Source organism: Pseudophryne corroboree, chromosome 5 (genome assembly GCF_028390025.1).
Source record: "Pseudophryne corroboree isolate aPseCor3 chromosome 5, aPseCor3.hap2, whole genome shotgun sequence".
Taxonomy (NCBI): domain Eukaryota; kingdom Metazoa; phylum Chordata; class Amphibia; order Anura; family Myobatrachidae; genus Pseudophryne; species Pseudophryne corroboree.
Window position 1 is genome coordinate 98,907,728 of NC_086448.1, and position 565,018 is coordinate 99,472,745.

General features: G+C 47.1%; 1 protein-coding gene, 1 long non-coding RNA gene and 3 pseudogenes across 4 annotated transcripts; 3 read left to right on the forward strand and 2 right to left on the reverse strand.

Moving 5' to 3' along the window:
• Nucleotides 1-25,293: 25,293 nt before the first annotated feature.
• Nucleotides 25,294-439,512, reverse strand: PTER (phosphotriesterase related). 3 transcript variants are annotated; one of them, XM_063921498.1, is made up of 7 exons: nt 439,398-439,512; nt 438,959-439,060; nt 208,363-208,558; nt 112,735-113,186; nt 76,725-76,990; nt 73,948-74,088; nt 25,294-27,573 (listed from the first exon to the last, which is right to left on the reverse strand). In XM_063921498.1, exons 4-7 carry the CDS (start codon nt 113,164-113,166, stop codon nt 27,363-27,365), a joined length of 1,050 nt encoding a protein of 349 aa, XP_063777568.1. In that variant the 5' UTR covers nt 113,167-113,186; nt 208,363-208,558; nt 438,959-439,060; nt 439,398-439,512; the 3' UTR covers nt 25,294-27,362. The 3 variants fall into 3 exon arrangements, with proteins under 3 accessions (XP_063777568.1, XP_063777569.1, XP_063777570.1); XM_063921499.1 differs by having other exon boundaries at nt 438,959-439,087; XM_063921500.1 differs by lacking the exons at nt 208,363-208,558; nt 438,959-439,060; nt 439,398-439,512 and adding an exon at nt 136,921-136,998.
• Nucleotides 161,037-161,155, reverse strand: LOC134930114 (5S ribosomal RNA; annotated as a pseudogene).
• LOC134928811 (uncharacterized) lies at nt 287,925-291,559 on the forward strand. The gene is made up of 2 exons (XR_010178027.1): nt 287,925-288,109; nt 290,873-291,559. It is a non-coding gene; the product is annotated as an uncharacterized LOC134928811 (long non-coding RNA).
• LOC134930183 (5S ribosomal RNA) lies at nt 318,008-318,127 on the forward strand (annotated as a pseudogene).
• On the forward strand, nt 318,416-318,535 carry LOC134930046 (5S ribosomal RNA; annotated as a pseudogene).
• Nucleotides 439,513-565,018: the final 125,506 nt, after the last annotated feature.

The following is a 565,018-nucleotide window of genomic DNA, read 5'->3' on the forward strand; positions in this document are numbered from 1 at the left end:
ATTAAGCGGAAAATCGCTGCGATGCGAAGATTTTTACCGAGCGAACAACTCGGAATGACCTCCAGAGAGTATTGTTGCAAATACCACATTAATTACAAACACAAATTGAATTCTATTGAATATCAAATTGGAGTCTTCTTTCCTGCCTCAGTCCTAATGGTAATGGAAATGGAAATGAAGCAATGTGAATAAGGCGCCACACTAATGGCTGAAGTGCCAGCAGCTGGAGGGGTCACTGCAGAATTGGCAAATCTGAAAATAGATAGTGCAGCGAATGGTCTTATTCATCATCATTATCATCTTGTTTGGCTGCACCAGCCCGATGCACCCATAAGAGACCACGGAGGCACAAAGAAGGTTGGGGGTAATTCAGACTAGATCGTTGCGGGGGAAGGTGGGGCCTGACATGCGGGGCGGACTAGCCCTGTGCTGGGCGTCCCCCCGCATGTCAGAGTAAAGGATCGTAGATGTGCTAAATTTAGCACATCTACGATCAACTCTGAATTACCCTCATGTACGTTGATGTAGTTAGTTATGTATTTTGTAACCAATTTAACATATTAAGGGGCAGATATACTAAGCATTGGAGAGTGATAACAAGGAGAGAGATAAAGTACCAACCAATCAGTCCCTAACTGCCATGTCACAGGCTGTGTTTGTTACATAAGAGATTTGGAGCTGGTTGGTTGGTACTTTATCTCTCAGCACTTTTGAGATGCTCACCAGCAACTTTGCAGATCCAAGCAACTGCGTGCAAACACTCAGCAGTGGTCACAGATACTAGGATATTTGTTCATCTGCGTAACACTATGGTCGCACAGAATGGTCGCAGGAACTGCAATGCTGGTGCCTTGTTTACTGGATATGCGATAGCCTACAACTGCGGATACATGCCCTGCAACGGTGACACTTTTGCCGCCACTCCCTGTTACCTCCCATACAAGGCTCCTGACTGTCAATCACATTGTGGATAGATCCTCAATGCAAGGGCATTGCTGAGGTACCTTGGTGCATGTTCAGTGCGATCGTGACGCTTGTGCAGGCGATAATTGCTCAAATCCATAAGTATCCATTGTGTACATCTCTAAATCAGGCCATAGGATTGGACTTACAACATGCATTCGATATCTTCTGATGGGATCCAGTCTTTAGGTCTACAGCACTTAGATCAAAACTCATTAGGTCGACCACTATTGGTCGACATGGTCACTAAGTCGACATGGCAAAAGTTTACACATAAAAAAGTCAACATGAGTTTTTCTTTTTTCTTTCTTTTTTTTAAAAGTTTTTCATACTTTATGATCCACGTGGACTATGATTGGGAATAGTAACCTTGCCCGAAGTTTGCTCGCCATGCAAGGGGATACGGTGCACTTATTGGGGTTCCCAGTCACTTTATGAAGAAAACGACATTTAAAAAAAAAAACACACGTCGACCCTTTTCAACGTCGACCTATTCCACGTCAATCTAATGACGGTGTCGACCTATTGCAGGTGTTGACCTAGTCACTGTTGACAATAGTGGTCGACCTAATGACCGCCGACCCTATGATCCTCCCTTCCTTATTAACAGTCTATTATTTATGTCCATGACCTCATGCAGCTGCCTTTAGGTGCCCCTGGTTACTAAGAGCGACTACATACTAAGAGGCTAGATAGTATGGACTATATACAGTATTAAACTCTGAATAAACTGGAAGGTTTCCCAAACTTTTTCACGTCACTTTCACTCTGTTATTCCCCCCCCCCCCCCCCCCCCAGCAAATTAATAGTAATTGCGGATTACCATGCACAGAGATGTTATGTTTCAGTTTGTACCCTGCAGAGGTTGTGTTATCTTTTCACTAAAACGTGCAATGTGACCAGGTGTATAGATTTTATATACTGTACAGCACTGGAATAGACAAATTACTATCTGACAATTTCTACAAAAGGTAGACAACAATTAATCTGCAGAGCATGCTAATTATGCAAAAATTCAAATTAAAAAGCAAAGAGTTCCAAAATTATTAAGAAATAAACAATATAGTGTATAATGAAAATGCATGGAAGCTCTCTCTATCTCTCCATAATATAACTATAAATGAATTTCCAGTCTGGGTTCTTAACGTTCATCTGCCAGGCTCTGTATATACTGTAGTAGTGTAGTATGTGATAATGAAATGGATGTCTTATTCTACAATCTCTTTTGTGGGACTGTCATAAAGGAGTTCTGGTTGGAGATATTCAAAGTTGTACTAATCTGCCTTCCAGTGTTACCCTGATCCAGAAGGTACCCTTAAAGGTTCCATCATAATGCACTGAATGCACTATCCTACTGCCATTGATTCAAAGACACTGTTACCCCAATTAATGGTGGTTCCCTGGGCGAGGGCAGCAACAATATCAGTATGTGTTTGCAAAAAGTCCCACCTTAGCAAGAGATCAGACTTGAACATGACCGAAGGTTCACAGCAACCCTGCAACAAAGTCAAATATAAGTCAACTTAAAAGTAAAGGGTGAGCATTGAGTGCCATTATTCCTCCAAGACCAATTGTAAAGCATAAACCATTATAAATTGTGAAAGAGAAATATTAGAGGTAGTTTCTTTCTGTTGCCCTTTGATATGACACATCTGAACCCCGCTACCTGCAATGGCTGCATCTCTATTCGCAGAGTTCTGTGTTGTATCCAGTGGAAATAAAGCTCTGCCTAAGTCATATAAAAACATTAATTTTAAAAGTAAGGAGGACATATGCAAACCAATGACTTGAAAAAAATAAACTTTGTAAGAACACAGGGATGCAATGTAAAATTTAGCACCTGTTTCTTTGATCCGCCGAGCCCCCAATTCTTCAAACAGCCTGAACAGAACATTTGCGCTGCTGCTTGGATGGATTTTGTTTGGGGTATCAAAGCGCTATTCTTTGATAACCCATAACAATGCCAGCTAGAGCAGGATCTACAGGATGCAATTAAGTAAACACAAGGTACACATGTAAATATAATGGAAGATTTTATTTTAAACACACTGTGGAGTTAGCATTTAACTTTGGCACAAACTTTCTACTGCAATATACATAAACGGTGTAGCAATAGAGTCCCTACTTACGATGTCTTGTACTGTACTATGGCATAGCATCTTGTTGGTTGTTGCTGTACTGAATTGAGTTTTTTTTTCAGTTAGAGGAAAACTAAAGTATCGCTAGATTACAATACAAGCAGGAGACTGAATTACTTCAAAAAAATGTCCATCTTTGGTGAGGCCAGTGTATGGAAAGCCTCAGACAACTGTAAGGACATGACTGGCTTTTGCATCCATAGACTGTAACTAAGATAAACCTAATAATGAAGACACAATTGGACACAACATAGAGTTACAGACAGTTACAGTACTGCCACATAGATATAACAGGTGTGGGATCCGTTCTCCAGAAGCTTTGGACTTGGGGTTTTCTATGTAAGGTTTTTCCTTGTAATTCTGAAGAACATGCTTAAATTCCTGATAAAAACCCATACACTTGTAATTGCAAACATTGGGGGGGGGTACTATGGTTAGGCACTAGATGAGGGGTTAGCTGTAGCCCCCCCCCCCCTCCGATTCGTAGCCCTACCCGCTACTCCCTGTGTCTTAGTCCTAGCCTCCACCACAGGCAGGTTAGGGGAGGGGACAGGGGAGGGGTAAAATAATTACACCAGTGTCGTTCATGTGACCGCCGGCATCCCAACCGCTGTTAACCTGTATCACACCCGTGGTGGTGGTGGTAACTATAATTATTGTATCATTGCATATCACAGCGATACATAATGAATTATCACCATCATTTACCAGTGAGGAGTTTTTGCCTTTCACTGGCATCCTAATCCTGCTGACGAGAGAGGTATGCACTGCTAAAGCTGGCACATGCGCATACAAGGTCATACGTGTGTGCCCCAGTAGGTCACCCGGGCACACACGTCTGTCTCTGCAGTGCAGGTAATAGAAGCACATTAAGAACTATAGAATTCTAGACCAGTTTTGGCTACTGAAAAATCAATATTACACTTAAATCTTTACATGTTGTGGCTGCCCGGACCCCTGGCATTTATCCAGAATATATTCCAAAAATACATTTTATATGTACCCATGAATATATAGTATAGTATAATTATATCTATAACCTTATGTAACAAGTGTATAGAAACCGTATATATGTACTACTTACCTGTCCTTCAACATTATACAACTTGCTATTTACGACACATAAGTGGGAAGACTTAGGGGCCCATTTATTAACATTATTCTTAATAACAAAATGTGAAAAATCCACATCGCATTAACCCCCCCCTTCCCCCCCCCCCCCCCCCCCCCCCCCAAAAGAAGAGAAAAAAAAAATCACAGTGAGCCCTGTGACAATCTCAGGCTGGCAAAATCACAGGGTAGCACTGCGATATGCAGCCTTTTGCACAGCTTTCTCTATCCCCTGCCAGAGAAAGCTGTGCAGGGACCCAGCAGTGTCTGATGGACACACAGGCTGATCACTGGCTGATCACAGACTGATCACTGGTAAAAACAAAACAAAAAAGTAACCCCCCTCCCACCCCAAAAACATACTTACCCATCCAAGAGCCAGTGATCAGTGTTCCCGTGCGGGCTGCCGGGCGCCGGTTCATCTATGTGGTGCGCTGTGACCCCCCAGTGCAGTAAAATGATGCTGCAAAAAAACGGCAGCTCACTTTACAGCACTAGGAGGCACAGCAGCGCACAGGATCCGGCGCCTTGCAGCCCGATGGCCGGTTTCCTGGACTGGTAAGTATATTTACCATGCGGTGGTCCGTGACGCGCGGGGGGGGGGGGGGGGAGGGGTAGTCGCGACGGAGGGGGGGGGGTCACGACTACCCCCCCCCCCCCCCAGCAGGACATCAGGGTATTTTTAACGAAAATTACCCTGATGAATCTGCGGACAGGCATGTCCCTGCGTGCAATAAGTGATACATCCGTGCAATGTAATCAATTATCACAGTACGGATGGTGATAAATAGGCCCCTTAATATTTAATTAAGCTAAATGCTGAATCAGCACTTTAGATGCTGAATTTCGAGTTCTCAGAGAGATTTCAGTCACTTTCCTCAGTGATGATGTGACCCATGACATTTCACAGGGGTTTAGCCACAATGAAACAAATTGTGTTGTTGTCACCTCCTCTTTTCACGTCCAAAAAGTAGGCTAGCATGACCACACGCATATACTGTACTACTAATATCATTTTTTAACCTCATGCTATGTAAAAGCTAGCTATAAAAGCAATTATATTTTAACCTATGTCTGAAAAAATAAATTATCACAATTTTTTTTAATGCCTCCTGTTATATTTACAAGCCATTGTCCATACATAATCATTTTTTTTTATATTACATGTTATACAAAAAATGATGACTTTATATGTATCAACTAAAACAGCAGCGTTTGCTTAGCTACCTTAATCACTGTAGAAGAGATTAAAAAGTACGGTTTACAGTGTGTACGCCACTGGCTGCAAGGGCAGACACAGGATATCTGGAGGGGGGTTTCAGAAGGACTGTTGCCAGCCCATGAAGGCTGTATAATTAGCATGTAACAAGCTATGGGGGTAATTCCAAGTTGATCGCAGCAGGATTTTTGTCAGCAATTGGGCAAAACCATGTGCACTGCAGGGGAGGCAGATATAACATGTGCAGAGAGAGTTAGATTTGGGTGGGGTGTGTTCAATCTGCAATCTAATTTGCAGTGTAAAAATAAAGCAGCCAGTATTTACCCTGCACAGAAATAAAATAACCCACCCAAATCTAACTCTTTCTGCACATGTTATATCTGCCTCCCCTGCAGTGCACATGGTTTTGCCCAATTGCTATCAAATATCCTGCTGCGATCAACTTGGAATTACCCCCTATAGTCTGCCATAAACAAAGTGCAGTGTATGTAATACAGTATGTCAGACCTATGCAGGCCTAATGATCACTGTAAGCCACTTACCAGATTCTCTCTCTGGTGCGATGATTGAGCACTCACATCCACAAACACACACAGCAGACTTGGTAGAAAAATCTGCTGCCACTGGGCATGTGCAGCAGCTCCATTCCAGGCAACTAAACCCCCCCCTCCTCCTTCATTTGCCTATGGATTGTACACACATTAGACAGCTGACCTGTAGGTGAAGTCTATTGAGTCGTTAGAGACACCAACAAGATCACTGGGACTCAAGTGTCTACATCTACTGTATATATATTGGATTTATATATGTATATTGGATGGGTGTGGTATTGAAGGTCGACCACACTTAGGTCAGCAGTGTCTAAGTCGATCACTATTGGTCAACAGTAACTTGGTCGACAGGGATTCTAGGTCGACGGGTCAAAAGGTTGACATTAGTTTTTTTTAAATCTTTTTTGGTGTAGTTTTCACCATACAGTAACCAGGAACCCCAATTAGTGCACCGTGTCCCCTCGCTTTGGGCAAGGTGCCTTGCTCTGCTACGGCTGTGCTCGGCACAGGTTACCGTTCCCAATTGTAGTCCACGTGGATCATAAAGTATGAAAAAGTTCAAAAAAATGTTGTTTTTTTTAAAACTCTTGTCGACCTTTTGTCCTGTCAACCTAAAACATGTTGACCTAGAGACCCTGTCGCCCTAGTTACTGTCGACCAATAGTGGTCGACCTAGACACTGTCGACGTAAATCTTGTCGACCTAGAGACCGGATACCATATTGGATATACTGGATATTTTTCTGTATATACTGTATATGTATATGTGTGTACGTATGTATGTATGTATGTATATATATGTATATATATATATATATATATATATATATAGCCACTCCTATATAAATATTTATATTATATAACATGTTATATAGTCTTTTCTAGCAACAATTTAAAGGTAGTGTCCAAACTTTTCTTTGGCAGAAAGTAATTTAAGTGGCTGTGTTCCAGTTCAAGCATTAATTAAAGAACAGCAGGATAATTACAAGCATCATCAATATTACAAGGAGCATCAAATTGTTCCAGAGGGGAGTCATTTAATTGGAACCACTTTACTTTTCTACAAGTTGTGCATTATTATTATTACTTGCTTCAGAGTACACTTGATTATCACTGCCTGTAGGAATTCAATTAATAATTTTTAAAGACAATTGTATAAGTGTTTATTTCTGTAAGTGGGAAAAACATCTCCACAATGCAGCAACTCTAAATGACAGTCAAAACGAAAACAGGGAGCGTTACGTCTTGGAGTGTCGGGGTTATCGCTTTTTTGAACTCCCTTCATTCTCTAGTTTGAAATATTACAGGCAAATTCATGAGAACACTTTAGGAGGAGTTATCCCATCCTCACCTATATTCTACATGGGGACCACAGATTATATATATTGTAGACAGACACCCTTCTCATTGCATAGCAGAACAGCGAGGACCCCACCTCTTAAATCTCACCTTTCTTCAACACTCTAAGGCTGAAAATAAATTAAAAACCCTCCATTAGGATTGGCTGGTTTAAACTATTGTTTAAACAATGGTTTAAACCAAATAGTTAAAAAACAAAACAAAAAATAAATAAATAGGATTTTAATTACCTACCGGTAAATCTATTTCTTCTAGTCCGTAGGGGATACTGGGGAAGGTACTTCAGTACGGTGGAGTATTGATGGGGTCCAAATGAGCCTGGGCACTTTAAATAAAACTTAGTGTGTGCTGGCTCCTCCCCTCTGTGCCCCCTCCCACAGCCAGTTCAGAAAACTGTGCCCGAAGGAGACAGAACATACTTTGAGCGGAGGAAAAGTAGATCGAACCAAACAGGTAACAGAGAAGATCCAACGTCAGAATGACTAAACTGGAATGAGCAACATAACCAGCACACCAAACATACAGAACAGTTACAACTGAACATAAGTATGAAGATAGCAAAGCCGACTAGACCAGTTTCAAACAGAAACCAAACACGTTATGCAGAAAAACGGTACAAAGCACAGAGGAGGGCGCCCAGTATCCCCTACGGACTAGGAGAAAAGGATTAACCGGTAGGTAATTAAAATCCTATTTTCTCATACGTCCTAGTGGATACTGGGGAAGGTACTTCAGTATGGTGTGGACGCCCCAAAGCTCCCAGAAAGGGTGGGATTGTGCTGAGACGTCTGCAGGACCGAACGTCCATACTGAGTATCCTCCGAAGCCAGGGTATCAAACCTATAGAATTTCACAAAAGTGTTCGTACCCGACCAGGTAGCAGCCCGACATAACTGCAATGCCGAAACACCCCAGGCAGCCACCCACGAGGAGCCTACAGACCTAGTCGAATGGGCAGTAACCCGAAGGAGGCCTAGGCGACTGAGCCAAGGCATAAGTCTGCTGGATAGTGAGTTTGATCTAGCGAACGATGGTCTGCTTGTAAGCAGGACCGCCAATCCTGTGAGCATCATAGAGGACAAAGTGGGAATCCGATTTACGGAACCGACCAGTCCTTTTGACATAGATCTTCAACGCCCGGACCACATCCAAGGACTCTGAAGTAGGGGATTCTTTAGTCAGGACATGGACCACGATTGGTTCATTTATGTGAAAAGCAGACACAACTTTAGCAGGAACCTCGGAAGGGTTCTCAACTCTGCTCTTTCCTTATGAAAGACCAGATAAGGACTCTTGTATGACAAGGCCCCCAACTCCGACACTCTTCTAGCCGACGCCAAAGCCAATAGCGTCACAGTCTTCCAAGTAAGGAACTTCACTTCCACCTTCTGCAAAGGCTCAAACCAATAGGACTGCAGACAATCCAACACCATGGACAGATCCCAAGGAGCCGTAGGTGGCACAAGTGGTGGCTGAGATTAAGCACACCCTTCAGTAAGGTTTGAACCACCAGAAGGACAGCAAGTTGCTTCTGAAAAAAGACCGACAAAGCTGAAATCTGAGCCTTCAGAGAGCCTAAATGTAAGCCCAACTCCACTCTAGCCTGCAGGAAATGTAAGAAGCATCCCAGCTTAAAAACAAGAGGCGAAAATTTTCGTCCCTCACACCACGAAACATACCTTTTCCAAATAAAATGGTAATGTCAGGAGGTGACCTCCTTTCTGGCCTGGATCATAGTAGGAATGGCACTAGCAGGAATGCTCTTCCTGGCTAAAATCTCCCTTTCAACTTCCAGGCCGTGAAACGCAGTCACCGTAAGTCTGGATAGATGAACGGTCCTTGCTGAAGAAGGTCTTCTCGAAGTGGTAGAGGCCAAGGCTCTTCCATCAACAGGGAGACTAGATCCGCATATCAGGTTCTGCGAGGCCAGTTTGGGGCAATGAAAATTGCATGAACTCACTCTTTTTTCACTCACCGCAATACCCTGGATATCAGCGTAAACGGAGGGAAAAGATATACCAGCTAGTAATCCCAGTCCGTTGTCAGAGCATCCACCACTATTGCCTATGGATCCCAAGTCCTGGAGCAATAACAATGCAGCTTCTTGTTGGTCCTTGACGCCATGAGGTCTATCTGAGGACATCCCCACTGACGTATTATCTGCTGGAAAACCTGCAGATGAAGAACCCACTCTCCCGTATGGAGGTCATGTCTGCTTAGGAAATCTGCTTCCCAATTGTCCACTCATGGAAGGAAGATGACAGATGGCTTTTGCATACTCGTCCGACCAGAGTAGAATCCGGGAAACCACTCTCATGGCTGCCCTGCTTTTAGTTCCACCCTGGCAGTTTATGTACACAACGGGTGTTGCGTTGTCTGACTGATCCTGAACCGTCTTGTTCCTGAGTAGATGGGAACCCTGAAGCAGAGCACTGTAAATAGCCATGAGTTCCAATATGTTTATTGGAAGGCATGACTCCTGTCTGGACCATCGTGCCTGAAACTGAACTCCCTGAGTCACCGACCCCAGCCCCTGAGGCTTGCGTCCGTCGTCAGGAGTAACCAGTGATAACTCCCAAAGGCTCGACCCTCCACCAAGTGAGATGTCTGCAACCACCACAGAAGAGACACCCTCATCTGAGGTGGTAGTCTCGCAAGCTGGTGCATCTGTAAATGTGACCCCGACCATTTGCTGAGGAGATCCAACTGGAAGGGTCTCGCATGAAACCTGCTGTACTGAATCACCTCGTAAGAGGCCACCATCTTCCCAAGCAAGCGGATACAGAGATGCATGGAGACCTGGTTTGGTTTCAGTACTGACCGTACCAGCGTCTGGATAGCCTTCGCCTTGTCCAGTGGAAGGAACACCTTCTGTGCCACCATATCCAGAATCATTCCCAGAAACTGTAGTTGCTCAGTGGGTTCCAAGTGCGATTTCTGTAAATTCAGAATCCACCCATGACGAGTCAGCAGAGATTTTGTCAGGCTGATACTCAGCAGCAACTGTTCCCTGGACTCGCCTTTATCAGCAGTTCATCCAGATACGGGACTATGTTTACACCCTGTAACCAAAGTTGGAGCATCATTTCCACCATCACCTTTGTGAACACTCTCGGCGCTGTCGAGAGACCGAAAGGCAAAGCCTGGAACTGGTAGTGAATGTCCTGCAGGGCAAATCTCAGGTAAGCCTGATGAGGCAGCCATATCGGGATGTGAAGATAAGCATCCCTTATGTCCAAAGAAACAAGAAATTGACCCTCCTTCAGTCCTGAGACAACTGCTTTCAAGGATTCCATCTGGAATTTGAACACCTGTAAATACGGGTTCAATGACTTGAGATTTAAAACAGGTCTGACCGAACCGTCCGGTTTCGATACCACAAAGATGTTTGAATAAAAACCCCTTGCTCTCTGGTGAGCAGGAACTGGGACAATGACCTGAGTTCAGATCAGTTTCTCTATTGCCCCCTGCAAAGTTTCTTGCATATCCACCGAAACTGATAAGTTGGACTTGAAGAATCTGTGAGGAGGAGGAAATTCGAACTCCAGTCTATATCCTAGGGAAATCAGAGATTTGACCCAGGCATCCTGGCAGGAACTGTCCCAAACATGGCTGAAATGTTTGAGACGAACCCCAACCTGGAGATCTCCCATCTCTGGGGATCTGGCATCATGCAGATGGCTTAGGAGGAAGCTGAGCTGGCACTCTGCTTCTGGGGTCCTGTGGTAGCTGGTTTATGATCCCTACCTATAGTGCCTCGTGCTGCATTTGAGGCACCCCTAGCTCTGCCACGAAACCTGGCCGTACGAAAGGACTGGGGGGATGGGCCTGGATATGCTCGTCTAGCAGGCGGAGCCTGCCACAGCAAGTAAGTAAGGTTGTAGCCTGAGTAATCCATTTATTCAATTCCTCTCCAAATAAGCTTTCTTGGATTCAGCGTCCGCTGACCACTGACGCAGCCACAAAGCCCTGCATGCCGCAACAGACATCACAGTCATGCGAGCATTTAGAAGACCAATTTCCTTAAGTGCTTCACACAAAAAGGATGCAGACGCCTCAATGTGTAGTGTCAATTGCAAAAGATCAGACTGATCTCTGCTGTCGCTGATACCAGAAGCGAGGCCACTAGCCCACTTTTCTATTGCTTTTGTGATCAAGGAACCCCCAATCACCGGTCGCTGTGAAACACCTGCCGCCATGTATATGAATTTCAAAATATTCTCAATTTTGCGGTCAGCCGCTGCCTTTAAAGGAAGTCGTACCTGGCACTGGTAGCACCGTCTTTTTTGACAGATGTGACACCGAAGCATCCACTGAAGGTGGAGTCTCCCAAATTTTCCTGTTGTCCACAGGGAAGGTAAATGAGGCCATAAAACGTTTTGGCACCTGAAACCTCTTATCAGGGTGTACCCAAACCTCTTTAAACATAACTTCTAACTCTGAGGACACCGGGAAAGTCACATTTGACTTTTTTGGCTTTGTAAAAAACACAGTGGCCTCTTGATCCAACTCAGTGTCTTGGATCTGCAGTACATCTCTTATCGCATAGATAAGTGATTCCACTCTCTGATTTGGGGTAGCTTCCTCCCAATCATCACTTAATACAAGCTCCCCTTCTTCAACCTCAGCAATATCCTCCTCAGAGTCCGACTGAAGGACCGGAGGCAGCATACGTTTCTAAAGCACAATTCTTGGGGGTTGGGCAGACGGAATCTGGCCTGACATTAGATCATTCATGGATTTTTGTAAAACCCTCCGCTCCTTCTTGGCTGTGGCCAATTCAGTGGAGATGTCCACCATTACACCTTTTAAAGCAAAAAGCCAGGTTGGAGGCAAATCTTGTAATTTGCTGCCACTCTGAGAGGAGTCACTGCAACTACACAAATTCTGGAATCCTCAGATTCCGGCATAAATGACTGGAAGCAAGAAGCACATGCAACAGCTTTCCGTGCCATACTGACACAAAAATCTTACACACAAGATATACACACAGAGGAAGAAATAAACAGCACAGGTGTCTTCTTTGCCCAACTACAGGATAGGAACACAGAAAAGAGGAACCAGCACACTTCTTGCCCCTTTACACTGAAGTGAAACACTGACGCTGGGCAGTGATAACAGGACCCTATATAAATTGTCCGGATTTAGACTAGAGCGCTCCCACTGATATATATATATATATATATATATATATATATATGTATACTAGGTGCTTCATCGCGCCCTATGGGCGCTCTTCACACCGTCGCAAGGGGCTACGCCCCGTTAACCCCTGCATGCCTTTCTGGGGTTCAATATTTGTATTATATGGAGTATTACCTGCATTCCTTTGTTAGTGGGTAAATATTGCACAATGAAAGGGCATGCGATGGTGAAGGAGGCGCAGCCCCTTGCGACGGCATGAACATCACCTGCAGTGCACGATGTACAGAATGTAGTGGGTGCGGGGGGGGACTGCGGATGGGGGAGGGTGTCTGTAGATGCTGCGGGTGGAGGGGGGGCAGAAGCGGGGGGAGAGGCCGGATGGGGAAGGGTCGGGAGGTGCTGAGGGTGGGGGAGGGGCAGAGGAGTGGGGGCTGCGGATGGGGGAGGGGTACGGAGGCACTGCAGGTGGGGGAGGGCAGGGGTGCCATGGGTGGGGGAGGGGCAGGTGCAGGATGTTGCGGATGGGTGAAGGGTTCCGGATGGTTCCGGATGGTGCTTTGGGATGGGAAGGGGCGGGGGGTGCCGGGGGTGGGGTAGGGGGTCCGGAGGCGCCGTGGGTGGGGGAGGGGAAGGTGCAGGTGGTGTGGCGGATGGGGAAAGGGGTCCGGAGGCGCTGCAGGTGGTGGAGGGGCAGGTGCAGGGGTGCCATGGGTGGGGGAGGGGGTGGGACCACGGATGGAGGAGGGTGTCTGCGGGTGGAGGGGGGGCAGGTGTGGGGGGAGACATATATGGGGGTGGATGGTGGAGGGGGTCTGGAGGTGCTGTGGGTGGTGGAGGGGTGGCGGAGTGGGAGCCGCCGGTGGTGTAGGGGTCTGGAGACACAGCGTGTGGGGGAGGGGTGGAGTGCCGCATGTGGTGGTGGGGAAGGTGCGGAGGTGTGGTGCATTGGGGAGGGGTCTGGAGGTGCTGCGGGTACTATACCTAACAAAAAGGTAGATGGAGGGTATGCAGTAACAGGGCCAGGACGAGGGTGACGTGGCCAGGACCGGGGTGACGTGGCCAGTACCGGGGTGACGGGGTCAGAACAGGGGTGACGGGGCCAGGACAGGGGCGACGGGGCCAGGACAGAAATGACAGGGACAGGATAGGGGTGACAGGGCTAGGGTAGGGGCGGCAGGACTAGAACAGGGGTGACAGGGCCAGGATAAGGGTGACAGGGCCAGGATAAGGGTGAAAGTACCAAGATAAGGGTGACAGGGCAAGGCCAGGGGTGACAGGGCAAGGCCAGGGGTGACAGGGACATGACAGAACACAGGGCACGGGAGAGATTGGTATTAGGGACAAAACAGTGGTGACAGACAGATGTGTCTTACCGGAGTCACTGCTGCTGGCTGCTGCTGTTCCACTCCAACCTGTTGGGATCTGCTGCTGGTGGAGACTTGGCATGGCTGACTCTCTCAGGCTGGAGTCCTGCTTCCTCTGCCCGTCCGCATCCCTCCCCCCTCCTCAGTCACACACCGCGGACCTTTCGCGGCTGCCGGGCACTGTGGTAAGGGGAGACTGGGAGTGACTGGTTAGCCCCCAGGAGACGCTGCGGCTGGAGGGAGGAGGGGGTCATAGCATGCACGCGGCGCGTACCTCGCAGCTGCCGGGCACTGTGGTAAGGGGAGACTGGGAGTGACTGGTTAGCCCCCAGGAGACGCTGCGGCTGGTGGGAGGAGGGGGTCATAGCATGCACGCGGCGCAGACCTCGCGGCTGCCGGGCACTGTGGTAAGGGGAGACTGGGAGTGACTGGTTAGCCCCCAGGAGACGCTGTAAAGGGAGGAGGGGGTCGGAGCCTGCAAGCAGCGTGGACTTCTGCAGCGCTGCCCGCCGGCTAAATTGTGAGGAGCTGGGTGCACCTCACTGCAGGTAGCGGTGGGGTTGCTGGGGCTGGAGATAACAGAGGCGATACGGAACCTGCACAGTGGCAGGTGCCCCACAAAACTGCAGCTAAGAAGCGTGGAGTATGCCAGAAAGTGACGCTCCTCTGCGCCAGAGAGACCCTGCTGAGTATGCTGATGTGGGGGTTCAAGCACACAGTGAGCCGGTGCCCGTCTGTCTGTATGGCATACCCCCTCACACACACACCCCCTTTCCTCCCAACTGTCCCGATTTTCGCGGGACAGTCCAATTTTTTGGGGTCTGTCCCGCTGTCCCACCCGCAGGCCACAGTGTCCCACGTGGGGGTGGGGGGCAGTTGGGAAGCTCCTGTACTCGCAGTTCTGCTAGTACAGCGAGTATAGGAGTCTATTTAGTGGAGACAGAGGGAGAGGGGGCATCAGGGGGTACAGATTAAGAGGGGGTTCCGGCAGCAGAGCCGTATTAAAGGGGGGGGGGGGCCCAGGGGGCCCCACAGTTTTAGGGGGCCCCCGGCTGGAGTAGCTCTGACCCAGCTCTGAAGCTCCCTCGACCTGCCAGTAACAGCAGCAGCATTGTCCTACAGTCAGCACACGCTGCTGCGTGTTGGCAAGTCTGTGGTGTTGCAGGGAGGCAGAAGCCTCCCTGCTTTCTTCTGCCTGTGCGGGGGTGTGTGTGTGTGTGGGGGGGGGGGGGGTCTGGATTTACCCCTAGCTGAGGGGCCAAAATCCCTTAATAAAAAAATAAAAAAAACCCCGAAATTTGCATAAGGGGGCGTGGCCATGCGGGTGGCGATTAGGCCACGCCCCAACCCCACAGTAGGCACAGCAATGAGATGACTCAAGTGCCCTGGGCCCCCCAGACTCATAATCCGTCCCTGGGGGCATGCCAGCAGCTCACAGAGCGCTGGGCATGCCCCCTCACTGATGAAAATGGGGGCGTGGCTAGCGATCGCGGGTCCTCCCTCGAAGCCACACCCCCGTTCGTTGACCACGCCCCTTTTCACCATGCGTGTGTCCCTCATTCTACCTAAAGAAAGCTGGGAGGTATGCACCCCTGTCTGCCTGAAGAAAGCTGGGAGGTATGCACCCCTGCCTATGCCATGCCCATACCATCTGCTTCTGCTCCTAGTCTCCTATAGATTTGCCCAGATCTGTGACTCATTTGACTAACTCCGCCCAGTGTTGTGACTCCGCCCAGCGTTAGCAAATGAAGCACAAAGTCACAGATCTGGGCTATTATATAGGAGATAATATATATATGGGAGGGACAGAATGCTCTGCTCCTGGACTTCCCTCTTAATTTATGATTGCCATCACCTGTTTGGAAATGGGTAATGGATAAGAAAGATGTTTCAGCACAGGTGATGGCAATCATAAATTTAGAGGGAAGTCCTGGAGCAGAGCATTCTGTCCCTCCTGGAGAGGGTCATGTTGGTATCTCCTATATAATAGCCCAGATCTGTGACTTTGTGCTTCATTTGCTAACGCTGGGCACACCCTGCAACACCACAGACCTGCCAACACGCAGCAGCGTGTGCTGACTGTAGGACAATGCTGCTGCTGTACTGGCAGGACGGGGGAGCTTCAGAGCTGGGTCAGAGCTACTCCAGCCGGGGGCCCCCTAAAACTGTGGGGCCCGCGGTACGTACCCCCTGGGCCCCCCCCCCTTAATACGGCTCTGCTGCCGGAACCCCCTCTTAATCTGTACCCCCTGATGCCCCCTCTCCCTCTGTCTCCACTAAATAGACTCCTGTACTCGCTGTACTAGCAGAACAGCGAGTACAGGAGCTTCCTAACTGCCCCCACCCCCACGTGGGACACTGCGGCCCGCGGGTGGGACAGCGGGACAGACCCCAAAAAATTGGACTGTCCCGCGAAAATCGGGACAGTTGGGAGGTAAGGGGGTGTGTGTGTGAGGGGGTATGCCATACAGACAGACGGGCACCGGCTCACTGTGTGCTTGAACCCCCACATCAGCATACTCAGCAAGGGCTATCTGGCGCAGAGGAGCGTCACTTTCTGGCACACTCCACGCTTCTTAGCTGCAGTTTTGTGGGGCACCTGCCACTGTGCAGGTTCCGTATCGCCTCCGTTATCTCCAGCCCCAGCAACCCCACCGCTACCTGCAGTGAGGTGCACCCAGCTCCTCACACTTTAGCCGGCGGGCAGCGCTGCAGCAGTCCACGCTGCTTGCAGGCTCCGACCCCCTCCTCCCTCCAGCCGCAGCGTCTCCTGGGGGCTAACCAGTCACTCCCAGTCTCCCCTTACCACAGTGCCCGGCAGCCGCGAGGTCTGCACCGCGTGCATGCTATGACCCCCTCCTCCCTCCAGCCGCAGCGTAACCTGGGGGCTAACCAGTCACTCCCAGTCTCCCCTTACCACAGTTCCCGGCAGCTGCGAGATACGCGCAGCGTGCATGCTATGACCCCCTCCTCCCTCCAGCCGCAGCGTCTCCTGGGGGCTAACCAGTCACTCCCAGTCTCCCCTTACCACAGTGCCCAGCAGCCGCGCGAGGTCCACGGTGTGTGACTGAGGAGGGGGGAGGGATGCGGACGGGCAGAGGAAGCAGGACTCCAGCCTGAGAGAGTCAGCCATGCCAAGTCTCCACCAGCAGCAGATCCCAACAGGTTGGAGTGGAACAGCAGCAGCCAGCAGCAGTGACTCCGGTAAGACACATCTGTCTGTCACCACTGTTTTGTCCCTAATACCAATCTCTCCCGTGCCCTGTGTTCTGTCATGTCCCTGTCACCCCTGGCCTTGCCCTGTCACCCTTATCTTGGTCCTTTCACCCTTATCCTGGCCCTGTCACCCCTGTCCTGGTCCAGCCGCCCCTACCCTAGCCCTGTCACCCCTATCCTGTCCCTGTCATTTCTGTCCTGGCCCCGTCGCCCCTGTCCTGGCCCCGTCACCCCTGTTCTGACCCCGTCACCCCGGTCCTGGCCCCGTCACCCCGGTCCTGGCCCTGTTACTGCATACCCTCCAGCTACCTTTTTGCCAGGTATAGTACCCGCAGCGCCTCCAGACCCCTCCCCAATGCACCACACCTCCGCACCTTCCCCACCACCACATGCGGCACTCCACCCCTCCCCCACACGCTGTGTCTCCAGACCCCCTACACCACCGGCGGCTCCCACTCCGCCGCCCCTCCACCACCCACAGCACCTCCAGACCCCCTCCACCATCCACCCCCATATATGTCTCCCCCCACACCTGCCCCCCCTCCACCCGCAGACACCCTCCTCCATCCGCGCTCCCCCCCTCCCCCACCCATGGCACCCCTGCACCTGCCCCTCCACCACCTGCAGCGCCTCCGGACCCCTTTCCCCATCCGCCACACCACCTGCACCTTCCCCTCCCCCACCCCCGGCACCCCCGCCCCTTCCAATCCCACAGCACCATCCGGAACCCTTCACCCATCCGCAACATCCTGCACCTGCCCCTCCCCCACCCATGGCACCCCTGCCCCTCCCCCACCTGCAGTGTCTCCGGACCCCTCCCCCATCTGCAGCCCCCACTCCTCTGCCCTTCCCCCACCACCTCCCGACCCTTCCCCATCCGGCCTCCCCCCCCCCCCGCTTCCGCCCCCCCCCTCCACCCGCAGCATCTACAGACACCCTCCCCCATCCGCAGTCCCCCCCGCACCCACTACATTCTGTACATCATGCCCTGCAGGTGCTGTTCACGCCGTCGCAAGGGGCTGCGCCTCCTTCACCATCGCACGCCCTTTCATTGTGCAATATTTACCCACTAACAAAGGAATGCAGGTAATACTCCATATAATACAAATACTGAACCCCAGAAAGGCATGCAGGGGTTAACGGGGCGTAGCCCCTTGCGACGGTGTGAAGAGCTCCCGTAGGGCGCGATGAAGCACCTAGTGTATATATATATATATATATATATAAATATAACCCCACTGTACCACACCGCAGTCTGAGGGGACCCCAGAGGCTCTGGTACTGTTGTCAGCACAGTACACACGCTGAGGAGGTGGAGAACGGCGCCTTTCCACTGCTGGTCCCACTCTGTGTGTAGCACCGCCCCCAACACGTAACGGGTGCTCCACCTGCACAAACTGACTAGTGTGTGTGTATGGTGCCAGCCAGCCCTGAATGTAGCCCCTGGCAGCTTATCGCCAGTTTGTATGTCTTCTCCCAGCGCCAGCAACCCTAGCACTGAGGCAGGTGTGCCGGGAGATCAGACACCGCCTTGTCAGGGTGCCGACGTCAACTCACCAATCTTCACAATTTCAGCTGCCTAGGGCGGCAGTAGTGGCTGCAGGACCGAGCGCCAGTGATCGGAGCGACTGCTGCACGAGAGCCCTCAGGATTATGTCCTGTAGCCGAGGACGTGGACCATTAACCCTTAGAAGAGGTTGGTCTCGCTCCCCCACTAAGCTTCCCTCGGTGCAGACAGACAGGAGCCAACCTGTCAGTCCAAATTAACAAAGGGGTCAATTCAATTCAGCAACTTATGAATAGCGCCGGGAATTAGCTCCCGACGCTATTCAATTCAGCTGCTAGTTACCCGCAATTGTCGGGAATTCTTCTCTCATCCCCGGGGGATGAGAGAAGAAACCCGACAAAAGTGCTGCCTCGCGGCCGGCGCGAGGCTGATTCTGTCGGGAATCAGCCTCGCGTCGGGGAGTTAAGTCGGAGAATGCCCGTTCTCCCGACAATTCAACCTGTTTAGTCGGCGAGAACGGGACATCGCCGACTTAACTGGAGCTGAATTGAATAGCGTCGGGAGCTAATTCCCGGCGCTATTCATAAGTTGCCGAATTGAATTGACCCCAAAAAGTCATAAATAAAACTGAAGAAAACAGTGGAGCCTCTCCAGGCAGTGGCTGGCACTGAGGGCACATTTTTCTAAACTGGCTGTGGGAGGAGCCAGCACACACTAAGTTTTATTTAAAGTGCCGAGGCTCCTTTGGATTCCATCTATACCCCACCGTACTGAAGCACCTTCCCCAGTATCCCCTAGGACGAATGAGAAAAAAAACGTTTTTCCTTTTTTCTTATTATGCTGTATCTACAGGCATGGTGCCATGACTTCTTAAAAAAAGCCTATTATAAGGGAATCCCCCTGGTATTATTCCACATTCTTGTTGCCTGTCGTCTTAATTTTTCGTGAGCTGAACCAATTCAGTAAATTCACACACACAACTGAGATATAGGGAGGGTAAGCCAGATCAGAGAGGTAATAAATCTGCCTGGAATCAGCACAAACTCCTCCCCTAACAATCCTATAGGTCAGTAGAAACCCACAACTATCATTCTCAATCTTAAAGGGTAAACAACTCAAACACATTAAAGAGGCAATACACTGAGAAACACCTCATGGTTTTATCTCCTTCATGTTTCAGTCCTACTGAGATGACTCTGAGTGTACATTGTATGTTTTAAGATGTTTAGTCTATCTACATATACACACACATGTAATAGGAATAATAAGCAGTAAAAAAATTGGTTTTATTGAAAGATGTAAAATTAATCATATCAAAGCCTAGAACTGGATTGTTAATGTTAGAAAGCAATAAAATGATTGAGCAAAGTTTCTAATACATAGCAATGTTTCACAGTATGAATTTAACAATCAGGATTAATTTTTTGCCCCCATTAAAACATAAAAAAAAAAAGTTTTACACCAAAAAATACAGTTGTTTCTTTTTTTTTTTAATGATTTTTTTTCCAATCCAGCACTCTGTGTCATGAAACATGGAGATATTTCAAGCCAGTGAAGAGCTACCAGCTAGACAAAGGACTTTAATCCATTTTATTTGTATATTTTTAACCCAGTCATAATTTAATATAATAGGTTTCGTCATTTTGAAACTCAGTTCTATCAAATGTTGATTTTGTTAATTTCAAACTTTCCCAAAACAAATTTTTAATTCATCCCACAGATCTGCAATCTATTGAAAAAAGGTATTTATTATCAATTCTGATGACGATGGCTTAGTAAAATCAATGTTTTCCCATTTATTTGAAAGGGCAATTCATTTCAATGTGAGCAGGAAGCCCATTTAAATGTTTTGCCAATAAACGATTACAGTTTGCAAGTCCCAGCACTGACAATGTAGTCCCACAAGGCTCAACAAGTCATAGCAGCATATAAAGGGCATATATTAAAGGAAGGAAAATGAATGAGAAAGGAAGGGCCATAGAGAAAATAGGATTTTAATTACCTACCGGTAAATCCTTTTCTCGTTGTCCATAGAGGATAATGGGGTTTCATTTAGTACCATGGAGCCACGGGCACTAGGAGCAACGGGCACTTTAAGAATTTGATAGTGTGGGCTAGCTCATCCCACTATGCCCCTCCCACTAGACTCAGTCTAGGAAACTGAGCTCAAGGAGACGGACATACTTTGAGAGAAAGATAGATAAAGATAGTGGTGAGATTCCGAACCAGCACACTCAAAACAGAGGAAAGATATGCTAACCCAACCTTAAACAGGAACAGCAACAGCTGAACCAACAATACTTAACTAAGTAACAGTGCAGGAAGAAAGAAGCACCAGGCGGGCGCCCAATATCCTCTATGGACTACGAGAAAAGGATTTACCGGTAGGTATTTAAAATCCTATTTTCTGTTACGTCCTAGAGAGGATACTGGGGTTCCATTTAGTACCATGGGGATGTACCAAAGTTCCCAAGCCGGGTGGGAGAGTGCTGAAGTTCCTGCAGAACTGATTGACCAAACTGAAGGTCCTCAGAGGCCAAAGTATCGAACTTGTAGAACTTAGCAAACGTGTTCAAACCAGACCAAGTAGCCGCTCGGCAGAGCTGTAAAGCCGATATACCCCGGGCAGCCGCCCAGGAAGAACCCACCGACCTAGTAGAGTGGGCCTGTACAGATTTTGGAACCGGCAAACCTGCTGTGGAATAAGCATGATGGATAGTGAGCCTGATCCAGCGTGCACTTGTCTGCTATGAAGCAGGACACCCAATTTTATTGGGATCATATAGAATGAACAGCGAGTCGGATTTCTGTGACGAGCTGTCCTCTTTACGTATACCTTCAAAGCCCTCACAACATCCAAAGACTTTGAAGTAGCGGAAGTGTCGGTGATAAACGGAACCACAATAGATTGGTTGATGCGAAACGCAGACACCACTTTCGGAAGAAATTGCTGATGAGCTCTGAGTTCAGCTTTGTCTTTATGGAAAATTAAATAGGGGCTCTTGTGAGACAAAGCTCCCAGCTCCGAGACACGTCTTGCTGAAGCCAAGGCCAACAGTGTGACGGTCTTCCACGTAAGATATTTTATGTCCACCTCCTGTAATGGTTCAAACCAGTCCAATTGGAGGAACTGAAGCACCAAATTGAGATCCCAAGGTGCCGTGGGAGGCACAAAGGGAGGTTGGATGCGCAGAACACCTTTCAAAAGCATCTGGACCTCAGGGAGAGAAGACAATTGTTTTTGAAAGAAAATGGACAAAGCCAAAATCTGGACTTTTATGGAGCCCAAACGTAGGCCCACATCCACACCTGCCTGCAGAAAAAGCAGGAAACGTCCCAGGTGAAATTCCGCAGCAGAATAAGTTCTGCTCTCACACGAAGAGACACATTTCTTCCAAATACGGTGGTAATGTTACGTTACCCCCTTCCTGGCTTGGATCATAGTCAGGATAACTTTGTTAGGGATCCCTCTTCTGGCTAGAAAAAGCCGTTCAACTTCCATGCCGTCAAACGTAGCTGCGGTAAGTCCTGATAGACGAATGGGCCCTGTTGCAGAAGATCCTCACGAAGAGGTAGAGGCCATGGATCTTCGAGGAGCATCTCCAGAAGGTCCGCGTACCAGTCCCTTCTTGGCCAGTCTGGAGCAATGAGTATTGCTTGAACCTTTTCCCTTTTTATTCTTTTTAGAATTCTTGGGATCAGAGCAAGTGGAGGAAACACATACACTATCTGATAGACCCATGGAGTCATCAGAGTGTCTACCGCCACTGCCTGTGGGTCTCTCGACCTGAAACAATACCGCTTGAGCTTCTTGTTGAGACGAGAGGCCATCATGTAGATTTGTGGATATGCCCACCGACGTGTCAAGCACCTGAATGCTTCCGGGTGAAGACCCCACTCCGCCGGGTGCAGGTCGTGTCTGCTGAGGAAGTCTGATTCCCAGTTGTCTAATCCCGGAGTGAAGACCGATGACAACGCCACAGCGTTTTTTTCTGCCCAGAGGAGAATTCTTGACACCTCTGACATTGCTGCTCTGCTTTTAGTTCCGCCCGGTCGGTTTATGTACGTCACTGCCATCACATTGTCCGACTGGACCTGAATGGCCCGATCATGAAGAAGCTAAGAGGCCTGCAGAAGGGCGCTGTATATGACCCTGAGTTCCAGAATGTTGATTGGAAGGATGACTTCCTGACTTGACCATCTTCCTTGAAACTGCACCCCCTGGGTGACTGCTCCCCAACCTCGGAGGCTTGCGTCCGTGGTTATCTGGATCCAGTCCTGAATTCCGAACCTCCGATCCTTGACGAGGTGAGAAATCTGTAGCCACCACAGAAGGGAGATCCTGGTTTTGGTGACAGACCGATCCTCTGGTGCATGTCAAGATGCGATCCAGACCATTTGTCCAACGGATCGAGCTGGAAGGGTCTTGCGTGAAACCTCCCGTATTGAAGCGCCTCATAAGAGGCCACCATTTTCCCCAGAAGGTGAATGCATAAATGCACAGATATCCAGGTTGGCTTCAGGACATCCCGAACCAGCGACTGGATTACCAATGCCTTTTCCAACGGAAGGAACACTTTCTGCGACTCCATGTCCAGTACCATTACCAGGAATGGGAGCCTCCGTGCTGGTTCTAGGTGGGATTTCGGAAGGTTCAGAATCCACCCGTGATCCTGGAGAAGTTTGGTTGAGAGACCAATGCTGTCCAGCAACCTCTCCCTGGACGGTGCCTTTATCAGAAGATCGTCCAGATATGGTATTATGTTCACTCCCTGCTTGCGGAGTATAAACATCATCTCTGCTATCACTTTGGTGAACACCTTTGGTGCCGTGGAGAGACCAAATGGCAGGGCCTGGAACTGGTAGTGACAGTCCTGCAGTGCAAACCATAGATAAGCCTGATGAGGCGGCCAGATCAGAATGTGAAGGTACGCATCCTTGATCTCCAGAGACACTAGGAATTCCCCTTACTCCAGACATGAGATCACCGCTCTCAGAGACTCCATCTTGAACTTGAACACTCTTAAGAACGGGTTCAAGGACTTGAGGTTCAAAATTGGTCGAACCGAACCATCCGGTTTCGGTACTACAAACAAGTTGGAATAGTACCCCTTGTTGTGCAGAGGAGGTGGAACTGGAACAATGACTTGAGTCTGTATCAGTTTTTGGATGGCCTGCTGTAAAGTTGTACTTGCCTCTTGTGAAGCTGGTAAGCCTGATTTGAAAAATCTGTGAGGTGGGAGCTCTTGGAACTCCAGTCTGTAGCCCTGGGAAATAAGATCTACGACCCAGGGATCCCGGCATGATCTTGACCAGATGTGACTGAACAATTTTAGTCGGGCTCCCACCTGATAGTCCTCCAGGCATCGCGGTCCACCGTCATGCTGAAGGCTTTGAGGAAGCAGAGCCTGAGCTCTGTTCCTGAGCACCTGCAGTTGCTAGTTTGTATGGTTTACCTCTTGCGCCTCTGGAGGCTGTAGAGGCACTTCTGGATTTTTCCCTTAAACTTGGCTGTCCGAAAGGAATGTAAATTTGAAGCTGAATAAGCTTTCCTGGCTGTGAGTGCTTTGGAAGGAAGATGCGTAGACTTACCCGCAGTAGCTTTGGAGATCCATTTGTCTAGTTCGTCTCCAAACATGGCCTCTCCTGTGAATGGTAGGCCTTCCACGCCTTTCCTGGAGTCCGCATCAGCAGTCCACTGGCGTAGCCACAAGCCTCTGCGTGCTGACACTGCCATAGTGGTGGTGATGCATTAAGCAAACCTATCTCTTTTATGGCTTCCGCCATAAAGTTTGCAGAGTCCTGTATATGCTGCAGGAGTAAAACAACATCCCCCCTAGACAAGGAATCTAACCCCTCAGTTAGGTTACCTGACCATCTAGCAATGGCTTTTGTGATCCATGCACATGCAACAGTGGGTCTCTGGGCCACCCCAGCAGCTGTGTACAATAATTTGAGTGTAGTCTCAATTTTACGACCAGCCGTATCTTTTATGGAAGCTGCACCAGGGACAGGCAATACAATTTTTTGTGACAGCCTAGAGAATGATGCGTCCACTATCTGTAGATTTTCCCATTTTTTCCTATCCTCCAGAGGAAAAGGAAAAGATGAGAGCAACCTTTTAGGGATTTGAAATTTCTTATCAGGATTAACCCACGGTTCTTCAAACAGGGTATTCAATTCCTTTGACGCAGGAAAAGTGACTGGGGACTTCTTTTTTACATTAGAATAAGATTCCTCACATTCCTCTGACACCTTATCAGGAATTTGCAGAACATCTCTGATAGCCTCTATAAGAGCCTCTATTCCCTGTGACAGAGTAGCATCCCCCCTCCAAATCCACCTCACCCTCCTCCATGTCTGACCCGTCAGCATCAGAGTCAGACTGCAGGATATGGAACAGAGATCGTTTTTGCGGACAAATGGGAGGGGATTGAGACGCTGGTTTGGGGACTGAGGGGGTAATTCTGAGTTGATCGCAGCAGGAACTTTGTTAGAAGTTGGGCAAAACCATGTGCACTGCAGGGGAGGCAGATATAACATGTGCAGAGAGAGTTAGATTTGGGTGGGTTATTTTTTTTCTGTGCAGGGTAAATACTGGCTGCTTTATCTTTACACTGCAATTTAGACTGCAGATTGAACACACCACACCCAAATCTAACTCTCTCTGCACATGTTATGTCTGCCTCCCCTGCAGTGGATATGGTTTTGCCCAACTGCTAACAAAGTTCCTGCTGCGATCAACTCAGAATTACCCCCTGAGTCTCTATTCATAAACTCATCCACAGTCTGTCTTAAGTATTGCGTCTCTTTCTCATTTTGGAATAGTTTTGCAGAAATATTTGAGATCATTCCCTTAATGGAATTAACCCACTTCGGTTCAGCCACGCTATTCTCGAAAGGTACACTGCCCTGAGTACCCAGTAGTGAGCCCCCTGGGGAGGAGAAACACTCCGCTGTACAAGAAACACACTCTTTGCCTGACATAATGTAAATGTGACAGCACACACACACACAGGAAAAGGTTAAGCACAATTAACCCACAAAGAGCCCTTCAGGGAGACACAGAGTTATTTGGAGCCAGCCCCCACCACGCCCTTATCGCTAATGCCAATCTTAGCCGGGTTGCAGACTAAGTACCCTGATAGGGGACTTAGTACACTAATAATCACTTCCCACCTGCTATGACCCCCTGGTACCGCTGAGGTAATCTGGAGTCTCTCCGGAGGAGCTGCTCGTCCCGGTAAGTCAGCATTTGTGTCCACCACAGAGGAAAAATGCCGCTGGTGAGCTGCTGGATCCACTCATAGTGAAGGCCCAGCCCCTTCAATGGCGCGCGGTCTTCCTGCTTTTTTTATACTGGCTGAGGTAATCTGGTGCTTAAAATGGAGAGAAAACCGTTTTAAGGCTTCTTTTGCCAGTGTGGGTACTGTGTACAGTATACTGAGACGCAGCCGTGTACTGTGTCTGGAGACGCATTCCACCCCGGTTAGAAGCTGTGCGTCTCCGTACCCTCATGCCACCATAATGGCCGGCGACCCGCTGGCCGGCACGCCGGCTTAGTACTCACCACTCTTCATTCTTGCTCTGTTAGGGATGGCAGCGTGCTGCGGGAATGTACGCTCGCCGTGGTGGGGCTTGCGAATAGTTCCCTCAGGAGCTAGTGTCCTGTCAGCAGAGAATGGGACCATTAACCCTTCAAGTGGTTGGGCCGTTCCTCCCCACCCTAAGTCCCACGAAGCAGGAGGGCTAGTGCCAACCAGCTTTGCCTGAAAATAACACATATAAAATAAGTGCAGAAAACTCTTCAGGAGCTTCCATAAGCATGACTGGCTCCTCCGGGCACATTTTCTAAACTGAGTCTGGTAGGAGGGGCATAGAGGGAGGAGCCAGCCCACACTATAAAATTATTAAAGTGCCCATGGCTCCTAGTGGACACGTCTATATCCCATGGTACTAAATGGAACCCCAGTATCCTCTAGGACGTAGGAGAAAATAGTGGTAGAATATCAGCTTTGTCTATCTTGAAAGGGATACAGTGAATATGCTGGTTATTGGGTCCCGGCAGCCGAAATACAGATGCCGGAATACTGATACCCGTTGGAATCCCGACATCGGAACTCTGAAAGGGGCAGGAGACCGAAGCCAGAATTCCGAAGCTGTCATCCCGACCATTACACCAGCCAGCGGGTTAGGTTTAGGGGCAGAAGGGTGGATTAGGTTTAGGTGCCACCTGGGGGGGATAGAGAGGGTGTGTGTGTGTGTGTGTGTGTGTGTGTGTGTGGGGGGTATTGGAGGTTAGGGATAGGATGCGGGGAGGGAGGGTTAGATTTAGGCTCCCCTAGGGGAGGTTAGGGTCAGGTTGCAGGGTAGGGAGGGTTGGGTTTAGGCAGTGGGGATAGGAAGTTAGGTTTAGGAACCTTCTGGGGGGTGGTTAGGTGGGGGAGGTTAGGTCAGGCTACGGGACCAAAGGGTTACGGGTAGGTGTGAGGGCGAAATACCCTCTACTCACACCAGTCCGGATTTTGAACATCAGGATCCCGGCGTCGGTATTATGAATGCCAGTGATCCCGGACAATGGTCATCCATACTGATTCCTCTAAAAATATGCTAATATAATTTATGCCTAGGAATACAGGTCTGCAAATGATTAAAGAAAATCGTCATATGAAAAAGGTGGCACAATTAACTTTCCTTTTAGTTTATGAACAATATCACCTGTGTTATTGACCCCACATAAGTCTTATTAACACCATGGTCATTGTTCTTTGAAATATGAACCTCTGCTACATTACTTAAAGGTCAGCCACCTTTTGGGATTCTCCAACAAGATTTTATGGATATTCTCTTGGGATATACCTCTCAGCAGCATTTTGGGAACAATATTGTTGAGGATATGCGAGTAGCCGTGACCGCCATATTTTACCAGCCTGTTCTTTGTATGTATGTCATGAGAAATTACAATTCTGTCTTCATAGTCATTATTGATCAAAGTCCGCAGCCTGAAAAACAAAGTTGCCATAATTAAGTCTGCAGTTGTGACGTTAGCTTCTAATGGCTGGAAAATACTTTCTACAAACTTTTTTTGCAAATTTACGTAGCAACTAAAACTTTTTGCCAAAACATGTATTACATTTGCTCAGAACTCAAGTTGGAGCTTTTTCTACTATGGAAAGTGGCCCAGGGTTGTAGATTAGGGGTTTACAGTCCGACACAACCTTAAAAATAAGAATTTACTTACCGATAATTCTATTTCTCATAGTCCGTAGTGGATGCTGGGACTCCGTAAGGACCATGGGGAATAGCGGCTCCGCAGGAGACTGGGCACAAAAGTAAAAGCTTGAACTAGCTGGTGTGCACTGGCTCCTCCCCCTATGACCCTCCTCCAAGCCTCAGTTAGGATACTGTGCCCGGACGAGCGTACATAATAAGGAAGGATATTGAATCCCGGGTAAGACTCATACCAGCCACACCAATCACACCGTACAACCTGTGATCTGAACCCAGTTAACAGTATGATAAACGAAGGAGCCTCTGAAAAGATGGCTCACAACAATAATAACCCGAATTTTGTAACAATAACTATATACAAGTATTGCAGACAATCCGCACTTGGGATGGGCGCCCAGCATCCACTACGGACTATGAGAAATAGAATTATCGGTAAGTAAATTCTTATTTTCTCTAACGTCCTAAGTGGATGCTGGGACTCCGTAAGGACCATGGGGATTATACCAAAGCTCCCAAACGGGCGGGAGAGTGCGGATGACTCTGCAGCACCGAATGAGAGAACTCCAGGTCCTCCTCAGCCAGGGTATCAAATTTGTAGAATTTAGCAAACGTGTTTGCCCCTGACCAAGTAGCTGCTCGGCAAAGTTGTAAAGCCGAGACCCCTCGGGCAGCCGCCCAAGATGAGCCCACCTTCCTTGTGGAATGGGCTTTTACAGATTTTGGCTGTGGCAGGCCTGCCACAGAATGTGCAAGCTGAATTGTACTACAAATCCAACGAGCAATCGTCTGCTTAGAAGCAGGAGCACCCAGCTTGTTGGGTGCATACAGGATAAACAGCGAGTCAGATTTCCTGACTCCAGCCGTCCTGGAAATATATATTTTCAGGGCCCTGACTACGTCCAGTAACTTGGAGTCCTCCAAGTCCCTAGTAGCCGCAGGCACCACAATAGGCTGGTTCACGTGAAACGCTGAAACCACCTTTGGGAGAAATTGAGGACGAGTCCTCAATTCTGCCCTATCCGTGTGAAAAATCAGGTAAGGGCTTTTATAAGATAAAGCCGCCAATTCTGAGACACGCCTGGCTGAAACCAGGGCTAACAGCATTACCACCTTCCATGTGAGATATTTTAATTCCACAGTGGTGAGTGGTTCAAACCAATGTGATTTTAGGAACCCCAAAACCACATTGAGATCCCAAGGTGCCACCGGGGGCACAAAAGGAGGCTGTATATGCAGTACCCCTTTGACAAACGTCTGGACTTCAGGCACTGAAGCCAGTTCTTTTTGGAAGAAAATCGACAGGGCCGAAATTTGAACCTTAATGGACCCTAATTTTAGGCCCATAGACAGTCCTGTTTGCAGGAAATGTAGGAAGCGACCCAGTTGAAATTCCTCTGTAGGGGCCTCTTTGGCCTCACACCACGCAACATATTTTCGCCAAATGCGGTGATAATGTTTCGCGGTTACATCCTTCCTGGCCTTTATCAGGGTAGGGATGACTTCTTCTGGAATGCCTTTTTCCTTCAGGATCCGGCGTTCAACCGCCATGCCGTCAAACGCAGCTGCGGTAAGTCTTGGAACAGACAAGGTCCCTGCTGGAGCAGGTCCTTTCTTAGAGGTAGAGGCCACGGGTCCTCCGTGAGCATCTCTTGAAGTTCCGGGTACCAAGTCCTTCTTGGCCAATCCGGAACCACGAGTATAGTTCTTACTCCTCTCCTTTTTATGATTCTCAGTACTTTTGGTATGAGAGGCAGAGGAGGGAACACATACACTGACTGGTACACCCATGGTGTTACCAGAGCGTCCACCGCTATTGCCTGAGGGTCCCTTGACCTGGCGCAATATCGGTCTAGTTTTTTGTTGAGACGGGACGCCATCATGTCCACCTTTGGTTTTTCCCAACGGTTTACCATCTCTTGGAAGACTTCTGGATGAAGTCCCCACTCCCCCGGGTGAAGGTCGTGTCTGCTGAGGAAGTCCGCTTCCCAGTTGTCCACTCCCGGAATGAACACTGCTGACAGTGCTATCACATGATTCTCCGCCCAGCGAAGAATCCTTGCAGCTTCTGCCATCGCCCTCCTGCTTCTCGTGCCGCCCTGTCTGTTTACGTGGGCGACTGACGTGATGTTGTCCGATTGGATCAATACCGCCTGACCCTGAAGCAGGGGTTTTGCTTGACTTAGGGCATTGTAAATGGCCCTTAGTTCCAGAATGTTTATATGAAGAGATGTTTCCATGCTTGACCACAAGCCCTGGAAATTTTGTCCCTGTGTGACTGCTCCCCAGCCTCTCAGGCTGGCATCTGTGGTCACCAGGATCCAATCCTGAATGCCGAATCTGCGGCCCTCTAGTAGATGAGCACTCTGCAGCCACCACAGAAGAGACACCCTTGTCCTTGGCGACAGGGTTATCCGCTGATGCATCTGAAGATGCGATCCGGACCATTTGTCCAGAAGATCCCACTGAAACGTTCTTGCATGGAATCTTCCGAATGGAATCGCTTCGTAAGAAGCCACCATTTTTCCCAGGACCCTCGTGCACTGATGCACTGACACCTGGCCTGGTTTTAGGAGATTCCTGACTAGCTCGGATAACTCCCTGGCCTTCTCCTCTGGGAGAAACACCTTTTTCTGGACTGTGTCCAGAATCATTCCTAGGAACAGGAGACGTGTCGTTGGAATCAGCTGCGATTTTGGAATATTTAGAATCCACCCGTGCTGACGTAACACTAACTGAGATAGTGCTACTCCGACTTCTAACTGTTCCCTGGACCTTGCCCTTATCAGGAGATCGTCCAAGTAAGGGATAATTAAAACGCCTTTTCTTCGAAGAAGAATCATCATTTCGGCCATTACCTTGGTAAAGACCCGAGGTGCCGTGGACAATCCAAACGGCAGCGTCTGAAACTGATAATGACAGTTTTGTACTACAAACCTGAGGTACCCTTGGTGAGAAGGGTAGATTGGGACGTGGAGATAAGCATCTTTGATGTCCAGAGACACCATATAGTCCCCTTCTTCCAGGTTTGCTATCACTGCTCTGAGTGACTCCATCTTGAATTTGAACCTCTTTATGTAAGTGTTCAAGGATTTTAGATTTAAAATTGGTCTCACCGAGCCGTCCGGCTTCGGTACCACAAACAGCGTGGAATAATACCCCTTTCCCTGTTGTAGGAGAGGTACCTTGATTATCACCTGCTGGGAATACAGCTTGTGAATGGCTTCCAAAACTGCCTCCCTGTCGGAGGGAGACTTTGGTAGAGCAGACTTCAGGAACCGGCGAGGGGAAGACGTCTCGAATTCCAGTTTGTACCCCTGTACTACCCCTGTACTACCTGCAGAATCCAGGGGTCCACTTGCGAGTGAGCCCACTGCGCGTTGAAATTTTTGAAACGGGCCCCCACCGTGTCCGCTTGTAAAGCCCCAGCGTCATGCTGAAGACTTGGCAGAAGCAGAGGAGGGCTTCTGCTCCTGGGAAGAGGCTGCCTGGTGCAGTCTTTTTCCTCTTCCTCTGCCCCGGGGCAGAAATGAGTGGCCTTTTGCCCGCCTGTACTTATGGGAACGAAAGGACTGAGTTTGAAAAGACGGTGTCTTTTTCTGCTGAGAGGTGACCTGGGGTAAAAAGGTGGACTTTCCGGCCGTTGCCGTGGCCACCAGGTCCGATAGACCGGCCCCAAATAACTCCTCCCCTTTAAACGGCAATACTTCCATATGTCGTTTGGAATCCGCATCCCCTGACCACTGTCGCGTCCATAACGCTCTTCTGGCAGAAATGGACATAGCACTCACTCTTGATGCCAGGGTGCAAATATCCCTCTGTGCATCACGCATATATAGTAATGCATCCTTCAAATGCTCTATAGTTAGTAATATACTGTCCCTATCCAGGGTATCAATATTTTCAGTCAGGGAATCCGACCACGCCACTCCAGCACTGCACATCCAGGCTGATGCGATTGCTGGTCGCAGTATAACACCAGTATGTGTGTATATACCCTTCAGGATATTTTCCAGCCTTCTATCCGCTGGTTCTTTGATGGCGGCCGTATCAGGAGACGGTAACGCTACTTGTTTAGATAAACGTGTGAGCGCTTTATCTACTCTAGGGGGTGTTTCCCAACGCGCCCTAACCTCTGGCGGGAAAGGGTATAGTGCCAATAATTTATTAGAAATTAGCACTTTTTTATCGGGGGAAACCCACGCTTTATCACACACCTCATTTAATTCATCTGACTCAGGAAAAGCTACTGGTAGTTTTTTCACTCCCCACATAATACCCTTCTTTGTGGTACTTGTAGTGTCAGAAATGTTCAATGCCTCCTTCATTGCCGTGATCATGTAACGTGTGGCCCTACTGGACATTACGTTTGTCTCCTCACCGTCGACACTGGACTCAGTATCCGTGTCTGGGTCTGTGTCGACCCACTGAGGTAACGGGCGTTTTATCGCCCCTGACGGTGTCTGAGACGCCTGGACAGGCACTAATTGATTTGTCGGCTGTCTCATGTCGTCAACAGTTTTTTTTGTAAAGTGCTGACATTGTCACGTAGTTCTTTAAATACAACCATCCAGTCAGGTGTCGACTCCCTAGGGGGTGACATCACTAATACAGGCAATTGCTCTGCTTCCACATCATTTTCCTCCTCATACATGTCGACACAATCGTACCGACACCCAGCACACACACAGGGAATGCTCTGATAGAGGACAGGACCCCACTAGCCCTTTGGGGAGACAGAGGGAGAGTTTGCCAGCACACACCAGAGCGCTATATATATATATAGGGATAACCTTATATAAGTGTTACTCCCTTTTTTAGCTGCTGTTTATAATTTAGCTGCCAATAGTGCCCCCCCTCTCTCGTTTTTACCCTGATTCTGTAGGGACTGCAGGGGAGAGTCAGGGAGCCGTCCTTCCAGCGGAACTGTGAGGGAAAATGGCGCTTGTGTGCTGAGGAGATAGGCTCCGCCCCTTCACGACAGCCTTATCTCCCGCTTTTTTCTGGAAAACTGGCAGGGGTTAAATACATCCATATAGCCCAGGAGCTATATGTGATGTATTTCTTTTGCCATCCTAAGGTATTTCTGTTTTTATTGCGTCTCAGGGCGCTCCCCCCCAGCGCCCTGCACCCTCAGTGACCGGAGTGTGAAGTGTGCTGAGAGCAATGGCGCACAGCTGCAGTGCTGTGCGCTACCTTAGTTGAAGACAGGAACGTCTTCTGCCGCCGATTTCACCGGACCTCTTCGTTCTTCTGGCTCTGTAAGGGGGCCGGCGGCGCGGCTCCGGGACCCATCCAGGCTGAACCTGTGATCGTCCCTCTGGAGCTAATGTCCAGTAGCCTAAGAAACCCAATCCACTCTGCACGCAGGTGAGTTCGCTTCTTCTCCCCTTAGTCCCACGATGCAGTGAGCCTGTTGCCAGCAGGACTCACTGAAAATAAAAAACCTAAAGTAAAAACTTTTACTCTAAGCAGCTCAGGAGAGCCACCTAGCATGCACCCTTCTCGTTCGGGCACAAAAATCTAACTGAGGCTTGGAGGAGGGTCATAGGGGGAGGAGCCAGTGCACACCAGCTAGTTCAAGCTTTTACTTTTGTGCCCAGTCTCCTGCGGAGCCGCTATTCCCCATGGTCCTTACGGAGTCCCAGCATCCACTTAGGACGTTAGAGAAAGTTTTTTAGTGACACTTCAAACCTGACTATGCAAACCACATTGTCATAGAACCGTCTTGCGCTGTGCAATGTTGTCATTTGCAGCATTAGGTAATGAGGGCTGGGGCTGGGCCATGAACCTATCACCAAACCCCAAAAAGCTTCTCTGACTGAGAAAGTGGGCACAATCAGGGAGTCGAGAGAACTCCACGACATGCCGCAGTCTTCTAGACATTCCAGGAGAGTAAGCATATACAGTTTCATGGTAGCAAGCACATCAGTACCTGTCTTATTTGGCCCAGTGGAATTTTTTAGGTTTGTTTTCCAATGTAGTTAACTAGTAAACTACATTGGGGAGAAATCCAGAGCTGATCACAATTCAAAAGGTAATTCTGTTAACTACTGCAGGGACTGTGTAGCAAATTCAGCATGGGGGTTGTGTGTGTGTGTGTGTGTGTGTGTGTGGGGGGGGGGGTGCAGGAGAAGATAAGAGAAGCAATTACTCGCTATGAATTATTAAAAAATGGCTGGATGCAATCATCAGTATCTGTTCCTGTTTTGTGAGCTGTGCAAGATCTTGCAGTTTCCATAGTTAAACTAGGAGACTGAGGGGGCAAGTAATAACCTGCACCATGCAGGCAGCGCAGTTCCCAGATAGTATGATTGATGTTTTATAGGGGCAATTAATAAACCAGGATGGTTTGCCATCGATGATTGTTTAGTCGATGACAAACATTTCAGTGTCCTCTGCCACTGATGGTAGAGAGCAGAGCTGTGACTTTGTAGCCAGCATACAGGGAACAGAGCTTTGCCCTGCTCATCCAACCTGCTGCTAAGACCCACTCTGCTCCCTGAGTGGCCAGTCGTCTGCTTTATACTCTAGCTCAAGCAGAGATGTCCATCTTGGGTGAAACCATCAATGGTTTCACTTCACTGGTTTCATGCCATCAATTCTAAGCACAGATGGCACCATCGTTGGTTAACCCTCCAATAGCCATCCCTAACAGTGCCCAAGCAGAGTGTGATCCATGTCAAATAGAGGAGACTGCAGCCTGTTAAGCTGCTGCGACATCCTTGGCAGTGTACTGTATTTATGTTTGAACCCACCAACCCACACAGTACATTTCTACACTGTTGGTTGGCAAAGCATTCACTCACACTCTGCTGGCTATACCCGAGCCTTGTCCATTGTTACGGTTTATGGGGCATTTTCAATATTTAGCGGGGTCTCAACTGATATACAGTAGCTGGGATCTTTGTCAGTCATCTTCAGTGCTGCTTAACTCTGCCTAGCAGGATCCTTTAATGGTAACTAGTTCTAGTCCTTGCCACTTAGTACAAAAATATGACATTTATACCCAGTGATCAGTGTTGGGAATATGGGAGATGATTCAGAAGGGTACGCACTGGCGATGTTAGCCGTAGTGGTGCTACTGCACATGTGCCTCGGTTGTGTCCGTACAGGGTCACAGTTGCGATTTCAGATGCACGCAAGGAGAAGTGAAAATGTGGTGGTATTCCTGGGTGGTGACATGTTATGGGCTAGTAATGGGTGACATGTTATGGGCGTGTAATGGGAGTGTCGCGGGCATGTTGGTGAAAGTGGTTGTGTACGCAGACGCTCAACCGGTCACCTAGAAGTCTACAGACTGACGGAGAAGCTGCACCTGATATCGGGCTGGTGCATGTTTCATTGGTGCGACCCATGGTTGTATTTAAGGATGCACCAAGAGGTATTACCGTATGTGCAGACACTGCTAGTGAGCGTCTCAGTCCTTACACATGCAGACGCGTGGATATACACCGGGGAAGGACCACCAGTATGTGCAGCTGCTTCTACGTTCACCTCTCAATTAGCCCCTAGTGCAGTGGGGCTCAAACTGTGTGCCGTGGCACCCTGGGGTGCTGCGAGACACTTGCTGGGGTGCCTCGGGTTGGTGGTTGAGGACCAATTCATATTATTTATGGTCAATGTAATAGGCAAAACCAGTGCTAGAGGCTGTCAATCATAAAATATGTGGACAAACAGAAGCCAATCTTGTCCCTCACCACACAGTTGACCCCAAGGATGACATATAAACACAATTTACTTCTCAATAAGAAACTTTTGGCCTAGGGGTGCCATGAAAAAGATAAATTCTGATAATCTAGGGCACCGTGATTCAAAAAAGTTTGAGAACCACTGCCCTAGTGCAATATGATGGTCCAGCAAACAGTAAGTACACCAGTCCTAGACATGTATAACAGTGTATATATAGTGGCAGATGCTCAATTAGCTTAGTGATATCATTCAGGTGCTTGAAAGGGAGGGGTATTTCTAAGCAGGAAAAAAAAAAATTTGTTTATCCCAGCCCTCTGAATAATAGCAGTAACCAGATTTAAATCCCACACAATATCTTAGAATTCAGAGATCTTGGTTACATATATCTGCGCAAATGTATGTATAAGCCCCCAAGCCGCGTCAAGGCCGCTCTGTATATATTGGGGGTCCCTAGCGCTATATCTAGGTGCAGAGCGTGGCACCCCAAAATTCAGCATAAGCAAAAATTAGATGTAATTAAAATAAGAAATAGTGTTAAAGAAATTAGTATGTGATAAGTGTTAATAAAGTGCAAGGTTATGCCACACTAAAGCCATCCAGCTCAGCCAATCCAGGGCCACCACATCCCACACCTCCACAACCCCCAGAGCAGGCCCTAGGCATAGGCAAACTAGGCAAATGCCTAGTGCATTTGGAATGCCATGGGGCACAAGCAAATTCTGCTGATTAAAATTATATGCGGCATGCCTATATTCTGTGTGTGACTGTAGCTGTATCTGTATTTGAATTGCTACATTACAGTGTATTCCTGGAAATCACTGTAACGTAGCATTTCGTATGCAGATACAGCCACATTGGCACACAGAATATAGGCATGCTACATATCATTTTAGGGGAAAGGGGTGCAGGGTCAGAGACGGAACAAGCAGCGGTACCCATAGCCCAACCTGGATGTCTGACACCAGTGAATAGTGTGGGTTTGGATATTTTATTAGGGGGCTTTGAGGTTAGCGGTTAGTTACTCTCCGTGACAATGTGGGCTTTGCTGCAGCTGCCTAACACAGTTATGTGCTCTGGTGACTGGCAAGAGGGGGAAGGAAGCGGCAGTTCTACACCTCTCTATTATTACCCTGCTTCACCACACTTTCCTATAATAAATGAGATACACTAGATGCCCTAGTGTACCCTAACGTTGCTGGAAGCTTGGACTGCTCACATGTATCACAGATTAGCCAGAGAGATACAGAATACCCTTCCTACTCCCCACACAGGTCACCTAGACAGTGCCAGTGTCTATACTTTATACTTCCTGAAGTGTAATCTGGTGACTGGTGTTCCGTGTCTCTGAACTATTATACAGCAATGTCTATGGGAATTATGCTCACTGCTGTGGATGATTCCTGCTGCTGTGTCTGTGTGCGGCTACAGTGCATGAGTGTTTCCAGACCTCAGCAATCCTCCACCAATAATCTGCCTAGTGCTCCTTGTGCACTCCCCCGACTCAGTGTGGGTGTGGTCAGTGCTGTGTAGGTGTGGTCAGTGTTGTGTGGGTGTGGTCAGTGCTGGGTTGGTGTGGTCAGTGCTATGTGGGTGTGGTCAGTGCTGTGTGGGTGTGTACACCCCTACTCTATAAGACGCACTGTCTCACAAAATACATAAAAAAAGGAAAATTGGAGAATTTTGTGAGAAAACTAGAAATACAAATGTAAGACTTATGATTTATGGCCGACCGTGTGGACAGCGAGGTGGCTTGTTTTCATCATGCTGTCATGATGATGGGCCTAATTTTGTGTGGAGGCCTGGAGCTGGAGCTCCATTCCCCCACTGTTTATCTGGCCCTGGGCACTGTCCTGGCTTTTGGTGGCTATTAGGGCTCTTGCTTCAAACATCAGCAGATATGGTGTCCAGTCTGATGATTGGCAGCTGATGGTGATTGACAGCTGGCTGGGAAGAGGCCCGTTCTGTCTGCAGGTGCTGGTGGAGAGGGGTACAGTAAGCAGGGTGGACAGCTACAGTGAGTGACATCTGGCTGTGTAGAGGGCCCGGACTGTGGGGGAGATGTACTAAGCCTTGGAGAGGGATAAAGTGGAGAGAGATAAAGTTCCAGCCAATCAGCTTTTAACTGACATGTTACCGGCTGTGTTGGAAAAATGACAGTTAGGAGCTGACTGGTTGGTAGTTTCTCTCCACCTTATCACTATGCAAGGCTTAGTACATCTGTCCCTTTCCGCGGTAACCAGCGGCGGGTGTGAGTTGCGGGGGTGTGTCAGTTTGGGTTGGCAGGCAATATGGGCTGTCCGTTAGGCGAGCAGGGGGCAGAGCTCAGGTATCAGCGGCTGTCACTGCTGCTCCGCTCTCTGGGTAACCAGAGATCCTGCGCTCACAGACACAGCTTCTTTTTCCCCCAGATACTCAGATTCTCCCGACCAATGTACCCAGTTCTCAGCACCACTCTCTGGAAACCTCAACGCCTGTCACCAAGAAACTTCAAGACTTGTGCACGTCACCCTTGCCATCCGCCCTGCATGCATTAACAAGGCACCAGCATAAGCACGAGGGCCACAGGAAAGTTCTCCATCCCCCAATGGTCAGGTGACCATAAGTGTCCACTCAATATTTCCCAGTGAGTGCTTTAGTCCATAGTCACTTTTCCCTACTATAAAAATACTTTAAATTAAACTATTATTACATTAATTACTAAATTGTAATGATTAATAATAAATTCATATTTTATTTTTTCAAATCTATATAATCCTAAACAATTTATTACAAAACAGCAAAAATATTTTGATATGAAACATAAAAGGGTCACAGTTATAACAGACTCTCCTGCCCTGGTGGTGCTGCTGCACAGTGCCTAGAAGCATGATGTCATAATAACTAAGCTTCATGGGTCCTAGAACTACTGGCAGGCACCGTGGCGCAGTGTCTGCACCAGTGTCACCCGGGAGTGTGATAAGACCTGGCACGCCTACCCGGGAGTGTGGTAAGCATTAGCATACCTCAGATCGGGAAGAGTGGTAAGTCCTAGCACACCTCTGACAGGGTGGCCCCCAAGTTGAGTCGCAGGGCGTGGATCTCAAACCTGGTTCCCAGATACATTTTTTTTCCTGACAAAAAAACCCTGGACCTTGGAGGGCAGAGCTTATACAAAAGGGGCATCGGTTGGATCTTGACAAAATATTAAAACATGAAATGCTAATAACTAAAAATATTTTTATTGCCCGTGCTCAAGTTATGACCCTTTGTGAATTCGCACACTCACCTATCTGCACTAATTAGGAGTATTGCTCTTTTCCAGGTTATAGAAATTGTTTGTCATGGACTTCTGTTTGTTAAGTTAATGTTAAATTAGTCCACTTGATAGTCAATTGACTGTAAGACCATTCGGGTATAGGGGGTAATTCTGAGTTGATTGCAGCAGGAATTTTGTTAGCAATTGGGCAAAACCATGTGCACTGCAGGGGAGGCAGATATAACATGTGCAGAGAGAGTTAGATTTGGGTGGGTTATTTTGTTTCTGTGCAGGGTAAATACTGGCTGCTTTATTTTTACACTGCAATTTAGATTGCAGATTGAACACAACCCACACAAATATAACTCTCTCTGCGCATGTTATATCTGCCCCCCATGCAGTGCACATGGTTTTGCCCAACTGCTAACAAAATTCCTGCTGCGATCAACTTGGAATTACCCCCATAAAGCAATAAAAATATTAATTTAAATAAATATGAGAAAAGGAAAATTAAATTTTAAAACCCTAGTAGGGTTCGAACCTGTGACCAAAGGTGAAGTATTACAGTGCATTAACCCACATAACATTTAGCAGCGCCCCATTACATTATGGGGTACCTCTAAAATCTGGAGATCACTTTTCGACTGCTAAAAGGGAAGCAGCTGGCATACTGATTTATACATGGGCTCTGCCAGAGCCGGCCCTAGGCATAAGCAAATTAGGCAAATGCCTTGGGCATTTGGAATGCCATGGGGCGCAAGCAGATTCTGCTGTATAAAATGATATGCGGCATGCCTATAGTCTGTGTGTGACTGTGGCTGTATCTGCATATGAAATGCTACATTACAGTCGGTTCGAGACTCCCCAGTGATCGACTTCCGGGATATGCAACTGCAGGTCTTCCAGGATCTAGCCCCGTCTACCATTCAGAAACGACGAGATCTTCAGCCCGTTACTAGGATACTACGGCAGCATCAAATACGGTACAGATGGGGATTCCCTTTTATGCTACAGATTACAGTGAACAATTCCACCCACTCCGTTAAAACTTTAGCTCAGGGTCAGGATTTGTTGGCTAAGCTAGATCTCCTCCCTGTACCATCACCTGATAGCGAGACTGCCTCTTCCTCCGGTCCACGGCACCCTCGGATCCCACTGCCTGAATGGACAAGGGTGACCCGTCAACGCAATGGCACTACTGACCCTACCTGATCTTAGTGGACACTCTTGATTACAATAAGATAGTTCTCACTATTCTAGAGATATGTCTCCTCCTCAAATGTTCTTTGTTGGCAGGTGGGGGCCACGGCCCCCGTCTTACTTCTTTCACTCAACTGTTATAGGTTTTGATACGGCTCACCGGGCTTTGATATTTGTTATATGTTAAGCCTAGCTCTATGTTATTGTGCTGGGCTGGCTTTGCTTACCCCGATTTTCCCTTGTCTCCTTTTCTTTCCCCTATTTCAAACCCCCCCCCCCCCCCCCTTGCCCTTGTTCCCCTCCCTCTTTTCCCTTATTCCCCCCCCCCCCCCCTTTTTTTCTTCTTTTTTTCTTTCCTTACGACACAGTACGTTTTTCTTTCTTTTGTGTGTGTTCCGGGTTATATAGCTGAATTTTCGGCTGTTGCCGACTTAAATGTTGCGATCCAGAGGGACCTAGTTTTCTGCTCCCACTACCCCCGTGCTCCCTTTATCTGTGATTAAGTATATAATGTCTATTATTTGTGTAGCGGTCCTTGACTGGGACCCTATGTTTCAGGGTTTTTTCCCGTATGGGTTTTCTATCACTCGCTCTTTCTCTAAATCTCTGCTCCTTGTTTCTTGCTGTCCCTTTTCTTCCTCTTTTTCTCTTCCTCCCCGGGATGGGTCTCCGTTGATTCTTTTCCATTCTGTGGTATCACATGGCTCTTAAGTTGTTCTCTGTAAATGTTAACGGGCTTAATTCTCCCAAGAAACGTACAGTGATGTTGTCCGCCTGTAGGAGGGAAAAAGCTGACATGGTCTTCCTTCAGGAGACCCACTTCACTGGTACACACTCTCGACTTCAAGGTAAGCAGTTTGCACAAACCTTTTTTGCTTCTGCTGATTGTAAGAAAAGGGGGGTGGCTATACTGATTCATCGTAGTATCCCATTTGTACATACCGCAACAATTGCTGACCCCGCAGGCAGGTACATTGTGGTAATTGGTACACTTCGTACAGAAACCCTAACACTTGTGTCTGTGTATGCCCCGAATCAAGACCAATCACGTTTTTTCCGCACACTCTTTCAGCGTCTTAACAGAGTAGCGCAGGGCCACATCATTTTAGGTGGGGATTTTAATACTGTGATCGATCCCCTCTTAGATACATCTAACCCTCCTAAAAATAAGAAGGAAGCATCCCCGACTGAGGCCTCTCTCACGTTAATTTCCTCCCTCGCACAGCTTAATCTGAGAGATACCTGGCGTCTTAAACACTTCACTGCTAGGGATTATACCCACTTCTCTGCACCTCACCAACATTATTCTCGGATCGATATGATCCAAGTGTCTCAATCACTCACGACACTAATTTCTGATGCAGGTATCACTCCTTGCTCATGGACAGACCATGCGGGGGTCTATATCCTCCTAGAAATCTATAGAACCCCTAATAAAACACGTAAATGGCGTCTAGATGACACCCTTCTTTCACATCCCTCCACTCTTTTAGACACCAAATCAACTTTGGAATTTTTTTTCAAGGAAAATGCCTCCCCAGAAGTCTCTCCTAGTCTTGTTTGGGAAGCGCACAAAGCCACTATCCGTGGTCACTTCATGTCCAAGGCTTCCGCTATATGTAAGAAAGCAGCACAGGAAATTTCCTCATTAGAATCAAAAATATCTGCGCTCTTAGCCCAACATAAAAATGCCCCGAGCGACTCCCTATGCTCCCAGATTGATAACCTCAGAGGTCAGTTAAATGCACTTTTATCGCGACGCGCAGCTGCTATACTACAGAAGCTCCGTCAGAAATTCTATGATAAAGCGGATAAAATTGATAGTCTCTTAGCCAACAAATTGAGAAGCAAACGTGCTACGGGAATGATAGAAAAACTTCACTCCAATACATTGAATATGCCTACTTATGACCCAAAACAGATGGTAGAGGAATTTCGGGAGTTTTATAGCTCCTTATATAATCTTTCTGCCCCTCCTCTCTCCTCTGATGGTCCAGAGGGTATATACTCGTACCTATTAGACACCCCCCTGCCATGTCTGACAGAGCGACAGATCTCTCTTCTTAATGAGTCTATCTCGTTGGAAGAGACGGTTGCCGCTATCAAATCTATGCGATCATCAGCCGCACCTGGCCCAGATGGCTTCACCGCCCAATATTACAAAACTTTCCACGCAGAATTAGCCCCTTATCTTACCTCGCTCTTTAATAAAGTTTTACAGGGGGCATCGTTTGCGCCGGCAACTGTGCACGCTGACATTATTGTGATCCCGAAACCAGAGAGAGACCCCACACAATGTTCCAATTATCGCCCGATCTCATTACTAAATGTTGATCTTAAGATTTACGCAAAAATTTTGGCCAACCGACTAGCTCCCCTGCTTACGCAATTGATACACCCAGACCAAGTGGGCTTTATTTCTGGCCGTCAAGCCTCCGATAATACCAGGAGAGCTATAGATCTGATATGTTCTATTCATAAACAAAAACTACCCTCATTGTTACTAGCACTGGATGCCGAGAAGGCTTTTGACAGGATATCTTGGTCCTTCACCTTTTCGGTACTCCGAAAGATGGGCTTCTCTGGCAAATTTCTGGATGGTGTCTCGGTGCTTTATAGATCCCCTACTGCCACGGTTTCTGTCAATCGCCTCACCTCCACCGTTTTCGGAATCACTAATGGCACCAGACAGGGATGTCCGCTCTCCCCCCTACTATTTGCCCTGGTTATGGAACCACTGGCAGCAAGGATCCGAGCTAATACAGATATAGCTGGAGTGCGGGTAGGCCCTTCTGAGCATAAAATTGCATTGTGCGCAGACGACGTCCTCTTGTCCCTTGGATCCCCGACTCAGTCGTTGCAGCCGCTCCTCTCTGAAATTGACCTCTACTCTAAGCACTCAGGTTATAAATTCAACGCGAGTAAAACCTAAGTATTGAATTTTTACATTCCTGGCCCGGTTAAGCTCTCTTTAGAAAAATCCTTCCCATTTCAGTGGCACAAACAAAAGATTAAATATTTAGGCATTTTCCTAACACATAGCCACCACCAACTATACCAGGCTAATTTCCCTAGACTTTTAGACCGCATTAAATCGGATTTGTCTTCTTGGTCCAGCCTTTTTATCTCTTGGATAGGTAGAGTGAATTCAGTGAAAATGAACGTGCTCCCTCGGATACTATACCTATTCCAAACTCTCCCGATATTTATCCCTCCATCTGCCTTTAAATTCTTACAGTTTCACACATCACAATTTATATGGGCAAATAAGCGTCCCCGAGTCAGACTGAAACTATTACAGCGCCCCTCATGTAGTGGCGGTCTGGGCATCCCAGATTTTAGAAGATATTATTTAGCCGCTCAGCTTTCACACTGTGTGCAATGGTGTAATCCAGAGTCTCAGAGAGTCTGGGTAACTATAGAAGTTGCTGAATTAGGTCTTTCTACTCTCTCTTCTCTTCTTTGGCTCCCGAAGTCCTGCCGCCCTAGAAATGTGGCCTCTCACCCCCTGGTGTCCCGCTCACTGACGGTTTGGGATTTTGCCAATAAGAAATACAGCTTGGCCCCGGCCCCCTCCCCCATCATCCCTATATTACACAACCCAGCATTTTCCCCTGGTACACACAAATCACTATTTGCCCCCTGGCAGGATAGAGGTATCTTATATCTGAATGATATCACCAAAGACACAAGTTTTCCTCAGTTTTCCCAGATTCAGGAAGGTATTGACATCCCGTCCAAATATTTTTATCAATATTTACAACTTAGGCACTTTCATTCCGCAATGAGCCACGTCCTCTCTAGCAGACCCCTGACTACGTTCGAGGCAGTGTGTTTCAGAAGTCATTCAACCAAAGGTTTAATTTCCCTCTTATATGCCGCTCTCGATGGAGAACCACCCTCTCAACGTGATCCTCACGAGAGGGCATGGGAACTGGATCTGGGCTCGGCCTTAGATGATGAGGAATGGTCTGAGGCCTGGGGTAACGCTGCATCTAGCTCCATCTGCATTAGAATCAAAGAGAACGTCTACAAATTATTATATAGATGGTATTATGTACCATCTCGCTTAAGCAGAATGTACCCGGATACATCGGATAGATGTTGGAGAGGATGTGGCGCAGAGGGCTCCTTCCTGCATATATGGTGGTCGTGCCCTAAAATTGTAAATGTTTGGAGAGATGTGATTAATCTTATTACTAATTTGCTACAGATTCCCATTCCTTATGATCCTAAATACATTCTTCTCCCCGTAAACCTGCCAACGCTGACAAACCATAAAAATAAACTACTATGTCATATACCGTATTTTTCGGACCATAAGACGCACTTTTTCTCCCCAAAATTGTGGGGGAAAAAGTATGTGCGTCTTATGGAGCGAATAAGACGTTTGCGGGTAGCGGGTAGTGGCGGTGGCCGGCGGGTAGCGGAGGCTGGCGGGTAGCGGCGGGTCCTGGATGCTACTGCTGCGCCGTCATCAGCAGAGCGGCCACAACTCAGCAGAAGAGCCGGCGTCCTGTAACTCCCCTGCTCCACCATACCTCCTCCCTCCTCAGGAGAGCAGGGAACCACTGGTACTGTCGGGTAGCGGCGGCCGGCGGGTAGCGGCGGGTCCTGGATGCTGCTGCTGCTGCTGTGCCGTCATCATCAGAGCGCAGAGCGGCCACATCTCAGCAGCAGAGCCGGCGTCATGCGACTCCCCCGCTCCCCCCCACCTCCTCCCTTCTCAGGAGACGCAGGGAACCACTGGTACTGTCAGTGTGTGTGTGTGTGTGTGTGTATGCTCGCTCTGATGTGTGTGTGTGTGTCTGTGTATGCTGGCTCTGACAGAAGGCTGCACTGTATATCTCTTAGAGGTCAGAATAATTTTTTCCCAGTTATCCTACTCTAAAAACTAGGTGTGTCTTATGGTCAGGTGCGTCTTATGGTCCGAAAAATACGTTTCGGCAATGACATGTCAATTGGCCTCGGACTGGAAAAACCCCATTCCACCTTCCATGCAGTCTATTATCGCCCGCATATGGTACGTTTACCGTATGGACTATATGACTAGTATCATTAATTGCTCCTCCAAGTCATTTGATAAAATATGGGGTCCTTGGCTGACTACACAACATGCCCCTTCACCTTTCAACTAATAATGCCCTGTGCCATGTCTGATGGAACCCTCCCGGGGATTCTAACCTACCATATTCTATCCTTCTGTATCTTCCTTTTTCTCTTCCCCTTCTCTCTCCCTTTTCATATCCTATCCTATACTATTTCTCAATATTAGTCGGTTAGACTTTCGGCCGACTGCTATTCTCTCTGTCTTATTATACCCGCTCTCTGGGTCAAAAATTGATCATTTTCTCTTGATTTCCTATATACGTACCAACTGTTAGGTTGTATTTGTACTGTATTATACTATAATTGCCATATGTTGGTTTCTGTTTGCTGTCTGTGATCCCATGAATAAAAATTATGTTTAAAAAAAAGAAATGCTACATTACAGTGTATTCCTGGAAATCACTATAACGTAGCATTTCGTATGCAGATACAGCCACAGTGGCACACAGAATATAGGCATGCTACATATCATTTTAATCAGTAGAAGCTGCTTGTACATTCTAGTCACATGGCAATGAAAATTAGATGCATTTTCTGCAAAAAAAGGCACCAAACGTTAGCAGAGCTGGACGGGAGCTGCATGGCATATTGAGGAAAGATGTATGAGGACACATCTGTATCCAAGCAGAGGAAGAGGTCACAGTGTTAGCGGCCATGTGAGTGCTGTGTGTGGGTAGGTTCGTTGTGCAGTAGTGTTCGGCATATGTGTAAGAGACATTATGTGTGTCATGTGTATAAATGCATTCATAATGTGCGACATGTGTAAGAGGCATTACGTGTCTCATTATGTGTATAAGGACATTAAAAAAGGTTGGCATAATGTGTAAGGCGTTTTATGTTTATATGGACATTAATAATGTGTGTCATGTGTAAGGGGCATTACTAATGTGTGGCATTATGTGTATAAGGTGCTCTACTGTGTGGCGTAATGTATAGAAAAGGCACTACTGTGTGGTCTAATGTGAATAAAGAGCAATATGGTGTGGTGCAATTTGAATTGGGTGCACTATTGTGTGGCCACACCCCTTCCCAAAAGAACACGCCTCTTTTTGGGCTGCGCGCTGAATATGCGCACTGTTCCTATTTAAAATACAGGGGGTAGGAGCACCACAATGAGGACTGCTATGACTGAGGGGTGATGGGAAAGGGGTGCAGGGTCAGGGACGGAACTAGCAGCGGTGCTAGGGGGCACCAGCCAAAATCTTGCCTAGGGCATCATATTGATTAGGGCTGGTTCTGACAACCCGCAATCTGGGTCTATGATTAACCAGCAAGGGGCCACATGATAATGGCTCCCTGCTACAATGTATAACAGTGTGTGTGTGTGTGTGTGTGTGTGTGTGTGTGTGGTAACAGCACACAATTGTAAAGAAGTATACATCTGCAAATACAAAAGGAATAAGTATATATAGGTTACTCAGCAGAAAAGATAGCACCAACATGCTGAAGAACAGAGTATCAATGTAAGCCATTAATCAAGTTCATTAGCAGAATAAATACTGGTATTGACTGCCATGGTATGTGCAATTGGTCAACGTCGCTGAAACCTTCAATTAACGGAAGAGGTCAATACAGGTAATCTGTGGGCAATCCTGTTGTGTTACTAAAGGTTTCCAGAGACATTTATTTACGTTAGACCAGCAACTAGCCGATGATTCCAGCTTTCTTATTAATTCTTTAGTTTGTTTAAGAATTAATTATTTTGCCAGGAAAGAAAAAACTCTTCTGTGATGCAGTGAGAAGAAGAAAGATCGCGAGAAAGAAAATAGAGAAAGGGCGTGAGAGAAAATAACAAGATGAAAAATTATTTATGAATTAATTTTTATGTCAAGTCCCCGGCATACAAACATACTGTATGGCCATCACTCCAATTCCGAGACCAGGACTGCTATCAGTGGGGTACTCATGTACCAGTACTAGGGTCTCAGGGGGCCATACAATTCACAGATGATGCCGCCTGCAAACTGCTTCTTATCACAGGAAGATGTTTCCATGGAAGAAAGAAGCATCAGCACGCCGCGGGCCCCACTATTTGAAACAGTGACCAGTGGCAGCTGCAAAACTGATTTAGATTTGGGCATATGAGTTGCATGTCCTGGGCCCCCTTATCATTCCTACTCATTTGTGCCTCTGACACTCTCCTTTTCCCAGGATGCCTCTAACCCCCTTTCTTCCTAGAGTGCCTCTGGCCCCCTCCCTCCCTAAGGATGACTCTGACCCCCTCACTCCCGAAGGGTGTCTATGACCCCCTTACTCTCCAAGAGTGCCTCTTACCCCCTCCTTCCCCAACAGTGTTTCTGACCCCCTCACTCCCCAAGGGTGCCTTTGACCCCCTCCCTTCCCAAGTGTACCTCTGACCCACTCCTTCCCCAAGGGTACCTCTGACCCACTCCTTCCCCAAGGGTACCTCTGACCCACTCCTTCCCCAAGGGTACCTTTGACCCCCTCACTCCCCAAGAGTGCCTATAACCCACTTAGTCCACAAGGGTGCTTCTGACCCCCTCAATCCACAAGGGTGCCTTTGTCTCCATCCCACCCAAGGGTGCCTCGGACCCCATCCCCTCAAAGGTGACTGACTCTCCCTTCCCTGATGGCAGCCCTGTTCTGAACCTCTGAGAAGTAAATAGAACAAGAGGTCCCAGCCTCAGATTAGGACCCTGGGCACCTTGCAAACGTCACTGCTGCACAAAGTAGATAGTGAATGGTGATGTCAAACACACAGATGTCATAAAATCATGTCTCCTTTTGTTCATGGTAATTAGTAGGGGAATTGTCTCCTCTCCTAGTCCCTTAGAGAGACCCCGATTCTGGGCGGGAAGTATCATACATCGCATTTTGGAAGCCAAACATCCCACCACTTACCGCATGCATAACAACTTTAATAACACAGGTATCTTTGTAGAAATGCAATTACATTCACAATGAGCAGCTCTTCCGAAAAGAGTTGTCCTTTGTAATTAGAAGACTTCTGGGTTTATGGCTCGTGAGTCCATCTGTCATAGGCACACGCAGGGGGGGGTTTCTGGTTGCTCAGAAACCCCCCTCCCCTTGGCAAGTGGCAAACTATGACAACAATAGCAATGGTATAGAATATGATTACTAGAGCTGCCGCTGCATCATGCAGAGCTGCTGCACATACCCAGTAGCAGCTTTTTCTACAAAGTTTGCTGTGTGTGTGGTTCTGAGCCCTCATTCAGTGCACTGGAACAAAGAGTAGCTACCAGAAAGAAGAGACAGGAGCCTTACCATGAGGTGGGAGAATGTGTGCTTAGAAAGTGAGATAATAGTTCCATAATGTTTGTGCCTTTATTATAGTATGTTTAACCTTTTGCAGACCACTTATATTATTTATATAATTTAAATATGTTTCTTACAGCCTATACTATAGATCAGTGGTTCTCAACCTCGGTCCTCGAGTACCCCCAACAGTTCATGTTTTCCAGGTCACCTAGCAGTTGAACAGGTGTATTTATTACTCACTGACACATTTTAAAAGACCCACAGGTGGAGTTAATTATTTCACTTGCAGTCCTGTGAGGAGACCTGGAAAACATGAACTGTAGGGGGTACTTGAGGACCGAGGTTGAGAACCACTGCTATAGAGCATCTATAATGATCCGCAGAGTAGAATATATGGAGATTGCATTTGGAAACCCCCCTCTAGAAATCCTGCGTTTGCCACTGTCTGTACATACGCGAGTCACATAGACTTTGGAAGGGATCCTATTGGACCAACCAGCTCATAACTGCCATGTTACAGGCTGTGGAAGCGATCCTATTGGACCAACCAGCTCCTAACTGCCATGTTACAGGCTGTGGAAGGGATCCTATTGGACCAACCAGCTCCTAACTGCCATGTTACAGGCTGTGTTTGACAGATAGAAGCTGATTGGTTGGCACTTTAGTACCGTGCAATTTATCACTCTCCAAGGCTTGATAAACCTGGCCCTTTGTATATACCCTGTACAGCCCTGCAGAAACTTTGTGGTGAATTAAAAATAAAGAATAATAAGAATAAGAATTCTTTACACAGTCCAGTATCCATTTTTCCGTGTTCTAGTTTGTAATCAGGAGGTAACAAGCCCACCAGAGACATTAGCAGCGAGTGGTTCCACTAACTGCTTTTCATATTTTTCAGTGTATTTTATTGCTCCAGGAACCATGTGCCAAACATTCCAAACACAGAAATCGGACACACCAGGAAAAATAGGATTTTAATACCTACCGGTAATTCCTTTTCTCGTAGTCCGTAGTGGATACTGGGAAATAATATATTACCATGGGGTATAGATCGGGTCCACTGGAGCCTGGCACTTTAAGAAATTAATTGTGTGTGCTGGCTCCTCCCCTCTATGCCCCTCAGTCTAGGAAACTGTGCCCAAGGAGACGGACATACTTTGAGAGAAGGCTATAACACACAAAGCGGTGAGGTAACGAACCAACACACAAACAATAAGGTAGTTCAGCTAACCAGAACAGAGGAAAGAAATGCTAACAGTATAAGGATAGCAACGCTAACCAAACATGGAACAGGGAAGCAACAGCAACCACATACAATAACACTTACAACCAGGTAAGCAGGAAACGAAGCACGGAGGCGGGCGCCCAGTATCCACTACGGACTACGAGAAAAGGAATTACAGCTAGGTATTAAATTCCTATTTTCTCTAACGTCCTAGTGGATACTGGGGAATAGTATATTACCATGGGGACATCCCAAAGCTCCCAGAACGGGTGGGAGAGTGCTGAGACCCCTGCAAAACCGCCTAACCAAACTGAAGATCATCCTTTCCCAAGGTGTCGAACCTGTAGAACTTAACAAACGTGTTCATACCAGACTAAGTTGCTGCACGGCACAACTGTAAGGCCGAGACACCCCGGGCAGCCACCCAGGAAGAACCGACCGACCTTGTGGAGTAGGCCTGAACCAAACGCGGCAGAGCAGCCAAAGTATAGGCTTGTTGGATAATTTATTTGAGCCAACGAGCAATGGACTGCTTGGAGGCAGGATGACCAATTTTTTACTTCCTGTGACGAGCCATCCTTTTGATGTAAATCCTCAAAGCCCTCACAACATCCAGGGACTTTAGAGCAACTTAAGTGGCTGATAAGACTGGAACCACAACTGGTTGGTTTATATGAAAGGCGGACACTACTTTCGGTAAAAACTGTGGGCGCGTTCTGAGGTCCACCCTGTCCTCATGAAATACCAAGTATGGGCTCTTGCAAGACAAGGCCCCCAATTCTGACACTCGCCTAGCCGAAGACAAGGCCTGTAACATGACATTCTTCCACGTTAAGTATCTGAAGTCCACCTTAAGCAAGGGTTCGAACCAATCCGACTGGAGAAAGCTCAACACCACATTGTGGTCCCACGGAGCAGTGGGAGGAACAAAGGGTGGCTGAATGTGCAACACCCCCTTAAGAAAGGTCTGTACTTCAGGAAGTGCTGCCAGTTGTTTCTGGAAGAAGATAGAGAGAAACGAAATCTGAACCTTGATGGAGCCTAAACACAGGCCCTTATCCACTCCTGCTTGCAGGAACAGTAGAAACCAGGCCAGACAAAATTCCACAGGAGAACATTTTCGACCCTCACACCAAGAAACATATTTCTTCCAAATACGGTGGTAATGTTTGGAGGTAACCACGTTACGGGCCTGAACCATCGTGGAAACCACCTTGGAGGGAAGACCCTTCCTGGTTAAAATTTCCCTCTCAACCTCCAGGCCGTCAAACGTAGCCGCTGTAAGTCTGGATATACGAATGGTCCTTGTTGAAGACGGTCCTTGAGAAGCGGCAGAGGCCAGGGTTCCTACGACAGGGTCAGAAGGTCTGCATACCAGGCCAGACGAGGCCAATCCGGGGCAATGAGAACTGCCTGAACCCTTTCCTTTTTGAATCTTTTGAGAACTCTTGGAATTAGCGGGATTGGAGGAAACAGGTAAACAAACTGGTAAGGCAATGGCGTTGTCAGAGTGTTTACCACAACCGCTTGCGGGTCCCTCGTTCTGGAGCAGTAACGACGGAGCTTCTATTGAGACAAGAAGCCATCAGGTCTATCTGTGGACAACCCACCGGTGAACAAGTTGTTGAAACACCTGAGAGTGGAGGCCCCATTCTCCCGCGGGGAGGTCGTGCCTGCTGAGGAAGTCCGCTTTCCAGTTGTCCATTCCTGGAATGTGAATGACTGAGATGGCCCTTGCGTTGGCTTCCGCCCAGAGGAGTATTCTAGACACCTCACGCATTGCGTCCCTGCTTCTTGTTCCGCCCTGCCGGTTGATGTACGCCACTGCCGTCGCATTGACTGACTGCACCTGGATGGCCTGATTCCAAGTAGGGATGACGCCTGTATTAGAGCATTATAAATTGCCCTGAGTTCCAGGATGTTGATTGGAAGAACAGATTCCTGAAAAGACCACGTCCCCTGGAACTGTGCTCCTTGAGTCACAGCCCCCCAACTCCGGAGGCTGGCATCTGTTGTCAACAGCGTCCATGACTGGGTGTTGAAACTCCGACCCTCCACAAGATGGGGGACTTGTAGCCACAATAGCAGGGATATCTGTGCTTTCGTTGACAGGGTTATATGCTGATGCATATGCAGGTGAGGTCCCGACCATTTGTCCAACAAATCCAGTTGAAATGGTCGCGCATGAAACCTGCCGTACTGTATCGCCTCGTAGGAGGCCAACATCTTGCCCAGTAGGCGGATGCACAGATGATTCGAGACCACGCAAGGTTTCAGCATCAACCGGACCATAGACTGAATAGTCAAGGCCTTGTCCATAGGAAGGTAGACCTTCTGAGACACCGAATCCAGGATCATCCCCAAGAACTGAATTCGCTGAGACGGTTCCAAGTGAGATTTCTGAAAATTTAGTATCCAACCGTGATCCGTAAGCAAACGAGTAGTCAAGTCGACACTGTGCAGTAGCTGTTCCCTGGACACCGCCTTTATCAAAAGATCGCCCAGGTACGAAATTATTTGGACACCCCTCATGCGCAGTTGTAGCATCATTTCCACCATGACCTTCATGAATACCCTTGGGGCTGTTGAGAAGCCGAAGGATAAGGCCTGAAACTGGAAATGTTGGTCCAGAATCGCGAACCTGAGGAACGCTTGGTGAGGGGGCCAAATCGGGATATGTAGGTATGCGTCCTTTATATGCAGGGACACCAGAAACTCCCCCTCCTCCAGATTCGCTATCACTGCTCTTAGAGATTCCATCTTGAATTTGAACACCTGAAGATACGGGTTAGGGATTTGAGGTTCAAGATCGGTCGTACAGAGCTGTCCGGCTTCGGAACCACAAAGAGACTTGAGTAAAACCGCTTTGTGTGCAGATGAGGAGGCACTGGAACAGCAACTCCTGTAGAAAGCAGCTTTTGCACTGCCTGCTGTAAGCAAACTTTTGCTTCCTGTGAAGCTGGTAAGCCTGACCTGAAGAATCTGAGAAGAGGGAGCTTCCGGAATTCCAGCCAGTATCCTTAGGATATGAGGTCCCTCACCCAAAGATCCCGGCAGGACTCTGCCCATATGTGGGCGAAGTGTTGAAGGCAAGCACCTACCTGAAAGTCGCCTTGCTGCTGGGGCCAGCTGTCACTTGGAGGGCTTTGTGGAAGAGGATCCTGAGGCCTGGTCCGCAGGTCCAGCAGCTGCTGGTTTACAGGACATACCGCGAGATCCTCTAGCAACATTGGAGGCACCTCTGGCCTTGCCTCTGAATCTGCCCACTCGAAAGGACTGCAGGGAGGGTCCAGGATAGGGACGCCTAGCAGGTGGCGGGGCAGATGGCAGATATGTAGATTTACCTGTAGTTGCCTGAGATATCCACTTGTTCAGTTCTCCAAACAAGGCATCACCTATAAAAGGAAGGTTTTCAACCTCTATTTTAGAATCATCATCTGCTGACCAGTGACCATTGACGTAGCCACAGGGCTCTACGAGCCGATAATGCCATAGCAGTGGTACGGCCGTTAATGATATTAAGTTCCTTAAACAGGCTCACTCATAAAATTCGCAGCATCTTGGATGTGTTGTAGTAACGTAAGTATCTCATCTGGAGGGGTGGTCTTCAGTATGCCGGCTGTCGGGATCCCGGCGCACAGTATACCGGCGCCGGAATCCCGACAGCCGGCATACCGACACTTATTCTCCCTCGTGGGGGTCCACGATCCCCCTGGAGGGAGAATAAAATAGCGTGGTGCGCATAGCGCGCCACTGTGCCCGCAGCGCGGCGAGCGCAGCGTGGCAAGCGCAGTGAGCCCGCAAGGGGCTCATTGCACTCGCCACACTGTCGGTAAGCCGGCGGTCGGGCTCCCGGCACCGGTATGCTGGTCGCCGGGAGCGCGACCGCCGGCCTACCATACTACACCCCATCTGGAGGTAGTGTAAGTAACCCTTTCAGAAGATCATCAGACCATTTCACCATGGCTCTAGAAATCCAGCTGCATACTATGGTAGGGCGTTGGGCTACACCTGCTACACTATAAATTGATTTAAGAGTGGTTTAAATTTTGCGATCAGCTGGGTCTTTAAGGGAAACAGCCCCAGGTACAGGTAAAACGATCTTACGTGACAGTCTGGACACAGAGGTATCCACTGTTGGCGGGGTTTTCCAGACTTTCCTATCCTCTGTAGGGAAAGGGAATGAATTTAACACCCATTTAGGGGTAATACATTTCTTGTCAGGATTTACCCATGCTGCCCTAGCCAGGGAATCTAATTCTTTAGAAACCAGGAAGGTTGCAAAGGACTTTGGTTTCACATTAAAATACAATTCCTCTGCCTGTTCTTCCTCCTTATTAGAGATATTGGCCCTCATTCCGAGTTGTTCGCTCGCATAGCTGCTTTTAGCAGCATTGCACACGCTAGGCCGCCGCCCTCTGGGAGTGTATCTTAGCTTAGCAGAATAGCGAACGAAAGATTAGCAGAACTGCTACTAAATAATTTGCTGCAGTTTCTGAGTAGCTCCAGACCTACTCCTAGACTGCGATCACCTCAGTCCGTTTAGTTCCTGGTTTGACGTTACAAACACGCCCTGCGTTCGGCCAGCCACTCCCCCGTTTCTCCAGCCACTCCTGCGTTTTTACCTGGCACGCCTGCGTTTTTTAGCACACTCCCTGAAAACGGCCAGTTTCCGCCCAGAAACACCCACTTCCTGTTAATCACACTACGATCACTCGAGCGATGAAAAAACGTCGCTCGAGCTTGAGTAAATCTCCAAAGTTTTGTGTTAAATTACTGAATGCATGTACCATGCGCATTTCCACCTAATCGCTCCGTTGCGAAAAACGGCAACGAGCGAACAACTCGGAATGACCACCATTGAGCACCTCTCTAATGGCATAAATGAGGGCTTCAACACTCATCCTCGTCCACCTCAGCCTCACATTCATCAAGCTCTGGTAGTTCAGAATCAGAGTCAGATTGTAATAATTGAGGGAGAGTGCATTTGTGAGAGACCAACAGGGGGGGCTGAAGAGCCTGTCTGTGGTCGGCAGCAGTTACCATAAACGTGTCCATAGTTTGCTTTAGGGTTTGCCTTTCCTGCTTAGCCATAGCTAACTCTGAGTTAATATTGGAAATTATTCCGACCTGATCACACACTAGCTATTTTTTGCAGTGCCGCGATTAGGTCAAAACTCGTCAAAACTGGGCATGCGTATGCACCGCAATGCACAGGCGCATCGTACGGGTACAAAGCGGATCGGTGCTGGGTGATTGATTTAACAAAGAATCCATTCGCACAGCCGATCGCAAGAAGATTGACAGGAAGAAGGCGTTTATGGGTGTCAACTGACCGTTTTCATGGAGTGGTTGGAAAAACGCAGGCATGTTCAAGCGTTTGCAGGGCGGGTGTATGACGTCAGTTTCGGGACCGGACAGGCTGAAGTGATCGCAGCGGCTGAGTAAGTTCAGACCTACTCAGAAACTGCACAAACTGTTTTTGTACTGCTCGGCTGCACAAGCGTTTGCACACTTGCAAAGCGAAAATAACCTCCCCATAGGTGGCGACTGTCTGATCGCAGCGGTGTAAAAAATTGCTAGCGAGCGATCAATTCGGAATGACCCCCCCCCTAGTTTTAAATGATTCCATCCACTACCTTGTGAAGGAATTGAGCATTGGGTACACATAAGGGACCCCTGTGAGGAAGGTATAAACCTAGCCTTGCATAAAGTACACACAGACTTATTTGCAGACATGCTAGAGTAGAAACACACAGATTAGTATGAAAACACAGACCAGTGTTAGTGAGATATGCACACTAACCCAGACTACCCTGAAGGGAGTGACACAGAGAGAACTTGGAACCAGCACACTACACCACAGACTGAGCAGCGCCCCGCTGGGTGTACTTTGAGTGTAATTTTCCACACAGCGGTAGAACCGCTGATTATGAGCTCCCCCTTCACTATAACCCACTGGTACCAGTTACAATGATGATTCAGTGGGTCCTGGAGGAGCAGTCTCCGCGTGCAGCCTGTGCATCATCAGCAGCAGGAAATGGCGCCGTTTGGCTTCTGGTCCCGATCTCCGGGAAGCCCCGCCCCCATAATGGCGCGCGGTCCCGGCATTAATTTTACACTGGCTTTCTCCATAAAAAGTGTGAAAACAAGTGTACATAGCCCCCATTCACCTTGTTGCCAGTCTGGATAGTCAGTAGGCACCGCGGCCCGGAGCCGGGTGAACACTGTCCCGTCAAGCCGCCAATATGCACCGGGGACCCGATAACCGGGACCCCGGTGTAATACTCACTGCACCGCGTCAACTTCGGCATCTGTTAAGGGATGGGGCAACATGCTGTCGGCGCGGGCTCACAACCTGGGGATGTGAGAAACAGCACCTCAGGAGCTCAGTGTCCTGTCAGCTGGGATTACGAACCATTAACTTTAGGAAGTTGGTTCGGTCCCCCCCTTAAGTCCCACGACGCAGGTAGACTGGTTGCCAACAAGTGTGCCTCAAAATAATAAACTAAAAGAAATTTCTGAAGAAAACTCTCAACAGAATGCACCCAGCTCCTTGGGAACATTTTCTAAACTGAGTCTGCAAGGAGGGGCATACATAGAGGGGAGGAACCAGCACACACTATTAATTTCTTAAAGTGCCAGGCTCCAGTGGACCCGTTCTATACCCCATGGTAATATACTATTCCCCAGTATCCACTAGGACTTTAGAGAAAGTATAGATAAACGGATGGTGTAAATTAGTGGGTTGAGCTGTAACTGGAAAGGTCATGTGCTTAGATGTACCTGTAATCAAACAGATCAATCCCAATTACTTAGTACGGGTGTAGTATGGTATGCCGGCGGCCGGGCTCCCGGCGACCAGCATACCGGCGCCGGCATACCGACAGCGCAGCGAGTGCAAATGAGCCCCTTGCGGGCTCGCTGCGGGCACAGTGGCGCACTACGCGCGCTACGCTATTTATTCTTCCTCCAGGAGGGTCATGGACCCCCAAGAGGGAGAAAAAGTGTCGGTATGCCGGCTGTCGGGATTCCGGCGCCGGTATACTGTGCGCCAGGATCACGACAGCCGGCAAACTGAAGACTATTGTGCGAAGAAATTGATGCTGAATTCAGCTTCAGAAAATACATAAATGAATGAAAAATGCCAATTCAATAGTAGAAATAGTTTTCCTGATTTATATTACCATGGAGATGTAGGCTCCATTCTGAACTAAAATGAAACATGGACTATATCACTAATGAGTTTTATTATAAATAAAGGCTAAGAATGAGCATTGTATAATAACGTAAAAGTATAACTCCAGTGTGTACCTGCAGGGGCTGATTAGCAATAAACGTTATCCAGTGTCATGGAGCCGCCAGGAGAATCCTATGTCTTTGTTATGTAACATGTACAGTGTCTTGCTAAAGTATTCACCCCCCTTTGCATTTTTCATATTATGTTGCCTCACAACCTGGAATTAAAATGGATTGTTTGAAGGTTTGCATCATTTCATTCACAGAACATGCCTACAACTTTGAAGATGTTTTTTTTTTTTTTTTTAATTGTGAAGGAAACAACAAATAGGACAAAATTACAGAAAACTTCAGCGTGCATAACTATTCATACCCCTAAAGTCAGTACTTTGTAGAGCCACCTTTTGCTGCAATTACAGCTGCAAGTCGCTTTGGATAAGTCTCTATGAGCTTGCCACATCTTGCCACTGGGATTTTTGCCCATTCCTCAAGGCAAAACTGCTCCAGCTCCTTCATGTTGGATGGTTTCCGCTTGTGAACAGCAATCTTCAAGTCTGACCACAGATTCTCAATTGGATTGAGATCTGGGCTTTGACTAGGCCATTCCAACACATTTAAATGTTTCCCCTTAAAACACTCGAGTGTTGATTTAGCAGTATGCTTCAGGTCATTGTCCTGCTGGAAGGTGAATCTCTGTCCCAGTCTCAAATCACAGACAAACAGGTTTTGCTCAAGAATATTCCTGTATTTAGCACCATCCATCTTTCCCTCGACTCGAAACAGTTTCCCAGTCCCTGCTGCTGAAAAACATCCCTACAGCATGATGCTGCCACCACCATGTTTCACTGTGGGGATGGTGTTCTTGGGGTGATGGGCTGTGTTGTGTTTGCGCCAGACAAAGCGTTTTCCTTGGTGGCCGAAAAGTTCAATTTTAATCTCATCTGACCAGAGCATTTTCCCCCATACATTTGGGGAGTTGTCCACATGCCTTTTGGCAAACTCAAATCGTGCCTTCTTATTTTCAACACGAAGTAATGGCTCCTTTCTGTCCGCTCTTCCATAAAACCCGGCTCTATGGAGTGTACGGCTTATTGTGGTCACATGCGCAGATACACCAGTCTCTGCTGTGGAACTCTGCAGCTCCTTCAGGGTTACCTTTGGTAACTGTGCTGCCTCTCTGATTATTGCCCTCCTTGCCCGGTCTGTGAGTTTTGGTGGCCGGCCCTCTCTTGGCAGGTTTGTTGTGGTACCATGTTCTTTCCCTTTGAAGATGATGGATTTGATGGTGTTCTGAGGGATCATCAAAGATTTGGATATTTATTTTTTTATAACCCAACTCTGACTTGTACTTCTCAACAACTTTGTCCCTGACTTGTTTGGAGAGCTCCTTGGTCTTCATGGTGTGATGCCTCTTTCTTAGTGGTGTTGCAGCCTCTTGGACCTTTCAAGTGACACTTAGATTGCACACAGGTGGACTTAATTTCACTAATCATGTGACTTCTGAAGGTAATTGGTTGCACCAGAACTTTTGAGGGGCTTCATAGCAAAGGCGGTAAATACATATGTACATGCCAATTTTAAAATTTTTATTTATAAAAAAATCTTTTTTTATATAAATTTTTCTCATTTCACTTCACCAACTTAGACTATTTTGTGCATATCCATCATATAAAATTCAGATAAAAAAAAATTAATTAAATTACAGGTTGTAATGTAACAAAAATAGGTAAAAAACCAAGGGGGGTGAATACTTTAGCAAGGCACTGTGGGGTACATTTACTAAGCAGTTATAAGAGCGGAGAAGTGAGCCAGTGGAGAAGTGCCCATGGCAACCAATCAGCACTGAAGTAACATCTACCATTTGCATACTATAAAATGATACAGAGCTGCTGATTGGTTGATGGGGAAATTTCTCCACTGGCTCACTTTTCCGTTCTTATCACTGCTTAGTAAATGTACCCCTGTATCTCTTCTGTGTGTAATACAAAGGTAGGTGCCATCCAGCATATTGTAGCCCCTTATCTCCTCTCTGGCAACCCCTTCCTATCACAAGCTGCAGCACGACTTCCCCTCTTGATGCCTATTGCCATAGAGAGTCAGCATGCGGCCATATAGGTTACTCTGGGGGAGTATCCCCTTGAGGTGCACATTTGCGGCCACCACCCTTAGAGACCTCATGCTGCAAGTCTAGTCCACCGATAGGTGGGCTCTTCCTGCTGGCCTGCCCGCCATCTTTGACCTTTTCCTCTCCAGTCTAACACCTCCTTCCTTCCCGCTCCGCCATGTTTGTCTGTCTCACACACTGTGTGGCTGTGTTTCTGTGCCCCAAGTTTGTCTATCACTAACACTTCCCTTCATCTCTGATTCCCATTTTCTATGTGCATCTCTTTCCCTCTGTTTCTGTCTCCCCATATGTGCTCCTCACTTAATTTTGCATCTGTCTCATCTTTGTGTTTGCTTTTTGTATTACAATTTTGTATATGTACCACTTCTCTACCGCCACCAACCATCTTTCCCCCGGTGCTCTCCCCACCCTATAATTCTCCCATCTTCATCCATTTTTTTCTTCCTTATCATCTACTGATGTTTAGGATATATTTATGATATGGAAGCCAGAACCCCTTATGGTGGCGTCCAATCAGAAGTTACTTGATGAACTAAGGTGCAACACTGTCCAACACCACATAATGGACTTTAGAATGGCAAAATAGCAGATCTGCCAATCCTTGTGTCCCACTTAGAATAGTATGCCTTGTTGGGTTACCACAGTGGTTTCCAAACTTTTTTGAATCACGGCGCCCTAGAGTATCAGAATTTTTTTCACGGCACCCCCTAGGCCAAACATTTTGTCAAAGTCAGAAAAATATCTCTATGCACACTACCATATTTGCACCTCACACTGGTCCGCGCTGCGCATGCGTGCGCTCTCCCGTGAAGGCGCATACCCGCTGTTGCGTGCACCCGCTGGTGCACGGTATGCGTATTTACGGTAAAGTTTGTGTAGTCGTAGCGTGCGACTCAATCGTTACATATTTTCACTAATAATGTATTTTGTAGATCATGGTCCCTTTGATAGATTCTGAAAGTTTGGTTAATATAGAATGTTTATGAACAGAGGAATCCCTCTTTGTTTGATACGAAGGGTCAGACAGGAGTAATACAGTGGTGTTTAGTATCCATCGGAAGAATATTTAATTAGAAATATTCCGGTGTTGGTTTGAAACAGATCAATCGCTCGTGCGAATAGTTATGGACATAAGAAGTTTATGAACATTTACTTTATTTGCACTTTATTACCCATGCGGCGGGAAACCCAGTTTCCCTCCCACCTGAGCAGTTGGAAATAGTCACAGCCCACCTGTATGAATCAACCTATGACCTTTTGTTATAATGCAGAGCCGAATTCCTGTGTCCAATGAACAATGAGATTGTAGGGACCATTGAATTGTATTGTGTGTGGGGCATAAATAGCGGGCCGACCATATCCAACTTCACTCTCTTCAACGGTTCTCATTGCGGATAATCGGGAGCTGGATATCGAGGCGCATGCGATCGTTCCCCTTGTGCGTAAGTTTTCTCCGTAATCATATTGTCTTACTGTGAGCCATTTCTCTCTCTCCCTCTCTTCTCTTTCTCTCGTATTTTCCCTTGATTAGACTTAATTGTATTGTATTGTATTTCCTGTATAGTTATCTGGTTAGTTGGTTTATGTTATATTGTAGTGTATGCTTTGTACTGTGATTCTTTTTGCAAGTATAATAGTCATAATACATATAATAGGTTTCGGACCCTAAGCCCAGGTATCTGTGTATTCTTTTTAGTGTTAAGTATTCCCTGAGCGTCGGTGACGCTCAAGCTGCTTTGTAGTTAATCAGGTTACACAAGGTTGCACTTACACTTTGTCTCTACACTTAGGTTTGCTGTGTATTTCATTGCCAAAGGTATAGATATAAAGGTTTAACGTTGTGAGCGTCTGCATCGCTGGTGATCTCCTCGTGGTCCCGAGCGCCGCTACGCTATAGCGAATCATTACGATAGTCAACAGCCAATAGCGTGCCTGCCTGTGATCACTTGGCCGTGAGTGAACGTGACGCCTGAGCGTCTCGATCACGGCTAAGCGATCGATACGCAACTTGCGTACCCCTATGGTACTTCTTACGTAGATAGCGTACAGTGTTCTAAGACCTCATATTGGGTTATATATACGATAAATATTCAGCTTTATCAATTGGCGGCTCGTCCTGTCCTTCACATATCTGCACTAGGTAGATCAGCAGACATTATCCCTCAGCAAAGGGCGGGAGGTTGTCTCGTAGTGCTGACGGGATAAGCGTCTGCTTCGCTTAGATAAAAGAGTGCTGAAGGAATCCGGGAACCGGAGGTAAGAACAAAACGCTAGTGTCTTTTAAAACTGTATTTTTCTGTCTTGCGTACACACGCACGCACACATATATATCTGCATTTCCTTTTCATTTTCGTATATCACTCTCCTGTCTGCCAGTTTTTTTTTTTTTTTTTTATTTGATAAAAGTGCTAAAAGAGATTTGCTGTTATTTCATAGTTTAAGAATAGAGGTAACATAGTTAAAGTGTAGACAAACACACAGTTTTGCCTAGGAGATAAGGCGAAGTCAGTGTGGTGTGTGGTAGATGACCAGGGATCATCTACATTGATAAAAATATAAATTGTGTTACGGTGGATCTTTGCTTTGCGTACACGTGTCCCTAACAAAAGACTTGTGTACGCAATCCAAAGGCAGACGCACGCAGCGTACATTACGCAACGGAGCGTCCGGTTACGCCCACGTAGCTCAAGTCACGATAAGTTGATTTTTAACGCAACGCGATAAGTAACGCAAAGCGGTAAATAGCGCCACAGGCGATAAATAACGCAAGTCTATTTTTGGAAATCCGAAATTTAAATTAACAGATCCTGCTTCTAATTGGTAACACAGCTGGGCTAAAGAAAAATTTCTGCGCAGAAATAGAAATAGAAGCAAAAGTGTACATGTGATGAGTGAGTGTTTTTGTATTACATAAGTTTATATAACTTAGAGGTTGAACCAAAAAGAAAAGTCGAGTACTCGTGAGGGACATACGTGTAAGTGACGTGCACGGTGGCTAGGGAGGCATCCTTGGTTAAACATAATATTTGAGCATTAGAGTATAGCGGACCAGTATAGAACAAGACCAGGAGGTCAGACCAGGAGGTCGTACAGAACAAGACCAGGAGGTCATAGTAGGCCAGCAGGTCCAGGTACAGTAAACAGGGAAGTCCGCTATACAGTTCAGAGGCACAACACCAAAAGAAGGGTTGGTGCAAGACCCATATAGGCCGTACAAGCTCTGGCTGAAGGAATTCGCAGTCGTAAGTTTCGATTCCATTGGTCTTTCCGTACATAAGCTTAGTTGTTTGTGTACTGAACGACTGGACCGCACGAAATTGTGTACAGTAGTTAGTAATCTGACCTAGTACCATTAGAGTAAAGGGGTCACAAACGCTATTTGTACATTCTGACGTGATTTGTGTAATTTTTTATTTTTTCAAGAAGGGAAGTTCGCTGGTCACTCAGGAACTATCTGACAACCTCACCTTTACTGGAAAGAGTAAGTGTTCTGCGGATAACCCTCGCATGTTCCAGTAAACAAAGGTTTTTATAGGTGCCCTGGGTCGAGTGCGCCAGCACCATATCGGTGTGATCAGGTCGCATTGGTCGGCGTGGGCGAGTGAGTGGGGTACTCGGTAAACCGCCACCGTCAGCCTATTGTGAACAATCTGGTTTTCTGTAAGGGTTCGCTGAAGACCTTGATATAGAGATCAGAGGTAGAGCAAGCAACGCCTGCAGAGTTATGGGGGCCAGTTGTTCAGGTAGGGGGCGATCAACCTCGGTTCGGGTTGATCCTGTAAACCGTCCAGTAGGATCGGCCAGGTACGTAATGTGTGAGAAATATGGAAGTCACACAGAGGTTTTATGTGATGAATGGGAGAGAATGACGGTACAAGACCGGGAGAAATTCCCAAGAATAGGTAGCTTCAGCCCAGAGGTGTTACAAAATTTAAGGAGGAGGATATGTCTCATAAAATCAACAAAGAGACGAATCCAGCATTATGATTATTTACAGTTGTGGCAACATGAAGGTGAGATACAGAGAGGTTTGGCTCAGGCGGCGGGATCTGGCTCTAACAGAAAACTGATTGCCACGGCCCCGCCGCCACCATATATAGCAGGAGAGAAGTTGATTACGGAGAAAGACGCACTAAGGTGTAACACAAAATCACTTAGTAACTGTGTAAATGTTAATGATAATGTTAACCCATTAACCCATGCAAGTATTAACCCGTGCAAGTTGTACCCTGTTTTGAACTTTCCTCAGGAGTGTGATCAAGAGGACGAATCGGCAACGATTTCAGCGCTCTCTCTAGCAGCCCCCATAGCAGAGACCACAGTAGGCACAGCTCTACCCACGAGATTAGTAAAGGCCCCTAGCGGAGGGATAGGTGAGGTCGTATCGACTGGTAAGTACGGCACCATGCATTATACTGAAACAATTTCACCACAAGCTGTAGAATCTACACAGAATGAGGTTGTTAGAATCACACCTGTTAGAGTAATAGCAGTGCCAAATGGGAAAACAGATGTATCAGGAGCCACTCCCATAAGGAACATTGCCATGTACAGCCCATTTTCCCGAATGGAATTAAGGACCATAGTGTCTGAATTCCCTGACCCTAGAAAAGATTTAGTTGCCAGCCAAAAATACATCACAGACTTAGGAAACACTTTAGAGCCCAATAATAAAGATTGGCAGATATTGCTAAGAGCTTGTTTACCCTCCAATGTCGACTCAGCTCAATTTTTAGCTGATTGTGGACTAGATCTGGATGTACCTCTTACAGATGTGTACAACAAAGATAACGTAAAAAGGATAAACTTACAGTTAAAGGAGCTTTTCCCAGCAGTTGTTAAATGGAACAAAATATTTTCCATTAAACAAAAAGAGTCAGAAACAGCTGCAGAATATTTTCACCGGGCACTATTAGAAATGGCAAAGTACACTGGTATAGAGGACATTAGGACAAATCCAAACCATCAAGAAGTAGCGGTATCTGTACTAATGGATGGTTTGAAGGAAACATTAAAGGCAAGGGTACAGACCACGCAACCATGTTGGCGAGGTCTGTCAGTGTCCACTTTGAGAGAGGCTGCTATTGATCACGACCGAAACATCACCAGACACAGGGAGTCGCAGAGTGATAAGCTAATGTCGGTAAGTATACAGGCCCTGACCACAAAGCAGCCTGCGTACGTACCACCAAACCCTGTGGGTAAGTCAACTATGGTAACATGTTATTCTTGTCAAAGACAGGGACACTATGCACGAGATTGTAGAGTAAAGAATCCACGAAACTCATACCAAACCCCTAGACAACGACACGACACACGACATTGGGAGCAAGGTCCGCAGAAACGGAGTTATGAGCCACATACAGGGGAAACAAAAAGATATCCCCCAAACAGAGACTGGCATGCCTCTGGTAGTTCCCAACTATCTCCCTCACAAGTAGTTGCTGCCAGCGGGATTCAGGGAGGTCACCATACCCAATAGGGGTGTGGCCATACCTGTAATCTGCAGCCAGTAAAATTAATTGCCAATCTTGGAAGTGAACCCGAGATCGCAATTAATGTAGCTGGTAAAACTTTAAACTTTCTTGTAGACACAGGGGCGGCCAAGTCAGTGATAAATTCGACAGTGGGCATGAGAACCACTGGTAGGACAATTCCAGCCATGGGAGTAACAGGAGTAGTCCAGCACTACCCTGTTAGCAAACCAGCCGAGATTACAATAGGGCCTTTGCATACCAAGCTTTCCTTTTTGCTGGCTGCATCGGCACCAACCAATCTCCTGGGAAGAGACTTACTGTGTAAAATGGGGTGCGTCATTTATTGTACTCCTGAAGGTGTATTCTTGGACATACCTGAGAATCACGCTCAGGAAGTGCGAGACATGTTAGACTCCCCATCAAAATTAATGTCACATACCATTATGACAAATAGGAATCCATCCCAAGTAGAAGAGATGACATCTCAGATACCAGAGTCACTTTGGACAAAAGACGGACAGGACACTGGATTAATGGCAAACGTAGCTCCAGTAGTTGTACAAGTAAAAGACGGTAGGATAGCTCCAAAAATCCCACAGTATCCTCTGAAGCCAGAGGTGGAGTTAGGAGTTTACCCAGTAATAGAGCGCTTGCTACAACAGGGCATTCTGGTAAGAACGTCCAGCACTGCCAATAGTCCCATCTTCCCTGTTAAAAAGAGTGGGGGGAGGGGTTACAGGCTAGTGCAGGATCTAAGGGGGATTAACAAAATAGTTGAGAGTCAGTTCCCCGTAGTGCCAAATCCAGCTGTCATCCTAATGCAAATCCCTCCCACTGCCAAAATTTTCACTGTTATTGACCTCTGCTCCGCTTTCTTTTCGGTACCTCTGCACCCTGACAGCCAATATTTGTTTGCATTCACATACAGAGGAGTCCAATACACGTGGACTCGATTACCCCAAGGTTTCATAGATAGTCCAAGTATATTTTCCCAGGCTTTGCATGATTGTTTACAGTCTTTCCAACCAGACAGTGGATCAGTATTGATACAGTATGTGGACGATTTATTACTGTGTTCAGATTCATTGGAAGCATCTCTGAAGGATACGAAACAGCTCCTGTTTCATCTTTCAGACACAGGACACAAGGTTTCCAAAGACAAGTTACAATTATGCCAAACTAAGGTAAAATATTTGGGACACTGTCTAACACAAGGACTGAGACACCTGACCGCTGATAGAATCCAAGCAATTAGAGACATGACTCTGCCACAAACCCAGCAACAGATCAGAACGTTTTTAGGAATGTGTGGGTATTGCCGTAATTGGATCCCAGGGTTTTCCATTTTAGCGTTACCTTTGCAGGAAATGGTCTCCTCAAACAAACCTGATAGGATTTCGCATACAGACGAGTCCGAAACAGCATTTGAGAGACTCAAACAGTGCCTAACGCAGGCACCAGCACTAGGTATGCCAGACTATGGGAAACCCTTTGAACTATACGGAACAGAAAATGCTGGTTGCGCGGCAGGAGTACTAACCCAAAAAACACGGTGATGCCAGCAGGCCAGTTGCATACTACAGCGCTCAGCTAGATACGGTAGCGCGATCCCTCCCCACATGCTTGCGAAGCGTTGCTGCAATAGCATTGCTAGTGACAAAAAGCGAAGATGTCGTGCTAGGCCACAACCTCACAATCCATACACCACATGCAGTGTCAGCCTTATTGAATTCTGCCCAAACCAGACACGTCTCATCAGCGAGATTTACAAGATGGGAATTGGCACTAATGGCCCCCGTAAACATCACCATAAGGAGATGCAGTGCATTAAATCCTGCAACATATCTCCCAGGTGTGCCTGGTCAGGCACAAAGGGTGGAAGGTGAGAGTGATGGGGAAGGAGGATTTAATACAAAGGAAGATACACATGATTGTATGGAATATTTGACCCAAAATTTTACCGCAAGGCCTGACATCAGTGACAACCCACTGGAAGATGCAGAACTCACGTTCTACACGGACGGTAGTTGTCATAGACAGTCAGACTCGGGAGACTTGTGTACTGGATACGCAGTCGTAGATGACCAAGACACCATAGAAGCGGAACCGCTAGGCCCACCTCACTCAGCCCAGGTTGCTGAACTGGTCGCCCTAACCAGAGCATGTGAATTGGCTAAGGGTAAGTCAGCCAATATCTACACCGATTCTAGATACGCATTCGGGGTAGACCATGATTTCGGAGCCCTATGGCGCCTCAGAAATTTCATGACGGCAGCTGGTACACCGGTAGCGCATGCAGCTCACATAAAAAGGCTTCTAACAGCGATACAGGAACCCGACAGAGTGGCTGTTATCAAATGTAAAGCACATACATATAGCCAAGACCCGGTATCACTTGGTAACAGCCGAGCAGACGAAGCTGCTAAGTTAGCAGCTGCTACCCCCATACAGACAGACACCACACAACTGATGGTATTCAATACCATCAATACACAGAAGTTGTGTAAAATGCAAAATTTGTGTTCCACACAGGAAAGAGCGGTCTGGAAGGCAAAGGGATATGGCCAGGAGTCCTCAGGGCTCTGGACGGATGGACATGGTAAACCAGTGGCCCCCAGAGCATATCTTCCATGTCTGGCTGAAGCAGCTCACGGGCTGACTCATCTAGGCAAGGAGGGAATGTGCAAATTGGTAAGAGCCTATTGGTGCGCCCCAGGATTCTCCTCTCATGCGAGTAAAAGAGCAATGTCATGCGCCTTACCTGTTTGAGAAAGAATATTGGAAAGGCAATACCTACAGAACCATCCCATATCCCACCTGCCGGCGGCCCTTTCCAGGTAATACAAATTGACTTCATTCAATTACCCCCTTGTCGGAATTTGAAATATGTACTTGTTTGTATAGATGTTTTCTCGAATTGGGTCGAAGCATTTCCTGCAGCTACAAATACCGCTATGTTTACAGCTAAGAAAATTGTGCAGGAATTTGTATGTAGATATGGTATCCCTAGAATAATCGAAAGTGATAGGGGTACCCATTTTACAGGTGATGTCTTTCAAGGAATGTGTAAGTTGATGGGAATTGATAGCAAGCTGCACACTCCGTACCATCCACAGGCGAGTGCGAAGGTCGAAAGAGTGAACAGCACTATTAAAAATAAATTGAGTAAAGTGATGGCAGAGACAGGATTGACATGGCCAGAAGCTTTACCCATTGTATTGTACAGTATCAGAACCACTCCCAGGTCCCCTCTTAATCTGTCTCCCTTTGAAATCTTGTTTGGTCGACAACCGCATGTCATGATTAACCCTCAGGATGATTTGAAATGTAACAATGAAGTAACTGTAAAGTACTTGATTAACATGAGTAAACAGTTAAGGAATCAAAATGATAATCTAAAGTTAGTGATTCCTGATCAACCTGATAGTAATTGTCATGACATTGAACCTGGGGATTATGTAATGATACGAAATTTTCTACGCTCAGGTTGCCTTATTGACAGATGGGAAGGACCATACCAGGTCTTATTGACTAGCACTACAGCATTGAAAGTTGCTGAGAGAGAGACGTGGGTCCATTCATCCCACTGCAAGAAGGTTGCTGATCCAGAGAAGTCCCGTGATAAGGAACAGACGGTAGAGGTTGTATCACTGGAGTATCTGTTCCAGGAGGACTGAGGCGGCACCTGAGCCTTGAAGACCGAGAGCTGTTGTCAACTCCCCACTCCCTTTTATTGTTTTCTCCACTTCCCATCCCCTCTCCCTCAAATTTATTTTTCCTCCCTCTCATTCTTCTCCGTTTCCTCCTATAAGATGGACTTGCCCCAAGAGACTGTGATCCGGATTTTCCTGTTGACCATGATGTTGACCAGAGCAGTCTGTTCCGGCGAGAGTACCATGGAGGTCGAGAGAGGTTCTGGAATGGGTTCTGATGATAAAGATGGAGGCGTAGTTTTCCAAGATCAACCTAACCAACAAGCAAAGGCGAGTATCAGAAAACGATCCGATAGCATTGACCATAGAAGAAATTGTGACGGATTGTTAGCTGAGGAAAACTGTATCTGTAGGCTCTGTAACAATGTCATTGAAGATGGGTGCATTAAGAAATGCCAATCCAGTTTTAATATCCATGTGGACCGGCATCCATTGAGTGACTATCACTCCTTAGTGGGTAATGTATTAAACAAAACAGATTGTTGGGTATGCTCTCAAGTACCTCAGGGTCATAGCAAATCAGGACTAGTACCATTTCCTTTAACGATAGGGGAGGTACTTGAGTTAAATGGTGGGAGACCGGTGGACCGGAGGTTTAATATCTCCAGCCCTCCTAGTTTGAAGCTCCACCAATACCACGTGGATAGGTCCCTATTATGTTTTAACATCTCCAATCCCAGAAAGCCGGGAAATTGGGAAGTATCATGGAGTAACCACACCATGACCTTTTCACATAGAGCAGATAGAATGCCTACAGATACAGAGCTTGTACGCCACATAGCCAGTAGAGGAAAATCTTTCCGGTATAGATACACCTTAGGAAATAGGATTACTAGAGTTGGAGAAGTATCACCAGGATACTGTGCACATATCGTACAACCTGATACGTGCATTAAGCAGATGGAAGAATTAGGGTTAGGAGATTTCACCTGGAAGGTGTGTAATATGGTAATGTCTTTCTCCGTCCCATATGTTCTCCCCGATGATGCATATTTCATATGCGGGAGAAAGGCGTACAAGTGGCTTGCCCCAAACTCGGAAGGATTGTGTTATATTGGAAAAGTATTGCCTGAAGTAATGACTGTAACACATGATAAAATGAAAGACATACATCGTGGTGCCCAAGCTCCTTATACTCACACCCATTACGAGCACGTTGTTAAAAGGCACCTGATAGAGAAGACAGAGCATCCGGCCTCTGATCTGATAAGTGAATCCACCGGGATTCAATTCTTAATCGCGTTAGATTTCACCCGCACCGCTAGAGGAGTGCTAAATTATAAATACATATCGGCACTCGCAAATTTGTTAGATAATATCACTGAAATGTATGATGACACGTTTAGATATACTGGAAGGGAACTTCAAGCTTATAAAACAGAACTGGTACAGCATAGAATGGTTCTTAATTACCTCACAGCAGTGACAGGCGGATATTGTGTTACATTGGCAACACAGTACGGCGTGAAGTGTTGCACGTATATCACAAATAGCACAGAGGATCCGGTCGAGGTCATAGACTAAAAGATGGACGATATTCTCCAATTGAAGTGGGAATTTCGCCGAAAACACAATCTCACTCTTGCTGCTGTAGGTAATGAGCTGACTGGTTGGGTGTCATGGTTGAACCCGCGAAATTGGTTCTCCGGTTTGGGAGACTGGGCTCAAGGAGTCATAATGGATGTTGGGAAGTTTCTACTATGTATCTTAGGTGTCGTTATATCGATTGGATTGATATTTAGATGCGGGCAGGCTTTAATGAGGTGCAAACAAAGTACCAGAGTGATGAGTTTGAGGAGTGAGGAAACTGTAATTAACCTGGATTTGCTTTACGACCCAACGATAGAAACAATGATGTGATGAAAATGCGATTTCTACGGTCCGTTTCTTTCACCTGTTTTTCTGGTTTTTCTCCAAGATAAAAAGACCCACTTGGACGAGGAAGTTGACGAGACGCTATACAGACAACGGATAGACCAAAGAAGAAGTTTTGACCACTTGAGATATGGACATTTGATGAACTTTGCCATGGATCCCCAGTTTCCCTAGAATTCTTAAACTTACGCTAGCCCAACATTTTTTGTAAATCTAATGGCATTGACAAAGCTTATTGCTCACGCCTAATGAGCAAAACAGCGCAAAGAAGACGACTTTCAACTGATACCGAACAAAACTTCAACCGACAGATGTACATTAACCTGACATAGAATACCACCGCATTTACCGTAATTATGTCTTTTCTTCATTTCTACAACCCTCAGGTAATGACACACATAGTATAGGGAATACAGGCACAGATATCAGCAATCACATATTCCCCTATTCATGTATCATCAACTAAAATGTGCTCCCCATTTTGTTCAAAATCCGAAAAGAGCTCGGTAAAGTTTGACAGCCCATCCACAGACCCGTACCACGGGATAAGAAGGAATTCAAATGTATACTTCGCAATACCTCGAAGCTTGATTTACAACACGTACGGCACGATGATACATGACCCCCCAAACACGGATTCATACACACATGCTTCTGCTATCTCACTAGGTCATACCCTCTTCACACCTACTCCTCTCTCCTCCCTTACCCAACCATGGAAATGAATTAACCCCTAACATATATTTTTCTCCTTTTGAAATGTTTTCAGGAAGTGGCAGTTATTATTGACTGCCAAAGGGTGGACTGTCAAAGTCAGAAAAATATCTCTATGCACCCTACCATATTTGCACCTCACACTGGTCCGCGCTGCGCATGCGTGCGCTCTCCCGTGAAGGCGCATACCCGCTGTTGCGTGCACCCGCTGGTGCACGGTATGCGTATTTACGGTAAAGTTTGTGTAGTCGTAGCGTGCGACTCAATCGTTACATATTTTCACTAATAATGTATTTTGTAGATCATGGTCCCTTTGATAGATTCTGAAAGTTTGGTTAATATAGAATGTTTATGAACAGAGGAATCCCTCTTTGTTTGATACGAAGGGTCAGACAGGAGTAATACAGTGGTGTTTAGTATCCATCGGAAGAATATTTAATTAGAAATATTCCGGTGTTGGTTTGAAACAGATCAATCGCTCGTGCGAATAGTTATGGACATAAGAAGTTTATGAACATTTACTTTATTTGCACTTTATTACCCATGCGGCGGGAAACCCAGTTTCCCTCCCACCTGAGCAGTTGGAAATAGTCACAGCCCACCTGTATGAATCAACCTATGACCTTTTGTTATAATGCAGAGCCGAATTCCTGTGTCCAATGAACAATGAGATTGTAGGGACCATTGAATTGTATTGTGTGTGGGGCATAAATAGCGGGCCGACCATATCCAACTTCACTCTCTTCAACGGTTCTCATTGCTGATAATCGGGAGCTGGATATCGAGGCGCATGCGATCGTTCCCCTTGTGCGTAAGTTTTCTCCGTAATCATATTGTCTTACTGTGAGCCATTTCTCTCTCTCCCTCTCTTCTCTTTCTCTCGTATTTTCCCTTGATTAGACTTAATTGTATTGTATTGTATTTCCTGTATAGTTATCTGGTTAGTTGGTTTATGTTATATTGTAGTGTATGCTTTGTACTGTGATTCTTTTTGCAAGTATAATAGTCATAATACATATAATAGGTTTCGGACCCTAAGCCCAGGTATCTGTGTATTCTTTTTAGTGTTAAGTATTCCCTGAGCGTCGGTGACGCTCAAGCTGCTTTGTAGTTAATCAGGTTACACAAGGTTGCACTTACACTTTGTCTCTACACTTAGGTTTGCTGTGTATTTCATTGCCAAAGGTATAGATATAAAGGTTTAACGTTGTGAGCGTCTGCATCGCTGGTGATCTCCTCGTGGTCCCGAGCGCCGCTACGCTATAGCGAATCATTACGATAGTCAACAGCCAATAGCGTGCCTGCCTGTGATCACTTGGCCGTGAGTGAACGTGACGCCTGAGCGTCTCGATCACGGCTAAGCGATCGATACGCAACTTGCGTACCCCTACGGTACTTCTTACGTAGATAGCGTACAGTGTTCTAAGACCTCATATTGGGTTATATATACGATAAATATTCAGCTTTATCAATTTCTTATTGAGAAATTTAGAAAGAAGTATTAAATTAAGTAGATTGTGTTTATATGTCATCCTTAAGCTCAAATGTGTGGTGAGGGACAAGATTTGCTTCTGTTTGTCCTCATATTTTATGACTGACAGCTACTAACACTAGTTTTGCCTATTATATTGACCATAAATAATTTTAATTGGTCCTGGACCACCAACCCAGGGCACCCCTGCAAGTGTCCCGCGGCACCCCAGGAAGCCACGGTACACAGTTTGGGAAACACTGGGTTACCATATTATTCCTACTTATTTTATGCATTTAATTCAAACTTGTAAAAGACAAACAAAACACAACATGAATTTAACTTTTTGCCATTTCAAAAGGTGGATTAATAATGAAGCAAAGCCACAAAGTATTTTGTGGCGGGTGTTAGAAAACAAAAAGCACCTTTTTGACCATTTTGGGTAGATTGTCTATGCGTGTAGGGAGAAATAATCAAACTAATCCTATTTTCTAGAAATTAAGTCTTCTGAAAAACAAAAAAGTTATAAATAATTACAGATACCAATGTAGGAATGTGACCTGACCAAAAAGTGGGGGTCTTTTCGACCCGTTCGCACGCTGCAATTTTTCGCAGCCATGCGAACGGGTCAGAACTGCGCATGCACACGGGTGACAATGCACAGGCTAGTTGCTGCCCGGCGACAGCCGTCGCTGTGCAGCGGCGAAATGGATGAAGAAAGCATTCGCAAAGGCGAACGCTAGAAGATTGACAAGAAGAGGCCGGCCGGGTGTGTCTACTCACCGTTTTGAAGGCGTGTCCGGGTGAACGCAGGCGTGTCCAGACGTCTCCAGGGAGGGATCCTGACGTCAGCTCCGGACAAGATCATCGCAGCGGGTGAGTAAGTCCTGAGCTGTGCAGAAACTGCACAAACTTTTGTTTGTGCAGCTCTCTGCACAGCGGTTCGCAGCCCTGCACAGCGAATCCCCCCTCCCCTGTAGGCGGTGACTTCCTGATCGCAGAAGCGCTAAAAGTAGCCTGCTAGGGTTCAGGTCGGAATCACCCCCAGTGTCACGACTGGCTCAGGAGTGACGGGGTTTATAGCTCTCTCAAAGGAACCAACCAGACTTGGAAAATGTTGGTGGATAGTTAAGCAGCCATAACAACTTTCACATGGGTGGCTCAACACACATATACAGTATCATGGGAAGAAAAGCCAGTTTTCACTGGAGATATGACTTCTCCCTGTCTCTGAAAGCTTCAAAGAAGACTATCCATTGTTCATCGCGAGTCTCCCATAACTTTCGGCTGGGTAGGCAAATATGGAATCATCTCCACGGATAAACCACAGAGAAGGAAGAAATAGCTCCCGATTCATAAGTAAAACACTTGACTTGTTCCTGCTGGAACGGTTAAATATAAAGGAGGAAGGTTGTGCTTCCGCCATTCAGCCTATTAATAATACAATTTTTGTTATATGATGTTGTTTTATGACTCAAAAAAAAAAAGCAGTACAAAATACATCACAATTACAATGATGTGAAACTTCCATATTGATATAAAATTCTGAAAAGTGACCCCCTTCAATTGCTCCATTCATTTATTTCCTGTTAAAATTCTGTATTTATTTTATGCTGGAAATAATGGCACTTAGAGAATTAGCTCTGCAATATGTTAATTAGAGCCTGGTAAAAACTTTACCTAGTGAGATCAATGGTAAAAATCTAAACAGATTATTCACATCTTCACAAATATGAAAACAACATTAAATCAATAAAATGAAAATGGTCTTTATCTGGCACTAGACAAATCCTTTCCCTTGAAATTCTGCATGATCTAAGTGCCCATACTTACATCTTGATCCTGTCGTTATCGCTGGGCATGTCCACGGATGTGTTAAACTGGTAATTCAGCATTTCCGTTCCAAATAAATCATATTCCAGGTACGACCCCAGTTCGGCAAACTCCAGCAGTTTTTCCTCATCAAATATAGTCCTAGTGTAAAGAGAGGCAATCATTTTATTGCAGACATGTTGACATTAGGTCATTTCCATTAAGAAGGATTAAGGCCTGTTATGTAAAATGTAGGATAGAGACCACATAAAGTCGTGGATTTTACACAGTTTTTAAGCAGCAGATTAATTACAAACAGGTCTTTAAATCGAGGGATGAGGACGATGCTAGGTGCTTTCCATAGTACAATTTGTATTGCATTCTAGAAGGTTCTCATTTTCCCAGTCAAAAACAGAGTTGCCAATTGTCAGGAAATGTAGGAACAAGACAAAAAGAAATGGAATCTCCGTTCAAGTTTGACACAGTCCTCATTTAAAATTAGGAGTAACTCCTGTTAGAGAGAGCAATATTAAACCTTGGCACTCTGTGTTATGCCGCGGGGTAAGGATGGTGGGTGGTAAATGTAAAATGTGGGCATTTTAAAGTTAGGAGCGGGAGCCATACTGGCTCAACTCTAAATCACAGTGTAAAGCTGGCCAGTATTTGTATGTGACATTCAAAAGCAGCCAATATTGCTCCTGTACGCAAAAGACAAAGAGCATTTGGACTCCGGACATCACAACCTGGTTTTAATAAAGCCAACAGTTAGGGGGGAATTCAATTGTTTGAAAAGTCGTTTGGGTGTCTGTTTTTTCCTGTCTAATAGATAGGAAAAAAACAGACACCCAACTGACTTTTCAAATAATTGAATACCCCCCTTAGTGTCTCAAACGTATGATCATTTTGTTCTAGGTGCTGTTATTATTTGAGAAAGTGGTGTTATGACAATGCGTCAGCAAGATGCTGTCCGTCACAAATGTATTAAGCTTTAAAAAGTGATAAAGTAGAAACTGATAAAGTGATAAAGTACCAGCCAATCAGCTTCCTGTCATGTTACAGGATGTGCTTGAAAAATGACAGTTGGGAGCTGATTGACTGGTATTTTCTCTTTCTTTATCAGTCTCCACCTTATCACTTTTTAAGGATTAATACATATGGGCCTAAGGGTGGGATGTACTAAACTCCAATATCTGGTTAAACCTCTAAAAATTGCCATTTTTGCACATTTGCCGCAAACCCCATATGTATTAAAGTGGTCTGCAGTGGCCAACAGACATATCTAAGGTGGACCATCGGCACTACCTAGAATTGTAGGGGGCTGTGATGTACCCGTATGTACCAAACTCCAAAAACTTAACTTTCCAGAGCTTGTGCCCGATAGGTAGATTATAAAAATGTATGGGCTTCTTTCGCAGAAATACCCAGAGAAGGACCTATTTGTCTCCGGCAGCTTGCTCATGCAAGACTGAAACACCTACTTACACTGAAGCACCTACTTACTTGCATATATATATATATATATATATATATATATATATATATATATATAAACAGCACACTGTTCCAGCAATTACAGTACTTAGTCATAGAATGCAATCTTCCCTTTATGCCTACTTACAGCTTAAGAACCCTATTCAGGCAGGATCGCAAAATTTAAGAATCACAGTCTGGCCGATTATGAAATGACTATGCATGCGCAGCGTTCGTATTGCATGTGCGCTCCCGCGATTAGCGATTATTTCTGCGAACACATTGTGCTTCAACGCAATCACATTTTGATTGAGGGGAAGCCAGCGTTTAGGGGAGGAAACAGGGCGTTTTGTGGTTGTGTTTGTAAAAACACACCCATGGCAAGCCGTTTTTTGGGTGGGTCTCCGGCGATGACCACTTCCAGCCTCTTGCGTATGCCGAATTGTGGATGACCTTGCCTGGCGCAGATTAAAAAACTCTTTGATGTTCCGGTATTTGCGTATGGTTATGCCATCACATCGCGTATTGTGATGCGTTCGCACTTTCTGCAATGGGCATTTTTTGCTCTATTTCTGGGTGGTAACTATTTGATTGCAGCAACTAGTTTTTAGCAGAAAACGCTGAATAGGGTCCTAAGCTATTTACTGAAAAGTGCAAGGGCTTTGGGGGTAAATCAGACCTGACCGCTGCTGTGCGTTTTCGCACAGTGGGCGATCAGGTCTAAACTGCGCATGCATATGCACCGCAACACGCAGACACGTCGCATGGGTACAAACGTATCGCCGCTTAGCGATGGGTTTGTGCGAAGAATCCGTTCGCACGGGCGTTCGCAAGGAGATTGACAGGAAGAGAGCGTTTGTGGGTGGCAACTGCCCGTTTTCAGGGAGTGGTTGGAAAAACGCAGGCGTGTCCAGGCGTTTACAGGGAGGGTTCCTGACGTTAATTACGGTCCCGGACAGGGTGATGTGATTGCAGCGGCTGAGTAAGTCCTGGGCTGCGCAGAGACTGCACAAAATCAGTTTGCGCAGTTCTGCTACAAATGCGATCGCACACTTGCACAGCTAAAATACACTCCACCCGTAGGCGATGACAATCCAATCGCAGGGCTGCAAAAATCGCTGGCCAGCGATCAGGTCTGAATTACCCCCTTTGTACATTATGTACTTTCTTATAGTTGGAATAAATGAAAATTAATACATGTACAATTCCACGAGGCAGTCAGCAAACCCTGGAAAGATATACTCAATCGCTGCATATACAAACACACATTTTAAGGACAGAGCCCAGAAACCTCAAGATCACAAGCCTGCGCTCACTGCTTACACTACCTATCAAGATGAGACATCACAGTTTTGGAGATGTCAGCCCCTGCCTCCTGCAGGATGTGAGCAATCTGGAAGGGAGCCTGGCTGTTTCTGCCAGGATGAATATTCACAGGACATCCAAGCTGTGTCTGGGCTTCAGCAGTTGCCTGAAGAATTTTTGTTTCACTGTCAGTTAGTGGCCACGAGCAGCCAATCTCTCCGATTATCCCACATTTTATATCTGTCCCATCTGCTCCCTGGAGAACTTCATTAACTAGAACTTCGGTCAGCTAAGAAGACGACATAAATGTAAAGATACAGGTATCACAGTTAGTACACTAAACATAGCCACAATCGGGGCACAGATAGAGGGCTACACACAGTATACTCACATTGTAAATTATCTTTTTTAGTGCAAAATATGTTTATTGAAAAAATTTGTAGCAATAACAATCGGTTAACATACACACAGTCGCAATAACAAATAGTGTCGTAAAACAACTGCAAGCCTGTCTAGCTCCCGTGGTCAATAACAAGAGAGCATATACTCAATGTTTCATAACAGCTCGACCACAGAGAACGGTATAATTTAATAGTCAAACATATCTTGTTAACCTTATTAAACCAAAGCAAGAACAAGATAAAGAAGAAAATAAGATTTTACTCACCGGTAAATCTATTTCTCGTAGTCCGTAGTGGATGCTGGGACTCCGTAAGGACCATGGGGAATAGCGGCTCCGCAGGAGACTGGGCACAACTAAAGAAAGCTTTAGGACTACCTGGTGTGCACTGTTTCCTCCCTCTATGACCCTCCTCCAGACCTCAGTTAGGATACTGTGCCCGGAAGAGCTGACACAATAAGGAAGGATTTTGAATCCCGGGTAAGACTCATACCAGCCACACCAATCACTCCGTATAACTCGTGATACTATACCCAGTTAACAGTATGAAATATAACTGAGCCTCTCAACAGATGGCTCAACAATAACCCTTTAGTTAAACAATAACTATATACAAGTATTGCAGACAATCCGCACTTGGGATGGGCGCCCAGCATCCACTACGGACTACGAGAAATAGATTTACCGGTGAGTAAAATCTTATTTTCTCTGACGTCCTAAGTGGATGCTGGGACTCCGTAAGGACCATGGGGATTATACCAAAGCTCCCAAACGGGCAGGAGAGTGCGGATGACTCTGCAGCACCGAATGAGCAAACTCTAGGTCCTCCTCAGCCAGGGTATCAAACTTGTAGACTCTTGCAAAAGTGTTTGAACCCGACCAAGTAACAGCTCGGCAAAGTTGTAAAGCCGAGACCCCTCGGGCAGCCGCCCAAGAAGAGCCCACTTTCCTCGTGGAATGGGCTTTTACAGATTTAGGGTGCGGCAGTCCAGCCGCAGAATGTGCAAGTTGAATCGTGCTACAGATCCAGCGAGCAATAGTCTGCTTAGAAGCAGGAGCACCCAGCTTGTTGGGTGCATACAGGATAAATAGCGAGTCAGTTTTCCTGACTCCAGCCGTCCTGGAAACATATTTTCAGGGCCCTGACTACGTCCAGTAACTTGGAGTCCTCCAAGTCCCAAGTAGCCGCAGGCACCACAATAGGTTGGTTCACATGAAAAGCTGATACCACCTTAGGAAGGAATTGGGAACGAGTCCTCAATTCCGCCCTATCCATATAAAAAAATCAGATAAGGGCTTTTGCATGACAAAGCCGCCAATTCTGATACACGCCTGGCCGACACCAAGGCCAACAGCATGACCACTTTCCACGTGAGGTATTTTAGCTCCACGGATTTAAGTGGCTCAACCCAATGCGACTTCAGGAAATCCAACACCACGTTGAGATCCCACGGTGCCACTGGAGGCACAAACGGGGGCTGAATATGCAGCACTCCCTTAACAAAAGTCTGAACTTCAGGCAGTGAAGCCAGTTCTTTTTTGGAAGAAAATGTACAGAGCCGAAATCTGGACCTTAATGGAACCCAATTTTAGGCCCATAGTCACTCCTGACTGTAGGAAGTGCAGAAATCGACCCAGTTGAAATTCCTCTGTTGGGGCCTTCCTGGCCTCACACCAAGCAACATATTTTCGCCATATGCGGTGATAATGTTTTGCGATCACATCTTTCCTAGCCTTAATCAGCGTAGGAATGACTTCCTCCGGAATGCCTTTTTCCTTTAGGATCCGGTGTTCAACCGCCATGCCGTCAAACGCAGCCGCGGTACGTCTTGGAACAGACAAGGCCCCTGCTGCAGCAGGTCCTGTCTGAGCGGCAGAGGCCATGGGTCCTCTGAGATCATTTCTTGAAGTTCTGGGTACCAAGCTCTTCTTGGCCAATCCGGAACCACGAGTATAGTTCGTACTCCTCTCCTTCTTATTATTCTCAGTACCTTGGGTATGAGAGGCAGAGGAGGGAACATATACACCGACTGGTACACCCACGGTGTTACCAGAGCGTCCACAGCTATCGCCTGAGGGTCCCTTGACCTGGCGCAATATATTTTTAGCTTTTTGTTGAGGAGGGACGCCGACATGTCCACCTGTGGCCTTTCCCAATGGGGTACAATCATTTGGAAGACTTCTGGATGAAGTCCCCACTCTCCCGGGTGGAGGTCGTGCCTGCTGAGAAAGTCTGTTTCCCAGTTGTCCACTCCGGGAATGAACACTGCTGACAGTGCTAACACATGATTTTCCGCCCATCGGAAAATCCTTGTGGCTTCTGCCATCGCCATCCTGCTTCTTGTGCCGCCCTGTTGGTTTACATGGGCGACCGCCGTGATGTTGTCTGACTGGATCAGCACCGGCTGGTGTTGAAGCAGGGGTCTAGCCTGACTTAGGGCATTGTAAATGGCCCTTAGTTCCCGAATATTTATGTGTAGGGAAGTCTCCTGACTCGACCATATTCCTTGGAAGTTTCTTCCCTGTGTGACTGCCCCCCAGCCTCGAAGGCTGGCATCCGTGGTCACCAGGACCCAGTCCTGTATGCCGAATCTGCGGCCCTCTAGAAGATGAGCACTCTGCAGCCACCACAACAGCGACACCCTGGCCCTTGGAGACAGGGTTATCAGCCGATGCATCTGAAGATGCGACCCGGACCACTTGTCCAACAGATCCCACTGGAAGATCCTTGCATGGAACCTGCCGAATGGATTTTCTTCGTAAGAAGCTACCATCTTTCCCAGGACTCGCGTGCATTGATGCACCGACACCTGTATTTGTTTTAGGAGGTCTCTGACTAGAGATGACAACTCCTTGGCCTTCTCCTCCGGGAGAAACACTTTTTCCTGTTCTGTGTCCAGAACCATACCCAGGAACAGTAGATGCGTCGTAGGAACCAGCTGCGACTTTGGAATATTCAGAATCCAGCCGTGCTGTCGTAGCACTTCCCGAGATAGTGCTACTCCGACCAACAACTGCTCCCTGGACCTCGCCTTTATAAGGAGATCGTCCAAGTACGGGATAATTCTAGCTCCCTTTTTTCGAAGGAGTATCATCATTTCGGCCATTACCTTGGTAAATACCCTCGGTGCCGGGGACAGACCAACGGCAACGTCTGGAATTGGTAATGACAGTCCTGTACTACAATTTTGAGGTACTCCTGGTGAGGAGGGTAAATGGGGACATGCAGGTAAGCATCCTTGATGTCCAGTGATACCATGTAATCCCCTTCGTCCAGGCTTGCAATAACCGCCCTGAGCGATTCCATTTTGAACTTGAACCTTCGTATTATAAGTGTTCAAAGATTTCAATTTTAGAATGGGTCTCACTGAACCGTCTGGTTTCGGTACCACAAACATTGTGGAATAGTAACCCCGGCCTTGTTGAAGGAGGGGTACCTTGTTTATCACCTGCTGGAAGTACAGCTTGTGAATTGCCGCCAGTACTACCTCCCCTTTCTCCGAGGGCAGCAGGCAAGGCTGATTTGAGGTAACGGCGAGGGGGAGTCGCCTCAAACTCCAGCTTGTATCCCTGTGATACTACTTGCAGATCCCAGGGATCCACCTGTGAGCGAGCCCACTGGTCGCTGAAGTTCCCGAGACGCGCCCCCACCGCACCTGGCTCCACCTGTGGAGCCCCAGCGTCATGCGGTGGACTCAGATGAAGCGGGGGAAGATTTTTGATCCTGGGAACTGGCTGTCTGGTGCAGCTTTTTCCCTCTTCCCTTGTCTCTGTGCAGAAAGGAAATGCCTTTGACCCGCTCGCTTTTCTGAAGCCGAAAGGACTGTACCTGATAATACGGTGCTTTCTTAGGCTGTGAGGAAACCTGAGGTAAAACATTTTCTTCCCAGCTGTTGCTGTGGATACGAGGTCCCAGAGACCATCCCCAAACAATTCCTCACCCTCATAAGGCAGAATCTCCATGTGCCTTTTAAAGTCAGCATCACCTGTCCACTGCCGGGTCCCTAATACCCTCCTGGCAGAATGGACATTGCATTAATTTTGGATGCCAGCCGGCAAATATCCCTCTGTGCATCCCTCATATATAAGACGACGTCTTTAATATGCTCTATGGTTAGCAAAATAGTATCCCTGTCTAGGGTATCAATATTATCTGACAGGGTATCAGACCACGCTGCAGCAGCACTATCAATGCTGAGGCAATTGCAGGTCTCAGTATAGTACCTGAGTGTGTATATACAGACTTCAGGATAGCCTCCTGCTTTTTATCAGCAGGCTCCTTCAAGGTGGCCGTATCCAAAGACGGCAGAGCCACCTTTTTTGACAAACGTGTGAGCGCCTTATCCACCCTAGGGGATATCTCCCAACGTGACCTATCCTCTGGCGGGAAAGGGTACGCCATCAGTAACTTTTTAGAAATTACCAGTTTCTTATCGGGGGAACCCACGCTTCATTCACTCATCTGATGGGGGAACAAAACACTGGCTGCTTTTTCTCTCCAAACATAAAACCCCTTTTTTGTGGTACTTGGGTTAATGTCAGAAATGTGTAACACATTTTTCATTGCCGAGATCATGCAACGGATGTTCCTAGTGGATTGTGTATATGTCTCAACCTCGTCGACACTGGAGTCAGACTCCGTGTCCACATCTGTATCTGCCATCTGAGGCAGCGGGCGTTTTTGAGCCCCTGATGGCCTTTGAGACGCCTGGGCAGGCGCGGGCTGAGAAGCCGGCTGTCCCATAGCTGTTACGTCATCCAGCCTTTTACATAAGGAGTTGACACTGTCGGTTAATACCTTCCACTTATCCATCCACTCTGGTGTCGGCCCCACAGGGGGCGACATCACATTTATCGGCATCTGCTCCGCCTCCACGTAACCTTCCTCCTCAAACATGACGACACAGCCGTACCGACACACCGCACACACACAGGGAATGCTCTGACTGAGGACAGGACCCCACAAAGTCCTTTGGGGAGACAGAGAGAGAGTATGCCAGCACACACCAGAGCGCTATATAATGCAGGGATTAACACTATAACTGAGTGATTTTTCCCAATAGCTGCTTGTATACACAACATTGCGCCTAAATTTAGTGCCCCCCTTTCTTTTTAATCCTTTGAGCCTGAAAACTACAGGGGAGAGCCTGGGGAGCTGTCTTCCAGCTGCACTGTGAAGAAAAAATGGCGCCAGTGTGCTGAGGGAGATAGCCCCGCCCCTTTTTCTGTGTACTTCTCCCGCTTTTTTATGGATCTCTGGCAGGGGTATTTTACACATATATAGCCTATATGACTATATATTGTGTAGATTTGCCAGCCAAGGTGTTTAATATTGCTGCTCAGGGCGCCCCCCCCAGCGCCCTGCACCCATCAGTGACCGGAGTGTGAGGTGTGCATGAGGAGCAATGGCGCACAGCTGCAGTGCTGTGCGCTACCTTGGTGAAGACTGAAGTCTTCTGCCGCCGATTTCCAGGACCGTCTTCTTGCTTCTGGCTCTGTAAGGGGGACGGCGGCGCGGCTCCGGGACCGGACGATCGAGGTCGGGCCCTGTGTTCGATCCCTCTGGAGCTAATGGTGTCCAGTAGCCTAAGAAGCCCAAGCTAGCTGCAAGCAGGTAGGTTCGCTTCTTCTCCCCTTAGTCCCTCGTAGCAGTGAGTCTGTTGCCAGCAGATCTCACTGAAAATAAAAAACCTAAAATATACTTTCTTTTCTAGGAGCTCAGGAGAGCCCCTAGTGTGCATCCAGCTCAGCCGGGCACAAGATTCTAACTGAGGTCTGGAGGAGGGTCATAGTGGGAGGAGCCAGTGCACACCAGTAGTCTAAAGCTTTCTTTTAGTTGTGCCCAGTCTCCTGCGGAGCCGCTATTCCCCATAGTCCTTACGGAGTCCCAGCATCCACTTAGGACGTCAGAGAAAAGGAAAGAAAAGACATGGAAAGAGGTAGAGGAGAAAAAGAAGGGGGAAAGGACAAGAACCAGAATCAGAATCACCCGGTCCACAGCGCGAGTCTCTTGCTTATCACATAACAAAAAGCGGAACATTGAGGTGAGGAGATATCTAAGAGGACGTGGAGGAACTGGAGGTGAGGATGGACCTAAAGGTTGGGGAGTCTTTAAAAAAGTAACCATCGAGCCCACTTATCTCTGAAGGATGAATAGGCCCCATCAACAGATGCCATTATATCATCCAAATCCATATAAAGATCTACTCTATTCAACCAATCTCTAACAGTTGGAGGGGAGGAGGATCGCCAGCGGACAGGAATCACCGCCTTGGCGGCATTGTTGAGATGGCACAATAAGGAGTGTTTATAGCTCGAGATGGGTTTGGACGAGTAGTGAAACAGCCAAAACAGGGGATCCGTTGGTACCTCATCACCCATAATTTCAGCAGAAAGTGAAAGTATCTCCTTCCAGTAGGGTTGGAGCAAGGGGCATGACCACCATATATGGAGCGGGTTCCCGGGGCCAGAAGAGCAGCGCCAACAGGTATTGGGGAGACTAAGACCCATCTTAGAAAGAATATCAGGGCATCCATACCACCGAGAGATCAATTTGTACTGGGTCTCTACTACCAGTGTACTAGGGGAGCAAGCATGAGCCAGTTTGAATATTTTCTCCCAAACGTCCTCGCCAAGCTCCCTGCCGAGATGTCTATCCCACGCCTCAGTAAAGGGAGGAAGAGTTGGGCTGGAGTCTGTCAATAGAAGGTTGTATATCAGGGAGATAAGAGTGGGGCGGGGGCGACGGGCTATCGCAGAGGCGTTCAAACGGCGTGAGGGCCGGGGGCCTCCCTCCAGGATAACCCAGAGACACCAGAAAGTGGCGAACTTGCAGATAACGCCAAAAGTCTCTGGGCGGCAAATGCCATTTCTCTTGTAGATTCGAAAAGGAGACAACCCCACCCCCATCCATCAGTTGTCCGACCCTCCAGAGTCCCAAGTCATACCAAGACTAGAAGGCCCGCTTGGCCATACCAGGGGGAAACCGTTCATTAAATAAAAAGGACATGTAAGCAGAAGTCGGCGAGGAAACAGAGGGGGATTTTCTAATCGCTTTCCAATACGTCAAAGTGGGGCCTATAGTGGGATGGGAAATGGCAGGGAGGGTATGCAGCCACGGAGCGACAGCAATTGGTGACGGGAGTACCTGACTCTCTATCTGCACCCAATGTTTAGATGGGGAAGTTCTAGACCACCAAAGGATCCTTTGGAGATGGCAGGCTCGATAGTAGCCGTGTATATCTGGCAGGCGGAGGCCGCCCTTGTCTCTCTGCCTAACCATTCTGGAAAATTTCAAGCGCGGCCTCTTGCCTCCCCAGATAAATTCTCTAAATAGCAGTTGGACCTCCCGGAACCATGTTGAAGGAATTTTGATCGGTAGGGTCTGCAATAGGTACAAGATTTTAGGGAGGGAATTCATCTTGAGAATACCCAGTCTGCCCAGCCAGGAGAAAGACTTGGAAGTCCAAGACTGAAGGTCTGCACGAAGTTTAGTTAGGAGGGGGATAAAGTTAGAATCAAAAAGACGTGAAAGATCCCTGGTAATGGTAGTCCCCAAGTATTTCAAGTGAGAGGTGTGCCAGGTGAAAGGGAGAGCAGCTTTAAGTCCAGATACCATGGCAGACGGGGCATTAAGATTCAGGGCCACCGATTTTGAATAATTTATTTTAAAATTAGAGAGCTCTCCAAAGAGCTTAAACTCATCCATTAAATTAGGCAAGGAGACTGTGGGGTTTGTGAGTGTAGCCAGTAAATCATCGGCGAAGAGGGCAAGTTTATATTCTACATCCTGGAGCCTGATCCCAGAAATATTTGGATTAAGCCTAATCGCCCTAGCTAAGGCCTCCATGCAGAGAATAAAAATCATGGGGGATAGGGGGCAGCCCTGCCTAGTCCCATTATTAATATCGAACGATCCGGACAAGGAACCGTTAATCACAATTCTGGCCGAAGGGGAGGCGTAAAGGGCTAGAATGCGATGCAAGCAAGTTGGACCCAGTCCCATGTGTCTCGACACCCCGGCCATAAACCCCCAGTCAATTCTATCGAACGCCTTTTCATCGTCAGTAGATAGTAGGATCGTCGGGGAGTCCTTTGAGGAAACATAGTGTATAAGAGCTATGATCTTAGACGTATTGTCCTTCGCCTCTCGACCAGGGACAAACCCCACTTGGTCATTGTGTATAAGGGAGGGTAAGAGGGATCTGAGCCTATTAGCAAGGAGCTTGGCGAAGAGCTTGACGTCAACATTGAGAAGGGATATAGGCCGGTAGCTGGGACACAGGGAGGGGTCCTTACCTTCGTTAGGGATGATCGTGATGTGGGCCTCAAGGGGTTGCCTAGAGAAAGGGTTAGTATCGGAGACTGTGTTGCATGCATCTAAGAGGAGAGGGGACAATTTATCCCGAAAGGCTTTATAATAATTGATGGTAAAACCGTCAGGGCCAGGACTCTTTCCAGAAGGAGTGGATTTAATGGCATCATCGAGTTCTTGGGAAGTAAAGGGCTTTTCCAACTCCTCCCCGGCATCTTCCGAGAGTTTAGGGAAGCCAATCTTTGTAAGGTAAGCATCCACGTCGCGCGACCGATCGCTAGCTGAATCAGGGGAGGGGAGATTGTAAAGGGAGGTGTAGTACGAACAGAATGTCTCCGCAATTTTGTCCGTGTTGTGGAACAGACGGCCCTGTGCGTCCTTTATGGAGGGAATAAATGAGAGCGCCCTCTGGGAACATAAAGCCCTGGCAAGCATTTTGCCCGGCTTGTTGCCCCAGCGGTAATACCGACTGCGACACTTCCGAAAAGAGAATTTCACTTTATCTAATAGCAATTTATTCAAGGACGAACGGGCCGCGACCAGATCTACATAGGTGTCAGGGGAGAGGGAGGCCTTATGGGCGGTTTCTAGGGATTCAATTTGCTGCAGAAGTCCCTCAATTTGGCCCAAACGTTGTTTCTTTAAATAGGAGCCCAATTGAATGTACTTTCCCCGGAATACACATTTATGAGCCTCCCAAATTGTCAAATCAGAGACATCAATGGCATCCTCCAGTTGGGCTCTACAGTACAGGTCGTACAATAGAGACTCATTAAATCGCCACGAGCGTCGCTGAGCCGGAGGGGGACCGATGGAAATGTCCAGTCTAACCGGAGTGTGATCGGACCATGTCATCTGGCCGATGGAAGCATCGCAAGCCAGGGACAGGTGTCTGTGGTCAAGTAGAATATAGTCTAGCCTAGAGTATGAACAATGAGGGACCGAATAATATGTATAATCCCGGTCCGATGGGTGAAATATGCGCCAGACGTCGGACAGCTGATGGACGTGAAGGAGGCGCCGCACCTTCCTGGACAAGCGGTGACGCACCAACGGGGACTCGGAGGAGGTGTCTAGGGTGTAGTCAAGGGCCCACTTGAAATCACCCCCCACAATCAGGATCCCCTGTTTCAGCGCATCAACCCTGTCCATAATAGCCTCGAGGAAGGCAGGTTGACCCTGATTGGGAGTATATATATTAACAATTGTAAAGGTCGTGTTAAAATAGAGCATACAAGTACGAGGCATCTCCCCTCCTCCAACCTGTGGGCCACCACATTGGTAACAGGTACATGTTTAGCAAAAAGGATGGCCACACCTTCAGATTTAGATTGGGAATAATTGCAGTAATACGAACTGGGAAAGAACCTATTCCTAAGGTGGGGTGCAGAGGGGAAATGTCGGAAATGGGTCTCCTGCACAAGGACAATATCAGCCCTCTCCGCGTGAAACGAACGGAGAGCACCGGCCCTCTTCTCAGGGACGTTTAAACCCCTGGCATTTATGGAGATGATCCTAAGTGTAGAAGCCATATGTCGGGGTATTGTAGGACCTCAAAGATCGTACACTGTGGACCAGGTGACAAGAGGAAAAAAAGGAAAAGTGGGGTTAGGAAGAAAAGAGAAAATAGAAGAGAATCCATGAACAAGAAAGAGAGAAAGCGACATACCTGAGTAGGTCGAACAGTAAGACACCGCAACCGGACGGGAAAACCGTAGCGGTAGGGGGCAAATTAGGGGGCCGCAGCCCCACCATCCTAGAATAATTTATTTCAAATGGAGCGTAAGCAACAAAAATAACCGGTGTTGGTTGTGCAATCCAAGAACATTAACATAAATAACAACAAGAATAGCAATACTGATAACAATAATGGGAAAGGTCCTTTCAGGGCAAAAAAAAAAAAAGGGGGGGGGGGAGAGGGTCCAAGCGGCACCAATAGGGGGCAAAATTGTGTCAAGTAAATGCGTAGAAGTAAGGGCCTAGGTCTAAAAACAAGTCAGTAATTGACAGCTATGACAAGATACATTGATGAAATACAGGATACCAATATTGTCGAGCACCTAGGGGGACTGAGGGGAGAAGGAGGGAGGAGGGGAGAGGGAGAAAAAATAAATAAAAAAATTCTGAAGTCATGCAACAGAAACAACAGAGAGACGGAGCAAATAAATCTCACAGGGGAGTCCATCTACAAACTCGACACGGGAGCCAGTAGAATCAGAACTGGAGAAAGGACTAGCAAAGTCTTTCAGCCGTACTCCCATCAAGTGGCATCTACCAAGCGAAGAGAGTCTTCGCCTTTGGATTTCCGTTTTGGATTCTGGACCCTGTGCCACCTCTCTCTTCTGGTCGGATTGGTGGAGGCCAGGGTGGGGAGAGTAAAAGCTCGCCAATCAGGGAGGGAAATATCTTCTAGTCCCAAAGCAGAGCAAAATCCAGGCAAATCCACTGGGGATTGGAGAGAGAGGACCCTACCAGCATGGGATACTTGCAAGGAAAACGGGAAACCCCATCTGTACTTCAGGTCACGTTTGCGCAGCGTTTCCGTCAGAGGCTTCAGCAGTCTCCGCTGTTGGAGCGTGCGCCAGGAGAGGTCTTGGAAAATTTGGATCCGAGTACCATTAAAATCAACTCCTTCCAAGTCCTGTCCCTTGCGAAGAATCTCCTCTTTCTGTGAGAAGTAATGGAGTCTGCAAATGACGTCCCTCGGGTGTTCGGAAGCTGGCCCTTTAGGTCTGAGGGCTCTGTGAGCCGGGTCAAATTCAATCGAGTTAAAGAAGTCCAGGCCCAGGATTTCGCCGAATATTTTGGTTAGAGCGTCAACAAGGCCGGATGTAGGAACCTCTTCAGGGAGGCCCTGAACTCTAATATTATTCCAACGACCCCTGTTGTCCAAATCGTCTAATTTATTCTGCATCAGTTCCATGTCCGACCCCTGTTGGGCGACCGTGTCGCGAAGCTGGAGTAATTGGTCCTCCACCATGTCCCTTTCCTCCTCTATGGAAACAATTCTGGATCCCAAATGTTTAATGTCAGATTGTACCGACGAGATCTGGGTTTGAATAGAGTCCTGAAGCCGGCATTCCAGAGCTTGCATGTCTTGTTTAGAAGGAAGGGAGCGGACATGGGTCAGGATTTCCCCAATTTCACCCTGCAATTGGGACATTTGAGCCCGTAGATCTCTAGTCGGGGGAGAGGAAGCCATCGTGGGTGGGGCAATACCTGTATCAGGCGTAGTAGGAGGGGGGGTCAACAACAGTCGCTATGGACAGGTAGGATCGGAGATTCGATTGAGATGAAGTGCTACGTGTAGACCGGGTGGATTTTCCCTGTTGGTTTTTCTTGCCTCTGACCATCAGAGAAGGGTAAATGAAAGGACCATTTCAAAAGGACAACACCATAGTCTTAGAAGGATGACGGGGGATACATTCCCCAACTAGTTAGACAGCATAGCCGGTGGAGAGCAGCCGCGCTCACATCCCGTCAGCGAGCCCGGAGTGGACGTCCGGAAGTATGTAAATGAGGAGGAGTCCAGCAATATGGTGCACCGCTGTCGGGGAGGGTCAGAGTAGCGCAGAAGGCACTGCGTAAATTCTCGTGAAAGTTCCCAGGTACTGAGGGGCACGTGTAGCGGAGCAGTGCGGAGCCTGCAGCTCAGGAATACAAGGCAACAGCAGCTATCACAAAGCGGGGAGAGGCACTCACAGCACAGGCACAGAGCACAGGGAGCCCCTACAGTGGTAGCAGGGTAGGGACACTGACCCCCACCTAATCGCCAGGGATGGGAGCCTGGCGCAGAGAGGCAAGCAACCACGCAGCAGGGGTGGAAATAGTGCTCATGGTGGGGAGCCGTCCCTGAGGGCACCAGGACCCACTGATCCAGCAAGAGGACTGACGGGGGGGGGGGGGGATACTGCAGGGCAGGGTGGGTGGCAGAGAAGAGGTTCCAGCTGGCTGAGGCAGCTCTGGCCACTATTAAACTTCCAGTCCCCGGATGCACACAGACGGACACTGATAATTAAATGAGACCTCAGTTCAGCCCCACTAATGCGCGTCTGCACCCCCAGGACCAGCGCCTGCACTCCAGGGGATCTCCTGTGCAACCGCAGCCCCCGTCCACGGAGCTCCGGCGCACACGGCTGGGGGAAAACAGGATGTAAGCGGGCGCCTGCGGGGAGGCTCACGGGGTCCGGGCAGCTTACCGCTCAGCGTTGCGGGCCTCCGGCTGCAGGGGAGTGGAAGGAGAGACGTCAGCGAGGGCACGGTTGGCGGCTCAGCGGCTCCAGGCGGCGGTAGGCAAGATGGCCGCCGCTCGAACTCCAGTCCCCGAGTTACCTCCTCCTCACGACCAGCCCCAGCACCCAGCCTCCAGACGAGGGTGCGGGGGGCTTGAACGGGGTAACGGAAGGCTGGTGGTGTCTGGGGGAAGCAGACGGTGGCGAGATCCCGCCTCCGGACGCCCGTCCCGTCCCCAAACTCGAGGTCCCGGCTTCACGCTGGGGGAAGGCCGCAATCCGCATCGATTAAAAGCACTTCCCGACTCCGCGGGTCCCCCACAGCGGCAACAGCTACTCAGGAGGGGTCACTGATGAGAATCTGGAACATCCAGGTACAAGGCAGGAGGGGAAAAGGGCTTTTGTAAGGACTGTGCCTGCAGGAGCTGGGGAGAACACGTCCACTCTCCAGAACGGCCAGGCCTCGCCGTAAATTATCTTTTTTAATAAGATTTGCAGGCGTTGGTGCAGGAACTAGGGGGCACATACTATTGTTTTAAAAGTAAATTGATTATTTCATTTCTCCCCACTGGAAGTCTCACACCTGGCAATGATCACACTACTAGAGTGACTATTGCTCTAGTGTTCCTAGTCTGATCAGTTGGGCACCTTAGGCTACTCTGAATTTCCTTAATAAACCCTTTGCCAGGCCTTTGTTTAGGGGGATATGTACTAAGGGGTATCCGGCCTCTAGGTTGACCACACTTAGGTCGACATGCATTAGGTCAACCACTATTGGTCGACATGCATTAGGCACACTTGCCGACTTTATGGCTGCTCTCTCCGGGAGAGAGCAGCCAGGTCGGCTCAACAGGGGGGCGGGCAGTGACGTGACGTGCAGAGGGGGCGGGCCAGAGGCAGAACGGGGGCGTGGTGGAGGCGGAACGGGGGCGTGGCTGCAGATCGCGTCATGTAAGACACGACCTCCGCTGTGTAATGCTGCTATTACCAGCATTATACAGCAGGGGGCGTGGCTATGATGACACGATTCAACAAGAATCGCGTAATCGCCTGCCTGGACCGCCCACTTTACTCGCTAAGTGGGCGGCCGGGCGGGGGGGGGGGGGGAACCCCTGAAATTGGGAGACTTGCCTGCCCTTCTGGGGGGCCGGGAGGGTCACACGATTTTCGGGAGCCTCCTGGCCATTCCGGGAGAGTAGGCAAGTATGGCATTAGGTCGACATGGTTTCTAGGTCGACATGACAAAAGGTCGACATGAGTTTTTTACAATTTTTTTTAACTTTTTCATACTTTACGATCCATGTAAACTACAGTTGGGAACAGTACCCTTGCCCGAAGTGAGGGGACACGGTGCACTAATTGGGGTTCCCGGTCACTCTATGAAGAAAATGACACGAGATAAAGTCAAAATACTCATGTCGACCTTGCTCACGTCGACCTAATGTCGACCTATGTTGACCTATTAATGTTATGTTAATTAATTATTAATATAATGTTGACCTATTTCAGATGTCGACTTAGTTACTGTCGACCAATAGTGGTCGACCCTATGAACCACACCCGTACTAAGGCTAAGCAGTGAAAAGACTGAAGAAGTGAGCCAGTGGAGAAGTTGGCCATAGCAACCAATCAGCTTTTCTGTATAATTTTATAGTATGCAAATTATAAATGTAACTTCAATGCTGATTGGTTGCCATGGGCAACTTCTCCACTCTTTTCACTGCTTAGTACATTTCCCCCTAAAATCACTAAATCGAAAGAATTACCAAAAAACAAGATTATTTGGATCTACTTGTCTGGTGGTGGACACACATTATTATGACAACTAAAATAACTGAAAATATATAAATTGGATATATGGGGGTAAATTTACTAAAGCTTCTAAAACAGAGAATTGGTGATGTTGCCCATAGCAACCAATCTGATGCCGTCTATCATTTCTCTATTGCCTTTTAGAAAATGATAGACAGCATCTGATCTGGGTTTTAGAAGATTTGGTAAATTTACTAGATAGATTAGATAGATAGATTATGCGCCCTACACACTGGGCGATCACGCTGCAAGATATGAACGATCTCGTTCATTAATGAACGAGATAACGTTCATATCTGTCAGTGTGGAGGCACCAGCGATGAACAATGCGCGGCCCCGCGCTCCTTCATCGCTGATGCCCCCTCGGCTGTGCATGCAGGCCAATATGGACGAGATCGTCCATATTTGCCTGCACGTCTACGGAGCCGGGTGACGGGGGGAGTGAAGAAACTTCACTCCCCCCGTCACTGCCCCCCGCCGCCGGGTCGCCCGTCTGCTCGGCGGCACATCGCCGAGTCTGTAGGGCCCATTAGACAGACAGACAGATTAGACAGGTAGATTAGATAGATAGATAGATAGATAGATAGACTAACTCCATGAAAAACTAAAGAAAAATAAGATTTTACTTACCGATAAATCTATTTCTCGTAGTCCGTAGTGGATGCTGGGACTCCGTCAGGACCATGGGGAATAGCGGCTCCGCAGGAGACAGGGCACAAAATTTAAAAGTTTGACCACTAGATGGTGTGTACTGGCTCCTCCCCCTATGACCCTCCTCCAAGCCTCAGTTAGGATACTGTGCCCGGACGAGCGTACACAATAAGGAAGGATTTTGAATCCCGGGTAAGACTCATACCAGCCACACCAATCACACCGTACAACCTGTGATCTGAACCCAGTTAACAGTATGATAACAGCGGAGCCTCTGAAAAGATGGCTCACAACAATAACAACCCGATTTTTTTGTAACAATAACTATGTACAAGTATTGCAGACAATCCGCACTTGGGATGGGCGCCCAGCATCCACTACGGACTACGAGAAATAGATTTATCGGTAAGTAAAATCTTATTTTCTCTGACGTCCTAGTGGATGCTGGGACTCCGTCAGGACCATGGGGATTATACCAAAGCTCCCAAACGGGCGGGAGAGTGCGGATGACTCTGCAGCACCGAATGAGAGAACTCCAGGTCCTCCTTAGCCAGGGTATCAAATTTGTAGAATTTTACAAACGTGTTCTCCCCTGACCACGTAGCTGCTCGGCAGAGTTGTAATGCCGAGACCCCTCGGGCAGCCGCCCAAGATGAGCCCACCTTCCTTGTGGAATGGGCCTTGACAGATTTAGGCTGTGGCAGGCCTGCCACAGAATGTGCAAGTTGAATTGTGCTACAAATCCAACGAGCAATCGTCTGCTTAGAAGCAGGAGCACCCAGCTTGTTGGGTGCATACAGTATAAACAGCGAGTCAGATTTTCTGACTCCAGCCGTCCTTGAAATATATATTTTCAATGCTCTGACAACGTCCAGCAACTTGGAATCCTCCAAATCGCTAGTAGCCGCAGGCACCACAATAGGCTGGTTCAGGTGAAACGCTGAAACCACCTTAGGCAGAAAGTGAGGACGCGTCCGCAGTTCTGCCCTGTCCGAATGGAAAATCAGATATGGGCTTTTATACGATAAAGCCGCCAATTCTGACACTCTCCTGGCTGAAGCCAGGGCCAGTAGCATGGTTACTTTCCATGTAAGATATTTCAAATCCACCGATTTGAGTGGCTCAAACCAATGGGATTTGAGAAAATCCAAAACTACATTAAGATCCCACGGTGCCACTGGGGGCACAACCGGGGGCTGTATATGTAGTACTCCTTTTACAAAAGTCTGGACTTCAGGAACTGAAGCCAATTCTTTCTGGAAGAAAATCGACAGGGCCGAAATTTGAACCTTAATGGACCCTAATTTGAGGCCCATAGACAATCCTGTTTGCAGGAAATGTAGGAATCGACCCAGTTGAAATTCCTCCGTCGGGGCCTTCCTGGCCTCACACCACGCAACATATTTTCTCCAAATGCGGTGATAATGTTGTGCAGTCACCTCCTTCCTGGCTTTTACCAGGGTAGGGATGACCTCTTCCGGAATGCCTTTTTCCCTTAGGATTCGGCGTTCAACCGCCATGCCGTCAAACGCAGCCGCGGTAAGTCTTGGAATAGACACGGTCCCTGCTGAAGCAGGTCCCGTCTTAGAGGTAGAGGCCACGGATCTTCCGTGAGCATCTCCTGAAGTTCCGGGTGCCAAGTTCTTCTTGGCCAATCCGGAGCCACGAGTATCGTTCTTACTCCCCTTTGCCGTATAATTCTCAGTACTTTTGGTATGAGAGGCAGAGGAGGAAACACATACACTGACTGGTACACCCATGGTGTTACCAGAGCGTCTACAGCTATTGCCTGAGGGTCTCTTGACCTGGCGCAATACCTGTCCAGTTTTTTGTTGAGGCGGGACGCCATCATGTCCACCATTGGTCTTTCCCAATGGACCACAATCATGTGGAAGACTTCTGGATGAAGTCCCCACTCTCCCGGGTGCAGATCGTGTCTGCTGAGGAAGTCTGCTTCCCAGTTGTCCACTCCCGGGATGAACACAGCTGACAGTGCTAACACATGATTTTCTGCCCAGCGGAGAATCCTTGCAGCTTCTGCCATTGCCCTCCTGCTTCTTGTGCCGCCCTGTCTGTTTACGTGGGCGACTGCCGTGATGTTGTCCGACTGAATCAACACCGGCTGACCCTGAAGCAGAGGTTTTGCCAGGCTTAGAGCATTGTAGATTGCTCTTAGCTCCAGTATATTTATGTGAAGAGACGTCTCCAGGCTTGACCACACGCCCTGGAAGTTTCTTCCCTGTGTGACCGCTCCCCAGCCTCTCAGGCTGGCATCCGTGGTCACTAGGACCCAGTTCTGTATGCCGAATCTGCGGCCCTCTAACAGATGAGCACTCTGCAACCACCATAGCAGAGACACTCTTGTCCTTGTGGACAATTTTATCCGCTGATGCATCTGCAGATGCGATCCGGACCATTTGTCCAGCAGATCCCACTGAAAAGTTCGTGCATGGAATCTGCCGAATGGAATCGCTTCGTAAGAAGCTACCATTTTTTCCAGGACTCTTGTGCATTGATGCACAGATACTTTTCCTGGTTTTAGGAGGTTCCTGACTAGATCGGATAACTCCCTGGCTTTCTCCTCCGGAAGAAATACCTTTTTCTGAACAGTGTCCAGAATCATCCCTAGGAACAACAGACGTGTCGTCGGGATCAGTTGGGATTTTGGAAAATTCAGAATCCACCCGTGTTGTTGGAGCACTACTTGGGTTAGTGCTACTCCGACCTCCAGCTGTTCTCTGGATCTTGCCCTTATCAGGAGATCGTCCAAGTAAGGGATAATTAAGACGCCTTCTCTTCGAAGAAGGATCATCATTTCGGCCATTACCTTGGTAAAGACCCGGGGTGCCGTGGACAATCCAAACGGCAGCGTCTGAAACTGATAATGACAGTTTTGGACCACGAACCTGAGGTACCCTTGGTGTGAAGGACAAATTGGAACATGAAGGTAAGCATCCTTGATGTCCAAGGACACCATAAAATCCCCTTCTTCCAGATTCGCTATCACTGCTCTGAGTGACTCCATCTTGAACTTGAATTTTTGTATGTACAGGTTCAGAGATTTTAGATTTAGAATCGGTCTTACCGAGACGTCCGGCTTCGGTACCACAAATAGCGTGGAGTAATACCCCTGTCCCTGTTGTAGGAGGGGTACCTTGACTATCACCTGCTGAGAATACAGCTTGTGAATGGCCTCCAATACCGTCGCCCTGTCGGAGGGAGACGTTGGCAAAGCAGACTTTAGGAAACGGCGAGGAGGGGACTTCTCGAATTCCAACCTGTAACCCTGAGATACTACCTGCAGGATCCAGGGGTCCACCTGCGAGTGAGCCCACTGTGCGCTGAAATGTTTGAGGCGACCCCCCACCGCCCCTGAGTTTGCTTGTAAGGTCCCAGCGTCATCTTCTGGCAGATATGGACATCGCACTTACTCTTGATGTCAGAGTGCAAATATCTCTCTGTGCATCTCGCATATAAAGAAATGCATCCTTTAACTGCTCTATAGTCAGTAAAATACTGTCCCTATCCAGGGTATCAATATTTTCAGACAGTGACTCCGACCAAGCCACGCCAGCACTGCACATCCAGGCTGAGGCGATTGCTGGTCTCAGTATAACACCCGTATGTGTGTATATACTTTTTAATGTATTCTCCAGCCTCCTATCAGCTGGATCCTTGAGGGCGGCCGTATCAGGAGACGGTAACGCCACTTGCTTTGATAAGCGTGTGAGCGCCTTATCCACCCTAGGAGGTGTTTCCCAGCGCGCCCTAACCTCTGGCGGGAAAGGGTATAATGCCAATAACTTCTTTGAAATTAGCAGTTTTCTATCTGGGGTAACCCACGCTTCATCACACACTTCATTCAGTTCCTCTGATTCAGGAAAAACTATCGGTAGTTTTTTCACACCCCACATAATACCCCTTTTTGTGGTACTTGCAGTATCAGAGATATGCAAAGCCTCCTTCATTGCCGTGATCATATAACGTGTGGCCCTACTGGAAAATACGTTTGTTTCTTCACCGTCGACACTGGATTCAGTGTCAGTGTCTGGGTCTGTGTCGACCGACTGAGGTAAAGGGCGTTTTACAGCCCCTGACGGTGTCTGAGACGCCTGGACAGGTACTAACTGGTTTGCCGGCTGTCTCATGTCGTCAACCGACTTTTGTAGCGTGCTGACACTATCTCGTAATTCCATAAACAAAGCCATCCATTCTGGTGTCGACTCCCTAGGGGGTGACATCACCATTACAGGCAATTGCTCCGCCTCCACGCCAACATCGTCCTCATACATGTCGACACACACGTACCGACACACAGCAGACACACAGGGAATGCTCTGATAGAAGACAGGACCCCACTAGCCCTTTGGGGAGTGACAATGCTGAATTCCTTTGTCGTATAACAACCCTTTATGAAGCTAAGAACACTGTACGCTGTTTACTTAAGAAGTACCGTAATGGTACGCTAGTTGCGTAACGATCGCTCAGCCGTAGGCGAGACGCTCAAGCGTCACGTCCGTTCACGGCCCAGGGATCACAGGACACGTTATTGGCTATGACTAGAGTAATGATTCGCTATGGCGTAGCTTACGCTCGAGACCACGAGGAGGTCACCAGCGATGCAGACGCTCACAACACTATACCTTTATGATAAAACCTTATACCAATGAAATACACTGAATACCTTAATGTGAGTACAGGGTGTAAGTGCAACCTTGTAACCTGACTATCTACAAAGCTGCTTGAGCGTCACCGACGCTCAAGTGAACACTTAACACTATAGGAAATACACAGATGCTGGTTTAGGTTCCAAAGCCTATTAACTGTATTATATCTAATATACTTGTAAAAGGGGATAACAGTACATATGATACACTACAATATAACAGAGACTTCCTAACCACAGAACTAAACAATAATTACAAAAAGACAATACTACACTGACCTAAATGCAATACAATACAATACTAACTAATACAATACAATACTAGCCTAGTCTAGGGGAGATATGAGAGAACAGAACAGAGAGAGAGAGAGAGATGAGATGAGAGAAATTGGCTCACAGAAAGACAATGATTACGGAGAGAAACTTACGCACAAAGGGTATGATCGCCTGCGCCTCGATATCCAGCTCCCGGCTATCAGCAGATAACCGTTGATGAGAGAGTGAGAGCTGGATGTGGTCGGCCTGCCTATTTATGCCCCACACACAATGCAATCTCCTGGTCCTACAATCCCATTGTCCATTGGCCGAAGGAATTCGGCCCTGCATCATAACAAAAGGTCATAGGGTGATTCATACAGGTGGGCTGTGACGATTTCCAACAGCTCAGGTGGGTGGGAAACTGGGTTTCCCGCCGCATACCTGAGTATGTGTAATTAATAGAAATGGACATAAACTTCTTATGTCCATAACTATTCGCACGAGCGATTAATACGCTCCAAACCAACACCGGAATATTGCTAATTAAATACTCTTCCGATGGGTACCAAACACTGCTGTATGATTCCTGTTAGACCCTTTGTACGATATAAAGAGGGATTCCTCAGCTCTGGGATATTGTATTTTAACCAAACTTTCAGAATCTATCAAAGGGACCATGATCTATAAACTACATTAATTGTGAACATTTGTAACGAATGAGTCGCACGCTACGACTACATAAACTCTACCGTAAATACGCATACCGCGCCTGCGAGTGCACGTTATTGCGGGTATGCGAATCCACGGGAGAGCGCATGCACGCGCAGCGCGGACCAGTGTGCGGTGCAAATATGGCAACGTGCATTGAGACATTTTTCTGACTTTGACAGTCCACCCTTTGGCAGTCAATAATAACTGCCACAAAACATTTAAGGAGAAAAATGTAAGTCAGGGGTTAATTGATTTCCATGGTTGGGTAGGGGAGGAGAGAGGAGAAGGTGTGAAGAGGGTATGACCTAGTGAGATAGCAGAAGCATGTGTGTATGAATCCATGTTTGGGGGGTCATGTATCATCGTGCCGTACGTGTTGTAAATCAAGCTTCGAGGTATTGCGAAGTATACATTTGAATTCCTTCTTATCCTGTGGTACAGGTCTGTGGATGGGCTGTCAAACTCTACCGAGCTCATTTCGGCTGTGGTTGTAACAAAATGGGGATGCACATTTTAGTTGATGATACATGAATGGGGGAGGTATGTGGTTGCTGATATCTGTGCCTGTATTCCCTATCGTCTATGTGTGTCGTTACCTGAGGGTTGTAGAGATGAAGATAAAGAACACTTACGAAAAATGCAATGATATTCTATGTCAGGGAAATGTACATCTGTCGTCGAAGTTGTGTTCGGTATCTGTTGAGAGTCGTCTTCTTTGCGCTGTTTTGCTCCTTAGGCATGAGCAACAAGCTTTGTCAGTGCCATCAGATTTACAAAAATGTTGGGCTAGCGTGAGTTTAAAGATACTAGGGAAACTGGGGATCCATGGCAAAGTTCATCAAGTGTCCATATTTAAAGTTGTCAAATCTTCTTCTTTGGTGCTTGTCTGTTGTCTGTATACATCTCGTCTCGTCAGCTTCCTCGTCCAAGGGGGTCTTTGTATCTTGGAGAAAAGCAGAAAAACAGGTGAAAGAAACGGACCGTATAATCGCATTTTCATCACATTCTGGTTTCTATCATTGGGTCATAAATCAAATCCAGGTTAATTACGGTTTCCTCATTCCTCAAGCTCATCACTTTTGTACTTTGTTTGCACCTCATTAAAGCCTGCCCGCATCTAAATATCAATCCAATCGATATAACGACACCCAAGATACATAGTAGAAACTTTCCAACATCCATTATGACTCCTTGAGCCCAGTCCCCCAAACCGGAGAACCAATTTCGCGGGTTCAACCATGACACCCAACTAGTCAGCTCATTACCTACAGCAGCAAGGGTGAGATTGTGTTTTCGACGAAATTCCCACTTCAATTGGAGAATATCGTCCATCTTTTGGTCTATGACCTCTACCGGATCCTCGGTGCTATTTGTGATATACGTGCAACACTTTATGCCGTACTGTGTTGCCAATGTAACACAATATCCGCCTGTTACTGCTGTAAGATAATTAAGAACCATCCTATGCTGAACTAGTTCTGTTTTGTAAGCTTGAAGTTCTCTTCCAGTGTATCTAAACGTGTCATCATACATTTCAGTGATATTATCTAACAAATTGGCGAGTGCGGAAATGTATCTATAATTCATCACTCCCCGAGCGGTACGAGTGAAATCTAACGCTACCAGAACCTGAATCCCGGTGGATTCATGGATAAGATCAGAGGCCGGATGCTCTAACCTTTCTGACAGTTGTCTTTTAACCCGGTGCTCGTAGTGAGTGTGAGTATAAGGAGCTTGGGCACCACGGTGTATGTCCTTTATTTTGTCATGTGTAACAGTCATCACTTCAGGCAATACTTTTCCAATATAACACAATCCTTCAGAGTTTGGGGCAAGCCATTTGTACGCCTTTCTCCCGCATATGAAATATGCATCATCGGGGAGAACATAAGGGACGGAGAAGGACATGACCATGTTACAAACCTTCCAGGTGAAATCTCCTGACCCTAATTCTTCCATCTGCTTAATGCACGTATCGGTTTGTACGATATGTGCACAGTATCCTGGTGATACCTCTCCAACTCTAGTAATCCTATTTCCTAAGGTATATCGATACCGGAAAGATTTTCCTCTACTGGCTATGTGGCGTACGAGCTCTGTATCTGTAGGCATTCTATCTGCTCTGTGTGAAAAGGTCATGGTGTGGTTACTCCATGACACTTCCCAATTTCCCGGTTTTCTGGGATTGGAGATGTTAAAACATATGAGGGACCTATCCACATGGTATTGGTGGAGCTTCAAACTAGGAGGGCTGGAGATGTTAAACCTCCGGTCCACCGGTCTCCCACCACTTAGCTCAAGTACCTCCCCTAACGTTAAAGGAAATGGTACTAGCCCTGATTTGCTGTGACCCTGAGGTACTTGAGAGCATACCCAACAATCTGTTTGGTTTAACACGTTACCCACTAAGGAGTGATAGTCACTCAATGGATGCCGGTCTATATGGATATTAAAACTAGATTGGCATTTCTTTATGCATCCATCTTCAACCAGATTATCACAGAGCCTACAGATACAATTTTCTTCAGCTAACAATCCATCACAATTTCTTCTATCGGATCGTTTTCTGATACTCGCCTTTGCTTGTTGGTTTGGTTGATCTTGGAAAACTACGCCTCCATCATCATAATCGGAACCCATTCCAGAACCTCTTTCGACCTCTATGGTACTCTCGCCGGAACAGACTGATCTGGTCAACATCATGGTTAACATCAAAATCCGGATCACAGTCTCTTGGGGCAAGTCCATCTTTGAGGAGGAAATAGAGAAGAATGAGGAGGGGGAAAAAAGAAATTTTAAGGGAGAGGGGCTGGGAAGTGGAGAAAAACAATAAAAGGGAGAAGGGAGTCGACAACTGCTTTCGGTCTTCAAGGCTCAGGTGCCGCCTCAGTCCTCCTGGAACAGACACTCCAGTGATACAACCTCTACCGTCTGTTCCTTATCACGGGACTTCTCTGGATCAGCAACCTTTTTGCAGTGGGATGAATGGACCCAAGTCTCTCTCTCAGCAACCTTCAATGCTGTGGTGCTAGTCAATAAGACCTGGTATGGTCCTTCCCATCTATCAATAAGACAACCTGAGCGTAGAAAATTTCGTATCATTACATGATCCCCAGGTTCAATGTCATGACAATTACTATCTGGTAAATCAGGAATCACCAACTTCAGATTATCATTTTGATTCCTCAACTGTTTACTCATGTTAATCAAGTACTTTACAGTTACTTCATTGTTACATTTCAAATCATCCTGAGGGTTAATCATGACATGCGGTTGTCGACCAAACAGAATTTCAAAAGGAGACAGATTAAGAGGGGACCTGGGAGTGGTTCTGATGCTATACAAAACAATGGGTAAAGCTTCTGGCCACGTTAATCCTGTCTCTGCCATTACTTTACTCAATTTATTTTTAATAGTGCTGTTCACTCTTTCGACCTTCGCACTCGCCTGTGGACGGTACGGAGTGTGCAGCTTGCTATCAATACCCATCAATTTACACATTCCTTGAAAGACATCACCTGTAAAATGGGTACCCCTATCACTTTCAATGATTCTAGGGATACCATATCTACATACAAATTCCTGCACAATTTTCTTAGCTGTAAACATAGCGGTATTTGTAGCTGCTGGAAAAGCCTCGACCCAATTCGAGAAAACATCTATACAGACAAGTACATATTTCAAATTTCGACATGGGGGTAATTGAATGAAGTCAATTTGTATTACCTGGAAAGGGCCGCCGGCAGGTGGGATATGGGATGGTTCTGTAGGTATTGCTTTTCCAATATTCTTTCTCAGACAGGTAAGGCATGACATTGCTCTTTTACTCGCATGAGAGGAGAATCCTGGGGCGCACCAGTATGCTCTTACCAATTTGCACATCCCCTCCTTGCCTAGATGAGTCAGCCCGTGAGCTGCTTCAGCCAGACATGGAAGGTATGCCCTGGGGGCCACTGGTTTACCATGTCCATCCGTCCAGAGCCCTGAGGACTCCTGGCCATATCCCTTTGCCTTCCAGACTGCTCTTTCCTGTGTGGAACACAGATTCTGCATCTCACACAACTTCTGTGTGTTGATGGTATTAAATACCATCAACTGTGTGGTGTCTGTCCGTGTGGGGGTAGCAGCTGCAAGCTTTGCGGCTTCGTCTGCTCGGCTGTTACCAAGGGATACTGGGTCTTGGCTATATGTATGTGCTTTACATTTGATAACAGCCACTCTGTCGGGTTCCTGTATCGCTGTTAGAAGCCTTTTTATGTGAGCTGCATGCGCTATCGGTGTACCAGCTGCCGTCATGAAATTTCTGAGCCGCCATAGGGCTCCGAAATCATGGACTACCCCGAACGCGTATCTGGAATCGGTGTAGATATTGGCTGACTTACCCTTAGCCAATTCACATGCTCTGGTTAGGGCGACCAGTTCAGCAACCTGGGCTGAGTGAGGTGGGCCTAGCGGTTCCGCTTCTATGGTGTCTTGGTCATCTACGACTGCGTATCCAGTACACAAGTCTCCCGAGTCTGACTGTCTGTGACAACTACCGTCCGTGTAGAACGTGAGTTCTGCATCTTTCAGTGGATTGTCACTGATGTCAGGCCTTGCGGTAAAATTTTGGGTCAAATATTCCATACAATCATGTGTATCTTCCTTTGCATTAAATCCTCCTTCCCCATCACTCTCACCTTCCACCCTTTGTGTCTGACCAGGCACACCTGGGAGAAATGTTGCAGGATTTAATGCGCTGCATCTCCTTATGGTGATGTTTACGGGGGCCATTAATGCCAATTCCCATCTTGTAAACCTTGCTGATGAGACGTGTCTGGTTTGGGCAGAATTCAATAAGGCAGATACCGCATGCGGTGTATGGATTGTGAGGTTGTGGCCTAGCACGACATCTTCGCTTTTCGTTACTAGCAATGCTATTGCCGCAACGCTACGCAAGCATGTGGGGAGGGATCGCGCTACCGTATCTAGCTGGGCGCTGTAGTATGCAATTGGCCTGCTGGCATCACCGTGTTTTTGTGTTAGTACACCTGCTGCGCACCCAGCACTTTCTGTTCCGTATAGTTCAAAGGGTTTCCCATAGTCTGGCATACCTAGTGCTGGTGCCTGCGTTAGGCACTGTTTGAGTCTCTCAAATGCTGTTTCAGATTCGTCTGTATGCGAAATCCGATCAGGTTTGTTTGAAGAGACCATTTCCTGCAAAGGTAGCGCCAATATGGAAAACCCTGGGATCCAATTACGGCAATACCCACACATTCCTAAAAACGTCCTGATCTGTTGCTGGGTTTGTGGCAGTGTCATGTCTCTAATGGCTTGGATTCTATCAGCGGTCAGGTGTCTCAGTCCTTGTGTTAGACAGTGTCCCAAATATTTTACCTTAGCTTGGCATAATTGCAACTTGTCTTTGGAAACCTTGTGACCTGTGTCTGAAAGATGAAACAGGAGCTGTTTCGTATCCTTCAGAGATGCTTCCAGTGAATCTGAACACAGTAATAAATCGTCCACATACTGTATCAATACTGATCCACTGTCTGGTTGGAAAGACTGTAAACAATCATGCAAAGCCTGAGAAAATATACTTGGACTATCTATGAAACCTTGGGGTAACCGAGTCCACGTGTATTGGACTCCTCTGTATGTAAATGCAAACAAATATTGGCTGTCAGGGTGCAGAGGTACCGAAAAGAAAGCGGAGCAGAGGTCAATAACAGTGAAAAATTTGGCAGTGGGAGGAATTTGCATTAGGATGACAGCTGGATTAGGCACTACGGGGAACTGACTCTCAACTATTTTGTTAATCCCCCTTAGATCCTGCACTAGCCTGTAACCCCTCCCCCCACTCTTTTTAACAGGGAAGATGGGACTATTTGCGGTGCTGGACGTTCTTACTAGAATGCCCTGTTGTAGCAAGCGCTCTATTACGGGAAAAACTCCTAACTCCACCTCTGGCTTCAGAGGATACTGTGGGATTTTTGGAGCTATCCTACCATCTTTTACTTGTACAACTACTGGAGCTACGTTTGCCATTAATCCAGTGTCCTGTCCATCTTTTGTCCAAAGTGACTCTGGTATCTGAGATATCATCTCTTCTACTTGGGATGGATTCCTATTTGTCATAATGGAATGTGACATTAATTTTGATGGGGAGTCTAACATGTCTCGTACTTCCTGAGCGTGATTCTCAGGAATGTCCAAGAATACACCTTCAGGGGTACAATAAATGACGCAACCCATTTTACATAGTAAGTCTCTTCCCAGGAGATTAGTTGGTGCAGATGCAGCCAGCAAAAAGGAATGCTTGGTATGCAAAGGCCCTATTGTAATCTCGGCTGGTTTGCTAACAGGGTAGTGCTGGACTACTCCTGTTACTCCCATGGCTGGAATTGTCCTACCAGTGGTTCTCATGCCCACTGTCGAATTTATCACTGACTTGGCCGCCCCTGTGTCTACAAGAAAGTTTAAAGTTTTACCAGCTACATTGATTGCAATTTCTGGTTCGCTTCCAAGACTGGCAATCAACTTAACTGGGTGCAGATTACAGGTATGGCCACACCCCTATTGGGTATGCTGACCTCCCTGAATCCCGCTGGCAGCAACTACTTGTGAGGGAGTTAGCTGGGAACTACCAGAGGCATGCCAGTCTCTGTTTGGGGGATATCTTTTTGTTTCCCCTGTATGTGGCTCAAAACTCCGCCTCTGTGGACCCTGCTCCCAATGTCGTGTGTTGTGTTGTTGTCTAGGGGGTTGAAAAGATCTTTGTACATTCTTTGTTCTACATTCTCGTGCAAAGTGTCCCGGTCTGTTACAAGAAAAACATGTTATTACACTTGCCTTACCCGCAGGATTCGGTGGTACATACGCAGGCTGCCTTGTGGTCAGCGCCTGTATACTTACGGACATCAACTTATCACTTTGCGATTCCCTGTGCCTAGTGATGTTTCTGTCGTGATCAATAGCAGCCTCTCTCAAGCCGGACACTGACAGACCTCGCCAGCATGGTTGCGTGGTCTGAACCCTAGTCTTTAATGTTTCCTTTAAACCATCCATCAGTACAGATACTGCTACTTCTCGATGGTTTGGGTTGGTCTTAATGTCTTCTATACCAGTGTACTTTGCCATTTCTAATAGTGCCCGGTGAAAATATTCTGTTGCCGTTTCGGACTCCTTTTGCTTAATGGAAAATATTTTATTCCATTTAACAACGGCTGGGAAATACTCTTTTAGCTGTAAATTTATCCTTTTTACATTATCCTTGTTGTACACGTCTGTAAGCGGTACATCTTTATCCAATGCACAATCAGCTAAAAACTGAGTTGCATCAACATTGGAAGGTAAACAAGCTCTTAGCAGTATCTGCCAATCCTTGTTGTTGGGTTCTACAGTGTTACCTAGATCCCTGATGTATTTTTGGCTAGCAACTAAATCCTTCCTGGGGTCAGGAAATTCGGACACTATTGTTCTTAATTCCATTCTGGAAAATGGAGTGTACATGGCAATGTTCCTTATGGGAGTGGCTCCAGACACATCTGTTTTTCCATTGGGAACTGCTATTACCCTTACAGGAGCAATTCTAACAGCCTCTTCCTGTGTAGATTCTACAGCTTGTTGTGGTACAATTGTTTCAGTGTAGTGCATGGTGCCGTACTTACCCGTTGACACGACCTCACCTATCCCTCCGCTAGGGGCTTTCACTAATCTCGTGGGTGTCGCTGTGCCTACTGTGGTCTCTGCTATGGTGGCTGCAAGAGAGAGAGCTGAAATTGTTGCTGAATCGTCTTCTTGATCACACTCCTGAGGAAGGTTCAAAACAGGGTACATCTTGCACGGGTTAATACTTGCATGAGTTATTTGGTTAACATCATTAACATTTACAGGGTTACTAAGAGTTTGTGTTTTACAACCCAGTGCGTTTCTCTCCGCAATCAACTTCTCTCCTGCAATGTATGGTGGAGGAGGAGCTGTGGCAATCAACTTCCTGACTGCCCCAGATCCTGCCGCCAGAGCCAAACCTCTCTGTATCTCACCTTCCTGGTGCCATAACTGTAAATAATCATGATGCTGAATTCGTCTCTTTGCTGATTTTACGAGACATATCCTCCTCCTTAAATTTTGTAACACTTCTGGACTAAAGCTACCTATTCTTGGGAATTTGTCCCTGTCTTGTACAGTCATTCTCTCCCATTCATCACATAAAGATTCGGTGTGAATTCCATATTTTTCACACATTACATATCGTGCCGACCCAACTGGTCGGTTCACAGAATCAACCTGAACCAGGGTTGATCGCCCCCTACCTGAACAAATGGCCCCCATAATCTGCAGGCGTTGCTTATTCCTCCTTGAATATCAAGGCTTTCAGCGAACCCTTACAAACAAACCAAGATGTCCTTGGGCAGGCCGGCGGTGGTGGTTTATCAAGTACCCCACTTACTTCTCGCCCACGTTGGCCTGTGCTGCAATCACTGTAGCCAGAGCTGCTGTACCCAACCTAGGGCCCCTGTGAACCTTTAGTTTACTGGAACATATGAGGGTTACCCGCAGGACACTTACTCTTTCCAGTAAAGTTGGGGTTGTTAGATAGTTCCTGAGTGACCAGCGAACTTCCCTTCCAAAAATAAAAAATTACACAAATCACGTCAGAATGTACAGATAGCGTTTGTGACCACTTTACTCTAATGGTATTAGGTCAGATTACTAACTACTGCACACAATAACGTGCGGTCCAATCGTTCAGTATACGAGCACTACTTGTCATGTACTGAAAGATCAATGGAATCTATGTTTCCGGCTGCGATTCCTTCAGCCAGAGCTTGTATGGCCTATATGGGTTCTGCACCAACACCCCAGGCGTTGTGCCACTGGACTTTTATAGCGGACCTTTTACCTTACGACCTCCTGGTCTTGTTACCTTATGACCTCCTGGTCTTGTTACCTTATGACCTCCTGGTCTTGTTACCTTATGGTCCGCTATACTCTAATGCTCAAATATTATTTAACCAGAGATGCCTCCCTAGCCACCGTATATGTCACTTACACGTATGTCCCTTGACGAGTACCCGGCTTTCCTTTTGGTTCCACCTTAAAGTTATATAAACTTTTGTATACAAAACACACTCACTCAACACATGTACACTTTTGTTTCTATATCTATTTCTGCGCAGAAATTGTCTTTAGGCCAAAAGTGTTACCAATTAGGAGCAGGATCTGTTAAACTAAATTTCAGATTTTCCAAAAATAGATTTGTGTTATTTACCGCTTCGCGTTATCTACCGCTGTGCGTTAATTATCGCCTTTGCGTTACTTCACTTTATCACAACTTGAGCTACGTGGGCGTAACCGGACGCTACGTTGCGTAATGAACGCTGCGTGCGTCTGCCTTTTGGATTGCGTACGCTAGTCTTTGTTAGCGACACGTGTACGCAATGCAAAGGATCCACCGTAACACAATATATTTTTATCAATGTAAATGATCCCTGATCATCTACCGCAATCCACACTGACTGCCTTGTATCTCAGACAAACCGTGTGTTTGTTCTATACTTTAACTATCACCTCTACTATTAAATAACAGCAAATCTCTTTTTAGCACTTTCTATCAACTATAAAATTGGCAAACAGGAATAGTGATATACGAAAAATGAAACAGAAATGCAGATATATGTATGCGTGCGTGTATACGCAAGACAGAAGAGAAATAAAAGTTTTAAAAGACACAAGCGTTTTGTTCTTACTTCCGGTTCCCGGATTCCTTCAGCACTCTTTATCTAAGCGAAGCAGACGCTTATCCCGTCAGCACTGTGAGACAACCTCCCACCCTTTGCTGGAGGGATAATGTCTGCTGATCTACCTAGTGCAGATATGAGAAGGATAGGACGAGCCCGCAATTGACAATGCTGAATTCCTTTGTCGTATAACAACCCTTTATGAAGCTAAGAACACTGTACGCTGTTTACTTAAGAAGTACCGTAATGGTACGCTAGTTGCGTAACGATCGCTCAGCCGTAGGCGAGACGCTCAAGCGTCACGTTCGTTCACGGCCCAGGGATCACAGGACACGTTATTGGCTATGACTAGAGTAATGATTCGCTATGGCGTAGCTTACGCTCGAGACCACGAGGAGGTCACCAGCGATGCAGACGCTCACAACACTATACCTTTATGATAAAACCTTATACCAATGAAATACACTGAATACCTTAATGTGAGTACAGGGTGTAAGTGCAACCTTGTAACCTGACTATCTACAAAGCTGCTTGAGCGTCACCGACGCTCAAGTGAACACTTAACACTATAGGAAATACACAGATGCTGGTTTAGGTTCCAAAGCCTATTAACTGTATTATATCTAATATACTTGTAAAAGGGGATAACAGTACATATGATACACTACAATATAACAGAGACTTCCTAACCACAGAACTAAACAATAATTACAAAAAGACAATACTACACTGACCTAAATGCAATACAATACAATACTAACTAATACAATACAATACTAGCCTAGTCTAGGGGAGATATGAGAGAACAGAGAGAGAGAGAGAGAGAGAGAGAGAGAGAGATGAGATGAGAGAAATTGGCTCACAGAAAGACAATGATTACGGAGAGAAACTTACGCACAAAGGGTATGATCGCCTGCGCCTCGATATCCAGCTCCCGGCTATCAGCAGATAACCGTTGATGAGAGAGTGAGAGCTGGATGTGGTCGGCCTGCCTATTTATGCCCCACACACAATGCAATCTCCTGGTCCTACAATCCCATTGTCCATTGGCCGAAGGAATTCGGCCCTGCATCATAACAAAAGGTCATAGGGTGATTCATACAGGTGGGCTGTGACGATTTCCAACAGCTCAGGTGGGTGGGAAACTGGGTTTCCCGCCGCATACCTGAGTATGTGTAATTAATAGAAATGGACATAAACTTCTTATGTCCATAACTATTCGCACGAGCGATTAATACGCTCCAAACCAACACCGGAATATTGCTAATTAAATACTCTTCCGATGGGTACCAAACACTGCTGTATGATTCCTGTTAGACCCTTTGTACGATATAAAGAGGGATTCCTCAGCTCTGGGATATTGTATTTTAACCAAACTTTCAGAATCTATCAAAGGGACCATGATCTATAAACTACATTAATTGTGAACATTTGTAACGAATGAGTCGCACGCTACGACTACATAAACTCTACCGTAAATACGCATACCGCGCCTGCGAGTGCACGTTATTGCGGGTATGCGAATCCACGGGAGAGCGCATGCACGCGCAGCGCGGACCAGTGTGCGGTGCAAATATGGCAACGTGCATTGAGACATTTTTCTGACTTTGACAGGAGACAGAGGGAGAGTTTGCCAGCACACACCCAAGCGCTATAAATATATATAGGGACAACCTTAATAAGTGTGTTCCCTTTATAGCAGCTCAAATATTATAAATATCGCCAATAAGTGCCCCCCCTCTCTGTTTTTACCCTGTTTCTGTAGTGCAGTGCAGGGGAGAGTCCTGGGAGCCTTCCTCGCAGCGGAGCTGGGCAGGAAAATGGCGCTGTGTACTGAGGAGAATAGGCCCCGCCCCCTTTTCGGCGGGCTTCTTCTCCCGGTTTTTTTTGGAACCTGGCAGGGGTTAAATACATCCATATAGCCCCAGGGGCTATATGTGATATATTATAGCCAGAATAGGTATATTACATTGCTGCCCAGGGCGCCCCCCCCAGCGCCCTGCACCCTCAGTGACCGCTGGTGTGAAGTGTGCGGAGAGCAATGGCGCACAGCTGCAGTGCTGTGCGCTACCTCATGAAGACTGAGACGTCTTCTGCCGCCGGTTTCTGGACCTCTTCTCTATTCGGCATCTGCAAGGGGGTCGGCGGCGCGGCTCCGGTGACCCATCCAGGCTGTACCTGTGATCGTCCCTCTGGAGCTAGTGTCCAGTAGCCTAAGAAGCAAATCCATCCTGCACGCAGGTGAGTTCACTTCTTCTCCCCTAAGTCCCTCGTTGCAGTGAGCCTGTTGCCAGCAGGACTCACTGAAAATAAAAAACCTAACAAACTTTTTCTAAGCAGCTCTTTAGGAGAGCCACCTAGATTGCACCCTGCTCGGACGGGCACAAAAACCTAACTGAGGCTTGGAGGAGGGTCATAGGGGGAGGAGCCAGTACACACCACCTAGTGGTCAAACTTTTAAATTTTGTGCCCTGTCTCCTGCGGAGCCGCTATTCCCCATGGTCCTGACGGAGTCCCAGCATCCACTAGGACGTCAGAGAAATACAATTACAAAGAACATGTGGTTTTAGAAGGAGTTACATGAACTGGAATAAAGGCCCACATTTATCAAGCCTTGGAGAGTGAAAAAATAGCACGGTGATAAAGTACCAACCAATCAGCTCCTAACTGTCATTTTTCAAACACAGCCTGTAACATGGCAGTTAGGAGCAGATTGACTGGTACTTTATCACTGTGCATTCTCCAAGGCTTGATAAATGGGGGGCTAAATACGTTTTACTTACCAACACACAGGGGGAGATACAAATGTTTGAAAAAAGTCGGTTGGGTGTCTGTTTTTTCCCTGTCTATTAAGGCCCGTACACACTGGTCGATGTATCGGCCGTTCTCTTGAACGGCCGATACATCGCGGGACCGTCGGCCAGTGTGTACAGGCGATACGTCTGTGAACTCCGTCGTTCATAGACGTATCGCGTCGGCCGCGCAGCACAGCCGACAGCCAATATATCTAACGATATATTGGCGCGTCGCTGTGTGTGTACGGGGCGGTCGTCCGACCGCCCGTACACATGCTGCGGCGGCCGGCGGTTCATGACGTCAGTCCCCCGACGGATCGGGCTGTGTGTATGCACAGCACACTGCCCGATCCGTACATAGATATATCTGCAGATCAATTGATCTGCAGATATATCTAATAGTGTGTACCCACCTTTAGATAGGAAAAACATACTCCCAACTGAGTTTTCAAACATTTGAATCTCCCCCATAATGTATGTGATACATTGGGTGAGATTCAAATGACATATCACGCCCAATTTCCTTCTACAATGATCTCCCTTATTGCGCATATTGCGCCCATAGTGATCAGGTTTAGCTGTGTAAAGGGTTGGGTGCCTCGCTACTCCGGAGGTAACTAGCTGAAATAATGTTACCCCGCCCCTGAGGGCAGAAACAGAATGGGTGTGAAAAGGGGTGAAAAGAGTTGAATCTCCCCCATAGTGTCTCTGCCGATGCATGTTTGCCAAAGTCCCTATCCTGTGAGTTTCCCTTTCATGTGGAACAGACCTCCACAGGTAGAGACTTTGAGAACCCTGAACAGGGCTTGCCGGAACTGTAGCGAGGATCTATACTGCTGCTCACACAGTAGGACGCATCAGATGGGACTCTCCACATACACTGAGCAGCAGGGAGTATAACTTCAGGAAAATGTAATCATCATTCTACATAGGAAGCAATTGTTCTGTACAAGGGCCAAGGGGGGTAATTCAGAGTTAATCGCAGCAGCAAATTTGTTACATACTTGTCTACCTGACCCTCTCCATGAGGGAGAAAATGCTCTGTTCCTGGACTTTCCTGGTAATGTATGATTGCCATCACCTGTGGTGAGCTAGTTAATTGATAAGAAAGGTGTTTCACCACAGGTGATGGCAATCATAGAATAAGGAGTAAAGTGATCCCTTATAGCACAAAAGTTCTAGTTAACGTCATTGGATCATGAAAATGATCTAACAGGATATTCCATGAGTCTAAATGAGTCATGTTTTCTCAATTCTTAAATACCATGTGCTAAAGATTGTTATTGTTGAATAGCCGTATTTCCTGACTGTAATGCTAGTTTTACAATAAGAATGCATTGCTAAGATTAATAGAATCAGATAAGTTACCAGAATACATAACAGGACTATGTTACAGTATGTGCACACAATAAGGGCATGCCATTTAATGCCAAAGCGATGAGGCGAGGTGCAAGCTCATATATATTGTGTGACACAAGATTTCTCACTAATAGGGGAACCATTGTATTACAGACTAAACTGACGAGAAGAACAAGGAACATCCTGACAACCTAAATGAGTTGGTGAAGCTGAAAGAACATGTCCTGCAAAACGATATTTAAACCTGCCAAATATACAGGACCCATAGAATTTTTAATGAGTGTGCCCAAGACTTAGAATTCTAAAATGCTATTACCAATTTAAAAACTCACGTAGAAAATGTATTAAATAAGGTAAAAGCACTATTCATATTTCATCAGTCTATGGCCAAAGCAGTTGCTATGGGTTACAGCATGTCCCAGTTTCATCTTGTTATTGAAGAAGTCTTTTTTAGTGTTTTTAAAAGATGAAGTACTGCGCACCCGTTATTTCCTCGCCAGGGGGGTAACCAGAGGGGAATACTTCACATTTTTTTCTTCTTATTGTGCCACTTGTTGGCTCGGTTCTTAATTTAATTTGTCTACTAAATATTGTTGGTTGGTGACCAGTAAGTGTTTTGGTCCCATCTGAGACTCGGAAACTGTGGGCCTGGTATAGGTGTCCCTTTGAAACTCCCCATCGCCGGACCTGACACCTCCTATCATGACAGAGGAGTATAAGAGAGCAAGATGGTCATATTTAGTGAAATATAAAACATTCCAGAGTTATTATTATATATGATTCAGCTGATATCCCAGTTGTCGGGATGCCGGTGGTCACATGACCGACACCAGCATCGCAACCTTTATGATCCTGAAGTCGTAGGGGGTAAGTATTTCCCTTCCCGCCTTCCTACCCTAAACCTCCAAGGGTGGTGGCTAGGGCTAACAACCCCCCCCCCCCCCCCCACAGTGACGGCTACGGCTAAGTTACTCCGATATTTTCCTGATACTTTGAGTAGTGTAGGGATTTCAGCCTTGGTCACATGGTCACCGGAATACCAACAGCCGGGAAGCTAAATGCATTTGGAGTAGCACATAGCCTAGGAGCAGTTGTCAATACTTTATCATTTACCTGCTCAACAGTCTTTGAACGAGTCTCGGGGCTGTGAGTTGCATCCACGTAAAACCCAGCACCTGAGATGATGTGGACTCCAGTTTCCTCTGCGAGTCTCTTAAGAGTCTTTACATCTCTGTCAATTCCAGTAGTGGTATTCTCCACAATGCAGCCACCGCCCGCTGCCTTAAAGGAAATCAATTCTTCTTTCACAGCTTTTACCTCCTGGTTCAGGAGAAGGTTCTCCTTCTTACTGTAAGGATTTTGTTTCAGCCAGAACAAGTTCTTCATGACTATGGGTCCATCGGACAAGGCCGCTTGGTGAGCAGGTGGTGGACAGTAGCAGCAGTTGAAAGTCATTGTTAGGTGCTCATGTGTCATGGTGTAGCCAAGCTGGTCTGGTTGGACGAGTCCCAACACAGTCTGTACACGGCCACTCAGAGATGACATGTTCTATCCCAGAACTATTACTAGGAGGAAAAAAATTAAAATCAATAAATAAATAATTGAAAAGAAATAAGGCCAATTTCTGGAAGTATTAAACACAATTCATTCCAAAGAATTTTACAAGAGTAAAGCGACACCAAAAAATATGTCGGTGACCAAATACTAATTTTAAAAAAAAGTTACATTTTGTATTTTCATTTAAAAGAGGATCCAGAGACTAATATAAAAAGACTTTCATCTGGACTTGAGGTCTGTGCACAGAGGTTTATGCATACATCTGCCACTTGTGTGCCGTTCACATGTTCCATAGGACAATTTGTTATCCAGAGTGTTTCATCCTTTGCGTCCATTACGGACACTCATTTTGGGGGGGATTTTGTCCCAGGCAATATCCACAAAGTGCAGTCGGGACGGTCGGAACACTGGCATCCTATGGCCATCAACATTGTCAATTTTCCATCGGACCCCATAGATGTGCAAGGGAATATTAGCAATGTTGGGCTACTGTGACTCTCAGGAAAGTGCACAGCACTTGGCGGCACACAACATCGTTGCGGCACATTGAAAGAACTTAATTTTTTAACCATTTTGTCATGTTAACTTTATCTTTCTGAATACCAGAGCATGGACCAGAGAAAGAAGGGCACTTGTGATCCTGTGGGCTGCTGGGAGGTTGGATGACGCGTTTTGCATTGAACCTTGTCATCCAAGAACTGTCCCTGCTGTAAAATGCTGCACATTGCGGCTTTAATCTGAGGGGGCAGGGCCATGGAAACCAGAATGTAGCACCAGGTCCCCGGCCAAGTATGCAAAAAATAGATTGCTTAGCTATCATAACAGTACATAGCAATACATTCATTTTTCAAGTATTGATGGATTGTAATAAAACAAAGATTGATGATCATTGTAATGAAACATATCTTGTGTTACAGCAGTGCATAATTTGCATGCAATTAAAATGGACATATGTGTATGTATCTGTAATACGAGGTGTGGCTATTAAATAAAAATATTGATGCTATAATTTACGTTTAATTAAGTTAAGTGCATTTTAACTCCATTCCCCTTCTATGTACTTCCCTTCTGCTTCTATACACTATCAGCTGTTTCAACAGCTCCGTAGTTTTCTTCTTTACCTCAGTAACTGATGCAAAACAAGTGCACTTGAGTACAGATTTGATTTTAGGGAAAATAAATAAGTCAATGGTGCTAGGTCTGGCAAGGATAGAGGCTGTGCTAGCACTGCAATCTGATTCTCGGCCAAAAACTGCTTCACAAAAACTGATTCTTTCCCGCAAAGTTGCTAGAACATTTTTGCAGTAATGTTGATTCATACCCCTTTCAGACCGCCTGAGGCGGGTCGCACCCTGGAGTCTGACATGGGAGCTCCCAGGGTGCGACCCACCTTAGGTGCCCTGCCGCCACTGTCTGCAACCCGGCATAGCGCTGGATGGGTGATATTAGTGGTGACATGGCAGGGGCGGTGCTTAGAGATCACATGATCTCCAAGCGCCGCCCGTTTACACACTGTGAAGGGGACCAGGTCGCATCGACCCGGCTCCCGTTCACACCGCACAGTGAGCCGGGTTAAACACGAGTTAAACCCTGCTCACTACCAGGGTTGAAATACTGAGTCGCTCGACCCGGTATGTTTCCAGACACCTTTCAAACCACACAGGAACCCTGGTTATGCACGCTCATGTGCCAATAACCCATGTTCAAAGCTGGCAATCTGAACGGGGTATCACTGATGCACCTTCTGGTACCCAGTCTGCCAAAATAACACCCTTAATATCAAAGAAAACAATTAAGGGCAGGTTTCAATTGAAGTCGGAAGTTCCGAAAGCCGACACTTTCCGCCGATGATCGGAACTTTCCGACACTTCAATACTGAATTGAATTGCGGTTTTCCGCCCAGTTGGAAATTCAGACTAGTCGAAAAACACATGGATGAGCGGAATCTCTTCTCATCCATGTGTTTTCCGACAGCGGTGCTGTCGAAAATGGGACTTTTTGACCATCCATTTTCGCCCATAAAAGAGGGCGGAAATGAATTGTCGACAGGGAGGGTGAAATGGGCGGAAACAGCCCGCTTGTGAATAGCCTGCAGTCAGATCCTCTACGTCGGAGAGGATCCGACTGCAATTGAATACAGTATAGCCCTAAGAAGACTTTGAATTTGGATTTGATTTGACGTGCATTTTTCATTGTTGGTGATGATGGTGTTTTTCAGTGCATGAACTGGTGTTTTGTCTCAGGATCATACTGGAAGATCTATTTTTCATCATAAGTAATCACTTCAACTAAAAAATGCGAATCCACTTGAATTTTGTTACAAATTTGCTTACAATTTTCTTTCAGCTTGGCAGTGAGAAGCCTCGGGACCATCTTAGCTTTTGTCATGTTTAGGTCTTGATGCAAAACTTGCCTAACAGTTTCTTTGTCGATGTTTACCCTTTCTGCTATTATTTGATTTCCAGTTTGAACAGTTTTCTACATTTTTTCCACATTTTTGTTTATTTTTGATGTGCACGGCCTTTCCGGGACGTTCATCATCTTCTAAATCTTTTGTGCCACTCAAGTACACGTGCAAGTGACATACAATCTGCCCCATAAGCCTCGGGTAGCATACAGAAAGATTTGGTGGGCGTTTTGTTCAGTTAACTAAACATGTTAAGTGAACACATTGCTCTACTGTTAAGCATTTTTATGATGCACAGGAAAAGCACAATTGATCTGAACGCTGCAAACTATCTGTGTGAGAGGGGTGAAACTTGCAAAACTGTTTTGGGATAGTCCAAGGTCAATGTACTTCCTTTTAACGGAAGCAGGATGGCTTATTTTTTTTCCAAGTAGTCTTGTTATTTAATTGTCACACCTTGTATGTATGTAACATTATTAAGAGATTAGTTTTGTCTTGATAGGTAATGTGTTATCAGTAATAGCCAGGAGCTCTGAATACTGCAAGCTGGAAATATTTTTTTTACAAAAGGCCCCAAAAATGTTTCGCTTTGGGCAAAAACTGACTCTTTAGAGGGGAAGGAAAGATACAGGTATTAGATTCTTCCTTGGGGATACAGCAATGGCAGATTATGATGAGGACAGATCGCCGATAAGTTCTGCATAGTGGCTGTGTCTACCAATAGCTTCTTGTTGGTCTGACCTGGAAGCAGCAGCCCTGATGATAAGTACATGAAGAATGTGTCCTGTGGATGGGCTTGTGTTGTTTTAAGGATTCCCTTTTTTGTTAATGCCTGGAAAGCAAAGATCCATATCCACCTCTCTTCAATTGGCATGTTGCCTTAATTACATAGAGAGGGATGTGTTTAACCCGCCTCTACACACTTGGCAATAAGTATAAAATAAGGCACGACCAGGCAGGGGAATAGCCAGAACTTAGTGGGCCCTATAACAGCAATTTGAAGGGGCCCCATCTCAATGCTTCTAGAGACACCTCTCTGCAGCAGTTGATAATTTTATGTCCCATAATAGTGCCCTAGTTAATATTCTGAACCATAGTAGTGCCCTAGTTTATTTTATGAACTGAAGTAGTGCCCCAGTTCACATTATGTCACATTTTAGGGCACAGTACCCCTAAGTGACTTTATGACATTCAGGGGCAGATGTATTAAGCCTGGATAAGTGATAAAGCAGTGATAAGTGAAAGGTGATAACGATCAGCTCCTAACTGTTCATTTACATATTGGAGCTGATTGGCTGGTGTTGTATCACCTTGCATTTATCACTGCTTTATCACTTCTCCAGGCTTAATACATCTGCCCCCCGATGTCCCCAATTAACATTTTTTCACATTACAGTGCCCCCAGTCAGGGTCGGACTGACAGGGGTACAGGGGAAACCACCGGAGGGCCCCACTGCCTGAGGGCCCACTCCTTCCTCTAGGGATCAGGTTCCAGACTGTGCACTTGTATTATACAGATGGGTCCACATTTATCTTGACCTTTAATAGGATTAACTGAGACTGTCCAGTCGGACTTAATCCCCTGCTGTATTGTTCTCTGTATTGTATTGCAACTGAGAACGACAGATGAAGGGTTTATGCTAATAAGTCATGTTGTGCCTAGGCGCAGAAAATTAGTCAAGATAACCGTGGACCCATCTGTACATGGTAGATATGTTGCATTACACTGTACAAGACTATTGTGCAATTCAAGCCTCTGTGGAGGCTGGCCGCACCCCCTTTGTAGGCTGGCCACTCCCCTATATATGGGCCCCTATCACGGCATTCCCCCGGTGGGCCCTTCATACCCCAGTCCGACACTGCCCCCAGTTCATATTATGCCATACTATGGTGCCTCCCCTTCATATTGTGCTACATTACAGTTTACAGTTTATATTACAGTATGAACATTATAATGCCCTTCAGTTCATTTTATACCAAATTACAATGAGCAGGCCCAAGGGCATTACTAGATATATTGTAGGCTCCATGGACAAAGTTTGTAAAGGACCCTATGTACCACCTAGTGGTGAAAAATGTATATAACGTGTAACTGTGACAGGGAAGATGGCCCCTCTCAGCTCTAGGCCCCATAGCAGCTGCACTCCCTGCACCTATGGTAGCTACGCCCTTGCATCCAAGCATCAACTACAGTATGTGGTCCCTAACTTTTTAGAATAAATTCCCTCTGTGTCAATGGGTGCTTCACTTTCCCACTGTAGATCCATGTTAAGGCAAGCGAGTTCCCCAATTCTCCTGAGAATTTCCTAAATTTTACCCAATATTGTCCACCTCATTCTACTGACAGTTCTTGACTCCACTCCCTACAAAAAAAAAAAAGAAAAGATATGCTTTGGCAATTGAGGTTTAATACAAAATGTATAGTGAAACAAGAGACGCACTTTACAATCCCCTATTAATCCAAATGCATTATTATAGAGATCTCAGATAAAACACCGGACGCTACCAACAAGCAGCTCTTAGGATACTGATGCTCAGTAGTGACAAATAATTTAGAGGAAGTATTAAATATACGGTGTCCTTGGTAAGATCTATGCAACTGAACGTACAATATTTATAAATATACGGAATTCTGCAATCTGCGACTGTCAGACAAAAACTGAGAACTAGGATATGATATTTTTCATGGAGAGTATTTCACTACTCATTCATGCCATCAATGTTTATGATTCAGAATAGGCTTTTATAACGGAGCCAGAGGACTTCATTTCATGAGCTGAACATTTTACAACCCGAGATGAATTTGTTTATAACCGGTCCTCTTGATGGTTAGATGGAATCTCTCTACGACTCTCTGCAAGCCAGAAAACCAACTTCTTTTTTCTAGAAGTTTTGATATTGGCAACTTCAAAGTGTCTGTACCAATATAAGGGCCAGGGCCAGTGCTAGGGTGTTCGGCGCCCCCTTGCAAACTATAAATTTGTGCCCCTTCCATACTTTACAAAGGGACAGCAAACAATGCTTTTACACATATTGCTCCCTGTAGTAGTGGCACTTACACACGTAACGCCCCCTGCAGTTGTGATGCTTACCCACATAACGCCCCCTGTACCAGTGACGCTTACACACGTAACTAGTGATGCTTACACCCGTAACGACCCCTGCAACAGTGACGCTTACACACGTAACGCACCCTGCAGCAGTGATGCTTACACACGGAACACCCCCTGTACCAGTGACGCTTACAGATGCAACGCCCCCCGTACCAGTGACACTTACACATGCAACGCCCCCCGTACCAGTGACACTTACACATACAACGCCCCCCATACCAGTGACGCTTACACTTGCAACACCTCCTGTACTAGTGACGCTTACACACGTAACGCCCCCTGTAGCAGTGATGCTTATACAAGACGCAACGCCCCTGTAGCAGTGACGCTTACACACATTATGCTGCACAGTCACACATACACATACTGTACATACATTACACACAAAGTACAATCACACACACACACATATACTGTATACAGTACATATACACACACACACACACACTGTATATTACATATACACTCACACACACTTTCACTCACTCTTTCCAGCCACTTACATAAAGAAGTCTGGCAAATCGTCTTTCTGTGTTGTCGGCAGCAGCCTGGCCCCGTGTAGCTCCGCCCCTTATTCCAGTGTAGCTCTGCCCCCTTTTAGATCCGCCCAGCACACTGCACTGTGAGGTGAGTCTGTGACAGGGAAGGGGGAGAGGAGACTTCATGATGCCGGCACCGCTGCCTGTCATAGAGTGTGACGGAACAACATAACAGCAATGTCAGCGCCTGTGGATGTGCGGACCCTAATGGAGCAACACTTGAATTGCTCTGTCGGCCGCCATCTAGTGGTCACTGACATGCACAAACTTCCCTCCATAGAGGTGAGGAGCAGCATTAGCCTTTTATTATATAGGATGGGAGTTATAGCCAAACCTGGAATTTGTGGTGCCACACACTGTAAGGTTTCATTACCCATAAATATGCATAATACATACATAGGGGTCAATCCAATTAGGTACGAGTTGCGAGTTTGTTTAATGAAACTCGCAGACTTTGCATGAATGTGTGCATCCGAGGATTCTCCAATTCAATTAAAAATGCCTATTTGATGTACTCGCAGCAGGGAGTTGTGAATTGTCAGCCAAATGCAAAATGAGATACAGTAAGTGCATAAAAAAGTGGGATGACCTTCCTGGACCCTATGAAAGGGACAATTTCGTTTGTAGAGTCATGCAGAAGACTGTTTGTGGGCATCAGGAAAAGCACTGGAGGTTTTAAAATGGTGTTAAATATCTGATTTGTGCATTTAAAAAAAGTAAAACATGATAAAAAGCAATCTTTTTTTGTTTACTTTCATGTGAAAAAAGATGCAAAGAAGTAGGAAAAAAGATGCTTTTGGGATTCTTTGAGGTGACTGAATTTAAAAAAAAATATATATATTTTTCAAAAAAAGAAATACTCTAATTAAATTTGGGGTTTATAAAGCAACAAAAAAGTTGATTTTGGAGTAATCTGGAGCCATTTTGTAAAAAAACAATGACATGTAACTATTGGACTAATTAAGCTAACTGGAAACTGTAATTAGTCAATGGGGTGGGGAGGGGGAGGGGGTCCCAACATTTTAACTGAAAAATAAGGATTTTCCCTAGCATCTCTCACCCTCTCAGTGAGGTGTAAAAATACGAGTTTACACTGACTTGTTCGATTCAAGTTTCTATTTGTATTGCAAAAGTAATTTGTATTGCTAATTTGTTGAGAAAACAGCAACTCGCATTCTGCAACTTGCACCTACGGTAATTGAACTGACCTCATAGTTACTTACCCACATTTAGTCAACTCGGTCTTATATATGTAATGTATAGTGGTTTTGGTTCTAATTCCCTGTTCGTGTTTTGGTTTTGGCTTGGTTTTGCCAAAACCACTCTTTCGTGTTTTGGTTTTGGATCTGGATGATTTTTGAAAAAAATCAAAGTGGTGCAATGAGGTAGCTGTATGGCTAAGCTAAGCGACACAAACAATTGGCCCATCTAGGAGTGGCATTGCAGTGTCAGACAGGAGAATTATATGCATTTATATGGAATTATACGGCAGGATCACTGGACTTATACGCCAGTACCACTGTAATTATACGGCAGAATCAATGGACTTACATGGCAGTACCACTGGAATTATACGGCAGGATCGCTGGAATTATACAGCAGGATCGCTGGATTTATACGGCAGTACCGCTGGACATATATGGCAGGATCAATGGACATACAGTATACGGTAGGATCAATGGACATATACGGCAGGATCACTGGACATATATACGGCAGGATCACTGGACATATATACGGCAGGATCACTGGACATATATACGGCAGGATCAATGGACATATACGGCAGGATCAATGGACATATACGGCAGGATCACTGGACATATACGGCAGGATCACTGGACATATACGGCAGGATCACTGGACATATACGGCAGGATCACTGGACATATACGGCAGGATCACTGGACTTATACGGCAGTACCACTGGAATTATACGGCAGTACAACTGGAATTATACGGCAGGATCACTGGATTTATACGGAAGTACCGCTGGACATATCCGGCAGTACCATTGGACATATACGGCAGCACAGGGACACCACCACTGGACTGATGCAGGACAACACAGCACCACTGCAATGGACTGGACTTATACAGCAGCCAGCGCCGCAACTACGTGTGTGCCAGGTGTGCCTGGCACACAGCGCAATCACCCAGCGGGCGCAACGGCCAGCGGCTTGTAGTGAATCAAATTGACTCATTACAAGCCGCCTCTGCTGTGCTGGTTGCAACGCGCTGGAGAAGCCGGAGGCAGTGGAGGAGAGCAGCAGCACCAGAGGCAGGGGAGGAGAAGGAGGGAGGGGGACTGGAGCCGCAGCAGCGCTATGTTATTGGTAGTGGCGCAGCTGCAACAGTCCCTCTCCTTCCGCATTAGCTGCCCAGAGCTGCTGTGAATGCTGGGATGCGCTTCGCACATCCCAGTATTCACAGCGGCAGCGGGCAGCCAATGCGGAAGCAGAGGGACAGCTGCACTACCAATTACACTACGCTGCTGCGGCTCCAGTCCCCCTTCCTCCTCCTCCTTTCCCCCTGCCAAGGATCTGCCAGCACCGAGGAGCCTGACTGCCAGCGGGGAGAGATGGTAAGTATCTATCTATCTGTCTGTCTATCTCGCTCTCTCTAACTATTCTGTCTGCTGCAATGTGTAAAAAGGTGACGCTGTCTGCCATAATGTGTAAAAAGGGGACGCTGTCTGCCGTAATGTGTAAAAAGGGGGACGCTGTCTGCCGTAATGTGTAAAAAGGGGGACGCTGTCTGCCGTAATGTGTAAAAAGCGGGGCGCTGTCTGCCGTAATGTGTAAAAAGGGGATGCTGTCTGCAGCAATGTGTAAAAAGGAGGACGCTGCCTGCCGTAATGTGTAAAAGGGGCTCTACTTGGTGTAGTGGCGCTACTGTGCAGCGTAATTTGAATAATGGAGACTACTGTGCACCGTAGTATGAATTGGTATTATTTTGTGGCCACACCCCTTCCCCATGAAGCCACGCCCCTATTGTTTTTTGCGCACTGCCCCTATCTTGCATGGGGGGAGGGTGGGGGGCGCCAATGCTGTTTCTTGCACACAGCGCTAAAATGCCTAGTTACAGCACTGACAGCAGCACTGGACATATGGCAGCAGAGGACACCACTGTGACTGGTCACTGGACTGACTGTTGCACAGGATACTACCACAGGTCTGATGCAGGACAACACAGCAACACTGTAAGGGACTTGTTATTATTCAGCAGCACTATATATATGGCAGCAGAGGGCCCCACTGTGACTGGTCACTGGACTGACTGATGCACAGGACACTACCACTGGTCTGATGCAGGACAACACAGCAACTCTGTAAGGGACTTGTTATACAGCAACATTGGACATATGGCAGCAGAGGACACCACTGTGACTGGTCACTGGACTGACTGATGCACAGGACACTACCACAGGTCTGATGCAGGACAACACAGCAACACTGTAAGGGCATACTTGCCTACCTGACCCTCTCCATGAGGGAGAAAATGCTCTGTTCCTGGACTTTCCTGGTAATGTATGATTGCCATCACCTGTGGTGAAACACCTTTCTTATCAATTAACTAGCTCACCACAGGTGATGGCAATCGTACATTACCAGGAAAGTCCAGGAACAGAGCATTTTCTCCCTCATGGAGAGGGTCAGGTAATCAAGTATGTGTAAGGGACTTGTTATTATTCAGCAGCACTGGATATATGGCAGCAGAGGGCCCCACTGTGACTGGTCACTGGACTGACTGATGCCCAGGACACTACCACTGGTCTGATGCAGGACAACACAGCAACACTGTAAGGGACTTGTTATTATTATGCATAGGCGTGCGCAGCTAATTTTATTAGGGGGTGCACCGCGGGAGGGTTGTGTCTAGCACCACATTTTGGGCGTGTATAGCACTATTTTACATATTCTCAGTAAAATCACAAGGCTTAATGTCATTTCTCCCTTGTTCCTAATAATAAAGTAGAGATAATACACCGCCGAGAAATAAGATGAAACATAATGCTGCGGCCACCGGTCGGTACAGTCTGCTATGGCATAACCATGAGTCCTAGCTGCCGCTGCATCCTATTGCTGCTTACACTTCCCCAACCTATCCCTGACCCAGTGGCGGAACTAGAGAGTCTCCTAGGTGCATATGCATCCCCCCCACCACCTCCCACCTCAACCAACACATCCCACCCTTTCACTCCCCAGCATCTACACCTGGATTTTGAGTGGGCCACTCTGAAAAGTACTGGAGAGTTAGGGGGCCGAACATTTGAGTTTTAATATAACACAAGTTTATAATTTACACATGTGCCATCAGAGACACATTTACCTCTTTCTATGCAATCAGATCCCTCCTACACAGGACACCAGCATTTTTTACACATGTCCCTATGCTCACCAGCTACTGACAGTAGTGCCTCTTTCTTCACATAACCCCACACAGTACGAGCTGAAATTCACATTACCCCACACAGTACGAGCCGAAATTCACATTACGCCACACAGTACGAGCTGAAATTCACATTACCCCACACGGTCTGAGCCAAAATTCACATTACCCCACACAGTATGAGCCGAAATTCACATTACGCCACACAGTATGAGCCGAAATTCACATTAACCCACCCACTATGAGCCAAAATTCACATTACGCTATATGGTATGAGCCAAATTCACAATACGAAACATGGTATGAGCCAAATTCACAATATAACACATAGTATGTCCCCAGTAGTGTCAGATACATATAATAGCCCCACTCAGAAAACTACTGAATGCTTGGCTCAGTTAATATATTTATATATCCCTTCTTTTCTCTTTCTGAGTGCAACTGCAGATTTTTTTTTTTTATAACTTCATGTTTATATACTATACATGAAGACAGTATACAGTATTTCCCCTGGCCGTCCCCCGTTTCCCCTGCAGGAGCAGGCTCAGCCCTAATGGGGGGGGGTTTGTTGAGGGGGCGGAGTCTGTTGAGCGGGGCAAGATGCCTCCTTACAGGGCCTGATTTTGAGTTGGAGGCAGTTGGGGCCTTTCTTGTGTCTTTTGCTGCAGTTGTGTCTGTGACTTTATGAAAATGCAACTACATAGCCCTTCCCTGGTATAATTCTGTGCTTCTCATACCCCTTTTCCACTAGCTCTTAGAAACACGGGTAAATGTGCAGGGGCGCGCATTTACCCATGTTTTTCCCTAGTGGAAAAGGGTCCCCCGGCAAATTCCTGGATCAATCCTACCCGGGTAGCTAGCCGGGTTGAACATGTGTTCAACCCGGCTAGCTGTCTAGTGTGAACGGGAGCCGCGTCGAGGTGACACGGTCCCCGTTCACAGTATATAGGGAGGGCGGCGCTGGGAGATCATGCGACCCGTGCTAAGTGGAAAAGGGGTATAAATGTGCAAAGACTGAGAAACCCACAGTCAGTGTCTACAGATGCTGCAATCATGCATTGTGCGTCATTAGACGCCACCATTGGTCGCACCAGTGACACTTGCAGCAGCCCTATGCTAGGTGCAGATCATTCGAGTATAGTGCATACACACGGTGCGATATGCACTTAACTTTCCTTACGATAGCCTCCAGTGTGAGCAATTCAGTGTCTCTATACACAAACACTTTCATCAACATTCCCATGTCACTTCAATAATATGCTACATCTGCATCTGATAAGTAAGCCCCCTGTAACCATCAAACTATGTACTGTACACAGTATAATAATGGACATGTATACACACATTACACAAGATATATAGCAGAATGCAGAACACACACACACATATATATATATATATATATATATATACACACACACATACATTAAGCAGGGTATAAAGGGCAGATATACATATATATATATATATATATATATATATATACACAGACACACACACCATGCAGGGTATATAGGACATACATATACACATTATACATGGTACGTATGGAGTATATATACATTATACAGGGTATATATTGCATATATTTTTATTTATACATATATTTATACATGCGCAGAAGCTCTGATTGCTACACCTGCAAGTTAAATTAATCGGCTCGGCGAGGAGGCGTGGTCACCAAGAGGAACACCGACTGGTCACCGATTGCCGTCCCAATCCACCCCTGAAAATATCTGTACTGTACTCAATGCCACACTAGTCATGTAACAGGGCTGCATGCATGTCATAGTTACCAGTGTCCTGGGATAGTCCAAAAAATGTTTCTGTAGTCTTTGTCCTGACTAGGAAGCAGTTTGCTAGAGATGCATATCTGGATGGGTAGTAGGAGGCCTCCCCATTATATCTTATTTAATCCAGGATTATTAGGGACCCATCAGCCAGCCAGGTCACTTAGCGTAAGGCGGTCATGTGACGGGGTTGGCTATAGAATCCTGGTGGTCAGAATACCGATGCCGGGATCCCGGATGCCAGCAGCAGGGCGAGCACTAGAAAACCCCTTGCGGGCTCGCTGCGTTCGTTCGCCACAGGTTATATTCCCACTCTATGGGTGTCGTGGAAACCCACAAGTGGGAATAGCCCTGATGCAGCTGTTGGCATTCTTGGCGGTCGGGATTCCAGCATCGGTATTCTGACCGCCGAGACCCCGACCTGCCGGGATAGTAACTACATCCCATGTGACGTGTTGGTCACTGTAGCCCTGCATAGGCATTTAAACTCCAACTCCCAGAGGCCTATTCATCAATACATAATTATCATTAGTGATAATTATACTTTCAACTTGCTGCAAGTTCAAAGATCCCTGTTTAGAGGCATTATCATGCCTCATTAACAATAGTATCACTTCTGAAAAGCTTTTGTGGGGCCAGCTTTTTTCGGAATTGTGATACTTTTCCTCATGGGTGCTAAGAAGAAGGAGGGATGGAATAGTAACTGGAGGTAGTGGGGACAGGCAGAGGATACTGTGGAGTGGAATTCCACCCGACTTCCCCACCCCCTGTATATCTGTAAGGAGATGCTGCAGTCGCGGGTCCCCCAGCACCAACACCACCTCCTGCCAGTGACCCCCGAAGCCATAACCTAGTGAGATGCTGCAGTCGCGTGATCCCTGCACTTAACACACCACCCCCTGCCGTGTCTGGCAGGTTTGTAAGGCTACCAGGGAGATCAGGGAGATGCTGCAGCTGTGGGACCTCCGCACAACCCCCCCCCCCCCCCCCCCTGCTCGGGGTCCCGTTCAGCTGCACTGTCCCTGCAGCCCCATCTCCCATCCCTCTGTGCAGACCCCCCTCTCAGTATTCATCGCAGCCCGTACTCATCGGCAGCGCTGCTTCTGCAGCCTCCTCCTCTCTCTGCAGACATGCTGCTCAGTGTCCCCCACAACGTCATCACCGCAGGGGGGGGTGCCTGTTGGCCGCACGGCTACCGAGGGAAGCATGGGGCCCAGCCGACCAGGGACTGCCCCGGGGTCCCGGCTACCCAGACAAGTAGAGAGCGCGGGCAGGCTTCACATCATGAGGCGGAGTACAGGAATCAGCAGCAGGCTCGGTGTCCCAGAGAGCGTGGGCGGGAGGAGGGAGAGGGTACAGGCGAGCGGCCGCGCATCACATCGGACTCGGAGCCGGAAGGAGGCTCCTAGTTCAGTGTGGCCACCAGTTATCACTGCTGCTGGCGTGGCGTGTGGGGGGTGCCGAACATTAGGGGGTGCCTGTGCGCACCAGGCACCCCCCGTGCGCACGCCTATGTTATTATGCAGCACTGGATATATGGCAGCAGAGGGCCCCACTGTGACTGGTCACTGGACTGACTGATGCACAGGACACTACCACAGGTCTGATGCAGGACAACACAGCAACACTGTAAGGGCATACTTGCCTACCTGACCCTCTCCATGAGGGAGAAAATGCTCTGTTCCTGGACTTTCCTGGTAATGTATGATTGCCATCACCTGTGGTGAAACACCTTTCTTATCAATTAACTAGCTCACCACAGGTGATGGCAATCATACATTACCAGGAAAGTACAGGAACAGAGCATTTTCTCCCTCATGGAGAGGGTCAGGTAGGGAAGTATGTGTAAGGGACTTGTTATTATTCAGCAGCACTGGATATATGGCAGCAGAGGGCCCCGCTGTGACTGGTCACTGGACTGACTGATGCACAGGACACTACCACTGGTCTGATGCAGGACAACACAGCAGCACTGTAAGGGACTTGTTATTATTATGCAGCACTGGATATATGGCAGCAGAGGGCCCCACTGTGACTGGTCACTGGACTGACTGATGCACAGGACACCACCACTGTGACTGGTCACTGGACTGACTGATGTACAGGACACCACCACTGGTCTGATGCAGGACAACACAGCAGCACTGGGGTGTGGTTCGTTTTATCGACAGTATCTAGGTCGACCACTATAGGTCAACAGTCACTAGGTCGACATGGATGGAAGGTCAACAGGGTTTCTAGGTCGACATGTGCTAGGTCGACAGGTCTAAAGGTCGACATGAGGAATTTTTTTTTTTTTTTTGGTGTCGTTTTCTTCGTAGAGTGACCGGGATCCCAAATTAGGGCACCGCTTCGCTCGCCATGCTTCGGGCATGGTGCCTTCGCTCCGCTACCGCTTCGCTCGGCACACTTTACCGTTCCAATCGTAGTCCACGTGGATCGTTAAGTATGAAAAAAAAAAAAATTGTGAAAAACTCATGTCGACCTTTAGACCTGTCGACCTAGCACATGTCGACCTAGAAACCCTGTCAACCTTCCATCCATGTCGACCTAGTGACTGTCGACCTATAGTGGTCGACCTAAACATTGTCGACCTAGACACTGTCGATCTTCAGACCGGATCCCGCAGCACTGTAAGGGACTTGTTATTATACAGCAGCACTGGACATATGGCAGCAGAGGGCCCCACTGTGACTGGTCACTGGACTGACTGATGCACAGGACACTACCACTGGTCTGATGCAGGACAACACAGCAACTCTGTAAGGGACTTGTATACAGCAGCACTGGACATATGGCAGCAGAGGGCCCCACTGTGACTGGTCACTGGACTGACTGATGCACAGGACACTACCACTGGTCTGATGCAGGACAACACAGCAACACTGTAAGGGACTTATTATACAGCAGCACTGGACATATGGCAGCAGAGGACACCACCACTGTGACTGGACTGATGCAGCACAATACACCATCACTGAACTAATGCAGCACAACACAGCACCCTATAGAGCAGCACTGGACATATGGCAGCAGAGGACACAACCACTGTGACTGGGCAGATACAGCACAAGACACGGACACTGAAGACACTGAGAGAACGGACACACGTCCTCTCTCTACACTCTCCAATGCCGGAGTGAAAATGGTGGCAACGCGCGGCTCCTTATATGGAATCCAAACCCCGCGAGAATCCGACAGCGGGATGATGACGTTTTGCCTCGTTCTGGTTTCCGAGTCAGACGGGAAAACCTGAGCCTGACTCGGATCCGGGCCCGGAGCGTGAAGTCCGGTAGTGTTCGGTTCTCTGAGAACTGAACCCGCTCATCTCTAATGTGATGAGAGGACAACTTTTGATGCCCGCATCACTATTGTATGTTTAAATGTTTTTATTACATTGGAAGAAAAGATCTTGAAAATGCAGTATCCATAATGAAGTGGTGCCCAAAGAGAGTATAGGCCAAGGGCCAATCTCTGTCATCTCTTAACACTCTGGTATGCTTCTTCAACATGCTATATATTATTCCACAGTGCTCTGTGACTACAGTGACAACCACAGTCACATACTTGGGTGCCAAGAGGGGTGGGGCGGGTACTGATTATTATTATTATTACTGGGCCTGGGCTTGTTGGAGGGGCCCAGGTGAGCTGCTTAGGGGAACAAATATCCCCATTTGCAGTGCTGCTGAGGACATATGTCCCCATGTGCAGGGGTGCACCATAACATTCATTGCCATGATGTCAGGAGGAGCAACATTGCGGATGTTCTTGTGAGACTACTGGTGGCCATTTTTCCATGTCTTCTGCTGCCGGTAATGAGATCTGGGCTGAGTCTGCATACCATAACCCCTGTCTGATCCCACATCCCATCCACCACTTGCACAGATACAGTCACCCTGTACCCATAGAGTGTGTGTGACCTAAGCCCGGGTCTCTCACAGGTAGTAGCCACTGCGGGAGTATTTTTCTGCTGATGGGGACAAAGGTTCCCATTTCCAACGCACAGTGCTGCTTAATTTTCTATCTACACATTAGGTTCTGGTTCCACTTTGGCATTAACTAAGATCAATCAGCTGGAAACATATTAGAAATCTTACCTGCTAGGCAACCCTCCCAACTGTAGAGGTCAGTACCGGAAGGACATCTGCCCTCTACTAAGATTGCTAACACACATTCACCTGTAATCTGCTGCTTGCGGTACCATCTAGTTTCCCTTCGTGGAGAGGACCTTTCCCATAAGCCCCTGGGTGCATGTCACAAACTATTTGGAATAGTAACCTGTGGCGAGCGAAGCGAGACACCGAGCCTGAAGTGTGGCGAGTTTAATAGTGTGGGCTGGCTCCTCCCTCTATGCCCCTACCAGTCTAGAAACTGTGCCCGAGGAGACGGACATACTTCGAGAAAAGGAAATACACAGATAGTGGTGAGATTCACACAAGCTCACACATAACAGCAAACCAAGCTAACCTGCTTGAAACAATTCAGCAACAGCTGAACAACAGTACTTAACCAAGTAACAATGCAGTACTTAACCAAGTAACAAGGCAGTACTGAACCAAGTAACAACTGCAGGAAAGCGAAGCGCTGGGCGGGCGTCCAGCATCCTCTACGGACTACGAGAAAAGGATTTACCGGTAGGTAATTAAAATCCTATTTTCTCTTACGTCCTAGAGGATGCTGGGGTCCACATTAGTACCATGGGGATGTACCAAAGCTCCCAGTACGGGAGGGAGAGCGCCGAGGCTCCTGCAGAACCGATTGACCAAACTTTAGGTCCTCAGGGGCCAAGGTATCGAACTTGTAGAACTTAGCAAACGTGTTCGACCCTGACCAAGTTGCTGCTCTGCAAAGTTGTAAAGGCGAGACACCCTGGGTAGCCACCCAGGAAGAACCCACCTTACGAGTAGAGTGAGCCTTAACAGATTTTGGACACGGCAAGCCTGCCGTAGAATAAGCATGTTGGATAGTAAACCTGATCCAGCGAGAAATCATCTGGGTAGAAGCAGGACACCCAATATTGTTGGGGTCATAAAGGACAAACAGAGAGTCCGACTTTCTGTGAAGCAAAGTTCTCTTCACAGAAATCTTCAAAGCCCTCACAACATCCAAGGACTTTGAGGTAATTGAGGAGTCAGTAACCACTGGCACCACAATAGGTTGGTTGATATGAAAAGCCGACACAACCTTCGGAAGAAATTGCTGACGCGTCCTGAGCTCAGCTCTATTTTCATGGAAAATTAAGTAGGGGCTTTTGCAGGACAAAGCCCCCAATTCAGACACATGCCTAGCAGAAGCTAATGCCAACAGTGTGACCGCCTTCCAAGTGAGAAACTTGACATCAACCTCCTGTAAAGGCTCGAACCAATCTGATTGCAGGAACTACAACACCACATTAGGATCCCAAGGTGCCGTAGGAGGCACAAAGGGAGGCTGGATGTGCAGCACCCCTTTCAAGAAAGTCTGAACCTCAGGGAGGGAAGCCAACTGTTTCTGGAAGAAAATGGACAAGGCCGAAATCTGGACTTTGATGGAGCCCAAACGTAGGCCCACATCCACACTTGCTTGCAGGAAGAGGGGAGACCGCCCAAGTTGAAACTCCACCGTAGGAAACTTCTTGGATTCACACCAAGACACATACTTTTTCCAAATGCGATGGTAATGTTTAGACGTTACTCCTTTCCTAGCCTGGATCAGGGTAGGAATAACCTTTTGTGGAATGCCTTTCCGAGCTAAGATCTGGCGTTCAATCACCATGCCGTCAAACATAGCCGTGGTAAGTCTTGATAAGCGAACGGCCCCTGTTGCAGAAGGTCCTCCCGAAGAGGCCTCGGATCTTCCAGCAGTAACTCCAGAAGATCCGCGTACCAAGCCCTTCTTGGCCAGTCCGAAGCAATGAGGATAGCCTGAAATCTTGTTCTTTTTATAAGTTTTAGAATCCTTGGGATGAGTGAGAGTGGAGGGAACACATACACAGACTGGAAGATCCTTGGAGCCACCAGGGTGTCCACCGCCACTGCCTGTGGGTCTCTCGACCTGGAACAGTACCTGCAAAGCTTCTTGTTGAGGCAGGAGGCCATCATGTCTATGTGAGGTACGCCCCAAAGACTTGTCACCTCTGCGAACACCTCTGGGTGGAGTCCCCACTCTCCTGGAAGGAGATAGTGTCTGCTGAGGAAGTCCGCTTTCCAATTGTCCACTCCTGGAATGAAGATTGCTGACAGCGCCATCTCGTGTTTTTCTGCCCAGAGGAGGATCTTTGTTACCTCTGTCATCGCAGCTCTGCTCTTCGTTCCACCTTGTCGGTTGACGTAGGCCACCGTCATTACATTGTCCGACTGCACCTGGATGGCCTGACCTTGCAGAAGATGTGCTGCTTGTAGAGGACCATTGAATACGGCTTTCAGTTCCAGAATGTTTATTGGAAGGATGGATTCCAGACTTGACCACCTTCCTTGGAAGTTTTTCCCTTGGGTTACCGCGCCCCAACCTCTGAGACTTGCATCCGTGGTTAGAAGGATCCAGTTCTGAATCCCGAACCTGCGGCCCTCGAGAAGGTGAGGTATTTGCAGCCACCAAAGGAGTGAAATCCTGGCTTTCAGCGACAGACGTATCCTCTGGTGCATGTGTAGGTGGGATCCCGACCACTTGTCCAGAAGATCCAGTTGGTAGGACCGTACATGAAATCTCCGGTACTGTAGAGTCTCGTAGGAGGCAACCATCTTCCCCAGAAGACGAATGTAGGCTTCAAGACATTCCGGACCATTGTTTGTATCAACAACACTTTCTCCAGTGGTAGAAATACCCTCTGTACTTCCGTGTCGAGGATCATCCCTAGGAAAGACAATCTCCTTGTCGGCTCCAAATGTGACTTTGGAAGATTCAGGATCCAACCATGATCCCGGAGCAGTCGAGTTGTGAGAACAATAGACTGCAACAACTTTTCCCTGGATGATGCTTTTATCAGCAGATCGTCCAGATATGGAATTATGTTCACTCCCTGCTTGCGGAGTAGAAGCATCATCTCTGCCATTACTTTGGTGAACACCCTCGGTGCCGTGGATAGGCCAAATGGCAGCGCCTGGAACTGATAGTGACAGTCCAACAGCGCAAACCTGAGATAAGCCTGGTGTAGCGGCCAAATAGGAATGTGAAGGTATGCATCCTTGATATCTAATGATACCAGGAATTCCCCCTCCTCCAGACATGAGATCACCGCTCTCAGAGATTCCATAACGAATTGAGGTTCAATATTGGTCTGACCGAACCGTCCGGCTTCGGTACCACAAAAGGTTTGAGTAGTAACCCTTGTTTTCCAGATGAGGTGGAACTGAAACAATGACATTTGCCCTTTCCAATTTTTTAATGGCTTCCTGTAAGATAGCCCTTTCTGTCAGCAAAGCTGGTAAGCCTGATTTGAAAAATCTGTGAGGTGGGAGCTCTTGAAACTCCAGTCTGTACCCCTGAGATACAATATCTTGTACCCAGGGGTCCAGGCCTGAGGACGCCCAGACCTGACTGAAATTTCTTAGAAGTGCTCCCACCTGCCTGACCTCCAGGCTGGGAGGTCCACCGTCATGCTGAGGATTTTGAGGAAACAGAACCCGGCTTCTGTTCCTGGGAACCTGCCGGTGCAGGTTTTCTGAATTTTCCGCGACCATCTCTGAAGAAGGTGGAAGGGGACTTGGACTTCTTAACCTTTGCGGTCCAAAAGGACTGCATTGTAGACGCAGAGAAGGATTTTTTCGGCGTCGGAGTGGCTGAGGGAAGAAAGGTTGACTTACCCGTGGTTGCCGTAGAGATCCACACATCCAAAGCTTCCCCAAATAGAGCCTGACCTGTGAAGGGTAGGTTCTCCACACTCATCTTGGATTCCGCATCCGCAGATCATTGGCGCAGCCAGAGTCCCCTGCGTGCCGAGACAGCCATGGAAGACGTCCGTGCATTTAGATTTCCAAGGTACTTCATGGCCTCCACCATGAAACCCGCAGAATCCTGTATGTGACGTAAAAACATTTCAATGTCACTTCTATCCACAGTATCTAAATCCACTAGTAACGTGCCTGACCACTATACTATGGTTTTAGAAATCCATGCACAAGCAATAGTGGGCCTAAGTGCCACGCCTGAAGCAGTGTATATGGATTTGAGCGTAGTCTCATTCTTGCGGTCTGCCGGTTCTTTCAAAGCGGTAGACCCAGGGGGATCTGGTCTGAAGATAGGCACTGTCTAAGTCGACAATGTTTAGTTCGACCACTATAGGTCGACAGTCATTAGGTCGACAGGGTTGGAAGGTCGGCAGGGTTTCTAGGTCGACATGTGCTAGGTCGACAGGTCAAAAGGTCGACATGAGTTTTTCACATATTTTTTCTTTTTTTAATCTTTTTCATACTTAACAATCCACATGGACTACAATTGGAACAGTAATCCTTGCCCGAAGCATGGCGAGCGAAGCGAGCCATGCGAGGGGACACGGTGCACTAATTGGGGTTCCCGGTCACTCTACGAAGAAAACGACATGTCGACCTAGAAAACCCTGTCGACCTAGTGACTCTCGACCTATAGTGGTCGACATAAACATTGTTGACCTAGACACTGTCGATTTAATGATCCACACCAGACCCAGGGACAGGTAAAACCACATTTTTAGACAATCTAAAAACACAAGCAACTACTACAGAAGGGTTTTCCCACTTTTTCCTATCCTCTTCAGGGAAAGGAAAAGCAACCAGAATTCTCTTTGGGATCTGGATTTTTTTCTCTGGGTTTTCCCAGGATTTTTCAAATAATGCGTTTAATTCCCTAGACGCAGGGAAGGTAAGGGAGACTTTCCTGTTGTCTGTAAAGTAAGCCTCCTTGACCAGTTCAGGTACCTTGTCAGTCAGGGATGATGTGTAAAACATCCCGAATGGCCTCAATCATTAGCTGCACCCCTTTAGCAAGGGATGCCTCCCCCCGCAGTATATCCCCATCACCGTCACCCATATCAGAGTCGGTATCCGTGTTGACTTGCATTATTTGGGCAAGAGCACGCTTTTGGGGGCATATGCCAGGGGATTTAGATGAGGTAAAGGGAGTTGAATACAACAAAACCTCTACAGATTTTTTAAAAACCTGTGTTTCAGTCTCATAATGAGCTATCCTAGATGAAATCTGGGATATCATACCCTTAATAGAAGCCCCCACTGGGGTTCGGATTCAGACGGCTGAGACAGTATACTGCATTCCTGAGTATATGGAATAGACTCTTCTGGAGAAGATACACACTCTGCAGCACAAGATACAGAGTCCCTAGACATGGTAATGTGAGATATATAGCGTACACACACACACACACACACACACACAGGAAAATGTCAGACAGTTTCCCCGAAGTACCTTCAGAGAGACACAGAGGTAGGGAGCCAGCACACACAGCGCCCCAGTAGACAGTTATAATAATAAATGCCTGGCGCTGAGTGAGTAACCTAAACAGACTACACAGTAATGTGAATAAACACTCTCCCCCCCTTCTATAACCCCATGGTACCGCACAGGATAGCTGGAGTTATGTGGAGGGTCAGCGCTCCCTGTCAGCGTCTCTGTAGTGTGATCTGCAGGGAGAAAATGGCGATGGTGAGTGCTGGATCCGCTCTGAGAATCTCCACCCCCTAAAATGGTGGGTCTTCCCGCATTTATACAGATTATACTGGCCTGAGGTAATGGCGCTAGCAGTAGTACATATGTCCCTGATAGCAATAGTGACCAGTGTAAGGGTGTTTGCGCTGGCCCAGGGCGCACCTCACAGCGCCGCACACTGTACCTCTGAGCCCTCCCACCCTGATTCCATTTCCACCGGCTCCCCACTTGTCGGGGTGCCGGCATCCTACTCACCACCAACGTCTTCTGGCTCTGTTAGGGGGTGGCGGCAGTGCTGCGGGAGCGTGCGGTCGCCTCAGGGGCTTGCGATCGACACCCTCAGGAGCTAAGTGTCCTGTCAGCGGAGATAGGGGCCATTAACCTCAGAGGGTTGGATCCTACTCCCCCCCCTTAGTCCCACAAAGCAGGGAGGCTGTTGCCAGCAGCCTCCCTGTACCTAACTCTTTAAAAAAACTAAAAAAAACTAAAAGAATTCCTAGGAGCTCCCCTAGCTGTGACCTGCTCCACCGGGCACACTTTCTAAACTGAGTCTGGTAGGAGGGGCATAGAGGGAGGAGCCAGCCCACACTATTAAACTCTTAAAGTGCCCATGGCTCCTAGTCCCGTCAATACCCCATGATACTAATGTGGACCCCAGCATCCTCTAGGACATAAGAGAAAAAAAATTAACCTCAAACGAATGGAGAAAACATTTACGTGCTGTAAGGGCGGAAGTTCTCTCTTGCCCTCTCATTATGTCACTTCCAGGTCCTGGTCACGAAGGTAACATATACACAACCTTACAACTTCTGTTCCATGGTTGCATGATATACAATGTCCTCAGCCACTAGATTATCTTGCTACCTGCTTTGACTATTTGTACATTTATTGACTGTAACTACAGATATCTTTTGGACATCTGGACCACCAGAAACCCAGGACCACTCACCGTCCAACACACCCACTCATTCTGATGGTGGTACATATCCATAGGTGGCAAAATGTGGGGAAGGGGGGGCAAGGAAAAATCAACGAGCGAGGCCACAAGTCAGGTTAGCCGCATGGAAGGGGGGGGCGGTTAGGTTTAGGCTGCGGGGGAGGGTTAGGATTAGACTGCATCCCGGGGCGAGTTAGGGTTAGGCTAAGGGGAGGGGGGGTTAGGCTAAGGGGAGGGGGGGTTAGGGTTGGGCACCCACCTCGGAGGGATGGGGGTTAGGCTGCGGGGGGGGAGGGGGGGGTTAGGTTTAGGCAGCAGGGATGGAGGGTTAGGTTTAGGCACCTTCGGGGGGTGAAGGGGGTCGGGTAGGGTTAGGCACCAAGGGGGAAGATTAGGGTTAGGCTGCAGGGAGGGAGGGTTAGGGTTAGGGGGTTGGGGAGAGGGGGTAACACCCCTTACTCACCCCTGTCGGCTTATTAACAATCGGGATCCCAGTGTTGGTATTACGAGCACCGGGATCCCAAGCGCCGGCAAATCATACTGCTTCCGTATAAAGATCACTGAAAATGCTAGAAACAAAAAGCATTAAGATTTATTTGTTCTACTTCGAAAGAAAAAGAATGTAAAACTGAAGACATACTGTACCCAGTCCCGGTCACAGAACTAAACTTATGTACACTCCCACAGATATAATAGTATAGAACTGCAGTTGCAAGCATTGCTTAACCAATAGTATGCCAAGAAGCATCTATTGTTTTATTAAGATTTACTTATATAGCACCTGTGTAATTTTCCCGATGATTTCTAACAGTCCGGTATGTAGCCTATATGAGTGGAGTGTGGGCCCTCCAGGGGCTCATGAGAAAATGCTATAATGCAGCAGCTACTAGAAGAGAAAATACAATCCTTTAAGAACCACAAACTAACAAACTGCAAGTGCGAGACCTACCTAACTACAGCCCCCTGCTCCTTGTAAGAACACACAGATCTGCTGCAATCTCTACACACAGTCACAGCCTGGCATGCATTAGAGGAATAACTGTCCTAATGCAAACCACAAAAGGATTGGCTGATACAAACTAGGCAATGATTGGTCAGATTGGTCACATTAGCAGTACTGTGTGATACTTTGTTCTACAATAATCCACATACTAGCACTGTGTAGCAGCAGCAATGACCGACCGGGTGTAAACTGATTACCCAGCAGCTGATAAACGACTCAGGTTTCCTGTCACAGTTATCTGATATACCATACTGTGACAGAGAATTACTTCACCGCTTTACTGTGCAGCAGGGCTTAAAGTGGTCCAGGAGAGGTGGGGGAACTCATCTCCCCCACGACCCCTCCCCCTTTGCGCACGCCGCAAAAAAGGGTGTGGTCTCATAAGAAATGGGCGTGGCCACACAAAAGCACCCCAAATTCAAAATAATGCCTCACTGTAGCACAATCTTATTCACATTGCCCGCCCCACATACTTACAGAATGCCCCCAATAGTGCTCACCATTAAATAATAAGTAAACAAACACATATATATATATATATATATATATATATAAAACATGTTTCTCCAGCAGCACTCAATAAGGACAAGAGTCGGCTTTAGTGACTAAAGCCGACTCTTGTCCTAAATGTGTGCCGCTGGAGAAACATGTATGCCTAAATAATGATCATATTGATTTTATGAGGAGTGCTGTCTTGGGGAACACACACTGGAAGGCCTCCTCTCTTTCCCCTGCAGAGACTGACCTCAACTGTAGGCCTGCGGTACGGGAGGCTGTAGCATTGGCATGGCATGGCGCATGTCGGCACACGAGGAGAGAGTGCAGACAGGTGGAGAGGGAGGGCATGCGGTGTGACGTCATCATGTAACATCATGGGACGAGTCCAGGAGGGTGATTCAAGTGCGTGGCCGCCGACGAGGAAAGAAAGCACACTCACTCGCATGACCTGACAGCGAGAGCAGCAGGAGAGGGGCACAGGAATGTGCAGCAATCAATGTAGGGCACGCGTGGGGGGTGCCTGTGCGCACCAGTCACCCCCCGTGCGCACACCTATGATCCTATGCATGTGTGCTGGGGGACAGTGGAATCACGGGCTCCGGCGGTCCCATTGCGCTGTGCTGCGGGGAAACAGACTCGCTGGTCCCAGTATCTGTATAGGGGAAGAAGGGGCTGCTCTTTTGAATCTAGCGCCGATTGCGCACCAATCACGTATCGCAGACTGTTAGCCAATGAGTAGCTGCCACTAGGCAGCTTCTCATTGTCTGGCGGTTCACGAGCCGTGATTGGCTCACGCCAGCTTTTGAAATAGCTGCCCCTTCTTTTTATTGGTTCTGCAGCCGGTCCGCGAGCCAGGATTGGCTGGCGGACGCTGCAAACTTTACAATGCAGCCGGGACCTGATGCTGTGGCCGGACGGAGGTGGAACTGGTTCCGCCTGCAATTAGAGGTGACGGAACGCAGCCCACTTTAACCACTGACTACTACCTATAGTGGGCTGTGCAGTATTGATCCCACAGGAAGATGACACGGTATGCACCCGGCGGGATGTGGAGGGACCTGCTGCTTTCCTATTGCACTGCCCACCAGCTTAATTCCTAATCGTGTATGCTGTAATCCAGCAAAAATTCTGCATACTATTATCACTCAAACACATGGGGGAACATAGGGTGTATATCTATCCCAGCCAGCAGTGGCTATGAGGTAAGGCCAGTGTATATACTATATGTGGTAGTAGTGACAGAGGTGGGGTGTCTGCAATTTTGAGCATTGTAATGACTACATGTGTCCCTTGCAGCATGCTGGCGTCTGTGCAGCGCAGTTCCCATGTGGCAGGAGGTATGCGCCCGTAGGTCAGGCGGCTTGGCTGCGCTGCTGGAATGGTGGCACTGGTCCAGAGGGCCAAAGAGAGTGGAGAGCGCCGGCCGCGTGTACTCCCAGTTCTGGGAAAGCCGCGGAGAAGCTGCAGCTACAGTACCTCTGCCCCCTCCTTAGTACAAGATACGGGGCATCAGACGTCACCGGGCGCGGGTGGCAGCTGCGGTCAGGCGAGTCAGGGGAACGGAGAGCCAGCTTTTCCCTGGCTGCGCATAGGCTGTTACATGGATCCCGACACCTGCTGCATCCAAGACCGGAGGTGCGACCTCTAGTGATCAGTGTAGAGATGTAGTGGGCGGGCGGAGGCGGGGCAGCCATTGACAAGCCTGAAAGGCTTGCTATGATCCTCTTATGATCGTCCTTAAGTGCTGCTGTGGCCGGGTAAGGTGGGCGGGAGGAGGCGGAACTAGTTCCGCCTTCAGTTTTAAGTGACGGAACGCAGTTCCGCCCCGTTCCGGCCCACTTTAACCCCTGCTGTGCAGGGCACATATAGCATCTACCATTGCAGGGCTGCTGTGCCCAGTTCCTGCCACATCAGCTCTTCCTTATACTGTTACTGCAGTTTTACTTTTCTCTAGAAGTTTTTTTTTTATTTCGGGCCTATACTAGGGCCTAATCCATGTTGTACACAATGGGGATGATTTTTCAAGGGAGCGATTATCAGCAGCGATCGCACTGCGCACGCGCCAAGGTACATTTGCAATCACGCTCACAGTGACATTTTATGGCGCCAGCGTTGCTACTGCCGTGGCCAGTCTGCATAGCCATAGGTCAACCCTAGGAGTCGATGTTCCTTATTATTGCATTGGTGCTGCATATGAGTGCGCAATTGCTCCTATGGACTTCTTCCTTCTTGGGCGGGATGATTAGCAGTTCCATGGGTGTGGATCACAGGGTTGAGAGTAACTAGGTCGACAGTTCGACATTAGATCGACATGGACAAGGTCGGCATGGAAAAAGGTTGACATGAGTTTCACTTTTTTTTTTTGCTGTCCTTTTTCTCGTAAAGTGACCGGGAACCCCAATTAGTGCACCGTGTCCCCTCGCATGGTTAGCTTCGCTCACCATGCTTCGGACAAGGGCCCTCATTCCGTGTTGATCGCACGGGCTGCGAAAAGCAACAATACTCCGCCTATGGGGGTGGGTTTTTCCCCATAGCAAGGCTGCGTTCGCCTTTTGCAGCCCTGCTATGGGGAATAAATTTGTGCAGTTTGTAAGTAGGTCTAGACTTACCACCTGCAACGTTTTCAGCCTGTTCGGTCCTGGCTCTGACGTCAAATACCCGTCATGGACACGCCTGCGTTTCTTCAAACGCACATATATCTATAAAAACACCTTAATGGTCTCTATAACGAGGTCTTGCTTTTCAATATTTAAGAACAGTCTTTGAAAAAGATACCTTTGATAAAGTCACGTGGAGCGTGACGAAACGCGTTAGTATTACACCTCTAATACACCTGCTGAGGTCTCTCTCTGAATCCACAAGCACTGATCCATCTGATCTCCTCCTGACAGGTTTCTTTCCATCGACTGCGGTAGTGCCTTACCCCGCTCCCGGCCAGATAGCAACATTGGCGGCTTGATTCTCTTTTTTTCCTCCCGCTGCTGAGCGCCCGTGGGCATTGCAGGACTTGGACCGAGGACGCTCGGTTCAAACACCAGCCCACACAGAGAGGTAATAACAAGCATCTATGACTGAACCCGGTGAGACTGATTAATTGAAAACTTAGGGGCGGTTATAATCACATACCAACCACTACCCCCACCACAAGCATTCAGTGACTGTGGATCTTTTTCAAAGACTGTTCTTAAATATTGAAAAGCAAGACCTCGTTATAGAGACCATTAAGGTGTTTTTATAGATATATGTATGTTTGTTCATAATCAGTTGTCTTTTAACCTTCTTCATGGTTAATAAATTAGTTTGTTTATAACGGCTCTCATCTTTTTATTTTTCTCCTGAGACACAGTGCAGCCGTTTGTTAGCCCTTTATTCCTATTATCACGTTCACAAATTGTGCACGGCAGCGCAGTCTCTCAAGAGCTTCTTTTACTTCATTTATAGTCATTTATTCTCTGTAGGCGCTGACAGCAGTATTTTAGTTTTTCTTTGTTTCTTCAAACACGCCTGCGTTTTTCTTACCACTCCCTGAAAACGGCTCCAGACGCTGTGTTGCCGCCCAGGAGCGCCCACTGCCAGTCAATATTCAAGCGATCGCTTTCTTCTTTCCCTTCATTGTTACCCGGCAATGCGCGTGCGCATTACGGCCCCCGCACCTGTGCAGTAGTGACCCGGTCGCAGCTGTGCGAACGAAAGCACGCTGCGATCGGGTCGGAATGACCCCCAAGGTGCCTCACTGTGCTCGACACAGGTTACCATTCCCAATTGTAGTCCACGTGGATCATAAAGTATAAAAAAGTTATAAAATTAATTTTTTTTTAGAAAAACTCACGTCGAAATTTTTACATGCCGGCCATGACCATGTCGACCTAATGTATGTCAAACAATAGTGGTCGACCTAAGTGTTGTCGACCTAAAGACCGGTTACCCAGTTCCATAACCAAGAAAAATGCAGCTGTGTAGGTATTTGTATGCAAACATACACTAGTCCCTAACAATAATAATCTGCAGATTTGTGTATGTAGCAAGTAAAATACAGGGGGACCAAGTAAAAAAATTGGTCTCCGATGACATGGGCGCAAGCTTACAGTCCATCCGGAAAGTATTCACAGCGCTTAATTTTTTTCCATATTTTGTTATGTTGCAGCCTTATTCCAAAATAGAATTAATTTCTTCCCTCAAAATTCTACACACAATACCCCATAATGACGTGATTTTTTTTTTAGATTTTTGCTAATTTATTAAAAATAAAAAAACTGAGAAATCACATGTACATAAGTATTCACAGCCTTTGCTCAATACTTTGTTGATGCACCTTTGGCAGCAATTACAGCCTCAAGTCTTTTTGAATATGATACCACAAGCTTGGCACACCTATCTTTTGGCACTTTCGCCCATTCCTTTTTGCAGCACTTCTCAAGCTCTATCAGGTTGGATGGGAAGCGTTGGTGCACAGCCATTTTCAGATCTCTCCAGAGATGTTCAATTGGATTCAAGTCTGGGCTCTGGCTGGGCCACTCAAGGACATTCACAGAGTTGTCCTGAAGGCACTCCTTTGATATCTTGGCTGTGTGCTTAAGGTCGTTGTCCTGCTGAAAGATGAACCGTTGCCCCAGTGTGAGGTCAAGAGCGCTCTGGAATAGACTTTCATCCAGGATGTCTCTGTACATTGCTGCATTCATCTTTCCAACTATCCTGACTAGTCTCCCAGTTCATGCAGCTGAAAAACATCCCCACAGCATGATGCTGCCACCACCATGCTTCACTGTAGGGATGATATTGGTTACCTGTATTCTACCGCATTCAATATAAAATACTTTTACTCACACACAAGGCCATTAACCAAACTACACCAACATACATCACTTCGCTTATCTCAAAATATCTCCCAACCCGACCTCTTCGCTCTTCACAAGACCTGCGTCTCTCATCCACACTCATTACTCGCTCCCACTCACGATTGCAGGACTTTCATCGGGCTGCACCCACTCTGTGGAATGCCCTACCGGCTACCACGCACAATAAGACTCTCCTCTGGTCTCCAAACCTTCAAGCATTCCCTGAAAACTCACCTCTTTAGGCAAGCGTATCAAATTCCAGAACCGCCCACATAACTTTCATAAACCTTCCTATCAAATTGCATCCACTCTGCACAGTCTACACATATCCTCACATGTCTTCTCATTCTTCACTTTCCCTTCCTCTCGAAACCGGTTCACCATTGCTGTATGACCATATCATACAGCCCACCAAGAACCTTTGCAATCTGGCGGACAACTATGCAATAGATAGCACCTTTCCTTGTGTATCCGTGCCTATTTCCCTATAGATTGTAAGCTTGCGAGCAGGGCCTTCCTACCTCTATGACTGTTTGTTATCACCCAGTTTGTTATATCATTGTTATTTCCAATTGTAAAGCGCAACGGAATTTGCTGCGCTATATAAGAAACTGTTAATAAATTAATAATAAAATAAATATTAGCCTGGTGATGAGCGGTGCCTGGTTTCCTCCAAACATGACGCCTGGCATTCACGCCAGAGTTCAATCTTTGTCTCATCAGACCAGAGAATTTTTTTTCTCATGGTCTGAGAGTCCTTTAGTTTTCGTTAAAGCTGCCCGTACAGCGAAACGTGCACGTCGGCATTTCAGGGGCACACCACACTCCATATATAATAATGCAATGTTGTATAATGTGTTAACACACCAATGTTTATTTAATGTGCATTGATACTGCTACTACTAGAATTAGTCAAACCAGCAGTCTGTTTACAAGAGTCACAGAATCTAGTGTGGATCACTATAAGGGGAATTACCTAGGTTGAAACCCACATAGGAAGTAATCACTTTACTGATATTAATCCGCTGCTGACTCAATGTGGTGTGGTATGCTGTGCAAACATACCTATATTTTGCTATTCAGCATTTGTATTGCTACCATTAGAGCCACGACAGTCAGAAACAGCAGACTACCTATAAGATTTGCATAACCCAGTAAAGGGTATCATAGCCTATTGCAAGGGGTACATCTAGGTTTTAAACCCATACTAGAAAATATAACAGTGACCATATTTACCCGTAGCTGATCAAGATAATTTCCCATCATAAGTATAGGAGTATGATATGTTAAGGTCCACTCTCCTACTACTTTTCCACACAGTCTGGTGTTATTAATAACCAGAGACTCCTGCATGAGTTATACTTCAACTGATACACTGTAGACCTGGCAGTCTTCTTTAGGAGTTGCCATTGCAACAATTGTTACCTTTTTTCTATTAAAAGCACAAGGTCAAAGTGAAACATTCTCTTGGTATAAGTTAACAGATAGTGCAGATTGTAGCATCGATCTGAACATCATTCGATACCAATAATATATTAAGTATAGCTTTATTTTATTTATTACGGAATAAATACAAGAGTGACACGTAATACCAACATATATATGAATTAATTCCTGCATCTTCCTGGATTATTTTAATTCAGAGTGAACATTGTTTGTGGTATCTATATAAGCATTAACACCCCTAAAGTGATCTATCTCTTTGTCAATTAACTGCCATAAAGATATCCATCTGACTGACTCAGACACAGCATAGGAATAACAAGTGCCATTATGAAGCACATGAATTAATCTTGGTACCCTCTTGACTCATTAATTTCCAAGAAAGTGTAGATAATAATACCAATACAACTGTAGCACACTCATACATTTTTCCAATTTTTTGTGTGGAATTAGATTCAATTGAAGTTATTATTTGGACCAAAAATGCCTATTCCAATTAGTGTGTAGCATGACAATTGCTGAACACGATTGACGCACAGATACTCACACCTCTATGAGGATTAAGATACAGTAGAGGTATATTCAGGCATGAATTAAGAACAACTTTTTAGGAATTATCCAGCACAAATGGTACACAATTAAAATACACAACTGCAGGAGTTATTGTGGTGTTGCCCCTTTTTAAGAATCTCTTTCACACATTTATTTCATTCTTTATCACCTATTTGTTTGTATGTGTCATATTTTAACCGCTATATTTTGCTGTATGTGTCCTATTTAAAGGGACCTTCTCTATATTAAAGTAAGCAATAAAAGCTACGTTTTATTACATTAAGTAACTCATCAAATTTATTTTGTGCACCCAACTTAACAACCGTCTTCTAGTCCTTTTTTTGTGCTGTTCTATAGTTTGGTTACATTAGGGTCGCACCCCCAGAGAGGAAAAAGGTCTACTCTAGACACACGAATATTGGGGATGTTCTAGGTTTTCCTATATATAAGAATTTGTCATATCCTTGATTCCTTACAAGTGTGCAGATGTACTTCTCCCAATTTGTTTGACTAGCACTCTACCATACAGGCCTGATTGGTGGATTGCTACAGAGATGGTTGTCCTTCTGGAAGGTTCTCCTCTCTCCACAGAGATATGCTGTAGCTCTGACAGAGAGACCATCAGGTTCTTGGTCACTTCCCTGCCTAGGGCCCTTCTCCCCCAATTGCTCGGTTTAGACGGCCAGCTAGTTCTAGGAAGAGTCCTGGTGGTTCCAAACTTCTTCCATTTATGGATGACGGAGGCCACTGTGCTCATTGATACCTTCAAAGCAGCATATATTTTTCTGTACCCTTCCCCAGATTTGTGCCTCGAAACAATCCTGTCTCAGAGGTCTATAGACAATTCCTTTGACTTCATGCTTGGTTTGTGCTCAGATATGCACTGTCAAGTGTGGGACCTTATATAAACAGGTGTGTGCCTTTCCAAATCATGTCCAATCAACTGAATTTACCACAGGTGGACTCCAATTAAGCTGTAGGACAACTTATAGGACAGGCACTTGATTTTAGTCTGTTGCATAGTTCAATGTTCAGCCCACTGGAAAACCCTTAAAACTTAAGGGGTCCTGCACCAATGTCACAACTTTCAATAATACTGCTGCTCCCCTTTCGAGTTAATCCTGGAATCCCACAGGACTTGTAGAATCTGCTAACAATAGAAAGATTTTAGTGCATAAAAGTATTTATTTTTAGGACAAGCAATAACAAACACTGGTTTAAAAATGGATAGCCTCGTACCCTGTAGGTTTGCTCTGTGGGCTGGCTACCACTTGGTTTGGTTTTTAATATCCCTGGCAACCTCCTCACTCGCCTCCGTTACCTCTGGGTACACATCCCGCACTGCAAGCCGCCATCAGGTACCACTCTCCAGAGCTGCTGTCGGAAGCCGCAGCATGCCGGGACCATGCTGGATGAACCGGGGAGCTGCAGGAAGAAGCCGGAACCTCACTCAAATCACGTCTGGCCTCGCCGAAACCGGATGGTGGCGGGAGAACCAAACTTGGACCCATTTAAGGCAGGGTAAGTACACCACAAGGTCATGTTGGTATATCTTTTTTTCACAGCACTGCACCTTGATAAAAATGTCCATAGGACGTTGAAACGTCGGTGATACTGGATATGCTGTTCTTTTTGTAACTACAGATCTTAATACATTTGATGATTTGAAAAAGTCTGGTGAGTGCCGCCTGGTTCTTGAATTGCTATGGGGGACATGCATGCAAAGTATTCCCCAGAGAACCCAGCTAAGTGTACATGATTGAAGGAGGGCACACTGTTGCTTGTCTATTGACAGAGAGTGCCATTAAGAAAAGTATTGGAGTGTATATATATATATATATATATATATACACACACTGCTCAAAAAAATAAAGGGAACACTTAAACAACACAATGTAACTCCAAGTCAATCACACTTCTGTGAAATCAAACTGTCCACTTAGGAAGCAACACTGATTGACAATCAATTTCACATGCTGTTGTGAAAATGGAATAGACAACAGGTGGAAATTATAGGCAATTAGCAAGACACCCCCAATAAAGTAGTTGTTCTGCAGGTGGTGACCACAGATCACTTCTCAGCTCCCATGCTTTCTGGCTGATGTTTTGGTCACTTTTGAAAGCTGGCGGTGCTTTCACTCTAGTGGTAGCATGAGACGGAGTCTACAACCTACACAAGTGGCTCAGGTAGTGCAGCTCATCCAGGATGGCACATCAATGCGAGCTGTGGCAAGAAGGTTTGCTGTGTCTGTCAGCGTAGTGTCCAGAGCATGGAGGCGCTACCAGGAGACAGGCCAGTACATCAGGAGACGTGGAGGAGGCCGTAGGAGGGCAACAACCCAACAGCAGGACTGCTACCTCCGCCTTTGTGCAAGGAGGAACAGGAGGAGCACTGCCAGAGCCCTGCAAAATGACCTCCAGCAAGCCACAAATGTGCATGTGTTTACTCAAACGATCAGAAACAGACTCCATGATGGTGGTATGAGGGCCCGACGTCCACAGGTGGGGGTTGTGCTTACAGCCGAACACTGTGCAGGACGTTTGGCATTTGCCAGAGAACACCAAGATTGGCAAATTCGCCACTGGCGCCCTTTGCTCTTCACAGATGAAAGCAGGTTCTCACTGAGCACATGTGACAGACGTAACAGAGTCTGGAGACGCCAAGGAGAACATTCTGCTGCCTGCAACATCCTCCAGCATGACTGGTTTGGCAGTGGGTCAGTAATGGTGTGAGGTGGCATTTCTTTGGGGGGCCGCACAGCCCTACATGTGCTCGCCAGAGGTAGCCTGACTGCCATTAGGTACTGAGATGAGATCCTCAGACCCCTTGTGAGACCATATGCTGGTGCGGTTGGCCCTGGGTTCCTCCTAATGCAACACAATGCTAGACATCATGTGGCTGGAGTGTGTCAGCAGTTCCTGCAAGACGAAGGCATTGATGCTATGGACTGGCCCGCCTGTTCCCCAGACCTGAATCCAATTGAGCACATCTGGGACATCATGTCTCGTTCCATCCACCAACGCCACGTTGCACCACAGACTGTCCAGGAGTTGGCGGATGCTTTAGTCCAGGTCTGGGAGGAGATCCCTCAGGAGACCATCCGCCACCTCATCAGGAGCATGCCCAGGCATTGTAGGGAGGTCATACAGGCACGTGGAGGCCACACACACTACTGAGCCTCATTTTGACTTGTTTTAAGGACATTACATCAAAGTTGGATCAGCCTGTAGTGTGTTTTTCCACTTTAATTTTGAGTGTGACTCCAAATCCAGACCTCCATAAATTTGAAAAAGTGCATAATGAGCAGGAGACCAATTGATGACACCAAGCATAGAAGGCATAATGGTATGTAAATACTCGTCCATGTAGTCAGAACATGGGAGACAAGTTGGTCATCCTGCAGGTGCATCCGGTTCAACAGCCGTTTCGGTGTTCTCCTGACACCTTAATCATGATTGCACCTTATGAAAATGACTGTTCCTGACTTCTCCAGTGGCACCCCTGCTCCGTGCCTGAATTGCATCACCATAAATCCGTGGAGTTCAGATTCGCCATCTCAGGATGCCACAGCCTGAACTGCGGTGCAGTAACTGCAGGGAAGCTCAGTGCTTCCCTGCTATCTGCCCGGCACATGGCGCTAGCTCTGCCCCGTGAACTCCCAGCAGCCCCTGCAGCCTCCCATGACCCATACCTCCCAACTTTTGGCTGCCATGAAGAGGAACATCTGCGCGCGCAGCGCTCGCCCCGAAAATGGGGCGTGGTCTATCGAAAAGGGGGCATGCTTTTCGTCACTGAGGGAGCATTCCCAACGCTCCGTGAGCTGCTGGCATGCCCCTTCTCCTCCTGTCTCCACTGAATAGACGCTGTGCGCATGCGCACAGCGTCTATTCACCGTTGCTCTGCTAAGCAGAGCAGCGAGTGCAGGAGCTTCCCAACTGCCCCCCACACCGCGGGACACTGTGGCCTGCGGTGTGGGACAGCGGGACAGTCCCAAAACAACGGGACTGTCCGCGAAAATCGGGACAGTTGGGAAGTATGCATGACCTCAGACGGCGGTGCATGCGCAGAAAGGACCCGCTGGCCGACTCCAATCACTGCAGAGGGTACCGCCGGAGAATACCTCACCTCTGGAGCCCAGGATACAGGATTGCATCGTTGAAGAGGTGAGTATACGTGAGTTGCTATCTACCAAAGCTATATATTGCATCAAACTGATACGTGATAGTGGTAAGTAACAATTCATGTTTCGTTTTGTACATGAATAGACCCCAAAGTACCAACTAACTAGCTTCTGTCATTTTTCGAACACAGCCTGTAACTTGGCACTTTAGAGCTGATTGGCTGGTACTGTATCTCTTTCTACTTTATCTCTCTCCAAGCTTTGATAAATCCCCCCCAAGTTTCTACAGTACTTTATGTTACTTTTCTTAATGACCTGGCTCGATCACTTCTGTAACATTACTCTGAAATTGTACTGTACGTTTAAGGGAAGATATATAACTCCTCCATCCCGCAGTTTGCAACCACAGTGATAAAGAATTCTATGTGGATAGATTAGGTAACAATAAATCAGAAACAGCATGAAGTCACATTAAGGAAATGTAACAGCTGAAAGAACTACATAGCGATGTCTGGAAGAGTCTCGCCAGTGCTAATCTCGCGCTTTAAGATATCATGGCTATAAATGAATACTCATAAAAAAAAATGCACTACAGTTATACATCAACGTTTGAAAGAAACGCTGCCCAACTTTCATTGTTGGTGGCATCACACATGTGCAGCTAGTGCTTTTCTAGCTTCCAAAGCGCTGATGCCCAATTTTTGTAGTGATTTTATTGCTTTACAGTCATAGCTGGTAATGCTTGTCTGAAAGGTCCTACCAGGGCCAAAGGTAATATTTCAATTTGAAGGCAGTAAATGTGATTTTAAAAGTTCAAGTTTTGTTTAAAAAAAAAAAAAAGAAAAGGAAAAAAAAAAGGATATAAATATCTTTTCTCCAGTGGCAGTTGTAGCACTGTTCCAGACTCACTGGCAGTTGGTGTGGCTCCCCTGTTTGAATCTTGGACTGCGCTGCAACTGCAAAAGAGATATTTATCACTTTTATTTTTTTGAATAACACAAAATGTTTTATATAAGAACTGACCCTGAAAATAAGGGACAGTTGGAAATTATGACATCCCCCTTTTACAGAGACAATAGGATTTTGGTACTTACCAGATAAATCCTTTTCTTTGAATCCATAGGGGGCACTGGAGTACTCTTGGGATATGGACGGTTCCACTGGAACTAGGCACTGAACAGTTAAACTTTGACTATACCTCCCCTCCATATCCCAGAGTACCTCAGTGTCTTTTACTGAGCCTAACTTGAGCTATAGAGGTTGACAATGGGGAAATACATATAACAAAACTGGACAACAATAAAGTTGACACCAACAAAAAAAAATGACAACTAACAGTTGACACCAACCCGACAGAATTTCTAATTTGAAACAATCGGTAAGAGTGTGTTACCATAATATTCCCTGCACTTACCACAACCAGGTAATAACTGCTCTGGGTGGGCGTCCAGTGCCCCCTATGGATTCAAAGAAAAGGATTTATCTGGTAAGTGCCAAAATCCTATTTTCTTTTTCATCCACTAGGGGTCACTGGAGTACTCTTGGGACGTACCAAAGTTTCCCCCGTGGGCGGGAGAGCTATTTGGCACTTGTAACACTAAACGACCAAAGCTAGATGCTGATGCCGCAAAAGTATCAAACTTATAAAAGCGCACAAACGTGTGCACTGATGACCATGTAGCCACCCGGCAAAGCTGTGTCGTAGAGGCTCCACGACCAGCTGCCCATGAAGTTCCAACAGAACGTGTGGAATGAGCTGTTACCGATGTAGGCGGCTGTAATCTAGCCTGAAGATAAGCCTGACGTATGGTCAGTTTTATCCATCTGGATAGGGTCTGCTTAGAGGCTGGCCAACCCATCTTGGCAGCATCATAGAGAACAAACAACGTATCCGTCTTATGAAGTGTAGACGTTCGAGACACATAAACGCGTAAAGCGCGTACCACATCCAGAGTTTCAGAATGTCCTAATAACACAGGAACTACTATTGGTTGGTTGATGTGAAAAGATGACACTACTTTTGGTAAGAAAGCGGGATTCGTCCGAAGTTCCGCTCTGTCATCATGAAACACCAAATATGGTGGCTTGCATGACAAGGCACCCAAATCTGAAACTCGCCTTGCCGAAGCCAAGGCTAGAAGAAAAATTGTTTTCCAAGTGAGAAATTTAAATCGTCTTTGAAAGTAAATTGACAAAGCAGATATCTGCACTTTTAGTGTGGATAAACGTAGACCTCCATCTAATCCCATCTGTAGAAATAACAAAAGACGGGATAACTTGAAAGATGAAGTTGGAAACTTCCTAGCTTCACACCAACCTATATAGGCACACCAAATTCTATAACAATGAGCTGCCGTAACCGGCTTCCTAGCTCGTAACATGGTTGGAATGACTGATTCTGGAATGCCCTCTTTTCTTAAGAGGGCTGTCTCAACAGCCACCCCGTCAAACGCAGCCGCGCTAAATCGGGGTAAAGAAACGGACCCTGTTGTAACAGGTCCGGACGTAGTGGGAGCGGCCAAGGATCATCTGCGAGTAATCCGCGAAGATCCGAAAACCAAGCTCTCCGTGGCCAATGAGGCGCCACTAGTATGACTGTGACGAACTCTCTTTTGATCCGTTTTAGCAATAGAGGGAGCAGCGGAAACGGTGGAAACAGATATACTAGACTGTATGGCCACCTGACTGTGAGAGCATCCACCGCCACTGCCTCTGGATCTCTCATTCTGGATACATACTGGGGCGTTTGATGATTGTGGCGAGATGCCATCAAGTCCACCTGCGGGTAACCCCACCTCTGGACCAGCATGAGAAATACGTCTGGATTTAATGCCCATTCTCCTGGATGGAAATCCCGACGACTGAGATAATCCGCCTCCCAGTTGTCCACTCCCGGAATGAATACTGCCGACAATATCACTTGGTGATACTCGGCCCAATTGAGGATTCGAGTTACTTCCCGCATTGCCATGCGGCTTCTCGTTCCGCCTTGTTTGTTGATGTATGCGACCGCCGTCGCATTGTCTGATTGCACCTGGACTGCCTGAGCCTGCAGCATGTGCACTGCCTGTCGTAACGCATTGTAAATTGCCCGGAGTTCCAGGACATTTATAGACAGCAATCTTTCGTGATCCGCCCAGAGACCCTGGAGCTGAAGATTCTGAACTACAGCTCCCCAACCTCTGAGACTTGCGTCTGCCATGAGAATTATCCAATTCCAGGTGCTGCACTGTTTTCCTGCGGTTAGATTCTGTACCCTGAGCCACCAGAGTAGAGACACTCTGGTCCTTGGAGACAACCTTACCCTGTGGTGAATCTGTAAGTGCGAGCCCGACCACTGTGCGAGAACATCTAGTTGAAAAGGACGTGAGTGAAACCTTCTGAACTGAAGTGCTTCGAAAGCCGCCACCATTGTGCCTAAGAGGCGAATGCACAAATGAACCGAGACTGTGCATGGCTTGAGCACTAATTGTACCAGATGACGAATGACCTGTACTTTCTGTTCGGGTAGGTAGATCCTTTGGTCTACCGTATCGAGAATCATACCTAGGAATTGAAGTCGTTGGGACGGAACTAGATGTGATTTCTTGAAGTTGACAATCCAACCGTGGTGAACCAGTACATTGTATGTCAGCAATGCCTGTTGAAGGAGGATTTGTTGAGACGGAGCTTTGATGAGTAGATCGTCCAAGTATGGAACTATTATCATTCCTAGAGATCTGAGATGAGCTATCATCACAGACATCACCTTGGTGAATACCCGAGGCGCTGACGAGAGGCCAAACGGTAGAGCCTGAAACTGGTAATGGTTCTGTCGTATTGCAAACCGCAAAAACCTTTGATGAGGAGGCCAAATCGGAATGTGTAAGTACGCATCCTTGAGATCCAGCGCAATCATAAACTCCTGTGGCTCTAGACCTGCAATTACTGATCGTAGAGATTCCATTTTGAATCTGTAGTAAGTGATGTACTGGTTGAGGCCCTTTAAGTTCAATATTGGCCTGACCGAGCCATCCGGCTTCGGTACCACAAACAGACTGGAATAATAACCCTGACCCTGTTGGTGCACAGGGACCGGAACCAAAACTGCTGCGTCCAGCAGAGACTGAATGGCAGTCTGCAGAATCGCCCTCTTGTCGTCAGACAGAGGCAGTCCTGTCCCGAAAAACCGCATTGGCGGGAGACAGTCGAACTCTATTTTGTAACCTGTTAAAACTAGATTGCGGATCCACCCATCTGTGGACGTCTGAAGCCACGCCAACTGGAATGACTGAAGACGTGCTCCTACAATAGGAGAACCGAGATGGGCTGGGAGCCCGTCATGCCACTGGCTTACCGGTGACTTTAGTGTCCTGACGAGTGGTATTGGCTCGTTGGAAACTACGTCCCCGACCTCGTCTACCTGGTGTGGCCGTTCCCCTGCCACGCCCGCGAAAGGACTGAGGTGTAAAAGATTTGAACGCCGGTCCAGAATATCTTTTTCTAGGCACTGTTGGAGGAAATGGTAAGAAAACCGACTTCCCTCCCGTGGCCTCAGAAATCCATTTGTCCAATTCAGGACCGAATAACTTCTCGCCCTCATAAGGTATTGCTTCTATTCCTTTTTTGACCTCTGTCTCCGCTCGCCAAGAACGTAGCCAGAGCGCACGTCGTGCTGTGACTAGTGATGATGAAAGGCGAGAAGTGAGCTGACAGACGTCAGTAGAAGCTGTACATAAATAGTCAGCCGCTTCCCAGATTTGATCAGCGAGAAGTATAAGATGATCATCAGTTAAGGCAGATCTGAGTTCTGTTATCCATACCATTAGAGCTTTAGTTACCCAAATGCCACTCAACCCAGGTCTAAGCAGCACTCCTGCCGCTGTATACATGGACTTCAGCATAACCTTTATTTTACGGTCCGAAGGGTCCTTGAGTGTAGTTGCAGCTGGTACTGGTATGGTTAATTTCTTTGTAAGTTTAGACACAGATGAATCCACCAACGGCGGATTCTCCCATGTAGCTGTCATAGAATCTGGAAACGGATAGCTAGACCTAAATCTGTGAGGTACAGAAAACCGTTTATCCGGATTCTTCCTTGTTTCTAGTAACATTTTATTAAGAGATTCTGACACAGGAAAACAAATTGGAATTCTCTGTCGTTTAGTAAAAACGACCTCATCATTTGTCAGAGGCTCCTCAGTTTCTGTAAAATTCAGAGACTGACGCACTGCTCTGATGAGATTATCAATACCCGGCCTGTCAAAATCGTCACCATCTGACTGCTGGACTACTTCGCCCTCCTCACCCACATCTTGTACAGTGAGGTCTGGTGAAGAATCATCAGACAGTAACATAGCAGAAACCGGTAGTTTATAAGAAAAATGAAACTTATCCCCTTTAGTCAAAGAGGATCTCCTTTGGTAAGGCTGAGACCCCTCAGGAAGTTCTAGCGGTCTCACCCTAGATTCAGATCTTGCCGCCTCTCGCTCCTGCCGAGAGGCGGCCAACTCTGATTGCAAACCAGCTAAAACATCTGCTAATATAGCCCATGGCGGGTCCGGGGTAGAAACTGGATTTGGAACCGGAGCAGGAGTTGTATTTGTTTCGGAATTTACCACACATACTTTACATGTGGTAAATCCGTCAGGTAATACACCCTTACAGACATTGCAGAAAAACTGCTTCTTAGACTTTGCTGGTGTCTTACTCATTATGTAAATAATAATAAAAGAAAAACAAAGACAAGAGAGAGAAAACCTGTGCGACTCAGTAAATAGTACTAAGGTGTCTCTATATATCTGGCCAAGTGTGCCAGTAATATGCCTGATCCCAAAATCCCCCTAATACCCCTGCGCCTTCAATGGTGGAGAGATGTATTACAGGAAAATCTGGAGAGAAACAGGGACCGGAACCAAAACTGCTGCGTCCAGCAGAGACTGAATGGCAGTCTGCAGAATCGCCCTCTTGTCGTCAGACAGAGGCAGTCCTGTCCCGAAAAACCGCATTGGCGGGAGACAGTCGAACTCTATTTTGTAACCTGTTAAAACTAGATTGCGGATCCACCCATCTGTGGACGTCTGAAGCCACGCCAACTGGAATGACTGAAGACGTGCTCCTACAATAGGAGAACCGAGATGGGCTGGGAGCCCGTCATGCCACTGGCTTACCGGTGACTTTAGTATCCTGACGAGTGGTATTGGCTCGTTGGAAACTACGTCCCCGACCTCGTCTACCTGGTGTGGCCGTTCCCCTGCCACGCCCGCGAAAGGACTGAGGTGTAAAAGATTTGAACGCCGGTCCAGAATATCTTTTTCTAGGCACTGTTGGAGGAAATGGTAAGAAAACCGACTTCCCTCCCGTGGCCTCAGAAATCCATTTGTCCAATTCAGGACCGAATAACTTCTCGCCCTCATAAGGTATTGCTTCTATTCCTTTTTTGACCTCTGTCTCCGCTCGCCAAGAACGTAGCCAGAGCGCACGTCGTGCTGTGACTAGTGATGATGAAAGGCGAGAAGTGAGCTGACAGACGTCAGTAGAAGCTGTACATAAATAGTCAGCCGCTTCCCAGATTTGATCAGCGAGAAGTATAAGATGATCATCAGTTAAGGCAGATCTGAGTTCTGTTATCCATACCATTAGAGCTTTAGTTACCCAAATGCCACTCAACCCAGGTCTAAGCAGCACTCCTGCCGCTGTATACATGGACTTCAGCATAACCTTTATTTTACGGTCCGAAGGGTCCTTGAGTGTAGTTGCAGCTGGTACTGGTATGGTTAATTTCTTTGTAAGTTTAGACACAGATGAATCCACCAACGGCGGATTCTCCCATGTAGCTGTCATAGAATCTGGAAACGGATAGCTAGACCTAAATCTGTGAGGTACAGAAAACCGTTTATCCGGATTCTTCCTTGTTTCTAGTAACATTTTATTAAGAGATTCTGACACAGGAAAACAAATTGGAATTCTCTGTCGTTTAGTAAAAACGACCTCATCATTTGTCAGAGGCTCCTCAGTTTCTGTAAAATTCAGAGACTGACGCACTGCTCTGATGAGATTATCAATACCCGGCCTGTCAAAATCGTCACCATCTGACTGCTGGACTACTTCGCCCTCCTCACCCACATCTTGTACAGTGAGGTCTGGTGAAGAATCATCAGACAGTAACATAGCAGAAACCGGTAGTTTATAAGAAAAATGAAACTTATCCCCTTTAGTCAAAGAGGATCTCCTTTGGTAAGGCTGAGACCCCTCAGGAAGTTCTAGCGGTCTCACCCTAGATTCAGATCTTGCCGCCTCTCGCTCCTGCCGAGAGGCGGCCAACTCTGATTGCAAACCAGCTAAAACATCTGCTAATATAGCCCATGGCGGGTCCGGGGTAGAAACTGGATTTGGAACCGGAGCAGGAGTTGTATTTGTTTCGGAATTTACCACACATACTTTACATGTGGTAAATCCGTCAGGTAATACACCCTTACAGACATTGCAGAAAAACTGCTTCTTAGACTTTGCTGGTGTCTTACTCATTATGTAAATAATAATAAAAGAAAAACAAAGACAAGAGAGAGAAAACCTGTGCGACTCAGTAAATAGTACTAAGGTGTCTCTATATATCTGGCCAAGTGTGCCAGTAATATGCCTGATCCCAAAATCCCCCTAATACCCCTGCGCCTTCAATGGTGGAGAGATGTATTACAGGAAAATCTGGAGAGAAACAGGAAAAACATGAAGCATGGTTTAATATGTCCCCATGCTCACAGAATATCACAAAGTGCAAACATTTAACTTATGCAGCAGATTATACTTAAATGTATATATGCCATCCTGTTACTTATCTATACAGCGCTGCTGGCTCTGTGTTAGACCATACACCCTGGATAAAGAAGTGTGTGCCTCCCTCTCTCCCCCGTGCTCCGTGTACCGCTACTCTGTATCCGGAGACCGCTGCTATGACTCCGGAAGTGCCATACAATATGCCGCATGGAGCCGTGGAGCGGCTATGCACCAGCGTGGCTGAGCATGGCGGGAGAGGTGTTCACAGCGGCGCTGAAAGCGGCGGCTGGCGGCTGCGGGCAGCGCACGGCATAATATACAGAAACAATAATCCCACACAGCGGGGCGGCAGCATGAGCTGACCGCCCCAAACACATACCTGGACCCTGTGGTGAGGGCAATGACGGGGCTTCTCTGCAAGCACTGTCAGCCTTTTACTGCAGGTGTCCTGCACGTGGAAATGAGGGAGCTCTTCTAGAGAGGTCCGACACCCACAGCTGCATGAGCAGCTTTCACTATCCCAAACCCTCGCCTTCTTGGAAGGGGGAAAGTGATGTTTTCAAAAATAATCAAAGAGAAAAATCAATAATTGTGGATCCACTTCCACAAGCCTAGTTGCTCTGTGAGCACCGAAAAAACACTGAGGTACTCTGGGATATGGAGGGGAGGTATAGTCAAAGTTTAACTGTTCAGTGCCTAGTTCCAGTGGAACCGTCCATATCCCAAGAGTACTCCAGTGACCCCTAGTGGATGAAAAAGAAATACTGTAGTTCCTAGTACATGTGTAAATACTATTTTAGCTCATGAAGAAATATACAGGTATCTGCAGGGACTCCAGTACTAACGGTGCACACACACTTGATGAGAAAATGAGCGACGTCGCTCATTTTCACCCTTCCAGAGCGACTTCGCTCACTTTCTCGGCAAGTGTGTATGCCGCCGCTGGCCAGAGATGCGCGGCTCCGCGGGTCATTAAAGACCCTCGCTATCGGCTGTGCAAGCAGCTCAATTTGGACTGTCGTCCAAGTGTAGCCTGCAAGGCTCGGCCGCTGCGTGATGTCACTGAGTGATATGAACGTCATATCGCTTAGTGTGTGTGCTCTGCCGCCAAACGCACCCGCCAGGGAGGGGAAACACTTGTCGACATTGCTCATAGAGCATGTCGCCTTTAGAAGTGAGGAAAAAAACCATAATGGGTGAAAGTTTCCCTATATCAGGGTTTTTCTGTACATGACATAATCAGGCTTTTTGGCTACCGGTTAGGTTGCACAGTAAGCATAGTGGTTAGTACTATCGTGTGTGTAATGATGACAATATAGAAAATACTGTTCACAAACAGGCAATGCATTGTGGGAATACTGTGGTTTTAGCACACCTACTGGCTTATTACAGTCAATGGCCCTCATTCCGAGTCGTTCGCTCGGTAATTTTCATCGCATCGCAGTGAAATTCCGCTTAGTACGCATGCGCAATATTCGCACTGCGACTGCGCCAAGTAATTTAACAATGAAGATAGTATTTTTACTCATGGCTTTTTCTTCGCTCCGGCGATCGTAGTGTGATTGACAGGAAATGGGTGTTACTGGGCGGAAACACGGCGTTTTATGGGCGTGTGGATAAAAACGCTACCGTTTCCGGAAAAAACGCAGGAGTGGCCGGAGAAACGGGGGAGTGTCTGGGCGAACGCTGGGTGTGTTTGTGACGTCAAACCAGGAACGACAAGCACTGAACTGATCGCAGATGCCGAGTAAGTCTGAAGCTACTCAGAAACTGCTACGAGGTGTGTAATCGCAATATTGCGATTACTTCGTTCGCAATTTTAAGAAGCTAAGATTCACTCCCAGTAGGCGGCGGCTTAGCGTGTGTAACTCTGCTAAAATCGCCTTGCGAGCGATCAACTCGGAATGAGGGCCAATGTTTGCTTAATTGCTCCGAAATTCCCTATCATGTTGAATTATTCCCCAGCTCTCTCACCAGGCACTATTAATTGCACTAATAAGACCTATTCTTTCTAGTTGAATCAAGATGAACCACAACATTTTAGAGGTCATTTGTTAACAAATTTTTCACTTAAACAATGTTTTTTTTTTAAATTGTTCAGGTTTTGGAAATAATGGTTTTAACTGTGTATATCAATATAAATGAGATATCCCACATCGCAAAGAACAGACAAAGTAACACTGCAAAAAGCCTACAAAAATAGATTCTTGTACAATGCATTGTAAATCTTAATAAAATAATCTATGTTGTTTTGTACGCGTGTTCTTTACATAGAAACATAAAAACATAGAATTTGACGGCAGATAAGAACCACTTGGCCCATCTAGTCTGCCCTTTTTTTAACCATATTTTTATCTCAAAACTTATTTGATCCTTATTTCTTTGTAAATATATCCTTATGTCTATCCCATGCATGTTTAAATTGCTCTACTGTCTTAGCCTCTACCACCTCTGATGGGAGGCTATTCCACTTGTCCACTACCCTTTCTGTGAAGTAATTTTTCCTCAGATTTCCCCTGAACCTCCCCCCTCCAGTCTCAGTGCATGTCCTTGTGTCCTATTTCTTCTCTTCATTTGGAGAATGTTTCCCTCCTGGACTTTGTTAAAACCCTTGATATATTTGAAAGTTTCTATTATGTCCCCCCTTTCCCTTCTCTGCTCCAAACTATACATATTGAGATTTAAGCATACATCCCAACTGTCCCGATTTTCGCGGGACAGTCCCATTTTTTTGGTACTGTCCCACCCACGGGCCGCAGTGTCCCGCAGTGAGGGGGGGCAGTTGGAAGGCTCCGCACAGTGTCATTCACTGGAGTCAGAGGAAGAGGGAGCATGCCAGCAGCTCACAGAGCGTTGGGCATGCCCCCTTCAGTGATGAAAACGGGGCATGGCTCATGATCGCGGGCCCTCCCACAAAGCCACACCCCCATTTCCATAGCCCCCCCGCGCGCAGATGTCCCTCCTTACCCAGACATAACATTGGGAGGTATGCCTTAAGCAAAATGTTTAAAGAGAAGTTTATGTCACACATTGTTACAAAATCAAATCACAAAGGGGCAGGTTTATCACCATCCGTATCGGGCCAACAACAAAAAAAAAATTATTTTGGTGCCTGGAATGTTAGTATTGATTTTGGTTATATTGGGCATGCTAATTCCAAATACGAAAACAGTTTTTCTCTATCAGCTATACTTTTTGCACATGCCCAGGACGCAGCATATCACCATCTGGGCGACCTTCAGTCTGAGTAGGACATCATTCATCTTGGTTGTCAGAAACTTTCTGGGTAATCACAAAGCTCAAAACTATGCTGAGCTAGCAAACAACATGCTCATTAATTTCAGAGACCTTGCAGGTAATATGAGCATAAAAGTTCATTACTTACAAAGCCACTTGGACCATTTCTCAGAAAATTTGTGTGACATGAGCGAAGAGCAAGGTGAAAGATTTCACCAGAACATTAAAACAATGGAAGATCGCTACCAGGGAATATGAGATATACATATGATGGAAGATTACAGATGGAATTTACAAAGAGACTGTCCAAACAAGGGGCCTAATTCAGATCTGATTGCTGCTGTGTGTTTTCGCACAGTGGCCCTCATTCCGAGTTGTTCGCTCGCTAGCCGCTTTTCGCAGCAGTACACACGCTAAGCCGCCGCCCTCTGGGAGTGTATCTTAGCTTAGCAGAATTGCGAATGAAGTATTCGCAATATTGCGAAAAGATTTTTCTGTGCAGTTTCTGAGTAGCTCGAGACTTACTCTGCCAGTGCGATCAGTTCAGTGCTTGTCGTTCCTGGTTTGACGTCACAAACACACCCAGCGTTCACCCAGACACTCCTCCGTTTCTCCAGCCACTCCCGCGTTTTTCCCAGAAACGGTAGCGTTTTTTCACACACTCCCATAAAACGTCCAGTTTCCGCCCAGAAACACCCACTTCCTGTCAATCACACTCCGATCACCAGAACGAAGAAAAAACCTCATAATGCCGTGAGTAAAATACCAAACTTCTTAGCAAATTTACTTGGCGCAGTCGCAGTGCGAACATTGCGCATGCGCAATTAGCGGAAAATCGCTGCGATGCGAAGAAAATTACCGAGCGAACAACTCGGAATGAGGGCCAGTGGCCGATCAGATCCGAACTACATATGCACCACAATGCGCAGGCACATCGGACGGCAACAACACGCATCGGTGGTCAGCGACAGGATGGTGCGAATGATCCATTCGCACGGCCGTTTGCAAGGTGATTGACAGGAAGAGGCCATTTGTGGGTGGCAACTGACCATTTTCAGGGAGTCAAAGAAAGGAGAAAAAGAAGGCTCTTGTGTGGGTGCACTCTTAATTAAATGAAATAAATTTCAATAATTTTTAAATGATCATAAACAATACTGGTAAAACATAACTTTATTTAAATGTTAATTAAAAACGATATGATTGCCCATTACAGAATGTATGATCCAAAATAAACATGTTAAGGATAAGGTATACATTTAAAAAAATTAAAAAAATGTTCTGGTCCTGTCTCACGGAATGTGATACGAAAGGCTGTAGACACTTCAAAGTCTTACAGCCATTTCAGCCCGACCAGTACAGACAATCTGTATTAATGAGACCACCATGTGGTCAGTTAGGTATTAGGTCTGTATTAAGAGGGTCAGAGTAATTTATGAGACAGAACAAAGTTCATACCAGTCACTAGAAAATTGCACAAGTGTGTTAGGGTTATGAAAAATTAATGCTCGTCTAGAAGATAGATTGATTGTTATATGCAGTACCAAGGAAAGGTTGGTGAAAAATAAGGACAAGTGGTGATACTGCTGTTGGTGTCACATAACACACATCATATGAAATGATTCATACTCTACAACACTGGGTATTCCCTGTGAGTCTCCTCCTCAGGTACTAACCCAGCCCAACACTGTTTGGCTTCCAAGATCGGACGAGATCGGGCACTGGCAGTGTAGTTTGATAGTAGAGAAAATGGGTGGGTCGGACACCAATGAGAGTGCACCTAAAAATAGTGTGACAGTTTAGTCACATAGGTAAAGATGTGGATCTGCTTTCTACGTTAGGCTGGATACATCAAATCCCACATCCGTGGTATTGTGCACCCTGGATCGTAGATGAGAGTCCACGGAAATAAAGAGATGAAAACAGAGATCACCAAAATTATATACAATGTATGTTGGAATAGTCGTAGAAAAAGAAGGTTACTGCAATAAAAAATTTATGCAAATCATGTTAATTATACACACTTGTAGCACATGATTAATTCTTACACAAACAGGATACAAACTGTGCACTGGTATGGAGTCCCTATATCGGTTGACTGAAGTATCTCAGAATAACTCAATAATAGAAGTTCCTGTTGTTGGCACCGTGTGCCTGTGTATACAGGAAAGGCTGGTATTAGCCTAGGAAATCAGCCAGAGTAACAACCTGTGCAGTGTATTCATATAAACAGTGTGGATGACCAAGAAAAAGAGGGAACGCACATAAATTGGCTTTGAATGAGCCTAAGAAAAGGAGGGGACACAACTATATTGGTTTTGAATAGGCTTGTTAAAGTCCAGTATGATTAGACACTATTGTCAATAAATACGAGAGTAGGTTAATAAATGTAGGTCACCCCTAAAGTGACACTGAATAAAGAATAACAAGATATTGTTGCAAGCACAGTTAGTGTGCATGACCTGCGTGTGTCCAGCGATGAAGGTGTAATTCCATGTGCTGGAGCTAGTACCGGTAGACCCGCTATGTCAGGAAAATGCGTTTCACCACGCAGGGCTTGTTCACTTCCTGGGTATGACAGCGAGTAAACAGGGAGTATAAAAGTGCCTCACATGGAGGCATAAGCCAATCAATGCCGGACATCCTCCATACGGGAGGAGCATCATAAAATAAGATTTTAAACCTACCGGTAAATCTTTTTCTCTTAGTCCGTAGAGGATGCTGGGGACTCCGTAAGAACCATGGGGATAGACGGGCTCCGCAGGAGACATGGGCACTTTAAGAAAGACTTTAGGTATGGGTTTGCACTGGCTCCTCCCTCTATGCCCCTCCTCCAGACCTCAGTTAGAGAAACTGTGCCCAGAGGAGACGGACAGTACGAGGAAAGGATTTTTGTTAATCCAAGGGCAAGATTCATACCAGCCACACCAATCACACCGTATAACTTGTGATATACTAACCAGTTAACAGTATGAAAACAACATAGCATCAGTCCAAGACCGATGAAACTATAACATAACCCTTATGTAAGCAAAACTATACACAAGTCTTGCAGAAGTAGTCCGCACTTGGGACGGGCACCCAGCATCCTCTACGGACTACGAGTAGGTAGGTTTAAAATCTTATTTTCTCTTATGTCCTAGAGGATGCTGGGGACTCCGTAAGGACCATGGGGATTATACCAAAGCTCCCAAATGGGCGGGAGAGTGCGGATGACTCTGCAGCACAGATTGAGCAAACAGGAGGTCCTCCTCAGCCAGGGTATCAAACTTATAGAACTTTGCAAAGGTGTTTGAACCCGACCAAGTAGAAGCTCGGCATAGTTGTAGTGCCGAGACCCCTCGGGCAGCCGCCCAAGACGAGCCCACCTTCCTAGTGGATTGGGCCTTAACCGATTTTGGTAACGGCAATCCAGCCGTAGAATGCGCCTGCTGAATCGTGTTACAGATCCAGCGAGCAATAGTCTGCTTTGAAGCAGGGGCGCCAACCTTGCTTCTGTTTTTCTGACTCTAGCCATTCTGGCCATGTAAATTTTCAAAGCCCTGACTACATCAAGGGACTCGGAATCCTCCAAGTCTCGCGTAGCTACAGGCACCACAATAGGTTGGTTCATATGAAAAGATGACACCACCTTAGGCAAGAATTGAGGACGGGTCCGCAATTCCGCTCTATCCATATGGAAAACCAGATAGGGGCTTTTATGAGACAAAGCCGCCAATTCCGACACTCGCCTAGTCGAAGCCAAGGCTAATAACATGACCACCTTCCAAGTGAGATATTTTAACTCTACCGTTTTAAGTGGTTCAAACCAGTGCGACTTAAGGAAACTCAACACCACGTTAAGGTCCCAAGGCGCCACCGGAGGTATAAAAGGAGGCTGAATATGCAGCACTCCCTTCACAAAAGTCTATATTTCTGGGAGAGAAGCCAATTCTTTTTGAAAGAAAATGGATAAGGCCGAAATCTGAACCTTAATGGAGCCTCATTTTAGACCCAAATTCACTCCAGTCTGTAGGTAGTAAAGGAAACGGCCCAGATGGAATTCTTCCGTAGGAGCATTCCTGGCCTTACACCAAGAAACATATTTTCGCCATATACGGTGATAATGTTTAGCTGTCACGTCCTTCCTAGCCTTTATCAGCGTAGGAATGACCTCATCCGGAATGCCTTTTTCCGCTAGGATCCTGCGTTCAACCGCCATGCCGTCAAACGCAGCCGCGGTAAGTCTTGGAACAGACAAGGCCCCTGTTGCAACAGGTCCTGTCGTAGAGGAAGAGGCCATGGATCTTCTGTGAGCATTTCCAGCAGATCCGGATACCAGGTCCTTCGTGGCCAATCTGGAACAATGAGAATTGTTCTCACTCCTCTTTTTCTTATTATTCTCAACACCTTGGGTATGAGAGGAAGAGGAGGAAACACATAGACCGACTGGAACACCCACAGTGTCACTAGGGCGTCTACAGCTACCGCCTGAGGGTCTTTTGATCTGGCGCAATACCTCTGTAGCTTTTTGTTGAGGCGGGACGCCATCATGTCTATCTGGGGCAGTCCCCACTGACTTGCAATCTGTGCGAAGACTTCCCGATGAAGTCCCCACTCTCCTGGATGCAGGTCGTGTCTGCTGAGGAAGTCTGCTTCCCAGTTGTCCACTCCCGGAATGAACACTGCTGTCAGTGCGCTTACATGATTTTCCGCCCAGCAAAGAATCCTGGCGGCTTCCGCCATTGCCACTCTGCTCCTTGTGCCGCCTTGGCGGTTTACATGAGCCACTGCGGTGATGTTATCTGATTGGATCAGAACTGGTTGGTCGCGAAGTAAGGTCTCCGCTTAACGTAGGGCGTTGTATATGGCCCTCAGTTCCAGGATGTTGATGTGAAGACAAGTCTCTTGAGTTGACCAAAGACCTTGGAAGTTTCTTCCCTGTGTGACTGCTCCCCAACCTCGGAGGCTCGCAACCGTGGTCACCAGGATCCAATCCTGAATGCCGAACCCGCGGCCTTCTAGAAAGTGAGCACTCTGCAGCCACCACAGGAGAGATACCCTGGCTCTGGGGGACAGGGTGATCAACTGATGAATTTGTAGATGTGACCCGGACCACTTGTCCAGTAGGTCCCATTGGAAAGTCCTCGCATGGAACCTGCCGAAGGGAATGGCTTCGTATGATGCCACCATCTTTCCCAGGACTCGAGTGCAGTGATGCACTGACACCTGTTTTGGCTTCAATAGGTTCCTGACCAGAGTCATGAGTTCCTGAGCTTTTTCTATCGGAAGATAAACCCTTTTCTGGTCTGTATCCAGAATTATGCCCAAGAAGGTCAGACGAGTCGTAGGAACCAACTGCGACTTCGGGATATTGAGAATCCAGCCGTGTTGCTGTAACACCTTCAGTGAAAGTGAGACGCTGTTCAACAACTGCTCTCTTGATCTCGCTTTTATGAGGAGATCGTCCAAGTATGGGATAATTGTGACACCCTGCTAGCGCAGGAGCACCATCATTTCCGCCATTACCTTGGTGAAAATTCTCGGGGCCGTGGAAAGCCCAAACGGCAACGTCTGAAATTGGTAATGACAATCCTGTACCGCAAATCTCAGGTACGCCTGATGAGGTGGATACATGGGAACATGAAGGTACGCATCCTTTATGTCCAGAGATACCATAAAATCCCCCCCCTTCCGGGCTGGCGATGACCGCCCTGAGCGATTCCATCTTGAACTTGAACCTTTTCAAGTATAGGTTCAGGGATTTTAAATTTAAAATGGTTCTGACCGAACCGTCCGGTTTCGGGACTACAAACAGGGTTGAGTTATATCCCCTCCCTTGTTGAAGTAGGGGAACCTTGACCACCACCTGTTGAAGATACAATTTGTGAATTGCATTTACCATTATCTCCCTTTCTGGGGAAGAAGTCAGCAGGGCCGATTTGAAAAACCGGCGAGGAGGCACCTCTTCAAATTTCAGCTTTTAACCCTGAGAACAATTTCTATTGCCCAGAGATCCACCTGTGAATGAACCCAGATGTGGCTGAAAATTCGAAGACGTGCCCCCACTGGGGTGGACTCCCTTAGCGGTGGATTTTGTAGAGGCCGGGGAGGACTTCTGTTCCTGGGAACCAGCTGTGTTGTGCAGCTTCTTTCCTCTGCCCTTACCTCTGGCAAGAAAGGACGCACCTCGTACTTTCTTGTTTCTCTGTGACCGAAAGGACTGCATCTAATAATGTGGTGCTTTCTTAGGCTGTGAGGGAATATAAGGCAAAAATTTTGATTTACCAGCTGTAGCTGTGGAGACCAGGTCCGAGAGACCTTCCCCAAACTATTCCTCACCCTTGTAAGGTAAAACCTCCATATGCCTCTTTGAGTCGGCATCACATGTCCATTGCCGGGTCCATAGGACTCGTCTAGCAGAAATCGACATAGCGTTGATTCTAGAACCCAGTAGGCCAATGTCTCTTTGAGCATCTCTCATATATAAGACAGCATCGTTAATATGACCCCGGGTCAATAAAATGGTACCCTTATCCCGGGTATCAATTTCCGTCGAGAAGGTACCTATCCACGCTGCTACAGCGCTACAAACTCCAGTCGACACTATTGCCGGTCTGAGTAAGGTACTAGAATGTGTGTAAATGGACTTTAAGGGAGCCTGCTGTTTGCGATCAGCAGGATCCCTGAGGGTAGCCATATCTTGGGATGGCAGATTTACTCTTTTGGATAAGCGTGTCCACGCTTTTTTCCCCCCTTGGGGAAGATTCTCACCGTATCCTGTCCTTAGTCGGGAAAGGATACACCCTAAGAATCCTTTTGGGAATCTGCAGTTTCTTGTCTGGAGATTCCCAAGCCTTTTCAATAACTCGTTCATGAGATGGGGGAAAGGTTACCTCAGGTTTCTTTACCCTATACATGTGTACCCTCGTGTCAGGGACAGGGGGTTTCTCTGTGATATGCAAAACTTCTTTTATTACAATAATCATATATTGAATACTATTTGCCAATTCTGGCTGTAATTTTGCATCATCGTAGTCGACACTGGAGTCAGAATCCGTGTCGGCGTCAGTGTCTACTATTCTTGATAGTGGGCGCTTTTGAGACCCCGGAGGTCCCTGTGACATAGGGGAAAGGCAGGGTTTGACGCCTGTACATTCCCTAGACTCAGTGCAATAAATTCACATTAGCACTAAAACATTCCACATATCCAACCAGTCAGGTGTCGGTGTTGCAGACGGAGACACCACAGTCATTAACTCCACCTCCTCCCTATGAGAGCCTTTCACCTCAGACATGCCGATACACGCGTACCGACACACCACACACTCAGGGAATCCTCTTATCTGAAGACAGTTCCCCCACAAGGCCCTTTGGAGAGACAGAGAGAGAGTATGCCAGCACACACCCAGCGCTATATGACCCAGGAAAATAAACACACAATATGTTTACCCAGATAGCGCTGTAATCTTTATTTTTGCGCCAAATTATGTGCCCCCCCCCCCTTCTTTAAAACCCTCTTTCACTGTGGATAAGCAGGGGAGAGTCCGGGGAGCTTCCTCACAGCGCTGTGCTGTGGAGAAAATGGCGCTGGTGAGTGCTGAGGAAGAAGCCCCGCCCCCTCAGCGGCGGGCTTCTGTCCCGCTGAAATATATAAAAAACTGGCGGGGGCTCTTTATATATACAGTGCCAAGCTGTATATAACTTCTTTTGCCAGAAATTGAGGTTATATTGCTGCCCAGGGCGCCCCCCCTGCGCCTGCACCCTTACAGTAACTGCCGTTTGTGTGTGCTGTGTGGGAGCAATGGCGCACAGCTTAACTGCTGTGCGTTACCTCAGTGAAGATCTGAAGTCTTCTGCCGCCTCTGAAGTCTTCTTTCTTCTCATACTCACCCGGCTTCTATCTTCCGGCTCTGTGAGGAGGACGGCGGCGTGGCTCCGGGACGAAGGACGAACTCCAGGGTGAGACCTGTGTATTCCGATTCCCTCTGGAGCTAATGGTGTCCAGTAGCCTAAGAAGCAGAGCCTTGAAACTCACAGAAGTAGGTCTGCTTCTCTCTCCTCAGTCCCACGATGCAGGGAGTCTGTTGCCAGCAGGCTCCCTGAAAATAAAAAACCTAACAAAATACTTTCTTTCAGGAAACTCAGGAGAGCTCCCTGTAATGCACCCAGTCTCCTCTGGGCACAGTAGTAAACTGAGGTCTGGAGGAGGGGCATAGAGGGAGGAGCCAGTGCACACCCATACCTAAAGTCTTTCTTAAAGTGCCCATGTCTCCTGCGGAGCCCGTCTATCCCCATGGTCCTTACGGAGTCCCCAGCATCCTCTAGGAAGTAAGAGAAATGATGTTAGTTTCCCATAGGTCCGCGCCACTGACGTCAGTGGCTGTGGCCGGATAGGAATAACCGCGTCACCTGACGGACGCTGACGGGGCCTAGTTAAAAGAGGGCAGATTGTGCCCATATTGGAACGGGAAAGGGGAGTTTAATTGCATGAAACGGGAATATAGCTATGCGGATTGCAAGTCACATATAAGTATAATTAAAGGGTTTTCAATGAAAATTGGAAATAACGCTTGCCTCAAAGAGAAATTGTTACTTTTAATATTAAACTGGCATCTACTATAATGCTGACAGTCATAGCAGCTGTTAATTCATGTGACCGGCCATTCTGATATTGGACAAATAGTCATCACTGGGGCATTGGCATATTTCCCATAGATCTGTGCCGCTGACGTCAGCGGCTAATGCTGGATGGGAGCAAGAAAGCCAGTGATGTGTTAAAAGGTCACATGCAGCACATGGCGGATGCTGGCGGGGCCATCATGAAAGAGGGCAGATTGTGCCCATATCAGATCAAGGACAGAGAATTGAATTACACAAGACGGAGATGAAATTAAGTTAATTATAAGTAGCATGTAGATATACAAGAAGGGTTTAATGGGAATTAAAAATGAAGAATGCCTCAGGGGAAAATATTTTATTAAACTGGCATCCACTATCTTGTTATCAGTCATATCAACTGTTAGTTGATGTCACTTCGCATCCCTATATCAGACAAAAAGTCACATGATAAATGTGCGTGGGGCCATATTGAAGGTGGGCAAGTCATGCCCTAAAATCAAAGGGGAGGGAAATGGGAGAAGAAAAGGTGAAACGGGAATATGAAATGAGAAATAGAATAGTTGTTGGATTAACCTGAGTGATGAAATTTAAAATTAGTGAGAGTATTAATATAAGAAAATTAATGTAAATAATAGTGATAAAACTAATTCTAAAAAGAATAGATGTGAATATAAATATAAAAGTGAAGGATAATGCTGTGGTGTATGCAGGTGTATAAGTGTTAGTGAAGTTGTGAGGGAGGGATATGCCACCAATTGTGGATTAATGGAGTGACATAATTGGTGAAGGTGGACTGCTGGGTGTAAAAATGAGGGTTGACTAGGATGTGGTAAAGTGAAAGTGAGTGAGAGTCTGGCATAATTACAAGTTGGGAAGGGAAATATTGATGATTTAATGCAAAATTGTCCAAATTTTTGGTTCCACCATTTAAGATTCTGACTTCTTTGTCTGGCGGGCTCAAGCGTTTTCAGGGAGGGTGTCTGACGTCAGCTCCGGCCCCGATCATCAAGATTCAATCGCTCTGGAAGAGTAAGTCCTGGGCTGCGCAGAGACTGCACAAAATCACTTTGTGCAGCTCTGCTACACATAGGAACGCACACTTGCGCAGCAATTTTACAGTCCTCCTGTAGGCTGCAACTATCTGATCGCAGGACAGCAAAAAACGCAGCCAGCGATCAGATCTGAATTAGGCCCTAAGGGGGTCATTCAGATCTGATCGCTGCTGTGCGTTTTCACACAGCGGGTGATCACATCTGAACTGCGCATACGTATGCACTGCAATGCGCATGCACATCGGACGGGTACAACGGGCTTCGCCAGTCAGCGACGGCATTGTGTGAAGGAACCATTCGCACGGGCGTTTGCAAGGAGATTGACAGGAAGAGGCTATTTGTGGGTGGCAACTGATCGTTTTCAGTGAGTGTCCAGAAAAACGCAGGTGGGCTCAGACGTTTTTAAGGGAGCGTGTCTGACGTCGGCTCTGGCCCCTGATCAGCAGGGTTCAATCACACTGGAAGCGTAAGTCCTGGGCTGTGTAAAGACGGTACTAAATCAGTTTGTGCAGCTCTGCTACACATGCGATCGTACACTTGCACAGCTAAAATACACTCCCCCTGTAGACTATCTGATCGCAGGGCAGCAAAAAACGCAGCCCAGCGATCAGATCTGTATTAAGCCCCAAGTCCATCCAAGAATGTTCTAGAAAAGAAGCTTCCTCAACTAATTTTCTTTTAATTTATGGTTTCATTTTATTATTTTGAAGAAAAAGTGTTATTTGAGTCACAATAGTGTTACTGTAATGTTAGTAAGCTTGGTCTATCAGTACTGGGGCACCCCAGGGCTGTGTCCTCTCATCCCTTCTCCCTGTACACTAATGACTGTTCCTCTGAGTCCCAGTCAGTTAAAATCATTAAATTTGCAGACAACACCACCGTCATCGGCCTCATAAAAGAAAGGGACGAATCGGACTACAGACGGTAAGTGGATCGGTTGGCCCGGTGGTGCAGCTGTAACAACCTGGAGCTCAACCCGCTTAAAACCGTTGAGATGGTAGTAGACTTTAGGAAGAAACCAGCTGAAACACCTCCACTTATCATAGCTGACAGTGCGGTGCCGCTAGTGGACTCCTTCAAGTTCCTGCAGTGGCGTAAGTTTGACCCAGTTGCCCGGAGGCAAGATAAATATTGGTACCGCCCTATTTCCTATATCAAGATAAATGTGTGTGTGTGTGTGTGTGTGTGTGTGTGTGTGTGTGTGTGTGTGTATGGAGTGTTCTGAAAAAAATGTATATACTGTATTTATACATTTAGTTGTCTTTTATTTTAAATCACACATTTCTTAGCAGTCATAACCAGGATTAGAACCCATGACCTGTTACACTGACAGCAGACATTTTACTGATGGAGTTATTTGCTCTTGTAGAGGAAGCATGAGAATTCTAATTATATGAAGTTACGTGTAATTGTCAGAGAAGTATCTTCATATAGTTAGAATTCTGATATTTCCTATACAGGAGCAAATAGCTTCATCAGTAAGGTGTCTGCTTCCAGTATAATAGGTTGTGGGTTCTAATCCTCGGTGTGACATTTGTAAAATGTGTATAATAAAGAGGGTGTGATTTGTAAGGTTCAGGGACCAGTGAGGAAGTCAGCCACTGAAAAGACAGCGGCAGCTATCAATTAACTTAATTCAATGGTGTCACAGAATGGGAGTAGAGGTGCCCCCTCAGAGCTGGAGCCCGGCGGCAGATGACTCCGTTGCCTCCCAGAGTTCTGCCTATGAGTTCCTGAGGACTACAATCTCTAGAGACCTCAAGTGGGGACCAAATGCAAATGCCACCATCGGAAAGGCGCAGCAGAGGCTGTTCTTCCTAAGGCAACTTAAGAAGTTTAACATCCTACAGAATCTTCGACTCCTCTTCTACTCCGCAATTGTAGAATCTGTCCTGTGTTCCTCGATTATCGTCTGGTATAGCTCCGCCAGCGAGAGAGACAAACGCAGACTCCAAAGAGTGGTAAGGTCTGCTGAGAAGATCATCGGAGTTGACCTTCCGCCTGTCCATGACCTGTACCTGTCCAGAGCCAAAACACGGGTGACTAGGTTAGTCCGCCTCACCCGGGCCATGGCGAGCTCAATCTGCTGCCATCCGGGAAAAGATACAGGGCCATTCCCACCAGAACCAATAGAAGCTTCAAAAGCTTCTTTCCTCAAGCAGTCCACCTGCTGAACTCCCGACAAATCGCTGGGTTGACTGACTGTCCTATCGCTCTACTCCGATCTTCTGATTGGAACAATCACCGTGTACTTTTACTTAAACTGAATACTGCATATATCCCCCCCCCCCGTCTTGTCTACGTGTGCAGCCCTGGCTGCTGCATTGTAAACCGAAAACAAATTCCTAGTACACGCAAGTGTACCTGACCAATAAAGTTATTTCTGATTCTGATGGTACTAAAATATTCTAGAAAATATTTTTAGACTATGTTTTTTTAACATTGTGTTTTATTATGTGAATCGTAGGTCTAATATGAAATAGGGTAACACAAATCAGACAATGTTTATATTTAAAAAATTAGAGCACACCGAATATACATAAAATCAGCTCAAAAATCCTCTGCACCAAAACACATAGACACATGCAGGGAAAAATCTTACGAGTAAGCTCTGTTCCTGCGATGCCACCCCGCGGCCTTATTGGGGCATTTTACATAGAGATGAGCGCCTGAAATTTTTCGGGTTTTGTGTTTTGGTTTTGGGTTCGGTTCCGCGGCCGTGTTTTGGGTTCGAACGCGTTTTGGCAAAACCTCACCAAATTTTTTTTGTCGGATTCGGGTGTGTTTTGGATTCGGGTGTTTTTTTCAAAAAACACTAAAAAACAGCTTAAATCATAGAATTTGGGGGTCATTTTGATCCCAAAGTATTATTAACCTCAAAAACCATAATTTACACTCATTTTCAGTCTATTCTGAATACCTCACACCTCACAATATTATTTTTAGTCCTAAAATTTGCACCGAGGTCGCTGTGTGAGTAAGATAAGCGACCCTAGTGGCCGACACAAACACCGGGCCCATCTAGGAGTGGCACTGCAGTGTCACGCAGGATGTCCCTTCCAAAAAACCCTCCCCAAACAGCACATGACGCAAAGAAAAAAAGAGGCGCAATGAGGTAGCTGTGTGAGTAAGATTAGCGACCCTAGTGGCCGACACAAACACCGGGCCCATCTAGGAGTGGCACTGCAGTGTCACGCAGGATGGCCCTTCCAAAAAACCCTCCCCAAACAGCACATGACGCAAAGAAAAAAAGAGGCGCAATGAGGTAGCTGTGTGAGTAAGATTAGCGACCCTAGTGGCCGACACAAACACCGGGCCCATCTAGGAGTGGCACTGCAGTGTCACGCAGGATGTCCCTTCCAAAAAACCCTCCCCAAACAGCACATGACGCAAAGAAAAAAAGAGGCGCAATGAGGTAGCTGTGTGAGTAAGATTAGCGACCCTAGTGGCCGACACAAACACCGGGCCCATCTAGGAGTGGCACTGCAGTGTCACGCAGGATGTCCCTTCCAAAAAACCCTCCCCAATCAGCACATGATGCAAAGAAAAAGAAAAGAAAAAAGAGGTGCAAGATGGAATTGTCCTTGGGCCCTCCCACCCACCCTTATGTTGTATAAACAAAACAGGACATGCACACTTTAACCAACCCATCATTTCAGTGACAGGGTCTGCCACACGACTGTGACTGATATGACGGGTTGGTTTGGACCCCCCCCAAAAAAGAAGCAATTAATCTCTCCTTGCACAAACTGGCTCTACAGAGGCAAGATGTCCACCTCATCTTCACCCTCCGATATATCACCGTGTACATCCCCCTCCTCACAGATTATCAATTCGTCCCCACTGGAATCCACCATCTCAGCTCCCTGTGTACTTTGTGGAGGCAATTGCTGCTGGTCAATGTCTCCGCGGAGGAATTGATTATAATTCATTTTAATGAACATCATCTTCTCCACATTTTCTGGATGTAACCTCGTACGCCGATTGCTGACAAGGTGAGCGGCGGCACTAAACACTCTTTCGGAGTACACACTTGTGGGAGGGCAACTTAGGTAGAATAAAGCCAGTTTGTGCAAGGGCCTCCAAATTGCCTCTTTTTCCTGCCAGTATAAGTACGGACTGTGTGACGTGCCTACTTGGATGCGGTCACTCATATAATCCTCCACCATTCTATCAATGTTGAGAGAATCATATGCAGTGACAGTAGACGACATGTCCGTAATCGTTGTCAGGTCCTTCAGTCCGGACCAGATGTCAGCATCAGCAGTCGCTCCAGACTGCCCTGCATCACCGCCAGCGGGTGGGCTCGGAATTCTGAGCCTTTTCCTCGCACCCCCAGTTGCGGGAGAATGTGAAGGAGGAGATGTTGACAGGTCGCGTTCCGCTTGACTTGACAATTTTGTCACCAGCAGGTCTTTCAACCCCAGCAGACCTGTGTCTGCCGGAAAGAGAGATCCAAGGTAGGCTTTAAATCTAGGATCGAGCACGGTGGCCAAAATGTAGTGCTCTGATTTCAACAGATTGACCACCCGTGAATCCTTGTTAAGCGAATTAAGGGCTGCATCCACAAGTCCCACATGCCTAGCGGAATCGCTCCCTTTTAGCTCCTTCTTCAATGCCTCCAGCTTCTTCTGCAAAAGCCTGATGAGGGGAATGACCTGACTCAGGCTGGCAGTGTCTGAACTGACTTCACGTGTGGCAAGTTCAAAGGGCATCAGAACCTTGCACAACGTTGAAATCATTCTCCACTGCACTTGAGACAGGTGCATTCCACCTCCTATATCGTGCTCAATTGTATAGGCTTGAATGGCCTTTTGCTGCTCCTCCAACCTCTGAAGCATATAGAGGGTTGAATTCCACCTCGTTACCACTTCTTGCTTCAGATGATGGCAGGGCAGGTTCAGTAGTTTTTGGTGGTGCTCCAGTCTTCTGTACGTGGTGCCTGTACGCCGAAAGTGTCCCGCAATTTTTCTGGCCACCGACAGCATCTCTTGCACGCCCCTGTCGTTTTTTAAAAAATTCTGCACCACCAAATTCAAGGTATGTGCAAAACATGGGACATGCTGGAATTTGCCCATATTTAATGCACACACAATATTGCTGGCGTTGTCCGATGCCACAAATCCACAGGAGAGTCCAATTGGGGTAAGCCATTCCGCGATGATCTTCCTCAGTTGCCGTAAGAGGTTTTCAGCTGTGTGCGTATTCTGGAAAGCGGTGATACAAAGCGTAGCCTGCCTAGGAAAGAGTTGGCGTTTGCGAGATGCTGCTACTGGTGCCGCCGCTGCTGTTCTTGCGGCGGGAGTCCATACATCTACCCAGTGGGCTGTCACAGTCATATAGTCCTGACCCTGCCCTGCTCCACTTGTCCACATGTCCGTGGTTAAGTGGACATTGGGTACAACTGCATTTTTTAGGACACTGGTGAGTCTTTTTCTGACGTCCGTGTACATTCTCGGTATCGCCTGCCTAGAGAAGTGGAACCTAGATGGTATTTGGTAACGGGGGCACACTGCCTCAATAAATTGTCTAGTTCCCTGTGAACTAACGGCGGATACCGGACGCACGTCTAACACCAACATAGTTGTCAAGGACTCAGTTATCCGCTTTGCAGTAGGATGACTGCTGTGATATTTCATCTTCCTCGCAAAGGACTGTTGAACAGTCAATTGCTTACTGGAAGTAGTACAAGTGGGCTTACGACTTCCCCTCTGGGATGACCATCGACTCCCAGCGGCAACAACAGCAGCGCCAGCAGCAGTAGGCGTTACACGCAAGGATGCATCGGAGGAATCCCAGGCAGGAGAGGACTCGTCAGAATTGCCAGTGACATGGCCTGCAGGACTATTGGCATTCCTGGGGAAGGAGGAAATTGACACTGAGGGAGTTGGTGGGGTGGTTTGCGTGAGCTTGGTTACAAGAGGAAGGGATTTACTGGTCAGTGGACTGCTTCCGCTGTCACCCAAAGTTTTTGAACTTGTCACTGACTTATTATGAATGCGCTGCAGGTGACGTATAAGGGAGGATGTTCCGAGGTGGTTAACGTCCTTACCCCTACTTATTACAGCTTGACAAAGGGAACACACGGCTTGACACCTGTTGTCCGCATTTCTGGTGAAATACCTCCACACCGAAGAGCTGATTTTTTTGGTATTTTCACCTGGCATGTCAACGGCCATATTCCTCCCACGGACAACAGGTGTCTCCCCGGGTGCCTGACTTAAACAAACCACCTCACCATCAGAATCCTCCTGGTCAATTTCCTCCCCAGCGCCAGCAACACCCATATCCTCCTCATCCTGGTGTACTTCAACACTGACATCTTCAATCTGACTATCAGGAACTGGACTGCGGGTGCTCCTTCCAGCACTTGCAGGGGGCGTGCAAATGGTGGAAGGCGCATGCTCTTCACGTCCAGTGTTGGGAAGGTCAGGCATCGCAACCGACACAATTGGACTCTCCTTGTGGATTTGGGATTTCGAAGAATGCACAGTTCTTTGCTGTGCTGCTTTTGCCAGCTTGAGTCTTTTCATTTTTCTAGCGAGAGGCTGAGTGCTTCCATCCTCATGTGAAGCTGAACCACTAGCCATGAACATAGGCCAGGGCCTCAGCCGTTCCTTGCCACTCCGTGTGGTAAATGGCATATTGGCAAGTTTACGCTTCTCCTCCGACAATTTTATTTTAGGTTTTGGAGTCCTTTTTTTACTGATATTTGGTGTTTTGGATTTGACATGCTCTGTACTATGACATTGGGCATCGGCCTTGGCAGACGACGTTGCTGGCATTTCATCGTCTCGGCCATGACTAGTGGCAGCAGCTTCAGCACGAGGTGGAAGTGGATCTTGATCTTTCCCTAATTTTGGAACCTCAACATTTTTGTTCTCCATATTTTAATAGGCACAACTAAAAGGCACCTCAGGTAAACAATGGAGATGGATGGATTGGATACTAGTATACAATTATGGACGGGCTGCCGAGTGCCGACACAGAGGTAGCCACAGCCGTGAACTACCGCACTGTACTGTGTCTGCTGCTAATATATAGACTGGTTGATAAAGAGATAGTATACTCGTAACTAGTATGTATGTATAAAGAAAAAAAAAAAAACCACGGTTAGGTGGTATATACAATTATGGACGGGCTGCCGAGTGCCGACACAGAGGTAGCCACAGCCGTGAACTACCGCACTGTACTGTGTCTGCTGCTAATATATAGACTGGTTGATAAAGAGATAGTATACTTGTAACTAGTATGTATGTATAAAGAAAGAAAAAAAAACCACGGTTAGGTGGTATATACAATTATGGACGGGCTGCCGAGTGCCGACACAGAGGTAGCCACAGCCGTGAACTACCGCACTGTACTGTGTCTGCTGCTAATATATAGACTGGTTGATAAAGAGATAGTATACTCGTAACTAGTATGTATGTATAAAGAAAGAAAAAAAAACCACGGTTAGGTGGTATATACAATTATGGACGGGCTGCCGAGTGCCGACACAGAGGTAGCCACAGCCGTGAACTACCGCACTGTACTGTGTCTGCTGCTAATATATAGACTGGTTGATAAAGAGATAGTATACTCGTAACTAGTATGTATGTATAAAGAAAGAAAAAAAAACCACGGTTAGGTGGTATATACAATTATGGACGGGCTGCCGAGTGCCGACACAGAGGTAGCCACAGCCGTGAACTACCGCACTGTACTGTGTCTGCTGCTAATATAGACTGGTTGATAAAGAGATAGTATACTCGTAACTAGTATGTATGTATAAAGAAAGAAAAAAAAACCACGGTTAGGTGGTATATACAATTATGGACGGGCTGCCGAGTGCCGACACAGAGGTAGCCACAGCCGTGAACTACCGCACTGTACTGTGTCTGCTGCTAATATATAGACTGGTTGATAAAGAGATAGTATACTCGTAACTAGTATGTATGTATAAAGAAAGAAAAAAAAACCACGGTTAGGTGGTATATACAATTATGGACGGGCTGCCGAGTGCCGACACAGAGGTAGCCACAGCCGTGAACTACCGCACTGTACTGTGTCTGCTGCTAATATAGACTGGTTGATAAAGAGATAGTATACTCGTAACTAGTATGTATGTATAAAGAAAGAAAAAAAAAACACGGTTAGGTGGTATATACAATTATGGACGGGCTGCCGAGTGCCGACACAGAGGTAGCCACAGCCGTGAACTACCGCACTGTACTGTGTCTGCTGCTAATATATAGACTGGTTGATAAAGAGATAGTATACTCGTAACTAGTATGTATGTATAAAGAAAGAAAAAAAAACCACGGTTAGGTGGTATATACAATTATGGACGGGCTGCCGAGTGCCGACACAGAGGTAGCCACAGCCGTGAACTACCGCACTGTACTGTGTCTGCTGCTAATATAGACTGGTTGATAAAGAGATAGTATACTCGTAACTAGTATGTATGTATAAAGAAAGAAAAAAAAACCACGGTTAGGTGGTATATACAATTATGGACGGGCTGCCGAGTGCCGACACAGAGGTAGCCACAGCCGTGAACTACAGCACTGTACTGTGTCTGCTGCTAATATAGACTGGTTGATAAAGAGATAGTATACTACTAATATTATATGTACTGGTGGTCAGGTCACTGGTCACTAGTCACACTGGCAGTGGCACTCCTGCAGCAAAAGTGTGCACTGTTTAATTTTAATATAATATTATGTACTCCTGGCTCCTGCTATAACCTATAACTGGCACTGCAGTAGTGCTCCCCAGTCTCCCCCACAATTATAAGCTGTGTGAGCTGAGCAGTCAGACAGATATATAATATATATAGATGATGCAGCACACTGGCCTGAGCCTGAGCAGTGCACACAGATATGGTATGTGACTGACTGAGTCACTGTGTGTATCGCTTTTTTCAGGCAGAGAACGGATATATTAAATAAACTGCACTGTGTGTCTGGTGGTCACTCACTATATAATATATTATGTACTCCTGGCTCCTGCTATAACCTATAACTGGCACTGCAGTAGTGCTCCCCAGTCTCCCCCACAATTATAAGCTGTGTGAGCTGAGCAGTCAGACAGATATATATAATATTATATATAGATATTATGATAATAGATGATGCAGCACACTGGCCTGAGCCTGAGCAGTGATGAGCGGGTTCGGTTTCTCTGAATCCGAACCCGCCAGAACTTCATGGTTTTTTTCACGGGTCCGAGCGACTCGGATCTTCCCGCCTTGCTCGGTTAACCCGAGCGCGCCCGAACGTCATCATGACGCTGTCGGATTCTCGCGTTGCTCGGATTCTATCGCGAGACTCGGATTCTATATAAGGAGCCGCGCGTCGCCGCCATTTTCACACGTGCATTGAGATTGATAGGGAGAGGACGTGGCTGGCGTCCTCTCCGTTTAGAATTAGAATAGATTAGAGAGACACTTGATTTACTAATTTTGGGGAGCATTAGGAGTACTCAGTAGTGTACAGTGCAGAGTTTTGCTGATAGTGACCAGTGACCACCACTTTTATTTATAATCCGTTCTCTGCCTGAAAAAAGCGATACACAGCACACAGTGACTCAGTCACATACCATATCTGTGTGCACTGCTCAGGCTCAGGCCAGTGTGCTGCATCATCTATTATCTATATATAATATTATATATATCTGTCTGACTGCTCAGCTCACACAGCTTATAATTGTGGGGGAGACTGGGGAGCACTACTGCAGTGCCAGTTATAGGTTATAGCAGGAGCCAGGAGTACATAATATATTATATAGTGAGTGACCACCAGACACACAGTGCAGTTTATTTAATATATCCGTTCTCTGCCTGAAAAAAGCGATACACACAGTGACTCAGTCAGTCACATACCATATCTGTGTGCACTGCTCAGGCTCAGGCCAGTGTGCTGCATCATCTATATATATATTATATATCTGTCTGACTGCTCAGCTCACACAGCTTATAATTGTGGGGGAGACTGGGGAGCACTACTGCAGTGCCAGTTATAGGTTATAGCAGGAGCCAGGAGTACATAATATTATATTAAAATTAAACAGTGCACACTTTTGCTGCAGGAGTGCCACTGCCAGTGTGACTAGTGACCAGTGACCTGACCACCAGTATATAATATTAGTAGTATACTATCTCTTTATCAACCAGTCTATATTAGCAGCAGACACAGTACAGTGCGGTAGTTCACGGCTGTGGCTACCTCTGTGTCGGCACTCGGCAGCCCGTCCATAATTGTATATACCACCTAACCGTGGTTTTTTTTTCTTTCTTTATACATACATACTAGTTACGAGTATACTATCTCTTTATCAACCAGTCTATATATTAGCAGCAGACACAGTACAGTGCGGTAGTTCACGGCTGTGGCTACCTCTGTGTCGGCACTCGGCAGCCCGTCCATAATTGTATATACCACCTAACCGTGGTTTTTTTTTCTTTCTTTATACATACATACTAGTTACGAGTATACTATCTCTTTATCAACCAGTCTATATATTAGCAGCAGACACAGTACAGTGCGGTAGTTCACGGCTGTGGCTACCTCTGTGTCGGCACTCGGCAGCCCGTCCATAATTGTATATACCACCTAACCGTGGTTTTTTTTTCTTTCTTTATACATACATACTAGTTACGAGTATACTATCTCTTTATCAACCAGTCTATATATTAGCAGCAGACACAGTACAGTGCGGTAGTTCACGGCTGTGGCTACCTCTGTGTCGGCACTCGGCAGCCCGTCCATAATTGTATACTAGTATCCAATCCATCCATCTCCATTGTTTACCTGAGGTGCCTTTTAGTTGTGCCTATTAAAATATGGAGAACAAAAATGTTGAGGTTCCAAAATTAGGGAAAGATCAAGATCCACTTCCACCTCGTGCTGAAGCTGCTGCCACTAGTCATGGCCGAGACGATGAAATGCCAGCAACGTCGTCTGCCAAGGCCGATGCCCAATGGCATAGTACAGAGCATGTCAAAACCAAAACACCAAATATCAGTAAAAAAAGGACTCCAAAACCTAAAATAAAATTGTCGGAGGAGAAGCGTAAACTTGCCAATATGCCATTTACCACACGGAGTGGCAAGGAACGGCTGAGGCCCTGGCCTATGTTCATGGCTAGTGGTTCAGCTTCACATGAGGATGGAAGCACTCAGCCTCTCGCTAGAAAACTGAAAAGACTCAAGCTGGCAAAAGCACCGCAAAGAACTGTGCGTTCTTTGAAATCCCAAATCCACAAGGAGAGTCCAATTGTGTCGGTTGCGATGCCTGACCTTCCCAACACTGGACGTGAAGAGCATGCGCCTTCCACCATTTGCACGCCCCCTGCAAGTGCTGGAAGGAGCACCCGCAGTCCAGTTCCTGATAGTCAGATTGAAGATGTCAGTGTTGAAGTACACCAGGATGAGGAGGATATGGGTGTTGCTGGCGCTGGGGAGGAAATTGACCAGGAGGATTCTGATGGTGAGGTGGTTTGTTTAAGTCAGGCACCCGGGGAGACACCTGTTGTCCGTGGGAGGAATATGGCCGTTGACATGCCAGGTGAAAATACCAAAAAAATCAGCTCTTCGGTGTGGAGGTATTTCACCAGAAATGCGGACAACAGGTGTCAAGCCGTGTGTTCCCTTTGTCAAGCTGTAATAAGTAGGGGTAAGGACGTTAACCACCTCGGAACATCCTCCCTTATACGTCACCTGCAGCGCATTCATAATAAGTCAGTGACAAGTTCAAAAACTTTGGGTGACAGCGGAAGCAGTCCACTGACCAGTAAATCCCTTCCTCTTGTAACCAAGCTCACGCAAACCACCCCACCAACTCCCTCAGTGTCAATTTCCTCCTTCCCCAGGAATGCCAATAGTCCTGCAGGCCATGTCACTGGCAATTCTGACGAGTCCTCTCCTGCCTGGGATTCCTCCGATGCATCCTTGCGTGTAACGCCTACTGCTGCTGGCGCTGCTGTTGTTGCCGCTGGGAGTCGATGGTCATCCCAGAGGGGAAGTCGTAAGCCCACTTGTACTACTTCCAGTAAGCAATTGACTGTTCAACAGTCCTTTGCGAGGAAGATGAAATATCACAGCAGTCATCCTACTGCAAAGCGGATAACTGAGTCCTTGACAACTATGTTGGTGTTAGACGTGCGTCCGGTATCCGCCGTTAGTTCACAGGGAACTAGACAATTTATTGAGGCAGTGTGCCCCCGTTACCAAATACCATCTAGGTTCCACTTCTCTAGGCAGGCGATACCGAGAATGTACACGGACGTCAGAAAAAGACTCACCAGTGTCCTAAAAAATGCAGTTGTACCCAATGTCCACTTAACCACGGACATGTGGACAAGTGGAGCAGGGCAGGGTCAGGACTATATGACTGTGACAGCCCACTGGGTAGATGTATGGACTCCCGCCGCAAGAACAGCAGCGGCGGCACCAGTAGCAGCATCTCGCAAACGCCAACTCTTTCCTAGGCAGGCTACGCTTTGTATCACCGCTTTCCAGAATACGCACACAGCTGAAAACCTCTTACGGCAACTGAGGAAGATCATCGCGGAATGGCTTACCCCAATTGGACTCTCCTGTGGATTTGTGGCATCGGACAACGCCAGCAATATTGTGTGTGCATTAAATATGGGCAAATTCCAGCACGTCCCATGTTTTGCACATACCTTGAATTTGGTGGTGCAGAATTTTTTAAAAAACGACAGGGGCGTGCAAGAGATGCTGTCGGTGGCCAGAAAAATTGCGGGACACTTTCGGCGTACAGGCACCACGTACAGAAGACTGGAGCACCACCAAAAACTACTGAACCTGCCCTGCCATCATCTGAAGCAAGAAGTGGTAACGAGGTGGAATTCAACCCTCTATATGCTTCAGAGGTTGGAGGAGCAGCAAAAGGCCATTCAAGCCTATACAATTGAGCACGATATAGGAGATGGAATGCACCTGTCTCAAGTGCAGTGGAGAATGATTTCAACGTTGTGCAAGGTTCTGATGCCCTTTGAACTTGCCACACGTGAAGTCAGTTCAGACACTGCCAGCCTGAGTCAGGTCATTCCCCTCATCAGGCTTTTGCAGAAGAAGCTGGAGGCATTGAAGAAGGAGCTAAAAGGGAGCGATTCCGCTAGGCATGTGGGACTTGTGGATGCAGCCCTTAATTCGCTTAACAAGGATTCACGGGTGGTCAATCAACCGTGTTGAAATCAGAGCACTACATTTTGGCCACCGTGCTCGATCCTAGATTTAAAGCCTACCTTGGATCTCTCTTTCCGGCAGACACAGGTCTGCTGGGGTTGAAAGACCTGCTGGTGACAAAATTGTCAAGTCAAGCGGAACGCGACCTGTCAACATCTCCTCCTTCACATTCTCCCGCAACTGGGGGTGCGAGGAAAAGGCTCAGAATTCCGAGCCCACCCGCTGGCGGTGATGCAGGGCAGTCTGGAGCGACTGCTGATGCTGACATCTGGTCCGGACTGAAGGACCTGACAACGATTACGGACATGTCGTCTACTGTCACTGCATATGATTCTCTCAACATTGATAGAATGGTGGAGGATTATATGAGTGACCGCATCCAAGTAGGCACGTCACACAGTCCGTACTTATACTGGCAGGAAAAAGAGGCAATTTGGAGGCCCTTGCACAAACTGGCTTTATTCTACCTAAGTTGCCCTCCCACAAGTGTGTACTCCGAAAGAGTGTTTAGTGCCGCCGCTCACCTTGTCAGCAATCGGCGTACGAGGTTACATCCAGAAAATGTGGAGAAGATGATGTTCATTAAAATGAATTATAATCAATTCCTCCGCGGAGACATTGACCAGCAGCAATTGCCTCCACAAAGTACACAGGGAGCTGAGATGGTGGATTCCAGTGGGGACGAATTGATAATCTGTGAGGAGGGGGATGTACACGGTGATATATCGGAGGGTGAAGATGAGGTGGACATCTTGCCTCTGTAGAGCCAGTTTGTGCAAGGAGAGATTAATTGCTTCTTTTTTGGGGGGGGGTCCAAACCAACCCGTCATATCAGTCACAGTCGTGTGGCAGACCCTGTCACTGAAATGATGGGTTGGTTAAAGTGTGCATGTCCTGTTTTGTTTATACAACATAAGGGTGGGTGGGAGGGCCCAAGGACAATTCCATCTTGCACCTCTTTTTTCTTTTCTTTTTCTTTGCATCATGTGCTGATTGGGGAGGGTTTTTTGGAAGGGACATCCTGCGTGACACTGCAGTGCCACTCCTAGATGGGCCCGGTGTTTGTGTCGGCCACTAGGGTCGCTAATCTTACTCACACAGTCAGCTACCTCATTGCGCCTCTTTTTTTCTTTGCGTCATGTGCTGTTTGGGGAGGGTTTTTTGGAAGGGACATCCTGCGTGACACTGCAGTGCCACTCCTAGATGGGCCCGGTGTTTGTGTCGGCCACTATGGTCGCTAATCTTACTCACACAGCTACCTCATTGCGCCTCTTTTTTTCTTTGCGTCATGTGCTGTTTGGGGAGGGTTTTTTGGAAGGGACATCCTGCGTGACACTGCAGTGCCACTCCTAGATGGGCCCGGTGTTTGTGTCGGCCACTAGGGTCGCTAATCTTACTCACACAGCTACCTCATTGCGCCTCTTTTTTTCTTTGCGTCATGTGCTGTTTGGGGAGGGTTTTTTGGAAGGGCCATCCTGCGTGACACTGCAGTGCCACTCCTAGATGGGCCCGGTGTTTGTGTCGGCCACTAGGGTCGCTAATCTTACTCACACAGCTACCTCATTGCGCCTCTTTTTTTCTTTGCGTCATGTGCTGTTTGGGGAGGGTTTTTTGGAAGGGCCATCCTGCGTGACACTGCAGTGCCACTCCTAGATGGGCCCGGTGTTTGTGTCGGCCACTAGGGTCGCTAATCTTACTCACACAGCTACCTCATTGCGCCTCTTTTTTTCTTTGCGTCATGTGCTGTTTGGGGAGGGTTTTTTGGAAGGGCCATCCTGCGTGACACTGCAGTGCCACTCCTAGATGGGCCCGGTGTTTGTGTCGGCCACTAGGGTCGCTAATCTTACTCACACAGCTACCTCATTGCGCCTCTTTTTTTCTTTGCGTCATGTGCTGTTTGGGGAGGGTTTTTTGGAAGGGACATCCTGCGTGACACTGCAGTGCCACTCCTAGATGGGCCCGGTGTTTGTGTCGGCCACTAGGGTCGCTTATCTTACTCACACAGCGACCTCGGTGCAAATTTTAGGACTAAAAATAATATTGTGAGGTGTGAGGTATTCAGAATAGACTGAAAATGAGTGTAAATTATGGTTTTTGAGGTTAATAATACTTTGGGATCAAAATGACCCCCAAATTCTATGATTTAAGCTGTTTTTTAGTGTTTTTTGAAAAAAACACCCGAATCCAAAACACACCCGAATCCGACAAAAAAAATTCGGTGAGGTTTTGCCAAAACGCGGTCGAACCCAAAACACGGCCGCGGAACCGAACCCAAAACCAAAACACAAAACCCGAAAAATTTCAGGCGCTCATCTCTACACAGATATGGTATGTGACTGAGTCACTGTGTGCTGTGTATCGCTTTTTTCAGGCAGAGAACGGATTATAAATAAAACTGGTGGTCACTATCAGCAAAACTCTGCACTGTACTGAGTACTCCTAATGCTCCCCAAAATTAGTAAATCAAGTGTCTCTCTAATCTATTCTAAACGGAGAGGACGCCAGCCACGTCCTCTCCCTATCAATCTCAATGCACGTGTGAAAATGGCGGCGACGCGCGGCTCCTTATATAGAATCCGAGTCTCGCGATAGAATCCGAGCCTCGCGAGAATCCGACAGCGTCATGATGACGTTCGGGCGCGCTCGGGTTAACCGAGCAAGGCGGGAAGATCCGAGTCGCTCGGACCCGTGAAAAAAAACATGAAGTTCTGGCGGGTTCGGATTCAGAGAAACCGAACCCGCTCATCTCTAATTTTACATAATAAATACCCTGAGTAATGGCTGCGTATGCACCGCCGTCACTGCTGCTACCGCTGCTGGGCACCCACCCCTGTCGCAACCAGCCCCGCACCGCTATTTCCCTTTCCCAGCATACTTACCAGGTCATCAGTGCCCTGGTGCTCTCCTCCGGCTGTGGTCGTGTGATTGCTGGCTCCCTGCAATGTGACTCGGTCATATGATGCCGTCAACTGCTGTAAATGCCGTTTTACAGCATATGACCGGGGACACAGTGATCAGCTTGTGTGTCCATCAGACATACATAGCTGATCACACTCCCGGGTCCCCGTCAGTTGCAGAGAAAGCTGTGCAGGAGGCAGCATAGCCCTCTGATAATGCTGTTTCTGGATAGCATTATTATCACAGGGTTCACTGCTGTATTTTATTTATTTATTATTTTTTATTAAATTTGGTCAGATTGCCTTTCCCATTATAAGTATGTAAAATTAGAGATGTGCGGAGGCACTTTTCGTGTTTTGTGTTTTGGTTTTGGTTCTGGTTCCATGCTCGTGTTGTGGATCTGGATTGGTTTTGCCAAAACCACCCTTTCGTGTTTTGGTTTTGGATCTGGATGTTTTTTTGAAAAAAACATTAAAACAGCTGAAATCACAGAATTTGGGGGTAATTTTGATCCTCCGGTATTATTAACCTCAATAACATTCATTTCCAGTCTATTCTGAACACCTCACAATATTGTTTTTAGGCCAAAAAGTTCTGTATGACTAAGCTAAGCGACACAAGTGTGCGGCACAAACACCTGGCGCATCTAGGAGCGGCACTGCAGTGTCAGACAGGATGGCAGATTTAAAAAATAGGCCCCAAACAGCACATGATGCAAAGAAGAAAAAGAGCTGCAATGAGGTAGCTGTATGACTAAGGTAAGCGACACAAGTGTGCGGCACAAACACATGGCCCATCTAGAAGTGGCACTGCAGTGGCAGACAAGATGGCACTTAAAAAAAACTAGGCCCCAAACAGCACATCATACAAAGAAGTAAAAGAGGTGCAATGAGGTAGCTATACGACTAAGCAAAGCAACACAAGTGTGCGGCACAAACACCTGGCCCATCTAGGAGTGGCACTGCAGTGTCAGACAGGATGGCAGATTTAAAAAATAGGCCCCAAACAGCACATCATACAAAGAAGAAAAAGAGGTGCAATGAGGTAGTTGTATGACTAAGCTAAGTGACACAAGTGTGCGGCACAAACACCTGGCCCATCTAGGAGTGGCACTGCAGTGGCAGACTAGATGGCACTTAAAAAAACTAGACCCGAAACAGCACATCATGCAAAGAAGTAAAAGAGGTGCAATGAGGTAGCTGTATGACTAAGCTAAGTGACACAAGTGTGCGGCACAAACACCTGGTCCATCTAGGATTGGCACTGCAGTCCCACTGATCTAATGGCGGAAACCGGACGCACGTCTAACACCAACATAGCTGTCAATAACTCAGTTATCCACTTTGCAACAGGATAACTGCTGTCATATTTCATCTTCCTCGCAAAGGACTGTTGGACAGTCATTTGCTTAGTTGAAGTAGTACAAGTGGTCTTCCGACTTCCCCTCTGAGATGACAATCGACTCCCAGCAGCAACAACAGCAGCGGCAGCAGCAGCAGTAGGAGGAAGTGGTTCTTGATCTTTCCCTATTTTTTCCTCCAAATTTTTGTTCTCCATTATTTTTCTGGAGTTATATAACAAAATGCAGCAAAGGAGAGCGTACCTCTAAACCACACAGGGCAAACCCTGTAAAGATTATTTGGATTAAATATTATTAACCCCTTTATTTGGAGTAAATAATTTACAGCACAGGACAGCACCACTGAACTTATATGGCAGCACCCCTGGACTGGACTTATACGGCAGTACCACTGGACTGGATTTATACGCCAGTACCACTAGATTTATACGGCAGTACCACTGGACTGGATTTATACGGCAGTACCACTGGACATACACGGCAGTACCAATGGACATATACCGCAGTATCACTGGATTTATATGGCAGTACCACTGGACATATACGGTAGTATCGCTGGATTTATACGGCAGTATCACTGGACTGGATTTATACACCAGTACCACTGGATTTATAAGGCAGTACCACTGGACATATACGGCAGTATCACTGGAACTATATGGCAGTACCACTGGACGTATACGGCAGTATCACTGGACTGGATTCATATGTCAGTACCACTGGATTTATACGGCAGTACCACTGGACATATATGGCAGTATCACTGGACATATACGGCACCACCACTGGACTGGATTTATACGGCAGTATCACTGGACTTATACGGCAGCACCACTGGACTTATACGGCAGCACAGGGACACCACCACTCGACTGATGCAGCACCACACAGCACCACTGGACTGGACTTACACAGCAGCACTGGACATATGGCAGCAGAGGACACCCCCTGTCAGGAATCGGCGCTCTGCTACGTCTCACTTACCAGCGCGCTGGTGTGCGGGCCTCCGGAGGTCTTGTCCCCAGTTGCGGCTGCATGGGTGTAGTAACTGCGAGCGTTCTATTTCACATTGCTGAGTACTCCTGAGTCTGGTCCTGTCTGGGTTTTGCGGCGTGCCGATGTCCAGCCTGTGTGGACGTTACCATGACACCGGCACGCAGCTGATTCTGAAGTTCAATCCAGCTTGTATCTCCGCCTGCAGTTTCTGTCCAATCACTGCTGGGCAGGAGGTATAACTTCCAGCTTGTGGCTCTCTCACATTGCCTCGGACAACAAGTCACACACCGTGTGCCTTAGTTCTTCTGGTTCCTGTTTCCAGCGATCCCCGTGGTTACTTCCATTTGTTCCAGTCTTCATTCTCACAGCTCTCCTGTTAACTCCGGACTCCAATTCCATCCAGCCACAATCACCAGCAGCAGAGACTCTCCTCAGGTGTTCGTATTACCATCTCACTTGTACACTGGCTATCTGTATTCTATCTGTGCATTTCAGCAGTATTACTATTGATGCCATAGAGACTGTTTCCTGCTTGAGCCTAGTAAAGCTATCTGGACTTGTGTGCTTTATAGAGACTGAGTGTTTCTTATACATACCGGAGTTCTGCCTTTCAAGTTACTTTATCTTACGTTATACCGAGACTGTGTGCTATTAAGTACTATTGGACTTTACTTATATCATCTGCCTTCAGTTTTGTTGTTTCACATTTCATTTGCAAGAGACTTCCGCTATTTAAATTCAGTTATCAACCATTGTCATTCCATTACCGGTTTTCTGTTTATACTGTGTTATCCGATCTGCTCAGTAACAATAAAACATCAGCGCCTATGCGCAGGACTATTATATTGCCTCCACGTTTTATCCATCAGACCAACACTGACCCACTAGCGCCCCCGCCGGGGACAGACAAACCTAGAGACCTGACAGTTTGTCCGAGGCCCATGGACCCGGACGGTGGTCAGAGTGCGGGGTCAGGGACACTCCAAGACCTAGTGTCACGACTGGATGGTCAAGAGGCTGCGCAGCAGCAGGTTATGCAATTCCTGCAAGGAATGTCTTTACGATTAGATACTTTGCAACAATCACTTCCAATTCCAGTTTCCCCAGTGTCCTCTTCAGTTACAGTTCCTGCTCCAGGTTCCTCAGTTTCCAGCTCTCCAGTTGCTCCTGTTCCAATGTCTCGCATCCATCTTCCTACTCCGAGTAAATTTGATGGTAATTCTAAGATGTGTCGTGGGTTTCTAAATCAATACGAAGTTCAATTTGAATTGCAGCCACAGAACTTTCCAACACCTAGAACAAAGGTGGCTTATATTGTTTCTCTTCTAGCTGGCTCTGCTTTGAACTGGGTCTCTCTGCTGTGGGAGCGAGCAGATGCAATATTGAACAACTATACTGAATTTGTTGCCGCATTCCGACGCATCTTTGACGAACCTGGGCGTACGATCTCTGCTTCTTCTGACCTCCTTCAGATCCGCCAGGGAACACGTACTGTGGGTCAGTACGTTATCCAGTTCCAGACATTGGCATCGGAGGTGAAGTGGAACAACCAGGCATTGGTTGCTGCCTTCTGGCATGGTCTGTCTGACCGCATCAAGGATGAACTGACTACTCGAGATTTATCAGAGCAACTGGAAGCTCTAATTTCCCTATGTGTCAAATTGGATCCCTATGTGTCTAATTTCCCTATGTGTCAAATTGGATCTACGCGAGCGGACCTGTGAACGCTCTCGAGGTGACCTTCGCAAGCACCGAGCTATGCCTCCTGTACAGTCTCTACCTATTATTACTGATGAACCCATGCAGGTAAACAAATCTCGTTTAACACCTGAGGAGCGGTCCAGAAGATTAAAGGAAAGACTGTGTCTCTATTGTGCTACTGCTGGTCATCTGATTGGTTCCTGCCCTGCTCGGCCGGGAAACGGCAGGTCCTAACTTGTAGAGGAGGAGTCAAGTTAGGGCTTTTGAATAAAGCTCCTTCATCTCAGGATCTTATATTACCTGTCACCTTGGAAAGGTCTGAGGGACTCCAATCTTTGTCTGCCTTAGTGGATTGTGGTGCTGCTGGGAATTTTATCACGCAAGCTGCAGTGGATAGACTTAATATCCCAGTGACTAAGCTGTGTCGTCCAGTTTATCTCACGGCCGTGGACGGAAGCCGTATTTCTGAAGGTTCCATCTTTCAGCAAACCAAGCCGGTAGTTCTAGGAGTAGGCTTCCTGCATTCTGAACTCATTGAGTTCCTGGTTATACCCAAAGCGGGCTATGAGATAGTACTGGGTATGCCTTGGCTCCAACTGTACAATCCGCAATTTGACTGGTCCACATTGCAGTTAACATCATAGAGTTCCTCCTGTCGTCAGTCTTGTCTGGCTCAAGTGTTTCCAATAAAGTCTCCTGGTGTAAAGTCTCAGTCTGGCCTCCCGGAGGCCTATCAGGAAATCACTGACGTCTTCAGTGAGAAAGCAGCGGATGTCTTGCCTCCCCATCGATAGTGGGATTGTCCCATAGATCTGGTTCCAGGGAGCAAGCCGCCTAGAGGGCGTACATACCCTCTTTCAGTCCCAGAAACTCAAGCCATGAGTGAATACATAAAGGAAAATTTACAGAAAGGTTTCATCTGTCCATCCACTTCCCCAGCTGGTGCTGGATTCTTCTTCGTCAAGAAGAAAGATGGAGGACTTCGCCCCTGTATCGATTATCGGGGTTTAAATGACAGCACGATTAAAAATAGCTACCCATTACCTCTTATCACAGAGCTGTTTGACAGAGTTAGATGAGGCTTCCATCTTCACGAAACTGCATCTTCGCGGGGCTTACAACCTTATCAGGATTCGAAGTGGTGATGAGTGGAAAACCGCCTTTAATACTCGTGACGCCCACTATGAATATCTAGTGATGCCCTTCGGTTTAAGTAATGCCCCTGCTGTGTTTCAAAACTTTGTCAACGAAGTGTTTAGAGATCTCCTGTATAAATGTGTGGTGGTTTACCTCGATGACATCTTGATATTCTCCCGTGATTTAGTCTCTCATCGCCAACAGGTGAAGGAGGTCCTGCAACTTCTTCGACGGAATCATCTGTATGGCAAGTTGTCCAAATGCACATTTGAAGCTCCTTCAATATCTTTCTTAGGATACATCATTTCCGGAACAGATCTTCAAATGGATCCAGCTAAACTGGAAGCTATAGAAAACTGGTCTCTTCCAACAACTCTCAAGTCAGTTCAACGCTTCATTGGCTTCGCCAATTACTACAGAAAGTTTATTAAAGGCTTTTCCACGCTAATAGCTCCAATTACCTGCCTTACCCGGAAAGGGGGAAATCCATCCCAATGGTCTGACGACGCACTGTCCACTTTTCACAAAATAAAACAAGCTTTTATTTCGGCTCCTGTGTTACAGCAGCCGGATGTCAGTAAAGCCTTCATCTTGGAAGTGGACGCTTCAACGGTTGGCGTGGGCGCAGTCCTGTCCCAGGTTGGCAGTGATGGTAAGACTCACCCCTGTGGGTTTTTTTCTCGTAGGTTCTCGTCTGCAGAAATGAACTATACCATCGGCGACCAGGAGTTGTTAGCAATCAAATTGGCCCTTGAAGAATGGAGGTATCTGCTGAAGGGTACGAGATTTCCCATTACCATCTACACGGATCACAAGAACCTTCTCTACTTGAAAGCCGCGCAGTGTCTGAATCCTCGGTAAGCAAGGTGGACTCTATTCTTTTCTCGCTTTGATTTTAAGATGATGTTTAGACCGGGCTCACAAAATGTCAAAGCAGATGCTTTGTCTCGCTCCATGAGCTCAAACGAGGAATCTGCAGAACAGGCTGCTCGACCAGTATTAAATCCAGTGGTTTTCGCAGCTACAGGGATGTCGCAAGTCCCGCCTCCAGGCAAGATGTTTGTCTCTCCGGAGCTTCGTCCAAACCTTCTGTCTTGGGCTCATACGTCCAAGTTTACTGGTCACCCTGGGGTTCTAAAGACTTTTAAGTTTCTGTCTCAAACGAATTGGTGGCCTCGTATGAAGGTAGATATTCAAGAGTTCATAGCTTCATGTCCCAAATGTGCTCAGCATAAAAATTCTCGTCAGGCTCCCGCAGGCCAATTGGTTCCCAATTCCATTCCTAAGCGTCCCTGGTCTCATGTGTCGATGGACTTTATTTCTGATCTCCCTCCATCCAAAGGGTATGACACCATCTGGGTAGTAGTCGATAGGTTTTCAAAAATGGCACACTTCATTCCACTCATGGAATTACCCTCTGCTCTAAAGTTGGCTCAGTTGCTTCTTCGTGAAATATTCAGGTTACATGGACTTCCAACAGAAATCATATCTGACCGAGGAGTACAATTTGTGGCCAAGTTTTGGAGGGCTCTGTGTTCAGCGCTACAGGTAAAACTGAAGTTCTCTACAGCCTATCATCCTCAAACAAATGGGCAGACAGAGAGGGTAAATCAAGAACTTGAGACCTATTTGAGACTGTATATATCTTCTTCACAGGATGACTGGGTAGAATTGTTGCCATGGGCGGAGTTTGCTCATAATTTCCATTATCATACTTCAACTGATACAACTCCTTTTTTCGCAGTTTATGGTCAGCATCCTAGAGTACCGGATTTCCAAGAATTACCTGCCATAGATGTGCCTGCGGCTGTTTCTGCTCTCCAGCGGTTCGCTCAGATTTGGAAAGAGATCCATTCATCTCTTAAAAAAGTTTCTCAACGGTACAAAATGTTCGCTGATCGGAAGAGGCGAGCAGTTCCTAGTTTGAAACCGGGCGATAAGGTCTGGTTATCTACCCGTAATCTCCGGCTCAGAGTCTCCTCAATGAAGTTTGCTCCACGGTTTATTGGACCTTTTCCAGTAGAAAGTGTTATTAATCCGGTGGCTTATAAATTGAAACTGCCTGCTTTTTTGAAAATACCCAACTCATTCCATATTTCTCTCCTCAGACCACTAATTCTCAATCGTTTCCAGAGAACGCTTCCAGCAGCTCCAAAGGTACGAACTCATCGGGGCGTGGAATACGAGGTGGAAAAGATATTAGACTCTCGACATCGTTATGGTCATCTGCAATATCTCATTGACTGGTCTGGATATGGCCCTGAAGAGAGGAGTTGGGTCGACGCCACGGATGTACATGCTCCACGTCTGATTCAAGCCTTCCACAGACTCTTCCCTGCCAAGCCTCGTGGGTATTCGGTGCCCACCCATAAAGGAGGGGGTACTGTCAGGAATCAGCGCTCTGCTACGTCTCACTTACCAGCGCGCTGGTGTGCGGGCCTCCGGAGGTCTTGTCCCCAGTTGCGGCTGCATGGGTGTAGTAACCGCGAGCGTTCTATTTCACATTGCTGAGTACTCCTGAGTCTGGTCCTGTCTGGGTTTTGCGGCGTACCGATGTCCAGCCTGTGTGGACGTTACCATGACACCGGCACGCAGCTGATTCTGATGTTCAATCTGGCTTGTATCTCCGCCTACAGTTTGTGTCCAATCACTGCTGGGCAGGAGGTATAACTTCCAGCTTGTGGCTCTCTCACATTGCCTCGGACAACAAGTCACACACCGTGTGCCTTAGTTCTTCTGGTTCCTGTTTCCAGCGATCCCCGTGGTTACTTCCATTTGTTCCAGTCTTCATTCTCACAGCTCTCCTGTTAACTCCGGACTCCAATTCCATCCAGCCACAATCACCAGCAGCAGAGACTCTCCTCAGGTGTTCGTATTACCATCTCACTTGTACACTGGCTATCTGTATTCCATCTGTGCATTTCAGCAGTATTACTATTGATGCCATAGAGACTGTTTCCTGCTTGAGCCTAGTAAAGCTATCTGGACTTGTGTGCTTTATAGAGACTGAGTGTTTCTTATACATACCGGAGTTCTGCCTTTCAAGTTACTTTATCTTACGTTATACCGAGACTGTGTGCTATCAAGTACTATTGGACTTTAGTTATATCATCTGCCTTCAGTTTTGTTGTTTCACATTTCATTTGCAAGAGACTTCCGCTATTTAAATTCAGTTATCAACCATTGTCATTCCATTACCGGTTTTCTGTTTATACTGTGTTATCCGATCTGCTCAGCAACAATAAAACATCAGCGCCTATGCGCAGGACTATTATATTGCCTCCACGTTTTATCCATCAGCCCAACACTGACCCACTAGCGCCCCCGCCGGGGACAGACAAACCTAGAGACCTGACACCCCCACTGTGACTGGACTGATGCAGCATAAGACACTACACTGTACGGAGCAGCACAAGAGAGCACTGGAATCGCCACCCCACTTTCCCTCCCACACAGACACTGAGGACGGAGAGACGTCCTTTCGCTACACTCTCCAATTCCAGAGTGAAAATGCCTGCGACACGCGGCTCCTTATCTGGAATCCAAAACCCGTGAGAATCCGACAGCGGAATGATGACGTTTTGCCTCGTTCTGGTTTCCGAGTCAGACGGGAAACCCCGATCCAGGCTCGGATCTGGGCTCGGGTAGTGTAGTCCGGTAGGGTTCAGTTCTCAGTAGAGATGAGCGCCTGAAATTTTTCGGGTTTTGTGTTTTGGTTTTGGGTTCGGTTCCGCGGCCGTGTTTTGGGTTCGAACGCGTTTTGGCAAAACCTCACCGAATTATTTTTGTCGGATTCGGGTGTGTTTTGGATTCGGGTGTTTTTTTCCAAAAACACTAAAAAACAGCTTAAATCATAGAATTTGGGGGTCATTTTGATCCCAAAGTATTATTAACCTCAAAAACCATAATTTACACTCATTTTCAGTCTATTCTGAATACCTCACACCTCACAATATTATTTTTAGTCCTAAAATTTGCACCGAGGTCGCTGTGTGAGTAAGATAAGCGACCCTAGTGGCCGACACAAACACCGGGCCCATCTAGGAGTGGCACTGCAGTGTCACGCAGGATGTCCCTTCCAAAAAACCCTCCCCAAACAGCACATGACGCAAAGAAAAAAAGAGGCGCAATGAGGTAGCTGTGTGAGTAAGATTAGCGACCCTAGTGGCCGACACAAACACCGGGCCCATCTAGGAGTGGCACTGCAGTGTCACGCAGGATGGCCCTTCCAAAAAACCCTCCCCAAACAGCACATGACGCAAAGAAAAAAAGAGGCGCAATGAGGTAGCTGACTGTGTGAGTAAGATTAGCGACCCTAGTGGCCGACACAAACACCGGGCCCATCTAGGAGTGGCACTGCAGTGTCACGCAGGATGGCCCTTCCAAAAAACCCTCCCCAAACAGCACATGACGCAAAGAAAAAAAGAGGCGCAATGAGGTAGCTGACTGTGTGAGTAAGATTAGCGACCCTAGTGGCCGACACAAACACCGGGCCCATCTAGGAGTGGCACTGCAGTGTCACGCAGGATGTCCCTTCCAAAAAACCCTCCCCAAACAGCACATGACGCAAAGAAAAAAAGAGGCGCAATGAGGTAGCTGTGTGAGTAAGATTAGCGACCCTAGTGGCCGACACAAACACCGGGCCCATCTAGGAGTGGCACTGCAGTGTCACGCAGGATGTCCCTTCCAAAAAACCCTCCCCAAACAGCACATGACGCAAAGAAAAAAAGAGGCGCAATGAGGTAGCTGTGTGAGTAAGATTAGCGACCCTAGTGGCCGACACAAACACCGGGCCCATTTAGGAGTGGCACTGCAGTGTCACGCAGGATGTCCCTTCCAAAAAACCCTCCCCAATCAGCACATGATGCAAAGAAAAAGAAAAGAAAAAAGAGGTGCAAGATGGAATTATCCTTGGGCCCTCCCACCCACCCTTATGTTGTATAAACAAAACAGGACATGCACACTTTAACCAACCCATCATTTCAGTGACAGGGTCTGCCACACGACTGTGACTGATATGACGGGTTGGTTTGGACCCCCCCCAAAAAAGAAGCAATTAATCTCTCCTTGCACAAACTGGCTCTACAGAGGCAAGATGTCCACCTCATCTTCACCCTCCGATATATCACCGTGTACATCCCCCTCCTCACAGATTATCAATTCGTCCCCACTGGAATCCACCATCTCAGCTCCCTGTGTACTTTGTGGAGGCAATTGCTGCTGGTCAATGTCTCCGCGGAGGAATTGATTATAATTAATTTTAATGAACATCATCTTCTCCACATTTTCTGGATGTAACCTCGTACGCCGATTGCTGACAAGGTGAGCGGCGGCACTAAACACTCTTTCGGAGTACACACTTGTGGGAGGGCAACTTAGGTAGAATAAAGCCAGTTTGTGCAAGGGCCTCCAAATTGCCTCTTTTCCCTGCCAGTATAAGTACGGACTGTGTGACGTGCCTACTTGGATGCGGTCACTCATATAATCCTCCACCATTCTATCAATGTTGAGAGAATCATATGCAGTGACAGTAGACGACATGTCCGTAATCGTTGTCAGGTCCTTCAGTCCGGACCAGATGTCAGCATCAGCAGTCGCTCCAGACTGCCCTGCATCACCGCCAGCGGGTGGGCTCGGAATTCTGAGCCTTTTCCTCGCACCCCCAGTTGCGGGAGAATGTGAAGGAGGAGATGTTGACAGGTCGCGTTCCGCTTGACTTGACAATTTTGTCACCAGCAGGTCTTTCAACCCCAGCAGACCTGTGTCTGCCGGAAAGAGAGATCCAAGGTAGGCTTTAAATCTAGGATCGAGCACGGTGGCCAAAATGTAGTGCTCTGATTTCAACAGATTGACCACCCGTGAATCCTTGTTAAGCGAATTAAGGGCTGCATCCACAAGTCCCACATGCCTAGCAGAATCGCTCCCTTTTAGCTCCTTCTTCAATGCCTCCAGCTTCTTCTGCAAAAGCCTGATGAGGGGAATGACCTGACTCAGGCTGGCAGTGTCTGAACTGACTTCACGTGTGGCAAGTTCAAAGGGCATCAGAACCTTGCACAACGTTGAAATCATTCTCCACTGCACTTGAGACAGGTGCATTCCATCTCCTATATCGTGCTCAATTGTATAGGCTTGAATGGCCTTTTGCTGCTCCTCCAACCTCTGAAGCATATAGAGGGTTGAATTCCACCTCGTTACCACTTCTTGCTTCAGATGATGGCAGGGCAGGTTCAGTAGTTTTTGGTGGTGCTCCAGTCTTCTGTACGTGGTGCCTGTACGCCGAAAGTGTCCCGCAATTTTTCTGGCCACCGACAGCATCTCTTGCACGCCCCTGTCGTTTTTTAAAAAATTCTGCACCACCAAATTCAAGGTATGTGCAAAACATGGGACGTGCTGGAATTTGCCCATATTTAATGCACACACAATATTGCTGGCGTTGTCCGATGCCACAAATCCACAGGAGAGTCCAATTGGGGTAAGCCATTCCGCGATGATCTTCCTCAGTTGCCGTAAGAGGTTTTCAGCTGTGTGCGTATTCTGGAAAGCGGTGATACAAAGCGTAGCCTGCCTAGGAAAGAGTTGGCGTTTGCGAGATGCTGCTACTGGTGCCGCCGCTGCTGTTCTTGCGGCGGGAGTCCATACATCTACCCAGTGGGCTGTCACAGTCATATAGTCCTGACCCTGCCCTGCTCCACTTGTCCACATGTCCGTGGTTAAGTGGACATTGGGTACAACTGCATTTTTTAGGAGACTGGTGAGTCTTTTTCTGACGTCCGTGTACATTCTCGGTATCGCCTGCCTAGAGAAGTGGAACCTAGATGGTATTTGGTAACGGGGGCACACTGCCTCAATAAATTGTCTAGTTCCCTGTGAACTAACGGCGGATACCGGACGCACGTCTAACACCAACATAGTTGTCAAGGACTCAGTTATCCGCTTTGCAGTAGGATGACTGCTGTGATATTTCATCTTCCTCGCAAAGGACTGTTGAACAGTCAATTGCTTACTGGAAGTAGTACAAGTGGGCTTACGACTTCCCCTCTGGGATGACCATCGACTCCCAGCGGCAACAACAGCAGCGCCAGCAGCAGTAGGCGTTACACGCAAGGATGCATCGGAGGAATCCCAGGCAGGAGAGGACTCGTCAGACTTGCCAGTGACATGGCCTGCAGGACTATTGGCATTCCTGGGGAAGGAGGAAATTGACACTGAGGGAGTTGGTGGGGTGGTTTGCGTGAGCTTGGTTACAAGAGGAAGGGATTTACTGGTCAGTGGACTGCTTCCGCTGTCACCCAAAGTTTTTGAACTTGTCACTGACTTATTATGAATGCGCTGCAGGTGACGTATAAGGGAGGATGTTCCGAGGTGGTTAACGTCCTTACCCCTACTTATTACAGCTTGACAAAGGGAACACACGGCTTGACACCTGTTGTCCGCATTTCTGGTGAAATACCTCCACACCGAAGAGCTGATTTTTTTGGTATTTTCACCTGGCATGTCAACGGCCATATTCCTCCCACGGACAACAGGTGTCTCCCCGGGTGCCTGACTTAAACAAACCACCTCACCATCAGAATCCTCCTGGTCAATTTCCTCCCCAGCGCCAGCAACACCCATATCCTCCTCATCCTGGTGTACTTCAACACTGACATCTTCAATCTGACTATCAGGAACTGGACTGCTCCTTCCAGCACTTGCAGGGGGCGTGCAAATGGTGGAAGGCGCATGCTCTTCACGTCCAGTGTTGGGAAGGTCAGGCATCGCAACCGACACAATTGGACTCTCCTTGTGGATTTGGGATTTCAAAGAACGCACAGTTCTTTGCGGTGCTTTTGCCAGCTTGAGTCTTTTCAGTTTTCTAGCGAGAGGCTGAGTGCTTCCATCCTCATGTGAAGCTGAACCACTAGCCATGAACATAGGCCAGGGCCTCAGCCGTTCCTTGCCACTCCGTGTGGTAAATGGCATATTGGCAAGTTTACGCTTCTCCTCCGACAATTTTATTTTAGGTTTTGGAGTCCTTTTTTTACTGATATTTGGTGTTTTGGTTTTGACATGCTCTGTACTATGCCATTGGGCATCGGCCTTGGCAGACGACGTTGCTGGCATTTCATCGTCTCGGCCATGACTAGTGGCAGCAGCTTCAGCACGAGGTGGAAGTGGATCTTGATCTTTCCCTAATTTTGGAACCTCAACATTTTTGTTCTCCATATTTTAATAGGCACAACTAAAAGGCACCTCAGGTAAACAATGCAGATGGATGGATTGGATACTAGTATACAATTATGGACGGGCTGCCGAGTGCCGACACAGAGGTAGCCACAGCCGTGAACTACCGCACTGTACTGTGTCTGCTGCTAATATATAGACTGGTTGATAAAGAGATAGTATACTCGTAACTAGTATGTATGTATAAAGAAAGAAAAAAAAACCACGGTTAGGTCACTGGTATATACAATTATGGACGGGCTGCCGAGTGCCGACACAGAGGTAGCCACAGCCGTGAACTACCGCACTGTACTGTGTCTGCTGCTAATATATAGACTGGTTGATAAAGAGATAGTATACTCGTAACTAGTATGTATGTATAAAGAAAGAAAAAAAAACCACGGTTAGGTCACTGGTATATACAATTATGGACGGGCTGCCGAGTGCCGACACAGAGGTAGCCACAGCCGTGAACTACCGCACTGTACTGTGTCTGCTGCTAATATATAGACTGGTTGATAAAGAGATAGTATACTCGTAACTAGTATGTATGTATAAAGAAAGAAAAAAAAACCACGGTTAGGTCACTGGTATATACAATTATGGACGGGCTGCGGAGTGCCGACACAGAGGTAGCCACAGCCGTGAACTACCGCACTGTACTGTGTCTGCTGCTAATATATAGACTGGTTGATAAAGAGATAGTATACTCGTAACTAGTATGTATGTATAAAGAAAGAAAAAAAAACCACGGTTAGGTGGTATATACAATTATGGACGGGCTGCCGAGTGCCGACACAGAGGTAGCCACAGCCGTGAACTACCGCACTGTACTGTGTCTGCTGCTAATATATAGACTGGTTGATAAAGAGATAGTATACTCGTAACTAGTATGTATGTATAAAGAAAGAAAAAAAAACCACGGTTAGGTCACTGGTATATACAATTATGGACGGGCTGCCGAGTGCCGACACAGAGGTAGCCACAGCCGTGAACTACCGCACTGTACACTGGTTGATAAAGAGATAGTAGTATACTCGTAACAACTAGTATGACGACGGTATAAAGAATGAAAAAAAAACCACGGTTAGGTGGTATATAATACAATTATGGTTGGACGGACTGCCTGCCGAGTGCCGACACAGAGGTAGCCACAGCCGTGAACTACCGCACTGTACACTGGTTGATAAAGAGATAGTAGTATACTCGTAACAACTAGTATGACGACGGTATAAAGAATGAAAAAAAAACCACGGTTAGGTGGTATATAATACAATTATGGTTGGACGGACTGCCTGCCGAGTGCCGACACAGAGGTAGCCACAGCCGTGAACTACCGCACTGTACACTGGTTGATAAAGAGATAGTAGTATACTCGTAACAACTAGTATGACGACGGTATAAAGAACGAAAAAAAAACCACGGTTAGGTGGTATATATTATAATACAATTATGGATGGACGGACTGCCTGCCGAGTTCCGACACAGAGGTAGCCACAGCCGTGAACTACCGCACTGTACACTGGTTGATAAAGAGATAGTAGTATACTCGTAACAACTAGTATGACGACGGTATAAAGAACGAAAAAAAAACCACGGTTAGGTGGTATATATTATAATACAATTATGGATGGACGGACTGCCTGCCGAGTTCCGACACAGAGGTAGCCACAGCCGTGAACTACCGCACTGTACACTGGTTGATAAAGAGATAGTAGTATACTCGTAACAACTAGTATGACTATGACGACGGTATAAAGAAAGAAAAAAAAAACCACGGTTAGGTGGTATATAATACAATTATGGATGGACGGACTGCCTGCCGAGTGCCGACACAGAGGTAGCCACAGCCGTGAACTACCGCACTGTACTGTGTCTGCTGCTAATATAGACTGGTTGATAAAGAGATAGTATACAATACTACTAATATACTGGTGGTCAGGCACTGGTCACCACTAGTCACACTGGCAGTGGCACTCCTGCAGCAAAAGTGTGCACTGTTTAATTTTAATATAATATTATTTATCATGTACTCCTGGCTCCTGCTATAACAACCTGCAGTGCTCCCCAGTCTCCCCCACAATTATAAGCTTTATATACAATACATTGATGTGCAGCACACTGGGCTGAGCAGTGCACACAGACTGAGTCACTGTGTGACTGAGTATCGTTTTTTTCAGGCAGAGAACGGATATATTAAATAAAACAAACAACTGCACTGTCTCTGGTGGTCACTGGTCACTGTGGTCGTCAGTCACTAAACTCTGTCTGCACTCTGCACTCTCTTCTAATCTACAGTATCACAGCAATCTCTCTCTCTCTCTTCTAAATCTAATCTAAATGGAGAGGACGCCAGCCACGTCCTCTCCCTATCAATCTCAATGCACGTGTGAAAATGGCGGCGACGCGCGGCTCCTTATATAGAATCCGAGTCTCGCGAGAATCCGACAGCGTCATGATGACGTTCGGGCGCGCTCGGGTTAACCGAGCAAGGCGGGAAGATCCGAGTCGCTCGGACCCGTGAAAAAAAAAGTGAAGTTCGTGCGGGTTCGGATTCAAAGAAACCGAACCCGCTCATCTCTAGTTCTCAGGGAACCAAACCCGCTCATCTCTATGTAAAATGTGATCTTGTTACTAAAAAAAAGTGAAAACTGCTCCAAAAGCCCTTTAATATATTCAGGTGATACTAAAGTAATGTGAAAAGTGTGTGGAAACACCCTTTATTCACATTATGTTAGTAGAACTAATGTTAATAAGTCGGCTCCTAAGTGTTAATATAGTATATGGCTGAAACTTAACTTTTAGGGCAATGTCTGCAGGGATTACATACAGCTGTCAATAACCTGACAGCAGCATCCCACCTTCCGGAATGCCAGTTCGCTGCGCTCGCCACGCTGCAGGCTCGGTGGTTCACTGTGCTTGCCACAGGATCTATTCCCACTGTATGGGTGTCGTTAACACCCACGAGTGGGAATTGTCCTGGTACGTCAGGATTCCTGCTGACTGCATTGTCGGCTGTCAGGATTTCGGCGTCGCCGTCGGTATCCTGAACGCCGGAATCCCGTCAGCCGGCATTTTAACTGCAACCCGCATGCAATTGAAGTAGTGTATTTTGCTTGTACACATTACACCCAGGGAGTGCCAAAAGGAGAAATGGATGGGTACAATTTTCTCTGACCCCTTTAGGGGAGGACTAACCTTGGCCACTTGATGTTGTGGCACGTAACCAGGCTCGGCGCTACCCGCTCAGTAAAGGGATACAGTGCAGGTAGGCGCCGGGCAGGAGAGGCACCTTCACTGCTCTGCATCCCTGCTGAAGCGCCGTCCTGTCCCCCCCGCTGCTGGCTGCTGCGCCTGCCCTGTCACACTGACAGGCAGCCGCAGCAGCATGACTCCTTCTCCTCTCTCCCCTGTGACAGTGAGAGGAGTGTCAGTTTGCATTCTGATGAAAGGGGACGGAGCTACACTGACCAAGGGGGCGGAGCTACATGGACCAGGCTAGCAGACTGGAAGATCTGGCAAGCAAGATTGTGGTAAGGGGATGCAAAAAGAGTGTGAGAGAGAAAGTGAGTGTGTGTGTGTGTGTGTGTGTGTGTGTGTGTGTGTGTGTGTGTGTGTATGTATGTGTGTGTTTGTTTGTATTTAAAAAGTGGACTGTCTGCCGTAATGTGTAAAAAGGGGGACGCTGGCTGTCGTAATGTGTAAAAAGGGGCCGCTGGCCGCCATAATGTGTAAAAAGGGGGACGCTGGCTGCCGTAATGTGTAAAAAGGGGACGCTGTCCACCGTAATGTGTAAAAAGGGCACGCTGGCTGTCGTAATGTGTAAAAAGGGGACTCTGTCCGCCGTAATGTGTAAAAAGGGGCCGCTGGCCGCCGTAATGTGTAAAAGGGGGGACGCTGTCTGCCGTAATGTGTAAAAAGGGGACGCTGTCTGCCGTAATGTGTAAAAAGGGGACGCTGTCTGCCGTAATGTGTAAAAAGGGGACGCTGTCTGCCGTAATGTGTAAAAAGGGGACGCTGTCTGCCGTAATGTGTAAAAAGGGGGACGCTGTCTGCCGTAATGTGTAAAAAGGGGGACGCTGTCTACCGTAATGTGTAAAAAGGGGGATGCTGTCTGCCGTAATGTGTAAAAAGGGGAATCTGTCGGCCACAATGTGTAAAAGGATCTCTACCTGGTGTAGTGGCGCTACTGTGCGGTGTACTTTGAATAATGGAGACTACTATAATATGTAATATGAATTGGTATTATTTTGTGGCCACACCCCTTCCCCAGGAAGCCACGCCCCTATTTTACATAGGGGGGCGATGCCCTCTCTTGCACACAGTGGTAAAATGTCTAGATACAGCACTGTCTGTGTGCAGAGCCGTAACTAGCGCTGCACAGAGTGTGTGTGGGCAGAGAGTTCACATCCATAGGCTTGCACGAGGCCATGGTAACCCCCCGGCCCTACATGTAAAGTATGGGAGCGGCGCAAATTTATATTTTGCAGGAGGTCGCCGAATACCCTAGCACCGGCCCTGCACGTAACTTACATATATGCACAAGGGTGCCCAGTGTGCTACACCCCGCCAGTACCCGCTCCCCCCAAAGTTTCAGTGGCCCTTATTAAGCCCAAAGTACATTTTCTGACTATTTTTAATTACACAAGAACATCTCAGAAGCAGCATACTTTATCAATATATTAATTATTTGGGCACATCTCCACCTCAGGAACAACACACCGTTTGAAATCTCCCACCACCTAGCTCATGCACAGGTACTAATTACCTAAGCCCAGGTTTGTTGGAGGGGACCATGCCCTTGTCAGCAGCTATGGAAGAAAAATGTCCCCCGGACCAGACGCCGGCATCCCCAGGTTCTTCATTGTGCCAATGTATGCAAAAAAATTAAAAACCAGATTTGCCCACATACCCCAGTACATAAGCCCATGGCCACTCTTGTCAGACATGTAAATAAACATGTCAGCCAGGTAGTAGGAGATTTGAAAAACGCTGCTTCGCCAGCTGTTTTCAAAGGTAAAATTTAGCCGATCTGTCGAGAAATATCCTCTACCCTGACTTACCACATCACAGCTTTCCACAATCATCTCGCTGACACATTTCCCTCCTTGGCTTTTGCAGCACTGTTCTATCTTGGGTCCCAGTCTACTTTTCTAAGTGCTCCTTAATAACCGCCAACTCTCTCCTCTACTCCTTTTATCTCCTGGGGTTCCTCAAGGCTCTATTCTTGGCCCTCTGCTTTTCCTTCTTTATACATCTTCTCTCTGTGACCATATACACTCCTTTGGCCTCCACTTCCACCTTCCCAGACCTCTGTGCTTAACTATTATTCCATGTGTCCCCATTGCTGTCATCTCTACTGGATACTACCTTAAGCCCAATATGCCCAATACAGAGCTCATCATCTTTTGCTTTCCTAATGTCTCCAACCATTGTACAGTCTTGCTAAACAGTTGACAAAGTCACACTCTCTCCTGCAGCCCAAACCCACTGCCTTGGTGTTATCCTGACTCTACCCTCAGCTTCACTTCACAAATGAAGTCCTTGTATTGCCTTCTCCTTTGAATCATTGCCGAATATGCCCTTTTCTCACTCACGGGGAGATATCTCAAACCATCTAAAGAGAAAAAAGTGGAGAAGTCGACCACAGCAACAATCAGGGGGGGTCATTCCGAGTTGTTCGCTCGCAAGCTGCTTTTAGCAGCTTTACACACGCTAAGCCGCCGCCTACTGGGAGTGAATCTTAGCTTCTTAAAATTGCGAACGAAAGATTCGCAATATTGCGATAAGACATCTCTGTGCAGTTTCTGAGTAACTCGAGACTTACTCGGCATCTGCGATCAGTTCAGTGCTTGTCGTTCCTGGTTTGACGTCACAAACACACCCAGCGTTCGCCCAGACACTCCTCCATTTCTCCAGCCATTCCCGCGTTTTTCCCAGAAACGGTAGCGTTTTTTCACACACTTCCATAAAACGGCCAGTTTCCGCCCAGAAACACCCACTTCCTGTCAATCACATTACGATCACCAGAACGAAGAAAAAACCGTGAGTAAAATTCCTAACTGCATAGCAAATTTACTTGGCGCAGTCGCAATGCGGACATTGCGCATGCGCACTAAGCGGAAAATCGCTGCGATGCGAAGAAATTTACAGAGCGAACAACTCGGAATGACCCCCTCGTTCAACTTGACATGTTATAGAAGACACTGGCGTATTTATAATGGATGCAGTGTGTGCGGCGCACACGGGCCCCCGGGGGTCCTTGGGGGCCCACACCGCACACCCTGCACCCATTAATTTAAATACTTACCCTCCGGAGACCCGCAGCAGCACAGAAATCACTGGGACAATGGCTGCCGCCACAAATGTCGCGGTACCATTTTCCCGGTGATTCACGCATGCGCTGTAGGAAAATCACTGGGACAATGGCTGCCGCACCATTTTCCTGGTGTTTTACACATACGATAAAAAGGATAGACCTACAAGAGAGTAGGGCAGGAAAAGACTAAACAGCCTGACCCGGGGCACGCTTTTATTCTTTATTATTTTAAAATTTAACTTTTATTATCACTAATTATCTCATTTTAGTCAAACCAGATATCAATAATATCATATATATAGTTATACACCATATCATAGATGCAGGTAAATGGGAATGATATGGTGTATATATATGAACTGTATATGGAAGTGTTTGGAGTTTTGGACATCTGATGGTTAGAAGTCGCACCCAGGGAAGCCCACTCTCCTTTCTATTATGGAAATGGGTTATATACCATGGGGGAGTTTACAAATCGACTGTGGTACTCGATAAGTGCATGCGGTAAACCAGCCTACTTGTATATGATATTATTGATATCTGGTTTGACTAAAATGAGAAATGTATATATTTTTTCCGCATGACTATTTAGAGTACTATCACTGAAAAATATTTTCGCTCATGGCAGATAAAGGTCTGCCCTACTAAAATGTATTTATCTTGGATTATACTCTTATGAATGGTCGCATGACCTTATCTTGAATATTGGTCAGCTGACCTTATATTTTTGCATATATTAAATTGGTCCCATGACCTTACCCGAATAAAGGTCTGCTGACCTTATACTTTTTTTCATGTACTAAATTGTCTACTTCACCTAGTATTTGTTGTGTAATACACAGTTTTAATTAGTGATAATAAAAGTTAAATTTTAAAATAATAAAGAATAAAAGCGTGCCCCGGGTCAGGCTGTTTAGTCTTTTCCTGCCCTACTCTCTTGTAGGTCTATCCTTTTTATAGTTTATTGAACTAATTTCCAGGAGCACCACCAACCCAGTGCCATAGGTATTTTACCCAGAGCCTTTATGTTGGTTCAGACATCATAATACAACTCCTAGTGAGTTAAAATTGTCTGTGGTCACTTTCCACAGGTCTAGTGCGGTTTCACACTTTCTTTGTTTTACACATACGCCCTAGGCTCTGGGACAGCGCTAGGGTCCCTTAGGGATCCTAGTGCCCGGAGCCGTACAGCGCTGCCGAGTAGAGAGGAGGGGGCCCTAACGGAGCCTCCTCCTCTCTAGAAATGCCCCTGATAGAAGGTGCTAGATAAATGATAGCTAGAAGCTGCAAAGGGGAGATTTGTGCATTTCCCCCTCCCACGTAACACTTCTCACCTGTTCACTGCTACTGTGCATAGCTCTGACCCCCCAGCCCTCGTGAAGCCCCACCCCTGGTCTATGATTGGTCCTTGGGTCATACACAGAAATAACAGGGATGGCCATTGATGAGGGAAACCATCGATGGTCTCCCATAGCATAGTTAGTGACCATCGATGGTGAACACGCCGATGGCCATCCCTACCACATCTCGGCTGCAGTGGGCGGCCGGGAAGTTGGAGGATACAATCTGCATTGAATCATCCTAGCCCTGCCCCCTACTGTTAAATGCTGTGAATAGCAGCTTTTAAAAGCAGGGGTGGGGCTATGGTGAAGTGTAGCCTGTCGCTTGCTAGATAATGCAGAGAATTGATGCTTTTTAATGGCGAGAATGTGGCACTCCCAGAAGGGGTAATAGACAGTGGGCAAGTATGTTCTATTTGCTATTATCTAATGCTCTTCAGCAAATAAAACCAAACATCTATTTGGACACTGTATTAATGTATTACGTACAATAGCATATCAAAAAAATGGCAGCAATTTAATATTCAAAGTTTTGTTCAATGGGCCTAATTCCAAGTTGATCGCAGCAGGAATTTTGTTAGCAGTTGGTCAAAACCAAGGCCCTCATTCCGAGTTGTTCGCACGCTAGCTGCTTTTAGCAGCATTGCACAAGCTAAGCCGCCGCCCACTGGGAGTGTATCTTAGCTTAGCAGAATTGCGAACGAAAGATTAGCAGAATTGCGAATAGAAATTTCTTAGCAGTTTCTGAGTAGCTCCAGACTTACTCAGCCATTGCGACCAGCTCAGTCCTTTTCGTTCCTGGTTTGACGTCACAAACACACCCAGCGTTTGCAAAACCACTCCCCCGTTTCTCCAGCCAATCCTGCGTATTGCAACTCGAACGCCTGCGTTTTTCCTCACACTCCCATAAAACGGCCAGTTTCCGCCCAGAAACACCCACTTCCTGTCAATCACACTACGACCATGTGTACACACCCCTACAGTATATGGAACCTCTTGTAGAATACAGTACATAAACAAATTCTGCAAAATATCAGTGTATTTTCTTCAACACATAGATCTTACTAACTTTGGGGCTAATTTACATTTGGATGTAAGTAATTTTGCTTACACGCTTCTCAGATGTAGCAGTACACGTCCGCACTTATAGGTGTTACTTTCACAATCTCCCTGAAATGCTTTTTCAAAAGTAGGCAAATATGTTTTTATGTCTTAAGGCCCGTACACATCAGGAGATGTGTGTTAAGCGATCTAGCACAGACTGCTCAGCACACATCTCTCCCCCCCACTCAGCACACATCTCTCCCCCCACTCAGCACACATCTCTCCCCCCACTCAGCACACATCTCCTCCCCCACCCCACCCTGCTCAGCACACAGTCAGATTGCTTAGAAATTAGGCAGTGATCTCTCCGTGTGTACCCCTCTTTAGAATAACCTCACCAGTCCTTTAGCATTGAAAATCTGTTAACAAATGTATACGGTGACAGTACAGCCAAACAGTCACATTTAGATTAGTCAGTCCAGCAGATAATATTACTTTTCTCATGTTAGTTCACAGAACCTACGTAGTGCACAGGGTAAACAAGCAGACACCTGTACCTGGGATCCGGTCTGAAGATCGACAGTGTCTAGGTCGACAATGTTTAGGTCGACCACTATAGGTCGACATGGATGGAAGGTCGACAGGGTTTCTAGGTCGACATGTGCTAGGTCGACAGGTCTAAAGGTCGACATGAGTTTTTCACATTTTTTTTATTTTTTTCATACTTAACGATCCACGTGGACTACGATTGGAATGGTAAAGTGTGCCGAGCGAAGCGAAGGCACCATGCGAGGGGACGCGGTGCACTAATTTGGGATCCCGGTCACTCTACGAAGAAAACGACACACAAAAAAAATTCCTCATGTCGACCTTTAGACCTGTCGACCTAGCACATATCGACCTAGAAACCCTGTCGACCTTCCATCCATGTCGACCTAGTGACTGTCGACCTATAGTGGTCGACCTAAACATTGTCGACCTAGACACTGTCGATTTGATGAACCACACGCCCTGTAACTATCTTTTACCAGTAAGCTGATGCCTAGCTAACAATACATTATAATCTTGTGCAATCTTATAAACATGTAAAACAGGAAAAGTCTTTTACCTTGTCCGTTGCTCTTGTTTTCAAGCTCCTTACTGAAAGCCTTCCTTCTGCCTCTATGTACAGGAGCACTTCCAAAGAAGAGGTTTAAAGCTGGCTAGGTAACCAGAGGCCAATGTATTACAGATTAACAATTAACATGCTGGGAAGAGAGTTTCAGTGTTCTGCTAACACAGAGGGACTGATTCCAAGTCAGGAGCTAAGAAAAAGCAAAAAGAGAAGGAAACATTTTTGTCATTTTACACCTTGGTAAAACCATGTTGCTCTGCGGGGTGGATGTAAAATGTGCTGAGACATTTAGATGTGAGAGGGGCGTGTTAAAACTTAAATCTAAATAGCAATGGAAAAATAGCGCTGGGCTACATGCAAAAGCAGTCAGTATTTACCCTGCATGCAGGAGAAATGTATTTGCACACCTTGCATTGCAACATGATTTTGCCCAGGTGCAAGATGTAAGGTGATCTGTGTGCATATCCCCACAGGATTCTGAAGACATGTAAAAGTGTGTCTTATTTAGCTGCAGTCCTCCTGAACAATGGCTATAGAGGCACTTCCTGTATAGCAAACACTTCCTGTACAATAGCATACCTCCCAACTGTCCCGATTTTTGCAGGGCAGTCCCCTTTTTTTGTTAAGACAGTTGTGGGGCCATAAGTTGGTCCCTATATTGGACAGTAGGTCCTAAAATCTTTGTCAATGATACCAAAAGAATGAAGAAAAAATACATAAACAATTTTCAAATGAATTTATAACTGACTCATCAAACCCACATTCGCTAATTTGTGGATCATTCATTGTCCGAATGGGGGGGAAAAATATTTTAAACATTCCCAGAAGGAAATAACCCAAACGATACTAAAGTCAACAGATGCAAAATTATGGATCGCTATATACAGTAAAGGCAGCCAATCACATGCAGCTACGGTTAGAAAGCTCTTGTGATTGGCTTGTAGTGAGGGCTTTCATAATTTAACCTCTTCTGTTTGTAGTGTGTCCACCTTTAGTTACTACTAGTACTGATTTATTTTGGAATGATCTGAATATTTTCTGTCTCTCTGTCAGTACAGTCAATAGATAGAACATAACTTCCCTCAGACACAGTTCATGTCACATGTTTTTATCCTGGGTATGGTTAATATTGAACATATTACCGCTGAAATCATGCAAGGTGTTAGATAAGTTACAGATGGGTTTATTAGTGATATATTCACTGAAGGAGTTAACAGTGCTGCAGTTCGGGCAGGTAGTGTTCCTGCTCTAATGATTATATTGAATCGTTCAGCTGTTTATTTAGTTAATATGTTTTACCAGACAGTAGAGCAATGGGGAATTCTGAGGAATGTACTGAAAAATAGACAATCACCAGGATTCATCAAGCAGTGATCCTCTGCATTGCATTGGGACCAAACAATGCAAACTGTATTCCAGATATATGATTCTAGACAAAGAGATTAACCCTCAATGGTGAGAAACACAATTCATCTAAAATAAATGTATTTATCTAATTTGGTTCAAATTGAATCACCCCTCCAATGGGTGAACAGACAGGCTGATAGAGCAGATGTATATAATAGATGAGTTTGCAGACCCGTACAAGCTCATGAATGTGTGGTTTTCCTATAGTGTAGTGCAGCTCTCCTCTGTGTATTGTCTAGGTTTACAAAGAATCTGTTATACAGTATACTGTGTGCTTGCCAAACCTGCCGCCTTCACCCCTGTGGTCTCATAGTGTACATTATACAACACAGGTGGGATAGGATAAGAGTACCAGAGCCTACTGACTTCTGAGCTGTAAGTATCAGCACTGCAGCAATTCTCAGGCTGACTGACTCAAACGTTGCTGGGATAAGCATGGATAGTCTCTGGGATGACCACCAAAATTCTATTTTGCTAGTGATATAAAAGACTCCTATACTGCAAGCTAATAACCTTGTAAGTTGTTGCAAATCATGGAGATTTTCCATTGTAATAACCAGCAATTTAAAGGCTTACGGGTGTATTCAATGCATGTCGGATCCTCTCCGACGGAGAGGTTCCAACAGTGCAGTATTTAATTAGCGGGCAATCCGACAGGTTTTGCCCATTTCCGACAATACTGATCCGACTTTATTTTAAAGTCGGATCAGCATTGTTGTAAACGGGCCAAAATCCTTTCAGAATTGGCCGCTAATTCAGCAAAACACGTGGATCTGTGGCTAATCCGCCGATCCACGTGTTTTCGACAAGTCGGAATTGCTGACAAGGCGGAAAAAAGGCAGCTCCATTGAATAGGTCGAATCGTGATTTGACCAAAAAAAGTCGGACACTGCCGTCTTTCCGACTTGACGGCAGTTCAGACTTCAATTGAATACACCCGTTAGAAGCCAAGTGTGATGTGCATCAGGTTTAAAACCCACACGTTGCTGGCGGTTTGGCCTATGAGTAGCCGTGATGGCAATGTCAATCGTCTATGTTTACAAATACTGTACAATGGCTTGTCTCTGATTGGTTGCCTGGATTCTCTTAGGAAATACCGCCCTTTGCCTATGGGCATTGGTCTTGGTTTCCCCGCTGTAGTGCTATGTGCCCTTGCTGGCAAAGCCTGGTAGTAGCAATTGTGTGCCTGATTTGGAGATGTGTGTAAACCCAATGGTTTACGGTATGTTCATATTTGATGTAAAAGTCAAACATATGCCTTGAAGAAATTGGGACGTTGATTTGCGGTGACACATTGTAAGGTTCTGCAAATTTTCATATTCTGGAGCTTGGTAAATCTCATGATTAGCAGTCTTCATGGAAACCCATGGTGGATGCTATTGCAATTGAAAATATGGCATCTCAGCAAATATCACAGATATCTGCTGCAGTCCCTCCCTATATATTGTACAATCAGGCGATACTTTAAATCTGTGGATATCGACTGAAAATGGGTGTTTTGGGGGGATTTCCCACAAATTTCCCTTGATAAATAGGTCCCTTACCCAATTATCAGAATTGAGACGTAACACATCTCTGATTTCAGGGGTTACAACTACAGCAATACTCAACAAGATAGATCAACCAATCCAAACAGCAGACACTCAGGCCTACTTCTGCTACTACAGACGGGTGTGGAATGATATGTCGATATTTAGAATGTTGATAGAGTGTCAACACTAGAATGTCATCATGTTCTGAATGTAGACAGTCAAAATGGAATTATGTCGACATGTAACATGTTGACATACAGATATGCCGACATAGCTATAATGTCTACATGTCCATTATGTTGGTATTGCGCAAGTCGACAGTCAGAATAACGACATCGCATTTTTTCAATATTTTAGCTTAACCCTAAACCTAACTCTGGGGTAAATGTATGAGCAGTGATAAGAGTGGAGAAGTGAGCCAGTGGAGAAGTTGCCCATGGCAACCAATCAGCTGCTCTGTATAATCTTATTGTATGCAAATTATAAATGCTATGTCAATGCTGATTGGTTGCCATGGCCAACTTCTCCAATGGCTCACTTCTCCACTCTTATCACTGCTTCATACATTTACCCCTCTATCCCTAAACCTCAACTAATAGGGATACTTGCAGGCCTTGTTCCCGGGGATATCTCCAGTGCGCATGTAAAATTCACTTGGAAATGGCCGCAGCGGCCATTTTCCAAGTGATTTGTGTCCACAGTGCAGGGCCGCAGCTCAGTTTAACTTTTTTAACTTTATCTGAGGCAAAGGGCATCATCGCTTGGAGAATGATAAAATAGAGAAAGAAAAAGAGCCAGCCAATCAGCTCCTAACTGCCATGTCACAGGCTGTGTTTGAAAAATGACAGTATGGAGCTGATTGGCTGGTACCTTTTCACTCTCCATTTTATCACTTTCCAAGCGATGATGCATCTGGCCCATAAATTGTCTCTGATTATGTCCTCCCAATCCATATTCTCCACCGCTTTGTGCTAAACTGAAAGTCTGGCAAATTGCTGATTTTCACCTTTTAACAAAATCTAGTAAGCAAGTGTTTTCCACCAAATTGTGTCTGTATCGTCATTTTTAATAGGTTTTAAGCGACTTTAGAAAACCATTGTAAAAAAACAGCTTTAACTCCACACTTTAATTTCTAAAACTAATTTTCCATCTATAGAACACCCGATATACATGTCCCATATAATTACACCAATTTTTGAGTTTATTACAGAAAATCATCTGAAAAATTACTTGCCTCTGTTGGCCAAATTATGCTAATTAAATGCTTCCAGGAGTCTGACATTTTTAACTTAAAAAACTATTAGGGTCTGCAAACTAAAATCTGTGGAAACTCGCATGGAAACCCAAATTAACTTAACATGGATTCTCTAATTGAGTAGCAAAAATTTACATTTTTAGATGCGATTTTTGTCCACTTGCATCTACTGTAATTGAGTGGGCCCCATAAATGTGAGTGCCAAACTGGAATGGAAGTTTGAAGCAAATGACTGGGGGCATGCAGGCCGCCTAGGCCCCCAGAAGATTTAGTGACTTTGATATTGTGAGATAAATTTTAGATGCTTTATTTGACACTCCTGCCATAGCTGAGACTGAAACATTCACATCGTATGACACCACTATGCATGCTGCTAATTCATGTTATGGGCCTGAGTCCCAAGAAATCTGCATACTTTGCCGATGTCCATGTAGTTCAGCAATTATTTGCAACTGTGCAAGTGCAAACAAATCTGAAAACACCCATATGGTGCAGAGCCGGCCTTAGCTATAGGCAGGCTAGGCATTTGCCTAGGGCATCCAAGCATGTCTAGGGGCATCCAAGCATGTCCCTGCAGTATCTCATGCTGGGAGGGACAGTCTGCAAACTGTTACTTTCCAACTGTATTCAATCAGTACTTGTATACACTGCTGTTTACATTTGTCAAATAAAATGCACACTGTCTCTTAAACTCCCACCGATATGCTTGAAAACCCCTGACTTGTGAGACCTCAGACAGCAGAAGCCCAGTAACTGCAATTCCTGGACCTGTGACATTTTCACTGACTATATAAGGTTATTACTGGATGGCTCCTTATGATACCACATGTGTATTTTGGAAGACTGGCTCACATAAATCTGACATCACCTATACTGCTTGTGCACATGGGGAAGGGGGACCCTGCTATCCTGTATCCATTATTCCTGTGCAAAAAACCCAGGTGCCTGCAGGGACATATCATGGGTAGTGTTCTCCCCACACTTTATTTCCTAGTCAGTCGATGCCGTAAAATTCCCCTGCCATCCAGCACTGTAACGTGGTCAGTAAGTTGCGTTGCGCTATTTCTATATGAAACATCAGTACAGCGTGACTTTCAGACACATCAGACTGGAGGGCAGAGCATGTCGCTTCCACAGTATAAAATAAAGGGCATGCAGTTGCCGGGAGTAACAGACACCAGCAAACACACTGAATAGTGAAGAGAATGCTAAATGTTTAGATACTGGTCTTTTTGTATAACCAGCAAGGGAGGCAGTATCTGGATATTGCTGCTATCTGTTTCCAATGAGCAAGCGAAAAGAAAGGGTGAGGCTTGCAAAGGACGGCATACCCTGTGAGGTCACATCCCTTGTACGGGTGCCACTTTAACGGGTGTGAGCAAAAACACACACCCATACTGCCACCCCCATCTCACAAAACGCAGTCACGGATCCAGGGAGCTGCATGGGCGTACACACTGACTGCAAGCACACCAGCAAGCAAAAGAAAGTTTTATAAAAAAAAGCTAATAGCATTACTAATGTGGGGCATATGTGTAAGGTGCATTACTATGTGGAATTATTTGTATTATGGGCATTATTAATAATGTGGGGCATATGTGTAAGGTGCATTACTGTGTGGAATTATTTGTATTATGGGCATTATTAATAATGTGGGGCATATGTGTAAGGTGCATTACTGTGTGGAATTATGTGTATTATGGGCATTATTAATAATGTGGGGCATATGTGTAAGGTGCATTACTGTGTGGAATTATGTGTATTATGGGCATTGCTGTGTGCCATTATGCAGGGTTGAACTGGCCCACAGGGTAACCCCCCAGTGGGCCCCACTGCCTGAGAGTTGCTGGGTCAGATGCAGAACTAGCGGCCTAGGGCATCAAATTGGCTAGGGCCGGCTCTGATATAGTGCATGCGCTCAGTGTCAGACTTGACACTTGCCCACCGGGGGAATTCAGTGAGGGAGGCCTATACTTAGGGGTGTGGCCATCCTCCAAAGGGGGTGTGGACAGCATCAACAGAGACTTGGGTAAAGAGTGCATGGTCTGGCTCTCTTTCCCAATAATGAGAGAGAGAGAGAGATTAAACACTGCTAGTGCATGCATGATAATGCACCAGATTAATAACAGCGACGCACTTTAGAAAATACACCATAGTCCTGTACAGTATAATGTAACCTATATACAGTATAATTCCAGTGCACACTCTGAGACTTTATCGTTAGAGAAGGGAGTGAGCCAACCCTGCATGCGCTACACAGAGTGTAGGCACAAAGGTGTGTTGTGTTTCAGTCAGACGGTATCAGAAATCTGTCAGAAAAGTGATGGGGATCCTGGGCAGTGACTGGGAGGTGGCCAATAGAAATGCAAAAATTGTCCCTTGAGCAGAGGTGTAATGGGAGTGTTGTATATGGGTCGATGATAATGGCTGTGTTCATAGATGCACTGCCGCAGGCATAGGAGGCAATACTCAGATGGAGAAACTGTACCTGCCAAAAGTTTGGTGCAAGTTTTGATGGTGGAACCATAGGCGGTTCTATAATGGGTGCAGAGTTTGCAGTGCACGCGGGCCCACACCGCACACACTGCTCTCATATTGTATACTTACCCCTCCGGAGTACAGCATCGTTGTCTCTGCAGTGCGGGCACAAATCACTTGGAAAATGGCCACCGCAGCGATTTCCGAGTGATTTGCGCATGCACACTGGAGGTGTCCCGGGACCTAGGCGTGGGCGCCTTGTTCCCAGAGACCTGCATATGCGCAGTAGACTCTGGATTTATGACAGAGTCCACAAATTGCCGGAGAGGAGTTGGCCCGCAACGGAGGCTGTATGCGGGTAGCCTCCTCTCTTGAAACGCCCCTGGGTGGAACTGATGTAGGTGTATCAGAATGCACCAATCAGGTATTACAGATTTAATATGATAATTAGTGATGTGCACCTGAAATTTATCGGGTCTTGGTTTTGTGTTCGGTTCCGTGGCCGTGTTTTGGGTTCGGACGCGTTTTGGCCAAACCTCACCGAATTTTTTTTGTCGGATTCGGGTGTGTTTTGGATTCGGGTGTTTTTTTCAAAAAACCCTAAAAAACAGCTTAAATCATAGAATTTGGGGGTCATTTTGATCCCATAGTATTATTAACCTCAATAACCATAATTTCCACTCATTTTCAGTCTATTCTGAACACCTCACACCTCACAATATTATTTTTAGTCCTAAAATTTGCACCGAGGTCACTGGATGGCTAAGCTAAGCGACCCTAGTGGCCGACACAAACACCTGGCCCATCTAGGAGTGGCACTGCAGTGTCACGCAGGATGGCCCTTCAAAAAAATACTCCCCAGACAGCACATGACGCAAAGAAAAAAGAGGCGCAATGAGGTAGCTGTGTGACTAAGCAAAGCGACCCTAGTGGCCAAAACAAACACCTGGCCCATCTAGGAGTGGCACTGCAGTGTCACGCAGGATGGCCCTTCAAAAAAATACTCCCCAAACAGCACATGACGCAAAGAAAAAAAGAGGCGCAATGAGGTAGCTGTGTGACTAAGCTAAGCGACCCTAGTGGCCGACACAAACACCTGGCCCATCTAGGAGTGGCACTGCAGTGTCACGCAGGATGGCCCTTCAAAAAAATACTCCCCAAACAGCACATGACGCAAAGAAAAAAAGAGGCACAATGAGGTAGCTGTGTGACTAAGCTAAGCGACCCTAGTGGCCGACACAAACACCTGGCCCATCTAGGAGTGGCACTGCAGTGTCACGCAGGATGGCCCTTCAAAAAAATACTCCCCAAACAGCACATGACGCAAAGAAAAAAAGAGGCGCAATGAGGTAGCTGTGTGACTAAGCTAAGCGACCCTAGTGGCCGACACAAACACCTGGCCCATCTAGGAGTGGCACTGCAGTGTCACGCAGGATGGCCCTTCAAAAAAATACTCCCCAAACAGCACATGACGCAAAGAAATAAAGAGGCGCAATGAGGTAGTTGTGTGACTAAGCTAAGCGACCCTAGTGGCCGACAAAAACACCTGGCCCATCTAGGAGTGGCACTGCAGTGTCACGCAGGATGGCCCTTCAAAAAAATACTCCCCAAACAGCACATGACGCAAAGAAAAAAAGAGGCGCAATGAGGTAGCTGTGTGACTAAGCTAAGCGACCTTAGTGGCCGACACAAACACCTGGCCCATCTAGGAGTGGCACTGCAGTGTCACGCAGGATGGCCCTTCAAAAAAATACTCCCCAAACAGCACATGACGCAAAGAAAAATGAAAGAAAAAAGAGGTGCAAGATGGAATTGTCCTTGGGCCCTCCCACCCACCCTTATGTTGTAAAAACAGGACATGCACACTTTAACGAACCCATCATTTCAGCGACAGGGTCTGCCACACGACTGTGACTGAAATGACTGGTTGGTTTGGGCCCCCACCAAAAAAGAAGCAATCAATCTCTCCTTGCACAAACTGGCTCTACGGAGGCAAGATGTCCACCTCATCATCATCGTCCGATTCATCACCCCTTTCACTGTGTACATCCCCCTCCTCACAGATTATTAATTCGTCCCCACTGGAATCCACCATCTCAGGTCCCCGTGTACTTTCTGGAGGCAATTGCTGCTGGTGAATGTCTCCATGAAGGAATTGATTATAATTCATTTTAATGAACATCATCTTCTCCACATTTTCTGGAAGTAACCTCGTACGCCGATTGCTGACAAGGTGAGCGGCGGCACTAAACACTCTTTCGGAGTACACACTGGAGGGAGGGCAACTTAGGTAGAATAAAGCCAGTTTGTGCAAGGGCCTCCAAATTGCCTCTTTTTCCTGCCAGTATACGTACGGACTGTCTGACGTGCCTACTTGGATGCGGTCACTCATATAATCCTCCACCATTCTTTCAATGGTGAGAGAATCATATGCAGTGACAGTAGACGACATGTCAGTAATCGTTGGCAGGTCCTTCAGTCCGGACCAGATGTCAGCATCAGCAGTCGCTCCAGACTGCCCTGCATCACCGCCAGCGGGTGGGCTCGGAATTCGTTGCCTTTTCCTCGCACCCCCAGTTGCGGGAGAATGTGAAGGAGGAGATGTTGACGGGTCGTGTTCCGCTTGACTTGACAATTTTCTCACCAGCAGGTCTTTGAACCTCTGCAGACTTGTGTCTGCCGTAAAGAGAGATCCAAGGTAGGTTTTAAATCTAGGATCGAGCACGGTGGCCAAAATGTAGTGCTCTGATTTCAACAGATTGACCACACGTGAATCCTGGTTAAGCGAATGAAGGGCTCCATCCACAAGTCCCACATGCCTAGCGGAATCGCTGTTTTAGCTCCTCCTTCAATGCCTCCAGCTTCTTCTGCAAAAGCCTGATGAGGGGAATGACCTGACTCAGGCTGGCAGTGTCTGAACTGACTTCACGTGTGGCAAGTTCAAAAGGTTGCAGAACCTTGCACAACGTTGAAATCATTCTCCACTGCGCTTGAGACAGGTGCATTCCACCTCCTTTGCCTATATCGTGGGCAGATGTATAGGCTTGAATGGCCTTTTGCTGCTCCTCCATCCTCTGAAGCATATAGAGGGTTGAATTCCACCTCGTTACCACCTCTTGCTTCAGATGATGGCAGGGCAGGTTCAGGTGTTTTTGGTGGTGCTCCAGTCTTCTGTACGCGGTGCCTGTACGCCGAAAGTGGCCCGCAATTCTTCTGGCCACCGACAGCATCTCTTGCACGCCCCTGTCGTTTTTTAAATAATTCTGCACCACCAAATTCAAGGTATGTGCAAAACATGGGACGTGCTGGAATTTGCCCAGATGTAATGCACGCACAATATTGCTGGCGTTGTCCGATGCCACAAATCCCCAGGAGAGTCCAATTGGAGTAAGCCATTCTGCGATGATCTTCCTCAGTTGCCGTAAGAGGTTTTCAGCTGTGTGCGTATTCTGGAAAGCGGTGATACAAAGCGTAGCCTGCCTAGGAACGAGTTGGCGTTTGCGAGATGCTGCTACTGGTGCCGCCGCTGCTGTTCTTGCAGCGGGAGGCAATACATCTACCCAGTGGGCTGTCACAGTCATGTAGTCCTGAGTCTGCCCTGCTCCACTTGTCCACATGTCCGTGGTTAAGTGGACATTGGGTACAACTGCATTTTTTAGGACACTGGTGAGTCTTTTTCTGACGTCCGTGTACATTCTCGGTATCGCCTGCCTAGAGAAGTGGAACCTAGATGGTATTTGGTAACGGGGGCACACTACCTCAAGCAATTGTCTAGTTCCCCGTGAACTAACGGCGGATACTGGACGCACGTCTAACACCAACATAGTTGTCAAGGCCTGAGTTATCCGCTTTGCAACAGGATGACTGCAGTGATATTTCACCTTCCTCGCAAAGGACTGTTGGACAGTCAATTGCTTACTGGAAGTAGTACAAGTGGTCTTCCGACTTCCCCTCTGGGATGACGATCGACTCCCAGCAGCAACAATAGCAGCGCCAGCAGCAGTAGGCGTTACACTCAAGGATGCATCGGAGGAATCCCAGGCAGGAGAGGACTCGTCAGACTTGCCAGTGACATGGCCTGCAGGACTATTGCCTTTCCTGGGTAAGAAGGAAATTGACACTGAGGGAGTTGGTGGTGTGGTTTGCGCGAGCTTGGTTACAAGAGGAAGGGATTTACTGGTCAGTGGACTGCTTCCGCTGTCGCCCAAAGTTTTTGAACTTGTCACTGACTTATTATGAATGCGCTGCAGGTGACGTATAAGGGAGGATGTTCCGAGGTGGTTAACGTCCTTACCCCTACTTATTACAGCTTGACAAAGGCAACACACGGCTTGACACCAGTTGTCCGCATTTCTGTTGAAATAATTCCACACTGAAGAGCTGATTTTTTTTGTATTTTGACCAGGCATGTCAATGGCCATATTCCTCCCACGGACAACAGGTGTCTCCCCGGGTGCCTGACTTAAACAAACCACCTCACCATCAGAATCCTCCTTGTCAATTTCCTCCCCAGCGCCAGCAACACCCATATCCTCATCCTGGTGTACTTCAACACTGACATCTTCAATTTGACTATCAGGAACTGGACTGCGGGTGCTCCTTCCAGCACTTGCAGGGGGGCGTGCAAATGGTGGAAGGCGCAAGCTCTTCCCGTCCAGTGTTGGGAAGGTCAGGCATCGCAACCGACACAATTGGACTCTCCTTTGGGATTTGTGATTTCGAAGAACGCACAGTTCTTTGCTGTGCTTTTGCCAGCTTAAGTCTTTTCTTTTTTCTAGCGAGAGGATGAGTGCTTCCATCCTCATGTGAAGCTGAACCACTACCCATGAACATAGGCCAGGGCCTCAGCCGTTCCTTGCCACTCCGTGTCGTAAATGGCATATTGGCAAGTTTACGCTTCTCCTCAGACGCTTTTAATTTAGATTTTTGGGTAATTTTACTGATCTTTTGTGTTTTGGATTTTACATGCTCTGTACTATGACATTGGGCATCGGCCTTGGCAGACGACGTTGATGGCATTTCATCGTCTCGGCCATGACTAGTGGCAGCAGCTTCAGCATGAGGTGGAAGTGGATCTTGATCTTTCCCTATTTTTTTAACCTCCACATTTTTGTTCTCCATATTTTAATGCGCACAACTAAAAGCCACCACAGGTATACAATGTAGATGGATGGATAGTATAGTATTATATTACTTATGGAGGACGACTGACGACACAGAGGTAGGTACAGCCGTGGCCTACCGTACTGCTATATATATATAATATACTGTATAATATAATAACGGACCTGGTGGACACTGTCAGCAGACTGCTAAACTAGTATGAAGAAAAAAAAAAGCCACCACAGGTATACAATGTAGATGGATGGATAGTATAGTATTATATTACTTATGGACGATGAGTGCACTGACGACACAGAGGTAGGTACAGCCGTGGCGTACCGTACTGCTAATAGATATAATAAATATACTGTATAATAATAACGGACCTGGTGGACACTGTCAGCAGACTGCTAAACTAGTATGAAGGAAAAAAAAGCCACCACAGGTATACAATGTAGATGGATGGATAGTATAGTATTATATTACTTATGGACGACGAGTGCACTGACGACACAGAGGTAGGTACAGCCGTGGCCTACCGTACTGCTAATAGATATAATAAATATACTGTATAATAATAACGGACCTGGTGGACACTGTCAGCAGACTGCTAAACTAGTATGAAGAAGAAAAAAGCCACCACAGGAGAGTTTTTCAGGCAGACAAACGTATACTGGACTGGTGGTCACTGTCAGCAAAACTGTGCACTGTACTCCTGCTATAACTGCTCCCCAGTCCCCACAATTAGGCAGTGTGAGCAGAGCAGTGCACTCAGCACAGATATATCATGCAGCAGTGCAGCACACTGAGTGAGCACAGATATGGTGGAGCGTTTTTTTCAGGCAGAGAAACAAAGGATTAAACTCACTGGTGGTATAATCAAAACCCTGCACTGTACTCCAACAGCTGCTCCCCGTCCCCAATCCTCCCCACAATTATAAGTCACTCAGTCTCTTTACTCTTTTCTTCTACTATAACGGAGAGGACGCCAGCCACGTCCTCTCCCTATCAATCTCAATGCACGTGTGAAAATGGCGGCGACGCGCGGCTCCTTATATAGAATCCGAATCTCGCGAGAATCCGACAGCGGGATGATGACGTTCGGGCTCGCTTGGGTTAACCGAGCAAGGCGGGAGGATCCGAGTCGCTCGGACCCGTGAAAAAAAAGGTGAAGTTCGGGCGGGTTCGGATCCCGAGGATCTGAACCCGCTCATCACTAATGATAATGCCCACAAATTCTCAATGTGATTAGCAGAACTAAAGCATTCATGCTGTGATAAAAATGGCCTTCCTTTACCAGACACCCCACTCATATTACTGGATGTATCTAGGGATTAAACTAACTAGACGGTTACCACAATTATTTCACACAAATTTTACCCCACTTCTCTCCACTATTTGCCCTGACTATAATAACTGGCATTTAAAACAGCTTTCCTGGTTAGGCAAAATGAATGTGATTAAAATGAACACGCTTCCCAAATTGCTTTATGTTCTCCGGGCTCTGCCAGTTCATGTGCCTAGTTCTTGGTTCTGTTCACGGCACCTCCTGATTCGGCAGTTTATCTGGTCCCGGAAAAGACCCAGAACTAAGTGTAAACAGTACTTTCCCATCCAAAACAGATGGGGCGTCTTCAATTACCAAATATTCAGCTGTATTATCAAGTTGTACTTCAGAACAGAGGGGGTCATTCTGAGTTGATCGCTCGCTAGCTACTTTTTGCAGCCGTGCAACGCATAGTCACCGCCCACAGGGGAGTGTATTTTAGCTGTGCAAGTGTGCGAACGCTTGTGCAGCCGAGCAGTACAAAAACAGTTCCTGCAGTTTCTGAGTAGGCCTGAACTTACTCAGCTGCTGCGATCACTTCAGCCTGTCCGGTCCCGGTATTGACGTCAGACACCCGCCCTGCAAACGCTTGGACACGCCTGCGTTTTTCCAACCACTCCCTGAAAACGGTCAGTTGACACCCATAAACGCCTTCTTCCTGTCAATCTTCTTGCAATCGGCTGTGCGAATCGATTCTTCGTTAAATCCATCACCCAGCAACGATCCGCTTTGTACCCGTATGACGCGCCTGCGGTGCATACACATTCGCAGTAGTGATCTGATCGCTGCACTGCAAAAAAAACCCGGAATGACCCTCAGAGTTCTCCAATTGATCAGGACACAGGGAATGGGTTGCGTGGGAGGGTTTCTACATGAATCAGCATCCTGAATTAGTTCCATGGTTGCCTTCCTTTCCTAAGATCTGTCCTGACCCAACGATATCGCCCACACTTTCTACTTGGACGGCCCTTTGATATCTCCCTTTTATTTCCTCCTTGCTTTGGCCTTCTTAGCTCTTTCCTGGCCAACCCCAGTTTTACTCCGGGCCTACATTCCACTCACTTCCCTAGATGGACCTCAACAAGTCTCTAAAGAGTTGACCAGCCGATGACTGCTTTAGGTATCAAACAATTTTCTGAGATCCGAGACAAATGGTATATTCCCCATTCCGACTTTTGGAAGTAATTGCAAGTTAGACATGTCTAATAGAATTAATCTCGCTGGTAGAGATCTTACTCCATTTGAAGCACATTGTGTCTCCTCTCAGTCCCCTTCCCACATAGTTTTTATTCTTTACAAGCTGCTACAGAAAAAACAGTTATGCCCCGACTTGGGAAAAAGATCTAGGCCTATCCCTATCTAGCCAGGATTGGAAGGCTTACTTTAGCTCTATTTTGCGTGACTGTGAAAGAGACACACTATAATATTTTAATGCGCTGATGCAGGAACCCATCCTTGCTCCATGCCATGTTTCCATCCATCTCTAGCTCATATTGGAGATGTTCCAATGCCTTAGGCACTCTACTTCGTGTCTGGTGGGACTGCCCCAGTCTATCTAACTTCTGGACAGATATCATCACTGTTTCTAGAGAGGAGGGGACCCGTGTGCAGACTCAGTGTGTGGGTCCCCTCCTCTCCTGTAGCCGTCACCGCCGCTCTTAGCACTCTCAGACTCTGTCACAGTGCCAGAGTCTACAGCGCATGCGCAGGACTCCGAAAAAATGGCCGCAGCGCCATTTTTTCGGAGTCCCACGCATGCGCTGTAGACTCTGGCACTGTGCCAGAGTCTCTAGTGCTCAGTGCGCTAGCAGCATTGGTGACGGCTACGGGAGAGGAGGGGGCCCACACACAGTCACCGATGGATGCCGGAAAGGTGAGTATAGAATAAATGGGTGCAGTGTGTGGCGTGGGCCACCTTGGGACACAGGGCCCATGTGCACCGTACACACTGCACCCATTATAGATACGCAAGTGTATCATCACCATCTCCCAGCAAATTTTAAGTGTACCAATACCCAGAGACCCTGCCTTCTGGCTGCTTTGTCATTCGCTGATACCGGTGACCAAATGCAAAAACAATCACTCCCCCAACTCTCCCACATATAAAGATTGGTTCCAAAAAATTGATTTACGTTATGTCTAAGGAATATATTTTACTGTCCGCAAGTGACAACTCTTTTGATTTCACTGACACATGGTTCCCTTGGCTAGGAATTAGAATAAAAGTCCTCGGATGCTTATAAGACCTATATGTCCGCGACTCTACCAGATTCATAGGGGTATATGCAATTGCGGTCGAATTCCCGAAAATGTCGAAAAACGGGACATTTTCGCCCCCCAAAAAAATTTGACAATGCAATTCAGTACTTTTCGCCAAAAAAACGGACTTTCCAAATTCGACTTTTTGAAATTCGACATTTCTGCAATGGTACAAATGCGGCAATTCGACAAAAGTATATTCAATTGAAGATTGTAAATTCGACAACAGTGCTTTTAGACAGTAAATTCGTCATTTTCAATCCGCCACACTTTGCTGGCGGAATCTAATAAATTTTTTTAAAAACATGTTTTTTTTTGTGTTTTTTTAATTGGTAATAGCATATCTATTTATATTAGAAGGGATTAGGTACTTGGTTTGTCTATTTTGGAGGCACAAGTATTATTTATATATTTTTAAAAATATTATTATTATTATTATTATTATTATTATTATTATTATTTTTTTAATGGAATGGTAAAAATCTGAAAAAAAAAATGCGTGGGGTCCCCCCTCCTAAGCATAACCAGCCTCGGGCTCTTCGAGCCGGTCCTGGTTCTAAAAATCCGGGGGGAAAACTGACATGGGATCCCCCGTATTTTTAAAACCAGCACCGGGCTCTGCGCCTGGTGCTGGTGCAAAAAATACGGGGGACAAAAAGCGTAGGGGTCCCCCGTATTTTTTACACCAGCATCGGGCTCCACTGTGAAATAAAGTTTTACTCTCACGGTGTGCGTGTCCTGTTTTTATTTGGATATTTTTTTTCCAGTAGAACTACAGGTACCAGCGGGCCCATTTTTCTCCCGCATGCTGGTACTTGTGGTTCTCCAAGTACCAGCTTGCGGGGGGGAGGCTTGCTGGGACTTGTAGTACTACTGGAAAAAACAATATTCTTTCATTTTTCCAAAGGCTATCAGCCCCCCATCCGCAGCCCTTGGATGGGGGGGACAGCCTCGGGCTTCACCCCTGGCCCTTGGGTGGCTGGAGGGGGGGACCCCTTGATTGAAGGGGTCCCCACTCCTCCAGGGTACCCCGGCCAGGGGTGACTAGTTGCGTATTTAATGCCACGGCCGCAGGGCGCTGTATAAAAGTGACCCCCGGCTGTGGCATTATCTACCCAGCTAGTGGAGCCCGATGCTGGTGTAAAAAATACGGGGGACCCCTACTCTTTTTGTCCCCCGTATTTTTTGCACCAGGCGCAGAGCCTGGTGCTGGTTTTAAAAATACGGGGGATACCCTGTCAGTTTTCCCCCCGGATTTTTAGAACCAGGACTGGCTCGAAGAGCCCGAGGCTGGTTATGCTTAGGAGGGGGGACCCCACGCAATTTTTTTTGGGGTTTTTTCCCGTTTTTTTTAAATTTTTTAAAATCTAATCAAAATCCGTCAAATCAGCCGTTTTTCGACAGCGGGACTGTCAAATCCGTTTTTTATTGAATATGTTGAATTCCGGCACCCACCTGCCGGAATTCGACGGTCGAATTGTGTCGAATTAAAAAACGGGCGAAAAATTGCCGCGATTCGCCGGCAATTGCATATACCCCATAATCTGAGCCATGAGGCCATTGGAGTGTACTCTCTTATTACTGTCCCACTATAGGAAATTTATTTTCAGATGTGATTCCCTCCTCTACCTGTTCCCTTTTCTTGTTATTTTCCTCTTCTTTTTCTCTTGTTACTTTTTTTTTATTACCTTTTTGTTGATTATCTTCTATTGTAGCAGTAATGATATAAACTTTGCTGTTCATTTTTTTTAAATCTCACTCTTGTTTTAAAAGGTTGCTTTTGGGCCTAATTCAAGGTTGATTGCAAACGCAAAATCTTTCTCTAATGTGCAAAACCATGGGGGTCATTCCGAGTTGTTCGCTCGCAAGCTGCTTTTAGCAGCTTTGCACACGCTAAGCCGCCGCCTACTGGGAGTGAATCTTAGCTTCTTAAAATTGCGAACGAAAGATTCGCAATATTGCGATAAGACATCTCTGTGCAGTTTCTGAGTAACTCGAGACTTACTCGGCATCTGCGATCAGTTCAGTGCTTGTCGTTCCTGGTTTGACGTCACAAACACACCCAGCGTTCGGCCAGACACTCCTCCGTTTCTCCGGCCACTCCCGCGTTTTTCCCAGAAACGGTAGCGTTTTTTCACACACACCCATAAAACGGCCAGTTTCCGCCCAGAAACACCCACTTCCTGTCAATCACATTACGATCACCAGAACGTGGAAAAAACCGTGAGTAAAATTCCTAACTGCATAGCAAATTTACTTGGCGCAGTCGCAGTGCGGACATTGCGCATGCGCACTAAGCGGAAAATCGCTGCGATGCGAAGAAATTTACAGAGCGAACAACTCGGAATGACCCCCCATGTGCACTGGAGGTGGGGCATATACAGGGGTGGATTGGGAACAAAAAGCGGCCCTGGAAAAATTTGTACTAGTGGCCCCACATGGGCAGCACCAGAGGTGTAAGGTCTAGCCATGGGCCATGGCAGCAGCACCCTCCCCCCAAGACTTTCCAGATAGTGGGCATGTCCAGCATCAAGGGGGAAGTTAAAAATAAATAAAATTAAATATTATGAGCACATTATATGATTCACCTTCAGAATTTAGGAAACTATATCATTCTTTAGAAAGATATATTTTCTTGCTTATTACACCAACCGTATTCCAATCACTATTAACTCAATCTTATATGTCAGCCAAGTAGGCAGACAGAGCATACACTAGATCATCTGCAATCACAGGCTAAGTGGCAAAGTCATTTTCATATATGCAAATTATTTTGCATCTTATTCATTATGTCTATAAAAAGGACCACATGTCCTCAAACAAAACAGGCCCCACGGGTGCGTCGGCCCACCGGGAATCTTCCCTGCAAACCCTATGGCCAGTCCGCCTCTGGCCATATATAACATGTGCAGAGAGAGAGAGTTAGAGTTGGGTGGGTTATATTGTTTCTGTGCAGGGTAAATACTGGCTGCTTTATTTTTACACTGCAATTTAGATTTTAGTTTGAACACACCCCACCCAAATCTAACTCTCTCTGCACATGTTACATCTGCCCCACCTGCAGTGCATATGGGCCCTCATTCCGAGTTGTTCGCTCGCAAGCTGCTTTTAGCAGCTTTGCACACGCTAAGCCGCCGCCCTCTGGGAGTGTATCTTAGCATAGTAAAATTGCGAACGAAAGATTAGCAGAATTGCGAATAGACACTTCTTAGCAGCTTCTGAGTAGCTCCACACTTACTCGGCAACTGCGATCAGTTCAGTCAGTTTCGTTCCTGGTTTGACGTCACAAACACTCCCAGCGTTCGCCCAGACACTCCCCCGTTTCTTCAGACACTCCCGCGTTTTTCCCAGAAACGGCAGCGTTTTTTCACACACACCCATAAAACGGCCAGTTTCCGCCCAGAAACACCCACTTCCTGTCAATCACATTACGATCACCAGAACGAAGAAAAAACCTTGTAATGCCGTGAGAAAAATTCCTAACTGCATAGCAAATGTACTTGGCGCAGTCGCAGTGCGAACATTGCGCATGCGCAATTAGCGGAAAATCGCTGCGATGCGAAAAAAATTACAGAGCGAACAACTCGGAATTACCACCATGGTTTTGCCCATTAGAGGAAAATTTTGCTTTTGCGATCAACCTTGAATTAGGCCCATTGTCCATTATTATTCATGTTATGGAGTGAAGGAGCATTTGCTTTGTCTGTACATTTTGAATCTTAATAAAAACAATATACAAAAAAAAAAATGTCCTCACTTTGCATTGGGCACATTTAAAAATTACCATTGTTTCGTATTGCTCTTTCCTTTCATTCAAACTCAAGGACATAGTATTAAACAAAAAAAACAAAAAAACTAAGACTTTTTTGGAACAATTATGCCTTTTTTTCCCACAAGTTTAATTTATTTTCAGAAAGTGAAAAGGGTGAATCGCACTGCTGCTCTCCCAGACTTCCTCAGAGAAACCCTATTAAATCAAATAAATTGCAGCAAGTAGCTTAAACTGGTCCCTGCCTGTCCTAATTTTATTGATTTATCCAGCGACAGCTTTGTGTAATAGTTGTTGTATTGACCTACAGGTATTACAGAGTGATCTGAAAATCAGAAAAATGCTTCTGTCACATCTAACTTTATTGGTCTGTTTCTGCACAGAATGTGTTTTTATAGCTAATGCCAGGAAAAGACATGTCAGCTATTACTGAGATGCAGCGTATATGTATTATACCTGTATTCTCAGTATTCTTTCACACTATTTGATTCTGAAATCAAATCACAGGGCAGATTGTAATGAATGCATTCCACTCCTATCTGTCTCATTCACGCTTTGTTACTGTTGACAATGGGCCTAATTCATAGTTGATCGCAGCAGCAAATTTGTTAGCAGTTGGGCAATACCATGGGGGTCATTTCGACCCGTTCGCTCGCTGCGTTTTCACGCAGCAGAGCGAACGGGTCCCTGCTGCGCATGCGCCAGCGCCTTTGTGCGCCTGCGGGCCGGCCGGCGGCCGTAGTAGGACAGCGATCGCCTCTGCCTGATTGACAGGTAGAGGCGATCGATGGGCGTGATGGGGCGAAACGGCGTTTGGCTGCCGTTTCATAGGCGCGGTGCGGCCAACGCAGGCGTGGCCGGACCGAACGGGGGGGCGAGCCGCAGCGGCTGCGTGACGTCATACGCAGCCGCTGCCGTCCAGGGAGCGAGGAGTTAATTTTGCACAGCTACGATCAACTCGGAATGACACCCCATGTGCCCTGCAGGTGTGTGTGGGGGGTGGGGGTGCAGATATAACGTGTGCATAGAGAGTTAGATTTGGGTGGGGTGTGTTCAATCTGAAATCTAAATTGCAGTGTAAAAATAATGCGGCCAGTATGTATCCTGCACAGAAACAACATAATCCACCCAAATCTAACTCTCTCTGCCCCCCTTGCAGTGCACATGAGTGGTCATTCCGGGTTGTTTGCTGTAAGACTCATAGACTGTGTTTCTTCCACAGGTTTTATGGTGATTTTCTTTAAACCAGGCTGCTGTTGCTGTTGGTTAATGTAGGGTGAGCTTGGTATTGCTCATGTCATAAATGGATTGATAATCTGAAAGTGTATTACAGAGGGGAGGAGCTCTCTCCTATTAAAGGTCATTTATGTGTCATAAAATTATAGATTACACCATTTATTCACAGCACTGAGGTTGTGGGTTTGATTCCCACCATGTGCTGTGTGGAGTTTGTATATTCTTCCCTTGTGTGGGTTTCCTCCGGGTACTCCGATTTCCTCCCACAGTTTGTTTCCTGACATAAATTAACCTTCGTGTGTAAGTGTGTGCGTGTACAGTACATGAGGTAGGGAAAATAGAGTGTAAGCTCCACTGGGGCCAGGACTGATATGAATTGCCCAATATTCTCTGTACAGCGCTGCGGAATATGTGTGCGCTATATAAATATACTGATAATAATGATAATAATTTTTCTTTGTCAGCAAATGCAGTTCAGTGGTGGTTTTATACAGTGAGACACTAAAATAATTTTATTCTGTGATCTAAGTAATAACAGTAAGGTGAATGTGACATATATTAATAATACAATGTAGAGCCATAGTTATTGTTGAAGTGCGGTGATAGGTAACAATAGCCCACTTTAATCTACACTGCTTCTTGTCACATTTTCGTCTCGCCCTATGGTATTGGCCTGCCCCCTCCCAAGCCTAGAGCACCATAGTAAGGAGGGCACAGGGCTGTGCCCTTAGCCATCGGCGGATTATCTTCTAGCTCGGAGGCAGCCTGGGATTCCCCCAGACACTCCTCCCACTCTCCCGTCTCCTCCGTCTCTGCATTGAGCAGGAAAACACACCGCAGTGTGAGGAGTGTGTGCTGTGTATAATGGCGTGGAGCTGGAGTGTGAGGGCTGGAGTGTGAGGGCTATGGATTGATAGCTACCCCCCCACCCAACACTTGTAGTTCAAATAGTCATAAACTGTTCACCTGTACGGTGTCTGGGCATAGAAAAAGTGAATTAACTGGAGAAATACCAATAGTAATGAATTTGCCTAATTTGTGTTTCCAGAGTGGGCTTATTTAATAACCAGTATTAGCATTCCTGCAGACTTTGAAAGAATAGTTTTCAAGGAGTACCATTTTCTTATTTCCTTTATTTTTCACAGTGGCTGTGCAGCCTGCAGGGGTAGAGGGGACAGGCATGGAAACATGTGAAGAGGAGCAGCTGCAATACTGTAGACCTGCTCTGGGGGGCCAGAGTATGAGGGATGGAGCAGGGTGATGGAGGAGAGGAGGTGCCAGAGTGTGAGGGATAGAGCAGGGTGACGGAGGAGAGGATGGGGCAGGAGTGTGATGGAAGGAGCAGGGTGATGGAGGAGAGGATGGGGCTGGAGTGTGAGGGAAGGAGCAGGTGATGGGGGAGAGAAGGTGCCGGCGTGTGAGGGATGGAGCAGAGTGATGGAGGACAGGGGGAGCCAGAATGTGAGGGAAGGGGCAGGTGATGGTGTAGAGGAGGTGCTGGAGTATGAGGGATGGAGGCGATGGAGGGCCAGAGTGTGATAGAAGGAGCAGAGTGATGGAGGAGAGCATGGGGCCAGAGTGTGAGGGAAGGATCAGGGTGATGGAGGAGAGGATGGGGCTGGAGTGTGAGGGAAGGATCAGGGTGATGGAGGAGAGGATGGGGCTGGAATGTGAGGGAAGGAGCAGGGTGATGGAGGAGAGGATGGGGCTGGAGTGTGAGGAAAGGAGCGGGGTGATGGAGGAGAGGATGGGCCCAGAGTGTGAGGGATGGAGGAGAGGCGGGCTGGAGTGTGATGGAAGGAGCAGAGTGATGGAGGAGAGGATGGGGCCGAAGTGTGATGGAAAGAGCGGGGTGATGGAGGAGATGGAGGGCTGGAGTGTGAGGGAAGGAGCAGGGTGACGGAGGAGAGGATGGGGCCTGAGTGTGAGGGAAGGAGCAGGGTGATGGAGTGTGAGGGAAGGAGCAGGGTGACGGAGGAGAGGATGGGGCCTGAGTGTGAGGGAAGGAGCAGGGTGATGGAGGAGAGGATGGTGTTGGAGTGTGAGGGAAGGAGCAGGGTGACGGAAAAGAGGATGGGGCTGGAGTATGATGGATGGAGCAGGTGATGAAGGAGAGGATGGGGCCAGAGTATGAGGGATGGAGCAAGATGATGGAGGAGAGGATGGGGCTGGAGTGTGAGGGAAGGAGCAGGATGACGGAGGAGAGGATGGGGATAGAGTGTGAGATAGAAGCAGGGTGATGGAGGAGAGGATGGGGCCGGAGTGTGAGGGAAGGAGCAAGATGACGGAGGAGAGGATGGGGCTGGAGTGTGAGGGAAGGAGCAGGATGACGGAGGAGAGGATGGGGATAGAGTGTGAGAAAAGAGCAGGGTGATGGAGGAGAGGATGGGGCGGAGTGTGAGGGAAGGAGCAGGATGACGGAGGAGAGGATGGGGCTGGAGTGTGAGGGAAGGAGCAGGGTGATGGAGGAGATGATGGGGCTAGAGTATGAGGGATGGAGCAGGATGATGGAGGAGAGGATGGGGCTGGAGTGTGAGGGAAGGAGCAGGATGACGGAGGAGAGGATGGGGATGGAGTGTGAGAAAGGAGCAGGGTGATGGAGGAGAGGATGGGGCCGGAGTGTGAGGGAAGGAGCAGGATGATGGAGGAGATGATGGGGCTAGAGTATGAGGGATGGAGCAGGATGATGGAGGAGAGGATGGGACTGGAGTGTGAGGGATGGAGCAGGGTGATGGAGGAGGTGAATTGCTGGAGTGTGAGGGAAAGAGCAGGTGATGGAGGAGAAGTTGGGCCGGAGTATGAGGGATGTAGGAGAGGATGGGGCCAGAATGTGAGGGATAGAGCAGGGTGATGGAGGAGAGGATGGGCCCGGAGTTTGAGGGAAGGAGCAGGTAATGGAGGAGAAGAGGTGCCGGAGTGTGAGGGATAGAGCAGGGTGACAGAGGAGAGGATGGGGCTGAAGTGTGATGAAAGGAGTAGGTGATGGAGGAGAAGATGGGGCTGGAGTGTGAGGGAAGGAGCAGGTGATGGGGGTGAGAAGGTTCCGGAGTGTGAGGGATGGAGCAGAGTGATGGAGGAGAGGGAGAGCCAGAATGTGAGGGAAGGAGCAGAGTGATGGTGAAGAGGAGGGGCCGGAGTGTGAGGCATGGAGCAGAGTGATGGAGGAGAGGGGGAGCCAGAATGTGAGGGAAGGAGCAAAGTGATGGTGAAGAGGAATTGCCGGAAGCCGTAGGGGTGTATGCTGGTCATGAGGCAAAGTCTCAGCTTTAGCACATTTTTATATGCCATCAGACCATCCAAATGCCCCTTACACGCCTTCAGATGCATTTATATGCCCACACACTTCCACATGCCCCCTACTGTATATACCATTAGACCCAACCCCATGCCATCAAACCTCGTCCCCTCATAGACTCTACCCCCTATTTAGGGCTACTTCAGAAATGTCCCTGGCTGGTTTTCCATCCCAATCTGCCCCTGCCTCCATGAATGTCAGAGCAAAGCAAGCGTGCAAAACCCGGCGAGTTGCAGCATACACCAGGCCCTGGGGTCTCCTCTCCCATATTTAAGTGGTGTCTGTGTCAGTAAGTTTGTCTGTGGTGTGTGTGTGTGTGTGTGTGTGTGTGTGTGTCTGTCTGTCAGTAAGTGGTGTCTGTCAGTAAGGGGTATCTGTGTTAGCAAGTGCTATCTGTAAGGGATGTCTGTCAATAAGGGGTGTCTGTTTATGTAAGTATGTTTGTGTCTGTAAGGGGTGTCTGTGTCAGTAAGTGTGTGTGTGTGTGTGTGTGTGTGTGTGTGTGTGTGTGTGTGTGTCAGTAAGTGGTGTCTGTCAGTAAGGGGTATCTGTGTCAAAAAGTGTGTCAGTAATTGCGACTGGCAGTATGTTTGTCAGCAAGTGGAATCTGTATCAGGAAGGGGTGTCTGTGTTAGTAAGTGCTATCTGTAAGGGATGTCTGTGTCAATAAGGGGTGTCTGTTTATGTAAGTATGTTTGTGTCAGTAAGGGGTGTCTGTGTCAGTAAGGGTGTTTGTGTCAGTAAGGGTGTCTGTGTCCGTAAGGGCTGTTTGTGTCAGTAAGTGTGTTTGTATCAGTTAGCGTGCCTGTGTCATTAAGTGTGCATGTGTCAGTGCATTCTGTCAGTAAGTGGAATCTGTGGTGGTCATTCCGAGTTGTTCGCTCGGTAAATTTCTTCGCATCGCAGCGATTTTCCGCTTAGTGCGCATGCGCAATGTCCGCACTGCGACTGCGCCAAGTAAATTTGCTATGCAGTTAGGAATTTTACTCACGTTTTTTTCTTCGTTCTGGTGATCGTAATGTGATTGACAGGAAGTGGGTGTTTCTGGGCGGAAACAGGCCGTTTTATGGGTGTGTGGGTAAAAACGCTACCGTTTCTGGGAAAAACGCGGGAGTGGCTGGAGAAACGGAGGAGTGTCTGGGCGAACGCTGGGTGTGTTTGCGACGTCAAACCAGGAACGACAAGCACTGAACTGATCGCAGATGCCGAGTAAGTCTCGAGCTACTCAGAAACTGCACAGAGATGTATTTTCGCAATAATGCGAATCTTTCATTCTCAATTTTAAGAAGCTAAGATTCACTCCCAGTAGGCAGCGGCTTAGCGTGTGCAAAGCTGCTAAAAGCAGCTTGCGAGCGAACAACTCGGAATTACCCCCAGTGTTAGTAAGGGGAATCTGTATCAGTAAGTGGTATCTGACAGCAATGGGTGTTTGTGCCTGTATGTTTGTGTCAGTAAATTGTATCTTAACCAGTAATGGGTGTCTGTCATTAATTATGTATGTGCCAATAAGTGATGTGTGTGTCCATAAGGGGTATCTGTTAGTAAGTGGTGTCTGTGTCTATTAATGTGTGTATCAGTAAGTGTTTGTCAGTAAGATGTGTCAGTGTGTATGTGTAAGTCTGTGAAAGTGGTGTGTGTGTGTGTGTGTGTGTGTGTGTGTGTGTGTGTGTGTGTGTGTGTCAATAAGTGGCCTGTGTGTGTGTGTGTGTGTGTCAGAAGTGGTGTCCGGGGCGATAAGTGTGTCCCAGGAGCCCTCAGTTGCCAGTCTACTCTGTATTGCCCCTATCTTTTCTAATCTCTCCACATATGCTCTGTATTGCCCCATCTTTGCTCCCCCTTCCACCTACTTTGCATGATGCTCTCTGTATTATATGGCGGTCACTGCGATGCTCCCTGTATGATATGGTGGTCACTGATGCTCTGTATTATATGGTGGTCACAAACTTTTTCTTGTTATAGTTAACTATTAAGTGGTTGAAGGTAAGCACTAGCTACTGTATGACCTCCACGGCGATAGCCACACTCATGGCACAGGCCACAAACCATATTTATACCACACTCACACCAAACTGGTCACATCACTAGTCACACCACCACAGCGATTGTCATACCTCCTTCCGAGGCACACAATAGGCCCTTCATAAATTTCAACTCCAGGCCCATGTGGACCTTAATCTGACACTGGTTTGCTCGCTAGCAGTTTTTAGCAGCCGTCCAAACGCTATGCCGCCGCCCTCTGGGAGTGTATTTTAGCTTAGCAGAAGTGTGAACGAAAGGATCGCAGAGCGGCTACAAAATAATTTTGTGCAGTTTCAGAGTAGCTCCAGACCTACTCAGCGCTTGCGATCACTTCAGACTATTCAGTTCCTGTTTTGACGTCACGAACACGCCCTGCGTTCGCCCAGCCACGCCTGCGTTTTTCCTGCCACGCCTGCGTTTTTCCTGCCACGCCTGCGTTTTTCCGAACACTCCCTGAAAACGGTCAGTTGACACCCAGAAACTCCCACTTCATGTCAATCACTCTGCGGCCAGCAGTGCGACTGAAAAGCTTTGCTAGACCTTGTGTGAAACTACATCGTTCGTTGCAATAGTACGACGCGTGTGCGCATTGTGCCGCATATGCATGCGCAGAAGCGCTTTTTTTTGCCTGATTGCTGCACAGCGAACGAATGCAGCGTGCGATCAACTCGGAATGACCCCCATGGTTTTTCCCAACTGCTAACAAATTTGCTACTGCGATCAACTGTGAATTACCTCCATTGTCAGCTGCTGTTGTCAGTGTAATGCTAGTTGCTGGTATAGAAGGGTACAAATTAGGTGGGCTTATTGCGAGTTCACTGCGTGCTCCATAGCAAGATTACATCTCAAAAGAGCCTTTGGGCCTGAGTCGCATGCCACGCTGATATTTGTATAAATTGTTAATGTTTTTGAAATGGGCATGCATCTACTGTAAGTTGCTAAAAAGTTACGTAGCGCATGCATCCCGCAGTATGTGTGCACAGAGGAGGTAATTCAGACTGGATCGCTACAGCGGCAGCAATCTCAATCTGAATTCCTTTGTGGAGTGTGTCACTGCACCCCAGGAGCCCGGTGAGATGCTAAAAGCATCTCAGGGCTGCGATCGCCTCTACCTGAATGACAGGCAGAGGCGGAGCGAGGGGGTGTGCCAATGGCACTAAAACGCCGTTGGCGGGGTGCATGTCCGGACCGTTGCGGTGGCGGGCAGTGGTGGCTGCGTGACGTCACACTCAGCCGCTGCGACCCGGGACACGGAGGTTAGCCCTCTGCCAGCAAGCAAGAGCTGCGCTTACAGGGAGCTACTCAACGAGTGCAAAAGCATCACCGCTGTGCACCCTTGGTGGGGGGGCCTGACATGCTGGATGGACTAGCCCTATGCTGGGAGACCCCCCGCATGATAGAGAAGTTGATCGTAGATGTGCTAAATTTACGATCAGATCTGAATTGGGCCCAGTCACAGTAGCAATGCATGGTCCCAGAAATGTATTAAGCGTTTCTAGGTGGTGAGCGGAAGGCGGCTATTCAGCTATTCAGAGGCATGGAGATCTACACTCAACCAGATGCTTCAATTGTCACCTACAATGTTTTTAGGGAGAGATTTTATTATTACAATGGGTCCAGTTCACATTATGCAGTGTCCCCAGTTCACATTATGGCATGATACACAATGTCCCCAGTCCACATTATGCCACAGTGCCCCCAGTTCACATTATGCCCCATATGTATATCTGGCACTATTGGGGTCATATGTTTATCTGGCCCCCCATATGTGTATCACGCCCCCATTTTCACTGGCCACGCCCCATGTGGCATTTGGCCACACCCATATAAGACATATATAAGACATTTTTTCTACTAGCACCACTGCTGACAGCAGCACATCCCTGCCTCACTGACAATAGCGCATCACTGCCTCACTGACAGCTGCGCATTGCAGTCTCACTGTCAGCAGGCACATGTAACCTCACGGAGTGGTGGAAATGCATGGGAGCAGGGGTGTATCTTCCTATTGGCCAGGATGGTACTCGCCAGGGGCGCCAGCTGAGGAGGTGCGCCGTCCAGAGGTGCCACCCGCGGGCAGTAGGTAGATTCACTTTTAGAGGCAGCAGCAATCCCTCCAACCCTGTGTAGTTCCTCACCAGCAGGGATGCCCAGTAATGATCACAGTATGCAGCAGCGGCTGCTAGGGGGTGTAGTTTATGTAGAGTTTCTTGTCTGTATTGTGGTGCAGTGCTGGACCCCGACGCCAATTACAGTGGCTGCTGCTGCTGCATTCTTTGATTATTAATGGGCATCCCTGCTGTTGAGGAACTACACGGGGGGGGGGGGGGGGGGATAGCTGTTGCCTCTAAAAGTGAATCTACCTAAAAGTGCTGCCTTTAATAGTAAAATCAACATGGGGGCATATGTGTGTCTGGCACTGTGGGGGCATACGTGTTTCTGGCACTGTGGGGTCATACGTGTGTCTGGCACTGTGGGGGTATTTGAGTGTCCGGCACTGTGGGGTTATTTGAGTGTCCGGCACTGTGGGGGCATACGAGTGTCTGGCACTGTAGGAGCATACGAGTGTCTGGCTCAGTGGAGGCATGTGTATCTGGCACTGTGGGGGCATATTTGTATCTGGCACTGTGGGGGCATATGTGTATCTGGCACTATACTCAGAGGCATTATGTGTATCTGGCACTGCACTACTGGGGTCATTATGTGTAACTGGCACTATACTGTGGGACATTATGTGCATCTGACACTATACTGGGGACATTACGTGTAATGAGAATTACTGTGGGTATTGTGTGTAAGGCTGCTAATTGTGTGTGTGCGCATGTGTAGGGGATGTGATTATATATTTATAATTTGATATCATAATATAAAATTGTGAGGCCACGCCCACTTTCCCAGGAGCGTGCACGCCTTCCCATATATATACATGGGCACTACTGTGTGGCATAATGTGTATAAGGAGTACTACTGTGTAGCATAACGTGAATAATGTACATTACTGTGCTGTGTAATGTGAGTAAGGCACACTACTGTGGTGTAATTTGAACTGGGGTACTATTGAGTGGCCATGCCCCTTTTTTGGCACATGTGCCTTCCCTATCTCAAATATGGGGGGGGGGGGGGGCACCAGTCCTTTACTTTGCCAGGGCCGCTCGGACACCTAAATACACCTCTGCATGGGAGTATTGTGGGTGTGTATCTAAAGCTCTGTGGAATATGTGATTCATGCATAAATAAAATTAAATGATTGTATAACCTTATAAAAAAGCAGCACATACAAATGTGCTCCATGGGTTGCTGGATATACCGTTTATTTCAGATGATGCACACAAGGAATTACACATATCCAGTGACTAATTTGCTGCTTGTACAATTCAATTACAACTTTATTAAAATATTGTCTTCCCAAGACATCCTTTGTGCAGGCATCAGTGCGGAGAAGACTTATACTGTCTCTAGATACATGTAAAGCGGAGGCTTGTTTTAGACATGGTGTTGGAACACTGTACCATTATGTGCATATATATTATGTTTTATTATTATTATTATTATTATTATTATTATTAATAATAATAATTACTACCCCAGAACGTAACAGTCCCTCCCTATACCCAGTACATTCTCTATACGTTTGTTACTAATTATTTACAGATTCTTCATACACTAACATCTGATCCTTTGCTGGTATTTCCAACCCACCAAGTTTTTCCCATTACAGCCAGTATAAAATGTTCTGCTTCTGGTTGTCCCACTTATTTTAATAATAACCTGGGCTGATTTAATTAAAAATAAAACAGACATTTCTATAACTGTGATACTGGTTTGGAGTGGTAAGTGTTAACTCGGTTAAGTCTCTATTTGTGCACATGCGCACTGGAGGTGAATGTCCAAATTTGAGTCCATAGAAAAAAAGTTCAATTAGATATAATATATATTTAAAAAATATAAACAAAAATGTTTTAATATAATTGTAGTCAAAGCAGAATTGTCAAATATATATTTCTCTTACGTCCTAGAGGATGCTGGGGACTCCGTAAGGACCATGGGAAATAGACGGGCTCCACAGGAGACATGGGCACTAAAAATAACTTTAGGTATGGGTGTGCACTGGCTCCTCCCTCTATGCCCCTCCTCCAGACCTCAGTTTAATACTGTGCCCAGAGGAGACTGGGTGCACTACAGGGAGCTCTCCTGAGCTTCCTGAAAAGAAAGTATTTTGTTAGGTTTTTTATTTTCAGGGAGACCTGCTGGCAACAGACTCCCTGCATCGTGGGACTGAGGAGAGAGAAGCAGACCTACTTAAATGCTAGGCTCTGCTTCTTAGGCTACTGGACACCATTAGCTCCAGAGGGAGTCAGAACGCAGGTCTCCCCTAGCGCATCGTCCCGGAGCCGCGCCACCGTCCTCCTCGCAGAGCCGGAAGATAGAAGCTGGGTGAGTATAGGAAGGCAGAAGACTTCAGAGGCGGCAGAAGACTTCAGATCTTCACTGAGGTAACGCTGCGCGCCATTGCTCTCACACAGAACACTGTTGGGTGCAGGGCGCGGGGGGGGGGGCGCCCTGGGCAGCAATGTATTCCTCTAGGACTGGCTGTAAGTAAATATACACTTATTTGTGTGTTTTGGTATCCCCGCCAGTTTGTTCAAAGAGCGGGACCGAAGCCCGCCACTGAGGGGCGGGGCTTCTCCCTCAGCACTCACCAGCGCCATTTTCTCCACAAGCACACGCTGAGAAGCTGGCTCCCCGGACTCTCCCCTGCTGATCACCGGTGACAGAGGGTTTTAAAGAAGGAGGGTGAGGGCACATAATATGGTGCAGTGAATATACAAATAGCGCTGTATCTGGGTATTTTTTTTGTCCAGGGTTATTGGCGCTGGGTGTGTGCTGGTATACTCTCTCTCTGTCTCTCCAAAGGGCCTTGTGGGGAAACTGTCTCCAGATAGAGTCTTCCCAGTGTGTGTGGTGCGTTAGTACGTGCGTGTCGGCATGTCTGAAGCGGAAGGCTCTCCTAGGGATGAGGTGGAGCGCATGAGTGTGGTGTCTCCGTCGGCAACGCCGATACATGACTGGATGGAAATGTGGAATATTTTAAATGCAAATGTGAATTTATTGCACAAACGTTTGGACAAAGCAGAGTCCAGGGACAGTACAGAGGGTCATACCCTGCCTTTCCCTATGTCACAGGGGCCTTCGGGGTCTCAAAAACGCCCACTTTCTCAGGTAGTTGACACTGATATCGACACAGATTCTGAATCCAGTATCGATTATGATGATGCGAGGTTGCAGCCAAAATTGGCAAAGAGTATTCATTATATGATTATTGCTATAAAGGATGTGCTGCATATTATAGATGACCACGCGGTGCCTAATCCAAAAATCCACATGTTTAAAGAAAAGAAGCCTGAGGTTACTTTTCCACCTTCTTTTGAATTAAATGAGTTATTTGAAAGTGCTTGGGAAACTCCAGACAAGAAACTGCAGATTCCCAAAAGGATTCTTATGGCTTATCCTTTCCCGATCAAGGACAGGATACGGTGGGAATCCTCCCCAAGGGTGGACAAGGTGTTGACGCGCCTTTCCAAAAAGGTGGCGCTGCCGTCTCAGGATACCGCTGCCATCAGGGATCCTGCGGATCGCAAGCAGGAAACTACCTTGAAGTCAATTTACACTCATACCGGTACCTTGCTCAGACTGGCAATAGCGTCGGCCTGGGTTTGTAGCGCTGTTATAGCGTGGACCGATACCTTATCTACTGATATGGATACAATGGATAAGGAAACTATTTTATTGACCCTGGGCCATATTCAGGATGCGGTCCTTTATATGAGAGAGGCTCAGAGGGATGTAGGCATACTGGGGTCCAGAGCGAATGCTATGGCGATTTCTGCCAGGCGAGCACTGTGGACCCGACAGTGGACGGGTGATGCCGATTCAAAACGGCATATGGAGGTTTTACCTTACAAGGGTGAGGAATTGCTTGGGGAAGGTCTCGCAGACCTGGTTTCCACGGCTACTGCAGGTAAATCAACTTTTTTACCTTATGTTTCCTCACAGCCTAAGAAAGCCCATATTATCAGATGCAGTCCTTTCGGTCGCATAAATCCAAGAGAGCTCGGGGATCTTCCTTTCTTGCCAGAGGTAAGGGCAAGGGGAAAAAGCTGCCAACTACAGCCAGTTCCCAGGAACAAAGGTCCTCCCCGGCTTCTACTAAATCTACCGCATGACGCTGGGGCTCCGCAGGAGGAGTCCGCTCCTGTGGGGACGCGTCTACGTCTTTTCAGCCAAGTCTGGGTTCACTCTCAGGTGGATCCCTGGGCAATAGACATTGTTTCCCAGGGGTACAAGCTGGAATTCGAAGAGGTGCCTCCTCGCCGGTTTTTCAAATCGGCACTGCCGACTTCTTCCCCAGAGAGGGATGTAGTTCTGGCAGCAATTCAAAAGTTGTGCCTTCAACAAGTGGTGGTCAAAGTTCCCCCGCTTCAGCAGGGGATGGGCTATTACTCAACCCTGTTTGTGGTCCCGAAACCGGACGGTTCGGTCAGACCCATTCTGAATTTAAAATCCTTAAACCTATACTTGAAGAGGTTCAAGTTCAAGATGGAATCGCTCAGAGCGGTCATCGCAAGTCTGGAAGGGGGAGATTATATGGTGTCCCTGGACATAAAGGATGCATACCTTCATATCCCCATTTATCAACCTCATCAGGCGTTCCTGAGATTTGTGGTGCAGGATTGTCATTACCAATTTCAGACGTTGCCGTTTGGGCTTTCCACGGCCCCGAGGATTTTTACCAAATTAATGGCAGAGATGATGGTGCTCCTGCGCAAGCAGGGTGTCACAATTATCTCATACTTGGACGATTTCCTGATAAAAGCGAGATCGAGAGAACGATTGATGGACAGCGTATCACTCTCCCTGAGGGTGTTGCAACAACACGGTTGGATCCTAAACCTACCAAAGTCACAGTTAGTTCCAACGACCCGATTGCCTTTCTTAGGCATGATTCTGGACACGGAACAAAAGAGGGTTTTTCTTCCAAAAGAAAAGGCCCAGGAACTTCAGAGCTTGGTCAAGGACCTGTTGAAGCCAGACAGGGTGTCGGTACATCACTGCACTCGAGTGCTGGGAAAAATGGTGGCGTCTTACGAGGCCATTCCATTCGTCAGGTTCCATGCCAGGACTTTTCAGTGGGACCTTCTGGACAAGTGGTCCGGGTCACATCTACAGATTCATCAGATGATCCGCCTGTCCCCCAGGGCCAGGGTGTCTCTCCTGTGGTGGCTGCAGAGTACTCACCTTCTAGAGGGTCGCAGGTTCGGCATCTAGGACTGGGTTTTGGTGACCACGGACGCGAGCCTCCGAGGATGGGGAGCAGTCACACAGGGAAGAAACTTCCAAGGTCTGTGGTCAAGCCAGGAGGCTTGTCTACACATCAACATTCCGGAATTAAGGGCAATATACAACGGCCTTCGTCAGGCGCAGACCTTACTTCAAGGTCTACCGGTTCTGATTCAGTCAGACAACATCACAGCAGTGGCTCATGTAAGCCGCCAAGGCGGCACAAGGAGCAGAGTGGCAATGGCAGAAGCCTCAAAGATTCTTCGAGAGTCATGACAGCAGTCTTCATTCCGGGAGTGGACAACTGGGAAGCAGACTTCCTCAGCAGACACGATCTGCATCCAGGAGAGTGGGGACTTCATCAGGAAGTCTTCACAGAGATTGCAAGTCAGTGGGGACTGCCTCAAATAGACATGATGGCTTCACGTCTCAACAAGAAACTTACGAGATATTGTGCCAGGTCAAGGGACCCTCAGGCAGTCGCAGTGGACGCACTGGTGACACCGTGGGTGTTTCAGTTGGTCTATGTGTTCCCTCCTCTTCCTCTCATCTCAAAAATACTGAGAATCATAAGAAGAAGAGGGGTTCAGGCAATTCTCATTGTTCCAGATTGGCCTCGAAGGGCCTGGTATCCGGATCTGCAGGAAATGCTCACAGAAGATCCGTGGCCTCTTCCTCTCAGGGAAGACCTGTTACAACAAGGGCCCTGTTTGTTCCCGACTTACCAGCGTTTGACGGCATGGCGGTTGAACGCAGGATCCTAGCGGAGAAGGGCATTCCGGAGGAGGTCATTCCTACTCTGATTAAGGCTAGGAAGGAGGTAACATCGAAACATTATCACCGTATCTGGAGGAAGTATGTGTCTTGGTGTGAAGCCAAGACTGCTCCTCCGGAAGAATTCCATCTGGGCCGTTTTCTCCACTTCCTGCAAACTGGAGTGAATTTGGGCCTAAAGTTAGGCTCCATTAAGGTTCAGATTTCGGCCCTATCCATTTTCTTTCAAAAAGAATTGGCTTCTCTTCCGGAGATCCAGCCTCCTTTTGTGCCTCCGGTGGCACCATGGGACCTTAACTTGGTGTTACGGTTTCTTAAGTCTCACTGGTTTGAACCGCTTCAAACAGTTGAATTGAAGTATCTCACTTGGAAAGTGGTCATGTTATTGGCTTTGGCTTCGGTGCGGCGAGTGTCGGAGTTGGCGGTTTTGTCTCACAAAAGCCCTTATATGATTTTCCATGTGGATAGAGCTGAGTTGCGGACTCGTCCTCAATTTTTGCCCAAGGTGGTTTCTTCTTTTCATATGAACCAACCTATTGTGGTGCCTGTGGCTACAAGGGACGTGGAGGATTCCGAGTCCCTGGATGTGGTCAGGGCATTGAAAATTTATGTGGCCAGAACGGCTTGGGTTAGGAAAACAGAGGCTCTGTTTATCCTGTATGCAGCCAACAAGGTTGGCGCTCCTGCGTCTAAGCAGACTATTGCTCGCTGGATCTGTAACACGATTCAGCACGCTCATTCTACGGCTGGATTGCCATTTCCGAATTCGGTTAAGGCCCATTCCACTAGGAAGGTGGGCTCTTCTTGGGCGGCTGCCCGGGGCGTCTCGGCGTTACAACTTTGCTGAGCAGCAACTTGGTCGGGTTCAAACACTTTTGCAAAATTCTACAAGTTTGATATCCTGGCTGATGAGGACCTAATGTTTGCTCATTCGGTGCTGCAGAGTCATCCGCACTCTCCCGCCCGTTTGGGAGCTTTGGTATAATCCCCATGGTCCTTACAGAGTCCCCAGCATCCTCTAGGACGTAAGAGAAAATAAGATTTTAAACCTACCGGTAAATCTTTTTCTCGTAGTCCATAGAGGATGCTGGGCGCCCGTCCCAGTGCGGACAACATCCTGCAAGACTTGTATATGGTTGTTGCTTACATAAGGGTTATATTTTTCAGTTGGATCAGTTTTGGACTGATACTGGTTTTGTTTCATACTGTTGACTGGTTCGTATCTCCCATGTTTTACGGTGTGAATGGTGTGGCTGGTATGAATCTTGCCCTTGGATTTATAAAATCCTTTCCTCGTACTGTCCGTCTCCTCTGGGCACAGTTTCTCTAACTGAGGTCTGGAGGAGGGGCATAGAGGGAGGAGCCAGTGCACACCCATACCTAAAGTTCTTTTTAGTGCCCATGTCTCCTGTGGAGCCCGTCTATTCCCCATGGTCCTTACGGAGTCCCCAGCATCCTCTACGGACTACGAGAAAAAGATTTACCGGTAGGTTTAAAATCTTATTATTTTCCTTTAGCAAGTTAAATACCTTTCAAGTATGCATCTGATTTTTTATTCAGCTTTATACAAATCATTTCCTTTTAAAATTCTCTCTAAAGGGAAGGCTGTGAGTTACACGCATGCACGCACACTCTATCTCTTTCTCTCTTTTAACTTTCACCATTTTATATGATAGCAGAGAGCAAATATCATCTGTGGAATGAAGAACGGATACAGGGAAGGAATATTTCTGATCAAGATTGCGTTGTTGCTATACTGATATTACAATCTGTTGCTATCTTGCTATGAGATCAGGTTATAACAATATAAAGCTGCTATATTAATGCACTGTATAAGAAATTGTTATCAGGTGATCTATGGTGATGCTGAGCTAAAGCTGCTATATTAATATAAGGTTGCTATGATATGGTATAGGGGATTGCTATATGCAGATATAGGATGGAGATATGAACACTGAGCTACTTAGCTTTGGGAATACTATGGGAGCATGAGATACCCGCTCACACACCTGAGAATAGAGCCTCCACATATTGTATATCTTTAAAACAGGAGGCGCATACAGAGAATGGAGATCTTATCGCAATATTAAACCCAGTACCTTTTATGATGTTTGATTTATTTTCTGCTAAATATGTAATACTGTATGTAATATTTAAAAGAAAATGTAAATATATGTTCTTACCCACCGCGGATCTTTTAGTACATCCCCCAGGAGTAATGCAAATGTGCTGGCTGTAACACTGAGCTTATTCATATGTAAGAGATGCATAACAAGCTTGTTTTATACCTACTATATGTGAATAAAATAAATCCGGAACATAGCTCCCTAAAACCTACTGTATCTTGAAAGCTACTGTACACTCTATGTCATTGCTCTGATACAGTTTACCAGCACTGGATAGTATTTGACTTCATCATAGCCACCATTAAGGGGGTGCTGGGGCACAACTGTCCCGGGCCCAGCCGCTCTGACAGAGAGTGGAGGGCCGGGGTCACATGCCGCCTGGCGCTAGTGAAAACAGGTGTGGTGGGTGCCGGGCATGGTTGCATGCTCACAGAGCTTTAATCCCCAGCCCCACAATTGTGGTAACCCAGCATTTTCAGGGAGTTCCCCAACTACTGCCGGCACTACAGGCACCGGACACCACTTCCCCCCCGCAACGGTGTCATCTGAGACCGGCCAGTCCTCCCTGATGGCGCGGAGGGATCGCATGGCCGGGCCGCGGCTTTCATCGTGCACAACTCCGCACTGCTGAGAGGATGCCATCACTATATTGCTCCCAGCATATCCACCTCCGGACCCTCATGTGGAGTAGCTGCGCGAGGAAAGGGAAATGAATGGGCGAGACGGCATTACGGCACGGCTCACCATCCAGCAGCCCGGCCACCTCCCCTGTATTGGGGCCACTCCACCTGCCAGGTCACACGAGGAGAGAGCAGAGCACAGGGATCGGGCCTACTGCAGCTCAGGGCCTACCACAGCGGCGAATACCATGACTGGGCCGAGCGACCCTCTGGTCTTACACCCAGGGTAATTCTATTATATATATATATATATATATATATATATATATATATACACACACACACACACACACACACTGCAGCGGCACTCAGCTGAGTGCTGCTGCAGTGTGTATGTATAGATGTAACACTGTCTCCATGCAGTGTGATTCAGAGGGCACTGTAGCTATTGTTTTGTATTTATAGTGCTATAGTTGAGTGCCGAACACAAGACTATATATATAATTGTTTCATTTATTATTTAATTAGTTTTCCTTTTTTTTGGATGGGGGTGGGGGCGCCTGTCTATTTTGTCAGTTCCGGGCCTCACAATTTCTGATGGCAGCCCTGGACTTCATATCTATAGTACCCAAACTGCCCAGTTGCACAATTAAGGGCATGCTCTTGGACTATATAGGAATGCCCCAAACGGGTTTGGTCTTGCCTCTTACCTGGGCCCGAGCTTGTTGGAGAGTCCCTGCAGGGGCCTGGTCTAGGTCAGCTGATGAGGGGGGAAACAGTCCCCTTTTGCAGTCCGTGATGGAGACTAACGCCATAGACAGCATAGACGTGCGAGGCTCCATCTGTACAGCATACTTACACAGCTTGTCCAATGATAGTTGGGCTCAGCTGTTACAGTAGCTGCAGACCTCCTCTCTAACCCTGCCTGGGCAGTGCAGATCCTCCCTCTCAGTGTGGCGCACTGTCCAGCCACTGTTTGTTAAACTGTCAGTGCTCCGCATCAGGTGGTATGGCTATGAAAGCCACATGACATGGAAGCGCTGACATCTGAACCGGCAGTGGCTGGATAGCTCCGATTATGGCTGGGGGCCCGTGGCTGATGCAGAAAGGGTGTCTCTGTCTTTGTAAAAAAACAAAAACAAATTGGTGCATCTGGGTACTCAAACTCCCCCCCTCCCCCCAGCGTGCGTTACTGATACTGTAGCATGCACAGCCACTAAAAGTGAGTGTTTCAGTCCTTACACATTCAGCCGCATGGATGTACACTGGGGAAGGGTTTTTTTTTTTTTTGCAGCATTTGCATAAACTAGCAGATGAGTTTCTGATAACAGACGCAGCTGCTTGCAACCCAGCATCAGGCCTTAGTGCCACTTAGGAGCAGGAAAACTGGCCAACTGTAATACTTGGAGCAGATTTGCAACCATCGATGGTCTATGGCCAATGACGTGTGTTTGTATTGGTTTTCCCCCATCAATCGGGCGGCACCAATGCCGTAGGAGCAGTGGCGGCATCCCGATGGCAAAAAACATGAGCAGGCCGTATCCATCGATGGCTAAAACACCAATGGTTTCTGCCGATGGTTTAATGGCATCAGTCATCGGGTCATAGATGACCATCACCACTCAACATAAAATTTAAGATGAGAATGGTAGTAATGAAAAAATAAAAAATAATTCAGGATAACACAGCCGGCAGGACTAGATGTTACATTCATAAGTGCTTAAAAGCCGGCCTACAAAGTATTTGGGAATCATATTAACATGCAAAGTAAAATGTAATACAGAGCAAGTGAGCAGCTTCTTCTTTCCTGCTAATTGTTAAGTCACCCTGTGTTTGGGTTCAGCAAAAACCTCTGTTAGCTCATTAAAGTCCTGTGGGGGGCTCACTTTCTTTCCACAAAGCTGATTGCTAAAAGTTCCCACGAGATACAATCTGCCAAAGTCCTGTCCTTACTGTCATACAAGTCTATCAGTCATCGTGTGACCTCAAAGAACGGCGGGGAGGGAAGGTGAGCAGGGTACACTTTCAATTACTACAGAGAAAGAATAACAATATTCCCTGATTGCTATTGTAAAGCAGAGCTGCAGAATATTCGTATTGGAGAAGATATCTGTCATTCCACAGGAAACGCTCACCCTGATTCCTGCTGAGATAAGCTTGTATGTTTTATAACAGCTTCGTATCAGGAAAGACTCTTCATAGACAGGTGTTAGCACCCAACCAGGATTAACTGTAGATCATACCAGGAAACATTGCATGACCAAAGGGTAAAAGGTTTTGTTCAGGCTAATAGCATTACCAAAGGTTTGAGAAGAGTTGCCAAGTGGCCTATGCCCCTTACCCCTTTGTACTGTATGTTATTAACACATTAACATGCAATGCATTCTTTAAAATAATAGAGAGAGAAAGAGTTACTAGTGGGGCATAAACATTAAAGCATACCTCCCAACTGTCCCGATTTTCACGGGGCAGTCCCGTTTATTTGGGAGAGACCCGCAGTCTCACCCGCGGGCCGCAGTGTCCTGCGGATGGGGTAGGGAGGGGGGGTTTGGGGCAGTTGGGAGCCTCCTGTCATTGCTGCACGGCGGAGAATAGACGCAGTGCGCACGCAGTGTGTATTCAGTTCAGACAGAGGGAGAGAGGGCATGCCAGCAGCTCAGAGAGCACTGTGCATGCCCCTCAGTGACAAAAATGGGGAGTGGCTCGCGGGCCCTCCCATGAATCCATGCACCCTTTTCAACAGGCCACACACCCTTTTTTGGCGGGTGCGCGTAGGTGTCCCTCTCCCTCAATTTAAAAGGTTGGAAGGTATGATTAAAGAGTCTGTCAGATCAATTACATCGCAAAATAAGTGTTTAGTTAGAACGTCTCCAAACACAATTGTGTTTGTTGCTCTTACACTATTGTTACTGTGGGGCAGATTTATTAAGCCTGGTGAAGTGATAAAGTGGAAGGTGATAAAGCTCCTAACTGTCATTTTTCAAACCCTGCCTGTAACTTGACAGTTAAGATCTGATTGGCTGGTGATTTGTCACCTTCCACTTTATCACTTCACCAGGCTTAATAAATCTGCCCCTGTGTTACTGATGAGGGGCGGGAGTTGGTAAGGCAACAACAGCAGTGGCAGCAGATTCCCTTGCCAGCCCATCACACAATGCCTGTCAGGGAGAGTGTGCGCTGGGGAAGGAGGCTGCTGTCCTTCCTGTTATGTTCCCAGTAGCACCTGTCAGCTGAAGCCCAGTTGAGAGCTATGCACATGAGCCGCCTCCTCCACTGTGACCTGCAGCCGCTGCTTTCCAGTGACCCGGGATCGCTGCCACCCTGCATCTGCCACTGGTTAGAGGTCAGAACACAATGGGGCATATGGACTATGGGGCCATTTTATCACCAACCGCATCTGAGGATGCAGATGGGATATGAAAAAATGGACCCAATCCGCAATGCGATAACTAATTACATTGCATGGCTGTATCAATTATCCCATGCAGGGACAGAGCTTGCAAGAAAGCGCTGTCCCTGCGTAGCAGCAGAATCGTGGTATTTTTCAGGAGTATGTGCTGTGCTCGAACCGCTGCCAATATCACCGTTTCTGCCGCAGTGGGGGGGACATGTCTGGCAGCGGCAGTGGCCGTGATGACCACCACCACCACCGCTGATCATACTCACCTATCCAGGGACTGGTTATCGGTGCTTCGGTGAGGGCAGCTGATCATCAGGGTTCCCTGCTACTGTGACCTCCGGTGCAGTAAAGTGAGCTGCCGCTTTGCAGCATCATTGTACTGCACTGGGGGTCACAGGAGCAGCAGGGAGCTCCGAAGACCGGCAGCCCTCACCGGGGGAACCAATCACCAGTACCTGGGTAGGTGAGTATGATATTTTTATTTTTCCTTTTTTCTCTTACGTCCTAGAGGATGCTGGGGACTCCGTAAGGACCATGGGGTATAGACGGGCTCCGCAGGAGACATGGGCACCTAAAAGAACTTTCTAGTATGGTGTGCACTGGCTCCTCCCTCTATGCCCCTCCTCCAGACCTCAGTTAGATCTTGTGCCCAGAGGAGATAGGGTGCATTACAGGAGCTCTCCTGAGATTTCTGTAAAAATAATTTTGTTAGGTTTTTTATTTTCAGGGAGCTCTGCTGGCAACAGACTCCCTGCATCGTGGGACTGAGGGGAGAGAAGCAGACCCACTTCTTAAGAGTTAAGGGCTCTGCTTCTTAGGCTACTGGACACCATTAGCTCCAGAGGGAGTCGGAACACAGGTCTCACCCTGGGGTTCGTCCCGGAGCCGCGCCGCCTTCCTCCTCACAGATGCCGGAAAAAAGAAGCCGGGTGAGTATGACAGATCATAGGAAGACGTCAGGCGGCAGAAGACTTGCGCCGTTGCTCCCACATTTATACACACACATGGCACTGATGGGTGCAGGGCGCGGGGAGGGGGCGCCCTGGGCAGCAATAAACCTCGTTTTTAGGCAAGAAGCATGTAGTTAGGCTGCGGGGCAGTAAACTACGAATCCCCGCCATTTTTTTCAAAATCTCGAGCGCAGTGAGTGGGAAATTCTGTATACATTTATATGTAAAAGCGCTATCTGTTTTTTTTCCCCCTAGGTCAGTTGGCGCTGGTGTGTGCTGGCATACTCTCTCTCTCTGTTTCTCCAAAGGGCCTTCTTTGGGGAATTGTCCCCTTATAGTTATATCCCAGTGTGTGTGGGGGGTGTCGGTACGTGTGTCGGCATATCTGAAACGGAAGGCTTATCCAAAGAGTAGGTGGAACAGATGAGTGGTGTGTCTCAGTCGGTGGTGCCGACTCAGGATTGGATGAATATGTGGCATATGTTAAATGCTAGTGTAGCTTCACTGCATGAAAGACTGGACAAAGCAGAGTCCAGAGCGTAGGCAGGTGATCAATCTACAGATTTTGCCGACTCACAGGACCCGTCGGGGTCTCAGAAACGTCCCTTCTCACAAATAAGGGACACAGATACCGACACGGACTCTGATTCCAGTGTCGACTATGATGAAGTAAGGTTGCACCCCAGGGTGACAAAAAGTATTCAGTGCATGATTATTGCAATAAAAGATGTGTTACATATCACTGATGAGCCCTCGGTGTCCGACACGAGGATACACATGTTTAAGGGAAAGAAACAGGTTATAAACTTTCCTCCTTCCCATGAATTTAATGAGTTATGTGAAAAAGCTTGGGAAACTCCAGATAAGAAACTGCAGATTCCAAAAAGGGTTCTTATGGCATACCCTTTCCCTACACAGGACAGGGTACGTTGGGAGTCCTCTCCCACAGTGGACAAAGCCTTAACACGCCTTTCCAAGAAGGTGGCGCTACCGTCCCCTGACACAGCGGCCCTCAAGGACCCTGCGGACCGCAGGCAAGAGACTACACTAAAGTCTATCTACACTCATACTGGTACTTTGCTTAGACCGGCAATTGCGTTGGCATGGGTATGTAGTGCAGTAGCAGCTTGGACAGATACACTGTCAGCTGACCTTGATACCCTAGATAGGGATACAATTTTGTTAACATTAGCTCATATTAAGGACGCAGTCTTATATATGAGGGACGCTCAAAGAGACATTGGTTTACTGGGTTCAAGAGCCAATGCTATGGCTATTTCGGCAAGAAGAGCCTTGTGGATCCGCCAATGGACGGGGGATGCAGACTCAAAAAGGCATACGGAGGTTTTACCTTACAAAGGTGATGTATTGTTTAGGGACGGCCTCGCGGACCTGATCTCTACAGCTACCGCGGGTAAGTCGACCTTTTTACCTTTTGTTCCCCAACAGCAAAAGAAACCCCCACAATATCAGATGCAGTCCTTTCGGCCGCATAGATCCAGAAGAGGTCGGGGCTCCTCTTTCCTCGCCAGAGGTAAGGGTAGAGGCAAGAGGACACCTGCTGCGGCTGGTTCCCAAGAGCAGAAGTCCTCCCCTGCGTACGCTAAGTCCACCGCATGACGCTGGGGCTCCCCTGCGGGAGTCCGCTCAGGTGGGGGCACGCCTTCGACTATTCAGCCAAGTCTGGGTTCAGTCAGACGTGGACCCTTGGGTGATAGAAATAGTCTCCCAGGGCTACAAGCTGGAATTCGAAGAGGTGCCCCCACGATTTTTCAAATCGGCCTTACCAGCTTCTACTCCAGAGCGGGAAGTAGTGCTAGCTGCAATTCAAACGCTGTGTCAACAGCGAGTGATTATCAGGGTTCCCCTGAGCCAACAGGGAAAAGGGTATTATTCAACCCTATTTGTGATCCCGAAGCCGGATGGTTCGGTCAGGCCCATTTCAAACCTAAAACCCCTGAACCTGTACCTGAAAAGATTCAAATTCAAGATGGAATCGCTCCGAGCAGTGATAGCCTGCCTGGAAGGGGGGGATTTTATGGTGTCACTGGACATAAAGGATGCTTACCTTCATGTCCCCATATATCCCTCTCATCAAGAGTACCTGAGATTCACGGTACAGGATTGTCATTACCAGTTTCAGACGTTGCCGTTTGGGCTGTCCACGGCCCCGAGGATTTTCACCAAGATAATGGCGGAAATGATGGTGATCCTGCGCAAGCGAGGAGTCACAATTATCCCATACTTGGACGATCTCCTGATAAAAGCGAGATCAAGAGAGCAATTACTGGAAAACGTGGCACTCTCTCAGAGAGTGCTTCAGCAACATGGGTGGATTCTCAATCTACCAAAGTCACAGTTGGTTCCGACAACTCGACTAGCCTTACTTGGCATGATACTGGCACGGAACAAAAGAAAGTTTTCCTCCCGTTGGAAAAAGTCCAGGACCTCCAGAACATGGTCCGAGAACTACTGAAGCCGAAAAGAGTGTCAGCTCATCAATGCACTCGGGTTCTGGGGAAAATGGTGGCAACTTACGAGGCCATTCCCTTCGGCAGGTTCCATGCAAGGATGTTTCAATGGGATCTTCTGGACAAATGGTCCGGGTCCCATCTACAATCACATCAAAAAATAACACTGTCCCCCAGGGCCAGGGTGTCTCTTCTATGGTGGCTGCAAAGTGCTCACCTTCTAGAGGGTCGCAGGTTCTGCATTCAGGACTGGATCCTAGTATCCACGGACGCGAGCCTCCGAGGATGGGGAGCAGTCACTCAAGGAAGAAATTTTCAGGGTCTATGGTCAGACCAGGAGTCCTGTCTACACATCAACGTGTTGGAGCTAAGGGCCATATACAACGGCCTTCGACAAGCGGAGATTCTTCTTCGCAACCTACCAGTTCTGATTCAATCAGACAATGTCACAGCAGTAGCTCATGTGAACCGCCATGGCGGGACAAGAAGCAGAGTTGCGATGGCGGAAGCCACCAGGATTCTTCGCTGGGCGGAAAATCACGTAAGCGCTCTGTCAGCTGTCTTCATTCCGGGAGTGGACAACTGGGAAGCAGACTTCTTCAGCAGACACGATCTCCATCCAGGAGAGTGGGGACTTCATCAAGAAGTCTTTGCAGAGATAGCGGATCGCTGGGGAGTTCCTCAAATAGACATGATGGCGTCACGCCTCAACAAGAAGCTTCGGAGGTATTGTGCCAGGTCCCGGGACCCTCAGGCAATAGCAGTAGATGCTCTGGTAACACCATGGGTATTCCAGTCAGTCTACGTGTTTCCTCCTCTTCCTCTCATCACAAAAGTGTTGAGGATCATAAATCGAAAAAGAGTACAAACAATACTCATTGTTCCAGACTGGCCTCGAAGGGCCTGGTACTCAGATCTTAAGGAGATGCTCACGGAAGATCCCTGGCCTCTTCCTCTAAGGGAAGACCTGTTACAGCAGGGGCCCTGCATGTTCCAAGACTTACCGCGGTTACGTTTGACGGCATGGCGGTTGAACGCCGGATCCTAGCGGAGAAGGGTATTCCGGAGGAGGTCATACCTACTCTAATAAAGGCTAGGAAGGAGGTGACGGTAAAACATTATCACCGTATCTGGCGGAAATATGTCTCTTGGTGTGAAACCAAGAATGCTCCCACGGAAGATTTCCATCTGGGTCGTTTTCTCCACTTCCTACAGACAGGAGTGGATATGGGCCTAAAGTTAGGCTCTGTTAAAGTACAGATTTCGGCCTTGTCAATATTCTTTCAGAAGGAATTGGCTTCTCTCCCTGAAGTCCAGACGTTTGTAAAAGGAGTACTACACATCCAGCCTCCTTTTGTGCCCCCGGTGGCACCATGGGACCTGAACGTGGTGTTGCAGTTCCTTAAATCACACTGGTTTGAACCCCTTAAAACGGTGGAGTTGAAATTTCTCACCTGGAAGGTGGTCATGTTGTTAGCCTTGGCATCTGCGATGCGTGTGTCAGAATTGGCGGCCTTGTCTTACAAGAGCCCTTACTTGATTTTTCACGTAGATAGAGCGGAATATTATGGTGCCTGTGGCTACGAGTGACTTGGAGGATTCCATGTCCCTGGATGTAGTCAGGGCCTTAAAAATGTATGTAGCCAGGACGGCTAGAATTAGGAAAACAGATGCATTGTTTGTCCTGTATGCTGCCAACAAGATTGGCGCGCCTGCTTCGAAGCAGACTATTGCTCGCTGGATCTGTAACACGATTCAGCAGGTTTATGTTACGGCTGGATTGCCGTTACTGCATTCAGTAAAGGCCCATTCCACTAGGAAGGTGGGCTCTTCTTGGGCGGTTGCCCGGGGCGTCTCGGCATTACAGCTTTGCCGAGCAGCAACTTGGTCGGGGTCGAACACTTTTGCTAAATTCTACAGGTTTGATACCCTGGCTGATGAGGACCTAGCATTTGCTCAGTCGGTGCTGCAGAGTCATCCGCACTCTCCCGCCCGATTGGGAGCTTTGGTATAAACCCCATGGTCCTTACGGAGTCCCCAGCATCCTCTAGGACGTAAGAGAAAATAAGATTTTAAACCTATCGGTAAATCTTTTTCTCCTAGTCTGTAGAGGACGCTGGGCGCCCGTCCCAGTGCGGAAAATCTGCAAGACTTGTTTATAGTTATTGCTTACATAAGGGTTATGTTACAGTTAGACTCGGTCTTGGACCGGTACTGTTGTTTGTTCATACTGTTAACTGGTTATGTGTATTCCAGGTTATATGGTATGATTGGTGTGGGCTGGTATGAATCTTGCCCTTAGATTAACAAAATCCTTTCCTCGTGTTGTCCATCTCCTCTGGGCACAGTTCTCTAACTGAGGTCTGGAGGAGGGGCATAGAGGGAGGAGCCAGTGCACACCATACTAGAAAGTTCTTTTAGGTGCCCATGTCTCCTGCGGAGCCCGTCTATACCCCATGGTCCTTACGGAGTCCCCAGCATCCTCTACGGACTAGGAGAAAAAGATTTACCGGTAGGTTTAAAATCTTATTTTTTTTACACAGTGATCAGCTTGTGTGTTCACCGGACACACATAGCTGCTCACACAGCCGGATCCCTGCATAGCTTTTTCTGCCTACGGGAGTACAGGATCTTATTTTTTTTTTTTTTTTTTTTTGTACATTCGGTCAGATCACATTATCCATTATAAGTAGGGCAAATGTTATCTAGTTAATGAAAAAAAGTGAATTAAAGGGTTTGTAGCAGTTTTTCACGCAAACTGCTCCAAAAGCCCTTTAATATATTCAAGTGATACTAAAATAATTTTAAAAACGTGTGAATACACCCATTTTCACTTTTTTTTTTCTATAAATCTGCCTGTATGTCTTTAAGAGTGATTAAGTGGAGAGATAAAGTACCAGCCAATCAGCTCCTAATTACCATGTTACAGGATATTATTAATATTAACAGTTTCTTATATAGCGCAGCAAATTCTGTTGCGTTTTACAATTGGAAACAACAATGATAAGATTAGCTGAAGGCTGCATAAGCCTGAGGCCATATAAGAGCCCAGTTTTTTGTGATTGGTTGTCTGTGACTAAGCAGTTGCTAGGTAGTTATGGTTTTCTGTTGTTTTTTTCCCATAGGATTATTGGGCTGTTCGTCAAAGTGTTTAGGGGCTGGGTTTAGGATAGTATATAATCCAAGGTCATGTGCCTCAGACTTCCTCTTGCCATTTTGGATGGCCCAGGAAGGCTGAGTACTGTTTCATCAATTAGTATCTGTACGGGATGCGGTCAACATCCCGCTGGACGGGATCCCGGCGGTCGAAATACTGACACCGGAATCCCGACCGCCACAATCCCGACATATTCTCCCTCTGTGGGTGTCCACAACACCCATAGAGGGAGAATATAATAGTGTGGCGAGCGAAGCGAGCCCGCAAGGGGCTGCGTATCGCTCGCCACCCCTGTCGGGATTGTGTGGCCGGGATTCCGGCGTCGGTATTTCGACTGCCGGGATCCCGTCCAGCGGGATTACGTACTGATCCCATCTGTACTTTGTTAATCCATTTATTTAGTCCTGTGTGCTTTGCTTAGTTGCCCTTCTCTCCTCTCCTATTTTTTCCATTTGTGCTGCTGGCTGCCTTGCTCTTTTTCCCCCCTTTAATCATGCCCCGTCCCCGCAGGTCCGCTCCCCCCCCCCCCCCCCGTCGCCTGTTGGAGGCCGCAGGCGGCCAGCGCTCCCGTTCGCGGAGCGCGGCTTTACCTGCCCTGATCCTGGCGTCTGGAGGGTCGCGGCGGAGTCGGGCCGCTGCTGCCCGCACTTCCACGACTGCTGCTCATCCGGCCGGCGGACACGTTGCCGCGGCGGGTTGTGGCTCGGCCGGGCTGCAGTCGCTGGAGGCGTCCCCGGCCGTTGGTGCTCCCCTGGCGGCTCTCTCACCTGACACGTCTCCCTCCCGCTGGCGGCTCCGGCCAGTGGCTCTGGCGCCCACATGGTGCCTGGCGCCCGGGGCTGGACTGCGGAGGGGGAGGGGGGCGTCAGCTGCAGGGGGGCGCTGTGATAATGGGAGAGCAGGGTTTTCCCATGCCCCCACTTCTCCTGTCCGATACTGTGGGTTCTGGGCTCCCCCTTGCGGGAGGTCCTGGTTTAGTGGCGCATACAGCGGTGGGTGGAGTTAGTGGGGGGGGGTCCCCGGGATTTAGTGGGTGCTTACGCGCAAAGGGGCGTCAGGACGCAGGCCCCGCGTGTGGCCCCGGTGCGGGGGTCCCCGGCTGGGGTACTCTCGGTGAGGTCGATCATGTGCGACCCCCTTTCCCCCGCGGAACCTTTGCGCCCTGCGTCGTCCCCTTTCATCGGGCTGCACACGCCACCGGCAGGGCCGGGTGGGATGATGCAGATGGTGGCGACGCAGTCATCTGTTGCTGCAGCGTTCCACCTGCCTGCCCCTCCTCCGCCGTTGGTGGCGTCCGGTGGGCTGACCGGGGATCAGTTTTTCCCTGGTGGGCTCCCCTGGCCCGTTTCGCATGCGTTTACCGCGTCCTCCTTGGCACCTTATCCGAGTCTCGCAGTTTCCTCGGCCCGCCATTTTCCCAGTATTTCTCCAGTTCGGCCGCTGGGGTCCAGCCCACATGGTCAGTCGGCGGCCCTCGGGTGGCGATTCCCCCTCCAGCTTTTGCGAGCTCGTACCTTGGGTCTTCTCCCGCTGCTTCGGCCCCGTACGCACGGCTTTGGCATTCCTCACCCGCTCCCGCTCAGTATCCTCTCGTTTCGTAGGTTTTCCCCTGGTCGGCTGGGTATCTTCCCCGCCCGCGTGGCTGCCTGCCTACACTATCGGCAGCGCGCCTTTGGTCGGGTCGGCCCTTCCCCTTGGTGGATCGTCTTCCTCCGCGGGGTGCCCCCCCCCCGCCGCTGCCCACTGGCCCCCCCGCCATCGTGCAATTACATTTTGCCCCCTCTCCCTCCTGTTCCCCCGGTTGTAGTTGATGCGCAAGTTTTCCCTGCACCTGTTGTCCCTTCTGTTTCCTCCTCTCAGGTGCTGGCAAGTCTGGGGACATCGGTGACTTCAACAAGGAGGAGTCGGAGATCAAGGAGAGCCGCGGCGGCGGCCCCGCCAGAAGACGTTCCGCCGCAACCGGTGGTGGGTGAAGCTGCTGGAGCGGTTCCGGGTCCTTCAGGCGCTGGTGAGCATGCTGTTCTTTCTCACTGTTCCTCTAGCACTTCTTCTACCTCTTCTAGTAGTGTCTCTTCGGGTTCTCCTCGGCGCCCGCGTAAGATTGGCAGGCTCATTGCGCGGCGCTTGGCCAAGGAATCTAGGAAGGCGGCGGCACCTGCGGCTGCGGTTCCCTCTGATCCCCCTCGTTTTACTGAGATGGTGCATTGCATCCAATACGGCCGTTACCCGGGGAGTTCGCAAGAGGATGAGGGAGAAAATCAGGAAGGGCAAGTATGTAGACATTTTCACCCTTACAGACTAGATGTGGCAGGCGTTTGACGCGGCCAAGAAAACGGGGGGCATTGGGGAGAATGCCTTCCATAATTTCCATCAGTGGTTGCGGGGTTTCTTAGTTTTTACGGCTTGTTACACCGAAATGCGACCTGCGGAGTATCCCAACATCGTTAAGTACCTGTTTTTGGTACATGACATGCACTTGAAATTCAAAGGCTACGCTTGGCGGGACTACGACGAGAAATTCCATCGCAATCAGGATGGTAACGTCATTCTGCCTTTGGGTTTCAAAGATGTGGAGGTTTGGTTGGAGGTCACCCAGCAGGTTAAGCCCTCTGGAGAAGTCCCGGGTAAGAAGCCTCTTGCAACCGGCGCTTCAGTCTCCCGCTCCTTGGGGAAGGGCAGGTGTTTCGCATACAATGAGGGTAAATGCACCAGGGGCGTTAATTGTCGTTTTCGCCACTCGTGCAAGTCGTGCGGGGCCGGTCACCCGTCCAAGGACTGTCCCTCGGCTGCGAGCGGTAAGCCCTCCGCTCCAGCCGAGGCCGCGGGAGTTGGTAAGTAAGGCTCCCTCCCCGTTTCGGGTCCCCGAATTGCGGCGCTGGCTTAGTTTATACCCCGACAGGCCGGCCGCGTCATTCCTTTCAGAGGGATTTAGTCACGGTTTTCACCTGCCCATTTCGGATTCGGTGCATGTGGTGGCGCGACAGAATTTGAAGTTGGCTCGCGAATTCCTGCGTGAGGTTCGGCGGAAGGTGGACACGGAGATCGGCTTGGGGCGCATGTGTGGGCCCTATGCAGTTTCCCCTCTTCCCGCCTTGTGCATCTCCCCCGTGGGGGTGGTGCCCAAGAAGGCCCTGGGTAAGTTCCGCCTGATACAGCACTTGTCGCATCCTCATGGTGGTTCGGTTAATGACTCCATTCCTGAGGCCGTGTGCAGAGTACGTTATCAGTCTTTTGATGAGGCTCTGCGCTTGGTTCGGGACTGTAGTCCGGGTGCCCTTTTGGCAAAATTAGATGTGGAGTCGGCTTTTCGGCTTCTTCCCTTGCACCCAGATTCCCTACGGTTCCTGGGCTTCAAATTGGGTGCCGAGTTTTACGTGGATCGGTGTCTCCCCATGGGCTGTTCAGTCTCCTGCGCCTATTTTGAGAGATTTTGCGTCCAGGCCGCCTCCGGTTGCTCACTACCTGGACGATTTTCTCTTTATGGGTCCGGGAGGCAGTTCTGTCTGTGGCGATATTTTGTCGGTTGCCAGGTCTTTGTTCGAAGCGTTGGGGGTTCCCGTTGCGCCAGACAAGTGCGAGGGCCCCACTAGTTGTCTGAGCTATCTGGGGATTGAGATAGACACCGTGGCGGGTTGCTGTCGCCTCCCCGCTGATAAGGAAGACAAGCTTTTGGGTTTAATTGACGATTGTTTGGGTAAGCGCAGGGTGCGGCTTAAGCAGGTGCAGTTGTTGCTGGGCTCCTTCAACTTTGCGTGCAGGATTATTCCCATGGGTAAGGTTTTCTGTCGCAAACTTAAACGGGCCACTGCGGGGACAGTCAGGCAGCATCACACAGTATACCTCTCCCGTGAGATCAGGGATGATTTGCAGGTTTGGTCTTCTTTCCTTGTGTCCTTCAACAGGGAGGTTTTGTGGCCTCCCCCTCGTTGTTCCAACGGTTGGCTCCAGTTGTTCACGGATGCCTCGGGCAGTCATGGCTTTGGGGCCTTTTTTGCCGGGTCCTGGTGCGCTGCTGCTTGGCCGCCTTATTGGGTTGCACGGGGTTTCACTAGGAACCTCCTGTTGCTGGAACTGTTTCCAATCATTGTTGCCCTGGAGTTGTGGGCCTGCCAGTTTTCGAATCGGGACATTTTGTTCCGTTGCGACAACTTGGGAGTGGTGCACGCTATCAATAACCAGCGTTCTTCTTCTCCCCAGGCTTTGCGGCTGTTGCGACATCTTGTGCTTGTCTGCTTACGGCGCAGTATTAATTTCAGGGCCCGTCACGTTCCCGGAATCGACAATGGGGTTGCGGATGCTTTGTCTCGGTTTCAGTTTGATAAGTTCCGTAAGTTGGTTCCGGGGACGGCGGCGGCGGGTTTACCGTGCCCACCCTCTGTCTGGCAGATTGTCGGGTCGGGTTAGCTGCCCTGGCCAGGTGTGCGTTAGCCCCTTCCACGCTCAGGGCGTATGATGCGGCCTGGCGTGATTGGTCGGCCTTTCAAAGTAGGTACGGTATGGCAGGTGAGTCCCCGGTAGACGTTTTGATGGCTTTTGTTTGGGAACATTATCAAGGGGGTAGGTCCAAGGTGGCCATGTCTTCTACCCTTGCTGGCATTTCCTTTCACTCTCGGCTCCACGGGATGACGGACCCCACTGGATCTTTTGTCCTTTCCAGAGCGCTTAAGGGATGGGCTAGGGTGCGTCCCGCGGCTGCGGACTCCCGTAGGCCCGTAACTTTGCAGCTTCTAACGGAGTTGCTGGGTGTGCTGCCTTGAATCGCGGCCTCTCAGTTCGAGGTGGTCCTTATTAGATTTGCTTTTGCCTTAGCTTTCTTTGGTGCTTTCAGGGTGAGCGAGTTAGTGGCGACCAGTAAGTCCTCCCGGGATTCCGGTATGCTTTACGGAAATGTGCGCTTGCAGGATGGCCTGTTGCTCTGTAGGATTGTGCGGTCCAAGACTGTTCAAACAGGTCGCTGGGTGTCCTTGGAGGCCCGTGAGGATGCGAGAGTCTGCCCGCTGCGCCTGGCGCAGGAGTATTTCCGGACGAGGCCTCTGGGGGGCGACCAGTTGCTAGTGCACGCGCACGCTGGTCCTCTTACTAAGTTCCAGTTTGCTTCAGTGTTTAAGAAATGTTTGGAGGCCTTGGGTTTGCGCGGTGCGGACTTCGGTACCCATTCCTTTAGGATTGGGGCGACTACGCATGCTGCAGCTACGGGCTCCTCCCCGGCGGCTATTCGGGAGCTGGGCCATTGGAAGTCTGCCTCCTATAGGTCTTATGTTCGTTTTGATAAGATTTAAGTGCGCCTGTTGCGCTAACCCAAAAACTTGTTTACTCGTCGGTTTTTGAACAATTAACGTTCAGGAATCGAGGGTGTAAAGTGAATTTTTTAATTTTCCTCCGAGGGGGCCTAATTTCAATTGGGTATACTCTGAAGGTCCACGGGAGGTTTTTTGAGTTTTCTCCTTCACTTGGGTTATTTCTTTTTCTTGCCTTTGTTTTCCATGTGTTGTATTTCAATTTTTCTGATGTTAGGATGTTCTTCTTTTTCAGCCGTCGTCGATTTTGGGGAGCAAGTGTGGCTGGTTGGCCACTCTTACATTTTTTTGGCGGCAAGGCATCCCATGGCACTTAGGTCGGCTGACGTTTTTGGGGCTAGGGAGTTTCGTTGGTTAGGTGTTCGTGGTATGCTTTGGGGTGATTTGTTGCAGCTCCTTTTTCACCGGGAGCGCCGCTGGGGTCGCCCCAGCTGTATTGTGCTGCATTTGGGCAGCAACGATTTGGGTCGACTTAAGGGCATCGACCTAATTTTGTCTATTAAGGCGGATTTGGTGGCGATTCGTTGTTACTGGCCGGGAGTTCGGATTGTGTGGTCGGAAATAGTTCCGCGTTTTCATTGGAGGGGTGCAGTGCGTTTCTTGGCTCTTGAGAAGGCCCGCAAGAAGGTGAATTTGGCAGTGTCGCTGTTTGTTAGGGCCATCGGTGGAGTGGCTGTCAGGCATCCTTTGCTTGTGCTGCGTAATAGGCAGTTCTACAAGGAGGATGGGGTTCACCTTTCTCCGGCCGGAGTTCAGGTTTTCCTTGAGGATGTTTTTGGTCCATTTCGTTAGGGGTCTTTTAGTTTTTCCTAGTTTCTAGTTTGGATGGCGATGGCGGTTTGTTAAACCTTGGTGGCGGGAAGTCGCTACCAACCAGCAGTCAGATAGGCAAAAGTGGTCATTGTGGGGCACCCTCTTTAGAAGGACGGCAGGTGTGTCCTTACCTTGCGGGTGGACATTTAGACGTTCCCCTGCGGGAACAGAACATCTGCCAGAGATAAGAGTGGTGAGGCCAGCACAATGCAGGTAGGAGGCGGTGTTGGTGTTTAGTCCCCTCCTTAGTTTTTGGATTTCATCTAAGTGACTGGAGCTGGTGTCTGGTAGCGGCTTTTCCTTTGCCATCCTCCAATCTAAAATTAATTCACAATCTAAAATTAATTCCAATTCCAATTATAGTTTAAAGAGTTGGTCAGCGATCAATAAATATCGTCTGACCTTTAACTCCAGCTACCGTGTCCGTGTCTTTATTTTGGTGTGTCGTTTTATTTTAGTGATAAGCTAGCTTAAAGAAATGTTTATGTCAATCGCAATAAAACTATGGGCGCCTTAGATTAGCTGAAGGCTGCATAAGCCTGAGGCCATATAAGAGCCCAGTTTTTTGTGATTGGTTGTCTATGACTAAGCAGTTGCTAGGTAGTTATGGTTTTCTGTTGGTTTTTTCCCATAGGATTATTGGGCTGTTCGTCAAGGTGTTTAAGGGCTGGGTTTAGGATAGTATGTAATCCAAGATCATGTGCCTCAGACTTCCTCTTGCCATTTTGGATGCCCTCCCGCCCTCCCTGATTCGTTTTCCTTTTTTCTTGTCCTCTTAAGTTGGCTCTTGACAGCCAGATTGGCGGGAAGTCGCTACCAACCAGCAGTCAGATAGGCATAAGTGGTCATTGTGGGGCACCCTCTTTAGAAGGACGGCAGGTGTGTCCTTACCTTGCGGGTGGACAGTTAGACGTTCCCCTGCGGGAACAGAACGTTTGCCAGAGATAAGAGTGGTGAGGCCAGCACAATGCAGGTTATGCAGGTAGGCAGTGTTGGTGTCTAGTCCCCTCCTTGGTTTTTGGATATCATCTAAGTGACTGGAGCTGGTGTCTGGTAGCGGCTTTTCCTTTGCCATCCTCCAATCTAAAATTAATTCACAATCTAAAATTAATTCCAATTATAGTAAAGCTTATGAAGGTTACAGTATGTGAGCGGTTCTGGAATTTGCAAAGCTTGCCTGAAGAGGTGGCTTTTCGAGTGACCCTATGCATTTTCACATGAAAAATATAATTTTTCACCTGGGAAAAATGGGTTTTAATGGTACAAAAAAAAATGGTGATAAAAAAGGTGTGAATTTTTTTTTCCACAGACAATGTTTCTTTACCGCTAATAAAATACCTCCCTATGCACCTAACTTTCAGGAATGTTGTCTTAGGCAGCTAGTCTTGCCCCCCTGTGACATCCTTCTTTAGTCATCACTGCCACTTCTCTGATTGACTGGAAGATACTGTATTAGATAGATAGATAGATAGATAGATAGATAGATAGATAGATAGATATGATCAATATAGAGAAAATAAATGATAGATATGAAGTAGACACATAATTATGATCAATATAGAGAAAGTAGATAGATAAATAGATAGATATGATCAATATAAAGAAAGTAGATAGCAAGATAGATAGACACGATCAATATAAAGAGAGTAGCACTGGCGTATATATAATGGGTGCAGTGTGTGCGCTGCACACGGGCCCCTGGGTCCAGAGGGGGCCCACACTGCACACACTACACCCATTTGTTCTTACGTCCATCGGCGACTGTGTGTGGGCCCCCTCCTCTCCCATAGCCATCACCGCCGCTACTAGCGAACTGAGCGCTAGACTCAGTGCCAGAGTCTACAGCACATGCGCAGGACTCCGGAAAAATGGCGCGGCGGACATTTTTCTGAGTCCTGCGCATGCACTGTAGACTCTGGCATTGTGCCAGAGTCTCAGCGCCGAGAGCGCTAGCAGCGGCGGTGACGGCTACAGGAGAGGAGGGGGCCCACACACAGAGTCTGCACACAGGTCCCCTCCTCTCTAGAAATGCCGCTGGAGAGTAGATAGATAGATAGATAGATAGATAGATAGATAGATAGATAGATAGATAATATATTAGATGAGAGATAGATAAGCAAGAAAGAAAGATAGATAGAAAGAAAGAAAGAAAGAAAGAAAGAAAGAGAAAGAAAGAAGTATATGATCAATATAAAATAGAAAGAAAGATAGATATGATCAAAACAGAGAAAGTAGATATATACTGTAGACAGATACTATAGATAGATAGAGAGATACTAGAAAGATAGATAGATAGATAGATAGATAGATTTGATTAAGATAGATAGATAGATAGATAGATACTGTATTATATGATTAATAGATAATGTATTAGATGATAGACAAATGTACAGTATTGTGACGTAAGAAAAAAATCTAAATTAAATTAATCTGAAGGTAAATTTCCCCTTTGAAAAAGTGTTTGGAGAAAACATTGGTTTTAACAGCTTATTGAATGGCGTACTAAATCCTGCTGGTCTATCTATCAGAAGCAGAGATGACTGGCGTTATTTTTGCTATAAAACTTTGCAGAAATTGTGCAGTGACTTTAGGAAAAACAAGGAAGACCAGTGAGAATCTGCTTTTTCTCTTTCATGTGATATTATAAAAATGAACGAGCGCTATGTATTGCTGTTTTAATCATTTTATAACACAGAAACATAGAATTTGACAGCAAATAATAAACAGTCTACCCATTTCATTTTATCAAACACATCTTTCTAATATTCCTCATAAAGCACAGGGGAAATCTAGAGGATGAAATAAAGCTTACATAAAACTGCCAAATATGAAAACAAAACGTAAAGTTAAATAGTTCATTTCTACACGACTAATATGCAAACAGCTGATGAGGGACCTGCTCAGTGTTGTGTTTTTGCATAATTTAGTGAACACTTTTTAACTGACCATAACATAATAATCTTATTACAGACGTAAATGTATAATTTACATGTGGTTTTATTTAAACAAGTAGAGTGTAGTGGAATTTACAGTATATATATATTTAAATTAAAACATTTCTCCTCGGGGGATAGCCTGACAAAGTTATTTTCTGTCACATTTTATCAGCTTTTAGTGGCCTTTTTGTTCTTATTCTGTGGCATGATAATAGAACTGTGAACTGCTTCTGTTTTCTATAACCTCCGGATATACGTCCCAGAACAGATACATGAAATGCCTAAAAATAAATGTATATTGAAAGTTAGATATTGGGCTATCCTCACGTTGCCCTTGCAGCCCTGGGAGACAAATGTTCCATAATGGCTTATCTGGGCCTCATAAAACCTTTTCCAGAAGATTGAAATAAAGTCAGTTCTTGCAGGAGACAAATCAATTGTGACATTTCTGAATAGAACGCAATTCATTTAATTAGCTGAAGACATACCAGCAAAATCGGAATTACCCAATATATCACTGCAAGCAGGACCCATACGTATGCGGGAATCAGCTGTCTATAGAGATCTACAGCAAATAGATGATAAAACCATTTGCCCATTTTTATATCTTTTCTCTCCATTTTCCATTCATTTTCTCTCATTCTGACATTTATCTCCAGAACCGCCATCCTAATTATCTCCTAATTTCCTTGACATGGAATTTGTGCCATAGTCAGGACTCTAGAGTTCATGATAGTGATTAGCATGTCATATGATCTAGCAAGGGACACTCAAACAGAGTCTAAAGCCAGATAAAAGAAAGAAAAAAAAGACATAATAAAACTAAAATGTGATGATTCGGCAGAAAATATCACGACTTATAGAAAAGTTTTCAATGCTGTCCTATTATTATTTGATAGAATAACTGAGTTTCAGAAAGCATTAAAGAGCTAATATGAAATATTTATTACTGAGAAGACTGTTAATAATATTATCATTTACTTAATTAGCATAACTAATTATACAGCATTTAGCTTATTTTTTTTATTTAGTAAAATATGGATGAGTCCGTTCTTGAGAAGCTTATTTCAAATTTGATTGAGGGGTAATATCAAGCATTTATTATACTTTGAGGCACACTGTTGTCTCGAACCACCGGTTTGCCCAAAAACTTTTTTAATCTAGTGCGGGTTTCAGCATGCGTTTAAAATACCGACCGGCAGGTTCCGGTGGACGCAATACTGACGCCGAAATATCGTCATGCATACAGTCAGTGTAAAATGGAATATTGCAGGGGAGGAAATTTGTGTTTGAACCAAGCCAATAAAGGCAGAATGCAGGAAATTGACATTGGGCCATTGTAACCTTAAATGATACTTTGGATCAGGGCAATCACACATCCCAGGTAAATGAAACTGAAAATTGTATCCATTAAATATATTTTATTTATTTTATTTAAAATTTCTGGTTTAGGGTGGTGGCCTGGCTGCGGAGACGAGAAGACGTGCTGTGCTGCTGCTCCTGCCTTGGCCCTGTGTTATTGGCCCCTTCTGCAGTCCCCCTTTGTCCCACGGACCCCCATCCTACCTGCTGGGGGCCCCCCTGCACCGGCCCGTGTGGTCCGCGGAGCCGGCAGACGCCTCCTGCATCTGTGCGGGTTGCTGCCTGCGGGTCGGCTCGAAGCCGGGGCCTCTATTTGTCTTCTGCATCGTGCTGGCTGTGGATGGGAGGACGTCTGCGCAACCATATGCACCTGCTCTGCCAGACGATCTTCAGTTCTCCGAGCTGCCCTGGTCCCCGCTTGTCCGTGCCTGCCACCAGGGAAAGTCTTCCTGCAGTCCTGGACCGCCGTGACCTGCGGCCTGGCATGCCTCTGGAGACCGGGTCCTGCCGCCGTGCTGCGGCCCTGAGCTGAGCTCCAGGAGCGTCGTGCCTGCCGGCGGCCTGTGTTCTCCCGCCCCTCTGCCTCCGGCTCTCTGCCCGGCTGCTTAACAGCGTCCTTCTCCCGCTGCCCACCCGCTATGGTGGCGGCCTGTGCCCTGCGGCCCCCCCTGCTGCCCAAAACCCCGTGCTGGCAGTGTCCCCATTATAAACCCCCAACCTCTGTGAAATAGCTGGCTGGACACCCGGAGGCCTTTGCTATTGCCCCCATCGCCCTCCCAGCAGGCTCCTATCTGTCCTGGCCCCCGTGGGAGGCACCCCTACTGCTGTGGCCTGGACACCTACGGCCAATACTCCCCTGCACCCCCATTATTGTTGGATCCTGGAGGGGTCCCGATCACTGGCTGGTCCGTGACCGGACCTCACCTTGGGGCCTTTTCTTTCTGCTGACCCTGAAGAGAAGTGATTGATAGGGGGCACTTCACTGCCGCTCCCCCTGACAGTCTGGCTACCCCTTGGGGCAGATAGACTGCATTGCACCGGACCTTAACGGAGCTTCTTGGCCCGGTTCTGCCCACGCCTCTTTCTTGACCCCTTATGACTTCTCTCTAAACCTGCCGCCTTACCCCCCCCCTGGACCTGAGCTAAACCGCTGGAGCGCTCTCCCCATTCTCTATCTTGCCGATTGCCCCCATTTCCGCCTATCCAAGATGCCTAAAGGTGGCAAAAAGTCGCAGGGGTCTGACCTCACACCTTTCCTTACTAAAAAAAACACCCCGGCCAAGAGCAGATTCTAAGTTTCTGGACACTCTTACGATCTTTCCGACTCCGACCATGAAAATGACGATCTCACACCCCTTACCCGCCGAGACTTGCTCTCCCTACTTAAGGAGTTTAGAGATGTTAAGACCTCAGTCCAAGCTCTCCACTCCCTGAATTCCGATATCGCGGAAATTGGCTCCAGAACAGATCACTTTGAACGATGAGTGGAAGAGGTGGTGACGTTCCAACAATCGGTTGAGACCGATCTTTATCAGATCCGCCAAGATGTTGCCCAACTGAGGGAGGAGCATGAAGACCAGGACAATAGGGCGAGGAGAAATAATTTGAGAATTCGAGGTATTCCTGAAGAGATTGAAACGGCTCACCTTGATCTCTACCTCAAGCATCTGTTTGCCCAGCTGTCGCCTTACACCCCAGAAGATCATCTCCTTTTGGATCGTGCTCATCGAGCCCTCCGGCCCCGCTCCCAAGATACCTCCCAACCTCGGGACGTCATCCTTAGAATGCATTATTTTACTGCGAAAGAGGCCATCATGAGAAAAGTTCACCAATTGGGATCTGTGACCTTTCAAGATGTCTCCTTACAGGTCTTCCAAGATCTATCTCCGCTCATCCTGGCCAAACGTAGAGACTTTAAACCCATCACCTCTCTGCTCTCCCAACATAATATCAAGTACCGCTGGAGTTTCCCCTTCCGCATCTTGGTATGGCATCAAGGAAAGCTCCTCACGGCTAGGAACCTGTCTGAGGTCCAATCGTTACTGTCCAAACTGGGTATTTTCTCCGATGATCAGGACTTTTCTACTACACCCCTGCCTCCGCGTACACAGCGCAAACCGCCTCCCCGGTCGGAGTGGTTCACGGTTCCAGCTTCAATGACCTCTCCAGCTCCGCCTCCAGTTCCCTGAGTTCACTCCAAGTTTCCTGATTTGATACCTTGTATTTGAGTATTTGTCGACCTGTTCTGGTCGTACTCCCTAACTGGGGAGCTGTTTCACCTTTGAGTTGCCTTGTCTTGATTTTTTGCACCCTTAGTAGATTTTCAGCTGTTATGTTATTAACCGTTATTGCAATGTGACAATCCGTCTCTCCTATGTTTTCCTCCTCTCTTCTTCTATTCTTTTTTGATATTAGCGCTACTTTTGCACTTGGTTCTTGTTTTTTTTCCTCCAGCTTTTTCCCTCAGGTTCTTCGGGGGGCAGGGGGGGGGGTCTGTCTCCCACCCGCTCCTGCGCGCTTTGTGATGCTCCGCCTGGAAGCCTTGCTGCACCCCCAAAAACGGGGAAAGCTTTTTGCGTCTCTCAAACTCCATAAAGGCAACTTGGTCTTCCTCAAGGAGACTCACTTCCTACATAATTAACACCCTTCGCTTCAATGTAAGCCTTACCCTGACTCCTTTTATGCATGCGATCATACTTAGCTAATGTATATGCCCCTAACCAGCATCAAGAGCTGTTCTTTGCTGAATTAGGCACCCTCCTTACTCGAGTCTGACAGGGGGAACTCATACTAGCAGGGGATTTTAATTCTGTTCTGAATCCCTCCTTGGATCGCTCTCCCCCTCTGCCCTCGACCTCCTCGTCAGACTCCCTTCGCTCTAGGTCTCTCCTCCGTCTCATGAAGTTCCAGCTCCTCTACGACTCCTGGAGGGTAAAAGACCCCTCTGCGCGCGACTACACTTTTTATTCTTCGGCCTTGAAGAGGCCGACCGCCGCAGGCGGTAGAGGTCTCCCTGATATCAAACTCTACTATCTGGCCTCACACTTCTCTCATATTGTCACCTCTTACGTTTCCCCTGGCTCTGTATCCTGGTTGGATATTGAGTCAGCCTATGTTAACCTTCCTGACCTGACCCCCAATTGGGGTTTATCCTCCACCTCTCGTCCCCCGACGTCCAAATTACTCCCCACTATTAAATTTATTCTTAAGATTTGGGTCTCTCACTCTGTGACGTTGAACCTCACCTCCACTCCCTCACCCTTGACCCCTATTTGGCAGAACCCCTTCTGTTCATAGTATCTAAGGTTGAAAAAAGACAATCGTCCATCGGTTTCAACCTATTTGTGGTCTCCTATGCACGATTATGTGGTCTCCTATGCACGATTATTTTGTATAAAATTTTGACTGAAGTTGCTGACTGCCGTTCCGATTAACCCCTCTTTTTTATAATAACCATAGTGCGTGACTATGCCCCGTAACCCTGGATATACTTATCCATTAGGAACTTATCTAACCCATTCTTAAAGGTGTTGACTGAGTTGGCCATTACAACTCCCTCAGGCAGGGAATTCCAAACACGTATCGTCCTTACCATAAAAAAGCCTTTACGCCGTATTGTGTGGAATCTCCTCTCCTCTAACCTGAGCGAGTGTCCACGAGTTCTCTGTGTTGATCTAACCAAAAACAGGTCCTGCACAAGATCTGTATATTGTCCCCTTATGTATTTGTAAATGTTGATCATGTCCCCTCTTAATCTCCTCTTTTCCAGTGTAAACATGCCTAGTCTTGCAAGCCTTTCCTCGTATTCCAGCGTCTCCAAATTAGTTCGATCGCCCGCCTTTGAACCTTTTCTAGCTCCAGGATATCCTTTATGTAGTAAGGTGCCCAGAATTGAACACAGTATTCAAGGTGTGGCCTCACAAGTGATTTATATAACGGGAGTAAAATACTCTCGTCCCTAGCATCAATTCCCCGTTTTATGCATGCTAATATCTTATTAGCCTTCTTTGCTGCAGTCCTACTTTGGGTACTACTGCTTAGTTTTCCCCGTTTTATGCATGCTAATATCTTATTAGCCTTCTTTGCTGCAGTCCTACTTTGGGTACTACTGCTTAGTTTGCTATCTATGAGGACACCTAAGTCCTTTTCCAGTACAGAATACCCTAATTTTACCCCATTTAGTAGGTAGGTGTTATTTTTGTTCTTGTTACCACAGTGCATTACCTTACACTTGTCTGTATTGAAGCGCATTCTCCATTTCGCTGCCCAAGCTTCTAATTTAACTAAGTCATTCTGAAGCGACTCAGCATCCCCCTCCGCATTTATAACTTTACACAATTTGGTATCATCTGCAAAAATTGACACCATGCTCTCTAGACCTTCTGTTAGGTCGTTAATGAAAATATTGAACAATAGCGGTCCTAATACTGAGCCTTGCGGCACACCACTTAGCACTTCAGTCCAAGTTAAAAAAGATCCATTAACCACAATGCGCTGCTCCCTGTTATCTAACCAGTTTTTGACCCAAGTGCATATTGTGCTTCCTAGCCCTGACTCTTGTAGCTTGTAGATAAGTCTCATGTGTGGTACAGTATCAAACGCTTTGGCAAAATCTGAAAAGATTACATCCACCTCTTTACCCTGATTTAGGTTTGCGCTCACTGTTTCATAAAAGCCAAGTAAGTTGGTTTGACAGGATCTGTCCTTCATAAACCCATGTTGATTCCTTTTAATGACCTTATTGACTTCAAGGAACTTCTGAATACTATCTCTTAGAATACCTTCCAATATTTTCCCCACTATAGATGTAAGACTAACTGGTCTATAATTACCTGGTTCAGCTTTACTTCCATTTTTGAATATAGGCACTACTTCCGCTGTACGCCAGTCTTTGGGAACCATACCTGATATTACTGAATCCTTAAAGATTAAAAATAGCGGTTTTGCAAGTTCAGAATGAAGCTCCATTAGAACCCTTGGGTGAATACCATCGGGACCTGGTGACTTATTAATCTTTAAATCTTTTAATCGGTCACAGACTACTTCCTCGCTTAAATAAGTACCTATCAGTGGGATATTCTCATTATTGAGATTATATGTTAGTCCCTGAATTGGATCCTCTCTAGTAAATACTGTTGAAAAAAACTCATTTAGTGTGTCCGCTATGTCATTATCATTTTTGCTTAAGACTCCCAACTTGTCTTTTAAAGGGCCTATACTCTCCTTCTTTAATCTCTTGCTATTAATGTATTTAAAGAATTTTTTGGGATTCACTTTGCTTTCCTTTGCTACTAGTTTTTCAGTTTCTACTTTAGCCGCTCTTATTACCTTTTTGCATATTTTGTTGCATTCCTTATAGTGCTGAAATGACTCTGCTTCCCCGTCAGATTTGTATTTTTTAAATGCTCGCCTTTTCTTGCCCATAAGTTCCTTAATCTTTTTGTTAAGCCACATCGGTTTATGATTTTTATTCCTTTTTTTGCTGCTCGTAGGAATAAATTTGAGTGTATTTTTAGCTAGCAGGAATTTTAGTACCTCCCATTTCTCCGTAGTATTTTTCCTAAAAACAAACCTTCCCATTCAATATCCCTGAAAAATACCCTCATCCTATCAAAATTTGCTTTGCTAAAGTTTAGAGTCCTAGTTGAGCCAGTATAGGGCTGTTTATGGAAACTGATATTGAATGTGACCATATTGTGGTCGCTGTTTCCTATGGGTTCCCCTACTATAATACCTGATACCAAATCCCCATTGTTTGTTAATACCAGGTCTAAGATTGCATTGTACCTAGTTGGTTCCTCAATTAGTTGAACTAAGTAGTTATCATTAAGTGTGTTTAAAAACATATTGCCCCTAGCAGTATCACATGTCTCCTACTCCTGCTGCTCTTTCAATTTGCTTTTGTAACAATTCCTCATCAGATGCGATGATACCAGGCGGCCTATAGCATACACCCAATACTAACTTTTTTATTCCTTTTTCCCCGCATGCAATTTCTACCCATAATGTCTCGACAGTGTCTACAGTCCCCTCCTGAATATCTTCCTGTGTATCAGGTTTTAAAAACGGCTTTACGTAAAGACACACCCCTCCACCCTTTTTATTTAGTCTGTCTCTCCTAAACAGTGTATAGCCCTCTAGATTGACTGTCCAATCATGAGATTCGTCCCACCAAGTTTCAGTAATGCCTATAATATCATACTGTTTGCTTGCTGCAAGTATTTCTAGTTCACCCTTTTTACCATTAATGCTTCTGGCATTTACATACATACAACTAAGATAAGTATTTTCCCTTGCGTTAGGAACATCTTTCACCTTATGTAGCAATGATGACCTGTAATCGTCATTGGTTAGTGCTTTGGTAAAATCTCTTTTAGTACCCATGTTAGTAAACTTACCGCCTGCTCTTACCCTCCCCCAACTTCTCCCCCATTTCGTTTACTACCGCCATCCCCACTATTCTCACTGCATGACCCATAGTTTCTAGCTAAACCCTCCCCCCAGGCTCCTAGTTTAAAATCTCCTTCAACCTTCTAACCATCCTTCCCCCCAGCACCGCTGCCCCCTCCTCAGTCAGGTGCAATCCGTCACGACAAAAGAGATGGCGCCTGACTGAGAAGTCTGCCCAGTGTTCCAGGAACACAAACCCCTCTTTCCTGCACCAATCCCTAAGGCACACATTTACCTCCCTAATCTCCCTCTGCCTCCCTGGACTAGCGCGTGGCACGGGTAATAATTCCGAGAATATTACCTTAGATGTCCTTGCCTTCAGTTTCTTTCCTAAGTCCCTATAGTCTTTCTTAAGGACATCCCACCTTCCGCTAACTTTGTCATTGGTGCCAACGTGCACCAAGACCGCCGGGTCTTTCCCAGCCCCTCCCAACAATCTATCTACCCGGTCCGCGATGTGCCGTACCCGAGCACCCGGGAGACAACAGACTGTACGGCGATCGTGGTCTCGGTAGCAGATTGCCCTATCTGCCTTCCTGATGATAAAATCCCCTACCACCACCATCTGACTAGGTACCTCACTATCTTTTATCCCAACCGCGACAGAGGGACCGTTCCTCTGGATGCTAGAGGGAGCAGTCTCCTCCGGCACCGTCATTTCTTCACTATCATCCTCCGATTCCTCGTCCAGTCGGGCAAATTTGTTCGGGTTTGATAGTTCGGAGATGTCGAGCCTCCCCCTCTTTTTCTTCCTTCTAACTGTGACCCAACTGGCTACCTGATCATCATCCTCTTCTACCAGTGACCCCTCCCGCAACTCCTCTACCAATCTGTCCAAACTTCGCTCGAGATTGTGAATCTCCCTCAGTCGCGTAATGATTTGCTCTAGATCAGTTACCTGGGCTTCCAGGGCAACCGTTCGCACACACCTCGTGCAGATTTAATCACACTGGGCCGGTAGTTCCAGGTGTGCATACATCTTGCACGACATGCACTGAGTGAGGTCCCCAATCACAGCCCCTCCCATATTGTTTGTAAGGTCTAACTCCCTGTTACTCTCAAAGAAAAAGCAGCAAAAATAAAAAGTAGAAGACAAACAATATCACTTATACAATAATTAAGCTGGCTTATACTTATCTATCTTTGTGCGGTTCTTGGTCCTTCACTTTTATGCAGCCGTAGTACTCTCTCCTGCGGCACCTATACTCCACTTAGCAGTTGCAGTTGTTCCAGCTCACTGCACCTCCTTTTCACTCGGCTTCCAGCTCCTTTGCTGTTACCAACTCACACTTACAAATCCAAGCAGAACTTTAAAATACAAGCCCTTACAAAGAGCCCTCCTGGACTCTCGATTACGAGGTTCCGTACATGGTCGCAGTTGGGCTTCAAGTTCCCAGTTGATTTTGCCGATCGGGGCCAATGGTTGTCCCTACTTGATCTCCAACAGAAGGTCCCTTCGCATACACTTAATCCCTTCCAATTCCTACAAATCCGCCATTTTTTAAGTTCCTTGCCCTCTTCTGCTTTACTCCGCGACCTCACCTCCTTTGAGAAAATATGTAAAAACTCTCACCTCCCCAAAGGCTTGATATCCCAACTTTATTCTCTCCTGCTAGACTCTACCCTTCCCTCTACCAGATCCCACGAACTTGCTTGGGAACGTGATCTTGGATCGCCCCTGGATAATGAGGACTGGGAGGACATGAGACTGGGGATAGCTTGGAGCTCTATTGCAACTGCTTTCAAAGAGACGGCATACAAGATTTACTATCGTTGGTACTATACCCCTGATCGACTCAGTAAACTCTTCCGGTCTTCCTCCCCAAATTGTTGGAGAAATTGCGGATGCAGAGGCACTATGCTCCATACATGGTGGACCTACCCAGTCATTGTTCCCTTCTGGAACCAGTCCCTCCCTTTTGGAATCTCCCATGTCGAAAGATCCCTGGACCTTTCTGCTATGTTATCCTCCCCCAGTCCTTGATAAATTCTCCAAAAAATTGGCTACACATATTCTAACCGCGGCAAAATCGCTGATTGCTCTCAATTGGAAAAACCCTTCTCCCCCCTCGCTCTCCTCTCTTAAAGCCAAAATTTGGCATATTGCATCAATGGAGAGGATTACGTATTATCTACATGATCGGGATCACGCTTTTGAGCAGGTCTGGACCCTCTGGCTCCTTGCAGAGCGTAGATCACGGCCCCCCCCCCCCCATAGTCCTTAGCTCCACCCGCTGACCCATGGGCGACAGCTTTTACCTCTTCCTCATTATTTCTCCTCTCTTCTTCCCTTCTTTTCTAGTTCGGCAGCTCTTAAAGTATTTACGGATAAGTGGCTACGTTGTGGTCTTCACCTTTTCCACGTCCCCTCTTCTTCCTCCCTTCCCCCCCCCCCCCACATTTGATACTTTATTGCCAATGTTTCCTTTATCTTTGTTCTTGCGCTTCATTTTAAAATTGTGGTCCCTGTTAGACGATGAACATAGAAGGAACATGGTGTGATACCTTCTAAAAACAAATTTAATATCACAAGTTCACATAAAATTAAAATATAAAAGGTCAGTGTGTTATGACCAGTAATCTCTTGTTCTATTTAAACAACAATAGATATCTAGGCATTCTTTGGTGGACTGTATCCTGAAAGGTCAGCTCCCTTTGAGCTCAAAGGGAGCTGACCTTGAAAAAGACCCAGGCAGGGTCGGAACGCGTGGGTACCCCGGTGGATCTACTCGTGAGAGGAGGACGTGGTACGATCTATGCCAAAGAAGGAAGGCGGACGGACATCAGAGGAACTCTCCTGCTGCAGCTGGAAAGCCTGAAGTCCATACGCCAGTAAAACTGTTTGTGCCAGTTTTCAACCTGCATTTGGTAATTACCCATTGCCTATCCTTTCAGGATACAGTCCACCAAAGAATGCCTAGATATCTATTGTTGTTTAAATAGAACAAGAGATTACTGGTCATAACACACTGACCTTTTATATTTTAATTTTATGTGAACTTGTGATATTAAATTTGTTTTTAGAAGGTATCACACCATGTTCCTTCTATGTTCTTTCTTTTGGGTACATTGAGCCAAAGAAATGAGATTGCATGAACACGAAAACAATTGACCTCCCTACAGCGCCGGTTCAGTGGTATCCTATATGTTTTTTGTTTGTCTATTCGTCATTGGAGTGTGGTGAAACTCCTTTTTAGTTTACCCGGATAGCAGCTGTGGTAGCGCACTTTTTTGCCCTTTTACTTCTGTATATCATACCTGTTAGACGATGGTTTTTGGACCGTCGTCCCTCTCTCCCATTGTAATGTTTTACCAATATGTTTGACCATGCAAAAATAAAGAATTATAAAAAAATAATAATTCTGGTTTATTTTAAAAAAAATATACAGACTTATTAATGAACACCAATAAGGAAATAAATGGTACAGTATATTACATGTTCCTAACCTTTTTGGCTTTGGGGCTAGCGCTTGATACAAGTGCCATATGGTCCATTTTTTCATGAAACATTATAATAAACTAGGCGATTCATCGCGCCCTACGGGCGCTCTTCACACCGTCGTTTGTGGCTACGCCCCGTTAACCCCTGCACTCCTTTGAACCTACGCAGGCCGGTAGAGAATAGATGCAGAAATGCAGGGCAATATAGAGGGCATACAGAAAAGAGAGAGGCGTAGGGGGGAAGGGGGAGGGGAGGGAATGTACAGAAACGCTGTGCGATGGGTAAAGGATAGGGAGAGGCAGGGTGGTAGGGAGAGGATAAAGAGAGGCAAGAGGGTAAATTTACTAAGGTCCCGATTTTGACCGAGATGCCGTTTTTTCATCAAAGTGTCATCTCGGTAATTTACTAAACTCAAATCACGGCAGTGATGAGGGCATTCGTAATATTTGGAAGTCCTAGGAAAAAATCACGAATGAATACACCATCGGTCAAAACGCGGCTGTTTAAGTATGAATCTCGGTCATTTACTAAGAAGTGCAAAGCAATAAAAAACAAAACACTGCCGTGAAAAATTACAACTCGTAAAAAAGTGCTTTAAAAAAACAGACCTGCTTTTTTTATTCGTGATTGGATAGGCATGCACGGATCCATGAGATCCGTGCATGTATATCAGTGGGAAGGTGTCACAACTGAGGGCCTGAGCTGACGGGAGGCAGCCTCAGTTGTAGGGGCTGAGATGTACCGGAACCTGGGAGGTTGTATCAGACCCCTGGACATGTAAGTAACATGAATAATAACTGCCCGAAGGCGTGACCACGACAACTTAGATAAAAGTCAATGATGTTTATTATGACAACTCCGCATCACAGCAGCAATAAAAGAAAACGTAAAAGTCAGCAAAGAATAAATACAGTTCCTGAGTACTACAGCATGGCAGGAGCCACAGGGCACTGGTAGTGTGAGATAGTTCTTATGATCTTCTAGATGGAAAGTCCTTACCAGGCCCGGCTGTAGCAATGGAGATAACCCAGGATTGTACCAGCTGGTGTTCCAGGAAGAGCTGGGTTGCTGAAGGTAAAACAGCTGCTGTGGATACTGGCTGGAACCAGACTGTTGTTAGCACGGAGTGGATACTGGCTGGAACCAGTTAAATAATAAATGAACTTTGGGAGCGATGAAATGTGAACTGAAATGTAGAACTTGAGAGCGGAGAAATAATAATTCCGGTGGAGAGTGGTAAAGTGTAGAAAGGACACCGGCCCTTTAAGGGAAGCTGTACTCTGCTGGAAGCTGAGGCTGGAAGCAGGTAGTGTTGTAGCTGGAAACAGATGAATCCACAATGGATTGGAGAGTCAGGCTACACCGCAGGTGGAATGCTGGTGCGGGTCTCTATGGTGGAAGTCTTGAGACAGGAGCTGGAACCTGGAAGACAATCATAGAAGAGAGACAAACAGGAACTAGGTTTGACAACCAAAGCACTGACGTCTTCCTTGCTCAGGTACAGCTTACTTATACCTGCAGCAAGGAAGGGGTTGGCTAGGCAATTATGCAAATCAACAACACAGACAGCAGATTGGTGGAAATGATCAGATGACAGAATCCAAGATGGCTGCGCCCATGCAGACACTTGGAGGGAAGTTTGGTTTGTAATCCATGTGGTCTGGGAAACAGTAATGGCGGCGCCGGCCACTGGAGACAGGAGACGCCAGGCTGATAGATGCACATTTAACCACGCGGGCACAGCGGAGGCCGCGGCTGATGAAAAGACCACTCTGCATGTGGAAACTCAGGAACAGCGGAATCCGGTCCTGGAACGCTGAGCCCGCCTTAGGAGGCATCTGAAGGGTAAGTAATGGCGTCCAGATACCCGGATCGTGACAGCACCCCCCCCTTTAGGAGTGGCCCCAGGACACTTCTTAGGCTTTAAAGGAAACTTTGCGTGGAAATTTCGGACCAAGGCAGGAGCATGGACGTCAGAGGCATTGGTCCAAGAGCGTTCTTCAGGACCATAGCCCTTCCAGTCAATGAGATACTGAAGTTGACCGTAACGGTGACGTGAGTCCAGGATCTTGGCCACTTCATACTCAACGCCTCGTTGAGTTTGGACTTTCGGAGTTGGTGGAAGTGAGGAATGAAACCGATTCAAGATTAGCGGTTTCAACAGGGAAACATGGAATGTCCTGGGTATTTTTAAGAAGGGAGGTAACTGGAGTCTGTAAGCAACAGGATTGATGACTTGATCAATTTTAAAAGGACCGATGTAGCGAGGTGCAAACTTCATACTGGGAACTCTTAACCTCAAATTCTTCGTGGATAACCATACCCGATCACCCACCTTGAGAGCAGGAACTGCTCGACGCTTCTTATCCGCAAACTTCTTGTACCTGAACGATGCCTTGAGCAGAGCTGATCGTACGCTCTTCCAGATATTGGCAAACTGATGCAAGGTGATATCCACTGCGGGAACAGAAGTTGCTGGAAGCGGTTGGAACTCAGGGACTTTAGGGTGGAATCCAAAGTTGGTGAAGAATGGTGTTGAAGAAGATGAAGAATGATACTGGTTGTTATGACAGAACTCGGCCCAGGGAAGTAATTGAACCCAGTCATCTTGAGAGGAGGACACATAGATGCGGAGGAAGGCCTCCAAGTCCTGATTCACCCTCTCGGTTTGACCATTGGTCTGAGGATGGTAAGCCGTGGAAAACTTTAACTTGACTTGGAGGACTTGACATAAACTTCGCCAGAATTTGGCTGTGAATTGAACTCCTCGATCTGAGATAATTTCTTCTGGAAGACCGTGGAGTCGGAAGATCTCTTGTATGAATACTTGAGCCAACTTGGAAGCTGACGGAAGACCGGTGAGAGGAATGAAGTGTGCCATCTTGGTGAACCGGTCAACTACCACCCAGATGGTATTGAACTTGTTGCACATGGGCAAATCTGTAATAAAATCCATCGACAAATGGGTCCATGGTCGACGGGGAACAGATAGTGGAACCAGTTGCCCCGCAGGCGACTGGCGGGATACTTTATGTTGAGCACACTTTGGGCAAGATGCAATAAACTCCAAAACGTCCTTTTTCAGAGTTGGCCACCAATAGGACCTAGAGATAAACTCCAGGGTTTTTTGGATACCTGTATGTCCGGCAAAACGGGAAGCATGGGCCCAATGCATGAGCTTCTTCCTTAGTGTCGGCTTCACAAAACTTTTCCCTGATGGGGGCGTAGAGTCCATCCCTACCGTGGAGAATGCCAACGGATTTATAATAGGATGCTTGTCTGAAGACTCTGACTCATTTTCTTGCTCCCATGAGCGGGAAAGGGCATCGGCCTTGCGATTCTGAGAGCCCGGACAGAACTGGAGTTTAAAGTCGAACCTGGAAAAGAAAAGTGCCCATCTGGCCTGACGAGGGTTGAGACATTGTGCGCCTTTTAGATATAGAAGGTTCTTGTGGTCTGTAAGGATGGTGATTGAATGAGAAGCTCCCTCCAACAGATATCTCCACTCCTCTAGAGCGAGCCTGATGGCTAGCAACTCCTGGTCGCCAATGGCATAGTTGCGCTCCGCTGGGGAGAACTTCCGTGAGAAGAAACTGCAAGGATGTAAATGACCATCTTTAGCCCTCTGAGATAACACCGCTCCTACTCCAACGGAGGAGGCATCCACCTCTAAGATGAAAGGAGAGTCGATGTCAGGCTGTTTCAGGACAGGTGCAGAGATGAACCTCTGTTTTAAAAGATGAAAAGCTTGCATGGCTTCTTCAGACCACTTGGACGGGTTAGCACCCTTCTTGGTGAAAGCAGTAATAGGCGCCACAATGGTGGAAAAGTCTCGTATAAACTTTCGGTAATAATTGGCGAACCCTAAGAACCTCTGGACCCCTTTGAGGGTTAAGGGTACCGGCCAATTCTGGATTGCTTGTAGTTTCTCAGGATCCATCTCTAGTCCGGAACCGGACACAATGTACCCTAGAAACGGAATGGACTTGACTTCAAAGACGCATTTCTCTAATTTGCAGTAGAGATGATTGACACGGAGACGGGACAGAACCTCCTTTACCCAGAAACGATGTTCCTCTAAATCGTTGGCAAAAATGAGGATATCATCTAGATAGACCACGACATGACGGTATAGAATGTCTCTGAAGATCTCATTGACGAAATGCTGGAAGACAGCTGGAGCATTGCTCAATCCGAAGGGCATGACGAGGTACTCATAATGTCCGTCACGGGTGTTAAATGCGGTCTTCCACTCGTCACCCTCACGGATCCGGATGAGATTGTATGCACCTCTCAGGTCCAGCTTTGTAAAGATGGTAGCTCCGCTAACTCTGTCAAAGAGCTCAGTAATCAGGGGTAAAGGATAGCGGTTCTTGATGGTAATGTCGTTCAAACCTCTGTAGTCGATGCACGGCCGCAGACCACCATCTTTCTTCTTTACAAAAAAGAAGCCTGCGCCGGCTGGAGAAGAAGAAGGTCGAATGAACCCCTTTGCTAGGTTCTCTTTAATGTATTCCTCCATAGAATGTGTCTCGGGGAGAGACAACGGATAAGTTCGGCCTCGAGGTGGAACCTTCCCTGGAACGAGATCAATCGGGCAGTCCCATTCTCTATGAGGAGGAAGGATATCAGCAGAAGCTTTACTGAACACATCCGTGAAATCTTGATATGGAGGAGGTGGAACATCAGACGACCTGGGGGAGGAAGAACAGACAGGCAACACTTTAAACAAACATGTCTTAGTACAGGAGGAACCCCATGCCAGGATTTGCGTAGTCGTCCAATCAATTGTAGGATTGTGAAGACGGAGCCATGGAAGGCCCAGGACCACAGGATGTGTGGCTCTTGGAATCACTAAAAATGAAATAAGTTCGGAATGAAGAACTCCCACTCTCAGACGAACTGGTAGAGTCCTTAGAGAAATAACTGTATCAAAAATTTTACTGCCATCCACAGCAGTTAAGGAAAAGGACGAAGGAAGTCTCTCGGTGGGTAGGGACCACCGTTTAACATAGGCTTCAGTAATAAAGTTCCCAGCTGCTCTGGAATCCAGGAGGGCAATGACGTTCTGATAACGTTGAGCAACTTGAAGCGAGACTGGGAGGTTACAATCTTGAGGAGATGGAGAGGAGATCATTACTCCTAGCCGGCCCTCTCCTTGGCGAGCTAGGGTTTGGAGTTTCCCGGACGTTTGGGACAGGCATTAATGGTGTGAGACGGAGCTGCACAATACAGACAGAGAAACTCGGAGAGACGTCTTCGGCGCTCAGCAGGAGTTAAACGGGAACGGCCAATTTGCATGGGTTCATCTGTAGTTGGTGACAGTTGGCGAGGAGGAGGAGTAGAAGATTTTGGAGCAGATGATCTTCCACGCTCAGTTGCTCTCTCTCTGAAACGTAAGTCAACTTTCGTACAAAGTGAGATTAGCTCATCTAACTTGGAGGGTAAGTCTCTGGTAGCTAACTCATCTTTAATACGCTCGGATAAACCATGCCAGAATGCAGCATACAGGGCCTCGTCGTTCCATGCCAGTTCGGATGCCAGGATCTGGAACTGTATAAGATATTGTCCTACAGTACGTGATTCCTGGCGTAAACGGAGAATCTCAGACGAAGCTGAAGTTACCCGGCCTGGCTCGTCGAAGATGCGCCTGAATGTTGACACAAATGCAGTGTAAGAAGATAGCAGGGTGTCGGACCTCTCCCATAACGGTGATGCCCAATCAAGGGCTGAGCCACTGAGAAGAGAAATAATGTAGGCAATTTTTGTACGGTCACTGGGAAAATTGCCTGGTTGTAGCTCAAACTGAATCTCACACTGGTTGAGAAATCCCCTGCAGAATCTTGGAGATCCGTCAAATTTTGCTGGCGTTGGAAGATGAAGACGTGGAGCAGAAATGGGTAAGGTGGGTGGGGTTATAGCTGGAGTCACTGTGGTTGACGCACCAGACGCGCCTGATCCACGGAGAGTTGTCTGAATCCCATCCAGCCGAGTAGAGAGATCCTGGAGACAGCGGATGATGTGGCCCTGTGCAGCCTCCTGATGTTCTAGTCGGGCTGCCAGTTCTTGCATCGGCCTGGCCGCTTGATCCTGGTCTCCGGCTGGATTCATTAGGTCAGTGCTTACTGTCACAACTGAGGGCCTGAGCTGACGGGAGGCAGCCTCAGTTGTAGGGGCTGAGATGTACCGGAACCTGGGAGGTTGTATCAGACCCCTGGACATGTAAGTAACATGAATAATAACTGCCCGAAGGCGTGACCACGACAACTTAGATAAAAGTCAATGATGTTTATTATGACAACTCCGCATCACAGCAGCAATAAAAGAAAACGTAAAAGTCAGCAAAGAATAAATACAGTTCCTGAGTACTACAGCATGGCAGGAGCCACAGGGCACTGGTAGTGTGAGATAGTTCTTATGATCTTCTAGATGGAAAGTCCTTACCAGGCCCGGCTGTAGCAATGGAGATAACCCAGGATTGTACCAGCTGGTGTTCCAGGAAGAGCTGGGTTGCTGAAGGTAAAACAGCTGCTGTGGATACTGGCTGGAACCAGACTGTTGTTAGCACGGAGTGGATACTGGCTGGAACCAGTTAAATAATAAATGAACTTTGGGAGCGATGAAATGTGAACTGAAATGTAGAACTTGAGAGCGGAGAAATAATAATTCCGGTGGAGAGTGGTAAAGTGTAGAAAGGACACCGGCCCTTTAAGGGAAGCTGTACTCTGCTGGAAGCTGAGGCTGGAAGCAGGTAGTGTTGTAGCTGGAAACAGATGAATCCACAATGGATTGGAGAGTCAGGCTACACCGCAGGTGGAATGCTGGTGCGGGTCTCTATGGTGGAAGTCTTGAGACAGGAGCTGGAACCTGGAAGACAATCATAGAAGAGAGACAAACAGGAACTAGGTTTGACAACCAAAGCACTGACGTCTTCCTTGCTCAGGTACAGCTTACTTATACCTGCAGCAAGGAAGGGGTTGGCTAGGCAATTATGCAAATCAACAACACAGACAGCAGATTGGTGGAAATGATCAGATGACAGAATCCAAGATGGCTGCGCCCATGCAGACACTTGGAGGGAAGTTTGGTTTGTAATCCATGTGGTCTGGGAAACAGTAATGGCGGCGCCGGCCACTGGAGACAGGAGACGCCAGGCTGATAGATGCACATTTAACCACGCGGGCACAGCGGAGGCCGCGGCTGATGAAAAGACCACTCTGCATGTGGAAACTCAGGAACAGCGGAATCCGGTCCTGGAACGCTGAGCCCGCCTTAGGAGGCATCTGAAGGGTAAGTAATGGCGTCCAGATACCCGGATCGTGACAGAAGGGGTGGGAAAGTGATTATTTTCTCAAAAAAAATTGCGTGGGGTCCCCCCTCCTAAGCATAACCAGCCTCGGGCTCTTTGAGCCGATCCTGGTTGCAGAAATATGGGGGGAAAAATGACAGGGGTTCCCCCATATTTAAGCAACCAGCATCGGGCTCTGCGCCTGGTCCTGGTTCCAAAAATACGGGGGACAAAAAGAGTAGGGGTCCCCCGTATTTTTAAAACCAGCACCGGGCTCCACTAGCTGGACAGATAATGCCACAGCCGGGGGTCACTTTTATATAGTGCCCTGCGGCCGTGGCATCAAAAATCCAACTAGTCACCCCTGGCCGGGGTACCCTGGGGGAGTGGGGACCCCTTCAATCAAGGGGTCCCCCCCCAGCCACCCAAGGGCCAGGGGTGAAGCCCGAGGCTGTCCCCCCCATCCAATTGGCTGCGGATGGGGGGCTGATAGCCTTTTTTGAAAATGAAAAGATATTGTTTTTAGTAGCAGTACTACAAGGCCCAGCAAGCCTCCCCCGCATGCTGGTACTTGGAGAACCACAAGTACCAGCATGCGGCGGAAAAACGGGCCCGCTGGTACCTGTAGTACTATTACTAAAAAAATACCCAAAAAAAGACAAGACACACACACCGTGAAAGTAAAGATTTATTACATACATGCACACAAACATACATACATACTTACCTTATGTTCACACGCAGGTCGGTCCTCTTCTCCAGTAGAATCCAAGGGGTACCTGTTGAATAAATTCTACTCACCAGATCCAGGGTCCCAGGGTCCTCGGGGCAACCATTTGTAATCCAGGTACTTGAATAAAATAACAAAACGGATACCCGAGCCACGAACTGAAAGGGGCCCCATGTTTTCACATGGGACTCCTTTCCCCGAATGCCAGAAACCCACTCTGACTTCTGTCTAAGTGGGTTTCTTCAGCCAATCAGGGAGCGCCACGTTGTAGCACTCTCCTGATCGGCTGTGTGCTCCTGTACTGAGTGACAGGCGGCACACGGCAGTGTTACAATGTAGCGCCTATGCGCTCCATTGTAACCAATGGTGGGAACTTTCTGCCCTGCGGTTGACCTAAAGTGACGTCACCGCTGAGCAGAAAGTTCCCACCATTGGTTACAATGGAGCGCATAGGCGCTACATTGTAACACTGCCGTGTGCCGCCTGTCACTCAGTACAGGAGCACACAGCCGATCAGGAGAGTGCTACAACGTGGCGCTCCCTGATTGGCTGAAGAAACCCACTTAGACAGAAGTCAGAGTGGGTTTCTGGCATTCGGGGAAAGGAGTCCCATGTGAAAACATGGGGCCCCTTTCAGTTCGTGGCTCGGGTATCCGTTTTGTTATTTTATTCAAGTACCTGAAATACAAATGGTTGCCCCGAGGACCCTGGGACCCTGGATCTGGTGAGTAGAATTTATTCAACAGGTACCCCTTGGATTCTACTGGAGAAGAGGACCGACCTGCGTGTGAACATAAGGTAAGTATGTATGTATGTTTGTGTGCATGTATGTAATAAATCTTTACTTTCACAGTGTGTGTGTCTTGTCTTTTTTTGGGTATTTTTTTAGTAGTAGTACTACAGGTACCAGCGGGCCCGTTTTTCCGCCGCATGCTGGTACTTGTGGTTCTCCAAGTACCAGCATGCGGGGGAAGCTTGCTGGGACTTGTAGTACTGCTACTAAAAACAATATCTTTTCATTTTGACAAAAGGCTATCAGCCCCCCATCCGCAGCCAAATGGATGGGGGGGACAGCCTTTTTTTGTGATTTTACAGGGTTTAATTTAAAAAAAAAAAAAAAATGAACCCCAGCACGGATCACACAGATCCGGCCGGGATTCATTTTTAAAAAGTCGGCAGTGTTTTGCTAATCACTGCCGTAAAAATAAAAAAAAAACACGAATGACATCGACATCGGAACAAAAGAAAAATCCGAATACGACAGCTTAGTAAATTAGTCGTAATAAATTCAAAAAGTTGCAGTTTTACACTTTCGATGTCATTCGTGATTGAACTTTGACCTGAAACGGGAAAATACGAATGTTTGTAAATTTACCCCAGGGTGTTACAAAACAAAATACCGTTGCAAAAGGCTACAACCCGTTAACCCCTGCACGGGCTTCAGCTGTGCTATAATTGTTATTATATAGAGTATTACCTGCCAAAAATTTTATGCTAGTGGGTAAATATTGCAAGGGGGAAAGGCGTGCGATTGTCAAGGGGGCGTAGGCCTTTGTGAGGGCGTGAAGAGTGGCCGCAGGGCACAATGAATAACATAGTGTAGTATATACTGCTAGTGTATGCAGCGCAGCTTATACACACAGTGGGCACAGGTAATGGAGCCGCGTATACACACAATGGACACAGGTAGCAGCGCAGTTTATACACACAGTGGCCACAGGTAATGGATATGTGTATCCACACAGTGGGCAGAGGTAGCAGCGCAGCTTATACACACAATACCCAAAGGTAGCAGAGCCGCTTATACACACAATACCCACAGGTAACAGAGCCGCTTGTACACACACAGTGCCCACAGGTAGCAGAGGCGCTTATACACACACAGTGCCCACAGGTAGCAGAGGCGCTTATACACACAGTGCCCACAGGTAGCAAAGCCGCTTATACACACAGTGCCCACAGGTAGCAGAGCCGCTTATACACACACACAGTGCCCACAGGTAGCAGAGGCGCTTATACACACAGTGCCCACATGTAGCAGAGCCGCTTATACATACAGTGGCCACAGGTAGCAGAGCCGCTTATACACACACAGTGCCCACAGGTAGCAGAGGCGCTTATACACACAGTGCCCACATGTAGCAGAGGCGCTTATACACACAGTGCCCACAGGTAGCAGAGCCGCTTATACACACACAGTGCCCACAGGTAGCAGAGCCGCTTATACACACAGTGCCCACAGGTAGCAGAGCCGCTTATACACACACAGTGCCCACAGGTAGCAGAGCCGCTTATACACACAGTGACCACAGGTAGCAGAGCCGCTTATACACACACAGTGCCCACAGGTAGCAGAGGCGCTTATACACACAGTGACCACAGGTAGCAGAGCCGCTTATACACACACAGTGGCCACAGGTAGCAGAGCCGCTTATACACACAGTGACCACAGGTAGCAGAGCCGCTTATACACACACGGTGCCCACAGGTAGTGGCCACAGGTAGCAGAGCCGCTTATACACACTGTGAGGAGACCAGGGAAAGGGATGTCTAGGACATGCTTTCATGTTAAAAAGGATAGAGTTAATCCTATGGCCCAAGTTCTGAGTTCTTAAATTGAAGCCCTCAGTCTGCAGAAGTCACACACAGGAAGTATCCCAGAAGCATACAGCAGGGGAGTGTTTCTTTTAGAAAAGCCCTCCTCCTTCCCCTCTGGAAAGACTGACAGCATGATCCACCAATCAGAAAGGAGGAGAGAGAAGGAACCAGCAAGGGGGAATTGTGGGGAGAGGAAGTGGCTGGGAGAAGGAGACTGTGTGTGTGTGGAGGTGATGGTGCACAGCTAGACTCACTGGAGGTTGGGGTGTCGTCCCCTCTCAGTGTCATCAGTGACCAGCCACTCTGTGTGCCCTGCTACAGCTGTCATTACTGCCCAGGACTGGAGGAGATATACAGCAGCTGGTAAGGACTTTGCTGAACTCTGAGTGGACATTATTAGTATAACCCTGCTTGCTGTTCACTGGATTTCTGGGTCTCCCTGAATAAAGATCACCTTGATTTTCATTATAACTGGCTCCACAGTGTGATCCCTGAACCCCAGGATACCCAGGTCACCCGGTATCCTCACATTTGGCGGCAGCGGTGGGATATCACACAGTTCCTGTAGTGTTTCCAGGGAGAGAGTTTCCAGGGAGCTAATGCACAAAAGTATCAGCATGGAGAGTCAGCCAGCAGTTGTGGCCAGCAGTCAAGGGGAGAATGCAATGAAAGAGCAGGAGAAGTTTTACCGTACAGCTCGGAAACCTCACCTACAAGGATTTTGCAGGATGAAGGGAATTACTTATGATGGGACTGAGACCAGGGAAACTCTGGTACTTCGGTTGTTGGAGTGGGATCGGGGGCACCCAGAGGATCCTGACCACCTGAGTGATGATGAAGAGGGACCAACAGGCATTGGTAGTAATTCATCCAATAAGTTACCAGAGTTGACCGATGCCACTCCTGCCATACTGCAGAGCTTGCTGGGGGCGCTAGGCGAAGGTGCGACCCCACAGGAGAGAGCTGGAGTGATCCAAGCTATACTAGGAGTACAAATTCCTGCTGGCAGTGGAATTCCGGAGTCCCCCCGAAGTTTTGAACAAGAGAAGCGACGCTTGGGATTTAAGGATGTTCCCACATTTCGGGAAAATGAAACAGACATTGACACTCACCTCCAGATCTTTGAAAATCTCATGGGGGTGCATGGAATAGAGCCAGCTGACTGGCCAAAGTACTTGGGGCCAAGTCTCACTGGCAGGGCTCTGGAAGCCTATCGGGCCCTAACCCCCCAGGAATGTGGAGTCTATGCCTTTATAAAGAAAGCATTGCTTGCTAAGTTCCAGATAACTGCAGAATCTTATCGTCTTAAATTCAGGACACTGAATAAAGGTGGAACTGATTCCTACCAAGAGTTTGCTAGTCAGCTACGGCAAGCCTGTGGGAAATGGCTTGAAGGAAGACAGGCCTCCACTGTGGAGCAGATTGTCAACTTAATTGTGGTAGAACAGCTAATGATTAAGATGGCACCAGAGGTATGGGAGTGGGTCGCAGACAGGAAGCCCAGTACACCTGAACAAGCTGCGGAATGGGCTGATGAATATATAGCCAATCGTCCGCAATGGAGAATCTTCAGTGCAGCAGGCGGTACAAGAAACCCACGAGTGGAGAAGCTCTCTGATAAAGAACCGCAAGTCAAAGATAGTAATAAAGGAGGCCCTATCAAAAACATCACTTATCAGCCACCCAGATTCAGAGTGGCTAACCCAGAACCTCGGAAGTGTTATCGCTGCAATCAACCAGGACACGTGCTTAGGGACTGTCCACGCACAAGAGGGCCATTCCCTGGGGCTAGACCGGCTCCAGTCTCTGTGGTATGTTACCCCACGGAGGAGTATGGTGAAGAGGTCGTCCAGTCAGATATGGATGGGATGATGGGTGGGGTGTATATTGTGGACTTGGTTCTGGGGGAGGAGAAGGCGACTCCCTGGAATATGCGAGGGCACCTACAGACTGTGATAGTGGAGAACCAGCAGGTACAGGGCCTACGAGACTCTGGGGCCTCACTTACGTTGATTGAGCCAGACCTGATTCCTGCCTCCCAGGTGATACCTGGACAGTATGTGCTAATTGCCACTGCCGGGGGACAACAGGCCGATATTCCTGTTGCCAAGACACATCTGGACTGGGGAGCTGACCAAGGAATCGTGGAAGTCGGAGTACTCAAGGGGCTACCAGCCAAGGTAATCCTCGGGAATGATCTGGGACAAGGACTAGTGACACGCTTCGTCCAGGTGGTAACCAGAAGCCAAACACGAAGAGAGGTGACCCAGGCTACAGATATGGTCCAGAATCAGCCTACCCAGACAATGGTGAGTGACTGTAGTTCATTGTCCAGTACTTTAGAGGTAGACTTGGGGGAGGTGGACCGGAGTGAGTTCCGACAGGCCCAACGGAATGACCCCTCCCTGAGCAAATTGAGGAGTGCAGCCGAACTGGGGTTGGAAACAGCTGATAGAAGTAAGATAGTGTGGGAAGAGGAATTACTGTACCGAGTGGTCATCCCTCGGCCCGGACAGGAAGCAGTCATGCCTACTAAACAGTTGGTGGTACCTACACAATACAGAGCACAATTACTAGCTCTTGCCCACGACATCCCTGCAGCTGGCCATTTTGGCACCCGGAAAACATTGGCCCGACTGTTGTGGAATTTCTTCTGGCCACGGATTTCTAGAGACGTTAAGCAGTATCGGGACACCTGTGATACCTGTCAGAGACTGGGAAAGCCCCAACAGAAAGCTTTTCTGCACCCATTACCTATTATAGGGGAGCCATTTGCCCGTGTTGCCATAGACCTAGTTGGACCATTAGCTATTCCCAGTCACACGGGCAAGAAGTACATCTTGACACTGGTGGACTTTAAGACACGTTACCCTGAAGCCGTGGCCCTGTCATCCATTGACACGGAACATGTTGCGCAAGCATTGACGGACATATTCAGTCGGGTCGGATATCCACAGGAAGTCGTCACAGACCAAGGGCCTCAATTCCAAGGTGAACTAATGCAAACCCTGTGGGAAAAGTGGGGGGTTCGGCCTCTTCGGACCACCCCTTATCATCCGCAGACCAATGGACTATGTGAAAGATTCAATGGAACGCTGAAAAGACTCCTACAAGCTTACGTACAGTCCGAGGGGAGGGACTGGGAGAGAGCCCTGCAACAGCTTCTATTTGCTTATCGGGAAGTTCCACAAGCATCTACCGGATATTCCCCGTTTGAACTTCTGTACGGCCGGAAAGTGCGGGGGCCCCTAGACCTGGTCAAAGAGAGTTGGGAGGGAACTTTCCAAGAACACCAGCAGCCCATTTTACAATATGTAGAGAACATGCGGAATCGGATGAGAAGATTGCTACAGTTAACCCAAGAGCATCTCCGGGAATCACAAGAGAAACAAAGGGAATGGTACGATGCCCACGCTCAAGACCGTGAGTTGAATCCAGGGCAAAAGGTCATGGTGCTTATCCCAGTGCGTAGAAACAAACTGCAAGCCACCTGGGATGGACCGTATACAGTGGTAAGGCGTACCGGACCGGTCAATTATGTGATCGCCCTGGATAAGGGAGGGAAGCGCCTACGCACCTTCCATATAAATAGAATTAAAGCTTATAGAGATCGTCAAGTAGCGGCCATGATGGTATGTTGCCCTCCGATGGAGACACCAGAAACTGATCCATTGCCTGACTTTTTGGGAGCTGCTAAAAAGAATAAGGGAGTGGAATCAGTCCAGGTGGGACTACAATTGAATACGGCACAGCAGCAAGAGATGCAGAGGATCTTAGAGGCTGAACAAGCCCAGTTTTCATGTCAACCTGGTCGAACTCACCTGACCACTCACCATGTGGACACTGGGAACAGTAAGCCCATCCGACAAGTCGCTTACCGAATGACCCCAGATGTTATGAGACAGGTGAAGACTGAGATCAAAGAGATGCTAGCTTTGGGGGACATTGTGCCATCTAAAAGCCCATGGGCCGCTGGGGTCGTGTTGGTTCCCAAGAAAGATGGGACTACATGGTTTTGCGTGGACTATCGCAAATTGAATGAAGTAACCATAACTGATGCTTACCCTATGCCCCGTATTGACGAGCTACTGGACCGGATTGGAGGGGCCAAGTTCGTCTCAACGCTGGACTTAAGCAAGGGTTACTGGCAAATCCCACTTACCAAAGAAGCCCAGGAGCGTTCTGCCTTCATCACACCCATAGGACTCTTTGAGTGTACTACCATGCCTTTCGGGATGAAGAACGCCCCTGCCACATTCCAGCGAATGGTGAATGACCTACTGGAGGGATGTCAAGACTTTGCACAAGCCTACCTCGATGATATCGCCATCTTCAGCCATACCTGGGCAGACCATTTAACTCATGTGGCAGAAGTGCTCAAAAGGATCAGACAGGCCGGGCTCACCATACGCCCAGATAAATGTCAGATGGGGATGGCTGAGGTTCAGTACCTAGGACATCGGGTTGGAGGAGGATCTATTAGACCAGAACCGGCAAAGGTGGAGGCTATTGTCAACTGGCCCCGACCTGTCAACCAGAAGCAAGTGCGGGCCTTCCTTGGGGTTGCTGGCTATTACAGAAAATTTATACCACATTACAGCACCGTGGCCAAGGCCCTAACGGACTTGACCAAAAAGAGATATGCTCGGAAGATCGAATGGACTGTTGAGTGTGAGCAAGCCTTCACCATCTTAAAAGACACGCTGACTCGAGCCCCAGTGTTGGCTGCCCCTGACTACCATAAAAAGTTTATTGTGCAGACAGACGCTTCGGGGTGTGGACTTGGGGCAGTGTTGTGCCAGGTGGGAGAAGATGGTAGGGAACACCCAATTGTGTATCTATCTCGTAAGCTAGCTGACCGAGAGATAGCCTATGCCACTATTGAGAAGGAGTGTCTAGCCATAGTCTGGGCCTTAAAGAAACTACAACCTTATCTCTATGGTAAAGAATTCACTGTTATTACTGACCATAACCCGTTAAATTGGCTAAACAGAACCTCAGGGGAAAATGGGAGGTTGTTGAGGTGGAGTTTGGCGTTACAAGGTTTCAACTTTTCTATTTCTCACAAAAAGGGACGAGACCATCACAATGCTGACGGGTTATCCAGACGTGAGGAAACAAATGCCAGACTTCGCAGACCTTCGGGCCGAGACAACAGTCAGGACTCCAACATTGGCATCATGCCTGTCTCCTCGATTTAAGAAGGGGGAGGTATGTGAGGAGACCAGGGAAAGGGATGTCTAGGACATGCTTTCATGTTAAAAAGGATAGAGTTAATCCTATGGCCCAAGTTCTGAGTTCTTAAATTGAAGCCCTCAGTCTGCAGAAGTCACACACAGGAAGTATCCCAGAAGCATACAGCAGGGGAGTGTTTCTTTTAGAAAAGCCCTCCTCCTTCCCCTCTGGAAAGACTGACAGCATGATCCACCAATCAGAAAGGAGGAGAGAGAAGGAACCAGCAAGGGGGAATTGTGGGGAGAGGAAGTGGCTGGGAGAAGGAGACTGTGTGTGTGTGGAGGTGATGGTGCACAGCTAGACTCACTGGAGGTTGGGGTGTCGTCCCCTCTCAGTGTCATCAGTGACCAGCCACTCTGTGTGCCCTGCTACAGCTGTCATTACTGCCCAGGACTGGAGGAGATATACAGCAGCTGGTAAGGACTTTGCTGAACTCTGAGTGGACATTATTAGTATAACCCTGCTTGCTGTTCACTGGATTTCTGGGTCTCCCTGAATAAAGATCACCTTGATTTTCATTATAACTGGCTCCACAGTGTGATCCCTGAACCCCAGGATACCCAGGTCACCCGGTATCCTCACACACACAGTGACCACAGGTAGCAGAGCCGCTTAAACACACAGTGACCACAGGTAGCAGAGCCGCTTATACACACACAGGGGCCACGGGTAGCAGAGGCACTTATACACACAGTGGCCACAGGTAGCAGTGGTGCTTATACACACACAGTGACCACAGGTAGCAGAGCCGGTTATACACACAGTGACCACAGGTAGCAGAGCCGCTTATACACACACAGTGCCCACAGGTAGCAGAGGCGCTTATACACACAGTGGCCACGGGTAGCAGAGGCGCTTATACACAGAGTGGCCACGGGTAGCAGTGGTGCTTATACACACAATGACCCCCGGTAGCAGCGTCACTTCTAGACACAATTCTCATAGGTAACAGAGGCGCTTATACACACAGTGGCCACAGGTAGCAGTGGCGTTTATACACACAGTGCCCACAGGTAGCAGCGCCACTTATACACAATGGCCACAGGTATCAGTGTCGCTTAGACACATAATGGACACAGCATTAGTGTTTCTTATGAATCCAATGTCCATTGGTAGCAACTATACTCACAGAAGTTCAGTGTGTGTGTGTGTGTGGGGGGGGGGTTTGGAAAGGGGGTGGGTTCAGTGAGGTGGAGGTGCGTATCCGTGCCGCTGATCACCGCGATTCAGGGAATCACTTGTAGCGGCTGCGGATGGTGTCCGAGGTGCTACGTGTGGCGGTGGGGTGGGTGCGGGAGGGGGGTATGGGGGTGGGGGATGTGTGGGGGTGCAGTGGGCGGGGGAGGGGCGTCTGAAGCAGATGTGGTGGGTGCCACGGGTGGGGGAGGGGCGGGTGGGTTGTAGGGTGCAGGGGCGAGAAGTGGGTATAAGGGTGGTGCGGGGTTGCCGCAGGTGGGGTGGAGGGTGCGTGGGTGTAGGAGGGGGGGGAGGTGCAGGGGTGCCGCCGGTGGGGGAGGGGGGGGTTGTGGGTTGTAGGTGCTACGGGTGGGGGAGGGGGCGTGCCCCGCGGGTGAGGGATGGATGTGGTGGGTGCCACGGGTGGGGAAGGGGTGTTGCGGTTGGGGGAGGGAGTGCTGCGGGTGGTGGAGGGGTGGGGGTGCTGAGGGTGTGGGTGCTATGGGTGGGGGAAGGAGTGCCGCGGGTGGGGGAGGGACGTGTGCCGCGGGAGGGGGGCGGATGTGGAGGATGCTGTGGGTGTTTAGGTGGGGGAGGGTCGTGTGCCACGGGTGGGGGGCGTATGTGGTGGATGCCGCGGGTAGGGTGGTGAGTTGCAGGGGGGAGAGGTAAGTATGGGGGTGGTGCAGGGTTTTTGGGGTTGGGCCGGTGGGTTTTGCTGGTTGTGGGTGTTACGGGAGGCGGCGGGAGTGCCGTGGGTGGGGGAGGGGTGTGTGCTGCGGGTGGGGGGCGAATGTGGTGGGTGCTGTGGGTGGGGGAGGGGTGGGGGGTGCGGATGTGGTGGATGCTGTGGGTGGGGTGGAGGGTGCAGGGGGGGGGGTAGGTAGAGGTAGGTGTGGGGTGGGGGGGTGCTGCGGGTGGGGGAGGGGTGGGTGGGGTGGAGGGTGTAGCGGGGGGAGAGGTTGGTATAGGGGTGGGGGAGGGGCATGGGGTTTTGCGGGGTGTGGGTGTTACGGGTGGGGGAGGGGTCGGGAGTGCAGCGGGTGGGGGAGGGGTGTGTGCTGTGCTGCGGGTGGGGGAGGGGGTGGGAGTGCCGCGGGTGGGGGAGGGGGTGGGAGTGCCGCGGATGGGGGAGGGGTGTGTGCCGGGGGTGGGGGAGGGAATGCCGCGGGTGGGGGAGGGAGTGCCGGGGGGTGGGGGAGGGGTGTGTGCCGGGGGTGGGGGAGGGGTGCTGCGGGTGGGGGAGGGAGTGCCGCAGGTGGGGGAGGGGTGTGTGGTGCGGGTGGGGGAGCGGCGGGAGTGCCGCGGGTGGAGGAGGGGTGCTGCGGGTGGGGGAGGGGGCAGGAGTGCCGCGGGTGGGGGAGGGGTGCGTGCAGCGGGCGGGGGAGGGGTGCGTGTCGCGGGTGGGGGAGGGGTGCGTGTCGCGGGTGGGGGAGGGGTGCCGCGGGTGGGGGAGGGGGCGGGAGTGCCGCGGGTGGGGGAGGGGTGCCGCGGGTGGGGGAGGGATGCCGCGGGTGGGGGAGGGGTGTGTGTCACGGGTGGGGGAGGGGTGCGTGTCGCGGGTGGGGGAGGGGTGCCGCGGGTGGGGGAGGGGTGCGTGCAGCGGGTGGGTGAGGGGTGTGTGCCGCGGGTGGGGGAGGGGTGCCGCGGGTGAGGGAGGGGTGCGTGTCGCGGGTGGGGGAGGGGTGCGTGCCGCGGGTGGGGGAGGGTGCGGGAGTGCCGCGGGTTGGGTGGATGCCACGGGTGGGAGGGTGCGGGATGCCGCGGGCCGTGTGCCGTGGTTGGGTGGGGTGGATTCTGTGGGTGGCGCGGCCCGTGTGCGGCGGGTGGAGGTGTTGGGTGGTGTGTGTGCTGCGGGTGCGGCTGTCAGCGTTGGTTCTCCTCCACACTGTGCGGCAGGCAGCGGTGAGAGCGCCGCTTACAGTCCTCGGCTGCAGTGTCACCAGGTGCAGGGAGTGTACAGGGAGGGGGGAGAGAGGGGAAGGGGCGGAGATGGGGAGGGGACTGGGCGGGGATGGGTGGACAGAGGGAGGGGACTGTTCCTGCCCTGCATCCAGCCGCCCAGATCTGTGCCTGTGACTCCGCCCAGCGTTGCGGCCAGCACAGAGTCACAGACTTGGGCTAATATATAGGAGATGACAACCTGCAAATTACACAATTAGCAAAAACAGAAGGTGAGAAAGCCCTGCTCACAAGAGGTTATACTACAAAATGTAATGGGTGGACACAGAGTGGTAGAGTAGAGAAAAGCAGTGCGCAGAGCGGCAACTGGGGGGGGGGGCTAAGGGGGCATCCCCCGGGCGACGGATTTAAGGGGGTGCCAATTCGGTCGGAGAAAAAAAAGTGAGAAACTCGCGATAAATCAGAAGCATGCTGAGGTGGGGGTAGGCTTCAGAGGATAAGCAAGGGCTGGATTAAGGGGGGGGGGGCACAGGGGTCGAGTACCCCAGACCCGCCTGTCTCAGGGGGGCCCCTGGCCGGAGCTAAATGGACAATTTTTAGCTGATGTTCGGTCCCGATTATTTTTTATGCTGTGCACGGGAGAGAATGCTGGCCATGCTCCCACAGTGATGAAAAACGAGGGCGCGGCACATGCAGATGTCCTGCTTCCATCCATGATAAAGTTGGGGGGTATGTAGTAGACATGACCCTGATAAAGGACTAAACAATCAGCTCCTAACTCATTTTGCAAACACAACCTGTAAAATTACTGATTGTTCGGTACTTTATCTCCCTCCACTGTACCTCTCTCCAAGCTTTGATAAATCCCCCTAAAAATGTGGAAGTAGACCTAAGAGATATCTCTGATTAGAGCAAGGTATATGCATATGGCCAGCACCCCTTGCCCGCTGGCATGATATTAAGTATGTGGGCATGCTAAACCCTGTAGTTCCACAACAGCTAGAAAGCAGGGTTACTTACCTCTACCGTACAGTATTTACAATATCAGTACAACTGTCTGCCTTAATACTGTTGCAGCCCTGCCATCTCTGCCTGCGTAGTGTTTCTATGTATTCACATAGCCACCGTTATAAATTCTCTGGTACCCTACATTCAGCTGTTACCCGGCTGGCAGCATGTATAAGTTATTGGCTGGAGACAGTGAAACGCTTCCTTAGTGTCTGGGACTTAGAAAGGTCACGTGCTTTATATTTTACTTGTAAACAAGGCCCCAGGGAGGCACTAATTAGAGCTATGCCTCAAAGCTAAAATGTGTACTTATTGATTTAAATAATGAAAAGACTTGGGAAAGATCAGAAGCAAGCATCCATCTCCAGAATCATCCACAATCCGCACGCTTAAGCACAATTTGTTCCAGCCTCAGTATTAACTGCCTGTGTTATATCAGACAATTAGTGTCTCTTATCTATCCATTAGTTTTCCGTTACATATTTCATGTTTGTGACTTACTGTATTTGAAGACGGAAATTAAATTACAGAATATCCTCTATATTTTTTGCATTAGGTTTGAGGGTATCCAGTCTTTAGGTTGGCAGCCAGGACTGCCATCAGAAATTGTGGGGGCCGGGACTGACAAAAATAGGATTTTAATTACCTACCGGTAAATCCTTTTCTCGTAGTCTGTAGAGGATGCTGGGGTCCATTTTAGTATCATGGGGTATAGATGGTTCCGCAGGAGCCTTCGGGATTTTAAGACTTTTCAACAGTGTGAACTGGCTCCTCCCTCTATGCCCCTCCTCCAGACCTCAGTATAGGAACTGTGCCCGAGGAGACAGACAACTTCGAGAGAAGAATTGACATTAAACTAGTGGCGAGATTCACACCAGCTCACACCTTACAAAACATGCCGCCTAACATGGCCTTCAACATAACCCATGCTAACGTGCATGCATAACATAACAGCAACTGCTGTAAAACATCTTAACACATGAGAACCTGTGTAAAAAGACAAAACGTCATTTGCAGGAAAAATGAGCACTGGGCGGGCGACCAGCATCCTCTACTGACTACGAGAAAAGGATTTACCGGTAGGTAATTAAAATCCAATTTTCTCTTATGTCCTAGAGGATGCTGGGGTCCATTTTAGTACCATGGGGATGTACCAAAGCTCCCAGTACGGGCGGGAAAGTGCTAATGTTCCTGCAGAACTGACTGACCAAACTGAAGGTCGTCAGCAGCCAAGGTGTCAAACCTGTAAAACTTAGCAAACGTGTTTGCCCCTGACCAAGTAGCTGCTCGGCAAATTTGCAACGCCGAGACACCCCGGGCAGCCGCCCAGGAAGAACCCACTTTCCTTGTAGAGTGGGCCTTTACCGATCCTGCCATGGAATAAGCGTGCTGAATGGTACCTCTGATCCAGCACGCAATAGTCTGCTTAGAAGCAGGACCCCCAGTCTTGTTGGGGTCATAGAGGACAAACAAAGATACTGTTTTCCTTATCCGAGCCGTTCTTGCAACATAAGTCCTCAATGCTCTGACGACATTCAAGGACTTTGAAACGGCTGAGGTGTCAGAAGCCACTGGCACCACCACAGGTTGGTTGATATGGAAATAAGATACAACCTTTGGAAGAAAATGCTGACGCGTCCGCAGTTCAGCTCTATCTTCATGAAAAATCAAATAAGGACTCTTGTGTGACAGAGCCCCTAATTCAGACACTCGTCTGCTGAGGCCAAGGCCAACAGCATGACCACTTTCCAAGTGAGAAACTTCAACTCTACCTCTTGTAGAGGCTTAAACCAGTCCGATTTAAGGAACTGCAACACCACATTAAGATCCCATGGCGCCGCAGGAGGCACAAAGGGAGGTCGGATGCGCAGAACCCCCGTCACGAACGTCTGGACCTCAGGAAGGGAAGCCAACTGTTTCTGAGAGAAAATGTACAAGGCCGAAATTTGGACCTTGATAGACCCTAATCTCAAGCCAGCATCCACACCCGCCTGTAGAAATAGGAGAAGACATCCTAATTTAAACTCCACCACAGGAGACTTCTTGGATTCACACCAAGATACATATTTTCTCCAAATACGATGGTAATGTTTGGATGTTACCCCTTTCCTGGCCAGAAAAAGTGTGAGTATGACTTCATTGGGAATACCCTTACGGGCTAGGATCTGGTGCTCAACAGCCATGTCGTCAAACGCAGCCACGGTAAGTCTTGATAAACAAACGGCCCCTGCTGAAGCAGGTCCTCGTGAAGAGGAAGAGGCTGAGGATCTTCCAGTAATAACTCCTGAAGATCTGGATACCAAGCCCTCCTTGGCCAGTCTGGAGCAATGAGAATTGCTCAAACCCTTGTTCTTCTGATGATCTTGAGAACTTTTGATATTAGTGGAAGTGGAGGGAACAGATACACCGACTGAAACACCCACTTGGCCACCAGTGCATCCATTGCTATTGCTTGTGGGTCTCTCGACCTGGAACAATATTTCTGAAGCTTCTTGTTGAGACGTGATGCCATCATATCTACTTGAGGAACGCCCCAATGATCTGCTACCTCTGCAAAGACTTCTGGGTGGAGGCCCCATTCTCCTGGATGGAGATTGTGTCTGCTGAGGAAGTCTGCTTCCCAGTTGTCCACTCCCAGAATTAAAATTTGCCGACAAAGATTTTGCATGTCTTTCTGCCCAGAGGAGTATCTTTGTCACCTCTGCCATTGCCGCTCTGTTTTTTTGTTCCGCCCTAGTGGTTAATGTAAGCTACTGCTGTTACATTGTCTGACTGGATCTGTATGGGACGACCTTGAAGAAGGTGTGCCGCTTGATGAAGGCTTTTGTACACAGCTCTCAATTCCAGAATGTTTATGTGAAGGAGTACTTCTTGACTTGACCATCGTCCTTGGAAGATTTCCCCTTGCGTGACTGCTCCCCAACCTCGGAGGCTTGCATCTATGGTCACCAGGATCCAAGTCTGAATCCCGAACCTGCATCCCTCCAGGAGGTGAGAACTTTGAAGCCACCACAAGAGTGAAATACTGGCTTTTGTTGACAGGATTATCCTCCGGTGCATGTGTAGGTGCGATCCGGACCACTTGTCCAGTAGGTCCCATTGGAACACCCTGGCGTGGAATCGGCCAAATTGTAGAGCCTCGTAGGCCGCTACCATCTTCCCCAGCAGGCGGATGCACTGATGAATCGATACGCGTGCTGGTTTTAAAACTTGTTTGACCATCCGCTGGATCTCCAAAGCCTTTTCCACCAGTAGGAATACTTTCTGTGCTTCCTTGTCCAATATCATTCCCAGAAATGATAACCTCATTGTGGGTTCCAATTGTGATTTCTCCTTCATCCACTAGGGGCCACTGGAGCGTAGTTACAATGGGGAAATAGTAGGCAGTAATTGGGAGCTGGCACTTTAAAATTCTCACACTGTGGCTAGCTCCTCCCCTACTATCTCCCCTCCAAGCCAGTCTTAGTTTAGTGCCCGAGGTAGCTGGTTCACTTGGGTTTAGCTGAAGAATTTTTTCTTTTTTCTTTATTATTTTATTTTTCTTTCACACACTCACAGACTGGCAGCTCTGCCACTGCCAGTCTGCACCGCGGGAGCTGCCGGCGGGGTCCCATCGCAGCTGCATGCGGCTCGGGATGGGCCCCGGCTGAGGGAGACACTGAGCTCTCCTGAGCTGGCAGGACACCGCTGCGTGTGGTGCGTGTCGGGGCCACTCCATCCAGCAGAAGATTCCGGCAGCATGGCAGCGGTGAGTATCAAAAATGGCCGGACACCGCTGCGTGCGGCGCGTGTCGGGGCCGCTGGGTCGAAACGCCTGACGGAAGGAAGCGGTGAGTACAATCTCCCCCCCTCCCCCTTCAGACTGATGTATGTTTTTACATTTTTCAGTTTCAGTGTTTTAATACATGGATGGACAGGCTCCCCTATACTCTCCAGTCAGACAGGCCGGAGTGCATAAAAGGCTTACTAATTTGAAATTGGCGCCATTATGTGGGGGGCGGAGCTTCAGCCCGCTCTGTAAGCAGGCTCAGCGCTCTTCACTCCCCGGCTGCTGCATACAGGCAGCCGGGTGATACATTTACATATATCATATATCTGTGTAATAATTAGCATAGCTCTCATGGCAGAGTGGTAACACCTATGGTTACTGAAGGGTTAAATCTCCTCTGTCATTGTGCATTGTGTAAATATTGTTTCTTTTTCTTTTGCCTTGGATTTAGCTTGCATTGCATAAAATGAATATAGCTCCACCCATAGTTTGTTGGGAACTGTGTGAAATCACCACCCCTAGATGAAGTACTAGGCTGTATCCTACATCCCCCCATGTAGCCTGTTTTATCCCTCCTATGCAGTAAAGTTAAACCAATAAAGTATTTACTTTTGCCTACCCCTCCCTGGACATTCCAATCCCTCCCTAGACAATGATGCCTTATATACCATTGTTATGAACAATAAACGGAGAGTGATTCTTAATTACATGGTGTCGTGTATTATCTGTAATTTTAAGGATTGCTCTCACTGACGTCAGTGGCCATCAAATCGAGGGGTACAAGAAGAGGCTGATATCCTTTCAAGTGGGGGCTCAGTCCTGGATTCAGTTGATCGCCCCCGAATCGGTAAGATAGAGAATTCATTGTCTGTCTTTTCCGTAAGGGATTGCGTTCAAACACTGAATTTGAACTCGCTCCGTGTTCCGGGAACACGTGACAAGGTAATATTTAAGTCCGGGACTTAATATTACGTAGTTTTATGTAAAGCCATAAAACAGGTATCAGGGATACCATATAATCTTTAATGTCTGGGACTTAAAGATACGTCTGAGAAAAGCGCAATTCTCCAAAGACGTTAGTATCTGGGATACTTAAAAAATAGACCTGGGGTCTATACGTAACGTAGAAAATACCCCGATTTGATCGCCTATATATTCTTGTATGTTTGTAGTGTGATAAGTTCTTATATTTGGTTCAGACGGCTGGTAAGTTTTCGTCTGCCAGATATCTTTACTCAAAACTCTTTTCTTGCTTCCTGTTTAAAACGCTGTATTTTTTCTGACATCTTGTACGAAGGTAAGCGTACCCGTCAAAAGATTTCATGTTCTCATTATACAGATAATATTGTGATATTGTCAATGACTAATTAACTGGTGTTAGCTAATGCATGCATAGAAAGTCTTTTTGTTGTGAAATTGTATAGAAGGTTTTTTTTTAAAAACTGCATTTTTGTTGTGATATTGCATAGACAGTTGTTATAAGTTGTTGTAGAAATTGCGTAGAAAGCTGGTGTAGATTGTATTCTTTACTATGGGAGGGGGTCAGAGTAAGACAGTCATTTATCCTCCACCTTTACCAGGAGAAACATGTAAGGAATATGTTGCCCGTAACTCCACCACAGATTATTATTTAGTTAACCCTTGGGTAGATAACTTAGCGGGGTGGACAGAGAAAGTTGGCAGCCCCAGTCCATTCCCCCGTGACGGTATTAATTATCCCTTTTATATGGACATGGTCAAAGGTCTTTGTCTGGAAGATAAGGAAGCCTGGCCATGGTATGATCATGACCCACAATGGGACATGACATATATGCGTGCTGGAGGAGAGCAATGGCTCACGATAGCACCTCATTGGTATGACAAGAATATCAAGCAGAAACAGCGTAGAATAAAATCTGTAACTTCCCGACTACACAAAGCTGAGGAATTTAGAAGCAACAAGTTTCTAAAAAACTCTTCTCCTCCGCCCTACAGTCCCCTATACCCCTCCTTAAAAGACACAGATCTGTTAGCTGCAGTTGCTTTGTCACGAATTCCGATGCAAAGGGGAGGGGGAGGAGGGGAAGGGGAAGGAGAAGGAGGCTCAGGAGGAATAGCCCCCCCTGACAGTACCCTCCACATAGACGTAACCACCCCCGCCCCTAGTGCCCCTACTCCTAACAAACAAATCACCTCCCGCCGTAACGCTGACTCAACTGTTGTCATTAACCACCCTCTTACCCCCTCCATAACGCGATCCGGCACTGGTTTCCTTGAAAACAGTGCTGATGCCAGCAGTGTCGCCACCCAGCACCTGCCCTTTATGACAGTAGGGGATCAGTTGTTAAAGAAACCCATTGAAATAGAGGATTTAGACAGAATTGTTAAGAACTGTCCCAAACCCACTGTTGCACCTGACGGCTGCATAGCTTACTTGAAAAAGGCTTGCACAGGACGCAGCTATACTCAAGAAGATATGAAGCTGATCATAGATGGGGTTATAGACCATTACAACGGGTGGGATTGGAAAAAGATTCCCACCATAAACACTCCTACCACCTTTAACGATGCCGTTCGCTACCCTCTCAATACTGGGGACGGTGTAACGGAGATGTGGAAGGAAATTGAGACCCATATGAAAGAGATTTTTAAAACCCGAGCTTCTCTTCCTATTGCCGTAGCATGTAAACAAAAGCCCACTGAAACTGTCACTGAGTTTTGGAAGAGGTTTAAAAAGTGTTGGTCTGAAGATGCAGGTCTTACTCTTGTAGATACAGACCATTTACTAATTTCTACCTTTGTAAATAACTTGTTGCCATCTGTTATGGTCCCTGTTAAGCAAGGTGTTTCTTCCTGGACCTCTGATAATATTAAGGAATTTGAAAAGCACTTATATGAAAAGGAAGCTGCAGGATGCTTTGATGTTAAAAAACCCTTGCAGAATGCCCCAACTCATAATTACCAAAATCACAGAAACCGGGGAGATAGACGCCAGCAGCACTTTACTGGCCCACCCCGCAATCCAGCCCGATATCAAAACCCACAAGCCAGGCCACCCCACCCCCCTGACTCTGCCAGCAGGAAACAAACCTCCTGCTTCAACTGTGGAAGGGACGATCACTGGGCAAGGGATTGCCCTTGTCCCCCACAAAACCACCGACAGCCCCAAGCTCCGGCTCCCTCCCGGGATCATCCCCGACAGTCACACAACAACCCCTTTCAGGATCATGTCCGATTCCGGGTTGACTGGCAGGATCCCTCCCGCTGACGGGGCCCGGAGGAGGGTATCCCAGCCTTTGCCCAACTCACCAGACACTGGAAGGACCCACCGCTACTAACCTTGATTATAGGAAAGAGAGCAATCCCTTTCCTGGTAGATAGCGGGGCAACTACTAGTGTTTTGTGTGTCGACCTGTACGATGGTCATTTGGAAAAGACTGCTCCTTCAATGGGAATCAATGGGATACCCACAGATGCTTACCTGACAGATGCCCTTAGTGTCAGAACCACGGGAGGCACGTATATGGGTAAACACAATTTCACTGTAATACCTGAATGTCCAATTAATCTTCTGGGAAGGGATCTTCTTAGCAAACTCGAAATCTCCATTCTCCCTTCACCCACTAGCAGTGGCCTGGAGGTCGAGTCCCCACACCTACCGGTGTGGGAGGCAACAGACATTACACCTGATTTTGACAAAGTGAACCCTGCTCTATGGTCGGAGGGTCCCTATGACACTGGCCTCATTCCTTGCACACCATATAGAGCAACCCTGAAACCTGACACACAACCTGTCTATCAAAAGCAATACCCCTTGTCACAAGAGAAGGTTGAAGGTCTTAGACCAATGATACAACAGTTTCTCCAACAAGGCATTCTCAGACACATAATCTCACCTTACTGCACACCAGTCAACCCTGTTGCTAAGTCAGATGGTAGTGTAAGGTTTGTACAAGACCTCAGGGCAATTAACCAACTCATTGTGCCCATAGCACCCATTGTACCTGACATTAACTCACTCATTTCAGCTATCCCTGCAGATGCTGCATTATTTTCTGTAATTGATTTAAAAAATGCATTTTTTAGCATTCCAGTGGATGCACAGACACAGTTACTCTTTGCCTTTTCTTTTGAGGGCAAGCAACTCACCTGGTGTCGTTTACCCCAGGGCTATATTGACGCACCCGTTGTCTATAGCATTGTACTCCAGGCCACATTGGGGCCCTGGCAACCTCACCATGGTTCAGTCCTGCTACAGTATGCAGATGATCTGCTGCTCTGTAGTCAAACTGAGGAGGCCTGCCGGGAGGATGGTATATCACTGTTAAACTGGCTCTGTGAATGTGGACACAAGGTGTCCAAAACAAAAATGCAATGGTGTAAGAAGCATGTGGATTACTTAGGTTTTGTGCTCACTCAGGGGGAAAGGAAAGTCAGTCCACAGCGCATTCAGTCTGTATTGGGCCTGGTCACCCCAACTACCCAGAGAGAACTGCTGTCTTTTCTGGGTATGGTAAATTACTGCAGACAGTGGATATCTGATTGTTCCTATTATGATAACATTTTGAGACAAGCCACACTGAAAGACAAACCTAACATTGTACAATGGTCACAAGAAATGTTAACTGCATATGAAAGCTTAAAGTGTATGTTAATGAAAAGTCCGGCACTTGGCCTCCCCAACTATGTACTACCTTTTCATTTGTTTGCAAGGGACAATTGTAAAACCATGGCGGGGGTGCTCACACAGTTTCATGGAGGAAAGTTGCGCCCAGTGGCATTTTTTTCCAAAGTAATGCCTGTCACAGTGCAAGGTATGCCTGCTTGCCTCAGGGCACTTGCAGCCTGTGCAATGGTAACTGAAATGGCCACCACACTCACCCTAGGCCACACAACAATACTTCACACCACTCATGATGTTCTAACCATTTTAAAAGGGTTACACACACAACACATGTCAGCTCAGCGCCTCAGTGGATATGAGGTTCTCCTTTTGAACAACCCCTCCCTCACCATTAAGTATGCCACCAACTCTTCAGGTCCTGCACCCATTCTCAACGCTCTCCTGGGGCTCAAAGGTCCTGAAGACCACCCTCCTGAACCCCATGACTGCTCAGCCTCCATTGAGTCAGAAACATCCCCCAGACTGGACATGTCCCCTGTCCCTGTCCCCGACGCGGATGTCATTTTTGTAGATGGTTCCTGTAGCAGACCCAATGACACCACGTACCAAGCGGGTTATGCTATTGTCACTCTCCCTGACATTATTCTGGAAGCACAGCCCATTCCTTACCAGTCAGCACAGGCTGCAGAGCTCATTGCTCTCACAAGGGCTTGTCACCTTTACCGGAATAAACCAGTCACCATCTACACTGACTCCAAATACGGGTACGGCGTCGTGCATGACCATGGGGTCATTTGGCAACGCCGTGGTTTCCTTGGAGCTGATGGAAAAGGCATATCACATGCCCAACTCATCTCTGACCTTCTGCATGCCATAACCTTACCCTCTGACATTGCAATCCTCCATTGCAGGGCACACACGGGGGGAAAGGATGCAGTCTCCCTTGGAAATGCCCTTGCTGACTCTGCTGCCAAACATGCAGCCTCACAGCCCATCACCCAGGCCCACATGTCCATCATGACCCCCCCAGCTCTCGACAACCATTACCTGATCACCCAGTTACAGGCCTCAGCCTCCACTGCCGACCTAGCTGACTGGACTTACCCAGTTTTGCAGAAGAATCCTAAAACAGGATTAATCTGCAAAGAGGGGAAACCCTGTATACCCCAGTCCAGTGCACCCTTGTTTATTGCTCACTACCATGGCATAGGACACCACAGTAAGGCAACAACTACCTCACTCTTACGTAATGATTTCTATGTCACGGATGCCAAGTCATTAGTAGATCAGTATGTCAGTAGATGCATCACTTGCCTGCGAAACAACCCCAACAACCCTGACAAGGCAAAACATCAGCATCTTGAATATCCCACCACACCCTTTACACACCTGCAAATTGACTTCACCCATATCCCAGGTACTGGTAAACAGGAGTATGCCCTGGTCATTGTAGACATGTTCTCTCGATGGCCAGAGGTATTCCCCACTAAATCTGAGGATGCAAAGACAGTTGCTAGGATCCTAACTCAGGAAATCATCCCCAGATGGGGGTGCCCATTGCAAATCAATAGTGATAAAGGCTCCGCCTTTACAGCAAAAATTACACAGGCCTTGGTAAAGGCCCTGCAGGTGGAATGGAAGTTCCACATCCCGTATCACCCGCAGAGTTCAGGGGTCGTAGAACGCATGAATAGGACCCTCAAAGACAAGCTTAGGAAGGCCACAGGAGGCACCTTCCACAAATGGAAGCAAGTCCTTCCCATTATCTTGGCAGAAATTAGAATGACACCACAAAAGACTTTGGGTTACTCCCCCTTTGAAATATTAATGGGTAGGCCCTTCCCTACACCTTGGGCTAAGAAACCATTAGTAATACAGGAGGGAGATCTAGAACTTATCAGAGAAGAGTATGTCAGGTCCCTGATAATAAAACTGAATGAAATTGAACATGAGGTTGTTTGTAAAAACCCTTTGAATCCACAGGAACCTACACACCCCTTTAAAGTCGGAGACAGAGTCGTGGTGAAGGTGCTCCCCAGGAACAAGAGCCCAGGAGACTTTACCTACGGTCCAGAGACAGAGGTCGTAGCAGTAACCAGAACAGCAGTCCTGACAGAGGAAAGCCCCACCTGGATCCATGCATCCCGAGTGAAAAAGATTCCTAGACCAGACCTAGAGAGGGAAGCAAGTGATTCCAGCGAGGTACAAACGGGGGCAGACAGCCCTGACCTCCCACCTAGCGAAGACAGAAGAACAGAGGAGGATGAGGAACCTGTCCCCTACCTCTATCCTGGGGACTATGTTGATAATCCTAATGGTCCTCACTTGCCAAGCTACAGCTGAAGTAGACATTACACAAAAATCCGGCACCTACACATTTTGGTATAACTCCTCCAATACTGAGGTTGCCGCCTATAAAATAGATTTCTGTACCATTGCTCCCTGTCTTAACAAACATTATGCCTGGCAGTGTGATCAGTATGGTACACGTAATACCCCCACTGAAGCCTATATTTGTGTTACTAGTAAATATTGGGGAAATAAATGTGCGTATTGGGGATCAGTGGGATGGAATTCTGGCCATAGTTATGGATACCAGCCCAAAGAGGCTCTCTCAAGAAAAGACAAATATGGTGAGTCCCTGCTTACCCGTCTTACCCTTCATAGACAAAACAGATGTGATAGTAAATTCATATTAAGCATAAAACATCCCCAGTCTACTGATGCAGGCACCTATGTCCTAGGTGAATCCTTTTTTTTAAACCCATCCCTTACACCATTCTTGTTACAGGATATGTTTAACAATGAAAAGTATGCCCAGCTCAAGCCCCCTAAACCACGCCCCAACCTCTTGAAACCTCATATAACCACCTTCAAGGATATGATGGCCGTTAACAATCCCACCTTTAAAGACACCCTAGCTATTGAAACTGGTTTCTCTGACATCAATTTCTGGTTAGAATGGATGAAGTATAGTGCTAGCAAACATAATAAAAGTAACTGTTATGTCTGTGGCAAATCTAGGCCCCACCTAGGTACAGTGCCCCTTAATATACCCCTAGAACAGGAAAATTGTTTTTTCAGCCTTTTTAATGACACCAAAACAAATGACAGTCAGTGCGAAATGTGGAAAAGGGAATATCCCATATTGTCAAAAAATCCCAACCCAGGAAGCACCATAACCATATATCCTGGAAACTATACCTGTTATACATCTAACACCACCACAGGGAGAAATTTAAAAACCTTCCCACCAGGGTATTGTGCAAATAAAAGAACAACTGTTTTAGTCAACCAAACTAGATCATTAGGTGACATTTATTATATATGTGGGGATATGAAGCTTAGAACTAAATTAGACACACCATGGTATGGTGAGTGTGCCCTGGCCAAAGTCATAATGCCACTCCTAATGATCACCGATGACCCCACTCCTCCCTCTAATACTCCTGCTAATCGAAAGAAAAGAGCACTCCCAGGAGGTAGCTTTGACCCCCACGTATACATTGATGCTATAGGGGTCCCAAGAGGTGTTCCAAATGAGTTCAAAGCTAGAGATGAAGTGGCTGCGGGTTTTGAATCATTGTTCCCTATAGTAACTGTAAATAAAAACGTAGCCTGGATTAATTATATATATTATAACCAACAAAGATTTGTTAATGATACCAAAGATGCTCTTAAAGGTATAGCTGAACAGCTAGAAGCCACTTCCCAAATGACATTTCAAAACAGAATGGCCCTTGACATGATTCTAGCAGAAAAAGGCGGTACATGTGTTTACATTAGTAAGGTGGAAGGCTGTTGTACATATATTCCTGACAACACTGGTCCCAATGGTAAGGTTACTTTAGCCATAAACAAATTAGAAACCTTATCCATAGAACTTAAGAAAAATTCAGGTGTTGATAACCCATGGAGCCAATATTTTGGGTGGATTGAAAATTGGAAACAGGCTCTTGTGCAAATAAGTATATTCATAATAATAACTTTAATCTTTATAGGTCTCATAGTTTATTGTGTGATTCCCTGTGGAAAGAAACTCACATCTAAAGGTATTGACACAGTCTTGATGTATTATGATGTTACCACTAGCCCCATCACCTCCTCTGATAGCAAAGGCCCCGATGATTATGTTCAATATCTAAAAAATTGGAGAAACAAAAAGGGGGCTCTACAGAAGAATCATGTCGTATAACAATCATGATTCTAAGAGGGGATTGAAGGGTTAAATCTCCTCTGTCATTGTGCATTGTGTAAATATTGTTTCTTTTTCTTTTGCCTTGGATTTAGCTTGCATTGCATAAAATGAATATAGCTCCACCCATAGTTTGTTGGGAACTGTGTGAAATCACCACCCCTAGATGAAGTACTAGGCTGTATCCTACATCCCCCCATGTAGCCTGTTTTATCCCTCCTATGCAGTAAAGTTAAACCAATAAAGTATTTACTTTTGCCTACCCCTCCCTGGACATTCCAATCCCTCCCTAGACAATGATGCCTTATATACCATTGTTATGAACAATAAACGGAGAGTGATTCTTAATTACATGGTGTCGTGTATTATCTGTAATTTTAAGGATTGCTCTCACTGACGTCAGTGGCCATCAAATCGAGGGGTACAAGAAGAGGCTGATATCCTTTCAGTTACGATGCCCACGAGCTAGGGTTCAATTCCAGCAAAGGACACACTCTCCCCGGCCGCAGCATACACACTTACAGGCAGCCGGATGATAGTGCGGTTTTAATCGGGCTCAGGCTTTCCGCTCCCCGGCCGCACATCGCTCCCCGGCCGCAGCATACAGGCGGCCGGGGGATGCATGGGCGCTTTCCGCTTACTATACAGCGGATTTGAATTTGGCGCCGAAGCGGAGAGGGCGGAGCTAACTCCCGCTCTGTACGGCGGGCTTTCTCCGCTCCCCAGCCGCTGCAGCATGACGAGACGCCGTTCCACAGTCCCCCGCTCCCCGGGCCACTGAAAGCTCCTTTCCTCTCCTGGCTGTGCAGGGAGGATTCTTTACATGTATAAGGTATGAGGGGGGGGTGAAGCTTATTCCCCCCGGTGGAGGCTCCCAGCTCTCATGGTCTCTAGGCAACACACCTGTCTCTGGAGTTTGTAGCTTTTCTGTGCAGTGTGCTGCAGAAATATTGTTACATCTTGCTTTGGCTACATTCCTCCTGCAGGGGAGTCCTCTGACCGGCATTTCAGACATTTAGATCAGGAAACCTGCTCTATTACAGGAGCTGGGACTCAGCTCATTGATAATTTAAAAATCTACTGTGCAGTATTTCTTTACCCTACAAATACGCAGTATTTATCTACCCTATTAGGTGCACAGTATTTATCTACCCTATTAGGTGCACAGTATTTATCTACCCTATTAGGTGCACAATAATTATCTACCCTATTAGGTGCACAGTATTTATCTGCCCTATTAGGTGCACAGTATTTATCTGCCCTATTAGGTGCATGGGTTCACTGTGGTGTGTGTATATAGATATATATAGATATGTTTGTATATATATATTTAAGTGTGTGTGGGTATGTATATAGATATATCCATACAATACCATATATAGGGGATAAAACAAACACTTCCGCAATGTTTTCTAAAAACAGAATACCCCACCTTGCCACATAACATTTTCCCCCATCTTTTCTCACAGGCTGGTCACCATTTTGAAAAGCCAGCGTAACCTCCGAGAAACATCGGGTGCACCTTAATTAGCGGTACACTACATACAGGGCGGGGTGTTGCCTTCCCTTTATTATTCCTTGGTGTCACTAGTTACTAATGCTATTTGTAATTGGGGAATGTGTGTAAGGTATCAGACAAATAGCGCTGTGGCTCAGTACGCTTGTAGCGGGTATCTGAACAGGGGTTTGAATCCAAACAAAACTTTAAGGAGAGCTCCTATAGCCTAGGGCTAAGACTCCTGTCCCACAGCGCAGCGCTACTGGTTCAGGTCTCCGCTGCTCCAGAAAGTTTAGTTGAATCGTGTCGGTCACTACACATTATAGCGCAGACCTTACATAGGGCTGTGTTTATTTAACCCACCTTTTCTCCTTTCGTTTGTCTCACCTGGGATAGTCAAAGAATTCCCTCTTAGGTGTGAAGTATGCGGTGGAGCCATCTGCTTAGCCCTCCACGCACCTGCAGGACACTCCTGTTTGAACAGCTCAGATTATGCAGGTAATGTCACTGGTAACCAGAGACCTTGTACGTCATTTCACCTCTCCAGGTTTATAAAGGAACCTTGCTAACCTTCCATGTTACAATACTGATGATGTCTGTTTTCTGTGGAGTCTGAACCTGTGTCTCAGAATATCCAGGTGCATTATACAGCAGTTCGTCTGATACTGCAGGTAAAGGAGGCGGGCACGTCAAGTCCATCAGGGTTCGACACCGATGACGAAATGACAGCGACTGGTCCAGTTTCGGATGAGCTGGGCAGGCTCCGGTAGACGGCCGGCAGACACCCGAATACACAATTTCAGGTATCAAACAATGTTTGTTTTCCTATCCTTTCCCCGCAGACGGCAGGAAAGGGTATCAGAACCTCTCCAGGGTATACCCCTCGATGTATCGCCGGTCCAACAAGCTGCCGTTTTCCTGAGGCAACCTTGCTCAGGGATCCATCGAAGACATATACAGCAGCAGGGTTCTACCTTGTCCGGAGCAGGTAGGTTGTGGAACAATTGTCCTCTAGGTTACAGGATGTTTCGCATCCGGATCAATTGATACTTTGGTACGGGTCAGAATCACGATTCTGCTTTATGTTCTTTGGAGGTCTCCACGTCTGCAGTCTCGGAACCTGCATTTTCGCTTTGGGCTGTCTTAACCCGACGACCTCTGGGGCTGCGACAGTGACAGGTGAACATGAAATCCTACGGGGCAGATGGTTCAGGGGAAGGAACTTTCTGCAGGATTTCTTGAACCATTGGAGGTAAGTCCACTTTGCTTTCTCCTACTTCTGCCCCAGCTCCAAGACAGACCTTTACCGGTCTTTCCTTTAGATTTTTACCGTGCCCTTTCAGGCTTCCGATTCCACACGGGCGATATCTCTGTCGCCAGGGGATCTCATAAAAAAAAAAAAAGCTGAAGCAGAGGTTCAGCATCCTCGGTCCAGTCTGATTTTACATCATCCTACACACACACTAAAGGTCAGACTTTCCTACCACCTGGAGGGTCCCAGGGTAGGCGCAGGTCGGTGGAAGAAGGCTTGGGCGGTTACAGACTAGATTTGGGAGTACAACCGTCTCGGGAGTCCCTCGGCAGGGGTCGGCCGATTTACGATGACAAGAGAGTCATAATGCAGGCGGCGCTCCATATGCTTCTAACCGCAAAGGGTGTTGATCCCTGTTTTTTACATATCATTTGAATCGGGACAGTTCTCAGGCCTTTGTTTTCTTTTCACGTTCCGAAGCCAGTTGGCTCGGCCAGGCCTATTCTGGCCTTAGAATCCTTTCAGTCTGTGATTGCTAGTTGAACAAGAAAGGGAGTTTTACGCGTCCCTTGTCTTCAGGGATGCCTGTTTACTGATTTCCGTTGGGTTTCCTCATCGGGCTTTACTCAGTCGCATTACAGGATTCTCATTTTCACTGTAAGTCCTTTTCTTTCGGTCTCTCTTCCGCTCCCACAGGGTTCAGGAAGATCACAGAATAACTCTTTTTCAAGGGGTTGACGTTGGTTCCCTAATGGGACAAATCTACTGCTACTATCCCACTCTGTACATTACGTGGCTTCTGAAGATCCGATTTATGCTCCTCATAAACGTTTTCTCAACAGGGTCCGTCGGAGGATTTTTCCTTCCTCGGTACCAGGTACTCTATTTCTTCAGTCAAGCTGCGACGCAATGAGTGGTCGCCTACATTCCCCTCTGAGCGGGGGACAACAATCTTCTTTCCAGATCAGGCCACCAGGTCAGACTCCTGGGTGAGGGAACATTCCCCGGAGTTTTGTCAGCTGGTCTGCTGTGGGCGGAGATTTCGAATCGACCTCAGGGCGTTCTGACTGACTCTTTAACCCTTTACTACTCACCGACGTGAGCTCTGGTGGCAGTAGCCGAGGATGCCCTCAGGGCTCCTGGGAGTTTCTGGTTATTCTATCCTGCCTCCTTTTCTATTTCTACCTCACTTTCGGTAACACAGGAGGAGAATATGCGTGCTAGTCCTCTCGGTGGCTCTGGTTGGGCCACCCATGACTTGAAGATACGGCTACAACTGTTGTCGGTAGAGGAGCCTTGGCTCCTACCTCGACTGGACTGTCTACTTCAACAGGGTCCTTTTCTTTGTTCAATCTTACACTGATTTCATTTAACCGTGTGACTGTTCACGAGCCCTCAGAAGGGAGGAGTTCCCTAGTTCGGTTAGGCCTACTAGGCCCCGATTTCAGAAGTCTGTTACCTCTTCTCGCTTTTGCCACTTTTGGAAAGCTGTATGGGACATAATAAGGATAAAAGGGGTTTTTCCCCTTCTTTCAGTTACCATTCAGCCGTAATCTTTGGTTTCTCTGGGAGGTTTTGCTCCGCTGCGCTTCAAACCACATTGACCTGAATTTTCGGTCCCTGCCTTTTTCGGTTTTCTTCCAAAAGAAATTAGCCTGGCGCCCGTAAGTTCGGGCTCTCTTTCAGGGAGTACTCTATTAGCAACTCCCCCGGCTGAGCTTCGGCCTCAGCGGTCGTTTCTCCCAAAGGGCATGTCCGTTTTTCATATAAATCTGACACTAGTGTTTTTCAGTCCTCTTTGACTGTTGTCAGGGCTCGCTGACTTTCTCTACAGAGGTCTTAGGCTATTCGACGAAGGGTTTTTTCTTCTTTATTCTGTACGATGCTCCCGTACTAAATAGCCAGGGTCCCAGCATATGCTGGGCTGTTGGATACATCTGACCATCAGACAGTCTTCTTGGCGGTTGCTCGGGAGCCTCCGTTTTCCATTTCAGCGCACTTTACGTGCGTGGTGGGACCTTCGTGGGCAGCTGCCCGTGGTGTCTCCATGAATACTTTAGGTCGGGCGGCTACTTGGTCCGGCCGTCATACATTTGTCAAATTCTACAAGTTTGACACTTTTGCGGCCTCTGCATCGCAGTTTGGCCGAGCGGTCTTACAGGACTCTCAGCGCTCTCCCACCCGTTCTGGGAGCTCTGGGACGTCCCCATTGTAACTACGCTCCAGTGGCCCCTAGTGGATGAAGGAGAAATCAGGATTTTGGTACTTACCGATAAATCCCTTTCTCCGATTCCACAGGGGCCACTGGACGCCCGCCCAGCGCTGTTCCTCCTTGTTTTTTGCTTAACGGTTTGCAGATCACCATATGACTGCTTGTTGAGTTCGGGCTAGCCGGTTGTTTGTTAGGTTCTGTTCCAGGTTTGGTTTGTGTTATCCTGGGTTACAGGGCGTCATTAACCTCCTCTACCTTACGGTTTGTTTATTACAGCTCTCCTCGGGCACAGTTTTACGTAGACTGGCTTGGAGGGGAGATAGTAGGGGAGGAGCTAGCCACAGTGTGAGAATTTTAAAGTGCCAGCTCCCAATTACTGCCTACTATTTCCCCATTGTAACTACGCTCCAGTGGCCCCTGTGGAATCGGAGAAAGGGATTTATCGGTAAGTACCAAAATCCTGATTTTGGAAGGTTTATGATCCAACCGTGCTGTTGAAGCACCGTCAGGGAAAGTGCAATATTCTGCACTAGTTTCTCCCTGGATCTCGCTCTTATGAGGAGATCGTCCAAGTATGGGATGACTTTGACTCCTTTCTTGCAAAGAAGAACCATCATCTCCGCCATCACCTTGGAGAATATTCTCGGAGCTGTGGAGAGCCCGAAAGGCAATGTTTGGAACTAGTAGTGGCAGTCCTGCACCGCAAACCTCAGGTATGCCTGATGCGGCGGGTAGATGGGAACATGTAAATAAGCATCTTTGATGTCCATCGATACCAGAAAATTCCTTTTCCTCCAAGCTGGAGATCACCGCTCTCAGGGATTCCATCTTGAATTTGAACCTTTTCAAATAAAGGTTCAGAGTCTTTAGGTTTAAAATCGGTCTGACCGAGCCATCCGGTTTCGGCACTACAAACAGGCTTGCATAAAACCCTTTTTCCTGTTGTGACACAGGAACTAAGGAAATTACGTTGTCTTGACATAATTTCTGTATTGCGTTCAGCACTTTTGCTCTGTCCTGAACAGAAGCTGGTAAGGCTGATTTGAAAAATCGGCATGGGAAAGGTCCTGAAATTCCAATTTGTACCCTTGGGATACCATCTGCAATAGCCAAGGATACAGATCTGAGTGAACCCAGACCTGGCTGAAAGACAGTAGACGTGGCCCCACCCGATCGTACTCCCGCAGGGGAGCCCCAGCATCATGCCGAGGTTTTAGCAGAAGTAGCTGTTGACTTCTGCTCCTGCGAGCCTGATGGTGTTGTAGATTTTTTACCTCTTCCTCGCCCTCTTCCTGCGAAGAAGGGGGTTCCTTATGCCTTTTTGGACTTGTTGGTCCGAAAGGATTGCATCGTATGAGAATGAAATCCTTTACTAGGTGGAGCAGCTGCGGAAGGCAGAAATGCTGACTTGCCTGATGTAGTTGTTGAAATCATGGCATCCAGCTTGTCTCCAAAGAGGGCTTCTCCATTGTAAGGAAGCACCTCAATATTCTTATCTGATTCCGCATCAGCATTCCATTGGCGGATCCACAGCGCCCTGCGGGCTGAAATCGCCATAGCGGAGGATCTTGAGCTCAGCAACCCAATATTCTTCACAGCTTCAACTAAGTAACCTGCAGCATCTTCGATATGGCCGAGAGTTAGGACTATTTCATCCCTGTCAACTGTGTCTATGTTAACAAGCAAGTTGTCAGACTATTTTTTCCACAGCGTTACCTACCCACGCACAAGCAATGGTGGGCCTGAGCACTGTTCCGTTAGCCGTATATATGGATTTTAGGGTTGTTTCTAATTTACGGTCAGCTAGATCTTTTAAAGGGGCTGAACCAGGGGCAGGCAAAACTATTTTCTTAGACAGCCGAGAAACTGAGGTGTCTATCATTGGGGGTGTCTCCCATTTGTGCCTGTCTTCCTCAGGGAAAGGGTACGCTACACGTATCCTTCTGGGAAGGGTAAATTTCTTCTCAGGGTTAGCCCAGGATTCTTCAAAGAACGCATTCAAATCCTTTGAAGGAGGAAAAGTCACAACCTGCTTTTTATTTAATTTAAAATAATCATTTTCCTCTGGGACCAGTGTTGTTTCAGGAAACTCCAACACTTCCTTTATAGCAACTATCATACATTGTATGCTTTTGGCTAATTTGAGGTCTACCCCTCTCAAATCCCCAGTGTTGACGTCAGAGTCGGAATCTGTGTCTGTGTCCCCTTGCATTATCTGGGCCAGAGACCTTTTCTGGGAACTGGATGGGACCCGAGTGGATGATATGGAGGGGTCAGTAAACAGTGCATCCTCCACAGACTGCCTCCAATATTTAGTCTGTTGTTCAGACTCAGAGAATTTCTTTGCAAGCATTGACATATTCTTTTGCAACATTCTCACCCAATCAGGCTCCTTCTGAGAGGGAAGGGCCACCACATTACCCTCTTGTGCATCTAAAATTAATTCTTCCTGGGAAGAACCCTCCCCAATGTCTGACATGTTACACACTTGTACACACACACACACACACACACACACACACACACACACACACACACACACACCACACACACACACACACACACACACACACACACACACACACACACACACACACACACACACACACACACACACACACACACACACCCCTATCACACAGGGGAGCTATTGGGGACAGACCCACACTAAAGTCTGTCAGAGAGACACAGAGGGATTTGCCAGTCCACACACTTCGCCTGATTGTGAATTGTGGAAACATTACCCACTTACAGCGCATATACCAATAATAGGCCCACAGACCTAATTATAATGAACACTCTCTGCCCCTTCTATAACACCCTGTACTTGTATCAGCGTTGTCATGAGGAGAAACAGCGTTCAGGAGCTTCACACTGGAGTTTCTGCAGGAGAATATGGCACTCAGTGAGTTTTCTGGCAAGTCTGAGGAGAAACCCCGCCCTTCAGCCTCAGCAATGTAATATTTATACTGGCTGGGGATGGCACATCAGCGGCTGTACATGTATGTACCCTTTTTGCCAGTGAGAGTAAGGTTTTAAAACATGCCCTCAGAGCGCCCCCCCCCCCCCCCCCCGCGTCCTGCACCCTTGTGCTGAGAGACATGGCACGCGCTGCGCGTGTCCTGTATGCCGCCAACGATGACCGAACGATCCCCTCTCTGCAGGACTCCGGTAATATACTCACCAGCCTTCTGGGATTTGGGTTCCACTGTGGAAACTGTCATCTGCACTTGCTAGCGGGCACTCATTGGCCTGCGGGCTGGGTATGGCCCAATACCAGCAGCAACTGACAGGTCAGTGTTCTGTCGGGGGGATTGGGACATACAATGTAGGGATCAACATGTTTTATTTTTTTTCATACGGAGGCCAATGTGTTTTATTTTTTTCCTGTGGAAGGCAATCTGTTTTTTTTTTCTTGTGTGATATTTTTCACCTGTGCAGTCTGAGTTGCACATACATCTCAATAGTGTTCATACAGAGTCACATTCCAGATTTATACGCATGCATGAAGAAGTGTGTTAGGAATGTGTTAGATGTTCCTGGGCGGGTACAGGATGTTGGCTAATCAGAAGCAGATTTAATGTTGTATGAGCATGTTATGTATGTATGTATGGGCATGTTAGCATGAAAGCAGTGGCCCTAGGTACTGCATTACACCCACAGCCAGGCCACCGCTGTCACTGCACTGTCACCGAATAAAAGCAATAAATGACGCCAAGCATCTCCGGGAGTGCTGGACACCGCCCAGATTGATGAACATGACCACAGAGGGACTGCCCACTTTGATTGTCAGGAAGGTAAATCTTGGTGCAATTTCTATAGAAATTAACCAAGCGCTCAAATTCATATATGACCCTGTTCCACCAAGTTACTGACCCTTTAGTAGAGTAACAATGTATAATTCAAGAGAACAGTCTGGAACCTGGCCCCTAGAGGGGGATGGGGCTCTCTAGCAGAGGGGCACTGTGGGGACTTCCCCTGTAAACCTGTTGGCCATTACAACTCTTTGAGAGAAAAGGGTGTTGGGGACCGCACAAGTACCGTAATTAAACAGATAATGACCTCTGAAAAACTGAATTATTCCTGAATTACTTCACAGTGCAGCAAACATAATGTAATTGGAAAAATTACATAATCTATGCCCTGTGATCAAGCTGTTTAATGCGAAACGTACGTCAGGAAAACCCAATCACGTGATGTACACACGTGATCAAACTAGCTGGAAACCTTAGGAGGCATCGGCCGCATCAGCCACGCTACGCTTCACTAACGGCGGGCATTACGATTCCACGACTCCACGCTGCTGCAACTCTCGGAGCTCCGGCACGATGAGGAACGGGACTTCTCAACAGGCATAATTTTGGAAGTGGTATCGTATACACACCCCGCATTACCCCTTTAACTTATCAACTTGCCCACAATCAATTTTGGGCTGCCTGCAATTGTCAGATATTAAAATGAGGTATTATCCTTTATTCTGACACAGACTCAAGTGCACGCACAACAGAATTGTACCCAGTTAATACAATTGCTATAAAAATAACATTAGCCACTGTGTGATGTCCTCGCAACATTGTATGTATTTAGGAGGATTAACTGCAACATACCAACAGTAACTGTTGCCTTTCAAAGAAGTTCAGGAGTAATCCTTGAATTATTTCTCTCACAGTGGAAGGTCATATCTTGATTGAGCCTAAACAATTAAGAGGAACACAGTGCTGGATCAAACCCACAATGCTATCACTACAAAAAACATATATAAGATAGCATCAAGCACAAATCTTCCTTTCTATCATGTTTATTTGTATACCAGTACATTGTCAGTGAATATATATCTGGGTGCAGACAATATATCTCGGTGCTTTTTACCACAGTACCCAGGTGTAAATTTAGGAGTAATTATATTCATCACTATTTTGCGTTTTTTCTGATGCGGCCATATTTAATGTCTCCTAATTTCCTCTCATGAGTAGAAAATATGTCCTAATTGTGGATACGGCGTGGGCATGAAAAAGTCTCCTGCCCATTAATTGCTACTCATTTACGTACCTGTAATGCTACACCTGACATGCCAACGTGTGACTAGATCAGGTGTTTGTCTTTATTTATTATTCGTTCACATGCTGTCAGGCATTGGTGCCATACATGTGCATATGGACATACTGTGACTAGATTATACAAAGATTATCCACGTATCTGTATTGTTGTGCCTGACATGTCAATCTGTGACGAGATCAGGTGATTGTCTTTACTATATTCTTTTCAGATGTTGTCAAGCGCTGGTATCATGTATGTACATACGGACACACTGTGATCATATTATAAAGACTAGGGTGACGAAAAAAGGAGAGCACAATAATTGCGGTCATACCTCACTGGAGATGCCCAATCTCTTCTGACCTTGGAAGCTAAGCAGTGAAAGGCCGGGTCAGTAACAGGATGGGAGACCACCTATGAACACCCTGGTACTGCAATAAATTGGCTCTCAGATCAATTGTCACCTATACTCTAATTACAAGGTACTATTAAATGAGAATGCTGTGTGGTCTAGATTGATTTCTCCGCACAGTGATTTTTTCTAATTTTTCTACTCTTGTTGTGAGCCTGACATATCACTCAGTGACCAAGTCAGGACATTTGCATTCATTTCTCATAGGGTGTATGGCATTTGTGCCTTGTGCCTCATATCTCTAAAGTAATTTACCAATGTGGATATACAGTAATTTTATTACTAACACAGAGGTGACCAAAGAAGTGAGTTCAATATTTGCGGTCATACCTCACTGGAGATGCCCAATCTCTTCTGACCTTGGAAGCTAAGCAGTGAAAGGCCGGGTCAGTAATAGGATGGGAGACCACCTTTGAACACCCTGGTACTGCAAAAAATTGACTCCCGAATAGATTGTCACCTAGACTAATGCCACAAGGTATAACTTCTTTACATGACCAATGATTTAATTCTCTGCGACAAAAATGATCCATAATGGACAGATGCAGAATAAATGATGGTCATACTTTATACGAGAAATATCATGCAATGACATTACATTCTTTGTACCACAGCCATTAATTTCCGGCAGTTAGTAAATTGTGACTTTTTGATCACTTATGTTGAATATTTACGCTCATATGTTCGCGAGGCAATTTCACTTTATATTTGTACTCCTTAAATTCAACTTGAAAATATTATTTAATTAAATCGATTTTACCAGTGATGCTATAATCTTAAACCTCTGAATTAGAGTGCTCCCAAAAAAGAGTCTACTTTCCAAACATCCTTCTGTTTGGTTATTTTTCGGCCATTACAACTCTGCCAGTGACTGTTTGTTTCTGTTCAAGCACAGTTGTATCCAGTCAGCACAGTGTTTGCTCCTTGTCCTGATTTAGTCCTGATTCCTGAGATCCAGTAAGCTGAGCTCTGTGTTGTTATACTAAAGTTACCAGTATGGCTGCCATCTGCTGCACTGCCAGTCACAGTCTAGTCCGTTATCTAGTTGGTTCCGCTCCAGTCCAGTATCCAGTTGGTTCCAGTCCGGTCTAGTATCAAGTTGGTTTCAGTCCAGTCCAGTATTCAGCCGGTTACAGTCTGATCCAATATCTCCAGTTCAGTTCCAGTCCAAGTCCGGTTCCAGTCAGCCACTGCTAGCAACCTAGTGACCAGTCTACACCACTGAGTTATTTCAGCTATTACTCAGGGGTGTAGTATGGTATACCGGCGGCCGGGCTCCCGGCGACCAGCATACCAGTGCCGGGAGCCCGACTGCCGGCATACCGACAGCGTGGCGAGCGCAAATTAGCCCCTTGTGGGCTCACTGCGCTCGCCACGCTGCGGGCATGGTGGCACGCTACACGCGCCACGCTATTTTATTCTCCCTCCAGGGGGGGTCGTGGACCCCCACGAGGGAGAATATGTGTCGGTATGCCGGGTGTCGGGATTCCGGCGCCGGTGTACTGGGTGCCGGGAGCCCGACATTCGGCAACCAGAAGACCACCCATTACTCAGGGGTGCCTGATTCTGTGTCTGACTTTTTGATGGATCCGGAGAGGGTGGATTCTGAATGTCTTGGCATGAACAGACAGGCAAATTAATTTCTTCAAATTAAAACAGTAATATTGACATTAGAAGAGTCATGAAGAAGTCAATCTCTGTACTATTTCCCTTAAGCAATTTTAGACACACATTAAAAAAGTTTGAATTTTGTAGAAAAATAACACCAGAGATTGCAGTATTTTTGCTATCAAAGTTTTGAAAATGGACCGCATGTGGTGACCATTTAATTATAGAAGTGATTTGAGTAGAGATGCCCCCCGGAGCTTTTGCGGCTGCAAGCAACTGCGTACAAATTCGCAGCATAAGTGCAGATCAGATAAACAACAAATTCCTGGGTGAGTCTCTGGTCACTCAGAATGGGCGCCGCAATTGAAATGCCGGAGATGTGTTTCTTGTGTACAGGATCACACTCGGTGGCTGATATACGTTTTTGCTGCCATTTCCTGTTACCTCCCATAAAATGGTTGTTCTCTGTCAATCACTTGTGAATGAATCCTCACTGTGACCATATTTGCAATTCACTCACTACGATATGCCGGCGGTCGGGCTCCCGGCGACCAGCATACCGGCGCCGGGAGCCCGACCGCCGGCTTACCGACAGTGTGGCGAGCGCAAATGAGCCCCTTGCGGGTTCGCTGCGCTCGCCACGCTACGGGCACGGTGGCGCGCTACGCCATTTTATTCTCCCTCCAGGGGGGTCGTGGACCCCCACGAGAGAGAAAAAGTGTCGGTATGCCGGCTGTCGGGATCCCGGCGCCGGTATACTGTGCGCCGGGATCCCGTCAGTCGGCATACTGAAGACCACCCCATACGCATTGTGGCAGTGACCCATGCACAGACAACCAATAAACGCCCAGCTGCGTGACCATCGGAATAGCGTATCTATGAATCATGCCCAGTGTTGTGACTGGAATGTGCTTCTTTAAAGTATACTTACCTACATTGGAAGCAGCGATTTTGCGAAGCAATAGATAGTAAAACTAACCCTTTCTCTACTGTCAAAATAAACTTTATATCAGAACCAGTTAAACATTTTTGGAGGCCAAACTGAGGCAAACTTTTATATTGCACAAATCGAATATCTCTACATCAGGGCAATGGGGGAGATTTATCAAAAATTGGAGAGAGATTAAGGGAAGAGAGAAAAAGTACCATCCAGTCAGCTTCTAACTGCTATGTGTTTAAAAATGTGTTTAAAAAATGACAGTAAGGAGCTGATTGGTTAGTACATTATCTCTCTCCATGTTATCTCTCTCCAAGCATTAATAAATCTCTCCCCATATCTGGTATACCTGTACAGTCTAGAAGTTACAGAAGAAAACAAGGAGTGCATGTTGTGAGTTCAATTCTTTTTTCCACATATCCAAGGAAAACCTTATTTGTGCTGAGAAAAAAAATCCAATACTTGCTTGGGTAGAATAAAGAATACTGAACATATAATGAATGAAGCCAAAGCAGTTACGAAAAGCGAGAAAGGTTTATAAGGCCTGTTGTCAGTGAAGGCAGCCATATTAGTGCTTATGGGATATGACTGGTTCCAAAATGGCTGCCACCACTGCCAACAGGTGTCCATTGAAGATCAACCTAAGTAAAAGTGGATAAAGAACAGACAAGTTTCATAAGTACTGTAAATGAGGTTAGCTAGATTCAATCATTATGTTTCTATTGATTTCCTACATAGTTCAGTTCAATTAGTTGCTCTGAAAAAATTTGATTAATGGGGGAAATGTGCTCATCTCTAATTACTGAAATTTTATTTTACTGTATCAAAGCACAGTCAGAAGCTAGGTAATTGGATAACACACTTGCTATACTTTCATGAGGTGAACTTTTATTGTACTTTATTAATTGCACAATAACATATTGCTAACTTACATGACAGTTTTTAACATTTTAACACATTTTTTTTCAGCCTCTGTTCCCAGTTTGTATAATATTAATGTGTACCACAGGTAATTTAATGCTGGATAATATATATACTGTTTATTTCATAGGTGCGAACTGATAATTGCAGTGTGTCTCATGTACTATATGTGTTTCTACTGCACTGCATAATAATTGTAAGTAGACACCTCCAACTCTTTCTAAATATAACCAATTTCATAATTTAAATGATGTATAAATTGCCATTTACCCCATCAGCCAAAACACTAAAGCCACCTGCCGAATATTGTGCAGGTCCCCTTCGTGCTGCCAAAACAGCTCTGACTCATCGAGGCATGGACTCCACAAGACGTGTGAAGGGGTCCTGTGGTATCTGGCCCAAAGAAGTAAGCAGCTGATCCCTTAAGTTTTGTTAAGACGGGCATAAACCATACCTCCCAACTGTCACGATTTTCGCGGGACAGTCCCGTTTTTTTGGGACTGATCCGCTGTCCCACCCGCGGGCCACAGGTTCCCGTAGTGCAGGGGGGGGGGGGGGCAGTTAGGAGGCTCCCGTCACTGCTGCTCAGCGGAGAATAGACACTGTGTGCATGCGCACAGCATCTATTCACCTGAGACAGAGGGAGAGGGCGCATGCCAGCGGCTTCCAGAGCTCTGGGCATGCCCCCTCAGTGATGAAAATGGGGCGTGGCTCGCAATCACGGGCCTTCCCGCTAAGCCATGCTTCCCGTTCCAACAGACCACACCCCCTTTTTGGGCGGGCACGCGTGTACAGTAGGTGTCCTTCTCCATGGCATTCTAATTTTGGGAGGTGTGCATAAACAATACAATTACCTGGGAGATTTTCGGCCAGATCTGGCTGGTTGAAATTAAAATCTGGTAATAGATGAGAGCAAATGACAATCCACCAGTTGCTCCCAAACACTGGAAAACAGGCAAAAAACAATTTGTCTGAATGACACGTTTTGTCCACTTTCCAGTGCTTGGGAGCAAATGGTCGATTGTCATTTCCTCTCATCCATTACCAGATTTAAATTTCAACCAGCCAGATCTGTCTGATAATCTGCCAGATAATTGTATAGTGTATGCCCATCTTAAGTTGTGCGGTGGGGCCTCCATGGCTCTGATTTGTTTTTCCAGCACATCCCACAGAGGCTCGATCGAATATAGATCGGAGGAATTTGCACTAATATTTCTGAATTATCTACTACTATGTAGTTTTTCAAATCTTATTGCTATTGCCTCTTGGTGTGCTGGGAAAAATCTGCGTTGTCTATCTCTCTAATTTAGAATAACACCTTCCTCAGCACCTGAGAGGAATTACTCATTTGACTGAGCAGCTTCCATTTTAACTTGAATTTGGAGGCCAAGTCAATATCTTTAACTCTCTGTCATGTTCCTCAAACCATTCCTGAACAATATTTGCAGTGTGACAGGGTACATTCTCCTGCTGATAGCCACAGCCATCAGGGAATACCGCTGCCATGAAGAGGTGCACTTGGTCTGATGCTCACGTGCCCATTGTAGGCAGGGGTGTAGCGAGGGTGCAGAAAACGTTACTCCCCCTTTCCATGGGCCACTATATTGGCAGCCTCAGAGCAGGAGGAGGAGAAGCAGAGTTGAGAGCACACTGACTCAGACTCAGAGACTAGGTAGGGAACAGGGCAGGCCAGAGGTGACAGCAGAAAACACTGACAGCCGGCACATGCCGGAACTCTGCCTGCCCTCTTTATATGTATGTCTGTACAACAGGGTTACTTCTATTCTACAGCACCAGTCTGTGCCCCTGCTGCTGCAGCACATCTCTCTTTCCTAGATGCTGCAGCACAAGTCTCTACTTTAGTCTTGCCGCAGCACCTCTTTCTGCCCTGGCTTCTGCAGAACCTCTCTCTGCCCTGGCTGCTGTAGCACCTCTCTCTCTACCCTGGCTGCTGCAGCACTTATCTCTACATTGATGCTGCAGCTCCTCTCTCTACCCCAGCTGCTGCTGCAGCACCTCTCTCTACAGCAGCTGCTGCAGCAATTTTCTGTACATTGATACTGTAGCATCTCTCTGCCCCAGCTGCATTAGAAGCTGCAACACCTCTCTCCCCCTCAGGCTGCTGCAGCACCTCTCTCTGCTCTGACGCAGCCCTCTCTGCCCCTCAGGCAATTTTGGGGCATTATTTTAATTAATGCATAGTGGTATTATTAGGTCTGGGATGACAGTTCTAGGTTATAATTCTCACTGAGGCATTGGGGGGGGGGGGGGGGGGGGGGATTTTGGTGCATAATTTTTCAATTGAGAGTTTGGGGGTTTTAGGTCTGTGTGTGTGTGTGTTTGGGGGGTCACATTTAGGGTATTATTTTCATTCAGAGATTGGGGGGGGTTATCAGGTCTGTGGGTGGGTCACATTTGGAGCTTTATTTTCATTGAGGAATTGGGGGGATTGTGAGGTCAGGTCACTTGGGGCATATATAGTGTTTTTCATTTATTTGATTTAAACAAGTAAATAGTTAAATACAGCTACTACTTCCATAGTGGCTCTACCATAGTGTAATGTGTATAATGACTCAACCATAGTGTAACGTGTATAAGGGCCTCTACTGTGTGGCATAATTTGTATAAAGGGTACTACTGTGTGGTGTAATGTGAATAACGGACACTACTGTTCGGTGTAATATGTATTGATACTAATCCATTATTTGTTATTACCAGTTATTTATACCCCATTCACATCGCACAAATAACCCGGTATCGACACGCCATATTGCCGTGTCGAAACGGGTCAGTGTGCAATGTGAAATCACTTTCGCCGAATTAGCGGGTCGCCTGACCCGGTAATTCAACCCGGTATAAAAGAATGGTTATACCCGGGTTGAATACCGGATCAGGCGCAGTATGAATGGGAGCCGCGTCGATGCGACACGGTTCCCATTGACAGCATAGGGAGAGGCAGCGCAGGAGATGAGCTTATCTCCCAGCGCCGCCTCCACCCCCGCCCCTGCTGCTGCTGCGCCCCCCCGCTGCTATGGCAACCGACCCGGTATATTGCCGGGTCAGAAAGCCACCATAGCAGAGCAAATGCCGGATCCCACCCGGTAAGTGCTGAAACACACTACCCGGCTTTTGCCAGCCGGGAAAAAGCCGGACGGCTTTTTCCTGTGCCGGCATTGTAGTTAACAGTGTGAGGGCTAGGGTCCCTTCACACTGCACGGCCTCGGCCCGGCTGCCGGGTTGCAGCCGGGTCTCACCACTGGAAGGTCCGGCGGCCAGGCGGCCGCCGGGCCGTCTTTGGAGCCAGTAAACCATGTGTGTGAAGGGGAGCTTTCACACACAACGGTTTTTTCTGAAGCCGTGTCTGATGCTGCGCATGCGCACAGCATCAAACACGGCTCAAAGCCGTCCTGTGTGACAGACACTGCCGGTTTCTCCCGGATGGCAAAAAGCCGGACAAAGTTTGTCCGGCTTTTTGCCATCCGGGAAAAACCGGAGTGTGTGTTACAGCCCTGAGGACACATTTCTCTTACCGGGTGGGATCCGGCATTTGCGATCTGAAAGCGGTATTATATAGCACACACATTCTGCAGCACTTTACAGAGAATATTTCACAATTCACATCAGTCCCTGCCCCATGTGAGCTTACAATCTACTGTATATTCCTTAACACACACACACACACACACACACACACACACACACACACACACACACACACACACACACACACACACCAGGGTTAATTTTTGTTGGAAGTCAATTAGCCTACAGGTATATTTTTGGATTGTGGGAGGAAACCAGCGCAAGCACAGGGAGAATATATAAAGTCCTCAACGTTAGGGCATACTTGCCTACATGACCCTCTCCATGAGGGAGAAAATGCTCTGTTCCTGGACTTTCCTGGTAATGTATGATTGCCATCACCTGTGGTGAAACACCTTTCTTATCAATTAACTATCTCACCACAGGTGATGGCAATCATACATTACCAGGAGAGTACAGGAACAGAGCATTTTCTCCCTCATGGAGAGGGTCAGGTAGGCAAGTATGCGTTAGGGCCATGGTGGGAATCGAACCCATGACCACAGTGCAGTGAGGCAGTAATGCTAACCATTACACCATCTGTGCTGCTATGACCCTATATTGCAAGCCTTGGGCATGCACTGACCTTATTTTAAACATGGGGGCACCCAAAGGAAACTTTTCCCCTGAGCTCTACATGATCTAACCGGCTCTGTCACCAATTTTGGATTTTAAAATATTGTTTCTTTTCAAAAGTAACATTCCACCACGTTTGCTAGGCACCCAACTGTACAGGGGAGGGGGGCGCCAAAACATACCGTTGCACTGGGCACCATAGTGCCTAGCTACACCTCTGATTGTAGGCATTTTTGACATTGGACAGGGGTCAGCATGGGCAATCTGGCAGGTTTGCAGCTAAAAAAGTCTTTCACAGCAAGCTGCCATGCACTGTTGTCAAAGTCGAAAAATATTGCAGTACACACATCATGTACAAACTACACACAGATTGCCTCCGTGTGCGTACCTGCTCTGCTGTGCGTGCGCATATTCGCACCCACAAGAGCAGTTGGAACAGACATCGCCCACCTATTCAAACCGACCTATGACCTCTCCTGTACTGTAAATGACCATCCCTGTGTCCAATGGACAAAGAGATTACAGTATCCATTGTGTTATGTTTTGGATGAATTGTATAAAGAGAGCCTGCAGCAGGCCTGGTCAGACACAAGACTCACAACGTTATCTATCAGATGACGGAGGACCAGACTGGGTAGCGCGGCGAATCCACTCACGTATGTAACATTGATTGTAGCCATTTACTCTGTTATATTGTATTGTTTGTATTGTAACCCCCTTTCAGCAATTATACGCTGTGGTGTCGGAACCCAGTGGTTTAACTACAAACTGGTGTCGTGTCTTTCTTTCCCTGCTAAGGTTTAAAGTGTAATAGCATCACACTGCATTGCTGCATAAGGTTTAAAGTGTAATAGCATCACACTGCATTGCTGCATAAGGTTTAAAGTGTAATAGCATCACACTGCATTGCTGCATAAGGTTTAAAGTGTATTCATTGGGTGTGTACGCGCTGTGTGTACTTTGTACCGTCAGCGCGGCGTTTGTACGCAAAGTCCGTACACGGTACGGGACTCTGTACGCTAACAGCGTAAAAAGTGCGTAGAGTGTGTATTAAGTTTAGCGGCCGCAGCGGCTTCATGGCAAAGTGTATTTAAAGTGTGTATAAGGTATAGCTTTTCATTCCTGCATATAAAACGGCTTTATCACTGTCTATCACAGCAAGCTGCCATGCACTGTCTATCACAGCAAGCTGCCCTGCACTGTCTATCACAGCAAGCTGCCATGCACTGTCTATCACAGCAAGCTGCCATGCACAGTCTATCACAGCAAGCTGCCATGCACTGTCTATCACAGCAAGCTGCCAAGCACTGTCTATCACAGAAAGCTGCCATGTACTATCTATCACAGCAAGCTGCCATGCACTGTCTAGCACAGCAAGCTAAAACTTTTTCAGCAATTTGTGCCACAGTAGCTCTTATGTGGGATAGGACCACACCGGCTACCCAGGCCCAATTTTGAGCCTTAGGCAGGCACCCATGACCCTGTCACTGGCTCACCATTTGTCATTCCTAGAACCACTTGTGATACAAACCACAGCATATCGGGAACACCCACAAGACCTGCCGTTTTGGAGATGCTCTTACCCAGTCATCTAGCCATCAGAATTTGGCCCTTGTCAGTCGCTCAGATCATTACAATTGGCCATTTTTCCTGATTCCAACATGTCCACTTCAAGTACTAAGTGTTGCCTATATCCCACCGCTTGACAGGTACCATAGTAAGAAGAAAACCAATGTTATTCACTTCACCTATCAGGGGTTTTAGGGGGTCATTCCGAGTTGATCGCACGTAGCAACTTTTTGCTGCTCGTGCGCTCAACCTGACGCCGCCTATGGTGGAGTCAGTGTATTTTAGCATAGCAGGGCTGCGATCGTATGCCTGCTATGCTAAAAAAGTTTAAAGCAAAACAAGACTAGCCCTGCAGCTAATTACCAGTGTGACGGATCCAGCGATGAAGGTCCCGGCTGTGACGTCAGACATCCGCTCTCCAAATGCCTGGACATGCCTGCGTTCAACTTACCACGCCCGGAAAACGGTGAGTAGACGCCCGATCCTCCTTCCCGCTGTCAATTTCCTTGCGATCGCGCCTGCAATCGCTTTCATCGGTCCTGGCGTCTTTGCCCAGCTGGGCAACGACACGCATGCGCAATGCGAGCGTCGCACAGCCGCAGTTCCGACTCGTTCGCACCGCAGCGAAGATCCGCTGCGTGCGAACAGGTCGGAATGACTCCCACAATGTTATGGCTGAAAGGTATACAATTCTGGTTAACTGACCTTGGGCCTAACCCCAACCCCCCTAATGCCTAACCCTACCCTCCCTTTCCCGGGCCCTAACCCTTGCAGTTACCCCAATACTTTCCTTTCAGGATGCCAGTTGTTGGTCTCCCGAGTGGTCTCAGGATTTCAGCGTTGGTCACATGACTGCTGGCATCCTGTCCATCGGAATGCTAAATGCATCCCTTTAATTCAAGTAATGCAAGCAATGCACACAAGTGATACACACAATGCAACAATACGGACAAGTAATTAAAATGGGAGAGAGCTGAATAGGCCCAAAAACATATAAGAGTCTTTCATTGTTGTGATTGGTTAGTGTAGGCTATGTTGCTAGGCAGATTAAGGGTATTAGGCTGTTTATTATTGGTTTAGGCTTGGCCTATCAGTAGTAGAGGGTAGGAGGGTTTTAGTAGCCTTTATAAGGAGGAGTTCGAGGGATTGAAGTCCTCTTGTCGGTTTGGAAGCCCACCCACCCTCCCAAATATTTTATTTTTGTTCTTGTTCTACAATTCTAATACTCATTCAATCTGAATTTCATTCAATTTAATTTGGCGGGAAGGTGCCAAGACCAGCGGTCATATGTAGCATAAGTCGTCGCTGTGGGGCACTTACCCCTTTGCTGGACAGCCGGTGTTGTTCTGCCCCTGAGGCGGGCACAATGGGCGTTCCCACTAGGAGGTTCGTACCGCGCCAGTAAGGGGTGGCGAGTCCTTCACAGCTCAGCTTATGTTTATATATAGTTAGGGCGTTTCAGTCGCCACCATTACAGTTGGGGGGCGTTTCACTCGCCGCTAAGTTGTATGATATATTTGACTGGAGCTGGCCAGTGCAGCGTCTTCCTTGCCATCCCTACGTTTAGGGTCATCCAATTCATAAATACAATGGCCTTTTAAATCTATGCAGTTGGTGTCCATGTCGTTATTTTAGTTGATAAGCTAGCTTAAAGTATATTGTTACGGTTAGAGCAATCACAAATAATGATAGACGCCTTATTCTGTTACACTGTATGATTAAGGACAAAACAGTAATAAAACAAGACTGGGTAATAACAGACAAACAGAGAGGTAGGAAGGCCCTGTTCACAAGCTTACAACCTATTGGGAAATATGCATTGATACACAAAGGATAAGACTACATATTGCATATTATTTCTTCCACATTGAAGAGGTTCTTGGTGATTACTGAATTGATTGAGTAGCTACCATTTTATATTGAGGTTCTTGGTGGGCTATATGATCCAATCACACAGCAATGGTGGCCTAGGGTGAGGATGATGTGAAAGTGAACAAAGATAAAATATATAAAATTATGTGTGGACTGTATAGAAGGGATCTAATTGGGTATGATACCTTATCGGAGTTATGTGGGTGGTTCTGGAATTTGACAAGCTGCCTGAAGAAGTGAGTTTTTTAGGGACCACTTGAAGGTTTGGAGACCATAGGAAAGTCTTATTGTGCATGGGAGGGCATTCCAAAGTGGATGCAGCTTGAAAAAAGTCCTGTACCTGTGAATGGGAGTAGGTAATGAGTATGATTGATAGACACAGGTCTTGTGCAGAGCCGAGGGGTCATGGTTGGGAGATATCTTGAGATAAGCAAATAAATGTATGTTGCTCACCCTGCCCAGTATAGAGTGGGAACTTGTGGCACTTGGTAGGAACGGGCAGTGGGGAGCTAGGCTCCTGCAGCCCGTACTTCTTAGTAATATTTGCCTGCTGCATGAGGGCACATCTGTACAAGTGTGGAAATGTGGCGAAAAAAGCAAGTTCAGAGTCAAAGAAGACACCTAGACAGCAAAATTGTAGCGTTGGGTTGATCGTCGAGTTATCGACAGTGATAGAGATATCAGGTTGGTAACTACTATTGGGCGGTGGAAATAATTAACTCTGCACATGTTACATCTGCCCCACCTGCAGTGCAGCATGGTTTTGCCCAGTTGCTTGATATTTTGGTCTGCTAACACACCTGAATAAGGCCCTATGTCCTGAAGACCTAGGGATTGTCTTGTTCTGGAGAGATCCAGAAGAATAAGAAGTGAGTATGGCCTTTAGATTGAGCAGTGATCAAATACCACCTAAGGCGGGTACACACTTGGCCGGCCGGTTAATCCGCCGACTGAACAACCAATGTGGTAAGCTATATGAACAAGTGATTATTTATTATTTTTAATTATTAATAGTTACTTATATAGCACAGCATATTCTGTTGCACTTTACAATTAAGAACAAAACAGTAATAAAACAAGACTGTCTGCGGCGTATGCATGCTCCCACAATTAGTAGCTTAACAAACGAATGCTAAAGGTACTCTAGGCATCTCAGCAACGCCGCACCATGGAGCAATTTTAAGCAAAGATGTGTGAGGACACATTTGTACATGTGGGGAAATGTGTTGAAAAAAGGACTGTCCAGAGTCAAGGATGACCAGTAGGCAGCGAGCTTGTGGCATTGGGTTGATTGTCAAGTTAACTATTTTTTGGGCAGGTGGCAATATAATTAACTCTAAACAAATAAAATCTTTCCTGTGCACAGCGTAGAAAGGTAAACAGAGGAGGGCTGCCCTTAGGTTATTTACACCTATATAGATGCCTCTCCACAGACACCAAAGAACAATGGGAAAAGAAAAGGGTAGGAGTAAAATATCACAAGGCGCCACAAAACGTGTATATAACACTGAATTTAGACCATACGTTCCTTCTATAGCTGAGTCCAATTTCAGAGATCCAGATTTTCCACCTCATTCATTGACCAGGCATGTCAACATATATGTAAAATAGAGAGTAAAGTACCATCCTGTGTAGCAAGCATAAAATTTTAATATCACATCAAACAGGACATTAACACACAACAAGCATGTAATAAAGCATGTGAAATAATGACAGCCACAGTAGATCCACAGAACAATTACCAGATGGTCTGAGAACCTGGAAAAAGTTCTCAAACAAGCTCTTAAATCACCAAGAAACCACCCGGATCTGGAAACTGGGAGAAGGGACCTGGTTCTTGTCGTGCCGGATCTGCTGGAAATGGCTGGTATATGTAGTCAAATACCAACGCATTTCGACTCCTTCCTGGAGTCTTTTTCAAGGCATAATGAGCAAATACACAGGGTATCGTATTTAAACATACAGATGACCAATCAGAATATCTCTTATCGGCGGGACATTTAGACGTCATACACAGATCGTTTTTCCTGTTGTCACGGCACTTCCGGTGCATCCTCTGTCGCTCACTGACGTTTTTATCGCCTGCAAAAAATTTTTGTGTAGTTTCAGAGTAGCTCAAAACCTACTCAGCACTTGCGATCACTTCAGACTATTCAGTTCCGAATTTGACGTCACAAACCCGCCCAGCCACGCCTGCGTTTTCCCTGGCACGCCTGCGTTTTTTCGAACACTTCCTGAAAACTGTCAGTTGCCACCCAGAAACGCCCACTTCATGTCAATCACTCTGCAGCAACCAGTGCGACTGAAATGCTTCGCTAGACCCTGTGCAAAACTCCATCGTTCGTTGTGCCCAGTGGCGGTTCTTGCCACGGGCAAGCGGTACTTTTGCCCGGGGCGCCGCCATCCGGAGGGCGCCGCACCAGGGCAAGATCCGCCACTGTGCCCCCCGCAGTGTCCTGCTGTGCCCCCCCACTTTGAAGGGAACCAGACGCGTAGTGTCTTGTTTCCCTTCATTGAGAGGACCTTAGTTGTGCGGTGCGCGATGACGTTCTCGCGCACCGCACAGCAAAGGTCCTCTCCATAAAGGGAAACTAGACGCTACGGTCTAGTTTCCCTTCATGTAGAGGACCTTTGCTGTGCGATGCGCGATGACATCATCACGCACCGCACAGCATAGTGGCACAGACACTAGGGGTCATAATTGACCTCTAGTGTCTATGCTGTTCTATGGGAGAGACGTAATAACGTCTCTCCCATAGATCGAAGAGAGGAGAGGAGAAGAGTGGCGCCGCCGGCGGAGGGGGTCTGCAGCGGTCTGGATCAGGAACGGGGATGGTAAGTATACTTTTTTTTATTTCATTTTTTCTTTCAGCGCCGTGACCACGCCTCCATTTGAAGCCACGCCCCTATATTTTGCCCGGGGCGCCACAAGGCCAAGAACCGGCCTTGGTTGTGCCCGTATGTCGCGTGTGTGCATTGCGCCGCATACGCATTGCACCGCATACGCAATATGCAGAACTGCCATTTTTTAGCCTAATCGCTGCGCTGCGAACAAATGCAGCTAGCGATCAACTCGGAATGACCACCATTGTTCCCATGGTAAATGTAAAAGTATTTTTACCTTAGTACAACCAATATATTATATATATTTTTTTTAATATTGGCATATTTCTATGCATTATTGGAACCCTTAACTGTCCCATTTATTTGAAACTAGAACATATCCTTTAAGTAGAAAACAGATTAAGGTCCACATTAAACAGAGAAAGCATTTCGTTTCTAGACTAGAGAAGACAGTATTTGCACTGTAGTCATGCTGTGCACAATTCTCCTCTCTTTGAATTGACACTTTCAAATATATATATTTTTTCAACATTTTGTAACCCATATTTTCTTATAATATTGTCATCTAACATCTTTCATAATGTCCCATTTCTCTGGGGAAGCAGTGATATGTTCTCATTTTCCCAGTTACAGTAACCTGTACTAAATTTATTGATGAAAACAAATCCTTTAATGTATATACTGTAATGCAGCCCCGGTTCCTACAATTGGAAAATAAGTGGGAAAATCTAGAGCAGACAACTTCTGCATAAAGTGGGTCTAGTTGTTAGCTACGCTTCTACTGTACATTGGTGGTCATTCCAAGTTGTTCGCTCGGTAAATTTTTTCGCATCGCAGCGATTTTCCGCTTAGTGCGCATGCGCAATGTCCACAGTGCGACTGCGCCAAGTAAATTTGCTATGCAGTTAGGTATTTTACTCACGTTTTTTTCTTTGTTCTGGTGATCGTAATGTGATTGACAGGAAGTGGGTGTTTCTGGGCGGAAACAGGCCGTTTTATGGGCGTGTGGGAAAAAACGCTACCGTTTCTGGGAAAAACGCGGGAGTGGCTGGAGAAACGGAGGAGTGTCTGGACGAACGCTGGGTGTGTTTGTGACGTCAAACCAGGAACGACAAGCACTGAACTGATCGCACTGGCAGAGTAAGTTCGAGCTACTCAGAAACTGCACAGAGATGTCTTTTCGCAATATTGTGAATCTTTCGTTCGCAATTTTAAGAAGCTAAGATTCACTCTGGTAAACGTGAAGACCGGATGTTTATTTGCTACAGCTGGAATCTTTTTTGCATCTGAAGGATTGATAGACTTGCCACCTAACGGATTTGCAGGACGCCGCAATCCGACATTAAAGATTGAGAGATATATATATATTTTATTTAAGAGACTTTTAGTTCTTAGCGGACTTTAAGCGGACTTTAAACAATAAATGAGCCAGTAGCAGTGCTCAAAAAGGATCTATATTGGTCAATCACTCATTTTTATATCTATATATATATGCTGGTCATTGGGTTATCTCTCATTCACACATTTGTGCTATATACGGTTCCTGGTTTAGGACACATACCACGGCATTCATTAGAGGCTCGAAACAACTTTTTAGGCTAAGGGGGACGGAGAAACAAGGGTACATTTTCTGTAAGCGTGAAAGAATTAACATTAAAAACGATTAACACACATTATTGCCATTGAAACATTAGGATTGAGCGCAGCACTAATAATTTTAAGATTCACTCCCAGTAGGCGGCGGCGGCGTTTTCTTCGTAAAGTGACCGGGATCCCAAATTAGCGCACCGCGTCCCCTCGCATGGCTCGCTTCGCTCGCCATGCTTCGGGCATGGTGCCTTCGCTCCGCTACCGCTTCGCTCGGCACACTTTACCGTTCCAATCGTAGTCCACGTGGATCGTTAAGTATGAAAAAAAAAAAAAAAAAAAAACATGTCGACCTTTAGACCTGTCGACCTAGCACATGTCGACCTAGAAACCCTGTCGACCTTCCATCCATGTCGACCTAGTGACTGTCGACCTATAGTGGTCGACCTAAACTTTGTCGACCTAGGCACTGTCGATCTTCAGACCGGATCCCCTGCCCAGAGACTATTCATAAGAGATTCAGATGCATGGTCTCAAAAATGTCTTTAATATGTATTGGCTGTTCCTGGGCAGTGACAGGGAGGAGGCTAAGTGGACGCATGGAGATAGACCATCGTATGGGCTTATCTTGGAAGTGTTGCATGTGTGTTGCGCAAGTGGTTCCTTACACAGACTCTTAGGGGGACGTGTGCTAAGCAGTGATAAAAGTGGAGAAGTGAGCCAGTGGAGAAGTTGCCCATAGCAACCAATCAGCATTAACGTAACATTTACAATTTGCAGACTCTTGGCTGATTGGTTGCCAAGAGCAACTTCTTCACTGGCTCACTTCTTAGTACATGCCCCCCTTAGTCACTCACTTTGGAGGACATACTCAGACAAAAAATCTGCACCTACCATAGGGCAGGTTCAATTTTCCATAGTGCGACCGATGACAGCGTCTAAAGACGCATAAAGCGAGCATATCAGTACTTGCACAGTCAGACGCACACTTGTACACCAGGGGAATGGCTTTTACTAACATTACCATAAAGTTGCAGATGTCACTACGGTAAAATACTTTATATTGGTCTCATCATTGCTAGAGATGAGCGGATTCGGTTTTACTCGGTTTTACTCGGTTCTCAAAACCGAACCTTATTGGCTATCCAAAACACGTGACATCCGTGAGCCAATTAGATGCCGTTTTGAGAACCGAGTAAAACCGAACCCGCTCATCTCTAAATTTGCGCAACTCTGAATAATCCTCTTAGATTGCTACTCATTATCTTCATTATAAGTGTGCACTAGCAACTACTCTATACTAGATCCATAATTTAATATACGCCTGGAAACAGGCATTTTACGCTTATGTCCAGCTCTACATAGCACACAGTTCTCAACATGTCCGCACTGAATTTACACTACATGAGAACGTCATCACACAGCCTAATGCCGCCTCTTCAGTCATAACATAGATGTGATAGATATGTGTATGGGTAGATTTATCAAAGCTTGGAGAGAGAGAGAGTAGAGCGAGATAAAGTACCAGCCAATCAGCTCTTAACTGTCATTTTTTAAACACAGCCTGTAACCAGAGAGCCACACCATGCTCCAGTATTTGCATGGGGAAGTGGCCTAAAAGGGTATGTGTCCATGCCCCTATAAATAAATGACATAAAAAAATATTAATTACGTCCATGCGTGCTTCATAGGGGATGCCATTCAAATCCATGGGGGGCACTGGGTAGGGCAGTGCTTCCTACCTTGCTAGCTCCGGGAAGCGAGTTCCCCCTCCTTGGCCGGCGCCATCTTCCCAGTGATATTTGGGAAGATGACGCATGTGCACTAGAAATGTAACTGAAAGATGTCACTGAGAAAATGGCACCGGCCATGGTGGAGTGACTCCAGCAAGCCTGGGCAATTAGTACCTGTTCCCACCCTCTTCTCGGCGCCAGTGCATTTAACATGGCGGGAGATAATGTACTAGCCAATCAGCTCCTAACTGTCATTTTTCATACACGACCTATAACATGACAGGATCTGATTGGCCAGAGATAAAGAGATAAAGTACCAACGCCAGAGATAAAGTACTAACCAACCACCTCCTGTCATTTTTCAAACCCAGTCTGTAACATCGCACTTAGGAGCTGATTGGCTGGTACTTTCTCTTTCTCCACTTATCACTCTCCAATTATTAGTACATAGACCCCAAAGTACCAGCCAGTCAGCTCTTAACTGCCATGTTACAGGCTGTGTTTCAAAAATGTCAGTTAGGCTGGTCCTTTATCTCTCTCCACTTTATCTCTCTCCAAGCTTTAATAAATGTCACCTGACTACTAGAGATGAGCGGATTCGGTTTTACTCGGTTTTACTCGGTTCTCAAAACGACATCTTATTGGCTCACGGATGTCACGTGTTTTGGATAGCCAATAAGATTCGGTTTTGAGAACCGAGTAAAACCGAGTAAAACCGAATCCGCTCATCTCTACTGACTACATCGCACACACTTGGGGCCATACTGTTGCAGAGCAGGCGCTGTGCGAAAACAGACAAGATAGTGTATGCTCAGCCAACAAGTCAGCGCTGCATGAGCCCCACTGTGTATTGTTGGCTTTTGCTCCGGTACGGATGATATCCTGCATACAGGCAATGATCACAGGTGACGTTCTCATCAATGCAGTTGGAGTTTGTATGGAAATAAAATATTTATTGTTTTTTTAAGTCTATATTTTCTTTGCCCGCTCGTAATAAAAATGTTTCGGTATTCATAGTCAGAAAGTGTGTTATTATTATGCCCAGCTGTGTGAAGTCAGTCCGCAGGCATTCATTATTATCATAGTGTATGTACAGGAGTGCGGGAAGCATACATAGCTTTGTATGTATTTATAACACTAGAAAAGCAAAAATATTGCTTCTGAGAAAAATGGAAAAGCGAATTACTAAGAAACGTACAAAGCGGCTACATAAATACGGCTGGGTTTTATTTTAGAATACAAATCACAGCAGTATCGTAAATTTAAATGCATCAAGTTTTAAAATAATGTACTTAAAAAAAAAAAAAAAAAAAAAAAGAGAACACAGCCCCATGCTATTGCTGTAGAACAGGGATGGGGAACCTTTTTTCTACCAAGGGCCATTTGGATACTTATAAAATCCTTCGGGGGCCATACAAAAATTATCAACTTAAAAATTAGCCTGCCCTCAGTCAGTAGTTATGACCCCTGTCACTTGTTATGCCCGATTAGATTTGCCCCCAGTCACTTGTTATGCCCCATTAGATATGCCCACTGTCAGTTGTTTTGGCCCATTAGATATGCCCCGTCAGTTGTTATGCCCAATTAAATATGCCCCCTGTAGTTATGCCCCATTAAATATGCCCCCTAGTAGCGCCGCTTACACACACATTAAAAGAAATAAACACAATGCTCACCAGCCCTGCTCCTGCTTCCGGACCGCTGCCCTCCCTCTCCTCGGAACTATGGGAGAGATGTCATGACGTCTCTCCCATAGCGCCGCACAGCCACACATGTACATTGCCTGAGCCAGAAGCTGGAGCTCAGGAGTGAGCTCCTGCCTCCCGCTGCTGCTGAGGAGCAGGGCGCCCGCTGGTGGTAAAATCTCAGCAGGTGCTCGGCATCTCCTCTCGTTTAGGTGAGCCTTGCTGGGCCGGATCAAGTGGCTTTGAGGGCCTTATACGGCCCTCGGGCCTGAGGTTCCCCACCCCTGCTGTAGAACCACAAATGTGTATCATTTTAAATTGTCTAAACCTGAAAAGGCAACACCTGAGACTTCCATAGCCAAAAGACCAGACCACTTTCTTGACCATTGTTAACTAAATCAGTGAATTTGAAGTAGATTTAGGTGGTCATTCCGAGTTGATCGCTCGCTGGCAGTTTTTAGCAGCCGTGCAAACGCTAAGCCGCCTCCCACTGGGAGTGTATTTTAGCTTAGCAAAAGTGTGAACGAACGGTTCGCAGAGCGGCTACAAAGTTTTTTTGTGCAGTTTTAGAGTAGCTCAAAACCTACTCAGCACTTGCGATGACTTCAGACTGTTCAGTTCCTGTTTTGGCGTCACAGACACGCCCTGTGTTCGGCCAGCCACGCCTGTGTTCTTGCTGGCACGCCTGCATTTTTCCGAACATTCCCTGATAACGGTCAGTTGACACCCAGAAACGCCCACTTAATGTCAATCACTCTGCAGCCAGCAGTGCGACTGAAAAGCTTCGCTTGACCTTGTATGAAACTACATCGTTCTTTGTAATAGTACGTCACGCATGCGCATTGCGCCGCATACGCATGTGCAGAAGTGCCTTTTTTTGCTTCATCGCTGCACAGCGAACGAATGCAGCTAGCGATCAACTCGGAATGACCCCCTTAGGCCCTCATTCCAAGTTGATCGCACCAAGCAACTTTTTGCTGCTGGTGCGATCAACTAATCTCCGCCTATGGGGGGGCGTGTATTTTAGCATAGCAGGGCTGCGAATGCCCTGCTATGTTAAAAAAGTTTCCTACAAAACAAGACCAGGGTAAGAGTTACTTACCGTGTGCGACGGCTCCAGCGATGAAGGTCCCGGTCCTGACGTCAGACATCTGCCCACCAAACGCCTCAACACGCCTGCATTGGACTCACCACGCCTGGAAAACGGTGAGTATCTGCCCCGGAATGCCTCCCGCCTGTCCATCTTCTTGCGATCGCCGCTGCAATCACATTTGTCGCTGGCGGCGTTGTTGCCAGGAGACGATCGTCGCCAGGCAAAGACGTGCATGCACAACGCTTCCGCCGTGCATGTGCATTTCCGACCCATTCGCACCGCAACGAAGAACTGCTGCGTGTGAATGGGTCAGAATGATCCCCTTAGGGCCTGATTGACACTCAATGCAAATGCAATTCCAGGCAGTTGAATTGATCGGAATGCCAATGCCAAAGGCAGATTAACAATGGGGCTGATGGAGCGCCAACTCCAGGGTTTCACATAAAAGTAGGCCCATTATCAAGGCAGCATGAAGATGACCAGCTGCCACACAATCAGCTGGGTATTAGAATACTGTAGCTTTTCTAGTTTTCTCACAAAATGATGCAATTTTCCTATTTTTATTTATTTAGGGAGACAGTGGGGATGAAAATGTAAGTGCCGACATGACACTGGCCACACCCACACAGCACTGGTCACACCCACACAAAACAATCACAGCACTCATCTACGCAATCGCACCACCCCAGTCTTCTGTTCACCCGAGCACCATCCAATATTATCATTGGCCCTTACACACCTGCCAAATGCTAGGTGCAAGAGATTTGTCTGAATTTGGCATCCTATTTTTCATACGCGCGACTTAGAAAAGCAAATAACCCGGCTATACACCAACAAAATGATTCACTTCTCTGTGCTAGATGCAGCTGCATTGGAACCTGCATGCAACTGTTTTACTACATTTGCCACTAAAACCTAGGCATGGGGTGACTTTTATAGACTCTTTATAGATTTTCCAGTTTACCCATTTACAGTTTTTGTCAGTGATTTATATTAATATTCTACCAAATTTCAGAGAGTTGCCTAGGCTTTGGCCCTGATTCAGCAGTGGATGGAAATTCAATGCTTGTAGAAGACTGCATGTAGCTGCTATCTCAGCACTGCGACCGACGTCGCCAGCTGGGATCCAACATCATGGCCATCCGTCAGTTTTTGTAATATCACGTTTCAGAAAATATTGTGAAGCCCAAGTGGACATAGGAGAGCATGGAGGGAGAGAGATCAGGGGAAGACAAGTAGATTTGAGTATCATCGGATTAGAGTCCTGGTAAGATCACCAAGAAAAGAAGTATAGATTGAGAAGAGACTCTCTGCACTTTAAGGGATCACAAAAAGTCAATGGTGCCCATCGACCCTATGTGATCCCTTCAAGCGTAGTTAGTTTCAATTCCTTTCATATCCTCTGCTTATTATAAACAGTGCTGATAGTAGGGTGGTACAGGGTGGTACAGAGTATCATTAAGAAATATGGTGGTGGTACTCAGTACCACCAGCCCACTACTGGGGCATAATTGATAAGGGGCATTTTTGTGTGTGGGACATAAAATGTTGTCTGCGGCATAACTGTGTGTGGCATAATATGTAATGCATTACGGTGTGTTGCATAATGTGTAATGGGTGTTAAGGTGTGTGGCATAATGTATAATAAGCATTTCAGTGTTTGGCATAATGTGTCAGGGGCATTACGGTGTGTGACATAATGTGTCCATGCCCCTATTGTCATGTAGCCACTCCCCTGGTTTCGTGTAACCACGCCCCCTCATGCAGCGTGGCCACGTCCGCTTTTACTATCAGTACCACTAAGAAAAAAATTCTACTTGCACCACTGACTATAAACCTACAGTCCCCTAAAATGACCCAAATATATACTTAGTATATAGTACACCCATTTTTATGTACCCCAAATTAAATGAGAGCACTTATTTTGCTGGAAAATAATTGCTTTCAATAATTTTTCACCATTTAAAAAAAAAAATTAATATAAGAGCCATTTGACCCGATTTAATGACACAAATGAGTTATATTATGGCAACTAGTAGACTTCTATAATGTTTTCCGATATTAGTTTAGCATTTTTTGGGGTACAGGCACATTTTTTTCCACTTTTTCCTATGCTTCTGCCGGCTAGAATTATCGGGCAAATCCCGTTACCGTCGATTTGGAATAGGATAGCTGCGATAACCTGATTTTTCGGTAGATAGATGCGATAACATTAGCCGTGACCGTGAATTGCGTTATCGAATCTACTGTATTTGGATACCCCCAACAGTTGTGTTTAGGAAAAATATGTAAATAACTGTGTAGCCCAGAGATAGAAATGGGATAAGAAAGGGAGGGCCAAAGTTACAGTACATTGGAGTTTTCAATATTTTAGTAGTTTTTTCTTAACAAAGCAAATGACGACAGTAATGCACAAGGTATAAAATAGTGGATAGTGAGTTGAGCTATAACTGTGTTGCTCTACACATATCGGCACAGCTGTGCTCACACAAATTTCCCAGTAACAATTATAAAATAAAGCGCTGTCTTTAGAATCTAAAGGTGGGTACACACCAGTTGATATATCTGCAGATCAATTGATCTGCAGATATATCTATGTACGGATCGGGCAGTGTGCTGTGCATACACACTGCCCGATCCGTCGGGGGACTGACGTCATGAACTGGGCGGGCGGGCGCCCGCCCAGTTCACCTGTCAATCACCGCCGGCCGCCGCAGCATGTGTACGGCCTGTCAAAGTCAGAAAAATATCGTGATGCACACTACCATATTTGCACCTCATGCGTGTCCCCGCTGCGCGTGCCCACGCTCTCCCGTGCATACGCATACCCGCTGATGCGTGCACCCGCAGGCGCACGGTATGCGCATTTACGGTAGAGTTTGTGTGCGTCTAGCGGGCGACTCGATTGTTACATATTTTAACCATATAATGTATTTTGTAGATTATGGTCCCTTTGATAGAATTTGAAAGTTTAGTTAATGTAGCATGTTCATGAACAAAGAGATCCCTCTTTGTTTGATACGAAGGGTCAGACAGAGGTTATACAGTGGTGTTTAGTATCCATCGGAAGAGTATTTAATTAGCAATATTCCGGTGTTGGTTTGAAGCGGATTAATCGCTCGTGCGAATAGTTATGGACATAAGAAGTTTATGGACTTTTACTATTATTTGCACTTTATTATCCATGCGGCGGGAAACCTAGTTTCCCACCCACCTGAGCAGTTGGAAATAGTCACAGCCCACCTGTATGAATCAACCTATGACCTTTTGTTATAATGCGAAGACGAATTCCTGTGTCCAATGAACAATGAGATTGTAGGGACCATTGTATTGTATTGTGTGTAGTGTATATAAGGTCAGCCAGGCTGAACAGCTCCACCACTCTCTCCACAAAGGGTTATCATATTGACAAACTTGGGGTCTGGTACCAGGCTGCGCTGCGATCGTTCCCTGTGTGTGTGTGTAAGTAATTCTGTGTAATCATCTTGCTCTTTGTTTGTATTGGCCACATTTTCTCTCTCTTTCTGTTTAGTTTAAGATTGTAACGTTATTGTATATTTCTGTCTAGATATTCTGTTAGATTTATATGTTAGTATGTAGTGTATGACTTGTAAACTGTTTTTCCCCTTTTCGATATAACTTAAGACTCGTGATAGTAAAAGGTGTTGGATCCTTAGCACGGTATTGTGTATTCATTATATTGCAGAGGGTAATAGGAGCGTCTCTATCGCTCAAACAGCTTTAGTGTAAACAAGGTTAAGCAGCGTTATATCGCTACAGTGTTTCAGTACAAGGTCTACAGTATAAGAATATCCTTTCTGTGTGTTACATTCAAGGTCTAATGATTGTTATCTTGTGAGCGTCTGCGCCGCTCGTGATCTCCTCGTGGTCTCGATCGTCCGCTACGCTGATAGCGTAGCATTACGGTAGTCGCTCACCTATAGTGTGCCCGATACCAACAGCGTATTCTCGCGAGCGTTTGTGTCGCTCGAGTGGCTCGCTCCCGATACAGCGTCCGCTACGCTAAGAGCGTACCCTTACGGTACCTCGTACGCCAATTGCGTACTGTGTCTCTTAACCTCTTAGAGTGTTTAATAAGGTAATCAAATCGACATTCTCAATTGAGGGCTCATCCGTCCTCCACACATCCATCCGCACTAGCTAAAACAGACTTTATCTGTCAGCAAAGGGCGGGAACGCAGTATCCTTTCGTATCCGTATTGGTGGTGAGGGATACAGTAGTGCTGGCTAGATAAGCGTCTGTTTCGCTACGCTGTAGGAGTGCTGGGGTGGAATCCGGAACCGGAGGTAAGAACAATACGCTAGTATCTTTTAAAACTGTTTATTTCTGCTTTTGCATACGCACACAAGCATGCACGCACGCATCTACATTGTTGCAACTCACTTTCTTGTTGCCATTAGAATTGATTATTAGACACGTGCTGAGGAATCTAGTGCTATTTAGTTAAGATTACAAAGGAAAATTGTTAAGGGTATAAGTGTAAAGGACACACACACAGCATAGCAAATACTGTGTGGTGTACGGTAAGCGATTTCTGTTGAATATTGTTTACATTGATAGAAACGTGTTGATTGTGTCGCTGTGGGCGTATCTGCACTTTGTGCATAAGTGTCTCGGACAACGTGCGGAAGCACGTACGTGACGCAAAGGCATACGCACGTGGCGTGTTTTACGCAACGGAGCGTACGGATACGCCCATTGAGACTCAAATCACACAATAACCTTGTTTAGGGTGGGCGGTATAGTATAGCCACCTGATAAATAGCACACAGTTGTTCAGTTCAGTTTTCCAAAAAGTATTAGTTAAAAGAAAACCTTTTTCTACTGCAAACCCAGAGATTGGACCCCTACCTGTATGAAAGGAATTTCTGTACAGAAAGATTAAAAGTGTAAATGATTGAATAGGAGTGAGTGTGGAACTTAAGGTATTATTTTTGTGAACCCACAAATCGGGATCCCGTCGGAGACCACATCAGGTGAGTGGACACTTGGTGGCGTGGACTGGCTTGCCCACGTTAACATTGTATAAGGTAAAGGAGCAAGTAGTTTCCACAGACAAAAGGACTGCGAGGTATTTAAGCGCAGCCCCGGGGGGGTTTGCGTAGCACCCATATAGTCAAGGTAAAGCTCCGGCTGAAGGTTTCGCAGCCTAAACAACCGATTCCATTGGTCGTAAAGCGTATAAATATTTAGTTATTTATGCGCTGTGCGACTGGACCGCACGTAATTGTGTGCATTAGTTTGTTACCTTGGTACCCATCAACAATTTATTGTGGGATCATAAACGCTATTTGTACATTCTAACGTGATTTGTGTAGGTTTTTGTTATTTTAAGGGAGTTTCGCTGTTCACTAAGCAAATCTCTAACGACCAATACTTGCTGGGGAGGGATCGCATACTCCCACGCGCCCCAGTAAATAGAGGTTACAAAAGATCCCACGGATTGGATAGGCCAATTGGGGCGCAGAGTGAGTGAAAGCACTAGTTGAACTTTCACCGTCGCCTTACCGCGGGCAATTTGGTCTGTTTGTCAGAATTAGCTAAGACAGCAATATCTACAAACGATGGGGGCCAGTTGCTCAAAGAAGGGACGTCCAACAAGGGTTCACGTTGGTAGTTGCTGGCCCAAAGGGTCCGCGAGGTATCAGGTATTATGCAACGAATGGGAACTTATGACAGAGGATGATGGGGAACAGTCTCCCCGGGTAGGCAGTCTGAACCCTGAGGTATTGCAGAACCCACGAAAAAGGATAGGTCTAATAAAATCTGCCAAGCAGAGGATTAGACAAAATGATTGTTTACAGTTATGGCAACGGGAAAGTGAAATACAAGGAGAGTCACCTCATACAGCTGACTCTCACCTTGGTGAGAGAAATGTGGCAATGAAAGAGAGGGTGGTTACAGAGAATGACACACTGGTGAATGATAAAAATGCACTTAGTAACTGTAGTAAGAATGAAAGTAACAAATGTAATAATGTTTATAATAATGAAAGTGTAAAAATTACAAATGTTAACCTGTGCAAGTCGCACCCCATGTTAAACTTCCCTCAGGATTACCAGCAAGAAAGTGAGCCCAGAACGATGTCGGCACCTCTTCCAGAAGCCATCCTACAAGACATCCAGGTGGACGCGACCAAATCGGTAAAGACAGTAATCAAACCCCCTTACGGAGGGTCAGGTGAGGTCGTGTCCACAGGTACGTACGGTGTTATATATCATGCACAAACAAATGTACCTCATATTGAAGAACCAACACAAGATGATGTAATTGAATTTAGTCCTGTCAGGGTGATCACAGTCCCCAATGGGAAGACTGACGATCAGGGAATCATTCCCGTCAAGGACAGTGCAATGCGCCGTCCCTGGTCCCGGACAGAATTAAGGTCAATCATGTCTGAATTCCCTGATCCTAGGAAAGATCTAGATGCATGTCAGAGATTTATTAAAGAACTAGGAAACTCAACAGAACCCACCAACAAAGATTGGCGGACAGTGCTGAGGGCATGTTTGCCCTCCAGCGTTGACCCTGCGAAATTTATTGCTGATTGTAAAGTAGACACAGAGGTACCTCGTACGGAGGAACACAATCAGGAATGTATTAAGCAGATCAACCGACAGTTAGGAGTATATTTCCCTGCCGTTGTCAAGTGGAATGAGAATTTCTCCATAAGACAAAACGAAGGGGAAAGTACTTCTAATTATTTCCATCGGGCATTGCAGGACATGACTAGGTATAACGGTATAGCAAACATTAAAACAAATGTGAAGCATAGAGAAGTAGCGGTTAAAGTATTAATGAATGGTTTAAAGGAGGTGTTGAGAACAAGGGTACAGACCACCAACCCAAACTGGAGAAATATCTCAGTGGCTGCACTAAGAAAGTCCGCTGTTGGGCATGAGCAAAACATCAGCAAGCACAGGGAAACACAGAGACGTAAGGAGCCTCAGATCTCTGTGGGTAAGTCCAAGGGGATAAGGTGTTATAATTGCCAGAAGGAAGGCCATTATGCAAGAGATTGTAGATCAAGAAATTTACAGAAGGTATATAAACCCCCTAGACAACAACATAACCATGGTATCCAAGGAGTCAGGGAAGTACAGGGAAAGCGGTTGATGGTGATGAGCATCCAAGCGTTTGAGGAGGCATCAAATCAACCAAGACCTCAGGTCACTGGCACTTGGAGGAAGCCCAGGGCTTGTTATCTTTGTAAAAGAGAAGGGCACTATGCCAGTAACTGTAACAGCCCACATAAAGTCAGACCCCCTAGACAAGAACATGAGCAGAGTTACGACACTTGGAAGTATAACCAGGTATCAAGCATGTCAAATTTTGGTCCACACATATAATTTATGATTAGAAAAATTGATCATTAGGACTGATGGTAAGCCTGAGGTAACGGTTAATAAAATGGGAGGTCATTCCCTGAAGACACAGGAATGAGCGGGTGAAACGTTGTAAATGTATCTGTGAAATGTTTCTTTTCTCTCCCCACCTCTGACGATTATTGGCAGGACTCAAACATTGCATATCTGCTTGGTCTTTGCAGAAGTCTACCAAACCCCAGCATGACCTATCCGCATCAATGTATCCTGGCCAGATACAGAGGGTGGAGTATGGAGGTGCTGGTGGGAGGGACTGCGCAAGGAAACCATTGGACATGTAGATATGACAGCCTGACGATGAACAATGTCTTACAAAATGTTTGAAAAATGTTTTTTTCTGTTGTTGTTTATTGTTGATTTATGTGATGCATATATATATATATATGAACGGTTCTCTCTCTCTCGTTGTTTTTTTTTCTCTCTCTCTCTTCTTTCTCATGTTCTCATAACGTTACAGATGGTATGTCACACATTAGTTAGACAAATGGTAATGCAAGATTTTTACTCCTTACAGAAAGATCGCTGGTTTGGAAGAAATATTGTATCACCAGAGTGTTCGGTTGGAAGACTGAGAGACAGCACCTTTGAGATGACAGCAGAACAAGAAGAACAACAAGACTAGAGAACTAATTATCGTAACAAGTTTCTCTCCCCCTCAAACTGTTTTCCTGTACCCCCATTACAAATTTCTCCTTTTCTCCTCCTGTAAGATGGACTTGCCCCAAGAGACTGTGATACGGATTTTCCTGTTGACCATGATGTTGACCAGAGCAGTCTGTTTCGGTGAGAGTACCATGGAGGTCGAGAAAGGATCCAGAAAGGTTCCGATGACTGAGACGGAGGTGTAAATTTCCAATAGCAACACAATCACCAAGCAAAGGCGAGTACCGGAAACGATCTAGCAGCCATGTTATTTGTAAACATTGTGAAGGATTGTTAGCTGAAGAAAACTGTATCTGTAGGCTCTGTGACAATGTAGTTGAGGATGGGTGCATCAAGAAATGTCAGTCCAGTTTTAATATCCACATGGACCGGCATCCATTGAGTGACTATCACTCCTTAGTGGGTAAAGTGTTAAATCAGACAGATTGTTGGGTATGCTCTCAAGTACCTCAAGGCCATAGTAAATCAGGCTTAGTACCATTCCCTTTAACGATAGGGGAGGTACTTGAGCTAAAGGGTGGGAGACCGGTGGACAGGAGGTTTAATATCTCCAGTCCTCCTAGTTTGAAGCTCCACCAATATCATGTGGATAGATCCCTAGTATGTTTTAACATTTCCAATCCCCGAAAGCCGGGAAATTGGGAAGTGTCATGGAATAACCAAACCATGACCTTTTCATACAGAGCCGATAGAATGCCAACAGATACAGAGCTTATACGCCACATAGCCGGTAGGGAAAAATATTTCCGATATAGGTATACCCTAGGAAATAGGATCATGAGAGTTGGAGAAGTATCACCAGGATACTGTGCACATATCATACAAACAGATACGTGTACTAGACAGATGGGAGAATTAGGGTTAGGAGATTTCACATGGAAGATGTGTAATATGGTTATGTCCTACTCCGTCCCATATGTTCTCCCCGATGATGCATATTTCATATGCGGGAGGAAGGCGTATAAGTGGCTTGCCCCAAACTCTGAAGGATTGTGTTATATTGGAAAAGTACTGCCTGAAGTAATGACTGTATCACATGCCAAAATGAAAGATATACACCGTGGTGCCCAAGCTCCTTATACTCACACTCATCACGAGCACGTAGTTAAAAGGCAACTGACAGAAAGGACAGAGCATCCGGCCTCTGATCTGATCCATGAATCCACCGGGATTCAGGTTCTACTTGCGTTAGATTTCACTCGCACCGCTAGAGGAGTGCTGAACTATAGATACATATCTGCGCTTGCAAACTTATTAGACAATATCACTGAAATGTATGACGACACTTTTAGGTATACTGGAAGGGAGCTTCAAGCTTATAAAACAGAACTGGTTCAGCATAGAATGGTTCTTAATTATCTCACAGCAGTGACAGGTGGATATTGTGTCACACTGGCAACGCAGTACGGCGTGAAATGCTGCACTTATATTACGAATAGTACCGAGGACCCGGTCGAGGTCATAGACCAAAAGATGGACGATATTCTCCAATTAAAGTGGGAATTTCGCAGGAGACACAATCTCACCCTTGCTGCTGTGGGTAATGAGCTGACTGGTTGGGTGTCATGGTTGAACCCGCGAAATTGGTTCTCTGGTTTAGGAGAATGGGCTCAAGGAGTCATAATGGATGTAGGGAAGTTTCTCCTATGTATCTTGGGTGTCGTCATAACGATTGGCTTGATATTTAGATGCGTTCAGGCTTTAACGAAGTGCAAACGTAGTACCAGGGTAATGAGTCTAAGGAGTGAAGAAATTGTAATTCCAATGGATTTGATTTATGACCCAACGGTAGAGACAATGATGTGATGAAAATGCGATTATACGGTCCGTTTCTTTCACCTGTTTCTCCGTTTTCTCCAAGGTAAAAAGACCCACTTGGACGAGGAATTTGACGATCCTGTATACAGACAACAGATGGATTAAAGAAGAAGTTTTGACAACCTTGTACACAGATAATTGATGAACTATGCCATAGACCCCCAGTTTCCCTAGAAATTTTAAATTTACGCTAGCCCAACACTTTTGTAAGTCTATGGACATTGACAAAGCTTTTTGCTCGCACTTTTTGGCAAAAGCCCAAAGAAGACTGCATTCAACAGACACCAGACAAGACTTCAACCGACAAATGTTCATTAACCTGACATAGAATACCACTGCATTTACCATAATTGTTCTTTATCTTCATTTCTACAACCTTCAGGTAATGACACACATAGTCGATAGGGAATACAGGCACAGATATCAGCAATCACATATCCCCCCCCATTCATGTATCATCAACTAAAATGTGCTCCCCCATTTTGTTGCAACCAAAAGCCGAAAAGAGCTTGGTAAAGTTTGACAGTCCATCCACAGACCCGTACCGCGGGATAAGAAGGAATTCAAATGTATACTTCGCAATACCTCGAAGCTTGATTTAAGACACGTACGGCACGATGATACATGACCCCCCAAACATGGATTCATACACACATGCTTCTGCTATCTCACTAGGTCATACCCTTTTCTCACCTTCTCCTCTCCTCCCCTACCCAACCATAGAAATGTATTTACACATGACATATATTTTTCTCTTTTTGAAATGTTTTAGGAAGTGGCAGTTATTGGTGACTGCCAAAGGGTGGACTGTCAAAGTCAGAAAAATATCGTGATGCACACTACCATATTTGCACCTCATGCGTGTCCCCGCTGCGCGTGCCCACGCTCTCCCGTGCATACGCATACCCGCTGATGCGTGCACCCGCAGGCGCACGGTATGCGCATTTACGGTAGAGTTTGTGTGCGTCTAGCGGGCGACTCGATCGTTACATATTTTAACCATATAATGTATTTTGTAGATTATGGTCCCTTTGATAGAATCTGAAAGTTTAGTTAATGTAGCATGTTCATGAACAAAGAGATCCCTCTTTGTTTGATACGAAGGGTCAGACAGAGGTTATACAGTGGTGTTTAGTATCCATCGGAAGAGTATTTAATTAGCAATATTCCGGTGTTGGTTTGAAGCGGATTAATCGCTCGTGCGAATAGTTATGGACATAAGAAGTTTATGGACTTTTACTATTATTTGCACTTTATTATCCATGCGGCGGGAAACCTAGTTTCCCACCCACCTGAGCAGTTGGAAATAGTCACAGCCCACCTGTATGAATCAACCTATGACCTTTTGTTATAATGCGAAGACGAATTCCTGTGTCCAATGAACAATGAGATTGTAGGGACCATTGTATTGTATTGTGTGTAGTGTATATAAGGTCAGCCAGGCTGAACAGCTCCACCACTCTCTCCACAAAGGGTTATCATATTGACAAACTTGGGGTCTGGTACCAGGCTGCGCTGCGATCGTTCCCTGTGTGTGTGTGTGTGTGTGTGTAAGTAATTCTGTGTAATCATCTTGCTCTTTGTTTGTATTGGCCACATTTTCTCTCTCTTTCTGTTTAGTTTAAGATTGTAACGTTATTGTATATTTCTGTCTAGATATTCTGTTAGATTTATATGTTAGTATGTAGTGTATGACTTGTAAACTGTTTTTCCCCTTTTCGATATAACTTAAGACTCGTGATAGTAAAAGGTGTTGGATCCTTAGCACGGTATTGTGTATTCATTATATTGCAGAGGGTAATAGGAGCGTCTCTATCGCTCAAACAGCTTTAGTGTAAACAAGGTTAAGCAGCGTTATATCGCTACAGTGTTTCAGTACAAGGTCTACAGTATAAGAATATCCTTTCTGTGTGTTACATTCAAGGTCTAATGATTGTTATCTTGTGAGCGTCTGCGCCGCTCGTGATCTCCTCGTGGTCTCGAGCGTCCGCTACGCTGATAGCGTAGCATTACGGTAGTCGCTCACCTATAGTGTGCCCGATACCAACAGCGTATTCTCGCGAGCGTTTGTGTCGCTCGAGCGGCTCGCTCCCGATACAGCGTCCGCTACGCTAAGAGCGTACCCTTACGGTACCTCGTACGCCAATTGCGTACTGTGTCTCTTAACCTCTTAGAGTGTTTAATAAGGTAATCAAATCGACATTCTCAGGCCGGTCGGACGACCGCCCCGTACACACACAGCGACGCGCCAATATATTGTTAGATATATTGGCTGTCGGCTGTGCTGCGCAGCCGACGCGATACGTCTGTGAACGACGGAGTTCACAGACGTATCGCCCGTACACACTGGCCGACGGTCCCGCGATGTATCGGCCGTTCAAGAGAACGGCCGATATATCGACCAGTGTGTACGGGCCTTTACATTTCATCGGGTCACTTTATTGTTTCAAACCAAATGGTGGCAGCGTGAGGGAGGACCTCTTCAGGAACATAGCGGACCCTAATGAGCAATCTACTAAATTGAACTTTCTTTTCTACCATCTAGCAGCTAAGCTTATATATTTCAACCTATTCCAGAGTATATTACAATATGTCTTTTAGTTTTCTTCATGATCTGTTGGGAGCAGTGCCTGGGACACTTGTCTGATAATGTGTTATGATGAGAGGATGGGAACAGAGGCAAGTGTTTTATGAAAGTTTACAGACAAACTGAAAAATAACAAAATAATCATCATCCTCATCATAATTACAATATTATTTATAGAGCTCTTGTGTCCCAATAGAACTAAAAAGTATTAGACTACAGAAAAGAAAGCTATATATGTATTTTTATTTTTTGTTAACTAAACTAATGAGGCATCAATGAAATGCTTGGGACACTTAATAGCCACCTACTGTATTTGGAATGTGTGTGATAGGTTATTTAGGAGTTTTGACTTGGCTTCTTTAATGTGCAGATGCGTCCGTCAGATGGCGTTAACTCATGGGCCCAATCTCTGAGTAGTAGAGCTAAACTTTTTGAGTTAAAAGGGGTCTTTTTCACAGCCTCCATAGAAAGCAAAGTGGACTGTTCCTGTTATCATAAATAGGAGGACTGAACAGGGGCGAAACCAGAATAAAATGATAGGGGGGGCACCATGGAAGGGGCAAGTACATTTGTGTGCGGCTTCGGTGCATGTGAGGTGGCGCTTCTTATACAATGCCCACAGTTGTAGCGCTCATTATGCAATGTCCACTGTAATGGTAGTGCCCCTTATATAGACCCCCAAGTAGTGGTGCCCCTTTTGCAATGCCCGTATTGCCCACAGTAGTAATGTTGCCTGTAGTAATGCCCCCAGTCATTATGCCCCCAGTGGTAATTCCCCTGCAGTCATGACCCCAGTAGTTTACCCCTGCCCCCTTTAGTTTAGCCTCCCAGTGGTAATGCCCCCAGTAGTTTAGCCACCAGTAGTACTGCCCCACTGTAGTTTGCCCCATTGTAGTTTAGTCCCTGTAGTTATGCCCCCTTGTAGCTTAGCCTTCAGTAGTAATGCCCCCAGTAGTTTGGCCCCTGTAGTTATCCCCCAGTAGTTTGGCCCCTGTAGTTAAGCCCCCAGTAGTTTGGCCCCCCTGTAGTTTAGCCCCCAAGTAGTAATGCCCCTGTAGTTACGCCGCCAGTAGTTGGCACCTTTGTAGTTGGCCCCCAGTAATAGTCCCCCAGTAGTTTGCCCCCAGTAGATGCCACCCAGTAATAATGCCCCCCAGCAGTTTTCCCTCAGTAGATACCCCCCAGTAATAATGTCCTCCAGTAGTTTGCCCCCAGTAGTAATGCCCCTTATAAGTTTGCCCCAATAGATGACCTCCCAGTAGTAATGCCCCCAGTAGATGCCCCCCAGTAATAATGCCCCCAGTAGATGCCCCCAGTAAAAATGTCCCCCAGTAGCTGCCCCCAATAGATGGCCCCCCAGTAGTAATGCCCCCAGTAGATGCCCCCCAGTAATAATGCCCCAGTAGCTGTCCCCAATAGATGACCCCCCCAGTAATAATTCCCCCTACGAGTTTGCCCCAATAGATGACCCCCCTGTAGTAATGCCCCCAGTAGATGGCCCCCAGTAAAAATGTCCCCCAGTAGCTGCCCCCAATAGATGACCCCTCAGTAGTGATGCCCCCAGTAGATGCCCCCCAGTTATAATGCCCCCAGTAGTTTGCCCCCCCAGTAGTAATGCCCCTTGTTGATGCCCCCCAGTAGTAATGTCCCCCGTAGTTTGCCCCCAGGAGATGCCCCCGCTGCATTAAGGAAGAAAAAAACATACTTACCGAGCCCCGTTCCCGCGCTGCTGCAGTCCTCCTCCTCCCTGGGCGTCCTCTCCTCAGCACTATGAGAGAGACGTCATGACTGACATCTCTCCCATAGCGCACAGCGCACAGTGACAGCGCCGGAAGCCGGAGCTCAGTACTGAGCTCCTGCCTCCGGCTACCCCTGTGCAGGGAGGCGAGCGCCCGCTGGTAACACAATCTCAGCGGGCGCGCATCATCTCCCTGTGCGGCGCCGGGGGAGCGCAGGGGGAGAACGGGGGACGGAGGCCAGAAATGACAGGGGGGGCACGGGCCCGAGTGCTCCCCCCTGGATCCGCCACTGGGACTGAAGCAGATGGGTTGGGTAAGGGTGACCGGCGCTTGGGATCCCACTGGTCACCATACCAACACCAGGATCCTAGTGATTAGCATGCCGAGGCGGGGGCGAGTGCAACTCGCCATGCTGCCGGCTTGGTGCAGATTTTATTCCCACTCGAGTAGGAATAGTCCCTGTTAGTCGGCATGCCGATTGTTGGGATGTTGAGGGTTCGGGATGTAGGCGCCAGTATCGTGAGCGGCAGTCTCCTGACGACCGGTCACATAACTACATCCCAAGCAGATATATGCAATATCTGCTGTTGTAACCCTTAGTAAATGGTCCCAATAGTCTACAACCCTTCTCAAACAGATGTTTTCTGAGGGCTGATTACATTGTTTTCCTTACTAGAAATAGGCTGACGCTGAAACTAATGCCGAAACTCCGACAGCCAGGATCCCAACACTTGTAAGTATATCCGCCAGAGCTCTCATTAGTGCAGGGAGGAGGGGATAGGTTTAGTCGACACCGGGGTGAGATTAGGGTTAGGCAGCGGAGGTGGGTGGAGGTTAGGCTGTGCCCAGGGGGGGTTTAAGGTTAGGCAGCACCAGGGGGAGGTTAGGTTTAGGCACTAAGGGGGGAGGTTTGGGGTTAGGCTGCGGGACAGGTGGGGTTAGGTTTAGGTACCACCGGGGGAAGATTAGGGTTAGGCACTAAGGGTGAGGTTAGGGTTAGGCTGCTGGAAGGGAGGGGTAGGGGACAGGGGTTAGATTAGTCACCCCTGTCGGGATTTTCGGTAATCGGGATACCGGTGTGGGTATTTTGACCGATGGCCTCCCGTCCAGTGGTTATTCATACCGTACCATTACAAAGGATGGTCAGTGTGTGAATTCCTAGAACTATGGGTCAAACATGAAAGTTTAGTCTAGATCAGGGATGGGCAACAAGTGGCTCTCCAGCTGCTGTAGAACTACACATACCAGCCTTCACTGTAATAGTTTTAGTATGGCCAAATGGCAAAACTGTGACAGGGCATGCTGGGATGTGTACTTCTACAGCAGTTTGAGGGATGCTTATTGCCCACCCATGATCTAGATGGACTGGCATCTCTCTACTCTTTCATATGCATCAAGATCTGTGTACATCTCCTCACAAGGAGTACTACTGTGTAGCACAAGGTGAATAAGGAGCACTACTGTGTGACCTAACGTGAATAAGGGGCACTACTGTATGTCGTAATCTGAATAAGGGGCACTACTATGTGGTGTAATGTGAATCAGGGCACTACGCGCAGTGTAATGTGAATAAGATTGTTCTACTGTGTGGTGTAATTTGAATTATGGGTACTTTTGTCTATCCATACCCCTTCCTTGTGAGACCACACCCCTTTTCCAGCATGCACTGTCCCTTTAGAGTATTGGGAGGTAGAGCACAAATGTATAGTTTGCAGGGGGGCACCAATCACCCTAGCATCGGCCTTGGCTCTGTCTAAAGGGAGGATGGGGGGCAAATGAGTTCCACCACCTCTCCAGGACCACTTTAAGCCCTTACCAGCACCATCTTTCTGTATGTATCGCCAGAAATATGGCCGCCAATAGAAGGTACAGTATGTGTGAGAAGTCCCGCTGCTCTGCGGTCTATTCTGTGTGAAGGATGTGTGTCACGGTCCTCCCTTTATACCAAGGGCCACTGTGCACTGCACAGACTGCACCCGTTATGGATATCCCGCTACTTAATTGTACGCCAAGGTGAAGGCCCAGTCTCCCAACAGCACAGAATACTAATGTAAGGCCTCTATGTAACTCATGCAGGACGACCCGGGTGGCAGAAAAGAACATCTCTTTATGAAACAGATCTCATGCATCCAGCCTGTTACATCACAAGATGAGCAGCGCCATGTGACCTATCTGAATATATATCTGCCACTACAATTAGCAAGTTTTCTGTATGTGAATTACTTAATTAGGTGTGCACTAATTAGAACCAAGAATTGTTTTGCTGCAATAATGAGCTAAACTTAATTAGCCGTGCAAGCATATTAATTAGCTGAACAAAGTATGTTGTTTACATTGGTTATAAATGAATTAGTGGTAATATCCTCCTAATTAAATAATGAACAGCTATTCATTAGAATAAGATTTCTGTGACAATGTGATAATCGCTACATAAATTAGCATTCAATAGAAGAAAATGTATATTTCACCTATACTATGCAGGAATATGTTATGTTACATTGTTACATATGTAAATGGGGGGCCATGAATGTTTTGCCATAAAGGCAAAAGAACATACTGTACAAATAGTAAAAACCTTTCTCATTTTATTAGTTTAATAAACACATGGAAATGCATGTATATAACTGATATTATCTCCGGTACCGGGAGGTGTCCGTGGGCAAAAAAATCAATATAATTTTTTTTTTTTAAACTCATCTGTTAGTAAATGTGCATTTTTGCCCCTGAAACACAACATCAATTTACCTTTAAATTTTTTTTAAAATCAACCTTTAGTAAATTTACCCCCAGGAAGCATTCCTTGAGGGAGATTCAAATGTTTGAAAAGTCGGTTGGGTGTCTGTTTTTCCCCCTGTCTATTAGATAGGAAAAAACAGACTCCCAACTGACTTTTCAAACATTTGAATCTCCCCCCTTGTGTTCAACACAAATGTTACAGTATTTGCAATGGAACGGCCAACTGGGTGGGGGATATGGTCATTTGGTTGACAGCACTTAGGTCGACAGTAAATAGGTCGACCACTATTGGTCGACATGCATTAGGTGAACATTGTCACTAGGTTGACATGGCCATTAGGTTGACATGAACAAGGTTGACATGGAAAAAGGTCGACATGAGTTTTTCACTTTTTTTTCTTAATTTTTTGAGCTTTTTCATACTTTACGAACCAGGTGTACTACAATTGGGAATAGTAACCTGTGCCGTGCGCAGCGGTAGCGGAGCGAGGCACCTTGCCCGAAGCATGGCGAGCGAACACGGTGCACTAGTTGGGGTTCCCCATCACTTTTACGAAGAAAACAACACCAAAAAAAGTAAAAAAAGTATGTCGACCTTTTTCCATGTCGACCTTGTTCACATCAACCTAATGACCATGTCGACCTAGTGCATGTCAACCAATAGTGGTCAACCTGATTGCTGTCGACCAAATGATGGGTGGGGTGACCCTGGTGCCTGATGGTAGATTTGCTTCCAGCAGCTGTCTGAAGGATAAGGGTGAAGTGGAGATAAATGCAGAAGATGAAAACGTACCAAACTTACATAAACTTTAAGTAAAAGTTCTCATATAGAGGTATCTTTAACAGATGAGGACAAATCTAAAATGGTGCGTACCGAACTCACATGGAAAGGGTGAAGGACGAAGCTCATAAAGGTATCTTTTAGATGATTTTTCCCTCAAATGTTCCCGGAGACAGCCTTAGCTTTCCAGCAGGGTAGGTTATTCCAGCGGTCTCCTTTCTGCTTTCTCTCGTGGTGTCACAGAAAATAAGCAGAAACAGGGAACCAGTTGTTGGTAATGGCTGGCTAATCTACGTCTCACAGTGTGTAAAGAGGGTTGTCCCTCCTATGTTACACGTATAGTTACAACAAAGGGGTTACCCAAAATTTATATAAAAACAGGTTTAATAATGAACCATAAAAAAATACATCTGCAGTGATGTGTATGGAAGCACATGTAGCTGGGGGAACAGGTGAAATAAACAGAACCTGGAAGGTGGTGATGTCCGGACCGTCACACTTCTAGGGACTTAGCCCCCAAGTAGGCAGGTGTCTTCCAAATTAAAAAGGTTTCCCCAGCTACATGTGTATCATCTAAAAGATACCTTTATGAGCTTCGTCCTTCACCCTTTCCATGTGAGTTCGGTATGCACCATTTTAGATTTGTCCTCATCTGTTAAAGATACCTCTATATGAGAACTTTTACTTAAAGTTTATGCAAGTTTGGTACGTTTTCATCGTCTGCATTTATCTCCACTTCACCCTTACCCTTTCTATACGGGTGGGATACACCACATCATTGGTTTCTTCATTGCTTATGTTTCCGGTCCGTCTGGGAGATTTTCCACTGATATAACAAAGTACCACCAAGAGGACTCCAACCTGATGAACCATTGACCGAAAAAGAAACCTTTATGAGCTTCAATCACCTTAAATCTACGTGAGTACGGTGTGTACCCAGAAAAAATCTATCACTCCTGTTCCTTAGGATATCCCTTCCTTTGAAATTATCCACTAAAGATACCTTTATATGAGGAAAAAGGGAGAGGGCCCTGCTTGTGAGAGCTAACATTCTAAATGGGAGGGGCTGACAGATAGGGGTGACACTGATGAGTATGGAGTGGTGGGAGAGGATGAGAGCTGGATGGCTTTGATGAAGAAGTGGGTCTTGATAGCTCATCTGAAGCTTTTTTTATGTCCTACATTCTGTATTTAGCAAACACCAGTAAGCTTAGCTATACGCTGTTTGATGTCACTGTGCTGCTTGTACCATCTCTAGATATTGTTAGCGGTACGGTCCCTATTGTCATCACTGGAGATCCAGCAAAGACCTACTAGGCTTAGCTGAGTCCCCCAGCAGGTGGAAGCGCAATGTACAGTACTTGTTAGCTGTTTTTTGCAGCCAGAAATACAGAAGAGGAATGAGATGAGGACAGGGACACAGTGGGATCTCGCTGGAGCGGTTCTAAAGCAAATATGCCAGCTGAAATAAGTAACATTATTAAACGGACCCCTCAGTGTGCAATATCTCTTTATGAAATAAAAGTTATTTGCTCTGTTTATGAACATAAACATCTTTTGCGCATAATATGATCTGATGACTAATTTGTTATTCATATGTGAACTAAATACTGGTATAAAAATCTTTATGCATTTTGTGTATATCAAGCTAAAAGCATGTACGATTTCAGTTGTAAAAAAAGAAAAGACCCCTGACAGAGCTAATAAAAATAGACCTGAAACTCTGCCAAAGCAGGTAGATGCAACTTAAAAACAAATTATTTCCAAAGAGCCGCAGATTGATAATACACTAAGCAGAGAGATCTATTTTACTGCGACTTGATATTGTTCCCATAAACAACATTTAATGAAATAAATTAAATCTCTTTCAGTTCATGTGTTCTCCAGGCTGTGGAAGTTTAGACAGCCAAGTCACAGATGAGGTGGGATCTGGGCAGGAAGGGACTGAGATTACAAATCACTGAGTGTTGAGACCGGGACATATGTTCTGCAGACCACAGTCTGTCTCCCTGGTCTCGTCATCTGCCGTACAATATGGGGACGACAGTTCTTATAAACATGTCTGCTCAATGGACATGAAGCCGTCTGCGAGAAAGAAGTTCAGACTGACAGGGTTTCAACCAGAGATAAGTATCTAACTTATGTGAGGAAACTTTTCCAGACATACAGTATCTCCTAACAGGTGATATCCAAATCTGTCAAAGTGTTAGTCACCTAATTTTAACTATAGCACACATCTGGCTATTATATTATGTGTATTGTGTATTGCATCTGACATTTACCATGTAAAATGTCATATAGGGGGTCATTCCGAGTTAATTGCTAGCTACCGTTGTTCGCTGCGTAGCGATCAGGGAAAAAAACGGCTAATCTGCGCATGTGTATGCACCGCAATGCGCACTCGCGTCGTATGGGTAAGTCCTTTCTGGTTTTGCACTGGTTCTAGCGACGATTCCAATCACACAGCCGAACGCAAGCAGATTGACAGGAAGTGGGAGTTTCTGGGTGGCAACTGACCGTTTTCTGGGAGCGTTTGGAAAAACGCAGGCGTGGCCGGGCATTTGCATCATTACATCATTACCGTGTCAGTCGTCATAGCAATCATTGCACAGGATAAGTAACTACAGAGCTGGCCTTGTTTTGCACAAAATGTGTTTGCAGGCGCTCTGCTGCACAGGCGTTCGCACTCCTGCAAAGCGAAAATACACTCCCCCGTGGGCGGCGACTATGCGTTTGCACGGCTGCTAAAAACTGCTAGCGAGCGAACAACTCGGAATGACCCCCATAGTACTCTTATACCTGAGTTATAGATAGAATATATGCATCATTTCCATCATACTAACACTAATCAGGGGTGCAAGGGGGGATACTAATTACCTTGGCACAGGCCTGTGGTAACTCTCTGTGGCTCAGAAACTATGGAAGAAGGTGCCCTGGCATACTGTAGGGAGCAATTTTCAATAGCACAATCTAGTTCTGCCACACCTATCTTGATAAGTCTATTATTACCACTATAGGGGTATATTCAATTGATGTTGGATCCTCTCCGGCAGAAAGGATCCGAGATGTCACCATCGTCCAGCATTCCGACAAATGCAGATTCGACTTCATTATAAGTCGAATCTGCATCAGCGGTAAACTGTCGAAAAACTAGAGATGAGCGCCTGAAATTTTTCGGGTTTTGTGTTTTGGTTTTGGGTTCGGTTCCGCGGCCGTGTTTTGGGTTCGAACGCGTTTTGGCAAAACCTCACCGAATTTTTTTTGTCGGATTCGGGTGTGTTTTGGATTCGGGTGTTTTTTTCAAAAAACACTAAAAAACAGCTTAAATCATAGAATTTGGGGGTCATTTTGATCCCAAAGTATTATTAACCTCAAAAACCATAATTTACACTCATTTTCAGTCTATTCTGAATACCTCACACCTCACAATATTATTTTTAGTCCTAAAATTTGCACCGAGGTCGCTGTGAGTAAGATAAGCGACCCTAGTGGCCGACACAAACACCGGGCCCATCTAGGAGTGGCACTGCAGTGTCACGCAGGATGTCCCTTCCAAAAAACCCTCCCCAAACAGCACATGACGCAAAGAAAAAAAGAGGCGCAATGAGGTAGCTGTGTGAGTAAGATTAGCGACCCTAGTGGCCGACACAAACACCGGGCCCATCTAGGAGTGGCACTGCAGTGTCACGCAGGATGGCCCTTCCAAAAAACCCTCCCCAAACAGCACATGACGCAAAGAAAAAAAGAGGCGCAATGAGGTAGTTGTGTGAGTAAGATTAGCGACCCTAGTGGCCGACACAAACACCGGGCCCATCTAGGAGTGGCACTGCAGTGTCACGCAGGATGTCCCTTCCAAAAAACCCTCCCCAAACAGCACATGACGCAAAGAAAAAAAGAGGCGCAATGAGGTAGCTGTGTGAGTAAGATTAGCGACCCTAGTGGCCGACACAAACACCGGGCCCATCTAGGAGTGGCACTGCAGTGTCACGCAGGATGTCCCTTCCAAAAAACCCTCCCCAAACAGCACATGACGCAAAGAAAAAAAGAGGCGCAATGAGGTAGCTGTGTGAGTAAGATTAGCGACCCTAGTGGCCGACACAAACACCGGGCCCATCTAGGAGTGGCACTGCAGTGTCACGCAGGATGGCCCTTCCAAAAAACCCTCCCCAAACAGCACATGACGCAAAGAAAAAAAGAGGCGCAATGAGGTAGCTGTGTGAGTAAGATTAGCGACCCTAGTGGCCGACACAAACACCGGGCCCATCTAGGAGTGGCACTGCAGTGTCACGCAGGATGTCCCTTCCAAAAAACCCTCCCCAAACAGCACATGACGCAAAGAAAAAAAGAGGCGCAATGAGGTAGCTGTGTGAGTAAGATTAGCGACCCTAGTGGCCGACACAAACACCGGGCCCATCTAGGAGTGGCACTGCAGTGTCACGCAGGATGTCCCTTCCAAAAAACCCTCCCCAAACAGCACATGACGCAAAGAAAAAAAGAGGCGCAATGAGGTAGCTGACTGTGTGAGTAAGATTAGCGACCCTAGTGGCCGACACAAACACCGGGCCCATTTAGGAGTGGCACTGCAGTGTCACGCAGGATGTCCCTTCCAAAAAACCCTCCCCAATCAGCACATGATGCAAAGAAAAAGAAAAGAAAAAAGAGGTGCAAGATGGAATTGTCCTTGGGCCCTCCCACCCACCCTTATGTTGTATAAACAAAACAGGACATGCACACTTTAACCAACCCATCATTTCAGTGACAGGGTCTGCCACACGACTGTGACTGATATGACGGGTTGGTTTGGACCCCCCCCAAAAAAGAAGCAATTAATCTCTCCTTGCACAAACTGGCTCTACAGAGGCAAGATGTCCACCTCATCATCACCCTCCGATATATCACCGTGTACATCCCCCTCCTCACAGATTATCAATTCGTCCCCACTGGAATCCACCATCTCAGCTCCCTGTGTACTTTGTGGAGGCAATTGCTGCTGGTCAATGTCTCCGCGGAGGAATTGATTATAATTAATTTTAATGAACATCATCTTCTCCACATTTTCTGGATGTAACCTCGTACGCCGATTGCTGACAAGGTGAGCGGCGGCACTAAACACTCTTTCGGAGTACACACTTGTGGGAGGGCAACTTAGGTAGAATAAAGCCAGTTTGTGCAAGGGCCTCCAAATTGCCTCTTTTTCCTGCCAGTATAAGTACGGACTGTGTGACGTGCCTACTTGGATGCGGTCACTCATATAATCCTCCACCATTCTATCAATGTTGAGAGAATCATATGCAGTGACAGTAGACGACATGTCCGTAATCGTTGTCAGGTCCTTCAGTCCGGACCAGATGTCAGCATCAGCAGTCGCTCCAGACTGCCCTGCATCACCGCCAGCGGGTGGGCTCGGAATTCTGAGCCTTTTCCTCGCACCCCCAGTTGCGGGAGAATGTGAAGGAGGAGATGTTGACAGGTCGCGTTCCGCTTGACTTGACAATTTTGTCACCAGCAGGTCTTTCAACCCCAGCAGACTTGTGTCTGCCGGAAAGAGAGATCCAAGGTAGGCTTTAAATCTAGGATCGAGCACGGTGGCCAAAATGTAGTGCTCTGATTTCAACAGATTGACCACCCGTGAATCCTTGTTAAGCGAATTAAGGGCTCCATCCACAAGTCCCACATGCCTAGCGGAATCGCTCCGTGTTAGCTCCTCCTTCAATGTCTCCAGCTTCTTCTGCAAAAGCCTGATGAGGGGAATGACCTGACTCAGGCTGGCAGTGTCTGAACTGACTTCACGTGTGGCAAGTTCAAAGGGCATCAGAACCTTGCACAACGTTGAAATCATTCTCCACTGCGCTTGAGACAGGTGCATTCCACCTACTATATCGTGCTCAATTGTATAGGCTTGAATGGCCTTTTGTTGCTCCTCCAACCTCTGAAGCATATAGAGGGTTGAATTCCACCTCGTTACCACTTCTTGCTTCAGATGATGGCAGGGCAGGTTCAGTAGTTTTTGGTGGTGCTCCAGTCTTCTGTACGTGGTGCCTGTACGCCGAAAGTGTCCCGCAATTCTTCTGGCCACCGACAGCATCTCTTGCACGCCCCTGTCGTTTTTTAAAAAATTCTGCACCACCAAATTCAAGGTATGTGCAAAACATGGGACGTGCTGGAATTTGCCCATATTTAATGCACACACAATATTGCTGGCGTTGTCCGATGCCACAAATCCACAGGAGAGTCCAATTGGGGTAAGCCATTCCGCGATGATCTTCCTCAGTTGCCGTAAGAGGTTTTCAGCTGTGTGCGTATTCTGGAAAGCGGTGATACAAAGCGTAGCCTGCCTAGGAAAGAGTTGGCGTTTGCGAGATGCTGCTACTGGTGCCGCCGCTGCTGTTCTTGCGGCGGGAGTCCATACATCTACCCAGTGGGCTGTCACAGTCATATAGTCCTGACCCTGCCCTGCTCCACTTGTCCACATGTCCGTGGTTAAGTGGACATTGGGTACAACTGCATTTTTTAGGACACTGGTGAGTCTTTTTCTGACGTCCGTGTACATTCTCGGTATCGTCTGCCTAGAGAAGTGGAACCTAGATGGTATTTGGTAACGGGGGCACACTGCCTCAATAAATTGTCTAGTTCCCTGTGAACTAACGGCGGATACCGGACGCACGTCTAACACCAACATAGTTGTCAAGGCCTCAGTTATCCGCTTTGCAGCAGGATGACTGCTGTGATATTTCATCTTCCTCGCAAAGGACTGTTGAACAGTCAATTGCTTACTGGAAGTAGTACAAGTGGGCTTACGACTTCCCCTCTGGGATGACCATCGACTCCCAGCAGCAACAACAGCAGCGCCAGCAGCAGTAGGCGTTACACGCAAGGATGCATCGGAGGAATCCCAGGCAGGAGAGGAATCGTCAGAATTGCCAGTGACATGGCCTGCAGGACTATTGGCATTCCTGGGGAAGGAGGAAATTGACACTGAGGGAGTTGGTGGGGTGGTTTGCGTGAGCTTGGTTACAAGAGGAAGGGATTTACTGGTCAGTGGACTGCTTCCGCTGTCACCCAAAGTTTTTGAACTTGTCACTGACTTATTATGAATGCGCTGCAGGTGACGTATAAGGGAGGATGTTCCGAGGTGGTTAACGTCCTTACCCCTACTTATTACAGCTTGACAAAGGGAACACACGGCTTGACACCTGTTGTCCGCATTTCTGTTGAAATACCTCCACACCGAAGAGCTGATTTTTTTGGTATTTTCACCTGGCATGTCAACGGCCATATTCCTCCCACGGACAACAGGTGTCTCCCCGGGTGCCTGACTTAAACAAACCACCTCACCATCAGAATCCTCCTGGTCAATTTCCTCCCCAGCGCCAGCAACACCCATATCCTCCTCATCCTGGTGTACTTCAACACTGACATCTTCAATCTGACTATCAGGAACTGGACTGCGGGTGCTCCTTCCAGCACTTGCAGGGGGCGTGCAAATGGTGGAAGGCGCATGCTCTTCACGTCCAGTGTTGGGAAGGTCAGGCATCGCAACCGACACAATTGGACTCTCCTTGTGGATTTGGGATTTCGAAGAATGCACCGTTCTTTGCTGTGCTGCTTTTGCCAGCTTGAGTCTTTTCATTTTTCTAGCGAGAGGCTGAGTGCTTCCATCCTCATGTGAAGCTGAACCACTAGCCATGAACATAGGCCAGGGCCTCAGCCGTTCCTTGCCACTCCGTGTCGTAAATGGCATATTGGCAAGTTTACGCTTCTCCTCCGACAATTTTATTTTAGGTTTTGGAGTCCTTTTTTTTCTGATATTTGGTGTTTTGGATTTGACATGCTCTGTACTATGACATTGGGCATCGGCCTTGGCAGACGACGTTGCTGGCATTTCATCGTCTCGGCCATGACTAGTGGCAGCAGCTTCAGCACGAGGTGGAAGTGGATCTTAATCTTTCCCTAATTTTGGAACCTCAACATTTTTGTTCTCCATATTTTAATAGGCACAACTAAAAGGCACCTCAGGTAAACAATGGAGATGGATACTAGTATACAATTATGGACTGCCTGCCGAGTGCAGACACAGAGGTAGCCACAGCCGTGAACTACCGTACTGTACTGTGTCTGCTGCTAATATAGACTGGTTGATAAAGAGATGTCTATGTAACTATGTATGTATAAAGAAGAAAGAAAAAAAAACCACGGTTAGGTGGTATACAATTATGGACGGACTGCCTGCCGAGTGCAGACACAGAGGTAGCCACAGCCGTGAACTACCGTACTGTACTGTGTCTGCTGCTAATAATATAGACTGGTTGATAAAGAGATGTCGTAGTAGTATGTATGTATAAAGAAGAAAGAAAAAAAAACCACGGTTAGGTGGTATACAATTATGGACGGACTGCCTGCCGAGTGCAGACACAGAGGTAGCCACAGCCGTGAACTACCGTACTGTACTGTGTCTGCTGCTAATATAGACTGGTTGATAAAGAGATGTCTATGTAACTATGTATGTATAAAGAAGAAAGAAAAAAAAACCACGGTTAGGTGGTATACAATTATGGACGGACTGCCTGCCGAGTGCAGACACAGAGGTAGCCACAGCCGTGAACTACCGTACTGTACTGTGTCTGCTGCTAATATAGACTGGTTGATAAAGAGATGTCTATGTAACTATGTATGTATAAAGAAGAAAGAAAAAAAAACCACGGTTAGGTGGTATACAATTATGGACGGACTGCCTGCCGAGTGCAGACACAGAGGTAGCCACAGCCGTGAACTACCGTACTGTACTGTGTCTGCTGCTAATATAGACTGGTTGATAAAGAGATGTCTATGTAACTATGTATGTATAAAGAAGAAAGAAAAAAAAACCACGGTTAGGTGGTATACAATTATGGACGGACTGCCTGCCGAGTGCAGACACAGAGGTAGCCACAGCCGTGAACTACCGTACTGTACTGTGTCTGCTGCTAATATAGACTGGTTGATAAAGAGATGTCTATGTAACTATGTATGTATAAAGAAGAAAGAAAAAAAAACCACTGTTAGGTGGTATACAATTATGGACGGACTGCCTGCCGAGTGCAGACACAGAGGTAGCCACAGCCGTGAACTACCGTACTGTACTGTGTCTGCTGCTAATATAGACTGGTTGATAAAGAGATGTCGTAGTAGTATGTATGTATAAAGAAGAAAAAAAAACCACGGTTAGGTGGTATACAATTATGGACGGACTGCCTGCCGAGTGCAGACACAGAGGTAGCCACAGCCGTGAACTACCGTACTGTGTCTGCTGCGACTGGATGATAAATGATATAAAAAATATATATATATCACTACTGCAGCCGGACAGGTATATATTATATATTATATAATGACGGACCTGCTGGACACTGTCTGTCAGCAGAATGAGTTTTATTTTTATAGAATAAAAAAAACAACAACACACAAGTGAAGTCACACGACGAGTGTTTAACTTTTTCAGGCAATCACAATATAAGTATACTACTAACTATACTGGTGGTCAGTGTGGTCAGGTCACTGGTCAGTCACACTGGCAGTGGCACTCCTGCAGCAAAAGTGTGCACTGTTTAATTTTAATATAATATTATGTACTCCTGGCTCCTGCTATAACCTATAACTGGCACTGCAGTGCTCCCCAGTCTCCCCCACAATTATAAGCTGTGTGAGCTGAGCAGTCAGACAGATATATAATATATATAGATGATGCAGCACACTGGGCTGAGCCTGAGCAGTGCACACAGATATGGTATGTGACTGAGTCACTGTGTGTATCGCTTTTTTCAGGCAGAGAACGGATATATTAAATAAACTGCACTGTCTGGTGGTCACTCACTATATAATATTATGTACTCCTGGCTCCTGCTATAACCTATAACTGGCACTGCAGTGCTCCCCAGTCTCCCCCACAATTATAAGCTGTGTGAGCTGAGCAGTCAGACAGATATATAATATATATAGATGATGCAGCACACTGGGCTGAGCCTGAGCAGTGCACACAGATATGGTATGTGACTGAGTCACTGTGTGTATCGCTTTTTTCAGGCAGAGAACGGATATATTAAATAAACTGCACTGTCTGGTGGTCACTCACTAGTAAACTCTCTGCACTCTCTACACTTCTACAGTACTCCTCCTAGTCCTAAGCTCCAGTAAATCTCTCTCTCTTATAATCTAAATGGAGAGGACGCCAGCCACGTCCTCTCCCTATCAATCTCAATGCACGTGTGAAAATGGCGGCGACGCGCGGCTCCTTATATAGAATCCGAGTCTCGCGAGAATCCGACAGCGTCATGATGACGTTCGGGCGCGCTCGGGTTAACCGAGCAAGGCGGGAGGATCCGAGTCTGCTCGGACCCGTGAAAAAAACCATGAAGTTCGGGCGGGTTCGGATTCAGAGAAACCGAACCCGCTCATCTCTATCGAAAACAGCCGCATTTTTGACAAGGGACGATTTTTTTTGACAGTCGAAAAAACTGCACTTTCATTGAATAGGTCGAACACAAATTTGACCTAAAACTGTCGAAAAGTGCAGTTTTTCCCGACTGTCGGAAAAAACGGAACGAATTGAATACACCCCATACTGCGTAAGTTAGGTACGCACTTGGCATAAAAGTACATAGTTTTCCCCAATATGGTGACAATGGTGGTCATTCCGAGTTGTTCGCTCGCAAGCTGCTTTTAGCAGCTTTGCACACGCTAAGCCGCCGCCTACTGGGAGTGAATCTTAGCTTATCAAAATTGCGAACGAAAGATTAGCAAAATTGCGAAAAGACACTTCGTAGCAGTTTCTGAGTAGCTCGAGACTTACTCGGCATCTGCGATCAGTTCAGTGCTTGTCGTTCCTGGTTTGACGTCACAAACACACCCAGCGTTCGCCCAGACACTCCTCCGTTTCTCCAGGCACTCCCGCGTTTTTCCCAGAAACGGTAGCGTTTTTTCACACACTCCCATAAAACGGCCAGTTTCCGCCCAGAAACACCCACTTCCTGTCAATCACACTACGATCACCAGAACGAAGAAAAAACCTTGTAATGCCGTGAGTAAAATACCTAACTGCATAGCAAATTTACTTGGCGCAGTCGCAGTGCGAACATTGCGCATGCGCAATTAGCGGAAAATCGCTGCGATGCGAAGAAAAATACAGAGCGAACAACTCGGAATGACCCCCAATATCGTGTAATGTGAAAGATACCTTTATGAATTTCATTCTTCTAACTAAATTGCATATCAAATCTGAAGCATTTCCCCTTTGAGGGAAAAACTTTACAATATAACACAACTTTTTTTTTACATGTACCGAGGATCATTTATGTTAAATCTCACCAAGACAACAGAATATAAAAAAAAGGACAGAAGAACTCATCTATTATTTTGGGATAAGTATATAAATTCACTTTTTTCTACTAATGTTGGTAAACACTCTACCGGTTCTTCTCATCATATCCCCCCTCTATCTAGGTTGATCAAAACCCCAGCGCCCTCTTCCACAACACACCCCAATTTCTACTTTCTTGCATCCTTGGATCTTTTGGGATAGATCCGCTGGTGTTGGTAAGAGGCAGCAGTAGTTTAGAAAGAGGCGCCACACATTTCCTTAGACCCCACAGCTGCTAGTGCAGTAGTTCTCTAACTTTTCTTAATCACATGCTCTAGAGAATCAGAATTTCTCTAACGTCCTAGTGGATGCTGGGGACTCCGTAAGGACCATGGGGAATAGACGGGCTCCGCAGGAGACTGGGCACTCTAAAGAAAGATTTAGTACTACCTGGTGTGCACTGGCTCCTCCCTCTATGCCCCTCCTCCAGACCTCAGTTAGAATCTGTGCCCGGCCAGAGCTGGGTGCTTTTAGTGGGCTCTCCTGAGCTTGCTAAGAAGAAAGTATTTTAGTTTAGGTTTTCTTATTTTCAGAGAGCTTCTGCTGGCAACAGACTCACTGCTACGTGGGACTGAGGGGAGAGAAGCAAACCTACTAACTGCGGCTAGGTTGCGCTTCTTAGGCTACTGGACACCATTAGCTCCAGAGGGATCGAACACAGGTACCTAACCTTGATCGTCCGTTCCCGGAGCCGCGCCGCCGTCCCCCTCGCAGAGCCAGAAGTACAGAAGCAGCAGAAGCATGAAGACATCGAAATCGGCGGCAGAAGACTCCTGTCTTCACTTAAGGTAGCGCACAGCACTGCAGCTGTGCGCCATTGCTCCCGCAGCACACCCGCACACTCCGGTCACTGTAGGGTGCAGGGCGCAGGGGGAGGGGGCGCCCTGGGCAGCAATTAAGGTACCTTTTGGCAAAATAACACATATATCCAGTCAGGCACTGGATATATGTTCGAGCCCCCGCCATTTTTTACACATAGAAGCGGGACAGAAGCCCGCCGCTGAGGGGGCGGGGCCTTCTTCCTCAGCACACCAGCGCCATTTTCTCTTCACAGCTCCGCTGGAAAGACGCTCCCCAGGCTCTCCCCTGCAGTATCCAGGTGCAAAAAGGGTAAAAAGAGAGGGGGGGCACATAAATTTAGGCGCAAAACGATCACAAACAGCAGCTACTGGGTAATCACTAAGGTACAGTGTAATCCCTGGGTTATATAGCGCTGGGGTGTGTGCTGGCATACTCTCTGTCTCCCCAAAAGCCTTTGTGGGGTCCTGTCCTCAGTCAGAGCATTCCCTGTGTGTGTGCGGTGTGTCGGTACGTCAGTGTCGACATGTTTGATGAGGAAGGATATGTGGAGGCAGAACAAGTGCAGGTGAATGAGGTGTCGCCGCCGACGGTGCCGACACCTGATTGGATGGATATGTGGAAGGTGTTAAATGATAATGTAAGCTCCTTGCATAACAGGTTGGATAAAGCTGTAGCCTTGGGACAGTCAGGGTCTCAACCCATGCCTGATCCTACAATGCAGAGGCTGTCAGGGTCTCACAAGCGTCCACTATCCCAGATGGTTGACACAGATGCCGACACGGAGTCTGACTCCAGTGTCGATGACGATGATGCAAAGTTGCAGCCTAAAATGACTAAAGCCATCCGCTACATGATTATAGCAATGAAGGATATATTGCACATATCAGAGGAAAACCCTGTCCCTGACAAGAGGGTTTATATGTATGGGGAGAAAAAGCAAGAAGTGACTTTTCCCCCTTCACATGAATTAAATGAATTATGTGTAAAAGCGTGGGATTCCCCTGATAGGAAAGTAGTAATTTCCAAGAGATTACTGATGGCGTATCCTTTCCCGCCAACGGACAGGTTACGCTGGGAATCCTCCCCGAGGGTAGACAAGGCGTTGACACGCTTATCTAAGAGGGTGGCCCTGCCGTCTCAGGATACGGCCGCCCTAAAGGATCCTGCGGATAGAAAGCAGGAAGCTATCCTGAAGTCTGTTTATACACATTCTGGTACTCTACTGAGGCCAGCAATTGCTTCGGCCTGGATGTGTAGTGCTGTAGCAGCTTGGACTGATAATCTCTCGGAGGAGATAGATACCCTGGACAGGGACACTGTTCTACGGACCCTGGGACATATCAAGGATGCTGTCCTATATATGCGCGATGCCCAGAGGGACATTTGCCTGCTGGGCTCTAGAATAAACGCAATGTCCATTTCTGCCAGAAGGGTCTTATGGACTCGGCAATGGACAGGGGATGCCGACTCTAAAAAACACATGGAGGTTTTGCCTTATAAGGGTGAGGAATTAATTGGGGACGGTCTCTCGGACCTAGTTTCCACTGCTACGGCAGGGAAGTCAAATTTCTTGCCATATGCTCCCTCACAGCCGAAGAAAGCACCGTATTACCAAATGCAGTCCTTTCGTTCGCAAAGAGCAAGAAAGTCAGAGGGGCATCTTTTCTTGCCAGAGGCAGGGGTAGAGGAAAAAAACTGCACCATGCAGCTAGTTCCCAGGAACAAAAGTCCTCTCCGGCTTCCACTAAATCCACCGCATGACGCTGGGGCTCCACAGGCGGAGCCAGGAGCGGTGGGGGCGCGTCTCCGAAATTTCAGCCACCAGTGGGTTCGCTCACAGGTGGATCCTTGGGCTATACAAATTGTGTCTCAGGGATACAAGCTGGAGTTCGAAGTGACGCCCCCTCACCGTTACCTAAAATCGGCCTTGCCAGCTTCCCCCATGGAAAGGGAGGTAGTGCTGGCGGCAATTCACAAGCTATACCTCCAGCAGGTGGTAGTAAAGGTTCCCCTCCTTCAACAGGGAAGGGGTTACTATTCCACTATGTTTGTGGTACCGAAACCGGACGGTTCGGTCAGGCCCATCTTGAATTTAAAATCCCTGAATATTTATCTGAGGAAATTCAAGTTCAAAATGGAATCGCTCAGAGCGGTCATTGCAAGTCTGGAAGAGGGGGATTTCATAGTGTCTCTGGACATCAAGGATGCTTACTTGCATGTCCTCCCTCATCAAGAGTACCTCAGGTTTGTGGTACAGGACTGTCATTACCAATTCCAGACGCTGCCGTTTGGCCTGTCCACGGCACCGAGAAAATTTACCAAGGTGATGGCGGAGATGATGGTGCTCCTTCGGAAGCAAGGAGTTACAATTATCCCATACTTGGACGATCTCCTCATAAAGGCGAGTTCCAGGGAGCAATTACTGATCAGCGTAGCACACTCTCAGGAAGTGTTGCGGTAGCACGGCTGGATTCTGAATATTCCAAAGTCGCAGCTGATCCCTACGAAGCGTCTGCCCTTCCTGGGCATGATTCTGGATACAGGCCAGAAGAAGGTATTTCTCCCGGAGGAGAAGGCTCAGGAGCTCGTGACTCTGGTCAGGGACCTCCTGAAACCAAAACAGGTGTCGGTGCATCACTGCACGCCAGTCCTGGGAAAGATGGTGGCGTCATACGAAGCCATTCCCTTCGGCAGGTTCCATGCCAGGATTTTTCAGTGGGATCTGTTGGACAAGTGGTCCGGATCGCATCTTCAGATGCATCGGTTGATCACCCTGGCCCCCAGGGCCAGGGTGTCTATTCTGTGGTGGCTTTAGAGGGCTCACCTCCATACTGGGTCCTGGTGACCACGGATGCAAGCCTCCGAGGTTGGGGGGCAGTCACTCAGGGAAGAAACTTCCAAGGGCTGTGGTCAAGTCAGGAGACTTGTCTGCACATAAATATCCTAGAACTAAGGGCCATATACAACGCCCTAAGCCAAGCGGAGCCTCTGCTTCGAGACCAACCAGTGCTGATTCAGTCAGACAACATCACTGCAGTGGCCCATGTCAACCGACAGGGCGGCACAAGAAGCAGAGTGGCGATGGCAGAAGCCACCAGGATTCTTCGTTGGGCAGAGAATCACGTGCAGGCACTGTCAGCAGTGTTCATTCCGGGGGTCGACAACTGGGAAGCAGACTTCCTCAGCAGACACGACCTCCACCCGAGAGAGTGGGGACTTCATCAAGAAGTCTTCACGCTGATTGCAAATCAATGGGAACTCCCACAGGTGGACATGATGGCGTCACGCATCAACAAAAAGCTAAACAGGTATTGCGCCAGGTCAATACCAGGCGATAGCTGTGGACGCACTAGTAACACCATGGGTGTTCCAGTCGGTCTATGTGTTTCCTCCTCTTCCTCTCATACCCAAGGTGCTGAGAATTGTAAGAAAAAGAGGAGTGAGAACAATATTCATTGCTCCGGATTGGCCAAGAAGGACTTGGTACCCGGAACTGCAAGAAATGCTCACAGAGGACCCATGGCCTCTGCCTCTCAGACAGGACCTGTTAAAACAAGGGCCCTGTCTGTTCCAAGACTTACCGCGGCTGCGTTTGACGGCATGGCGGTTGAACGCCGGATCCTAGCGGAAAAGGGCATTCCGGATGAAGTTATTCCTATGCTGATAAAGGCTAGGAAAGACGTGACAGCAAAACATTATCACCGAATATGGCGAAAATATGTTGCTTGTTGTGAGGCCAGGAAGGCCCCTACAGAGGAATTCCAGCTGGGTCGATTCCTGCACTTCCTACAGTCAGGAGTGACTTTGGGCCTAAAATTAGGGTCCATAAAGGTCCAGATTTCGGCCCTATCCATTTTCTTTCAAAAGGAACTGGCATCACTGCCTGAGGTTCAGACGTTTGTTAAGGGAGTGCTGCATATTCAGCCCCCTTTTGTGCCACCAGTGGCACCTTGGGATCTTAACGTGGTCTTGGGTTTCCTGAAATCCCACTGGTTTGAGCCACTTAAGACCGTGGAGCTAAAGTATCTCACATGGAAAGTGGTCATGCTGTTGGCCTTAGCGTCGGCTAGGCACTTGTCAGAATTGGCGGCTTTGTCATGTAAAAGCCCCTATCTGGTTTTTCATATGGACAGGGCAGAATTGCGGACTCGTCCGCAATTTCTACCAAAGGTTGTGTCTTCGTTTCATTTGAACCAACCTATTGTGGTGCCTGCGGCTACTCGTGACTTGGAGGATTCCAAGTTGCTGGACGTGGTCCGGGCTTTGAAGACTTATGTTAACAGAACGGCTGGAGTCAGGAAGACTGACTCGCTGTTTATCCTGTATGCATCCAACAAGCTGGGTGCTCCTGCTTCAAAGCAAACTATTGCGCGCTGGATCTGTAACACGATTCAGCAGGCTCATTCTGCGGCAGGATTGCCGCATCCAAAATCAGTGAAAGCCCACTCCACAAGGAAGGTGGGCTCTTCTTGGGCGGCTGCCCGAGGGGTCTCGGCATTACAGCTTTGCCGAGCTGCTACCTGGTCGGGTTCAAACACTTTTGCAACACCTGGCTGAGGAGGACCTTGTGTTTGCCCATTCGATGCTGCAGAGTCATCCGCACTCTCCCGCCCGTTTGGAGGCTTTGGTATAATCCCCATGGTCCTTACGGAGTCAGCCAGCATCCACTAGGACGTTAGAGAAAATAAGATTTTACTCACCGGTAAATCTTTTTCTCGTAGTCCGTAGTGGATGCTGGGCGTCCGTCCCCAGTGCGGACTTTCTGCAATACGTGTATATAGTTATTGCTTAATAAAGGGTTATGTTATATTGGCATCCTTTGGTTGATGCTATGTTGTTTGTTCATACTGTTAACTGGGTAAGGTTATCACAAGTTATACGGTGTGATTGGTGTGGCTGGTATGAGTCTTACCCTGGATTCCAAAATCCTTTCCTTGTAATGTCAGCTCTTCCGGGCACAATTTCCTTAACTGAGGTCTGGAGGAGGGGCATAGAGGGAGGAGCCAGTGCACACCAGGTAGTACTAAATCTTTCTTTAGAGTGCCCAGTCTCCTGCGGAGCCTGTCTATTCCCCATGGTCCTTACGGAGTCCCCAGCATCCACTACGGACTACGAGAAAAAGATTTACCGGTGAGTAAAATCTTATTTTTTTACACGACACCCCTAGGCCAAAAGTTTATTATTGGGAAATTTAGAAGAAATATTAAATTAAGTAAATTGTGTTTATATGTCATCCTTAGGTTCAACTGTGTGGTGCGGGACAGGATCTCCTTCTGTTTGTCCACATATTTTATGATTGACAGCCACCAGCACTGGTTTTGCCTATTACATTGACCATAAATAATTTTAATTGGTCTTGGACCACCAACCCGGGGCAAACCAGCAAAGGTCCCGTGGCACCCCTGAGTGCCATGGCACAGATTGAGAACCACTGTGCTACTGTATCAATGCCTATTTCCCTATAAAGTGTAAGATTGCGATTAGGGCTTTCCTGCCTCTACAAGTGTTTGTTATTATGGGATCGGTATGAAATACCTACAATCAGAATCCCGATGGTCAAAATCCCGACATGGACAAAATACCATTATTTAAAATACCAACAAGGTCAAAATACCAACATGTAAAATGTCAACAGGCCAAAATGCCGACACAAGTTTTTCATTTTTGTGTGTGTATGTCAACATAGGTTGACATAGACACCATATAAGTGTACCGCGTCCCCTCGCATGGCTCACGCACTTCGGGCGCGGTGCCTCGCTGTGCTCGGAACACTATTATATTCCCCCTCCAGGTCCACTGGGATGGTAATGTATGAACAAGTCGGTTTCAATGAAAAAATCATGAAAAACTTATGTCGACTTTTTGACAGGTCAACATTATAAATGTCGGTATTTTGACCTTGTCGGTATTTTAAATGTCTGTATTTTGACCATGTTGGGATTTTGACCGTGTCGGGATTTTGACCGTCGGTCAATTGCTGTCGGTATTTTGACCGTATGGATTCTCATTGTCGGTAAATTGACTGCATCCCGTTATTATTACTCAGTTTTGTTTTATCATTATGTTCAATTGTAAAGCACAACGGAATTTGCTGCGCTATATAAGAAACTGTTAATAAATAAATGAATAATCTGCTCAGAGCTGATAAGTGCACTAGGCCTTGACCTTATAGCAGAGGTTCCCAAACGCGGTCCTCAAGGCACCCCAACGGTCCAGATTTTAAATGTATCCATGATTGTCCACAGGTGACTTAATTAGCACCTCAGGCAATTTGATTTAACCATCTGTGCTGAGCCATGGCTATACCTAAATCCTGGACTGTTGGGGTGCCTTGAGGAACGCGTTTGGGAAACTCTGCCTTAAAGTAAGTAAAAACAGCAATTTACCAGATGCTAGATTAACTGATACTATGGGCAGAACATATTATCGCAGGGTCACATAGCAAAATTTGGGTAGGTCCCCTGCTGTCTAAAGTGCAGAGTGGGGACCTATTCCGACCATGAATAATGCAGCGCAGGCTCCTATAATGTGCATGCCTGACTTACGAGAAAAGAGGGAGCCTAAGGAATGGGGTGACCTGGTAGTACAGCCTCTGTGGTTTCCCCTCTGACTTGACCTATAAAATATCATTCATGTAAATGATATACTGGGGTGGGGAGCTGATATTCCCAGCCTTTACCCCCATCAGAGGGAACTGGAATCTGTGTCATCGCTGAGATCCTGGAGATTAAATGCTGTCCCTATATTTATAATGGAGTACACCTCTCAGAGACACGTCTATGGGAAAGCCATTTGTTACTGTAGATACACGCTAGGTCAGTGGCTCCCAACCGTTTTTGAATCATGGCGCCCTAGAGTATCGGACTGTTTTTAACGTCACCCCTTGGCTTAAAGATTCCTATTCAGAAATTTAGAAAGAAGTATTAAATTAAGTAAATGATCTTTATATGTCCTCCTTAGGTTCAGTTGTGTGGTGAGGGACAAGATTCACTTCTGTTTGACCACATATTTTATGGTTGGAAGCCACCAGCACTGGTTTTGCCTATTACATTGACCATAAATAATTTTAATTGGTTTTGCATTTAATTTCCAGTCAAAGTGGCTGTGTCAGTGGTACACATATTCTGCCTTTTTATAGTAGGCATATCATTGCAAGTTTTCTGCACACATTTGTGTAGTCAAATTATGTTTACATTTTTAGTAAATACCACCCACTTTGGCTCCCCCGCTTTACCATACTACCTGCTGTCAGTCTCATTGCCCAGTTTCATATACAAGAATATACTGTAGGTCCATCCATTAATTGCATCCATAGAGTGTGCATCTGCATTATATTTTCTCTTTCTTGGTGGAAGTACAAGTAGAAGCCAGCATTTGTGATGGACAGGCCAGATTTTGTGGGGCCAGGCTTGGCCCCCTTGGGACCTGCGGGGTCCTAGGTGGGTGCCTTGTTGCCTTGTGGAAAATCTGGCCCTGCATCATATGATTATGTTTTGCACTTTTCACATTCATTTACAATGGCGGAGAAATAGTACACAGAAATGTGTTTTTTCTAAGTATTATTCCTTGCACAACATGACCATGATTTCACGTGACACATTGCTTTTATACACAAACATAAAATGGGCAAGCATGGTATAAAATATGCTCATATGGTATGCTGGAAGACTGTGTTCTGTGGAACAGACTGTGAATATTAAGCTGCTTGAGAAGCAGAAATAGACAGCCAGTAACAGGCTTTTATCAGACAAATGTGTTCATTGTCTACCTTATATACAAAACAAGAATATGTGTATTACAGTGGTTCTCAAACTGTGTGCCCTGGCACCCTGGGGTGCCGCAAGACACTTGCAGGGGTGCCTTGGATTGGTGGTACAGGACCAATTAAAATTATTGATAGACAATGTAATAGGCAAAACCAGTGTTTGTGGCTGTCAATCATAAAATATGTGGACAAACAAAAGCAAATCTTGTCCCTCACCACACAACTGACCCTAAAGGGATGTACACATGGAGAGATCTGTGCTTAAATGCTAAGACAGGCAAGCGCGGTCCTGCACATCGCTATCGCCGGCCCTAGATTTGGCATGCATGCATGCCAAATCTAGTGAGATCGCTCACCTCACCCAGTGACACCCACCCCCCGTCCCCCCTCCCCTCGCTCAGCACACATTGCTGAGTGGGGGGAGAGATGTGTGCTGAGCGGTCTGTGCTGGATCGTTCAGCACACATCTCCCCCCATGTGTACGGGGCTTAAGTATGACAAATAAACATAATTTACTTAATTTTATATTTCTTTCAAAATTTCTCAATAAGAAACTTTTGGGGTGTGGATCGTTGGGTCGACACTAACTAGGTCGACAGTCATTAAGTCAACCACTATTGGTCAACAGTGACTAGGACGACACATGAAGTAGGTCAAATGGTCATTAGGTCGACATGGAAAAAGGTCCACATGAGTTTCTAAAAAAAATTGGTGTCGTTTTCTTCGTAAAGTGACCGGGAACCCCAATGGGTGCACCATGTCCCCTTGCATGGCTTGCTTTGCCCACCATGCTATGGGCAGGTTACTATTCCCAATCGTAGTCCATGTGGATTGTAAAGTATGAAAAAGTAAAAAAAAATGAAGAATTTTTTTTGAAAAACTCATGTCGACCTTTTCATGTGTTGGCATTTGCCATGTCGACCTAGTGACCATGTCGACCTAATGCATGTCGACCTAGTGACCATGTCAACCTAATGCATGTCGACCAATAGTGATCGACCTAATGATTGTCGACCAAAGTGTTGTCGACCTAAAGACCAGATACCAAACTTTTGGCCTAGCGGTGGCGTGAAAAAAATTCTGATACTCTAGGGCGCCGTAATTCAAAAATGTTTGGGAACCACTGGTGGATTAAGAAAAGTTCATTGTAATCTGTAAAATGAAGTAACTACCATAGCTGGACATGTAATAGGAACAACATTGTAAACCAGGACATGACCAGAGAAATCACTTCCCATTGGCCAGATTTGCCCTTCCAGATGTTTTTTTTTTGTGGCCCACAGTTGTGAATTTCAAGCACAGAAATGTAAAGGAGCAATTAAGGTGTGTCATCTCTTGTCATCTCTTCAGTGTATCAGGGTGGGATGTATGCAATGGAAAAATGCCGTCAAAACTCAGAAAACTAGTTTTTACTAGTTTGATCTCATTTCCCATATGTACAAATTTCCAGACAGCAAAACTTTACAGAGTTTATTCTCAGTAGGCGACACCATAGATAGACTTCTTTTCATATAATATCCCACATAGAAGTCCTCTCATCGCAAAGGATAGCTCTTATCGGGAGTTTTGGAATTACAGCTGTATAATATGGATGTGGTATAAAAGGTCGACAGTGAAAAGGTTGAAACAAGCAAAAGTTTGATACGGAAATAATCAACACATGAAACGATCACCATGAGTTTTTTTTAGGTGTTTTGGTGTCAGTTTGTAGAGATGAGCACATGGAACCCCAATTAGTGTACCGCTCCCCTCGTTCGGGCAGGTTAATGTTCTAAATTGTAGTCCACGTGGATGGTAAAGTATAAAAAAGTCCTAAAAATGAAAACTAAATTCAAAAAATTAGTATCAACCATTTGCGGTATCAACCATTGTCATGTAGATCATTTGAACCTGTCGACATTTTGACCATGTCGACCATATGCATGTCGATTAATCATGTCGACCCATTGACTGTCGACCTATCATCCAGATACCATTTAATACATAGCCCCGTCTTTTTCAAGGGACCAAAAGTAATTGGACATTTGACTTGAAAGCCGTTTCCTGGACAGGTCTGGGCTATTCCTTTGTTATTTCCACATCAATTAAGCAGGCAAAAGGACTGGAGCTGATTCCAATTGTGGCTTGTGCATATGGAAGCTGCCGCTGTGCACTCTCAACATGCTGCCAAAGGAGCTCTCAATGCAAGTGACCAAGGCCATCCTTAGGCTGCAAAAAAAACCATCAGAGAAATGTACTGTAGGGAACACTAGCAGTGGCCAAATGGACAGTTTGGTACATTCCGAGAAAAAAAGGACGTACTGGTGAATTCACAACACAAAAAGGTTTGGGTATTCGCAGAAGACAGCAGTGGTGGATGATTACAGGATCCTTTCCATTGTAAAAATAAATAATTTCTCATCATCCAGTCAAGTGAAGAACACTTTCCAGAAGGCAGGCATCCAAGTCTACTATAAAGAAAAGGCTTCATGAGAGCAAATACGTTCACAACAAGGTATAAACCATTCATAAACTTCAAGAATAGAAATGCCAGATTAGACTTTGCCCCCTCTAAATCTAATTGAGCCAGCCCAGTTCTGGGACAGCATTCTTTGGACACATGAAGCTAATATCAGTCTACCAGAATGATGGGAAGGAAAAAGCATGGATGCTTGGAATGACTCCTAATCCAAAGCATACCACATCTTCTGTAAAAGACGGTGAAGTCAGTGTGATGGCAATGGACGTGCATAGCATACAATGGCACTAGTGTTCATTGATGATGTGACAGAAGCAGCGAGATGAATTCTCAAGTATATAGGAATATACTGTCTGCTCAGATTCAATCACATTCAGCACAATTGATTGGACGCCACAGTACAGATTGACCATAGGCATATCTGTAATGGGTGCAAGGTGTGCGTTGTACACGGGCCCCTGGGTTTAGGGGCCCACTTACAGCACATCATGCACCCATATAATTATACTTAACCATCTGTAGTTCTGCGGTGGTTGTCGCTGCAGACATACAACACTGAGATAATGGCTGAAGGGTCTATTTTCCCAGAGATTTGCATCACGCAAGGAGCTTGCTGCCCTCACGCAGCAAGATCTGCCTCCATCTCCTCACATGAAGCCCTGGTGGTCCGCCAACGTTTTTTTAAATTGGAGCGGCTGCGTGTGACGTCACACAGCCTCTCCGAAAACGCTGCAGTTCGTCCCACCTATGAAATCCCACGTCGACCCCCTCCCCCCCCCCGACGATCGCTGCTGTCAACTTCCTTGCGATGGCTGCAAGGTGTAGGGGTGCGCAAGCGCACTGTCAGGTGCGCGAGTGCAGACCACACAGATGCAGCCGCTGTGTGCAGGCGCGCAGCTGCTTTCGGGTCTGAATGACCCCCTGTATGTAAACATAAATAAAACAAATTGTTAAAGCACATCATTTATTTTATTATTATATTATGTTACATTGGTAATCGCCCAAATTAGGGGCCCAGGTAGAGTTGGACAGGTGTAAATAAAGGTACTTTTTGTGTAGCTTTATTTCAGTTTTAAACTAATTCTGTATGTTTGTAAATGTCCTTTTCTATTTTAGCATTCCTTGTTCCGGCAATTTTATTGACTAAAAATTAGAGATGAGCGGGTTCGGTTTCTCTGAATCCGAACCCGCCAGAACTTCATGTTTTTTTTCACGGGTCCGAGCGACTCGGATCTTCCCGCCTTGCTCGGTTAACCCGAGCGCGCCCGAACGTCATCATGACGCTGTCGGATTCTCGCGAGGCTCGGATTCTATCGCGAGACTCGGATTCTATATAAGGAGCCGCGCGTCGCCGCCATTTTCACACGTGCATTGAGATTGATAGGGAGAGGACGTGGCTGGCGTCCTCTCCGTTTAGAATAGATTAGAGAGACACTTGATTTACTAATTTTGGGGAGCATTAGGAGTACTCAGTACAGTGCAGAGTTTTGCTGATAGTGACCACCAGTTTTATTTATAATCCGTTCTCTGCCTGAAAAAAGCGATACACAGCACACAGTGACTCAGTCACATACCATATCTGTGTGCACTGCTCAGGCTCAGGCCAGTGTGCTGCATCATCTATTATCTATATATAATATTATATATATCTGTCTGACTGCTCAGCTCACACAGCTTATAATTGTGGGGGAGACTGGGGAGCACTACTGCAGTGCCAGTTATAGGTTATAGCAGGAGCCAGGAGTACATAATATATTATATAGTGAGTGACCACCAGACACACAGTGCAGTTTATTTAATATATCCGTTCTCTGCCTGAAAAAAGCGATACACACAGTGACTCAGTCAGTCACATACCATATCTGTGTGCACTGCTCAGGCTCAGGCCAGTGTGCTGCATCATCTATATATATTATATATCTGTCTGACTGCTCAGCTCACACAGCTTATAATTGTGGGGGAGACTGGGGAGCACTACTGCAGTGCCAGTTATAGGTTATAGCAGGAGCCAGGAGTACATAATATTATATTAAAATTAAACAGTGCACACTTTTGCTGCAGGAGTGCCACTGCCAGTGTGACTAGTGACCAGTGACCTGACCACCAGTATATATAATATTAGTAGTATACTATCTCTTTATCAACCAGTCTATATTAGCAGCAGACACAGTACAGTGCGGTAGTTCACGGCTGTGGCTACCTCTGTGTCGGCACTCGGCAGCCCGTCCATAATTGTATATACCACCTAACCGTGGTTTTTTTTTCTTTCTTTATACATACATACTAGTTACGAGTATACTATCTCTTTATCAACCAGTCTATATTAGCAGCAGACACAGTACAGTGCGGTAGTTCACGGCTGTGGCTACCTCTGTGTCGGCACTCGGCAGCCCGTCCATAATTGTATATACCACCTAACCGTGGTTTTTTTTTCTTTCTTTATACATACATACTAGTTACGAGTATACTATCTCTTTATCAACCAGTCTATATATTAGCAGCAGACACAGTACAGTGCGGTAGTTCACGGCTGTGGCTACCTCTGTGTCGGCACTCGGCAGCCCGTCCATAATTGTATATACCACCTAACCGTGGTTTTTTTTTCTTTCTTTATACATACATACTAGTTACGAGTATACTATCTCTTTATCAACCAGTCTATATATTAGCAGCAGACACAGTACAGTGCGGTAGTTCACGGCTGTGGCTACCTCTGTGTCGGCACTCGGCAGCCCGTCCATAATTGTATATACCACCTAACCGTGGTTTTTTTTTCTTTCTTTATACATACATACTAGTTACGAGTATACTATCTCTTTATCAACCAGTCTATATATTAGCAGCAGACACAGTACAGTGCGGTAGTTCACGGCTGTGGCTACCTCTGTGTCGGCACTCGGCAGCCCGTCCATAATTGTATATACCACCTAACCGTGGTTTTTTTTTCTTTCTTTATACATACATACTAGTTACGAGTATACTATCTCTTTATCAACCAGTCTATATATTAGCAGCAGACACAGTACAGTGCGGTAGTTCACGGCTGTGGCTACCTCTGTGTCGGCACTCGGCAGCCCGTCCATAATTGTATATACCACCTAACCGTGGTTTTTTTTTCTTTCTTTATACATACATACTAGTTACGAGTATACTATCTCTTTATCAACCAGTCTATATTAGCAGCAGACACAGTACAGTGCGGTAGTTCACGGCTGTGGCTACCTCTGTGTCGGCACTCGGCAGCCCGTCCATAATTGTATATACCACCTAACCGTGGTTTTTTTTTCTTTCTTTATACATACATACTAGTTACGAGTATACTATCTCTTTATCAACCAGTCTATATATTAGCAGCAGACACAGTACAGTGCGGTAGTTCACGGCTGTGGCTACCTCTGTGTCGGCACTCGGCAGCCCGTCCATATTTGTATATACCACCTAACCGTGGTTTTTTTTTCTTTCTTTATACATACATACTAGTTACGAGTATACTATCTCTTTATCAACCAGTCTATATATTAGCAGCAGACACAGTACAGTGCGGTAGTTCACGGCTGTGGCTACCTCTGTGTCGGCACTCGGCAGCCCGTCCATAATTGTATATACCACCTAACCGTGGTTTTTTTTTCTTTCTTTATACATACATACTAGTTACGAGTATACTATCTCTTTATCAACCAGTCTATATATTAGCAGCAGACACAGTACAGTGCGGTAGTTCACGGCTGTGGCTACCTCTGTGTCGGCACTCGGCAGCCCGTCCATAATTGTATATACCACCTAACCGTGGTTTTTTTTTCTTTCTTTATACATACATACTAGTTACGAGTATACTATCTCTTTATCAACCAGTCTATATTAGCAGCAGACACAGTACAGTGCGGTAGTTCACGGCTGTGGCTACCTCTGTGTCGGCACTCGGCAGCCCGTCCATAATTGTATATACCACCTAACCGTGGTTTTTTTTTCTTTCTTTATACATACATACTAGTTACGAGTATACTATCTCTTTATCAACCAGTCTATATATTAGCAGCAGACACAGTACAGTGCGGTAGTTCACGGCTGTGGCTACCTCTGTGTCGGCACTCGGCAGCCCGTCCATAATTGTATATACCACCTAACCGTGGTTTTTTTTTCTTTCTTTATACATACATACTAGTTACGAGTATACTATCTCTTTATCAACCAGTCTATATATTAGCAGCAGACACAGTACAGTGCGGTAGTTCACGGCTGTGGCTACCTCTGTGTCGGCACTCGGCAGCCCGTCCATAATTGTATACTAGTATCCAATCCATCCATCTCCATTGTTTACCTGAGGTGCCTTTTAGTTGTGCCTATTAAAATATGGAGAACAAAAATGTTGAGGTTCCAAAATTAGGGAAAGATCAAGATCCACTTCCACCTCGTGCTGAAGCTGCTGCCACTAGTCATGGCCGAGACGATGAAATGCCAGCAACGTCGTCTGCCAAGGCCGATGCCCAATGTCATAGTACAGAGCATGTCAAATCCAAAACACCAAATATCAGTAAAAAAAGGACTCCAAAACCTAAAATAAAATTGTCGGAGGAGAAGCGTAAACTTGCCAATATGCCATTTACCACACGGAGTGGCAAGGAACGGCTGAGGCCCTGGCCTATGTTCATGGCTAGTGGTTCAGCTTCACATGAGGATGGAAGCACTCAGCCTCTCGCTAGAAAAATGAAAAGACTCAAGCTGGCAAAAGCAGCACAGCAAAGAACTGTGCATTCTTCGAAATCCCAAATCCACAAGGAGAGTCCAATTGTGTCGGTTGCGATGCCTGACCTTCCCAACACTGGACGTGAAGAGCATGCGCCTTCCACCATTTGCACGCCCCCTGCAAGTGCTGGAAGGAGCACCCGCAGTCCAGTTCCTGATAGTCAGATTGAAGATGTCAGTGTTGAAGTACACCAGGATGAGGAGGATATGGGTGTTGCTGGCGCTGGGGAGGAAATTGACCAGGAGGATTCTGATGGTGAGGTGGTTTGTTTAAGTCAGGCACCCGGGGAGACACCTGTTGTCCGTGGGAGGAATATGGCCGTTGACATGCCAGGTGAAAATACCAAAAAAATCAGCTCTTCGGTGTGGAGGTATTTCACCAGAAATGCAGACAACAGGTGTCAAGCCGTGTGTTCCCTTTGTCAAGCTGTAATAAGTAGGGGTAAGGACGTTAACCACCTCGGAACATCCTCCCTTATACGTCACCTGCAGCGCATTCATAATAAGTCAGTGACAAGTTCAAAAACTTTGGGTGACAGCGGAAGCAGTCCACTGACCAGTAAATCCCTTCCTCTTGTAACCAAGCTCACGCAAACCACCCCACCAACTCCCTCAGTGTCAATTTCCTCCTTCCCCAGGAATGCCAATAGTCCTGCAGGCCATGTCACTGGCAATTCTGACGAGTCCTCTCCTGCCTGGGATTCCTCCGATGCATCCTTGCGTGTAACGCCTACTGCTGCTGGCGCTGCTGTTGTTGCCGCTGGGAGTCGATGGTCATCCCAGAGGGGAAGTCGTAAGCCCACTTGTACTACTTCCAGTAAGCAATTGACTGTTCAACAGTCCTTTGCGAGGAAGATGAAATATCACAGCAGTCATCCTACTGCAAAGCGGATAACTGAGTCCTTGACAACTATGTTGGTGTTAGACGTGCGTCCGGTATCCGCCGTTAGTTCACAGGGAACTAGACAATTTATTGAGGCAGTGTGCCCCCGTTACCAAATACCATCTAGGTTCCACTTCTCTAGGCAGGCGATACCGAGAATGTACACGGACGTCAGAAAAAGACTCACCAGTGTCCTAAAAAATGCAGTTGTACCCAATGTCCACTTAACCACGGACATGTGGACAAGTGGAGCAGGGCAGGGTCAGGACTATATGACTGTGACAGCCCACTGGGTAGATGTATGGACTCCCGCCGCAAGAACAGCAGCGGCGGCACCAGTAGCAGCATCTCGCAAACGCCAACTCTTTCCTAGGCAGGCTACGCTTTGTATCACCGCTTTCCAGAATACGCACACAGCTGAAAACCTCTTACGGCAACTGAGGAAGATCATCGCGGAATGGCTTACCCCAATTGGACTCTCCTGTGGATTTGTGGCATCGGACAACGCCAGCAATATTGTGTGTGCATTAAATATGGGCAAATTCCAGCACGTCCCATGTTTTGCACATACCTTGAATTTGGTGGTGCAGAATTTTTTAAAAAACGACAGGGGCGTGCAAGAGATGCTGTCGGTGGCCAGAAAAATTGCGGGACACTTTCGGCGTACAGGCACCACGTACAGAAGACTGGAGCACCACCAAAAACTACTGAACCTGCCCTGCCATCATCTGAAGCAAGAAGTGGTAACGAGGTGGAATTCAACCCTCTATATGCTTCAGAGGTTGGAGGAGCAGCAAAAGGCCATTCAAGCCTATACAATTGAGCACGATATAGTAGGTGGAATGCACCTGTCTCAAGTGCAGTGGAGAATGATTTCAACGTTGTGCAAGGTTCTGATGCCCTTTGAACTTGCCACACGTGAAGTCAGTTCAGACACTGCCAGCCTGAGTCAGGTCATTCCCCTCATCAGGCTTTTGCAGAAGAAGCTGGAGGCATTGAAGAAGGAGCTAAAAGGGAGCGATTCCGCTAGGCATGTGGGACTTGTGGATGCAGCCCTTAATTCGCTTAACAAGGATTCACGGGTGGTCAATCTGTTGAAATCAGAGCACTACATTTTGGCCACCGTGCTCGATCCTAGATTTAAAGCCTACCTTGGATCTCTCTTTCCGGCAGACACAGGTCTGCTGGGGTTGAAAGACCTGCTGGTGACAAAATTGTCAAGTCAAGCGGAACGCGACCTGTCAACATCTCCTCCTTCACATTCTCCCGCAACTGGGGGTGCGAGGAAAAGGCTCAGAATTCCGAGCCCACCCGCTGGCGGTGATGCAGGGCAGTCTGGAGCGACTGCTGATGCTGACATCTGGTCCGGACTGAAGGACCTGACAACGATTACGGACATGTCGTCTACTGTCACTGCATATGATTCTCTCAACATTGATAGAATGGTGGAGGATTATATGAGTGACCGCATCCAAGTAGGCACGTCACACAGTCCGTACTTATACTGGCAGGAAAAAGAGGCAATTTGGAGGCCCTTGCACAAACTGGCTTTATTCTACCTAAGTTGCCCTCCCACAAGTGTGTACTCCGAAAGAGTGTTTAGTGCCGCCGCTCACCTTGTCAGCAATCGGCGTACGAGGTTACATCCAGAAAATGTGGAGAAGATGATGTTCATTAAAATGAATTATAATCAATTCCTCCGCGGAGACATTGACCAGCAGCAATTGCCTCCACAAAGTACACAGGGAGCTGAGATGGTGGATTCCAGTGGGGACGAATTGATAATCTGTGAGGAGGGGGATGTACACGGTGATATATCGGAGGGTGAAGATGAGGTGGACATCTTGCCTCTGTAGAGCCAGTTTGTGCAAGGAGAGATTAATTGCTTCTTTTTTGGGGGGGGGTCCAAACCAACCCGTCATATCAGTCACAGTCGTGTGGCAGACCCTGTCACTGAAATGATGGGTTGGTTAAAGTGTGCATGTCCTGTTTTGTTTATACAACATAAGGGTGGGTGGGAGGGCCCAAGGACAATTCCATCTTGCACCTCTTTTTTCTTTTCTTTTTCTTTGCATCATGTGCTGATTGGGGAGGGTTTTTTGGAAGGGACATCCTGCGTGACACTGCAGTGCCACTCCTAGATGGGCCCGGTGTTTGTGTCGGCCACTAGGGTCGCTAATCTTACTCACACAGTCAGCTACCTCATTGCGCCTCTTTTTTTCTTTGCGTCATGTGCTGTTTGGGGAGGGTTTTTTGGAAGGGACATCCTGCGTGACACTGCAGTGCCACTCCTAGATGGGCCCAGTGTTTGTGTCGGCCACTAGGGTCGCTAATCTTACTCACACAGCTACCTCATTGCGCCTCTTTTTTTCTTTGCGTCATGTGCTGTTTGGGGAGGGTTTTTTGGAAGGGACATCCTGCGTGACACTGCAGTGCCACTCCTAGATGAGCCCGGTGTTTGTGTCGGCCACTAGGGTCGCTTATCTTACTCACACAGCGACCTCGGTGCAAATTTTAGGACTAAAAATAATATTGTGAGGTGTGAGGTATTCAGAATAGACTGAAAATGAGTGTAAATTATGGTTTTTGAGGTTAATAATACTTTGGGATCAAAATGACCCCCAAATTCTATGATTTAAGCTGTTTTTTAGTGTTTTTTGAAAAAAACACCGGAATCCAAAACACACCTGAATCCGACAAAAAAAATTCGGTGAGGTTTTGCCAAAACGCGTTCGAACCCAAAACACGGCCGCGGAACCGAACCCAAAACCAAAACACAAAACCCGAAAAATTTCAGGCGCTCATCTCTACTAAAAATCTTATTGTCTAAACACATATCTGATCAGTCTGTTTTTTCATTATTATTTTTTTCTCTTAAAGAATTTCTTTTCTCATTTTATTCTAAGTTCAAGGAATTAAAGAAAGTCTCTCTATTATTGATGGTAAAATGCCTGATCTCCAAACTTCAATATTTCTTAGATATTTTTAATATCATAGTGAATCCTAAATATAACTTGGATTTGTGTTTTATTTCTCTACTGGTAAAAAGTAAAATGTCATTTCCCACTTGCTGTTTGAACTTTGAAATCTTTTGCATATTAGTCTGTTCTTTCTCAAATCTAAAGTTTATAATTGTTTTTAAGAGATTCAAAATACAATAATGTATTCCTTGTGGTATATCTAATCTACTTATTTATTCTGTAACATACTTTATAAATTACCATGAAATACTTCTTAAATTGCCTTTGATTTGAAAGATTTACAGTAATTCATAATTATCAATCATATGTACAAAGCACTCATCTGTAGAAGACCGTCCGAGTCCTGGAATTTTGAGAACATAAAGTGGCCCTGGAAAATGAGAGTGGTCTCATGTAGGCAGGACTAAATCAATTGTAGGTGGAGTCAATAATAGAATACCATACAGAGATCATCCCTGTGACAACTATACAATACAGACACTATCCCGGTGACCGTCATATCATCCAGAGAGCGTTGGAGTAACTGTTAAATAATGGAAATGTTATATGCAAGATTAGAAGTGCCAAATTAGTTTAATTGCAAAACCAAGTTGGACTTCACTTTTATTCTTTGTTATTGTTCACATCATCATAATTGTTAAGACTTCCAACATTATATGCTACTACAAGATCCTGAGCCGGCAGTGTACTGTAAGTGTACATGTTTGTGGATGCAGGCTGGAGGGTTACCCAAACCCCCTTCCCATGGGAAGGGGTGGGGCCCAGGAACCAATATTCCTAATAGTAGGAGTGAGTTGCGATGACTTATGGAGGACCAGAGAAGGTACAGTGGATATGGCATTCTTAGTAAGTGAAATGTTTGGGGCATTAAAAAACAAACTAAGACATGTCATTCTGGGGGGTAAATTTACTAAGATGGGAGTTCTATTTAAGATGGGATGTTGCCCATAGCAACCAATCAGATTCTAGGTATTATCTTCTAGAAGGTGCTAGATAAATGAGAAGTAGAAGCTGATTGCTTGCTATGAGTAACATCCCATCTTAAATAGAACTCTCATCTTAGTAAATTAATCCCTGGGTGTCATGTTGACAGTAGTTAGAGTTATCTGCACATTCACTTAGCTTCATATCCCAGAGGAGTAGAGATGTGCGGCGGACGTTTTCGGATATTTTCGGATCTGGATCCCCGCTCGTGTTTTGGATTGGTTTTGCCAAAACCACCGTTTCAGGTTTTGGTTTTGGATCTGGATGATTTTTGAAAATAACATAAAAACAGCTAAAATCATAGAGTTTGGGGTTAATTTTGATCCTACGGTATTATTAACCTCAAATACATTCATTTCCACTCATTTTCAGTCTATTCTAAACACCTCACACCTCACAATATTGTTTTTAGGCCAAAAGCTTGCACTGAGGTTGCTGGATGACTAAGCTAAGCGACACAAGTGGTCGGCACAAACACCTGGCCCATCTAAGAGTGGCAGACAGGATGGCAGTTTTAAAAACTAGGCCCCAAAAAGCACATAATGCAAAGAAAAAAAAAGAGGTGCACGAGGTCACTGGATGACTAAGCTAAGCGACACAAGTGGGTGGCACAAACACCTGGCCCATCTAGGAGTGGCACTGCAGTGGCAGACAGGATGGCAGTTTTAAAAACTAGGCCACAAAGAGCACATAATGCAAAAAATAAGAGGTGCAAGATGGAATTGTCCTTGGACCCTCCCACCCACCCTTATGTTGAATAAACAGGACATGCACACTTTAACAAACCAACCATTTCAGCGGCAGGGTCTGCCACATGACTGTGACTGAAATGATTGGTTTGTTTGGGCCCCCACAAAAAAAGAACCTATTAATCCCATCCTCCCCCACCCATCCCACCCCCCACACCAAAAAAGAATCAATTAATCTCTCCTTGTACAAACTGGCTCTACAGAGGAAAGATGTTGCTCTCATCCTCCGATTCCTCACCCCTTTCAGTGTGTACATCCTCCTCACAGAGTATTAATTCGTCCCCACTGGAATCCACCATCACAGGTCCCTGTGTACTTTCTTTAGGCAATTGCTGGTAAAGGTTTTCCTGGAGGAATTTATAATTAATTTTGATGAACATCACCTTCTCCACATTTTGTGGAAGTAACCTCCTACGCCGATCGCTGACAAGATTACCGGCTGCACTAAACACTCTTTCAGAGTACACATTTGAGGGGGGGCAACTTATGTAAAATAAAGCCAGTTTGTGCAAGGACCTCCAAATTGCCTCTTTTTCCTGTCAGTATACATACGGACTGTCTGACATGCCTACCTATGGTGTCACCGATATAATCCTCCACCATTCTTTCAATGGTGACAGCATCATTTGCAGTGACAGTACACATGTCAGTAATCGTTGGCAGGTACTTCAGTCTGTACCAGTTGTCAACACTTGCTCCTGACTGCCCTGCCAGCGGGTCGGCTAGGAAATTTTATCCTTTTCCTCGCAGCCCCAGTTGTGGGAGAAAATGAACGAGGAGCTGTTGACAGGTCACGTTCCGCTTGAGTTGACAATTTTCTCACCAGCAGGTCTTTGCACCTCTGCAGACTTGAGTCTGCCGGAAAGAGAGCTACAACGTAGGCTTTGAATAAGGTAAGAAGAAGAGAAGGCTGCGCAATGTGTTAGAGCAAATTAGTACTAATTAAGAGCTGACGTGTAAAAATTTAAAATAATTTATTATACTGATAACATTAAATTTAACACATGAATAAACAATAGAGGTGATATAATAAAATCAAGATTTAGAAGCAAGACACCTTGAAATTGTAAATATATATACTGGAAATAGTACCCTCCGATTTTGGTGAGGAAACAAATCCGATTAAATATCCATATGGAAATCCACAATCAGGTAGGCAGCTGATCCACAAGTATCTAATATTGGTTGCCGTAATAAGGATCTCAGTGCGGCAATAAAAAGAACTGCTGTGTGAATGATTATGTACCTCTCCGTGGGCTGGTCCCGACCGAGCGTCCTCGGTCGTATGTTCCTGCAGTGCCCAGTGCTTGATAATACGGCAGAGGAGAGGACGTACTTAACCCTGAATTGGTGGATACAGTTTATCAGCGGCGTGCTGGCAAGGGTCACCGGTGGCAGTTGGAGAAGCCGGGACGGGAGCCGAGGTATCTCTGGCTCAACGTGCTGGTAGAAGTCACCGGCGGCAGATGGAAAAGCTGGGACGGGAGCCAAGGTGTGACAGGCTCAACGTGCTGGTAGAAGTCACCGGCGGTAGATGGAGAAGCCGGGACGGGAGCCAAAGTGTCACAGGCTCGAACAGCAGCTTGCTACCTGTGTGATGGATGGAATCAAGGTGTGCAAACAGGCGGGGTCCTAACGCGTTTCGTCACAGACCATGTGACTTTATCAAAGGTGTCACATCTGCCGCCGGTGACTTCTACCAGCACGTTGAGCCAGAGATACCTCGGCTCCCGTCCCGGCTTCTCCAACTGCCACCGGTGACCCTTGCCAGCACGCCGCTGATAAACTGTATCTACCAATTCAGGGTTAAGTACGTCCTCTCCTCTGCCGTATTATCAAGCACTGGGCACTGCAGGAACATACGACCGAGGACGCTCGGTCGGGACCAGCCCACGGAGAGGTACATAATCATTCACACAGCAGTTCTTTTTATTGCCGCACTGAGATCCTTATTACGGCAACCAATATTAGATACTTGTGGATCAGCTGCCTACCTGATTGTGGATTTCCATATGGATATTTAATCGGATTTGTTTCCTCACCAAAATCGGAGGGTACTATTTCCAGTATATATATTTACAATTTCAAGGTGTCTTGCTTCTAAATCTTGGTTTTATTATATCACCTCTATTGTTTATTCATGTGTTAAATTTAATGTTATCAGTATAATAAATTATTTTAAATTTTTACACGTCAGCTCTTAATTAGTACTAATTTGCTCTAACACATTGCGCAGCCATCTCTTCTTCTTACCTTATTAATCCTCAATTGAACACGCACACAGTGTTCTGTGGCAGCGCACGTGGCAGAGCAATTTTAATTATAATACCCACATTTTTGGGCATTATTATCTCAGGCGCTTTTTGGCAATTTTTTGTTTTTGCTTCTTAACGTAGGCTTTGAACCTAGGATCGAGCACAGTGGCCAAAATGTAGTGCTCTGATTTCAACAGATTGACCACCCTTGAATCCTGGCAAAGTGAATGAAGGGCTCCATCCACAAGTCCCACATACTTAGTGGAATCGCTCCGTCTTAGCGCCTCCTTCAATTTCTCCAGCTGCTTCTGCAAAAGCATGATGAGGGGAATGACCTGACTGAAGCTGGCAGTGTCTGAACTGACTTCACGTGTGGCAAGTTCGAAGGGTTGAAGAACCTAACACAACACGGAAATCATTCTCCACTGCGCTTGTGTCAGGTACATTCCCCCTCCTTTGCCTATATCATAGGCGGATGTATAGGCTTGAATGGCCATTTGCTGCTCCTCCATCCTCTCAAGCATATAGAGTGTTGAATTCCACCTTGTTACCACCTCTTGCTTCAGGTGATGGCAGGGCAGGTTCTTGAGTGTTTGCTGGTGGTGCTCCAGTCTTTGGCACACAGTCGCTGAATGTTGAAAGTGGCCCACAATTTTTCGGGCCACCGACAGCATCTCCTGCACGCCCCTGTCATTTTTCAAAAAATTCTGTACCACCAAATTTGTTGTATGTGCAAAACATGGGACGTGCTAGAATTTGCCCAGATGTAATGCACGCACAATATTGGTGGCGTTGTCTGATATCACAAATCCCCAGGAGAGTCTAATTGGGGTAACCCATTGTGTGATGATGTCCCTCAGTTTAGCAGCGGTGTGCCTCTTATGGAAACTGGTGATACAAAGCGTAGCCTGCCTAGGAATGAGTTGGCACTTGCGAGATGCTGCTACTGGTGCCGCTGCTGTTGTGCGAGAGGCAATACATCTACCCAGTGGGCTGTCACAGTCATGTAGTCTTTAGTTTGCCCTGCTCCACTTATCCACATGTCCATGGTTAAGTGGACAGTGGGTGCAACCGCATTTTTCAGGACACTGAGGACACTTTTCTGAATGTCCCTGTACAGTCCGGGAATCGCCTCACTAGTGAAGTGGATTCTAGATGGGATTTGGTACCGGAGACACAGTACGTCCATCAACTGTCTAAATCCCACTGCACTAATGGCGGATACTGGATGCACGTCTAACACCAGCATAGTTGTTAAGGCCTCAGTATTCCGCTTTGCAACAGGGTGACAGCTGTCATATTTCATCTTCCTCGCAAAGGACTGTTGAACAGTCAATTGCTTAGTTGAAGTAGTACAAGTGGTCTTTCGACTTCCCTTCTGGGATGATGATCGACTCCCAGCAGCAACAACAGCAGCATCATCAGCAGCAGTAAGCGTACCACTCAAGGATCCTCCGGAGGAATCCCGGTTATGAGATGACTCGTCAGTCATGCCAGTGACATGGACTGCAGGACTACTGACGTTCCTAACTGAGGCGGAAATTGACGTTTGAGGGAGTTGGTGGTGTGGCTTGCAGGAGCTTGGTTACAACAGGAAGAAAGGATTTAGGTGTCAGTGGACTGCTTACGCTCTTACCCAAAGTTTCTGAACTTGACAATGACTTCTGATGAAGGCGCTGCAGGTGATGTATAAGGGTTGATGTTCCTAGGTGGTTAACATCCTTACCCCTACTTATTACAGATTGACAAAGGCAACACACGGCTTGACACCTGTTGTCCGGATTTGTGGAGAAATAATTCCACACCGAAGAGGTGGCTTTTTTGGTATTTTACCCAGGCATGACAATGGGCTTTCTCATCCCACGGACAACAACTGTCTCCACTGGTGCCTTATTCAAACAAACCACATCACCATCAGAATCCTCATCGTCAACTTCCTCCTCAGAGCCAGTTACACCAATATCCTCCTCATCCTGGTGTACGTCTACAGTGACATCCTCAATCTCAATCTCAGCAACTAGACTGGCGGTGCTCTTCCGAGCACTTGCAGGGGGTGTGCGAATGGTGGTAGGAGCCTCCTCTTTCCGTACAGTCTTGGGAAGGTCAGGCCTAGACATCGCAACCATGGACACACTTGGACCCTCCTTGGGGATTTGTGATATCTCTGAACGCACAGTTTTTTCCTGTGCTTTAAAAAGCTTATTTTTTTTAATTTTTCGAGAGGGAGGAGGGCTTCCATCCTCATGAGAGGCTGAGCCACCAGACATGAACATAGGCCAAGGCCTAAGCACAGTGTTCCCCAACCTCGGTCCTCAAGGCACACTAACAGTCCTGGTTTTAGTGATATCCAGGCTTTAACACAGATGAGAATTAGTAGCTCAGTTATTTTGATTTAACCATCTGTGCTGAAGCCTGGCTATCACTAAAACCTGCACTGTTGGTGTGCCTTGATGACCGCGTTTGGGAATGTCTGCCTTAGCTTTTCTTGCCACTTCATGTCATGAATAGCATATTGCCAATTTTACGTTTCTCGTCAGATAATTTCTTTTTTTTCTGATTATGAATTTTTGCTTCTTGGATTTTACATGCCCTTTAGGACATTGGGCATCGGACTTAGCAGACAATGTTAATGGAATTGCATCGTCAATGTCATGACTGGTGGCAACAGCAGCAGCTTCATCACTAGTACTAGGAACTGGAAGTGGTTCCTGATCTTCCGCTATTTGTTCCTGCAAATTGTTGTTCTCCATTTCACAGGACAGCACCCCTTTATTATAACAGCCCACAGAACAGTGCTCCTTTATTTTCACAGCACCCTTATGTTTTTACAGCATACAGGACCAGTGTGCTTTTATTTGAACAACTGCACCCCTGAATTTTTACAGCATACAGGTCCATTGTAATATTATTTTAACAGCAGCACCCCTATATTTCTACAGCATACAGGACCAGTGTGCTTTTTTTTAACACCAGAAGCACCCCTGAATTTTTACAGCATACAGGGCCAGTGTAATATTATTTTAACTGTATCATCCCTATATTTTGACAGCATACAGGACCAGTGTGCTTTTATTTGAACAACAGACGCACCCCTGAAATTTTACAGTATACAGGGCCAGTGTAATATTATTTTAACAGCAGCACCCCTACATTTTTACAGCATACAGGACCAGTGTGCTGTTATTTGAACAACTGCACCCTTGCATTTTTACAGCATACAGGAGGACAGTGCTCCTGCCCCCTATACAACACGGGGACAGCCAGGACAGCAACACCCATGTACAGCTGCAGCACCCCTAACAGCACATGAAACACCAGTGACAGCCAGGACAGCACCCCTAACAGCACAGATACACCACAGTGACTGGAGCAGTACCCCTACAGAGCACACACTGACCCCACTCGACGCCACCACCCACAGAGAGACAGAGGTCTGTCTCCCACACTCTCCAAGTCCGGAGAGAAAATAGCGGCGAATCGCAGCTTTTTATATGGAATCCAAAACCCGCAAGAATCCGGCAGCGGGATGATGACGTTTTGCCTCATTCTGGTTTCCGAGTCTGGCAGGAAGTCCAGAGCTGGACTTGGATCCGGGCCCGGAACAGGATGTTCGGGGGGGGAAAGGGGGGGGGGGGGGGAGGGGGTTTGGTTCTCTGAGAATCGAACCCGCTCATCTCTACATAGGATTGGACAGTAAGGTTAGCAAAGTTTGTCTGCCATAATAAACAGTAAAGAGTAATGTCCATTGCCAGACATCACGGGAATGTCCGATGTCAAAGCACACTGAGCTGATTTCCTCCCTAGCACTCTTAATAGATACTAAATCAAATTATTGTTGCTGCAGCTCATGTTATTAATCAACATTGACTAATTTTTACATATTATCTAGGGGTAATGATTCTAGCTACGATATAACCTACCTTTTCAGTTGAGTCTCTCTAGTCACAATCCAGGAGACGTGATAGGAGAGATACAAAGGAAGGGCAGAGAGAAGGAACCCTGAGAAGTAGGACATGGGATCCTCATAGGAGAGTAAGAGAGGAGAGGCTTCCCCCCAGGTGTACTCTACATGCTCAGAAGTCTGAGAATGTCATCACAGGTCCAAGACAACCTCTGTGTCAGCATCAGGTCTTCATCCACATAAGACAAAGAGACCGACTACTGTGTCACCATTACGCAGGGGAGGAAACAACAGACTCCTGCATTATCTGCATCAAGAACTATGAACATTTTGATGAAGTCTTTGAGCTGCCCTGCACACATCTTCCATCCCTCATGCCTTGCACAGTGGATACAGAGGTGCCCCAACTGACCTCTGTGCTGCAGACCCTGCTTTCCAAAATGCACATGCGGACCCAGCTGTCCAGTATCATGAATATGTTCCACTACGCACATGAAGACCCAACTGCCCAGTATCATGTGTTCCACCGCGCACATGGGGACCCAACTGTCCTATCTCCTGAGCAATGAGGAACAGACTGTCCTACATTACACCGCATGTAGGGGAGGGGTTTGTTATGTTTTATGATGACAAAGGGGTCTATTTATGAAACAGTGAAATAAGTCAAAAAGTGAGTCAGTGGAGCAGTTGCCCGTGGCAAACAATCAGCCGCTACGTATAATTTTATAGAATGCACTTTAGAAATGTTACCTCAACACTGATTGGTTGCCATGGGCAACTTCACTGGTTAACTTCACCACACTTTTCACTGCTTCATGAATAGACCCCTTAATTTGCTCCGCCCCACCATCACCAAGTTACATGGAAAACGTAGGTAAGTATGTTACAAGAGCATAATAAAGGAGAAGTGTACTGTATATAGGGGGTCATTCCGAGTTGTTCGCTCGCTAGCTACTTTTAGCAGCCGTGCAAAAGAATAGTCGCCGCCCACGGGGGAGTGTATTTTCGCTTTGCAAGTGTGCGAACGCCTTTGCAGCCGAGTGCAGCAAAAACATTTTGTGCAGTTTCTGAGTAGCTCTGGGCTTACTCAGCCCTTGCGATCACTTCAGTCTTTTTGGTGTCGGAACTGACGTCAGACACCCGCCCTGCAATCGCCTGGACATGCATGCATTTTCCAAACACTCTCAGAAAACGGTCAGTTGACACCCATAAACGCCCTCTTTCTGTCAATCACCTTGCGTTCGGCTGTGCGAATGGAATCTTTGCTCAATCCATCGCCCAGCACCGATCCTCTTTGTACCTGTACGACACGCCTGCGCATTGCGGTGCATTCGCATGTGCAGTTTTGCCGGCTTTTTTTACCAGATCGCTGCGCTGCGAAAATCAAAATGACCCCCATAGTTAGTAGCTACTATCCAATGGATAAAAGCACAAAATTTGCAAGAACAGCAAGAGTGCCAATATGGGTGATGCCTCACAGCCTCACAATTGCGCTTAATTGGATAACAGTCTACATCTTATTTATTTATTTATTAACAGTTTCTTATATAGCGCAGCAAATTCCGTTGCGCTTTACAACTTCCCATCAGAGAAGACATACAAAGAAAGGGAAAGAGCAATGGTGTGGCTGGAAGGTGGCAAAAAAACACACAACATTATTCTGTCAAGTTTCAAAATTTACTACATAATAAGCAAAATGACAAACCTCGGAGATCGCACCACAGCCTCATGTGGAATCTGAGAAAATATACAGGATTCGGAGCTTATAGGTAATATTAAAACCTCTTATCAGCAGCCATCTGAGGGGGTAATTCAGACCTGTTCGCTCGCTAGCAGTTTTTTGCAGCACTGTGATCTGATAGTCGCCGCCTACAGGGGAGTGTATTTTAGCTGTGCAAGTGTGCGAACGCATGTACAGCCGAGCGGTACAAAAAGATCTTTTGCAGTTTCTTAGTAGCTCAGAACTTACGCAGCCGCTGCGATCATTCAACCTGTCCGGTCCCAGAATTGACATCAGACACCCGCCCTGCAAACACTTGGACACACCTGCGTTTTAACAACCACTCCCAGAAAACGGTCAGTTGCCACCCACAAACGCCTTCTTCCTGTCAATCTCCTTGCGATCAGCTGTGCGAATGGATTCTTCATTAAACCCATCGCACAGCAACGATCCGCTTTGTACCCATGCAACGCACCTGCGCATTGCGGTGCATATGCATGCGCAGTTCTGACCTGATCGCAGCGCAGCGAAAAAACCTAGTGTACGATCAGGTCTGAATGACCCCCTAAGGCGGGGAGTACTCCACCCTTATTAAATTAAACACAAACAAACAATTAAGACAGTTCTATTAAAAGAGTTATTTATTTTGCTCATTACAATTAACAATGGGGGTCATTCCGACCCTATCGCTCGCTTCAGTTTCTCGCAGTGCAGCAATCGGGTCGGAAGTGCGCCGTCGCTGCCTAGCGATCGCCTCTGAGACAGAGGCGGTCGCTGGGCGGGAGGGGGCTGGACGGTGGCGTTAAGCTGCCATTTAGAGGGCGCGGTCTGGCCAACGCAGGCGTGGCCGGACCGAACGGGGGGCGGGCCATAGCAGCTGCATGACGTCACACGCAGCCGCTGCGGGCTGGGGAGCGATGAGTAGCTCCCGGCCAGCACGCTGAAGCTGCGCTGGTCCGGAGCTACTCTGGAAGTGCAAAGGCATCGCCGCTGTGCGATGCCTTTGCACTTCTGCAGGGGGGGCGGCTCTGACATGCAGGGCGGACTACCCCTGTGCAGGGCGTCCCCTCGCATGTCAGTGCGAATGATCGTAGCTGTGCTAAATTTAGCACAGCTATGATCAACTCGGAATGACCCCCAATATCCAAATAATAACACCGGCCGGCGGGAAAATATAAATATGTAAAAAAATACTTAATAACTTATGTATACATCTATGTTAAATTCATAGACAGATCTGTTTCAGGCATCTGGAATACAACATAAGCTGTAATTAATTCCCATTGGCATCCGTTGTGTATATCACTTTAAAGGTGTGTACACACGGTGAGATAAATCTGTAAGATTTTGACTATATAGTCAAAATCTTATGAAAAGTCAGTATATAACTCAAGGTGCTGCAGCTTGCAATACCGATTCGATTCCGATGCGCAAGGCTAGGTAGACTGTGCAGGCAAGTCAATCTTGACTATTTAGTGCACTATCTAGTACAAAGTATAGTCAAAATTGATACTTAGTCAAAATCAGACATGGATAAAATCTCAAGCACAGATAGTCAAAATCTGTCCTATCTGTGCTATCTGTGCTATCTGTCCTATCTGTCCTATCTGTGCTATCTGTCCTATCTGTGCTATCTGTCCTATCTGTCCTATCTGTGCTATCTGTCCTATCTGTGCTATCTGTCCTATCTGTGCTATCTGTCCTATCTGTCCTATCTGTCCTATCTGTGCTATCTGTCCTATCTGTGCTATCTGTCCTATCTGTGCTATCTATGTGCCTTCTGTACTATCTATGCTATCTGTGCTATCTGTACTATCTGTACTATCTGTGCCATCTGTACTATCTGTCCTATCTGTCCTATCTGTGCTATCTGTGCTATCTGTCCTATCTGTGCTATCTGTGCTATCTGTCCTATCTGTCCTATCTGTGCTATCTGTCCTATCTGTGCTATCTGTCCTATCTGTGCTATCTGTCCTATCTGTGCTATCTGTGCTATCTGTGCTATCTGTACTATCTGTCCTATCTGTGCTATCTGTGCTATCTGTCCTATCTGTGCTATCTGTGCTATCTGTGCTATCTGTGTGCCTTCTGTACTATCTATGCTATCTGTGCTATCTGTACTATCTGTACTATCTGTGCCATCTGTGCCATCTGTCCTATCTGTCCTATCTGTGCTATCTGTCCTATCTGTGCTATCTGTACTATCTGTACTATCTGTGCTATCTGTGCTATCTGTCCTATCTGTCCTATCTGTCCTATCTGTGCTATCTGTACTATCTGTGCTATCTGTCCTATCTGTGCTATCTGTGCTATCTGTGCTATCTGTGCTATCTGTGCTATCTGTCCTATCTGTGCTATCTGTCCTATCTGTGTTATCTGTCCTATCTGTCCTATCTGTGCTATCTGTGCTATCTGTACTATCTGTCCTATCTGTGCTATCTGTGCTATCTGTGCTATCTGTGCTATCTGTACTATCTGTGCTATCTGTGCTATCTGTACTATCTGTCCTATCTGTGCTATCTGTCCTATCTGTCCTATCTGTCCTATCTGTCCTATCTGTGCTATCTGTGCTATCTGTGCTATCTGTGCTATCTGTCCTATCTGTCCTATCTGTGCTATCTGTCCTATCTGTGCTATCTGTACTATCTGTGCTATCTGTGCTATCTGTCCTATCTGTCCTATCTGTCCTATCTGTGCTATCTGTCCTATCTGTGCTATCTGTACTATCTGTGCTATCTGTCCTATCTGTGCTATCTGTGCTATCTGTGCTATCTGTGCTATCTGTCCTATCTGTGCTATCTGTCCTATCTGTGCTATCTGTCCTATCTGTCCTATCTGTGCTATCTGTCCTATCTGTGCTATCTGTCCTATCTGTCCTATCTGTCCTATCTGTCCTATCTGTGCTATCTGTACTATCTGTCCTATCTGTGCTATCTGTACTATCTGTCCTATCTGTGCTCTCTGTGCTATCTGTGCTCTCTGTACTATCTGTCCTATCTGTGCTATCTGTGCTATCTGTGCTATCTGTGCTATCTGTCCTATCTGTGCTATCTGTGCTATCTGTCCTATCTGTGCTATCTGTCCTATCTGTCCTATCTGTCCTATCTGTCCTATCTGTCCTATCTGTGCTATCTGTCCTATCTGTGCTATCTGTCCTATCTGTCCTATCTGTGCTATCTGTCCTATCTGTCCTATCTGTGCTATCTGTCCTATCTGTCCTATCTGTCCTATCTGTCCTATCTGTGCTATCTGTGCTATCTGTCCTATCTGTGCTATCTGTCCTATCTGTGCTATCTGTCCTATCTGTCCTATCTGTGCTATCTGTCCTATCTGTCCTATCTGTGCTATCTGTCCTATCTGTGCTATCTGTCCTATCTGTCCTATCTGTGCTATCTGTCCTATCTGTGCTATCTGTGCTATCTGTGCTATCTGTCCTATCTGTGCTATCTGTGCTATCTGTACTATCTGTGCTATCTGTGCTATCTGTGCTATCTGTGCTATCTGTACTATCTGTCCTATCTGTCCTATCTGCGTGCTATCTGTGCTATCTGTGCTATCTGTCCTATCTGCGTGCTATCTGTGCTATCTGTGCTATCTGTCCTATCTGTGCTATCTGTGCTATCTGTGCTATCTGTGCTATCTGTCCTATCTGTGCTATCTGTGCTATCTGTACTATCTGTCCTATATGCGTGCTATCTGTGCTATCTGTCCTATCTGTGCTATCTGTGCTATCTGTGCTATCTGTGCTATCTGTCCTATCTGTCCTATCTGCGTGCTATCTGTGCTATCTGTGCTATCTGTGCTATCTGTACTATCTGTCCTATCTGTGCTATCTGTACTATCTGTCCTATCTGTCCTATCTGTGCTATCTGTACTATCTGTCCTATCTGTCCTATCTGTGCTATCTGTCCTATCTGTCCTATCTGTCCTATCTGTCCTATCTGTACTATCTGTACTATCTGTCCTATCTGTACTATCTGTACTATCTGCGTGCTATCTGTGCTATCTGTGCTATCTGTCCTATCTGTCCTATCTGTGCTATCTGTACTATCTGTCCTATCTGTACTATCTGCGTGCTATCTGTGCTATCTGTGCTATCTGTGCTATCTGTCCTATCTGTGCTATCTGTGCTATCTGTCCTATCTGTCCTATCTGTCCTATCTGTCCTATCTGTGCTATCTGTCCTATCTGTGCTATCTGTCCTATCTGTGCTATCTGTCCTATTTGTGCTATCTGTGCTATCTGTCCTATCTGTGCTATCTGTCCTATCTGTCCTATCTGTGCTATCTGTCCTATCTGTGCTATCTGTCCTATCTGTCCAATCTGTCCTATCTGTCCTATCTGTGCTATCTGTCCTATCTGTGCTATCTGTCCTATCTGTGCTATCTGTCCTATCTGTGCTATCTGTGCTATCTGTGCTATCTGTCCTATCTGTCCTATCTGTGCTATCTGTGCTATCTGTGCTATCTGTCCTATCTGTGCTATCTGTGCTATCTATCCTATCTGTGCTATCTGTCCTATCTGTGCTATCTGTGCTATCTGTCCTATCTGTCCTATCTGTCCTATCTGCGTGCTATCTGTGCTATCTGTGCTATCTGTCCTATCTGTACTATCTGTACTATCTGTGCTATCTGTGCTATCTGTGCTATCTGTCCTATCTGTCCTATCTGTCCTATCTGTGCTATCTGTGCTATCTGTGCTATCTGTCCTATCTGTGCTATCTGTGCTATCTGTACTATCTGTGCTATCTGTGCTATCTGTGCTATCTGTGCTATCTGTACTATCTGTCCTATCTGTCCTATCTGCGTGCTATCTGTGCTATCTGTGCTATCTGTGCTATCTGTCCTATCTGCGTGCTATCTGTGCTATCTGTGCTATCTGTCCTATCTGTGCTATCTGTGCTATCTGTGCTATCTGTGCTATCTGTCCTATCTGTCCTATCTGTGCTATCTGTCCTATCTGTGCTATCTGTACTATCTGTGCTATCTGTGCTATCTGTCCTATCTGTCCTATCTGTCCTATCTGTGCTATCTGTCCTATCTGTGCTATCTGTACTATCTGTGCTATCTGTCCTATCTGTGCTATCTGTGCTATCTGTGCTATCTGTGCTATCTGTCCTATCTGTGCTATCTGTCCTATCTGTGCTATCTGTCCTATCTGTCCTATCTGTGCTATCTGTGCTATCTGTCCTATCTGTCCTATCTGTCCTATCTGTCCTATCTGTGCTATCTGTACTATCTGTCCTATCTGTGCTATCTGTACTATCTGTCCTATCTGTGCTCTCTGTGCTATCTGTGCTCTCTGTACTATCTGTCCTATCTGTGCTATCTGTGCTATCTGTGCTATCTGTGCTATCTGTCCTATCTGTGCTATCTGTGCTATCTGTCCTATCTGTGCTATCTGTCCTATCTGTCCTATCTGTCCTATCTGTCCTATCTGTCCTATCTGTGCTATCTGTCCTATCTGTGCTATCTGTCCTATCTGTCCTATCTGTGCTATCTGTCCTATCTGTCCTATCTGTGCTATCTGTCCTATCTGTCCTATCTGTCCTATCTGTCCTATCTGTGCTATCTGTGCTATCTGTCCTATCTGTGCTATCTGTCCTATCTGTGCTATCTGTCCTATCTGTCCTATCTGTGCTATCTGTCCTATCTGTCCTATCTGTGCTATCTGTCCTATCTGTGCTATCTGTCCTATCTGTCCTATCTGTGCTATCTGTCCTATCTGTGCTATCTGTGCTATCTGTGCTATCTGTCCTATCTGTGCTATCTGTGCTATCTGTACTATCTGTGCTATCTGTGCTATCTGTGCTATCTGTGCTATCTGTACTATCTGTCCTATCTGTCCTATCTGCGTGCTATCTGTGCTATCTGTGCTATCTGTGCTATCTGTCCTATCTGCGTGCTATCTGTGCTATCTGTGCTATCTGTCCTATCTGTGCTATCTGTGCTATCTGTGCTATCTGTGCTATCTGTCCTATCTGTGCTATCTGTGCTATCTGTACTATCTGTCCTATATGCGTGCTATCTGTGCTATCTGTCCTATCTGTGCTATCTGTGCTATCTGTGCTATCTGTGCTATCTGTCCTATCTGTCCTATCTGCGTGCTATCTGTGCTATCTGTGCTATCTGTGCTATCTGTACTATCTGTCCTATCTGTGCTATCTGTACTATCTGTCCTATCTGTCCTATCTGTGCTATCTGTACTATCTGTCCTATCTGTCCTATCTGTGCTATCTGTCCTATCTGTCCTATCTGTCCTATCTGTCCTATCTGTACTATCTGTACTATCTGTCCTATCTGTACTATCTGTACTATCTGCGTGCTATCTGTGCTATCTGTGCTATCTGTCCTATCTGTCCTATCTGTGCTATCTGTACTATCTGTCCTATCTGTACTATCTGCGTGCTATCTGTGCTATCTGTGCTATCTGTGCTATCTGTCCTATCTGTGCTATCTGTGCTATCTGTCCTATCTGTCCTATCTGTCCTATCTGTCCTATCTGTGCTATCTGTCCTATCTGTGCTATCTGTCCTATCTGTGCTATCTGTCCTATTTGTGCTATCTGTGCTATCTGTCCTATCTGTGCTATCTGTCCTATCTGTCCTATCTGTGCTATCTGTCCTATCTGTGCTATCTGTCCTATCTGTCCAATCTGTCCTATCTGTCCTATCTGTGCTATCTGTCCTATCTGTGCTATCTGTCCTATCTGTGCTATCTGTCCTATCTGTGCTATCTGTGCTATCTGTGCTATCTGTCCTATCTGTCCTATCTGTGCTATCTGTGCTATCTGTGCTATCTGTCCTATCTGTGCTATCTGTGCTATCTATCCTATCTGTGCTATCTGTCCTATCTGTGCTATCTGTGCTATCTGTCCTATCTGTCCTATCTGTCCTATCTGCGTGCTATCTGTGCTATCTGTGCTATCTGTCCTATCTGTACTATCTGTACTATCTGTGCTATCTGTGCTATCTGTGCTATCTGTCCTATCTGTCCTATCTGTCCTATCTGTGCTATCTGTGCTATCTGTGCTATCTGTCCTATCTGTGCTATCTGTGCTATCTGTACTATCTGTGCTATCTGTGCTATCTGTGCTATCTGTGCTATCTGTACTATCTGTCCTATCTGTCCTATCTGCGTGCTATCTGTGCTATCTGTGCTATCTGTGCTATCTGTGCTATCTGTCCTATCTGCGTGCTATCTGTGCTATCTGTGCTATCTGTCCTATCTGTGCTATCTGTGCTATCTGTGCTATCTGTGCTATCTGTCCTATCTGTGCTATCTGTGCTATCTGTACTATCTGTCCTATATGCGTGCTATCTGTGCTATCTGTCCTATCTGTGCTATCTGTGCTATCTGTGCTATCTGTCCTATCTGTCCTATCTGCGTGCTATCTGTGCTATCTGTGCTATCTGTGCTATCTGTACTATCTGTCCTATCTGTGCTATCTGTACTATCTGTCCTATCTGTCCTATCTGTGCTATCTGTACTATCTGTCCTATCTGTCCTATCTGTGCTATCTGTCCTATCTGTCCTATCTGTCCTATCTGTCCTATCTGTACTATCTGTCCTATCTGTACTATCTGTACTATCTGCGTGCTATCTGTGCTATCTGTGCTATCTGTCCTATCTGTCCTATCTGTCCTATCTGTGCTATCTGTACTATCTGTCCTATCTGTACTATCTGCGTGCTATCTGTGCTATCTGTGCTATCTGTGCTATCTGTCCTATCTGTGCTATCTGTGCTATCTGTCCTATCTGTCCTATCTGTCCTATCTGTCCTATCTGTGCTATCTGTCCTATCTGTGCTATCTGTCCTATCTGTGCTATCTGTCCTATTTGTGCTATCTGTGCTATCTGTCCTATCTGTGCTATCTGTCCTATCTGTCCTATCTGTGCTATCTGTCCTATCTGTGCTATCTGTCCTATCTGTCCTATCTGTCCTTTCTGTCCTATCTGTGCTATCTGTCCTATCTGTGCTATCTGTCCTATCTGTGCTATCTGTGCTATCTGTCCTATCTGTGCTATCTGTGCTATCTGTGCTATCTGTCCTATCTGTCCTATCTGTGCTATCTGTGCTATCTGTGCTATCTGTCCTATCTGTGCTATCTGTGCTATCTATCCTATCTGTGCTATCTGTGCTATCTGTGCTATCTGTGCTATCTGTCCTATCTGTGCTATCTGTCCTATCTGTGCTATCTGTGCTATCTGTCCTATCTGTCCTATCTGTCCTATCTGTCCTATCTGCGTGCTATCTGTGCTATCTGTGCTATCTGTCCTATCTGTACTATCTGTACTATCTGTGCTATCTGTGCTATCTGTGCTATCTGTACTATCTGTCCTATCTGTCCTATCTGCGTGCTATCTGTGCTATCTGTGCTATCTGTCCTATCTGTGCTATCTGTGCTATCTGTCCTATCTGTCCTATCTGTCCTATCTGTGCTATCTGTGCTATCTGTCCTATCTGTGCTATCTGTCCTATCTGTGCTATCTGTCCTATCTGTCCTATCTGTGCTATCTGTGCTATCTGTGCTATCTGTCCTATCTGTGCTATCTCTGCTATCTGTCCTATCTGTCCTATCTGTCCTATCTGTGCTATCTGTGCTATCTGTCCTATCTGTGCTATCTGTGCTATCTGTCCTATCTGTGCTATCTGTGCTATCTGTGCTATCTGTCCTATCTGTCCTATCTGTCCTATCTGTGCTATCTGTGCTATCTGTCCTATCTGTGCTATCTGTCCTATCTGTGCTATCTGTGCTGTGCTATCTGTACTATCTGTGCTATCTGTCCTATCTGTGCTATCTGTGCTATCTGTCCAATCTGTGCTATCTGTCCTATCTGTGCTATCTGTCCTATCTGTGCTATCTGTCCTATCTGTGCTATCTGTGCTATCTGTCCTATCTGTACTATCTGTCCTATCTGTCCTATCTGCGTGCTATCTGTGCTATCTGTCCTATCTGTGCTATCTGTGCTATCTGTGCTATCTGTCCTATCTGTGCTATCTGTGCTATCTGTGCTATCTGTCCTATCTGTGCTATCTGTGCTATCTGTGCTATCTGTCCTATCTGTGCTATCTGTGCTATCTGTGCTATCTGTGCTATCTGTCCTATCTGTGCTATCTGTCCTATCTGTGCTATCTGTCCTATCTGTGCTATCTGTCCTATCTGTCCTATCTGTCCTATCTGTCCTATCTGTGCTATCTGTCCTATCTGTCCTATCTGTCCTATCTGTCCTATCTGTCCTATCTGTGCTATCTGTCCTATCTGTCCTATCTGTCCTATCTGTGCTATCTGTACTATCTGTCCTATCTGTCCTATCTGTGCTATCTGTGCTATCTGTCCTATCTGTCCTATCTGTCCTATATGTGCTATCTGTCCTATCTGTGCTATCTGTCCTATCTGTCCTATCTGTGCTATCTGTGCTATCTGTGCTATCTGTCCTATCTGTGCTATCTGTCCTATCTGTGCTATCTGTGCTATCTGTCCTATCTGTGCTATCTGTGCTATCTGTGCTATCTGTGCTATCTGTGCTATCTGTCCTATCTGTGCTATCTGTCCTATCTGTGCTATCTGTGCTATCTGTCCTATCTGTGCTATCTGTCCTATCTGTGCTATCTGTCCTATCTGTGCTATCTGTCCTATCTGTGCTATCTGTACTATCTGTCCTATCTGTCCTATCTGTCCTATCTGCGTGCTATCTGTGCTATCTGTGCTATCTGTCCTATCTGTGCTATCTGTGCTATCTGTGCTATCTGTCCTATCTGTCCTATCTGTCCTATCTGTCCTATCTGTGCTATCTGTCCTATCTGTGCTATCTGTACTATCTGTGCTATCTGTACTATCTGTCCTATCTGTACTATCTGTCCTATCTGTCCTATCTGTCCTATCTGCGTGCTATCTGTGCTATCTGTGCTATCTGTGCTATCTGTGCTATCTGTGCTATCTGTGCTATCTGTGCTATCTGTCCTATCTGTCCTATCTGTCCTATCTGTGCTATCTGTCCTATCTGTCCTATCTGTGCTATCTGTCCTATCTGTGCTATCTGTCCTATCTGTGCTATCTGTCCTATCTGTCCTATCTGTGCTATCTGTCCTATCTGTCCTATCTGTCCTATCTGTGCTATCTGTCCTATCTGTCCTATCTGTCCTATCTGTCCTATCTGTGCTATCTGTCCTATCTGTGCTATCTGTCCTATCTGTGCTATCTGTCCTATCTGTCCTATCTGTGCTATCTGTCCTATCTGTCCTATCTGTGCTATCTGTGCTATCTGTCCTATCTGTGCTATCTGTGCTATCTGTCCTATCTGTCCTATCTGTGCTATCTGTCCTATCTGTCCTATCTGTGCTATCTGTCCTATCTGTCCTATCTGTCCTATCTGTCCTATCTGTGCTATCTGTGCTGTGCTATCTGTACTATCTGTCCTATCTGTGCTATCTGTCCTATCTGTCCTATCTGTGCTATCTGTACTATCTGTGCTATCTGTGCTATCTGTGCTATCTGTGCTATCTGTCCTATCTGTCCTATCTGTCCTATCTGTACTATCTGTGCTATATGTGCTGTGCTATCTGTACTATCTGTCCTATCTGTGCTATCTGTCCTATCTGTGCTATCTGTACTATCTGTCCTATCTGTACTATCTGTCCTATCTGTACTATCTGTCCTATCTGTGCTATCTGTCCTATCTGTGCTATCTGTGCTATCTGTGCTATCTGTGCTATCTGTCCTATCTGTGCTATCTGTGCTATCTGTGCTATCTGTCCTATCTGTCCTATCTGTGCTATCTGTGCTATCTGTGCTATCTGTCCTATCTGTCCTATCTGTCCTATCTGTCCTATCTGTGCTATCTGTGCTATCTGTCCTATCTGTCCTATCTGTGCTATCTGTGCTATCTGTCCTTTCTGTGCTATCTGTGCTATCTTTGCTATCTGTGCTATCTGTCCTATCTGTCCTTTCTCTAACGTCCTAAGTGGATGCTGGGGACTCCGTAAGGACCATGGGGAATAGCGGCTCCGCAGGAGACTGGGCACATCTAAAGAAAGCTTTAGGACTATCTGGTGTGCACTGGCTCCTCCCCCTATGACCCTCCTCCAAGCCTCAGTTAGATCTCTGTGCCCGAACGAGAAGGGTGCACACTAGGGGCTCTCCTGAGCTTCTTAGAGAAAGTTTTAGTTTAGGTTTTTTATTTTCAGTGAGACCTGCTGGCAACAGGCTCACTGCATCGAGGGACTAAGGGGAGAAGAAGCGAACTCACCTGCGTGCAGAGTGGATTGGGCTTCTTAGGCTACTGGACATTAGCTCCAGAGGGACGATCACAGGCCCAGCTTGGATGGGTCCCAGAGCCGCGCCGCCGGCTTCCTTACAGAGCCAGAAGGCAGAAGAGGTCCGGAAAATCGGCGGCAGAAGACGTCCTGTCTTCAACAAGGTAGCGCACAGCACTGCAGCTGTGCGCCATTGCTCTCAGCACACTTCACACTCCGGTCACTGAGGGTGCAGGGCGCTGGGGGGGGCGCCCTGAGACGCAATAATAAACACCTTGGATGGCAAAAAATGCATCACATATAGCTCCTGAGCTATATGGATGCATTTAACCCCTGCCAAAATACATTAAAAAATGGGAGATAAGGCCGCCGATAAGGGGGCGGACTGGCGCCATTTTCCCTCACAGCTCCGTTGGAGGGAAGCTCCCTGGCTCTCCCCTGCAGTCACTACACTACAGAAAGGGTTAAAAAAGAGAGGGGGGCACAAATTAGGCGCAGTATTAACTATACAGCAGCTATAAGGGGAAAAACACTTATATATGGTTATCCCTGTATATATATAGCGCTCTGGTGTGTGCTGGCAAACTCTCCCTCTGTCTCCCCAAAGGGCTAGTGGGGTCCTGTCCTCTATCAGAGCATTCCCTGTGTGTGTGCTGTATGTCGGTACTTTTGTGTCGACATGTATGAGGAGAAAAATGATGTGGAGACGGAGCAGATTGCCTGTAATAGTGATGTCACCCCCTAGGGGGTCGACACCTGAGTGGATGAACTGTTGGAAGAAATTACGTGACAGTGTCAGCTCTGTATAAAAGACAGTGGTTGACATGAGACAGCCGGCTACTCAGCTTGTGCCTGTCCAGACGTCTCATAGGCCGTCAGGGGCTCTAAAGCGCCCGTTACCTCAGATGGCAGATATAGACGCCGACACGGATACTGACTCCAGTGTCGACGGTGAAGAGACAAATGTGACTTCCAGTAGGGCCACACGTTACATGATTGAGGCAATAAAAAAATGTTTTACACATTTCTGATAATACGAGTACCACCAAAAAGGGGTATTATGTTCGGTGAGGAAAAACTACCTGTAGTTTTCCTGAATCTGAGAAATTAAATGAGGTGTGTGATGATGCGTGGGTTTCCCCCGATAACAACTGATAATTTCTAAAATGTTATTGGCATTATATCCTTTCCCGCCAGAGGTTAGGGTGCGTTGGGAAACACCCCCTAGGGTGGATAAAGCGCTCACACGCTTGTAAGGGCTCTATCCTCTCCTGAGATGGCCGCCCTTAAGGATCCTGCTGATAGAAAGCAGGAGGGTATCCTAAAATGTATTTACACACATACTGGTGTTATACTGCGACCAGCAATCGCCTCAGCCTGGATGTGCAGTGCTGGGTTGGCGTGGTCGGATTCCCTGACTGAAAATATTGATACCCTAGATAGGGACAGTATATTTTTGCCTATAGAGCATTTGAAAGATGCATTTCTATATATGCGTGATGCACAGCGGAATATTTGCCGACTGGCATCAAGTCTAAGTGCGTTGTCCATTTCTACCAGTAGAGGGTTATAGACACGTCAGTGGTCAGGTGATGCGTATTCCAAACGGCATTTGGAAGTATTGCCTTATTAAGGGGAGGAGTTATTTGGGGTCGGTCTTTCAGACCTGGTGGCCACGGCAACAGCTGGGAAATCCACGTTTGTACCCCAGGTCGCCTCTCAACATGAGAAGACGCCGTATTATCAGGCGCAGTCTTTTCGTGGATAAGCGGGCAAAAGGTTCCTCATTTCTGCCCCGTGACAGAGGGAGAGGAAAAAGGCTGCAGAAATCAGCCAGTTCCCAGGAACAGAAACCCTCTCCCGCCTCTGCCAAGCCCTCAGTATACGCTGGGGCTTTACAAGCAGAATCAGGCACGGTGGGGGGCCCGTCTCAATGAATTTCAGCGCGCAGTGGGCTCACTCGCAAGTAGACCCCTGGATCCTTCAGGTGATATCTCAGGGGTACAAATTAGAATTCGAGACGTCTCCCCCTCGCCGTTTCCTAAAGTCGGCTTTACCGATGTCTCCTTCTGACAGGGAGACAGTTTTGGAAGCCATTCACAAGCTGTATTCCCAGCAGGTGATAATCAAGATACCCCTCCTGCAACAGGGAACGGGGTATTATTCCACACTGTTGTGGTACCGAAGCCGGACGGCTCGGTGAGACCGATTCTAAATCTAAAATCTTTGAACACTTACATACAGAGGTTCAAATTCAAGATTGAGTCACTCAGAGCAGTGATTGCGAACCTGGAAGAAGGGGACTACATGATGTCTCGGGACATCAAGGATGCTTACCTTCATGTCAAAATTTACCCTTCTCACCAAGGGTACCTCAGGTTTATGGTACAGAATTGTCACTATCAGTTCAGACGCTGCCGTATGGATGGTCCACGGCACCCCGGGTCTTTACCAAGGTAATGGCCGAAATGATGATATTCCTTCAAAGGAAGGGAATTTTAGTTATCCCTTACTTGGACAATTCCCTGATAAGGGTAAGATCCAGGGAACAGTTGGAGGTCGGTGTAGCACTATCTCAGGTAGTGTTGCTGCAGCACGGTTGGATTCTCAATATTCCAAAATCGCAGCTGGTTCCGACGACTTGTCTTCTGTTCCTAGGGATGATCCTGGACACAGTCCAGAAAAAGGTGTTTCTCCCGGAGGAGAAAGCCAGGGAGTTATCCGAGCTAGTCAGGAACCTCCTAAAACCGAACCAAGTCTCAGTGCATCAATGCACAAGGGTTCTGGGTAAAATGGTGGCTTCCTACGAAGCAATCCCATTCGGCAGATTCCACGCAAGAACTTTCCAGTGGGACCTGCTGGACAAATGGTCCGGGTCGCATCTTCAGATGCATCAGCGGATAACCCTGTCACCAAGGACAAGGGTGTCCCTCCTGTGGTGGTTGCAGAGTGCTCATCTTCTAGAGGGCCGCAGATTCGGCATTCAGGACTAGGTCCTGGTAACCACGGATGCCAGCCTGCGAGGCTGGGGAGCAGTCACACAGGGAAGGAATATCCAGGACTTATGGTCAAGCCTGGAGACATCACTTCACATAAATATCCTGAAGCTAAGGGACATTTACAATGCTCTAAGCTTAGCAAGACCTCTGCTTCAAGGTCAGCCGGTGTTGATCCAGTCGGACAACATCACGGCAGTCACCCACGTAGACAGACAGGGTGGCACAAGAAGCAGGAGGGCAATGGCAGAAGCTGCAAGGATTCTTCGCTGGGCGGAAAATCATGTGATAGCACTGTCAGCAGTAATCATTCCGGGAGTGGACAACTGGGAAGCAGACTTCCTCAGCACGACCTCCACCCGGGAGAGTGGGGACTTCACCCAGAAGTCTTCCACATGATTATAAACCGTTGGGAAAAACTCAACAGGTATTGCGCCAGGTCCAGGGACCCTCAGGCAATAGCTGTAGACGCTCTGGTAACACCGTGGGTGTACCAGTCAGGGTATGTGTTCCCTCCTCTGCCTCTCATACCCAAGGTACTGAGATTGATAAGATGGAGAGGAGTAAGCACTATATTCGTGGCTCCGGATTGGCCAAGAAGGATTTGGTAACCGGAACTTCAAGAGATGCTCACGGAGGATCCGTGGCCTCTACCTCTAAGAAGGGACCTGCTCCAGCAAGGACCTTGTCTGTTCCAAGACTTACCGCGGCTGCGTTTGACGGCATGGCGGTTGAACGCCGGATCCTGAAGGAAAAAAGGCATTCCGGATGAAGTCATCCCTATCCTGATCAAAGCCAGGAAGGATGTAACCGCAAAAACATTATCACCGCAATTGGCGAAAATATGTTGAGTGGTGCGAGGCCAGTAAGGCCCGACGGTGGAAATTCAACTGGGTCGATTCCTACATTTCCTGCAAACAGGAGTGTCTATGGGCCTGAAATTGGGGTCCATTAAGGTTCAAATTTCGGCCCTGTCAATTTTCTTCCAAAAAGAACTAGCTTCAGTCCCTGAAGTTCAGACGTTTGTAAAAGGGGTACTGCATATACAGCCTCCTTTTGTGCCTCCAGTGGCACTTTGGGATCTCAATGTAGTTTTGGGTTCCAAAAGTCACATTGGTTTGAACCACTTAAATCTGTGGAGTTAAAATATCTCACATGGAAAGTGGTCATGCTGTTGGCCCTGGCCTGGGCCAGGCGCGTGTCAGAATTGGCGGCTTTATCCTGAAAAAGCCCTTATCTGATGTTCCATTCGGACAGGGCGGAATTGAGGACTCGTCCTCAGTTTCTCCCTAAGGTGGTTTCAGCGTTTCACCTGAACCAACCTATTTGTGGTGCCTGCGGCTACTAGGGACTTGGAGGACTCCAAGTTGCTAGACGTTGTCAGGGCCCTGAAAATATATGTTTCCAGGAGGGCTGGAGTCAGAAAATCTGACTCGCTGTTTATCCTGTATGCACCCAACAAGCTGGGTGCTCCTGCTTCTAAGCAGACTATTGCTCGTTGGATTTGTAGTACAATTCAGCTTGCACATTCTGTGGCAGGCCTGCCACAGCCAAAAATCTGTAAACGCCCACTCCACAAGGAAGGTGGGTTCATCTTGGGCGGCTGCCCGAGGGGTCTCGGCTTTACAACTTTGCCGAGCAGCTACTTGGTCAGGAGCAAATACGTTTGTAAAATTCTACAAAATTGATATCCTGGCTGAGGAGGACCTGGAGTTCTCTCATTTGGTGCTGCAGAGTCATCCGCACTCTCCCGCCCGTTTGGGAGCTTTGGTATAATCCCCATGGTCCTTACGGAGTCCCCAGCATCCACTTAGGACGTTAGAGAAAATAAGAATTTACTTACCGATAATTCTATTTCTCATAGTCCGTAGTGGATGCTGGGCGCCCATCCCAAGTGCGGATTGTCTGCAATACTTGTACATAGTTATTGTTACAAAAATCGGGTTATTATTGTTGTGAGCCATCTTTCAGAGGCTCCTCTGTTATCATGCTGTTAACTGGGTTCAGATCACAGGTTATACGGTGTGATTGGTGTGGCTGGTATGAGTCTTACCCGGGATTCAAAATCCTTCCTTATTGTGTACGCTCGTCCGGGCACAGTATCCTAACTGAGGCTTGGAGGAGGGTCATAGGGGGAGGAGCCAGTGCACACCAGATAGTCCTAAAGCTTTCTTTAGATGTGCCCAGTCTCCTGCGGAGCCGCTATTCCCCATGGTCCTTACGGAGTCCCCAGCATCCACTACGGACTATGAGAAATAGAATTATCGGTAAGTAAATTCTTATTATCTGTGCTATCTGTGCTATCTGTCCTATCTGTGCTATCTGTCCTATCTGTCCTATCTGTCCTATCTGTCCTATCTGTGCTATCTGTCCTATCTGTCCTATCTGTGCTATCTGTCCTATCTGTCCTATCTGTCCTATCTGTCCTATCTGTACTATCTGTGCTATATGTCCTATCTGTGCTATCTGTCCTATCTGTCCTATCTGTGCTATCTGTGCTATCTGTCCTATCTGTGCTATCTGTCCTATCTGTCCTATCTGTCCTATCTGTGCTATCTGTGCTATCTGTGCTATCTGTGCTATCTGTCCTATCTGTCCTATCTGTGCTATCTGTCCTATCTGTGCTATCTGTCCTATCTGTGCTATCTGTGCTATCTGTCCTATCTGTACTATCTGTGCTATCTTTCCTATCTGTGCTATCTGTACTATCTGTGCTATCTGTGCTATCTGTACTATCTGTCCTATCTGTGCTATCTGTGCTATCTGTCCTATCTGTGCTATCTGTCCTATCTGTTCTATCTGTTCTATCTGTGCTATCTGTGCTATCTGTCCTATCTGTGCTATCTGTCCTATCTGTGCTATCTGTACTATCTGTCCTATCTGTGCTATCTGTGCTATCTGTGCTATCTGTCCTATCTGTCCTATCTGTGCTATCTGTGCTATCTGTACTATCTGTCCTATCTGTGCTATCTGTCCTATCTGTCCTATCTGTGCTATCTGTCCTATCTGTGCTATCTGTGCTGTCTGTACTATCTGTCCTATCTGTGCAATCTGTACTTTCTGTCCTATCTGTGCTATCTGTCCTATCTGTCCTATCTGTCCTATCTGTCCTATCTGTGCTATCTGTGCTATCTGTCCTATCTGTCCTATCTGTGCTATCTGTCCTATCTGTCCTATCTGTCCTATCTGTCCTATCTGTGCTATCTGTGCTATCTGTCCTATCTGTCCTATCTGTGCTATCTGTCCTATCTGTCCTATCTGTGCTATCTGTGCTATCTGTACTATCTGTCCTATCTGTCCTATCTGTCCTATCTGTCCTATCTGTCCTATCTGTGCTATCTGTGCTATCTGTGCTATCTGTGCTATCTGTACTATCTGTCCTATCTGTGCTATCTGTACTATCTGTCCTATCTGTGCTATCTGTGCTATCTGTCCTATCTGTGCTATCTGTGCTATCTGTGCTATCTGTGCTATCTGTCCTATCTGTCCTATCTGTGCTATCTGTGCTATCTGTCCTATCTGTGCTATCTGTGCTATCTGTGCTATCTGTACTATCTGTCCTATCTGTGCTATCTGTGCTATCTGTCCTATCTGTCCTATCTGTGCTATCTGTCCTATCTGTCCTATCTGTGCTATCTGTCCTATCTGTGCTATCTGTGCTATCTGTACTATCTGTCCTATCTGTCCTATCTGTCCTATCTGTCCTATCTGTGCTATCTGTGCTATCTGTCCTATCTGTGCTATCTGTGCAATCTGTCCTATCTGTCCTATCTGTCCTATCTGTGCTATCTGTCCTATCTGTGCTATCTGTGCTATCTGTGCTATCTGTCCTATCTGTCCTATCTGTCCTATCTGTGCTATCTGTGCTATCTGTACTATCTGTCCTATCTGTCCTATCTGTGCTATCTGTCCTATCTGTCCGATCTGTCCGATCTGTGCTATCTGTGCTATCTGTACTATCTGTCCTATCTGTCCTATCTGTGCTATCTGTGCTATCTGTGCTATCTGTCCTATCTGTCCTATCTGTGCTATCTGTGCTATCTGTACTATCTGTCCTATCTGTCCTATCTGTGCTATCTGTGCTATCTGTGCTATCTGTCCTATCTGTGCTATCTGTGCTATCTGTGCTATCTGTGCTATCTGTCCTATCTGTGCTATCTGTGCTATCTGTCCTATCTGTGCTATCTGTACTATCTGTACTATCTGTCCTATCTGTCCTATCTGTGCTATCTGTGCTATCTGTCCTATCTGTGCTATCTGTGCTATCTGTGCTATCTGTGCTATCTGTCCTATCTGTCCTATCTGTCCTATCTGTGCTATCTGTGCTATCTGTGCTATCTGTGCTATCTGTGCTATCTGTCCTATCTGTGCTATCTGTCCTATCTGTCCTATCTGTGCTATCTGTCCTATCTGTGCTATCTGTGCTATCTGTGCTATCTGTGCTATCTGTCCTATCTGTCCTATCTGTGCTATCTGTGCTATCTGTGCTATCTGTGCTATCTGTGCTATCTGTCCTATCTGTGCTATCTGTCCTATCTGTCCTATCTGTCCTATCTGTCCTATCTGTGCTATCTGTCCTATCTGTCCTATCTGTGCTATCTGTCCAATCTGTCCTATCTGTCCTATCTGTGCTATCTGTGCTATCTGTCCTATCTGTCCTATCTGTCCTATCTGTGCTATCTGTGCTATCTGTGCTATCTGTCCTATCTGTCCTATCTGTCCTATCTGTCCTATCTGTGCTATCTGTGCTATCTGTCCTATCTGTGCTATCTGTACTATCTGTGCTATCTGTGCTATCTGTGCTATCTGTACTATCTGTGCTATCTGTACTATCTGCAAGCAGTGCAGGGTCTGCACTGTCTCACGCTGACCACCAGTGCGGGGAGATGGAGTCTGGAAAGGCGCAGCAGAAGTGTTATACACTTTCTTCTACAGCAGTAAATCCCCTGGCCTCACCCTCACTCCCCTATTCACTGTTTTCACATGGGGGAATAGCAGGAGTTGCCACGGGTGACTGAACCTGTACCTCTATTTCTCTATCTTGCCCAAACAGCCTTACACACATACCTGTATTGCTGTCATTAAGGAATGTTACCAAAACTGTTCAAACTTACTTCATACTTGCCAACATCCTGGCTGCTTTCTCCGGGAGAGCGCAGCCAGGTTGGCTCAGCAGGGAGGCAGGGCAGGGCTATAATGCGTATGGGGTGTGTGGGATGGAGGCGTAATGGGGGCGTGGTTACCACGACCACGTCATTGAAGCCACACTCCCGCTCTGTAATGCCAATATTACCGGCATTATACTGTAGGGGGCGTGGCTATGACGCGATTCAGCAAGAATCGCGTAATCAACTGCCCACTTTACTCGCTAAGTGGGCGGCCAGGCAGTGGGGGGACATTAAAAATCGTGAGACTTGCCTGCTTTTCTGGGGGGTCGGGAGGGCCACCCGATTTTCATGAGCCTCCCGGCCATCTCAGGAGAGTATGCAAGTATGGCTTACTTATATATTGTTCAATCTATGGAACAATATGATGTTATATATACCTTCTTGACAGGTGCTATTTACTGATCCACTGACATAGTATCTACTTGTAACATCTTTAACCACTGTGAGTCTTTAAATGCATTATTTGTGAGGTCAGATGCTGAAATTCGAGACTCAAACTGCCCTTACGTTTACCTCTCAAACTGCTTTAAAAAGGCAGTGGCGGATTTACCACTAGCATCCAAGGCGGCCGCCAGAATGATGGCATTAGTCCTGCTAGCATAGACCCGCTACTGGGGCGAGGGTATAGCTGTGGCAGTGCTGCAAGGAAAGTAGGGCAAGCCCCACTCGTACACACTTTACGTAGCACTAACGTTGCAATCTCAGCGGCATATAGGGAAATCCTGTGAGTGCTGCCTGCAACATAGCCAGGGCCGGATCTGCGGGGGGGAGGGGGGGGGGGGGCGCGTAGAGGGGGGGTGGGCGCGTAGGGGGCGACCGCTTCCCTTAACACAGTCATAGCCACACCCACTTTTGAGCAGAAGAGAGCTCTCCGGGGACAGCCTGAGGCAGAACGATGTGCTGCAGCTTATACCACAGCAGCACAGAGGAGCCAGGAGAGCAAGGGTTACAGAGCATTTGCCCCTCACTTGCTGGTGTGTGGGTACTAGGGCTAATAAATACAATTATCCCATAGCACAGTCACATGTACATAGAACAATTACAAAGCTCTATCTCAGTCTCACTCAAAAACTTCAGTCAGAATTGAGAGAGGAATTAGGATTGCAGATGGGAGAAGTTGGGACTGTAGAGGGAGGAGTCAAGATTAAACAGTAAACCGCCCCCCCTAAAGAAAAGTCTTTTTCTCTAACGTCCTAAGTGGATGCTGGGACTCCGTAAGGACCATGGGGAATAGCGGCTCTGCAGGAGACTGGGCACAACTAAAGAAAGCTTTAGAACTACCTGGTGTGCACTGGCTCCTCCCACTATGACCCTCCTCCAGACCTCAGTTAGATTCTTGTGCCCGGCTGAGCTGGATGCACACTAGGGGCTCTCCTGAGCTCCTAGAAAGAAAGTATATTTTAGGTTTTTTATTTTACAGTGAGATCTGCTGGCAACAGACTCACTGCAGCGAGGAACTAAGGGGAGAAGAAGCGAACCTACCTAACTGGTGGTAGCTTGGGCTTCTTAGGCTACTGGACACCATTAGCTCCAGAGGGATCGACCGAATGGAACCGGCCATTGATGTTCGGTCCCGGAGCCGTGCCGCCGGCCCCCTTACAGAGCCAGAAGCAAGAAGAGTCCGGAAAATCGGCGGCAGAAGACATCAGTCTTCACCAAGGTAGCGCACAGTACTGCAGCTGTGCACCATTGCTCCTCATACACACTTCACACTCCGGTCACTGAGGGTGCAGGGCGCTGGGGGGGGCGCCCTGAGCAGCAATAAAAACACCTTGGCTGGCAAAAATATCACAATATATAGCCCCAGAGGCTATATATGTGATAAATACCCCTGCCAGAATTCATTAAAAAGCGGGAGAAAAGTCCGCGAAAAAGGGGCGGAGCTATCTCCCTCAGCACACTGTTTCCATTTTCTCTTCACAGTGCAGCTGGAAGACAGCTCCCCAGGCTCTCCCCTGTAGTTTTCAGGCTCAAAGGGTTAAAAAGAGAGGGGGGGGGCACTAAATTTAGGCGCAATATTGTTTATACAAGCAGCTATTGGGGGAAAAATCACTCAGTTATAGTGTTAATCCCTGCATTATATAGCGCTCTGGTGTGTGCTGGCATACTCTCTCTCTGTCTCCCCAAAGGACCTTGTGGGGTCCTGTCCTCAGTCAGAGCATTCCCTGTGTGTGTGCTGTGTGTCGGTACGGCTGTGTCGACATGTGGGATGAGGAAGGTTACGTGGAGGTGGAGCAGAGGCCGAAAATGGGATGTCGCCCCCTGTGGTGCCGACACCAGAGTGGATGGATAGGTGGAAGGTATTAACCGACAATGTCAACTCCTTACATAGAAGGCTGGATGACGTAAAACAGCTGTGGGACAGCCGGCTTCTCAGCCCGCGTCTGCCCAGGCGTCTCAAAGGCCATCAGGGGCTCAAAAAACGCCCGTTACCTCAGATGGCAGACACAGATGTCGACACGGAGTCTGGCTCCAGTGTCGACGAGGTTGAGACATATACACAATCCACTAGGAACATCCGTTACATGATCTCGGCAATAAAAAATGTGTTACACATTTCTGATATGAACCCAAGTACCACATAAAAGGGGTTTTATTTTTGGGGAGAAAAAGCAGCCAGTGTTTTGTTCCCCCATCAGATGAGTGAATGAAGTGTGTGAAGAAGCGTGGGTTCCCCCAATAAGAAACTGGTAATTTCTAAAAAGTTACTGATGGCGTACCCTTTCCCGCCAGAGGATAGGTCACGTTGGGAGATATCCCCTAGGGTGGATAAGACGCTCACACGTTTGTCAAAAAAGGTGGCACTGCCGTCTTAGGATACGGCCACCTTGAAGGAGCCTGCTGATAAAAAGCAGGAGGCTATCCTGAAGTCTGTATATACACACTCAGGTTCTATACTGAGACCTGCAATTGCCTCAGCATAAATAGTGCTGCTGCAGCGTGGTCTGATACCCTGTCAGATAATATTAATACCCTAGACAGGGATAATATTTTGCTAACATAGAGCATATTAAAGACGTCGCCTTATATATGAAGGATGCACAGAGGGATATTTGCCGACTGGCATCCAGAATTAATGCAATGTCCATTTTGCCAGGAGGGTATTAGAAACCCGGCAGTGGACAGGTGATGCTGCCTTTAAAAGGCACATGGAGATTCTGCCTTATAAGGGTGAGGAATTGTTTGGGGATGGTCTCTGGGACCTCGTATCCACAGCAACAGCTGGGAAGAAATTTTTTTACCTCAGGTTCCTCACAGCCTAAGAAAGTACCGTATTTTCAGGTACAGTCCTTTCGGCTTCAGAAAAGCAAGCGGGTCAAAGGCGCTTCCTTTCTGCACAGAGGCAAGGGAAGAAGGAAAATGCTGCACCAGACAGCCAGTTCCCAGGATCAAAAATCTTCCCCCGCTTCCTCTGAGTCCACCGCATGACGCTGGGGCTCCACAGGTGGAGACAGGTGCGGTGGGGGCGCGTCTCGGGAACTTCAGGGACCAGTGGGCTTGCCCACAGGTGGATCCCTAGGTTCTGCAAGTAGTATCACAGGGATACAGGCTGGAGTTCGAGGCGACTCCCCCTCGCCGTTACCTCACATCAGCCTTGCCTGCTGCCCTCGGAGAAAGGTAGTACTGGCGGCAATTCACAAGCTGTACTTCCAGCAGGTGAAATCAAGGTACCCCTCCTTCAACAAGGCCGGGGTTACTATTCCAAAATGTTGTGGTACCGAAACCAGACGGTTCGGTGAGACCCATTCTAAAATTGAAATCCTTGAACACTTATATACAAAGGTTCAAGTTCAAAATGGAATCGCTCAGGGCGATTATTGCAAGCCTGGAGAATTTCATGGTATCACTGGACATCAAGGATGCTTACCTGCATGTCCTTATTTACCCTCTTCACCAGGAGTACCTCAAAATTGTAGTACAGGATTGTCATTACCAATTCCAGACGTTGCCGTTGGTCGGCACCGAGGTATTTACCAAGGTAATGGCCGAAATAATTATCCCGTACTTGGACGATCTCCTTATAAAGGCGAGGTCCAGGGAGCAGTTGTTCGTCGGAGTAGCACTATCTCGGGAAGTGCTACACCAGCACGGCTGGATTCTGATTATTCCAAAGTCGCAGCTGGTTCCTATGACGCGTCTACTGTTCCTGGGTATGGTTCTGGACACAGAACAGGATAAAAATGTGTTTCTCCCTGGGGAGAATTCCAAGGAGTTGTTGTCTCTAGACAGAGACCTCCTAATACAAATACAGGTGTCGGTGCATCAATGCACGCGAGCCCTGGGAAAGATGGTAGCTTCTTACGAAGAAATTCCATTCGCCAGGTCCCATGCAAGAATCTTCCAGTGGGATCTGTGGGACAAGTGGTCCGGGTCGCATCTTCAGATGCATCGGCGGATAACCCTGTCTCCAAGGGCCAGGGTGTCGCTGTTGTGGTGGCTGCAGAGTGCTCATCTTCTAGGGGGCCGCAGATTCGGCATACAGGACTGGGTCCTGGTGACCACGGATGCCAGCCTTCGAGGCTGGGGGGGCAGTCACACAGGGAAGAAACTTCCAAGGCTATGGAAAAGTCAGGAGACTTCCCTACACATAAATATTCTGGAACTAAGGGCCATTTACAATGCCCTAAGCCAGGCTAGACCTCTGCTTCAACACCGGCCAGTGCTGATCCAGTCAGACAACATCACGGCGGTCGCTCATGTAAACCGACAGGGCGGCACAAGAAGCAGGATGGCGATGGCAGAAGCCACAAGGATTCTCCGATGGGCGGAAAATCATGTGTTAGCACTGTCAGCAGTGTTCGTTCCCGGCGTGGACAACTGAGAAGCAGACTTTCTCAGAAGACACGACCTCCACCCGGGAGAGTGGAGACTTCATCCAGAAGTCTTCCAAATGTTTGTACACCGTTGGAAAAGGCCACAGGTGGACATGATGGCGTCTCGCCTCAACAAACAGTTACAAAGATATTGCGCCAGGTCAAGGGACCCTCAGGCGATAGCTGTGGATGCTCTGGTAACACCGTGGGTGTACCAGTCGGTGTATGTGTTCCCTTCTCTGCCTCTCTTACCCAGGGTAATGAGAATAATAAGAAGGAGAGGAGTAAGAACTATACTCATTGTTCCGGGTTGGCCAAGAAGAGCTTGGTACCCAGAACTCCAAGAAATGATCTCAGAGGACCCATGGCCTCTGCCGCTCAGACAGGACCTGCTGCAGCAGGGGGCCTGTCTGTTCCAAGACGTACCGCGGCTGCGTTTGACGGCATGGCGGTTGAACGCCGGATCCTGAAGGAAATGGACATTCCGGAGGAAGTTATCCCTACGCTATTTAAAGCTAGGACAGAAGTGAACGCAAACCATTATCACCGCATATGGCGGAAATATGTTGCGTGGTGTGAGGCCAGGAAGGCCCCAAAGGAGAAATTTCAGCTGGGTCGATTTCTGCACTTCCTACAGTCAGAGGTGCCTATGGGCCTAAAATTGGGTTCCATGAAGGTCCAGATTTCGGCTCTATCGATTTTCTTCCAAAATAGAACTGGCTTCACTGCCTGAAGTTCAGACTTTTGTTAAGGGAGTGCTGCATAGTCAGCCCCCGTTTGTGCCTCAAGTGGCACCATGGGATCTCAACGTGGTGTTGGATTTCCTGAAGTCGCATTGGGTTGAGCCACTTAAATCCGTGGAGCTACAATACCTCACGTGGAAAGTGGTCATGCTGTGGGCCTTGGCGTCGGCCAGGCGTGTATCAGAATTGGCGGCTTTGTCATACAAAAGCCCTTATCTGTATTTTATATGGATAAGGCGGAATTGAGGACTCGTTCCCAATTCCTTCCTAAGGTGGTATCAGTTTTTCATGTGAACCAACCTATCGTGGTGCCTGCGGCTACTTGGGACTTGGAGGATTCCAAGTTACTGGACGTAGTCAGGGCCCTGAAAAGTATATGTTCCAGGACGGCTGGAGTCAGGAAAACTGACTCGCTATTTATCCTGTATGCACCCAACAAGCTGGGTGCTCCTGCTTCTAAGCAGACTATTGATCGCTGGATCTGTAGCACGATTCAACTTGCACATTCTGCGGCTGGACTGCCGCACCCTAAATCTGTAAAAGCCCATTCCACGAGGAAAGTGGGCTCTTCTTGGGCGGCTGCCCAAGGGGTCTCGCTTTACAACTTTGCAGAGCTGTTACTTGGTCGGGTTCAAACATTTTTGCAACAGTCTACAAGTTTGATACCCTGGCTGAGGAGGACCTAGAGTTCGCTCATTCGGTGCTGCAGAGTCATCCGCACTCTCCCGCCCGTTTGGGAGCTTTGGTATAATCCCCATGGTCCTTACAGAGTCCCAGCATCCACTTAGGACGTTAGAGAAAATAAGATTTTACTCACCGGTAAATCTATTTCTCGTAGTCCGTAGTGGATGCTGGGCGCTCATCCCAAGTGCGGATTGTCTGCAATACTTGTTTATAGTTATTGCCTAACTAAAGGGTTATTGTTGAGCCATCTGTTGAGAGACTCAGTTATATTTCATACTGTTAACTGGATATAGTATCACGAGTTATACGGTGTGATTGGTGTGGCTGGTATGAGTCTTACCCGGGATTCCAAATCCTTTCCTTATTGTGTCAGCTCTTCCGGGCACAGTATCCTAACTGAGGTCTGGAGGAGGGTCATAGTGGGAGGAGCCAGTGCACACCAGGTAGTCCTAAAGCTTTCTTTAGTTGTGCCCAGTCTCCTGCGGAGCCGCTATTCCCCATGGTCCTTACGGAGTCCCAGCATCCACTACGGACTACGAGAAATAGATTTACCGGTGAGTAAAATCTTATTATCTGTCCCTGAACACAGCCGCTGAGAGACAGGCTCAGGCAATGCACGGAGCCTGGGCAGGGGTAGGGTGTGTGTTTGCAGAAGCTGCTCTGTTTACTTATCGCTTCGCTTGTGTTACCTGTTAGCTCCCTGCATAGAGGTGTGGGTGGGGCAAGGGCCGGATTGCAGGCAGGACGGTCGGCCAGGACCACCCACGCTGCAGCAGACGTTGACCTAACAGCCGCTCCAGGTAGCAGAACAGTTGGTGTATTTTGTTATTTAGAAGGAGACAGCTTTGTCTCCGTCTGTAGAGAGTGGGCATGACAGACCATCATAGCACCGCCCCCAAATGGACATAATGCCGTGAAATTGCGGGTGTCTGGTGAAGGGGCGGGGCCTAATGCCATGAAGTCCCCATTCAGAGACCTGTTGCTGGGACAGGTAGTGCCCCCCTTCCCTTTCTCTCGCTTACCCACCTTTGCTCCCTGGCGCTATTATCTATCTCCCCCCTCCCTATCTGACACACTCTCTCTCTCTCAGTCCCCTCTCTCTCCCTGACATCCCCATCTCTCTGTCTCTCTCTCTCTCTCTCTGACACCCTTCCTCTCTTTTCTATTTACCTCTCTATCTTCCTCTCTCTCCCTGACACCCACTCTTTTGCTCTCTCACTCTTTGACACCTACTTGCTTTCTCTCTCCTCTGTCTCTCTATTACCCTCTTTCTCTCTGACAACCCCCCCCCCCCCCCTCTCTCCCTCTCTCCGGTGTAACACAAATAAAACAAAATAGCTTGTTTTTCCCATATCTGTGCATTTTAGGATTGATCACGGAATGCAGTTATCTAGGATTTAGGTTTTGGTCCAGTGTCTGTCTCCATACCATGCTCACCTTTCTCTCTCTCTCACGCCCCTTTCTCTCTCCCCCTCGCTCATTGCCTTCTCTCCCTCAATCTCATTCTTTCGATCTATCACGCCCTCTCTCTTTCTCCGTGACACCCCCTCTCTCTCCATGACACCCTCTTTCTGTCCACCTTTCTTTCTATCTCCCCTCGCTTTCTCTCTCTGTGACACCCTCTCTGTCTTTCCCTCACTTCTCTCTCTCTCCTGCTTCCTTTATTAGAGAGAGGGATTATCTTGTAACCTAAGATATGTCTCTGACGGTCACGGAAGAGTTTGGAGACATAGTAAGAGGCATAGCAGTGGCAGTGGTGGGGGGCCTCCACTAGCTTTAATCCCGCCATTGGCGGGGCTTCGTAGATGTTCTCATGAAATGGGTGGTGATGGCTATGGAGTTTGCATAAACTGGCGCAGGAAATAGCCGGGGATCTGGTTGCGTGACTTGTGTAACATACTCCATATATTCTTTGTTTACACAGAGTGCGTACATCTGAGCTAGTGGTGAAGGCACAGCACAGGAATGCTGCTATATCTTATCTGTCCTGCTTGTAATTCACAACTAAATTTGTACTATTGGTCTGTTTGGATTTACATCACCCTTTGTTATGTATTTAACCTACATATTAAGTTAAACTTTACATTGATAACCAATTGTATGTATGTACTTATATGTGTATGTAGATAGATAGATAGATAGATAGACAGACAGATACACATACATACATACATACATACATACATACATACATACATACAATTGGTCGGTGGCACTCCAATACTTGATAAATCATCATTCATAGGAACTGCCTACCTCAACGTTTCAGTGCTTTATTATTGAGTTTTTAAAATACACTAATAAATTGTTGAAGCATACAGTATCAACTTGTTCCTAGGAATTATTTATCAAAACAGTTATGTAAAGTATTGTGACTTTCCTCCTTACTGAGATCGCCTTTTATGGTGGAAAACATTTTCACATGCTGTTTAAAGCAGTACTTCTATTACTTTGTGTGTGATCTAATGATATTGGTAGGGCATAACACATTAAGTGCATCTGTAGCCAGGGCCGGTTCTACACCTTGTGGTCTTGTGGTGCCCAGTGCGAAAGTTTCCACTGGCGCCCCCCCCCCCCCCCCTGCGGCAAAACAGTTAGTGCGCGCCGGAGGCGCGTGGCAAAAAATAGGGGCATGGCTTCATAGGGGATGGGCGTGGCCACAGTTATGCCCCCAGTCAGTGCCAGATTAAGGTCCACATGGGCCTGGAGCTGAAATTTATGAAGGGCCTATTGTGTGCCTCGCCAGGAGGTGTGACAAGCGCTGTCCTATCTGTGCTATCTGTCCTATCTGTTCTATCTGTTCTATCTGTGCTATCTGTGCTATCTGTCCTATCTGTGCTATCTGTCCTATCTGTGCTATCTGTACTATCTGTCCTATCTGTGCTATCTGTGCTATCTGTCATAGCCACACCCACTTTTGAGCAGAAGAGAGCTCTCCGGGGACAGCCTGAGGCAGAACGATGTGCTGCAGCTTATACCACAGCAGCACAGAGGAGCCAGGAGAGCAAGGGTTACAGAGCATTTGCCCCTCACTTGCTGGTGTGTGGGTACTAGGGCTAATAAATACAATTATCCCATAGCACAGTCACATGTACATAGAACAATTACAAAGCTCTATCTCAGTCTCACTCAAAAACTTCAGTCAGAATTGAGAGAGGAATTAGGATTGCAGATGGGAGAAGTTGGGACTGTAGAGGGAGGAGTCAAGATTAAACAGTAAACCGCCCCCCCTAAAGAAAAGTCTTTTTCTCTAACGTCCTAAGTGGATGCTGGGACTCCGTAAGGACCATGGGGAATAGCGGCTCTGCAGGAGACTGGGCACAACTAAAGAAAGCTTTAGAACTACCTGGTGTGCACTGGCTCCTCCCACTATGACCCTCCTCCAGACCTCAGTTAGATTCTTGTGCCCGGCTGAGCTGGATGCACACTAGGGGCTCTCCTGAGCTCCTAGAAAGAAAGTATATTTTAGGTTTTTTATTTTACAGTGAGATCTGCTGGCAACAGACTCACTGCAGCGAGGAACTAAGGGGAGAAGAAGCGAACCTACCTAACTGGTGGTAGCTTGGGCTTCTTAGGCTACTGGACACCATTAGCTCCAGAGGGATCGACCGAATGGAACCGGCCATTGATGTTCGGTCCCGGAGCCGTGCCGCCGGCCCCCTTACAGAGCCAGAAGCAAGAAGAGTCCGGAAAATCGGCGGCAGAAGACATCAGTCTTCACCAAGGTAGCGCACAGTACTGCAGCTGTGCACCATTGCTCCTCATACACACTTCACACTCCGGTCACTGAGGGTGCAGGGCGCTGGGGGGGGCGCCCTGAGCAGCAATAAAAACACCTTGGCTGGCAAAAATATCACAATATATAGCCCCAGAGGCTATATATGTGATAAATACCCCTGCCAGAATTCATTAAAAAGCGGGAGAAAAGTCCGCGAAAAAGGGGCGGAGCTATCTCCCTCAGCACACTGTTTCCATTTTCTCTTCACAGTGCAGCTGGAAGACAGCTCCCCAGGCTCTCCCCTGTAGTTTTCAGGCTCAAAGGGTTAAAAAGAGAGGGGGGGGGCACTAAATTTAGGCGCAATATTGTTTATACAAGCAGCTATTGGGGGAAAAATCACTCAGTTATAGTGTTAATCCCTGCATTATATAGCGCTCTGGTGTGTGCTGGCATACTCTCTCTCTGTCTCCCCAAAGGACCTTGTGGGGTCCTGTCCTCAGTCAGAGCATTCCCTGTGTGTGTGCTGTGTGTCGGTACGGCTGTGTCGACATGTGGGATGAGGAAGGTTACGTGGAGGTGGAGCAGAGGCCGAAAATGGGATGTCGCCCCCTGTGGTGCCGACACCAGAGTGGATGGATAGGTGGAAGGTATTAACCGACAATGTCAACTCCTTACATAGAAGGCTGGATGACGTAAAACAGCTGTGGGACAGCCGGCTTCTCAGCCCGCGTCTGCCCAGGCGTCTCAAAGGCCATCAGGGGCTCAAAAAACGCCCGTTACCTCAGATGGCAGACACAGATGTCGACACGGAGTCTGGCTCCAGTGTCGACGAGGTTGAGACATATACACAATCCACTAGGAACATCCGTTACATGATCTCGGCAATAAAAAATGTGTTACACATTTCTGATATGAACCCAAGTACCACATAAAAGGGGTTTTATTTTTGGGGAGAAAAAGCAGCCAGTGTTTTGTTCCCCCATCAGATGAGTGAATGAAGTGTGTGAAGAAGCGTGGGTTCCCCCAATAAGAAACTGGTAATTTCTAAAAAGTTACTGATGGCGTACCCTTTCCCGCCAGAGGATAGGTCACGTTGGGAGATATCCCCTAGGGTGGATAAGACGCTCACACGTTTGTCAAAAAAGGTGGCACTGCCGTCTTAGGATACGGCCACCTTGAAGGAGCCTGCTGATAAAAAGCAGGAGGCTATCCTGAAGTCTGTATATACACACTCAGGTTCTATACTGAGACCTGCAATTGCCTCAGCATAAATAGTGCTGCTGCAGCGTGGTCTGATACCCTGTCAGATAATATTAATACCCTAGACAGGGATAATATTTTGCTAACATAGAGCATATTAAAGACGTCGCCTTATATATGAAGGATGCACAGAGGGATATTTGCCGACTGGCATCCAGAATTAATGCAATGTCCATTTTGCCAGGAGGGTATTAGAAACCCGGCAGTGGACAGGTGATGCTGCCTTTAAAAGGCACATGGAGATTCTGCCTTATAAGGGTGAGGAATTGTTTGGGGATGGTCTCTGGGACCTCGTATCCACAGCAACAGCTGGGAAGAAATTTTTTTACCTCAGGTTCCTCACAGCCTAAGAAAGTACCGTATTTTCAGGTACAGTCCTTTCGGCTTCAGAAAAGCAAGCGGGTCAAAGGCGCTTCCTTTCTGCACAGAGGCAAGGGAAGAAGGAAAATGCTGCACCAGACAGCCAGTTCCCAGGATCAAAAATCTTCCCCCGCTTCCTCTGAGTCCACCGCATGACGCTGGGGCTCCACAGGTGGAGACAGGTGCGGTGGGGGCGCGTCTCGGGAACTTCAGGGACCAGTGGGCTTGCCCACAGGTGGATCCCTAGGTTCTGCAAGTAGTATCACAGGGATACAGGCTGGAGTTCGAGGCGACTCCCCCTCGCCGTTACCTCACATCAGCCTTGCCTGCTGCCCTCGGAGAAAGGTAGTACTGGCGGCAATTCACAAGCTGTACTTCCAGCAGGTGAAATCAAGGTACCCCTCCTTCAACAAGGCCGGGGTTACTATTCCAAAATGTTGTGGTACCGAAACCAGACGGTTCGGTGAGACCCATTCTAAAATTGAAATCCTTGAACACTTATATACAAAGGTTCAAGTTCAAAATGGAATCGCTCAGGGCGATTATTGCAAGCCTGGAGAATTTCATGGTATCACTGGACATCAAGGATGCTTACCTGCATGTCCTTATTTACCCTCTTCACCAGGAGTACCTCAAAATTGTAGTACAGGATTGTCATTACCAATTCCAGACGTTGCCGTTGGTCGGCACCGAGGTATTTACCAAGGTAATGGCCGAAATAATTATCCCGTACTTGGACGATCTCCTTATAAAGGCGAGGTCCAGGGAGCAGTTGTTCGTCGGAGTAGCACTATCTCGGGAAGTGCTACACCAGCACGGCTGGATTCTGATTATTCCAAAGTCGCAGCTGGTTCCTATGACGCGTCTACTGTTCCTGGGTATGGTTCTGGACACAGAACAGGATAAAAATGTGTTTCTCCCTGGGGAGAATTCCAAGGAGTTGTTGTCTCTAGACAGAGACCTCCTAATACAAATACAGGTGTCGGTGCATCAATGCACGCGAGCCCTGGGAAAGATGGTAGCTTCTTACGAAGAAATTCCATTCGCCAGGTCCCATGCAAGAATCTTCCAGTGGGATCTGTGGGACAAGTGGTCCGGGTCGCATCTTCAGATGCATCGGCGGATAACCCTGTCTCCAAGGGCCAGGGTGTCGCTGTTGTGGTGGCTGCAGAGTGCTCATCTTCTAGGGGGCCGCAGATTCGGCATACAGGACTGGGTCCTGGTGACCACGGATGCCAGCCTTCGAGGCTGGGGGGGCAGTCACACAGGGAAGAAACTTCCAAGGCTATGGAAAAGTCAGGAGACTTCCCTACACATAAATATTCTGGAACTAAGGGCCATTTACAATGCCCTAAGCCAGGCTAGACCTCTGCTTCAACACCGGCCAGTGCTGATCCAGTCAGACAACATCACGGCGGTCGCTCATGTAAACCGACAGGGCGGCACAAGAAGCAGGATGGCGATGGCAGAAGCCACAAGGATTCTCCGATGGGCGGAAAATCATGTGTTAGCACTGTCAGCAGTGTTCGTTCCCGGCGTGGACAACTGAGAAGCAGACTTTCTCAGAAGACACGACCTCCACCCGGGAGAGTGGAGACTTCATCCAGAAGTCTTCCAAATGTTTGTACACCGTTGGAAAAGGCCACAGGTGGACATGATGGCGTCTCGCCTCAACAAACAGTTACAAAGATATTGCGCCAGGTCAAGGGACCCTCAGGCGATAGCTGTGGATGCTCTGGTAACACCGTGGGTGTACCAGTCGGTGTATGTGTTCCCTTCTCTGCCTCTCTTACCCAGGGTAATGAGAATAATAAGAAGGAGAGGAGTAAGAACTATACTCATTGTTCCGGGTTGGCCAAGAAGAGCTTGGTACCCAGAACTCCAAGAAATGATCTCAGAGGACCCATGGCCTCTGCCGCTCAGACAGGACCTGCTGCAGCAGGGGGCCTGTCTGTTCCAAGACGTACCGCGGCTGCGTTTGACGGCATGGCGGTTGAACGCCGGATCCTGAAGGAAATGGACATTCCGGAGGAAGTTATCCCTACGCTATTTAAAGCTAGGACAGAAGTGAACGCAAACCATTATCACCGCATATGGCGGAAATATGTTGCGTGGTGTGAGGCCAGGAAGGCCCCAAAGGAGAAATTTCAGCTGGGTCGATTTCTGCACTTCCTACAGTCAGAGGTGCCTATGGGCCTAAAATTGGGTTCCATGAAGGTCCAGATTTCGGCTCTATCGATTTTCTTCCAAAATAGAACTGGCTTCACTGCCTGAAGTTCAGACTTTTGTTAAGGGAGTGCTGCATAGTCAGCCCCCGTTTGTGCCTCAAGTGGCACCATGGGATCTCAACGTGGTGTTGGATTTCCTGAAGTCGCATTGGGTTGAGCCACTTAAATCCGTGGAGCTACAATACCTCACGTGGAAAGTGGTCATGCTGTGGGCCTTGGCGTCGGCCAGGCGTGTATCAGAATTGGCGGCTTTGTCATACAAAAGCCCTTATCTGTATTTTATATGGATAAGGCGGAATTGAGGACTCGTTCCCAATTCCTTCCTAAGGTGGTATCAGTTTTTCATGTGAACCAACCTATCGTGGTGCCTGCGGCTACTTGGGACTTGGAGGATTCCAAGTTACTGGACGTAGTCAGGGCCCTGAAAAGTATATGTTCCAGGACGGCTGGAGTCAGGAAAACTGACTCGCTATTTATCCTGTATGCACCCAACAAGCTGGGTGCTCCTGCTTCTAAGCAGACTATTGATCGCTGGATCTGTAGCACGATTCAACTTGCACATTCTGCGGCTGGACTGCCGCACCCTAAATCTGTAAAAGCCCATTCCACGAGGAAAGTGGGCTCTTCTTGGGCGGCTGCCCAAGGGGTCTCGCTTTACAACTTTGCAGAGCTGTTACTTGGTCGGGTTCAAACATTTTTGCAACAGTCTACAAGTTTGATACCCTGGCTGAGGAGGACCTAGAGTTCGCTCATTCGGTGCTGCAGAGTCATCCGCACTCTCCCGCCCGTTTGGGAGCTTTGGTATAATCCCCATGGTCCTTACAGAGTCCCAGCATCCACTTAGGACGTTAGAGAAAATAAGATTTTACTCACCGGTAAATCTATTTCTCGTAGTCCGTAGTGGATGCTGGGCGCTCATCCCAAGTGCGGATTGTCTGCAATACTTGTTTATAGTTATTGCCTAACTAAAGGGTTATTGTTGAGCCATCTGTTGAGAGACTCAGTTATATTTCATACTGTTAACTGGATATAGTATCACGAGTTATACGGTGTGATTGGTGTGGCTGGTATGAGTCTTACCCGGGATTCCAAATCCTTTCCTTATTGTGTCAGCTCTTCCGGGCACAGTATCCTAACTGAGGTCTGGAGGAGGGTCATAGTGGGAGGAGCCAGTGCACACCAGGTAGTCCTAAAGCTTTCTTTAGTTGTGCCCAGTCTCCTGCGGAGCCGCTATTCCCCATGGTCCTTACGGAGTCCCAGCATCCACTACGGACTACGAGAAATAGATTTACCGGTGAGTAAAATCTTATTATCTGTCCCTGAACACAGCCGCTGAGAGACAGGCTCAGGCAATGCACGGAGCCTGGGCAGGGGTAGGGTGTGTGTTTGCAGAAGCTGCTCTGTTTACTTATCGCTTCGCTTGTGTTACCTGTTAGCTCCCTGCATAGAGGTGTGGGTGGGGCAAGGGCCGGATTGCAGGCAGGACGGTCGGCCAGGACCACCCACGCTGCAGCAGACGTTGACCTAACAGCCGCTCCAGGTAGCAGAACAGTTGGTGTATTTTGTTATTTAGAAGGAGACAGCTTTGTCTCCGTCTGTAGAGAGTGGGCATGACAGACCATCATAGCACCGCCCCCAAATGGACATAATGCCGTGAAATTGCGGGTGTCTGGTGAAGGGGCGGGGCCTAATGCCATGAAGTCCCCATTCAGAGACCTGTTGCTGGGACAGGTAGTGCCCCCCTTCCCTTTCTCTCGCTTACCCACCTTTGCTCCCTGGCGCTATTATCTATCTCCCCCCTCCCTATCTGACACACTCTCTCTCTCTCAGTCCCCTCTCTCTCCCTGACATCCCCATCTCTCTGTCTCTCTCTCTCTCTCTCTGACACCCTTCCTCTCTTTTCTATTTACCTCTCTATCTTCCTCTCTCTCCCTGACACCCACTCTTTTGCTCTCTCACTCTTTGACACCTACTTGCTTTCTCTCTCCTTTGTCTCTCTATTACCCTCTTTCTCTCTGACAACCCCCCCCCCCCCCCTCTCTCCCTCTCTCCGGTGTAACACAAATAAAACAAAATAGCTTGTTTTTCCCATATCTGTGCATTTTAGGATTGATCACGGAATGCAGTTATCTAGGATTTAGGTTTTGGTCCAGTGTCTGTCTCCATACCATGCTCACCTTTCTCTCTCTCTCACGCCCCTTTCTCTCTCCCCCTCGCTCATTGCCTTCTCTCCCTCAATCTCATTCTTTCGATCTATCACGCCCTCTCTCTTTCTCCGTGACACCCCCTCTCTCTCCATGACACCCTCTTTCTGTCCACCTTTCTTTCTATCTCCCCTCGCTTTCTCTCTCTGTGACACCCTCTCTGTCTTTCCCTCACTTCTCTCTCTCTCCTGCTTCCTTTATTAGAGAGAGGGATTATCTTGTAACCTAAGATATGTCTCTGACGGTCACGGAAGAGTTTGGAGACATAGTAAGAGGCATAGCAGTGGCAGTGGTGGGGGGCCTCCACTAGCTTTAATCCCGCCATTGGCGGGGCTTCGTAGATGTTCTCATGAAATGGGTGGTGATGGCTATGGAGTTTGCATAAACTGGCGCAGGAAATAGCCGGGGATCTGGTTGCGTGACTTGTGTAACATACTCCATATATTCTTTGTTTACACAGAGTGCGTACATCTGAGCTAGTGGTGAAGGCACAGCACAGGAATGCTGCTATATCTTATCTGTCCTGCTTGTAATTCACAACTAAATTTGTACTATTGGTCTGTTTGGATTTACATCACCCTTTGTTATGTATTTAACCTACATATTAAGTTAAACTTTACATTGATAACCAATTGTATGTATGTACTTATATGTGTATGTAGATAGATAGATAGATAGATAGACAGACAGATACACATACATACATACATACATACATACATACATACATACATACATACAATTGGTCGGTGGCACTCCAATACTTGATAAATCATCATTCATAGGAACTGCCTACCTCAACGTTTCAGTGCTTTATTATTGAGTTTTTAAAATACACTAATAAATTGTTGAAGCATACAGTATCAACTTGTTCCTAGGAATTATTTATCAAAACAGTTATGTAAAGTATTGTGACTTTCCTCCTTACTGAGATCGCCTTTTATGGTGGAAAACATTTTCACATGCTGTTTAAAGCAGTACTTCTATTACTTTGTGTGTGATCTAATGATATTGGTAGGGCATAACACATTAAGTGCATCTGTAGCCAGGGCCGGTTCTACACCTTGTGGTCTTGTGGTGCCCAGTGCGAAAGTTTCCACTGGCGCCCCCCCCCCCCCCCCTGCGGCAAAACAGTTAGTGCGCGCCGGAGGCGCGTGGCAAAAAATAGGGGCATGGCTTCATAGGGGATGGGCGTGGCCACAGTTATGCCCCCAGTCAGTGCCAGATTAAGGTCCACATGGGCCTGGAGCTGAAATTTATGAAGGGCCTATTGTGTGCCTCGCCAGGAGGTGTGACAAGCGCTGCGGCGGTGTGACCAGTGTGGTGTGGTTTACAAAGTGGGTGTGGCCTGTGCTGTGTGTGTCGCTATCCCCATGGAGGTCATAGCTAGTGCCTACCTTCAACTTTTTAAGTGAAGATATAACAACAAAAAGTTTGTGACCATATATACAGATCCATCTGTGACCGCCATATGATACAGACAGCATCACAGTGACCACCATATAATACAGAGACCATTGCAGTGACCGCCATATGACACAGAAAGCTTTACAGTGTCGCCATATGATACAGAGAGTATTGCAGTGAACATCATATAATACCAAGAGCATCGCAATGACTGCCACATAAAAAAGATAGAGTAACAGTGTCCACATTAGAGAGCATCCCAGTGACTAACATGTAATACACAAAGCATTCAAATGACCTCCACACACTAAAGAACATTACAATAAATGCCATATTATATAGAGAGCTCCAACCACCACCATAAAATACAAAGGACACCACTCCCATGGGGTAAAACTGAGAGGAGATGACTTTGAGGGGACGAGTGTGAGGATAGGAACAGAGATCTGAGGCATAGGTAGTCTAGGAGATTGCTAGACTGGGTGTTGCTATAGATGTGAGCAGGTCTCTGGATGAAATGACACTGTGTAGAGGTGAAAGTCTCTGGATGAAAGGATAGAATGTAGGGATGATGGTACCTGGATGTATGGACAGGGTGAGGGTACCTGGGTGTAGGAACAGGGTGTGGGTACTGGGATGCAGGGACATGGTGTAGGGGTGAGGGTACCTGGATGTAGGAACAGGGTGTGGGTACTGGGATGCAGGGTCAGGGTGTAGGGGTGAGGGTACCTGGATGCAGGAACAGGGAGTGAGTACTGGGATGCAGGGACAGGGTGTAAGGGTGAGGGTACCTGGATGCAGGAACAGGGTGTGGTACTGGGATGCAGGGACAGGGTGTAGGGGTGAGGTTATTGGGATGCAGGGAGAGGATGTAAGGGTGAGGGTATCAGGATACAGCGACAGATTGCAGGGTTAATGGTACCTGGATGGAGGGACAGGGTGTAGGGGTGACTGTATTTAGATGTAGGGACAGGGTGTAGGGGTGAGGGTACCTGGATGTAGGAACAGGGTGTGGGTACTGGGATGCAGGGACAGGGTGTAGGGGTGAGGGTACCTGGATGTAGGAACAAGGTGTGGGTACCTGGATGTAGGAACAGGGTGTGGGTACTGGGATGCAGGGTCAGGGTGTAGGGGTGTGGGTACTGGGATGCAGGGACAGGGTGTAGAGGTGAGGGTACTGGGATGCAGGGTCAGGGTGTAGGGGTGTGGGTACTGGGATGCAAGGACAGGGTGTAGGGGTGAGGGTACCTGGATGTAGGAACAAGGTGTGGGTACCTGGATGTAGGAACAGGGTGTGTGTACTGGGATGCAGGGTCAGGGTGTAGGGGTGAGGGTACCTGGATGTAGGAACAGGGTGTGGGTACTGGGATGCAGGGACAGGGTGTAGGGGTGAGGGTACCTGGATGTAGGAACAAGGTGAGGGTACCTGGATGTAGGAACAGGGTGTGGGTACTGGGATGCAGGGTCAGGGTGTAGGGGTGAGGGTACCTGGATGCAGGAACAGGGAGTACTGGGATGCAGGGACAGGGTGTAGGGGTGAGGTTATTGGGATGCAGGGAGAGGATGTAAGGGTGAGGGTATCAGGATACAGCGACAGATTGCAGGGGTAATGGTACCTGGATGGAGGGACAAGGTGTAGGAGTTATGGTATCTGGATGCAGGAACAGGGTGTAGGGATGACTGTATTTAGATGCAGGGACAGGGTGTATGGGTGACGGTACCTGGATGCAGGTACAGGGAGTAGAGGTGAGTCTATCAGGACGTAGGGACAGGGTGCAGGGGTGATGGTACCGGGATGCAGGGACATGATCTAGGGGTGACGGTAGCTGGAAGCAGGGACAAGGTATGGGGGTGAAATAAATGGAGGGACAATACAAAGCTCCTATAGATCACCCTGATAAGTGCCATAGGCTGCCTGTGCACAGCTACGTGTAGTGGTTTAACTCAGACCATCATGTTAGAGGGTCCCCGGACAAATGACTAGGGAAACTGAAGCACCTCTGATAATTGGGCTCTTACCCACTCTGCCAGCAGCAGGTGGTCTTTGCAAGAGCTCAGGAATTCCTTTCCTGGGAAGATATCTAAATTCTCAGATGGCAGATTGGGTTGCCCAGGGCTGCTCCAGGGTCGTCCACTGAGGTCAGTGTCAGACTGGGGCATCAAGGGCCCACAGAGGAATGCAATGGCAGGGGCCCACTGAAGGGACATAACCAGCCTTAGGTAAGTGTGGCCATCAATAGGAGGGGTGTGGTCAACCCACATTATAATATAAATAATCTGTGCCCCTTAAATTAGATTAACATTAATCCATGCCCCTTTTACTAAAATATCATTAATCTGTTCCCCCTTAAAAAAATATCAATAATCGGTGCCCCTTTTAATAGATTAGCAATAATACACGAGGCAGTATGTAATGCTGTCCGAGTTTGCTGGACGTGCAGGTTGCCGGCCAAACTCGGACGTTTTTCTGAAGGGGCAATCACTAAGGCATGGTTTTGCCTTGTAAATGAATGCCCCTTTAAAAAAACATTCAACTTTGGCCGGCAACCTGCACATCCAGCGAACTCGGACGACCTTACATCCCTCCCATAGTTTACACATAACGGGAAGAATACAATTGCAAGTGATATTCTCATTCCCGCAAATTAGTACTTTATGCCTGCTGCGACTTGTACAATTTTGTAAGCAGCGTTTTGGGTCTGCGTGCAAAATTGTTAAAATTCGGGGTGGGAGTGTGCCATGAATGGTGCAAGATGCAGTGCCATTACTGCCGTCTCCACACCACTACAACAGGCAACTTGCACCGTTAGCCCGCAGTAGGACTGACCCCTAAGCTAGAGATAGATAGTGTACATAGATAGTATACATATACATGGTGTACATAAACATAGTTAACATACCTAGATTAAGGGGGGAATTCAATTGTTGCTCCATTTGGGCACGCTGAGCCGCGGGAAGATACATTTCAGCTCGTAGCCGGCAGTGTGGCAAGCTGAAGTGTGTGAAAAGTGACCCATTTCAGCGTGCAAACAGCACCTTTCATGTCACGTCCAGCATTTTGGGTGGGTTTAGCAATTTTATGTGTCTAAACCTGGCCTGTCTGGGCGAGATTAGTGAATTAAAAATAAAACTATTGAATTGCGCCCCGCGATCTCCCATCATTTTAGATGGGAGAATGGGTGTGCAAAACAATTTAAATCTCCTCCAGTGTACATATACAGTATCCATATGTATAGTATATGTGCATATACATGGTATGGGATGCAGTCACTGGGATCCCGGCAGCCGGTCACGCAGCCACAACCCCACAGTATACATGTACAGTATATATACAGCAGGGATTGGCAATGTCCAGCCCTCCAGGTGCTGTGGAATTAAATATCTCAGCATGTCCTTTAACAGTTATAGTTTGCCCTAACAGCAAATCTGTGGCAATGCATACTGGGATGTACAGTTAAACTGTAGCTGGAGTGCTGAACATTGCCTACCCGATATACAGTGTACATATATATATATATATATATACCTATACATTATGCATATGTATACATCGGATCAGTACGAGATCCCGGCGGTCAGAAGACCAACGCTGGGAGCCCAACAGCCGGGATCCCGACGGCGAGTGCAGTGTGTCTGCTCACCACGCTTCGGGCCCGGTGGCGACCTCTGGTCGCCACAGGGTTCTGCTCCCCTCCGGGTGGTGGCGGGGACCACCACCCAAGAGGGGTAACCAGCCGGCGGACGGGAATCCTACCGCCAGTATTTCAGCTGGTGTCGGGATTCCAGCGACGGTACCTTGACCGCTGGGATCCAGACAGGCGGTCAATTGACTGCCTCCGGTATACATAGTAGTATATGGGGATACGTTCAGCATGCTGGTGGTCAGGATGCTGTCACTCCAAATCCTGGTGCCAGAATCCCGACATGCGGCCGGAACTCCATCATGACTTGAAATACTGACGCTGGAATCAAGATCGTAAGTATGCTGGGGACTCTTAGGGTTAGGTCATGGAGGGAGGGGCTAGGTTTAGGAGCCACCGGGGAGGGTTAGGCTGCAGGGGGGCTGTGAGAAGGGGGGGTTAGGTTTACGCACCACTGGGGAGGGTTAGGGTTAGGCTGCGGGGAGGGAGGGTTAGGGGGGTTGGTGGGGAAGGCAAGTATAGTTACCGAACCCCTGTCGACGTCTTCTCCATCGGGATGTCGCTGTCAGTTTTATGACTGCCGGCATCCCAAACGCCGGTAAAATGTATCACACCCAGCATATGTTTGCAGCGTACATAAACATTATCTACAGTATACATAGAATGCATGTTTACATTTACATAGCATAAATACCAATACAAAATACATATACATAGTACAGTATGCATACACACATATAGTATATGGGGGTCATTCCGAGTTGTTCGCTCGCAAGCGGATTTTAGCAGATTTGCTCATGCTAAGCCGCCGCCTACTGGGAGTGAATCTTAGCATCTTAAAATTGCGAACGATGTATTCGCAATATTGCGATTACACACCTCGTAGCAGTTTCTGAGTAGCTCCAGACTTACTCGGCATCTGCGATCATTTCACTGCTTGTCGTTCCTGGTTTGACGTCACAAACACACCCAGCGTTCGCCCAGACACTCCTCCGTTTCTCCGGCCACTCCTGCGTTTTTTCCGGAAACTGTAGCGTTTTTTCCCACACGCCCATAAAACGGCCTGTTTCCGCCCAGTAACACCCATTTCCTGTCAATCACATTACGATCGCCAGAACAATGAAAAAGCCGTGAGTAAAATTCCTAACTGCATAGCAAATTTACTTGGCGCAGTCGCAGTGCGAACATTGCGCATGCGCATTAAGCGGAAAATCGCTGCGATGCGAAGATTTTTACCGAGCGAACAACTCGGAATGAGGGCCTATATACCTATAAAAAGACTATATATAGTGTACATAGTGTGCCTGCAGATACAGTGTACATAGGGTGTAGTATAGTATGCCGGCAGCCAGGCTCCCGGCGGCCAGCATACCGGCACCGGGATCCTGACGGCCGGCATACTGACAGCTGGGCGAGAGCAAATGAGCACCTTGCGGGCTCGCTGCGCTCGCTACGCGTGTCACGCTATTTATTCTCCCTCCAGGGGGGTCGTGAATCCCCAAGAGGGAGACAAGTTGTCGGTATGCCGGGTGTCGGTATACTGTGCGCCAGGATCCCAACAGCCGGCAAACTGAATACCACCCTGTACATATATAGAGTATGTGTATATATATATCTGCATGCACATGGAGCTGCTCTCATCTAGTGTGGCTCTATCGTATAGGTGCACTCCCGGCGGGACTAGGCGATCCGGCCGCCTAGCCCCGCCGGGAGTGAACAGAGACGATCCCATTCTTGTGAATGGGGTGCGTGCGCATCACGGACGCGCCTGGGCGCAGACGGAGCCACGATTAGCGTGGCTCCATCTCTATGTTAAATATAGTTAAGCATGAAAGTGTGTCGGCACTCAATTCCACAGCTCTCCAATATTGCCTTGGTGCCCTCCCACGTGTTGCTCAATGAATAAAAACATATAAACAGGCTGATTTGTATATATATATATATTTACATGTAAGAGGGTGGCGGTGCATGTAATGCCTGCTGCCGTGCAGGTGTAGGTTCACCACTTACCAGGCGCCGCACTCTTTCACCTTCAGGTACCGGAACCTTCAACGGACCTGGCACTCAATTCCACAGCTCTCCAATATTGCCTGGGTGCCCTCCCACGTGTTGCTCAATGAATAAAAACATATAAACAGGCTGATTTGTTTATATATATATATATATATATATATATATTTACACATATAGCACACAAACACATGGTATACACGTACATAGAATATACACACAGTATATACATATTATATATAGCAATACATACTGTAGAAAAGGCAGCCAGGAGGGAGGGGGTTACATAAGGGGCTGCTACATCCAGGGGATAAGGCTATAAGGAACATGTAAGCTCTGGGGAGAAGAGTGGGAGGGGCCTCGCTTATTACAGTGATTAGTCTGTACAGTGCTATACACATACAGTACACAGTGTGTGACACACTGACACTACACTTACCATTTGTGCCGTGTTAGTGTTGAGCTTCAGCCTGCAATTTCATGCAGAGTCAGACTAGCAAGCCTCCTGTCTGGGAAGGGTGTGGGGTTGTCTGTGCTCCGATTGGCTGAGTGACTGAGTGATGTGTCACTCTGCCAATCGGAGCACAGCAGACACTGCTGGGGAGTTCCTCAGCGTTACATTAGCAGGCCAGCCGCCAGTCCACTGTACGCAGCACAGCAGCAGCTGCTGAAGTAGTGACTGCTGTATACAGCTTCACTCTGACAGTCATCAGCCGACCCTGCCTTGGCCACGCCCCCCGATGATAGTGGGCGGGGTTAGAGCCGGGAACTGGGAGCTCACTGGGGATTTATCCAACTGTTAGCAGACGATCGTGGGGACGGGGATTCGGACGGGTGGGAGGGGGGCATGATAATGTCAGGTGTATTCGGGGGAGAAACGGCAGTTACAGATAGGCCTTTGGGTTGGGGTCGTGTGGGCCTATTTACAATGGGGGGCCTGGAGCTGCAGCTCCATCCGCCCCATTGTTAATCCGGCCCTGCCCCCAGTAGCTGTGCCCCCAGATTTGCCCCAAGTAGTTGTGCCCCCCCAGTTGATTTGTCCCCAGTAGATTTTCCCCCTGTAGCTATACCGCCAGTAGATTTGCCCCAGTAGTTGTGCCCCCTATAGCTATGCCCCCAGTAGTTGTGCCCTCTGTTGCTGTGCCCCCTGTTGCTCTGCCCCCAGTAGTTGTGGCCCCTGTAGCCATGCCCCAAGTAGATTTGCCCCAGTAGTTGTGCCCCCTGTTGCTTTGCCCCAGTAGTTGTACCCTCTGTTGCTGTGCTCCCTGTTGCTTTGCCCCCAGTAGTTGTGCCCCCTGTCGCTGTGCCCCTTAGTAGCCACTTACAAACACATACAAAAATAAAACAAACCAATACTTACCACTGCCCCACTCCTGCTTTCCGACCGCTGCTGCTGCTGCTCCATCTGGCCTCCCGCGGCTCCTCTCTATGGGAGAGACGTTATGATGTCTCTCCCATAGCAGCGCCGCACAGACACTAGAGGTCAATAATGACCTCTAGTGTCTGTCACTGGAGCCGGCTGCAGTGGACGCCCACACAGCCCACAGCATCTGCTGCAGCTGGGGAGTGGGGTGCGGGTAGGCGGCGGTGCCTGCGGGGTGACTGCGGCCGTGCCCCCAGGCCGCAGCGTACATATGTAACGAAGAGCTCTAAATTTTCTATAGTTCTTCTTACTAACAGCCAGCAGAGTGCGTGGGTAAAATCCCTTTGTTTTTCTTGTCTAGAGTAACCCCCTCCCGCAGCACCTGAGGAATGTTACCAGCTTGATTAGAGCAGTTTGCCATTATTTATTGCAGTTCAGTGAGGCATAGATGGAGCCAGCATTAGGAGGGCATGCTGGGTCCTGTAGTGCCATTTGGAGGATACAGGGGTGCCTCCAGGTAACCTAGCTCTCAATCTGGATATGTTTTGTATGTGCCATTATCATGTGGCCGTACATTAAGCAATTATATGACCCATAGTGGATGTAATTATTATTATTATTATGCTGTATGTGAGTTTGGGGAGTGGTACCCCCCAGGTCTGGTGTGACTGGGCTACCTTGGGGTAGCGCGCCATTATTTTTATTTAGCACTTGTGTAACACTCCCTATTTTTCCACTAATATTACTCTTTAGAGTATTTTATTAACACCCTTACTTTGTATCACTTTTTAACACATAGCTTCTGCTTCTTTCTTATTAACACATATTAACACTATAGTATCTCAATGGTGTGCTGCCCTGAGATGGTCGGGCCTGAGCCGACTTTGTGGGGTCCTGCTTAGTTAGGGACCTCCAGTAATAGACCAGCCGTGAAGTGGCCTGGAGGCTTATCATATCTTTTGCAAAACATATGTAACGAAGAGCTCTAAATTTTCTATTATTACATAGTATATAGTTCTTCTTACTAACAGCCAGCAGAGTGCATGGGTAAAATCCCTTTGTTTTTCTTGTCTAGAGTAACCCCCTCCCGCAGCGCCTGAGGAATGTTACCAGCTTGATTAGAGCAGTTTGCCATTATTTACTGCTTGCCCCCACCAAGAACCGCTCCTGTCTGTAGCCTATACCTGGGTTGTGTAGTACGAACTAGCAGGGCCGTAACTACATGTGGGTGAAGTGTGCTTTGCACACAGCGCACTTTAGCTGAGAGCGCATCCTGCACTCTGACCCCCGAATGGCCGCAGTACACCTGCAGCAGCGCTGTCCGCTCTAAGCAACGCCAGTGGCAGATTTATTTTATTTTTTATAATAAATCAAAGCCGCCCCCTCTTACCCGTCACCAAGACAGCCTCCTACTGTTGTGTGGCACCTTGAGCTCCGCCTCCAACAAAGATCCCTGGCCAATGACGGTGGGGGTGAGTGAGCCAACGACTGACCCATGTCAGGCTGCGGCATGGACTTGACGTGTGTCCGGGAATCGGGACAGAGGAGGAGGACAGAAGAGGCTTCAGCAAAGAGTAGGTAGCGGTCTCTTCATGCCCACATCCTCCCCCTGTGATCAACCCCCTCCAGAGCAGCCGCATCTATAGTATCATACATAATGTACGGTAATGTATGTAGCAGTGCGCTCAGCTCCGTCCCTGCTCAGCACACCACTACATACATTACCTTAAAGTCTCCGCTCCCTCCCGGCTCACTCATCCACCTCCGGCTGCCGGCAGCGCTGCGGCTGTGTGCCCGCGTTCTCCGCCCCCTCCCACCTCACTCATCCACCTCCGGCTGCATCCATTACAGTGGGTAGCGCTGCGGCTGTATGTCTCCGGCTGCAAGTTGAGATCTGCAGCACTCCCTCCTTCCCAGGCAGCTTGGCCCCGCCACCTCCTTCTCTTCCACACCTGGATGACTGGGTTCCGTGGTCCCTCATTGACAAGCAGGGCTCCCTGCAAGGTAAAAACAAACACGCACATACACTCTGTTTGTCTCTCCCCCTCTCTCTCCCACCCCCTCTCTCTGTCTCCTTCCCACTACTTACTTTCTTTCTCCCAACCATATCACTCTCTCGCGCGACTCTACCTGCCGTAATGTGTAAAAAGGGGGACAATGTCTGCCGTAATGTGTAAAAAGGGCACGCTGTCCGCCGTAATGTGTAAAAAGGAGGCGCTGTCTGCCGTAATGTGTAAAAAGGGCACGCTGTCTGCTGTAATGTGCAAAAAGGGGACTCTGTCTGCCGTAATGTGTAAAAAAGGGGATGCTGTCTGCCGTAATGTGTAAAAAGTGGACGCTGTCTGCCGTAATGTGTAAAAAGGGGACACTGTCTGCCGTAATGTGTAAAAAGGGCACGCTATCCGCCATAATGTGTAAAAAGGAGGATGCTGTCTGCCGTAATGTGTAAAAAGGGGACGCTGTCTGCCGTAATGTGTAAAAAGGGGACGCTGTCTGCCGTAATGTGTAAAAAATGGGACGCTGTCTGCCGTAATGTGTAAAAAGGGGACGCTGTCTGCCGTAATGTGTAAAAAAGGGCATACTGTCCGCCGTAATGTGTAAAAAGTGGACGCTGGCTGCCGTAATGTGTAAAAAGGGGACGCTGTCTGCCGTAATGTGTAAAAAGGAGGCGCTGTCTGCCTTAATGTGTAAAAAGGGGACGCGGTCTGCCGTAATGTGTAAAAATAAGATTTTAAACCTACCGGTAAATCTTTTTCTCCTAGTCCGTAAAGGATGCTGGGGACTCCGTAAGGACCATGGGGTATAGACGGGCTCCGCAGGAGACATGGGCACTATAAAGAACTTTTAGTATGGGTGTGCACTGGCTCCTCCCTCTATGCCTCTCATCCAGACCTCAGTTAGAGAACTGTGCCCAGAGGAGATGGACAATATGAGGAAAGGATTTTGTTAATCTAAGGGCAAGATTCATACCAGCCCACACCAATCATACCATATAACCTGGAATATACGCAACCAGTTAACAGTATGAACAAAAAACAGTATCAGTCAAAGACCGATTCCAACTGTAACATAACCCTTATGTAAGCAACAACTATATACAAGTCTTACAGATTTAATCCGCACTGGGACGGGCGCCCAGTATCCTCTACGGACTAGGAGAAAAAGATTTACCGGTAGGTTTAAAATCTTATTTTCTCTGGCTGGGTCCACAGGATTATCCACAGGATAACATTGGGATATTGTCGAGCGACAGCGAAAATGGCACCAACACGGTCACGAGCTTTCTGGCCTCCCAGGATGCATTGGAGCCTCCACTATATAGTCCCGCCCACTGACTCAGTCAGATCAGTTTTTTGCTTGGTGCAGCAGGAAGCCGCATGGTCACAGGGCTGCTGTGAAAGCAGCCTCAAGTTTTCATTACTTTATTTTTATAGACTTACTGTTTTGGTTTGAGCGACTTCTCTTAACAGCGTCTTAAACGTGTATTAGAAAGAGTCGCTCCAACAACTCCCCACCGGGTCGCAACAACGCTTACCTTCGCGGTACAGTGCTGTCTCGACGGGCGTCTGTGTCGGATGTTCTAGCAGGTCCAGCAGACGTTACCAGGCTGTGGCCGGAGCATGGGGAGACAGTGAGTATATGGACTTCCTCTTACTAGAGGGGTCAGGACACAGCTACGCTGATTTGGTGGAGACTACAAACAGCGTGTTGATGCGCCGAACATCTCGAGTGTGACAGCGCTACGCTCCGGGGATCATAGGCGCCAGGACTAGGTGAGGCCGCGATCCTGGGAGTTTAAGTCAACAGGGGGTTTCAGACGCTCTCCTGACCGTCCCTCCTCCGAGTTCATGGCCAGTTCCCGTGGGTCTCTCGTTTCATGAACTGAATGACCTCACTTCCGGCTCAGACGCTACCACGAGGGTACTCGGTCGCAGCTTAGACGCTGCGGTTGTGTACCAAGAGCGGCAGTGTACACCAGTAGCGTCTGAATCCACTCAGCGTCTTTCGAGCGTCTTTGCTTGGATATGGAAGTGTGGTGAGTCTCCCTGTATCCCGCTCCCTGGAGGCAGGGTATACAGTACTAAAAATTCCTTCTACTTCTTAGTGTGCACTGTTAATTTTTAGTACCTATTGCATATGAGACCTGTATATTACTGTGTTTTCTGCATGTTATGTTGAAAAAGAACCAGTTAAACAGAAGTGCAATTTTCCTACTTATGTATAAGTTATTATGGAGGTTGTATTCTCATATGACAATGTCTAATGCTTTAACATGTGACTGACTGCTAGTATGTGTGCTGACTTTTCTGTGTAATGTCAGTCCTGTTCTGACCCTCAAATCAGGTGCACTGTGGTCAGATTGATTTCACCTCTATATACTGATTATAGGGTGTGGTTCAGTCACAAAATTGTGTAGTCAATATCAGAAAAAATTAGAGATGAGCGCCTGAAATTTTTCGGGTTTTGTGTTTTGGTTTTGGGTTCGGTTCCGCGGCCGTGTTTTGGGTTCGAACGCGTTTTGGCAAAACCTCACCGAATTTTTTTTGTCGGATTCGGGTGTGTTTTGGATTCGGGTGTTTTTTTCAAAAAACCCTAAAAAACAGCTTAAATCATAGAATTTGGGGGTCATTTTGATCCCATATTATTATTAACCTCAAAAACCATAATTTCCACTCATTTTCAGTCTATTCTGAATACCTCACACCTCACAATATTATTTTTAGTCCTAAAATTTGCACCGAGGTCGCTGGATGACTAAGCTAAGCGACCCTAGTGGCCGACACAAACACCTGGCCCATCTAGGAGTGGCACTGCAGTGTCACGCAGGATGGCCCTTCCAAAAAACACTCCCCAAACAGCACATGACGCAAAGAAAAAAAGAGGTGCAATGAGGTAGCTGTGTGACTAAGCTCAGCGACCCAAGTGCCCGACACAAACACCTGGCCCATCTAGGAGTGGCACTGCAGTGTCACGCAGGATGTCCCTTCCAAAAAACCCTCCCCAAACAGCACATGACGCAAAGAAAAAAAGAGGCGCAATGAGGTAGCTGTGTGAGTAAGATTAGCGACCCTAGTGGCCGACACAAACACCGGGCCCATCTAGGAGTGGCACTGCAGTGTCACGCAGGATGTCCCTTCCAAAAAACCCTCCCCAAACAGCACATGACGCAAAGAAAAATAAAAGAAAAAAGAGGTGCAAGATGGAATTGTCCTTGGGCCCTCCCACCCACCCTTATGTTGTATAAACAGGACATGCACACTTTAACCAACCCATCATTTCAGTGACAGGGTCTGCCACACGACTGTGACTGATATGACGGGTTGGTTTGGACCCCCACCAAAAAAGAAGCAATTAATCTCTCCTTGCACAAACTGGCTCTACAGAGGCAAGATGTCCACCTCATCATCATCCTCCGATATATCACCGTGTACATCCCCCTCCTCACAGATTATCAATTCGTCCCCACTGGAATCCACCATCTCAGCTCCCTGTGTACTTTGTGGAGGCAATTGCTGCTGGTCAATGTCTCCGCGGAGGAATTGATTATAATTCATTTTAATGAACATCATCTTCTCCACATTTTCTGGATGTAACCTCGTACGCCGATTGCTGACAAGGTGAGCGGCGGCACTAAACACTCTTTCGGAGTACACACTTGTGGGAGGGCAACTTAGGTAGAATAAAGCCAGTTTGTGCAAGGGCCTCCAAATTGCCTCTTTTTCCTGCCAGTATAAGTACGGACTGTCTGACGTGCCTACTTGGATGCGGTCACTCATATAATCCTCCACCATTCTTTCAATGTTGAGAGAATCATATGCAGTGACAGTAGACGACATGTCCGTAATCGTTGTCAGGTCCTTCAGTCCGGACCAGATGTCAGCATCAGCAGTCGCTCCAGACTGCCCTGCATCACCGCCAGCGGGTGGGCTCGGAATTCTGAGCCTTTTCCTCGCACCCCCAGTTGCGGGAGAATGTGAAGGAGGAGATGTTGACAGGTCGCGTTCCGCTTGACTTGACAATTTTGTCACCAGCAGGTCTTTGCACCCCAGCAGACTTGTGTCTGCCGGAAAGAGAGATCCAAGGTAGGTTTTAAATCTAGGATCGAGCACGGTGGCCAAAATGTAGTGCTCTGATTTCAACAGATTGACCACCCGTGAATCCTTGTTAAGCGAATTAAGGGCTGCATCCACAAGTCCCACATGCCTAGCGGAATCGCTCCCTTTTAGCTCCTTCTTCAATGCCTCCAGCTTCTTCTGCAAAAGCCTGATGAGGGGAATGACCTGACTCAGGCTGGCAGTGTCTGAACTGACTTCACGTGTGGCAAGTTCAAAGGGCATCAGAACCTTGCACAACGTTGAAATCATTCTCCACTGCACTTGAGACAGGTGCATTCCACCTCCTATATCGTGCTCAATTGTATAGGCTTGAATGGCCTTTTGCTGCTCCTCCAACCTCTGAAGCATATAGAGGGTTGAATTCCACCTCGTTACCACTTCAGATGATGGCAGGGCAGGTTCAGTAGTTTTTGGTGGTGCTCCAGTCTTCTGTACGTGGTGCCTGTACGCCGAAAGTGTCCCGCAATTCTTCTGGCCACCGACAGCATCTCTTGCACGCCCCTGTCGTTTTTTAAAAAATTCTGCACCACCAAATTCAAGGTATGTGCAAAACATGGGACGTGCTGGAATTTGCCCATATTTAATGCACACACAATATTGCTGGCGTTGTCCGATGCCACAAATCCACAGGAGAGTCCAATTGGGGTAAGCCATTCTGCGATGATCTTCCTCAGTTGCCGTAAGAGGTTTTTAGCTGTGTGCGTATTCTGGAAAGCGGTGATACAAAGCGTAGCCTGCCTAGGAAAGAGTTGGCGTTTGCGAGATGCTGCTACTGGTGCCGCCGCTGCTGTTCTTGCGGCGGGAGTCCATACATCTACCCAGTGGGCTGTCACAGTCATATAGTCCTGACCCTGCCCTGCTCCACTTGTCCACATGTCCGTGGTTAAGTGGACATTGGGTACAACTGCATTTTTTAGGACACTGGTGAGTCTTTTTCTGACGTCCGTGTACATTCTCGGTATCGTCTGCCTACAGAAGTGGAACCTAGATGGTATTTGGTAACGGGGGCACACTGCCTCAATAAATTGTCTAGTTCCCTGTGAACTAACGGCGGATACCGGACGCACGTCTAACACCAACATAGTTGTCAAGGACTCAGTTATCCGCTTTGCAACAGGATGACTGCTGTGATATTTCATCTTCCTCGCAAAGGACTGTTGGACAGTCAATTGCTTACTGGAAGTAGTACAAGTGGGCTTACGACTTCCCCTCTGGGATGACCATCGACTCCCAGCAGCAACAACAGCAGCGCCAGCAGCAGTAGGCGTTACACGCAAGGATGCATCGGAGGAATCCCAGGCAGGAGAGGACTCGTCAGAATTGCCAGTGACATGGCCTGCAGGACTATTGGCATTCCTGGGGAAGGAGGAAATTGACACTGAGGGAGTTGGTGGGGTGGTTTGCGTGAGCTTGGTTACAAGAGGAAGGGATTTACTGGTCAGTGGACTGCTTCCGCTGTCGGCCCAAGTTTTTGAACTTGTCACTGACTTATTATGAATGCGCTGCAGGTGACGTATAAGGGAGGATGTTCCGAGGTGGTTAACGTCCTTACCCCTACTTATTACAGCTTGACAAAGGGAACACACGGCTTGACACCTGTTGTCCGCATTTCTGGTGAAATACTTCCACACCGAAGAGCTGATTTTTTTGGTATTTTCACCAGGCATGTCAACGGCCCTATTCCTCCCACGGACAACAGGTGTCTCCCCGGGTGCCTGACTTAAACAAACCACCTCACCATCAGAATCCTCCTGGTCAATTTCCTCCCCAGCGCCAGCAACACCCATATCCTCCTCATCCTGGTGTACTTCAACACTGACATCTTCAATCTGACTATCAGGAACTGGACTGCGGGTGCTCCTTCCAGCACTTGCAGGGGGCGTGCAAATGGTGGAAGGCGCATGCTCTTCACGTCCAGTGTTGGGAAGGTCAGGCATCGCAACCGACACAATTGGACTCTCCTTGTAGATTTGGGATTTCGAAGAACGCACAGTTCTTTGCGGTGCTACTGCTTTTGCCAGCTTGAGTCTTTTCATTTTTCTAGCGAGAGGCTGAGTGCCTCCATCCTCATGTGAAGCTGAACCACTAGCCATGAACATAGGCCAGGGCCTCAGCCGTTCCTTGCCACTCCGTGTGGTAAATGGCATATTGGCAAGTTTACGCTTCTCCTCCGACAATTTTATTTTAGGTTTTGGAGTCCTTTTTTTACTGATATTTGGTGTTTTGGATTTGACATGCTCTGTACTATGACATTGGGCATCGGCCTTGGCAGACGACGTTGCTGGCATTTCATCGTCTCGGCCATGACTAGTGGCAGCAGCTTCAGCACGAGGTGGAAGTGGATCTTGATCTTTCCCTAATTTTGGAACCTCAACATTTTTGTTCTCCATATTTTAATAGGCACAACTAAAAGGCACCTCAGGTAAACAATGGAGATGGATGGATACTAGTATACAATTATGGATGGACTGCCGAGTGCCGACACAGAGGTAGCTACAGCCGTGGACTACCGTACTGTACTGTGTCTGCTGCTAATATAGACTGGTTGATAAAGAGATGTAGTAGTAGTATGTATGTATAAAGAAGAAAGAAAAAAAAACCACGGGTAGGTGGTATACAATTATGGACGGACTGCCCAGTGCCGACACAGAGGTAGCTACAGCCGTGGACTACCGTACTGTACTGTGTCTGCTGCTAATATAGACTGGTTGATAAAGAGATGTAGTAGTAGTATGTATGTATAAAGAAGAAAGAAAAAAAAACCACGGGTAGGTGGTATACAATTATGGACGGAATGCCGAGTGCCGACACAGAGGTAGCTACAGCCGTGGACTACCGTACTGTACTGTGTCTGCTGCTAATATAGACTGGTTGATAAAGAGATGTAGTAGTAGTATGTATGTATAAAGAAGAAAGAAAAAAAAACCACGGGTAGGTGGTATACAATTATGGACGGACTGCCCAGTGCCGACACAGAGGTAGCTACAGCCGTGGACTACCGTACTGTACTGTGTCTGCTGCTAATATAGACTGGTTGATAAAGAGATGTAGTAGTAGTATGTATGTATAAAGAAGAAAGAAAAAAAAACCACGGGTAGGTGGTATACAATTATGGACGGACTGCCCAGTGCCGACACAGAGGTAGCTACAGCCGTGGACTACCGTACTGTACTGTGTCTGCTGCTAATATAGACTGGTTGATAAAGAGATGTAGTAGTAGTAGTATGTATGTATAAAGAAGAAAGAAAAAAAAACCACGGGTAGGTGGTATACAATTATGGACGGACTGCCCAGTGCCGACACAGAGGTAGCTACAGCCGTGGACTACCATACTGTACTGTGTCTGCTGCTAATATAGACTGGTTGATAAAGAGATGTAGTAGTAGTATGTATGTATAAAGAAGAAAGAAAAAAAAACCACGGGTAGGTGGTATACAATTATGGACGGACTGCCCAGTGCCGACACAGAGGTAGCTACAGCCGTGGACTACCGTACTGTACTGTGTCTGCTGCTAATATAGACTGGTTGATAAAGAGATGTAGTAGTAGTAGTATGTATGTATAAAGAAGAAAGAAAAAAAAACCACGGGTAGGTGGTATACAATTATGGACGGACTGCCGAGTGCCGACACAGAGGTAGCTACAGCCGTGAACTACCGTACTGTGTCTGCTGCGACTGGATGATAAATAATGATATAAAAAATATATATATATCACTACTGCAGCCGGACAGGTATATATTATATAATGACGGACCTGCTGGACACTGTCTGTCAGCAGAATGAGTTTTTTTATAGAATAAAAAAAAAAACACCACACAAGTGAAGTCACACGACGAGTGTTTAACTTTTTCAGGCAATCACAATATAGTATACTATACTACTAACTATACTGGTGGTCAGTGTGGTCAGGTCACTGGTCAGTCACACTGGCAGTGGCACTCCTGCAGCAAAAGTGTGCACTGTTTAATTTTAATAATAATATGTACTCCTGGCTCCTGCTATAACCTATAACTGGCACTGCAGTGCTCCCCAGTCTCCCCCACAATTATAAGATGTGTGAGCTGAGCACAGTCAGATACGAGTGTTTAACTTTTTCAGGCAATCACAATATAGTATACTATACTACTAACTATACTGGTGGTCAGTGTGGTCAGGTCACTGGTCAGTCACACTGGCAGTGGCACTCCTGCAGCAAAAGTGTGCACTGTTTAATTTTAATAATAATATGTACTCCTGGCTCCTGCTATAACCTATAACTGGCACTGCAGTGCTCCCCAGTCTCCCCCACAATTATAAGATGTGTGAGCTGAGCACAGTCAGATTTATACATAGATGATGCAGCACACTGGGCTGAGCAGTGCACACAGATATGGTATGTGACTGAGTCACTGTGTATCGTTTTTTTCAGGCAGAGAACGGATATATTAAATAAAACTGCACTGTCTGGTGGTCACTGTGGTCAGTCACTAGTAAACTCTGCACTCTCTACAGTTCTACAGTACTCCTAAGCTCCAGTAAATCAGGTCAATCTCTCTCTCTCTCTCTCTTCTAATCTAAATGGAGAGGACGCCAGCCACGTCCTCTCCCTATCAATCTCAATGCACGTGTGAAAATGGCGGCGACGCGCGGCTCCTTATATAGAATCCGAGTCTCGCGAGAATCCGACAGCGTCATGATGACGCTCGGGCGCGCTCGGGTTAACCGAGCAAGGCGGGAAGATCCGAGTCGCTCGGACCCGTGAAAAAAAACATGAAGTTCGTGCGGGTTCGGATTCAGAGAAACCGAACCCGCTCATCTCTAGAAAAAATGTCTGTGAGCGGCAAAAGTGATGAGGAGAATTTGTCAAGCACTCCTACAGCCCTAACATGCTTATCTTGTAAGTCAGGGGTAATTGATATGATTCAATTGGTCACTTATGAGGGTTTGTGTGCAAACTGTTTCGTTTTTCAGCGAAGTAAAAAACAGGAGTCAGTTCAACCTCCAGTAGAGCCACCATGGAATATGTTCGCAAAGACTCTGTCTTCAATAGCGGACAGGTTAGCTCCAGTAGCACCACCTCAAGGGTTAGGTTACACTATGAACCCATACATGCAGCTCCCTTCCTATGGTTTGGTTCCAGTAGCCTCTACAAGCAACCAAGGGGTAGGTAAGACTAAGACAGATACGTCTGTATGGCAGACTACACAAGAGGATACATCGGATGATGATGCGGAAACAATAGATTCAACTCCGTATGATGATCAGTCGCAGAGCTTTAGTTCAGATGATGTAGCTGAACTCATTAATGCAGTAAAGGCTGTGCTTTCTCTGGAAGAACCAGCCAAGACAGCGTTAAAAGCAAAAGCACCTGTATTCAAACGAACAAAGTCAGTGAAAGCTGAATTTCCAGCGTCAGAGGAGTTGACGGAAATGATGGATGAGTCTTGGGCAGCGCCCGGTAAAAAGTATAAGATTCCTAGGAGATGGGATTCTTATTATCCATTTCCTGCTGGAGATTGTTCGAAGAGAGAAGTTCCTCCAAAAGTAGATGCACATGTTCTGCGACTCGTGCACAAATCTGCTTTGCCACTGTCATCTACCTCTTTGAATGATGTCACAGACAGGAGGGTAGAGAGCCTATTGAAAAATATTTTTTCTCTTGTGGGTGCAGTGGTAAGACCTGCTATGGCTTCGGCCTGGGTAGCAAAGGCAATGGGCGAATGGATAGAGGAACTAGAGAATGACATCCCATCTCCTACTAGGGAGCAAGAGGATCGTCTTTGCCGTTTAAGACAATCTGCCCAGTATTTAGAAGAAGCAGCCATTGATGTAGGCACTGTTGCTTCTAAAGCTTCAGCCCTGGCAGTAGTCGCTCGCAGAGCAGTCTGGCTACGGACCTGGAAGGCAGATGCGGAGTCCAAGAAGGAATTGGAAGCATTGCCTTTCGTGGGTAATATATTATTTGGAAAACCTTTATCGGATATCCTAGAGTCAGAGGCTGAATCGAAGAAGGTCAGATTTCCGGCTACCTACAACCCTAAGTCCAAGGGTTTAAAATTTCGCTCATTTCGCTGGCAAAGCAAAGCGAAAGGTAAAGAGGAGCCTAAACAACCCCAGTTTAAATCCAGGGGTAGGAAGCAGTGGGCTAGCAAAAAGCCAGCTTCCAAACCTGAACAAAAGCCGTCAGCCTGAAGAGACGGGCCTCCGCCTGGAGGATTCCAGGGTTGGGGGCCGACTCCTGCAATTTGCACAATCTCAGGGGTATGGGTTCCCATTCAGGAGGCAGCCTCCTCAAAGATTTTTTTGCACCAGCCCGTCTCGTATAGAGTCGAAGGCCAATGCCCTGCAAGAAGCAGTCCAAAAATTACTGCAGTCAGGTGTGATTGTCCCAGTTCCTCCATCACAAAAGGGACAGGGGTATTACTCCAATCTGTTTCTAATCCAGAAACCAAATGGGTCATATCGACCAATTCTAAATCTGAAGATGTTGAACAATTACATATGGATCCCGAAGTTCCACATGGAGACGTTACGCTCCATAATGTTGGCTATGGAACCGGGAGACTATATGGTATCTCTGGATGTGCGGGATGCTTACCTACATGTGCCTATAGCACTATCACATCAGTGTTACCTCAGGTTTGCCATCCTCAAGGAACACTTCCAGTTCCAAGCTCTGCCCTTCGGGCTAGCTACAGCACCCAGGGTGTTTACCAAGATCATGGTGGTTATGGCAGCTTGTCTGCGCAAACAAGGGATAAGGATATTCCCATACCTAGACGACCTATTAATCTTAGCACAGTCGCAAGATTTACTGTTGAGCCATCTCCAACAGACGATAGTTTGTTTACAGAGACACGGGTGGCTCATAAATTGGGAGAAGTCGTCCCTGAATCCATCACAGCGGATGGTTCATTTGGGAGCCATATTGGATTCAGACCTACAGAGAGTTCTCTTACCAGAGAAGAAAATAGTCAAGGTGCAGGTCATGGCTCAGGAAGCGTTGCAAGCCCAGACAATGTCAGTCCATGCAGCAATGCGACTGTTGGGTCTGATGGTATCAACGTTCGACATGGTGGAATATGCGCAATTCCACTCCAGACCATTGCAGCATCTCATTTTGACAAAATGGAACGGAAATCATCAAACAATAAAGAAGCAGATGATAAAGATTCCAGTAAATGTAAAAAGGTCTCTAGCATGGTGGCTACAGACAGACCATTTAAACAAGGGGAGACCCTTTTGGATAAAAGAGTGGCAAGTCCTGACGACAGATGCCAGCCTGCAAGGCTGGGGGGCGGTACTCGGAAGCCTATGGTTCCAGGGAAAATGGACCGCAAGGGAAAGTCGCCTGCCGATAAATCTGTTAGAAATAAGAGCCATTTACTTGGCCCTAGTTCAGGCAAAGGACAATCTACAAGGAAGACCAGTCCAGATCCGCTCAGACAATGCGACGGCAGTAGCATACCTAAATCATCAAGGAGGGACTCACAGCAAGAGTCTGATGGAGGAAGTAACTCCCATTCTAAAGTGGGCAGAACTCCATCTCCCAGCATTGTCAGCAGTATTTGTCCCGGGTGTACTAAATTGGGAAGCGGATTTTCTCAGTCGGCACACCATTCAGGAAACCGAATGGGCACTACACCCAGAAGTGTTTCAGACACTGGTGAACAGATGGGGTCTACCGGAGATAGACCTTATGGCGTCTCGTCTAAACAACAAAGTTCAGAGGTACGGATCAAGAACAAGGTGTCACGATCCGGGTATCTGGACGCCATTACTTACCCTTCAGATGCCTCCTAAGGCGGGCTCAGCGTTCCAGGACCGGATTCCGCTGTTCCTGAGTTTCCACATGCAGAGTGGTCTTTTCATCAGCCGCGGCCTCCGCTGTGCCCGCGTGGTTAAATGTGCATCTATCAGCCTGGCGTCTCCTGTCTCCGGTGGCCGGCGCCGCCATTACTGTTTCCCAGACCACATGGATTACAAACCAAACTTCCCTCCAAGTGTCTGCATGGGCGCAGCCATCTTGGATTCTGTCATCTGATCATTTCCACCAATCTGCTGTCTGTGTTGTTGATTTGCATAATTGCCTAGCCAACCCCTTCCTTGCTGCAGGTATAAGTAAGCTGTACCTGAGCAAGGAAGACGTCAGTGCTTTGGTTGTCAAACCTAGTTCCTGTTTGTCTCTCTTCTATGATTGTCTTCCAGGTTCCAGCTCCTGTCTCAAGACTTCCACCATAGAGACCCGCACCAGCATTCCACCTGCGGTGTAGCCTGACTCTCCAATCCATTGTGGATTCATCTGTTTCCAGCTACAACACTACCTGCTTCCAGCCTCAGCTTCCAGCAGAGTACAGCTTCCCTTAAAGGGCCGGTGTCCTTTCTACACTTTACCACTCTCCACCGGAATTAATATTTCTCCGCTCTCAAGTTCTACATTTCAGTTCACATTTCATCGCTCCCAAAGTTCATTTATTATTTAACTGGTTCCAGCCAGTATCCACTCCGTGCTAACAACAGTCTGGTTCCAGCCAGTATCCACAGCAGCTGTTTTACCTTCAGCAACCCAGCTCTTCCTGGAACACCAGCTGGTACAATCCTGGGTTATCTCCATTGCTACAGCCGGGCCTGGTAAGGACTTTCCATCTAGAAGATCATAAGAACTATCTCACACTACCAGTGCCCTGTGGTTCCTGCCATGCTGTAGTACTCAGGAACTGTATTTATTCTTTGCTGACTTTTACGTTTTCTTTTATTGCTGCTGTGATGCGGAGTTGTCATAATAAACATCATTGACTTTTATCTAAGTTGTCGTGGTCACGCCTTCGGGCAGTTATTATTCATGTTACTTACATGTCCAGGGGTCTGATACAACCTCCCAGGTTCCGGTACATCTCAGCCCCTACAACTGAGGCTGCCTCCCGTCAGCTCAGGCCCTCAGTTGTGACAGTAAGCACTGACCTAATGAATCCAGCCGGAGACCAGGATCAAGCGGCCAGGCCGATGCAAGAACTGGCAGCCCGACTAGAACATCAGGAGGCTGCACAGGGCCACATCATCCGCTGTCTCCAGGATCTCTCTACTCGGCTGGATGGGATTCAGACAACTCTCCGTGGATCAGGCGCGTCTGGTGCGTCAACCACAGTGACTCCAGCTATAACCCCACCCACCTTACCCATTTCTGCTCCACGTCTTCATCTTCCAACGCCAGCAAAATTTGACGGATCTCCAAGATTCTGCAGGGGATTTCTCAACCAGTGTGAGATTCAGTTTGAGCTACAACCTGGCAATTTTCCCAGTGACCGTACAAAAATTGCCTACATTATTTCTCTTCTCAGTGGCTCAGCCCTTGATTGGGCATCACCGTTATGGGAGAGGTCCGACACCCTGCTATCTTCTTACACTGCATTTGTGTCAACATTCAGGCGCATCTTCGACGAGCCAGGCCGGGTAACTTCAGCTTCGTCTGAGATTCTCCGTTTACGCCAGGAATCACGTACTGTAGGACAATATCTTATACAGTTCCAGATCCTGGCATCCGAACTGGCATGGAACGACGAGGCCCTGTATGCTGCATTCTGGCATGGTTTATCCGAGCGTATTAAAGATGAGTTAGCTACCAGAGACTTACCCTCCAAGTTAGATGAGCTAATCTCACTTTGTACGAAAGTTGACTTACGTTTCAGAGAGAGAGCAACTGAGCGTGGAAGATCATCTGCTCCAAAATCTTCTACTCCTCCTCCTCGCCAACTGTCACCAACTACAGATGAACCCATGCAAATTGGCCGTTCCCGTTTAACTCCTGCTGAGCGCCGAAGACGTCTCTCCGAGTTTCTCTGTCTGTATTGTGCAGCTCCGTCTCACACCATTAATGCCTGTCCCAAACGTCCGGGAAACTCCAAATCCTAGCTCGCCAAGGAGAGGGCCGGCTAGGAGTAATGATCTCCTCTCCATCTCCTCAAGATTGTAACCTCCCAGTCTCGCTTCAAGTTGCTCAACGTTATCAGAACGTCATTGCCCTCCTGGATTCCGGAGCAGCTGGGAACTTTATTACTGAAGCCTATGTTAAACGGTGGTCCCTACCCACCGAGAGACTTCCTTCGTCCTTTTCCTTAACTGCTGTGGATGGCAGTAAAATTTTTGATACAGTTATTTCTCTAAGGACTCTACCAGTTCGTCTGAGAGTGGGAGTTCTTCATTCCGAACTTATTTCATTTTTAGTGATTCCAAGAGCCACACATCCTGTGGTCCTGGGCCTTCCATGGCTCCGTCTTCACAATCCTACAATTGATTGGACGACTACGCAAATCCTGGCATGGGGTTCCTCCTGTATTAAGACATGTTTGTTTAAAGTGTTGCCTGTCTGTTCTTCCTCCCCCAGGTCGTCTGATGTTCCACCTCCTCCATATCAAGATTTCACGGATGTGTTCAGTAAAGCTTCTGCTGATATCCTTCCTCCTCATAGAGAATGGGACTGCCCGATTGATCTCGTTCCAGGGAAGGTTCCACCTCGAGGCCGAACTTATCCGTTGTCTCTCCCCGAGACACATTCTATGGAGGAATACATTAAAGAGAACCTAGCAAAGGGGTTCATTCGACCTTCTTCTTCTCCAGCCGGCGCAGGCTTCTTTTTTGTAAAGAAGAAAGATGGTGGTCTGCGGCCGTGCATCGACTACAGAGGTTTGAACGACATTACCATCAAGAACCGCTATCCTTTACCCCTGATTACTGAGCTCTTTGACAGAGTTAGCGGAGCTACCATCTTTACAAAGCTGGACCTGAGAGGTGCATACAATCTCATCCGGATCCGTGAGGGTGACGAGTGGAAGACCGCATTTAACACCCGTGACGGACATTATGAGTACCTCGTCATGCCCTTCGGATTGAGCAATGCTCCAGCTGTCTTCCAGCATTTCGTCAATGAGATCTTCAGAGACATTCTATACCGTCATGTCGTGGTCTATCTAGATGATATCCTCATTTTTGCCAACGATTTAGAGGAACATCGTTTCTGGGTAAAGGAGGTTCTGTCCCGTCTCCGTGTCAATCATCTCTACTGCAAATTAGAGAAATGCGTCTTTGAAGTCAAGTCCATTCCGTTTCTAGGGTACATTGTGTCCGGTTCCGGACTAGAGATGGATCCTGAGAAACTACAAGCAATCCAGAATTGGCCGGTACCCTTAACCCTCAAAGGGGTCCAGAGGTTCTTAGGGTTCGCCAATTATTACCGAAAGTTTATACGAGACTTTTCCACCATTGTGGCGCCTATTACTGCTTTCACCAAGAAGGGTGCTAACCCGTCCAAGTGGTCTGAAGAAGCCATGCAAGCTTTTCATCTTTTAAAACAGAGGTTCATCTCTGCACCTGTCCTGAAACAGCCTGACATCGACTCTCCTTTCATCTTAGAGGTGGATGCCTCCTCCGTTGGAGTAGGAGCGGTGTTATCTCAGAGGGCTAAAGATGGTCATTTACATCCTTGCAGTTTCTTCTCACGGAAGTTCTCCCCAGCGGAGCGCAACTATGCCATTGGCGACCAGGAGTTGCTAGCCATCAAGCTCGCTCTAGAGGAGTGGAGATATCTGTTGGAGGGAGCTTCTCATTCAATCACCATCCTTACAGACCACAAGAACCTTCTATATCTAAAAGGCGCACAATGTCTCAACCCTCGTCAGGCCAGATGGGCACTTTTCTTTTCCAGGTTCGACTTTAAACTCCAGTTCTGTCCGGGCTCTCAGAATCGCAAGGCCGATGCCCTTTCCCGCTCATGGGAGCAAGAAAATGAGTCAGAGTCTTCAGACAAGCATCCTATTATAAATCCGTTGGCATTCTCCACGGTAGGGATGGACTCTACGCCCCCATCAGGGAAAAGTTTTGTGAAGCCGACACTAAGGAAGAAGCTCATGCATTGGGCCCATGCTTCCCGTTTTGCCGGACATACAGGTATCCAAAAAACCCTGGAGTTTATCTCTAGGTCCTATTGGTGGCCAACTCTGAAAAAGGACGTTTTGGAGTTTATTGCATCTTGCCCAAAGTGTGCTCAACATAAAGTATCCCGCCAGTCGCCTGCGGGGCAACTGGTTCCACTATCTGTTCCCCGTCGACCATGGACCCATTTGTCGATGGATTTTATTACAGATTTGCCCATGTGCAACAAGTTCAATACCATCTGGGTGGTAGTTGACCGGTTCACCAAGATGGCACACTTCATTCCTCTCACCGGTCTTCCGTCAGCTTCCAAGTTGGCTCAAGTATTCATACAAGAGATCTTCCGACTCCACGGTCTTCCAGAAGAAATTATCTCAGATCGAGGAGTTCAATTCACAGCCAAATTCTGGCGAAGTTTATGTCAAGTCCTCCAAGTCAAGTTAAAGTTTTCCACGGCTTACCATCCTCAGACCAATGGTCAAACTGAGAGGGTGAATCAGGACTTGGAGGCCTTCCTCCGCATCTATGTGTCCTCCTCTCAAGATGACTGGGTTCAATTACTTCCCTGGGCCGAGTTCTGTCATAACAACCAGTATCATTCTTCATCTTCCTCAACACCATTCTTCACCAACTTTGGATTCCACCCTAAAGTCCCTGAGTTCCAACCGCTTCCAGCAACTTCTGTTCCCGCAGTGGATATCACCTTGCATCAGTTTGCCAATATCTGGAAGAGCGTACGATCAGCTCTGCTCAAGGCATCGTTCAGGTACAAGAAGTTTGCGGATAAGAAGCGTCGAGCAGTTCCTGCTCTCAAGGTGGGTGATCGGGTATGGTTATCCACGAAGAATTTGAGGTTAAGAGTTCCCAGTATGAAGTTTGCACCTCGCTACATCGGTCCTTTTAAAATTGATCAAGTCATCAATCCTGTTGCTTACAGACTCCAGTTACCTCCCTTCTTAAAAATACCCAGGACATTCCATGTTTCCCTGTTGAAACCGCTAATCTTGAATCGGTTTCATTCCTCACTTCCACCAACTCCGAAAGTCCAAACTCAACGAGGCGTTGAGTATGAAGTGGCCAAGATCCTGGACTCACGTCACCGTTACGGTCAACTACAGTATCTCATTGACTGGAAGGGCTATGGTCCTGAAGAACGCTCTTGGACCAATGCCTCTGACGTCCATGCTCCTGCCTTGGTCCGAAATTTCCACGCAAAGTTTCCTTTAAAGCCTAAGAAGTGTCCTGGGGCCACTCCTAAAGGGGGGGGTGCTGTCACGATCCGGGTATCTGGACGCCATTACTTACCCTTCAGATGCCTCCTAAGGCGGGCTCAGCGTTCCAGGACCGGATTCCGCTGTTCCTGAGTTTCCACATGCAGAGTGGTCTTTTCATCAGCCGCGGCCTCCGCTGTGCCCGCGTGGTTAAATGTGCATCTATCAGCCTGGCGTCTCCTGTCTCCGGTGGCCGGCGCCGCCATTACTGTTTCCCAGACCACATGGATTACAAACCAAACTTCCCTCCAAGTGTCTGCATGGGCGCAGCCATCTTGGATTCTGTCATCTGATCATTTCCACCAATCTGCTGTCTGTGTTGTTGATTTGCATAATTGCCTAGCCAACCCCTTCCTTGCTGCAGGTATAAGTAAGCTGTACCTGAGCAAGGAAGACGTCAGTGCTTTGGTTGTCAAACCTAGTTCCTGTTTGTCTCTCTTCTATGATTGTCTTCCAGGTTCCAGCTCCTGTCTCAAGACTTCCACCATAGAGACCCGCACCAGCATTCCACCTGCGGTGTAGCCTGACTCTCCAATCCATTGTGGATTCATCTGTTTCCAGCTACAACACTACCTGCTTCCAGCCTCAGCTTCCAGCAGAGTACAGCTTCCCTTAAAGGGCCGGTGTCCTTTCTACACTTTACCACTCTCCACCGGAATTATTATTTCTCCGCTCTCAAGTTCTACATTTCAGTTCACATTTCATCGCTCCCAAAGTTCATTTATTATTTAACTGGTTCCAGCCAGTATCCACTCCGTGCTAACAACAGTCTGGTTCCAGCCAGTATCCACAGCAGCTGTTTTACCTTCAGCAACCCAGCTCTTCCTGGAACACCAGCTGGTACAATCCTGGGTTATCTCCATTGCTACAGCCGGGCCTGGTAAGGACTTTCCATCTAGAAGATCATAAGAACTATCTCACACTACCAGTGCCCTGTGGTTCCTGCCATGCTGTAGTACTCAGGAACTGTATTTATTCTTTGCTGACTTTTACGTTTTCTTTTATTGCTGCTGTGATGCGGAGTTGTCATAATAAACATCATTGACTTTTATCTAAGTTGTCGTGGTCACGCCTTCGGGCAGTTATTATTCATGTTACTTACATGTCCAGGGGTCTGATACAACCTCCCAGGTTCCGGTACATCTCAGCCCCTACAACTGAGGCTGCCTCCCGTCAGCTCAGGCCCTCAGTTGTGACACAAGGGACCCAGGAGCAGTCCTGGTAGACGCACTGTCAGTAGAATGGAGGTTTCAGCTGGCATATCTGTTCCCTCCAATATCTCTGTTACCCAGAGTAGTGAGAAAGATAAAACAGGCAAAAGGAGCAATCATTCTAATAGCTCCAGCTTGGCCAAGAAGGCATTGGTACACAGATCTGTGGAGAATGTCCGTGGAAGCACCGATACTGCTCCCTCAACGTCCAGATCTGTTAATGCAGGGTCCTTGTTGTCACAGTCATCTGGATCGCCTGTCTTTGACGGCGTGGCTGTTGAAACCTCTATCTTAGAGGCTAAAGGATTTTCAAAGCAAGTAATCCAAACCATGCTTAGAGCAAGAAAGCCTTCTTCGGCCCGTGTACAGATGTAGCCACCTTTATCTTGAGTGGCCGCGGCGGTTGTCCCGTTCGACCATACGCAGCGTACTGTGGCGTAGCGAGGCGCGCCTAGCCACAGAGAGGCTATCTAATCGCACGGAGACAGACATTTGACGTTTGGCGTTACCTTTACGTGTAATACCTGCGATCAGCCACCAGATGTCGCTTTTTACAATCACCACTGCGCATGCGTGTGGTCTCCCGTAAAATACAATACTGACATACATAATAAGGACTACTTTACTAAGGCGTCTCATTACGCTGCATACAGCAAATACTGTACTCATTACGCTGCATTATTTAATACAGTACTGTACAGTATATACAGTACGACACCGACGCAAATACAGTAGTACAGCATACAGTATATGATCCATCTACAATACTTTATGAATACTGTATGTGAGCGTGCAAGTCCCGCAGACAAAACACAGTACTGTAAAACCAGTAGTGTACACTGTCGCAAATGGATGTGTGTTACAAGTTCACTATTGCCTCTCAAGATTAGGAATTTTCTACAGTGTTATCGTCCTAATCCCGTAGCCATTACAGCATAATCAAAACCAACGGATTTATACATTTGTCTGCGGCGAAGTGGTGAAGTGTTTCGCTTCCTATACTCAGAGTCCAGGGTTCGATTCCTTAAGTACTGTACGAATGCATGTTACTGTAGTTTTTTTCAGACACTTTATTATTTTTTTTATTCACATACTGCAAACCAGGGCATACAGTAGCTGCATGAGCGGTTCTATGCGATCGAGTCCGGTGTACCATAATCTGCAGGTTCTATGCAGGTTAAGGTACTATGCTCCGTACACAGTACACATACAATTCTGTAGCTGGGCAGACTGAATAGAAATGGCTACCACCTATGACTCCTTGCCCCACAGAGGCCCTAGGCTACGGAGCAAGTAATAGTCCAGATTGTACAGACTATGGGGCAATGCTGAATGAGCGTCACAATCCCCTAGCTAAAATACACAGTATGCATATTATGGTACACCGGACTCGATGACATACTGTAGCACACTGGCAAAATGGCCGCCGCCCCTGAACCCTTGTGCAGGTTATGGGGCTATGCTGAAGGAGCGTCACAATCCCCTAGCCAAAATACACAGGGGAGGGATAAGCTACTGTAGGATTGCATACAGTATTACGGTACACCGGACTCAATCGCATAGCACACTGTCAAAACGACCACTACCCATGAACCCCCACCTCCTGAACCCCCACCTCGTGGCAGGCAGCAGTTGGGTATGGAATGAGAAATGGCATAAGCTGTGCAGGCTACGGGGCGATGCTGAAGGAGCGTCACAATCCCCTAGCCAAAATACACAGAGATACTGTAAGCGAGGTCTATGCACATTACAGTACTGTACAGTACGTTACACCGGGCTCGGTCGCATAGCAAACTGACAAAACACAAGTTTTACAGTACATACAGTAAAGCAGGCCAAAGCTGCAGGAGAGTTTCTACTGTAAAGGTTCTATGCACCGTACGGTAATGTACACATACCTGTACAATTCTATAGCAGGGCAGACTCAATTGAAATGGCTACCGCCTGTGACTCCTACAGTAGCTCCTAGGAGGCACTCAGCTATGGAGCAAATAACAGCACAGATTTTGCAGGCTACGGGGCAATGCTGAAGGAGCGTCACAATCCCCTAGCTACAATACACAGGGGTGATAGAGATAATCGAGTGGCTGGAGGGGGGTCCCCTTGATTTAAGGGGCCCCCACTCCTCCAGGGTACTCCGGCCAGGTGTGACTAGTTGGGTATTTAATTCCATGGCCGCAGGGACCTGTATAAAAGTCTCCCCCGGCTGTGCATTATCTGTCCAGCTAGTGGAGCCCAGTGCTGATTCAAAAAATATGGGGAACCCCTACGCTTTTTTTGTCCCCCTTATTTTTTGCACCAGGACCAGGCGCAGAGCCCGGTGCTGGTTCTAAAAAGATGGGGGATCCCGTGTCCATTTTTTCCGTATTCCTTCCGGAATTCGACTGCAATTGCATATACAGTACTGTACCCCTTAATGTCACTGCTTACAGTATACAGTATTTAGACATGAGCTTGTGTACAGTATCTGTCATGAGGTGCTTTTTTCACTGACACTATAACTTTTTTCTATTGTGATATACTGTACTGTACAGAGGCGGCAAACTAGCCAAACGGGAATAATCAGCTTCTGCAGAATAAAATGAGATGCTACAGTACATGCCTATATTCTGTGAGTGACTGCGGCTCTATGAAATTAAATCAGAAAATTTAAATATGAAATGCATTACTAATGTGTGGCATTACTGTACTGTATGTGTATAAGGTGTACTACAATATTTTCTGGTGTAACATAAGGAAAGGGCACTACTGCATGGTCTAATGCAGTGGTTCTCAAACTTGGTCCTCAGGACCCCACACAGTGCATGTTTTGCAGGTAAACCAGCAAGTGCACAGATGTATTCATTACTAACTGACACATTTTAGAAGGTCCATACAGTAGGTGGAGCTAATTTTTTCACTTGTGATTCTGTGAGACCTGCAAAACCTGCACTGTGTGGGGTCCTGAGGACTGAGTTTGAGAACCTGTGGTCTAATGTAAATAAAGATGAATGTGGTGGGGTGTAATGTGAATAAGGGGCATTACTGTTAGGAGTAATGTGGTACTATGATATGATGTCATGAGAATAAGAGACACCACTGCATGATATAATGTGAATAAAGTTGCAGTACTGTGTTGTGTCATTTCATCTTCGGGTATTATTGTGTTACCATGCCCCTTCCCAGCAAGAACATACTGTACACTGTTTTGGGCTGGCACTAAATGTGCACATTGTTCTTATTTAGATTATAGGGGGTAGGAGCGCCAAAATGGGTGATGGTGCTGGGAAAGGGGTGCAGGGTTAGAGGCGGAACTACGTAGCATCTGTGCAAGAGGGCATCAGCCAAAATCTAGCCTAGGGCATCATGTTGGTCAGGTTTGGCTCTGATAATACTGTATACTGTACTCTTACTGTACTTTGCATTCAATACAGATACTGTTTGCACACAGGTTTTACATGAATCATTGGCAATGCTGCAGGAGTGTCTCATTAGGCAATCTAAAATATACCACGACTATGGGTGGGGATACAGTAGGGAAGTTCTGTCACCATAAGCTGTCTGCTGTGTATAGCATATTTCCATCTGAGATGCATTTGTGTGTTTGTAATAAGAAAAAAACATTTTACTGTACATTTAGTGGATACAGTATTTCTCCCCCATAATGACGTATCATACTGTACAGGTACCCTCATGTACTGTACCGTACCATACTGTAAAATTGAATATTTATTGGAAAAACATCAATATTAATGTAAAAATAAAGTATTACAACATCCGATTCCATGTACTGCACTGATCAAAATGTACAGTACTCTTATTCAGGACTTATAAAACTGAAAATAACTGTTCATACAGTACACATCAATAACATTACTACTGTATAATATTCTACATTAGTTTATGCAATAATCAGACAAAGGCAATTTTATCATTTTTTTTAATAATGCACCAATTTAAAATTTTAAACAGAAAATACAGAACTACATATTTGTGGCTTGACCATTTCTTTCAACTACAACAGGTAATACTTTATACAGGTGATTTATATAATTATTACAATGTTCAGGTGTGAGTACTTCTAGCCAAAATTTCTTTATCCCATCCACCAGTTGCTGTTTTGTTGTTGGCTTTGCAACACTCCTAACGTACCTCTTCAATTGAGCCCACACTAATTCGATTGGGTTCATGTCTGGTGATCTAATTAAAAAAAAAAAAAAAGCGTATAGAAAAAATTAATTACAGTACATTACAGTAAATAGAGAAAATTAAACATACAATATTGTACTGTTTATTAAACAAAATTTTTTTTTACAGTACTAGAGTGCTATCCAAAATTTTACTTGTACACTGTTGAAAGAATACTCACTCTGGTGGTGTGCGTTCCCAATTCATACCTTTCTCTTCCATAAATTTGGCTGAGGCGGAGTGTTTAGGATCATTGTCTTGGAATATCCTATGGTGAGTTGGGTAATATTTATTCACAAATGGCACCATACATTTCTCTACTATTGTTTCTTGGAAATATTTCTTATCCATGATTCCTACAGAAATCAAAAAATGTTGTTCATTAATAAGCAACTCCTTTTATTGTGCAGTTACACGTACTCTACAGTACAACATGTATTTTTACAGAACACAGGCACAGAATAAAGTATAGTACTGTACTGTACCTTCGAAAAATAATAGGGGACCAGCTCCTAATCGTGATATGCCTCCCCATACATGGATTTTCAATGGATGCTTTGGGCGTGGTTTTAAAGAGATATGGTTACGTTTCCTGAATGACATTCTGGAGAACCGCTCAAGGGCAACAGACGATTCATCTGTGAAAATGACATCATCAAATGTTTCACCACTCTCAATCCATCGCCGTGCCTGTTCCACTCTCTTTTCTTTATTCACATCTCTTATCATTGGAGATATCCTGTGAAGAGCCAAAAATAATGAAATCAGATACAGTTATGAAATTACAGATTTACAGATTACTGTATATACAGTAGACTGTATGTGCAGTATACTGTATTATATACCTACTGTATACATTAAACTGTACATACAGTACATTAAGTTACATACAGAGTAATATATATATACATACTGTACATACACACAAACACACACACACAGTATACAGTATGTAATCATCACAATAAGCCGGCAATGCTTCATTGCTGTCTCTGAGTGCCTATACAGTAGGTATCTCTTTTGGGATAGAATACTGTATATACAGTATATACACACACACATACTGTATATAGTATAAAGTACACACTCTGTATAATGATTTATGGCATTATTATATCACGTATCAAGGGATTATTAACAGTGCATTTACTGTATGGTTTATACTGCTTTCAGTATTTTACCTTGTTGCGCCAAAGGTCCATCCCATTTTCCGTCGCATCCTTCTGATGCTGGTGGCCGATATGTCCAGGTCATACTTGGAATGGAGAATTCGTTTTATTTGCAGAGCAGTACGCTCATCATCCTCACGAGTTAGTTCCTCCACAATTTGTTGCACTCTCCTACAGTACAATACAGTATGAAAAATATGAATTCATGAACAGCACAATCACAGTTACAATTGATGAAGTTTTAATTTTATTTCAAAAAAATTGTTTATGGTATAAAGCAAGTCATTTAAACATTACAGTAGTGTACAGTACGTACCATGTGCATTTTGTAGGAAATACAAATCTGGGCGTTGTTCTCTCGAATGCATGATAGCGCACCGTTTCTAAAGTGACTATAATGCCACTTTCCTTGAGCCATGCATGGATCTCTTTGATGGTTTTATTTTCTTTTTTCATGTTGGCGATTATCTTGCTCATCGTTTTGTTGATAGTTACTGGCATGTTGTCCAACTATAATTCCTGTATGGAGAGAAAACATTTGTGAATACTGTAGTCTAAAATTTACACATCTGAAAATGCATAAGAGTTTTATGATAGAAGTTAATACTGTACATGTTTACTATCCAGTACCTGATGTTCAAATTTAAGTATTGTATACTGTACAGTACTGAAAATACAACTTCAGTGTTATGGACTGCAATTAGTTTCCTGTATGAAACAGATACAGTACAGTAAATAACCCTCCTTGGAAGTGCATGGGCCCTGTGAGACTTACAGTAGTGTACAGCATAAGGGTCGACTGACATGATGTACAAGCATTACATACAGTACATGTCAGTACTGTATGTAAATTCTTCAATTATTGCCTAACAACAATGCTGCTTACTGTATATTAAATACTGTAGGCCTAGAAATGTGCATCTCAATATAGTAGTTAAAAACACAGGGGCCTATGTGGATAAGCGAGTTCTATGCACACAAAAAATGGCCGCCGACCGTGAACTCCCAGCACGTGGCAGCGCTCGGATATGTAGTGAGATACAATATGGCATACATTTCACAGTTCAGGGGGCAATGCTGAAGGAGCGTCACAATCCCCTAGCTCAATTACATTGGGATAAGCGAGGTCTACTGTATGCACATTACGGTATACCGAGCTGGATCGCTTAGCAACCTGACAAAATGGCCGCCGACCGTGAACTCCCAGCACGTGGCAGCGCTCGGACATGTAGTGAGATACAATATGGCATACATTTCACAGTTCAGGGGGCAATGCTGAAGGAGCGTCACAATCCCCTAGCTCAATTACATTGGGATAAGCGAGGTCTACTGTATGCACATTACGGTATACCGAGCTGGATCGCTTAGCAACCTGACAAAATGGCTGCCGACCGTGAACTCCCAGCACGTGGCAGCGCTCGGATATGTAGTGAGATACAATATGGCATACATTTCACAGTTCAGGGGGCAATGCTGAAGGAGCGTCACAATCCCCTAGCTCAATTACATTGGGATAAGCGAGGTCTACTGTATGCACATTACGGTATACCGAGCTGGATCGCTTAGCAACCTGACAAAATGGCCGCCGACCGTGAACTCCCAGCACGTGGCAGCGCTCGGATATGTAGTGAGATACAATATGGCATACATTTCACAGTTCAGGGGGCAATGCTGAAGGAGCGTCACAATCCCCTAGCTCAATTACATTGGGATAAGCGAGGTCTATGCACATTACGGTATACCGAGCTGGATCGCTTAGCAACCTGACAACATGGCCGCCGACCGTGAACTCCCAGCACGTGGCAGCGCTCGGATATGTAGTGAGAGATGGTATACATTTTAAAATACACCGGGATAAGTTGTACAGGCCATGGAGCAATGCACAGGGACATTCATCATTTACGTACAGTACAGTACTGTATATAAATAATTGTAAACCGTAAATGAAAGAATTACCGGTCAAATACTGTATGACGAAACTGTGTCAATGAGCTGGAACAGTATGGCCTGTGAAGAAGTTTTCGAAGGCAGAAACGGAGAGCAAATTATCAGGAGATTTCTGAAAGGTCGGAGAAGATCCACACAGCAAGTCTGCCTACGAGGAAACAGCTTTGCAAAGTGGGTAGCGGGGCGGTGACTGAGACGCTCTTTTATTCACATTCACACAAAAGGAATTCTTACCGCTGTGATTGGTGCCAATATAGGCGCATTCATCCTTACACCAATCACAGAGCATACTGTACAGGTACTTTTGAATGTGAATAAAAGAGCATCTCAGTCACCGCCCGCTACCCACTTTGCAAATTTGTTTCCTCGTAGGCAGACTTGCTGTGTGGATCTTCTCCGACCTTTCAGAAATCTCCTGATAATTTGCTCTCCGTTTCTGCCTTCGAAAACTTCTTCACAGGCCATACTGTTCCAGCTCATTGACACAGTTTCGTCATACAGTATTTGACCGGTAATTCTTTCATTTACGGTTTACAATTATTTATATACAGTACTGTACGTAAATGATGAATGTCCCTGTGCATTGCTCCATGGCCTGTACAACTTATCCCGGTGTATTTTAAAATGTATACCATCTCTCACTACATATCCGAGCGCTGCCACGTGCTGGGAGTTCACGGTCGGCGGCCATTTTGTCAGGTTGCTAAGCGATCCAGCTCGGTATACCGTAATGTGCATAGACCTCGCTTATCCCAATGTAATTGAGCTAGGGGATTGTGACGCTCCTTCAGCATTGCCCCCTGAACTGTGAAATGTATGCCATACTGTATCTCACTACATATCCGAGCGCTGCCACGTGCTGGGAGTTCACGGTCGGCGGCCATTTTGTCAGGTTGCTAAGCGATCCAGCTCGGTATACCGTAATGTGCATAGACCTCGCTTATCCCAATGTAATTGAGCTAGGGGATTGTGACGCTCCTTCAGCATTGCCCCCTGAACTGTGAAATGTATGCCATATTGTACAGTATCTCACTACATATCCGAGCGCTGCCACGTGCTGGGAGTTCACGGTCGGCGGCCATTTTGTCAGGTTGCTAAGCGATCCAGCTCGGTATACCGTAATGTGCATAGACCTCGCTTATCCCAATGTAATTGAGCTAGGGGATTGTGACGCTCCTTCAGCATTGCCCCCTGAACTGTGAAATGTATGCCATATTGTATCTCACTACATATCCGAGCGCTGCCACGTGCTGGGAGTTCACGGTCGGCGGCCATTTTGTCAGGTTGCTAAGCGATCCAGCTCGGTATACCGTAATGTGCATACAGTAGACCTCGCTTATCCCAATGTAATTGAGCTAGGGGATTGTGACGCTCCTTCAGCATTGCCCCCTGAACTGTGAAATGTATGCCATATTGTATCTCACTACATATCCGAGCGCTGCCACGTGCTGGGAGTTCACGGTCGGCGGCCATTTTGTCAGGTTGCTAAGCGATCCAGCTCGGTATACCGTAATGTGCATACAGTAGACCTCGCTTATCCCAATGTAATTGAGCTAGGGGATTGTGACGCTCCTTCAGCATTGCCCCCTGAACTGTGAAATGTATGCCATACTGTATCTCACTACATATCCGAGCGCTGCCACGTGCTGGGGGTTCACGGTCGGTGGCCATTTTTTGTGTGCATAGAACTCGCTTATCCACATAGGCCCCTGTGTTTTTAACTACTATATTGAGATGCACATTTCTAGGCCTACAGTATTTAATATACAGTAAGCAGCATTGTTGTTAGGCTTTACGCTACCCACTTTGCAAATCTGTTTCCTCGTAGGCAGACTTGCTGTGTGGATCTTCTCCGACCTTTCAGAAATCTCCTGATAATTTGCTCTCCGTTTCTGCCTTCGAAAACTTCTTCACAGGCCATACTGTTCCAGCTCATTGACACAGTTTCGTCATACAGTATTTGACCGGTAATTCTTTCATTTACGGTTTACAATTATTTATATACAGTACTGTACGTAAATGATGAATGTCCCTGTGCATTGCTCCATGGCCTGTACAACTTATCCCGGTGTATTTTAAAATGTATACCATCTCTCACTACATATCCGAGCGCTGCCACGTGCTGGGAGTTCACGGTCGGCGGCCATGTTGTCAGGTTGCTAAGCGATCCAGCTCGGTATACCGTAATGTGCATACAGTAGACCTCGCTTATCCCAATGTAATTGAGCTAGGGGATTGTGACGCTCCTTCAGCATTGCCCCCTGAACTGTGAAATGTATGCCATATTGTATCTCACTACATATCCGAGCGCTGCCACGTGCTGGGAGTTCACGGTCGGCGGCCATTTTGTCAGGTTGCTAAGCGATCCAGCTCGGTATACCGTAATGTGCATACAGTAGACCTCGCTTATCCCAATGTAATTGAGCTAGGGGATTGTGACGCTCCTTCAGCATTGCCCCCTGAACTGTGAAATGTATGCCATATTGTATCTCACTACATATCCGAGCGCTGCCACGTGCTGGGAGTTCACGGTCGGCGGCCATGTTGTCAGGTTGCTAAGCGATCCAGCTCGGTATACCGTAATGTGCATAGACCTCGCTTATCCCAATGTAATTGAGCTAGGGGATTGTGACGCTCCTTCAGCATTGCCCCCTGAACTGTGAAATGTATGCCATACTGTATCTCACTACATATCCGAGCGCTGCCACGTGCTGGGGGTTCACGGTCGGTGGCCATTTTTAGTGTGCATAGAACTCGCTTATCCACATAGGCCCCTGTGTTTTTAACTACTATATTGAGATGCACATTTCTAGGCCTACAGTATTTAATATACAGTAAGCAGCATTGTTGTTAGGCAATAATTGAAGAATTTACATACAGTACTGACATGTACTGTATGTAATGCTTGTACATCATGTCAGTCGACCCTTATGCTGTACACTACTGTAAGTCTCACAGGGCCCATGCACTTCCAAGGAGGGTTATTTACTGTACTGTATCTGTTTCATACAGGAAACTAATTGCAGTCCATAACACTAATATTAAGCCCACTCCATTATCCACTCCTCCCCTGTGTATTAAACACCCCCTACCACCCTGGAAGTCATGTACCAGGGCCCCTTCATTCAGCACAATGCCCCCTTCTACAGTTTAGTGTTCTCCTTCCTGCCCCATCTGTGCAGTAAAGGAATAATTAGCAGAAATTATTTCTCCAGGTCCTACTGTACATACTGAGCGAAAGATAGAACCCCCCCTATCCCCCGCGGAGCATCAAAGCTGCCGCTGATAGCTCCCCCCACCCCTTCCGCTGGTGAGTGGGTAGGGGCCCCAGTGCATTGCTGTGTCCAGGGGCCCACACTGCTGTTAAGATGGCTCTAGTAATTGAGCTAGGGGATTGTGACGCTCCTTCAGCATTGCCCCTGGACTGTACCATACTGTATCTCACTCCATATCCAAGCGCTGCCACGTGCTGGGAGTTCACGGTCGGTGGCCATTTTGTCAGGTTGCTAAGCGATCCAGCTCGGTATAACGTAATGTACATAGACCTTGCTTATCCCGGTGTACTACAGGTATGTGCAGTAGTACTGAATGATTGCTATCACTTGTGGTGAAACACCTATCTTATCAAATACAGTAACTACTGTACAGTATAGTTGTTCGCACAGGTGATGGTAATCATACTGTATATTTAAACTGAAGTCCGTAACAGAGCATTCTGTCCCTCCTGCAGAGGTTCTTGTTGGGAGGCACAGGGAAAAAAGGCAAATACTGTACAGTATTTGCACTTTACTGTTGTGCACTTTATTTGAAAATGTACAGTTGTTTGCTATTTTTAGCATGCTGTGCTTTACATGTTTTCTTATTGTGGTTTTTATATTTTTAGACAAAAGACAAAGAATGCAGACTACCAGATTTTACGGGAGTGCCAAAACCCACCCATCAGTGGCACAGAAACTTGCTGCATTAGTCCCACAAAAGAAGAAGAAAACTGCCAAGGCGGCTCAGAAAGAAAATGTGGTGAAACCACGAAAAAATGCCAAGGCAAAGAATAATACGTTGGAGATGATATGTGGTGTGGCAAATGATGTAATTGTTCCATCTCCTGCAGATCACAGTGTTCAGCCAATGAATCTGGAAATACCGGTGCTAGAGGACGTGACAAACACGCTGCATCAGGAAGCTTCTTTTTTGGACCATGTAGCCACCCCTGGACAAGAAGACATGACACATTCACCACGAAGAAGGTTGCATTTCACAGATGTGAACACCAAAGTGCAGGACTGCCAGTGTACCTGTCCTGTTTTACTAAAGGAGCTACTCAGTAAGGTGACCAATATGGAGTCAGAAGTTGGTGGACAGGTCAATCAGCTGCAGACCGATGTGGCTGGCCTTAAAGAAGGCATAAAGGAACAGATGGTAGAAGCCATGAAGAAAGTTATTGAACAAACGAGGGAAGAATGGCAAGTTGGAGTTTGCCGCACCATCATTGCAACACACCACCAAGCGGTTCAAGTCAGCGGCCTGGACGACCGAGGCCTGGAGGACCGCAGAGGAGGCCTGGAGGACCGCAGAGGAGGCCTGGAGGACCGCAGAGGAGGCCTGGAGGACCGCAGCGGAGGCCTGGAGGACCGCAGCGGACTTGACGAAGTCAGCGGCATGGACGACCACAGAGGAGGCCTGGAGGACCGCAGAGGAGGCCTGGAGGACCGCAGAGGAGGCCTGGAGGACCGCAGAAGAGACCAGGAGGACCGCAGAAGAGACCTGGAGGACCGCAGAGGAGGCCTGGAGGACCGCAGAGGAGGCCTGGAGGACAGCAGAGGAGGCCTGGAGGACCGCAGAGGAGGCCTGGAGGACCGCAGAGGAGGCCTGGAGGACCGCAGAGGAGGCCTGGAGGACCGCAGAAGAGACCTGGAGGACAGCAGAGGAGGCCTGGAGGACCGCAGAAGAGACCTGGAGGACCGCAGAGGAGGCCTGGAGGACCGCAGAGGAGGCCTGGAGGACCGCAGAGGAGGCCTGGAGGACCGCAGAGGCCTGGACCACAGCAGCGGACTGGACGAAGTCAGCGACTTGGACGACCGCAGAGGAGGCCTGGAGGACCGCAGAAGAGACCTGGAGGACCGCAGAAGAGACCAGGAGGACCGCAGAAGAGACCTGGAGGACCGCAGAGGAGGCCTGGAGGACCGCAGAAGAGACCTGGAGGACCGCAGAGGCCTGGACCACAGCAGCGGACTGGACGAAGTCAGCGACTTGGACGACCGCAGAGGAGGCCTGGAGGACCGCAGAAGAGACCTGGAGGACCGCAGAAGAGACCTGGAGGACCGCAGAAGAGACCTGGAGGACCGCAGAGGCCTGGACCACAGCAGCGGACTGGACGAAGTCAGCGACTTGGGCGACCGCAGAGGAGGCCTGGACGACCACAGAGGCCTGGAGGACCGCAGAGGAAACATGGAGGACCGCAGAGGAGGCCTGGAGGACCGCAGAGGAGGCCTGGAGGACCGCAGAAGAGACCTGGAGGACAGCAGAGGAGGCCTGGAGGACCGCAGAGGAGGCCTGGAGGACCGCAGAGGAGGCCTGGAGGACCGCAGAGGAGGCCTGGAGGACCGCAGAAGAGACCTGGAGGACCGCAGAGGAGGCCTGGAGGACCGCAGAGGAGGCCTGGAGGACCGCAGAGGAGGCCTGGAGGACCGCAGAGGCCTGGACCACAGCAGCGGACTGGACGAAGTCAGCGACTTGGACGACCGCAGAGGAGGCCTGGAGGACCGCAGAAGAGACCTGGAGGACCGCAGAAGAGACCAGGAGGACCGCAGAAGAGACCTGGAGGACCGCAGAGGAGGCCTGGAGGACCGCAGAGGAGGCCTGGAGGACAGCAGAGGAGGCCTGGAGGACCGCAGAGGAGGCCTGGAGGACCGCAGAGGAGGCCTGGAGGACCGCAGAGGAGGCCTGGAGGACCGCAGAAGAGACCTGGAGGACAGCAGAGGAGGCCTGGAGGACCGCAGAAGAGACCTGGAGGACCGCAGAGGAGGCCTGGAGGACCGCAGAGGAGGCCTGGAGGACCGCAGAGGAGGCCTGGAGGACCGCAGAGGCCTGGACCACAGCAGCGGGCTGGACGAAGTCAGCGACTTGGACGACCGCAGAGGAGGCCTGGAGGACCGCAGAAGAGACCTGGAGGACCGCAGAAGAGACCAGGAGGACCGCAGAAGAGACCTGGAGGACCGCAGAGGAGGCCTGGAGGACCGCAGAGGAGGCCTGGAGGACCGCAGAGGAGGCCTGGACGACCGCAGAGGGCTGGAGGACCGCAGAGGCCTGGATTCAAGTGTGCTGTTGCCAGGAACACCAATGATGACCAGCACACCTGCTCACAGGCCACTTCGCAATACATTCGGAGGCTCTCTGAACAATATTGCCCTGGCTGTCATCTCAACTTCCCTGGACGACCATCTGTACAGAGCTTCAAATGGACATATTCAGAAATATGCATATTCTCTGTTCCAGCACCATGTACGGTACGACAAATACTTGACGTGGGCCAATCGTGTGAACTTTGATGGTTCCAAGGGCAAACTTCCGCTGCCCAAAAATCTGGTACATGACATCATGGCTAGGTGTGAACGCCGCGTGAGGATTGGTGATCCAGAAAAGAGGAAGATAAGGGATACCATAAACTCTGTGCTGAGAACGAAGAGGAAAATGACTTGGAAGCTCGACTATGATGAAACCAGATCATTACCTACCTCCTAGCTTCAGCACATCAGCTTCACACAGCTGAAGCTAAAAAATTGTGTCAATGTACCTGTATGACCTGTACATTTTCTGGGGCTGCATGCACTGTGCTGAATCCACTTGGAGCAGCTCGGTTACTCAAAGGGGAGTGCATGAACTTGGCTCACCACATTCCTGGTAATGTAAGGGCCTGTTACAAGTTGCCCCTTTTATTCCTGTTGATTTTTTGGGCGCTGCTGTATCTATCCAGTAGCAGCCGAGTCCATTGTGCTGTGTCCATCTGGGGCCTTGGGCTGCGTTTCCATCCAGGGGCTGCTGTTGTCAGTCCTCTATTCTGGTGTCCGTATGCGACAGTGTTAAAAAGCAAAAGACAAAAACGAAAAATAATTCAAAAAAGCAAAACCTAAAAATAAAGTACAAAAACCATTACCCCGCACCACCACCACAAAAAAATAAATTATAAAAATGTTAAAGTTGATATTGTTACTGTATTTGTGCTGTTACCTTTTGATTAAAGTACCGTACAGTATGTGTGATGTTGGCTTTATTACAATACAGTACAGTATGTGTGATGTTACATGTTCCAAATGATTTTGTCCGTAAATAAAGTGTTTCTTAAAATAAACATGACGTGGTTTCCAATGTTTGTATTCCCAACTTCCTGTACTGTATAAATTAGTACTACTGTATGATGGGAATTCAATTAAGAGTGGTATACTGTATGTAAAACAACTTGGTTAGGCATCTTGCATTTCATATTTTAATAAAAACCACAGGAAACTTCTATTTTTAAAAGTTTATTGAAGAAAAAAAAGGTGTTTTTTTTTAAATAAAGTTTGAAAGTTAATTAAAACAAAAAAGTAGTTTGTTCTTCGTTACATTCTTTTCTTGTGTATATAGATATCTGTGGGGAAAAAAAAAAAAAAAGTATTAAAGTAAAGACACTCATGTTCATTTGTTTTCCAAGAAAATTTGTGGAACCACACAGCCCAGCAATAAGTCATGCTGGGCTGTGTGGTTCCACAAAAGGCATGCGGTACAAAGTGAAATAGTGGTGTCAGTGGTCAGCACTTTGACACGCTAACATTTGTGGAACCACACAGCAATGGCTGACACACACAAAATGCCTGACACACACAAAATGCCTGACACACACAAAATGCCTGACACACACAAAATGCCTGACACACACATGCTGGAGTGAAAACACATGTTTGCCAAACAGTCGACAGCACATGTCGGCCAGATGGCCGACCAAACTTGCTCCAAATCACCCCAAACTGGCCAGAAAGCACCCCAGCACACTCAGGAGGTACTGTACACCACAGCTAAATTAGGAGAGAATTTCATTACAAACAGCCAGATCTTGCAGATTATCTGCCAGATAATTGTATGGTGTACAGTATGCCTATCTTATACAGTAGAAAAAGATACTATACAATGGAGTACAAGAACAAAAATTTTTATTAAATAAAATTAAATTAATCGCAATAACAAATTAAAAAAGTGGTCCACTAGGAGGTGGACCACCACCCGCAGGAGCTGGATGGCACGCTGCAACTGTTCTGTGGGAAAAAAAGGACAGTATTACAAAACAAATACTGAATACTTTACAGTGTAGTAATGGCAATACAGTACTTTACTCTATATTAGACAATATTGTTATTTACTGTACAATGTACAGTACTGTATTGTCAGTACAGTAAATCAAACACTACTGTACGCTGTCGAGGTAATTTAAACATTGCTTTAGTTTACCTCTTGTATAAGTGGGCTGCTGCCTGCCCGCTTCTGGGCCAGCCCACCTATCTTGCCCCTGTCTGGGGCCCCCATAAATAATTGGCACTATATTGGAGAAAAAAAAACATTTAGTCACATTCAAATAGTAAACAATTATTACTGTATACTGTAGGTACAGTATTATACTGTATTGCTGGTATTCAAAATATAAAGTACTGTACAAGAGTTTAGCTTCAATAGGTCATAAACAAATTGTCAAAGGAATTAAACACCACAGTACAAATACTGTAGACATTTACTGTATGTATTAGCAGTCATGACATTTCATGACCGCTTCAGAAAAAAGAGGGTTACAGTACTGTAGGTGGTGTTGTAGGGAGTACTATCCATAATAGTGGACTGTACTCAGAGCCAGCCATAAATAATATGATTCCCTAGTCAAGTTTTTGGATGCTGCCCCCTTGCACAGATGCTATTTCCGCCTCTGAGCCTGTACCCCTTTCCCAGCACCATCACCCCTCAACCATAGCAGTCCTCATTTTGGTGCTCCTCCAACTTACTGTACTGTATGTTTAAAATAGCAACAGTGTGCACATTCGGTGTGCATCCCAAAACGGTGCATGTTCTTGCTGGGAAGGGGCAAGGCCACACAGTAATTCCCCAATCTGAAATGACGCCACACAGTACTGCAACTTTATTCACAACATATCATGCAATAGTGTCTCTTTTTCTCGTTACATCATATGATAGTACCACATTACTCCTCAAAGTATTCCCACTTATTCACATTGCATCACATCATATTGCTCTTTGTTCACATTAGACCACACAGTAGTGCCCTTGCTACAGTATATGTTACACAACAAAGTACTGTATACACATAATGCTGCACATTAGTAATGCATTTTGTATGCACAGAATATACTGTAGGCATGCTGCATATCATATTAATCAGCAGAAGCTGCTTGTGCCCCTGGGCATTTGGCAAGTATGCCTATGCCTAGGGCAGGCTCAGACTGGAGATCAGTACGTAATCCCGCTGGACGGGATCCCGGCAGTCAAAATACAGACGCCGGAATCCCGACCACACAATCCCGACATGGGCGGCGAGCGGAAAGCAGCCCCTTGCATGCTTGCTTCGCTCGCCACGCGGTGGGCACGGTGCCTCGCTACGCTCTACACACTATTATATCAGTAGTCAGGAAACGCAGCATGCATTTGTGGAGTGAAGAGGGTGAAAAAGGAGAGAAAGTACAGTTTGTACTGTAAGGTTATGTCAGAGGGTGTGAAGATGATCAGCTCAGTGTTATACATGTTACAGTAAGTTAGAATACAGTACAGTGCATTATGTATTTCTATTTTATTACCAGGTGTCTCCTCCACTGGTTGGCGACGGACTGTAAAAAGATAAAATACAGTACAGTTAGTCATATCAGTTTGACTTAAAATAATGTTGGAGAAAAAAAAATACTGTAATTACAGTACCAACTATTGCTACTGTACAGTATATTTACCAAAAATGTATTCTGGCTCGTCGTCTGTGGGTAAAAGAGAAGAATATTATAAGATACAGTATACAGTAAAAAGTATAGTAATAGTACACTAGTGTCCAGGCCCAGTGTCAGGTGGGTAAAAAAAGGTATGCTTGTGACAGGCATGGTGATTCCAAGGGACCCCACCGAGACCATCAGAAAATTTGTGAGTGACCCGTATGCCGGTGATTATGACTAGAATAAGGTAGCAACTCTTTTTTCTTTTGAATTATGTATACTGTACAGTACTGTATGTGCATATTGTACAGTACACTTAAAATATTTAGCAGTTACTGTAGTGGTAATTTTTGGGATGACAGTATTAGCATACTGTAAGCATCCAACTGAGGCCCCCAAACAGATGCCGCCACTAGGTACAGTACGTGCCTCTCGTGCCTAATGGGAAATTCATCACTGACAGTATCTAGAGAGATGAATGGAGAGACAGTGACAAGGGGTGAGAGAGAGAGAGAGAGAGAGAGAGAGAAATTGAGTAAGATGGGTGTTTTTTTTAGAACAGGATGTTGTCCATACAGTAGCAACCAATCAAATATTACCTACTGTACTGTATTATCGTCTGTAAGTGTAACTAGATACTGTAAATGTTAATGTGGGATGTGATCGGTTGCTACTGTATGGGCAATATCACCAGTTCAAACAAAAACAATTTTCATCCGATTTCTACGCATTTGCCAGAAAAATCTGATGAAAAGTGCTACTCTGATGGCATCAGATCAATGTCAGTAATAATTCTTACCACTAAATGCAGCAGCATCATCATCATCCTCCTCCTCCTCCATGGCCTGTTCCAGTGTAGGGCCTGTGAAAAAAAACATTAATGTGAAAAAAAAAAAGGTTCATTCCAGGAAATACACATACCCTCCAACATGACCCGCCCCACTAGGTACAAAATGCTCTGGTTCTGGACTTCCCTCTTAATTTATTATTGCCATCACCTGTGAAGAAACAGCTTTCTTATCATATAACTAGTTCAACACAGGTGATGGAAATCATAAATTAAGAGGGAAGTCTAGAAACAGAGCAGTGCGGCGGGTCATGTTGGAGGGTCTGCATACAGAAACATAGAATTTGATGACAAATACTGTAAGAACCACTTTGCCCATCTAATCTGCCTCTTTTTTTTAACCTTTTTTTTACATCAAACCTTATAACAATTTTCCCCAAACATCACATGATGCAAAGATAAATAAATAAAAAAAGAGAGTAGATTTCGCACACAGAGACGAGAATGTCGAGGCCAGAATCAGGGGGTAGTGGAGGAGGGTTAGGATACCGTACCTCACCCTGTTGGGATTGCTGCAATCAGGATGCCACTGTCGGTCACCTGACCGCTAGAATCCTGACTGCTGGTCACGCAAACCCAACCCATTGGTTTAACACAATGTACAGTACAGTACAATACTGCAGTTTACTTACCAAGTTGGGGAGAGGGTTGTTGGGGAGAGGGTTTTTCATCCTCATCCTCACTGTCAATAATTACTGAGTTGAAAATAAAAAAATATTATAAACAAAATACAGTAGAGTACAGTTACTACAAAATTGCACAGTAGTACAGTGCTACAGGAGGCAGAGATATATTCATAATACAGTAGGAGCAGAATGACTGTCCAGCGGTAGGGGACATACAGTACTGTATTTAAAAGACCTGCTGTCTGGATCCCGGCATTCAGAATGCAGAGTGTGGATTCAGAGTATGATTGGAGGGTTAGGCTAGTGGAGGGTGGGTCGAATGCACAATTTTGGGCACCATAATACAAAATGGATATCGTGGAACTACAAAAGGTTTAGAGGCGGGCGACCAAAGTGATGAAGTGGATTGAGAAGATGGAATACAAGGAAAGGCAGGCTAGGCATGTTTACATTGGAAAAGAGGAGATTAAGAGGGGACATGATTAACCTTTACAAATATACTGTATACAGTAAGGGGACAATACACAGGAACGGTTTTTGATAAGATGGACACAGAGGACACGTGCACAGTAACTCTTGTTGAAGTAGAGGCGATTTCGCACAGAGGCGAAAAGGGGTCTTCACAGTGAGGGAAATACTGTACAGTACATGTTTGGAATTCCCTGCCTGAAAAGTAATAAAAGTGGACTTGGTCAATACTTTTAAGAATGGGCTTGAGAAAATCCTACTGTACTTACTATAATCTGGCTCCTCTTCCCCCGAATCAATGGGAATGAGCTCCTCCTCTGTATCAATTACGAGGCGGTCTGTGTGTAAAAGATGACAAGTTTTGTAAAATACAAAAATTACAGTAATACTGTAGGAAACTAGTGTGTCTGTAACAAAAAGTAATTATTACCACTTCCGGAGCTCTCGGATGCAGCAGCAGGTGGTGGTGGTGGTGGTGTTGGTACTGTGGGAAAAAAAATAACAGTACTGTAAGTGAAGCTGTCAATTTGAAACATGTACTGTACAGTATCCAGGACACATGTACAGTAGTGTAACAACGATGACAGTAGCACCAGAATTCTCGTTACACAATACCTGGCAGCGCAGCAGGTGGTGGTGGTGGTGGTGGTGGTACTGTGGGAAAAAAAATAACAGTACTGTAAGTGAAGCTGTCAATTGGAAACATGTACTGTACAGTATCCAGGACACATGTACAGTAGTGTAACAACGATGACAGTAGCACCAGAATTCTCGTTACACAATACCTGGCAGCGCAGCAGGTGGTGGTGGTGGTGGTGGTGGTACTGTGGGAAAAAAAATAACAGTACTGTAAGTGAAGCTGTCAATTGGAAACATGTACTGTACAGTATCCAGGACACATGTACAGTAGTGTAACAACGATGACAGTAGCACCAGAATTCTCGTTACACAATACCTGGCAGCGCAGCAGGTGGTGGTGGTGGTGGTGGTGGTACTGTGGGAAAAAAATAACAGTACTGTAAGTGAAGCTGTCAATTGGAAACATGTACTGTACAGTATCCAGGACACATGTACAGTAGTGTAACAACGATGACAGTAGCACCAGAATTCTCGTTACACAATACCTGGCAGCGCAGCAGGTGGTGGTGGTGGTGGTGGTGGTACTGTGGGAAAAAAAATAACAGTACTGTAAGTGAAGCTGTCAATTGGAAACATGTACTGCACAGTATCCAGGACACATGTACAGTAGTGTAACAACGATGACAGTAGCACCAGAATTCTCGTTACACAATACCTGGCAGCGCAGCAGGTGGTGGTGGTGGTGGTGGTGGTACTGTGGGAAAAAAAATAACAGTACTGTAAGTGAAGCGGTCAATTGGAAACATGTACTGCACAGTATCCAGGACACATGTACAGTAGTGTAACAACGATGACAGTAGCACCAGAATTCTCGTTACACAATACCTGGCAGCGCAGCAGGTGGTGGTGGTGGTGGTACTGTGGGAAAAAAAATAACAGTACTGTAAGTGAAGCTGTCAATTTGAAACATGTACTGCACAGTATCCAAGACACATGTACAGTAGTGTAACAACGATGACAGTAGCACCAGAATTCTCGTTACACAATACCTGGCAGCGCAGCAGGTGGTGGTGGTGGTGGTACTGTGGGAAAAAAAATAACAGTACTGTAAGTGAAGCTGTCAATTTGAAACATGTACTGCACAGTATCCAAGACACATGTACAGTAGTGTAACAACGATGACAGTAGCACCAGAATTCTCGTTACACAATACCTGGCAGCGCAGCAGGTGGTGGTGGTGGTGGTACTGTGGGAAAAAAAATAACAGTACTGTAAGTGAAGCTGTCAATTTGAAACATGTACTGCACAGTATCCAAGACACATGTACAGTAGTGTAACAACGATGACAGTAGCACCAGAATTCTCGTTACACAATACCTGGCAGCGCAGCAGGTGGTGGTGGTGGTGGTACTGTGGGAAAAAAAATAACAGTACTGTAAGTGAAGCTGTCAATTTGAAACATGTACTGCACAGTATCCAGGACCAAAAAGGGGTCCGGCCAATAAACAATCTGCATCAGAGAAGCAAGATACAGTATGCTTAAAGTATACAGTACTACGGTATATACTACAGTAGATCGCCAACAAACGTAAATTAACAAACAACTATCACTGGAATTTACCATCCTCATCCCGTAGCGAAGCACGGGTATTCAGCTATCTACAATGTTATTTATACTTTGTGTTTAATATTTACATTTAGTTTTGTAAACAGACATTCTTAACATTAACGGATTGCAGCGAGTTATCTGTGATGGTCAGGACAGGGGGTTGGGACTATAGAAATCACTATGTACTGTACACTACTGTATTTGACAATACTTACCAGCTTGGCGGCGCCTGTCCCGCCTCCTGTGACGTCGTGCTACCAGCCCTGTAAAAATATATATACAGTATAATGGCAGCATACTGTACAGCCAATGAAATTCAACATTGACAGCATCTTTATGACATCACAATAAATGGAATTGTTCATTCTAGTACCCTGCACCTAATCACTCAGGAGGGCATAGTGTACTGTACTGTCTTCAAAACTTAAGGGGCACATTTCTAAATGTGACATACTGTACAGTACACTTACAGTATCGCTACAGTACAGTAGGTCCAGGGTATTAGACAGAACACTACCTTTATAGACATTGTAACACACATAAGCATTGCCCTTATAAACATTATGACACACATCAGCATGCAGCCCTCCCACCCTTAACCATCTCAGTACTGTTCATTACATTACAAATTGATTTCATGACAGATGATGCAGTACTCACCTGAATTCATCTTATTCACGTCATGTCACAGTAGTGCAGTTTATTCACGTCACAGTACTGTCCTTGATTCACGTTGTGTCACACAGTAGAGCACCGTATTCACGTCACAGTACTGTCCTTGATTCACGTTGTGTCACACAGTAGAGCACCTTATTCACGTCACAGTACTGTCCTTGATTCACGTTGTGTCACACAGTAGAGCACCGTATTCACGTCACAGTACTGTCCTTGATTCACGTTGTGTCACACAGTAGAGCACCTTATTCACGTTACTGTACGTCACAGTAGTGCAGTAGTATATCCACATTACGTCACAAAGTAGAGATCTGCCAGTCATGAACCTTATGCAAGAGTAATGCACGTCAGAACACATTAGGCCACTGTAACATCCCTTAGAATAATTTCTGCCAAAGTAACATCCCTTAGAACACTGTACTATCTGAAACACAAATTTCGGCACACTGCAATTAAACCACACAATGCACTGCACGACTGCGTGATATGACAAACTGCACATTTCCCTGCAAAATATGATACAATGTACACTACACAAAAAACTGCAATTACCACATGTGTATACAGTACACTGCACGACAGTGCTGGCCCTAGCCAGGTACAGATACAGCCGCAGTCACGCAAAATATAGGCATGCCGCATATCATTTTAATCAGCAGAAGCTGCTGGTGCCCCTAAGCATAGCAAATGCCCTAGGCATTTGCCTACTGTAGTTTGCCTATGCCTAAGGCCGGCTCTGCTGCACGATGTGATTCACTATGTATTACACTCACTGCACAATACCATATTCTGAATGTACACTGCATGACACGCTGCAATTACGCAGCACGATACACTGTGATACATTGCATATACTGTACACTGCATGATACTGTACACTGCACAATCGTAGACCACCTGGATTGTAAAGAACTACTGTATATACACAAGTTTAAAAAAATAACAATTGTTTTTGTAAAACGCATGTCGATCTTTTTCCATGTCAACTTAACGACCATGTCAACCTACAGTAACTGGTGTCAACCAATTTCAAAAGCCGCACCATCTAGGTCGACGCAAAAAAACAAATTGACCTTTTGACCCGGGTTAACGTTTGGTCCTTGTTTAACCATTTGTTTACCACAAATACTGTACAGTGCTGTATAGACCGGATACCTGCTGCTACAGCAGCCCCTGCTATAATGTACTGTACCTGTAACTACAGTAACTTAAAGTACAGTAATCTACAGTAATGTACTGTACTTACAATCCCTTATGGCCTGCAGGCGTCGTGGGGTCCGCCTCACGAGGTCACTCCACCTCCTCTGGAGAGACCTCACCGTTCTCCTCCGGTTGTAGGTCCGGAGGATATCCCTGCTGGCCCTCCTATATGCCCTTACTTTCTCCTCGTTGCTGGCGAGAGTTCTGTCCCGCCAGCGAACGAGGAGACGCAGCTCACCCATAGCATAGGGACGGTCACGTACAGGTACTACAGGTACAGCTGCCATGATTATGCTCAATGAGCGATCCAGACGTCGTGCGTCTCAGACGTCGTGCGTCTCAGACGTCGTGCGTCTCAGGCGTCGTGCGTTCCAGGCATTCAACGTACAGTACTGTAGTTACTGTACTTTGTGACAGTTTCCCTTAGTTTTACATATGCCCTTTCTTTGACCACAGTATTTTCCACTGTCTTGCCCTACGCCCTTCCCTCCTGGGAGCCTTCACAGGTCTTATGCTATACACAAATACCGAAGATGCACAGTCCGTCAGAATACACTCATTTCATTCACGCTGTTTGGGTGCATTTAGCGTAAAGAATCGCTCCTGCAGATGTACTTTGATTTATGTGAAACCTGTGTGCATCCTTCCATTGACTGTCTTACAATGGAAATAAAATAATACAGTGCATTATTACAGAAAAAAAAAAAAAAAAAAAGAAAGAAAGCACATCATGTCTCGAACCCTGGACCCCCAGTGAGGGAGGTGGGAGCCTTCACCCCTAGCCCACGACGCCTCATGAGAGATTTCTAATTTCATGTGTGAAAGTACTGCAAACAGCGCCCGGCCCTCGCCCCATTGCTGTTGGTTTATGCCTTAGAGGACTCGGACGCTCGCATTTGTAAAGCACGGTGTTTTCCTCCGCCTCCTGCTAGCCTGTTGCCCTTCCCCCATGGGAGCCTGCACAGATCATGCAGTAGACAGGGAGGGAATGCAGGTCATGTGCAATACACAAACGCCCACTGTGGTACTATTTTGCTCACTTACAGTACCGTACTGTAGGTTGCATTTAGCGTAAAGAATCGCTCCTGCAGATGTACTTTGATTTATGTGAAACCTGTGTGCATCCTTCCATTGGATGTACAGTACTGTATTGGAGAGAAAAAAAAAAATGTTAAAGTGAATGTCACGGGAACACATTAAAAATAAGGTTGGCACTTCCTTCCCATTGGTGTTGGTTTACAGTATGCCGTAGTGTACTCGGACGCTCATGTAATTGCATTTCAAAGGCACAGTATTTTCCATCGTCTCCCCCCTACCCCCATCGCCCTTCCCCCCTGGGGGCCTGCACAGGGAGGAAATTCAGGTCCTGTGCAATGCACAAACGCTGAAGATCTACAGTACTGTTTTGCTTAGTTGGTAGCGCCAGAATACAGTACACTCATTTCATTCACGCTGTTTGGGTGCATTTAGCGTAAAGAATCGCTCCTGCAGATGTACTTTGATTTATGTGAAACCTGTGTGCATCCTTCCATTGACTGTCTTACAATGGAAATAAAATAATACAGTGCATTATTACAGAAAAAAAAAAAAAAAAAAAGAAAGAAAGCACATCATGTCTCGAACCCTGGACCCCCAGTGAGGGAGGTGGGAGCCTTCACCCCTAGCCCACGACGCCTCATGAGAGATTTCTAATTTCATGTGTGAAAGTACTGCAAACAGCGCCCGGCCCTCGCCCCATTGCTGTTGGTTTATGCCTTAGAGGACTCGGACGCTCGCATTTGTAAAGCACGGTGTTTTCCTCCGCCTCCTGCTAGCCTGTTGCCCTTCCCCCATGGGAGCCTGCACAGATCATGCAGTAGACAGGGAGGGAATGCAGGTCATGTGCAATACACAAACGCCCACTGTGGTACTATTTTGCTCACTTACAGTACCGTACTGTAGGTTGCATTTAGCGTAAAGAATCGCTCCTGCAGATGTACTTTGATTTATGTGAAACCTGTGTGCATCCTTCCATTGGATGTACAGTACTGTATTGGAGAGAAAAAAAAAAATGTTAAAGTGAATGTCACGGGAACACATTAAAAATAAGGTTGGCACTTCCTTCCCATTGGTGTTGGTTTACAGTATGCCGTAGTGTACTCGGACGCTCATGTAATTGCATTTCAAAGGCACAGTATTTTCCATCGTCTCCCCCCTACCCCCATCGCCCTTCCCCCCTGGGGGCCTGCACAGGGAGGAAATTCAGGTCCTGTGCAATGCACAAACGCTGAAGATCTACAGTACTGTTTTGCTTAGTTGGTAGCGCCAGAATACAGTACACTCATTTCATTCACGCTGTTTGGGTGCATTTAGCGTAAAGAATCGCTCCTGCAGATGTACTTTGATTTATGTGAAACCTGTGTGCATCCTTCCATTGACTGTCTTACAATGGAAATAAAATAATACAGTGCATTATTACAGAAAAAAAAAAAAAAAAAAAGAAAGAAAGCACATCATGTCTCGAACCCTGGACCCCCAGTGAGGGAGGTGGGAGCCTTCACCCCTAGCCCACGACGCCTCATGAGAGATTTCTAATTTCATGTGTGAAAGTACTGCAAACAGCGCCCGGCCCTCGCCCCATTGCTGTTGGTTTATGCCTTAGAGGACTCGGACGCTCGCATTTGTAAAGCACGGTGTTTTCCTCCGCCTCCTGCTAGCCTGTTGCCCTTCCCCCATGGGAGCCTGCACAGATCATGCAGTAGACAGGGAGGGAATGCAGGTCATGTGCAATACACAAACGCCCACTGTAGTACTATTTTGCTCACTTACAGTACCGTACTGTAGGTTGCATTTAGCGTAAAGAATCGCTCCTGCAGATGTACTTTGATTTATGTGAAACCTGTGTGCATCCTTCCATTGGATGTACAGTACTGTATTGGAGAGAAAAAAAAAAATGTTAAAGTGAATGTCACGGGAACACATTAAAAATAAGGTTGGCACTTCCTTCCCATTGGTGTTGGTTTACAGTATGCCGTAGTGTACTCGGACGCTCATGTAATTGCATTTCAAAGGCACAGTATTTTCCATCGTCTCCCCCCTACCCCCATCGCCCTTCCCCCCTGGGGGCCTGCACAGGGAGGAAATTCAGGTCCTGTGCAATGCACAAACGCTGAAGATCTACAGTACTGTTTTGCTTAGTTGGTAGCGCCAGAATACAGTACACTCATTTCATTCACGCTGTTTGGGTGCATTTAGCGTAAAGAATCGCTCCTGCAGATGTACTTTGATTTATGTGAAACCTGTGTGCATCCTTCCATTGACTGTCTTACAATGGAAATAAAATAATACAGTGCATTATTACAGAAAAAAAAAAAAAAAAAAAGAAAGAAAGCACATCATGTCTCGAACCCTGGACCCCCAGTGAGGGAGGTGGGAGCCTTCACCCCTAGCCCACGACGCCTCATGAGAGATTTCTAATTTCATGTGTGAAAGTACTGCAAACAGCGCCCGGCCCTCGCCCCATTGCTGTTGGTTTATGCCTTAGAGGACTCGGACGCTCGCATTTGTAAAGCACGGTGTTTTCCTCCGCCTCCTGCTAGCCTGTTGCCCTTCCCCCATGGGAGCCTGCACAGATCATGCAGTAGACAGGGAGGGAATGCAGGTCATGTGCAATACACAAACGCCCACTGTGGTACTATTTTGCTCACTTACAGTACCGTACTGTAGGTTGCATTTAGCGTAAAGAATCGCTCCTGCAGATGTACTTTGATTTATGTGAAACCTGTGTGCATCCTTCCATTGGATGTACAGTACTGTATTGGAGAGAAAAAAAAAAATGTTAAAGTGAATGTCACGGGAACACATTAAAAATAAGGTTGGCACTTCCTTCCCATTGGTGTTGGTTTACAGTATGCCGTAGTGTACTCGGACGCTCATGTAATTGCATTTCAAAGGCACAGTATTTTCCATCGTCTCCCCCCTACCCCCATCGCCCTTCCCCCCTGGGGGCCTGCACAGGGAGGAAATTCAGGTCCTGTGCAATGCACAAACGCTGAAGATCTACAGTACTGTTTTGCTTAGTTGGTAGCGCCAGAATACAGTACACTCATTTCATTCACGCTGTTTGGGTGCATTTAGCGTAAAGAATCGCTCCTGCAGATGTACTTTGATTTATGTGAAACCTGTGTGCATCCTTCCATTGACTGTCTTACAATGGAAATAAAATAATACAGTGCATTATTACAGAAAAAAAAAAAAGAAAGAAAGCACATCATGTCTCGAACCCTGGACCCCCAGTGAGGGAGGTGGGAGCCTTCACCCCTAGCCCACGACGCCTCATGAGAGATTTCTAATTTCATGTGTGAAAGTACTGCAAACAGCGCCCGGCCCTCGCCCCATTGCTGTTGGTTTATGCCTTAGAGGACTCGGACGCTCGCATTTGTAAAGCACGGTGTTTTCCTCCGCCTCCTGCTAGCCTGTTGCCCTTCCCCCATGGGAGCCTGCACAGATCATGCAGTAGACAGGGAGGGAATGCAGGTCATGTGCAATACACAAACGCCCACTGTGGTACTATTTTGCTCACTTACAGTACCGTACTGTAGGTTGCATTTAGCGTAAAGAATCGCTCCTGCAGATGTACTTTGATTTATGTGAAACCTGTGTGCATCCTTCCATTGGATGTACAGTACTGTATTGGAGAGAAAAAAAAAATGTTAAAGTGAATGTCACGGGAACACATTAAAAATAAGGTTGGCACTTCCTTCCCATTGGTGTTGGTTTACAGTATGCCGTAGTGTACTCGGACGCTCATGTAATTGCATTTCAAAGGCACAGTATTTTCCATCGTCTCCCCCCTACCCCCATCGCCCTTCCCCCCTGGGGGCCTGCACAGGGAGGAAATTCAGGTCCTGTGCAATGCACAAACGCTGAAGATCTACAGTACTGTTTTGCTTAGTTGGTAGCGCCAGAATACAGTACACTCATTTCATTCACGCTGTTTGGGTGCATTTAGCGTAAAGAATCGCTCCTGCAGATGTACTTTGATTTATGTGAAACCTGTGTGCATCCTTCCATTGACTGTCTTACAATGGAAATAAAATAATACAGTGCATTATTACAGAAAAAAAAAAAAAAAAAAAGAAAGAAAGCACATCATGTCTCGAACCCTGGACCCCCAGTGAGGGAGGTGGGAGCCTTCACCCCTAGCCCACGACGCCTCATGAGAGATTTCTAATTTCATGTGTGAAAGTACTGCAAACAGCGCCCGGCCCTCGCCCCATTGCTGTTGGTTTATGCCTTAGAGGACTCGGACGCTCGCATTTGTAAAGCACGGTGTTTTCCTCCGCCTCCTGCTAGCCTGTTGCCCTTCCCCCATGGGAGCCTGCACAGATCATGCAGTAGACAGGGAGGGAATGCAGGTCATGTGCAATACACAAACGCCCACTGTAGTACTATTTTGCTCACTTACAGTACCGTACTGTAGGTTGCATTTAGCGTAAAGAATCGCTCCTGCAGATGTACTTTGATTTATGTGAAACCTGTGTGCATCCTTCCATTGGATGTACAGTACTGTATTGGAGAGAAAAAAAAAAATGTTAAAGTGAATGTCACGGGAACACATTAAAAATAAGGTTGGCACTTCCTTCCCATTGGTGTTGGTTTACAGTATGCCGTAGTGTACTCGGACGCTCATGTAATTGCATTTCAAAGGCACAGTATTTTCCATCGTCTCCCCCCTACCCCCATCGCCCTTCCCCCCTGGGGGCCTGCACAGGGAGGAAATTCAGGTCCTGTGCAATGCACAAACGCTGAAGATCTACAGTACTGTTTTGCTTAGTTGGTAGCGCCAGAATACAGTACACTCATTTCATTCACGCTGTTTGGGTGCATTTAGCGTAAAGAATCGCTCCTGCAGATGTACTTTGATTTATGTGAAACCTGTGTGCATCCTTCCATTGACTGTCTTACAATGGAAATAAAATAATACAGTGCATTATTACAGAAAAAAAAAAAAAAAAAAGAAAGAAAGCACATCATGTCTCGAACCCTGGACCCCCAGTGAGGGAGGTGGGAGCCTTCACCCCTAGCCCACGACGCCTCATGAGAGATTTCTAATTTCATGTGTGAAAGTACTGCAAACAGCGCCCAGCCCTCGCCCCATTGCTGTTGGTTTATGCCTTAGAGGACTCGGACGCTCGCATTTGTAAAGCACGGTGTTTTCCTCCGCCTCCTGCTAGTCCTCCATTCCCATTATGCATTAGCGAACTCAGACGCTCATACAGTATATTTTATATTTTAAAAAGCACGGTGTTTATACATTGTACTGTACATTATTCCTTTTACACAATTACTGTAGTTGCGTCTCCATACACATACAGTACAGTACTGTACTCCATACTTTTTCCACCGCTTCCCGTTACGCCTACAGTATTGCCAGAGCTGTAGATCAATCCGCCGCTATACTGTACGATCGAAAGTACTGGATTAGTGGAGCATTAGCCACACAGTGGTGGAGATGTGTAATGCATGATGAGTATCTAGATCGTCTCAACGCGCCTGCCTGTGATTAAACTCAGCTATCGCCTTAGCGTGGCTAAACGCCCGTCTCGGCGGAGAAACAGTCAAGATAAAGTTGGCTACATCTGTATATCATAGAATATGGCAAGCCTATATTCATTGGTGTTCTGGAAAAAATTACAATCCAAGAGCCTTTAAAGTAGCTAGAATTTTGGATTTTCTGCAGGCAGGATTGGATAAGGGGTTGAAGGTTGCTTCCTTGAGGGTGCAAGTCTCAGCATTGACTGTATGGTTTCAGCAGAAGATTGCTGACCTACAGGATGTACGTACGTTTTTCCAAGGGGTAGTACATATTCAACCTCCATTTGTTCCTCCTGCAGCTCCCTGGGATTTGAATTTAGTTCTTAAATTTCTCCAGGGTCCTTTGTTTGAACCACTTGAGAGAGCGGATCTTAAGTGGTTAACGATTAAAGTTCTTTTTTTACTGGCAATGGCGTCAGCCAGAAGAGTGTCAGATTTAGGAGCATTATCATGTAAGTCTCCTTTCCTAAGTTTTTTTCCAGACAGAGCAGTTCTCAGAACGAGATCTAGTTATCTTCCAAAGGTGGTGTCAAAGTTTCACCTGAATGAAGAGATTGTAGTCCCAGCTTTTCAGGTATCGGGACTATCTGTGGGAGAAGCGTCACTGGACGTGGTCCGGTCTTTAAAAATCTATATAGATCGTACTAGTGCCATCAGGAAAACAGATTCCCTCTTCATCCTCTACGGATTCCATAGGAGAGGTTGGTCTGCTAGTAAACAGACGCTGGCGAGATGGCTCCGAGTGGTAATATCTGAAGCTTATTCTCATGCAGATCTCCCTATTCCGGCTAATGTCTCTGCACACTCTACACGTAAGGTAGGTCCTTCTTGGGCAGCACAACAGGGTGCATCAGCAGAACAGATATGTAAGGCAGCCACATGGTCTTCCATAAACACATTCATCAGACATTATGCCTTGGATACTTTTGCCTCTCATGACGCAGACTTCGGGCGAAAGGTCCTCCTGTGCAATCAGGAGCGTCCCCACCACTAAAATGGCTTTGGGAATCCCAATGTTATCCTGTGGATAATCCTGTGGACCCAGCCAGAGAAATAAACGTTATGGTAAGAACTTACCGTTGATAACGTGATTTCTCTTATGTCCATAGGTATCCACAGGGATCCCACCCGGACGCATCTGATTTGAGGATCTAGACAAACACTAAAAACCTCTTCCTTCTTGTATGGAAGGGTGTGCATGTGTGTTCTTATCGCCTGTACAGGTCTCTACCTAATGTTCCTGCCTATAATCGCTGTGGAAAGAACTGATCTGACTGAGTCAGTGGGCGGGACTATATAGTGGAGGCCCCAATGCATCCTGGGAGGCCAGAAAGCTCGTGACCGTGTTGGTGCCATTTTAGCTGTCGCTCGACAATATCCCAATGTTATCCTGTGGATACCTGTGGACATAAGAGAAATCACGTTATCAACGGTAAGTTCTTACCATAACGTTTATTTCTCTTACGTCCTAGAGGATGCTGGGGACTCCGTAAGGACCATGGGGTTTATACCAAAGCTCCCAACCGGGCGGGAGAGTGCGGATGACTCTGCAGCACCGACTGAGCAAACGCAAGGTCCTCATCAGCCAGGGTATCAAACTTGTAGAATTTTGCAAAAGCGTTTGAACCCGGCCAAGTAGCTGCTCGGCAAAGCTGTAATGCCGAGACGCCTCGGGCAGCCGCCCAAGAAGAGCCCACCTTCCTAGTGGAATGGGCCTTTACCGAATTTGGTGACGGTAATCCAGCCATAGAATGAACCTGCTGAATCGTGTAACAGATCCAGCGAACAATAGTCTGCTTAGAAGCAGGAGCGCCAACCTTGTTGGCTGCATACAGGACAAACAGAACCTTCTGTTTTCCTAACCCTAGCTGTCCTGGCTACATAAATTTTTTAAGGCCCTCACTACATCCAGGGACTTGGAGTCCTCCAAGTCCCCCGTAGCCACAGGCACCACAATAGGTTGGTTCATGTGAAAAGACGAAACCATCTTAGGTAGAAATTGAGGACGAGTCCTCCATTCTGCTCTATCCACCTGGAAAATCAGATAGGGGCTCTTGTGAGACAAAGCCGCCAATTCGGACACCCGCCTTGCAGATGCCAAGGCCAATAACATGACTACTTTCCAAGTGAGAAATTTCAATTCAACTGTTTGAAAAGGCTCAAACCAGTGCGATTTAAGGAACTGTAACACTACGTTAAGGTCCCATGGTGCTACTGGGGGCACAAAAGGAGGCTGAATGTGTAGCACTCCCTTTGCAAAAGTTTGGACTTCTGGGAGAGAAGCCAATTCCTTCTGGAAGAATATAGACAGGGCCGAAATCTGTACCTTAATGGAGCCTAACTTTAGGCCCATATCCACTCCTGCCTGTAGAAAGTGGAGAAAACGGCCCAAGTGGAAACCTTCCATAGGATCATTCTTGGCTTCACACCAAGATACACACTTTCTCCAGATACGGTGATAATGTTTCGCCGTCACTTCCTTCCTAGCCTTTATCAGAGTAGGGATGACTTCTTCCGGAATACCCCTCTCCGCTAGGATTCGGTGTTCAACCGCCATGCCATCAAACGTAACCGCGGTAAGTCTTGGAACACGCAGGGCCCCTGCTGCAACAGGTCCTCTCTGAGAGGAAGAGGCCACGGATCTTCTGTGGGCATCTCCTGAAGATCTGAATACCAGGCCCTTCGAGGCCAATCTGGAACAATGAGTATTGTCAGTACTCTTTTCCGTCTAATGATTCCCAATATATTTGAGATGAGAGGAAGAGGAGGAAACACATAGACCGACTGAAACACCCATGGTGTCACCAGGGCGTCCACCGCTATTGCCTGAGGGTCCCTTGACCTGGCGCAATACCTCCAAAGCTTCTTGTTGAAGCGTGATGCCATCATGTCTATTTGAGGAAGCTACCAACGACTTTTTATCTCTGCAAAGACTTCTTGATGAGGTCCCCACTCTCCTGGATGGAGATCGTGTCTGCTGAGGATGACTGCTTCCCAGTTGTCCACTCCCGGAATGAATATCGCTGACAGAGCGCTTACGTGATTTTTTGCCCACCGCAGAATCCTGGTGGCTTCCGCCATTGCCACTCTGCTCTTTGTACCGCCTTGGCGGTTTACATGAGCCACAGCTGTGACGTTGTCTGATTGAATCAGAACCGGTAGGTCGCGAAGAAGATTCTCTGCTTGTCGTAGGCCATTATAAACGGCCCTTAATTCCAGTATGTAGATGTGTAGGCAAGCCTCCTGGCTTGACCACAGTCCCTGAAAATTCCTTCCTTGTGTGACTGCTCCCCATCCTCGGAGGCTGGCGTCAGTGGTCACCAGGACCCAGTCCTGAATGCCGAACCTGCGACCTTCTAGAAGATGAGCACTCTGCAGCCACCACAGGAGAGACACCCTGGCCCTGGGGGACAGGGTTATCTTCTAATGTATTGGAAGGTGAGATCCGGACCACTTGTCCAGTAGGCCCCACTGAAAAGTCCTCGCCTGAAACCTGCGAAGGGGATGGCCCCGTAGGTCGCCACCATTTTCTCCAGTACTCGAGTGCATTGATGGACTGACACTATTTTTTGTTTTAACAGGTTTCTGACCCTGTTCTGGAGTTCCTGGGCTTTTTCCATTGGGAGAAAAACCCTCTTCTGTTCTGTGTCCAGAATCATGCCTAAGAAAGACAGCCGAGTTGTTGAAACCAATTGTGACTTTGGTAGATTTAGAATCCAGCCATGTTGCTGCAGCACTCTCAGGGAGAACGACACGCTTTTCTGCAACTGTTCCTTTGATCTCGCTTTTATCAGGAGATCGTCCAAGTACGGGATAATTGTGACTCCTTGCCTGCGCAGGAGTACCATCACTTCCGCCATTACCTTGGTGAAAACCCTTGGGGCCGTGGAAAGCCCAAACAGCAACATCTGAAATTGGAAATGACAGGCCTGTACAGCGAATCTCAGGTACGCTTGATGAGAAGGATAAATGGGGACATGAAGGTATGCATCCTTTATGTCTAGTGACACCATAAAATCCCCCCCTTCCAGGCTGTAGATCACTACCCTGAGCGATTCCATCTTGAACTTGAACCTTTTTAAGTACAGGTTCAGGGATTTTAATTTGAGAATGGGTCTGACCGAGCTATCCGGTTTCGGTTGCCCCAAATAGGGTTGAATAGTACCCTTTTCCCTGTTGCATTAAGGGAACCCTGATAATCACTTGCTGTAGACACAGCTTTCGAATTGCAGCCCACACTATCTCCCTCTCTGGGGGAGACGTTGGTAAAGCCGATTTGAAGAATCGGCGGGGAGGCACGTCTTCGAATTCCAGCTTGTAACCTTGGGACACAATTTCCATCGCCCAAGGATCCACATCCGACTGAACCCAGACGTGACTGAAGAGTCGAAGACGTGCCCCCACCGGAGCGGACTCCCTCAGTGGAGCCCCAGCGTCATGCGGTAGATTTAGTAGAAGCCGGGGAGGACTTCTGTTCCTGGGAACTGGCCGTAGCAGGCATTCTTTTTCCCTCTACCCTTACCTCTGGCGAGGAAGGAAGAGCCCCGACCTCTTCTGGACTTATGCGACGAGAGGACTGCATCTGATACTGCGGTATTTTCTTTTGCTGTGGGGGAACATAAGGCAAAAAAGGTAGATTTACCTGCGGTAGCTGTTGAAACCAGGTCCGCTAGACCTTTCCCAATTAAAAGCTCACCCTTGTAAGGCAAAATTTCCATATGCCTCTTTGAGTCGGCATCACCCGTCCATTGGCGGGTCCACAGCATATATAAGACTGCGTCTTTGATGTGATCTAAGGTCAATAAAATGGTATCACTATCTAGGGTATCAATATCAGCTGACAAGGTATCTGTCCAAGCTGCTACCACGCTACAAACCCAAGCCAATGCTATTTCCGGTCTGAGCAAAGCCCCCGTATGTGTATAAATTGATTTTAAGGTAGTTTCATGCCTGCGATCCGCAGGACCTTTTAGTGTCGCCATGTCCGGGTACAGTAGGGCCACTTTTTTGGACAAGCGTGTTAAGGCCTTGTCGACCGTGGGTGATGATTCCCACCGTAACCTGTCCTTTGAGGGGAAAGGATACGCCATAATAATTCTTTTGGGAATCTGCAGTTCTTTGTCTGGAGTTTCCCAAGCTTTTTCAAATAATGCGTTCAGCTCATAAGATGGGGGAAACGCTACCTCAGGTTTCTTCACCTTAAACCTGTGTACCCTCGTGTCAGGGACAGAGGGGTCATCTGTGATATGCAAAACATCTTTTATTGCAATAATCAAATAATGAATACTTTTTGCCACCCTTGGGTGTAACCTTGCATCATCATAGTCGACACTGGAGTCAGAATCCATGTCGGTATCAGTGTCTACTATTCGGGACAGGGGACATTTTTGAGACCCTGAAGGGCCCTGTGACACAGTCAAATCCTTGGACTCTGCTTTGTCCAATCTCTTATGTTATAAATTTACATTTGCATTTAAAACATTCCACATGTCCAACCAATCAGGTGTCGGCGTTGCCGACGGAGACACCACAATCATCTGCTCCACCTCCTCCTTAGATGAGCCTTCCGCTTCAGACATGCCGACACACACGGACCGACACAACCCCACACACACAGGGATATTTATATGGAGACAGATCCCCAATAAGGCCCTTTGGAGAGACAGAGAGAGAGTATGCCAGCACACACCCAGCGCCACTGACACCGGAAATAGAATTCCCAGATAAAACAGCGCTTTTATATAAATATATATATAATCACATTATATACACTCACTGCTGCTAATAAGGCCCCCCCCCCCCCCCCTCTGTTTTGCCCTGTGTCTTCAGCAGGGGAGAGTCCGGGGAGCCAGCTCCATGCTGTGGAGAAAATGGCGCTTTCCACGCTGAGGGATCAAGCTCCGCCCCCTCACCGGCAGGCTTCGGTCCCGCTCATTTTTACAATACTGGCGGGGGTTATGATATATAGTGCCTCTGTAGCCTATATATGTATGTTTGCCAGCCCTAGAGGTTCATTGCTGCCCAGGGCGCCCCCCCCTGCGCCCTGCACCCATCAGTGCCTTGTGTATTGTGTGTGGGAGCAATGGCGCACAGCGTTACCCCTACGCGCTTACCTCAGTGAAGATCTGAAGTCTTCTGCCGCCTTGAAGTCTTCTTTTCTTCCTATACTCACCCGGCTTCTATCTTCCGGCTCTGCGAGGAGGACGGCGGTGTGGCTCTGGGACGAACGGCAGGGTGAGTCCTGCGTTCCAACTCCCTCTGGAGCTAATGGTGTCCAGTAGCCTAAGAAGCAGAGCCTATCACTTAAGTAGGTCTGCTTCTCTCTCCTCAGTCCCACGATGCAGGGAGCCTGTTGCCAGCAGTGCTCCCTGAAAATAAAAAACCTAACAAAATTATTTTTCAGAGAAACTCAGGAGAGCTCCCCTGTAATGCACCCTATCTCCTCTGGGCACAAGATCTAACTGAGGTCTGGAGGAGGGGCATAGAGGGAGGAGCCAGTGCACACCCATACTAAAAGTTCTTTATAGTGCCTATGTCTCCTGCGGAGCCCGTCTATACCCCATGGTCCTTACGGAGTCCCCAGCATACTCTAGGACGTAAGAGAAAAGAGGACGCTGTCTGCCGTAATGTGTAAAAAGGGGACGCTGTCTGCCGTAATGTGTAGAAAGGGGCTCTACCTGGAGTAGTGGCGCTACTGTGCGGCGTAATTTGAATAATGGAGACTACTGTGCACCATTATATGAATTGGTATTATTTTGTGGCAACACCCCTTTCCCGTGAAGCCACGCCCCTATTTTTTTTGCACGCGCACTGATGCCGGTTTACGTTAAGGGGGGCGCCGATGCCGTTTCTTGCACACATCGCTAAAATGTCTAGTTACGGCACTGGGAACTAGTGATGTCACTGAGACTGACTTCATGTGTAAGCAAGGTGCACTGTGAAAATGTGCCTTGTATTGATGAACACCTTGCACCTAATTCTCATTTGGCAGCATTTTGATCAATTTATTGAGCGACTTGGACTGCTTTATCTCTACACTAAATGACTTTCGTTGTGCTATTGCAGCCATCATATCACATACTTCCCAACTGTCCCACTATTCAGACACTGTCCTGCTATCCCTCCCACAGTCCGCAGTATCCTGCATTTGGGGGAAAGTTGGGGGAGCCTTTGATCACCACTGCTCTGCACAGCAATAGATTCCGTGCGCACAGCGTCTAAACAGCGCAGAGTGATTAGCCTGGGGACTGTCCAGCTGCTCAGGGAGCACTGGGAATGCCTCCAAAATGCAGAAAACGGGGGGACGTGCCACGAGGCCACACCCTCCCACCCAAGGCCACACTCCCATTTAGGTTAGGCCACGATCCCTTTCCGGAGGCGCACGGGAGTCCCGTTATCGACTACTAAATAGTTGGGAGGCACGGTATCAGTATGTTAGGTGAATCCATTTCCTGTTACCTTTGCTCAGGTGATTAGTGCGTACTATTTGTTGTCTAGAAACAATGGGAGCTTTTTGACATCTAGAAACTGTTTTGGTATTGCTTAACTAATTTTCGTTTTGGGCTTGAGTGAATATTCTAATATTTGCTTTTTATTTATTTTACCAAATGGCTCTCATCTGCCGTTAAATTCTATGGGGTATATTTACTAAGGTCCCGATTTTGACCGAGATGCCGTTTTTCCTTCAAAGTGTCATCTCGGGAATTTACTAAACTCAAATCTCGGCAGTGATGAGGGCATTCGTATTTTTTTTGAAGTCCAACAAAAAAAATACGAATGAATACACCATCGGTCAAAACGCGGCTGTTTAAGTATGAATCTCGGTAATTTACTAAGAAGTGCAAAGCAAAAAAAAAACAAACACTGCCGTGAAAAAATACAAATCGTTAAAAAGTGCTAAAAAAAAACAGACCTGCTTTTTTGAGCCGTGTTTGGATAGGCATGCATGGATCCATGAGATCCGTGCATGTATATCAGTGGGAAGGGGTGGGAAAGTGTTAATTTTGTGAAAAAAAATTGCGTGGGGTCCCCCCTCCTAAGCATAACCAGCCTCGGGCTCTTTGAGCCGATCCTGGTTGCAGAAATATGGGGAAAAAATGGACAGGGGTTCCCCCATATTTAAGCAACCAGCATCGGGCTCTGCGCCTGGTCCTGGTTCCAAAAATACGGGGGACAAAAAGCGTAGGGGTCCCCCGTATTTTTAAAACCAGCACCGGGCTCCACTAGCTGGACAGATAATGCCACAGCCGGGGGTCACTTTTATACCGTGTCCTGCGGCCGTGGCATCAAATATCCAACTAGTCACCCCTGGCCGGGGTACCCTGGGGGAGTGGGGACCCCTTCAATCAAGGGGTCCCCCCCCAGCCACCCAAGGGCCAGGGGTGAAGCCCGAGGCTGTCCCCCCATCCAATGGGCTGCGGATGGGGGGCTGATAGCCTTTTTGTAAAAGTGATTGATATTGTTTTTAGTAGCAGTACTACAAGGCCCAGCAAGCCTCCACCGCATGCTGGTACTTGGAGAACCACAAGTACCAGCATGCGGCAGAAAAACGGGCCCGCTGGTACCTGTAGTACTGCTACAAAAAAAATACCCAAAAAAAGACAATACACACACACCTTGAAAGTAAGGTTTTATTACATCCATCCACACAAACATACATACATACTTACCTTATGTTCACACGAGGGTCGGTCCTCTTCTCCAATAGAATCCATGGGGTACCTGTTGAATAAATTATACTCACCAGATCCAGGGTACCAGGCTCCTCGGATAATCCTTTTGTAATCCACGTACTTGATTAAAAAAAAAAAACGGAGACCCGAGCCACGCACTGAAAGGGGACCCATGTTTTCACATGGGCCCCCTTTCCCCGAATGCCAGAAACCCACTCTGACTGATGTCTAAGTGGGTTTCTTCAGCCAATCAGAGAGCGCCACGTTGTAGCACCCTCCTGATCGGCTGTGTGCTCCTGTACTGTGACAGGCGGCACACGGCAGTGTTACAATGTAGCGCCTATGCGCTCCATTGTAACCAATGGTGGGAACTTTGTGGTCAGCGGTGAGGTCACTTTCGGTCAACCGCTGAGCAGAAAGTTCCCACCATTGGTTACAATGGAGCGCATAGGCGCTACATTGTAACACTGCCGTGTGCCGCCTGTCAGACAGTACAGGAGCACACAGCCGATCAGGAGGGTGCTACAACGTGGCGCTCCCTGATTGGCTGAAGAAACCCACTTAGACATCAGTCAGAGTGGGTTTCTGGCATTCGGGGAAAGGGGACCCATGTGAAAACATGGGTCCCCTTTCAGTGCGTGGCTCGGGTCTCCGTTTTTTTTTTTAATCAAGTACGTGGATTACAAAAGGATTATCCGAGGAGCCTGGTACCCTGGATCTGGTGAGTATAATTTATTCAACAGGTACCCCATGGATTCTACTGGAGAAGAGGACCGACCCTCGTGTGAACATAAGGTAAGTATGTATGTATGTTTGTGTGGATGCATGTAATAAAACTTTACTTTCAAGGTGTGTGTGTATTGTCTTTTTTTGGGTATTTTTTTAGTAGTAGTACTACAGGTACCAGCGGGCCTGTTTTTCCGCTGCATGCTGGTACTTGTGGTTCTTCAAGTACCAGCATGCGGGGGAGGCTTGCTGGGCCTTGTAGTACTGCTACTAAAAACAATATCAATCACTTTTACAAAAAGGATATCAGCCCCCCATCCGTAGCCCATTGGATTTGGGAGGACAGCCTCGGGCTTCACCCCTGGCCCTTGGGTGGCTGGGGGGGGGACCCCTTGATTGAAGGGGTCCCCACTCCCCCAGGGTACCCCGGCCAGGGGTGACTAGTTGGATATTTGATGCCACGGCTGCAGGGCACTGTATAAAAGTGACCCCCGGCTGTGGCATTATCTGTCCAGCTAGTGGAGCCCGGTGCTGGTTTTAAAAATACGGGGGACCCCTACGCTTTTTGTCCCCCGTATTTTTGGAACCAGGACCAGGCGCAGAGCCCGATGCTGGTTGCTTAAATATGGGGGAACCCCTGTCATTTTTCCCCCCATATTTCTGCAACCAGGATCGGCTCAAAGAGCCCGAGGCTGGTTATGCTTAGGAGGGGGGACCCCACGCCATTTTTTTTAACAGTTTTACAGTGCTTATTTAAAAAAAAAAAAAGAACCCCAGCACGGATCACACAAATCCGGCCGAGATTCATTTAGAAAAAGTCGGCAGTGTTTTGCTAATCACTGCCGTAAAAAACTTAAAAAAAAACACGAATGACATCGACATCGGAAAACCCGAAAATGCAGAATACGGCAGCTTAGTAAATTAGTCGTAACAAATTCAAAAAGTTGCAGTTTTACACTTTCGATGTCATTCGTGATTATTCTCCCACCAAATCGGGAGAATTACGAATCTTAGTAAATATACCCCTATGTTTGTAGTTTTTGCAGATGTGCACATGCCTAAAACAGATATGGGCATTCAGTTGCACTGATGCGAAAAAGGTAAAAAAGAAAATTTAATAAATTAATTACAAATAATCTTAAACGTTAATTCATTAAAACATTTTTATTTTATTTTATAAAACTGTCCCCTAGCCCCTATTAGCAGGTCCCCGATCCCTTATAATACCCATTACTTATACAGAGTTAGCATATTATAGTGCACTTTGAAATTGCACTATATTATTACACAGCAATCGTTTTAGAGATACACACACACACACACACATGTAGATCAGGAACAAAAATACCATGTAGTGCTATGAATTGTTTGATGAAGGGGTCCCAAAGTGGTGTCTTGCTTAGGGCCCCATGAGGTCTAAATCTGCCGTAAAGAGGCACATGTATGTTGTTTACAAAAGTGGACAAATGTGATGATATAGAGATATATGCTGGTCTAATCCATCATATGAATACAGTACACTGATATACTAATACAGCTTTTCTCTCTGAACATTAATACTAACTGTGTCAGTAAATTCTATAAATTATGAAATGCATCATTTTTGAGAACTGGGAAATGCTTTTTCAACGGTATCTGTTCTCTAGGTCGACAAGACTTAGGTTGCTTGTCTAGGTTGACCATTATTGGTCGACAGTAACTAGGACGACAGGGTCTCGAGGTCGACATGTTCTAGGTCAACAGGTCAAAAGGTTGACATGAGTTTTTCACATTTTTTTTCTCTTTTTTTACATTTTCATACTTTACGATCCACGTGGACTACGATTGGGAACTGTAACCTGTCAAAAGTTTGAAAGGTCCCCTACATACCACCCAATGGCGAAAAATGTATATAACACATGTAACTTTGACAGGAAAGGTGGGCCTCTTTCAGCTCTGGGCCCTATAGCAGCTGCACTGCCTGCACCTATGGTAGCTACGCCCTTGCCACCCTCAGTGCACATGGTTTTGGCCATTAGAGAAAAAGTTTGCTGTTGTGATCGGGTCTGAATTAGGACCTCGGGCAACCCTAGGAGCCCGAGGGTTGTGGATCTTTAACTGCTGCTTTAACACAATAAGATGGGATATGTATGTGTAGTTATAAGCGTTATTATTGGGCAGAATGGATGGTGTAATGGTTAGAATTATTGCCTCACAGCACTGAGGTCATGGGTTCAATTCCCACTATGACCCTAACTGTGTGGAGTTTGCATATTCTCCCAGTGTTTGCGTGGGTTTCCTCTGGGTACTCTGGTTTCCTCCCACAATCCAAAAATATACTGATAGGTTAATTGGCTCCCAAAAAATAATCCTACCATGAATGTGTGTGTGTGTGTGTGTGTGTGTGTGTGTGTGTGTGTGTGTACATGTGGTAGGAAATACAGGTTGTAAGCTCCACTGGGGCAGGGACTGTTGTGAATGACCAAATTGTCTCTGTATAGCGCTATATAAATAACTGGTAACATAAAGCATGGTACAGAAACTTGATCCAACATAGGCACAAGGTTGGGGTCACAGGCAAGGATTTATAAATGATTTACAAACAGGAACAGTAGCACAGGTTCAGGGTCAGATAACCGGCATGGCTGCCATCAGAAACTGTGGGTTCCAGAATTGACAAAATGGGCAGGGCCCCCATGGGAGGAAAAGCGGGATGCAGATGTGGGCGAAGCTGAAGATGTGGGTAGAGCTACAGCGGGACATCAAAATATATAAATAAATATGTATATATACACATATACATATACAGACACAAAATGAAGAAAACACAGGCGGTGGGACTCATGGAACACAAACAACATATTTGTGCCCCATCAGTGCTGCTGCCACCTATGTTTGTTTTATTGCATGTTCTATTTAAGGAAACTGAATTATGGAGGCCACCAGGTAACATTATTGTTTTATTATATATCCCCATTACATAAAAAAAAGTGTAATCCGCACACCTCAGATCAGTGTGGAGCGACCAAATCAGATGATTACTATATTCACCTGCAGTGTGGGCTGCCTTCTGTCCTGCCGTCTCTCAGTGCTATGCTTACAGCTTCATGCATTCTGATTGGTGGACAGCTCCAGTCATCCACCAACTACTGTAGTGTGTGGATGTATCCCACCACTGTGATTGGTGGATGGACAGAGCCATTCACTAATCAGCATCAAGGCTCTGCAGCCTAACACAGAGCGGGCAACGCTGCAGTGCCTATGACAGGTGCCGGCGGTTTGGAGACAGGAGTGATCGGTGAATCCTCTGAGTGCACCGCTGATCATCTTCATCCACAGCTTCGGTGCACTGGGTCTATTTACTAAGCTTTGGGTTTAGATGAAGTGGATGGAGATAAAGTACCAGCCAACCAGCTCCTAACTGCCATGTTACAGGCTGTGTTTGAAAAATGACGGTTAGGAGCTGGTTTGCTGGTGCTTTATCTCCGTCCACTTTATCTCCACCCAAGGCTTAGTAAATTGACCTATATCAGTCGCCACTTAATCACTTTTTAAGGCTTAATACATTTGGGCCTGGGACTATTATTTTGAATTTGGTGGCGGTGGTGATGTCACTACCCGACACCTACCCTTTTATATTTGAAAAGGAGCTGCGCACTCGCTCTTGCAGTAGCACGGCCAACCATCAGAAGATGCAGTATCCCCCCATGACAGAGACCGCCAGAGGAGACAGCGGACATCCAGGGGGAGTGAGAGCCAGTTGTCCATCCTGCTAAATATATTCTAGGATTATCTGTTTATTATTTGGAAACTGGAACATCATTGTTGGATTATTAAAGAATTCAGGAAGACTGGCAACATACTTATATATTTCACACACATTCTCTTAATGCTTTGTTTTTCTACAGTTTGTATTGATAAACTTTCGTTTTACACTAGTCCTATACAGTACATGCATTTTGAAATCCCTGGATAAGCGGATGTCCACTGAGGCTCTCAAATAAGCTTCTATTAATTATTTATTGGACCTGTTCAATTATCTTTATGAACTTAAGTTTACTGAGTAATAGTTGACCATTCGGGCACTATTGTGGTCTTCATACAGTAGATTCATTACTCCTGGGAAAACAGCAGGTAGCTTGGTAGGCTGCCACCTTCAGTGAAAGAGGGAGTGAGTGTACATGGAGCTTGCAAGAGCGCAGGTGTGTTCTCAGGGCTGGATAAAGGGCCACGAGGGCCTGGGGCTGAAATGTTTTAGGGGCCTGTACTGAGAAGGGGAGGAGCTGTGACCAGTGATGTGTGGGTGTGGTCAGAGCCATGTGGGTGTGACCAGTACTGTGTGGGTGTGGTCAGTGCTGTGTGGGTGTGGTCAGAGCCATGTGGGTGTGGTCAGAGCCATGTGGCTGTGTACACCATTAGACCCACTGTCTCACAAAATACCTAAAAATAGAAAAAATGCAGAAAACGTGAGAAAACTAGAAATACAATTTTAATATGGATGATTTATGGCCGACTGTGTGTCCAGCTAGGTGGCATGTTATCATGATACTGTAATAACGATGGGCCTATGTTTATGTGGAGACCTATACATGTAGCTCTATCCGCCCCATTGTTAATCTGGCCCTGGTAACACTAAAGTTTTCTAAATGGAAACTAATTGGTATGTCATGAATGATGTGCTAATGTAGTGCCTATGGCTCTTGGATCTTTGCAGTAGCTATATATAGTTAGGATATAGAGGAAAGTTATCTTTTCATATTCAGATAAAAAAGGCAAGAAACATGTTTTTGGAACTGATCCATGGAATCACATGGCTACAGGCATGAAAGGGACGGGTATGGGTCATTAGGTCGACCACACTTAGGTCGACAGTCATTAGGTCGACCACTATTGGTCGACATGCATTAGGTCGACATGGTCATTAGGTCGACATGGAAAAAGGTCAACATTTTTTGAAAACTTTTTGTCGTTTTCTTCGTAAAGTGACGTGCACCGTGTCCCCTCGTATGCCTCGCCATGCTCCGCTACCGCTGAGCTCGGCACAGCTTACTATTCCCAATCATAGTCACGTGAATCGTAAAGTATGAAAAAGTTCAAAAATTAATAAAAGATGTGAAAAACGCGTCAACCTTTTTCCATGTCGACCTAGTGACCATGTTGACCTAATGACCATGTCGACCTAATGCATGTCAACCAATAGTGGTCAACCTAATTACTGTCAACCTAATGACCGTATCCCAAAGGGACATTGCCACAACAGAGAGGCCTCATAAAATTGGAGTTTTACCCCTCACAAGTTCAAAAGCATTCAGAAGCAATCATTTACTATGAGCACTGTAATGTGGGGCCACAGAGTTCAAGTGCAGCCCGTGTTTTAGCATTTGTCATTCTCCAACTGTTCCCTAAATGAATAAGAATGCTGGGTGGCGAGCTATTAATCTCAATCTGCACTCTGCGTTGCTGCAGCTTCTCTCCCACAGTGAAGATGTTCTATTTATCATACAATAACGTGTCACCGTGTGCTCATTGCTATGCTGGCCATGATGCTACAATTTTTCTTCTATGTTTGGCAAGTTATCTCGACTTAAAGTGCAATTTATCAAGCAAGAGGTATAAATAACCTCAGCAATTAAGAAAAAGACATTTATCTTTTACAGCTTCTATTCATGAAGTAGATTAAATTATTTAAATCATAATTAAAATTTAATACAGGACACATCAGGGGTCATTTACAACTGTGCATAAGTACCAACCTTTAGGGTAAATGCTGTTTAGCAGCGCAAAAGCTTTCACTCCCTTCCCCTCAGTGGGATAAATTGGGCAGATTAGGCTGTTCCTTTCTGCGTATGGATCATGTGCTGGAATGTGTTGTGTGCAAAAGAATAAATAAATAAAATACTAAATAATAAAAATATAAATATAATGCCCCCCGTACACTTGTGCGATGCCCCTCGACGCGACAACCCGGGGCATCGCACCGGCAATTTTTATCGCACCTGAACTGCCAAAGGGATTACCATACGATCATGCGATAGATCGCATGGTAATGGGGACATAAAGCTGGGCATACACTATACAATTATCTGCCAGATCTGGCTGGTTGGAATGAAAATCTGGTAATGGATGAGAGCAAATGACAATCGACCATTTGCTACCAAACATTGTAAAACTGACACATTACTCAAAGGGCCTAATTCAGACCTGATCACTGTTGTGCAAAATCGCACAGCGGCCGATTATCGAACAACTGCGCATGGGAACGGATCATAATGCGCAGGCACGAGGCCAAACTGCAAAACAATCCTGCGTCTTTTTTTATCGCTAGGCGAACGCAGGTTGATTGACAGGAAGCGGGTGTTTGGGGGTGGTGACTGGACGTTTTCTGGGAGTGTTGGGAAAAACGCAGGCGTTCCCAAGCGTTTTCAGGGAGGGTGTGTGACATCAGCTCCGGCCCCGATCAGCCTGTTCTCATCGCACTGTAGGAGTAAGTCCTGGGCTACGCACAGACTGAAAAAATCATTAGATGGTGAGTGAGTTGCAAATTAATTTGCAGCTGACCGGCATTTGCAAGACTTTTCACACGGCGTACGCACACTTGTACGAGGGTTTTTTTCACTCTGTCTGGGCGGCGACTATCCGATCTCAAACCTCTGCAAATTCACAGAGGTGCAATCAGGTCTGAATTAGGCCCAAAGCCGCTCTGTGTAAGTTATGTCTGCCCAGAAGGATAAATAAATGAGGACACATCTATATTTTTCCAATTCAATTAGAACCCACAGGACGTAGCTAAGTATACCGGGATGCAGTCAGGATACTGGTGGTTTGGATCCCGGCAGTCAGAATACCGATGCCGGAATCCCGACCGCCAGAATACCAGCAGCGCCGCCACAGCTATTCCCACTCCTGGGTGTCCACGTGTCTCGCACAGCGAGCCCGCAATGGGCTTGGTTGCGCTCGCCCCCCTGCCGGCATTCTGGTGGTCGGGATCCCGGAGTCGGTATTCTGACCGCCGGGATCCCGTACCCAACCCGGTATACCACAATGCTTGTCCTACATGTATTTCCTTGATTCCCAGTATGCCTGAGAAGCTCAATAGCCTAAACTGTATACACTATTGGATGTGATTCTCAGACATACATCACAACATACAGTATATCAGCCCTTTCAAAGGGAAACGTAATCTAGATTGACTGAATAAGAATCATAGGGGTAAATTTACTAAAGTGGGAGGTTTTTTTTTTAGAACTGGTGATGTTGCCCATAGCAACCAATCAGATTCTACCTAACATTTATTTAGCTGCTTCTAGAAGATAATAGATATAACCTGATTGGTTGCTATGGGCAAAATCACCAGTTCTAAAAAACTCTCACCTTAGTAAATTTACCCCATAGAGAGTGAATGGCTGTACGTATAGACAGCAACCTAATTCCTTCACCCAACTAAAATATCTATTTACCAATATTTCCTAGGTGTAAATGGATTATGTTTCATCAAACTTTATGTGTTGGGAAGGAGTTTATCTAAGGTAACATATTCATATCACTTTTTAATTTGCTACCATGCCATAAAATGTATTAAAACATGAAAACAGAATCAGCGGAAAAGATGATATTGCCGTTAAAGGTATCCCAAATGACAGTATTTGGAACACATCAACATAAAGCAAAGGATATTTAGAACAAACAGATTATTATTGCTCAGGTGAAATAGTCGTCAAACAATGAAGAGAGTGTCTAGTGCTGGGTGTAAATCCACCAGGATTAAATGTTTTGCAAATGTTCTTTCAGCTCCTCATTTAAATGTACTGTACACCACATTAATCTCTGAATAATGATAACGCAGCTGTCAGTTTGTTGACTGCACCACTGTTTAGATTTACTTTAATTGAAAAGAATCAATAATTCCATTGGGGATATTTCACCTATGTTCCATCAGTGCAAAACCCCTGTGCACCAGGTAGGCTTTACCGGGTTGATGTATGAAGCAGTGAAAGAAGTGGAGAGTGGAGAAGTGGAACAGTGAAGAAGTTGCCAATAGCATGTTAGCAACTAATCAGCTTTGAAATAGCAACTTTCCCTATAAAAAGATAGTTAGATGTTGATTGGTTACTATGAGAAACTTCACTGGTCCACTTCTACACTAATTTCACTGTTTGATGCATCATCAACCCCTATGTCTTAAGCCACACCTTTTGGCACAATAGGCTACACCCAATTTGCTAGCCACACCTCTTTATTTGACCCCATTGAAAGCTAAAAAATCTGTTTCCAAGAACTGAAGATATCTGCAGTCAAGCAAGCTGCCCTCCCACCGGAAAATGATGATTGTTAAGCCCACTCCACTATCCACCCCTCCCCTGCATATTAATCACCCCCTTTCACCCTAGAAGTCATGTACCATGGCCCCTTCATTCAGCCTAATGCCCCCTTCTACAGTTTAGTATTCTCCCTCCCACCCCATCTCCCACCATACGTGCAGTAAAGGAGTAATTAGCAGAATTTACTGCTCCAGGTCCTACATGCTGAGCGGAAGATAGAACAACCCTTACCACCTGCGGGACATCAAAGCTGCTGCTGAAAACACACCCCACCCCTACCGCTGGAGGATGGGTAGAGGCCCCAGTGCATTGCTTTGCCCAGGGGCCTACACTGCTGTTAAGACGGTCACGATCATCGGATTGGATTGATGATCGTTAGATCGGATCGACATTGGGGTATTGGCCAGTCGATGTATATAAGCCCCTACAGTTGACCCTCTCTGTATGCCCTGAGGAAGGATCCAGTAGGATTGAAACGCGTTGGCCAAATACAGAGGGGACCATCTGCACATCCACCTTTTTGATTGTATTCGATCTACCTAGGTAGTGGTGAGTGGGCAGTCCGGATCGCCCATCTCTATTCTTTCAATCTAAACACCTATGTTTTTTTCTGGTGCTGTGCAGGAGTACCTCCATTTTATGTGTTTTATGGACTGTTTTTGTCAATTTTTAATAAATTTGTTATCCCCTTTTCCATAAATGTGGATTGGATTGGACTTTTTTTTGCCTGGAAGTACATCTAATTTAAAGATACCTTGATGTGAAAGTAGCAGCTCCTGCAATTGTGAGTGGGGTACGCTATCCTGATACACTCGTTAAGGGGGATTAAAGATTCCTTTATATGTCTGTCACCACTCTTTGAAGTGTGAGTTCGGGTATGCACCAATACTCATAGAATCCATCAGTGAGCGGGTGGGATCTACACTGTAAAGATACCTTTATGTGTCCATCGTGGCTATCTGCTGTGTGAGTACGGTACGCCATCTAGGACATTCTATCCCATGCGTTATATGAACTGAGGGGATTCCGGATTAAAAGTTTCTGGGACTTATTGTTGTTGTGTGGTTGACATACTACACCATATTTGTTCTATTTTCTGTTCCATGTTTCTTCACAAACCTGGTGAAATTTATTGAGAACATCACCTATCCAAGAGGAGAAACATTGGTCAATAATAATCCAAAAATAAGGGAAGTACTGTCTTTAGCGCTTGATTTCCATGTACACTTTCTCATTTTTTTGAAATGTATTACTGTTTTAGAAGTAAGGTGAAACTTCAGAGAGTTGTACTAGGTCAACAGCTTTAGCGCCTGATTGTGATTAGGGAGGCCAATCCCGGGCCGTTTTTTCAATCCCGGGATTCGGGATTGAAAAACGGTCAATCCCGGGATTCCCGGGATCCCGGGATTGCAGTAGGGACCAGTGAAGGTTGTAGGGAGCAGCGCTGGAGGGAGGGTGTAGGTAGTGGTGCGGGAGGTAGGGAGGGTGTAGGTAGTGGTGCAGGAGGTAGGGAGGGTGTAGGTAGCGGTGCGGGAGGTAGGGAGGGGGTAGGTAGCAGTGCGGGAGGGTGGGTGTAGGTAGTGGTGCGGGAGGATGTAGGTAGCGGCGCGGAAGGGTTGGTAGCGGCGCGAGAGGAAGGGTGGGTGTAAGTAATGACACTATTAGGCGGGCGGCCACGGCATCCATGGACTCACTGAACGCGGGAGCATTTCAAATGAAGCGCCGGCTGCCAGCCAACCAGAGCTGGCGGACCGGCAGCCAATCAGGGAAGCGGTCGCAGCAGTGGCTCCTGATTGGCTGCCGCTGCTGCGGCAGCTTCCCTGATTGGCTGCCGAGCCGCCAGCTCTGATTGGCTGGCGGCCGGCGCTACATTTGAAGTGCTGCCGCGTTCAGCTTGTCCATGGCTGCCGCGGCCACCTGCCTAATAGTAAGTGTCATTACTTACACCCACCCTCCCGCACATGCGCACTGTAATCCCTTGAATCCCGGGATTGGAAGCTCCAATCCCGGGATTCAAATCCCGGCATTTTTGGGCCCAAATCCCGGGATTGGCCTCCCTAATTGTGATATAATCAAATCCATTCCATTGATGTATGGCCCTCATAAGTCAATTCATGACATTCCTCTGAGGCAGAGCATTTCAGCCCCACAATTAGCAGCATCATGCCAAGAAGGGGCAGTGCTTCTCAACATTAGGCCCCACCCCCTGATAACATAATACCGTTACTCACCGGTCTGAGTATAGCATCATCACATTCACCCTTACAGTGATCGGCTGTATCTCCCCTCTGTGCAATTTCCCAGAGGAGAACATTTTAAAGTTGACAAGTATGTCATACTAGGTGCTTCATCGCGCCCTACGGGCGCTCTTCACACCGTCGCAAGGGGCTACGCCCCTTAACCCCTGCACGCGTTGCTTGCATGCAATATTTGTATTATATGGAGTATTACCTGCATTCCTACTTTTGAAAGTGGTTAAATATTGCACAATGAAAGGGCGTCAGATGAAGGGGACGTAGCCCCTTGGGACGGGGAGTGGGTGGGGGAGTGGGTGCTGTGGATGGGTGAGGGGTTTCAGATGCGCTGTGGGTGCCACGGGCGGGGGAGGGGCAGGTGCGGGGATGTTTGTGGATGGGGCAGGGGTTCTGGATACGCTGCGGGTGGGGGAGGGGCAGGTGCTGCGGGTGGGGGAGGGGGTCCCAAGGTGCCGTGGGTGGTGGAGAAGGGGGTGCTGTGGGTGGGGTAGTGGGTCCGGAACAGTCGCGGGTGGGGAAGGGAGTGCCGCGAATGGGGTCCGGGGGCGCTGCAGGTGGTTGAGGGGCGGGTGCGCAGGTGCCGTGGTAGGGGGAGGGGTGGGTGCGGCGGCTGGGGAAGGGGGTCAGGGAGAGCTGCAGGTGGGGGAGGGGCGGTTGCAGGGGTGGCACTGTGGGTCCGCGTATGGGGTCGTGAGGGGTTGGTGCAGCGGCTGGGGAAGGGGGTTAGGGAGAGCTGCAGGTGGGGAAGGGGCGGTTGCAGGGGTGGCACGGGTGGGGGGAGAGTCGCGTGCGGGGGTGCCGCGGATGGGGAAGGGGATCCGTGGGCGCTGCAGGTGGGGGAGGTGCAGTTGCGGGGGTGCAGCGGGTGGGGGAGGGGTGTGTGGGGGTGCTGCGGATGGGGGATGGGCGAGTGCGAATTAGATGCCCTGTGGAGGCCTCCCCCAGCCCAAGTGACCAGGCACCACCATTGTCCACAGCAGAATGGCACCAAATATGGAGGAAGCTTCATAGAAGGTGTGACCCTCCCTGCTCCCAGTGCTGCAATGTGTGCCCTGAGCAGCGAGGGGAGGACATCCTCAGCCCCCAGACGACCTGGCAGTAAGTCGCAGCATCCCCCACTCCCTCTCTTTGGCAGGGGGGGTGCTGCGTGACTGGTGGGCAGGGCCTGTGTGACACCTCCACCTCCTCTGCTGCTGCTTTGTTTTCTTCACCCCAGGCCCACACCGCTCCTCCTCCCGCTCTTCGGATGCAGGAGTGGGGGGCTCTGACGGGGAACCTGCTGCACCAGAAGAAGGCGTGGATGGGATCTGCGAAAGTCAGGGGCCTCACCGTCTCTTCTGCAGCAGGTGTGCGGGAGCCGGGGTCTCTCTGGGCGTACAGGGTTTACAGGCCAGCGAGGGGGACTGCTGCTGTGTATTGCTCTGTAGCACGCTGAGCAGATGGCGGCGGAGCGCTGTGATTGTGCCGCGAGTGTGTAACGCAGCACCGCTGTTGCTGCTGCTATCTCCGTCGCGGGGGTGAGGGCGGGTACGAAGCGGGGCTCACTGTCAGGGGACGGCGCGCACAGGCATCTTACTGGACTCTCCGGCTCCTGGCATTGTAGTGTCCGGTCTCCCTGTGTAAACGGGGACGTAGGTGCTTGTTGCACTGGCGACCAATCACAGCGCACCCTTCAGCCGTGTGTCCAATAGCTGGCGGCTGGGGGCGGTGTTTGTACGGAGCTTTAACCTGCTGCTGTTGTCTCTCCTGCGCACATGTATGTACTGTTATCACCATGTACTGTTATCTGTTCTCCTATGCTTCTCCTAAATATTTGCCCAGTGTTTTCCTATTTTCTCCTATGCTTCTCCTATATATCCGGACAGATCTGTGACTTGACTCCGCCCAGCATTGTGACTCCGCCCAGCGTTAGCAAATGAGTCACAAAGTCACAGATCTGGGCAAATATATAGGAGATTGCTGGTCCTAATGATGATGATATGTGGGAATTTTTTGGCTTGAGCAATGTATAAATGTTGAATTTGATTGTGACAAAAGGATGATATATTAGATGATCTCCTAAAAAGGTTGGGTAATGAACACACTAGAGATGAGCGCCGGAAATTTTTCGGGTTTTGTGTTTTGGTTTTGGGTTCGGTTCCGCGGCCGTGTTTTGGGTTCGACCGCGTTTTGGCAAAACCTCACCGAATTTTTTTTGTCGGATTCGGGTGTGTTTTGGATTCGGGTGTTTTTTTCCAAAAAACCTAAAAAACAGCTTAAATCATAGAATTTGGGGGTCATTTTGATCCCAAAGTATTATTAACCTCAAAAACCATAATTTCCACTCATTTTCAGTCTATTCTGAATACCTCACAATATTATTTTTAGTCCTAAAATTTGCACCGAGGTCGCTGGATGACTAAGCTAAGCGACCCTAGTGGCCGACACAAACACCTGGCCCATCTAGGAGTGGCACTGCAGTGTCACGCAGGATGGCCCTTCCAAAAAACACTCCCCAAACAGCACATGACGCAAATAAAAAAAGAGGCGCAATGAGGTAGCTGTGTGAGTAAGATAAGCGACCCTAGTGGCCGACACAAACACCGGGCCCATCTAGGAGTGGCACTGCAGTGTCACGCAGGATGGCCCTTCCAAAAAACACTCCCCAAACAGCACATGACGCAAAGAAAAAAAGAGGCGCAATGAGGTAGCTGTGTGAGTAAGATAAGCGACCCTAGTGGCCGACACAAACACCGGGCCCATCTAGGAGTGGCACTGCAGTGTCACGCAGGATGGCCCTTCCAAAAAACACTCCACAAACAGCACATGACGCAAAGAAAAAAAGAGGCGCAATGAGGTAGCTGTGTGAGTAAGATAAGCGACCCTAGTGGCCGACACAAACACCGGGCCCATCTAGGAGTGGCACTGCAGTGTCACGCAGGATGGCCCTTCCAAAAAACACTCCCCAAACAGCACATGACGCAAAGAAAAAAAGAGGCGCAATGAGGTAGCTGTGTGAGTAAGATAAGCGACCCTAGTGGCCGACACAAACACCGGGCCCATCTAGGAGTGGCACTGCAGTGTCACGCAGGATGGCCCTTCCAAAAAACACTCCCCAAACAGCACATGACGCAAAGAAAAAAAGAGGCGCAATGAGGTAGCTGTGTGAGTAAGATAAGCGACCCTAGTGGCCGACACAAACACCGGGCCCATCTAGGAGTGGCACTGCAGTGTCACGCAGGATGGCCCTTCCAAAAAACCCTCCCCAAACAGCACATGACGCAAAGAAAAAAAGAGGCGCAATGAGGTAGCTGTGTGAGTAAGATAAGCGACCCTAGTGGCCGACACAAACACCGGGCCCATCTAGGAGTGGCACTGCAGTGTCACGCAGGATGGCCCTACCAAAAAACACTCCCCAAACAGCACATGACGCAAAGAAAAAAAGAGGCGCAATGAGGTAGCTGTGTGAGTAAGATAAGCGACCCTAGTGGCCGACACAAACACCGGGCCCATCTAGGAGTGGCACTGCAGTGTCACGCAGGATGGCCCTTCCAAAAAACACCCCCCAAACAGCACATGACACAAAGAAAAAAAGAGGCGCAATGAGGTAGCTGTGTGAGTAAGATAAGCGACCCTAGTGGCCGACACAAACACCGGGCCCATCTAGGAGTGGCACTGCAGTGTCACGCAGGATGGCCCTTCCAAAAAACACTCCCCAAACAGCACATGACGCAAAGAAAAAAAGAGGCGCAATGAGGTAGCTGTGTGAGTAAGATAAGCGACCCTAGTGGCCGACACAAACACCGGGCCCATCTAGGAGTGGCACTGCAGTGTCACGCAGGATGGCCCTTCCAAAAAACACTCCCCAAACAGCACATGACGCAAAGAAAAAAAGAGGCGCAATGAGGTAGCTGTGTGAGTAAGATAAGCGACCCTAGTGGCCGACACAAACACCGGGCCCATCTAGGAGTGGCACTGCAGTGTCACGCAGGATGGCCCTTCCAAAAAACACTCCCCAAACAGCACATGACGCAAAGAAAAAAAGAGGCGCAATGAGGTAGCTGTGTGAGTAAGATAAGCGACCCTAGTGGCCGACACAAACACCGGGCCCATCTAGGAGTGGCACTGCAGTGTCACGCAGGATGGCCCTTCCAAAAAACACTCCCCAAACAGCACATGACGCAAAGAAAAAAAGAGGCGCAATGAGGTAGCTGTGTGAGTAAGATAAGCGACCCTAGTGGCCGACACAAACACCGGGCCCATCTAGGAGTGGCACTGCAGTGTCACGCAGGATGGCCCTTCCAAAAAACACTCCACAAACAGCACATGACGCAAAGAAAAATTAAAGAAAAAAGAGGTGCAAGATGGAATTGTCGTTGGGCCCTCCCACCCACCCTTATGTTGTATAAACAGGACATGCACACTTTAACCAACCCATCATTTCAGTGACAGGGTCTGCCACACGACTGTGACTGAAATGACGGGATGGTTTGGACCCCCACCAAAAAAGAAGCAATTAATCTCTCCTTGCACAAACTGGCTCTACAGAGGCAAGATGTCCACCTCATCATCATCCTCCGATATATCACCGTGTACATCCCCCTCCTCACAGATTATCAATTCGTCCCCACTGGAATCCACCATCTCAGCTCCCTGTGTACTTTGTGGAGGCAATTGCTGCTGGTCAATGTCTCCACGGAGGAATTGATTATAATTCATTTTAATGAACATCATCTTCTCCACATTTTCTGGATGTAACCTCGTACGCCGATTGCTGACAAGGTGAGCGGCGGCACTAAACACTCTTTCGGAGTACACACTTGTGGGAGGGCAACTTAGGTAGAATAAAGCCAGTTTGTGCAAGGGCCTCCAAATTGCCTCTTTTTCCTGCCAGTATAAGTACGGACTGTGTGACGTGCCTACTTGGATGCGGTCACTCATATAATCCTCCACCATTCTTTCAATGGTGAATCATATGCAGTGACAGTAGACGACATGTCCGTAATCGTTGTCAGGTCCTTCAGTCCGGACCAGATGTCAGCATCAGCAGTCGCTCCAGACTGCCCTGCATCACCGCCAGCGGGTGGGCTCGGAATTCTGAGCCTTTTCCTCGCACCCCCAGTTGCGGGAGAATGTGAAGGACGAGATGTTGACAGGTCGCGTTCCGCTTGACTTGACAATTTTCTCACCAGCAGGTCTTTCAACCCCAGCAGACTTGTGTCTGCCGGAAAGAGAGATCCAAGGTAGGCTTTAAATCTAGGATCGAGCACGGTGGCCAAAATGTAGTGCTCTGATTTCAACAGATTGACCACCCGTGAATCCTTGTTAAGCGAATTAAGGGCTCCATCCACAAGTCCCACATGCCTAGCGGAATCGCTCCGTGTTAGCTCCTCCTTCAATGTCTCCAGCTTCTTCTGCAAAAGCCTGATGAGGGGAATGACCTGACTCAGGCTGGCAGTGTCTGAACTGACTTCACGTGTGGCAAGTTCAAAGGGCAGCAGAACCTTGCACAACGTTGAAATCATTCTCCACTGCGCTTGAGACAGGTGCATTCCACCTCCTATATCGTGCTGAATTGTATAGGCTTGAATGGCCTTTTGCTGCTCCTCCAACCTCTGAAGCATATAGAGGGTTGAATTCCACCTCGTTACCACTTCTTGCTTCAGATGATGGCAGGGCAGGTTCAGTTGTTTTTGGTGGTGCTCCAGTCTTCTGTACGTGGTGCCTGTACGCCGAAAGTGTCCCGCAATTCTTCTGGCCACCGACAGCATCTCTTGCACGCCCCTGTCGTTTTTTAAAAAATACTGCACCACCAAATTCAAGGTATGTGCAAAACATGGGACGTGCTGGAATTTGCCCATATTTAATGCACACACAATATTGCTGGCGTTGTCCGATGCCACAAATCCACAGGAGAGTCCAATTGGGGTAAGCCATTCCGCGATGATCTTCCTCAGTTGCCGTAAGAGGTTTTCAGCTGTGTGCGTATTCTGGAAACCGGTGATACAAAGCGTAGTCTGCCTAGGAAAGAGTTGGCGTTTGCGAGATGCTGCTACTGGTGCCGCCGCTGCTGTTCTTGCGGCGGGAGTCCATACATCTACCCAGTGGGCTGTCACAGTCATATAGTCCTGACCCTGCCCTGCTCCACTTGTCCACATGTCCGTGGTTAAGTGGACATTGGGTACAGCTGCATTTTTTAGGACACTGGTGACTCTTTTTCTGAGGTCTGTGTACATTTTCGGTATCGCCTGCCTAGAGAAATGGAACCTAGATGGTATTTGGTACCGGGGACACAGTACCTCCAACAAGTCTCTAGTTGGCTCTGCAGTAATGATGGATACCGGAACCACGTTTCTCACCACCCAGGATGCCAAGGCCTCAGTTATCCGCTTTGCAGTAGGATGACTGCTGTGATATTTCATCTTCCTCGCAAATGACTGTTGGACAGTCAATTGCTTGGTGGAAGTAGTAAAAGTGGTCTTACGACTTCCCCTCTGGGATGACCATCGACTCCCAGCAGCAACAACAGCAGCGCCAGCAGCAGTAGGCGTTACACGCAAGGATGCATCGGAGGAATCCCAGGCAGGAGAGGAATCGTCAAAATTGCCAGTGACATGGCCTGCAGGACTATTGGCATTCCTGGGGAAGGAGGAAATTGACACTGAGGGAGTTGGTGGGGTGGTTTGCGTGAGCTTGGTTACAAGAGGAAGGTATTTACTGGTCAGTGGACTGCTTCCGCTGTCACCCAAAGTTTTTGAACTTGTCACTGACTTATTATGAATGCGCTGCAGGTAACGTATAAGGGAGGATGTTCCGAGGTGGTTAACGTCCTTACCCCTACTTATTACAGCTTGACAAAGGCAACACACGGCTTGACACCTGTTGTCCGCATTTCTGTTGAAATACTTCCACACAGAAGAGCTGATTTTTTTGGTATTTTCACCAGGCATGTCAGTGGCCATATTCCTCCCACGGACAACAGGTGTCTCCCCGGGTGCCTGACTTAAACAAACCACCTCACCATCAGAATCCTCCTGGTCAATTTTCTCCCCAGCGCCAGCAACACCCATATCCTCCTCATCCTGGTGTACTTCAACACTGACATCTTCAATCTGACTATCAGGAACTGGACTGCGGGTGCTCCTTCCAGCACTTGCAGGGGGCGTGCAAATGGTGGAAGGCGCATGCTCTTCACGTCCAGTGTTGGGAAGGTCAGGCATCGCAACCGACACAATTGTAGTCGGACTCTCCTTGTGGATTTGGGATTTCGAAGAACGCACAGTTCTTTGCGGTGCTACTGCTTTTGCCAGCTTGAGTCTTTTCATTTTTCTAGCGAGAGGCTGAGTGCTTCCATCCTAATGTGAAGCTGAACCACTAGCCATGAACATAGGCCAGGGCCTCAGCCGTTCCTTGCCACTCCGTGTGGTAAATGGCATATTGGCAAGTTTACGCTTCTCCTCCGACAATTTTATTTTAGGTTTTGGAGTCCTTTTTTTACTGATATTTGGTGTTTTGGATTTGACATGCTCTGTACTATGACATTGGGCATCGGCCTTGGCAGACGACGTTGCTGGCATTTCATCGTCTCGGCCATGACTAGTGGCAGCAGCTTCAGCACGAGGTGGAAGTGGATCTTGATCTTTCCCTAATTTTGGAACCTCAACATTTTTGTTCTCCATATTTTAATAGGCACAACTAAAAGGCACCTCAGGTAAACAATGGAGATGGATGGATACTAGTATACTTATGGATGGACTGCCGAGTGCCGACACAGAGGTAGCTACAGCCGTGGACTACCGTACTGTGTCTGCTGCTAATATAGACTGGATGATAATGATATGAAATCAATATATATATGTATATATAATATCACTAGTACTGCAGCCGGACAGGTAGATATATATTTATTAGGTAATGATGACTGATGACGGACCTGCTGGACACTGTCAGCTCAGCAGCACCGCAGACTGCTACAGTAAGCTACTATAGTAGTATGTATCAAGAAGAAAGAAAAAAAAAAAACCACGGGTAGGTGGTATACAATTATGGATGGACTGCCGAGTGCCGACACAGAGGTAGCTACAGCCGTGGACTACCGTACTGTGTCTGCTGCTAATATAGACTGGATGATAATGATATGAAATCAATATATATATGTATATATAATATCACTAGTACTGCAGCCGGACAGGTAGATATATATTTATTATGTAATGATGACTGATGACGGACCTGCTGGACACTGTCAGCTCAGCAGCACCGCAGACTGCTACAGTAAGCTACTATAGTAGTATGTATCAAGAAGAAAGAAAAAAAAAACCACGGGTAGGTGGTATACAATTATGGATGGACTGCCGAGTGCCGACACAGAGGTAGCTACAGCCGTGGACTAACGTACTGTGTCTGCTGCTAATATAGACTGGATGATAATGATATGAAATCAATATATATATGTATATATAATATCACTAGTACTGCAGCCGGACAGGTAGATATATATTTATTAGGTAATGATGACTGATGACGGACCTGCTGGACACTGTCAGCTCAGCAGCACCGCAGACTGCTACAATAAGCTACTATAGTAGTATGTATCAAGAAGAAAGAAAAAAAAAAACCACGGGTAGGTGGTATACAATTATGGATGGACTGCCGAGTGCCGACACAGAGGTAGCTACAGACGTGGACTAACGTACTGTGTCTGCTGCTAATATAGACTGGATGATAATGATATGAAATCAATATATATATATGTATATATAATATCACTAGTACTGCAGCCGGACAGGTAGATATATATTTATTAGGTAATGATGACTGATGACGGACCTGCTGGACACTGTCAGCTCAGCAGCACCGCAGACTGCTTTAGTAAGCTACTATAGTAGTATGTATCAAGAAGAAAGAAAGAAAAAAACCACGGGTAGGTGGTATACAATTATGGATGGACTGCCGAGTGCCGACACAGAGGTAGCTACAGCCGTGGACTAACGTACTGTGTCTGCTGCTAATATAGACTGGATGATAATGATATGAAATCAATATATATATGTATATATAATATCACTAGTACTGCAGCCGGACAGGTATATATATTTATTATGTAATGACTGATGACGGACCTGCTGGACACTGTCAGCTCAGCAGCACCGCAGACTGCTACAGTAAGCTACTATAGTAGTATGTATAAAGAAGAAAGGAAAAAAAAAAAAACACGGGTAGGTGGTATACAATTATAATATTATATATATATTAATTATATACAATTATATATATATATATATATATATATATATATTAATTAAACTGGTGGTGATTATTAAACTGGTGGTCAGGTCACTGGTCACACTATCAGCAACTTGCAAGTAGTACTCCTAAGCATACAATCACAATATATATTATACTGGTGTGGCACTCTGGCAGCAAAAGTGTGCACTGTACGTTATATGTAGTATGTACTCCTGAGTCCTGAGTCCTGCTCTCAGACTCTAACTGCTCCCCACTGTCAGTGTCTCCCCCACAAGTCAGATAATACAATACAGTCACACTATCACTTCACTTCAGCAAGTACTAGTAGTAGTAGTACTCCTCCTAATGCTCCCCAAAATTACTACTGTGTCTCTCTCTAGTGAGACACTCTCACTCTCTTCTCGAATCTCTATAAACGGAGAGGACGCCAGCCACGTCCTCTCCCTATGAATCTCAATGCACGTGTGAAAAATGGCGGCGACGCGCGGCTCCTTATATAGAATCCGAGCCTCGCGAGAATCCGACAGCGTGATGATGACGTTCGGGCGCGCTCGGGTTAACCGAGCAAGGCGGGAGGATCCGAGCCTGCTCGGCCCCGTGTAAAAAACCCTGAAGTTCGGGCGGGTTCGGATTCCGAGGAACCGAACCCGCTCATCTCTAGAACACACTTAATTTAAATCCACTTTGTTAAATGTTCGCATCGTGATTTAATTCTCCAGTTAATAATTATAATAATTGCATATTTAGGTTAACATGAATTCAGTTACAATTAGGAACCTTTCACTGTAGAACCGCATTTCGCTGACACTGTGAATATTTATTCATGTTTTGGAAAAAAATTTCCCTGTTCATTATAAATACTATAAAACCGCTATTTGGTTATTTCAGCACTTCTGCGCATGCCGCTGCGCACATGCACGAGGACTTAAACTGCGATTGCAGTTGAAGAGCTGGCGGTGGGCAGCGATGGTGCGGCGTCACAGCGTTTTGGAGCCAGCCATGCGGCGTTGGGGGGGGGTGGTCCGGACAATGGAGGCGTGTCTGGGCCATTTGTGTGTGTGGAGGGGGCTCCCACAATGCAGTCGTGCACCGCACAGCAGTATCGGCACCGGGGGGAGGGGGGGGGCACCACCAGTAACGGATCTTGCCACGGCGGCGGTGCCCTCCGGGAGGCGGTGCTCCCAGGCAAAAGTACTGTGTGCCCGTAGCAAGATCCGCTACTGATTTTACCCAGGTGTTTACAGAGAATGTTAAATCCTTCTCAGAAGTCTTCTTTAAAGTCTACTGAGATAGTCCATGTTAAGGAATGACATTATCTAATCCTGGTGGCTAAAGTTAATAATACTCTGCATACAGTACAGTACTGTACATTCATTAATATATATTAATGAAAAAGGAATAGGCAAGTCTAGGAACCACAGAGATACACAGGTGCAGCAGAAGTGATGTGTGGCGAGTAGAATGTCTCGGGAGTAGCTGCAGTCTGTGTTGAGATAGCAGAACAGACTGATGTTGGTGAGATAGGTATCCCAGATGACTTGTCTGAACCGTAGTAGTACAGAATTACGTACAGTAGGAGACTGGATGATGCTGGCAGATTAGTCAGACACTTACAGATGAGTCCTAGCCCATCTTTAAGGCTATTTACAGCAAAAGTGACTCCTCTACCACGATTAGTGTGCCCACGGTCGTGCGCGGTTACTGCACACACACCTGGGATCCATAGGATCACATGGGTGCATGCACTCCCGCAAAGGTCGCAATTATGATGCAGATGCTATTGCGACCAGTTCGTGGGTGTGGTCAGCGTGGACATATCTGTAGTTGATTTTGCAGTATACAGTGGGGATTGAAAGTTTGGGCACCCCAGGCAAAAATTAATTTAATGTGCAAAAAGAAGCCAAGGAAAGATGGAAAAATCTCCAAAAGGCATCAAATTACAGATTAGACATTCTTATAACATGTCAAAAAAAGTTTGATTTTATTTCCATCATTTACACTTTCAAAAGAACAGAAAACAAAAAATGGCGTCTGCAAAAGTTTGGGCACCCTGCAGAGTTAATACCTTGTACTGCCCCCTTTGGCAAGTATCACAGCTTGTAAACGCTTTTTGTAGCCAACCAAGAGTCTTTCCATTCTTGTTTGAGGTATCTTCGCCCATTCTTCCTTACAAAAGTCTTCCAGTTCTTTGAGATTCCTGGGCTGTCTGTGACGCACTGCTCTTTTAAGGTCTATCCATAGATTTTCAATTAAGTTGAGGTCAGGAGATTGTGAAGGCCATGGCAAAACCTTCAGTTTACACCTCTTTATGTAATCCACTGTGGATTTTGAGGTGTGTTTAGGATCATTATCCATTTGTAGAAGCCAGCCTCTCTTTAACTTCAGCTTTTTCACAGATGGCATCAAGTTAGCGTCCACAATTTGCTGGAATCTTATTGAATCCATTTTTCCTTCTACTTGTGAAATGTTCCCTGTGCCACTGGCTGCAATACAACCCCAAAGCATGATTGATCCACCCCCATGCTTAACAGTTGGACAGAGGTTCTTTTCATAAAATTCTGTGCCCTTCCTTCTCCAAACGTACCTTTGCTCATTCCGGCCAAAAAGTTCGATTTTAACCTCATCGGTCCACAGAACTTTATTCCAAAATGCATCAGGCTTGTCTATATGTTCATTTGCAAACTTCAAACGCTGATTTTTGTGGTGAGGGCGTAGAAGAGGTTTTCTTCTGATGACTCTTCCATGAAGACCATATTTGTACAAGTATTTCTTTATAGTGGAATATAGTGTACCACAACTCCAGTGTCTACCAGATCTGGAGGGATCGTGCAGTCAAACGTGGATTTTGACTTGCTTTTCTCACAATCCTGCGAGCTGTTCTGTCTGATATTTTTCTTGGTCTTCCAGATCTTGCTTTAACTTCCACTGTTCCTGATGACTGCCATTTCTTAATTACATTCTGAACAGAGGATATGGGCATCTGATAATGCTTTGCTATCTTCTTATAGCCTTCTCCTGCTTTTTGTGCGTCAACTATTCTCAGTTTCAGTGTTCTACACAACTGCTTAGAGGAACCCATGGTGCTGATTGTTGGAGCAAGGTCAGATGAGTCTGGGCTTTTAAAACCTTTGAGATTGACATCACCTGGTCTTTCCAGACGATGATTGGGAACAATCCATGACACTGCCAGGTCTCAGTTGTTCAAAGGGGGCAGTGCAAGGTATTAACTCTGCAGGGTGCCCAAACTTTTGCAGATGCCATTTTTTGTTTTCCATTCTTTTGATAGTGTAAATGATGGAAATAAAATCAAACTTTTTTTGACATGTTATAAGAATGTCTAATCTGTAATTTGATGCCTTTTAGAGATTTTTCCATCTTTCCTTGGCCTCTTTTTGCACAATAAAATGATTTTTTGCCTGGGGTGTCCAAACTTTCGATCCCCACTGTAGATACAAAGGTGGTATTACCTGCGCACAGAGATGGTAAGACTAGTGGGGTTAGCGAGCTGCTAGTGTTTGTAGGTGATCTCTCCTACTAATCGATACATGTAAAACAGTTGTAACACTGCGCTCAGCTCTAAGTGGATGTTCTAAATAATGTCTAACTCTTCTTTTGTTTATAATAATAATAATACCTATTTATAAAGGTTATGTGCTCTCTTGATGTTAAATGAAGCGTAATAAATATGTACAGTATAAGAGCTGTGAATATATACAGTGTAGCAACTGTAGCAGCTAAACAATGAATAGTGAAACTAATGGTGCCCATACACTTGTGCGATGCCCCGCGACGCGACATCGCGGGGCATCACACCGGCAGTTCAGGTGCAAACCGGGGGGAAACCGTGCCAAGACTCTATCGCAGAAAGAGACCAAATGGATCCACATGCTGGAGTCCCTTACCCCTAATGGTCTTAACGAACAGATCATGTGGAATGTCTTTTTATGATATAGAAGATCTGTCTTGGTTGTTAGCTTAGCAATACTCTATACTAGACAGCTGTATTTCAAAAGAAATAAGAGTAAAAATAATAGAAAATATTATAGTGTGTTTATGTATAATAATAATAATAATAATACACTGTAGTCTAGTGGCCCACCTATTCCATGCTTGGTAGCGTGTCTGCCCTCTATATGGGTATGTATAGCGCAGTATCCTGTGAGGATATGCCCCATAGGAACATGTAGTCCATTGTTTTAGTCCCAGCAGAAATCTCAGTGTTTTAATATTAATAATAAAGTTTGGGTTTCATGTGTAACCGTAATCGGTTTCTTATTCAACACTGTTTTGAGCACTAGCACTTTAATTCACTGTTACAGCCATGTTAGGTTATTAGTTCTACACCACTAGTTGTGTGTTTTGTAATTAAATTACTTTCCCTTCTCGCCCGCCAGGCCCGGTTCCCATGGATACGGCATGGTCACGGTTACCAGGCAACAGCGGAAGTGGTAGTAGGCTACGTCACAGCAGTTTCGCACATGACCGGAGCTTTGGAGAGCCGCGGCTTCCGGTCCCGGGGGACCAGCCGGCGTGAGCGGACGGGGATGGTCTTACCCACATTCAGGTATTTATAAGCACAGGAAAGTTGTTTTAGACATGTTTGTTTGCTTTTCACGTTTTATTTTTCAGTATAGCACCTTGACTAAAACGCCGTTCGGGCGTTGAAACGTTGGTGGCTTGCACTATGTCTGTTTAAAAGCTTTGCACATTTGTTTAATAGAGTGTCATTTATTGAACTAAATGTTCCGCCTGGTTCCTTCTTGCAGTTAGGGGACACGCTGGTTTTCCTGCAGGAACCCTCCATCTGTATATAAGTTTTTGAGGATGGCACCCAGGTGGATGGCTTTGGGACTGTGAGTGCCATAAGAATATATGGATATATATATATAGATATATAGGTAGTTGTGATCCTGTGAGGTTGTGCCTGTGAAAAAGGAATAGAGCAGTTCAGGATTGGAAATCTCTAAAGACCCCCATTTTGGTGATATTTATTGGAGCAGAGTTGGATTGTAGGATTCCACTCTCCTTGATGAGATTAGGGAAAATTACAACATCTGACTTCAACCTAATTGTACATTTTCTGTTTTGATGAAGTCTATTTGGATACCATATCATTTGAAAAGAACGTGTGATTGGATGTAACATTAAGAATTCAAACCTGTCTTAACCAGTGGTAAATCATTTTATCATAAAAACTGATTGTAAACCCCTGATGAAGTCCTAACGGACGAAACGCGTTGGATTTCGCATTATTGGGTTAACAAAGCCATACCACAAGCATCTGGTTGGATACACGTTCCTTTCAAGTTCTGACTGTGATCACCTGATTGTAAATTCCTCACATCAACTGAAAATGTCTATGTATAAGATTGTTAAATTGTTTTATTGAATTTTTAGATATTTGTACCAATGACAAACTTTTAGGTTACAAATACCTTTCGTTTGTGTATGAATAAAAATTTTTAAATATTGTTATTCTGAAGGCTGATTGGCTCCCACAAGAATCTTTTTCTATTCCATATCTACTTTTGATACCTTATCTGACAGAGGGTATTTCTTGGTGGTCTGAGACTAGTGGTACAGCACAAAAAAAGGGTTATCTTTTGTTTTGTAATATATATATATATATATATATATATATATACACACATACACACACTGCTCAAAAAAATAAAGGGAACACTAAAGTAACACATCCTAGATCTGAATGAATGAAATATTCTTATTAAATACTTTGTTCTTTACATAGTTGAATGTGCTGACAACAAAATCACACAAAAATTATCAATGGAAATCAAATTTATTAACCCATGGAGGTCTGGATTTGGAGTCACCCTCAAAATTAAAGTGGAAAAACACACTACAGGCTGATCCAACTTTGATGTAATGTCCTTAAAACAAGTAAAAATGAGGCTCAGTAGTGTGTGTGGCCTCCACGTGCCTGTATGACCTCCCTACAACGCCTGGGCATGCTCCTGATGAGGTGGCGGATGGTCTCCTGAGGGATCTTCTCCCAGACCTGGACTAGAGCATCCGCCAACTCCTGGACAGTCTGTGGTGCAACGTGGCGTTGGTGGATGGAGCGAGACATGATGTCCCAGATGTGATCAATTGGATTTAGGTCTGGGGAACGGGCAGGCCAGTCCATAGCATCAATGCCTTCGTCTTGCAGGAACTGCTGACACACTCCAGCCACATGAGGTCTAGCATTGTCTTGCATTAGGAGGAACCCAGGGCCAACCGCACCAGCATATGGTCTCACAAGGGGTCTGAGGAACTCATCTCTGTACCTAATGGCAGTCAGGCTACCTCTGGCGAGCACATGGAGGGCTGTGCGGCCCCCCAAAGAAATGCCACCCCACACCATTACTGACCCACTGCCAAACCGGTCATGCTGGAGGATGTTGCAGGCAGCAGAACGTTCTCCTTGGCATCTCCAGACTCTGTCACGTCTGTCACATGTGCTCAGTGAGGGCGGGATGTACTAAGCGGAAAATGCGGTAAACTCCCTGTTTACCGCATTTTCCTGATGTACTAACCCCCCGGCCGGCAGGACAGCGCCGCGGCTGGCGTACGTCCATAGAAGCCTATGGGCTTCTCTCCGCGGCGCTGTGTGAGGGATCCGATCGGATCCATCCCAGCATGCCCTGCGGCCGCCCCCGTCACCCCGCGCATGCGCAGACTGACTTCTGGGGCCGAATCCCGGAAGTCAGGCTGCCGCTGCACATCGCGGAGGACAGCTCTTATCGGAAGAGCTGTCCTCCGCAATGCTGATCGCATATGTTAGTACATATGCGATCAGCATCGTGACGCAGGGCGGCGATGTACATTAGTACATCCCGCCCTGAGAACCTGCTTTCATCTGTGAAGAGCACAGGGTGCCAGTGGCAAATTTGCCAATCTTGGTGTTCTCTGGCAAATGCCAAACGTCCTGCATGGTGTTGGGCTGTAAGCACAACCCCCACCTGTGGACGTCGGGCCCTTATACCACCCTCATGGAGTCTATTGCTGATCGTTTGAGTAGACACGTGCACAATTGTGGCTTCTTGGTGGTCGTCATTTTGCAGGGCTCTGGCAGTGCTCTTCCTGTTCCTCCTTGCACAAAGGCGGAGGTAACGGCCCTGCTGCTGGGTTGTTGCCATCCTACGGCCTCCTCCACGTCTCCTGATGTACTGGCCTGTCTCCTGGTAGCGCCTCCATGCTCTGGACACTACGCTGACAGACACAGCAAACCTTCTTGCCACAGCTCGCATTGATGTGCCATCCTGGATGAGCTGCACTACCTGAGCCACTTGTGTGGGTTGTAGACTCTGTCTCATGCTACCACTAGAGTGAAAGCACCGCCAGCTTTCAAAAGTGACCAAAACATCAGCCAGAAAGCATAGGAGCTGAGAAGTGGTCTGTGGTCACCTGCAGAACAACTCCTTTATTGGGGGTGTCTTGCTAATTGCCTATAATTTCCACCTGTTGTCTATTCCATTTGCACAACAGCATGTGAAATTGATTGTCAATCAGTGTTGCTTCCTAAGTGGACAGTTTGATTTCACAGAAGTGTGATTGACTTGGAGTTACATTGCGTTGTTTAAGTGTTCCCTTTATTTATTTGAGCAGTGTATATATATATATATATATATATATATATATATATATATATATAAAGACCAAGGATGTTCGGCACTCCACCTCACTGTAAACCACAACACGCTCCGGTGCCCGACCTGGACACACCATATATGCAAGCAAGCCAGCTGGACGGCACTCACGGAGACTGGATATATTCAACAAATAGACAGCTGAAGCTGGTGGGCAGTCCACCAGCTTCAGCTGTCTATTTGTTGAATATATCCAGTCTCCGTGAGTGCCGTCCAGCTGGCTTGCTTGCATATATATATATATATATATATATATATAATACTGAACCCACTATAATTAATTCTATATTAAGTTGGTGGCACAGTGGGTTGGTGGCACAGTGGGTGTATAACTTCCCTGATTTCCACTGTGCCACCAACTTAATAAAAAATTCATTATAATGGGTTCAATATAAAAATAAATATATATATATATATATATATATATCTCCTATATAATAGCCCAGCTCTGTGACTTTGTGCCTGTGTGTATAACGCTGGGCGTGGCTAGGAGCTCTCAATGGGTTAATGGCAGGTCTATCACACCCAGTCCACAGCTGATTGGGTGAGAAATGCCCTCCCACACAGGTTACATCCAATGGGAGGCTCTGCCCTTTGCCTGCTGTGTTTTCACAGAGCAGGATTAGCAATGGGACTGATGGAGCTGCAGCTCCAGACCCACACCCCAAAATAGTCCCACTGCATCTGCAGCAACATACCCTCCAACAATTTACACATAAAAATTGTTACAAATTCGAAAAGGGGGCGTGACCACGGGTACACCCACGTGGCCACGCCCCTTTTTATACTTTCAATGGAAGCTTGGAGAGTCAATAATTGCTACAGACCATAAAAAAAAGGGACTGTACCTGCCAAAAAGGTACAGCTGGAGGGTATGCCACTGCATCTGCAGCAAGTCTCTGCGCTGCAGATAGGGGGGGAAAAAATCCTTTTACTGCAGCGTCCTATGTCCTGCTGCCGGGTGGTCTTCAGTATGCCGAATGTCAAGATCCCGGCGCACAGTATACCGGCGCCGGGATCCCGACACCCGGCATACCGACAGCTATTCTCCCTCGTGGGGGTCCACGACCACCCTGGAGGGAGAATAAATAGCGTGGCGCGCGTAGGGCGCCACTGTGCACGCAAGGGGCTCCTTTGCGCTCGCCACACTGTCGATATGCCGGCGGTCGGGCTCCCGGCTCCGGTATGCTGGTCGCCGGGAGCCCGGCGGCCGGCATACCATACTACACCCTCTGCTGCCAGTCCGCCTGCCCCCTCCAGCTTCAACAATCCCCACTCCCTAGCCGCAGCGCAGGTGGAACAAAAGCTGCTGCGGCCTCCGGCATAGATGTGAATGAAAGCGGCGCAGCAGAAGGCTTTCATAGCCCTCCCTGCGTCGCATACTCTCTGAGCCCCGGAGCCTTCTCTGCGTTTGATGTCACAGAAGTGCCTCCCAGCCACAGCCAAACCCAGATCCCCAGAGGCCCTGACTCCGCAACACAGCACCTGGGCTGCCGGCCTGGAAGCCATGAGATGGCTAATGTAACGGATAGAGTGAGTGATATCGCGGAGGGCAATGTCTGGACGCTGAATCAATGTAAAAGGTGACAGTGCTGTGAAGTGCAGTGGGTGTGCAGTCTGGGACGGTGCTAGAGTGTTCAGCGCCCCCCTGCAAACTATAAATTGGCAACCTTGCATACTTTACAAAGGCACAGCGCACATAATACCCCCTGTAGCAGAGACACTTACACATGTAACGCCCCCTGTACCAGAGACGCTTACACATGTAATGCCCCCTGTACCAGTGATGCTTACACATGTAACGCCCCCCTGTACCAGTGACCATACACAAGTAACACCCCCTGTAGCAGTGACGCTTACACACGTAACGCCCCCTGTAGCAGTGATGCTTACACATGTAACGCCCCCCTGTACCAGTGACCATACACAAGTAACACCCCCTGTAGCAGTGACGCTTACACACGTAATGCCCCCTGTAGCAGTGACGCTTAGACACGTAACGGCCCCTGTACCAGTGATGCTTACATACGTAACGCCCCCCTGTACCAGTGATGCTTACACACGTAACGCCCCCTGTACCAGTGACGCTTACACACGTAACGCCCCCAGTACCAATGACGCTTACTCAAGTAACGCCCCCCTGTACCAGTGACGCTTACACACGTAACGCCCCCTGTACCAGTGACACTTACACACGTAACGCCCCCAGTACCAATGACGCTTACACAAGTAACGCCCCCCTGTACCAGTGACGCTTACACACGTAACGGCTCCCTGTACCAGTGATGCTTACACACGTAACGCCCCCTGTAGCAGTGATGCTTACACACGTAACGCCCCCGTAGCAGTGACACTTAGACACGTAACACCCTCTGTACCAGTGACGCTTAGACACGTAACACCCCTGTATCTGTGCCGCTTAGACACGTAATGCCCCCCTGTACCAGTGATGCGTACACACGTAACACCCCCTAAACTACAGCTCCCAGCAGCCCTTAGCGCCGAAGCATTCCGGCCCTTAGGGCTGCTGGGAGCTGTTGTTCATTGAGTGCATCTTCTTCCCTGTAATGTGGCGCGTTGGGACACCGGCGCTAACAATAGTGACTGGCTGCTGTGCGAGTCTCCGTGAGAGCCACTGCCAAAGGGAGGACAGCAGGTTAGCTGCTGACAGGGGGAGAAGTAGGATAAGCATTACCCGCCTTCCATCACTCACAGTACCTCCGGGCCGCATCCGCGGCACCCCCACACACCCCGTCAAGCACACGCGGTAGCTCCGGACCCCCACCCGCAGCAACCCCGCACAAGGGTGGGCAAGGGTTAAGGGGGCGTAGCTCCTTACAACGGTGTGAAGAGCGCCCATAGGGTGTGATGAATCACCTAGTATATATATATATATATATATATATATAAATATATAGTCCTCCAAATCGGTCGGCACTCAATTCCTAAGAATAGCAACTTCCCCCAGTGCCTGAATCCTCAATACATAATGGTCCAATGGCGGTATAAACGGCACTCACAGGGGTTTTGAAAATGCAATAAGCTGGTAGCTTTAATGTGACGTTTCGGGGGTTCAGCTACTTCCTCCTGACAACACCAGACAGAACAAACATACAGAAAACTCACCCCCTTTTAAACCTCGTTGATCAGCTCTGCTCCCTGCACCTGGCCGCACTCGCAGTCCGGGTCCGTCCCTGATGACTCACTTCCGGGCCGGGACTTCCGTTCGTTGCCATTGAGACAACCGGCTTGTACTCCAGCCCAGCGGTTGCCATGGGAACCCAGCTCCAGGCGCCCTGTACACGCAGGTGATCAGCTGCTGAAATACATAAATAAACACATGAAAAATAACATTAAAATACAATACAAATACCCAAAACACATGTATTATAATTAGTGATGAGCGGGTTCGGATCCTCGGAAACCGAACCCCCCCGAACTTCACCCATTTTACACGGGTCCGAGGCATACTCGGATTCTCCCGTATGGCTCGGTTAACCCGAGCGCGCCCGAAAGTTATTATCCCGCTGTCGGATTCTTGCGAGATTTGGATTCTATATAAGGAGACGCGCGTCGCCGCCATTTTCACTCGTGCATTGGAAATGTTAGGGAGAGGACGTGGCTGGCGTCCTCTCCGTTTATTAATGTTGCTGCAAATATTTGTGCTTATTGCTTAATTGTGGGGACTGGGGAGCAGCTGTATTATATAGGAGGAGTACAGTGCAGAGTTTTGCTGATCAGTGACCACCAGTTTTATCCGTTCTCTGCCTGAAAAACGCTCCATATCTGTGCTCAGTGTGCTGCATATATCTGTGCTCACACTGCTTTATTGTGGGGACTGGGGACCAGCAGTATTATATAGGAGGAGTACAGTGCAGAGTTTTGCTGACCAGTGACCACCAGTATTATACGTTGTCTGCCTGAAAAATGCTCAATATCTGTGCTCAGTGTGCTGCATATATCTGTGCTCACACTGCTTTATTGTGGGGACTGGGGACCAGCAGTATTATATAGGAGGAGTACAGTGCAGAGTTTTGCTGACAGTGACCACCAGTATATATAGCAGTACGGTACGGAAGGCCACTGCTCTACCTACCTCTGTGTCGTCAAGTATACTATCCATTTAGATTCTATACCTGTGGTGCATTTTAGTTTTGCAGTTTGCTGACAGTGACCACCAGTATATATAGCAGTAAGGTACGGAAGGCCACTGCTCTACCTACCTCTGTGTCGTCAAGTATACTATCCATCTAGATTCTATACCTGTGGTGCATTTTAGTTTTGCAGTTTGCTGACAGTGACCACCAGTATATATAGCAGTACGGTACGGAAGGCCACTGCTCTATCTACCTCTGTGTCGTCAAGTATACTATCCATCCATACCTGTGGTGCATTTCAGTTGTGCGCAGTATATATAGTAGTAGGCCATTGCTATTGATACTGGCATATAATTCCACACATTAAAAAATTTAGAACAAAAATGTGGAGGTTAAAATAGGGAAAGATCAAGATCCACTTCCACCTCGTGCTGAAGCTGCTGCCACTAGTCATGGCCGAGACGATGAAATGCCATCAACGTCGTCTGCCAAGGCCGATGCCCAATGTCATAGTAGGGAGCATGTAAAATCCAAAAAACAAAAGTTCAGTTAAATGACCCAAAAATCAAAATTAAAAGCGTCTGATGAGAAGCGTAAACTTGCCAATATGCCATTTACGACACGGAGTGGCAAGGAACGGCTGAGGCCTTGGCCTATGTTCATGGCTAGTGGTTCAGATTCACATGAGGATGGAAGCACTCATCCTCTCGCTAGAAAACTGCAGTGCGACTCCTAGATGGGCCAGGTGTTTGTGTCGGCCACTTGGGTCACTTAGCTTAGTCACACAGCTACCTCATTGCACCTCTTTTTTTCTTTGCGTCATGTGCTGTTTGGGGACTATTTTTTAAATCTGCCATCCTGTCTGACACTGCAGTGCCACTCCTAGATGGGCCAGGTGTTTGTGTCGGCCACTTGGGTCGCTTAGCTTTGTCACACAGCTACCTCATTGCACCTCTTTTTTTCTTTGCATCATGTGCTGTTTGGGGACTATTTTTTTGAAGTGCCATCCTGTCTGACACTGCAGTGCCACTTCTAGATGGGCCAGGTGTTTGTGTCGGCCACTTGTGTCGCTTAGCTTAGTCACACAGCGACCTTGGTGCGTTTCTTTTTTTCTTTGCATCATGTGCTGTTTGGGGACTATTTTTTTGAAGTGCCATCCTGTCTGACACTGCAGTGCCACTCCTAGATGGGCCAGGTGTTTGTGTCGGCCACTTGTGTCGCTTTGCTTAGTCACACAGCGACCTTGGTGGTCTTTTTTTCTTTGCATCGTGCTGTTTGGGGACTATTTTTTTGAAGTGCCATCCTGCCTGACACTGCAGTGCCACTCCTAGATGGGCCAGGTGTTTGTGTCGGCCACTTGTGTCGCTTAGCTTAGCCATCCAGCCACCTCGGTGCAAATTTTAGGACTAAAAATAATATTGTGAGGTGTGAGGTGTTCAGAATAGACTGAAAATGAGTGTAAATTATGGTTATTGAGGTTAATAATACTATGGGATCAAAATGACCCCCAAATTCTATGATTTAAGCTGTTTTTTTATTTTTTTTTGTAAAAAAACACCCGAATCCAAAACACACCCGAATCCGACAAAAAATTTTCAGGGAGGTTTTGGCAAAACGCGTCCGAATCCAAAACACGGCCGCGGAACCGAATCCAAAACCAAAACACAAAACCCAAAAAATTTCCGGTGCACATCTCTATTATATGTGCCATCCTACATATAGAGACAATAAGTATGGTCACATACTCCAGAGCACATAAAGCCTGTCATTACAGATATTCATGAATTGGCAAGATCTAGTACTTTAAATCGCTAAGTGCAAGCCCATAGAAAAGGCTAAGCCCCTTAAAGCAACATATACAACATATACAGGTTTATACGGCAGACAATGCATCACATAATGCTGTTCCAATTAATTTTCTCATTTAGGCCAAGTGGAGCCATGGTATTCAACCTGAACATCCACCTGGCTTCAGCCAGTAACAACATTTTACTATGGTCGCCCCCCGCAGGGATTCTGGGACATGGTCAATCATAAAGTACCGTAACTGAGACAGCGAATGTCCCTTAGCTTTAAAGTGTCGTGCCACAGGTTGATCACTGCTTTTGCCTGCGAATGATAAATCAATGTTGGACCGGTGGAGTGCCATCCGCTCTCTAAATCCACGGGTAGTCTGTCCCACGTAGTATAAACCACAGGGACAGTAGACGACATACACCACATGTGAACTTTTACAAGTAAGCACGTGGCGAATGTTGAACATCTTATCAGTATGAGGTTGTTTAAAACTTTTGCAAGGTGACATATTTACAGGTGACACAATTAAAGCAACTGTAGCAACCCGTTTTTTTTAAATATACATTAGGGGGTCTAGGGATCCCTCTCCCAGAGATGTCTGTTCTAACCAACCTATCCTTAAGGTTACGGCCGCGCTTAAACGCTGCCATAGGTCTGCATTCATTGAAGCACATCAGTTCCTTATCAGATTTTATAATAGGCCATAAAGCTTTCGTGGCCCGATTAATAATGGGGCTGGCTACCGTAAATGTACTCACCCAAAACGCTTCAAAAATTCCAGAGCATTTGGATATCTTAATTAACAAGTTCAAGGCTCGTGGGTATGACTGTGAAGTACTGCAGCAACAAAAGCGACAGGTTTTAGGTATGTCTAGTTCTCAGTTGCTTGAACCATCAGGACGTAGTAATAGTAATGTAATCCACTGTGATTGAGCAAGCAGCACGGCCAACCGCCGACCTCCAATCAACGAGCGCGGGTGTGCACATCATTGATTGGAGGGCCATACACACTAGACCAGGGCTGGCCAAACCGGTCCTCGAGATCTACCAACAGTTCATGTTTTCCAGGCCTCCTGGAGATCTGTAGAATTGTCTGTTAGGAATGAATGCAGCACATATTAATTAGTAATTACTACACCTGTGCACCAGCTAGGTGGTCTGGAAAATGTGAACTGTTGGTAGATCTCGAGGACTGGTTTGGCCAGCCCTGCACTAGACGATGTGAACTATATATCGTTCACAATCGTCGTTATCTTTCAGATCTTTGAAAAATATCTTCTAGTGTGTATGGCCCTCTAGTTATCAATAACAATTTATTTTCATAGGAGACACAATGCTCCTGAATAATGGTCTAAAATAACAAATGACTAATGCAGCACCATATGCAGTATTATCACACTGACAATGGGCAGGCTGCAGGCCCGGCACTAGCCGCTCAGCAAGGGTATGCAAAGCAGGGAGGCGCCGGCCAGGAGAGGCGCTCTCCCTGCTCTGCTACCCTGCTTTTCTCTGTCCAGTGTTGCTGCGGTCGCCGTTGCACCTGTCCCGCTGTGTGCGCTGTATTAACCGCGGCTCTACTTTTCAAGCACAGGCGGATCTAAGGTGAGAGGAGGGGAGGCCCGCAGGCACGCAGCTCAGACGGAGGGGACCCAGAGCTGCTGGCAGATTGGGCAATAAAGTTAGCGGGCCCAATTGCCGTAAGTAGCCCCGCCCCCAGTCACTCTCCATGTTATCTTACTGCAGCCTGTAGAGTGGAGGAGCTCTGAGCTTTATTCTCACAAGACAAAGCTCCGCGGGTCACACTCGGGTGACTGACTGCATCTCGGGCTCTGGCTCTCCTGATCAGCGCAGTGGTAAGCAACATAATCCCCCTTACCACTAGTTACCAAATACTAATTTACAGTATAGAGAAGGAGCGTAGAGGAGGGGGTGGAGGAGGTTAGTGCTGGGCTGAGGGTTGTTGCTGAGACTTCAGAATGACAGGTGTATAAGTAGCCCCTGCTACATACACCTTCCAACTCTGCACCCTGATACAGCTCTCACTAAGCAAGAAAAACAAAATGATTTTTCCCACACACTCTGTGGGCTATTAGTAACAAGAACTGTATACTATATAATAATAAAAAATTTAGAGCTCTTCGTTACATATATTTTGCAAAAAATATGATAAGCCTCCAGGCCACATCACGGCGGCTCTATACCTGGAGGTCCCTAATACTAAGAATAAGTCCAGGGCATGGAGCCCAGAAAGTCGGCTCAGGCCCAACCACCCCAGGGCAGCACACCATTGACAGCATTAGGAGGGCATGCTGGGTCCTGTAGTGCCATTTGGAGGATACAGGGGTGATTCCAGGTAAGCTAGCTCTCAATCTGGATATATTTTGTATGTGCCATTATCATGTGGCCATACATTAAGCAATTATATGACCCATAGTGGATGTAATTATTATTATTATGCTGTGTGTGAGTTTGGGGAGTGGTTATCTCTCTAAACCATTTTCAGTAGCCCACAGTACCCGGTGGTTTTGCCAGTAGGGGGATAAGGCTTAGACCTGAAGCCCCTCCCCCAGCCCCAGGGCGCCATTTCCCGCAAATGTTCCCGCCCTGGTGCTGCATATCTGTCTCTCCCTCACTCCCTGTCAGTGTCTGGGCGCAATTATCTCTCAGCTTCACCTTTCCTGGGAATGCTTGGGCAAATCCTCCTATGTAAAGCCGCCTGGTTGTCGGTGCTGTGACTTTACATGACACTTAAGTATTCTACCTGCCTTTTTAGACAGTGCTAGTTAAGAAAGAGTGCATTTAGTCAGGGTTTTCTAGTACAATTACCCTGTGATATACATCCAGTTCTTACTGTGTAGTGTTATATCTATTGACTATATAGCATATATAAGCTAGTCCAGTGCAGTATTATTGTTAGTAATAACCTCTGCATTGTACAAACTGTGACTATCTATGTGTGCATTAGATAGCTGAGTAGTGTCCATTTCGTGTCTTCCACTCAACTTGCTATCCCTATATTCTATAACCTGAGGGGGCTTGGTGCGTCAGGTTTTATATTGATATAGGATTTTCACAAAGATATACTTTAATACGTATTTTTCTCTGTGATTTTAGTCACCATACTGTATCTCTCCTTTATCTCTGCTAGTGCTGACTACACTGCGCAGGGGTTTGGGTAAGAGGTATTGTGCTGCTGCCAATTATACTGTGTTACCTGATACTGCAAGTTATATCATGTCTGCTTCTGAGGGTAACGGTTCTGGGGCTGAACACACTGCCGGTGTTGCTGAAGCCACAGATCCCTATGAGGAGAATATAGCAGCTGTGGGCTCTGGTTCTGGGGGCTCCTTGCCCCCCAGTGGGACTGTGGCAACGGAGGTACATAATATCCCACCGTGGCCCGCTTTTTCCACGCTTCTACATACGCTAGTTAATAAACTAACACCCCCTATGGTCCCTGCAGCTAACCCGCCGTGGGCGGACGATTTATCTGCCCAATTGAAGAAGTTGAACCAGTCCCTGACTACTAAAAAGTCTGACCATCGCTCGCCTAAGTCCAAGGGGTCCTCTAAGCGAGCGCTTGTCTCCTCACAATCCACTGCTGTCACTGACACCTCGTCTGATGAAGACGGCACTTACACTGACCCCACAGGTTCTGACTCAGATACGGCTGATGGGGAGGGTAGTTCACATGTGGATGTTCCTATTAAGTTAATTCTACAGATTACGGATGATCACGAGCCATCCGTCCCTCCTAAGAAACCAGATAGGGCTCAAGCGTCAGAAGGTGGTTAAACAAGTTTTACCTCACTCTGACCACCTAGTGGATATACGTCAGGAACCCTGGGAAAACCCGGGTACGAAGTTTTTTGCCTCAAAAGAAGATGCTGGCTCGCTATCCCATCGCACCAGAGCTGTCTAAGAATTGGGAAACGCCTCCTCCAGTAGACTCACATGTGGCTAGGATGGTGGTTTCCTCAGCTCTACTGTCACTACCGTCACGTCTCTAAAGGAGCCTACGGATAAACGTGTGGAGGGTTGTATGAAAGCGATCTACACCCTCACGGGTGCTGCACAAAGGCCCACTATTGCAGCAACATGGGCTGCAGAGGCTATTGAAGCATGGGCCTTGGAGTTAGAAGCTGAAATCTCTTCTGACCATGCTAGACAATGCTTGTCAAATATTGTCACAGCTTCACGCTATATTAAAGAAGCGGCTTCTGATGCCGGTATCCTAGCAGCCAAGGCCTCTACTACGTCAGTCCTGGCTCGCCGGATATTGTGGCTGAGATCCTGGTCTGTGGATCTGGACTCTGGAAAAATCCTGGAGGTACTCCCTTTCAAGGGAGATATTCTGTTTGGGGAAGACTTAAATAAGATAGTGGCTGACTTGGCTACTGCCAAAACTGCCTATCTGCCAAGTACCGCTCCTTCTGTGTCGAAGGCTAAAGGTACTTCCTTTCGCCCCTTTCGTCCTTCAGGTAAAGCAAAAGGTCAGGCGTACAACAAGCAGGCACGCACTTCCAAACCTGGTAAGCCTAAGCCCAAAAGAGCCTGGGCGGCTCTTCAGCCAGCTTCCAAGACCGATAAGCCTGCCGCATGACGGGGCGGGCCTCCCCCTGGGGGATCCCAGGGTGGGGGGCCGGCTTCTATGGTATACCCAGGAATGGCTGAAGACCACTTCAGATGCCTGGGTACGGGATGTCGTCACTCGAGGTTACGCCATAGCCTTCAAAAACCGACCCCCTCATCGATTTTGCCAGACAGACGTCCCGTTGGACCAGACAAAGGCAAACACTCTGCATTCGGTGGTACAGACCCTCCTGGATACAGGAGTCGTAGTACAGGTGCCTCTTGTGCAGAGGGGCCGGGGGTACTATTCTCCGCTGTTTCTAGTCCCGAAACCGAATGGGTCCTCCCGGCCCATTCTCAACCTCAAGGCATTGAACAGGTTTGTGAAGGTTTCCAAGTTCCGTATGGAAACCCTTCGCTCTATAGTTCTGGCCTTGGAACCTGGGGGCTACATGGTCTCCCTGGACATATAGGATGCTTACCTGCATATTCCTATAGCAGCGTCACATCAGCAATACCTGAGGTTTGCTATTGGCAACCTCCATTACCAGTTTCGGGCGTTACCTTTTGGTTTAACAATGGCTCAGCAAGTCTTCACCAAAGTCATGGCGGTGATGACGGTGGTACTCCGCCGTCAAGGGGTCAGGATACTGCCGTATCTGGACGACTTGTTAATCCTGGCAAATTCCAGTTTCTACAAGCCCACGGGTGGCTCATCAACTGGAAGAAATCTTCCCTGATCCCTGCTCAGAGCATGGTGCATCTGGGAGCGCTATTGGACACTCACAACCAGAGGTTGTTCTTGTGTCAGGAGAAAGTCCTGAAGCTTCAGGACAGGATTCGTTGCTTCCTTTCTCATCCGCAAGTGTCGATACATTCGGCGATGCAGGTGCTGGGCCTCATGGTATCAGCATTCGACATGGTGGAGTATGCTCAATTCCATTCTCGCCCCCTCCAGAGGCTGATTCTAGCCAAGTGGTTATCATTCAGGGTGCTGGGGAAAACAAATGCCTTTTTTTCTTGCTTAGAAATACTCCTCCCTTTCGAGCACCTGAATGATATCACTAAGCTAATTGAGCATCTACCAATATATATGTTTGTTGTGAGAGGCAGAGAGGTTACTGCATTAGGAGGAGGTGCAGGCCCTGACATGCCACATGGAGCATTATGGGGTTGCTCCAAGGTAGGTAGCTCTTAGCTTAGACATATTGTAGTAAGGAGCCATTATCATGTGGCTCCTTGCTGGTTAATCTTAGACCCAGATTGGGGTAATGGAGGTGTGAGGTGTGGTGCCTCTGGACTGGCTGAGCTGGATGGCCTTAGTGTGGCATACCTTTACATTCTATTAACACTTTTCACTTATTAATTTTTTTAAACTATTTCTCTATTTTAATTGCATTTCATTTTTGTTTCACTTTCTCTATAGCTTCGGCTTCCTAAATACTAATTTATTAACACTATAGTTTTTCACTGGTATGCTACGCTGGGCTTTCTGGCTTATGCTGGTGTTTTGGGGTGCCACACCCTGCACCTAGATATAGCGCTAGGGACCCCAAATATACAGAGACGCCTTGATGCGGCTTTGGGGCTTATTCACACATTTGCGCAAATATGTGTAACGAAGATCTCTGAATTCTATTATTATGTGGAATTTATATCTGGTTACGGTTATCATTCAGGGTGCTGGGGGAAACAAATGCCTTTTTTTCTTGCTTAGAAATACCCCTCCCTTTTGAGCACCTGAATGATATCACTAAGCTAATTGAGCATCTACCAATATATATAGCCAAGTGGGATGGCCTGCCTCACCGAATCAGGTCTCAAATGATCTCATTGACTCCGGAGGTCCATCGGTTGCTGCTCTGGTGGCTCCAGGACCAACAATTGTGCAGGGGCCGTCCCTTCCGGATATCCAACTGGGTCCTGTTGACGACAGATGCCAGTCTAAGAGGTTGGGGCACGGTGCTGGAGCAACACTCCCTTCAGGGTCGGTGGACCAAGGAGGAGTCCCTCCTCTCGATCAACATTCTGGAATTGCGGGCGGCCTTCAATGCATTGAACCTAGCCCAGCATTTAATTCAGAACCGTCCTGTTCAAGTGCAGTCGGACAACGCCACCACAGTGGCTTACATAAATCATCAAGGCGGCACTCGAAGCCGTCTGGCAATGAAGGAAGTCTTACGGATTCTACATTAAGCGGAACGCCATCTACCGGCCATATCGGCAATCTTCATTCCGGGAGTCCTGAATTGGGAAGCGGACTTTCTCAGTCGTCAGGACATACATACCGGCGAGTGGGGCCTACATCCAGAAGTGTTTCAACTCCTAGTGGAAAAGTGGGGTCTTCCAGATGTAGATCTGATGGCGTCTCGACACAATCACAAGGTTCCGGTCTTCAGAGCAAGGACAAGGGATCCTCAAGCAGCATTCGTGGATGCGCTGGCGGTGCCGTGGAGGTTTCGGCTGCTATACGTGTTCCCTCTGGTGTCACTCCTGCCCAGGGTAATTCGGAAGTTCAAGCAAGAAAAAGGAATTCTGCTTCTCATAGCTCCCGCATGGCCCAGACGGCACTGGTTCTCAGACCTGCAAGGCCTATCGTCAGAGCGTCCAATTCTACTTCCACAATGCCCAGACCTCCTCGTTCAGGGCCCCTGTGTCTACCAGGACCTAGCCCGGCTGTCTTTGACGGCGTGGCTCTTGAAGCTTCCGTCTTAAGGGCTAAAGGGTTTTCTGAGGCGGTCATTCAAACTATGTTGTGGGCACGGAAACCGGCTTCTGCTCGGATATACTATAGGGTCTGGCATTCTTACTTTGTTTGATGCGCATCTAACGATTATGACGCTTCCAAGTTTAGTATAGCCAAGTTGTTGGCTTTTCTTCAGCAGGGCCTGGACTTAGGCCTGCGTCTGGCTTCCCTCAAGGTTCATATTTCTGCCTTGTCGGTGTGGTTTCAGAGAAAAATTGCGACCTTACCTGATGTGCATACCTTTACTCAGGGTGTGTTGCGTATCCAACCCCCGTATGTCCTGCCTGTGGCTCCTTGGGACTTGTCGGTGGTTTTGGAGGCGTTACAAGAGTCTCTGTTTGAACCTCTTGGTTCAGCTGATCTTAAGTGGCTTTCCCTTAAGGTGGTGTTTCTGCTGGCTATTGCTTCAGCTAGAATAGTGTCGGATTTGGGTGCCTTGTCCTGTAGTTCCCCATATCTGATATTTCACCGTGACCGGGCAGTTCTTAGGACTCGTCCCGGATATTTACCTAAGGTGGTTTCTTCGTTCCACCTTAACCAGTGTCACGATCCGGGTATCTGGACGCCATTACTTGCCTTTTAGATGCCTTCTGAAGCTGGCTCAGCGTTCCAGGGCCGGATCTCATCTGTGTTACTGATGTCCACACTCTGCATATCCCTCCTGTCACTCTGAGACGCTGTCACAGCGGCGCCATGTTTGACTTTAGTGTGGCGTCTCCCGTCCTCCGCGGCCTCCGCTCCTGTGTTCCAGAATGCAGGTTGTCAGAGTGGTGCCCCATGCCTGCCGCGGCCTCTGCTGTCATCCATGTGTCCCAGTGTGCAGTTGTCAGTTTGGCGTCTCCTGTCCTCCGCGGCCGGCGCCGCCATTGCTGCTATGTTTCCACATGGTTTTCCAAACCAACTTTCCCTCCAGTACTAACATGGGCGCAGCCATGTTTGTTCCAGTCACATGTTCAATCTCCACCAATCCGCTGCACTGTGAATCTGCTTGATTGGCCAGCCAATGCCTGCCCTGCAGCAGGTATAAGTATCCTGTGCCTGAACCAGGAAATGGTCAGTGCTTTGAATGTCAAACCTTGTTCCAGTCTCTCTCTCCTGTGGTTGTTTCTCCAGGTTCCAGCTCCTGTCTCCAGCAGCCACTACGAGACCCGCACCTGCCTTCCATCCTGCGGTGCAGCCTGACTCTGCAGCCCTCCGTGGCTATTCCAGCTTCCAGCTATTAACCCATCTGCTTCCAGCGGTCAGCTTCCAGCAGTATCCAGTTCCTTTAAAGTGCCGGTGTTATTTCAGCGGATCCCTACTTACCAGCAGTATCCACTACCACCGGTAACCTCTTTCAACTCTTCTGTTTCCACGCTCCCTAGCATCTTACAGTATCCTCTCCGTGTCTTCATCACCTGACTGGTTCCATCCAGCATCCACTCCGTGTCTTCATCACCCAGCTGATTCCATTCAGCATCCACTCCGTGTCTTCACCTACCTGGCTGATTCCATTCAGCATCCACTCCGTGTCTCTACCACCTGGCTGGTTCCATCCAGTATCTACAACAGTCTGTTCAAGTTACCAACTACATCTACACTTCTTCTGGCGTGTTCCTCGGCTATCTTCACTACTACAGCCAGGCCTGGTAAGGTTATTCCATAAAAGGACTTTAACATCTATTCCTTAACCTACCAGTGCTCTGTGATACCTCCCATGGTTATAAGTGATCCAGGAACTGTATTATTGCCATTTGCTTTTAGCAACTGTGAATACTGTTGTTTCTACACGGATTCTGTTAATAAAACTTTTATTGACTTTTAACCTGGTTGTCATGGTCACACCTTCGGGTAATCCTTCTACACTTACATGTCCAGGGGTCTGATTAAACCTCCCAAGTTTAATTTCATTTCACCCCCTACAACTGAGGCTTCCTCCTGTCAGCCTAAACCTTCAGTTGTGACAGTAAGCACTGACCATATGAATCCAGTCGGAGACCAGGATCAAGCGGCCAGGCCGATGCAAGAACTGGCAGCCAGACTCGAACATCAGGAGGCTGCACAAGGCCACATCATCCGCTGTCTCCAGGATCTCTCTACCCGACTGGATGGGATTCAAACGACCCTCCGTGGACCTGGCACGTCCGGTGCGTCCACCACAGTGACACCAGCTGTAACCCCACCCACCTTACCCATTTCTACTCCACGTCTTCATCTTCCAACGCCAGCAAAATTTGACGGATCTCCAAGATTCTGCAGGGGATTTCTCAACCAATGTGAAATTCATTTTGAGCTACAACCTGGCAATTTCCCCAGTGACCGTACTAAAATTGCCTAGATTATTTCCCTTCTCAGTGGCTCAGCCCTTGACTGGGCATCACCTTTATGGGAGAAGTCTGATACCCTGTTGTCTTCCTATACTGACTTTGTAGCTACATTCAGGCGCATCTTCGACGAGCCAGGCCGGATAACCTCTGCTTCATCTGAGATTCTCCGTTTACGCCAGGGAACACGTACTGTGGGACAGTATCTTATACAGTTCAAAATCCTGGCATCCGAACTGGCATGGAATGACGAGGCCCTATATGCTGCATTCTGGCATGGCTTATCAGAACGCATCAAGGATGAATTAGCTACCAGAGACTTGCCTTCTAAGTTGGATGAGCTAATTTCACTATGCACAAAGGTTGATCTACGTTTCAGAGAAAGAGCAACTGAGCGAGGAAGATCATCTATTCCAAAATCTTCTGCTCCTCCTCCTCGTCAACCGTCTCCATCCAAAGATGAGCCCATGCAAATTGGTCGTTCCCGTCTATCTCCCGCTGAGCGCCGAAGACGTCTCTCTGAGTCTCTTTGTCTCTACTGTGCAGCTCCGCCTCACGCTATTTATGCCTGTCCCAAACGTCCGGGAAACTCCAAATCCTAGCTCGCCAAGGAGAGGGCCGGCTAGGAGTAATGATCTCCTCTCCATCTCCTCATGATTGTACTCTCCCAGTCTCGCTTCAAATTGCTTAACGTTATAGGAACGTCATTGCCCTCCTTGATTCCGGAGCAGCTGGGAATTTCATAACCGAAGCTTATGTTAAACGGTGGTCCCTACCCACGAGAGACTTCCTACGTCTATTTCCTTGACTGCCGTGGATGGCAGTAAGATTTTTGACGCAGTTATTTCTTTAAGTAGTCTACCAGTTCCTCTGAGAGTAGGAGTTCTTCATTCAGAATTTATTTCCTTTCTAGTGATTCCAAGAGCCACACATCCAGTGGTTTTGGGCCTTCCATGGCTCTGTCTTCACAATCCATCGATTGACTGGACGACTACGCAGATACTAGCATGGGGTCCCTCCTGTGCTGAGACCTGTTTGTCCAAGGTGCTTCCTGTTTGTTCTTCCTCCCCCAGGTCGTCTGATGTTCCACCTCCTCCATATCAAGACTACACAGATGTGTTCAGTAAAGCCTCCGCTGATATCCTTCCTCCTCATAGAGAATGGGACTGTCCAATTGATCTCATCCCAGGAAAGGTTCCACCTCGAGGCCGAACTTATCCGTTGTCCCTTCCAGAGACGCATTCCATGGAGGAGTACATCAAGGAGAACCTGGCGAAGGGTTTTATTCGACCTTCCTCTTCTCCAGCTGGCGCAGGCTTCTTTTTCGTTAAGAAAAAAGACGGTGGCCTGCGGCCGTGCATCGACTACAGAGGTTTGAACGACATTACCGTTAAGAACCGTTATCCTTTACCCTTGATTACAGAGCTCTTCGATAGAGTTAGCGGAGCAACCATCTTTACAAAGTTGGATTTGAGGGGTGCCTACAATCTCATCCGGATCCGTGAGGGTGACGAGTGGAAGACGGCCTTTAACACCCGGGATGGACATTATGAGTACCTCGTCATGCCCTTCGGATTGAGCAACGCTCCAGCTGTTTTCCAGCATTTCGTGAATGAAATCTTCAGAGACATCCTGTACCGCCATGTCATGGTTTATCTAGATGATATCCTTATCTTTGCCAATAATCTCGAGGAACATCGCTTCTGGGTAAAGGAGGTTCTGTCCCGTCTCCGTGTCAATCATCTCTATTGCAAATTAGAGAAATGTGTTTTTGAAGTCAAATCCATTCCATTTCTAGTTTACATTGTGTCCGGTTCCGGACTAGAGATGGATCCTGAGAAACTACAAGCAATCCAGAATTGGCCGATTCCCCTAACCTTCAAAGGGGTCCAGAGGTTCTTAGGGTTCGCCAATTACTACAGAAAGTTTATAGGAGACTTTTCCACCATTGTGGCGCCTATCACTGCATTTACCAAGACGGGTGCTAACCTGTCCAAGTGGTCTGAAGAAGCTACGCAAGCTTTTCATCTGTTAAAGCAACGGTTCATCTCTGCACCAGTTCTGAAACAGCCCGACATCGACTCTCCTTTCATCCTTGAGGTAGATGCCTCCTCCGTTGGAGTAGGAGCGGTGTTATCCCAGAGGGCTAAAGATGGTCATCTACATCCTTGCAGTTTCTTCTCCCGGAAGTTCTCCCCAGCTGAGCGCAACTATGCCATTGGCGACCAGGAGTTGCTAGCCATCAAGCTCGCTCTAGAAGAGTGGAGATATCTGTTGGAGGGAGCTTCCCATTCAGTCACTATACTTACCGACCACAAGAATCTTTTATATCTGAAAAGCGCACAATGTCTTAACCCTCGTCAAGCCAGATGGGCACTTTTCTTTTCCAGGTTCGACTTTAAACTCCAGTTCTGTCCGGGTTCTCAGAATCGCAAGGCCGATGCCCTTTCCCGCTCATGGGAGCAAGAAAATGAGTCAGAGTCTTCGGACAAGCATCCTATTATTAATCCGTTGGCATTCTCCATGGTAGGGATGGACTCTACGCCTCCACCAGGGAAAAGTTTTGTGATGCCGGTGTTAAGGAAGAAGCTCATGCATTGGGCCCATGCTTCCCGTTTTGCCGGACATACAGGCATCCAGAAAACCCTTGAGTTAATCTCTAGGTCCTATTGGTGGCCAACTCTGAAGAAGGACGTCATGGAGTTTATTGCCTCTTGCCCAAAGTGTGCCCAACACAAAGTCTCCCGCCAGTCGCCTGCGGGGCAACTGGTTCCATTATCTGTTCCCCGTCGACCGTGGACCCATTTGTCGATGGGACTTCGTTACAGACCTGCCCATGTGCAACAAGTTTAATACCATCTGGGTGGTAGTTGACCGGTTCACCAAGATGTCACATTTCATACCTCTCACCGGTCTTCCGTCAGCTTCCAAGCTGGCTCAAGTGTTTATTCAAGAGATCTTCCGACTCCACGGTCTTCCTGAAGAGATCGTCTCTGATCGTGGTGTACAATTTGTAGCCAAGTTTTGGCGAAGTTTATGTCAAGCCCTCCAAGTCAAGTTGAAGTTTTCTACAGCTTACCATCCTCAGACCAATGGTTAAACCGAGAGGGTGAATCAGGACTTGGAGGCCTTCCTCCGCATTTATGTGTCTTCCTCTCAAGATGACTGGGTTCAACTCCTTCCTTGGGCCGAGTTCAGCCACAACAATCAATACCATTCCTCATCTTCTTCAACACCATTCTTCATCAACTATGGATTCCACCCTAAAGTTCCAGAATTCCAACCGCTTCCAGCTACTTCTGTTCCAGCAGTGGATGTCACCTTGCGTCAGTTTTCTAACAACTGGAAGAGTGTGCGAGCGGCCCTGCTCAAAGCCTCGTTCAGGTACAAGAAGTTTGCTGATAGGAAGCGTAGAGCGGTTCCTGCTCTCAAGGTGGGTGATCGTGTGTGGTTGTCCACGAAGAATTTGAGGTTGAGAGTTCCCAGCATGAAATTTGCACCTCGTTACATCGGTCCTTTCAAAATTGAACAAGTCATCAATCCTGTTGCCTACAAACTCCAGTTACCTCCCTTCCTGAAGATACCCAGAACATTCCATGTTTCCCTGTTGAAACCGCTTATCCTGAATCGGTTTCATTCTGCACTTCCTCCGGCTCCGAAAGTTCAAACTCAACGGGGAGTTGAGTATGAAGTTGCCAAGATTCTGGATTCACGTTTCCGTTACGGTCAATTGCAGTATCTTATTGACTGGAAGGGCTATGGTCCTGAAGAACGCTCTTGGACCAATGCATCAGATGTCCATGCTCCTGCCTTGGTCCGGAATTTCCACTCTAAGTTTCCTCAAAAGCCGAAGAAGTGTCCTGGGGCCACTCCTAAAGGGGGGGTGCTGTCACGATCCGGGTATCTGGACGCCATTACTTGCCTTTTAGATGCCTTCTGAAGCTGGCTCAGGGTTCCAGGGCCGGATCTCATCTGTGTTACTGATGTCCACACTCTGCATATCCCTCCTGTCACTCTGAGACGCTGTCACAGCGGCGCCATGTTTGACTTTAGTGTGGCGTCTCCCGTCCTCCGCGGCCTCTGCTGCCGCTCCTGTGTTCCAGTATGCAGGTTGTCAGAGTGGTGCCCCATGCCTGCCGAGGCCTCCGCTGTCATCCATGTGTCCCAGTGTGCAGTTGTCAGTTTGGCGTCTCCTGTCCTCCGCGGCCGGCACCGCCATTGCTGCTATGTTTCCACATGGTTTTCCAAACCAACTTTCCCTCCAGTACTAACATGGGCGCAGCCATGTTTGTTCCAGTCACATGTTCAATATCCACCAATCCGCTGCACTGTGAATCTGCATGATTGGCCAGCCAATGCCTGCCCTGCAGCAGGTATAAGTATCCTGTGCCTGAACCAGGAAATGGTCAGTGCTTTGAATGTCAAACCTTGTTCCAGTCTCTCTCTCCTGTGGTTGTTTCTCCAGGTTCCAGCTCCTGTCTCCAGCAGCCACTACGAGACCCGCACCTGCCTTCGATCCTGCGGTGCAGCCTGACTCTGCAGCCCTCCGTGGCTATTCCAGCTTCCAGCTATTAACCCATCTGCTTCCAGCGGTCAGCTTCCAGCAGTATCCAGTCCCTTTAAAGTGCCGGTGTTATTTCAGCGGATCCCTACTTACCAGCCGTATCGACTACCACCGGTAACCTCTTTCAACTCCTCTGTTTCCACGCTCCCTAGCATCTTACAGTATCCTCTCCGTGTCTTCATCACCTGACTGGTTCCATCCAGCATCCACTCCGTGTCTTCATCACCCAGCTGATTCCATTCAGCATCCACTCCGTGTCTTCACCACCTGGCTGATTCCATTCAGCATCCACTCCGTGTCTTCATCACCCGGCTGATTCCATTCAGCATCCACTCCGTGTCTTCACCACCTGGCTGATTCCATTCAGCATCCACTCCGTGTCTTCACCTACCTGGCTGATTCCATTCAGCATCCACTCCGTGTCTCTACCACCTGGCTGGTTCCATCCAGTATCTACAACAGTCTGTTCAAGTTACCAACTACATCTACACTTCTACTGGCGTGTTCCTCGGCTATCTTCACTACTACAGCCAGGCCTGGTAATGTTATTCCATCAAAGGACTTTAACATCTATTCCTTAACCTACCAGTGCTCTGTGATACCTCCCATGGTTATAAGTGATCCAGGAACTGTATTATTGCCATTTGCTTTTAGCAACTGTGAATACTGTTGTTTCTACACGGAGTCTGTTAATAAAACTTTTATTGACTTTTAACCTGGTTGTCATGGTCACACCTTCGGGTAATCCTTCTACACTTACATGTCCAGGGGTCTGATTAAACCTCCCAAGTTTAATTTCATTTCACCCCCTACAACTGAGGCTTCCTCCTGTCAGCCTAAACCCTCAGTTGTGACAACCAGGAGATTGTGGTTCCGGCACTTGTTTCTCCTGATCTGTCTCCAAAAGAGCGGTCTTTGGATGTGGTACGGGCTCTCCGTATCTATGTGAAGAGAACTGCTTCCATTAGGAAATCTGATTCTCTCTTTGTACTGTTTGGATTTGACAAACGGGGCTGGCCTGCTCACAAGCAGACTTTGGCCAGATGGATTAGAATGGTGATTGCACATGCTTATGTGAGGGCTGGTCGGTCGGCTCCTGCTCACATTACAGCCCATTCTACTCGGTCTGTTGGACCTTCTTGGGCGGCCCGCCGTGGTGCGACCCTTGTACAATTGTGCAAGGTTCATTGTGCAAGGTTCCTAAGGTTCTATGCCTTTGATACTGCCGCTTCCCAGGATGCTTCCTTTGGACGCTGGGTTCTTGTGCCCGCTACAGTGCGTCCCCTCCCATAAGGAACTGCTTTAGGACATCCCCAATGTCTATCCTTGTGGAGCCCAGTGTACCCCGCAGCAGAAAACGAGATTTATGGTACCTTTGTTAAATCTCTTTCTGCGAGGTACGCTGGGCTCCACAAGGCGCCCACCCTGACGCACTTAGCTTCTTTGGGTTGGTATGGCATTAGCCGCTGACACTTCTCCTGTCGTGAGAGTGTGGTGTATGTGGCTACTAACCGTTGTCGCCTCTTTTCCTGCTACTGCATTGGGCTGGTTAACTAAAAACTGAGCTCCTGTGCAGGGAGGCGAGGTTATAGAGGAGGCGGCGCTGTGTATTTTGGGAACAGTCAAAGCTTTGAGCCTGTTGGTGCCTCGGATCAAGATCCTACTCTACACCCCAATGTCTATCCTTGTGGAGCCCAGTGTACCTCGCAGAAAGAGTTTTAACAAAGGTAAGTTCTTACCATAAATCTCGTTTTTGAGTATTTTACTAACACCCTTATTTTTGTGTCACTTTCTAACATATTGCTCCTGCTTCTTTCTTATTAACACATATTAACATTATAGTATGTCAATGGTGTGCTGCCCTGGGGTGGTTGGGCCTGAGCCAACTTTGTGGGGTCCACGCCCTGGACTTATTCTTAGCATTAGGGACCTCCAGCAATAGAGCCGCCGTGAAGTGGCCTGGAGGCTTATCCTATTTTTTGCAAAATATATGTAACGAAGAGCTCTAAATTTTCTATTATTATAAAGTATACCGTTCTTGTTACTAATAGCCCGCAGAGTGCGTGGGAAAAATCCTTTTGTTTTTCTTGTCTAGAAGTAACCCCCTCCCGCAGCACCTGAAGAATGTTAGCAGTTTGATTAGACCAGTTTGCCATTATATATTACTGCTCTCACTAAGCACTGCAACTGCATCTTTTCCCCGTGCCACCCTTGTACCTGTGACTGCGCCCCATGCAAAGGGCACCCAGCACCCTGTAACTTCCACATTTGCACCTCCCCTGCAGCTATGACATCAAACCTACTGCATACTGTAATTGCTCCCCTATACACTATAACTGCCCCTCACCCATACCTCCCAACATGACCCTCTCCAGGAGGGACAGAATGCTCTGCTCCTGGACTTTTTTCTTACTTTATGATTGCCATCACCTGTGCTGAAACACTTTTCTTATCCAGTAACCTGTTCAAAACAGGTGATGGCAATGACAAATTTACAGAAAAGTACAGAAGCAGAGCATTGTGTCCCTCCTGGAGAGGGTCATGTTGGGAGGTATGCCCTCACCTCATGCAAGTGACACCCCTTAGCGGACAGCGCTTCTCTGTGTGCAGCCTGCACTGCATGTGTATAGTTGCTCCTTCTCCAACCCGTTTCAATCTTGATTTTCCTTCCTCAGGGAGTGGTGCACCACTGTCAGCATCTCCGCAATCGCACCCCCAGTCTTCTCTACAGGCTAGTAGAGTAGAGCGATCAGCAAGTACCGCAGGACACTGGGAACCATGCACTCATATGAGTCTGCTGGTACCCGGAAGTCCCGCAGCCGCCAGTGGTCCCGGTCATCACCAGCATCGGTGTGCAGGCTTGCACACAGCAGCATCTTCCAGCAGAGAACGGGACGGGGAGGAACGAGGACGCAACTGGCGGCGGCTGCTCTGGACACCGCCAAAGAAGAAGAATGGTAAGTATATGCACCTGAGGGTCATGGGACGCCGCACCCCCAGAGCATATATCCCCCACCAGATTTTCTTTAACAGGAGAGAACGCTTCCACATGAACAAGTGATATCCAATTACCAATATAGCGGACTGAAAAGTTTTGATCATACACCCCGTTGTTTTCAGTACGATCCTTGGCATAAGTACTGTCAATATAGGTATCGTATATTCATCTACGGTCCCCCTGACTGACCTAAGCATCAATTTGGGTCAGCATGACCACTGTCAGTGTGATAGTATTGCATATAGTGCTGCATTAGTAATTTGCTTATTTTAGACCATTATCAGGAGCATTGTGTCTCCTATGAAAATAAATTGATATTGATAACTTAGTTTCACTATTCATTGTTTAGCTGCTACAGTTGCTAGACTGTATATATTTACAGCTCTTATACTGTACATATTTATTACGCTTCATTTAACATCAAGAGAGTATATAACCTTTACAAACAGCGTTTTTTATTATTACAAACAAAAGAAGGGTTAGACATTATTTAGAACATTCACTTAGAGCTGAGCGCAGTGTTACACCTGTTTTACATAAGTTGATTTTGCAGCGCTGCTGATATGGGACTCTGGAGAGTTAAAAAAAAAATTAAGAAATGGGTGCAGTGTGGGCCACCTTGGACTCAGGGAACCCATGTGCACTGCACACACTGCACCCATTATAAATACACAGCCGGTCCTGGAAGAAGTATAGCAGGACTTGGCAGGAATTTGGAGCATTCAAAGTAATGCATAGGAAACACAGTGTAGCACTCAGCCTACAGGCTAGCACTGGAGAACATAAAGCAGCTTGGTGGAATACACTGAAATGTGGAGCCAATTGCTGAGTACTGCAGACTAGAACTAGCAGGCAGGTAACAGACAAAGTTGTATTGGCAATGAGTATGGGCTAGGGAGAGACTTCTATAGGGTAATCTGGCTGCTGATTGGACACAGGAGTCATGTGCTAGATATCTGAGCAGGAATTGACTGAATAGTGGTCAGGTGATCGTGGACATGATGGCAGCACCCATGTACTTGCGGCTCCAGCTCCACATGAAGAAAGAAAAAATTAAAACTTCTTAGGAAGGTTTGGAACATATTCTAATACTTTAGGTGAGTGATGTACCCCAATGGTGATGTGTGATACCATGGATATGACCGGAATCTCAATCCATCCATGTTCAATTGGCGACTTAATAATTCCTTTGTATATAATGCTGTGTATACTTGGGTGTGATATGTAATGGTGGAGGTCGAGATGCCAGCGGTCACATGACAGACCGTGGCATCTCGACTTTTAGAATGCTGAAAGAGGATGGGATAATTAATTTACCCCTCTCCTTTCCCCTACCCTAACCATCCAGGGGTGGCTACTAATGCTAAGATAGACGAGGCGGGTACAGCTAAGTCACAAGGGGGGCGGCTAGGGCTAAGTCTCTGGGGGTAGGGGGGGGGCGGCTTTGGCTAACTGCTCTCACTACTCATATTACCCCAACACTGCTTCCACTCCTCATGCTGCCCACACTACTCCCACGCCTCATACTACTTCAGCAATGCTCCCGCTCCTAATACTGCCTCAACATTGCTCCCACTCATACTGCCCCAATACTGCTCCCACTCCTCATACTACCGCAACACTACTCACACTCCTCATACTCCTCATACTGCCTGAACATTGCTCCCACTCCTCATACTAGCCCAACACTGCCTCCACTCCTCATACTACCCCAACACTACTCCCACTCCTCATACTGCCTGAACACTGCTCCCACTCATACTACCCCAGCAATGTTCCCACTCCTCATACTGCCTGAACACTGCTACCAATCCTCATAATCCCTGAACACTGCTCCCACTCCTCATACTGCATGAACACTGCTCCCACTACTCATGCTGCTCCCAACACTGCTCCTGCTCCTCATACTGCTCCAACACTGCTCACACTCCTCATACTGCTCCTACACTGCTCTCACTCCTCATACTGTCCCCAACACTACTCGCACTTCTCATACTGCTCCAACACTGCTCACACTCCTCATACTGCCCCCAACACTGCTCCCACTCCTCATACTGCTCCAACACTGCTCACACTCCTCATACAGCTCCAACACTGCTCTCACTCCTCATACTGCTCCAACACTGCTCACACTCCTTATACTGCCCCCAACACTGCTCCCGCTCCTCATACTGCTCCAACACTGCTCCCACTCCTCATACTGCTCCAACACTACTCGCACTTCTCATACTGCTCCAACACTGCTCACACTCCTCATACTGCCCCCAACACTGCTCCCACTCCTCATACTGCTCCAACACTGCTCACACTCCTCATACTGCTCCAACACTGCTCTCACTGCTCATACTGCTCCAACACTGCTCTCACTCCTTATACTGCCCCCAACACTGCTCCCGCTCCTCATACTGCTCCAACACTGCGCTCACTCCTCATACTGCCCCCAACACTGCTCACACTCCTCATACTGCTCCAACACTGCACCCACTTCTCATACTGCCCCTAACACTGCTCCCACTCCTCATACTGCTCCAACACTGCTCTCACTCCTCATACTGCCCCCAACACTACTCCCACTCCTCATACTGCTCCAACACTGCTCTCACTCCTCATACTGCCCCCAACACTACTCCCACTCCTCATACTGCTCCAACACTGCTCTCACTCCTCATACTGCCCCCAACACTGCTCCCGTCCCTCATACTGCTCCAACACTGCTCCCACTCCTCATACTGCTTCAACACTGCTGCCACTCCTCATACTGCCCCCAACCCTGCTCACACTCCTCTAACTGCTCCAACACTGCACCCACTTCTCATACTGCTCCAACACTGCTCCCACTTCTCATACTGCTCCAACACTGCTCCCACTCCTCATACTGCCCCCAACCCTGCTCACACTCCTCATACTGCTCCAACACTGCTCCCACTCCTCATACTGCTCCAACACTGCTCCCACTCCTCATACTGCCCCAACCATAGACATATCTGTAATGGATGCAAGGTGTGCATTGCACACGGGATCCAGGTGGGTCCACGCCACACACCATGCACCCATATAATTATACTTACCCCTCCAGAGTCCCGTGGTGGCGTCCGGCACCGCAAACATAAATCACTGGGAAAATGGCTGCCATGTCCATTTTCCTGGTGATTTATACATGCTCACTAGAGATGTCCTCAGGAGTAGACTCTAGTATAAAGCCAGAGTCTTCTTGCTGCCAGAGAGGAGTAGGCCCGCACGGAGCCTGCATGCGGGCCCTCTCTTCTCTTAAAACACCCCTGGCCCCAACACTATTCCCACTCCTCATACTGCCCCAACACTGTGCCCCTCCAAATACTGCCCCATTTCATGCTTCAGCCCAAACACTGTCCCACTTGCTCCTCATGCCCAAGTACTGCCCCAGTGTTTCCTCCTCTACACACCTACAGTAGCACCTGCAGAATATCATCTCACCAGTAGGAACTGGACTGCCCCCTTTTAAGCTATACGCCAACATTGCCCTTAGTGTTTTTTGTCACTTCAGCTGCCCCTCCCTCCCCCTATGCTGGCTATACCCACTCCCCAGACACACTGCAATGGTGGTGGGGGAGGGGGTGGGTGTCACTAGTGTTCAGCCCACAAAATGGCTATATCCACTATTTTTTTTTTTTAGCAAATAAGTTAATATTTCTCACGTGTTTGAGCTGTTTGATATTCTTCTCTATGTCATTCTTATTCCTTAACAATTAATCAATTAGACAACTTCTGTTAATGTAAATGACAATCTCTTTAAGTGGTGACTTTTATCACAGTTTTATTATCTCCAGTCTCCAGGTAGGATGCTGAGGACTTGTAAGCTGTCTTCCTGACTCTCTTTAATAATCAGGATTTCCTCTGTGCAATGGATGTGTTTGGTATCAGTATGAATTCATCCCCGGGCCAGAGAGTTCTTTATTAATATGGATCAGTGCCAAATCCAGAATAAAAATGGAAAGTGCGACTATAGCTCATTAAATGAATTCTTAACTAAAGAGGGACGGAAAGGAGCACACCTCCTCATATATAGAATGGGATCCAGTCAGGATCACGGCAGACGAAATACCAAGAGAAAAGGAGAGGAAAAAAAGAGTGAAAAGGATAATAAAAAGTAAAGAAACAGAATGAGAGAACAAGACAGAACAGATGTAACACAGGGTACACACTGGAGGGATGTGTACCCAGACAATATGGCGGCTGTCATAGTGTATCCGCAGTACATTTCAGATGAATGTAACGAAGGACGGAATGATCCCACGTTCTGTCCTTCATTACACTGCATGGCGCTGCATGCAATATCGTCCGGTTGGCCATGCAGCATGGCAGGAAGATATCGCTAAAGACCGTGGGAGCGCACAGATTGACTGTACATACTGAATGATCTTGCCATTATGTTGTTCCGATTTAGCTGGAAATTATATATTGGTCCGATATTGCCCCAGGCACAATATCCAGGAGAACACAAGTAGGGCACCAAAGGTACAAAAAACATTGTAAAAGAACGTAGCAGGTTCTTAGCTGACCCTGGTACATGAAAGGAGTCAGAAAATAACAGATACCTGTTTATCAATTGGGGCAGATGTATTAACCTGGAGAAGGCATAAGGAAGTGATAATCCAGTGATAAATGCAATGTGATAAACACACCAGCCAATCAGCTCCCATATGTAAATTAACAGTTAGGAGCTGATTGGCTGGTGCATTATCACCTTGCACTTAACACTGCTTTATCACTGGTTTATCACTTCCTTATGCCTTCTCCAGGTTAATACATCTACCCCTCAGTACCTTGTCTCCTGTGTATACATTACACTTAGTGCGCATTCTCTAGTGTTTACCCTCTAGTGCTGGAGCATCAGGGAGGCGGAGACTGATGACACAGTTCCTCTTGCAGTGGAGAGAGAGAGATGGTTCCTCCTGCAGTGGAGAGAGAGAAAGAGACAGTTCCTCCTGCAGTGGAGAGAGAGAGACAGTTCCTGCTGCAGCATGTGTCGCACTGCCTGAGCGGGAAGGAGAGCAGTGGGCGGTGCGTGTTCCTTCCAACGGGAGTCAGTCTGCACAGATGTGCAGCCTTCCATCCCATACTGACAGAGTCGCATGACATATAGCAATAAGTACCGCGCTTTCACTGTACCCACCTGTTATATATATCAGTGAGTTATTGCTGCTGTAGAACATATTCCGCAGTGTTTTGGTTAACTATCAATTGTGTGGATTAACATCCCTATCAAACGCTGCAAAACGTACTAAGCTACAAAATGCTTGCCCGGTAGCAAACCATTGTAGCTTATAGGCTACACTTCGCAAAAAGTACCAGGATGGATCCAAAGGATCCCTCCCCAGCACTCACCACTCAGCAGGTTCCTTGCATCTATAGTGTCTAGACTCTTGTGCTCCATGGCTGCCTGCACATCTTCAGTACAACTCCTCACTCTTTATAACACATTGTAACCCAGACTCCATGCAAGGCAACAGCATACAGGACAAGAAAGAACGCCATGCAGGGTTCCACACGAACGAACACATAATCATGTAAAAACAAGGCTAAATACACCCATACTGCCAAACATACATACAACACGTAGCCTCACACAACTCTATGAATGGAATAAACACAACGCGAAAGACTTTATGCCAAAACAGTAACCCCATCTTATCTCGGGTGGTATTCATGTGACCGCCGGTCAGCTGACCGACAGTCACATGACCTCCTCCACCAGCCCGACGGCTCACTATCCCGATGGTCGGCATGCCGACCAACAGGGACTATTTCCACTCATGGGTGTCCACGACACCCATAGAGTGGGAATAGAACCCGTGGCGACCGCAGGTCGCCACCGAGCCCGCAGCGTGGCGAGCGCAGCGAGCCCGCAAGGGGCTTGCTGCACTCGCCCCTCCCGCCGGGATCCCGGCGTCGGTATGCTGCTGGGATCCCGGCGTCGGTAAGCTGACCGGCGGTCTCCTGACCGCCAGTCAGCAGTACTACACCCCTTATCTCAATGCCTTCCACAAGTCCAGACTCAAAGCTGCTATTTTTTAATTGACAACACGGAATGTATTGCAATCAGAGCTGTAACCTTTACACTGCCCTGAGGACATATATAAGAAGTTTAATTAGTGGCATCTACACAGCTATCACAACATTCTGTTCTGTTCAGTTTTGCAGTCTAAGTGAGATAGGGTTTATAACTCCCTCGAGAGCAAGCATTAGCTTTTATGAAAATGACTCTTTGCGGCCGCTATTGGCGTGTTCTATGTGTAACTTTCTTCGGCTGTCAGTGCTATTTATCAAATTTGTTACATGGCAGTAATTGATGTCAGTGTATTCAGAGGTTTATCATTAGGGCTAGCAGTGGTCACGTGCTTATATTCACCTAATTGCCTTCTTACAAGCTCTATGAATGACTCTCATTTCCAAAAACCAAACAACATAAAAGTTAAATCCAACGCTACATACAGCAATCTACATTTTTTTCTGCCTTGTCTCCAATCGTACATGTAAATAAGTGGATAATTTATCACTATGAACATAACCACCGGTGATATGTGACATGAGTACATCAAAAGGCGGCTTATTTCCGTGAATTATTATTGCGATACTTCAGCAGAGCACCATTTGTCATTATAGGTTTAAAGGGCAACAGGAAGCTTATCGTTTTATAATGACACAAAGAAAGGACATGGCTTATTAATCACGGAAAGGCATCGTTAATAGTCAGATGCATTTTCCTGAAAAGATTTTTATATGCTGATAATGTGTTCAAGATGTAAGGAAAATCTCATGTTCTGTATCCTGTAATAAACCATTTTATCCCATTTTTTTATCCTCCATTTTGTAAGGCGTAAAAGCAGTAAAAAAAACTAAGTAGTCGATATCTACATATATATATTATATATATAAAGTAACTTGTAATCCAACTAGCTGGTACCCTCATAGATCAATAGTATACATAAGCGAAGATGCGGTGCTCATAGACAACCACAACATCTCTCAGAGACGGCCGGAGCTATGTTAAATAACATTTCAGTTCAGACCACTGTTGTCAGGTGTATGAAATAAAACAAGTCGAAACATACTTTTATCACAAGCAATGAACACCACGTGTAAACCACTTCCAGTAATGGGACTGTGCACCAACCTTGTAGTCTAGGGGGGTGACGTCTTCACGTGATGCGTGATTCTAGCCACTCTTCCCGGATGTGTACCAACACCCAGAGCCGGCCCTAACCAATATGATGCTCTAGGCAAAATTTTCCACCTCTGACCCTGCACCCCTTTCCCAGCACCATCACCCCTCACCCATAGCAGCCCTTATTTTGGTGCTCCTACCCCCTATATTTTAAATAGGAACAATACGCACATTCAGCTTGCAGCTCAAAAAGGGGCGTGTTCTTGCTGGGATATGGCATGGCCACACAATAGTACTCCCAATTCAAATTATGCCACACAGTAGTGCAACTTTATTCACATTATCTCATGCGATATTGTCCCTTATTCACAGTATTACCACTTTACAATATATATGTTACTCCTCGCAGTAGTGCCCCCTATTCACATTACATTGATTTGCTCCTTATTCACATTATACCACACAGTGGTGCCCTTTCTATGCGTAATGTATACACAGTAGAGCAACTTCCTGCCAGACTCGGAAACCAGAACGAGGCAAAATGTCATCATCCCACTATCGGATTCTCGTGGGATTTGGATCCCATATAAACAGCCGTGTGCCACCGCCATTTTCACTCCGGACTTGGAGAGTGAGGGAGACAGACCTCTGTCTCTCTCTGTGGATGGTGGTGTCAGGTGGGGTCAGTGTGTGCTCTGTATAGGTGCTGCTGCAGTCACTGTGGTGTATCTGTGCTGTGTTAGGGGTGCTGTCCTGGCTGTCACTGGTGTTTCATGTTCAGCAGCTGTACATGGGTGTTGCTGTTCTGGCTGCCATTGTGTTGTACAGAGTGCAGGGGCACTATCCCCCTCTTGTAGGCTGTAAAATATTAGGGTGCTGCTGGCCCTGTATGTTGTAAAAATTCAGAGGTGCAATTGTTAAAAATTAAAAGCACACTGCTACTGTATGCTGTAAAATATTAGGGTGCTGCTGGCACTGTATGTTGTAAAAATTCAGAGGTGCAATTGTTAAAAATTAAAAGCACACTGCTACTGTATGCGGTAAAATATTGGGGTGCTGCTGGACCTGTATGCTGTAGAAATTCAGTGGTGCAGTTGTTTAAAATTAAAAGCACACTGCTGTATGCTGTAAAATATATGGGTGCTGCTGTTTAAATAACAGTACACTGGCCCTGTATGCTATAAAAATTCAGGGGTGCAGTTGTTAAAAATTAAAAGCATACTGCTGTATGCTGTAAAAATAAGATTTTAAACCTACCGGTAAATCTATTTCTCCTAGTCCGTAGAGGATGCTGGGGACTCCGTAAGGACCATGGGGTATAGACGGGCTCCGCAGGAGATAGGGCACCTAAAAAGAACTTTGACTATGGGTGTGCACTGGCTCCTCCCTCTATGCCCCTCCTCCAGACCTCAGTTAGAGAACTGTGCCCAGAGGAGATGGACAATACAAGGCAGGATTTAGAAATCCAAGGGCAAGATTCATACCAGCCCACATCAATCATACCATGTAACCTGGATCATACATAACCAGTTAACCGTATGAACAACAACAGTAACGGTCCAAGACCGATTTCAACTGTAACATAACCCTTATGTAAGCAACAACTATAAACAAGTCTTGCAGAGTTTCCGCACTGGGACGGGCGCCCAGCATCCTCTACGGACTAGGAGAAATAGATTTACCGATAGGTTTAAAATCTTATTTTCTCTTACGTCCTAGAGGATGCTGGGGACTCCATAAGGACCATGCTGTTTATACCAAAGCATCCAATCGGGTGGGAGAGTGCTTATGACTCTGCAGCACCGACTGAGCAAACGCTAGGTCCTCATCAGCCAGGTTATCAAACTTGTAGAATTTAGCAAAGGTGTTTGACCCCGACCAAGTCGCCGCTCGGCAAAGTTGTAATGCCGAGACGCCTCGGGCAGCCGCCCAAGAAGAGCCCACCTTCCTAGTGGAATGGGCCTTAACCGAATTTGGTACCGGCAATCCAGCCGTAGAGTGAGCCTGCTGAATCGTATTACAGATCCAGCGAGCAATAGTCTGCTTCGAAGCAGGTGCGCCAATCTTATTGGCCGCATACAGGACAAACAGAGCCTCTGTTTTCCTAATTCTAGCCGTCCTGGCTACATAAATCTTTAAGGCCCTGACTACGTCCAGGGATCTGGAATCCTCCAGGTCACTTGTAGCCACAGGCACCACAATAGGTTGATTCACATGGAATGAAGAAACCACCTTAGGCAAAAATTGCGGACGTGTCCTCAATTCAGCTCGATCCACATGAAAAATCAAGTAGGGGCTTTTGTGTGACAAAGCCGCCAATTCTGATACTCGCCTTGCTGATGCATAGGCCAACAACATGACCACCTTCCAAGTAAGAAATTTCAACTCAATCTTATTAAGCGGTTCAAACCAGTGTGATTTTAGGAACTGCAACACCACGTTGAGGTCCCACGGTGCCACTGGAGGCACAAAAGGAGGCTGGATGTGTAGCACTCCCTTTACAAACGTCTGGACTTCTGGAAGAGAAGCCAATTCCTTCTGAAAGAAAATCGAGAGGGACGAAATCTGAACCTTAACAGAGCCTAATTTCAGGCCCATATCCACTCCTGTCTGTAGGAAGTGGAGAAAACGACCCAGATGAAAATCTTCCGTAGGTGCATTCTTGGTCTCACACCAAGACACATACTTTCGCCAGATACGATGATAATGCTTAACCGTCACCTCCTTCCTAGCCTTTATTAAAGTAGGGATGACCTCTTCCGGAATCCCCTTTTTCGCTAGGATTCGGCGTTCAACCGCCATGCCGTCAAACGTAACCGCGGTAAGTCCTGAAATACACAGGGCCCCTGTTGCAACAGGTCTTCCTTCAGAGGAAGAGGCCAGGGATCTCCTGTGCGCATCTCTTGTAGATCTGAGTACCAGGCCCTTCGAGGCCAGTCTGGGACAACGAGTATCGTCTGTACTCTTCTTTGCCTTATGATCCTCAACACTTTTGTGATGAGAGGAAGAGGAGGAAACACGTAGACCGATTTGAACACCCACGGTGTTATCAGAGCGTCTGCTGCCACTGCCTGAGGGTCCCGAGACCTGGCACAATACCTCCGTAGCTGTTTGTTGAGGCGTGACGCCATCATGTCTATTTGAGGAGTTCCCCAAAGACGTGTTATGTCTGCAAAGACTTATTGATGAAGTCCCCACTCTCCTGGATGGAGATCGTGTCTGCTGAGGAAGTCTGCTTCCCAGTTGTCCACTCCCGGAATGAAGACAGCCGACAGAGCGCTTACATGATTTTCCGCCCAGCGAAGAATCCTGGTGGCTTCCGCCTTCTTGACTCTGCTTCTTGTCCCGCCTTGGCAGGTCACATGAGCCACTGCTGTGACATTGTCTGATTGAATCAGAACCGGTAGGTTTCGAAGAAGACTCTCCGCTTGTCGAAGGCCGTTGTAAATGGCCCTGAGTTCCAACACATTGATGTGTAGACAGGACTCCTGGTCTGACCAAAGTCCCTGAAAAATTTTTTCCCTGTGTGACCGCTCCCCATCCTCGGAGGCTCGCGTCCGTGGTAACCAGGATCCAGTCCTGAATTCCGAACCGGCGACCCTCCAGCAGGTGAGCACTTTGCAACCACCATAGGAGAGACACTCTGGCCCCTGGGGACAGAGTTATTTTCCGATGTAAGTGCAGATGGGACCCGGACTACTTGTCCAGAAGGTCCCATTGAAAAGTCCTTGCATGGAACCTTCCGAAGGGAATGGCCTCGTAGGCCGCCGCCATTTTCCCCAGAACTCGAGTGCATTGGTGAACTGACACCCTTTTCGGTTTTAGCAGGTCTCTGACCATGTTCTGGATGTCCTGGGCTTTCTCTATTGGGAGGAAGACCTTCATTTGTTCCGTATCCAGTATCATACCTAGGAACGGTAGTCGAGTTGTCGGAATCAACTGTGACTTCGGTAGATTTAAAATCCAACCGTGTTGCTGGAGCACTCTCAGAGAGAGCGCCACACTGCTCAGTAATTTCTCCCTTGATCTCGCTTTTATCAGGAGATCGTCCAAGTATGGGATAATTGTGACTCCATGCTTGCGCAGGACCACCATCATTTCCGCCATTATCTTGGTGAAAATCCTCGGGGCCGTGGAAAGTCCAAACGGCAACGTCTGAAATTGGTAATGACAATCCTGTACAGCGAATCTCAGGTATTCCTGATGGGGGGCATATATGGGGACATGAAGGTACGCATCCTTTATGTCCAGAGACACCATAAACTCCCCCTCCTCCATGTTGGCTATTATCGCTCTGAGTGATTCCATTTTGAAATTGAATCTTTTTATGTACAGGTTTAGGGATTTCAGATTCAAAATAGGTCTGACCGAACCGTCCGGTTTCGGGACCACAAATAGGGTTGAGTAGTAACCTCTTCCCTGCTGGTGCAGGGGAACCTTGATTATCACTTGCTGTATACACAGCGTTTGAATTGCAGCTAACACTACATCCCTTTCCGATGTGGAAGCTGGTAGGGCCGATTTGAAAAATCGACGCGGGGGCACCTCGTCGAATTCCAGTTTGTACCCCTGGGAAACTCTTTCCAACACCCAGGGATTCAGGTCTGATCTGACCCAGGCCTGACTGAAAAGTCGAAGACGTGTCCCCACCGGTGCGGACTCCCTCAGGGGAGCCCCAGCGTCATGCTGTGGGTTTTGGAGCAGCCGGGGAGGACTTTTGTTCCTGGGCACCTGCCAAAGCAGGTGCTCTTTTGCCTCTGCCCTTACCTCTGATGAGGAAAGAGGATCCCCGACCTCTTTTGGACTTGTGCGACCGAAAGGACTGCATCTGATAGGGTGTTACTTTCTTTTGCTGTTGGGGAATATATGGTAAAAAATTTGATTTACCTGCTGTAGCCGTGGAAACCAGGTCCGTCAGCCCATCCCAAAACAATACATCACCCTTATAGGGTAGTACTTCCATATGTTTTTTGGAATCCGCATCACCCGTCCATTGGTGATTCCATAAGGATCTTCTCGCTGAGATAGACATGGCATTATCCCTAGAAGCTAGCAATCCAATGTCCCTTTGAGCATCCCTCATAAATAAGACTGCGTCTTTTATATGGGCTAGAGTTAAGAATATAGTATCCTTATCCATATTATCAAATTGATTTGTCAGCTCATCTGTCCAAGCTGCAATTGCGCTACACACCCATGCCGACGCAATTGTCGGTCTTAGCACAGCCCCCGTATGAGAATAAATACACTTTAAGGTAGTTTCTTGCTTGCGATCTGCAGGGTCCTTAAGGGCCGCTGTGTCAGGAGACGGTAGCGCCACTTTCTTGGACAAGCGCGTCAGGGCCTTGTCCACAGTGGGGGATGATTCCCAAATCTCCCTGTCCTGCTTAGGGAAGGGGTATGCCATATAAATTCTTTTGGGGATCTGCGGTCTCTTTTCTGGAGTCTCCCAAGCTTTTCCAAAGAAATCATTTAATTCATGAGATGTGGGAAAATTAATAATCTGTTTCTTTTCCTTAAACATGTGTACCCTTGTGTCGGGGACCGAGGGTTCATCCTCAATATGCAACACATCCCTTATTGCCACAATCATACACTGAATGGTTTTAGTCACCCTAGGGTGCAATTTTACTTCGTCATAGTCGACACTGGAATCAGAATCCGTGTCGGTAGTAGTGTCTTGTGTTAAGGGACGCTTTTGAGACCCCCACGGGCCCTGTGAGTCGGTCCAATCCGAGGATTGACCCCCTGATGTCCCCCCTAATTCAGCCTTATCAAGCCTTTTATGTAAAGATGCCACACTTGCATTCAACATATGCCACATGTCCATCCAATCCGGAGTCGGCACAACCGACGGGGACACACCACTCATTTGCTCCACCGCCTCCTTGGAGAAGCCTTCCGCCTCAGACATGTCGACACACACGTACCGACAACCCACACACACAGGGATTAACCTATAAGGGGACAAAACCCCAACCAGGCCCTTAGGAGAGACAGAGAGAGAGTATGCCAGCACACACCAGCGCTTAAAAACACTGGAATATATATACCAGATAGCGCTTTTTATATATATATAGCCTTAATTCCCACTCACTGCGTTCCAAAGTGCCCCCCTCCTCTTTTTTCCAGCCTGTGAAGGTTCAGCAGAGGAGAGACCAGGGAGCCAGCTTTTCCTCATGCAGTTTCTGTGGAGAAAATGGCGCGGGTTAGTGCTGAGGATCAAGCCCCGCCCACCCGACAGCGGGCTTCGGTCCCAGTAAACTTATATAAAAAATGTCGGGGGATTTGTGGATTTACTGTGCCACAGCCTAATCCTGCTTATATTGCCACAAAATGAGGAATATTGCTGCCCAGGGCGCCCCCTCCTGCGCCCTGCACCCTTCAGTGCCTGCTTGTGTGTGAGTACTGGGAGCAATGGCTTACCTCATGAAGATCTGATGTCTTCTGCCGCCTGATGTCTTCTTGCCTTCTCATACTCACCTGGCTTCTATCTTCGGCATCTGTGAGGATGACGGCGGCGCGGCTCCGGGACGAACCCCAGGTAAGACCTGTGTTCGGACTCCCTCTGAAGCTAATGGTGTCCAGTAGCCTTAGAAACAGTGCCCAACTTGACAAGCCAGCTCTGTTTCTCTCTCCTCAGTCCCACGATGCAGGGAGCCTGTTGCCAACAGGACTCCCTGAAAATAAAAAACCTAACAAAATTCTTTAAAACAGAAAACTCTGGAGAGCTCTCTGCATTGTACCCTTTCTCCTCTGGGCACAAGATCTAACTGAGGTCTGGAGGAGGGGCATAGAGGGAGGAGCCAGTGCACACCCATAGTCAAAGTTCTTTTTAGGTGCCCTATCTCCTGCGGAGCCCGTCTATTCCCCATGGTCCTTACGGAGTCCCCAGCATCCTCTAGGACGTAAGAGAAATATAGGGGTGTTGCTGTTCAAATAACATTACACTCTCCCTGTATGCTATTAAAATTCAGGGATGCAGTTGTTAAAAATTAAAAGCACACTGCTGTATGCTGTAAAATATAGGGGTGTTGCTGTTTTAAGTAACATTACACTGGCCCCGTATGCTAGTAAAATTCAGGGGTGCAGTTGTTAAAAATTAAAAGCACACTGATGTATGCTGGAAAATATAGGGGTGTTGCTGTTCATATAAAATTACACTGGCCCTGTATGTTATAAAAATGCAGGGGTGCAGTGAAAATCAATGTACACTGGCCCTGTCTTGGATGCTGTAATAATTCCAGGGTGCAGTGAAAATCATTGTACACTGGCCCTGTCTTGTATGCTGTAATAATTCTAGGGTGTAGTAAAAATCAATGTACACTG

What these genes read in the sequence shown, in the direction of transcription:
- PTER (XM_063921498.1), bottom strand. Translation starts at nt 113,166, where the DNA reads ATGTCATCTCTGAGTGGCCGTGTACAGACTGTGTTGGGACTCGTCCAA. An exon ending in GTTCAAAGACTGTTGAGCAG is followed by an intron (nt 76,991 to 112,734) that starts GTAAATGATAAA and finishes TCGTCTTCTTAG; the next exon opens with CTGACCGAAGTTCTAGTTAA. An exon ending in GTGATGTCTCATCTTGATAG is followed by an intron (nt 74,089 to 76,724) that starts GTAGTGTAAGCA and finishes TCTTTACACTAG; the next exon opens with GACTATATTTGATGAGGAAA.